Here is a 527264-nt window from a genome sequence, read left to right as displayed (position 1 = left end):
TTATTTAAAAATTTTTCATTTATTTGACAGACATACAGAGAGGGAGATGTCTGCCCGCTATCTGCTGCTTTAGTGACCAAGTACCTGCAGCACTCAGGTCAGGTTAAGGGTAAGCCAGAAAGCCAGAACTCTGTCCAGTTTTCCTGTGTCAGCAGCAGAGACCCAAGTGTATGGGCCATCACCAGTCCTCTGGTAATGCAGGCAGCTGGAATTTGAGCAGAGTGAGGACTCAACCCCAGGCACTCCAATATGGAATGTACTTGTCTCAAGTGGCATCTTAATTTCTGGGCCAAATACCCACCACTGATTTTCTAAATTACTTCTATCTCTCCATTAAGTACTTGTTAGAGTTAGGTGTTTTTTTCTCTGGGTTTTCCTAAATCTTGCTCATTTTTCTTGAAAGAGTGTTTTAAATTCTGCATGCTAAAATTTACATAAGTCAGTTTCTATCTGGTCAGGTTCTGACACCTTACTTATTTACTAAATCAAGTCAGGGTTCCCTGAGAGTTTTTTAATTCTGTTGGTGTGTGATGTCATCTGTGCATTGAAATTTGACTTTTTTTCCAGTCTTCCCTTGTGTATCCCTGCCTTCAGAAATTGTAAGCAGTTTGCTTATTTTCTATTAGCTCCTAAGTGTTGTGTGACTGCTGTTGGTTATTGCTGTTATTGCTGTTTCAGCACCAGGGGGAGCGCCTATACCATGATACTTCCTATTTGTAGTTGGCACATTGTTTCGGAGATAAAGGCCTTTGGGCTTTGTCCTGTAGGAGTTCCACAAAAGCAGGCCTGGTATTCAGCTTGAAGGTGAGTTCCTGAACTGGCTTTCCCACCTTGCTCTAAGCAGCTGGAGTCATACTTCACCATCTGCTGGAGGTTAAGGGAAGGACATTGGAGCTACCTGACTGCTTGGTTTAGAAGCTGCATATGTAGTCACTGGCCTGGGGGCAGGAGCCATGGACCCTGTCCAGTGTCCAGCATCCAGTGCAGGGCCTGGGACTGAGTTCCACGTCAAGGCTACAGTTAATTTTTTTATCCTCACATGAAAGGCATGAGGGAACATGACTCTAAGCTGGTGGAAAGAATGCACAAGTCTTGCCTTCCTGATTTCCTTAATGTGTTTTGCTGTTATAACAAAGCCAAGGATCATAATTTCTCATGTGACTTCCTTAGCTCTTATACAGGTGGCCTTTTCAGGAGTAGCTGTTGGTGTCTATGGAGAGACAGTCATGGGTACATTGTACTCAGCCACCATCTTGCTCAACCTCCAAGGAAAACGTAAATATTTCTTAATGCAACACTATCTAAAACTGTATTTTCCTATTTTCAGAAAATTTGCTTTTACTTCTGCACAGAAAAATATTACTTCAGAACTTCATAAATTGGCATTTCCAGGCTAATGGTACTACTTGGTTTTAGTATTTGAGCTTGCTTTATTTGAAGCTTTATTTTTAAGTTTATTAACTTTATGTAGTGCCCATAGGCAGTTGAATAATTTCAAAAAGAAAAAAATTAATTTTAATTGTGCTGACTCATTTGAAAATATTAAACACAACACTTGGTAGTATATTAAACATTTTCTACCCTACAAAAAATCTCCTAAATTAATAAAATACGAATTCCGCTGTATAAAATGGTGAAAGGATTAAGACAGAGAGTTCACAAGAATAGTACCAATGGCCAAAAACTGTTTTACAAGATGTTCAATTTTATTAGAAAATGAATATGAAAGAAAACTAATTGTTCTTTTTAACCATAATAATTTTTTTTAAAATTTTTTTAAAGATTTATTCATTTTATTACAGCCAGATATACAGAGAGGAGGAGAGACAGAGAGGAAGATCTCCCGTCTGATGATTCACTCCCCAAGTGAGCCGCAACGGGCCGGTGCGCGCCGATCCGATGCCGGGAACCTGGAACCTCTTCCGGGTCTCCCACACGGGTGCAGTGTCCCAAAGCTTTGGGCCGTCCTCGACTGCTTTCCCAGGCCACAAGCAGGGAGCTGGATGGGAAGTGGAGCTGCCGGGATTAGAACCGGCGCCCATACGGGATCCCGGGGCTTTCAAGGCGAGGACGTTAGCCGCTAGACCACGCCTCCGGGCCCAACCATAATAATTTTAAAGAGGTAATTCTTGATATTGAAAAGTTGACATAAAATAAATTTTTGAGATAATTAGTGGAGTTTGGTTTATTTTCTGAAAATCCCATAACATGTATATTATTATTATTTTGATGATCTTTACATAGTTGATTAAACCACAAAGGGTCAAGGGCTACAGGAAAGTAGGTAAGACCATTGTTCAACATTCTCTTCTTGTCTTCCTGTATCTGGGGGAAGGGGGAGAAGCCACACCCACCCTCCCAAACATCCTAGGGTTCTTGATGTGGGGCATACCCCAAGGGTACTTAGCTCAAGCGGCTTCGACAATTCAACAATTCTGAATTGCTACTCATGTCACCATTCCAAGCATGATAAAATCTCTCCAGAATCCCCTGGCTAACATAATCCAACTTAGAGACTCTGTTTGTCCAGATTTTCACTGCCAACACTTGTCTGGGGTAGTTGATCAATTTGTTCTGTCCTCTGACATGGTACCAAGTGTCTTCTGCAGGCTCAAATGCACTGCCATATCCTTCCTCCATGTGCACCTGAATATGCTGTCCACTGCTCTGTTGAAGCCACTGAGGAGGCTCAGCTCTGACATGTGCACTCCACAGTCAGACTATGGGAACCTGCAATTCTCTTCATGGTTGGGGTTCTGAGTCCAGCAGTTCAGTTGGGGGATCCCCAAAGAAACTTTGTCTGAGGTGATCCCAGACCTGATTCTTGTGTGTGCTTGCCAGTACAGGGTTTAGCACAGTCCATCGCCCCTATCAGCTTATGCATATGCTGGTGGTTGCAACTGCTGGGTCAGTTCTGTCTCCAGCCCCATCTTCTACACAAACCAGTGGGTGTTGGAGGCCATCCCAATCCTGGCCACCAAACATATGCCATTTATACCAGCTCAGTTCACAATAGCTAAGAGATGGGATCAACCTAGATAACCATCAGTTAATGACTGCATAGGTAAAATGTAGTATATATACACATTTACATACATTACATACGCAAAAATGTTTATACACATTTTGAACATATAAAGAATGAAATCCAGACATTTCCCACAAAATGGATGAAAATGGAGATTGGTATGCTAAGTGAAATAAGCCAAGTCATTCTGGGAGTTCTGACCAGCAAGCCCCTCTGTGACCACCAAGGGGCTGAGGCGATGGTCTAGTCAAGCGGTTCTGCTTATTGTAAAGCAAGCACAGTATTTTATAATGCAAGAAAAGGAGAAGGCTGAAGGGTGTCTCCTGACAATCCTCCCACAACTCAACAGCACTAGAATTGGCTAGAAGGCAGTGCTCTGTCTAGACCCACCAATCCCACTGCAGGTCATGTATACCATGTATGGCTGGTAGGTAATGTGGTGCCGCTCTGACTTCTCAGAGCTGTTTATCAAGAAAGTCCCCAGCACAGAACACCAAAGACAGAGAAGAAAAACATGTGCATTCCACCATTTTCGCCTGTATGGCTAGTGATCAGGTCAGGTTGAGGGTCAGTGTGCTGAGAGCATTGTAAGGGGGCTCCCCTGGGGACACTGTGTGCTTATGACCTCTCACAGAGACTAAGCAGGCAGAGATCCAGGGTGATCTCTCACAAGACCCAAAGAAATATATTAAATGTTTTATTTGAAGTATTTAATAGAAGAGGATAAAAATCTTGTGGATGTCAGATGATTTGGATATAGTTCTTGCATCACTGAATCATATAAGTGGAGGGGAGATAGTGAGGACCCTCAGGGTATTAGTAATGCTTTGTTCCTAATTTGGGTGTTAGCAAATATGATCAGATGGCAAAACATTCAGTGATCTGTATGATTAAAATGTATTTCTTGGTATACATATCGTACTTTAATAAAATGTTAAAAATATTGACGAATCATTGGACACATACATTGTTCATGGATTGGAAGAATCCCTAGTGTTAGAATGTCTATTCAACCTAAAGGAATTTACAAATTCAATGCAGTCACTATCTAAATACCAATGTTATCTTCAAAATTAAAAAAAAGAATTTCTAAAGTTCATAAAGAATCAAAAAAGACACAAAAAATGACCCCCAGTTAAAAAGTCAAACTGGAGACATCAAAATAACCTAATTACAAAGTGTGATACAAATTTATACTAATGAAAATAGCATGGTAGTGGTGCAAAAGCAATACATGATGAAACAGAATAGAGAGCTCAAAGGTGAATCCATGTACGTACAGGCAGCTGATATTTGATGAAAGTGCCAAGAATATACACTGAAATAAGGACTGTGTTTCTGTAAATGGTGATGGCAAAGGTAGATGTGCACAGACACAAAAACCCACTTCCTCAGCAGAGTGGCTGCAGCTCATCATCACCGCCTCCTGAGCTCTCAGCCCTTTCTGTTCTTCAGGACCTTCTCCTCTTTGTGCATCCTTGGCCATCGGCAGGCACTGCCAGAGTCTGCATGGAATTATGCTTGGCTTCTCACGACTTTCCTGTTTAGCTTTTTGATCTCCCCTTGGCCTGGAGCCAATGTCTCACAAGTATGCTGTGGGATACATAGCCAGCCATTGTTTAATTTTCCCATGCCTCCAGCCTGTCACTGCAGCCGGCTGATTTCTGCAATGCCTCTGCCAGTATACTGATCCCCAGCTGCAGCCCTCTGCCTGAGCCAAACCAAGATGCACAGCTTGCAACCTTGCTAAGAACATGTAGCCAAAAATCCTTCATGTTCCCCTAAAAAAATTCAGTTTCTCTAATCTTTGTGGATTCTGTCACTCTCTAATGCCTTACTTTAAAATGGATTTTTGCATTCATTCAGGCTTTCTTGTTATCGTCAAGTGACCAGCCATTCTAGTTTGGTTGGAAAAGGGGGATTTCTGGCATTTGAGAATTTCAGGACTAAGACTGAGACAGTGCTATGAAAATCAGAATGACCAATAAATCCAAGAAACTTCAGGAAGCCAGGACTTCCACAAATCTCTTCTATCTACTCAGAACTGGAAGTTTAGTTAGCATGGAACAAATACCCTCAATGCATTATAAAAGGTTGCTCATACAACAGCATACTGTTGGGCAATGGAAAGAAATAGTGAGTGTTAATCCCTATCAAGTGATGTAAGCTAAATGAAGCAATTAGCCCCAATGAGGATGATTAATGAAGCAAAGAGAGAATGGCTTGAGGTTCCATTCCAAAGTAGATTGTGTAAAATTAGGGTAAATGAAAGCATGATGGAAGAATTACTTAAATCTCATCTTTTAATTATACTCCTGGGATCAGAAATTGTGATGCTTTTTTTACATGTTCTGAAGAAAGAAGTGAGGAATGAAGGAGTCTCACCTCATGCAACCCTGAAACTCTACCCACAACAGATGCTGTACTTGACACTGAGCATGTAACAATGGCTAAGACTCCACTTACTTCCCCACAATAGTGCTTTGTAGCCATGTGAAAATGATGGTAAAAGCATGAAGTAATGTTTTCAATGAAACAATAGCCAAAGAGTTGTTTACTTATAGCCAGTAATTTCTGAACCAGGACTCTAGCCAGTGTTGGACTTCACTAGACCACTCCATGAGTACAGATCAGCGTCTCTCCTAATTTGCAACCCATTCGTGCCTTAATAAATCCATTGCTATTCTTTTATGTTCTAGGATTTCTCTTGCAAAAGGTTCTTTGAACCTCTTCCATGTCCCCAGGGGAGAACTGGTACTTAGTCCAGATGCCTTTGGATCTGAGATGTTGTGGACATGAATCAGATTCTACCGTCTTTCTTACTGCATTCCTATTCCATGTTAGACTGTTCATAACCTATATGGAAGCAAAAGTTGATGTCTTGTTAGCTTGTTTACTTAGTTTCCATCTTTCTGATTTTTTTCATGTTTCTATCTTCTTCATATGCATTTTAATCATCCAGAGGAACACATGATTTCTATTATAGGCAGACCAAATATAATGAGTTGTAATGAAATTAACATCTGTAATGAAAAATGATATGTAAGCATTTCATAAAGTGATATGTAAAAGTTGAATTTTTGCTAGCTTTAAGTTTATTAAATGCTTTTACCTCAAGACTATGGGTAATTGCAGAAATTCTCTATGTGTCTCAGAAAAATATCTTGAGTTATAAATTATGTCTAGTTCATGAGTGACTTTTACTTATGTCAATTTATAAAATATAGCAGCAGTGTGACTTTGGCATGGTGGTTAAAGCACTGTGGCTTGACTCACGTCCCATATTTGGGTACCTGGGTTTGACTCCCAGCTCTGTTTCTGATTCCAGTTTTCTGCTAATGTACGCTACAAAAGGTGGTAATGTTAACTCATGTGCAAGAGATCTGAACTGAATTCTTAGCTCCTAGCTTTGACCTGGTTCATCCCCAGCTGTTTAGCATTTGGGAAATAAACTGTAAGGTAGATAGAAGATATTCATTCTCTCTCTCTCTCTCTCTCTCTTCCCTTTCTCTCTCCCCTTTAAATAAATAATTTCATACATTTCAAGTAAACCAATAATTTTTTTTCAAATTGAAAACTCAGTTTATTTACTTTATCAGTCACATTTCAAAGCTATTACTGTTGAAATCATTCATAATGCTGAAGACCCATGTAGCAAGTTTGAACAGGATATTGTGTTTACCTATTGATTTCTCCTGCAAAGAAATTATCCAACTTCCTCTCAGAGTTCAGAACATTGTCTCTTCTAAATTACAGATGGTTAAAATATTACATTTTTCTGTAATTTTAAAATATTGAATTTATAATAGGACATCTACCTGAAGAAAGATGTGGAAGGTTATAAGGATAATGTACATGTGAGAGTTTAGTTGATTCAGTGTGATATCTGTTCATGGTAAGAGAAATGTATAGACAGTGCTATGGTTTATCATTGACATCAATCATTATTGTAAAGATTACATTATAATTGAACAATATAATCCTGTAAAGATTCAGAAAGACTCAGATTGTGGTAACTAGAATGGCTTGGTCCACAACCCTCGGAGCCCTGCTGCTGGTTGCAGCAGAGGGGCTGCTGTAGGGATGTCAGGTAGCAGCCAAGCAGAATAGTGTTTAATGACGCAAGGTCATAGGAAAAGATAGGAGTTCTGACCCCATCATAAAACTAAATGAAACTGTAAAAACTTTTACTCCTAACAGTCAGGAATGAATTAGCAACCCCCAAATCATTCAATGCAACAGGATCCAGTCATGACTCTGCAGCTTCCTTAATGAGGTAATCTGTAGCCACATACTTCAGATATAATGTTGAGATTCTTAAGTAAAGGAGATATTTTTGCTGAAAGAAGTAATGATATCGCCTGTGACATGGTTTTGGTTAGTGCATCTGTAAAACAGTAAGGAACAAGATGTATTGTAAGATGGGCAAAGGCACATAAAATGCTTAAATAGATTTTGAAGGCATTAGGACAGAAAGTAGAAAATGAAATTTATCTAAGTATTTATATCTGTCAGCATAAATTCTGTATCTTTCCTCATAGTGCTTACCTATATTTCTGAGCAAAATTATTTCAAAAAATTTTTATAGCTATTCAGAATTGTTAACTTCTCACTAGTGGTTAACACTATATACGAATGCTCTACTTTTTGTTCTGCACTTGGTCACATTACTCATTAATTCTGTCTACTTCCCAATCGATCCTCTTACCTTCCTAAATAGGAAGTCTAAGGTTGTCATTAGCATTGTTGCTAATATTGTACTGTTTTTAAACACCAATTGCTTAAAATGTCTGTCCTTACAAATGATTTGCTCCTTTGGGATTCCAAACAGAACTCACACACTGTATTTGGTGGACATATTCCTCAGTGTGTATCCATTCCTTCCTTTATCTTCATGACATCTACTGACGGTACACACAGGATCCTTTTTTGTGTGGAAGGTCTCACAGTCTGTGTTTGGTTGTTGCATCCCCATGACATTATTTAGCATGATTGTCCTTCCCCTCTATTTTCTGGAAATCAGCCAGGAATTCCAAAATCTTGATGTAATTTAGGTTTTAATTTATGTATCAAAAATATGGGCAACATGGAGGCATAGCAGGCTAAGCATCCGACATTGTTGCTTGCATCCTATGTGAGTAACGGTTTGAGTCCTGCTGCTCTGCTTCCAATCCAGTTCCCTAATTATGGCCTGGGAAGGTGATGGAGGCTGGTCCCTGTCCCTGGGCCTGCACATCCATATGAAAGGCCTGGAGGAAGTTCATGGATCCTGGCTTTGGATTTGTTCATCTCTGGTCATTGGAGCTATTTGGGGAGTGAACCAGTGGATGTAGAAGTTTTCTCTTTTTCAGTATCTCCTCTCTTTGTAACTCTGTCTTTCCAATAAAAATAATCTTTAAACATTAAAAAATGAATATTCATAATTGATGCTCTGTTTTTTTTCAATGCATCACAATATCATGTTTTGCCATAATTTTATTCATGTGAAAATGGGATCATTGGTTTCAGGTGATGTCAAACCGATGCATTTGTTAGAAAGAAACAGATCAACTTTCTTTTTAAATCTAATTCTTTGAAACAGCCATTGAAGGTCATTGTCAAGCTGCATTATTTCATTAAATGTTCTTAAAATAGTAATTTCTCTGCTTCTATTGCTTTTCAGCCTTTATTCATTGTATTTATTGTGAATTTTCTATAAATAACTTTCCTTTCCAACCGCTTATTTATCCAAATGTAAAACTATAAAAGAAAGATAGGATAAGTACTTGATTTAATTTAAGGATAATGAGTGGCTAGCAATCTCCAAAAGTTACACATAGGGTTTATTTTCACATAACATGGAAGACACACACATACAGACACATATATACATTGGTTACTATATTTCATGTACTTTGATTCATTGTAGCAGTTTTTTGTTTAATCATGAAAATGCGATTTATATCTGAAATGATAATTTTAACTACTTCTACTTAAAGTGGTTGGGACAGCTTTCAGCCTTCTAGTTGCATTGCTGTGTTCCGTACAGGACATGACTCCACTCCTGACTCAAGCTTCCTTGTCGTGTAGACCCTAGGAGTCTTTGGTAATAGCTCCAGTGATGGTTCTTGTTGTCCATGTTCTGCTTAAACTTTCTGACTCCCAGCCCTCACCCTAGCTCAGCCTCAGTCATTACAGGCAGCTGAAAAATGGGCCAGTGTTTGGAAGCCCTGCGCCTCCCTCTCAAATCAATGCTTTTTCCCCAAATATATGTATTGATATTTTGTTTCTTCTTTTTTTAATCTTAGTTTTCATTATTCAGTTTTGTAGGTGTAGGGCTTCCCTCCTTTCCCTCTGTATCCCCCCTCCGCCCCCTCTCCATTGTCCCCTGTATTTTGCAACAATATAGTCCTTCAGCTTTGTCCCTATTCTAACATTCTACTCTTTATGTCAAGAAAGTATTTGTTCGAAGATTTACTTTTTATTGGAAAGTCAGATATGCAGAGAGGAGGAGAGACAGAGAGGAAGATCTTCCATCTGATGATTCACTCCCCAAGCAGCTACAAAGGCTGGAGCTGAGCTGCTCTGAGGTCAGGAGCCAGAGCCTCTTCCGGGTCTCCCACACGGGTGCAGGGTCCCAAGGCTTTGGGCTGTCCTCGACTGCTTTCCCAGGCTACAGGCAGGGAGCTGCATGAGAAGCAGGACCACCGGGATTAGAGCCAGTGCTCATATGGGATCCTGGTGAATACAAGGCGAGAACTCTTCAGCTCCCAGGCTACTGCAGCAAAGTATTTTAAAGAATTTTTAGGCTGGATCCCAGCGGCGTGGCCTAGTGGCTAAAATCCTCACCTTGAACACGCTGGGATCCCATATGGGCGCCGGTTCTAATCCAGGCAGCTCCACTTCCCATCCAGCTCCCTGCTGTGGCCTGGGAAAGCAGTCGAGGACTGCCCAAAGCCTTGGGACCCTGCACCCGTGTGGGAGACCTGGAAGAGGTTCCAGGTTCCCGGCTTTGGATCGGCACAGCACTGGCCGTTGCTCTCACTTGGGGAGTGAATCATGGGATGGAAGATCTTCCTCTCTGTGTCTCCTCCTCTCTGTATATCTGACTTTGTAATAAAAATAAATAAATCTTTAAATAAAAAAAAGAGTTTTTAGGTTGGTATTTTTCTTTGCTTCATATATAAGCATCAGCTCTTTTTCTAAAGATAAGGATTCACTATTTCTCTCTCCATTCTGGGATTCTAAATTTTTGTTAATTGTTTTTATAAAAGTATAAATTAGTGTTAAAGCCATTTGTAAAACAATCATGTACATTTGATTTTTATTGTAAGCTACTTTCATGCTCAAGGCCAGTTTTTTCTTAGTGTCAGTGCCAGTGCCGATCACTATTTTGGGTTAATCTTTAATTTTTCCAGGAAATGCTTTAAACATTTTATTCACTAATTATCCCTTTTAAATGTATGTTTAGACTTCTCACATCCTGCAGTCTCTTTCTTGCCTTCATTCCCAAACTGAAACCTGAGCAGAAGCCTGAGTGGGAACAAAATTAAGGTTCCCAACTCTCTCCCCTAAAGTTCTGTGTGGCTCCCTTGTCTTCACATGCTTCAACAGTAAGAAGACATGTTCAAGTCCTTCAGATTTTCATTTCCTTGTTACTACTCTCGACGCATTTGATCTGTTTCTGTGGATTCCCATACCCCTACCCCATGTCTTTAATCCAATGTCATCACCAGATCAATGTAATTAAGTCATCTGACCTCAAATGCCAGGCTGAAGTTTTGATGGAAATCCAAAGACTTCATTGTTTGCATTCTCTACTTGTTGACAAGGAATTTTGGAAGCAAGAAAATGTTCTACTTGTACCCCTGGCACCACTTTTTCCAGAATTCTGCCCAAGTAGGGACAGAGCACAGTCAAATCTTCCCCTATATAGGTCACATTGGTGGCAGAAGGTACAAATGAGGGGGGGAGAAGGAACACTGTAGGCTGGGAGACCAGTTTGGAGATGTGTGATAGCATGGTGAGTACCAAAGAAGACAGTGATAATAAGCAGAGGTGAAAGAGCATGAAGTTAAGGAACACTGTAAAGCAGAATCCACTGCGTCTGTGGGGAGCGACGCATACATTGCGATCAAAGTACTATGAACCAAAATGCAGGAGTAAGAAGTAGGATAGGGAAAGAGTTTAGTTTTGGACTCTCCTTTATCATATTTTTGCTTGATTTTCTCAGATGCATCTGTCAAGTTATTTTCTAATGTATTTATGTACGTGGGAAGAAAATGTGATGGAAAATTAACAAATCAGAAATTTTCAAGCTTTTTTGTTATTACATTGTTTTATATAAAAGTTATTTTATTTCTAGTTCCTACATAAAATATGTTCATTATATAGTTTTCATGATACTCTTTTATACTTTCCTGGGACTTAAAATATTTAGGACTCATATTGCCATCATCCCTCACATTCTAAAAAGAATATAATTTAATACTTAGTAATCAGTAAATGCTTAAAATTAGATGAGGTTCTGAGTTAATAACACAAAAATCAAATAGTTGTAGAAAGCATTTATCAAGCTGAAATTTTATCTATCATTCGTTTCATTGGTGAAGTATTCTCTGTAGATGTGACAAGGAGCCCACACTGGCTGAGAACTCAGGCTGACAAGAGGAGCATGCTGAAGACACTGGGGATATCATGGAAGAGCAGAAGATCTCTTTCCTTGCGTTACCAGCTCAACTGGCCCTTCCTGAGAAGAAATTTTGAATTTCTTGGGTTTAGTTTTTAGGACATATTTTGAACAAATACAAGAAAATAGTACTTAATCTCTAAAAGTTTTCTGTTTGGGATGAGTCATATCTGAAGATGGGATCTTATTTGAAATGTATTCATTCACATTTTATGTCAAGTTGCTTTGCAAGTTTCAGTAAAGCCACATCTTAATTTCATTTTTAAAGTACTGATTTTTGACCCTGTAAACCTTTGAAATTCTTTTTATCACTAATTATTTAGTGACAAAAATGATTTTATTTGAAAACTAAACTACAGACTACCAAAGACATTGGTTCTGAAAAGTAGTGCTTCAGCTGCTGCTCATTCCACATGGCATTCTCCAAATGAAGCACTGCTCAGAGTTGCCCGATGGGCTGGTTAACCTTTGGAAGAAAGCCTATCTCTTCAAGTGATTCAGCCCAGAGGAGAAGCAACATCTAGCTGTAAGTTATAAAACCGACTTTTATCAATTTAAACCAACTCATAAAGCTGAACATACTGAAGTGTATTATGTGTTTGCAACTGCTATCTCTAGCAACAATAAGGAAATCTGATTGTTGTTTAAATAACCAAGAAAACTTTTTTAAAAAAGTCTTTCCCATGATCTGTTTTTGGTAAGAGTATAAGGTGCTTTTTCACTCTCTTTCTTTCTTTTTAAAAGTTGCTTGTATCTTTCTAATACATATAGCAAATTTCACTATCTATGTCAAATTATGTGCTTGTAGGGATTTCTATTCTATTTAAGTATGAAAAGTGCACCTGGCATGGTAGCCTGGTGTTAAAGTCCTCGCCTTGCATGTGCCAGGATCCCATATGAGCACCAGTTTGTGTCTCGGCTGTCCCACTTCCCATCCAGCTCCCTGCTTGTGGCCTGGGAAAGCAGTGGAGGACACCCCAAAGCCTTGGGATCCTGCATCCATGTGGGAGACTTGGAAGAAGCTCCTGATTCCTGGCTTCAGCTCAGTACAGCTCTGGCCATTGTGGCCACTTGGGGAGTGAAATCAGCAGATGGAAGATCTTCTCTGTCTCTGCTCCTCTCTGTATATCTGACTTTCCAATAAAAATAAATAAATCTTTTTTTTTTTTAAAAAAAGGATGAAAAGCATGGCTTATCAGTGATTCCCTAATTGTATTTTTTTTTGTCTTAATGGGATCCTTTTAAGGCTATATATTCCAATAACCCAGATTTAAAGTAGCTTGCATACACCCAACAGGCAAGGCCAGAGCTTTAATCATTTCCTCACCAGAACTTCCATTGCACCAAGCACTTTTTAATTATCCTGCAGCCCACAGTCTATTCTTAGTAAAAAGTCTGATATTTACAGAGGCAGCAGACTCCTCTGTGGCAAAAAGCAACTCACCACTTAGCTACCCCACCCATGAGAAAGCTCTGTGAATTAAAAGCTACTAAATTAAGCATGTATTTTTTTACCAGCTTCAATTTTAAAGTCAATTTTGGCAGAAAAATGGAAGTCTTTTTGGAAGTACAAAAGCTTTGTTGGCATTTTATGGCGTTTTCAGAATGCAGGTTATATGGATATACGTATTTTTTTTTGGCTGTCTTTTTTTGCAAAATTAAAGTCGCCTTTTATAACATTTCTTTTTCTAAAGGAAATATATTTAATCAACTTGCTCTATCATTTTTTTGATTTTTACATTGTTTAAGACAGCAAATTATGAAGCAACAATGAAAGAGCTGAAGTGTGATCAGGGTGCGGTGTAGAGAGGGTGGTAGCACAGGAAGTGTTCAAGAATACTGACTCCTATTGAGAAAACCGACTCCTAAGCTAGCTCAGGGATTAATGCACCCAGTACAACCTGAAGTACAAGTCTAGAATCAAGTGAAAAGAAACTTGGCCAGAATTATTTTATTACCTTATTATTTTTACTTCCCTGTAGTGTAAAAGCTATTACTCCCTGGTAATACATATGTACGGAAGAATACAAAGTTATTTTAGCAAACACTGCTATAAATCTAATGCTTATAAAATATACTGTACATCCAACCTCACATATTTACTCAAAAACTGGTTGATGATAACCTACCACATGAAGGAGGGCCTCTGCATGTCTTCTATGTTATCAGGAAGCGCCTTCTAAATTATTGCAAAATGACCAACTTTAGGAAAATGTAATGCCCCAAATCTGAATTTGGAAAATGTGACAGATATTGTGGGCTGAATCAATAACTGTTTTCTCTGTTTTTCCTTGCCTTAATCTGTTGTAGATTTTACATGATCTAAAACTCCAATTCCCCAGATACCCTTACCTGCCACATGCTATTCTGGCCAATGAGATATGAAGATATAGCTACTGATACTCCGTGGTCTCTGCTGTCATTACCTAAGTTGAGGAGCAAAGGCTCCTGGAGGTGACCTTGAAGGTGACCATCATACTAGCTGTGGACTGCCTATACCAGGTCTTCTTGTGGCATGAAATAGATCCTCTTCTTTGTTTAAATCATCATTTGCTGAGGTTTCTGTTACCCTTAGCTGCATGTGTTACTGACCCAGGACAAAAATGAATTTGACAAGAAGCATGATGAGGGCCTTCATATTCCAAATTATGGTGACAAGTTTCCAGGGTAACTTACAATGCCCCTCAACTTGCTTCATAGCGTTGTGATGTTTCTCTCCTACCCTCTACCAGGGTCATCTTGTATAACGGGACCCTGCAGAAGTGAGGCTGTATCACTTTTTAGGTGAGCTTATAAATCTATAGCTCCTTTCTATGTGTTCTCAGCCACGTGGACGAGCTGGGAAGCTGATTCTGTGGCCTCTTCAAGTGCCTTACCAGATACCCTGAGCCAGACGCACTCAGTTGGGGCCTTGCCCAAATTCCTGACTCCCAGTGTAAATTAGGAATCATTTTTATTGTTTCAAATTACTAAATTTTGGGATAGTGTATTACTTAGCAATAAAGAACCAATGAGCAAATAGATTAGTTTTAAATGATGGGCTTTAAAGTCATTTAATTTTTAAAACCATGTATTTATTTATTTGAAAGGCAATGTGATCAAGAGATAGAAAAGAAAGGAGAAAGAGTGGCTGAGAAAAAAGGATCTTCCATCTACTGTCATTCCCAAATAGGCCACAATGCTGGATGCCTCAGGCTGAAGCCAGGAAACTTCAACTAAGTTTTCCGCATGGGAGGTAAAGAATCCATTTTCCTGGCCCATCATCCATTGTTTTCCCAAACACTAATAACAGGAAGCTGGATTGGAAGCACAGGGTCCTAGACTTGAACTAGCACCCAGATACGGTAAGGCAGATTCAAAAGTGGCAGCTTAATGTGCTGCACTTCAATGCTGTCCCTTGGTAGTGTTAATGTTTAAATTCCACCGCTATTGAATGTATGCACTAGATGCAATTTACCAAAATAACCAGAAAATCGGGTCTGGTGTGATAGCATAGTGGTTAAAGTCCTCACCTTGCACGCACCAGGATCCCATATAGGTGCCAGTTCTAATCCCAGCAGCCCCGCTTCCCATCCAGCTCCCTGCCTGTGACCTGGGAAAGCAGTCGAGGAAGGCCCAAAGCTTTGGGACCCTGCACCCATGTGGGAGATGCAGAAGAGCTCCTGGCTCCTGAGTTCGGATGGGCTCAGCTCCAGCCATTGCGGTCATTTGGGGAGTGAATCATCAGATGGAGGACCTTCCTTTTTGTCTCTCCTCCTCTCTGTATATATCTGCCTTTCCAATAAAAATAATAAATGTTCAAAAAAATCAGAAAATGCCTTAGCTTTCATGTAATTGTTGCTTCATTGGAAGGAAAATAATTAAGTTTCATATAGGGTGACCGTCATGAAGGAAATAAAACAGACCTCGTATAGGGATGGTTGGCCTTTTGAGAGAATGACTTTTCAAAGAGTAGGTATATTATTTTCTATTGTGCTCTTGGTATTTTATTATTTAAACTTTAAATCCTTCACATTATTACAAATTAGTATACACCTTAAAATATTAAAAAAGGAAATTATCTTAATGTTATAATCAGTTTATGATATATCCATATTATCAAAAGCTTAGATATTATACAGAACTGGAAAAAATACAATGCCGACTGTACACACTGTAGCTAGAAGTACTCACATTTTGGTACATAGCAATCTCCATATCCTCTTTCCTCTGGGGAAGATCTTATGGTTTTACAATCTGCTTTACTTATCCCAGATACTGAAGAATCTAACTACAATTCATATGATTCTCAACTGCTCTTTATAAAGTTCCATATTTCATCAATTAATGCAGCACAATTTACTTAAACATTACTTACCCCAATTGTTAAACATTTAGATTTTCTTAGTTTTAGCTATCATAGAAAACATGGTAATACATGAATTTGTGTATAAATCTTTATCAATATCTTGAATTGTTTTTGGAGAATACATTCTATAAAGTAGAATTTTTACATCTAGAATATTTTAGTATACTAGCAAACTATTTTTAATAAGTTGGAAACAATTTAACACCATAAATATGAGTACTCATTTTACTACATGCTTATCAACTTTGGTCACTATCAGTGATGGAGCAGTAAGGCCTGAGTATAACCTTCCAGCTAAAAAACAGCCAGGCAAAATCGATGAACAAATGACAATCATGGCACTGGAGAGCAAGCAGAGAAGTATAGTGATTCTTGGAGTGTGGGAAATACTATTATTCAGCTGACAATCTGGAGAACAGACAGAAGAGGTTCCCAGATAGGGCTCAGAAGTCTTCCTGACCTCAGCGGGAGCTGTATGTCCAGAGGCGTCAAGGAAGCCAGAGTTGAGAAGGCAGAGAATCAGCCAAGGACCAAGTCCACAGAGAGAAAATCCTAGAGATATGCATTTTATCCCAAGTCCCCAGTGAGAGAAGGTCCAAGAATGTACCTGATGGAAGGCCAGGAACAGAAGCAACTCAAGGGAATTGAGGCTGCCACTCTCAAACGCAAGACTGAAACACCTCAAATTCTGGTTGCCGTCAGTTACAAAACTAAGAAAGGTCATGGATCAGCAGTGTGGCAGATGAACCTTAGACTAAATACAGTTCTGGTTTTAATTCACTCAACCAAGCTTAAAAGCATGGCCTGAATGTTTCAAACTTTCAAAGTATGTAGTCCCATCCTAAACAAAGTTTAACAATAGCTGCACAACCCAGTTTCAACGAAACTGTATCACATAATACAATGTAATCAATGAATAAAAAAACAGCAACAACAAACCAATAGCTGCACAAATATAAAAATACCTAACACTTAACAATACAAAATTTGTAATGCCTGATAACCAAGAAAAGTCACCAAACATGCAAAGAACGAAAAAAGTACACTCATAATGAAGAGAAAATGAATCAATTAACAATAATTGACCCAGAAATGACACAAATGGTGGAAGTAGTAAGGAAAGATTTTAAAATATTTGTTGCTGCAGTCAACATGCTAAATGGCTAGAACTGAACATATACAATAGAAATATGAAACAACAGAGACCTAAGCTGATCATCTAGATATGAAAATTGAAGTGAGATGGAAAATGTGCTGTGTGGCATAAATTACAGACATTATGAAAGAAATTGGTGAACTTGAAATCACAGTGATTGCTAGCCAAAAAAAAACGTAGAAAGGGAAAAGAATGAATAAAAAGAAGCAGCGTCATAATTACTTCAAACAGCAAATTCAGGTGAAATTAGGAGTAGCAATTTGTTGTAACAGTGGTTAATTGCCACTTGGAATGCCTGAATCCCATGTCATGTAGTTTGAGTCCTAGCTATTCCACCTGTAATTCATATTCCTGGGAAAGTAGTGATAATGGCTCAAGTCCTTGGATCACTGGCCCTGCTCTGGGAGATCCAGTTGAATTCTGGGCTTGTGGCTTTGGAATGGCCCAGTCCCAGCTGTCAGGAAGTCAGGGATTTAGCCAGCAGATAGGAAATAACTGCTTCTCTCGCTTTCTCCTCTCTGTTTCTCTGCCTTTTAAATAAAATGAAAATAAATTTAAAACTTTAAAAAGTAATACACATGCAACTGGAGCCACAGAAGGAAAGAAGGAAGCATTGAATAAAAATATTAAAAGAAAAAAAATAACTGAAGTATTGTCAAATTTCATAACTGTAATCCCACAGATCTAAGACACTCGACTCCAAGCATAAAAAGCCTGCAGACAATTATGTCAAGGCACATAGTAACCAAATCAGCCTATATATATGTTTAGTGCGACACTGTTCACATCACTATTTTTAATCATATAGTTTATTTGAGAGGCAGCAAGAGAGAGAGAGAGAGAGAGAGAGAGAGAGAGAGAGAGAGAATCCCCCTGTAATGAATGGTTCTCTTCCCAAACACCTGCAATGGTGAAAGCCAGGACCCTGAAACCAATCTTCCATCAGTTGGTTCTCCCTACAAATGGCTGCAAGAGCCTGGGCTGGGCTGGTCCAAAGCCAGGAACCTGGAGCTGTGTTCAAGTGCCCCTTGTGGGCAACAGGAGTCCAAGCATTTGGTCCTTTCTCTGTTTTCCCAGGTGCATTATCAGAGAGCTGTATCAGAGGCAGAGCAGCTGGGTCTGGAATTGGCACTCATATAGGATGTTAGCATTATTGTAGATGATAACTTAATTCACTTCTCCACAACAGTGCCCACAGGTGGCTTCTTGGAGCAAGAAATAAAGCAGATGGGGCCAGGACTCTAGACTGTGATCAGAAGTGCAATAAAAACGCTGCAGAGTTATAAGGAGCAACCATTAGGATTAATATGTTTCAAACACCTCCTGAGGCTTCCGGGTACCATCTGGATAAGGGCAAGAGCAGATGCTGTAGATAAGTTAGGAGACAGCTGTTCTTGGCACATGGTCTGAGCTGTATAAGTGAGTTTGTGATGAGTTAATGGACAATAAAGGGATCAGAGTCAGTCAAGAACGAGTACTGTTTGGGTCAATGTGATGGCAGTCGAGACTGAATGATGTAGATACATTTGCAATTATTTTGCAAGCAGACAGCAAAACAACTTGATAAACAATTTGAAACAGAGATCTCAGAGACAAGAGGATTGAAGAAAGGATCAACTCACACCATTCTGGTTTAAGAAATAGGCTAGTGGAACACAGAGTTATAAGCTGGATGCAGATGGGGGATGTACTTGGGAGATAAAAGCTGCTGTCAGGAAAGGAATACCCGTGACATTTTCAAATGAAGATTTTAGAGAACTAAGATATGTATTTCACTACATTGCTTATACAAGGGGTCAAGGAGATAAAAATAAATTCAGGAGCCATCGCCAGTTTCTCAGAGATACACAGTGCAGAATTGTTTATTATAGGCTTGAAAAAATCAATATAATTGGCTGTGAAATCCTGTTCAGCAGAGGGAAGTGATCAAAACTGAGACAAAGATATACAGATATTATTTATATCACGACACTGGATGAGATCTGGCTCTTGAAAACAGGGATGGGAGAGCTTACAACATTTGTAATGGTGCTTTAGCTTTGATGCTATACAAAGAGCAGTGACTTTAGAAAAAGTTCAGGATAGTTTCCAGGTGTTTCTAAAGTTCCTTCTTTTTTGTTTAATTGAGGGAGTTTATATTTCAAATTCCTTTTGGCCCAGAACACTCTCCATCATCAGTATCACACGATTGTCAGTATTTTGTTTAAAATAGTGGTATTCCCTGCTGGCATGGATATTAGCAGAAAGGTACTCCACTGTTTGTGGCAGTATAGGCTAGTGCAGTTACTTTGGAAGTCAGTATAGAAAGTGCTAAGACAATTGAAAATTGATCTACCATATGACCCAGTTATCCCATTTCTGGGACTATCTCCAAAGAAAATGAAGTCTGGATATGGGAATCTAAACTTCAATCCTACATTTATAGTAGCATAAGTTACAGTAGTAATGACACTGGATGAGATCTGGCTCTTGAAGAAAACAGGGATGGCAGAGCTTACAACATTTGTAATAGTGCTTTAGCTTTGATGCCATACAAACAGCAGTGACTTCCAGCAATGACTGGAAAAACACCCAGATGCCCATCAAAAGAGGAATGGATAAAGAAACTGTGGTGAATCTACTCCATGGTATACTACTCAGACATTACCATTATGCTCAGTGAAATAAACCAATTCTCTCTTATATAAGGCAACCTTCATGCAAAGTACAAAACATATGAACATATAGATAAGCATGTATATAAATGTATTCTCAATGATGAACTGTATAATGGAGATTAGCATATTGGGAAATGGAGATATGTTGCAGTATACATCTTTACTTTCAAATGAAAGGAGCACTCTCAATGCAACTGTCGACCATATGATACTAGATTTTCTACCATAGCCAATACCTATAATGCCATGATACATTTAAATAGCAGAATGTTGGACTTGTGACTGTTGCTAAAGGGCTATATTATTGCAGTAATATTGGGGGGAATAGCAGGGGGAGAAGGGTAGGGAATGGAAAATAATAATAATAAAAATACAAATAAAGAAATAATGATCGGGCCCGGCGGTGTGGCCTAGCGGCTAAAGTCCTCACCTTGAACGTGTCGGAATCCCATATGGGCGCCGGTTCTAATCCTGGGAGCTCCACTTCCCATCCAGTGCCCTGCCTGTGGCCTGGCAAAGCAGTTGAGGACGGCCCAATGCATTGGGACCCTGCACCCGCGTGGGAGACCTGGAAGAGGTTCCTGGCTCCTGGCTTTGGATCGGCGCGCACCGACCATTGCGGCTCACTTGGGGAGTGAATCATCGGACAGAAGAGCTTCCTCTCTGTCTCTCCTCCTCTGTGTATATCTGACTTAGTAATAAAAATAAATTCTTAAAAGAAAAAAGAAATAATGATGTTCATTTCTGAGGTGGTATATGTTTCTGTTGCAGTTATTTTTTAATGGGTGGTATTTTCCAATGCAAGAACAAAAATTGTACAATGCATCGGATGTCTGTACCTTCACTTCTAAATACCATCAATACTAAGGGAGCACAAGAGAAAAGTAAAAGAATTTCACTGCTCAAGATCTTACATCATTTTGTGATAAATATCTGTTAGCAATAATAAGCTGCTTCTGACTTCAGCAGTGACCTGAACTGTCAGTTGCACTTCAACTTCCCATGCAGGCATGCAGCTCCTGTACTTATCCAAATTACAGAGTTACACATTCTTAATGGAAGATAAGAATTCTCATTTGAGAATAGTCCAGTTGAAAAACTGTAACAATGAAATGGAACTTGCCTCCCAGAAGGCAATGTTTGGTCACTGATTACTTGATTACATGATGTATATTCTGATCAATAATAATATGAAACCTTATGATTTGTTAACATAGAAAAGCCGAAAATCGCTCCCATTTCCATTTCCTGATAATGTGTATGCTAATAAGCAGTAGGTAATGTTTAATTAGTTGAGTCCCTGCAAACCAGGTGGAAGACCCAGACTGAGTTTCAGGCACTTGATATTGGCCTGGCGATGCCTTGATTGTTTGCAGTGGTTGACATAAGCATTTGGCCATTTTCTACTCCTTCCCCAGGTGCATTATCAGGGAACTGGGTGAGAAGCAGAGTGCTGTGATATGGGGTGGTGACATCTCAGTTGAAAGCTTAACACATTCGCCACAGTATTGTCCCTTGAACGGTTACTGTATATTCTCCATAAACTCCAGCATCCCTCCACTTGCCCACAGAGGCAGATGTGGTGATAGGCTGTTCACAGCTCTTCATTCTTCCCTGTATTACATCTTGCTTGAAAACGAGAATATTTACTTTTTCAACACTCTTCACTGGATCTGATCGAAGTTATCTTTGAAACAGCCCTTCAAAAGGATAAAGCAAGGCCTCCCTGCACTGAATATGGATGACGCGTGAGCCATCTTGTAGCCCTGCAGGGAAACACCACAAGCCAAGACTGGTGGAACAGAAAGACAACAGGAGCCTGGGGTGTTGATATTGCAAAGATCGTGTGCTATACTTTATCGCTTCACATTGGGCATGTTACTATTTTCAATCCACTCCTAGATTTCTGTTCCTTAGGTCTGAAGGAAAATCTGATACATTTGCCCAAGCATGGAACTGATTATGTTTTTTATAAAACTTGAAAAATCATCTAAAGATTTTGAAAGCAAAGTTCGATAAATTTTAAAATTCCATGGGGATCTAAATAGCATCTTCCAAAACAGAGATTTTTTTTGTCAGTCATGTATGTTATTGTTCTTATACCCTAATTCTCATTCTTTTTCAAATTTAGTGATGAGTTCTAACCAATATGCATAATATAGATATACATATATTATAATATATGATAGAAAAAATATATACACACATATCCAGATTTTATTTAAACACAGCTCCTAGTTCTTTCTCTTTAATAGTAGTACAAGTCTAAGCCTTGAGAGAGAACAGCTTTCTTCTCTTAGATTCAGTTGAAATACAAGCATCTGGAAAGAGGATCGATTGCAATGCCTGTAATGCAATACGCCCACTAACTTTTTGACCTCTAGATATGTTATCACAGGAAGTATTGTTCAGACACATACAGATTGAGCAGCCCTAATTCAAATAACTGAAGTAAAAATAGTTCCAAATCTGATATGAAACCACAAGGAGATAATTCCACATTGGATCTCGAGCATATTAAAATTTCAGATAAAATTGCCTGCATTCTTTGTGTTAAAGGTACATTTAAAATATAAAGTTTCAACTGTGTGTGGATATCATCTGCAAGATATGTGTGTGTGTATATATATATATTTATATGTCAAAATCTGAAATTAATCTGAAGCTCTATGGGCCCCAAGCGTTTCAGGTAAGGATACTCAACCTGCAGAATCATTATCATAAAAGATGTATCTTGTTTTGTTGGAGCTTCTTACTGATTACTTGTTTAAGCTTTTCATGCCGTTTCTCTAACCATTCTACCTAATTCTCAGCCAGTCAAGTTTGTTCATATTTCAGACTAGAAATGTGATAAAGTCACTGCTATTTGTCTTCCCTGAAGAATTGCTAAATCAACAGACTATCTAGAACAAATTTAGAGAATCTAGATTAAGAGAGTGTTAGAAAAATGCTATGACATCCTTATTCCAATTTTTGCATAAGAGGTATAATATACTTAATGCTAAAATGTTTCTGAATATAATGTAATCTTTCTTTCAAAGTACATAGTTTTTGCGCCCAGCAGAATTTACTTTGCTCCTAAGAATTTTTTTTTTGTAATTTCCTCTAGGTCAACAATTTATTTCTCAAATTAAGTAAATTGTTAAGTCAAACTCATTTTGATTGAGGCAAGCAGGCCACCCTCTTCTCTACAATTTTTTTTGCTATCTTCATTATTAATGGAGAGAAACATGAACATTCACAGTTTCTCAAAGATGAAATTCGAAAGGATTTAAGGTGTGGGGGTAGGTGTTTTGGAGTGAACTTGTCATTTCATAAGAGTTTGAAAATACGTTTGCTAATATTTTGCTCCCGTGAAATGTCACACCTGTCAGAATTGTGATTCCCTTTAGTTGATGTGAAATTCAAGTTGACAAAGTAACTGCTGCCAGAGATGCCTACTCATTCACGGGATTTTATTCTGTTCCCTTCAGAAATAGTTTCCTCAATAATGAATCTATGGAACTCCTTGGTTCCGCCTCACAGTGTGAGCTTTGCATAGACCATGAATGATTTGTGATTAAGTTCTCTGGTAAACAGATTAATTTTTGAATTCATTATTTTACATTTTTTTCCAAGTAAGTATCTGAAGAGGTGTAAAAAGCATTATGCTGTACTGTACACCTTTTGTCAAGAAGGATGGACCAGATAATGTGGGAGCCTGACCAGGGAGTTGGCAGGTGGCATCTGGCTAAGGTCTAAGAGGAGTGAGAATCTGCTTTTATTCTACTAGTTTAGTTTTGAGCAGTTAGGTGAGTATGACACAACATTTGGGGAAATCTGCTTCACAGAAAAAGGAGAATGAGAGAACTGTCCAGTTACTTTGTATTCTGCTTATGAGCTAGCCCGCGCTTGACTCATCCTTGCTGCATTTCTTCTATCACATTGGATGTCACTCTCCTCATCTCACCCCTTCTTGTCTAAGCATAATCCCTACACCTGAATTCCACTGTCAGGTGCATGGTTGAACTATACTCAGGTAACATCTGTTTTCTTCCATTGACTTAAATTTCTTAGGCTCTGCTATGTTCATATGGGAGACAAGGTTTCTTGACTCTGCTTTGGTGTTTTATTGCTACCTACCCTTCCTAAAACCAGGCTTTTTAAAGCAGTTCTGTATACTCTTCACCTGCAGCTCCCCTTGTCTTCTGTGCTTGTTTTGATTCCATAGTTCCACTGTCCATGTTCCAGCCAAACCAACTTCACCATTGATCTCCACCCACAGGCCACCAAACCTCTATTGATGCAGACACTGTTCCCTCTCCCTGCCATTTTCTGCTTGAAGTGGATAGCTACACAAGGTGACACCAAATATAGAGATACAGCCTGGGTCCAATTTTCCATTCAATATAATGCTTATACTTTCCAAGCTGCATAATAAAGATGATTCTAGCTTTTTTTCTGAACAAGGATATGATTTACTTCTGTGTCACTTTCAAACCTAATCACTGGTTGGCTACAACAAACCTCTCCAACTCATGTAACATAAAGAACAGGTACAAATGGAAATTATTAGCAGCTATTAGATGGTTTACAAATTATTTGAAGAGCTGAAAGCTCTAGGCTGACTTTTTAGGGACAACTCTATTTACAAACTCACTCAGTATCTGCATGGTCAAGAATTTCTCAGTCTCAATCTGACGTTTTTGCAGGAAGCTGATGATGAGAGAACATTGATGCTGTAGCACAATCAGCAGATATACAAAGGCCACTGCCTTGCCTCTCCATTCAGGACCAGCTTTGTGCACAGGGAATCTGTGCATTCATTCAGAGAGAGAGAGAAAGAGCATAAGAGTCCCCTGGCTGGAACTTAATATTCTGCAGTGATTCAGTGGCCGTCTTACAATTCTTTTTTTAAAATATTTGTTTATTTATGAATATATTCAACATTTTTATTATTAGAATCCTAAACAATTTATTTTGTATTTTGAAAATGCTGTCTTTTGTAACAATGGAGTTTAGGACAATATCCTTTGGGATAATAGAGTTTGCACTGGGAATTTGGAGTTCATTTCCCACCTCCTGCCACTGCTTTGGAACAATTTATCAGCCAACAGCTTTCTTACCAGGTCCCAGGTTTTCCCTACTGGGCCACTCTTCATTGACCACAATTTTTCTTGGAGTCTGGCAGTGAGTGTAAGAGGGGGACTGTGGTTGGTTAGGGTCAGGTGCTTGCACCTCAGGGAACTTCTAGGCAGGGGAGGGCAGGGTACACCAGGACAGTAGCTGTCTTCGTCCCAGGCTGGTAGAAGCACGGGACATTTGGTGGGTGGCTTGGCAGGGATGAGTTTGTTATCTCCCTCCTAGTGCCTGTGATAAAGAACATGGAGTGATATATGAACGTGGAGTTGGCCCATCAATGGAGGATGGGGTGTTGGGAGGATGGGTGGATTTTGTGCCCTGAGTGGACTTCCAGAAGTTTTATCTTACAGTAGGTGAGAGTGAAACCTATAACCTGTGGACCACAGAGACATCAAGTCACAGGCTCAGACAGGGATCTGTGCTGACATCTGAATAGACAGGAAGTTCAACATCTGAGTTCATGGGAGTGCAACATTAAATAGCACAAGACAAAATAAAAGAAATACACTAACCAGAATACAAGGAACACCCAGGGAGAAAAAAAAAGCTTCTCTCTTACATTTTGTATAGGAAACTGTGTGTTTCCATTTTGTACGAAGCTCCCCAAATTATGTAGCTAGCCAAACCTATACTTAATCTAATAGAATCCAAGTCTTTTCTAAGTTTTGGAATCTAAATCACATACTGAACTCTTGCTTTAAGAGATCCTGAGAAAGGCTATTTCTAGCTTTTCAGCTTGAATAGTACAGGAAGGAGATCATAAAGGATATTAAATAAGGCAAACCACTTGATCTGGCATGACCACAGTATCTAAAACTGAATGGCAGATCACTCATTTTTATACGCTGATGTTATTGATCTGCGCATTTACTGACAAACTCACTCTTGTCATAGTTCATATTAGTTGGAGATCTTCATTACTGGTGACAAACTTAAATACAAAATAGAGTGCATTGGGGGAAGAAAACGTAGGTTTGCATATTCAACTTGGTGATTTTTATTCATGTATTTTGCATAATTAATACAAACATGGTTCATTGCACTATGTGAATTAAGTCGGCCACCAGGCCAGTATGAAAGCATTAACAAATGTTTATCCAGTCACAGAAACCACCAATATGAAATCACGTTCCTTCTCGTCTTCACTTCTCAGTTTTCACAAACTGGAATCACTTTCAAAGACAGCATGTCTGGCAGATATATAGTAAGAGTGGACATGTCATTGAATATTCTGTATGAAAACTAGTTTGATTTAAAACAGGAGTTTTCTGAATGAAACCAAACTTTTCTCTGACTCCTTACCATTTCTGAAATAGAAAGTAAAAGTATTTCCTTCCAAACACTAATTTAAAAGGCCTTTGGAGTGTGTGCATATACAAAAGTTGTTTTAATTGTAACTGTAAGTGACAGCTTTTACCTGAGATTTAATTCACAGTCTAAATGGAGTAGTTATGAATTGAATCAAGCTGAGTAGAGTTGGCAACTTGATGGGTGATTGGATCTCTCATAGTAATTCAATAAGTGAAGTTGCCCCTCTCTGAACTTCATCAACTGTCCCAACAGGGCTATGGGTGAAGGGCTTGTTCCAGGATTCTTTAAATTTATTTAGAAGATCTCTGGGATCTCCACACTTAAAGTTTCCTCCAGGGTCAGCTTTGTGGAGAGCTGCTCTGACAGTCTGATAGGTCCTGAATTAGATGAAGTTATAACTCAGAGCATATGAGCCACTTCATGAAAATCAATGAGCCCGATTATGCATTGTAACTAACTGTGAAAATCTAATGGCACACACTGGTCCTTGAGCCAAAGTAGATAATAAGGCAATTTGGGACTTATTCAGGAAACATGGAACACATAATGCTGCCTTTTATTATCCAGATAATCTTTCTTTCCACATCAATTTGACTGTATGATTTACCTTAATCTGCTTTTTCTCTAAATTAAATACTTAGATTTGCAAAACGTAACTATAGTGCCACTATAAATTGACTACACGAAAGCTTACCCACCCAAAGAATGTGGAGTAATTTCTCCATCTCAAAAGTTGTAATTTTATTTTATCTGTAAAGTGCTCTGTTTTGTCTTTATCGTATATACAGACATTTGTTCTGAGGATGATGACCCGGATAGCTTTCAGGAGAGCCATTCTTCAGGCTAACAATACACTGAACTAAATGTCAATCTAATTACTGCCTCTTTCTTTTGTGGCTTGTTATTAGAAACTTACCAAATTGCATTTAATATTAGGTTTCTAAAGAAGTTTTGTTTTGAGGAAGGTTATTTTAACATTATCAGACAGGATATTTTCCATTTTTGAATCTATACACTAATTTACAAGTCCTTAAAAATCCTTAGGGTGGTATTCTAATAAATTTTACTGTGATCAATTTGTATATTTTGTTGACCATTCTAAAGGATTAATGAGGCATGTGGAAGCTTGAATCTGGAATGATTCAACACTGTTGAATGCTTTTCATCCCAGGAAGGATAGGTTTCACTTAGAACTAGAATGTAACAAAATTAATACCTCATCGCTGATGAACTTACACCTAGTATCCTAATTGTCAAATGATTGCTGCTGAATTCTAAGTGCAAAGGCAAGTAACTTGTTTTAGGACACAAACTCAGATAGGAGGACAATTCCTGATTTTTGTTTTCCTTGTGACATTGTAAACATTATGTGTATATATATATATATTGCTATATAATTGAAAAAATTTCCTTTTTAAATATTTAAAAAAATAGAGAATAGTTTCATAGTTCATAAACTCGCTTGGACTTGAACAGCCTTCTGTGGTTTATCATAGACACCAAAGCCCATATTGTGACTTGTTTTGTTGGTTCTTTTCATGGCAGTATGTCTGCAATAGGACCAGCACTTCCAATGAGCATACATTCTGTGGCAGCTACACTGAAGGGCAGGGTGGATCCAGGCTTCACAGGCTCAGTCCCTAGCCTCTGAACTCTGGATTGGACCAGGTGTTATTTAATCTTAACCACCAGCATTTATTCTACTGCCTGCCATATAGTCAAAACCAGCTGACAGCCCTCTAGTCTTCATCAAATAGACATTTGGTTATTATAAGATACTTCTGTGCATTAAGTCATTGTTGAATGAATGAACAGTCTAGTAACTGAGTTCCTAATAAACCCAAATAACAAAGATAAAAGGTTACAGCTTCCAGTCGCTTCTTGATAATTCACTGTATGAACAGCATTCTTTGCCTCTAGAGAATGGAGCCACCAACTGGGCCAAGGAGAATCAGAGCTGGCTTTGCAGAAAAGTGGTATTATGAGCTCACAAGTCCTGGCAGAGAGGTGTCCAACTCACAACCAGCTTCTTCTTCAAGTTCACTGACTTCTTCTCACTAATTAGTTTTGAGGGACTGACTTTCATCTGGCCTCCATCACAGCATTTGCAGGAATGTTGAGTTTATCTCTGTACCATCTCCTTGTTTCTTACACTGGCAGGAGAAGAGATGGAGTAGCTGCCTAGGGAGATTCAACGAACATTCTACAGGGAGCACAGCCATCCCCAGGCAGGGAGGAAAAGAGGTAAGGGGAGGAGAAATGCAGGGCGGGATATCTGGGAAACAGAGGAAGGAGAATGTCTCTATAAAAAGACATTTTATATCATGCTGTGTGAGTAGGTGTTCATGAACGTATGCTTTGTAGGAATCACTTCTTCCCTTCTCTGGCCTCAACAACATTTGTCCCTAATAGTGGTCCCCTCTCCTTCTCTCAGCCCTTTTTAGATGCAGTGGCAGGAAGCTGGGTAGAGGCAAATTAAACATTCCTTAAAATGATGTTATGAAAACAAAATGGACACTGGTTAGCTAAAAGTTTACACAAATCTTTAAAAGCTATTAAAACTATCCCATCCAATGCAAGTTGTCGTAAACTTTATAAATAGTTCAAAGGAACAAGAAAATTTGGCAAATTGGCCTTGTGGAAAGTTGGCTCCCTGTAGCTGATTTTTGGCAAATTGACCCAAACCAGGCTTGAAGAATGAATCCACATTCACCCAGCAGAAGTGGATTGCAGGTTCCAGGTACGGAAACTAGAAGAAGGAAATAGGTGTGGCAAGGGCAGGTATGTTTATTTATACACCAAATGTGTTACAGCACAAAATCTGCCTTCAGAAGGGGAGAAATCCAGGCAATGTGAATCTTATTTTGTTCTTTTTTTGTGTAAATATCTGCCAAATTATTGGCTTTAGAGACATGAACACATACCCACATATACTGCTGAGAGAAACGTTTTATATGCTAAATACAAATTGTGACAGTGAGGGAGTAATACAGATAGAACATTGAATAATGGCACTTCGAATTAAATAAACTAAGCATTGTCAGAAAAACTAGAAAAGATGTAAGACATTAAACAAATTTGCAATGAAGAGGATAAAAACCAGAAATTGATGAGTAAGAACACAAATCAAACAAGAATTAACAGGCCATAGCAAGGAGCCATTTATTGCCAATAAAATTGGCAAGGCTAAACAGAAAAAAAAAGATAAAGAACAGAAATGTAAACATGATGAATAATAAAGGATATATTATCATAGAGATTAAAAATTTAAGCAGAATGGTAATGAGCAACTTTGTTATTAAAAATGCCTGATAGATTTTTTTAAATAAGTTAACCAAGTTCAATTCAAGAAAAGAGCAAAAGTCTAACTAAACCAATAGTAAGAGAAGAAACTTGAGAGGTTTAAAACTTTGTTTTCCCGGAGGCTTCAACTTCAGTACATTTCTCAAGTGAGTTTGGTCTATCATCAAGAAAGACGGCCTCACAATATAAATGTATATAGCCCAATCTCAGCTCTGAGAATGAGAAAATCCAAGATACACTGTTAAAATAATCAAATCTATAATATATTAACCAAATAAACATATGATAACAAACATGACAGAAGTGGTATGGCTCCTGCAGAGTCAGACTAATCATTTCTGATAATTGGAAAACATCTGTTAAGATGGAGTCTTCATCCCAGATCTTCACCAAGGACTATCAGTACGGGCACTGAAGACTACATCCCAACTGCCAAGGAGACCACGGGGAAATGGAGTGCCTTCGGAGGCCAAGAACTCTGAGGTCACCCAGCCCCATTTGGATCTCCCACATGGGATGGAAGAAGCCCAAATCCTGCCTTGCAGGATCCAAGGTCACCAACAACCAGGAGCACTAAGCGGTCCTCAGAAACAGAACAGTAAACTTCCTTCGGGACTATGTAGGGGAGCTTTCTCTGGTCCTTGCCTGGTTCCGACTTTGGGTCCCCACCCTCTCTCGTAATGACCATCAGGATCGCTCCAGAAACCCCTCAAAACAAACAAACAAACAAAAACTAGAATAGATAGAGAACAACAAGGAAAGCTTAGAAACAGACAGGAAATGGTCAGCGGGGATGCACTTATAACTCACTGGGTGGGACACAAAGATTAGTTACTCCTCACTGGGGTATTGAAGATTTCTCTGCACACCCCTCCTAAAACTGTTCACCTAAATTGTTGACATATGTCTTGTTAGAGTTATAGAGTTAGACTACCCGAAAAACAGCCAGGTGCAGCAAAATTATGTTTCAACGCTATAAACTGCTAAATACTAAAACTAAAATAGACATGAGACAGCTGAATAGTAATCTATAGCCATTTTAAGGTGTATAGAACCCGATTGTATAAACTAATAATTGAAATGTCAATGTAGAAGTCACAGGATGTGGCTCAGAACTTGCATTCTTTTTTTTTTCTCTTTTAACATATTGGATACTCAATACCATGTCAATTAATTCCATAACGTCATAAATTGTTATTGATATAATGTCGGGGCTTTTAATTGATCAGGATGATACTCTGCCGTTTCTACCTTCAGACCAGAGATGGTCTCCCCAAGAAACCGTTGAACTTATCTGGACAATAAGATGCTGGACTTTATGCTTGGTAGATGCTTGCAATGAAAGAATCTCAACTGAACTTGAGCTGTTGTAATGCAATAAGGTCGAGCAATCTACCATGGGGGAAGAGTTTGGGGAGATGTGGGAGGGAATCCCAGTGCCTACAAAACTGTGTCACATAATGCAATGTAATGAATAAAAAAAAAATACACTGAGGAAAAAAAAAAAGATGGAGTCTTCAGGCCTGGTGCGGTGTCCCAGTGGATAAAGTCCTCGCATTGAATACACCAGGATCACATATGGGCACCAGTTCTAATCCTGGCAACCCCACTGCCCATCCATATCTCTGCTTCTGGCCTGGGAAAGCAGTCGAGGATGGCCCAAAGCCTTTGGATCCTACATGCATGTGGGAGACCTGGAAAAAGTTCCTGGCTCTTGGCTTCTGTTTGACTCAGCTCTTGCTATTGCAGTCACTTGGCGAGTGAATCAGAGGACAAATCTTCCTTTCTGTCTCTTCTCCTCTCTGCATATCTGATTTCGCAATAAAAATAAATGAATCTTAAAAAAAAAAGATAGAGTAGTCCTCATTGATGCCCGAGTGACTCAATGAGCAGAGCACCCAGCAATCTGCATTCCACAAATTTGTGAGGAAGACTTGGATGCTCCTCCATTAGATCAAAACACTGAGGTTGTCTGTGTAGCGCAGCACAATTTAGCCTGCCTCAATACAGTAGCTTACCACTCCTAAGAATTCTGTTCTGGGGATATTCAGAAATGTAGCCAATATGAGAAAAATTAATCGAGCACAAATATTAGGAAAAGAGAAAATTTTCTTATTATTTCTAAGAATATGTATTTAAATGGTCCTAAGACAACATCTTAACTTACGCTACAGTAACAACATCAAATGTCTGTCTGAAATTTTGAATCTGAAAGTCTGAAACAGGATTGAGTGTATGGTGGCTTATGAGGTCCGTCCTCCAGATTATAGGTTGTTGGTTTCTCAATGTGTCCTCACAGAGCAGAGAGCCAAGAGGAGACCCTGCCTCTCTTTTGACATTGAAAAGAACACTAACATCATTCATAAAGGCTCCACTTCAAGGGTTTTACCTGATCCGGAGTTTCCCAAAGGTTCCATCAATAAGAGGTAAGTGGCTAGACATAAGACAGATGAAAGTAAATCATTTTCACATCAGGAACATGACATTAATATGTGGAATAAATATGCTGTTCACAATAGTAAGAGAAAACACCTGTAAATAAACAATGAATGTCCTAATTCTATGTGACATAGAGAAAGGGGAAGCAAAAACAGAGAAGGGAAGGAAAGAAGAAAACAAAAAGATAAGGAAGAGTGCTACCAAGACTTATTAAAGGAACAAAACTAATAACATAGATACATATACCAAATTCTTATCTGAATATCTGGTGGGATAAAATTCTCAAACTATTCAGTACATATTCCCTTTCTTATCTGAAGTCAATTTCCTTCCACAATTTGTTACCTATATCCAGCTGAAGTCCAAAAATGTTCCATGGAGAACCTCAGAAACAGAAATGTGAGTTTTAAATCATACAACAGTTTGAATAGCATAAGGAAACCTCTCGTACTCTGCTATTGATGTTAACCATCCCTTTGTCCAGGATATCCAAGCTGCATATAAGACCCGTCCGTTAGTCACTTAGGAGCCTTCTTGGTATCAGATTAGTTGTTACAGATTAGGAATGCTGATGTTTTTACCTAACAAGATTCCCAAAGTACCAAGAGTAGCGATGCGCAGGAAGCACCAAGGCCGAACACACAGAAGGATGCTGGGAATATAGAGCATACAGTGTTTGGTATTACCTGGTTTCAGCCATTCCCTAGGGATTTTGGAGCATATCCTCTCTGGATAGGAAGACTAGTAGATGGTATAGCATCCTGTAACTACAGGATAGAGAATGGCTACTGTGTACTAAACATGGTGAGAGTGAAGTGTGAAGGAAGGATGAGAAGCAAGGAATGTTCTGAAGAATGTAATTATTTAACCACAACGCTGACAAAAAGTAGCAATAAGCTCTTTCTGAAAAGACATGATTGAATGTCAAACTTCTCTTGTAAACTGCTGCTTAAAAACTGTACTCTTAGAATGTGCATTTATGTTAGAGGCTAAAATATCATGTTCCATGTTGAAATGTCTGAATTCAATTCCCAGTTCCCTATTCTTGACTCTAACTTCTTGCCAGTCACACCCTTGGAGATAGCAGTGCAGGCTCAACTGAGTTTCTCCATTCCACACAGGGGATTTAGTTTTCATTTGTAGTCCCTGGCTCTGGTCCCATTGCAGGTATCTGGGGTAGGAAGCAGAAAATACAAATGGAATTCTAACCTGGACAGTGTTACTCCAAAGTGACGTTTATAAGCATCATCACTGTGATTTGGGCTACTTAAAGAACATAATAGGGACCGGTGTGATAGCCTAGTGGTCTAGTGTATGCACTGGGATGCACTTAACCAGCTCCCTGCCTGTGGCCTGAGAGAGCAGTGGAGGATAGCTCAAAGGAAGGGACCCTGCACCTGCATGGGAGATCTGGAAGAAGCTCTGGCCTTCAAATGGGCTCAGCTCTGCCTGTTGTGGCCATTTGAGGAATGAACCAGTAGAAGGAACATCTTTTTTTCTGTATCTCCTCTCTGCATATCTGCCTTTCCAATAAAAATAAACAAATCTTTTTTAAAAAAAGAACATAATAATGGAATGAATTAGAAGCAAAACAAGTACATCTATGGATATAATGGATCACAATGCATTTAAATCAGCTTAAAAATTATTATTGGACAACAGTTGTTCATTATTATATCTCACATCAGAAAAAGACATGTCAGCAATTTTCATAAATTAATGCAACAACTAGGAACAACACTAAAAGAAGTACACCACACAGCAGTCTGGTGGTCATAACAAGTAGATTTGGCACATAAAGAAAAATCTATTGGCTACCATTTCACCACACACTAAGGCAAGTGAAGAGAAAATAAAAATTAAGAACTCTCAAACTTGTTTTAGGAGTACTGTAACCAACAGAAGTATGTGCTGTCCTGCTGCCAATTAAATAATTTCCCTTTATCATTAACACATATGTTAATAGAGTTAAATAATCTGTTAACAGTTGAAATAAAAAAATATATTTTCTGAATGACTGAAGGAAAGTGATTTAAAATATCAAACTTTTGGCTAAAAGGTTTTGTTTAATGATGCTATTTTAATTTTTATTCTTTACTTATTTACCTATTCATTCAATTATTTTGTTTGTAACAGACAGAGGCTAGCTGCTGGTTCACTCTCCAAAATGTGTAGGCTCCAGGAACAGTCTAGGTCTCCCACGTGAATGACAGTGATCCAGCTACTTGAACTATCCCAGCCACCTCTCAGGGTATATATCATTGGAAACTGGAATCAGGATAAATGCATGGCCCTTTATCACCGCAAGGGGCACTTGTCTTGATTTTTATACATATATGTATTTTATACATATGTATTATATATGTGTGTGTTTTATATAACATATACATATATTATATATACATATATTATATATAATATATATAATATATTGTGGACATTGGAGCTCGGGATCCAGGGACTCTGTGACAGCCAGAGTTGCAGGGGCCTGTTGTAGCAGCAGAGAGGTGCACCCAGAAGAACTTCACACACCTGAAAAGGGTATGCTGCATGTATTTAGCTGAGTGCTAAGGGCACTGGCCTGTGAGGAAACTTCCTGTTGGTGTGGAATCAAATCCTCAATAAACTGGTGGAGACATTATCCACTTCTCACACAGGGATCCCACTGTCCTGCCTGGAACACTGTGGTTCACAGGGAGATCAGAGACAGGTCTTTCCCCAATGGTAGGGAATAAGTAGCTTCAGATTAAGCATTTATCTAACCCTTTTAGCAAAAGAACTGGAAAGATAAAACTGTTTCCAAGTAGCTGCATCTCAGAGAAAAAGCTGAAGAACAGTTATAGGAACACAAAAATAGGCAACATCAGGGACAAAATTTATAAGATCTGTTGTTCTATCAAAAGCAGTTACAAGTGAAGCAGTGAAATGAAACAACAACAAAAACCCATGTTTGAGAAATGAATCACTTAACACAGAAGTTAAAATCAGCACACACAATTTTATAATTGTGATGAAGTAGTTATCATAATGGTACTTCATATGTTTACAAATTAAGGGAGAAAGACAAGACAATTTAAAAAACAAACAGAAAAACAGATCCTGACAGTATCCTAAGGATAAAAGGCACAGTGGACAAGTGAAACTAACAGCTTACAAGGCTGGAGGAAAGAACAATGACTTTGAAACTCTTACAAACACACCATTCCAAATAAAGCACACACAGAGAGCCAAACAAGAGGAGCAGTCAACTTCAAGCACTTTAATGTGCATGTAATTGGAGAAAATAAGAAACAGCACAGCAAAGATCAAGGTCTTCAAATTTTCCACAGTTATGAATATTCAAAAGTCACAGAATTAAGAATCTCAACAACCCCCAAGTGCAAGCAGTAGGAAGAAAAATACATCAAGGTGCATCATAAGGTAATTGCTCAGATAAATGATAATAAGAAATTATAAAAGTAACCAAAAAAAAACCATGATACAGAGAAACAGAGATGGCAGTATATTTTTCATTGGAAACATGCAAGTACATTTATAGTATAGTAACATACTTAAATTACTGAAATAAAAGGGCTGTCAATCTAGAATTTTGTACCTAGAAAAACTATCTTTCAAAAACAAAGATGAGAGGCAGGCATTGGATGCAGCAGTTAATTGTCATTTCTGTTACTCACGTCCCATATCAGAGTTCCTGGCTGTGAGTGTTAGCTCTACTTCCGATCCAGCTTCTGGCTGGTGCACATTCAGGGGTGCAACAGGTGACAGCTCAGATGATTGGGTCTTTGTGTTCTAGGTTCTTAGCACTGGTCTGTCCACTCTCAGCTATTGGAAGCATTTGGGGAAGTGAAAGGTGTGCAGATGTTGTTTTTGTCTCTCTGTGTTCCAAATACAAATAAAGATAATTCAAAGACAAAAAATTACTTTCTCAAAAAATAAAAACAGAAAGATTTTTTAAAAGATTTATTTTATTTTTACTGGAAAGTCAGATGTAGAGAGGAAGAGAGACAGAGAGGAAGATATTCCATTCATTGATACACTCCTCAAGTGACTACAACAGCCAGAGCTACACCAATCCAAAGCCAGGAGGCAGGAGCCTCTTCTTGGACTCCTACATGGGTGCAGGGTCCCAAGGCTTTGGGCCATCCTCGACTGCTTTCCCAGGCCACAAGCAAGGAGTTGGATGGGAGCAGGGCTGCTGGAATTAGAACTGACGCCCTTATGGGATCCTGGCACGTTCAACCTGAGGACTTTGGCCACTAGGCTATGGCACCAAGCCCAAAAACTGAAAAAATTTGTCACTAACAGACCAGTAGCAGTATAATAACTAGCTAAAGGACATTCTTCAAATAAAAGGAAATGGTGATATCAATAGTCATTGCACTAAAGGATATGTGTCCTGGTCAAAGAATGTGGTATGGCTAAATGTCTGGGGAAATGACAGGTGAACTCCAAAGATCCTCTACAGATGATCTTCCATGTTAAAAAAAAAAACCAGAATTCTACTCTTACCACTTTGTTCAACATTGTGTTGGATATTGTTTGCCACTATAGTAAGATCAGAAGCACAACTCAAGCCAATGAAACTGAAAAAGAAAGGTACAGTCCTCTTTATTCACAACAACACAATTCTCTATGCAGAATATTCACTAAAATAGACATTATCAGAATCTACAAAAATATTACTAGAACCAATAAATTTATCAAGGTGTCAGAATACATGTCTGCATACTTCAAAACTATCTCTACTTAACAGTAGCAGAGAAAATAATGTGAAAATCGAGAAAAATCTGGCAAAGTCTGTAAATTGAAAACTATAGACTATTGCCAAGAAAAAGAAAAGGAAATCTGACCAGATCCATTTTTCCTATTGGCCAGAATGCCCAAACTCTTGTCTTCCAAATTGTAAAATAAGCTTACTCTGTACAACAATCCTAAAAATTGCATTGAAATTGAAAGGGCCTAATCAAAATCACAGACATTTTGAAGGTAAAGATCAAGTTTGAGGAATCAATTCTATTTGATTTTAAGGTTTACTATGGTGCTGCAGTAACCAAGGCAATGTGATCTGAGTGGAGAGGGATGGAATTAGTGACACAGACAGAGGGTTAGAAACACAGAAAATTATCAGTGGAAAGCCTGGCAGTATATCACAAACTTATGGGCAGTTAGTTTGTAATACTCTTTCGAATAAATTGTAAAAGAGAACCTCAATTTACATCTTTACACTATTTACAAAATACACCCAAAATGAATGATAGACCTTAATATAAAACCTAAAATTTTAGGACTTCTGGGAGAAAACATGGGAGAGAAAACCTTAAATCTCATACTAAAAGCAGAATCTATAAAAGAAAGAAATAACGTATTGGATTTAACCAAAATAAAAAACCTCTATTCTCAAAAACAATGCAAGCAATAGAGGAGACACTTGAAAATCATGCATCTGATAGGTGACCTGTCTGATATATTTAGACAAGTTTACACCCAAAATATGTAAATAATTCAAAACTCCATAGTAAAAAAATCAACTAAACCAATTAAAAATTGATCAGATACTTAACAAAGAAGATAATATGAATGAAAAACAAACACCTGAGAAGATAATCAACATTATTCATCATTAGGAATATGTATAGTAAGATTACTAGGTAGCGTAAGATTACAAGTTGGTACACATTATTAGGATCATGAAATTAAAAAGATTGATCATGCCGATATGAAGAATCTAGAATTTTCATGCACTGCTTGTGAGAATGTACTATGATACTACCACTTTGGAAGCAGCTTCTTGGTTTTCTTCATGCTCACATTTCTTACTGACCCTACAAATAAACGCAGGAAGCAAGGAGGTTAACAACCCAGAAGAGGCGTAGGAAAGTAACCCACTTGCATATATTGGCTCAGGGTGGGGGTGAACCGGGCTGAGTTAGCTTGCATTATCTACTGGCAAGTCTGTGCGCTGGAGCTGTGCAGGGGTCTGGCCAGGTTCGGTTGCGATTAAAAAAAAAAAAAAGGTATACAATACAAAATGCCAAGGCAAAGCTACCTGTGCCGGTCAGGAATGCAGCACCCAACCAGCACACCTCCCATTGGTTTAAGTGAAGCATGAGTATGTGATGGCCAGAACCAGGGGGGGCTGCAGTACTCATTGGTTCTAGTGGAGGTCGGGGCTGAGAATAGAACCAACCCAGCAGCTGCAACCACCAGCTGATCGGAGTGGTGGACAGTGGTGGGCACTGTGCTTACTAGTAGTGCATGTAGGAGCCCGGACTGGGAACACCTCAGAGTTTCTTTGGGGATTCCCCTGAACAAAATGGAGGAATCAAAACATTAACCAAGAAAAGATGGAAGATGGAGTAGATCAATCAACCACCTCAGCTATATGTTTGCAGCGGAAAACTGGACAAGGGGAAACTCTAAGATGGACTATGTCAATCAGTGGACTCTGCACCAGTCTCATCGTACCTGGATTGTTGCTGATGATATGTTGGAGCTTCTAATTGATCGAGGTGATGCTCTGCTGGCTCTGCCCTCGGACCTGAGAGGGCCTCCCTAAGAAGTCGTTGAATTTGGTCAATGGGATGCTGGACTCTATGTATGGTGTATGCTTGCAATGAGGGAATCCCAGAACAACTTGAGCTGTGGCCATGCAACAGGATGGAAGAATTCACCGGGGGGGGGGGAGGGTTTGGGGTGAAGGGGGGAGAATCCCAGTACCTATGAATTGTGTCACGTAATACATTGTAATTAATGGAGAAAAAATAATAAAAATTAAAAAAAAATAAGTTAAACATATAGCCACTCTATGATACACCATTTCACTCCTGTGTTCCCGAGAGAAATAAAAATGTTCATTTTGTAAGTGTGCATTTGCAAGATCTACTGTGAACAGCATGCTGCTGGATGACCTAAGCAAGAGAAATATGTTTTCTCACAATTCTGGAAACACTAAGTCCAAGATCAAGTCTCTGGTTAGACTGGCTTCTTTTGAGGCCTTGTTCCTTGATTTGCTCATGACTGTCTTCTCAGTGTCTTTACATGGTCTATTCTACACCCAAACACATCTCCAAACTGCTCAAATTTTCTCTCCTATGAACAACAGTTATGGTGCCGGTGTTTTGGCATGGCAGGTGAAGCCATTGCTTGAGACGACAGCACCTGTTAGGGTCTGGTCAGCTCCACTCCTGATCCAGTTCCCTGCTGATACACCTGGGAAAACAACAGAGGAAGGTTTAACTGCTTGGGTCCTTGCTAACCGTGTGCGGGATCTGGATGGAATCCCTGGCTCCTGACTAAGACCTATTCCACATTCCAGACCTGGCTTTTGTGGCCATTTGGGGAGTGAACCAACAGAGTGAAAATTTTTCTCTCACACTCCTCTGTAATTCTGCTTCTCAGGTAGAATAAATCATTTTTAAAAATAAGTGTATCAGTTAAGTTGGATTGGGGTCCATCCAAACGGCCTCATTTTAACTTAGTCACCTCTTTAAAGTCCTTTTCTGCTATATACCTTAGGTAGCCAAGGGTGGGGTCTTAGGTGAATGGGGGGAACACAGTTCAGTTCATAACACCATACAGACACCTGTATGTAAAAGTTCAAAATAACTTCTTTGCCCTGCTTGTGATCTTAAAACAACCCAAATGTTTAGAAATATGCCAATAGATAAACAATTGAACATACTCATGTACTAGGACTCTACTGTAAATAAATTAAATTACTAATACAGGGGCTATATTATTGATATAGGCTATAGCATGAGTTAATCTTAAATAATTATGCTGACTGAAAAAGGGTCAAATAATATATATAGCATGGTTCCAATTATTCAAAATTCTAGAAAATCCAGGTTAGTGTGGCATAAAGGAAATTATGGGGATCTGGCTTTTAGATTTACAGAGGAAAATACAGAGTATTTGGAGTGAAGAATTGGTTCATTATGTTGATTGTGATAATGGTTTTGTGGATGTGTACATGTTAAAATTATCAAATTGTGCATCTCAAACTCATGTAGTTTGTTATGTGTAAATTGTAGCTCCATAAACTATTTTTTTTTAAAAAATACCTAAAGCCATGGTAAAACCAGTCTTTTGAAAGTCCATTTTTTTTACAATCTGCAACCATACGGTGTGTGCATATGCACTTGGATATTTTTTAAGTATATCAAGGAGCTTTGACAAATTTAGAACCCCAGCTATAAGTCCTCACTTCCTTGCAGAGTTTTAAAATCTTCATTCAGAGCCTGTTCGATTTTAACATACAAGTTCCATTAAACATGATTAATTATAAGCAACTCATTTGAGAAAACAAGCTATCACGGACATTTTTGACAGATTCCCAGTGAAAAATGATGATCAATTCTATAGAAAGAGCAAAAAATCCGGAAAAGCAGAATTTTACCCAGCAAAGCAGTATCTAGCGATGAATATTCCTTGAGATAATTAATAATAGTATCTTCTGTTCGGCACTGATCGGACCATTTTGGGTCATGTGAAAAGCTGTGAAGACGATTCACAATGAAGAGCCTTTGAGGAAAGTTTTGAGAATTACAGAAATAGTTGAATTCAAACCAGGCAAACTATTGGGGGAAAATGTGACAGAATATGCCAGCATTGGAAGCAAAAGAGACAAGCCCACTCTACTTTTTCCACCTTTACTAACATTCATGAATTTTTGATTTATGAAAATGCTTTCGGTGATTAAATTGACAGGAAAGAAAGAACATGCATTAATTTCTTATGGCTCTAAAACCTGGATTCCAGTCAATTCACACACAACTCAGAAGGTTAATAAAAGCTGACCTATTACGACTACTTGCCAACTTTATTACTTGAACTAATTCTTTGACCATAATCTCTGTCCTTTCCGGACTCTTCTGGAATTAGGCTCAAAATTGGAACCACATGACTCTTCTGTTAATGCCAATTACATGCACTGTTCTAAAGCATTTTATTATACTGAACTTGATATGAGTAGGTTTGAAAGAATACACCTCTTGGAACTCCTAAGAAGAAACAGACCATTCACTCAGCAGCATCACTGGGAGCAAAGGTAAGCAGCAACCACTCCAACTATTGGAAGCCAAAGCATTTTTACAGCAGTCATTAATGACACACACACACACACACACACACACACACACACACACACACACACACACACACACAGAAGCCCAGAACAAGACAGAGTCCACCCTGGCACAGTCTAAACCATACAGAGTTAGAGTCCATCTTGACATAGTCCAAGCCACTCTGGCATGACACAGAAGTGGGTCTTGTCCTGTGGGTAGCTCTGATACTCCACACAGTCCAACATTTTCTAGAGACTAGATAGCATGCTGGAATTCTCTGTATAGTACGCTAACAATAGTTGAATTTCCTTTGCAATACCAACATTGCCTTTTCTTTTGCCAACATTGCTTTTGATGATGCATGACCAAAAATCTTTTCCTTGTTCTTCCAGGAAGTTCCATAGCTACTTCACTGGCTGCAGTAACTTCCTCTCTTTTCAGACCAGCTGGAGTGGATTTTGTTCTCTATGCAACAGATCCTACAACTAACAAATCCACTACTATTGATAATATTATTAGGGAATGTGCTAAGCCAATATAAGTATGTAAGTATGGAGCTTTAAATATTTTAGAAGCATATTTTTCTCTCATATTGCAACTCAATATAGGTATCTAGGCTGTGCCTCACCAAGTTATGTTGGTGTCCAAACTGGCAGGATTTTTCTGCCATCCTTCATATTTGGCTTTTTCTCTGTCATGGGTGTCTGCTCTTGTTGTCATCAACTGCACTGTGTACACATTCCAGGGCACAGAAAGCAACAGGAAAACATGGAGGGCCACCAACTTCATTATGAAGGACACAAAGCAGAGATTGTCGCTAAAAGTTATCTGCTAAAACCAATATTCAGGACAAGATGCCAAACATGACCTCTAAGAATGCTGGCCAATTGCTTGACCCCAATTTAGTGGGTGTGAGGAATTTGCTCAGTAAAAGAGGAGAATGGATATGGAAGAAATCCCCAAACTGTCATCAGGAGGACATCATCAGTTTGGAGACTTCAGAGGATTTCACACTGCCCCGTCCTTCCAGAGACCTTGTGAGGAGTAGCACAAGAGCAGGACAATGACAATATGAAGTTCCCATCCTTCATTCTAAGTAACAAGGTAAAAGGGAAATGACCATAGCTATGTTGATCCTCTAAATAGAAATAAAACATCTAAAGTTAAAAACAGCAGCCGGTATTAGGGTGTACAGATTAAAACTTGCCATTGAGCTAGCATCCCTTGTGAACACTGGTTTGAGTCATGGCTGCTCTGCATTCTGTTCAGTTTCCCTGACAGATTCCAGGAAAGCAATGCAAGATGACTCTGCCATCCATGTGAGAGACTTGGCTGAAGTTCTTAGCTCCTGGCTTCTGCCTGGCCCAGGCCTGGCTGTTGTTGTGGCCATTTGAGACTTCCCATCTCGCTCTATAAGTATCCATGTCAATCTGTAACTATAAAATCTAAAAATAGAATAATAAAATAAAAGCATATTAACTCCTACATTCAACATAGTAAGTATTTACTAGAAGGTGGATCTAGCTGCTGTTCTTGTGATGTTTGCATCTTTGAAGGGAAGATATTTACCAATTTATTCATTGATTAATTATGACCAGTGTTCCAGGCTAGTACAAAATGGATGTAAATGTGCAAATAACACAGGAATTTGATGTAACCTGGATAGATTAGGGAGAATTTTCTTCCTAAAAGAATATTTAAAAATTGTGGGCAGACTTACCAAAAAAAATTTACTTCTGCTGGTTGGTGGATTGCTTATAGATCTTTCTAGTTCCCTTTTAAATATGATTAGTTTAGGACTTTTCTAATTAAAATGTATTAATCTTTGGATAAGAATTCATTTATTTAGTTTCAACACCAAAAAAATATGAACATGTAAATGGTCATACATTAAACTCCATAACCACTATTTTTGATCTCCTATTAATCCTGAGAAGAATTTGCATTTAGATAGAAACTAGTAACAATGTATGTTGTTGGGATAGACACTTGACCTAGAACTTATCACGTTGCTTGGGATGCCCACATCTCATTTAGGGTGCCTGAGTTCAGGTCAGTTCTACTGTCAGTTCTAATTTCCTGCTAATTCACCCCCTGGCAGGAAGCAGGTGATGACACAGTTTGGTCACCCACATGGAGGACATGGATTGAGTTTCTGGCTCCTGGGTCAGGCAGACTAACTGCCAGCTGTTGGGACACTGGAAAGACTAAAATAGTAGATGAGAGTTTACTCTCACTCAACCTCTAAAATAAAATCAATTTAAAAAATTTAAAATGCATATGCTATTATCTTCTCAGTTTCAATTACAGATAGAATACTACCTACATTCTATTTCCTTTTACTTTTTTGTTTTATAGGAAAGAGATATTTTTATGTAATACTGATAAGAATTTTTTTAGCATTTCATTTTATAAATATTTATTATTGATACAACTGGTAGGTTCCTAATTGGTGATCATTGAAGTTTTTTATAAAGTGTTTCTGTTATAAGCAGTGCTTCAAGGACTAATGTCCAAATGTTATTTCACTCATATGAGTTCATATTAGGATAAATTCTGAGCCCAGTTGGAATTTCTTCCTGGATTATGATGTAGGATAGAGATCAAGCAGTATTTATTCTCCACATGTCTTCTTGCAGCCAAATGATCCCAACTAGAGACAATTATGCTCCATTAAGTAAGTCAATGCCAAAAGAACAAATACCATAAGTTCTCGCTCATATATGGCAACATTCATACAAAACATGAGATCAATAGCCCTTTCAATACTGCTTTTGCTGCAACCCCTATTTTAATTTCTTTTGTTTTGATTTTTTGTTTCTATTTTCATTTCTTCACAATAGTTTCTTTTCTCTTATTAAATTATTCATTCACTCATAGATCCTATAGTAGCATTATTTTCTCCAAGAAGGTTTTAAAATTCCTTTTTCATTCCTTCATTATCACAATGGTTATTCAGTAGCATGACATTTAACTCTATGGTGTTGTAAATATTTAAAACTTTATTCTTGTTGTTGGTTTTTTATGGATTTTCATTTAATGGGATATATAGTAACTGTAGAATAGAGACTATCATATCTGAATGTGAAGATATAATACAGCATGTATCTCTAATTCCAAATCAGAGATGGACTCCCAAAGAAACTATTGGATCTATCTTGACAATAGGATTCTTGACTGTCTGCCATTGTCTGTACCTGGAATGTCAGGATACACTTAATTAGCAGAATGATGGATTTATGACTGCTTATGAAGGATTACAGTATTGTGATAATATTGGGGGTATCAGTTGAGGGGAGAATACTTGGGAAGGAAGTAAGGAAAATCCCAGAGCCTATGGAATTGTATCATAAAATTAAAAATAAAATAGAAAAAAACCTCCATACACATTTAGTTTTGTTTCTTCTCTTATATTTGCTTATTTGTCTATATTTTATGTGTTAGTTTTAAGCCCCTACAGATACCAAATCTTTGGATGGTCAATAAAGTGCATAGTATTTCATATGGTCTGTACATTTCATCCCATATCTAAATCATGTCCAGATTACCTATAATACCTAATACAACGTAAATGCTATGTAAAGCATTATTATACTATAGTATTTAGGGAATAATGGCAAAAAAGACGGCTTCTGTTAAAGGTTTATGTAATTTTCTTGGAAAGGCAGATTTACAGAGAGAAAGACATACAAAGAGAAAGATTCGTACAGCGGTTCACTTCCCAAGTCGCCTCAGTAGCCGGGGCTGAGCTGATCCAATCTGAACCCAGCAGCCAGGAGATTCTTCCAGGTCTGCCACACAGGTGTAGGCTCCCAAGGCTTTGAGGTGTCCTCTACTGCCTTCCCAGGATACAAGCAGGGAGCTGGAATGGAAGTGGATATCCAGAAAATGAACCTGTGCCCATATGGATCCTGCGCATGCAAGGCATGGATTTTAACCACTAGGCTACCATGCTAGGCTCTTATCTGCGCTCTTGTTTAGCAGAGATTTTTCTGCATTTATACAGGTTGGTCCAGTTCTGAAATGATCTTATTTTTATAAGTTAACTCAGAAGCATACTGTCTTTCATTTGTTCATGATTTCCTTTTATCTTTCAAAGAATGCTCTAGCTTTTTTTCTTTAGACTGTAAACATTTCTTTTTAGACATTTTACCAAGAGTGTCCTTCCTACTACATTTGCAGTAAATATTGATTATATATCTGAATGATTGTGTATATTAACTTTGCAGTTTGTTTATTTACTGAAGTTTATTTGTTTGTAGTATGCTTTTATTCCATTCCCTAGGGCTTTCTGGCTATATGAGCATGTGAAGCTCACCATTTATACTACATGGTCATCTTAACTGCTGAATTGAACACTTGCTCCCTTGTCACTTCATCAATTTTGAAATCTCTAATTTCCATCTTGTACATGATTGTATAATTACTAAGTTAAATGATAGTGGTGGCCTAGCCATCCTTGCTTTGTCTCCTAGTAGAGTGTTCTAGTACGTCCCCTTGACACATGAAAATGATTTGGAAGCTGGGCTAATGATGTCTCCATTGAATAATGTTCTGGCATAATTTCTTTTCTTTTCTCATACCGAATTGCTTTGGAATATTTATTTTATTTATTTGAAAGAATGACAGAGTGGTTGGTGTATGTGTGTGTGAGAGAAAGAGATCTTCCATTTGCTGGTTTACTTCCAAAATGGCAGTAAAACTTGGAACTGGACTAAGCTAAAACCAGTATCAGGAACTCCATCTGGGTCTCACCTATGGGTGGCAGCAACCCAAGTACTTGGGCCATTGTCTTTCACTGCTTTCTCAGGAGCATTAGCAGAGAGCTGGATTGTAAGTAAGGTGGCTGAGACTTGAAATGGCACTTTGATGAGGTATGCTGGAGTGCAGGAAAGGGCATACCTTCTGTGCCACAATACCGTGTTTGCTATCTCATTCTTTGTACTCTGGGTTCTAGTAAATTGTGATTTTTGTATTCTTCTTTTTTTTTTTATTTGACTGATATACATTCTATTTGCACCACTCTGAAATATTTTAGGGTTCTTAAAGACAGTGTAGAGTGCTTTAATAAAGCAATTTGAAACCCATTTGTAACTGGCTTAAGCATATTCACACATATTGGTGTAACAAGTTATTTGATCTTAGATTATTATTTTAAGTGTTACTCTTGATCTATAACTTTTTTGTGTGGGTCTTTTTAAAAACAATTTATTTATTAGCCCGAAAAGCAGAATCACAGAGTGAGAGAGAGGGAGAGGAAGAGAAAAAGAAAAAGACGTCAACTTTTGTCTGCTAATTCATTTCTCAAGTGGCCACAATGACCAGGGCATTGCCAGTCCAAATTCAGGAGCAAAGAGCCTGATTAGGGTCTCCCACACAGGTGGCATGGGCCCAAGCAGTTTGGCCATCTTCCACTGTTTTCATAGGGCACTGGACCAGAAATGAAGTAGCAGGACTGGAAATGTTCCCCAAGAGGAGTGCTGGTGTCACAGCAGCATCTTAATCTGACATGCCACAGTGCCAGGCCCAGATAGTAATTTCATTATTTGATGTTATACTCTATGAATTTATAGATTATTTTTGAGTCTTTGACCATAAACTCCATTTTCATTTTACTTTGTGTATAAGGTTCTACTGATACTAAAATTTGTGTTTTTCTTCTATTACTTTTGTTATTGTAGCTATATTTAATATTTCTACTTCTTGATAAATCTGTATTATTGTGATTTGTGAGATAAGCAGAATCAATAGAATGATGGATAGTAGATTGGCTACATGATACACAGATAGATGTTCGACAGACAAGGAGACCTAGTCCAATTCTGAAGTCTCAAGACCCTGGAGAGCTAATGGTGAAAAACTGAGTCAGTGTCCATGTCTGAAGCAAGAGACAATGGTCCAGTGTGAAGACACTGAAAGAGACAAAGGAAAATTCTCACAACAATGTGAGCCAATCCTAATAAGACCAATGTTTCAGTGCTAAGACAGCGAGAAAAAAAATAGAAAAACTCCCACAAACATGCAAGCCAACTTTAGTAATTTGTCTTTCCTGCATACGATGTTCCTGCCAAAACTATTATCTGTGGACTTACAAAAAGGCTTATGCCTCATCATGGTATTTGTCACACTGGAACAGCCAAGATTTCCTGCTTTCCCAGTGCCTGGTTACAACTGTAACCTCTACATGCATCCTTGGGTACCAGCTGAGAGCAAGAGAACAGTGTCACTCAAGGCCTTTTTGCTGTTTTCTTCATTTTACTCTCTCTGTGTGATTCTACTGATATTAACAAAGACTTGCAATTTTGTTTTCACTATTAGTTTGTGTGAGCAATAATAAAATCAGACTCTTATTTATTTTTCCTTCACCTCGCATGTCATCACCTCTACCTAGTTTTAACTGGGCTTCAAAATGTTAATGCTTTGAGGTAGTGTGAAATATATTGCTTGATGTGCAAGTTTAAAATAATATCCTTTTATTTAGGATAGTACACATTAAGAATCACTGCATTTTTCTCCTTCATTCCCATTCCTTTTCTAATTTTTAATTGATATAATTTATTCCTTGTTAGAGCATATAATATTTGTGTTCTCTTATATCACTCTTATTCTCACACCCTTTTGTTTTTTATTTAGTTCTACCAGTCATATATAAATCTGAATGTATTATATATAGTTAATTATAGATGAAATTGTGAGAATTTACAGATAATGAGGGTTTTTTTTGCTTTAAGAAGAATTGGGCAAAAACATCAGGGAATTATAAACTCAATTTAAAAAGATTTAATACTTAAATATAATAATTTGACAATAAAGATTGGCTAAAGCATTTGTCTGGCAAAAATCCTTTTCATTTTGTCTTTCCTGTTCTGTTTCCAACATGAGAAAAAAAGTTGACCAAGAAATCAAAAAGCAGCTATATAATGTCATCAAATCCATATAAATCCACATATGGTTTGGAAATATTTGAGACCTAGCCACATATAAGTGAAGGCAGATGCTTAACATTTTTTTCTAGGTTGATGGTAAGCATTATTAACTGTTGGATGATATTAGAAGAACTCTGTGTTCAACTCATTAGAATATACCATTTAAATCAGTGCAATGTCCTGGGATTAACATTCTTTCCCCTTCTCAGCTCTGAAGACCAGCCCAAAGTATACACTCTTAACTAAAATTTAAGAGATTGAAATTCTGGATATCCTTGTAACACAGATATTGTCCCTTGGTACCTCAGAAACAGATCTGGCTTCTAAGGGTGGGAACCAAGGGTCTAAATGTTTGGTGAACTCCAAGTGATAGTTTTAACTTTTTGCTGATATGATGATTAGATGTATTGTTTCTCTCTCAACCACTTAGCCTTTCTCACCTTTTAAATACAAGTGGCAGTTTCTTCCTTGGCAGTTCCACAAATTTAACTTCATTTGATCAGATGACTAAATGAAGAATGTGAGAGAAATTACTTATTACTGAACAATATTAAACAAATAGGAGATTGATATTATTTAATTGTGTCTGGTGGAAGATAGATACAAGGAAATAATACAAAACTGCTTACACTATAGTCTTAGCACTATAGAAATAAGTATATGAGTGTGCATGGTCTAATTCTAAAATTGTGTTTAATTTCCTCAATTTTGCTCCACATTGCCAAATACTGAATATCTATGTTCATTAGTTATGCATTAGAACTGGCAAGTGTGACTTGACATTTGGTCTGCACACCTGGCCTGGAGGGACCATCAGTGCCAATCATATATTTGGAAATGCTTTCCTGAATGACATTTTATCAACATATTGACAACAGCTGTAACTGGAGAGACATCCAAAGTAGACATATTTAAGTGCTTTAAATATTGAACCTACTAACACTACTGCCAAATGGGACATTATTTGCTAGCAGGGAAAACTGTGCAACTAATTTTTCCAATACTGTTTAGCAGCTTGTACATAGGTTTTCTTGGTCTTGCAAATTATTATGTCTTGATGCTAATCAAGATATGACTTTAATTTTCAATACCATCTAGGTAATTATTCAAGTAGGTCTAATAGTTTGGTGAAGTGTTTCTGTTGCATTGGACTAGGTTTGCAATGAATGACCTAGGCACCGCCAGTAGGTTATTGAGATAATGTCCTCTAGGGTACAATGCTTTTGTTCCCCTTTGAAGATACTTTGAAAATGCTTTAGAAATAGGCTGAATGTACACAGCCTGGATCACAAGATTTTGATTGACAGATATATACATATACATATATATATAAAATCATTGTTATTATTTTATGATACAGTTCCGTAGGCCCTGGGATTTCCTCACCCCTTCCCCAAATCCCTCCCTCCTACATTAAGTTCTACCATATCATTACAACACTATAATTGGTCATAAACAGTCATAAGTCCATTATTACGGGCATGGACAATGACAGAGTGTCCAGCATCCCACCGTCATAACACATCCAACAGTTTCACTGGGAGTCCATCCTTGATCCAGAAGAAGAGATGCACACTGCATTGTATCCTCACATCTGGACATAACACTCTCCACTACACAGTCACTATAAATCCCCCAAGTGGAAAGCCACAACAAAATCAACAACAGGAAGAAAAACAGAAATTTACAATGCCATGAAGTTAAAAAAAAAATGCATTGGATGTGATAGTCTCCATTACACAGTTACTATACATCCCCTTAAATGCAAAGCCACAAAGCAAAATCAGCAGGAAGAAAAAGAAGAAATTTATAATGCCATGAAGTTAAATAATATGCTACTGAATGACTAATGTGTCGCTGAAGAAATGAAAAAAAAACAAGAACATTCTTGAAGAAAGCAATGCTGCTATATGATCTATGAGTCAGTGAAGAATTTATGAGAAAAAAAAGTGTTTTGAAGAGATGAAACTAATAACCAAAAAGCATCAAAATCCACGAGATATAGCTTCCGCTGCTCTTTGTTGGTGAGATACGCCTCACCAATAGTTAGGTTTTTTCATTTTTAATTCAGTCTATTAATCTATAACTGGGCCCAGCATGGTAGCCTAGTGGCTAAAGTCCTTGCCTTGCATGCACCAGAATCCTAAATGGGTGCTGGTTCTAATCCTGGCAGCCCATCCAGCTCTCTGCTTGTGGCCTGGGAAAGCAGTGGAGGACAGTCCAAACCCTTGGGACCCTGCACCCGGCTCTACTGGGGTTTGGACTGTGAAATCCACCTTGTTCCTGCACCATCTGTTTAGGATCTGCTGTTCTGTCTTGACTCCGGGTCGAAAACAAACAAAAAAAGACAACAGAATGATCTGCTCTTTGTCTGGGTTCACCTCCTGAGTCCCAGTGAACTCCCCTTCCCACCTGGTTGCTGGTGGAGTTCCAGCCGCTGGTACAACTCAGATCTCTGCTGGTTGAATGCTACTGGCATGTCTGGTCACTGCAACACCACGCTGTTGTCTCCACTGCTTTCCTGTGTCCATCAGTCTCCAGGTGCCCCTCTGCTCTTGGTCCATCCTTTCTTATTTCCTGGAATGTGCCTTCTGCTTCACCCTGGCTAGTGTTTCTCCATCTATTTAAATGTGTCCTCACCCTATTCTGCCATCCTGATTCTCCCCGATTGACAGTTTTAGAGAAAAACTGAAAGTCATTAAGAATGCTACCATTTTAAATCTCTCTTCACTTCATTCATGGGTTGAAATGATTACAGAACAGGAAACCCCCCAATTTTGGAGGCTTTCAAGGCTTTGGAACTGTAAGTTCCCAGAATTCCCTGAAACCATCCATAGAGGTGATAAAGAAATATTAGTCACTAGTTGTCTGAAATTATTGATAAGTATGTTTTGATGGCATTGCAGTTACTACAGTCAATGAATGTGTTAAGTATTTGGCACACGTTATCTCCTGTAATCTTAAAATAGTCTTACGACACAAGTGCAATGATTACGTTTCACTGATTGGGTAGCCGAAGCGCAGAAAGCTCAAGGAATTTGTTGAAGTCTCTGCTTAAGCTTGTGTTCTTCATCCTGGTTTTGTAAATTCTTTCACGTAAGCACTCTGTTTTTATTAATTTTGCTTTGAAATACTGTGGTATGGCAGAATTTCATTGCTTTTCTTTCAAAAACTGAAGCACAATGAAGATTTAAGTAAATACATATGGATGATGTGGACATTTGGAGAACAAATGTTGATTTTCAGATTTCTTATTGGTATTTTACTTGAAGAGTTCTGGGGTGTGTGTGTGTGTGTGTGTGTGTGTTTATCCACTAAAACTGATGCAAGGCCAGAGCTGAATTCTTCTAATATCCAGTTGATGACATTTAACAAACATCTATTTGACCCATAAATCTGCTGTATCCTACAATATCTAACATGAAAACCTTTGGAAAAGACTCAGCCTATGTTTGTGCTGACCCAAGGCAGTTGTTCATTGTCATCTCATCAAATCAAAGTTACTCTTCCTGAAAATGCAGTTGATTCGTTATGGGAAGAGAATTTTAAAAGCCTGCATTGAAACATTAGCAGCCTCTCAGAGTGTCTGAGAAAGTTGAGTTTTCTCATAGCTCATGCAGTCCCTGGATAAACTCATTCATTTCTGATGTTGATATATTGAGGATAACTTGAGTTGTATTGATTTTACTAATTTTATACTCAAAATGTTATAAATTACTAATACTCATTTTTTAGTTGTTAATCACAGAATTTATCTATTTCCACACACGCCTTAATTGCCTTGAAGTGAAATTTCTTGTGGCTACTCCATTCTGTTTGATTTACAGTATTTTCAGTTAAATACAGATATATATTAGTTATTCTAGTACTATGGCTATATACAGATGCACTGTTATATAAAATTGAGTATATAAGAGTCATTGACAGTAAACTATGATGCACTCAGTAAGATTATTTCTTTCATAAACTACATATAAGAGGCATTTCTTATTTTTAGATGTGTGTATTTATTTTGAAACAGTTATTTAAAGAGAAATCTGTCTGCTGGTTCATTTTCTTGACGGCTGTATGGCTTGAAGCTAGGAACCAAGAACTTCATCTGGGTCTCCTGTTTGGGTAGCAGGGTTTCAAAAACTTGTTGTCATCTATCATTGCTTTTTCCTGGCTGTTAGCAGGAAGCTAGATTGAAAGTGGAGCAGCAGGGCTCAGCTAAATCCTCACTTTGCAAGTGCTGTGATTCCATATGGGAGCTGTTTCATGTCACTGGCTCTTCCACTTCCCTTTTAGATCTCTGCATATGGCCTGGAAGAGAAGTAGATGTCCCCAAGCCTTGGGACTCTGCACCCCTGAGGGAGACCTGGAAGAAGATCCTTGCTCCTGGCATCAGATCAGCTCAGCTCCAACCACTGTGGCCACTTGGGGAATGAACCAGTAGATGCATCTTTCTCTGTCTCACCTTCTCTCTGAAAAGCTGATCTTCCCTTCCAAAGAAGATAAATAAATCTTAAAAATGAAAAAAAAGAATAAAAAATTTTAAGGAGCCCCTGTCTAGTTGGATGTACAGGAAAGCTGCAAGCTCCAGATAGTTTTTAAGAACAGAACTGTATTATGATACAGGCTATGTGTAGGGCAAAAGGCAACTACACCTTATGATACCTAAACTATTGTACTTTTGAATAGCCCACTACTGTTTTTAAAAGCAGATTCTGATGCAGGTGCATCCCTGAGCCTCAATTTCTAACCATCTTTCAGGTGATGTTGTAGCTGGTGGCCCACAGACAACACATGTAAAAGAAAGTCTCTTGAGCCATGGTTTTCAAATTGGCTGCCTATGAGAGTTGATTGGGACATTGAAAAAACTTTTTTGATATCCCCACACTTTTTTCTAGAATTACAATTTCCTACACAAAAACAGGAGGCTTCCACCCCTCCTCAACCTTCCTGTTTCTCAACAAGAGTCAAGATTAAGCCCTACGGTTTGGAGAGTGACTGCTTCTCTCTGGGATTGGGGATTTTGCATGCTGCCTGGAAAGTGGATGAAAACCAAACAAGATAAAAGGCAGGAATCGATGTGTCATCAGGATCACTAAACTATTCCAAAATGTCCTCCAAAGCATATTAATGGACTGAGGTTCAACAGTGCTTCCTAAGTATTTTTTAACTAAAATTTTAAAACCACAGTTACATTCTTTCCATATTGAAACACTATATTTATTTATAAAATTCTTGCTGGTACATTGGTAGATCTTAATGTTAGGGATGTTATTCACCTCAGGAGAAATGTTAACTGGGAAGAGAGGAAAAGAAATAATCAAAATCACTTCCAGCTTAGAAAGTATGCATAAGATACCAAGATAGATAGTGTTTTTTAGTCAATTTTTACTATGAAAATTAACATACTCCAGAAAAGTTGAGCAATTAGTGCAAGAAAACATGCATACTCTGCTAAATCAATCCCTTTTAAATATGGAACTTTATCCTTTGTGCTGTAACTGATGAACCACCAAGACGTTCTGGCACTGCACCAAAAAATTTGATATTTGTTTTTGAAGAACAGATATTTTCTTTTTTTTAAAAAAAAAATATTTATTTTATTTTTATTACAATGTCAGATATACTGAGAGGAGGAGAGATAGAGAGGAAGTGGAGCTGCTGGGATTAGAACCAGCGGCCATATGATCAAGGCGAGGACCTTAGCCACTAGGCCACGCCGCCGAGCCCCAAACAGATATTTTCTTACATAAATATAATAACATTATTTATGATCAGGAAATTTCATGTTAAACTGTATTTTCTCTATTAAAAGAAAAAAAACTGTTTTATATAACTATTCTATCTTGACATTGATTTTAAAAAGAAACTCCTGTGGGGCGGCACAATAGCTCAGCTGGCTAATCTCCCACCTCCAAGTGCTACATCCCATATGGGTATGGATTCATGTCCCAGCTGTCCTACCTCTTATCCAGCTTTGTGCTCATGGTCTTAAAAGATGGTCCAAGTCCTTAGAACTCAGAATCCATCTGGCTGACCCAGAAAAAGCTCCTGGCTCCTGACCATTGGCTTCAGATCGGCTCGACTCTGGCCATTGTGGCCATTTTGCAAGTCAATCAATGGATGTGATATTTTTCTGTCTCTCCTTTTCTCTTTAAATCTGTGTTTCCAGGAAACATAAATAATAAAAAAGAGACTCCTGTTTGATTAAGCTTTATTCATTTGAAGTGGCTAAATATTAATGAGCTATATAGAGTGAATAAGAATTATAATGTGCAACATTTCTTCCATTTACTACATGGAGTTAAAATCTTGGTGCCTCTTTCCCAAATATATATCAAAGGTAGTACCACAATTAAGACATAAAAGCGTTGCCCTGGGTCAAATGATTTTTAAAGTAATTTATTGTCTTTAATCAATTTATACATCTCAAAGAACACAGGAAAGCACATATTTAAAATACTGAATAGTTAAGATACAGTGTTTACTCCTGATAATTTATCAAAAAAATGAAAACATAAAAACATGTATGCAATAGTCCATAGCATCATAGTTTATTAGAGATGAACTGGAAACAACCCAAATGCTTTTAACTGAAAAAGAGATAAACATAACAAAGCATTCTAATACAATGGAATATTATTCAAACATAAAAAAGGAGTAAGTTACTATCCATGTTGAACTTTGAATGACCTCAAAAATAGCAGATGAATGTTAGCAATCCTATGTAAAGTACTGTATATATGTGTGTATATATACATATATGTATAGTATGATTTTAGTTATTTGAATAATTTAGAAAAAGGCAACTTGTTGAGATCCAAAGGAAATCAGTGGTTCCCTAGGGGTTGATGTAATTTTCAAATATTGATATATAGAAAATGTCTCTCTCTATATATATATTTATATATTTTGACATAATCTACACATATATTTATATGTAGATATATATAGAGAGATCTTTGATATATAAAGGACATGTCTATTGCCATTTTAATTTTATATGGAATTTTCAAAATAATCTATTGAAAATAATATTCTTTGTTCCCTCAGTACTTCGTAAATTCATCTTCTAGGAATTGTTGTGTCCAGCAGCATTGTTTAATGTTAAATGTATAGCTGTATAACATCGGAAACTTGGCTCAGGGATGACTCTGCCTTTGTACACATTAGACAAAATAAGACTCTCCCCTAATCTGACCTATGCAACCCTTCCAACAGAATAGAATTTCTTTTTTATTTACATATTTTAAAATAAATTGTTAAATGCATAATAGGTCATTGCTGACAGTTTCTCCCTAACTGTTGTCATTATTTGTTCTGTTTTTCTTTGCTTTTACAGACCATTGAGAATTTCTATGAGTTGTGTTTCTTAGAAAAGAGTTTTGTTTATTTTTAACTATTCTATAAAAAATACAATTAAGATTGTTAACATCAGACTGAATTAAAAGTATACTAGATTATGGACTTTATTGGAAATGTTTCTAAATTGCAAGATTTAGTCTAACAAAATCATTAGCTCTCTTTAAGCAGTCTCTACCTATAAATTAAACTAAACAATATATGTGATTACAAAGTATAAATAGAATCTGAAGTCAGTCACTCACAAATAGTCATGAACAGGTTAGTATGCAATGCCCTTTCATTAGTTGGTTGGAAATTGAGACTGGCAGGAGTGATAAAGGTTGGAAGGACCTTGACAGCAGTGCATGCAGAATTTCTAATCTTCTGTTTAGGATTTGAAGTGAAGTAAAACCAAGTCACAGATCACTCTCCAGATTAATGCTCACTCTTGCTGTTGCAGATTGTGCCACCTAAAAGGAAGCAGTAGAAGCCACTGTGGCAATTTAATGTTGGTAGGAGTCAATTTGGGGCAGCTCTTGACATGGCCCTGGAAGCTGCGGGCCTGGTGTGCTATGGGCAGAACCCAAAAGGAACTAGGTTGCCCCATAAAAATAATATATATCAAAATTCCTTCCAAGAACAGAATTATTTTAATGAGTGTTTAGTGTACGATTTCAACATTTATTTTTTTCACTTCAAAGTATTAATGTATATATGTGTGTGCACGTGTTTGATATTCTTCCTCACCATGGTACCAAAAGGCACAAGCCTGGTGCCAGGCACATGGAGGTGTTCAACAATACTATGCAATGGGAGAAGAAGAAAGGTAGAAGTCTGTCTTTCGACCTCATGCCAAGCTAACATTTTTCATTGCATGTTAGCATTAGTTTTGTTCACTGTGTAGAGATGAAATGTGCCTACTTGCCTTCATTTTATAATTAAGTGCATCAGAAATTCTGCCACTTGCCTTTCTGCACTTCTCTCTCTCTCTCCAATATTTGTTAAAACTTCCTGTGCCATGTTCTCTTTGACTTTTGCTCAGTCTACCTTCCACAGTTCCTGGATTCCACCTCCTACCCAGTCCATCTGGCCTCTGCTCTTCCTTCCACTGCTTGCCTGTGTCTAAGCCATTGCCAGATCCTTATCTTCCTGATCTCGCTCCAATACTTGACACAGGAAATATCCACATTGTCTATAACTGAAGCTCTATCTCAGTTTTCCTTGACCGCTATGGCTTCTCCTTGCTAGACACCTCTGAAGGCATCTTATCCTAGTGGCTAAGGGCCTCGCCTTGCATGTGCCTTAAATATGTTATTTAAGCTGAATTGACAGGGACAGAAAGCAGATCATGACTTAGGATTTTAAGTAAATGGGTAAAAAAAGTTTCTTAAATCTTTTCCTGGATCCTTCAATATGTTATCCCCAGCTGTCTCCTCATTCCACTCTTTTTTTTAAATTTATTAATTTTTATTGTAAAGTCAGATATACAGAGAGAGGAGATAGAGGAAGATCTTCCATCCATGGATTCATTCCCCAAGTGGTCTCAAAGGCTGTCACTGAGCCAATCTGAAGCCAGGAGTCAGGAGCTTCTTTCTGGGTCTCCCAGGCAGGTGAGGGTCCCACCTCACTGGGCCATCCTCAACTACTTTCCCAGGCCACAAGCAGGGAGCTGGATGGTAAGCAGGGATGCTGGGAGTAGAACCAGCACCCATTTGGGATCCTGGCGCATGCAAGGCAGGGATCTTGGTCACTAGACTACAGCACCTGGCCCTCATTCCACTCTTGTTCTTAGCCATTGCATTCATTCCCATAACTTCAACTACCACCATGTGTGCTGATAATTTCCAAATCAGCTTTTTTTAAAAGTATTTATTTGAAAGGCAGAGTTACAAAGAGACAGAGCAAAAGAGAGAGGGTTTCCATCTTCTGGTTCATTAAATGGCTGCATTGGTTGGGGTTGGGCCAGGCCAAAGCCAGGAGGCAGGAACTGCATCCAGGCTTCTCATACGCATGGCAGAAGCCCAATTACATGGGTTCTCTCCTCCTGATTTCCCATGTGCGTTACAGGAAGCTGTATCAGAAGTAGAGTAGCTGGAACTCAAAACAGCACTTGTATGGTACCCTGACTTCGTGGCAATCACTATCTTGCTACGCTACAATATTGTCACTACAGGTTTATCTTAAAGAGACAAGGAAACAAATCTGCACATTGAAATTCCTGGTAAATGTCTGCAGTTTTTATCTCAGCAACTGAAGCTTATGTACACAGAGTAAGACTCATCAATGCCTTCGATCTTGCTATTTTCCTACCCATTTGCTTAAGGCAAAATTTTAAGTCATGATCTACTTTCTGTCCCTGTCAATTCAGCTCTTTAAATTCTGTCCACTTTCTAGAAACAACATGTATATTAGGCACTAGTACCACATAGTGTTTTCTACATTATTCAATACTTTTGCGTGTATGAATGGCCCATCCTTCTGTATTGCTGAATGGTATTCCATTCCATTATAGAGATATACAAAATTTTCTGGGAGACATTTGGGTGGAATAAAGCTGTTGTGAATAACAAAACACAAATCCTATGTATGCATGCTTATTCCTTGTCTTGGCCAGAGCCATAATAATAGAACTGCTGGATCATGTAAGAAGTATCTGTTTAACATCGTGACTTTGTTAAATCATGTCCCAAAGGTTTTCACTATTTTTTAAATTCCCATTTGAAATTAAGAATTTAAGAGTCCCTGTAATATGGAATTATACCTCCATGTACTTTATATTACCAGTATTTTAAATTTCAGGTGTGTTATTGGATTTGTAATGAAGTCTTCCTGTGATTTAATTTAAATTTTCACTGCACTAATGAAACTAAGAATGATCTTTAAGTATGATGTTTGATAATAACTAATTATTGTCAACTTAATAATATTTATTAGATACTACTTTATTGAAAAATTAACCATTAACTAGAATATAAGTTTTGTAGCTCCATGGCAATACAAATAGTCAAAGTTAAGTTTAATTTTTTAAAAAAATTTTTGTTTATTTTTATTGGAAATTCAGCTGTACAGAGAGAAGAGATACAGAGAGAAAGATCTTCTGTCTGCTGGTTCATTCTTCAAGTGCTGCAATGGCCAGAGCTGAGCTGATCCGAAGCCAGGAGCCAGGAGCTTCCTTCAGGTCTCACACATGGGTGCAGGGTCCCAAGGCCACATGGGTGCAGGATCCCAATGGCCAGTCCTTGACTGGTTTCCCAGGCCACAAACAGGGAGCTAGATGGGAAGCGGAGCACGAACCGGCACCCATATGGGATCCCGGCGTGTTCAAGGCAAGGACTTTAGCTGTCAGGCTACTGCACCAGTCCTAGGTTTAATTTTTGATGATCATTTACTAGCTATAGCTCTGCACAAGATTTTGTTAGACCTATATACAAGGCTAACAAGCAAATATCCTGGGGCTAGGCATCGTGGTGCAGAGTGTTAAGCCACCAGCCACAATGCTGGCATCACACATGAATACTGATTCTAGCCCTGATTATTCTGTTTCCAATCCAGCTCCCTGATAATGTGCCTGGGGAAGAAGCAAAAGATGGTCCATGTCCCAGGGTACCTGTACCCACAGTGGAGATCCAGATGGAATTCCAGGCGCCTTGTTTGGCCTCATCCTGGCCATTGTAGACAAATCAGAGTTCTGTCTATGTTTCTCTCACTCTTTATTTCTGCCTTTCAAACAAATAAATACATCTTTTAGGATAAAAAGCCTGTATTTTTATGATTGGTTTTAGAGTAACAACTGGTTTTAGAGTAGCAATTACTACATATATAATTGTTTTACATGTATTTATACCCAATATAAAAAGATGAGAATGGGCAAATTATAACATCTGAGTATAGAACTCATGCTTATCAAGATAAAAACAACAAATTTATTTAATTTGTAGAAAGTGCTGGAAATCAGTTGCACAATTCATCAAAAATATCAAGTGAATTAGGAAAAAATATCTGAAAAAAATGCAACCCAAGAAGTTAGGTGTATGGATAGATGGCAGTCACTTGGACTAAAGCTTTTTCTTGGATTATAGTGATTTGAGTGCCTTCAGACATCTCACAGCGGGCTCCATCTTATCATTGTCTCAGAGAGAGCTGCTCTGATCTCTAAAAAGAGAAGCTGATTGTGCCATCAGATTAGAGTCACTTAACTCTGCAAAAACAATGTCTATTTGATTTTCAAATTCATGTACTTAGTATTAAATATCAAATACTTTCTAACGTACTTATCGCCTGAATCTTCTAAAATGTGGATTTCACTTTTTGTATCCATTGCTGTCATTTTCTTTTCTTTTTTTTTTTTTTAAAGATTTATTCATTTTTATTGGAAAGCCGGATATACAGAGAGGAGGAGAGACACAGAGGAAGATCTTCCGTCCTATGATTCACTCCCCAAGTGAGCCGCAACGGCCGGTGCTGCGCCAATCCGATGCCGGGAACCTGGAACCTCTTCCGGGTCTCCCACGCGGGTGCAATGTCCCAAAGCTTTGGGCTGTCCTCGACTGCTTTCCCAGGCCACAAGCAGGGAGCCGGATGGGAAGTGGAGCTGCCGGGATTAGAACTGGCGCCCATATGGGATCCCGGGGCGTTCAAGGCGAGGACTTAAGCCTCTAGGCCGCGCCACCGGGCCCTGTCATTTTCTATCAATAAATTTTTATTGCTGAGGCCACAGATATATGTAGGTACTCAATAAATATCTGATAAGTGAGTAATAAACCACTATAAACAGTTCATGAGAACAAGTGCAGACCTGAGTTGTGAAAATCATGGCCTAGTCTAGGAACTGCATTTATTCATGTAAGGACTATGTGCTGTGGTAACAGTAGCAGCATTCACTAGCTGGCAGTGTATCTGGCTATGCTGAGAACTGCACTTACACTATCTCTCTGAACCCTATGATATTCTTATGAAATCACGATGATTATTACCCCCACATTATGGACAGAGAGACTGAAACCCAGGGAGATTAAGAGCAAACATTAGTAATGACTGAATCCAGACACCTTGACTCCCAGACCACGGGAAGAACTCTGGGAGGGAATCTGGACTCTTGCCTGTGGGCAATGAAGAACAGTAGAGATTGTTAGATGAGGGAGTAAAAAGAGCAGCTTTGTACTTTAGTGATATCCTTAAAGGAGTTGTTATGGAGAACAGCATAAAAATTGCCAAAGAAGAGGCAGGGAGTTCATAAAAAAGCCATTAAAACACTCCCAGGAGAGATAAGGCAATGGTACAAACTAGGACAAGCGTGGTCAGATTTAAAGGATTTCCTGTTAGCCAGACAGAATTTAGTCAACACCAAGCTGCAGGGGGAAAGGCAGGGCGGCATGAGGATGACTCAGCCACGGGATCTGAGGTTTAGATGTCTGCTATCCCATCTCCTCCACACCCCAGTCCTCATAGTCGTCATGAAATTCCTGAGACCAGGTTGCTCACGTCTGTGTCTCTGTGACATGGGAAGGCTTGAAGTCGGCACAAGTCAGTGTTTGTGGGTGATTGTGGAGATCCTGCTGCCTCAAACCTGTGAAGGGCGAACGTGGCAACAACTCAGTAGCTTCTTTTTTCTATCTCAGGCCCACTCTAATATCTAATAATCTTATCACGGACATTGCAGAGATAGCATTTCTAGTCTGACTCTTCAGTGAAACCAAGGCATATAGGTGTCAGATATTTGCAATGTGGTGTGTATGCGTTATTTTCGAAGATTTTATTTTAAAGCTGCATTGTGTGTAACTAGATGTTCCTTGAAAACTTATTATACGCAGCCCATATTTCCTAAGTCTGACTTCTAAGAAGGAACCAAACCCTTCCAAGGGTTTGTATTTTGGTATACACAACAATATACTTCCAGCCACTGAGTAACTAGGAATCAGAGCACAACTGCTCTCAGTGCTGGCCTCGCTCTCACTGCCTCATAAACAAACATTGCCTTGTGCCTTTCTCAGCAGATACCTGGAAGGCTTTACTCAACCCAAGAGATGCCTCAGGTTCTCAAAGAGAAATCAAGGCAGTATCTTTGCCGGGAAACCAGACCATCCTAGGACCAACAACTCAAAATGCAAACTTTGTGCAGGTAAACTTTGAAACTGAGCGCTTCTTCTTTTAAGCTGTTTTTATGTGAGATGGTAAAAGGGAAATGCTAACCAACAAATAATGGCGTACCCAGGAAACCTCCCATCCAAAGAAAGAGTGTGTCATCCTTATTGTGGGAGATGCTGTGTCATACGTGGCTGTTTTGTACTTTGTAGAATAAAAGATCAGGTCAATCTCAAAACTGCTAATGATAGAACACATGGCATAAATTATACCATAAAGTCTAAACAACTCTGAAATTATAAACATTGCTTAGTCAAGGCTTTTCTTTTAATGATGCCCTGATGTCGCTGGCATACCCCAGTGATTGCAGCCAGTGTTAGCTTACTTGAAAGGAGGAATTTCTTTAAAAAAAAAAAAAAGTCTCTCTAAGAAAAGCTGTCTTCCTGGCTGGCCCTATGAAGCATTTTGCTCTGATGACTATGACATGTCTTGCCTAAGATTGACGCCAGGTAGTACAACATCCATGAAAAGCGTAGGGAGAAGAAAGAGTCCTGTGATGAGGAGCACTGCAGGCTTGGTCTTCACACAAGCCAAGTAAAGTCAGTGGGAACTCTGACTAAAAGGATTGTGAGGGCCCTAAGCAAACACATCTAAGACCTGGGCAGAGTTAGCATTTAATTCAGAAGCACTTCCTTCACTGGCCAATCAGTGTAGTTCTCCAGGAGTGGAGAAGCGTAGAGACATCTAATTCTTGTACAAAAAAAATCATGCTTTCTTTATTTGAAAGAGGGACAAGGAGGCAAAGAAGTAAAGAGATACAGGCAAACAGTGAGAGAGAGAGTGAAAAAGAGATGAGCAGTGAGAGAGAGAGAGAGACAGAGAGAGACAGAGAGAGAGAGAAATCTTACATCTGCTAATTTACTTCCCAAATGCCTGCAACAGCCAAATCCCAGAGCCTGGAACTCAATCTGGGTCTCCCATGTGGGTGGCAGGTGTTCAAGTACGTGGACCACCGCTGCTGCCTGCCAGGATGCACGCTCACAGGACACTGGGATAGGACGTGGAGGAAGGACTCCGGCCCAAGCATGCCACCAACTGGGAGAAGTGGAAACCCAGAGCAGTGTCAACCACAGCATTAACATCTCCCCCCACACCAACCACATCTCCCCCCACACCACCCACACCACCCACACCAAACACTCTGGGAAGTGTCGAGTTGCATAGGAAGATGTGTGGGACAAATGTCTGATTTTTTTGTGTCCGTGTGTCCCTGTGTCCATGGGGGGAAGGAACGGGAGCCACTTCCTGCTGCCAGTACACATGGTGATGGGGAAATGGTCACTTGATGACCCCTTAAGAGACCTTGAAGTGGAGAAGAGTGTTCTGAGGGTGTTACTTGGTGGTTTTGATAGTTCTGAGACATCATCAGTTTTGTTGCACCAGCGTTAAGAAAATCTTTCCAAGGTCTATTGCCTGACCAGACTCACCTAAGTTTACTCAACGTCCTCTACTCGTCCAGGTGAGCTGGATGTCATGTCCCTGGTGTGTATCTGAGTACGCTGTCCACTGCATAGACATTATTGAGGAGTCCTGTTACATACACGCTGAGGTTGGGCCACATATATTGTGATTTTCTTTGTGGTTGGAGTTTGAGACCAGCGATCTAGCTGGGGAGTTCCCCAAGAAACCTCAATATAGCTCTTGTATGAGCCAGCCAGCGCAGGGTCAAGTCACCTGTACCAGCCAAGGCACATGCCAGTGGATGCAGCTGCCTCATCAGTTTTGCCTCAAGTCCCATCTCAAATGCAAAACTGATGGTTGCTGTAGGTTAGCCTAACCCAGTCCAGCCCAGCCGAGTCAGCCACAGGCCCAGTTTTCATATACACCAGCAGGTGCTGCAGCCTAACCAGGGCAACCCCCAATTGCCCCTAGGAGCTCAGCCCAGCCCTGTTTTTTTTGCCTATGCCAGCATGTGTTGTGGCTTAGCCCATTCCATCCCCTCTTATTCTTGTGTACACCCATGGGTGTTGCAGCTTAGCTGAGCTCAACTCATCTCCAGATCTGGCCCATTTATATGCTTATGGATGCTACTACCTTGACAAACCTGGCATGCCCATAACCCAGGTTCTCATTTTCCCCAGAAGGAGCTGCAGCCAAACAGGAAAGTGAGTGCAATTACTCTACCAGGCCCACTCCCAGGCCTGGATCTTACTGTGGCTAGCCTGACATTGCCAGCCTCCTCTCCTGACATTTATCGGTGTACTGGTGGATTTTGCAGCCTAGCACAACTGGTTCTCACTCATTCTGGCTCTTAGGCAATCTAGTCCAGCCTTGCCTACTCCCAGACCTGGTTCTCATGTGAATCAGTGTGTGCCATGGCCTATCCTTGCCTGTCCCACATCCATTCTTGCTCTTGTTAGCACCAGCCGATGTTGGAGCCTAGCCCATGCATACGGATGCAGCAGCCTTGCCCAGCCAAGTCTAGCCCTGTCCCCAGCTCTCACATTCACCAGTGAGGACTGTAGCCTAACATGGGAGTTTCCTCAATTCCCCTACCAGGTCCATTCCCAGCCCCAGATCTTGTGCATGCTGGCTGATGCTTCAACCCAGACTGGACGACCCATTCATGGTCTTAGCACTTGCAGCCGGGTGTTGCAGCCTAACCCAGGTGTACACTGTCCACACCCTGTCTTGGCTCTCCTGTGTGCTAGTGGAAGCTTTGGCTTGGCCCAGAAAAGACTGGCTCAGACCCAGCCCACAGTGCTGAGGAATGTTACAGCCTTGCCTGGCCTGGTCTGTTCCCAGTCCAGGCTTCTGTGCTCCCCAGTGGGAAGAGTGGCCTAGCATGGCATTTCACCAAGTTCTCCCACCAGGCCTGTGCCGGCATGCGTCGCAGCTCTGCTTGGCATGCTCAGTGTTCCTAGCCTCTGCTTGTGCCTGTAGTTGCTGTAGCCCAGCCCAGCCCTGGCTCCTGTGAATGTCAAGTGAATTTCATGGTTTAGCCTGGCTTGACCTGTCACCACAATCTAATTCTTCATATAGAATGGTAGATGCTATAGCTCCACAGAGGCACACCCATAAGTCCTCTACAGAATCTACCCCCAGATCTGGTTCTTTCACATTCTGGAGGGTGCCACGGCCAAGCCTGATGTGGTTCATACTCTGTTGCAACACTCCTGGGCAGCCTGGCGCAGTCAGACATGCCCCCAAAATCCCAGCTTTAGAGTACGCCATCAGACAGGAGGTGATGCTATTCAGACCAGCCCATCTCCCATCTGGATGATTTGACCTGACCAGAAATGCCCTCAGTTGTCCCCCATCAAAGCCACTCCTTCTGAGCTTCCTCACCTACTGCAAGTGCAGTGCCCCAGTCTGTGGAAGACCCCAGAAGTAATCCCTCTCCTGTCAAATACGCCCTTAGTCGCTCACACTGCAAACCTTCCCAAAACCTCCTCCCCCAGGCAATTTTCAACACCCCGCCTGGAGACTGGGGTGGCATGTTCCCACCCAGAGTTGCCCGCCTTCCCCACATATCTTTAAGAAAAAAACTAGAATAGACAGCTGTGCTGGTACACCTCTATAGTTAACACAAATCTGGCACTAACCAGGCCTAAAATGTCCATCAGCCATGTGTGATGCTTGCCTAGGAACAAGGCAACCTAGGCAGTTGCCTACAGCTGGGGATAGGAAGTGCTTTCTAAATGATAAGCATTTACAGTGAATTTTCATTAACATTTTTCTGCCAGGCAGTTGGCCTGATATTTTATGTTTATTATCTTAATCTTAAAAACCCTGTGTTGGATCCTGGAAAAGATCTTTAAAAAGCTCATGTAAATGCATACTATGAGAAAATTATGCATGAATTTCAAATTCTTTACACCAAATAAATATCTTTTGACTCTAATACTTCATGTACTCTCTGAAGTGTCAATGTATTATTATCCCTTTAGTTTAGATGGAAATTGAGGTTCAAAGAAGCTAAATTTTGTGTAAGGCCATACAGCAAGTCCCTGGGTGGATGCCAGGATCTGAAACCAACCCAAACTAGTGTGCACTAGCAACAGCAATGCTGTGTCCCCTCCACAAAGAGTCGGTTAGAGATTGTGTGAAAATGAGTTTAGCAAATCTGGCTATTTCGTAAATGCAATACAAATTCTAGTCTTCTAGGGCACTACAGTCAGAATAGACTATTCCACTTCTTTTTTTTTTTTCAAGATTTATTCGTTTTATTACAAAGTCAGATATACAAAGAGGAGGAGACACAGAGAGGAAGATTTTCCTTCCGATGATTCACTCCCCACGTGAGCCGCAAAGGCCGGTGCGCGCCAATCCGATGCCGGGAACCAGGAACCTCTGCCAGGTCTCCCACGCGGGTGCATGGTCCCAAAGCATTGGGCCGTCCTCAACTGCTTTCCCAGGCCACAAGCAGGGAGCTGGATGGGAAGTGGAGCTGCCGGGATTAGAACCGGCGCCCATATGGGATCCTGGGGCGTTCAAGGCGAGGACTTTAGCTGCTAGGCCACGGTGCCGGGCCCGACTATTCCACTTCTTATCAATTCAATGATACTTGTGCTCAGTCTTTCACTTATAATACTAGAGACCAAAGATGGAAGATTAGAACCTTTTCTTTCAATCCCAATGTTTAACTAACTAGCCTTCCACTTCCCCTAAGCCTTATTTTGTAGCAGCTCTTCATCATTAGTGTATTTTACATGCTGACCCTGACTACATTTGTACTCCAGGCATTTCAGACCAGAAACAATGCTGTAGGTTGTATAGGGAAAAGTTTTTGAAAGAAGCATAAATTTTGATTTGGCCAATTTGCAATCTTGGTAAAACAGGAAGGTGTACTTACTCTACAGTGAATGCAAAGTATCATCATATCAATAAACAAAGACTGTTCGCAATTGGAAAATGGAAATGCCTATCAGGAGGAATGTTGCTCATCTAACTCCAGAAACAAAAATGGCTAAGTAATTGCTCTAGGAGCACATCTCTCCAATTGACAGATTCCTGCCCTGTGGGATGCATTAGTGTGAAACTTGTACATGTCTCTTCTTCTGCTCACATGGCAAATTTCCCTATGTCATTTTTATCTGTTCAATGAATGCTCATTAAGCATATACTCTGAGCCGGGTGCTGGGATGTTTGGTTGATAAACAGTTTCTATTCCGTAAGGGATCGTAATATAGTGGGAAATCTACAATACAGGCTAAAAATAGAATACAGGATGTGTTACAACAGATACTTGACTAAAGTTCTAAGATAATGCAAGAAAGGACACCTATGATTGCCTCAAAGTCAGGACAGTAGGTTTGAGTCAGAGTAGCTTGCAGTGAAACTAGACCACTAGGCCTCAGGGAAGCAGAAGGTACACAGTTTTGGTTCCCAACTTCTGATTCATTGCTCATTCTCAATATCAGATTCAGAGAAATTGAAGTTTAAGTAAAATTCAGTATTTTCACACATTTGGTTTTTATTAGAGAATAAGCTTGCAATCATAAGTCTATCCCAGGAGCTATGTCATGATAAGAAATTCTTTCCAACATCTATCTACAGATGGTGCAAATACAACATGAGAAAAATACAAAAGCTTTAGTTCTACATGGCACTCTGTATGTTTACATATGGAAACACCTGACTAACGAGAGTTTGAGTTTTCTAAACTACTATTTGAGAGAGACGTTGAAGGGTAACAACGACAACCTGTGTTTCTGTGTCAGTTCTGCCACTTGTATGTGTGTATACATTTTCCAATTTAAATATTAGATACAAACAATATTTAAAATCCCCTTTCTTTATTTACTACTATGTGCATTTCCCAGAGCATCTTGTATATTAGATCTTATAAAGGAGACGGACGGAAGACAGGTTGAATTACAAAACCATCACCAAAAGAAGAACTTGTAAGTTAAATGTGTCATCCCTCTCCCTCTTTCTGTTTAAAACCTAAAATCTTAAAAGTGTTTATGGAGATTTTTCTCCTTTTTTCCCTTTTTATGAGAATTGTGGCCCAAAATTCATTCCAAACCAAATTTTAAATGTGGAATTATAACCCCTACCTCTGAGCAGAAGCCATAGAGCCCCTCAGCCAGAGTGGCAGCTGGCAGCTTTGCCTCAGTCTCCAAGGACACACACAGTGGATCCCAGCCAAGAAAAAGAACAGGGATCATATGAAAGGAAATGCTAAAACCATCTGTGTAGGGTTGGGTTTTCTGTGCTGCTGTTCTAATAAGATCCTTCCTGTTATCTTAACTAGAGTTCAATGTTCCTCCCATAACTTAAATTTTAAAGATTTATTCTTTTTTTAAAGATTTATTTATTTTTATTGCAAAGTCAGATAGACAGAGAGGAGGAGAGACAGAGAGGAAGATCTTCTGTCCGATGATTCACTCCCCAAGTGACCGCAATGGCTGGTGCTGTGCCGATCCGGAGCCAGGAGCCAGGAACTTCCTCCAGGTCTCCCACATGGGTGCAGGGTCTCATGGCTTTGGACCATCCTCGACTGCTTTCCCAGGCCACAAGCAGGGAGCTGGATGGGAAGTGGAGCTGCCAGGATTAGAATCGGCATCCATATATGACCCCAGCGTGTTCAAGGTGAGGACTTTAGCTGCTAGGCTGCCATGCCAGGCCCTAAAGATTAATTCTTAAACCTCTCATAAAATATTGATTTCAGAGACTTAGGGTGGTTGAACGGATGGAATGTCACAGTCCAGATCAGAAGAATAGGATTCTTCATGCTCTGGCTTCATCATTAGCAATCTGCACACTTGATAGCAGGTCTCTTGCACTCTGAGGTGCAGGAATATCATCTGTAAATGTGGATGCTAATAGACTCACCTGACAGATCATGGTTAGCAGACACACCAAAATGAATGACTTCCCAGAGAGAGATTCATGCCTTTCCATCGATACACTCAGACACTGTGGTGCTGAAAAAGAGGGAACACAATTATCCTGGAAACCACAGTGTGAGTCAAGCCCATTCCCCTGTCTCTGATCTGGAGCAGGCTGAATTGTGTTGCAGTTGTGGGCAAGAGCACAGTTCCTGTGAGGTATGTGCCCACCACTCTTTCCTCCATATGATTCAGACAACAAGAGCAGTACCGAGGACAGTGCCAGAAAGACACATCTGTCAGCACTGTACCATTGCTACCCAATGGCCTGGCCCCCTGCCTGCAGGATGAATCCTTTGCCACTGCCAACCTGTGGTCTTGGTTGTGTTTCAGGTCCTATAAATCTGGTGCCAGCTGAGACTGTTCTTTCTAAACTCTCCATTCTCTACAAAAGGGAAATTTATTTAAATCCTTAGACAAAAAATTATTAAATCCCTAGACAAAAATCTTGAGTTCAAAAATTTGTTGTAACAAGCTTTACGTGAAAAGACAAATGCAAGAGTAAAAAGCCACCAGCACCTCCTCCACTTGATTGGAATGTAAATCTCTAGTCACAATTGTGCTGCACCATTGCAGTTTATTGTCCCAGGAGGTGGCTCAATTTGGTCTTCCGTGCAGTCCAATTCACCACATGGTGGTCTCTATCGAAGACAGGCGCTAGCAACAGCTGCTAGGGGAATGGCTTATCCTTATTTTACCAACCTGGTAAAAGTATCTTTCCTTTTGGCTCTCTTCCCCAATAAATTTATGTATAACATGTGTGTGTAGTCTTCAAAAGGCACTAACCTATAAGTACTGTAGGCAGAGGTACAAATAGAAACTACCCTAGTGTTTACTTTTAGATTATTTTTTAAACATTTTTTTCCATTTCTAAATCCTCCCTAAAGACCATTTTTTTGATAACTTTGAATATATTTCTCTTTAAGTTTGTTAGAGGAGCTACGTAAAATTCTCCAGACACATGTTTGAAATGTGTGGTCAAACGGGCATCTTTACTTGAAAATGGCCAGTAGTGGAAAAATTGTTTGATGATACCTCAAAGAGATTTTTTTTGGTGGAACATTAAGCTGGAAATTATGAATTATTCCCACATTTCAAATTTGCCCAGTGGATTTTTCAACTTAAGTTGTTTTTGTTATTAATAAAAAATGCATTATTCTTTAATGAAGTCTGTTTCTTCTTAGTGTTTTGACTTTAGAGGAGGTTTTAATTTAGAAACTTAACCTGTGGAATAAACTATGGCTCTCATGAGTCCATTCAGGGACTAATAGTTTACTGTAATAATCACTGTATGGAAAATTTATATTTCTCAAAAAATTGTTATATTCAGTTGGACTCAGTAGACCTCCTATTATTGTAAAATTTAATTTTCTTTTCCCCACTTAGCCTCAAGTCATACTCGGTTGATCCTAGATGTCAAGTGTGACTGCAGTTCCCTGATATGAGTGCAGATGAAAACATGGCTGCAACACAGCTGAAGAATAAAAAACACGAAAACACAAAGCCAACAAGAAATTGAATGATTTTGTCAAAAAGGAAGTAAAATAAAGTCGTATATTTACAAATATTTTCAAGGAAAGAATTGTGGAAGTTGGGTGATCTCTTTCACGAATGAGACAGAACTGGAAGGAATTTGCCACAGATACCAAGGTGCAAGTTATTAAGATCTAGAGCCTTGCCACGAAAAAAACGGGGCTCGGAGTCCAGCTCTTCATATTACTAGCTGGGACAATTTACATTGTATTATTGTCATTATTTTCTATGTGTCTGTTTCTAGTGATTCCTGTATCAGAACATTTTCATGGCAATAACAAAAATAATGTGCATAAAATTTGCCAGCATCAATATTTAATAAGTGCTCAGTAAATATGATGTTCAGAAACGTTCATCCTTGTTATGACTATAGGATGAAATTTATCCATTGCTCTTTTTGACAATACAGATGAAATATAAATTATATACCACAAACTTTACCCATTGTAAAGTAATTAAATGATTTTTCTGTTTTTGAAAATGTGTAGAGCTGTGGGACCAACACCTCAATCAAGATTCAATATTAAAACACTTTTCAAAACCACAAAAAAATTCCATCATGTTGCTCTCTCTTAGACAACAGCTAATCTGCTCACTATTCCTGTATAATTGCTTCTGGTGAACATTTTGTATAAATGCAATCACAGAAAATGTCATCTTTTGCATCTATATTCTTTCACTCAGCATAATATTTTTGAGCTTCATCCATGTTGTTGTATGTATCAGTTTCTTACTTTTCTTGCCAAATAGAATTCCATTTTGTGACTCTAACAGTTTGTCCATATTGCCAGTAGAAGAATCCTTGAGTTGTTTCCAGTTTGGGCTATAATGAATAATATACATACATTCATATAGATGACATATATGAACCTATGTTTTCATGTGCCTTTCCTAAGAGTGAAATTGTTGGGTTATATGATAAATTTATACTTAATATTATAATAAACTTTCAAACTAAATGTTGGGTTTCTGCATTATTGTTTATTTCTTCTGTGCACAAAGAAGAGCATTTTGCTTTCTCTGCATTCTCACAAATGCTTATGGTTGTCTGTCTTTTTTTTTTCAAGATTTATTTATTATTATTGGAAAGCTGGATATACAGAGAGGAGAGACAGAGAGGAAGGTCTTCCGTCCGATGATTCACTCCCCACGTGAGCCGCAACGGCCGGTGCTGTGCCGATCCGAAGACGGGAACCAGGAACCTCTTCCGGGTCTCCCACGCGGGTGCAGGGTCCCAAAGCATTGGGCCGTCCTGGACTGCTTTCCCAGGCCACAAGCAGGGAGCTGGATGGGAAGTGGAGCTGCCAGGATTAGAACCAGCGCCCATATGGGATCCCGGGGCGTTCAAGGCGAGGACTTTAGCCGCTAGGCCACGGTGCTGGGCCCAGGTTGTCTATCTTTTTATGAAGCATTTTATCTTAGGATAGTTTTAAATTTACAAACCAAAAATCAGTGTAAAGTAGTCATAAAAATGCTCTATATACCTCTCACCCATTATTAATATATTTTGTCTTTATGAAGAAACTTACACCCAGCTCCCCCTATCTTTTAATCCTAACTCATTCTATCCTCTTCCAATCTCTAGAATTCAACATTCTGCATTAAGGCTGAGGTTTTTGTTTGTTTTTTAAACTTAAACTACAAGACATGATGGAGAACATGTAGTCTTTGTCTATGTGTTTGGTTTATTTAATTTAACATGGTATCTTCTAGTTCTAAGTATTTTGCTACAAATGACAGATTTTCTTTTATCTTTTAAATGGCAGTATAGTATTCTATTGTGTGTATATACATATCACACACGCATATATATGCCACATTTATTTATCCATTTATCTGATGATGGACTATATTTGATTCCATATTTTAGCTGTATCTTACAAGTTGTTTTTTTTTCTAAGATTTATTGATTTTTTTATTGGAAAGGCAGATCAGGTTTATAGAGACAGAGACAAAGATATTTATCTGCTGGTTTACTCCCCAAATGGTTGCAATGGCAGGAGCTGAGCCAATCTGAAGCTGGGATCTTCCTCTGGGTTTCCCACCTAGGTGCAGAGTCCCAAGGCTTTGAGCCATATTCTACTGCTTCCCCTGGCCACAAGCAGGGAGCTGGATGGGGAAGTGGAGCAGCTGGGACATGGACTAGTGCCCATATGGTATCCTGGTGCTTGCAAGGTGAGAATTTAGCCATTAAGACACCACTCTGGGCCACCTACAAGTTTCAGTATGCTGAGTTTTCTTTTTTTATTATTATTATATTTTTGACAAGCTTTACATAGTTATGGTAAAAAGGTTCAAGGGCTATAGGGAAGTGGGTAAGACTATTATTTCCATAGTTTCCTTCATGTATCTGAGGTAAAGAGGGATATTGAGGGATAAGCCCCACCCGGTTTCCCGCCCACCCCAAGTCCCGGATGTGGGGCATGCTCTAAGATACTTGCTCAAGTGGTTTTGATAGTTCACCAGTTTTCATTTAAATTTTTCTTTTTAATTTGTTTTGTGATTTATTGGTCGTTCAGTAGCATACCTGTCTTTTGATTATAGGCATTTTACGGGGTGTATAGTAATATCCCATTATGGTTTTTCCCCCAGATTTATTTAAAATGCAGAGTAACAGAGTAAGAGAGAGCTACAGAGATAGAGATAAAGACAGAGAAGAGAGAGGTCTTTCTTCATTGATTTATTCCCCAAACGATTGCAAAGGCCAATCTGGTGCAGGCCAAATCCAGGAGCCAAGAATGCCATCCTGGTCTCCCACATGTGTGGCAGGGGCCCCAAGCACTTGAGTCCTCTTCCATTGCCTTCCAGGCATATTAGCAGAAAGCTGGATTGGAAGTTGAGTAGTTAGGACTCAAGCTGCCCTTGCACTATGGGATGCTGGTGTCACTGTGTTGTTTTAACTCACAGTTCTACAACTGCTGTGGTGTGGTTTCAATTTGTGCTTTCCTCTGAATTTGTGATGCAAAGCATCTTACATGTTTGTTAGCAGCCCAGATATCTTTGCTGGGAAAGTATCTTTTCAAAACATTTTCCCATTTCTCAGTTGGGCTGTTAGTCGTTCATTGTAAGGTTGTATGAGTTCCTTGCATTTGCTAAACATAAAAATGTTTCAGAAATATTTTTTAGAGGCTATGATGCCTGCTTAACAGTTCGGACCAGAGAAGTAGAGAGCAAGAGCGAGAAGCAGAGTCTGCAAGAAGGAAAAATGAGTCCTTTCCACCAGTTCCCAAGCACAAGTCTTTCAATCACTAGGTTGTGGCAGGGACTAACAGCTAGACCTAACAAGCAAGGAAACGAAGCTTCAGCCCCAAACAGTCTGATTCATCAAAAAGATGCTGTAAATGAAGAGGACTTTGAACAATATTTAAGTTGCCAGAAAATCAGAGCAACAGCTGTCCACCAGGGTCAGATCCATAGGTGCTCAGTTACTATGCTTGGTGTAGCAATTTCAGGTTGTTCTCTGGAAACCTGCAGGATCCGGGGCTAGAGATCAGCCAATGCCATTTCTGGCAAACTATGGACAAGTGAGTAATAGAGACCATGCTTGTATGCCAGAAGGTGTGCTTAGTTAGCCTGCGGTATTACAAAATACTTCTCTATTTCTTGGTCAACTTAGACTTAACTTTTTTTTCCTGCTGATGTTGATTTCTCCACGGGGGACACATGGATCTCAGAGGCAAGCAGCGCAGTGTTCTGCTTAGAGTAGCAGTTGTGGTGTCCACCTTGTTCTCTTGAGAGAGTTGTTACTACTAGCGGACAGGCTGACTTTGTCAATAACATTTTGAGTAAGATGCCTCACGCTAGCAGAATTAAGCAAGGCATAACTGGACTGAGAATGGGTAATGAGTTGACAGCTACTGTGACAAAAACTGTATATACAGATTGAGTGGCACTGGTATGACTCTCATTGCAACCAATCGTGTGCTTCCTATTAGCATTGTGGCACCTAAAGCAATTTCCTGTGCTGTCATTGCTAGAAAGCCTGGAAAACCATTACTGAAACCAAAACCCAAGGCAATGTGGGAACTGGGGACTCCACCGTTCCACCACCTCCTAAAACACAGCATGAATATTGGAACTTGGGATGAAAAGGAGTCAGTGGTAAAGGCTCCACCAACCAATTCTGCCTCCTCAAACTGTAATCCAGCAGCCTCAGCCAATAATTCAAACACCAACATTTATGCAAAGCCAACTGCCTTAATGGCAGCCTTAGCCACCACAACCACAGCAGCAACAAGGACCTCAGCCACAGGCCCAGCTCTACCACATGCAGCCTCAACAGTGGTAGCTGCATGATCGCTGGGCAGATCCAAGCAATAGAGGACCAGGCTTCAAACACAACAGTGGAGTGAGCAGCAAGAACGTTGGTTTAGGTGTTGTACCTACCAGTGCTTCACCTAGTGTGGAAGTGCATCCCATGCTGGAAAAGCTTAAAGCCTTAAACAACTATAATCTAGAAGACTTTAATTAAAACCTGAAGAGCGGACATGTGCTTATAATTAAAAGTTACTCTGAAGATGACATATTTAGTTCCATTAAAGTACTCTGTCTGGTGCAGTCCTGAGGATGATAAAGTGTTTGGATACAGTTTACCGGTCCATAAATAATACCCACTCTATTTATTCTTCAGTATGAGTGGCAGTGGAAATTTTTGTAGGGTGGCCAAAATGAAGTCTGTTGTGGACTATAATTCCAGTGTCTGGTCTCAGGATAAATGGAAGGGCAAAATTGTCTTTGTCAAAGATGCTCCAAATAACCATTTATAGCATATTAACTTAGAAAACAGTGACAACAAACTACTAATTCAAGGATGCTCAAGTGATAACCATAGAAAAAGCAAGGCAAAAGTTTAAAATCATTTCTATTTTTAAGCATGCTACCTCAATTTTAATGAGTCTACACACTATGAAAAATGTCAAGAGGAAGAAGTCATGCGTAGGGAAATAGAAATAATTAATAACCATATGCAGATGTCCTGTTAAAATTACTACACTAATGATGTAGACTCTGATACTGTCTAGTAAGTCAAAAAAGATGTTAGTAAAACTTTATTTTTGTTTCTGCTTAAATTTACATCTTGTACAGGAGGTGAACTGAACAGGGCTGGCTCATGGACCCACTGGTATGCGCGAAACCTGGCACTGGGAGAGTTTCTGATGGAGGAGCCTGGGCAACTCCTCTGGCAGGACACAGTCCCTGCAGGTAAGCACAAGAAGCACAATAGGAAACAGCTCAGAACAGGCTATGGAAATTATCCCACTGGTATACACATTGGCATGGATTGGGGGCAGACCAGGCTGAACCTGTTCACATCACCCACTGGTGAGTCCGAGCACCAGAACAGAGTGTGGGTCGACCCAGGTTCGGTTTGAGACACATACTAGTACACAATAAGAAATGCCAAGGTGAGATGAGCCGTACCAGATGTGGTTGCAGCACCCAAACAGCACATGTGATAATCAGGGGGAGGAGGCAAAGCTGAGAGGGGAATGTGGGCTCCCCTGCTGGACAACTACTTCCATTGGAAAGCGTGAGTCAGGATGGGGGCAGATCAGACTAGGCAGGGCTGTAACACCTGTGGGCCTCATGTGAGCTAGATAACGGAAGGGCCACGGTGGGCTGACTGTTTTGACTGGTGCAAGCAAAAACTAGAGTGGGTGAGAGTTGGTTGGGCCTAGCCGCAGTACTAGCTGGCAGAGGCTGGCACTTGGAGCTAATTCTGTCAAGTCAAATGCCAGAACTACCTGGAGAGTGCATAATCTCGGAGTGAGTGTGGCCTAGAAGGGAAATAGTGGGCACCTCCCTCGGGTCTACCACTCTCATTGGACAGGACGAACACCAGGACAGGGGCAGGGGTGGCTGTACAGAAGGGCACCTGCCAGTAGGTGTGTGGGCTGGATAGTAGGTTGGTTGAGTTGAGCTGAGCTTCAATGCCCATCGACATGTGCGAAAGCTAAACGGGATGTGGGACAGATTTGACAAGCCTGCGGTGCATACTGGCAAGCATGGGAACCAGGGTAGGGGGCAGAACTGGTGGGGGTTATGGGGAGTCGCCCCAACTAGGCTGCAGCTCCAACCGATTTGTGTGAGGACCGAGTATGAAGTGGGCAGGATTTAACTGGACTTCAACACCCGTTGGTTCACGAGGAAGACAGGGCTGGAAACAGAACGAACCCAGCAATCCCAACGACCAGCATGTGCATAAGCTGATTGGTGTGACGGACGGTGTCGGACTCTGAACTAGCAAACTCACACAAGAATCAGGTCTGGGATCATCTCAGACGAAGTTTCTTTGGAGGTCCCTCCAACTGAACTACTGATCTTAGAACCCCAACCATGAAGAGACTGTCAGCCAGTGGATTCTGAATAGGGCTCATTGCGATTGGAACGGCGAGATTGGCAGCAATCCAGAACTGATGAACTATCAAAACTGTATGAGCAGGAGCCTCAGAGCGCGTCTCCCATTGGGGATCTGGGATGGGTGGGAGGTTGGGTGGGGCTTTTCCCTTTGTTTTTTCCTGACCCTAGATACAGGGAAAAATGATATTGGTGTGGAAACAATGGTATTACCCACTTTCACCCTGTAGCCCTTGACCCTTGTTCCCTAATCAACTAAATGAGATTATTAAAAAATAATTAAAAAAATAAAAAAATTTACATCTTGTTTATTTCTTTTAAAAGATTTTTTCGGGCCCGGCACCATGGCCTAGCGGCTAAAGTCCTCGCCTTGAAAGCCCGGGATCCCATATGGGCGCCGGTTCTAATCTCGGCAGCTCCACTTCCCATCCAGCTCCCTGCTTGTGGCCTGGGAAAGCAGTCGAGGACGGCCCAATGTATTGGGACAATGCACCCGCGTGGGAGACCTGTAAGAGGTTCCTGGTTCCCGGCTTCGGATAGGCACAGCACCGGCCCGTTGTGGCTCACTTGGGGAGTGAATCATCTGACGGAAGATCTTCCTCTCTGTCTCTCCTCCTCTTTGTATATCTGACTTTGTAATAAAAATAAATCTTAAAAAAAAGATTTTTCATATTTTAGATGATGTTTACATACTTGATCAGGGTTGGAAGAATCGAAGATTAGGGAAAAGTGGGTGTGATCATTGTTTCCAAATCTTCTATTTCTTCTTCCTGTGTCTGGAAGGAAGGGGAGATAAAGAAAGAAGTCGCACCCAACCTCCCAATCACCCCAGTACCCAGGGATGGGGAATGGCTGCCCAATATCAACCCAGGGTCCTAATGTGGCACATGCTCTGAGGGTTCTGCCCTAGTGGTTTCAATAGTTCTGAAATTCTCTAGGTATCACCAATCTAGGGATGAGGAACGCTTCCCAATAGCCACTGACTGACATAGTAGACCTTAGAGTCTTCATTCATCCAGATTTTTACAGTCATCATCTGGCTGGAGTAATTGTCCATTTGTTCTGTTCTCCTTCCTCTGCTATGGTACCAGATGTCTTCTGCAGGATCCAATGGGCTGCCAAATTTTCCATGTGCATCAGGGCCTGCTGTCTACTGCTCCATCTATTCTCGCATGTGGGCATAAGGACCTAGGACAGGCGACCCAGGCCTCATTGGGGCCCCTGCCACCAGGACTGACGGACCTGGCACCTATCACACAGGTGGGCTGAAGGACCCAGGCCAGGTCACCTGGACCCCACCAGATACCCTGTCCCTGGGGCTTATCAACCCAGCATCCACTGCCTCCAGACTGGCATGGCTCACCTCACCTCAGCATCAACCAGCGGGTGCTGCAGCCTGGCTCACTCCAGTGTACACCCAATTCCAGCTCCTGCTGGCAAGTGCTTAAGCCTAGCCACACCCAGCCAGCCCCCAGTGTTCACCATAATGTGAACTGGCTGGTGTTGCAGCCAGACCCAGCTCCTCCTGCACCCAGTGCATGTTGTAAACTGCCAATGGATGTTATGAACTGGCCCAGCCTGGCTTATCCCCAGACCCGACTCAGCTGTCTGCTGGCAGGTACCTGGCCTGGTTTGGGCTGCTCCTGGCTTTGATGTGTGCACTCACCTGCAGAGACTGAATCCTGGCCAATGGAGTTCCCCAAACTCCTCTATCAGGTCTCCTCCCAGTGGCAGATCTCACTTACACTGGTGTCCTTGGTCCAGATTAGCTCTAACTCTTGTCCTGGCAGGAACAGTGTCTTTGCCCAATAGGCCCACAACCTTTCCGGTCCTTATTGTTGGAAATTGCAAATTGTTATGTCCATGCCCTGACATAACTCTTATGTGGTTCAGTGGAAGCCAAGACCTAGCCCAGGCCATTCTACACCCACCCTAGCTCTTATGAGTACCAATGTATGCTGGAACCTAACCCAGTCTGACACTTCCCAGACCCAGTTCACACCCATGCCAAGGGAGACTGCAGCCATGTCCAATCCAATGTGCTGCCCCATTGCAGCTGTCATGCTCACCAGTGGGAACCCCAACCTGGCCAGGGCATCACTTAGATCCCCAAGCAGGCCATAGATCTTGCATATGCCAATGGAGATTGCTGTTCCACAGGGGGTGAGCCCATATACTTCCACACACACAGATTCTGCCCCGAGACCTGAATCTCTCTCATGCGCTTGTGAATGTAATGGCCCAGCATATTGTCATGGCCCAGTATTGCCCATTACCTGTTCCAAGTCTCACTGGCAGGCCCTGATTTAGCCTTGCCAGGTTTTCTTCAGTATACCTGCCCTAATCATGCTTGACAGCTACAACTTCATCAAGCACTTTTCTGTCCTGAAGCTGCTACCAATATCTGCTATCTTTTGTGATTACGCATCCTAAGCCACAGAAGACTAAATGAATGCAAGGATTCATCATGAACTCTCTGAGTTTATTGAGTGTTAACAGTTAACCATTAGAAACGGCTCAGTGATGCGAGAGTCACACTGCTTCAGTGTTTTACTTTGCTGAGGTTTTTACATCATTGACTTTTAGCTATTTGATTTATCAAAACAATCGTGCCACATTTAGTCCTGAAGTTGAAGTCTAAATGTTGATGTGAAAAAAATTATTTTAATAAACTTGTAATATGCCAAAGCATCCTTAAGCTCTATTTTAACCAAGTGAAACATAATATATAATTATATTAGAGTATTTATCTTTAAGCTGGTATAATAGATTGCTGACATGCAGCTTGGTGGGTGTCACCAGTTAATGCACATTCTGTCTCCCCCACCTTAATAACATGTACACTCAAAATATGCATTTTTCTGAGGAAGTATTTTGTTTGCTGCCACGTAACCAAACCTCAGTCTTATTAGACTTTTTATGACCTTTTATAACTATAGTTAAAACCTTTAATTCCTACATCTGGATGTTTGTGAGCCTGATTGCTATCATGAAGTAAAATTTTACTACTCTAGGTGTTCATTAGCTAAATAAACAATGTTCTTATTTAGCAAGCCCATATGTTCTCCAGTTCCTCTCTAGCTATTGCAGTGCCCGGACATTCTTAAAATACTTTGAAAGTATGGCCTTGAAACATGATTAACTCAGTGTCTAAGTGTATTATGTTTGATTAATCTAAATAATTGGAAAATCAGCAAGTATCTGCCTATTCTTATAGTTATATTTTTAATAACTTGTTTCTTCATTAACTACATTCAACAAAACACCAAAACAAATTGATTTTGAATAATTGTGCAAGCATCTGTATTATTTATTTTGATGGCATAAATATAAAAATTATAAAATTATAGAAATGATGGACTGCTCCTTATATTACCATTCGAAAGGAGAAAGTTATGCAAAAAGATATATGTGTGTTTAATCCTTTTATTCTCATTTTTCAATTTACAGTTTTGAGGGTTTAGCACTATCCCTCTTAATTTTGGTTTTTTTTAATGATTTATTTATTTTTATTGCGAAGTCAGATATACAGAAAGGAAGATCTTCCATCTGATGATTGACTCCCCAAATGGCCTCAACAGCTAGAGCTGTGCAGATCCAAAGCAAGGAGCCAGGAGCCTCCCGTGGATGCAGGGTCCCAAGGCTTGGGTCGTCATGGCTGTTTTTCCAGGTAACAAGCAGGTAGCTGGATAGAAAATGGGGCCTCTGTGATCAGAACCAGTGCCAATATGGGATCCCAGAGCGTTGAAGGCCAGGACTCTAGCTGCTAGGCTACTGCACCAGGCCCTAGTTTTTGTTTTTCATGATACAGTTCCATGGGCTCAGTGATTTCCCATTCCATTCTCCCAGTTCCCCCACTACCACTGTTTATTCCCTCCACCATTATCACAATGATATAGTCCCTCAGCAATAGTCACAAGTGCATCATTCTTCTATATAGGTGGACGAGGGGCCCATGGAGCTGGCCATTGTGGAGGCCTTTGACCAAGCCAGGAACCTGATTGCCCATGAATGTTCCAACTACTTCTGCTAAGCCCCAGGTGGCACATGTGTCCCAGCCTGTGTGTCACCCTCTTCTACTCCTCTGCCTTTTGCTGACCAGGTGTGGTCTCTGCTGACTTCTAGTCCCAGCCTACTCTTCTAGACTCCTGCCTTGTGCCTTTACAGTGTGGGAATCTGTCCCACACAGTAGGTCCTGTGGAATAAAGCTGCCCTGCCTTGGCTGCAGCTTGGCTCGGGTGAAACCTACTCCCCCCCCAAAGTGCTTTCTATGTTAAAGCATTGTTGGTATATAAGAACTCTGTTTTTGTGTGTTGATTTTGTTTGCTGCAACTTTTCTAAATTCTCTCATGAGTTAGATGTTTCTTAGTAGGATTTTGCTTCCTCTAGATAAAGCAACGTGTTGTCTAAAAGCATGATCATTTGACTTCCTCTTTTTCCAATGTGTATCACTTTGATTAATTTTCTTTTCCTAATGACTAAGTCACCCTGACCAATATCAAATAAGTGTGGGCATCGTTATCCAGTTCCGGATCTTAGTGGAAATGTTTGCAGCTTTTCCTTATTCACTGTGATGATGACTGTGTGTTTAGTATACATGTTCTTAATTTTGTTTATATTCCTCTTTGGTCCCCTTTTAAGAAGTTTACCTTTGTTTTATAAAAAAAGAATGTTACATTTTATCAAATGATTTCTTTGCATTCATTGGGTTAGTCACATGGGTGTGATGTTTTACATTTATTGATTAGTATATTTTGAACCATATTATTACATCTGGGATAAATCCATTGATCAGGGTGGGTTACATTTTGATGTGTTGTTGGAATCATTTGCTATTTTGTTGAGGATTTTTGCATCTGTGTTTATCTGGGAAATTCATCTATTTTTGCTGTTCTTTTCCTGGTTATAAAATTAAGGTAATGCTGGCTTCATTGGATGAATGTAGACAACTCCTTTCCATTTTAATTGTTTTGAATAATTTAAGAAGAAATGGCAAAGTTCTTCCATAAAAGTTTGCCTGAATTCAATATTGAAACCATGCAGTATTGGGCTCTTTTTGGTTGGAAGGGTCTGTACTACTGATTCAATATCAGCCCTCTTTTGGGGTTTCGTCAGATTTCCTGTTTTTGTGCAATTTTGGTAAATTACGTGTGTCTAGAAATCTGCCTGTTTCCACCAATTTGTTGGTATATGGTTGTTGGCAATAATTCCTAATAATTTTTTGAATTTCTGTGGTCTCAATTTTAACATTTACTTTTCCATCTCTGATTTCATTAATTTAAGTTTATCCCCGTTTTGCTTAGTTGGGTCAATGGTTTCACAATTTTGCTATTTCTTTAGAAAACTAGTTCTTAATGTCAGTGATGATTTCGTAATTCCTGAAATGTTTTGTTTATTTATTGCCTGATTCTTATTACTTTTTTATTTTACAAACTTTGGCTCTGTTTTGGTTTTTTTTGGTCTTTGATATGTATTGTTAGATCATTTACTTAATATATTGCCATTTTTGTTTTTTTTATTTTTAAGATTCATTCATTTTTATTGGAAAGTCAGATTTACAGAAAGAAGGAGATACAGAAAGATCTTCTGTTTGCTGGTTTACTCCCCAAGTAGCCACAATGGCTGTAGCTGAGCCATTGTGAAGCCAGGAGTCAGGAGCTTCTTCCAGGTCTCCCATGCCGGTGCAGGGTTCCAAGGTTTTAGGTCATCCTCGGCTGCTTTCCCAGGACACAAACAGGGAGCTGGAAGGGAAATGGAACAACAGGGATATGAATTAGCATCCCTATGGGATCCTAGCACATATAAGGTGAGGGCTTTAACCATTAGGCTACTGAGCCAGGCCCTATTACCATTTTTCTACATGGGCACTACTTGTTGGAACTTGCCTCTTAACACTGTTTTTTTCTTTTCTTTTTTTCTGTTTTTTTGGATTCCCGTTTTGGTATCTTCTATGACACTGTTTATTCACAAGATCACTATTCATTCTTCATGTGTTTGTTTTCTTGAGTTCTTTTGTTGTGCTAATTTTATTTTATTGTGGTTAGAAAAGACTCATTATATCATTTAGTGTTTTAAAATTTTTGAGACTTCTTTTATGGCCCAATATATGGTCTAGCCTAGAGAATGCTTTATGTTTTGATGAAAAGAATGTGCATCCTGCAGCTGTGGAATGTTCTGTAGATCTCTGATCTCTAGTATAGTGTAGTTTGGTTGTTTCTTTGTTGATCTTTTTTAAGTCCCCCATTATTAATTGCAGTTTCTGTCTTCTGATATGTTCGCTAATATTTGGTTTGTAAAACTGTATATCCTAGCATGGGGTGCATTCCTATTTTATTATAGTCACATCTTCTTGCTGAATTTGTCATTCAATCAGTACATAATGAGCTTGCCTCTTTTTAAAGTTTTTATATTGGAGTCTCTCTTGTCTGACAGAGTACAGATATTTCTGACTACTTTAGATTTCCATATGCTTGGATATCTTTCCCCATTCTTTTGTCTTCAGTTTGTGTGTATCCTTTTCTTTTTTTGTTTTGTAAAAGAGATTTTACTTTTATTGGAAAGTCAGATATGCAGAGAGGAGGGTCTTTCACCCATTGATTCACCCCACAAGTGGCTGCAGTGAAAGCTGTGCTGATCTGAAGCAGGGACCAGGAGCCTCCTCCGGGTCTCCCACATGAGCGCAGGGTTCCAAGGCTTTGGGCTGTTCTTGACTGCTTTCCCAGGTCACAAAGAGGGAGCTGGATGGGAATGGGGCCTCTGGGATTGGAACTCTCTGATGTTTCATAGAATTCTCCTGAGGGGGTGTTGTTTTTCTGCAAATGTGAAATGATTCCTGTAACTGGTATAACACCTCAAGCTGATCAATCATGTTATGGTAAAAGCATCTTTAGCAACTTAAGGCAATGACACACAGCTAAAAGCAATTGAGCCCACAATGTCTCCAAACATCCTGTTATATGCCCACCTTTGTCCTGGAGCTTGCCCTAACATAAGTAATGTTTTCCTTAAGAAATAGCCTGATAATATCTTGGAACAGATGGCAATCCTGGAGGTACAAAGAGGTTGTTTACCATGCGCCTCAAACCGTTACAACACATGAAGTGATGCATTTTGGTTTCTCACCATGGTAAGCAGAAAGTATATGGGGCATCTTCTAAATGGAGACAAATGTGAACCCCCCAAAAATGGCTTAAAATGTCTACCTTATATTCGCTCTCTTTTAGGGAAAGAAAACAGTTTATAAAGATAAAAAGAAGTTTCTTGTAAAGGCCCTCTGTTTGTAGAAAGGCTGAGTTGCCGAGATCCCTTTCACTGCCCTTTAACAAAAGAACAACAACAACAACAAAAAAACAACAAACAATTAAAGCAGCAGTAAAAACAAAAAAACAATTGAATCAGCACTAGGTGAAGGTGATGGTAATCGATGCATGATTGATTGTAAGATTTGATAAAAAATCTATGTTATATGCTTTTATAAATTCCTTTAATTTGTGAGCTTTCCTTTTAATTCTGTACTCTTGATATTTTAACTAATATTAGTTACTTTGTGTTTAGTGAAAACTGATTTTGGATATAAGTAAACTACTTGTCACTATGTAACTGCATGTGCTGCCAGCCGTGGAGTTTCTGGCTTCAGCCAGGTCACTGCAGGTTTGAATGAGTAATAGCTTGCTGAAAATATTTTCTCTGAAGTAAAATAATGTTTTTTAGGATTCATTTTGTAATCATTCTTTTATAATGAAGTAAAAATGAAACAATTGAATGTTGTACAAAAGCTTGTGATGATTTGTGTATAAAGAAGGCAACTTTTCTGAGTTTTCCTTTATGTGCATTATGCCATAGTGGTCTGTGTCTCATCTCCTCTTCTTGTCTTCTCGCCAATCCACACATCCCTCACAAGCTGTCAAGTCAGCTAGAGCTGGACTCCGGTAGTGATGTGTGTTTCCTGTAGACAGGTTATGGTTAGGTCTTGTTTTATAATTCATTTAGGCTACATCTTTTAATTGGATAATATAGTCCAAGTACTTTAAATGCAATGATGAGAAGTAATGACATAGTCCTATCATTTTGTATAAATATTTCTGTTGTTTCTATGAATCTCATTTGTTAAATCAAGAGTGTATCTGCCTCACATTCTGTCATGATACTTTCTGATTCTATATGAAACACATCATTTTTGTTCTATTTATTTGTTTTAAAGATTTATGTATTTTTATTAGAAAGGCAGATCAGATTTGTGGAGTGAAGAAGAAACAGAAGAAAAAATCTTCCATCCGCTGATTCACTCCCCAATTGGCTGCCAACGACAGGAGCTGAGCCAATCTGAAGCCCTTATCCAGGAGCTTCTTTCAATTCTCCCGTGACAGTGCAGGATCCCAAGTCTTTGGACCATGCTCCATTGCTTTCCCAGGCCACAAGAAAGGAGCCAGAGGAAAAGTGGAGCAGCTGGGACACAATCCGGAATCCATATGGGATCCTAGTGCTTGCAAAGTGAGGGTTTAGCTGTTAAGCCATTGCACTAGGCCCTATATAATACTTTTTAAGTATCATTTGTGGGGTTGACCAAGCAGTGACAAATTTTCAAATTTTTGCTTCAATTTTTTGAATTATTTTTCATGCATTTTTGTTAATCTCCTCTTCTTCACAGTCTGATATTAATGGATTATTGTGTTCCTATTTGGGAGTTATAGTCCCTTGCTTTTGCTATTTCTTGTAGTTCTATGTGGATTTTTGCACATCTGAAGGATCTCTTGTTTCTATCTCTTCATCAAGCTTTTTGTTTTATTCTTATTAAAGGCTTTATTCTTCAAATGTGCCTCCATGGCTCAAAGGACTGTCTAAAGCTTGTACCTGAGTTCCAGGGTTATGTGTTGGGTGGGATCAGGGAGCTCTGTCTGCCATTGTCTGTGATGCAGGACTATAGTGTTCAAGTACCTCTGGCTGTTATCAATGGAGGAGTGAATGTTCAAGCTGACAGCCCCAGCTTTTCTCTGTGTCAGAATGATCCCAGTGATTTACAGCTTACAGTGGGTTCACAGTATACTTCATTCACCATGCTGTGTGCAGGATTCAGAACACGGACTCACTCCTGAATGTGTCTTCTGACTCCACTGTGAGATCTGTGCCCAGTGTTCAGGGAGCTCTGAATCTTCCACAGTCAGAATGGGTTGGTGCTCAGGAACCAAGCCATATCCTGCAATTTTTCTAGCTCCATGGCTGTGTCCTGAACTCCTGCACTCACAGGGTGAACAGGGTCTGCTCACTGTCTTATAAGTTGCCCTGACTCTGGCAGCAGTGGGAATGCTTGCTGTCACCTGAGTCAGGTAGAACTCAGTAGAAACACCCCACCACATCAATTGACTCTGGTACTTTGGTGTGGGAGGAGATGAAAGCAATGTAACTTCCTTTACAGAGCATATCCATCTCTCAGACACCTGTTTAGGTCATCTCTCCAGGCTGGACTTAAGTCAGTGAGGACTGCAAAATTTTTTCCTCCTGCATTAAAACTGCTGGCAGTGGCCCAGATGGTAGCCTAGTGACTAAAATCCTCACCTTGCATACAGTGGGATCCCATATGGGTGCTGGGTCTAATCCTGGCTGCTCCACTTCCCTTCCAGCTCCCTGCTTGTGGCCTGGGAAAGCAGTCAAGGACAGCCTGAAGCCTTGAAACCCTGCACCAGCATGGGAGACCTGGAAGAAGCTCATGACTCCTGGTTTTGGATTGACTCAGTGCCAACCATTGTAGTCACTTGGGGAGTGAACTGGCAAACAGAAAAGCTTTCCAACAAAAACTGCTGGTGGCAGGGCCATGGCAACTTCTTCCTTCTTTATCTTAGGAAAATGGTATTTTTCAGCTGGAGAACTTGTTCAACACATGCAGTGGTGCCTGATGGTGAGGCTGGCAGTGGCATCATGTCTATTTTTTTATTTTTGCTTTACTGCCCATAGGAGTTGTTCTCAAAATTTCTTTCACTTCTCTGGGAGCCTGGTCTTTCTTTGTTTCTGTTATCTTTCTGTAGCTGATGTCAGTGTGACTTCTCACCATTTAGCCATTTTGAATCTACCTTGTTTCTAAACTTAGGGATGAGTATTCAGACTTTCAGCATAAGTATAGAGTATCTGTGAATTTTTTTTTTTCAGATGTCCTTGATGAGGTAAAGGATGTGTGATTATGTTTACAATGAGTGGTGAATCTTTATTTTTCAAATCCTTTTCTTTCCTGCATCTACTGAAAGCACCATGTGGTTTTTGTCCTTTACTATCACTCTGCTTCCTTACATTCATTGGCTTTCATGTTAAAACAACCTAGCAATTCTGGAGTGAATTCCATTTAATCATTCTTAATAATCCAGTTTACATGCTAAGTATTATCATTTTATAAATACATCCAAATCAGAAAAATAATAAAATTTACTTTCTCTTATACTGTAAAATCACTTATAAAAACCTACATTTTCCAGTATCTTTTGTTGTTGTTGTTGTTGTTCTGAGGGTATAGGGCTTCTGCTTTAAGTTTAAAAATATACAAATAAATGACATTTTTAAAAACACAATATGTTGACAATTGGCATCAGAAATATGACAAGATAAAAAGAGTGATAATGTATTTACAGTTTAATTTTTTTCCCAGATACCCCTCTTAATGTATAATGTTTTCAAAGGAATACATCAGTGAAAATAGTCTAATCTGTACTATTTGGGAAAGTTTCAAAAATCACAGACTTAGACTGCCCTCTGAAAAAATGTTTCCTTATAAATCAAGAAATTTTTTTATATCAAATGTTTTATGAACATTCCAACTAATTTTTCTTGCCTTCTTTAGACCAAGAAGAACTTTAAATTATTTTAATATAGTCTACAATTTGAGAATGATGCAAAAATAACTCTCATAACCTGACTGCTCCAATATTACTTTGCAACAGTGATAGCAGATTTAAACGTTGTGAACCAGTTCTAGCAAGTTACAAGGAGAATTAGGATGGCATGAGTCCCTGGGTACTTGAGGACTGCTGGGTTCTCTTCAACACAGGTATTCTTGAACCCAAATTAATGTCCTGATTTTTATTCTGTCTTACGTGTCTCATTCCTTTCAGACCTTAACCCACAGGCATGGGCTATAGACCTCCCTTCAACATGGATAGAGTGCTTTGTGTCCAGACCCTGTTACCACCCTTAAGGATGAGTTTCATTTCTGTCCAGAATATTTTGGAATACGACCTGAATTATTTTGGTGGATCTCCTTGAGGTCTTCTTGCTGCTAGGTAGCTAAGTTTCTGTTCCCATCCTAAGATGAGACATTGTACCTGATGGTCAGAAGTTCCACCTAAGGCCAATTGATTCAAAACAGTGAGATCCAGAATGACTCTCAACGTGACCTCAAACTGACTTCAAGCTTCATCACAATCCCTAAAAGTTACTCCTGTCAGTTGACATGTTTTTGATAAGCAGCAAAAAAAAAAAAAAGCATAAAAAGACAAAAAGAAGGTGGCTCCTCAATTCCAGGAATTACAACAGCACTTTCCCAGAAAGGCATGACTATCCTTTCCACGTGTTAATATATTCCTCCCCTCATTCCAGCGTGCTGTATCTCTGAGTAAGCACATGCCCTTCAAAACAGAGAGAGAAGTGGAGTGGTGAGCCAGACACCAGCTTTTCCATTCCTCTATAATTTGAACACTAAGTGAAAGTTGTGCTCTTGGTACTCAGCTCTGGTTTTCTTGCAATAGCAAATGAACAAAAGACCCCATTTCAGTGTCCCTAGCCCTAGAAAATGTGGTAGCAATCTGGATTGCAAAATTTCCCTGTTCTCTCTCCTGTCAAGCCTAACAGCCCCAAATTCAGTATTGGTACCTTTACTAGGGCCAGATGAGCTATGGCTATATCCAGGGAACATTTTCAGAAGCTGTAAGGCTTAGGTCTGCTGACTCTGTGCAGAGAATATACTGATGTTTGGGAAACCCCATGTTCTTAGCTGTCTTGGTTTTCTTCCTTCGGGCTTTCTAAGCAAATCAGGGAAGGCCTGTGAGCTGTAACAGAAAGCACAGTCTTTCAATTGAGAGGTAGTAGTCTTCCAATCCACTTAACCAGACTACAGAGCAGAAAGCCAACTCAGCATCCAGCATTCTACTGGGCAATATTAGGTTTCAGTAGTAGCTGCCCATGTGTAACCAAGCTAGGCACTAGCCCAGCAAACTAAACCCAGAATGTAATCAGGGAGGTAGGTTTGCTTGAAGTAGAAGCTGGAAGGAATTAATGACTTCTCATGAGTAAAGGCAGTATTGCCAGGAAGAATGGACTATAACCTAGGAGCAGGGCATCATCAAATGCCAGGATGCCAACCCTCCCTGCAGCTTTTCAACACTGCCATGCCTCATGCTTTACTTGTGGAAGCCTGGCATTGGACCTAGTCCCTCAGCAGCTTTCAAAATGAAAGAGACATGACTACAATGTGAAGTGAAATATCCATGACAGCTAACCTAAAAGGCAAGCACTTAAGAAAAGCTTGCGGTGAATTTTCCAAGGAGGAATTTGTGTGTCTGCCTGCCTCTTAATGAGTGTGTCTGCTTCTTTCTTGAGTGCTAACCAAGTGAACATCTGCACAGCAGAAGACTGAAGATGCCCAGTGGAAGCCCTCAGGGGAATGCCGTTGATTGGAAGTGTTTTTGCCCCTTTAAAAAATAAATATAGATTAACAAAGGTTCATTTTTGTATTGATAGTAAGAGACTTAATTATATGGTCAAAAGTTCTCTTCCATTTAGGAGCTCCTAAGAAATTTCTTGTTGTGGGAATTTGAAAAGCTACTTCCTCCCAATTCCTCTTGTTCTACAGTTAAGATCCCACGTCATGCCCGCCATGGAGGGAGATTGTCCCTCTGCACTTTCCCATTTTATTGTGCATTTTGTCATTACTTACATAATGTGCAGGAATATGAGACAGGTACACAAGGGATTTTAAAATGTTTTCCAACTTGGAATTAAAAGTATCAGAAGATGGAGGACAGAACAAATTGATTAACTACCCCAGCCAAGGGTTGACAGTGAATATGTGAGCAGAGACTCTAAGGTGGACTAAGTCAGCCAGTGTACTCTGAAGAGATTTCTTCATGCTTGGAGTGGCAAGATCGGTGGTAATCCAGAACTATTGAACTATGAAAACCTCTTGAGCAGGACCCTTAGAGCATGCCCCACATTGGGGACCCTGGGGTGGTTTGGGGTGAATGCCCTCCATCCCAGCATGTAGAGGCCTTTGGGAGGCTGGGTGTGGCTTCTCTCCTTGTCTCCCCTCTTCCCAGATACAGGACAGAAAAAAAGAGAATGCGGAAATAGTGATCTCACCCACCTTCCTGTAACCCTTGACCCTTATCGCCATAATCAACTATGTAAAAATTATCAATACTCCATAATGTTGGAAACTGTTGTTGATGTTATGTTATGGCTTTTAATTGGTCGGAATGATATTCTGCCAGCTATGCCTTCAGACCGGAGTTGGTCTCCCCAAGAAACTGTTGAATTGAGCTGGACAATAAGATGCTGGACTCTATGCATGGCACATGCTTGCAATGAAAGAAACAAGACTGGATGTGAACTGTAATACTGCAATAAGGTGGAGCAATGCACCATGTGGGGAGGGCAAGGGGAGGGGATGGGGGAACATCAGAGCCTATGAAACATTGTTATAAAATGAAATGCAATAAAAAAATCATCAAAACTAAAAATAATTAATAATAAAAAAGAAATTAAAATATAAACTTTATTTGTCAACCTAAATTCTGTTAAGACCCTTTTGTAAGTGATGATGTCTTTTAGGATCCTGAAGTTTAATCATATCAATCTAGTAATTTTTACATTGTTAAACGAAGAAAAAAATGTATGCCATTGAAAAAACTTTTTTTTTAACGATTTATTCAGTTTATTACAAAGTCAGATATACAGAGAGGAGGAGAGACAGAGAGGAAGATCTTCCGTCCGATGTTTCACTCCCCAAGTGAGCCACAACGGCCGGTGCGCGCCGATCCAAAGCCAGGAGCCAGGAACCTCTTCCAGGTCTCCCACGCAGGTGCAGGGTCCCAATGCATTGGGCCGTCCTCTCCTGCTTTCCCAGGCCACAAGCAGGGAGCTGGATGGGAAGTGGAGCTGCCGGGATTAGAACCGGCGCCCATATGGGATCCCGGGGCGTTCAAGGTGAGGACTTTAGCCGCTAGGCCACGGTGCCGGGCCCGAAAAAACTTTTAAAAGAAGAATCAAACAAACAAACAGAAAAAGAAGTCAGAAGGAGCCAAATCAGCAGTTTAAAGCGATGCCTGTTTCCCACAAAAATGCCACAAAATTACTGTTCTTTGATGAGAGGAATGGGCAGGATTGTTGTGTTGGAGGATTCTCTGGTGAAGCTTCCCCGGGCATTGTTCTCTAAAACATTGACTAACTTCCTCACAAACACTCTCCTAATAAGCACATAGTACAGTTACTTGGAGTAATCAATTAGCGTAATGCCTTGAGGAAGCCAAAAGCTATTACCATGTCTTTTTTTTTTTGTCTAAACTATTCACTTGGTAAACAACATTTTGATTATGTTTTGTCTTCAGGTAAAGCCATGTTTCATCTCTTCTTAGTTCTGCAAAGAAATGCTTCAGAATCTTAAACCCAGTTGTTTAGAGAAAGCTGTTTTTGTGTGCAGCTGGTCTGGACAAGATACTTTTGGCAGCCGCTGAGCAGAAAACTTACTCCACTTCAGTTTTTCAGTTGGGATTGTGTAAACTGAACAATTGAGATGTCTAGCATGTTGGCTGTTCCTTCTGCTATCATCAGTCCTCCCCAAGAAGAACATGAACAAGATTATCTTGTTTTTCTATCAAACTGATGTGGATGGTCTGCCTCAATGGACTTCAGCTTCAGCATCAACTTGCCAGTCTTTCACCCAAGCTTCACCATTAATATAATGTTTATGCTTATTTTTCTCTTGTTTGAAATTTTTATGATACAGTTCCATATGCGCAGAGATTACCCCTTCCCCCCTTCCCCTCCCCACTGTTTTCCCCATATTGTTACAATAGCATAGTCCTTCAGCAACAGTCACAAGTCCAACATTCTGCTGTATAAGTGTATCAAGGCATTTTTAAATCCCTTGTATACCTGTCTCATATCCCTGCACATTATATAAACAATGTCAAAATGCACAATAACCCATGGGGCAGTAGCAGAGGGACAGCTTCCCTCGATGTCGGACATGACCTGGCATCACTGCAAATTTACTTTGGGGAATTGGCATTAAAATGAAATCCATGCACCAGACAGACAAATAGGACCTAGAAACAAAGCCACACATCTACATCAAATGTTTTTCGACAAACACGTAAAAAATATACATTGGCAATGGAAGCACCAGCATTACGGCATTTTGGTTATGCTGGCATTTCTGATGTCAGATCAGATTCCATATGGGTGCCAGTTAGAGTCTCAGCTGCTCTACTTCTGATTCAATTTCTTGCTAATGTGTCTGTGAAGCAGCGGAAGATGGTCTAAATGCTTGGACACCTACTCTGACATGGGAGACCCAGAAGGAGTTCCTGGCTTCTGATTTCAGTTTTTCTTAGCCCTGGCTATTGGAGTAGTTGGGGTGTGAACCCATAGATGGAAGATTTGTGTGTGTTTCGTGCGTGTATCTGTAACTAAACCTTTTTTAAAAAGAGAGAAAATTTGATATCCACATACAAAAGAGTCAACTCTGGGGTTTCCTGCCCAGCAGGCCCCAAGACCACTGAGGGGTGAGGCGATAGTGTTCTTCCGCTGCCAAGAACAACTGGAAGCAAACCAGTAAGGAATGTTCGTTTATTAGGGAGAACTTACAAACTTGTATAGAGAAAAAGGCGGAAGGCAGAATGGTAGTCCCAACCATCCAGCCAGCAGTCATTGTGATTAGCCATAGGCATGCCTGTCTGTCTGGATCCTCCAATCACAGATCATGTTCTGCACGCAAGGGTGCAAGCTGTGCCTCAAGCCAGGGGCAGGTAAGCTGAGATCCATGTGCACAGAAATGCTAGCAACTGGGCTGAAAGCTATGCCTTGGGGCATATTAATCACACATGGCTGATGAACAGAATAAGTTGCATTAACCTAGAATTACTTGTTGGGGAAGTCCTAACACAGCTTGTCCAAGCACAGAGAAGAGAGGCTAGGGTGCAGCCCACCACTCTTGGTGCATGCCCAGTGAACAGGCCAGGTTGAGGTCTCCTTTAGCCAAGACCATTGTCAGGAGATTCCCCTGGGACACAGTGTGCTGTGTGCCTAAGGCCACCCACAAGGGCTAAGCAGAGATCCAGGGGTAATCTGCCACAAGTGAAACTAGATCCCTGTCTCCTATTATGTATGAAAACCAATTAAAACAGGGTTATGGAACCAGGTAGGCACCTGACAGATTTTGGAAAGAGTTAATGGTGAGATTTTCCTGTGTACATCACTTGGCTTCTAGTTCCTGCTGCATTTCACGTATTTTCTTGTATCTACCCCACCCCCACTCCTTGGAGGAAGAGGCATCACAGTCACTGCAACAACCCAGAAACAAGTCAGAGATGCTGTGAGGGCATTGGCACCACCATGCCCGGTCCTACCCTCAATGGTAAAGGAGGTAAAAATATACATTTAGGTAAGAATGAAAATGAATATGAAAAAGAACTGGTATTCAGAAGATGGACAAGAATATGTTCAGGTGATGTAAATGTTAAGAAATGGGCAATTAGAAGCAATGTGTTTTTGTGGTATAAAGAGTTACATTGGGACTGGTGCTGTGACTTAATAAGCAAATCCTCCATCAATAAGCATTGACATACCATTTGGGTTCCTGTCCTGGCTCTTCACTGCTAATCCCCCTCTATGCTTGTGGCCTTGGAAAACAGTGGAATATTCCCAAATCCTTGGGACACTGCACATATATGGGAAACCCGGAAGAACTCCTGGCTCCTGGCTGAGGATCAGCTCACCTCTAGCCATTACAGTCGTTTAGGGAGTGTATAACAGGATAGAAGATCTTTCCTGTCTCCTTCTCTCTATACATCTGCCTTCCCAATAAAAATATTAAAAAAAAAAAAAAAGAGTTTTAAAAAAGGAATTGAGGGGCCCGGCGGCGTGGCCTAGTGGCTAAGATCCTCACCTTGAACACGCCAGGATCACATGCGGGCACTGGTTCTAATCCTGGCAGCTCCACTTCCCATGCAGCTCCCTGCTTGTGGCCTGGGAAGGCGGTTGGGGACGGCCCTAAGCCTTGGGACCCTGCACCCGTGTGGGAGACCTGGAAGAGGTTCTTGGCTCCTGGCTTCGGATCGGCGCAGTGTCAGCCGTTGCGCTCACTTGGGGAGTGAATCATCAGATGGAGGATCTTGCTCTCTGTCTCTCCTTCTCTGTGTATTCTGTATATTTGACTTTGCAGTGAAAATAAAGCAAATCTTACAAAAAAGGAATTGAGAAAAGAGCTTTTGCATAAATCAGACATACTGTTGGTCTCTGTGACTCTCAGGCTAACAAAGCTGACATAATTTCAAAATGCAACGCAGTTGAAGCTACAAGTCTGAATGCACATAGCAAATATTCAGAGAATGAAAAACATCAATGAAACTGATATATCTGGGCAAATCCAATGACACTGCAGTTGAGAATGAAGACAGTGATAGTCTCTGATTGAAACTCAACATTTTACATTCCAGTTTTTCTGAAGATTATCCTAAAGGTTGGATTTTAGCTATGATCATTAAGATTCAATAAGGTCATTAAGATTCATTTCACTAGCATGATCCCAAATTTTCAAGGCAAACTTTAGTTTCTAACATTATCTGTTTCTTTAAAAACTAGCAATGCTGAATGATCTTATTTGAAATGTTAAGCCCATCTACTTGTTTTGATGGAATGGTAGAATCATCCACTGTTGGAGGAGAAAAATGCTTTAGGGCTTCTAATTTGACCACTTTCAGTAAATAAGTAGATGATTTGAATTTTTAAAATGTGGTTTAAAGACCTAGATGTGAGACCAAAGCTTTGAAACCATCAGAATAGAGGGAAACATTTGAGTACTTTGGAATGGGATAATACCCAAATAACACAGTTGATAAAAGAAAAAAAAAAGGGATAAATGGGAATTCATCAAACTGAAGAGCATCTGCACAGCAAAAGAAACAATCAAAAGAGTGAAGAAATACCTTAAAGGGAGGAGAAAGTAACTGCAAACTACAGGTCTGGTAAAGGAGAATGTATAAGGAATCCTAACAACTTAATAGGAAAAAGACATTTCTCAAAATGTGTGACATCACTAATCATCAGGGAAATGCAAATCAAAGCCAGGATGACATATTACCTCTCTCCAGAAAGATCAGCTCTTATCAAGACAGAAGATAAGAAATGTTGGTCGAGGATGTGGAGGAAAGTGAGCCCTTGCACAGTGTTAGAAGGAATGTAACTTATTATTGCTGCAATGGAAAACATAAGGGAGGTTCCAAAACAAAATGCACTAAAAATAGAATTGTTATAATCCCATTCCTTAGTACATGTCCAAGGGAAATGATATCTAACAGTCAAAAAGACATCTACATCTACTCTCCTGTGAACATTGTAGCCTATTTACAATACCCAATAAATGGAAACAATGTGTCTATTCACTGGCGAATGGGTAAAGAAAATGTAGCCCATTTGCACAAGAATAATACTCAGCCATCAAAAGCAGGACATCTCATCATTTGTAATAAAACATTAAATAAAATAAGCCAGGAAAAGTAAAATATCAAGATATTGCTTACATGTGGCTTCTAAGAAACAGAAGCTCTTGTAGATGCTTTGCTGCTGCTTACCATAAGCCATGTAGGAAAGTGCGAATGAAGAAGTGAGGATAAGTTGATTGACAGATACTAGGTTATACATAGGATAGGAATAAGAAGTTTTGGGGTTCTACTGTACTATAGGTTGGCTATAGATCATGTGGATTTTACTGTATGTCCATTTTTTCAAGATTTGTTATTTGAAAAGCAAGTTTTACAAGGAGAGAGAAAGAGAGACACAGAGAAATCTTCCATTTGTTTGTTCATTCCTCAAATGGCTGCAAGGGCCAGAGCTAAGCCAATCCAAAGCCAGGAGCCAGAAGCTCGCATGTGGGTCTCACATGTGGGTAATACTAGATTTGTGTCATACTACGCTGCTTTCCCAGACCATAAGAAGGGAGCTAGATCATCAGTGGGGTAGCTAGGACATGACTTGATACCCAAATGGGATACTGGCTCTTACAGGTGGAGTATTAGCTTGCACCACTATGTTGACCCTTGCATATTTATCTACTAAAAAATCCTGAAAGATAGGAATGTGGATGGTTTCACTACAGAGAGATATTAAATGTCTGAAAGATTAATATATTTTTCTCTCATTGGGTATTTCTTAATGTACTTGTATAACAAAACATTACATAATACCCTGTAAATACTGCATTTTATATGTCTGTTAAATTTTTAAAATAAACAATAATACAGTCAGTGAATTGTTTTCATTTCTGACTCTTTCTATGTATACCTCTAAAGCAGAAGAAAAAGAAATCCTCTTCCTAACTTCTTTGAAAAAAGAAACTAAGAAGTCTTCAAGAGACTTTGTTATTTAATGTGTTTACAACTTATCTTGGGTTATAAACAAGAGAAGTTTACTCCACAGATTTGCTCAGAGTCATGAGTATTTCTCTTTATTGCCTTAATGGAGATCACAGCCGCAGGGCCAGGTTCACTGAGGCCTTCAGAGTTGTACCCTGGGCTAGTGAGTGAAGGGCTCCAGTGAAGCCAATGTTTTATCTTGTCATCTGCTTACCAAGCACAACTGTAGTGACAAGCCCACTTGGCCTGCCAAGCCCAACTCCGTAAGGGCCTTTACTTCATGGCAGGAAAGGAATATGATCTGACACAACCCAGGCCATGCATACTTGGCCCAGCTTGCAGAATTTCACACTTTTGTTGGAAACAGTTTGGGAATCTATAGTCATGTCTTAGGTTATATATGGGAAAAAAAGGTGCTCTTCTCTTATTGTTGAATGGAATGTGCAAATGCAAACAGGGAGTTACTTGCCTCCTCCATTCTGTCTGTGCAAGAATGCTGACTTTCTAATTTTTAATAAAGGGATCTCAGGCTTTTCCCTCCTAAATGGTCCAAGACATATAGTAAGTTTGGGGTCATCAGAGGGGAAAAGTAAAACAGAGTAAACCCTACAGTCTTAAAAGACTGGTTGCTGAAGTTTTAAAGGCGTATTCTCAAGTCAAATATCACAGCTAATGACACAAATCAATGTAGTGTTTGCAATGTATTTACATTAAAAGCTGCTGAAATCCTGAATTCCAACCTTCTAAAAGGCGTGGAATGACAAATCAGAATGTTATTTAATTTTCCATTTTGGACATGAAAAACTGCTTGTTTGTTGTTTGGCTTCCCCTTAGCTCTTTGTCATGACTGAAGAGCCCACCCACAGACTGCATCCCCGCCCATCACTTACCTCAGGTGCTCCAAACTGTCTCAGGTTAAGTAGAATTTGTCTTAGGACAAGACCATCAGGCAACCTGAACCATATTTTTCCAACCAGAAAATGCCAATATACAAATACTGAGAATAGTACCGCCAACTTTGGCCAACCAAGTAAAACTGCTTCTTTTGAAACACCTGGAACTGTTATCTAATTATTCACTAGTTTCACTATTTTGAAAATTTTTTTTTCTTTTGCTAAAATAAAACTTTTCTTCTTGGTTTAATTATTTGAAAGGGAGAGGCAAATAGAGGGAGACAGAAACAGAAGAAGGAGGGGAGAAGATGGTTTGGAAAGCGAAAGGGAGAGGGAGAGTGCATCCTCTGTGTTCCCCATCTGCTCTTTATTTTTCATTGGGCACAGTAAGACAGCAGTGTGCCAGGCTGGCTTGGTGACTCAGTGAAGGTTTCCCACATGGTTGGCAGGAATCCAACTACTTTGAGGCACAATCTGCTGCCCCCCAGAGTGCACACTAACAGAAAGCTGGAATGGAGAGAAGCTGGGACTGAAGCCCAGACACTCCAGTGTGGCATGCAGGCAGCCCAAGTGGCATCCTCACCTCTGCCAAACACCCACCCTCAGACGCAGTTCTTTACATACGCTTATTCTGGGAACATCTGGAATTTTAGTCCAATCACATTTTTCCTGGTAAGTGATCATTTCAGATTCCTGATTTTTTCAACAGTTTCGGGCATATCAATGCAATCCAGGAAGTAGATAGTTGCAGCAGAAAGCATGTATTCAGAATACATGCTTTTCTTATCCATATATTAAGAAAAGCGAGACAAATTCATGTATATTGTTATCCCAAGTCCCCAGTTCAGTGCTTGGAAAAAAGCAATTAAGTGCTCAACAAAAGGTTGTTGTGTGAACAAATGTGGAAGGTTTTCCTATCTGGTTTCCAAGGAAGATAATGAAAGTTTCAGGAAAAATTTGTATGCTGATGAGATTTTGTTTTATTCCTTCTCACAATTATTTATTTTAAAAATTTGTATTCATTTGAATATCAGAGAGAGAGGAATGAGAGAGAGAGAGAGAGAGAGAGAGAGAGAGAGAGAGAGAGAGAGAGAAATGAGAGAGAGAATGAGAGAAAGTAGAGAAATCTTGCATTCATTGGTTCACTCCCTAATGGTTGTTAACAGCCAGGATTGGGCCAGACTGAAGCCAAGAATCGGAAGTCAGGTGGTTCTTCCAGATCTCCAATTTGGGCAGCAGAGGCACAACTATTCAGTCAATTTTCCACTGCTTTTCCCAGTCATTAGCAGAAGCTGGTTTGAAAAGGGAGAAACCAGTTCATGAAATAGTACACATATAGAATGCTGGCATCCAAGAAGCAGGCTTATTTGCTATGCCACAAAACTGGCCCTAGGGGATGAATATGCTAAGGACTCAACTTCTGGTTCTGCTACTTGTTATTCAGATACAAAGGCAAGTAATTTATCCTTTTTCAGCCTCAGCTTCCTCATTGGTAAACTATAGACAGTTGTTATTACTAGCATACTTATACCAATGATAATAACAATGTCCTAAAATTTCAGGGAGCATATATGTGCATCAATGGAGATATTCAGTTCACAAATAGTTCACCAGTTCAGGGACACATCTAAGTCCTAGAATTGGCACATCATAACATAGCATTAATTATTTTTGTACTTGATTTCACTAACTAGGCTCAAAATCTCAACTTTTCTTTTTTTTTAAAACTGTTTCAACTCTTTTTTATGGTTTTTAAACAAAATAGAATGTGGCTCTCTTTTAGCTTTCCCAATTAAGAATAGAGACAGAGAAAGAGAGAAAGAAGAAAAATAATGATGAACTAAGAACTCACTTTTTAATTGGTTTGTTGTAATCAGAAGAAAGTAGTTTCCATCTGTTACTTATGAGGTTTCTCTGGACACCATGGGGAATATTTAAAGGACACACAGAATATTTGTTCTCAAGAAGAAGAGATGAAATAACTAAACAAAGATTTGATATTTACCAAAGAAGAATTGTGGATAAACAGCAAATTCTTTCATGGAAACGTTTCTACTATTTGCTTCACTGACTGCCTTGAACTGGATATCACTTGCTCTAAATTGCAGGCTGTCCCTTTGCTTTTGAAGTTTATCCTTGCTCCATGACTTATGAGTATCATTCAGGAGAAAAAGCTTGTTTTGCAGAAAAGTATAGCATGCTTATATTAAGTGATATAATGCCTTGGCTGTGATGGTTCAATTTTATGAGGCGTTACATATTTCAGTTTGCAAAGAAGCAAAGTTCAACTCTTAGCAAATGGCTCCCGTTATATTACAAAATATAAAGTAAATCTGTGAAGCAAAGGGATTTCTTCTTTCTAGGCCTACTTAAATGTTATTTTGTTCAGATTAACTGACAGATCTCCACATCAAAACAAAAATCCTCAGGCATGCTTTGAGAACATGCTAGCTGTCAGATACAATTGGGGAGTAAATTGCTCAGAATATGTATATTCTGGATAGAGAAAAAAGTTGTAGGCGAAATAAGGGTTTCACGGCCCTTATGAGAATGGAAAGGATAGGTAAGAGATTGTGAAGAGATAGAACTGAGGAGACTTCACATCAGAGTGGATCTGGAGTTAAAGAAAATGTCAGAATCAAGGATGGAGCTTGGTGATTGGAAATGAGGAGACAGAACAGATTGTAGATTAGGGTATGAATCTACCGACTTCATGGTAAAAATAAAAGCGTCTAACTATTATGCACTAAATTTATAAAAATGTCTTTCTTCTAATTAAACCATCAACTATTGGATTGACTAAAGGTGGAGAGTATAGACTAGTTTGCCCAGAGACAATGAAATACTCTTAATACAGATATGATCTTAGGCAGCTAGTTCAAAGTTTGGAAGCCACACCTCTCCCATCTGTGTAAGGATGCTTGCCCACCTGTTCATCAAAGAATGCATACCTGTCATCACCTGGAACCTGGTGGGAAGAGGTTGTGTTGTTGCATAACCATTCCACTCTGAAGCTCCATAAAAGCTTTTACTAGGGAGGGGCTTGCTCTCTGGGTCACACATTTTGTTGCTCAAACTCTGCTCTGGCTCTTGGCTTCTCACATATCCGCTTGCTCTCTTGTGGGCAATTATCCCTGCCCTGCTACCTGGTGGGTGAGGCTTAGAGTTTACCTGCTCAGGGTCTGAGGCACAGCTTCCAGGCCCACCTGAGGAGTATGATCTCTGACATGGTTAGAAGATCAAGGGGCTCCTGAGAGACCATTATGGTCACTATGAGAAGAAGAGACTACCAAAGCTAAAGATAGGGACACAAAAGGCTGCTCTCCCGTGTCCAGAAGGAAACTTATATGAGTTTCCCCTCACCATGAGAACCACCCAAGGCTCCTATTGCTGGTCTTATGTGGCACAGGAGTCTGTGGAGAATTTTGGGCTGCTTCAGTCCTGAGTGGGAGACTCAGTGGGAAGTGGCTGATCCTGATCCTTTGAGGGCAGTCAAATCTCCAGTGATCTCTTCGGCAGCTGGGACACGGTCTGGGTGTCGTTCTTGACAGCCCTTGGCAAAGAAGTCTGTTGCTTCTGCAGCGAAAGCTCTTAGGAGGCTTCCGAGGGTCTCACTGGGACTAGGATTACGAACCTCCTCTTATCCTCCTGCTCTGCTAAGATAACTCCTCCTGGTTTATGATAAAAGACCATGTTACCACCTTGAAGATGTTGTAAGGGTGCTCAAAGGTCCCAATGTAAGTCTCTATAGCTTTCTCTTAATGTCCAGAGCAGCTAAGAATCTGTGATTTATAAATCATCCGTTTCTCACAAAGTTAGGATCTAACTGAGAAATTTTAAAATCTTCCTCAAATATTCTAAGGTAGGAGATTTCTCTGTGGCTCTAACTTATTAGGGATTTATTTAATTCAGGAGGTCAGGAACAGTTATTGAGTCTTGTACACCAATCCTTTGAGGCTCCCCCATGTCACCAGGTGTTGAGAGGGGCTGGCCTCCTCCTCTTCCATTGTCTCCTTGAGGATGGGTCTTCCAAGGCCAGATTATGCTGTCTTGTTGGAGTGGTATCCTCCGATAGGGGGCATCCAGGGCTTGATATGTGCACAGGCATCCACATAGGTTGCCTTCGCAATAACACATCAGACCCTCTTCCCAGAGTTGATAAGAGATGGGTCCTTCCACATTTTGAATGGCTAAATTCTTCCATAGAAATGAAATCGTTTACATTGTGCTAGTAAGGGGCCACCAGCCAATGCACTGCTGGTGGCTTGCTGGAAGAAGGAATCTGAAGTAAATTTAAGGTGAATACAGATCCAAATTAATGTGTTCACAGGAGCTAGGTAGTACATTAACCTCTGCTTTTGAAGCATAATTTAAAAAATTTGATGTTTCTTTTTAACTATGTCCTGACCTTGACGATAGGAAGAGAGACCTTAGATATGAGTCACCAAGTTGCTTACTCTTAGGAACAGTATAAAGTAAAAACTGTCAAATAATAGCTTTAGAATACATTTACCCCAAAGGTCTATTGCTTGTTATAAATGAGACAAGAATATAGGTTAACAATTAAACTACATTGTAAATTTTTTGATCATTCAACTTAAATATAAATGTATCAATGACTTAACATATTTTAAAAACAGCCTATTAGTACTTTAAGTTATGTAAATCAAAGATGTTTGTGTTAACAACCTTACTCTATGACAAAATAAATGAATTTTTTATAAGTTTAAAATCATTTACACACTTTTAAAATTATATCTAATTGATTAGAATTACTTCCTATCTCTAACAGCATAAGCTTACCATGTATTTTTAGATGGTTTATAAATGTAGGTAGAAAGTACAAAACTTAATGAAAAAAACTTCAAGTAGTCAATCCTCAAGCAGTTTGTGGCTGTAATCACAAAACTCACCAATTAATAAGAAGACACCTGTTTACTCCACATGGTATCTTTAAAAACCCAAATAAATTTTTATCTTTGCCCAATGTATATTCATTAAGTGTAGGAGGTTTTATTAGATCTGTAAGAAAACGATTAAAGAGAAGACACGGGCCCGGCACCGTGGCCTAGCGGCTAAAGTCCTCACCTTGAAAGCTCCGGGATCCCATATGGGCGACAGTTCTAATCCCGGCAGCTCCACTTCCTATCCAGCTCCCTGCTTGTGTCCTGGGAAAGCAGGAGAGGACGGCCCAAAGCTTTGGGACCCTGCACCCGCGTGGGAGACCTGGAAGAGGTTCCTGGTTCCCGGCATCAGATTGGCGCCTACCGGCCCGTTGCGGATCACTTGGGGAGTGAAACATCAGATGGAAGATCTTTCTCTCTGTCTCTCCTCCTCTCTGTATATCCAGCTTTCCAAAAATAATAAAATCTTAAAAAAAAAAAGAGAGAGAAGACACTAGGAAGTCCTGTCAGAGTGAAGCCATACTCTGTAATAATCCTGTCAGAAAGCTTGGGGAGTGGCTGTAGAGTCCAGGAACTGCCACAGCCCAAGCCAATTAGCTCTTGCTGTTAACATGCAAAATGTGTGCACTGTCACTGCAGTTGGGCAGTAAGTGTATTGACGTAACTTAGGAGACATACAGACAAGTAAATTTACCTGCTTTTTAAAACAACGTTTGTTATAAGAACTCTAAAAGTTAATTTACAAAAGCTAAATTTTTTTTTTTGACCAGTAAACACAGATAGTAACATATGATAACAGTTTCAAACAACTCTTACAAAAGACAAATATTAAGAAACATATGTGTGGCCACACATACACACTCCAGAAACTGAAGAAGCCATCATCAACCAAATTCAGCAGGAGTAATGTTCACCAGAAACCAGTAAGTAAAAAAGCCATCAAGTCAACAGTCTTGAATCAAGACCCTGAGAGAAAAAAAAAATGGTCACCATTATGAAATCCCTCCATCAAGCCAAAAATCCAAATTTCAGTCTTCCTAGTAATATAACTATCCTATCAATATGTAGTAAACAACTGGATGCAAGTATAGAGTCAAATCATCCAAAGCACTCAAACCAAAACCAAACCCTCACAACTCCATGGACATACACAAAAGCACTCCAATATGAGAACATTTTGCTCCATTTGGCGACAATCTTAACATAATCTGATCAGCCTGATCAACTGTATGAACAAAACGGGAGATAAATCCTTTGATATTCTTGCACAGCCTCAGTGAAAATATCAAAGAAAGCCCCCAGAATTTGAAACCTTTGAATTCCTGGACGCTTTTCTAAGGATAGCTAAAAATATCTAAAGCAAGATTTTTTTTGTTGTTATTAGCATAACACATTATAGATTAGACTCAGTTGTTGACATGAAATCATCACTCAAATACTTTTAAAACAAATACAAAACCTTTATCAATCCAACGCAGCCAAAAACTGGATAAAACAGTCAAAAGCACACAAATTATTTTAATAGTTTGTAGACAATGAATACATTAATTTAACTCATACCTTGAGATAATTTAATAGTGCATTAGAGGTTAAATATATACCAAACTATTTTATGATATAAAATTTTACATTTTTTGAGAATATGGCCAGCGAAACCTCAAAATTTACAAAAGAGCTGATTATTTTCTCTGACTTCTATGGTCCAAAAGGTTGCCATGGATATGCAGATGAAATAAACTTGTTAAACACCTATCAGAACAAAAGCCTTTCCAAAGTGGAATTTGCAAGCTCTAACAACAAGTTTAGCCAATTAGTTTCTCTTTTCCCTATATTTTTTTCTTTTTTCTCATTTTATAAAGACATCTAAAAAGTGGGCAACCAGGCAACAGAAATTCAGGATCAGATATCAGAGATTTGGATGAATCAAGAGTGGCCAGATATTGTCAATAAACAGCCATACTAACAAAATCAACACGTGAATATTTGCCACCATAGCAGTGCACTGAGCCAAGCTCCCAGTGGGTGGGTTCTCACCATCCTCCCACTCCAATTAAAAGTGAGTGGCTTGACTCTGCAGTTCAGATTTCAAATCTCTAGAATTCCTTTGTCTCACGGCCACAGTGAAACAATATGTTTACTAGCAAGCAGTACATGCATTAGAAGCTCTGTGACAAAAGGCAAATATCCTCTAACATACAGACCAAACAAAAGGGTGAAAATCTCAGTACACATTTGGGCTGCCCACCACCAGGCAAAATCTGAATGCACAAACTAGGACTGCCCACCACCTGATGAGACCAACACCCACAAGCCAGGTCTACCCAATGCCTCGCAAGTTCTGAGCCTCAATGACACAAATGAGCAGATAGTAAACAGAATTAGTGAGCTTGAAGATAGACTTGCAGAAGAAATATATGTATATTACAATATAATATACAGTGTATAATATATAGTATATAATGTATAAGTAGGTCTATATAACAATATATAGTATATATTTATATTGTGTATAATACATATTATACATTGTGTCTATACAATATATATGTTTTATATATTTTTTCTAGGATATATATAACCTAGTAGAATATATATATGTGTTTACAAACATATGTATTTATATATAATGTAGAAAATATATTTATATATATCTATATATAAAATATAAAATAATATATAAAATATAAATATTATAAAATATAAATATATTTATATATATAACCTAGAAAATATATACAAAAGAGAATGGAATATCTAGATAGATAGATAGATGAGAATGGAAACAGCATTTCAGTTGAGAAAGAAAGAGATAGGCATAGACAACCTATTTAACACAATAATTGCTGAAAGCCTTACAAATCTTGAGAAAAACAGGACATCAAAAGTCCTGAGGTTCTGAGTAATCATAATGCAGTTGAAAAATATACTGTCACAGAAACATAATAGTGAAACTGTTAAGACAAGACAAAAATCCTAAAACTACTAAGAAAAGGTCAAATCACTTACAAGGGACTTGCCACTAAATTAATGTCAGATTTCTCAACAGAAACTTTGTAGGCAAAGAAAGAATGAGATGAAATAGTCAAAGTTTTGAAAACAAAAGTAGAGTCAGCAAACAATATCTAGTAAAACTATCTTTTAGAAAATTGAAAATAAAAACTTTGTAATAATCAACTACTTAAGGTTTTCATCACCATCAAGTTAGCCCTAAATGAAATGCATGAGGGAGTGCTACATTAGAAGCAAAATGATTGTAACAGCCATGATGAGAAAATTATAAAAATATAAATCTAAACAGTGGAGAAGATAAATAAAAGAGAGAGGCCTGGCATGGTAGCCTAGCAGCTAAAGTCCTCATCTTGCATGCTCCAGGATCCCATATGGTCATGGGCTCATGTCTCAGCTGCCCCGCTACCTATCCATCTGCCTGCCTGGGAAAGCAGTCGAGGATGACCCAAAGTCTTGTGACCCTGCACCCACATGGGAGACCCAGAGGAGGCTTCCGGCTCCTGAATTTGGATCAGCTCAGCTCTGGTTGTTGTGGCCCCTTGGGGAGTGAATGAACAGTCTGGAGATCTTCTTCTCTGTCTCTCCTCCTCTCTATATATCTGACTTTCCAATGAAAACAAATAGATCTTTTAAAAAAGAGAGAGAAAGAGAATCAAATACTATCAACACAAAATGCCACAAAACTATGAATATGAACAAGCAGAAATAAAATAAAACATATTTTAAAAAGCCCAAGAAAAAAGTAATGAGATGAGGAATGCATTTTTAATTATTAATAATAACCTGAATGTTAATGACTAGTCAGTTGAAAGATATAGATTGGCTGAACATATTATTTTCCATTTGTCGTTTGAGTTCAGATACTTTTTCACATTTTATTTTTTCTATATTATTATTATTATTATTATTATTCTTTTATGATACAGTTCCATAGGCTCTTGGATCTCCCTTATGACCTCCCCAAATCCCATTCCCCTACTGATTTCCCCAATATTATTACTATGGTATAGTTCTTCATAAACAGTCATAACTCCATCATTGCAGGAATGAAAATGGCAGAGAGTACAGCACTCTATTGTTGAGATATATTTAAAAGTTTCATTGGGAGTCTATCTTGTTCTAGATGTAGAGATGCATACTGCATTGTATCCTCACACCTGGATATGATAGTCTCCATTTCACAGTTGCTATACATGTCCTTAAATGGAAAGCCACAAAACAAAAATCAGTAACAGGAAGAAAAACAGAAATTTACAATGCCATGAAGTTAAATAACATGTGTCTGGATGACTAATGTGTTGCTGAAGAAAGGAGAATGAAAATCAAGAACCTTCTTGAAGAAAATGATACTACTGTATGACCTATGAGTCAGTGAAAAATTTAGAGGCACTCTTAAAAGGCCAAATATAAGAGTTACTTCCAGAAGGCACAAAAAGAGAAACTAGGTTTAAAAATATATTCAATGAAATAATAAAGAAAGACTTCCCTAATCTGGAGAAAGAATTGGGAAACAACATCCAGGAGGGGCACAGAACTCCCAACAGGGTGACCAAACATGACCTTCATCATGACTTATGATAATCAAGTTCTCTTCAGTTGAACATAAGGAAAAAATCCTTAAATGTGCATGTGAAAAAAAAAAATCAATTCACCTACAGAAGAATGGCAATTAAAATCACAGCTGACGTCTCAGAGGAAACTCTAAAGGCCAGAGAGAAGGGAGCGACATATTCCAGATTCTAAAAGAAAAAAATTATCGTCCCAGGATAATGTACTCAACAAGGCTTTCCTTTGTCTTTGAAATGAAATAAAATTTTCCACAATAAAGAAAAGCTGAGGGCCCGGCGCCATGGCCTAGCAGCTAAAGTCCTCGCCTTGAATGCCCTGAGATCCCATATGGGCGCTACTTCTAATCCTGGCAGCTCCACTTCCCATCCAGCTCCCTGCTTGTTGCTTGGGAAAGCAGTCAAGGACGGCCCAATGCATTGGGACACTGCACCCGCGTGGGAGACCTGGAAGAGGTTCCTGGTTCCCGACTTCAGATCGGTGCGCACCGGCTGTTGATGTAACTTGGGGAGTGAATCAGCAGACGCAAGATCTTCCTCTCTGTCTCTCTTCTCTGTATATCTGACTTTGTAATAAAATAAATAAATCTTTAAAAAAAAAAAAAGAAAAGCTGAAAGAATATGCCTCTCCAGACCATTCCTACAGATGGTACTTAAAGATGTTCTCTTGACAGAGAGAAGGAATAGCATTCACCAAAATCAAAGGCAAAGGTGAAGAACAGCCTAGTGAAATGACAACAGAAGACTAAATCAAGCTAAGAACAACTCATTGCTGAAATAACAGGACCAAATTACCACCTATTCATATTAACCCTGAATGTAAATGGCTTAAACACATCAATCAAATGCCAGATTAGTAGACTGGATTAAAAAAACACAAAACCCATCCATTTGTTGCCTACAGGAAACACATTACACCATCAAAGATAAGCAGAAAATATATCTCATGGATTTTGATGTTTTTGATGTATTTTTTAAAATCCAATGAAATGCTATTTACAAGCAACTTACTTCATAAGTAAAAGTGAAAGTAAAAGAATGGAAAATGATGCATCATGGAAATGTAAAACAGTGGCAAGCAGGAATAACTATGCTTGAAACAGACAATGCCTTTCTCGGATTCGGACTGATGTAAGTTTTTTTTTAGTGGTGAAGCAACAAGACAATGAATACTCCATGGAAGAGAGAAGCTCTGTTATGGCCAGTGACATGACACAACCAGTTATACATTACTACCATGTTGCCAAATCAAGGTAGGAAAATCTTGTTTGTCCTGCCACCCATAGCTTTAGTTGAGAGAAAATTTCACAGTCACCCAGTGACTTTTACTTGAACCTAGGTCTGAACAATGATTTGAATCAGAGAGGGGAGGCCACATTGCTTCACTGCCCTCCTGTATCCCTGCAGAGTGCTGGACCTGGAAAAATCACAGCAGATCTCCATGTCACTGTTACCAGAAGCAAAGAGAGCCAAAGAGGGCAAACTGAAAAGCATATTAACTCTCCTGCATCCTGAAACTATGAGAGTTTTTCAGTACTAACCATCGAACAGAACTCAGTGTATGTGATCCCAGCGAGGTCCCCATTTCTTTGACCATCACCAGAAATCCATAAAATGTTTTCTCCCAACTGGGAAGATAGGGGTAATGATTCCACTGTTCCTTACGACACCAGGATAGTAAAAATAAGTTCTAATTTTCTCAGTTTCTCTGGAATCTACCTAATGGACCTATGGGAGAACATGCTTTCACTCTACCTCCCTGGATTCATACCTGCTGGAGCAAAATCCCATGTATAATTTACAGTAATCCTGTAGGACTGGAGTGGGATTTAATTCACATCGTACAGTCCCAGGACCAGAGCTATTGATGTTATAAACCTTGGAACCACCTACATGCTCCATGGTGGTGCCTGAGGAAGGGACCATCCATGTCACAGGCATGGAGTCACAACAATTGCTACTATAAACCCTGGCATTACTCATTCTTGCCATTGGGAAAGTCATATTGTCTCCCTCATCACAAGAACAAGGCCATGGCTGTGTGATCTCCAGAGTGCCTGAAATTGATTTTTTGTGTGTGTGTAGCCTGAAGATAGACACACCCTAGTAAATGCACATTCATCTCAAAGCCACACCTCTATCCCTACTAACTGCAGCAGACTAGGCTATTGTGTCACATATAAATACAACAGGTACTGGTTAAAGCAAAAGAAATAACCCTGAGACTATGCTTCTGTGTTCACCTGGGACCAGAGCCTAAACAGCAAACCAAGTGATACACTGAAGTCCATCTAAACTATAAACTCTTTTCAAATAAGACATACTTCACAAAGAAGAAACTGTTACACCAGATGTACAAACGCCAATGTAAGGTCACAGGCAATACAAAGAAACGCTGACATGATGCTTCAAAAAAACACAATTGTTGAAGCTTAGTCTCTCAACTGAAGGAAATCCATGAAGGAAGATACAGATTTTAGAATAATGATTTTAATGAAACTCAGTGATGGAAAGGAATATAGAGAGATTAAAGATGTAAGTAACATAAATTACATTAACTGTGGAGATAGAAGTCATTAATAAGAGTCAAATTGAAATGAATGAAATAATAGTTGAAAATTTGGGGGCTGGCAAGGTAGGCAGGCTAACCCTCTACTGTGTGGTGTCAACATCCTACCTGGGGGCCAGTTTTTGTCCCTGCTGTTCCAATTCCTATCCAGTTCTTGGCTTGTGGCCTAGGATGGCAAAGAGACTGTCCCAAGGCCTTGGAAACCTTAACCCACATGAAAACCTGCAAGAATTTCCTTGCTGCCAGCATCAATTCAGCTCTGGCTGTTGTGGTCATTTGGGAAGTGAACCAAAGGGTGGAAGATCTTGCTCCTCTCTCTGTGAAATCTGCTTTAAAAAACAAAAAATCGGGCCCGGCACTGTGGCCTAGCGGCTAAAGTCCTCGCCTTGAAAGCCCCGGGATCCCATATGGGCGCCGGTTCTAATCCCAGCAGCTCCACTTCCCATCCAGCTCCCTGCTTGTGGCCTGGGAAAGCAGTCGAGGACGGCCCAATGCATTGGGACCCTGCACCTGCGTGGGAGACCCGGAAGAGGTTCCAGGTTCCCAGCATCGGATCGGCGCGCACCGGCCCGTTGCGGCTCAGTTGGGGAGTGAAACATCGGACGGAAGATCTTCCTCTCTGTCTCTCCTCCTCTCTGTATATCTGGCTGTAATAAAATGAATAAATCTAAAAAAAAAAAAACAAAAAACAAAAAAAAAATCATTTTTTAAAAATAGAAAAATTCTCAAGTCTTGAAAGAGACAGACAATCAGATGCAAGAATTGACCATAGGATGTTATATTCAAATTGTTAAAAGTTAAAAATGTACAACTAAATATACAGGATCATAAGAAATTACTATGAAAAACTGTATGAAAATAAACTCAAATATATTGAAGAAATGGATAACTTCATTGATATATATACCCTACCAAAATGAATCAAGCATATATAGACACTCTTAACAGAGCTATAAGAAGCAATGAGATTACTATGTCAATTAATTCCATAATGATGTCAATTTTTGCTGATGGTATGTTGGAGCTTTTAATTGATCGGGATGATACTCTGCTGGCTCCATCTTCAGACCAGAGAGGGTATACTAAGAAGCCGTTGAACTTGACTGGACAATAAGATGCCGGACTCTATGTTTGGTATATGCTTGCAATGGGGGAATCTCAACTGAACTTGAGCTGTGGTTATGCAACAAGGTGGAGGAATCCACCATGGTGGGAGGGTTTGGGGAGGGGTGGGGAGAATCCAAGTACCTATGAAACTGTGTCACATAATACAATGTAATTAATGAATTAAAAATAATAAATAAATAAAAAAAGAAAAAAAGAAGCAATGAGATTAAAGCAGTAATGAAATTTTTTCCATCGAAGAAAATGCCAGGACCTGATGATGCTATTACTGAGTTCTAAAAAAAGGCATGTGAAGAGATGCTAATGCTAACAATCTTCAACCTTTCCAAAACATTGACACGATATAATTCTGCTAAAGTCTAAGAGGCCAGAATACCAAACTGAACAAAGATAACACAAATAAGAAAAATGCAAGGCTATATCCTTGATGGACATAGATGTACATATTCTCAACAGAATACTAGCAAACTGAATATAAAAATAGAAAAATGCTCATGCATAATTATCAAGAGGGATTCGTCACAGAGATTCAAGGGTGGTGCAACATACCCAAATCAATAAATATCACAAATTACCTGAACAAAATGAAAAATAAAAACTATAGTGTCATCTCAACAGATGCAGAGAAAGCATTTAATAAAATGCAATACCCCTTAGCTTTAAAACCTTTCAAAAATTAGATATAGGGTTATTGTGTGTCGCTCCCACTGGTTTATGTGAGGGCCGAGTGTGTGCTGGGCAGAACCAGGCTGGACTGCAACACCCATTAGTTCCAGTGGAAGACAGGGCTGGAAGCAGAGCCAGCCCAGCAATTGCAACCACCAGCTGATTGGGGCAATGGACAGTGCTGGACCCTCTGCTTGCTAGTGCATACAAGAATCTGGTCTGGGAACACCTCAGACAAAGTTTCTTTGGAGATCTCCCCAATCGAAATGCTGGTCTCAGAACCCTAACCAAGAAAAGATAGAAGACAGAACAGGTCAATCAACACCTCAGCTATATGTTGGCAGTGAAAAACTGGGCAAATGGAGACTCTATGATGGACTATGTCAGTCAGTGGATTCTTCAGTGACCTCATCGTGCTTGGAGTGGCAAGATTGGCAGCGGTTCATAACTGTTGAAGCATCAAAACCACTTGAGCAAGAACCTTGGAGCATGCCCTACATCCGGGACCTGGGGAGGGTGGGAAATTGGGTGGGCCTTCTCCCTTAAGATCCCTGTTTAAACATGAAGGAAACAATGTGGAACTAATAGTATTACCTACTTCCTTATAGCCCTTGAACCTTTTTTACTCTAAGTAACTATGTAAAGATTGTCAAAAATATTTTAAAAAATGTTTAAGAAAAAAAAAAGATGAAGCATATTAAATGTCAGTAGTTTCCTACAAAATTATCATTTGGAATGTCCTGTTAATTTTAATGGAGACTTCCCTTTTCAAATCCAGTTTCTATTGTTAGTAGAATAATACATGTAAATAGCTTTCAAGAATCCAGGAAGCATAGTGTGGCAGTGAACAGCAGCCTTCTCGAATCAGGCTTCTAAAAGCTGCTAAGTCAAGGCTGTTTTTGCCAGTGTCTTCCTGCTTACTGCTAAATGGCTCTTACTGTTGGATTCCACTCCCTCTGGACACATATGTTATAGTTACCAGTTGATTCACCTTTATGGAAGATGAAACTCTTACTTTCTTTCCATCCTCTCAATATTTATGTAACATAAATCCTGGTTTTGTTAATATCGACATTATAATTATAATGTTATGACTTAGAAAAAAATGCTCAGTTTCACTAGGCATTGGAGAAACACAGATCAAAACTACAATGAGACATCACCTTAGTTATGTCAGAATGGCTATTATGCAAGAATAAGAGAGTAATAAATCCTGGTCAGGATACAGAAAAAGGGGAGCACTAACACGCTGTTGGTGGGAACATATATTGGCACAATCACTGTGAAAAAGAGCATGGTGATTTCCTAAAAAGTTAGAAATAGGTTTCTTTATAAGAACCAGCATCTCCACTTCTGGATATTTACAGAAAGGACACGAAGACTACATTGTCAAAGAAAGCAGCACTGTTAACAATAGCTAAAACACACAGATAAGGAAATTGTGCTACGCACAAACACACAAACACAAACACACACACTGGAATATCATTCAACTTAAAAAAAAGAATTAGATGCTACCATGTACCTCAAAAGGATTGTAAGTGAAGGATGTAATGGTGAGTGAAATAAACCAGACACAGAAAGACAATTGCCACATGCTTTCTTTTGCATGTGGGAAATGAAATTCAAGAAAAAAAAATACAAGAAGAAATGCCCATGTGTACCAGTATTGCTGCAAATATAGTTTGTCAATTTTGATTTCATATTTTGTCAAACCAATGGTTAAGAATATTATATCACTATAAATTTAGTGATCTGTGATTACTTTAAAATTTACTGCATAGAAGTCTTTCAGTTGACAGTTATTTATTCTGCATTTCTTTTTCCCTCTACATTGGAATCTTTTTGCTCTTTATACATGAAAGTCTTTATTTGGTGGAGAATTGATCCCTTGACTGTAATATAAATTATATATTTTCTTGAAAAATTAAGAAAAAAAGAAAGAAAGAAAGAAAGAAAGGATGGAAGGATGGAAGAAAGAAAAGAAAAAAAGGGAAGAAGGAAAGAGAAAAAGAGAAAAAGAGAAGCTGGGAGGGAGAGAGATTTGAAAAGAGAACAGGAGGAACTTAAAACTACCATAGTTTGGACCTGGTATAATAGCTCAGCAGTTAAATCCTCACCTAGTACACACTAGGATCCCACACAGGCACTGTTTCATGTCCTGGCTGTTGCACTTCCCACCCAGCTCCCTGCTTGTGGCCTGGAAAAGCAGTCGAGGATTGCCTAAAGTCTTGGGACCCTGCACCCACGTGGGAGATCCCAAAGAAACTCTTGACTTTGGATTGGCTCACCTCTGATCATTGTGGCCACTTGGGGAGTGAACCAGCAGATGGAAGATCTTCCTCTGTATCACTTCTTATCTCTGTAAATCTGCCTTTCCAAAAAAAAATAAATAAATCCTTTAAAAAAGCTATATTTTTAGAATTCTAGTACCATGCTCAATCTGCTAAAAACTAAAACATAAAAAAAAACCTAAATAGAAAAACAAGGTTACTTCAATACGATAAGAATAAATAAGAATTGCAAATATAATACGCACTTAATGCTGGAACATTCAAATATTTAGAGCAAACATTATTAGATATAAAAAGAGAGACACTCTTACACCAAAATTTGGCAATGTTAACACTCTGCTTTCATCAATGGACAAACCACCCAGATGAAACTAACAAAGAAAACACTTGAATTAAACTATACGATAGACAGATTGCCCATATTAGATATTTGCAAGACATTTTATACAACAAATCCAGAATACGCATTCTTTTCATCAGCATTTGGAACATTCTCCAGGTCTGACCATATATTAAGCTCAAAATAACTCTCAAAATGTAAAAAGTTAAAATTACAGCATATATATTCTCTTACAACAATGGAATAAAACAGATTAACAGGAACAGTCACTTTAGAAATTTTAAAAATCTATGGAAATTTAACATTTTCTTTAATGGCTAATGTATCAATGAAAAAAATCAAAGGAAATTTAACTGTGGCTTAAAAGACACTGAAAGTTAAACAAAGCATACCAAAATGCATAGTATACAGTAAAAGCAGAATTAAGATGGGAGTGTGTACCAAAAAAAGCAGAAAAGCTTCAAAAGAAAGGAAAAAGAAGAAAAAACTCTGATGATATAACTCAAAGAAATAGAAAAGCATAAACAGAGCAAACCCCAAATTAGAAGAAATAAAAGGAGCAAAACCAAATGAATCAGAGGCTGAAAAAAAAATCAGTGAAACAAAGTGCAATTCTTTTTAAAAGATAATTTTACATATGTTTAGCAAATATGGAAAAAGAGAGACAATCCCAATAAATAAAATCAGAAATGAAAAATAACGCACTATAGTGCTACTGTAGCAATACAATTGTCATTAGAGACTACTATTAAGAGCTCATGCCAACAAATTGAAAACTCAAAGGAAGTGCAAAATGTTTAGACAATATAACCTAAGAAAATTGAACCATGAGAACACAGAAATCCCAAGTCATCCAATTACAACTAGCAAGAGTAAATGCATGATGAAATGCCTCAAAAAATAAAAGCCCAGAAATGTATTGCTTCACTGCTTAAGCTTAGTACTTTCTTTTTTTAAATATATCTTTATTTTGAATTTTGAATTATATGATAAAGGCTGGGATTCCGCCCAAACTCCCAACTCCTGTCAGATTTTCCCCATTTTACTACAATGGTGTGGTCCTTCATAAGGAATCGTAATTTTATCAGTCTCTTATTTAAGTGTACCCCAGGTACAGACAATGTCAGACAGCCCAGCATCCCACTGTCTACACATGTCCAACAGTTTCATTGGGAGTCCATCTTTTGTCTTTTGTCTGGAAGCAAGGATGCATGTTCCATTATACCCCAACAACTGTATATGATAAACCCAGTACTCCATCACTATACATTTCCATAATTGAGAAACCATGAAACCAGGTCAACAACTGGTATGAGTTAGACTGCCACAACAACAACACCATGAAAAGCACCATGAAAAAACACTCCACTGAGTAACCAACACATGAGTGACAATGAGGAAGCACAAAAGTCTTATGGGAAAAATGATGCCACCATGTAATCCATGAGCCAGTGATGGATTCAACAAGAGAAAATAAATTATTTGGAATAAGCAAAACTGAAATAAAAAACATCAAAACACATGGGATACAGCCAAACAAACAAGCAATCAAATAAAAAACAGCATGGATCGGATTATTGAAGTTACACTTTCCATGCTGGTTTCCTTATATAAGAGAGCACATATTGTTAGTTATTTAAAAAGATTGACAGAGTTCTAGTTCATAGGATATTACGATATTATCCCGTGCAACTAATTCCCACAACCTGGTTCTTTACCGTGAGCTGAAACACACCAGGCGCAACGAGGTATCTTAGGAGGTTTATTCCAACGGGGCAGGAACAGGGTAGAGGTGGTGAAAATCAGGAGGAAAAAAGAGGAAAAGGAAGCACCTGGGGCCTTTTTAAGCAGGTAGGCCCGCAAGGTGTGGGGGGCGGGGATTGGGAGGTCTTGGGGGGCAGGCCCCAGGGGATTAGTGCCTGGGGATGATAGGTGAGTGGGCGGGGCTAGGGGAGGGGCTGGAAGATGGGGGGGTGGGATTCAGGTAGAATGCCAGGTTACATCTGATTGGTGGGTAGCTAGGCTGGCGAGAATTTCGTGAGCTGTGAGGAAGAAGGAATGGCGCCAGGTCCAGGTTATCCGTGATGACCTTCGAATCGCTCCTCACATGCTTCCCTTTTGCTATATATAAAAGGAGAAGGGGCGCAGTTTTCTTCTGTAGCTTCTTCCAGCTGAGTTTGGGCGCAGTGTTCTCTAATCAGTGGTCTCCTGGTGGTCGGGGGAGGAATGGTAGACTGGGAGAGGCTCATAACCCTGCAAAAGAAACTGGTTAGCAGTGTTGTTAACGAGTTTTTCCAACTGAGCGAGAATAAATTTTTGAAGAAGATTGATGAAGCAAGGGGCCATGGCAAGTCCTGCAACAAGTATTATCAGAGGGGTGAGAAGAGGGGCAAGTGTAGACATCAGAGGAGACTGAGCCCAAGAATACCAGGAATTGCTTTTGGTTTCTGACTGTTGAAGGCGATCCTTAATGTCTAACAGGTGTTTAACATTTTGTTCAACTACCCCTGATTCGTTAACGTAAAAACAGCATTCCTCATGGAGGAACATGCAGGTGCCTCCTTTTTCTGCTGTAAGAAGGTCCAGGGCTCTTCTGTTCTGAAGAGTTACCTGAGCCAAGGAGGTAAGTTGGCGCTGGAAAGAGGCTAGGGAGAGAGCAGTGTTATCTAGGGCCGATTTGAGCTCCTCTGACAGCTGCCGAATTGAGGTGATTGAGTATCCCAGGCTCCCTGTTGCTAATCCAAGAGAAGACAAGGAAGCAACTATGGACGCCCCCACAAGTACTGGGAGAAAAACCACACCCTTTGACGCTCTGATGAAGAGAGCATCCATGAGAGTTCTCCCTCACTAACTAAAGACAACTGGGGCACAATTACTACTGGGAGGCAGGGGCCACGGGAGGTGGAATTGATAGTGTTATATATAGAACCGTTACACCACATGAATGAGCCTTTAGGAGAGGAAGTAGGCTTGGTTACCTGAACTATAGTAGAGCAGGAGAGGGGTTTATGATAGGTCCTGGATGTGTTATAGCAAGTCAGGTTATGAGCCAGTGGATCCCATAGGGGAACAGCGCCTAAAGGAGAAACTGATTGGGAAGAATTTGGGGTTTGACTGCTGCCTGCGTTGATAATGGGTACTGCAGCCAGAACAGGTCGCTTCAGTGAGGCACAGAGGAAGCACTCAGTGAGGTTAGGCAAAAGAGATGTGGAGTTGAGCATGTCTAGAGTTATGCGTCTGGTGTGTTTCAGCTCATGGTTAAGAATCAGGTTGTGGGAATTAGCTGCACATAATAATATCTTAACATCCTATGAACTAGAACTCTGTCAATCTTTTTAAATGACTAACACATATGGTAGTTGTTCTTTTGTGATTGGCTCATTTCACTGAGTATAGTGGTCTCTAGTTGGAACCACATGGAGTAGATGTACCACAGTTTCTTTAACCACTCTTCTTTGAGAGAGAGAGAGAGAAAGAAAGAGAAAGGAAGAGAGAAATAGAGGAAGAAGAGAGGAAGAAGGAGAGGAAGGAAAAAGGAAGGAAGAAAACACATTAAAATCCCTGATGGACAAAAATGCTAAATTTCTTTTTTTTAAGATTTACTTATTTTTATTGGAAAGGTGGATATACAGAGAGGAGGAGAGACAGAGAGGAAGATTTCCATCCAATGGTTCACTCCCCAAGTAGCCACAAAGGTAAAAGCGGAGCCAATCTGAAGTCAGGAGCCAAGAGCTCTTCTGGGTCTCCCACACAGGTGCAAGGTCCCAAGTCTTTGGGCTGTCCTCCACTGCTTTCCCAGGCCACAAGCAGGGAGCTGGATGGAAAGTGTGGTTGCCGGGATTAGAACCAGTGCCCGTATGGGATCCCGGGGCATGCAAGGCGAGGACTTTAACCACTACGCTATCACGCTGCGCCCAAAAATGCTAAATTTCTTTCTTCCCAAATTCAACAGCACATCAAAAATACTATACAACATGATTAAATGCAAATTATCCCAAGGATACCCAATTGGCTCAGTATATACATATCAATAAATATCCTGTTATGACAGGATGAAGCATAAAATCAATCATCTTTGCAGAATTAGAAACAAATTTTGATAAAATTCAGCATTTCTTTATGCTAAAATGAAAAAAAAGCCTCCAAACAGTTACATATAGATGGCATGTGCTTCCACAATTAGGGAAAGATACAATAAAACCATGGTATATATCCTACTGAATGGAAAAAGCTGCAATTATTTTGATCAAATCAGAAAGAAGACAATATGTTGACTTTCACCATTCTTGTACAAATAGCATTAGAAGTAAAGCATGGTAGTTAGACAAGAAAGAAAAACTAAGGACATTCGCAAAAAGAATGGAAGCATTAGAACTTTCCTTTTGGCCAATGACATGAGAAGATTCCACTGAAAATCTGTTAAAACTGAAAGATGAAGTCAGAAAATCATAGAATAGAAGTGAACCACACTTTTAAAGTTGTGTTCATAATAAAATAGCTGAGAAAGACAATCTACTAAAAGGACAAAGCTAAGGCTTACAGAAAGGAAGACAAGCAGGATCATTGAAATCTCTTCTTCAAATTCCTATATTCAATGGCAACTTGGAAGTTGATGGTGGGCTCATTTACAGTGAATTAACATCTTAAAGAGTTGATATTTTTATGTCATTTAAAAGAAGCAAGAGAGAACAAGGTGTTTTTTAAAATGGTCTAAGCTTTTGGACAACTTCTGGCAATTTAATTAAAGAAAACTTTGGTTGGTGATGAAGGTGATTTTTGCTCCCCTCCAATTTTATAGAGATAGAAGACACAGATGCACGCATAAGCAAATAAGTGAAGGTAGTTGGGAAGTTGGAAAAACCCTAGTGTTCAAGCTCAAGCATGAGTGTTCTGCTGTGATCTGTTTCTGAACTTCAACATTTTGGTTGCTGTAAGTTCATCCTCCTGAGACTCCTAAGACTGAGGGCAGAGAAAATGTTAAGAGCTATTTCTGGTCTGAAGAAAATCTTCCAGTTTCCTCCCACATGTCAAATCATAGGTCAATCCCATCCAGTTTTAGCATACATAATATTCTGAGACTCAAAACTCCTTCTGGGTTGAGACTCCAGCCTGGACCGAGCACTGAGGATAAATAAAGATGTCTCTCTGTGACACATCTGTGACAAGAAGAAATACCAAGGTGGAAGATTCACAGTAAGCCAGAAAACATGCAGGGGGGACACAGAAGGGAATGTCCGTAAGGCAGAATCACTAAGCCTCCAAATCTACAGGGCCAGCACAAAGAGAGCAAGAGTTCACAACCCGGTTGCTGAGAGTATGGTTCGGCAAGGATCAAAAGAGAGGTGTGAGTGGGAGCAGAGATGCTTAAATATTTTGCTAGCATTCGCAGCTTAGCTTTATGGGTTTGTGTGGGTGTGTTAGCCTGGCTTAAAGTATCAAGGGTGGGCAGCCACTTGGCACAGATGAGAACCACATGGACCTCCAATAGCGGAGTGAAGCGAAAACAGCTGGAAAAGGACTTGTGCGACTTCCCGCTTGCTGGGCCTGTGCACTAGAGACAGGTGAAGAGATTTTAAAGCCATACAAGTTAGGTAAATGCAAGTCCCATTGTGTAGAAAAAGGAAAACGGGGGACGGGATTTGGTATAACTATATGAATATGGGTCCCGACACTGTTCAAGCACCCTCCATTTACTTGCTGTCTGACTATATGCAAATATTATCTCCTGGCCCTTAATTGTCTCATCTTTAAGATTGAGATTATAATCTAGTATTAGCCTCAATTACTAACATGATTACAGGCAATACTAAGATTAAATACACATGCAAGTATATTTGCACAGGTATTGAGTAGTAAAGTGCCCACGGCATGAAAGGTGGTAAGTGCTGGGCAGCTCCCTTTCTGTTGGTTATTGTCATACTCTTTGACCAATTGTTAAATTAGTCAATAGTTGATCAGTGAAGGTACTAATTGTATTAAATGGAAGCAAACCATAGTTTTTAGTTGTAACAAATACATTAACATTGGTTTGACAATTGCGACAAATATACAACCAATACAAGATGTTAATTTTATAAAAGGTGGATAGAGGAAAGGGACCATGTAAGAACTGTCTGTATTTCACTCAGTTTTCTGTGAACTTCAAACTACTCCAAAAGATGAGGTCACTGATTATCTTTTTTTTTTTTGATGTGCAAGGAAGGAAAGGTAGAGATAAATAAAGGACACGATCTTTGCTCTCTAGACTTTTATATCTAACTGGAAACACAGATGTACATAGGAGAAGAGTTTGTGGAGACTGGGCATAATCTTTTCAAGAGTTAACTCAGAGATTCTTGGTAGCAGCCATATTGACACTTTGCAACAGATACTGTTCTGTGGATGGTACATTGATACATTACCAACTATTTACCAACATGGCTGTGGATTTTTCCATGAGTCTCGTAAGAGGCAACACTGCTCCTGTATGAGAATCTCTTAATTTAAAAAGACATTCACTTCTTGCAGCTCACCTCTCATAATCTACTAGTAAGTCCTACCCTACCTAGCTCTTATTTGCCTTAGATTGTATTTTGTTCCAAGACATATGCTCTGAGATATATCCTCTGAAACAACCGTGTCACCGTATCCCACCAGAACCACATTAATACCCTGTTCAGTCACCCCACCTGATGTCCTTGCTTCTGTCTTATCTTCTTCAATTCACGATTGAAGAAGTCAAGGAATTCACGATCTGTTAAAAACACTAATCTAAAGCAATCCTCTCTGTTGCTGTTGTGCAGGAATTCTCCACTTAGCGCCAAACTACTTCTCACCAGCACAATGCAGCTGAGTTCAGTGATTTAGCCTGTGTCTGCTGCTTCTGAAGTTTCGTTGTTGTTGTTTTTGTTGTTTTTTTTTTTTTTTTTTTTTTTTTTGCAATCATGCCCTTTACATACACAGCTTAGTAGTCTCCAACACTACAAGAGAAACTTGCATAAGAGTTTTGTGTTCCATTTCTTGCAATTTTCAGCTCTCTGACATTTTGCCTTTCAAGGAAAAAACGGACAACTGTGGTGCTATGTCTCCCTTTTTCAACCATCATAGCCCCTCCAGCCCTACACAGTTGCTCTCTAATGCCTTTCCCTTGTCATTTTGTGTACTTGTTTCAGCTTGGAAGGACTCAGGTTCAGGCTACTCCGTTATGTGCTGTACCATTGCTTCAGAAAGCTCCCCCTGTGATTCTGAAGTGTAGTCCATATTGAGAACAATGATAGAGGCTTTCCAGTGCATTTTGATTTAAATAATCTACAAGAATTTACCTGTGTTTCTCAGCCTGATTCAGTTCTTTATCCAAGTCTTTAATAGTATCTGGAACATAGTTGAACTACACAATCTGCAGTATGAATACTAATATAAAAGCCCTCACAAGGAAATACTCTATTTTAAGGATCTATGAAGAACATAAAGAATATGATTAGTGAAAGTTTGGAGAGATGAAGTGATAACTGTGGCCTTAATTAATGAAAAGCTATCCAAATACCCAAGTAACTTGCCTTCTGTCCCAACATTAAGTATTTACCTAGAAGACTTCGATTTAAATGGAAAAATGAGATCAATAAAATATAGAGGATGTAATTTGGGGATACAATAAAACATGAGTGCGCATGTATATATGCATGTGTGTGTGTGTATGTGTGTGTGTGTGTGTGCGTGTAAGTACAAAACACTTCCGTGATCTCAGAGAGATCATGCATGAAAATGACTTTACTTAAGAGGACTCCAAAAACCCCAGTGAACATGATTGGCAAGTTTGAGTTTAGAAAAATTGCAGATTGGAGGGTCAAGTTGACCTAGTGTTTGAAGTTGTTAAAGTGTGAACTCAAATCAAAATCCTATGAAATGAGAAAAACACAGTAATGATCTGAAAGGAGTTCCGTGTTTAAAGTGATTAAGCAAAAGCAGGAGAGCATTTTGCTTTTTAAATATAAGCCCAGCAACTTGAAACGTCATTGAAGAAACAGAAGATAATTTATTGCTGAGACATTTGAGGCATTTAATAAGCCCGCGTGATTTCTTTCTATTCTTGAGATCTACTCTAACCTGTCAGTGGAGGATTTTTGAGATTGTTTCAGAATGTCAAAGATCCAAACACAAGTAAGGCCAGTGAAAGGGCTCTGTGAAACCCACAGTTCAAGTTGCTTACATTTCCTCATTATAAATATTTCCTCCTTCTGCCTTCCTGGAATTTTTAGTGAAGTCTAGTGTGATCCTGAACACACACACACACACAGGCAAAATCTTATTAAAAATCCAGGGTGGAGCTACTTAGTTTTTGTAGAGTTTATTACTCTACGATCAAAAGTTAAATTTTATATACAGGTGTAAAGATTTCTAGCTGGTAGCCTGGACTGGATAATTTCATAATTTCATTTATGATATGTGATCTAGTAAATGAATAATGAGACTAATTCATGTGGAACTGTTTTTCTAGGGGTCCCTGGAAAGGAGGGAAGCTGAGAAAAACAGGGAGAAGATTCCAGGCTGTAGCCTAGGGTAAAACCAAGCTCTATGGAACTATTCTACTTTTTGTGATATTGATGATTCAGGGCTTCGGGCATAGCTCTAGCCTGTATTGGGTTTTTGCCTTTAGAATTAAAGCTATACCCACAATACTGATAGGCTAAATCCTCTGTCCCTAACTAAATGTAGATCCTTTTATTTTTTCCCCTAAGGCTACCTGTAAGAAAGTGCCATGAACCACATTGCTCAAAACAACACAGATCGAAAGTCTCATTGACCTGAAGACTAAAGATTCTTTTTTTTTATTTTTTGAAATTTATTTATTTATTAATTTCATTGCATTATGTGATACATTTTTTTTTATGCACTGGAATTCCCTCCGCCCCTCTCCAAACCCTCCCCCCCCCCACGGTGGATTGCTCCACCTTGTTGCATTTCCATAGTTCAAACTCAGTTGAGATTCTTTCATTGGAGGTTTTGACCAATCATAAAGTCCAGTATCTTATTGTCCTGGTAAGTTCCATGGCTTTTTGGTGAGACCATCTCGGGTCTGAAGGTAGAACCAGCAGAGTATCATCCCAAACAAGTAAAAAACCCAACATAATATTTACAACCATTTACAACATTTAGCATTAATTGACGTGGTATTGATTAACCAATATGTTACTAGGGAAATGCAGGTTCTCGACCGAAACCTGTGACTTCCTCATAGACATTTCAATTTTGGTTTATATTCAACCATGTTCCATATACCTTAAAATGGCTATAGTTTGCTATTCAGCTGTCTCTTGTCTATTTCAATGTTAGTATTTAGCATTTTATAGCATTGAAGCATGATTTTGCTAAACCTGGTTGTTTTTCGGGTAGTCTAACTCTGTAACTTTAACAGGACCAATGTCAACAGTTTAGGTGAACGTTTTTGGGAGGGGTGTGCAGAGAAATCCTCAACACCCCAGAGAGGAGTAACTGATCTTTGTGTCCCACCCAGTGAGTTGTAAGTGCATCCTGGCTGGCCGCTTCCTGTCTGTTTCTAAGCTTTCCTAGTTGTTCTCTGTCCGGAGCCTCACCAAGGACTTTCAGTACGACCACCGAGGACTACATCCCTACTGCCAAGGAGACCACGGGGGAAAAGGAGTGCCTTCAGAGGCCAAGAACTCTGAGGTCACCCACCCCCATTTGGATCTACAATGTGGGATGAAAGAAGCCCAATTTCTGCCTTGCAGGATCTAGGGTCATCGGAACGACAACCAGGATCCCTGAGCGGTCCGCAGAAACAGAAGAACAGTAAACTTCCTTCAGAACTAGGGAGAGGAGCTTTCTCTGGCCCTTGCCTGCTTCCAACTTTGGGCCCCCACCCTCTTTTGTAAGGACCATCAGGATTGCTCCAGAAACCCCTCATAACAAACAAACATATGAACAAGACTAAAGATTCTGAAATTAAGTTGTCAGCAGGATGATGATCCTTCTGAAACAAGTCACAGAATCTGTCTTTGCCTCCCCACAACCCCTAGGGGCTGTTGACATCACCTGCTGTGTCTTTTGGCTGACAGCCGCATAATTCTGGTCTGTGTTTTTATCATGATGTGACATTCTTCCTGCCTCTCTGTTCACATTGCCATTAATCATATCAGACTTGAGATCTTACTCCAATATGACATAATTTTTTAAAGATTTATTTATTTTTATTGGAAAGGCAGATACACAGAGAGGAGGAGGAAGAGAGACAGAAAAGAAGATCTTCTGTCAGATGGTTTACTCCCCAATGGCTCCTGCTGAGCTGACCCAAAGCCAGGAGCCAGTATCTTCTTCCAGGTCTCCCATGGGGGTGCAGAATCCCAAGGCTTTGGGCTGTTCTCCAGTGCTTTTTGAGGTCACAAGCAGGGAGCTGGATGGGAAGCAGTGCTGCTGGGATTAGAAGTTGCGGCCATATGGGATCTTGGCACCTTTAAGTAAGGACTTTAGCTGCTACTCTATCTTGCCAGGCCCGATATGACATCATTTTAACTAATTACATCTGCAATAACCCTATTTCACAATAATGTCACATACTGAGATACTGTGGCTTCAATATATCTTTTTTGCAAGATGGGCACCTTCAACCTACAACAGCTCTATGTGTATGAACTAAGTACATCATAGGAAGGAAGAGACTTTTTGCTTAGTGACAGAACCTGGGTCTATGCTAATGATACACCACTAGAGAAAACACATGGTCTACCTGACAGATTCCATTCCTTCTGCAGGGTTTCTATTGCCCTTCACCCACGATTGAACCCCGTCCATTTAATCATGTACAAATGAACTATATACAATCCAATGGCAATAGTGCAAGATTTTTCTTGAGTTAAAGAACACTTCTATAAATATTTAAGGGGCATTATTGGCTGTTCATCTGGGTGTAAAGTTTGCTACCACTTTCAAGGTTTTCAGGCTTCAGGATGTAAATCTACTATTTTCTCATTGAGTGCAACAATGAACATGAGAAGTTTTTTTTTTTTTTCAATCTGTCTTGCCAATTTCTTTGCCAAGGTCATGTCTCCAAGTGATAGAAGCCATTTACGCTTTGCATACCAACTAGTTGACTATGACGCTGAGGATATTAGAAAGAGAGCTGGGAGGGAAAGTGCTGGGCTTTTTTTCTCTCTCAGCTGTCTGGGGAAAAGACCACAAAAGGTTTTAGAAAGAGTGCCTAACACAAGAGCTTTCTCAACACTGGCAAATGTTTTAAATTTGAGAAGATGAGAAACAAACACCTAAATTATACCACTACCCCGTGACCTGGACTTCCTCAAGGGCAAATGTCAGCTGAGTATGTAATTATTAGGAAAACCAGAGGGGAATACTTATATAACAGCAATGCTTAATTTGCATATGTCCACTTAAGCCATGTCATCTGTTCTAAGGCAGTATTAGAAGTTAAAGCTGCCATGATTTCTTGCTGTGACACTGGGCAGTTTCGCACGGTCCAATGCAAAACATATAGATTACAGAATGAACAAGGCAAACTTTTAAATTCTGGTTCCCTGAAATCTGGTTTTCATCTTTGAGAAATTTCTGAATCTGTTTCCACATTTATAAAATATGTAAGCCAATTTTTCAGTCTACAACAGTTAGACTGCAGAGTCAGGTATTGGGAGAGTATGCGTTTGACATCTAGAGTCCTGAATTCAAATCTCCTTATTTACATGTTTTGAAAGAGATAAATTGATTTTTTAAAATATATTTACCCATCAGCTCCCAGCAGCCTAACAGCTACTGGAAATAACCAAGCCAGGCCGGACTCAATGCTTGGAACCCTGACCACAGCCACAGCTGCCACGCAGTAAGCAAGTCCTGGGCTTGTCTGGGCCCAAGAGGCATCTCCCTTCCTGGTGAGTATGCTAGGAGGGGATCTCTTGGGAGCAAAGGCTGGTCTTGGCTCCACCTATCACCACCACCATGCAGCAGGAGGGACCTAGGGGAGTTCGACCTCAGGGCCTAGGTGCAGAGTTTCCAACGGCTGCCAGGCTGCTGGAAGTACGCCAGTCAAGTCAGACTCAATGCTTCGGTCCCTGGTCACAGCCACCACTCCCACACAGTGAGCATGTCCTGGGCTCTTGGGTGACCAGTGCGCCAATTGGTGCCAGGCTCTGCCTGCTGGCCACCCATCAGTGAACTATGGGGTTATTGGGCATGTGGAATTGCTGCCTAGAGAAATCCATGGATAAGGCCACTGTGTGTGTTGGTGAGGAATCAATACTTCAGGACTTCCAATAACAGGTTAACTTTACTTGAAGGTAAGCAAGGGAACTGAAACATGGTGGTTTGGAGGGGAGAGCCTGGAAGATCAGTATGGGTCAGATTGATACACCAGCCAACTTGTGAGTCCTGTGTAGGACTTGTTACCATCAAACATTGCTGACCACCACACACCAGTCCATGCAAAAGCTAGGACTGGGGGCCTGTCTAGCAGGGCTAGATTCTAGTACCTGACAGGATGTCAGAATAGGGGACGGCTCATATTAGGTAGGGCCATGATACTAGCTAGCATGTGAGAGAACCAGGTCTAGATGTAGGGGTGATGTGAGTGATGTGTGAGCTTAATCCTGCAGCGATACAAGTCCTGCTGGTTACCTCAAGAGTTGGGGTGGTGATGGGCTGAGCTAGGTGTAACCATGGAACCTGCCATCGCTCATGGATAAAGAGACAGACAAGAATCTGGGCCAGGCTGCAGCACCTGTATGTGCAGCCTAAAACAGGGTGTGGGGTGGGCTGTAACATTCACCAGCTCATACAAGATGTAAGGGCAGGTGATGCTGGGCACTGACCTAACACTCGCTGGCATGTATGAGATCTGGGTCTGGGAGTTGGTCAAATGGGGGAACTTGGAAAACTCACCTAGTGGGTCACAACTTTCACTGATGATCACATGGTCAAGGCCTGGAGGTAGGGCAAGCTGGGCAAAGTAGCTCCAACCAGTGACTAATGTGTGGGTTGGCTATGGAAGGGGACAAACTGGGCAGGGTCGAGCAAACCTTAGCTCACCAGCAAGAACAGAAATCAGGCTGGAGCACAGGTTATGCCGAGCTAGGCTCTTACATCTACTGGTTTGTAAGAGCCAGGGATGCTAGGCTACAGCATCTAAGCCAAAGGCCAAGACAGGTGAGGGGCTACCCCAAACTAGGTCAGAGCAACCACTGGCATGTGTACGATCTATGCCTTGGAACAGGCCTGGTTGGGGAGCTGAGAGGACACCTTGGCTGGGTTGGGGTTCCCATTGTTGAGTGCGGGGGCCAAAATAGGGGCTGTGTTCTAGTCTGGATATGGCTGCAGTGTCCCTTGGCACAAGCGTGGACTGGGGCTGGGTGCACCGAACTGGGCTAGACTCTAGCACCAACTGGTGCTGTGGAGGACCAGGGTAGGTGTAGGATGGGCTTGGCTTGGTCTCTGCCCCTGCTGAGCCATGTATGAGCTGTGTCTGGGCTGGGCTGAAACATCCAATAGTAAGAACCAGAATAGGTTGAAGGCCAGTCAGGAAAGGCCACTGTTCTTGCCAGGACAGGAGGTTGACTAAGGAGGGCTGGCCCATGGACCCACTGGTGAGTGCGAGATCTGACATTGGGAGAGGTTCTGATGCAGGAGCTTGGGAAACTCCTCTGTCACAACCCCTGCAGGTGAACACAAGAACCACGACAGGGAGCAGCCCAGACCAGGCCATGGAATGATACCCAGTGGCATACATTTGGCACAGGTTGAGGGCAGACCAGGCTGAACCAGAATCCGAGCACCAGCACTGAGTATGGGTCAGGCCAGGTTCAATCACAACACATACCAGTACATACCAGTGCATATGAAGGCTGGGACTGAGTGCTGGCTGGGCTGAGCTAGGTTTTAGCTCCCACCAGCCTTAGCTGTAATTGGGGGTGGGCCTGGCCCAGCCAGGCTTCAGCACCCACTGGCCATGCCAGCTTGGGCCGCAGCACCCAATAAGCACACCTGAGAACCAGTGGGGAGGGGCAAAGCTAATAGGGCGAATGTGGAGGGCTCCCCTGCTATAACACCATTCCCACTTGACAGTGTGAGTTGGGATGGGGGCAGACCAGACTGGGCAGGGATACAACACATGTGGGCCTCATGTGAGCTGGAACAGGGAAAAGCCAGGCTGGGGTTACTGTTTCTCATGGTGTAGGTATAAATCAGAATGAGTGAGGGTTGGGAGGGTTTTGCCACAGCATCAGCTGGCAGATGCTGGCACTGGGGGCTAATTCTGACAAATTAAGCTGTAGAACCACCTGGAGAGTGCATGACCAGGGAGTGGGAGTGAGCCCAGTAGGGAAACAGTAGGCACCTCCCTCTTGGGTTATCACTCCCACTTGAGAGCATGGAAACATGGATGGGGGCAGTGGTGGCTAGACAGAGAGAGAGAGAGAGAATGTGGAAACAATATTCTTGCCCATTTTCCTGTAGCCCTTGACCCTTTGTGCCCTAATCAACTATGTAAAGATGATCAAAATAAAATAATCATTTAAAAAGATGTTTTTCAATAATTATATTAGTTATTCATTTGCATTGTAAGAAATTTTGAAAGTAAAATAATTCAGAATAAATTGAAAATACTCATAGAAAATTTAAAAATAAAAATATGTTTACCCATCAGGTAAAAGATGAAAAGGCAGAAAGGAGATTTCTAACTAAATGTTCTACGAAAGCAAAAAATAAAATTATGCATTCAGATATTCTTAACATATATAACAAGACAAATGTCCATAATCCACAAAGCCCAATTCAGAGTACATATTATATTAGATATTGTGACTGAAATATTACAATAAAGAAACTATAGATGTGTTCAATGATAAAACAATTACTTGCCTTTATGGATTTGTTAATTTCTTCATATTGACAGATCATTTTTATAATCAAGAAAAAAAGCTCCGGACCTGGTACGATAGACTAGTGGTTACAGCTATCGCCTTGCACATAGCAGGATTCCATATGGCTGCCAGTTCATGTCCCAGTAGCCCTGCTTCCCATCCATCTCTCTGTTTGTGGCCTGGGAAAGCAGTCGAGAATGGCCTAAAGCTTTGGGAGCATGTACCCATATGGGAGACTGGAAGAGGTTCCTGGATCCTGGCTTTGGATTGGCTCAGCACTGACCATTGTGGCCACTTGGGGAGTGAATCAGCAGACGGAAGATCTTGTTCTCTGTCTCTCCCTTCTGTATATCTGACTTTCCAATAAAATAAATAAATAAATCTTTAAAAACAAAAAAATAAGCTCTATTTATTAGGGTAACAATTACTATAACAGTTCTAAGATCCATTGGATTTCTGTCAATATCGTAATAGTTACAGAGTCCCAAAACATTAACATCAACAGGAATATCAAAGCACTGTGATTATGATGTATATTTTTTGCAAGCATTTCTCTAAGAGTCTCGTTATAGTGCCTTAATTGTTCAATTACTTTAACACGCTTCAAAAATTTATATTGTTGCCAAGAGTCTGACAAATTCTTTTTTAAATGTGCAATTCCCACTAATTTTTCTATTTCTGTAAGTTTTGGATAAGAGTCACTACTTGCTCTAACTGAAGTTGCAAAAGTTATGTATTCTTTCCTGTTGATATCTTTGTCACTTGGACCACAATATGTGAGTTAGAATTGGGTGGAGCTCCTTACATCATGTTGAGGGAAGAAATATCACTCACTGCTTAATTATTTTGGTGTAAATTCGGGAGTGTTTTTTCTGTAATAGAAGTAGTTGCTACATTCTGTTGCATGCCTTTTTTCTCCAGCTCTTTCCTTACCACCTACTACTTGCTCTTGTTGTACCTGAGACAAGCTCTGCATAAACAGCTTCTTTAGAGTTTATGCCACAAAAACAATGTCATTTCTAGGTGTTTGATATCAATAACTAGTTGAGAACATGGTATTGAAATCTTTTGTACATTCTGAAGCCTTCACATAATGTTTGTTCCTGCAGTGTTTATTAGTCATTTTTAAATCCATTGAATTTTTAAATAATGGTTTACCAACCAGGCAACTTCATCTTCACAGCTTCCACAAGATGTTAGCAACACTAAGAAACTACGCTTCCATAAAGTCTTTAGGATAAATTATTGGAGGTACTGCAGTTGATTTGTCAATCACCCTTTCTTCATGGTGTTTACAGTCTCTGGTGGAGGAGGGTTAACAATAGCTATTTGTTGACTTGGCAGACACATTTTTAACTGCTTAAAATTCTCAAACCATGATACTGTCTCACATACATGTCCTTTTTCTATGTAAGTCATACTAGTTGTTTCATTACATATGCTTTACTAATCTTAGATGACTTAAATCATTTCAACATGTCACAATATTTCTGCTTTTTAAATACATAATTTGTGGTCTTAGCAGGAAAAGCCTATAAATTCCTTTATTACATTAAGGTACAGGTCACAGCTCAGGAGTAGCTGAGAAGAGGTGCATAGGGGAAGCAGGTGAGTGGCACGACTTTTCCAAGCTTACTTTGGGTTTCCACTCTCCCAGCAGACACACTTTTGAAGCCCACCAAGCCTTCATCCTTAAAATGAGGGCTGATATCAGGATCAATCTGAGCAACCTTATGGGATAGAAGAGGCAAACAGAGGTATTTTGGGACTTTGATGAGTAAGAAACTTTAAACTATCCCTTTATAGTTGTATACCAAGCAGATGAATTTATGGAGACGATGTTAAGCTGAGGGATAGCAATAGCTATACCTTTGGGTGTAGATCACATTCATGTAGATAGCATGCATGGATGGTGCACGAAATAGAGAACTGTCAGCAGGCTAACAATGCTGCATAAACACCATGCTCCAAGGGGAATAGGTACTATTTTGTTTCTGTTTCAATTTTCATGTTTCTCAGAGATGCAGAAGAAGGGATATATCCTTGGCAAGGTGAGGACAATGGCTTTTGGAGTGTGTCTCTCCTGGGTGGGATTTTCTGGAGTCTAACCAAATGTGCCATGTGTGTTAAACGCTTTCTTAGATGTTAATGGTCCTTCTATCTCTCTTCCCCTTTCTAACTCGTCTCTTTCCATTCATCAATCCTAGCTCAATTTGGAAATGAAGCATGACCTGGCAAAAAACATATTTAGTCCTGGGTGGTGTACAGGGCTGTTCCAGGGTTATCTCAGCTGATAAACTTCCTTCAGACGATGCTTAAGGGGTTGAGTAAAGTTGTTCAACCCAAAACGCTTTTGTGGGGTGGAGAGAAATTCCTTCATGAAATAGAGGACCAAACCAAGCCTACCCAAAGTCTGCCTGTATTGCCTCCCAACTCAGTCTTCATCTCACCTTGCATGAGTTTTTGATCAGCTTTCTCTTCCAATGCATGGTCTGTATTTTCAGCCCTTTCGGCTCAGAATCACAAAAATCTTTTGTATAGAAATTTGTAAAATAGCAGCTCAGGTGTTGCTTTTCATTATTTTCACAAGGAGAATTCTGGCTTTCCTAAGAACTGTGGGTTTGACAGTTCTCCAGGTTTTCTCAATCACTGTTCGTTTTCTTCCCCAGCTTAACACTACACTGCTCTCTTTCTTGCCCCACTGCTACATCGATTAGGAACTGTGTGTTGTTGTAGTTGCTCCTTCTATTTTTGATGTTTACTTAGGTTAAAATATCAGACTTATTCTGGCATAAATCTGATCCCAATTAGAGAAAAAAAAGCAGGAGTGTGGTGAGAAATAAGATTCCAAATCTCCAAAACTTTATAAACTGCCAAATTGAACATTTCTAAGGGACTAAATGGCTCTTCGCTTATGAGTTTGGGAATAAAGTTAATTTCTTCCTCTCAATCCATGATCATATTTCATTTTTCTAGTGTATTTTATTGGATAAATCTATGCCAAACACCTATCATAGGCCAAGTGCCATGCCAGGTGTGATGGGCACAGAATGTACAAGCATCATGCCTGACTCCAGAAGTTCGCTACTCCCTCAGCCATTGAGCTGAGAGTACACTGATCCAGCTGGGAGCAATAACAGTGCCCGCACCGTGCTCACACTGTGGGTCAGGCTGAATCCTGAGTATGTGTAGCTCACACATGTTCAGTTCCTCACAATGAACTGCTAGTTCTTCCAGGGCAGGAGCAAGATCTCTTGGGACTTTACTTTGAGGAGGCTATATGTAGTGACAATTCCATCTGGTGTCTATGTTTCACTTAAGAATTTTCAAAGTAGATCTATAACCCTTCTGACAATCAGAACACGCTCCAGAGAGGTCACCTGGGTTAGACAGCCAAGATCAAGCGGCAAAGAAAGAAATAACCAGGTTGGATCTAGAACTAGGGTGTGACAATTTCTCTCCTGTTCTAGTCAAGGTGATTTGTTTAAGCCTAGTAATCTAATAGTGGTTATTTCAATCATTTGTCACTTTCTCAGTGTGTTTTAATGGATAAACAGAAAGAAATACTACTTTAAACATCTGGATTCTGATATGCTAAAAATATAAATCTTTTTAGAACAAAGCAAAAAAAAAATAAAGCTAAAAAGAATAAAAGAGAAAAAAGCAATACTTGTAGGATGTAATGGCTAAGAATCCACTTTGGGTAAATTGTTAAATGCACTAAGTTTTCATTTCTTTGCCTATCAAATGGGAGAAATATCCTACATAATAGCCAACAAATACAAATGGTCTTCAAAATGTTTATGGAAAAGATGCATTATCTTTTGATTTCATTTGTCCAAGATTTTCAAGTCTCCTCATGGCAGTTACAGATGTTGGTATCATAATTATAATAATAATGAATCAAGCAAACAAAATAAAATATTAAGTATTTCTGGTTATTCTGATGGTCCAAAAGTCAAGCTGGAATTTGTCATTTTTGCGTGGGAACATTTTCTCAGAAGTCATTGCTTTTGAGGAATTCAATATAGACAAGGGTGGAAGTGAGGAAAGACAAAGAAAATAACAGCTTAGCTCAGTCAAGCTAATTTCCTTTTAAAGACTTTATCAGTGGTGTTTCGAACAACGATATGTTTGGAGGCATTCGTTGCTTAAAAAACAGTCACATTTCCACAGATGTGGAAGCTGAGGTACAGGCTGCAAACCTGGGAACTATGATTTACTGAGGATGTTTGGAGCTGGACCAAGGTTCAACCTCACTGTGATTCAAATCCTCCAGGACACAGTCTGCAAGGGTTTCACTGCTGAAAGCACAGAACACCAAACAACAGTGCCAGTGATGGATGTGAACCCAACTCATGGATTTCTGTAGCATCTACACACTCCATGTATATACAATAAAAGGAAGATAATAAAGTGAGTCAAGATCCAAGCTGATTTTCCTATGAAATTAATTTTTACATTGTACTCATGTAACTCAAATATCCAAGTGTGCAAGTCTTTAGCACAGAATTACTACAAGGCCATACCTGTGGTACAGTGTGTTAGTCTGCAAAGCTGACATCACGACTGGGAACAAATTCAAGTTCCAGCTGCTCCGCTTCCCATCCATCTCCCTGCTGCTGTTCCTGGGAAAGCAATGAAAGATGGTCCCAGTTCTTGAGCCTTTGGACCCACTTGGGAGACCCAGGTAAAGTTCTTGATTTTGGCCTTGCTCAGGCAGAACCTGTATAGCCTTGTGGAGCTAATGAAAGCTCTCCATTTAATGGAAGATTTCTCTCCCTTTCTCTCCCTTTCCTCTCTCTTTTCTCTCTGTAATTCTGCCTTTGAAATAAATTAATACATCTTAAAAAAGGAGTTGATAATTGTGATAATTAAGGCAATTGGGATCTGACTGAATTATTTTGCATAGTTTTTCCTAAGCATGAGATTCAAGTGAATAAACAGGATTTTTAATTTGTAGCCAGGGATTTTTGACCTGCATGATGGAAAGAGACTGGGGATATTGTTTGTGGTTTTGAAAATGTCTGATCAAGAGGATTTCTTTACTTGCCAGAGCTGTTCTCTGGTTTGGTTTAGCAATCCTTCCCCAAGGAGCCACCTACAGTATCAGAGAGTCAAAATGCTATTTTGGGTTGAATAAAAATGAAGCATGTTAGAAGCTTACATACACAACTTTCCCCCTGCCCCCCTTTTTTTTTGCAAGAACCACAGTCTTTTCCATTTCCTCTTTAAAACTGAAGACTGGGAAACTCATCAAGGAGACAAATTCATTCATTTTAAACATGTTCTATAACCCAAGATTGTTAGATCAGGAAATGAAATGGAAAAGCCATTTCTGTCATCAAACTTGCAGCAGTCTGTGATGCCATTTTACTATTTACTAAGTGTTGTTGGGGACTGCTGGCCTCTCGTAACTTTATTTTCAAGAACTTTAAGCTAATCATTTAGTTGTCATACCATATCTGGATATTTGCATAAGATGTTTTATAATAATTTATAGAAGTTAGCAAATTATAAAATCAAATTATAAAAATGAACAAATTATCAAAAATGTATCAAATTATGAAAAATGTATCAAATTATAAAAATGGATCAAACATACATTATTCAGTGCTTATAAAGTTGGACACTTTTACATATTCCTGTTTCACATGCATTAAAGAATATAGAAATCTCCAAAAGTATATTTGTGTCATGCAAAGAAGTTATTTATGTAAAGAGGCATCTAGGCCAATTGGCTCAAGTCCCACAAAATTATGCACTTACTTTTTAATGCCTTACTATTCATACATGATGGTGCAGTTGATAGATGCTTCATTTGTATAACCTGATGCATTCATTAATTTTGTTTTCAGTTAAGTTTTCCTGACTAAATAATACAAAAAAGTCTTGTTCTTTCCTCTTTCATTTCTCATGTTTCCCACTGACTCTGTTCCTCCAACACCCTGTGCAAGAGATGAGAGTAAAGAAAAAATGCATACATGTAGAATACAAGACTGTTCCAATTTGTTTGAATTCTTAAGTGAAAACAGTCACATAAAGTGAGGCAAAATCCCAAAACAAGCTTTGGCAATGCAGTCATCAGGAAATTCCTATGGAAGAAACTAGAATATCTGTGCCAAGCAACAGGACACAGCCTTTTCCAGAGTGATTGAAACAGAGAAGCTGAATACAGTAAATGGTTCGATCTATTTTTCAACTGAATCATGAGAGTCACCTGCATGATTACAATAGAGAGAGCTAATTTGGAGAAAGTGAAGTTCCTAGAGAAGAAATATGGGTCACTGTACCAGCAGGATTTTGGAATCATCCTTTGTTCACTTTGAAGTGAAAACTTTGAGAAATAAGGTGGCTGGAAAAGTCATATATGGAAGTATTTTTAAAATTTTTTCACTGGAAAGTGAATGTTTCATTTATAGTGTTTCATTTGTATTTTCACTTATAATGTATACATTTCACTTACAATGACTTTTGTTTGTGGTGAGAATATACTTATCTCCACAGTGTTGCTGCAAACTTTAGACAATTCACCACTCAGTGTTTGCAACAAGCATCTTTGTAGATAGCTGTTTATAAAATTAAGAACATGCTATTTCTAGCTTCTAAGAGTATTTATCACAGATGTGAAATTTTATTGCAGGCTTTTATATATATTATATAATCATATTGATTTTTATGTTATTGCATTATGTATGGGGATGTTAAACCAATATTACAATTCTGTAAGTCTAACTTAGTCATGAGATCATGGGAGGGGCCATCATTGTGGCACTGTAAGCTAAACTGCTGCCTGCAAAGCTGGCATCCTATGCTAGAGCCTTGGTTCGAGTCCTGGCTGCTCCACTTCACATCCAGCTTTGTTTATACGCCCAGGAGGCAGCAGTTGATGAACCCAAGTACTCACCCTAGCACTATATGGGAGATCTGACTTTGACCTGGAACCTCCTGGGCCATTGTGGTCATTTGGGAAGTGGACCAGTGGATGAAAGAGCTCTCTCTCTCTATTTCTCCTTCTCAAACAAATCAACAAACCTTTTAAAAAATAAAGACAACTGTATTTGGTTTACCAGTATTTACTTAGCATTTTTGTCTCAAAGGCAAGAATGAGACTGGACTGTAATTTTTCTTTCTTGCAATGTCTTTGTCAAGTTTCAGTGAAAAGTTTCTTGCTGACCTGGGATCAGACTGCCATCATACTCCTTCTGATCTTAAAAAAAGCAGGTTACCATGCGGTACGTGGTCCCCAGAGAAGAAGCCATAGATGATCTCTAGGAACGGAGAGTGGCCATTAGTAGGAAATGGAAGCTTCAGTTTTATGAAGCTGCAGTGAAATTCATTCTTTCAGCAACTTGGAAGTACATCAATCCCCAGCCTAGCTTCTTGATGAGAAAATAGCCAGATGATATTCTGATTGCTGCTTTGTAAGACCCCAAGCAGGGATCGCACCTAAGTCGACCCTGACGCTTGAACACACTGACACATTCAACACACTGACACATTCAGCATACTGTCTTAAGTGCTTACATTTCAAGTGTTTGCCATGTAATCATAGAAAAGTAATACTCATATTATGTTGTTTTAAAACATGTTTCCATCACTATTTGAGCACTTTACTTAAAGCTCAACTAAATATTCCAGGCTCAGTTCGTGTTTTCTCTGAATAACTTTGGAAATATTAATTTTCTCAAAGAACTCTATTACCCTTTAGTAAATACTGAAATTTAGGGGGAAAAAAAGCGGGTGGTAGGTATGTCAATATGATTGAAATATCTTGCTGTTAGACCATCTTATTGGCCAGAGCTAAGGAATGTGTGTGTGTGTGTGTGTGTGTGTGTGTGTGTTGTTTACTGACATTTACATCTATGCTAATTTCTATGGTAACTATACATTTGTATAATTACATGTTTAATTTATAACTACATGAAATATATGTGAAATATATAAATATGTATATATGTACATAGGGCACTCAGTAGGCCCAAAGATTCATACTTTTTTCTTCAGTTTTTATCATCGGTTTTAAATAACTAGATTAAATGATAAGATTTAAATGGGAAAAAGTCGACATTCTGTCTACTTTTTTATACTTTTGGGCATTGATTATTTCACAATCCAAGATCTTTCTTTTTCTTTCTCCTCTTGTAGTAAGAATCCGTCAGTTGACATAAAATTGTGCACCATGACTAGATAGTGTAGAGTCAGAGAAGCAGGATGCATCTAGATAGGAAACCCTAAATATGATTTTCTTTTCTCAAAAAGGAAAACTTGGCCACATCTGTTTTTGTTTTTCTTCTTAGCATTTGGTATATAAGAATATAGGGCATGCTATTGCAGGAAGCAATTCTCAATATAGTGGTAGAAGTCTTAAAAGATTTTATGAAAGAATTTCATTCTTTCAGGGATTAGATTCAGGCATTTTGATCCTGGATAATCAAGTAAGCATACGTACTGTACTGTGTTCAAAGTAGAACAAGCTGAATAAATTTTCCTGAAAATCCCTGGAAGTTATTTGCGTTTCACAAGCAGTTTATACTTTCAGTACAATTTTATTAATGAGGTTGTTAATAAATTCCCATATTTCCAGTTTCTCTCTGAACCAAATTTTTATGGTAGCATCTTGGATGTTTAGATATAACATCTGATCTTTAATTAGAGAAGTCAAAACCTTCTTAAAGATGATAAGCATGATCCCTTACACAGTATTTGAGAAGTTTGTCAAATGTAATGGGCTGGTCAGTGCTGATTGGTTCCTCCTTGTAGACTGAGGAATTAAATGTTGACCCCAATTGCACATCCAAATACATTTGTATATGTAGAGTCCATTTGTACATTTGTAGAGTAATAAGAACAGTCTCTTCATATTTCAGGGTCCTTTTCAGTGCTATCAGATGGCACCAACCAGTTGCTAATAATTGTCCAAAGGACATCTCCATTTGTTTGGTAATATTTGATCATGGTCGAGTTAAATTCTGTCTTGTCTTCATCTCTGGTAAATACAGGGGAGCAGAACCACACATTAGGAATCGCTCCCCTGTCTCCTGACACAGTCTTCTGGGAGAAGCAGCATGGTAAATCATCAGTACTCCTTTGGAGCAGGTCTGCTTGACTAGATCATTTGTAGAATCAGAGCTGGACTGAGGTACCATCAAATCAATATCTTTAAAGTATTTTTGCAATCATTACCTGGTAGAGATAGTAGAAAAAAGGTTCGTAATAGTTGAAATAAGACACCACAGACTTCATGTTTTAAAAAATGTAGAACATAAATGTACAAGATGCAGTTATTGGAATTACACATCTTGAGAGACACACTCAGCTATGTAAAATGCAGGTAAAAATAAACTTTTGAGTAAATTCTTCAATCCCACGAACTGTTTAGAATCAGAATTTCAACTTAAGGTGCTTAAAAAGATGGGTGATCTCAGAGCTGATGGCATAGCTATATCGAACCATAAAACTTCCTCAGATCTACCACCAAAGATTGAACTGAAGAAGAAATAAGATTTCTGCCCCTCCCCCATTCTGACCCAAGGGAACAATTTCTTCAGCAGATTTCCATATGTGAGCACAATTTGAATTTTGCCAGATATGTATGAAGCCATGTAAAAATCTGACCATATTTCCAATTTGTTGAATTCAACATTTTAATGTTCCTTATAAACTAGCCTCCCTGGAAAACGCTGAGTATCTGATCCTTCCTTTGGCTTTGGGGATGTTGTCAGTTCTACTGAGGCCCAAGAAAGCTTATTTTTATGAGGACTTTTTTATTTTATTGTATTAAACTCTGTCATCTTTATAGGAATATGGGAATAATTTCACTCTCGTTTTAATCCTAAGAATTACTTCTGAAAAAATAGTTTCTTTCTACTTTTCAATTACTGTGAATTAGGCAACTGACTAGATGTCTTTACTTTTTAGTGCTTATTAGTAAAACATTGAGCCAAATTAATAACATATTTACAGGAAACTCAGGAGCCTTTCTCAGTAGAAACATTTTATTAAAATAGCCTAATCCCTGGTCTCAGTTTATGTTCCTACCATTTCTTCTCATTCCAACTTTAACTTGAACTATCTTGCTTTATATTAGGTAACTGCATAAGCTGTTCTTAAATGTTTCTGGAATGAGAGTATAAAATTAAGTCACCACAGTTGTGACTTAATAAAAGTCTTGTTCATGAGATTTACAAAGAGAGGACAACATGCTGAGGGAATGACGCCTTGTTTCCTGAGAATTGGAGGAAGACTTCCAGGGCGTCAGGACAACAGTTGACTTCTGCACAGCAGAGAGATGCCAGCTAACAGAGCAGAGAAGAATCTGAAATTAACTGGCATAGTACAGAAAGCAAGCTTGACTTGTCTCACAGTTCCGCACAAGTTGGACCTTTGGAGACTCAGAACAATTAGATATACTACTGCTAACAACATTTGTGGTTCCTGTTTCCTGTTTGCTTGTGTTTTTCTCCTTCCATGTTTGAGGTATCTGATCATTATCTATCATTCAGTGGTGAATGATACCTCACTGAGTCATTAGCCTGAAAAAATATATGTAGTGTAAATCACTGGAGCTATGCTTAGAGATTAAATGCAACATTCATCCATTTACAAATAGTTGATCATATGCTGCCAGACCTCTCTTGAAATGAACAATTTAATCAGATATATCAAATTGTTTACTGTTTGGTAGCAAATAAATCTGTAAAATAATAGGCGAAGTGACAGTGCAGAAAAAGTTTACGGCAGAGAAATTGTTCATAATAAATTGCTAAATCAGTACAAGCGTTTAGAAGACATTATGCATAGATTATTTATAAAAACAGATGTGTACTCATGTATATTACCAGTACAAATATAGATACACATATATGCATCTTTGTATCTCAATCAGTGAATATATACTCATTTACCATTCATATTACATATACATGTATATGTAAAGATAGGGAGAATGAAAATAATAAAAGAACTTGAAGAATACTTACTAATGAAAAATGGTTATCACTCTGATGAGCTGATTATGGAAGCTGTTCAGAATATTTCACCTTGTTTGCTTCTTCTTAGAGGCTAAGAAAGCAGGCAGTACCCTCTCAGGGATCATAGGGCTGGGTCTGTGGAGTTGCTGGAAGCACCTGCTTCAAAGAACCCTGGGTAAGAGGAACCTGCATGAGGGAGCGTGTAAGGTGGACTAGGCTCCTTTCCTGGGACAGGCCAACATCTGTTCAAACTGTGCTCAGGGACTGAGGACCCCAAGTTCTCCAGCAGTAAATTCCTCAGGTGTCTGGAATAAGTAATAACTTTAACAACTTGCCCTGTGTTCACTTTCCTGTTCCATTTCTCATGGCTGGAGGCTTCCTCCAGACTGTGCTGCTCAAGGTTCAAGTGACTTGCTAATGTGCTTTCAAAGGTGGCTCTGTCTGCAGCTACCATCTTACTGAATGCTTTCCATGGGCTAGGCAGTTTTGTGCTCTTTGGCACTCATCATGAATAAAACTCACTAATATACCTACATTAAACAGCATTCACTTTCTTTATGGCAGTTATTATTAAATTGGAGCACATAGTATGGGAGATAGCACCTTTAGATGTCCAGTCTTCTATAACACTGCCACAGACAAGATCATTGGGATAGATTTCTTACACTCAAGCACTTTCATGTTCCAGACACACTACAAATAAGCAAAAGAAAAATGCATACAGCATGATAGAATTAAGGTAAAGTTATTACAAAAATTGCTGATGTGCCACAGAAGACAGTACCATTTTACCTTTTAAGTAGACAAAGTAAGGAAGACTTGCTAGTGGTTAAGAGACACTATTAGCTGCATCCTGGAAGATAAATAGGAACTCTTCAGATAACAATGCTGGAAAAAGAGCAGTTTAGAAAGAGGAAACAAGGAGGAGTAGGATATTTGTTTGACAATGCAAGTAGCTCAATACAGGTAGAGCAGTTCACTGAGCAAGACGTGGCACAAGATGAGGTAAGAAGTTAGTAGAGCCCCTTTGTCATCGAAGAGACAAAGTCACGTAGTCAAGTGTGTAGTCTGTGATAGTGTGCAATTGACTGCATCACTCAGGAAGAGTTACCTACCTGCTCGGCAATCAGCTTCCTTACCTCTGTAATTGAATAACAGTATGTGAAGTAGTGGCCAAGCTTCAGTCAAATAATCTGTGGAAGTATTTGGAAAAATAAGAACTTGTGCCTAAGACAGTGATTTATAAGGAATAGGTATTTGTTTCTCATGGCACTGGAGGCTGGGGAATTAGACCTGATGACTGAGGAGGGCTGCTCTCGGTTCCCAAGATGGTGCTTACAGGTGGTATGTCCTCTGGAGAGAACAACAGAGTCCTGAAATGCAGATGAGATAGAAGGGCAGAATGAGCCATTTTCTTCCCACAGCACTTTTTAATAAGAGCATTGATCTGTTCATGTGGGCCTTACCGCCTAATCACCTCCCAAAGGCTCTACCAGTGCCATGATATTGGTGATCTAAGTTTCAACTTGTTAATCTGGGGACACATATAGACCATAGCTGAGCTCAGTAAATAAAAGTATTGCCTGTGCCATATGGCCTTAATGTGCTATGATAAGAAACTAAATATTTCTGTTAATATCTATATAGTTTCAAATTTGAGTCTATGGCTGAATAGTCCTGTTCAGCAGTGGCAAGTCTGGGACTAGCACAGCCCTAAGAGAAATGTGTACATGCAACCACATGATACACTAGTCCCTCTGTATCAGAGCTCTTACTTCCTGTGGTTTCAGTTACCCATGGTCAACCACAGACCAAAAATATTAAATGGAAAGTTCTGGAAATAAGCAATTCGTAAATTCTAACTTACATGTTATTCTGAGTAGCTTGCTTAAATCCTATGCCATCTTACTTCTTTTATCCTGGGATATGAATCATCCCTTTGTCCAGTTTATTCACATTGTATATGCTGAGAGAAACAGAGCAAGAGAAAAAAAAGGGAAGTCTGCATGTCTAAGAGAGACTATGTTTAGATAACTTATTACAGGATATGATTGTAATTGCTCCATTTTATTATTAGTTACTTTTGTTCATCTCTGTGACTAGTTTATAAATTAAGTTTTATCATAGGTATGATGTATAAGGGAAAACAGTACTACAGTTTTGGTACTATTTAGGGTTTCAAGTATCTAAAGGGCATTTTGGAACATGTCTTTGGATAAGAAAGGACTCCTGTACTGGTTCTAGCTTGCTCAAATTTGTGTGGATATGTCTAAAAGATTTATTTATTAATTGGAAAGGCAGAGTGACACACACATGTAGAGAGAGAAAGAGAGAGAGAGAGAGAGAAGTAACTGTTTCACTCTTTGGTTGCCACAGTGGTGGCTGAGCCAGCCCCCCTGGGTCTTCTACATGGGTACCCTGGGCCCAAACACTTGGACCATTCTCTATCACTTTCCCAGGTATATTATCAGGGGGCTAGATCTGATGCAGAGTAGTAGGGACTACTACTATGTAATCCTATGTCACAATCAGTAGCTTAACCTACTGTACCACAATGCCAGTCCTTGAAGCTGTATTTTTTAGATAGATGAGGTCAAATGTTCTGATCTCCACCTAGAGAAATTTTTATAAAGATCATCTTATTGAATTAAGAATTATTTTGTTTAGCAATTAATTGCTCATACAAAATGTTAGACCATCATTACTATGTTTTTTTTTCCAGATTAAGCCAAGTAGTTATTTTGTAATGAATGTATGACTTGCGGCAATTAGTCCGATCGCTTAGGGTTTCTCGACAGGAGCACAGATTGCAGGAGTTCTTCTTTGCAAGTGAGTAGTATTCATTGTAGATTTCATGTAGCTATAATAGCTTTTATTTCATTCAAATGAATATATACTGCAGCACTACTCAAAAGGTAAATACATGTTTCTTTATACAAGCTGACAATTTCTTCTATGTGCTCTGAAGGGTTATGCAAAGAATATTCATTAAGTGATGCAGAAATCACTCACATATTGTAATTGAGTTATTCTCATCCATGTTCCCCTACCCATGAGCTTCTAGTTTGTTGGCTATTTTACTTCATGGTAGAGTCACCTTTCTGTTTGCAACAGATATCAGGAGTAGACTGTCAGTTTCTACTTTCCTTTTGAAATTTAGTTGGGTCAGTGGCTATTCAGTTAGACTCTACATTTTCAAGCTGCCCTTGCACTTAAGTATCTCCGGGTAACTTAGTATCAGTTTACACAATAAACAAGTATAAAATTTTCAACTCATGTCCTTTTTGTGACTTACCTTCTTCCAAAGAATGGACCCACCTGAAAATCAGCTGCTGGGCAATTCTAATTCTCTGTGCTGCTGTGACTCCATGACAGATTCTTCGATAAGCGTAGATTCATGCAGGCTATTGCATGGCATGTGCCCACTCTCTGAGTGGTGACCAGTAGTTTAGCAGGTTGGACTTGTGAGACAGGCTGCACCTAGAGAAAATTTGAAAAATCAAAGTCAATTTACATGATAATCAGTTTTCAGTTCTATCTTTTCTTGTCTCATCTCCTTTCTAATTACCTAAGAACTCCTATTACCTTTCTCCCACCTGTGCATACTGTGGAATTTTCTCAGTAGGGTTTTTCAACACATTTCCCCCCCTGGTGTCTGACCAGTTTTAAACAATTTCAAATATATTATCTAAGGATCTGAGTTTCACCTTCTATTTTTTAAAGATGTATTTATTCATCCGAAAGGCAGAGTTACAGAGTGAGAGTGAGATTCTCCGCACACTGGTTCATTCTCTAGATGCCCACAACGGCCAGAGCTGAAACAGTCTGAAGTGAAGAGCCAGTAGCTTCTTACAGTTCTTCTGTGTGGGTCCAGGGATCCAGAAGTAGACGGGCATCATCTGCTGCTTTCCTAGGCATTCAGCAAGGAGCTGGATCAAAAGTCCTGTAGCCAGGACTCCGACCATTGTCCACATGGGATGCCAGTGCCACAGGTGTTGCCTTTACCTGCTACACCACAGCTTTGGCTCCCAGAGTTTAACTTTCATCATTTCTCAGCTCCTGGCTGAACAGTCAATGGAAGTAACTGGTCAAAACAGGGGAGGAATTGTTGACAAAGCCTTATTTCCTCTCAAATGACACAGACCTTTAGGGACTTAGCACCAAAAATTTATATTACACAGAAAAACATTTGAAGTTTGCATAAACTTGCTATATCTCAAACCAGGTCCAGATGAAGAAATAAGTTTAAGTATTATCAAACTTTTTCACAGTTTGAGCAAATGCAGCAAATATTTACTAAGTACAGCTGTATGGCAAAGTTTGACTTTTTTCTGTTTTAATGAAAGCTCCCGTTGAACTGGAAGGTTGGTTTAACAAATGTAGGATTCATTTCTAGAAAGAATTTCTGCACTCAACTGCTACCTCTTTTCCAAGTCTGGTGACCTCCAGAATGTAATACAGGAAGAAACTCAAGGGCTCTGTTACTTTGTCTTAAAACCAGAGTAAATCTTAGAAACTGTCAGTCTCCTGGTTCCCATACTCCAGTCTCCCCTTGATCCCTCTAACATCTCCATGATAACAAGTTATCTCTAGGAGCAAGTGCCTTTGATGCCAAACAACAGAAAAAGGAAAATAAAACAGAGATGAGGATGTGGCATATGTGCAAATATCAGTCTGTGTAATAATGATGGGCAGTTGTTGGCAGCAGAGAAATGTATTGCAACATGATAAAAATATTACAGGTACACACTAATTTCCATTGAGCATATGTACGGAAAATTTTTACAGAGATGACTGTTTTCAGAGAGGATTTAACAGAAGGATAGGATTGTTCCAGCTTGAGTAAGTAGAGGAATTCCATGCCCAGGAAAAAAATGTATAAGCAATAGTCAAGAGGTGTAATTCTTCATAGAGTGTTCAGGAAATTGCATGGAGTAGGTTGAGGCTGGCCATGCAGGACACATGAGACTGTAGCTGGCAGATGAAATCAAAGTTAGAATGACTGAGAGTACACTCTGTCTCTTTAGCCTGAAGAAAGCAGGTAAACACAAGTATACGGCGGAGACTCAGCATTTTCTGGGACTCAAAGGCAATAATGTTACATTGGAGTCTTAGGGGAGAATTTTGGAGCAGATCAGCAATATGGAGCGTAACCTTGTTTTTATCTAAACCAAGAGTTTCTCAGTGGCAGAATCTGCATGAATGATGTAGAAACTGACCCAGGGGATCCCAGACTCTTCTCTAACTTTATCCGTTTTCAATATTGCAGTTACGAACTAATGTCCTTCTCTACAGGCTCATGACTCCAGCATATGGTGAGATAGACTGTTGGTTTACCACCAGTATGATCTTTGCCTGAAGCATCTTAATGGTAGTGACTATTTTATTTCGTGTCCAGATTCCAAAGATTCATTGACCAAGACAGACTCCTACATTTTTTTATAGGACAGTGTTGACTGTCTTGTTGAAATCTGTGACCTCATTTCAACAGCTTGGAGTATATGTATATGCCCAAGTGTGTGTCTCTTTGTGTGTGTCAGGAGTGTGTGTATGTATATAGAAAGTGTTCCCATATCATAGAGCCACTTAGAAAATTGAGTGGAGAGTGTTTCTATAGCCTGGTAAAACATGTGGAATCTGTTGGGTAGGGAGAAATGAAGAAAAGTGGAATCCATGCTACCATAGTAGACCCAAGGCAATTACAGACCTGAAAAATCTCTGCAGAGAATTCTAACTTTCTAGACCCCAAACTCTGGGATTGGAACCAAGCCCATTTGTGAGTAGGGTCATTTTTCCTACACTGTCTTATCAGTCAGGCTAACCTGGGAGAAAATGCCAGTTACGCTCATGTTATCCATGCAATATGGTATCAAACTATTGAGCAGCTCAGTTTCTTCATCCATTAAATGATTCTCCATAGGGTGACTATTAATATAAAATGTAGCTAAATACTGAAAATACCCGACTGTAAATGTGTAGCAACTACAGGATTATCTCTTCCCACTGAGTCTCAAGTAGAACCTAATAAATATTGCTCAGTCTTACCTTCTTTAGAATAAATGATCCCAGGCCTGGCGTGGTGGTCTAGCGGCTAAAGTCCTCACCTTGAACGCACCAGGATCCCATATGTGCACCGGTTCTAATCCCCGCGGCCCCACTTCCAATCCAGCTCCCTGCTTGTGGCCTGGGAAAGCAGTGGGGGATATCCCAAAGCCTTGGGACCCTGCACCCGTGTGGCAGGCTTGGAGGAATTTCCTGACTCCTGGCTTTGGATCAGTGCAGTACCAGCTGTTGTGGTTACTTAGGAAGTGAATCATCAGATGGAAGAGCTTCCTCTGTCTCTCCTCCTCTCTGTATGTCTGATTTTGCAATGAAAATAAAATAAATCTTAAAAAAAAAAAGGAATAAGTTATCCCAGTTCCAAAGTCTTTTGACAAAGGCTCTTATTATCTCTCTGGCTGTTTACAGACCTTGTCTTTGGTTGTCTGTATTGACATTTGAGCGAAGCCCAACCTTGTGGGAGCTGACAGCCATGGTTACATGCCAGTCATCTCATGCTCACCCATCCCATTCCCTCCACTTCCAGGATCCTCCTTGCTACTGAGATGAAATCAAACCCCAGAGACATTTTGCCCCAACTACTATCTTTCCCCAAATGATAACTAGTCCTCACAGCAGCCACTCCCGGGACCTACTCTGGGCAAGACTTCAGTTGTTATCAAGAAGCAAATCCTGTCCCTGTGGTTTGCTCTTTCCTGAAAATGGGGGAATAATGAAAGATCAGGCTGTGGCAAATCCATTTTAAATTCGGAATGGATAAAGTAATTTTATAAATTAGTTGACGATACAGAATTGACCCCACTCCAAACAATCAGCTAATAATGCGTAACTAACACAAAATCAATGGCTGGACCTCCAACACTGAACAGTTACTTCATCTGGAATCTGAACTTTAAATACCTGGTATGTATGCTAAATGTTAACATTAACTATTAAACAATGAAAGAGTTTCCAAAATTTCCCCATTATATAAATCAGACTTACTTATTTAATTAATGTTTTTACCAAAACTCCAAGTGCTTACTGTGTGCTAAATGGTATTCTCCAGTACTAACATGAGGAATCTTCACAAAGTTCATGGAAAATGTTTTTACAAAAAAATTTGTGCATAATTTTAACAGCTTTTTGCACTGAAGTAATTTATTTTAATTCCCTCTTCCACCAACTTTTTGAGGTACGCTTATATCATCCCATTAAATTAGATATTCCCAAAGTGACTATGTCATTTTTGGTTTTATTTTTCTCTCTCACAGTATTGTTTTCTTTTCACAAATGGCAAAACTGAGGCAGAAAGTATTAATGCCATTGAGTGAAGTAGAATCGAATTCTTTGAAGGACTCTTGGGACAAGCCTATTCTGTATGCACAGCATCATAACATTTATGATAACAGCATTACAGGTTAGAATAATGAACTTATACCACAATTCAAAACAGTTTAGAATGATCCTTTCTGCCCAAATCCCATTACATTTTATCCTTTCAATCTCAGAAAATGTTTGAATGCTGAGAGTACTTGACACCTTGTTATGATAATTCTTCATGCCATTCAAAAATGTTTATAACATTAAAGTGGTGGTATGATGGTGGTAATTATAAGAAGAGACTCAGAAATGGAACTTTCCACAATAGAAACCAGAAAAATTCTTGGCTTTTGTTTAGATTCTGACTCTTATAATCATATACCACTAAAGTTTGTCTTAAAGACCAGCAGGAGAACTACAAACATGGTTGCTTGGAAAATTGTAATCTTTAAGAGAAAGATCAAATCAAATTTTACTTTAAAACTTAAACAAGAAGACAGAATTTGGAAGATCCTACAGAGGGAGTTATCGGTGTATTTAAATCCTACCCCAAGTTCTCAATTATGCATAGCTGTATGATTGCTAAAATTCTTCTCAGCTTACCTTGTGATTTCCCACTACAATTCAGCTTGTAATTAGATGACATTTGAGATCATGAGTTCTATATTTTTAATGCACATTTTATGTGCAAGAAACTAAGAAGCTAAAAGCATTTTTTGTAACATTAAACCATACATTTGAAACTTCTTATTCTACTTTAATTCACCACTAGCTTGTTTCTGCTAAAAACTAAAAATATTTTAAAAGAATTCCTGCGCTTTTTCCTATTTGTCTCTTTCCTGAAAGTGGGAGGTAAAAAAGAAAAACAAGTCTTAAATTATTTGTCTGACTAATGAACAAAGGAATGAAACCACTTAGTTCTATGTAAAAGCTGTGGCATTAGCATGAGTCACATCAGCATTTCTGAGGACCACTGATTCTGTCGAAATTTCATGAGTAAGGAACACAATCTGGGTGATGTCCCCTTAGTATAAATGTGAAACAATATCTCGGGTTGGGAAGTCATTAGGAAGGCTTCCTGACATTTGCAGAAATGTTCATGAATTAATCAATGCCATAGCTCAAGATAAGTTTGCTTCAGTAGCCTCATTTAGGTTGTGAAAACCAAAAACATCTGTACACTTTGCCAAATGCCCAATGAGGGTAGAAATAATACACTATTGAGAAAATCTGCTTAAATGATAGTGACTAAGAAGAAAATATACATTAATAAGAAAACTTTGTAACTCTACTTAGAGCATAAACCTTAAATTTAATATAGTCCCAAAATACATGGCTTAGGGAATTTTCTTTAATTGGCATCATTGTCATAGATATGATTGGAGAATAAGAATATAAGTTTTTGTATGTGTTATTGTGGAACTACTTAAAGTATAATTTGGTGGAGAAGGAAAAATGAAGTTAGATGCTTAAAGACTCCAAAGTGTTGAAGATGGGAATTACTGAAAAAAAAACCCTAAAAATGTATAAAATGTTTATAAATTCTAATTGTAAGTGATATATTCTCTTTACGTAGTTGGTTAATTTTCTATATGCATGAATAAGCCTAACAAAGACAATGTTCTTCTGATTATATTTTCAAGAAAAACAAGACTGATCCACATCTCCAATAACAACGTGGTCATGGAACCAGTCACAATCTATCTTATTTGGTCTTGTGATTACCCCTGAATTCTGATGACTTCATGGAAAGTATCTTTGTAAGATGCTAATGCACTGGGCCCGGCGGCGTGGCCTAGCGGCTAAAGTCCTCGCCTTGAAAGCCCGGGGATCCCATATGCGTGCCGGTTCTAATCCCGGCAGCTCCACTTCCCATCCAGCTCCCTGCTTGTGGCCTGGGAAAGCAGGAGAGGACGGCCCAAAGCTTTGGGACCCTGCACCCGCGTGGGAGACCCGGAAGAGGTTCCTGGTTCCCAGCATCGGATTGGCGCGCATCGGCCCGTTGCGGCTCACTTGGGGAGTGAAACATCGGAAGGAAGATCTTCCTCTCTGTCTCTCCTCCTCTGTGTATATCTGGCTGTAATAAAATGAATAAAGTGTACTGGTTTTGTCGCTTTATGGAATGCCAGGGCATGGTTGCCTGTACTGGATATGAATGCAGCACCCATCCAGCACACGTGAGATCCAGGAAGGAAGGGGCAGAGCTGGTGGGGGGATTAAGGGGCTGGTCCCCTCGCCGGTCAGCTACTCCCACTGGAGAGTGTTGGCTGGGATAGAGACAGACCCGACTAAGCAAGGCTATAACACCTGTGCGCTGCATGTGGACTAGATCAGGGCCGCAGCATCAGCTGGCAGAAGCTGGCACTGGGGACTAATTCTGTCAAGTCAAGTCACAGGACCACCTAAAGAGTGCATAAACCGGGACAGAGAGACCTGGGAGGGAAAAGTGGGTTCCCCCTTCCTGGATCATATTCCCGTGGGAGGGCATGAAAACTAGGACGGGGGCTGGGATGGCTAGATAGAGAGGCACTCAACAACATCCGTAAGGGCTGGATGGTTGAGTTGATTAGATAGAACTAAGCTTTAATACCCATTGACAAGTACCAGAGCCAAATGGGATGGGGGACAGACTGGTCTTCTGCTACACATACTGGCAAACCAGGGTAGGGGGCGGGCTTGGTGGGGGTTATTGTGGGTCGCCCCGGCTAGGCTGTAGCTCCCACTGGTTGATGTAAGGGCCGAACCAGACTGGACTGCAACACCCATTGGTTCCAGTGCAACTCGGGACTGAAAACAGAACCAACCCAGCAGTTGCAACCACCAGCTGATCGGGTGATGGACTGTGCCGGGCCCTGTGCTTGCTAGAACATATAAGAATCTAGTCTGGGAATACCTCAAAGTATCTTTGGAGATCTCCCCAATCGAATTGCTGGACTCAGAACTCTAACCAAGAAAAGACAGAAGACAGAACGGGACAGTCATTCATCTCAGCTATATGTTGGCAGCAAATTATGGGGCAAACGGAGACTTTATGATGGACCATGTCAATCAGTGGACGACCTCATCGAGCGAAACTGGCAGCGATTCATAACTGGAGAACTATTAGCACCACTTGGGCACATATCTCAGAGCATGCCCCACATCCGGGACTTGGGGTGGGTGGGAAACCGGGTGGGGCTTCTCCCTCGATATCCCCCTTTACCTCAGATACATGATGGAAACAATATGGACATAATGGCATTGCCCACTTTCCTATCCCCCTGAACCTTTTTTTTCTTTTTTTCTTTTTTTTTCTTCTTTTTCCTTTAACTGTAATTAACTATGTAAAGATTGTCAACAACAATACAATAAAAAGAAAAAAATTAAAAAAAAAATAAAATGAATAAAATCTTTAAAAAAAAAAGATGCTAATGCACTAAGACTTTATTGAAACCTGTAGATAGGCATTATTGGTTACATGGTACTTTTAGCAGTATTTCAAGCTATTTTTGTATTAATTGGTTTGCATAAACCAGATTATTTTGTCAGAAATATGATTTTTTGTTGAATTGATGAGTTTGTTGGTAAATAAATGCTTGCTTTATTTTGTTGGTAAAGAAATTTCTCTAATTTCCTAAAAATATTCAAATGTATAATCAATTTATAAAATAAAACTTGCAGGGCACAAAATAGTTAAATTCTACAAAACCTTCCCCTTTATTTTTTAAAGTTGCTTTCTTCATTTGAGAAAAAAAATATTGAACTCATTGCAAGCCACTAGCTACTCAATATAAATGCCCCAGCTTGACAAGAATTTTTCTTTCAAATAATTTTCAACAGTAGAAATTAAAGGAAATGTATATCAGAAAGAAAATATTTCTCAGTGACAGATTGTTCTTACACCTTCTCTTTTTTGTTTATTTTGTTTTGTTTTTTAAGCGTACCAATACAGTGGCAAAAAAATTATGTTTTGATTTTTCCTTCTTTTTTACTTCTTACTATATTCAAAGAAGAAATTAATTACTAACTATAACGAAAGTTGCCTGTCAAATAGTGACTGATACTCAAGCTAATTTTTATCTTTACATATCTTGTTTTCTCTTCTCTCATAAGCATATATTTTAATAGTCTATTACCAACTGTTAAAAGGATACTTACTAGCACAGATACCACATGATTCCACACGTAAGATATGAAAAATATGATCTTTGGCTTTCATGTCTTATTATATAGGGGAATGTAGAAAGATCTGAAAGCAGAGTGTGTGATTCTGAGTTTTAGACACATTTAAGACAGCAGCCACCCATCTGTGCATATCTAACCAAATAGGCCAAGTACAGAAACCCTGCAGTTGTGTCAGGTCTCTCTAGAGAACATATGCATATTTGTGTGTGTGTATTTTCATTCATCCCTCAATACTCATCAGGAGTGAGTCCATGATCATTACCTGAATTGACAGATACTCGAGTTCCTGTATAAAATGGCATAGTATTTGCAAACAACCTGTGTATTTTCTTGTACCCTTTAAATAACCTGTAGATTGTGCACAAGGCTTAATACAATATGAATAGTTATATTATACTTCTCAGAAAATAATGACATAGAAAAAGCCTATGCATGTTCAGTACAGATAGAGGTTTTCAAAAGTATTTTTCTAGTGCCTGGCATGGTAGCCTAGTGACTAAAATCCTCACCTTGCACACGCTGGGATCCCATATAGGTACTGGTTCTAATCCCAGCAGCCCCACTTCCCATCCAGCTCCACTGCTTGAGGGAAAACAATGGAGAACGGCCCAAAGTCTTGGAACCTTGTACCCATGTGGGAAACCTGGAAGAATCTCTGGACTCCTGGCTTTGGATCAGCTAAGATCTGGCCATTGCAGCTGCTTGGGGAGTGAATCATCGGATGGAAGATTTTCCTCTCTGTCTCTCCTCCTCTCTGTATATCTAACTTTTGAATAAAATTAAAATAAATCTTTTTTTAAAAAGTGTTTTTCTGTCTAGGATTGATTGAATTGATTGAATCCAAGGTGTGGAATCCATGCTTAGGGAGGACAGAGCAGAGCGCATCACACAAAAAATTGGAATGATCTTTTATTTTCATTTTTCTGTGAACTTTTCAAGTGTGTGTGGGTGTGTCAGAGAGAGAGAGTGAGAGAGAGAGAGAGAGAGAGTAGAAACAGAGAAGGTGTAAAGTTGGAAATTTGTAAGCAAACTGGAAACATTCAGACATGTGTTGATCTTTTAGAATTGAGGCAGAATTTATTTTTTTTTCTGAGAAATCTCAGCTTTTATTCTTGAGGTTTTCAGCATAGTGAATGAGGACGCCCATGTTATGGAGGATAGATCTTGCTTGAAGTCAAATGGTTCTATGACCTCACCAAGTTGATATGTGCAAGTATCCTCATTATGGCAGCTATGGTAAAGTATTGCAAGGGCTCACATTATGCTGTCTCACATCTTTCTACCTTTGTGTGCAGTCTTTGACCGCCATTCAGATTCAGATCTTACTTTTCTTCTAAAAAACTGACTGCTATCCAGGAGAATCCAAAGGACTTGGCAATTGATGTATTTGAAAATTGGGGGAAGGAAAGGAAATACGCAAAAGCTTCCAGGTCCTTGCCTTGGGTGAGGTGGTTTGTAGTATCATTTGACTGATGCAGAAAAGTAGAGGAAAACATACTTGGGTCATAAGGCAATCACTTAGACACATTGAATTTGAACTACCTGTGAGTTGTGTACAGGGAACAGATGTGGCTCAGAACAGAAAAAGAAATATAGATCTTTGAACATATCGATCGAGGATGCATCTATATTTAGATGAATGCTGAAACCATGGAAAATGAAAGACATCACCCAGAAAATTACACAACACCAAAAGTAGACCAGTGACATAATCAACAAAAAAAATGCCAACACTGAAGAAATTGGCAGATGGAACAAGCCCTTTGAAAGAGACTGAGAAAGAACTGTCAAAGAAGTGAAAGGGAAACAGTATCATTAAGGAAAGGCAGCAGTGTCAGCTTGAGAAGATAAGTCAAACAGGGTGAAATCCAAAATGCTACTCACTAGAATTAGATCTAAAGTTGTTGGTGATCCTGGGGAGAATGTTATGGTGTGGTAGCCAGCTTACACTAAGGTAGAGAATGAATAAGGCAGCATCAATTGGAGGCAGCAGATCATCATCACTATGTAAATAGAATGGCTCTTAGTCTCCAGCAGTCCTGATCCAACCTGAAGACCAAAAGCTTGTAGTGCTTTAAATGAAAGAAGTTTAATAATAAAGATAATTACATATGTAGTAGAAGAATAACATAGTAAGTAATAATACTACATGATACTCTGGAGAGAAGAAAATGAACTTGAAAGGATGGTTCCTTCCCAAGGCTGTGGCTCAAATCTCATTGGTTAGTGTGTAGTTGAACCCAAATGATAGTAAAAATATTCTCTAGTTTGTTGACCAAAGCTGATCTACAGTCATAAGAGGAGTAAACACGCAGAGCACAGGCTGGGCTGGTAAGCCACAGCTTGTGTCCAATGAATTGATAGGCAATAAGACAGGGACTCCAGTGTCACATACTACCTGGTGTTGTGTCCCTAGGGGAGGGTAATGGAGTTGGGAGAAGTATAGAATCAAAAGGGCCGTGAGAGATGCACCTGAGAGTGAGTGAGTTAAAAAAAAGAGACAGGAAACAATGCCAACAAGAGAACTGGAGGACTATCCTCTGTATAAAGAGGCAGTAGAAAAATGCTCACCAGGCAATGTAGGTCCCAGAGGCACAATGCCTTCTACATGAGAGGCTGGGACCAAGCACCACCGCATGTCCTCCCTCCCACATTGCTGTGCTGCCGGGATACCACCACTGAGCCCCTTCTTTCTGCAATATCCCCAGCACTCCCTGCTGGGCAACCTTCAGATTATGCTCACCTTAGCAGAGAAATGCTTAATGGATTCCCATCCATTATCACTGAATATCTAGTGAAGGGTGAATTCAGAGCTGAGAAACAATCGATGTTGGCACAGACTCTACACAGCCTGCTTTGTTTTCTAGAAAGCTTTCTTTCCATGTCTGGTAAAGATTAATGAGAAGGGATCGAGGAAGCAATTAGGTGGGGGAAACCATGGGTTCACAGCAGTTCCAATTGGCAGAGGCACTTGCTTCTGCAGCAGTTTTTACTCATTCAGGTGCAAGGATATGGAATGCAGACATAGCATTAATCAAGATTTGAGTTTCACTGGTTGGGGATAAACAGGGAGGTAGTTATGTGCCTAAACCTTTGGTGAATGAGAAGGGGGGCTTCAGGAGATAGTGAATGATGTTACCAAGGGGTGAGAGAAGTAGGGCAGTTCAACAACATGCACTTACACTTTTCCTAAGGTAGGGATGAACTGTGGTTAGGAAGCAGTTGAGGGAAGCCAAAAGCGAAAGGACAAATATTTCTTTTAATGCCTTCAGTGTTTGAAGAGGTTGACGGTATATAAAGTTAGTTAGCCATGCAAAAATGATCCAGAGAACAGTTTAAGGGAAGGAGGCAGCCAATAGTGAATGACAGCCATGGTAGCCGAAAGGAGCTGTCCCAGGTTGCTGAGAGCTCAGCAAACCAGGCAGCCTGGCCTTTGCACAGGGAGTTGAGAAAACAGCATGGATGACAGCACTACATCTCAAATGTCCTCATTTTGCCACAAGTTTTGAGGTGCCATTTCTGGTCTCAGGGAAGTATAGGAGCTATCACAGGTGTGCAGGAGGATGGCAAGGGCCCAATCAGTGCAACAGCTTTCTCACAATTTGGAATAGCGCCTGCAGTCTTGGCCAGAGGATCAGAACGCATGTGGCTTTTAATTTTATTGCTTATTTCAGTATAACTGCATTGTAGAAAATTAGGAATATGAGAAAAGAGGAAACCCATAGGAAGCTCACCAATCCTCCTGTATCAGTTAGGAAGTTTATACTCATTGAGCTTTATTCCCCTAGGTATATCATTAAGCAGAGTTATAATTACAATGTAACACAATTTTATAATGTTTTACCTAACAAATCATAAATGCTATTCATGTGACTAGATATGGTCATCACAACTGCAGTTTAAAAGTTTGTATATCAGTGCACTCATTTCTCTGTTGTTGAGCTTATTTTTCTCAGAACTGTTAAGCTGCTCAGTGAACTGTGATGTGTGATCATGGCTGTATACGACCATTCATTTTTGTGTCAGTCAGTATTTTTTAAATTATGGTATCCAAATCATAGGTGTTCAGAAGTTTCCCAGGCTGCACTTTGAATTTAATATATCTTTGATGACATCATACTGGAATGCCTTTTGTTCACCACTGAGGTACACAACCCTATCTGATGTTTCTTTCACTCAGTATAAAAGGCTTTTATATGCATCTTGGTCTTTTATAAGTCACAACTGAAAGAAGATAAAGGGGCTCAAGGTCTTTAGAAAGAGCACATTCGCCAATGGCTATAGAGTTGGAAGCTTTATTCATACTGAGCATTTCTCAGACTTCCCCCACTCCTACACTCTTCAGTTCAGCTGCAACTGCCTATCGGGGTTTCAGTCCCTACCTGCATAACTAGAGAAAGCGTTAAATTAGAATAAAATAAACTCATAAGTGTGCCTTGCAACGGATTTCAGCTGCTGTATATGGAAACCCACAGTCAAACGTGAGTAGGTTCTTTGGCAGCAAGCCAGACCCTGAAAAGACTGGATATTTGCAAAGTGAGCTATGGAAGAAGGGTAGGGACCAGGGATGTCAGGAAACCCAAAGTCTTTACTACCGACTCAGTGAATCACTGACTTGGGGGTCTTGTGCTCTCAAAATAATGGAATGGTGGGATGTCTACTTGCTGGCATTAAACATTTTTTTTTGCCTGAAGACGTTTCAGGGCAGTGGGACTAAGTAAGTCCATCTGTTGTCACTCTAAAACCAGAACTATAGCACAAATGTGTTGATGAAATGACTGTTGCCAGTTCACAAAGGGGATTATTACCATTGTAAGGAAACTTGCTGCTACCATGGAAATATTCACACCATAGACATTAGCATCGCAGAAATGCTACTTATTAAGACTTTACTCCCCCAGGTGTGATTGGTTTTTTTAAAGATTTATTTATTTTTATTACAAAGTCAGATATACCGATGTTATGATCCAAAGCCAGGAGCCAGGAACTTCCTCCAGGTCTCCCACACGGGTGCAGGGTCCCAAGGCTTTGGTCCATCCTTGACTGCTTTCCCAGGCCACAAGCAAGGAGCTAGATGGGAAGTAGAGCTGCTGGGATCAGATCCAGTGCCCATATGGGATCCCATATGGGATCAAGGCGAGGACTTGGGCCATTAGGCCACCATGCCAGGCCCCCCAGATGTGATTATTAAGCAGGTGCTGGCATACCTCTCCTGGTACCTCCACCTTCACCCTTAGATAACTTCACTTTCTCTTTCCTCACTGAGTCTCAGTTTTCTGAGAGAAAATGAAATCCAATATTTACATTTGAAAGATACTTTAGGACAGTTTTAATGTAGGAATATCCCTTCATTTCCATTGTTTTTCCAAGTGCCATAATTTATGCTGATTTTTTTCAATCTCTGCTTGCTGACTTCATAGAGAATACATATGGGTGAACAAATAAAATTGAGATGAGGAGAAGAGTACAATCTGGAATTAACTGCCTGGTATTATTAGCCCTGGGGTTAAGAGTAATGGGGAAAAACCTATTAATAGGGAAGAGGAAGATATAGGCTAGTGTAAAATACTGCAGTATCAGAGTTAAAAAGGCTTTATCCTAAGTAAAAGTATCTCAACCAGCCCTGTGTTTGTTGAAAAATTGGGGACTTGAGAGCTATTGCTCCTCACATGATGAACTGCATGAAATGTACCATGAGATCTCTGATATAAAACAGCTGTTTGTGATTTCTAATGCCAACAGCAAGGAGGCCAAATAAAATTAAGATGTTCTGGCACAGAATAAATACATCATTGTAATCATCAGGATGTTTTTTATACTTTGTCCTAAGGTCATTGTGTAATTTAATTGGACCACCTGATAAACTCTTTTCTCCTACTGAGCCTCTTCGGAGAAATTAAATATCCATGACTCAACCTTGAAACAATGAATGATGAATATTAAAATAAATGGTATACAAGGCATTGGTGATGGAAGAAGGGATGGTTCTCCATCAATCCTGTTCAATGATTTCTCAATGCTTTATTTTTAAAAGCTCATTTTATTTTTAAATTTTACTTCTTTTTTATTATTATCATTTTATGATACAGTTCCATAAGCCCTGGGATTTCCCTTAGCCCCTTCCCAAATCCCTCCCCACTCATTGAGTTCCCCTATATTATTACGATAGTGTAGTTTTTCATACACAGTCCTACGTCCATCATTGCGGGCATGGACAATGGCAGAGAGTCCACCATCCTATTATCAAGCTATAGTAAACAGTTTCATTGGAAGTCCATCTTTGGCTGGAAGTAGAGGTGCATACTGCATTGTATCCTCACATCTGGATATGATAGTCTCCATTACACAGTTACTATACATCCCCTTAAATGAAAAGCCACAATACAAAATTAACAACAGGAAGAAAAATAGAAATTTACAATGCTATGAAGTTAAATAACATGCTGCTAGATATGATAGTCTCCACTACACAGTTACTGTGCATCCCCTTAAATGAAAATCCACAAAAGGAAGAAAAAAAAAAGAAATTAACAACACCATGAAGTTAAGCAACATGCTATTGAATGACTAATGTGTCAGTAAAGAAATGAAAAAGAAAATCAAGAACCTTTTTGAAGAACATTATGCTACTGTATGATCTAAATTTTAAATTTTACTGAAAACATCTACCTGGCAATGGGGAATTTTCTTTCTCTACAGTTACTCTATTCCCACCAATGCCTAAAGAAGGCATCTGGTGGTATTACAATACCACACCAGCAGGCATTAGAGTGATGCATCAAAACCCGAGACTGTTAGGTAAATTCTGAACTATTTGATATTGTCACCAGTCATGTTTTAGGAATGTTTCTAAGTTTTACTGCAAAATAAACGAGTTATCCTATTTATGGTTAGCCTCATTCATTATTGCTCATGGCCAATTGAATGTAAGCTGCTTTAAGGAAAAAAGATTCTGGAATAAATTAGGAATAATTGAGTTTTTAAAGGAATCTGGATCAGATCAACCATGGTCAGATGAATCTAGTCAAATTTCCTTGTCTTCTGAGGTTTAGATTCTTGATAATTAGAGCTATGATGTAAATTTAAACTCCAGACAAGATGAATATGGATGTGTAAGTATCATGTTCTGTAACGAATAAAGCATACTCAAACTTCCTAACCCTAATTCAGCTCTGCAGTGTCTTTGAAAGGTTTCAGTTGTTTACATGAAGGTTACAAGAAGTTATCTATAATCCTATAGAAAAGTCTGCTTCTAAAATTGACATTGAACACAAACTATTTCTGCCCTCAGATTTAAAAACTTACCTATTAGGGAAAATGGGTTACTTCATATTTTAATTATTTTAGTAAAGTGTTTTAAAGATTGTAGTAGGTATTAGTGAGACCAGACTGTATCGTAAAACATGACACATCCTTACAGTACTTTCAATCCTCTGTAGGTTACATCTCAAAGTCAATCCTGCTGCTCTCTGAGTGCTCCTAGCAGGAGCGGTTGCAGTATTTGAAACAGTCAGGTGAAATTAGTTGTTATAAATAGGAATCAGAGATACGAAAGCATTTGTACAGTTTTGGATAAGGTTTTATCTAGTTAAGAGCAGAGAAGTAGAGGGAAATGAAAATTTGACTCTAATTTACATTTAAAGTTTAAGATCAAGAGTTTGGCTTTGACTGAAGAGAAAAATGCAAATAACAAGTTGTTGAAAAAGCAGAGTTACAGAAAGGTGACAAAGATCTTGCATCCACTGTTTCCATCCCAATATGGCTGCAATGGCCAGGGCTGGGTAGATCTGAAGCCAAGAGCCAGGAGCCTCGTCTGAGCCTCTCACTTGGGTATAGGATTCCGAGGCTTTGGGTCATCCTCCACTACTCTCCCAGGGAATATGCAGAGAGTTGGATGGGAAATGGTGCAGCTAGGACATGAAGCGGTACCCATATGGGATGCAGGTACCTGGAAGTGGAAGATTAGCCAGTTGAGCATTATGCCAGCCTTGGCCATATGCTGGTTTGTACCAGCATTTCCAATGGAATCTCTCAGAAATACAGAGTAGATAAATATAAATAAATATAAATACAGAGTAGATAAATATAAATATAATTTAGCTAATTGCTAAATTAGCTTGAGTTAAGTCTAGAATGAAGAGGTACTTGTACAGAATTAGGAATAAACTCCGCATTCACCCATGATTGTAATCCACATAAATTCTTCAATACCATCTGTGTCACATTCTCATATCTACAATATTGTGGCTGGAGAGCATTTGTTTAAAAAAAAAAAAAAACCTCACTAGTGTAGTAGTAGTACCTGCATGCTGACTTTATTTTCACCTGTTACTACCCCAGGTCAATGTCATGATCTTCTACCCCAACCTAAATTTGGTTACTATATTTTAATCCAAGTGCTATCTTACTAACACTGCAAGACTTCTGCAGCAATTCATTTATACTGGCCTAAGTGATTCCTCTGGGTGCCTGGCACCCTCCAGCTCACCTAAAAGTGTGCTTTTAAAAGAAAAGGTGCCTGACCCAAGCTGCTTTTAATTTTTCCAATGGTGACCATTTTTCCTGAGAGTTACAGTTAGAGTACCTTTGACTCTCATGATTCAGAAAATTAGTTCCAAAGGACATTCAGACAGATTAATAGATCCCTCACCCCATACAAAAATGGTTGTGACAGAGGCATTGCACACAAAGCTCTGACATCCTTGAAGCCCTGACTCTCTGAGGAATTCTACTAGGCACTTTACATGGTGGTTGCACTGTCAGTTACCACAAAACTTGCATTATTCTTTTTTCTCATTCTAGCAAAAAGGAGGCCCAGGCTAATGAGGGGAAAAACTTAGACTTGAATCTAGATCTGCCTGACTCCATTACTCTTGCACTTTTGGGGCTTGAAAGGGACTGAATGTGGAGAGAGAACCAGGTTGCAGTCTGGCCATAATGGGATAGAAATGGTGAAATTAACTGTGTTTATATCATCAGAGGAGGTTTGGTAGTTTGCCATTTGTGTCTTTGGTGCCTCACTCCCAAATATTATTAGAAGGCCAAGTTCCACAAGCAATGACACAGTACGATGAAGGAACCCAGAAAGAACCTATCATTTCCCAAGACTTTTTTGGAGCCTTTCACACTCAGATCAAACAACTCGGGGTAGAAATTCAAGCTTAACCACAGAGATTCCTCAATATGATATGCTGGATTTTCTGATTTATAGAAACTTTGATCTCCTTCCTACTTCAGAAAAAGCCTTTAGGCTCCACAAAGAAGTGCTGAAAAAGAATTTGGGTAAGGTCCTGTTAATTTTGTCATTAATTCTAATGAATCATTCTCAAAAATGAAGTGCAGCCTCTTTGTCTTTGATGCTTATTAGAGACAGCAAGACTTGTGATCTAATACTTCAAACCATTGTGGTTGTATTGCTACCATAAATGCACCAATTGAGACGTCTGAAAAACTCAGAGTATAGTTTTGAGAACTGAGCACCCTTAAGGTTCTTTTCTCCCCAATAATAATACTAATGGTAAGAGCTAACTTACCACTGAGAGCTTCTATTATGCCAGAAACTTATCTAAGTGCTTCAGAGCTATTAACTTTTTTCGTTCTCAAGAGAACTCTAATACCACAAGTACTGTTATTACTCCTATTTAATGTGTAAGTTATTAAAGGTCATACAGTAGCAAGTGGTAGAGGTGGGGTTCAAATGCAAGATTCCTGGTAACACATGTGCTTTGCAAGTACACCATTACTTCTGTCTGGACTTGGTTAATGAAGCTTCAGAGACCTTCCTCATACACTCATCTGTTGCTGAACCACGGGGTCCCTTCCAAGAAATGCCTTGTTAGTTGATGTCATCACTGTGCAGACTTACACAAACCAACATAACTACAGCACTGCCAGGCAAGGCAGTCTTAGGGGCACTACTACTGCAAATGCAGCCTGCCATTGGCCACAACATGACAGTGAAATGTTCAACTGAATTTGTGGAAGTAGCTAGAAATCTTAACTGAAAAGGAATTTTAAACAAATTGTGACACAGTTTCATAGGCTCTGGGATTCCCCCAACCCCTCCCTGAGCCCTCCCCCCATGGTGGATTCCTCCACCTTGTTGCAGTATTACAGTTCAAATCCAGTCATGATTCCTTCATTGAAAGCATGTATCATGCATAGAGTCTAGCATCTTCTTGTCCAGATAAAAAACTGTGTCATAAAATGAAATGAAATTTAAAACAAATAAACAAATAAATAAACAAACTAGTACCATCTTACTCCCTAATTTTAAAATGCTGGACTGACTCTGATAACTCTGAATTTTGTTCCAAGAAAGAGCTTGAAAGAAAAAGCTATCATCCACTATTCTTTCAGAAGAGATCATCCATTTTAATACTAAAGGAATTAAAGGCATAATCTTAGAATTAAAATGATTATTTAGCTTTGTAAAGATCTCACAATTTGCCTTTGTTATTATCATTTTACCACCACTGAATAAAAATTCTGTTGTATATTGAAAAAAAATTGTGAGTCTCAAAACCTCTTAGAAGACAATCAGATGACAGTTTCAAGTAGAACTACTAACTTTTCCATAAAGAAACAGATAGTAACTATCAGGTTTTTTAGACTACGTGGTCCCGATAGCAGCTGCTTCACGCTGCCACTGTAGTACAAAAAAGTTAGAGATAATCTGGGAACCGAAAGTCATGACATTTTAATAGCAAAACACAATTTTGGCCCTAGTGAAACCCCTGATCTGCAGCAAATGATTTTCAATCAATAATTCCAGGACCCGCAGCATTATTTAGGCATTTGTTCAAAATGTAAAATTTTAGGTTTTTATCCTAGACCTAATTAGAAGCTCTAAGGACCCCACTTCTGTGTTTTAGCAAGCAACCTGGGTGATTCTGACTCATGAAAAAACACTGATCTAGTGAGAATGAAAAAACACTGATCTAGTGAGAATGAACAGGTGTTTGTTTTGTTTTGGTTTCCAATGTTGTAGCAATGTTTCAGTCAGGTTTTTTCCCTATTTTAAAACTGGTGCAATTAAAGATCAGGAAGGTTAAAAGATCAAACAACCATTCTCTAATGAATTCAGATTCAAACCAACGAATTCTTGGTTCCAAAATGTCCCTCAACTAAGGTATCTCCAAAAATATTCTTGAATGTTAATCTATTCTCTCCAGCCCCATACTTTCACACACTGATTTTTTGGTTGAAAGAATCAGGAATCAAAGATTAGAGAGATTTAGTCTTGCCTATTTCTCATTGCTACGATCTAGTAATCTTTCCACTATGCTGGAATTATAAACTAAGCAGAGATCCTCCAGTTCTGCCACAGAGCATTAGTTGAAGCACTGCATTAAGTGATAGAAAAGCTCCACTCCATCCATGGAAAAACCAACAAGTTCCATGGCGGGAAAAAAAATCTCAATTTTCTTCCATGTAAGGTATGTTTTGAAAACAGCAGGAAAATCAACTCCAAAAATCTGAGTGGAAACATTTGAATAAAAATGTGTTTGAATCTATACTCCTTGGTTTTGGACATTTTTTGGAATATAATACAAGACAACTTTGTTACAATTTTCCCCCTTTTTCCCCAATTCAATGTTTTCCCATATCTAACACTTATAATTCTCAGCCAGAGCCCCATAAAGCAATATTTTCCTCCATGTAATGGTTTCCTGCACATAGAGTTCAAAAACTTGGTCTCCTGGAAAACATTATAAAGAACTTCCACTGTAGTATAATGTAACTCACACTCCTTCAAGATCAGTAACACTAGTTAAACATTTCCCCATGTTTAAAACACCTCTTCCTGCAGTTGTAGTCCAATAGTTTATAAATATAATTCCCCTCCAAAAAAGTTTAAAAGGAAAATGAAGTGTGAAGATCCTGCCTACTAGCCATACATTTTAAACAAAATCCAACTAAGGATATTTTTAAAGTTTCATTTCACTATGAACTTCAAAAGCAGCACGCATGGCCCTACTCTTTTTAAACTATTATTTTCCCAGGAATTATATAACACAAACACTGTGGCTTAAGACAACAGAAACGTATTTTCTCACAGTTCTGGAACTTAAAGCCTGAAGTCAAGGTAATGGCACAGCCCTGCTCTCTGTGAAGGGAAGAGTATTTTCTGTTCTCTTTCTAGTTTCTGGTGGTTGCTGCTCCTTGTCGTTGCTGGCTGCTATGGCAGCATTCCAATCTCTGTCTCCCATCTTCACATGGCCTCCTTCCCTGTGCAGCCATGTCTCTGTATCTGAACTTGCCTCTCTTTTCTACACAGACACACCAGTCATTCAATATCACCCAACATGACTTCATCTTAACTTGATTACATCTTCAAGACCCTATTTCCAAATAAGGTCACATTCATTTGGGAGTTAATATGAACATGTTTTTTTTAATGGGGTAAATTCAATCAATTTCAGCTATCTAATGAATATATTTACATATGTATATAATCTACATATCTCTATAAATAGAAAAATTCAATCATGAGATTGGGTCACAAATATTTCAAAAATCCTTGTATAAGAACTAATTTATTATTTTCTAGAAAAAACACTTGGTCTAGAGTCAAATTTGTTTTAATAGCCAAACTAAGTTTCTGATAAGCATTTACAAATGTGACTATTCTTATTAATTTAAATTCCTCAGTGAATATTTAATATCAACAGTAACTATATTAATAGTTACATAGTAAAATCTTCCTGTGTCCAGCCTATCTGTAATGCTGTTTATTGTTTCCTCTTTATGTTAATCATGTGAAATCAGTCTAATTATAAGCCCTATTTGACAGACAGGAAACCTGAGACTGGAAGTTATCAAATAGGTTGTTCATCATCACACAGTTAGCAAGGGATCTAGCCAGGATCCCAGACTCAAAGTTGGCCATATTCTGTGTTTATGACAGAATATTTGATTGCCAATTACATCACACTGGGACAGAAAACCGATTTATTAGACAGTTTGAACTGAAGATAGCACAGTACCAACATACTACCTATGTTTATCCTCTGTACCAAAGTGAGTGAAATAACCATGCTTTCTTGATGTTGATTCAGCAGCAGAGATTTGTTGAACACATTTTCCATGGATTAGGCACTGAACTGACACCGGAATTTAAATAATTAGGTATATAAGTAGATGAATAAATAAAGTACAGAGTTTAGAGCAGCCTTCCACAGATCCAAGCTAACAAGTATAAAACATAGGTTACCTAAGTTCAGATTGACCAACCCGCAACTAGAATAACTAAAAAGTAAAAATCAACACTCTCCAAAAGACAAGAACAAAATCCTGTGTCTTTACAAGGAAAAATTTTTGGACAAGAAAAAAAAATGACTAGACAAAGAAATTTCATGTAAAAGAAACGAGGAGTTAACATGACCTCAGCACAGGAATATTCACATGTTAATTTTAGCTGATCAAAATCAGCCATTTTAAATATATTGAAAAAAAAGATTAAAATGTGTTGAAATAAGAATGGAAAATGTGGTCTTAATGAGGTATGAATCTCAACAGAGAACTCAAAACTGAAAAAAAGCAAATAAAAATTCTACAAAGCATAACTGGAACTAAAATTAAAATTTCACTGTGTGATTTGGCAGCCAGTGACAGATGTCATAAAGAGTAGCATATCTCGAAGAAAGACCCAATCATCCAAGATTCAAGAGAGAAAACAATCATCTGAACCTGTAGGACAATAACAAATGTTCCAATGTATATATAATAAAATTGCTGAAAGTTGAGATAAGGAAAATGTATCTAAAGATGTAATGACAGAAATTTTGCTAGATTTCTTCTAAGCAGTTGTATCATAAAGGAAGTAACTAACAAAGACACAGTATAGTCTAACATTGAAAACCACAAAAAATGGAGAAAACCTGGAGACACATCTAATATAATAGAACAGTGATGTAACAATGAAAGAAATAACGAATCCCTCATTATCAGGATCAAGAGAGCCAGCAAAACAATGGGATGCTAAATTGATAGTACTGAACCAAGGATGGTCTCCTAATGAGACAGTTGAATTTATCTGGACAATAAGATGCTGGACTCTCTGCATGGTCCATGGCAGCAATGCAGGAATCACGACTAGATATGAACTGTACTACTGTAACAATATGGAGGAATTCAATATGGGGAAGGGCCTTTTGGAGGGGTTTGGGGAATCCTAGATCCTATGAAACTGTGTCATAAAACGAAATAAAAAAATGATAGTGCTGAAAAAAATTGCCAGCCCAATTGCTGAAGGATTTGGAAATATGTTTTGAAAGTTGTTCTAGAAAATGTTTACTTTGTAATAAATATTGAAGAATATTGTTCCAGCCAAGGGAAACTTATTCCTTACGTAGTTCTGACCTACATTAGGGAACAAAGAACACTGGAAATGGCAAATAAATGGATAAACATAACTGTTATCATTTGAAAGAAAAGTAGAAACATTGTAAAATGAGTTTGAAGCTATGTCAAAGATGACAGTGGCACAAAGGTAAGGCTGGCACATAGAGCTATTCTGTTGTAAGATTATCGCATTTATGATATAAAATGGGAGGTATGTAGTGCCATGTACAAAGAACGAAATAAAAGTGCACTCTAAATAAGTTTTAAAAACAAATTACACGTGGAAGCTGCTAGTGCTAGAGCAACATCCTTTAAATAATAACAGAACAATAGGCAAACACTCATACTTAAGATTCAATACTTCAATCTTGTTTGGAAGATGGTCTCATAGGTATATACATGTGTCAGAATTGTCGAGTATATCTTGACAACAGAATGCTGGACTTCATATAATATCATTCTCTACAACTACAATGTCAGGATACACTTAAATAGCACAATGATGGACTTGTGAGTGTTGTGAGAGACTAAACTGTTAAAATATAAAGAAAATAGTGATGGGAAGATGATGGTGGAGGGTTCAAGGGGAAATCCCTAAGTCTCAGGAACTGTATCATGAAAAACAAATAAATAAATAAATAAATAAATAAATAAAACAAATGTAATCAGGAAAGAAAAAAAAGAATAAGAAGTTTGAAAGAGCAAATGGAAAACAATTAGAAAGATGATAAAATACCCAAAGCAGCTTTATTTATGATAGTCAAACTGGAAATAACTCAAGTCTCCATAAACAGGACAATCAATGAATGAATCGGGATGTATCTAGCCAGTGAAATATACTATGCAGCACAAAGTAAAACTACCAGTGTACACAATACAAATGAATTTAAAAACAAATGAGCAAGGGCCCGGTACAGTAGCCTACTTGCTAAATCCTCCCCTTGCTTGCACCCATATAGCTGCTGGTTCATACCCCCGCTGCTCTGCCTCCCTTCCAGTTCCCTGCTTGTGGCCTGGGAAAGGAGTAGAAGATGACCCAAAGCCTTGGGACCCTACACCCCTGTGGGAGATCTGGAAGAAGCTCCTGACTCCTGGATTGGCTCAGCTCCAGCACTGTGGCCACTTGGGGAATGAACAAACAGATGGAAGATCTTTCTCTCTGTCTTCTCTCTCTGTAAATCTGACTTTCCAATAAAAATAAATAAATCTTTTTTTAATGAGCAAAACAAAGCTAGACAGATGATAATAGCTAATATGTGAGTATATGTGTTCAAAGTGATAAAAAAAAGATCAAACTAATCTGTACTGGGCAGAGATGGTTTGTGTATATGAGTGACTGAGGACTGACTGCAGTGAGTAATGAAAGAACTTCCCAAGGTGGTAGAAATGTTCCTGTCTTGTTTGGAAGATGGTTTCACGGTTATATACTTGTGTCAGAATTGTCAAGTGCTATATTTACAGTGATACATTTTAAAACTTTCATAGAATCTCTTCTATCAGGAAATCTGTAAATCCATTTATCTATCATAATTGGCTCACTTCATTGAACATCTTACTGACTTTTTTACCATCTTATTTTTGGCTTCTGGTTGCCACATTTTAAATTTCATTGTAATTTCCTGTATGATTTAGTTTTTATTTCGATTATAATACTTCATCAATAAGAAAACATTTTGGAATTAATAATGTTATTTAGCACCAAGAAAGTTAAAGAGTATTTGTGAATTATTCCCAAATAAAATTCTTTGTGTTAGAACTATCTGCCTTATTTCCTCCTAAGGGAAATCTGCACTGATTTGTTAAAGTGACATTTCCTTCTCGAGAATATGACTTTTTTCCTAACTAATGCACAGAATTGGAGAAAATTATGAATATTTATAAATGTGATTTATTTAAAGCATTATTTTAGAACTTTGTTATCTTTTATTTTGATTGTTTTAGCCACTGTAAAGAAAACATTTGAAGATTTCTAGGAAATGCAAAATGCGGTAACTATTTAAAAGTTGATTTTATTACATCAGTTTCCCTCCTAATCATTTTGGGTGGATGATTTCATATTTGATTTGGAAAAAAGCCATAGTTAATCCACTAATAGATAAAATGTATAGGTATTTAATATTACTCTGTTTCATTAATATTCACTCACGAAGGAGACATAAACAGATTTTTACATGCTCATTCACACATGTTTAGCTGGATAATATGTAAATAATGACATATGGTAATTTTGTTTCAAAATGATTTCTATTTAGAAGTTCATTTACCAAGCTACATTTAAAAATTATCACAAAGTTTAATATGAAAATACTACCTACTATGAAGTATTTCCTAAGGGAGTGGCTAAGAAAGACAACTACAATGGGATGCTGTGATGGAAATAAGTGAATAATCATGCAAATATGTTTAAATACAAAAGGAATCTTTGAAAATGGACAAGATAGGATGCATAACTGGAAGAGTATATTTCACAGAAAGAATGCTCTGAATTTTTCAACATTTTGAAAAAGACTCATAGAAACAGTCACAATACTGGAGGAAAGAATCAGGTTTAGAAGGTTCTGAGGAAGAATTATGTTTCTGCCTTAATGGAATTAATTCTGAGCATAAAATGCCTTGTTCTGTTTTTGTTTCCTTCTCAGTCCAATGTCATTTTCCAGTCCTCCGGTTGCTTAATCCCTTGGTAAGCTATTCATCCTTTAAACTCCACTAGCACCCTGTTTTCTGCAACCCTTATAACATGAAGTGTGGTACTCTGTATTATAAGTTTTACAACCTTTGGAAACATTTGCATCTTTGGAACTTAGGAAAGTGTTGAGATATAGTAGGTCCTCCTCAGTGATGTGAGAATCAGTAGAATGAATCATACTCCTCTGACATCTTTCCACCTACTTTTTATAGCTGTGAATGTTTGTTAGGCTGCATGAAAACAGTCATTTTGCTTAGTATATTTTTTTTCTAAATTGTAAATTATTTTAAAGTGCATTTATTCGTCTTGAAATAAGAAATGCAAGGATTTTCAACTCACAAGTTCATTCCACAATGGTTGGGCTAAGTCAAAGCCAGAAGTTCAGAAGTCAATCAGGTTCTCCCATACATGTGGTGGGGACCAAACTAACTTGAGTAATCAACTGCTGCCTGCGAGAGTGTGAATTAGCAGCAGATTAGAAGCCTGAGCAGAGCGGGCACTCAAACCCAGACACATGGATAGGGGAAGTTCGTGCCCCCACACGGATTTTTACCACTGCACCAAACGTGTGTCCCTAGACGACAAGCTTTTTGAGAGCTGAGACTGTATTTTGCTGTTTAGTCTCAATTCATAAGAAACTTCAGAAATACTCATTTAACAAAAGTATGAGTGAAACAAACTGGATCTGTAGGGATGTATTTTAGTCTTCTACCATGAATTGATTCAGAGATGTTGAGCAAATGACATCCCTGTATCTCAGTTTCCTCACTGTGACCATGAAGAGTAACATTTGGCTAAAAAAAAAAAAGACCCCTTCCATTTCCAAAGTTGTATGACTTCATGTGGATGATGATGGCTTAAAATAGGCGATACCTAAAAGTATGTGCAATTTAATCAATTAGACAATATCCACTCACAGCAACCAGCTTTCTCTTGCTCTGCACTCATCACTGGAGCTCTAAGCCCCTAGATCCCCATCAACCTGTTCACAATACAAGCCAAAGGTTACTAAGTGTTGGTTTTCTCCTGCAGTCTGCCTAGGAATGGCAAGAGTCAGTTTTCAGGAGCTTTCTAAATCAAGTAGACATGTCCTGTATACATTTGTTGAGCACTATATACTCCTGCTGCTCTGAGCTCTGCACAATTAATGTAATCCTCAGAATCACTTTTCATTTCACATATAAGGAAACTAAAGTAAAGACAGTCATTCTTACATGTGTCATTCTATATGATAGAGTCAAGATTCAAATCCCCAATGTGTGATATTAAAAGGAGGTCATTATAAATGGCACAATGTTATAGAAATCTTACTTTTTCATTCCTTGTGGGTATGAGGAGGTGTCAAAGAGTGAATAATCAGACTTGGAGCCAACAAGGATCTATTGCTTCCATTCCCAAACAACCCTGTCTGTGTATTGACTACAGAGAAAATTCCCAGACTCTCCACATTTGTTTGGAAAGCAAGTTACCATTCCTCGGAGACCAGCAACGAGATTACATTAACTGGTGATCTGAACCTCATCCAGGTTTGGTGAGGCTTGGGAGCAGACCTTGTCTGAAAGAACACAGCTGTGTTGTCAGTCAGCAGATTAGGGCAGGTGGGCCTCATTATGAGTTACAGAATCAAGTAAAAGTCTTAAAGACAAAATTGATCTCTCCATCAGGCCAGAAGGGATTTTTATCAAGTGCATCTTTGGACATATTTTACTCTGTTGTTTTCTGTTTCCCTGTAATTCTGTAGACAGTGTGAACTGGGACAAAGAATGAGAATAATTCTGCTTTTTAAATACATTTTATTTTTGTTCCCCATTCATATTTAATTATCATAAATAAATCTCACACACAGAGAATCTTCCTTTGACCCAGGCAGGGTTGTCTTCCAAAGTTCTAGTAAATTCTTTAGTTCTCATGTTACTAGGACCAAAGTATTTGGCTGCTTTTTTTTAAGCAGGCGTTATATATAAGAGAATCCCAGTTGTTATTTTGGCTAATATTCCCAAAATGTTTGTAGTAATTTCTGAGTGGGAAATGTTTGGCCCTTCCTTTGGAAAACTGAAAAAGGATCATGGATTTCTCCTTAATGAATTCAATCAGTCCTGGAAACCTCTACTCATTAAATAAAAAAAAAACTCCCAGAGTTTTGTTAATTCATCTTATTTCCTGATGAAATGGTATATTTTTGCAGTCATTAAAAAATATGGTCTTATCACAGGAGCCATGTTCTCACCAGGGTGTGACTCCTTCCTGTCAAAACTGGACAAGTGGCTGATCTGCTTTGTGCCAACAGCTCCAAGGGGCAAGGATTGCACTCCAAACAAAAGGATAGGTTTTCCTCCCATTTGTTGGGGCACTCTGATGTTTTACAAAATTCTTACACTGATCTGAAATTTTATCCCTATAGATTTCATGACTGTGGATATTCTTTTATGCTCTTCTTATACCAGGGCCAAAGATTTTTCTATTTCCCAGAAATCTGTGTAGTTTTCTGATTTCACACACTATCCCTAGATAAATTATGGTCACAGAACTCATATTTACAGTGAGAAGTATATACATCTAGCTCAAACTTTGAAACTGTGTTCCAGGTCAATATATTCAATATATTCAATATATTCAATCACCTGCCATCTCATAAGCACCTCATGTTCACTTTATTCAGGACTTGTTATGCTTTTGCTTATGCCTGAATTTAGCCTCTAATGACACCTTCTACCTAGTCTTCTAAGTGATAAATTAGGAAATTTTGGATTGCTCCCCCAGTCATGCAGCCCTTTTGATAGCGCCCTGCTAAATCATCAGGTGTGTCTTCCTCTCCAATCACTATCCACACCAACAGCCTTCCTTGACTGTGGGAAAGTATTGGCATTTAACCCCTGGTTCCCATCCATTTCAACCAAGAAAGGAGAAACTTAAATACAAAGTGAATCTGAGACTGAACTCTCATGATGCCATCTACTTCAAAATCCTTAAATGGTTTCATTTTGTAAAAGGATGATCTTCATGCATTTAATGGCATTTAAAATCCTTTGGACACATCTTTAAAATAGCAACAATGTGTCAATAACTCCTATGAATGCAAAAGAAAAAAGAAAAATCCCAAGCAACATGATTTTTGAATGGATAAAAAAATTTAATAGATTTTTTTCCTCAAAAGAAGATGTGTCTACAAGTAGCTACTAAGCACCCGAGAAAGGAATTTTACAACATTAGTGATTAGAGAAATCAGAATCAAATCATAATGAGGTACCACTCCACATCCATTGAAATGGCCATGTGGCTATGACAAGAGAGCAGAGAAAGAGAGAGACTAGCTAGCATTGGTGAGGCTATGGCAAACTTGGAATGCTTGTGCATTGCTGGCAGGCACATGAAACAATACAGCTGCTATGGAAGATAACAAGGTGGTTCTTGATAAAACTGGAGATACAATTACCATGTGATCCACAAATTTTGCTTATAGGTATGAACTCAGCAGAATAGAAAGTAAGAAAATCAAACATATGGTCCTGTACACAGGAATTGTTAAAGGTAGAGCCAATCCAATTGTCCATGATCAGAAAAATGGGATGAAGGAAAATTAATATATACATATAGTAAATAATTGTCAAAAACAAAGAAAATTCTAACCCATGCTACATCAGGGATCTTGAATATATCATGCTAACTTCAGTTAGCTAGTCACAAATAACAAACACTGTATAATTCCAATTACATGAACTATCAAGAAGAAGCAACCTTGTAGAGATGAAAGGTGGACTGGTGGTCACTAGGGGTTAGGGACAGTTAATATTTAGTGAGTAGAAAATTTTAGTTTGGAAAGAAGAAAAAAAATTTGGTTTAAATGATAGCGATAGTTGTGTAACAAAATGAATACACCTAAAGCCACTGAGCTGTTCTCACAAAAAGACTCATATTATGCATATTTTATCCAGTTTTAAGGGAGAAAAACCTCTATAAAGCTTGATTCTTACAAATCTGCTCTTCTTGGCCATTTTATGTTTCGGTAACCTTGAATGATTTGTCATTACTTAAATATGCTAGAGTGTCTCATGAAAACCTATTTTCCTGTGTACTTACTGAAATTTTCTTCTTCTAGTTGTTTGCTGTTCAAATCTAGAATGAATGACCATTCCCACTTTCTGGGGACTTTTGGGTTTCTCAGAGCTCAGAACTTAGAGTGTGTGCACTAGTAAAGTCTCAAGTGAATTGGAACAAGCTGGTCACCCCGCTCAAATCCCAACACTAATAAATTTGGTCAGCATTCTCACATTTCCTAATCTAAGAAATTGAAAACATACAATTAGAAAGGGACAATATCAGAACTCCATAGCAATATAAACATCTGAATGGTATTAGTGTAGGTTCCTATATATCCATTAAGTAACATCATTTAAATAATAATATAATATTTGGCTTGTGCTGTCTAAATCAAATATATATGTCTATATATCTATATATAGATATATAGATATCTTTCTTTCATAAGTGAGCATGAAATTTAGTCTAGTACCTTGCCAAATTCCATATACACTGTGTGAAATGGATTCCTTTGATTCGTCAGTTTTGCCAACCTGCACAGAAAGAAAATTAGAGAAATTTGTCAAACTGTTTCTATGAATTCACATTGGCTTCCTGTGGTCAGCAATTGTGTATGTGCATGTGAGTAATCATTTCAATAAACCCTTGAATTTCACCATGCATCTACAGTTGTTCCTTTACAAAAGAAAAAAAAAACTACGCTGGAAATTTGTGCTGATAATATTAGATTTAGTCACGAGAACTTTACTGTATCTGCTGCAAACGGAACTCCTGCTTACTAATACCTGGTGAAATTACTGAGCCTGAAGCAAACACAAAATCTGGGATTCATGTAAATGTTGGTTTCATATCTACACTTAGCTTTGTGAATACACATTCACTTACAAGGATATGAATACAGGTTTTGATTAGTGACAACTCAGCAGCCTTAAACCAATAATTGTTACCTACTGTTTGGAGAGGTTTTAAATCGATAGCTTAAGTAATTACAGCATTTATTGTGCTTCGTTTCCAAATGAAAGCAAGGTTGTTGCTGGTTGTCTTGGGTTTGGACTCTGTGGATAGGGAAACAGGGCTTTTCCTTCTCTGGTTTGTTCCATGCCTGTAACATAATCTTTTCAAGCTTACCAATTAGAAGTTAATTTAAAAGGAAAAGAAGAAAAGGAGATCATTATTGATTGTGAGATTTATGATAATTTTTTATTATGCTGCAATAAATTCAACTTCTTAATCATTAAATTATTCCTAAAGTATGTTTTTAGGTTTTAGTGCAAAATGTTATCAACCAACTAGTGTGAAGTTATACAAATATAAGATTACTACTGTTGACATCATCAGAAAAACCTGAATTCCTAATGTGATTCTGCTGTTCACTGCTTCTGTTACTATGGCTTTGTTTATAAGCCTGTTGGATCATTTCTAAAATTGGGCTTGAAATTGTTTATATTGCAAACTTCGAAGAGTAAAGGGGCCAGTAACACTTCTGAGCTTGTGCAACATGCAGGGATTGCATGGTATCCTTTATAGAATGTTTCATTTTTATCTTCACAGTGACCCTGATAATATGGCAGTATTATGTTCATTTTGCAAATTGTTAGATCAAAGCTGAAAAGGATAAAACAAGTACATGATGCTCACGACTTATAAGTGGCAAGAATTGCATTTGAATACATGTTAGGCTAAATGCATTCTAATGAGTAAATGTAACCATGCATAGATGTTTCACCTATAACCTGTCCAGCGATCTAGAAAGTACGTTGGTCCTTTGTCCAGTGTAGGAGGGAGACTGTTTATATTCTGAAGGAGTTTCTGAAAAGTCCATGTGGCTTTGCTGATTTCTTGAGACAATAAGGAGTTAGCACAATCTTTCAGAATAAGTATCACATTGCAAGAATGATAAAAGCCATGACTCATTATTTACATAAATGTACTCAACATCACAATACATTTTGAAAGAAGCCTTTCAGATAAAGCAGCTATTCATTCATGATATTAAAATACTGGCTTTCACATAATGGAAACAGCTCTTTCTACAGTCTGTTACATGAGCCTCAAAATTTTCCTTTCACATGTCTTCTTTTATAAAATGCTGATTGGAGAAAATAATCAGCTTAGTGATGGCTGTCCAGCAATGTTTCTCTTGTATTTTATTCAAACCAAAGACTAAACCAAAAAATTTTTCGAAAGAACATCCATCACTGTTAGAATTATTCTGGTTATTCTTGAAGCCATCCTCCAATTCTTTTCATTTCTTGTATTTCCCAAGTATTTTCTTTCCACAAATATTTAAGTACTTTTTTTTTAACCAAAGTAATGTTTCATACCTTTTGTGCTGGTACTGATATAATTCTAAATATTTTCCTTTTGAATATATTCAAAATATATTTCCTCATGCTAGGTTACAGACACTTTGTTTTACCCATTAGGTAGTGTCGATACATGGTTGAAAAAGCTTTAAAAAGTAAAACAATCCCACAGAAGAAAATGATGAATGATTACACGCACCATCCTATGGCCCTACTAATTTGGGGACAGGGAAGTGTCAGATGGTGCTTATGTTTCTTTTATTTATTTTCTTTTATTATAAAGCATTGCATTAATAATTTAATTTAATCAAATTAAGGATGTATTTATATCCTTTAAACATTATTACAATTTCCTCTGTGGAGAGAAGTGACCTGGATGCTGCCTATCTAATGTGGCTCAGTCATTCTATTTCCTAACACCAAATGCATAAAGATGAGACGAATAGATGACTTAAAGTACAGAAGGACAGAGCAAGAAATGCTTCTTCAATAATCTTTCTTTCTCTTCTACTCTCTCTCTCTACACACACACACACACACACACACAGTAGATTCACAGGAAAAGAAGGCAAATACCTCTGTATTATTAGTTTATATGTTTAGTATAAGCTTAATATTTTTCTTGACCAATGGTGGAAAACATTGTAACATAGTAAACTTTAAAATTAAGAATTTTATGTCAGGAAAAATAATTTTGAGAGACTTCATTCATACAGTAATATTAGAAAATTTCATCTTGGAATTATTATTTTAAATTCTTGAGATCTTTGAGTAAATAAAAATGTGACTATGTTGGAAATATATCAATATAATTATTTGGATTTGTTTCCCTGTTGGAGCAAAATTAACAAAACCAAGTATAGTTATGCTGAGTCTTGCTATTAATCAGCTACTTTTCTTATTTCCAGATTGGTTGGGAAGCAGCTGTGGTGAACAGATGGGGTTGGCACAAAGAGATCAGAACTGGGAGTATTCTTTCCAAGCAAGGACCTTGCTTGGAGAAAGAAGCAGACACAGAACGATCAGACAAATGCAGACATGCTTGATGCCAAAATCCCAAGGATTTATTTGCAGTGGGGAATGAAATATTATAACTGTAACTATACTCTCACAAGAACTGCTAAGTAAATATTAATTCTTTGTACACAGAAAAGCAAAATTATTATGACCTAAATCTTGTTTCATGTTTTCAAAGGAAGTTTATTTATTTATTTTCATTTACTTTATAGGAGAGAAGGAGATTTTTCCATTTACTGTTTACCCCCTGAACACCTGGAATATCTGGGGCTGGGCAAAAGCCAAGATCCTGAAGCTCCAATTGGAGCCCACACAAAGGTGATGTGGAGACATGCTCTGGAGTCCTCATTTCCTGCCTACTGGGATGTATTATCAGGAAACTGGATCTGGAGCAGAGGTGTTGGAACTTGAACCAGCACTCTGATATGGGATCCGGATGTCCCAATAATGGCATAATCTGCTGCACTACAATACCTGCCCCTCAGTTTCTTTTTTTAATGTGGAATACACAGAGAATTCAAAGATTCTAATAAGGTTATATTTCCATACTATTGTTTTATTCTTCCTTATATTTTCTATACACACTTTTCATCTCTCTTTTCATCATACATTCATCAGTGAAAACTTTCAACATTAGGACATGGTCTTGGTGCTTCCAAATGTCTCAATTACTTGTTAAACCAAAATAAAATATCAGAGTGTCTAGTGAGACAATCCATTGTTCATATTTCCCTTTCTATTTTACCTGTTTGGTGTTTAAGTTTAGTTTGTCCTGGTCCCTTTGCTCTAAAAGTTGATCAAGTCTTGCTGCAAGAGAAAAGTGAGTTGGTTTCAAATGGATATCCTCCCTCTTGTTCATGTCACAAATAAATGATATGTAATCTAGATTATATGGCTGAAAATGTGAGGCATAATACAGGAAGAATGAGAAGCAGGTAATTAGAATAACAGAGGTAAGAAACCAATATTGGGATAATTTTTGATGTCAGTGTTGCAGCTTCCATTTGAAAAAGTAGGTGAGGCTGCTGTAGGTGTGAAATGATTAAACTGAGTAGCCTTGAAGTTGTGCTCAATGTGTGGGCTGACAGACTTGCAGTGTTGTGAAAAAGTGCCAAGATTTGTCTAAGTTTCTACATAGGGGATTCCAGTTTTCAGGTCCAGCTCTGCCAGAACCTCACATGGCCACGGCCCGCTAAAACTCATCACTGAATGTCCTGCTGTACTGCATGACCCAGAGCAACATAAAGACCCACATATATCCAGGAAAGACCTTAGAAAAGAGATCTCTCTCTCTCTCTCTCTCTCTCAAAGGCAGAGTTATAGAGAGGGGGAGAGAGATTTTCTATCTGCTGGTTCACTCCTCAAATGCCTGCCACAGTCAGAGCTGGACTGGTGCAAATCTTATTCAGGATATGCCACGTGGATTCAGGGACCAAAGTCCTGTTCCATCTGCTGCTGCTTTCTGAGGCACATTAGCAGGGAGAAGAATCAGAAACAGAGCAGCCAGGACTAGAACCCGGGCCCTTATAATATACTGGCACCACAGACAATGGCTTTACTTGTTATGCCATAGCACATTGCCCTGCATTCACTTCTAAATTGCTGAGATTGATAAAACAGAAATGCTCCATATTGGGTTTACTTATGTATTTAATAAAGACAATTTTTAACTAAAGAGCTGAGAGAATTAGGAGATGTGACAGATATCCTGTGTTCCACACGGGCATGTAATGATCCATCATAGTTAGTTCCTATATGATTTTTGATGATATCACTATATCATTAGTTTCTATATATTATGTTCTCTGTTCAGACCAGTAGCATATTTTATGATTATTCACATAAAATATACAAAAACACCTGACATAAACATTTGAAAAATTGTAGAGCTAATCACACATGAGGAAAATAATTTTTTTCGAAAAGACTCATGGGACAGGTGTCTAGCCTAGAAGTTACGGGGCTTTTACATGGACCAGTGTTCGGTGGTCAGCATGGACTAGTCTGCTGCACATACTGGCAAACCAGGGCAGGGGGTGGGCCTGGTGAGGGGTATTGTATGTCGCTCCAACTAGGCTGCAGCTCCCACTGGTTTATGTGAGGGCCAAGTGTGTGCTGGGCAGAACCAGGCTGGACTGCAACACCCATTGGTTCCAGTGGAAGACAGGGCTGGAAGCAGAGCCAGCCCAGCAATTGCAACCACCAGCTGATTGGGGCGATGGACTGTGCTGGACTCTGTGCTTGCTAGTGCATACAAGAATCTGGTCTGGGAACACGTCAGACAAAGTTTCTTTGGAGATCTCCCCAATCGAACTGCAGGAATCAGAACCCTAACCAAGAAAAGACAGAAGACAGAACAAGTCAATCAACCACCTCAGCTATATGTTGGCAGTGAAAAACTGGGCAAATGGAGCTGAACTATGTCAATTAGTGGATTCTTCAGCGACCTCATCGTGCTTGGAGTGGTGAGAGTGGCAGCGGTTCATAACTGTTGAACTATCAAAACCGCTGAGCAAAACCCTTGGAACATGCCCCACATCAGAGACCTGGGGCAGGTGGGAGACTGGGTGGGGCTTCTCCCTTAAAATCCCCCTTTACCTCAGATGTATGAAGGAAACAATGTGGAACTAATGGTCTTACCCATTTTCCTGTAACCCTAATTAACTATGTAAAGATTGTCAAAAATATAATAAAAAATGGGGAAAAAAAAGAAGTTAAGGGGCTTGTATCCTATATTAGTGTGCCTGGCTTTGACTCCCATTCTGGTCTCTGCTAATGTAGACCATGGGAGGAAGTAGCAATGACTAAGTAATTGGATTCCTGCCACTTATGTGGGAGACCTGATTGTAAAGAGTAAAGCTATAATAAAACATTAGGGAAGCAAAACATTTTATTTGGCCTTTCAGTAGCTTCACATGTTAACTGTGATTGAAATACTTCCTCAAAGAAGTATCTATTTTGTGTCCTTCTTTGCACTTGAAAGTTAAAACCGGGCCCGGCGGCGTGGCCTAGCGGCTAAGGTCCTCGCCTTGAACGCCCCGGGATCCCATATGGGCGCCGGTTCTAGTCCCGGCAGCTCCACTTCCCATCCAGCTCCCTGCTTGTGGCCTGGGAAAGCAGTCGAGGACGGCCCAATGCATTGGGACCCTGCACCCGCGTGGGAGACCCGGGGGAGGTTCCTGGTTCCCGGCTTCGGATCGGCGCGCATCGGCCCGTTGCGGCTCACTTGGGGAGTGAAACATCGGATGGAGGATCTTCCTCTCTGTCTCTCCTCCTCTCTGTATATCTGGCTTTCCAATAATAATAAAATCTTTAAAAAAAAAAAAAGAAAGAAAGTTGAAACCTGAATTTTCCCCCATATTGTTTTATTTCTTTGGCCTGCTCACACATGTTTTATTCTAAATAAGAGTTCATACTCTAGCAAGCACCTGCCAGTTGCTGGACCAAAGAAATGCCAGTTATCTAATCGTGCATTTTCTGTAATCTGTTTCCATTCACTGTATTCTTTTTACCATAAAGAAGGCTCTTTTCTTTACACTGCATGCCACTGGGAAAATCAGGGTCCAGTTTGCAGAAAATGAATACAAAACTCCATGCTGAATGGAGCCATGCAGCCCTGCTGTTACATCATTTCAAATATAAGTTCTGCCATTCCGAGAATGCTGCTCCAGTAGAGGGTTCTAGCTTTCTTAGCATGCTATGGAAGAAAAGCTATAGGGAGGTTTTTAAAACGCAAACAATATAATGTTTGCAAGGTAGAGCCCCCAGCCACCAAACAGAAATCTTCCCCTCACACATAACTACACAGGAATGTATATAACCAATACTTATTTGGTTGTACCAGAATCCAGCTCAATTTGTAAATAAGCCTTTCACCAGCTACTTAAGCACATTTTATTACATTTATTGACTTTTTGCTTCTTTGCTATAATATTATCCTAGCTTAAAATATCCCAAGCCAGCTATATCCTCTGCAGGGGCCCTATCCAAATATTTCTTGAAATTCTTATTAGTTCCTTTTCTGATTTTGGGAGACTAAAAAAAATTATTTAAAAAATAACAGTATTAAAGCTCTTACTGCAGATTTGCAAATTTTCCTCCATCTATGCCTATTTTTAAGAATACTTGCTTCACTCTGCCCTCGCCAATGTTGGATGAGCTAAGTGACAAAATGTCTTAGTCATTCAAATTTTTTGAAAAAAGGGGACTTGTGATAATTTACATTTCTCTCCTGAATTGAGTTGTTTAAATATTTTAAATATATTTTTGCCCAATTTGATTTCTTCCCACAAAAACCACATTCTTCCTCCACTTTTCTATAAGTATCTAGTCATCACTTATTGATTAGAAAGAAAATTTCACATATTAAAATCTCGGTGTAGCAACAATGCAAAAATGACCTGAAATTTTGAACAAATAGCCACTATCATCTGTCCAATCATCCCAATTTGCCTGGTACTGGGAGGGGTTCCTGGGACATGAGACTTTTAGAGATAGAAGCAGAAAAATTGGAGATAGTGCTGGATTAGTCATCCTGAGGAACCTTTCCAAATTAAGGGAGACCAAATGCAACTGTAAGTATGCAGGATGTAATCCTGAAGCAGCAAGCATAGATGGATTTTACTATGACACAGAGATGACTAGTCAAACTTACATAGGTCTATAGAGTCAAGAATAGTAACGCATCAACCTGCATTTCTTGGAGGTTGGCATGGTACAGTGGATTAAGGGATTAATGGCAATATTAGCATTCCATATCAGATGCAGGTCCCAGGCTTGGCTGCTATCTTTCAAATCTAACGTCCTGCTATTGTCTGGGAAGGCAGACAATGGTGCAAATACTTGGGCCCCTGAAAAAGGGAGTTGCTGTCTTCCAGCTTCAGCCTAGCTCAGGCCCAGTCCTTACTGCCTTTTAGAAAGTGAAATAGGGTAAAGGATAATCTCACTTGCTGTCTCTGCCTCTGTCTCTGTTGCTTTGCTTTCAAATAAATTTAAAAAATCAGTAAAAATTAATTTTTGATACCGATTCCTGAACTGTGGCTATGGAAATACACTTGAAATTAATATATTGAAGTGGTCTAATAAGCATAATGTTGGCAATTTGCACTCAAACAATTGGGGGAGCAAGAGAAGGGAAAATCTGATGAGGTCAACATGGTAAAATGTTAGCACATGGGGATTCTTCACACCATGCTTTACAAGCTTTTATAAATTTGAATTTATTATAATACATGGATTTTTCAAAAAACATTAATTGTCCAACACACACCATAAATATTTTCCCAGGTTTTCATTTGTCTCTTCATTTTGTCTTTCACTCAATTTTTGTTTGCTTTTTCATTTTTTTACTTTGAAATTAAAAAATTTACTTTTTTCAGATTTGCTTTTCTGAAGGCCTATACATCTTTGAAAGCAAGCTGAAGACTGACTTTTTTTAGACTTTACCATTTTTATTTGAAAGGCAGAGTCACAGTAGGAGGGGGAGAGAAAGAGAGAAGAGAAGAGAAGAGAAGAGAAGAGAAGAGAAGAGAAGAGAAGAGAAGAGAAGAGAAGAGAAGAGAAGGGAAGAAAGAGATTTTCTATTTTCTGATTCACTCCTCAAATGGTCACAATGGCCAGAACTGGTCCAGTGCAAATCCAGGAGCTAGGTGCTTCCTTCCTCTGGGTCTCTCACATGTGGACAGGGACTGAAGCACTTGGGTCATCCTACTATCCCTTGGTTTCTGCCACTAAAATCATCCAAATTTTGTGTCTAGTTCTTTGCCCTCTGTCTGGAACCCTTCTTGTCCTCTACATGCTTGATAAACAAGCAAATACAAATGGTTTTGTCCCTTGTTTTTATAGTTAAAAGGGTCTTCCTCACCTTTAAAGAAGACACCATTTCACATATATTTATTTTAATGTCATCCTGGAATTTAATATTTCATAGTCCATAATGTATTGAAATTTACTCTTGAGGTACAGACAATATTATTGTCTCTTTAAGGTGGTTGCAACACTAGAACAGGTCCTTCTTTCCACAGTTTTGAAATGCCATGCCTTCATCATCAACTGAATTCTGTGTCCTCATGGGGAGCTGTGTGAGAACCTGGGGTTCTATTCCATTTCAGTAGAAATGGGGGAAAGGGCAGAAGGGAAGGGATTGTTGAGAGCATGGATTTCATCCATGAACAGTCTGAATTTGTGTAAATCCTGACAGCCAGGTTTGTGATCTGGGGTGGCTCAACTCACTTTTTTCTACCCAAGTTTTCTTCTCTGTATAAGGAAGATGACAAAGCATAAAGTCAAGTTACATACATAAAGCACATATGATATATACACATAACCAGATAAGAGCAATGTTGATGCATAATCACTATAAAGTTGGTACTATTTTATCATTATTTAAGAATCCTATTTGCTTCCTGCTTTAGTTCTGCACTGTTTTCTCTCAATTTCTAGGACCTAGATTTAAGCCTTGCACTTTGTTTTCTGTCTCACTAGTCTCCTATTTGAAAAAAATAAAGTCTTCTCTGACAAGGGTGTTGATATCACCTTGTGCAGAGAAGGAAGACACCTGCCACTCCGGTTCAGGCCTGTTACCTGACCTCTAGCATCTGCCCCCAACAGCTCTTTAGACAGTGCCAGCAGAGTGACTGACCATGACCTCCAACATGATATATACAAATCTAATTTTTTGTGTTCCACTTTGATGGCTCCAGTGTCCTAATCTCTTCATTTAGGCTTGCAATTTTATCCAAATTAATCATTTATCACATCTTCTTTGTTTTAATAACAATTCTCTTATTGAGCTTTCCTAAAAAAATTCCCTATCATAGCTCCAATTACTAACATATTTTGACATCTACACCTAATTTATCCTCTTTCAGTCTTGACAACTGGTGCTAACTAATCTTCTCAAAAATGGGAATTTGGGACGTAATCATGTATCAGTTTGAAAGTCTCTGCCTATTGCCCATAGGGTTAAACCTTAAATTGCAGAATGTAAACTTAAGATGACGTTCTTGATCAAAATCAGTAACATATAGCCTGACTGTAATCATGAGACTACATCACACAAATCCCAAAAGATTGCCTTCTGTGCCCTTCAAAAGTTTCGCAAGGTCGTTGAAGACAGCAGGCGACAGACTGCCAAACAAAGCAGGAGACTCAGGAGAACCAGCCATTTAACTAACCACCGTGTTCATCCATGAACTAAATATAGCTTAGGATCCTGGGTAACCTCCTGACGTAAGGCCTTCATGGAGAACCTGACAAAAATCCTAAAAAGATTTGTAGATGAGTTATTGGTATTGTATTGGTGTTAGCTGCCTGGCCTTGATCATTGTAATTTGGCTTTGTTACATGGAAACATCCGGGAAAGCCAGAGAAGTATACAGGAAGTCTAAAGTACATTTATGATTTCTTATACTTTTAAAATTACTTCAGAGAAGCTGCAAAATTGAGGAAAGGGGAAGATAAATTATGTATTCTAGGAGTAAAATCATGACCAAGTTTGAGAGGCATATCGTTCATCTTCACCCATCAGTATGGTCAGTTGCACTCCATACAGGGTATGTGAAGGACCCCAGAGCCTTTTTCTTGTGCGAAAGAGTTATTCATTAACTGGGTATTAGCTTGAAGGCTAGAATACCTTCAAGGGAATGATGTTCGGTGATCGACAGCGGTCATTCATCCAACAGACATGCCAGTTGACTGCTGAAAATATTTCAGCGAGCAAGAGAACTTTACTTGGCATTTCCAGTCTTACTGACAAGAAGTTAAATCAGAATCTTTTTGGTTTGTACCAGTCCACTCCCCAAACCAGAAGGTTGTCTCCTAGGTTGGGGGCTGGAAGCGGTAATGGTGACTTGTATCAGAAAAGAAATTCACTACCCAAACTGGAGAAGATACTCAAGGTAGTTAGGTTACCCTAGACAGCATGTTCTTGATGCCTAAGTGTGGTTCGTGAACGCACGCTTCTAAGAGGGGAGAGCAGAACGCAGAAAGATACATCACAGGAGCGAAAAATCAGTAGAGGTGAAAAGCAGCAAGGAGAACATACTGTCACAGAATGAAGAGGAGGTGAGGCAGACAAAACTCGGTTAAGATAATGGCATGACATAGGCCCAGAGCTGAACCACAAGGAAAGCCGGCGGTTTACTGGAGGGGATGGAAGCACCCCGTGGGTTAAGCATGATTTCAGAACGCGTGGGTGACCGGGTCGAGGAAAAGGTCAGGATGGAAGACACGCCAAGAGGACAACCCTGGACCTGGAACGGATAGAAGGGGAGCGGCGCAGGGCGCAGGGAAAAGGAGGGCTAGCAGGCACCTGGGAGAGGGAAGGGAGGGCCGGGCGGCGGCATGTGCACCCGGGCTGCGGCCGCCCCAGGGCGAGCCGGCGCGGCGGGTGCACTGGGACGCGGGGGCCGGCGCTGGGTGGCGGAAGGTTGCGGGGTGGACGGGGGGAGGTGTGCACTGTGTGTTCGGTGATGTCATTGCGAGTCAGGGAGCGGTGAAATTTAACACCGGCCGGATTCGCCCGGCTCCTCTTCTTCCAGGCGAAGCAGCCCGCGGCAGTCCACGCCGAGCGCCTTGCAGTAGCCACCGGCCCCTCGCACCGACTTGATTTCCCAAGTGGGTGTGTTGTGCTTGTTTGACAAATATCTGCGCGCGGGCAGTTTCCAAGGACTTCCCTCCCTTCCCCTCCGCCAGCCCTCAACTCCTTCCCTCCCCCATCCTTTCTCCTCCCAGGCCCAAAGCAGAGGACTCTACTGGAGTCACAGAGTCGCTTTTGAACCGCAAGTGAACTCGAGGGCTACACTGGCAGCCCAGCTCCCGCGGGCGCCCCAGCTGCCTCGCAGTGCGGTCTGCTCCTAGCCCGCTCTCCAGGGAGCCGCAACCTTGGACTCCTGCGGAGTCCGGAGTCCAGTGCTCCCAAGTCTTAATCTTGTCCTTCCCTTCGGGTGCTGTTTCCCACCTCAGCCTCATTTCCTCCCCCTCTTTTATTTGTATTTATTTATTTATTTTTCCTGTTGCAACTTTGGTGCCTGCTTTTCATGTGACTCCCCCCCCCCCCTTTTTCATGGACAGTACCTGCACACTTAGCAGTTCGGAGTTGGCTTCTATTTTCCGTTAGCGCTTTGCTGCACGGACAAATGCATACAAATGCATTTAGGAGCCTACAGGACAAGGCGTGGAAAGGTCTCCCCCACGGCAAAAACGTAAGTAGCCCACCCGCCCGGGCAGGGGTTAGACTCCCCCCTCCTCACCCGCTCCCCAGAATCCACGGAACCGCCTGGTGGCCCCGCTGCTCGGCTCTGGGAACAGGCGAGCAGCCTTGGCATCCTGTCCTTGTCTTCTCAATTTGTAAAAGACCATGTTTGAAATGCAGAGCTGAGCCAAAGGGTCCCGGACGGTTTGTGCTAACGCGAGCCTGCGGCTCGTGAGCGGAGCCTGCTGGCACGCGCCAGCCCGCCGCGCCCCCGCCGGCGCGCCCTCCTCCCTCTCCTCCTGCAGGGCCCTGGCTGCTGTCCGACGTCCCCACCGGGCTGCTCAGGGGTTGGAGCCCCGCTACTCCTAGGAGCGGCCAGGGGGAGGCAGACAGAGAGGGGTTGCGGCTCTTCTGAGGACGCAGTGGCGGGCGCCCCTTGTCAGACGGCGAGCCAGAGCACTGTCCCTGTGGAGCCTGGGCTAGGCCGGGACGGCCGCCTGTCGGCGGGCAAGTGACTCGCGCAGAAGGTAGACGTGGGGGCGGGACTGGGGAGCCCGGGAAGGCTTTGGGCGGGCCCTGAAAGACACCCCTTGGGCTTGGCGCCCACCTCCTCACTGCGGTAAGAGCGTGGGTGGGAGCGCGCGGCCTAGGCTGGCAGTCCTGGTTTGCCTTCCGTCCATCCTGGAAGAGTCTTTGGGGGCTGCAGAGTGAGGTGGGAAGGACCGGGGCCAAAGCGCTGGCGAGCGAGGAGGCCGCCGTGTGGCGTTGTTTGTGAGAACATGTGCTCCCCAGCCGCGCGCGGCCTGCTGGCCAGCGCCAAACTCGCCGCTGCCGTCCGCCTCGCAGTGCGCGGGGCCCGCGGCCTGGGCAGCCACGTGCGTGCCGCCTCGCGCCGGGGCAGGTCGCTCCGGGTTCCCTGGCGGGGGAATGTGCGCCGCTTTTCCTCAGGCGGCAAAGCTCTGTAGTGGTTGGTCTAGGAGGGCGGGACGAAGGCAAGCCTGTCTGGTTGGACGGCACGCCCCCTTTCCCTCTACCTTCATCCCCACTGGGTCAGTGGCCTGAGCTCTCTGCAGGACAGAGACCATGCGGCAAGGCGCTGTGAGTGGGGCCATAGGCCCTCAGCCTGTGGACGCTGCTCTCCTGGCCACTCCGGGCCAGGGTTGCCTGCTGCTGCTCAGCCGGGCCCATGTGCTAACCTTGCCTTCTGTCGCTGTGACTGCGTGGATTTTGAAGCAGTTCTGCGCCTGGCCCTTGTCTTGTCTGGTTTATACTTCCCTTCTAGACGCTCCCATAAAAGGCCCTGCATAAATTCTTGGGCAGTTTGGGGTTTGTAAATTGGGTCCAGATGATTGGGGGGAGGGGAGCAGAGAAACCAAAACGAATGGATTACACAGGGGGGACTTCTGAGGAAGAATTATACTACGTGGATGGGGAAGGCACTCTTGTGCAGGGATGTAGGGTTGCAGGAAGCCACTGATCTCCTTTGACAACTTAGAAGGGCTCAGGGCCCAGGGCCCAGGGCCCTGCTGCCCTTGCTGCATTGCAGAACCGTCTACCGGCTACCGAGAATGAAGAGTGATTCGCCATCACTTCAGTTCCCAGAACAACCAACTACAAACCCGGGAAGAAGGTAGTTAACTACTGGGCTCAGGAATTTTTTCTAGAGGAAGAAAATTTCGTGAATTAGGAATTTTTCAGTTTGAATCAAATGACAGCCACCCCTGAGGAGGGAAGGCCAGGAAAAAAAGTTGATTAGCTGATGATAATGGCAGGCCACTGAATTAAGCCTTCCAGTCCCTAATGAAACCCCTGAGGGTTGAATTTTCCACCATCCTTTTGTGGGAATGTTTTGTAAGAGTGGGAGCAGCTTTTTAAAATCACAGTTCTGATTACTCACCAAAAAGTGTTTGTAGTTTCAAAACTGTATTCTTAAGCACAATTTGTTTCATGAGGACGATTTTAGTAGAGTTGACTAATGTAAATTTGTGGAATTAATAAAATAAAATTAAGAGTCATGGTTAGATACACTGACTCAACATGTTATCACAGGATTAAGGCAGTTGTTAAGGGTTTCTACTATCAACAACCAAAAAAAGAAAGAAAGAAAAAGGTTTGGATATGCAGATTTATTTTTTTAGTTGGTGTGAATTCCTAGTTGTTTTTTTTTTTTTTTTTGCATTACTCAGTTGTCTTTGTTTAAACATTTGTTCAAATGAATGTTTAAAATGATGTCTCAGGGAGGGTAAGCATGTTTTTTGAAGATAATTTTTGGAGTTAGTTGAACATTCTTGATAATCTGTGACATCTCAGGGGGAAAAAGTCAGTTTTATCCAGTATTAGAATAGCTATGCTCGTTTCCTTGCCATACCTTACAATTGTGACCTACTTTAGATTTTTGTGACACTAGGGCGGGAGGACCATTTCATTTCCCTTTCATAAAAGGTTACCATTCTTCCTTCCTTCATTACCTCATTCATTCACTTTTTTGTTCAGTAAATACTGACTAAGCTCTCGCTGAGTGCACAGCATCATTTTAGGCAGTAGGGACACGCCGATTGAGCAGCGCAGGAGCCATTGCTGCCTACCCAGTGTTCTCAGTCTAATTGAGGAAATACTAAATTAAATGAATCAGTGTAATAAAATGAGTTAAGGATATGTATAGCGGAGGAGCACCTCCTGGAAGGAGATGCTAGGCCAGAGAGATGAAGACCAGACTGAAACTGAAGTGTGTGGGGGGAGACATGACATGTTTCAGATGAGGGAGGCATTAACAGGCTCAGAGGTGGGACAGCACATGACTTTTGAAGACCTGAACCAGATGCAGTTGGTTAGAACACACATTCTAGGGAATAAATGATTAGAGCTGAAGACAGAAACACACCAGATAGTGTAGGGTATGTAAACTGTGTTAGTTTTTTAGCTAAGTTTGGGGAGACTGAAGTTTTCTTGATTCGAGGATCAGGGTACAGGTATCAGATGTGAGGAAGTTATGTAATTGCTGGAACTCAACATTCTCACATTTTCATTTAAAGACCTATGTTTTTCACTAGCATGTAGCAGAGTACTGGCAATGATCTCACCTTCTCTGGAATTATCAGGACAGGCTAGTTTAGGTGTGTTTTTCTTCCTTCCTCCTACCTGGATTCTAAGACTTTGCTCACTTGAGGTCCTTGAACATTTATCTTATTTGTGCTTTGTGAATTATTCTAACACTTAGAATGTAAGAAAAACTCTAGTGTGCTTCATTGGATAGCTTATACAAGCGCACTCTACCAAGCTGAATTGAGAATCTGAGGATTCATCGTATAAGTTAGTGACATCAGTTTACTCCTTGAATCATCCAACTTCATCCCCACTTTTGTAACAAAATCTTTTTTTCCCACTTATTTTGATGCTGAACAGAATTTTTACTATTTCTGAATCTTACAATGAGAGTAAAATGTGTATAGCTGTCATGACTTTTCTTTTTTTGTTGTTTTTTGTTTTTTTTATTATTTTTAATTCATTAATAACATTGTATTATGTGACACAGTTTCATAGGTACTTGGATTCTCCCACCCCTCCCCAAACCCTCCCACCATGGTGGATTCCTCCACCTTGTTGCATAACCACAGTTCAAGTTCAGTTGAGATTCCCCCATTGCAAGCGTATACCAAGCATAGAGTCCAGCATCTTATTGTCCAGTCAAGTTCAACGGCTTCTTAGGTATACCCTCTCTGGTCTGAAGACAGAGCCAGCAGAGTATCATCCCAGTCAATTGAAAGCTCCAACATACCATCAGCAAAAATTGACATCATTATGGAATTAATTGACATAGTAATGAGTAACCAATATGTTAAAAGTAAATGCGAGTTCCTTGCCACCTTCTGTGACCACCTCACTTACATTTCAATTTTAGTTGATACACAACATATAACATTCAAAACATAACATGTTATACATAACATCATATCATCTTAAATTAAGGCAAACATGTGGTATTTAACCTTTTGGGATTGGCTCATTTCCCTTAGCATTATGGTTTCCAGTTTGGCCCATTTGGCCACAAAGAACTGCATTTTATTTTTTTTAATAGCTGAGTAGTATTCCATGGAGTAGATGAACCATAGCTTTCTTATCCAATCCTCTGTTGATGGGCATTTTGGTTGCTTCCATGTTTTTGCAATTACTGATTGTGCTGCTATGAATATAGGAGTGCATGTTGGTTTCTCATAAAACAATTGTTCTGGATATATTCCTAGGAGTGCTATTGCTGGATCATACGGTATGTCGATTTTGAGTTGTTTGAATATTCTCCATACTGATTGCCATAGAGGCTGTACCAGCCTGCAGCCCCACCAGCAGTGGAGTAGGGTTCCCTTTTCCCCGCAACCTCGCCAACAAGTGTTGTTGGTGCTTTTATTCATGTGGGCCAGTCTTACTGGCATTAGGTGGTACCTCATTGATGTTTTAATTTGGATTTCCCTTATTGCCAGGGAACTTGAGCATTTTTTCATATGTTTATTTGCCATTTGGGTTTGTTCCTTTGTGAAGTGTTTGCCCATTTCCCGTGCCCATTTCTTGAGCAGTTTGTTTTGACATTTTGGTTGTTTTGTAGCTCTTTGTATATTCTGGAAATTAGCCCTCTATCACCTATGTCGTGTGCGAAGATCTTCTCCCATTCTGTGGGTTGCCTTTTTACTTTGTTGATCGTTTCTCTAGCTGTACAGAAGCTGCTTAGTTTGATGAGGTCCCAATTGTTTATTTTGGTCTCGATTTCTGCTGCTTTTGGAGTCTTTTTTAGGAAGTGAGGGCCTACTCCTAAGTGTTGCAGTGTGTTTCCAACATTTTCTTCCAAAAGTTTGAAGGTTTCTGGATGCAGGTTTAGTTCTGTTATCCATTTAGATCTGATCTTAGTGTATGGTGAGAGATGTGGATCTATCTTTTTGTTTCTGCAGGCTATTAACCAGTTGTCCCAACAGCATTTATTGAACAGACCTTCCCATTTGCCTGGATTGTCGTTTGTCTTTTTGTCAAAGATTATTTGGCTGTACCTGTGTGGGCTCCCTTCTGGTGTTTCTATTCTGCTCCATTGATCTTCCTCTCTATCTTTGTGCCAGTACCAGGCTGTTTTGATAACCTCTGCCCTATAGTATGTCCAGAGGTCCGGAATTGTGATTCCCCCTGCTAACTTCCTATTCTTCAGGATGGTTCTAGCTATCCGTGGTTTTTTGTGTTTCCAGATGAACCTTTGGATCATTGTTTCCACTTCCGTGAAGAATGTTTTGGGCAATTTGATTGGGATTGCGTTGAATGTATATATTGCTTTTGGCAGTATAGACATTTTAATGATATTGATTTTACCTATCCAGGAGCATGGGATGTTACTCCATCTTTTGAGGTCTTGTTCAATTTCTTTTTTAAGTAGTTTGTAGTTTTCTTCAAATAAGTCTCCTACATTTTTGGTTAGATTTATTCCCAGATATTTCATACTTTTCTCTGAATAGTTATTAATCAGAACTTAAATTCAAGGACTCCAAAGCATAAAGCCCTTTAATATTCTACATTCACCGCAATTATGGGAACTTGTTTTTTCTTAATTAAGGTAGTATATAGTATATAAATCATTAGTTGAAGTAGAGGTGGAAGCATGGGAACTCAAAGAAACAACCCCAGCCAAACCCAACATTTGCCAGAAAAATTGAATTCATTAGACACACATTTTATGCAATGATGGGGGCGGGCCTGGTGGGGATTATTGTGGGTTGCCCCGACTAGGCTGCAGCTCCCACTGGTTGATGTAAGGGCCGCACCAGACCCATTGGTTCCAGTGCAACTCGGGACTGAAAACAGAACCAACCCAGCAATTGCAACCACCAGCTGATTGGGGTGATGGACTGTGCCGGGCCCTTTGCTTGCTAGAACATACAAGAAACTAGTCTGGGAATACCTCAAAGTTTCTTTGGAGATCTCCCCAATCGAACTGCTGGACTCAGAACTCTAACCAAGAAAAGACAGAAGACAGAACAGGTCAATCATTCATCTCAGCTATATGTTGGCAGCGAAATACTGGGCAAACGGAGACTTTATGATGGACCATATCAATCAGTGGACGACCTCATCGAGTGAAACTGGCAGCGATTCATAACTGGAGAACTGTTAAAACCACTTGAGCAAATATCTCAGAGCATGCCCCACATCCGGGACTTGGGGTGGGTGGGTAAACGGGTGGAGCTTCTCCCTCAATATCCCCCTTTACCAAAGATACATGATGGAAATAATATGGACATAATAGTATTACCCACTTCCCTATACCCCCTGAACCTTTTTTTTTTGTTCCTTAACCGTAATTAACTATGTAAAGATTGTCAACAACAATACAATAAAATAGATTTAAAAAAAAAAGAAAAAATAAATTAAAAAAAACCCCTACTTTTCAAGATTAAAAAAAAAAAAAAGCTCTATGGGGTGATTCCAGTGTGCAGGTAAGGTGCAAAAAAGCCAAAAACATGTGGGCCTTACATAATCTCTTGTACATCTTCTATTCAGGATCAGTAACCTTGATAATGTGGGCCTTGGATTAGCAACATCAGGATTCTGCGAACCTCACTATATAAGCAGGTTTTTGAGCTTCATCGTATTGAATCAGAAACTCTAGGGATGAGACCCATCTGCTTTTAGCAAATCTGTTAAGTGATTCTGATGGACTATAGATTGAAAATTACAGACCCAAGTACAGTAAAAAAAGTATCAGAAAAGGATCAAATAGTGTGTCATGTCATATAGCAAATAAATATGATAAATGGTATTTATTTAGATTGAAATATAAATATAAACATTCTGATGTTTTTCTGTTTTTAACATACATATTCTGTCTTACAATAACCCAGTTTAGATGTATGCATCCTGGGGATATACTCCAGTTTTTGAACCATAATCTATAGTAGAGCCAGGTGTCTGGATTGTTCACAAGCACCTCAAATGCATCTTGGCCAATTAATAGAATAGTAATTTAGTTGACCAGTTTGTGGTGTTAGTGACAGTTGATAGGTATCTAACAAAACAAAGAGAATTGTGGTCTGGACTGAATGTGCCTTTTTTCTTTTTTATCACTAACAAATGGTAAGTACCATTTTAACACAAATGAAATTTGTGTTCTGTTGCATCAAGAGTAGTGTTAATTTCCTGTCTTGACTTTATAAAATGATTAGTTTCTTTATACCATCTTGTTCATCATAATTAGAAAACATAATAATTACTAGTATACTAGAACTTCACAAGAAGAATATATGACTTCAAGGGGACTCTAGTCAAAATCTGTAGGTTTACATTTCATAGAAATGTCATTTGAAAAATTCTTTGGTTAAAATTTTTAAAAAATCAGAGTATTAGCAAGATCAATTTTCAGCATGTTCATCATTTCCTTTCAAATGTATCTCTTGATTTTCATTTGGGAGGTAGATGTTCATTCTTACATAGTCAATTATAAAGACTATCCAGCAGAATCTATCAAATTTGGCCATAATTAAAGTGGCACAAAGCTTTTTAAATAAAATACAGCTAATGAATGTGAATGATCATCTTTACTTATGGAGATAGGGTATTGGACTCACAAAAGTGGTGCTAAAAATAATTACATTGACATTTTCAGAGCCATGCTTTCCAAGAACCAAAGAAACATAAATTGAGTATAAATGATTTAAATATGATATTCAAATGGCCTTAACATATAAGCAGTCATTGAAACAAATAACAGGATCTGTCAATTATAATCAATATGGTTAAGTAACTGTGATTTGTGTTCTGTAGTAATCTTTACTATTCTGTGTGAAATTGCTATTATGGTAATCTGATATAATAATAATAACAAAAATCAAGTCATCCATGGTAGCTCAGATTTTTTGAGCATTTTCTACATGCCAGGTGATGTTTTCTGTTTACCCTCAAAACAACTTTACGAGATAGGTTTATCTTTATCGGATGAAGAAACTGAGGAGTAGTTAAAGAATGCACAAGTCTGATAGTAACTGGCAGAACTGATATTATAATCCAGAGCCATTGCTCTCACCACTAAGATTATTAATGTACTATAATGATTAAACTAACAATTTAGTTCTTAATCTCATATTGAAGTTGATTTTGGACTTTATATGATTTTTAAGCTGTAAATGTCTCACTGATAGGTTTTTCCAATTTCTCTCTGTTTAGGAAACGACTTCTTCATTTTGTTATGCTATGTGTCTCTGGGATTGTTGTTCATGCACAAGAACAAGGTAAGGAAATTATCTTGTTTAAGAAGTCTGCTTCTGGATAGCCAAAGTACCTATTATGGCAGTACTGCCTTTAACTCAGTACTAAACAAAATATTTCAATCTAGCAAAATGAGAACGTAAGGGTAAATTTTGGAGGGAAATATGACCTTTAAGAAATTACTCAGCTCTTCCATCTGTGAAATTGCTACATTTTTAAGCAAACTCTATAAAAGGGAAGTTTTATACAGTAGAAAGCCTTTGCTTGTGATTTCATTTTAAGTGTGAGTTCTTGGGGGTAGCAAGCTGTGACAGAATTACCTTTGCACTTCTTGAAACAACCCAAGCACATAATAAATATTCCGTCTGGATTTGCATCATTAAGGGAGAAAATAAAATTTACATACTAGTTGGCTTGCATTTTATTTAATCAAATAGAGAGTTTCTGAAAATACATTAGTGTTCTGTTTTGTTCTATTTTTGCATGCCAGTTGGTTGCTCTAGTATTCTTTTAGGAGACTATGTGTACCCTAATTTATTCATTGTTTGACATATCTTCTATTTCCCATGTAATATCCTAATTGCTCATAATGGAAATATAACTAAACAGTACCACTGGCCTCAAAGGGAAAAATGTTCTTTTTTGAAAAAATGAGAAATATTTAAAAGAAAATTCTGAAATTGTGGTAGACCTACGGACAATATCACATTGACCCCATTTTTTTTCTTCTTCTTCTGTCTTCCATTTAACAAGGCTGCATGGAGCTGCCAAATTACCCATTCTGAGAGAACCAACTTTTCAATTCAATGTATCTGGTCACTAATCAGTCTAGTCTTTCTTTTCACTAAGAAAAAAACCAAGTAAACAAGTTATGAATGAAATACATGTGGAAAGAAGAGTGGGCCCCAAAGGAAGGGCTGCTACTGTACCCTATTTAGCAATCTGAGAAGTGCTTATGGATAGATATATCTTGGCCCTGGGTGTCCTTTGTTTCTGCCATACCTGTAGATTCAACCAACTGCAAAACAGAAATATTCAGAAAAAAATGCGTGTCTTGAGCATGTACAGACTTCTTTCATGTCATCATTCCCTAGATGCATAGTACAACTTATATATATGTGGCAATTACATTGTATTAGATAGTATAAGTGATCTCAAGTGAACTGGGAGCGTACTGGAGGATGTAAATGGTTTGTGCAAATAAACCATCATGTTACATAAAGGACTTTTGCATTTGGGGATTTTGATGTCTTCAGGGGTCCCGGATCCAATCCCTCATGGATATAAAGGGTGCAAGATATTCATCAGAAGACACATTTTCTCATGTTTTTAAATGAGGAAAGATTAAATTAGGCCACATGTACCTGTGATTTTGAGAAATGGGATTTGGGAATTAGATGTTCTAGTGTAGTGGGTTAAGGACAGCTGCATCCATGGTAGAGTACCATGTTGAATCCCAGTTATTCCACCTATCATCCATCTTCCTGCTGAAGCATCTTGGGAGGCAACAAATGATGTTTCAATTGCGTGGGCCCCTGACACTCAAATGGGAGATTCAGATGGAGTTTAGGCTCCTGCCAAGACTGGATTGCTGCAGGCATTTGAGGATGAACCAGTAAGTGAAAGATACTTCTCTTTCTTTTCCTCACTCTGTTGTTCTACCTTTTAAGTAGATAAAAGCAAGTGAACTGTGATTTTTTTTTAAGGAAAAAATGTGATTCTTGACCTATGCATTTCTATTACTTTATTTTACTCCAGGTAGAAATGAAGAAAAATTATGCATTATACTTTTCAGGTTCTTGTTATTACAGTTAAGGCTTACAAGAATTGTATTATCTAATCACTGTGCTAGGCGAGTGTGCGTTTTCATCTCAATACAGTTTTATCGAAGTTTTGAGTTCAATATTCATAGTTTTTCTTATTAGGACCACATACATGTTTTTAACCACTGAGCCATGCATGTTTATGTTTTCTTTTCTGTACAATATTACAAGATTGATCCACTGTTTGCTTATTTGTTTATTTGCTCTTTCTGTCAGTAATTATTTTCATATACTCCAAAAGCAATCTGAAAGTTCTTTCAAAAATACTTTCTCCAAGAGCAGTTGCAGTACTCCAACAATTCAACTTGTCCTTTTGGAGATATTCCTCCTGGAGGCTAAAATCCTGCTTTCCCATGGGCCGTTTGATCTGTAAGCCTCCAGGAGAGCCGATGTTTCTCATTTGGGTTAGATACAGTTTCTTTGAACTCATGTCTTTCTCTTTTGAGAGTCTGTTTCTATTGGAGTGGAATGTGTTTTCCATTTGTATACTGAGAATTGTTACGTAGATGATACATTGTTTACAACATTGTATTTCTGAGAATGTGTTTATTTCCTCTTTACACTTAAGGGTAGTTGAGGTGTGTGTAGCATTTATGTGTAAACATTTTCCCCTTGAAATGGAAAGGCTTTCATCTTTTGTCTTCTGGTTGGTAGACATGTAGTTAAGAAATCTGATGTTATATCAAGCACTCATTCTTTATATGTAACTTCTTATTTTTCTCTTTAAGCCTTTAGTATTATCAGTTCATCTTTGAGGTTTTTAAATTTCATAGTAATGTACTTTACTAAAGATTAGCTTCATTTCATTTTGCTAGACTCTTGGTAGATCTTTTCAGTGTGGAAACTTAGGTCTCTTTTCTGGGAATTTTACTGTGTTCTTTCTGGTGGATTAATTTATCTCTTTTCCTGTAATTTCTGTTAGATATTGGAATGAGTTCCAAAGATCCCTTCAAACACTTTAATTTCTGCTGTTAGTCTCAGATTGTTTTTAAAAATTTATATAACGGTAACAATTTCATGCATTGCATATATACATTAAGACCATGAAGGCTGTGATACTTCCTACCAAACATTCCAGTCTCCCTCCTCCTCTTTTTAAAATTTTTCTTTTATGGTTGCATACTTTAAATTTGCTTTATAATCGCAAGCTTAACCCTCCATTAAAAAAAAGTAAATAGTAAGTAGAAAAACCACTTTTCTTCAAGCCTATACGCAAGGGCTATAAACAATAATCAAATATCAAAATGTCAATGTCATTCATATAGATAGATGCATTACATTTTTTCTTTAAAAAAAACAAGGCAGCCCCCTGTTCTTAGTCCTTGGATGTGATATCTACTCTTAACGCTTTAAGTAAAAGAATGATAGTATTTTTGGATTTTCACTCTGCTTCATGTAACATTTTTTTTTCTTTCAATTTTGTTGTCTTGCTCTGTTGTTTATGAAGGAGTAATTCTCTGTAAGTCTGCAGTACCTCCATTGTCTGTTGCTTGGATACTGTGTGCATGGCTAGGAATATCAACTGAGATGTTCCTTCTAAAGGGGTGTAGAATAGGAGCCTGGATGGCGCATCTTGTTGGACCACAAATATTTGAGACTGTTGAGTTTCTTTAGCGAAAAGTCCTCCAGTATCCTACCTGTAAATTTGAATTTTGGTTTGCCACCTTTGTTAGAGTTAAGTGATGCAGTGTTTTCTGCTGGGAGAAGTTGTCTCTCTACTTGGAATGTAAATTTTAGCCGAGTTCCAGGTTCCTAGTGCTTTTTCTCCATCTTCTGCTACAATTGACTCATTTTTTTCTGCATTGTTTTCTTAATAACCTGTCAATATCTTAAAACTTCTCATAGTAAACTTTGAACCCTTGCTCCCCACTCACCATCCCCATCCTCGTTTGAATCCCATGTTTATTCCGGTGTCCAGTGTTGGTGTCTTTAACTCTTGACTATATTTGGAGTGTCTGTTCTTAGCATCTACCCTGCAACCTGATAGAGTTCGTTTCTCAACCTTGCTGATTCCTACATATGCTTTTCATTTTAAAAACTCTGTTGATGTCTCTTATCTGCTAGTGGCCTTTTATTCATTTAACTTGTCCTATAGTTTTTAAACACATTTCTTTATTCTCATTGCTGAGACATTTTAAGACTGATAATGAATAAACTTCTATATTTTGCAGTGGTTTAAGTTATTCTTGGAAAAGCTAAGAAAAGTCATTTTAAGCATCTTATAAATACATGTAATTTTTAATATTTTTTGATAACTGAAGAATAATTCTATTTCTAGAAAATATGAGTTATGTTAGGCTGATTTTTTCCTGTGGAATTGACAGATATAGGTTCTTTTCCTTACCTAGTCTGTTACACTTTCCTTTTTTTTTTTCTCTTTCTCTGTTGGTGGGCTGGCTTCCAGGGAGAGATTGGCAGAGACGCAAGGCTTCCGGGGACAGTTTACACTATGCAGGATGTGCGCTAATCATCAAGATGCACAATATGCTCAACATCATGATCCCTAGGTGTAAAACCACATGTGCAGAAATCTGTGTGTAGGAGGTTCATCTTCAAGAAGAGTATTTCCTGTATAAATTGACCAAATGTGTTTATTGTTAACAGACCCAAAGCTCATTCTAGCTGTAGTCACTCCAAGGACTTGCTGTCAAAAACCCTCTCCACAGCATTTAACCAGTATTTTCACAATTTAGGTTGATGCATTTATCATTTTATAAATAGGCTTGTATTTATCTTCTTATATGTCAGATGTGTTTATATTAGGGATATTTTAAAGAAACAGCTGCTGCTTGCAGCACAACCAGTGTGCTTCATCACAGACGCTTCAGAGCCAGAAGTTAGGGCTTTTTAGTGGTATCCATGTGGCCTTGTTATCTTTGTGACCTCAGTCAAGCTCCTTAAATACCCTCAGCCCATTTTCAACAGCTGTGAAGCAAAGAAAATAATGCAACATAAGACTCTTGCATGGATCAAATGAGATAACACATGTGCAGTGGCTAGCAGTGCCTGTTACATAATGAGGCTACAAGGATACAGTGAATTTCCATGGGGGGAAAAAGGTCTTTCTGTTCCCATATCCTCATGATATTGGAAAAATAAAACATTTGGTTGTAAATTATTTTCTCCAGTTCCTTACTCTGTGAACTGGAGTCAGAAAGCTTACACTTGAGTCTCAATTCAGGCCCTGACTATTGAAGTGACATTGTGCAAAGCACCGCAGAATGCATGGAAGGCAGTTATCAGGTTAATGTACTCAGTTTAAGTAAATTGGCATTGGAAAGAAAAGTAGATTAAGGCCCATATAATCTTTCTCATTTATAGCTTTGTATTTTTAATTTAAGCAATCATTTTGACTTTTTATTCCTTAGTACCTGAAAGAAAACATCCTTGGAGACTTAAAAATTGAGGATTCATTAGAATTAATGCTATGCTATATTTACTTAGTTATTTAATAGTGCTGGTTAAGATAATTTACTATACTTTATAAAGTGTTAGCACTCTACTTTTTATTAAAAAGTACTTTCTTTTAAATCCTTTTTAAACAGTCAATTACTGAGAGGTAAAAATTCCAATTTTGTTAGGGTAGTGGTAGGCCTACCCCTGCTTTTCCAACATAAAATGTCTTTTAAAATTATTTTTAAAACATTTTTTAAAACATAAAAATTGTGCATATTTGTGCAGTACTGTATGATGTGTAAATTGTGTAATGTCCAAGTAGGATAAATACATCTTCGTGATAGAATTATAACAGGTAAAATGATGCTTTGGTTCTCTGTATTTGTAAATCATTTATTCTTCCATTACTTTTTCTCTAGGGATATATTTGAATAAAAGTTTAAAAAGTTTATGGAAGAATATGATTGAAGGATAAATTTATTTTGGAATAACACAATTTTAAAATTTGTGCATAGTTTTATTAAAAATGACCCTTTTGCATGAATGCTTCGAAGATTTCTATACTAATTTCACTAATTTCACCATGGAGTCAATTATAAAACTACTGAATTTGTGAATCCAAAACTTGGATTTAAGTCATAATTTTGTTGTCTACTAGATCAAATTTCTTCTTATTCCCTCTCCTCCTTACTCACTCAACTCTCCCTTCCTCTTCTTTTTTTTTTAATCAGTAGTAATTACTGTACTATTTTCAAATAAAAAGCAAGTAAGTTTGAAGTGTCTACACTTATATTGAGTATTAGGATCTCAAGTTTAAAACAGATTTTAGTAGAAAATAGGATCCATTTTTATTAGAGTGTTAAAAAAAATAACTGCAAAGGAAAATTTTGCTAAAACTCTGAGAGAAACAGCAGAAGCTGAACCTTGCAGAATGAATGAAGCTTGTCCTGAAAGCTCACATCCACTGAGTCTTGGAGGGAATAGGATGACCAGAACAACTAGGTTTTCAAATGGCAAGAAACTCAGTGATGACCAGGACAGAGTGGGGAGTGCAGTGGAGAGAGCAGCTATACCCTTGTAAAGAAAGGTAGCTGGTAGTGGAGAGCAGCAAGTTAGGGGGCAGGCCCAAGACTACCCTTTCCTCTGACACCAACTTCCAACTTGACCTCAAATTGTAATATGGTGATACTGAGGATCAGGCCCAAGGGAAATGCTGCAGAGTTTGTCCTCTGGGGGAAGCCTTTCTTTTTATCTGCTTTGTCTTCTGTTCTTTCTAACACCACTTGTATTTGCCATCTACCCTTAAGAGTTCACTATTCTCCAAATCTGGCCTTACCTTTAATCAGCTCTCACCTTGACCAAATTATTTAATCTGTGAAGTGGCATAGACTGCAAGTTTAAACATGAAATAATGAACTATGATCTTTGCATTTCTGTTTGTGGATTTTATGCAAAGAAATAAGTTAAATGAAGTAATAAGTAAACCTGAAAACCTCATTTTACACTTCCACAAGCCCTAAAAACATGCTGAGAAAAACATATGTCGCCAAGAATAAAGTCAGTGTAAGGTTTTTAAAAGCACCAACATAAACAGACTTTCTGAAGGTAAGGTCTGAAGGTAGTTAGCACACTCTGAATTATTTAACCTTTAGCCTTGTCCAGAAGCGCTAGAGAAGCTCAGGAGGACGGAAGCTGTCTAAGAGAAAATTCAAGAAAGAACAAATCATAACTAAGTGACTATCAGAGAACAGCTCTCAAAAAATGCAAACAAACAAACAAACAAAAAACAAACACTGTGAGGTACAGGATTCACTTTTAAGCATGGACCAGGGCCAAGTGGATTACAGGGAAAGGAAAATGACAAAGTTGGACACAGAGCTGAAAGCGCACGTTCTACGGAACCGGGTTTGGCTCAGGGGAAGGTGGGGCTGTGAAAAGGAGGCGTTTGAGGACAGTGTGCTAGTACTGAAGCCGAGCCTTTGGGTTTTGAAATTTGGGAGGCAGGATTCTTTGTCTTCCTCAACGGTGAATTGAAGGACTAGGAAGCCATGGTTAGCCGAAAGGAACTGATATGGTATAATTAGGAAAACAGAAAGGAAAAGTAGGGAAAAGCAGCAAGAATGAGAATGTACAACAAAAAATGCCACTAAACAAATGCATATTTTGAACAAATATTTTTCCAAGGAAAGCAATCACATGTGTGAAAGCAGATGATAAAGGAAGGATACATGGACTCAGGGGAAAAGAGGAGAAGGCAAGACATTAAAAGGATGTATGAGTTCAGGGACCTTTGAAGTTATAGAGAAAATCCTTCATAAATGGAGGTGAAACTGGAAGAAGCACAGAAGGAAATAAGACATTGTAGGTGACACAGTAAATATATTTAAAGGAACTCTAACAGCAGTGAAAATCAACAATAGTTTTAAAAGAAATACAGAGAAATGGCACATACAGAAGATCATGGTCCAAGGTACTTATGATAGGCTTTTGAAGAACAGCAAAACTGTCAACTAGAAAAAATATTCAGATAAAAATCATGAAAACTTTGCTGAAGTTAAAAAAACAGACTTGAAACTTGAATCTTTCCAATGAATGGGTGTACTATGCACTGGAAACATGTATCCAGAATGATCAATAAGAAATCAATAAGATAGAATCACTGCATTTCAAAAACAGAACAACTCTTAGAAATAATGGTACAAATGAGTCAATTAAAATGAGAAAATTAGTGGACTTCAGATTTCTTTTCTGTGACACTGAAGTATTGAGGATAGTGTAACAGTATTTATAAGCTATTCAAGAAAATGACAAACCAGCATTTTATATACAGTGAAACTGAAGGCATAATTTGCATAAAACAATTCTGCGAGGATTGACACTGTAAACCTTGTTTCCCTGAATGCTTATTGAGAGAACTAACAGGTGATACACAAAGGGAAAAGGACTTAAAGAACTGCAAATCGCTGGCTCTATTTATCAGAAGCAAATGCAGCAATAGAGAAGTATACAAATACCATATTGAACATGTGGGAATAAAGTAACCGCCAAAAAACAGGAGAAAAAAAGACGGGGATTAAATTGATGTTGTTGATTGTTTTGTCTGTAGAAATTGGATTTACATAATCAAAATTGAAAAAAATAGCATCAACATATTTAATAATAAAATTATAGCATTAAAAGAAAACTCCTATACACTAATATTAGATGATTTGGGAAGAATGAATATGGAAAATAAGAAAAGATTACTCAAAGGAAGAAAGAATAAAAGTGTCAAGAAAGGACTGGGGGCATTATATCAGTGTTCTTACAAAATTTTATGGAAAATGGAATTTAAAGATAAAATTACTTTGGTGCAGAATAAGCAAAGCTCAGAGGTGGGTGTTTAACACAGCCATTAAATGGCATTTGATATGCCAACACCCTGTATCAAAGTGCCTGGTTTTGAGTTCCAGCTCTTGCAGAAACTGATTTCAGCTTCTTGCAAATGCACACCTGGTAATGGCGCAATTCTTGCCGTCCGCGTGGGAGATATGAATTGAATTCCAGGCTCCAGTCTTCAGTTTTGATATTATGTTAATGTTAATGCAGTGATAAATGTTAATGCAGTGATTCTATGTAACTTATCAGTCAAGAATCCAACTAGTTATTCAAAAGAATATCGTATGACTGGTAAATCATAGGAATACAAAATTATTTCACTAATGCCAAATTTACTGAATATTAAATGATCAAAATCCATTTTTTAAAAAGCTATGTGTCATAAAAATAATAAAAAGAGAACAAGGGAACATACTAATTGCATATAAAGAAGTATTGAAAGCATATAGACTCCAAAGTTTTCAAATGGCATTTCTGTTTTTTTTTTCTTTCAGTGTGCAAAACAAGATTTATTTAAGAGAATGAAAGCGAGGTCTCCTGTCCTAGTGGTCACTCAAAAGGCAGGAAAAAAAGGGCATTCAGATAACACTTCTTAATAATATTCACTTCTTAATAATATTTCCTTTTTAGCAGGGTCAGAAATTTGAGGCAATAAATGACAAGGAGTCCTGCTAAAGACAATAATTGTTTTAAGACAAGGAACAGCCCTTGCTGTTTCACTTAAATGTGAGTTTTCCTTTGAGTAGCTTATTTAGCATCGTAGTTACAGCTTTGTATAGCTTTCTGATGGCACACTCTTTAGTTTGAAGCCCTGCAGGTTTTTCCTGGTGCAGTTTACTGGCAGTTTGCTTCTCAGAATGAGACCTACCTATCCTCAGAAATCAGGAAAGTTTGAGTGAGGGGAGGTCGTCACAGACTACTGTACCTGGGTTTCAGGAATACCAATTTTCATTAATGTCTGAAAATAAATGCAATCAGCTGATTAGCTGATAAGTAACTTATAGTGTGTTAGAATGCATGGCTGTGTATGGATTAAAATTTTACATATAGCAAAATTATAAAATATAAGAAGTCATAGGATTGTTTTTGTGCGTGTGTGATATTGTGGTTCTGCTTTAACATATACCTCAAATCTCTGAAATGCTTATCATTCTACAATTGGGAATGCAGAGATGTGAAAGAGCTTAAAACGCACTGTGAATATCTGAGATATGGACATTAAAGAGAAGGTCCTCTCTTTACAATGAAGTCATGCATGTCTTCTAACTCAAAATAAAAATATTCTAAATTGAAAATATACCTAACCAAATGAATATTATGGCATCACAGCAGCTTATTATAGTTTTAGAATATCAATTGGTATTATTGTGATCAAGAGCAGACTTAGAGCTGGGTTCACTGCCATCACAAGAGAGTTCCTATCACAATTGCTAGCTTGGGATATAAATAAAAATTCAAAATCTGAAGTATGATTTCTGCTGTACATGATTGTACAGTCAAGAAATTTTAAACCCCCTGTATGCATTGAAATAGCTCTAAAAATGCAACTGTTTTATTGGTAAGATGATTGTTCTAACCTTCAAATCAAATATTTGAGTATTTTGTAAATATCTACATGATGAAACATTTTAATTGTGTAAGGGTACTTCAAAAATTCATGGAAAAATGCAGTTATGAGACAAATATATTTTGGTGCAAAATATTTTAGAATCCATGCAGTGTTTTTCATAGTCTGCATTCTCCATTAACTTGATGAGGATCCCACATATTTCTGCATTTTAAATGAATATTTCATTTTTGAAATGAAATGAATAATCACTTTATCTTTGAGCAGAGCTATCAAAGAGCATTTTCTTATATTTTGTTACTTTTAATGAACCCAAATTATCAAATATCTACTAATTTTCTGTAAAAATAATTAAGGCAATTTAAAACATTTCTAATTAATGTTGAAGACTTAATTTTTCTTCACTTACTGAGATACTTTGATATTTTAAATTAAGGATGATTATATATTTTATGTATAGTGTCTTTTTGTAAAGAAAGATGCAGATGGAACTTTATAAGTGAAAGAATGATAAAGTTTATCCAGCAGAGTGAGCAATGGTTTATCTTAAAGAAAGGAGTCACCATATTGTAAAAGTGGTATTGACTTTAACATGACTTGAGGTTTCATCAGATTCTGGTGAGGTAAATCCATACAGAAAATTCAGAACCGTTTGCATGGCAGGTAGTTTAGAGATTCAATAGTGAATAACACAGAATGTATCTTGCAAAAAAGTTGTATTTGGGTTAGAGAGATAAGCAGTATACCATTCATAATATTACAGTGAGCAAAAAATTAAAGTTATAACTAATGACATCTGTATTTTGTAAAATGCATGTGATATAATAAACACAGAACAGGAGTTTGTGAATCAGATAAAACATTGCTGTGGATGACTGGGGGGAAAACGGCAGAAAGATAAACTTGGAAAATACAGAGAAAGTATAATGATCACCAACTAAGCAGATATAAATTCTCTTGTCCAAGGATTAACAAGGGATTTTAGTGACCTGCATACTTTTCCTGTAGCATGCATTATGGTACACTGGCAAGCACAGGGTTAGTTTCTGTGTGAAGTATAGAAAAGAGCCTGAAAAAAAACAGTTTAAGGGATTATGTGAACTTAGTGAAATAGCTTCCAAATAACAAATTTGTTTTTGTAAGTTGAACTCCACTTTTTCCCTTAATACAGATATCATTAACTTCTGAGTTCTAAATTATAGAAGTGAATGACATCTGATAATCCCAGAAAATGTGAATTAATTAGAATAACAAATAAGAAACCTAATCAAATGTGAATGTTGTGGAGCTAAATTAATTCTCTAATTAAATCTTGGGTGTAGAGCTATTGATATGTAGGTGTATATGTGGTTGCACTTGCACACATTTATTCAAACTCTTGTGGGTAGAATCTTACTGTCCCCATCCTTATCTCCTGTTACCTGTAAACTATTTATGGATCATGTTTATGTAGCAATTACTGTTACTAGAAGGATGGTTTTCTCATACCCAAACATTTGTATGAACACATGAATGCATAAGAGTAAGATTCTTTGTCTTTCTCTCTCTCTTTCTCTCTTTTAATTTCCAGGCATAGATATTCTTCATCAACTAGGCCTTGGAGGCAAAGATGTAACACACTCATCGCCAGTGACTGCTCTGTCATCATCATCTACACCATTACCTCAAGGGTTTCATTTCACAGAACCAGGTGTCATTTTAAAAAATGACACTTATATTGAGTTACCTCTCATGAACATTTTACCAGTCAACTTAGGACAGTCATTTACATTATTAGTTGGGTTACAGTCATATAGAGTGAACAATGCATTTCTCTTCAGCATCAGAACTAGAAACAAACTGCACTTAGGAGTCCAATTACTACCTAAAAAGTTAGCAGTTTATATTGGAGGAAAGCAATCTGTCGTGTTCAACTCCAGTATTCATGATGGGCAATGGCATTCATTCGCCATTGCTGTTACAGACCAACTTGTTTCCATGTTTGTTGAATGTGGAAAGAAATATTTTAGCAGTGAGATTGTTTCTGAAGTCCAGACTTTTGATCCTAACAGTGTGTTTACCTTGGGAAGTTTGAACAATCATTCAGTCCGTTTTGAAGGAATAGTGTGTCAGTTGGATATTATTCCTTCTACTGAAGCAGCTCCAGACTACTGCAGGTCTGTGAAACAGCAGTGTCACCCAGAAGAAAGATTGCAGCCTGAATCAAGCCTTCTTCACACAACTACCAAACCAACTAAGATCACAGAATGCTCTCCCCTGCACAAACGATGTGGTGAAAAAGGACTGTCGGAGGATGTATTTACTGAAGGCAAAAGCATTCTGAGTTCTGCAAACGTGCATAAAACACAAGAACGACAGACACCAAGCTCTCAGTTAACTCTTCTTCATTCAAGAGACGTCTCTGCTGTGGATTTCACCAGCCATGGGATTCAGGCCAAAGCAGTGATTCCTGAGAAACACATTTATACAAATTTAAGCCTGTCAGTGACTCATCCTCACCTCAGTGAGACAACAAACACCTACAACAAATTGACTTCTCTTATAAATGTGTTTGACAATAGCACAGCACAGAATGATAAAGGAATTGATTTGTCACTGCTTAAGAAAATGTCATCTATTCTTCCACATATAAAGCAAGATGAAATTACTGATCACAAGAATGCTGTCACTGCCAATCTACATACTAATGAACTAATAGAAATGCAGCATATTTTAAATACAACTTTCTATAAAGTGACAGATGAGCCAACTGTCAATAATCACCTTGACTTAAGGAAGGAAGGTGAATTTTATCCTGATGCTACTTATCCCATCGAAAATAGTTATGAAGCTAAGCTTTATGATTATTATTATTATTATGAGGATCTTAATACAATGTTTGACGTGGAGTATCTGAGAGGGCCAAAAGGGGACACTGGACCTCCCGTAAGTTGCTTTTTATTTCTGTCTTTATATATGTCTTAATATATTAATTTATAAAACATTTGTGCACAGCAGATTAGAGTTATCACAATGTATCCTGGCACAGTGAGTGAATTTGTGGTTTCTGTAATCCATCTATCAAAATGTCACAATTTTTTTTTCCTAATTGTCAGGTTGCACAAGCAACTTAGTCATGGTAAAGTTATAGAAAAACCAAATGATTTACCTTTTCAATTGCGATATAACCAGGAATTCAACTGCTAATTCTAGATCACCACTCTTTTTTTCTAAAATTGATAGATTTACTGCAGTCATGTTGAGAGAGGGATGTACAAATCATGGTAGACTAAAGGAAAATGTAAGGTGAGTTTTTGGCCAGAAGCTAAGACACCTGCTACGATGCTTATATCCCATACTGGAGTACCTGGATTTGGTATCTGACCAAATTTCTTGATTCTATCTTCCAACTGTGAGGCAACAGTAATAGCTCATGTAGTTGGGTTCCGGCTATCCATATGTGAGACTTGAATTGAGTTCTTGGTTCCTGGCTTACTCCATGGCCTATCCTCAGGCTGTAGTGTGCATTTGAGAAGTGAATCAGTGCATAAGAGCTCTCTCTTAAAAAGAAAAAAAATCTAAAAACACGTTAAATCTACCAACTAAATATAATTCCAATGAAATTATATCAAATGGATTACGACAGAGTATAAAATTTATTTTATGTAGAAATTCTGCTATAGTGAATCATTGACTTAGAAAAATCAAAACCTTGACATTATTGTTCTAAAATGAATTTCATTTACTTGAAGCGTAATGTATTTCATTATCTATAAATATGGCTATTTGTATTTGTGGGCTAAGAAAAGCTTTAACTTGCATTATGTGAAAATAGCTTGTCGGTCAATACAATGGAAGAACAGGTAACAGAGAGAGAGATAGAGCAAGAGAGAGCAAGGGAGAGGGAGAGAGCGTGAGAGAGAGGGAGAGAGAGGGAGAGAGAAAGAAAATGATGTCTTTCACTCACTGATTTAGTCCTCAAATTATGGCAAGGGTTGGAGTTGGGCTGGTGCAAGGCCAGGAACCAGGAGATTCTTTCAGGTCTTCCCCGTGGGTGCAAGGTCCCAATCTCTTGGGCCATCTTATACTGCTTTCTCAGACACATTAGCAGGGAGCTGAATCAGTCGTAGAGCAGCCAGGATTGAGTTTCCGCATCATAGGTGATAGATTTGCCAGCTGTATCACAGTTCTGACCCCCTCAAAGATGCTACTTTCTTAGCTGTGTTTGTGGTTACTATTTGAAGTGATTTCAAAGGTATTAAGTAAGTTTTATTAAAATCATTAGAGGTTTGATATAAAATCTGAAGACTGAACTGTTGTGGGAAAAATGAACTCAACTATCAAAATTAATTATAAACACTGATGATAAAGTTGAATCATTGAGAGAACATATTAAATGGTTATGGAAACTATTCTTTCAAAAATAAATATTGGTTTGTTCTGTAAATCTAAAAGTAGCCATTCAATATTAGTGAGTGAGGCAATTCACAATCCACAGATACATACTCAGTCTTTATTATGTGCCAAAACATTTAGACTAAATTAAAAACTCTGACTCATTTTCCATGTAGGCATACATTATACAACCCCTCTGCAATCTTGTGCTGTTACATGTTCTCTTTTCTGTCAATTTCCTGTTAGTTCTGACAACCAGGCTGTACTATTTTACTCATGCCCTTATTCATTTATTTCAATTTCTGGAATTCATTTTCTAACTCCAACGGATCTTTTATATCTAACATGTTCAGAGAATTGCTTTTGAATATCACAATATAAATTAGGTCTACTACATACTACATCCATCTCTTTCTGTTTGTCTATTTTCGAATGAAATTTTAATAACTTATTTTTTTCTGTTATTGTATGTATCTCTATCTAGACTATAAAATTCAACAGTGCTTGGTGCTTTATAATGCTTTTTAACAGAATGAATGTAAGAGTGAATGAATCTAAAAAGGGATGCAAGATGAACTTCCAAGATTAACTGACCCAAGGTTATTGTCTTTTAGAAGAACTGATGTATTGAATACATCTTCCTTTGTGTGCGTGTGTATGACTCTAGCAATATACAGTAATTAAAATACAAAAGAATTATTTGTTGAGTGCTTGCTGTGTATATACTATGGACATTTTACATATATTAGCTTTAATGCTTTTAATAAACTTAAAAGGAAGAGTTTTGAAACTGATATTTTAATTTGTTTAAAGATTTATTTTTATTTATTTAAAGGGAGAGAGAGAGAGAGAGAGAGAGAGAGAGAGAGAGAGACGGACAGACACAGAGAGACTAGGGACGGAGGAAGAGAGGCAGGCAAGAGACAGAGACAGGAAAAGCTCTTACATCTGCTGGCTCACTCCCCAAATGTCCTCAGGAGCTGAGGCTGGACTAGTCTTCAGCCAGAGCATCCTGGAATGTGATCTGGCATTCCAGTATGGAATGCTGGCTTCACAGGTGGTTACTTAACTAACTGCTCCACCACTTAGGCACTAACAAATATAAGCAACAACAATTTTTAAAACTTGACTTGCTTGTCCATGGTCATTTGACTAGTAAATGCTAGAGGCATGGTTTGAACCTAAATTGGGCGATTGCAAAGCCAATGCTATTTTTAAAAATTGTGCTTTCATTTAATAGCAATATAAAAGTTACAGTGCTACTTTTAATACTTTATTTGCAGAAAATAATGTATTGTCCTCTAAAAATTATGCCATAAGAATTACATTGCTACTTTAGTTCCTGGAAAATGCTTAAAATAATCTGTTATGAAGGATTTGGATATGCAAAATTGTGAAGATGGTTGTAATTTTATTTAGTACTTATTAAATTACTAAATATTAAACACATATTTCAATAATTACATAAAATATAAGTTCTTGGTATAACAAAATGTCATCAGCTTGGAAGCCTATAGAAAACAGAATTTATTCTCACAGTTCTGGAGGCTGAGACGTTCCATAAGAGGGTGCCAGCAGGCTTGGTGTCTGGATGGGACCTGCTTTCTCATTTGTAGGTGTTGTTTGTGTCCTCACAAGGTAGAATAGACAAGTAAACTCTTTAGACCTCCTTTGTAAAGGCACCCCATTCATGAGGGTTCCGCCTTCATGATTCAATTACCTCTCTAAGGCCTCTCCTTCTAATACCATAATTTTTCAGTGAGTGTTTCGAAATAGGAATTTTGGGACAGGACAACTCTTTGGGCAAAGCATAATATCAACTACTTATGGGGTGTGAATGGAATGGCATTTTCTTTAGTAATGGAGTAGTAAAACAGGGCAGTAAGCCAGAGTAGACATTTCACATTCATTCACCTTCATTTTTAGTTCTAGTTTTTCCTACCTACTCTTATTTTTGGGTACCTCAAACCAAAAGCTGCTAGCTTTTTATTATAACTACAGAACCAGATATAATTTGAAAATTGTTAATTTCTTCAACAGTCCTAGCAAATGAAAATCAAGGTCTTTTAAAAAAAACTTTGAAAAAAAAGCCTTCAGTTTTATAATATTTTTGTTATTATAGGGTATAGTGTAATATCTACACGTGTATACGCAGTATAAATTGATCATACCAAGCTATTTGCCTTTCCATTTCTTTACTTTTTTGGTATTTTGAGCCTACCAGTGCCTCTTGTGCAGTTGTGTATATAAAGTATAATATATTATTGTGAACTTTGTGTTTACAATATGAACTGTACGTTGCATAGTCATTTCACTGTGCTGCTGAACTCAAGCCTGCTATCTTTCACTCAAGTGCATTTTAGTGCTCATTATCAGATCTCCAAATTTGTTCCCTCCATTCTTCCTGTTCTCTAGTAACCATTATTTTGTGTTCTAGTTGACTGTTCATATGAGTGTGTTTTTTTTTCCCCTTTGGCTTATTTCACTTTACATAAGGTTCTCCAGTTCCAACCATTTCACTGCAAATTTCAGGATTTTATTCCTTATTGTGGTTGAATAATATTCTAATCATCAGTCGATGGAAAGATTGATTCTGTATCTTGGCTGTTGTGAATAGCACTGCAAAGAACTTGGACTGCAGATATTTTTTCATATGCTGATTTAAGTTTCCTCATATTTCTGTTTAGCACTGAGATAGCTCATATGTTGATCTATTTTCTACGTTTTTTTTAAAAAGGTATTTATTTATTTTGCCTTTTTTACATTTTATTATTGTTATTATCATTTTATGATACAGTTCCATAGGCTCCTGGTGTTTCCATTATCCCAGCCCCAATCCTCCCCACCTAGTTCCTCTATTTCATTACTAAGATATAGTTCTTCGTACACAGTCATATGTCCATCATAGCGGGCATGGACAATGGCAGAGAGTCCAGAATCCTATTGTCAAGATATAGTTAACAGTTTCACTGCAAGTCCATCTTTATCTGGAAGTAGAAATGCATACTGCATTGTATCCTCACATCTGGATGTTAGTCTCTGTTTCACAGCTACTGTACATCCCCTCAAATGAAAAGTCATAATACAAAATAAATAATAGAAAAATAGAAATTTACACTGCCATGAAATTAAATAACATGTTACTAGATATGACAGTCTCTATTATATAGCTACTATACATCCCCTTAAATTCATCTATTTCTTGTCTAGAAGAGACACAGTTCACCATCAAAAATCAGCAGAAACTATATCTCATGGGATTTGATGTTTTTGGTTAGTTTCATCTCTTCAAAACACTTTCTTCTGATTAAATCATTCAGTGACTCATAAATTATAGAGTAGCATCATTTTCTTCAAGAAGGTTCTTGATTTTCATTTCTTCAGCCACACATTAGTCATTTAGTAGCATATTATTTAACTTCCTGGTGTTGTTAATTTCTTTTTTCTTCCTGATTGTTGATTTGGTTTTGTGGCTCTTCATTAAAAAAAAAGGTATTTATTTGAAACAAAGTTATAATTTTTGAAAATACATTTATTTATTTGAAAAGCAACATTACAAGTAGAAAGGGAGAGACAGAGAGAGGGAGAGAGAGTGTTTTTCAATCTCTTGGTTCTTTCCCCAAATGAGTGCAATAGCCAAGGCTAAGCCAGAACAAACCCAGGAGTCTGGAATTCCATCTGGGTCTCCTGCGATGGCATGGGCCATGTTCAGTTGCTCTCCCAGGACCATCAGCAAGGAGTGTTTAGGAAGTAGAAGAGGTTGCAAGGAACCATGCTCCTAAGTTGAGACTTAACCTGCCATGCAACAATATCAGCCTCTATTTATTACTTTTTAAAAGAAACTCCACCTGTCCTCTATGATAACTCTATTAATTTGCATTTCCATCAGTGTAAAGGACTCTCTTTTCTTCGCATCTTTGCGGAGGTTTTTTTTAGTCTTTCTTTGTAACAGCTGTTTTTGTTGTAGTTGTTTTAAATATAATGGTCATTCTAATTGGACTGTCTCTGGAGGATATCCTGCAACTGGCTCCAAGAACACTGAGGGAGATGCTGCTCTTTGGCCACAAGAACCACCAGGGGCAGACTGATGGGCATGTCCATTCATTGTAGAGCAAGCACAACTTAAATAGACTAGGAAAGGGGAAGACATCAGGGTGTTCCCCCACAGTGCTCCCACCCTTAATGACATTGTAATTGGCTAGAAGGTACATCAATACCTTTAGACCCTCCAGTCATGTCGCAAGTCACTCTATGTTACATGGCTGGAAGCTGTGCCTAAGGTCATGGGCAGGTAGACTGTGGGTCATGCCTACAAGTAGCAACCAGAGATCCAGGGGCAATTTCCCACAGGGCTGATAATATCTCATGATGTTAATTTATATTTCCATGATGGTTCATGATACTGAACATTTTTTTCAAGTATTTTCAATTTGTAGTCTTTTTAAAAAAGATTTATTTTATTATTATTGGAAAGTTAGATATACAGAGAGGAGGAGAGACAGGGAGAAAGATCTCCAGTTTGTAGTCTTTTAAGTACTGTCTATTCAAATCCTTTGCTCTTTTCTGAACCACATTTATATTTGTGCTGTTAAAGGTTTTTTGAGCTCTTAATATATTCTGGATATAAATTATTTATCATAAAAATGGCTTGCAAACATTTCCTCTCATTTTGTCAGTTATCCTTTCATTCTATTGTTTCCTTTACTGTGCAGATTTCTTTGTTTGATGTCATCCCACTTGTCTATGCTTTCATTGCTTTCTTATCCAGAAAGTTGTGGCTTTTTCCAATGTCTTGAATTAAGAGTTTTGGATCTTAATTAGATCTTTAATCAATGTCTGGCGGCAGTTAGGGATACAGTAATGGCAGTAAAAATATTTGAGCATAAGAAGGAGGATGCCTTAGTTTGGGGTTGAATAAAAACATAGTCATCCAAACATATCTGTGGGGGATTGATTTCAGGATTCTCCTAGGCACAGAAATCTGCAAGGCAACTCTCTTGTTGAAAGAGTGGATCTGTAAAGAGTGTACATAATCCTTTTATAGACTTTAAATCAGCTCTAGATTGCCTAATAAGTAAAAATGCTTTGTAAGTAAATGTTGTTTGGGAAATAACAATAAGAAAAAGTCTGTCCTTTTTCGATACAGAAGCCATTGTGCTCCCTGAGTACTTTCAATCCATATAATTGGCTGAATCTGCAGACGTGGAACTGCAGATACAGAGGGCCACTGGAGCACTGTTCTCTCAAAATGTAGAAACATGTGGCAAATTGAATGCTACAGAAATGGGAGGAGGAAATACAATTGGTGTATGAAAAGGACAGTTTGAAAAATATAATATCTGAGAACTGCAAAGTGACTATGACCAATAGAATCTTTTGAGTAGCTTATATTAAGATGAGAAAAATGCTGATATTTTTCATCTAGCTGCCTCATTTCACTCGTGTGTGTGGGTTTAGTTGGAATGATACTTTCTCACTAGTCTAATCCCCCATTTCTCTCTTGACACTCAATGTAACTTTTAGATGTTCCTGGCCATATTGCAGATTAAACTATTTGAAATTATGGCTTGGACCCGGCAGCGTGGCCTAGCGGCTAAAGTCCTCACCTTGAACGCGCCAGGATCCCATATGGGCGCCGGTTCTAGTCCCTGTAGCTCCACTTCCCATCCAGCTCCCTGCTTGTGGCCTGGGAAAGCAGTTGAGGACACCCAGTCTGCACCCGTGTGGGAGATCTGGAGGAAGTTCCTGGCTCCTGGCTTCAGATCGCATAGCATCGGCCGTTGCACTCACTTGGGGAGTGAATCATTGGGCAGAAGATCTTCCTCTCTGTCTCTTCTCCCCTCTGTATATCTGACTTTCTAATAAAAAATAAATAAATCTTAAAAAAAAAAACTATGTAGATTGGGAAAAAAAAGATCCCATTGACAATTAAGTAATAATCACCCTTTATGGTTAAAAAGTGAAGTACATTAGGTGATTTTACTTTGTTAATGAAGAGAACAGTATTTATATTTTAAGCTATTGACCTTTAGGGCCAGCATGGTGGATTAGCAAGTTAATCCTCTGCTTGGTAGCACCAATATCCCATGTGGATACCATTTTGAGTGCAAGCTACTCCACTTCCATTTCAGCTCCCTGCTGATGGCCTGGGAAAGTAGGAGAGTTAGCCCAATGTCTTGGGCACCTGCACGCATATGGGAGAGATGAAAGAAGCTCCTAGCTTTGGGTCAGCTCGTTTTGATCATTGTAGACATTTGTTGAGTGACCCAGCAGATCGCTGTGTCTCCTTTTTTCTCTCACTGTCTCTCTCTCTAACTCTTTCAGGTTAAAAAAGTAAATAAATTCAAACTTCTACCTGAAAATTTTAAGTAAAAATCATAAAGCTTTTATTTACTGTTCCATAGTCCATTGTAAAACATTATATGAGGAAGAAAAGATAGTTTCTTACTTTCTATGTTTAAAAAGTAATATTTAAACGGCTCAGAACACTGCGGCAATTGATAAGTGTTGCTTTCATAGCTTTTTAATACATTATTTAATTGTATGTGACCTGAAGTGTTGCATTTCGGCATAGAGCAGATCAATTACAGGATTTACAGGATTTACAGGAATGGCCTCACTCTGCTTAACATATTACACAATTCCTTCGTATCACTCTTTTGGAAGAACACAGTATTCAATTTTCAAATCAAATCCTCTTGAAAATGTGCCTTTCTAAAAAACAGACAAATAAAAAGCAAAAAGATGTTGTTGTTGATCTTCAAACCCTGAATTGAATTCCTCCTTTTGTAGTAAAAGAAAATTTAGGTAAAAATCACCCACAAAATTACTGGTGTTACAGTCCATGTAATAACAGATACAGTGTTTTTAAATTTTGGGTTTCTTGCTGCCGTTTCTGACCAGATTAAAGAGTACACTTGAATTTTAACTCACCCCTACTGATTAGGGTGAGAGCATTTGTGTTACTTTACAGTCATCACCAGCTGGGAACTGGGTCCAGAAAAAGTTGTTCTGTGGTGGTAATCTTGTTAAGGCTTGTGAGAAACAGTATGTCTACTATCAATCCTAACACACTGTGATTTGTTTTCCAAGGGTCCTCCTGGTCCAGCAGGTATCCCTGGCCCATCAGGAAAGAGAGGTCCAAGGGTGAGTAGAAAATTTTCAGCTGGTAAAATTAGTAATTTTTCCAGCATGCTTTTTTTTAAAAGTTATAAAGTCTGTTCTTCCTTTAGAAAGCTGTCTAGCTCTTCAGATTTTTTCTCTACCTTTGCTGATTCATGAGATGTTAAACAATAGCTTTGTTTATGTAAGGATGAATACTCCTCCAAAGCATCTCTAGGAACATGTTCAAGAAAGATCATCTAATTTGTACATTAGTGACTGTTCTTGTAATCTAATTTGTAGATTAGTGACTGTTCCAGTGCTACTTGGAGAGGACTGGACTGGATTAAAATAGTAAATTCCTGGATTATGTAGTGGAAAATATTGGAGCTATTGTTAGAAAAAAATTGCCCCGAGGAGAAAAGCTACTGTCAACATAAGCAGTTGTTTCTCACATTCCACAAATCCAACTAAAGTGTTATTGCTGTGTTAGAATTAGTTACTTTCAAATTTTAAAAAAATGTGAATTTTCACTATGTTTCTTTAGTGAACTAGAAAAATGATAGAGAAGTGAAAATACCTTCATAAAATCACTTTTTGTCTTGATTTTTATTTATCATACAAATTATGCAAAGCAAAATTATGCTAAAAATACTAGTTTAAGTTATCCATATTCATATCCAGATTTTACCCATTTGAAACTATGATGAATTCCCTACAGCTCCAGCTATGATTTAGTATGCTTCTTTTTTTGAAAAAAGTATTTATTCGTTTTTATTGGAAAGGCAGATATACCAAGAGGAGGATCTTCCATCCACTGATTCACATCCCAAGTAGCTGCAGCAGCCAAAGTTGAACTGATCCAGAGCCTGGAGTCAGGAACCTCCTGGTCTCGTATGCGGGTGCAGGGTACCAGGGCTTTGGGCCATTCTGGACTGCTTCCCAAGACCACAAACAAGGAGCTAGATAGGAAGTGGGGCCACTGGGACATGAACCAGCACCCAAGCGTGATTCTGGCGAATGCAAGGCGAGGACTTTAGCCACTAGGCCACTTAGCTGGGCCCCATTTAGTACGCTTTCATCAACTGTCACACTGTTCTCATTAACCCTTCCAAACCTTGCCCATTCTCATCTAGTACTCGAACAGTTCATATCCTACTTCCTCACTGTTGGATCCGGGTTGCTACTAGCCTGAGGGGCTAAACCATATTTGCCCTAATTCTATTCCGTTCCACGGCTAACACTTTTATCCCAACAGCATTCCTTCAGAATTCAAATCTTGGTTTATTCTCATACTGTAGCAGTTCCATTCCGTGATTCCCTCACATCCCTTCTCCTCCTACTTCTTTTCATTTGTCCAAAATTCCTTTCCTTAAGGAAGGAGAAGTATTCTTATCAAGAAGAATTATTTCATTTGTTTTCCCAATTTTGTCCCCCTCAACCAAATATCTAATTTGGAAGTTGCAACTTAGTATTTTTTTTTCTTTATATATTTCATTGGCAACATGAGGTTAGCCCTCTGAAAAATTGTGAATGTTCATTAATATTAGTTCTCCCCTAGAGATGGTGTCCTGGCTTACTGTTGCACTACTAAGCTTTATGAAATAATATTTTACATGCCATGCCCTTAATTCTATATCATCAACTTATTCACTAATTTCCATGATTTTATACATCTACTTTATTAACATTTATTTTTTTGAATGTTACCAAAGACATGCCATGAAATTAAATTTTTTCCTTTGTCTTCACATTGCGGTACAGATCTTTAATATGTTCATTGCTGTTTTTTTTTTAAGATTTATTTTATTTTTATTACACAGTCAGATATACTGAGAGGAGGAGAGATAGAGAGGAAGTGGAGCTGCCGGGATTAGAACCAGCGGCCATATGGGATCAAGGCGAGGACCTTAGCCACTAGGCCACGCTGCCAAGCCCTCATTGCTGTTTTTATGTGTTTCTGATGTACTCTGCTCAATTAACTCTTGATTGGAGAAATAAATGATTATTAACTATGTGTTATGTGTTAAAATGGATGTTTAAGTAAAGAACACAGAGATGGGAACTAATAGCTAAAGTCCTCACCTTGGGCACTCTAGGATCCCATAATGGTGCCAGTTCTAATCTCTGCACCCCTGCTTCCCATCCAGCTCGCTGCTTGTGGCCGGGGAAAGCAGTTGAGGACGGCCCAATGCCTTGGGACCCTGCACCCATGTGGGAGACCTGGAGGAAGTTCCTGGCTCCTGGCTTCGGATTGGTGCAGCACTGGCCACTACGGTCACTTAGGGGAGTGAACCATCTGAGGGATGATCTTCTTCTCTGTCTCTCCTCCTCTCTGTATATCTGACTTTGCAATAAAAATAAAGTAAATCTTAAAAAAAAAAAAGAAAACAGAGATGTGGGACACAACACAGAGAAGTTCAGGGGTATTTTCATCAAAAATTATATGGAAACATGAAGTTAAAAGATAATCTTATTTTGTTGCAAAAATGAAATTCATGCTTAGGTTTTTTTTTTTTAAACATACAGTTCCCTTTAGCTTGCTATGGACTCCTGCATGCATGGATTTCAGAATTTTTTTTTTTTTTTTTTGGCAACAAAATAAAGTTATCTCTCAATTCCATTTTCTGTTAACTTTGAGTATCCTTGTTTAGTGGCCTGACACTTAGAAGATTCAGTTTCTGTCCTTACTGGCTGTGTGAGTTTAGGCTTCTTATTTATATAGGGACTAAAAATAACCATCCTGCAGAATTGTTACAAGTATTAATGTGAAATATAAAAAAAAATTATGTTATGCAGTAGGTTCTTTCAAAACACATTTTTAAAATTCAGATCATATAATTTATCAGTTATGTGAAATCAAGTCAATACTGAGTGACTAATATATGTTAAGGACCACATTAGCAACACCAAAAGCTTCTTTTTCAAATAATTTATCATCTTTTTAAAAATAGCATATACCATAATACAGCTAAAGTAACAATGTAGCAATAAAATTTTTAAACAAGTTAGAGTAGTATAAAAATATTCTAGTACAATGTATAATAATTGACAAATGAATTTCACATGGAGCAATTTCTATAGAAGGAGAAATCAGTTTATTCTGGTATGGCAAGATTTAAAAATAAATTGGGGGCCCAACGTGGTAACCTAGTGGCTAAAATTCTTGCCTTACTAACACCTGAGATCCCATATGGGTGCCAGTTCTCATCCAGCTTCCTGTTGTGGTCTAGGAAAGCAGTCTAGGATGGCCAAAGCCTTGGGATCCTGCACCTGTGTGGGAGACCCAGAAGAGGCTCCTGGCTTCTTTCTTTGGATTGGCTCAGCTTTGACCACTGGGGCCACTTGGGGAGTGAATCATCGCACTCCAAATCTTCCTGTGTCTCTCCTCCTCTCTGTATATCTGACTTTCCAATAAAAAAAAATCTTTTTTAAAAAATAAATTTTGATGTCAGTTGAGATTTGAAGAATGATTTAGTTTAGCGTAGGAAGCAAAGTAAATGAAGTTTTAAGTACACACAGAGAGAATGCATGTTGGAGAGGAGACTGCATGTGTTACTTTGAGAATTTTAGAGTGTACAGATTTTATATGTTGCATTAGAGACACACTGCAGCTACAAACAGGACTGATGATTAAGGAACGTGAAAACCTTGAGATCATGTGTGGGAGCAAAAGATGGAAACTGGGGTTTTGTTCTATTGTCAGTGTAGCTATTCTTTCCAAAGCTAAAATGTCCAAGATCTTAGAAAAAATAAGTAACTTTGAAAACAGCATTTATTTTAATGAGATTATATAATATTTATTTGACTATTAAAATCAACACCTACTTGTATTTGTTTCTGTTCTAAGAATAATTTGACTTTTTACTATTTGTAGGGCATACCAGGGCCACATGGAAATCCTGGGTTACCTGGATTACCAGGTCCAAAGGTGAGTGAATATTAATGATTGCTACATGCTTTTACTTACATTTTAAAGGCAGATTCTTAACTTCTAAGGCTAACGTGAGACATAAAAAATATGCGTTATCTCTGTTTCACAATTTTTCAACAGTATTGGCTTAGCTCGACAGAAAACTAGGTTCCTCTGAAAGCCTACAAAACTTGGAGTTTTACATTTAGTGACAAAATCAAATTCAGCATGCTTTGGTATTCCAAGTTATTTGGAATGTGTTGGCCCTTGAACATCAGTCTGTAAATTAACTAACTGTTAACCAACAGTTTAATAACTGTACACCAGACAGACTGCTTTTAAACTGCACATATTTTTGAGGATATCTGATGTATGACAGATGTTTAAAATGTCCCAAATATATCAAATAAAGCTGATAGTGATTGAGTACGTGAAACCAATTTCCCTACATATTTCTTGTCAGGTTTAATTGAACACTCAAGTTTTATATTTTATAATCCTTTTACCATGTTTACTAGAGAAAAATAAAAATGCAGGTTTCTTACTGTTAGTAATTTTTGATATTTAATCAGAATTTATTTTTGTTCTTGGAAATAAAGGTTTGCTTGAAGTTAAAGGATATTAAGATATAAAGACAATTCTTTCTCTTTTGCTTTTCTGTATTGTTTGACAGAAGTGACATGACTAGAATTATTAACCCTAAGAAATTATGTATTTTCAGAGAATTATCTTGTCATCTAATTAGGAAATCATCTGTCCATTTCAAAATGTTCAAGGTGGTTACTTGAACTTGTGAAAGAGTAAATTAAGACAATTGCAAGTTTGGGTGTCCAGCAGATTTAACTGAAATAGGAAACGTAACCCATTATTTAACCTTTAAAAGCATATTTGAGTTGTTTTGCTTTGCAAAAATTATTAGAGACAAAAAGTACTTTATACAAGTTAAATGATATAGAGCCCATTAAAAATTCACAAAATGCTTCAGCATCTTTGGCAGTATACTATTTCCATTTTTCAGAGGAACTGTTTATGAGGAGACTATGACAAATAGCAATGCAATTGTTACTAAAGATGTAGTAACACAAATAAACACGATCTTATAGTCTATATTAAAATATCTTAAGATAGTACAGAAATATATTTTATTTATTGGCAAATTAAAATCTGAATTAAGTACATTGCTGGAATAGTTTAGACTAATACATTTTATTTTACTATTACACATTTAGAATCAAATTAGTATTATCATAAAGGACAGAAGGTTAAAGTGATGTTTGTAGCTCCATTTGTAGCCAAAATGAGCCTTATTAATGTGTTTGTCCTCCTCAATAGACTGGATGCTTAGTTGAGTGTAGGACCGTGATCTTAATCCGACTTCATGTTTGTTCCCAGCCCAGTGTCAGCTTGTGTTTGGCACTCAATAAGTGACAAATGGAACCAATAAGAGGACCAATCTAATAATAGTCTTGAAGCATTAGCTTCATAAGTGAAATAGAGCTAACTGTACTTATTAAGTATCAGATATTTGCCAACTTCACGTATGCCATGTCATTTAGTCTCATCTCAATCAACAGTACTATGGGAGTAGATTTTATTATCTAAGGCCTTGTGCAGAAATCACTCAAAGAAGCACTTAGCTATAGTAAAAGTTGCATTAAACAGTACCATTAGATTCAAATTAGATATGATAGTCTTTTTTTTTCACACTAGATTGTCTCTCCTAATGGTGAGGAATTCTGCTATCAAAAGACTTTTTCATTTTGTAATTGTAACAGACTAATGCTATTCCAAAATTCCAGCTTGTCTTGTGTTATTTACACACTGTAAAAAGTGACATTTATCTCTGGTTTATGAAAAAAAAATAGGTGCCACATGACAATTCATGGGATATACAATATTTTCTCTCTCTCACGCTCTCTTATTTTTTTGGTTCAGCTTTAGTAAAGCTAATGATACGAAACAGAGGAGATCTGTTAAGCTCACTAACTGAAAGCGTTGACATCAGGAGACTCATATTAGAAATAATATTTTTCTGAAAAAATTACAAGAAAGTAAACTTTTTCCTATTTACAAGAGAGGATGGCATTTTCTCTTATTACAAATGCCATCTGAGCCCTTAACTTATCATATTACCTACTTAATGAAGTGTGTTTTTAAAATAGTAGTCACTGCTTATCTGTAGCAAATGTGTTTTGGGACCCCAAGTGGTTGTCATAAACCTTGGATAGTACTGAGATCTATGTAGGTTGTTTTTTCTTGTATAAGTATTCTTACAATACAATTTAATTCACAAATTGGACTCAGTAATAAATAAACAGCAATAATATAAAATTTTTAAATATACTATAATTTTATATTTTACTATACTATATTTGATATTTTATCAATACTATAAGAAATGGTACTTAGAACTAATAAGTTTGTCATTTATGGAATTTTCCATTTCTTATTTCCAGGCTATGATTGCCTCTGAGTAACTAAAACTATGGATAAGGCGGGTACTATATTTACGGAGTAGCAGAAATCTTGTCATTTATTAATCACATATTTAGTTATGCTTTAAAATCTTTGAACATTAGTGATAAATATGTGCAGAATCTATATACTCAACCTTTTATGCACTTTAAAATTCCAGTTCAGGTAATCTATATGTGGTCAAGATTGATCTTTCCCTGAAATGCTTCTTAAAGGAAACGTAAAATCTTCCCCTAAACACTCATAGGTTGTACTATTAAATTTAGTCAGGACCAGTAGGGCGTTCAAATTTAATCCAGTTAAATGAAGACATCCAGCTGTAATACATTATAATGACAGTGTCTATCAATACTATTAAATGTTATTAGTAGTGATAAGTATTAAACCACAAAAAATAATGTCCCAATACTCTGTTTCTGGTTTTGACTGAATGTGCCTATGTCTCCATTATGTATTTTTCTTCACAAGTACTTTTTTTTTCCTGGATTCTCATTAGATGTGTATATAAGTACAGATGGTGACCGGCTTTGTTTACTGGGTCAAATTACCATAGACATGGCCAAGACAACACTATGAAAATGTAAAGAATGATAAAATGCTAAAGTACTGGGGATGGGGAGGATGGAGCTTCCATGTTCTTTCCTGGCACACCACCTTTCTAGCACACTGTTGTGTTCACTGATCCATGGATCTCCAAAATCTTTTTGTTCAGTATTTTAGTTACTTCATGTATAAGCGCCATGTACTCCCTGCAAGTGTGAGAGAGGTAGTGCTGAAAGTTTGTACTCTCTAATCATTTTTGTGTCTTTCTAGTGACCAGTTCCCAAACCTGAAGATATTTAAGAGTTCTACCTTGAAAAACATTTACCAACCCGGAAATAGGGACAAAGACCAAAATTGTATTTGCATTATGCTGCAAATATTGATTTTCAAAAATGGTAACTACAATAAAAAGAGAAATAATCAAGATTTGCATTTAAAATGCTCAAGTATAATTGAACCTTAGATTATCTGAACATTTCATCAAGCAGAGTTTCTCTTTACAGAAAAAGCTAGAAAACAAAAATGCTATAATTAAAAATGGCAGGCAACTTTTGCAATCTCAATAAAAAGGAGGTTGAAAAAAATCTAGCACACAGGCAGAGGCTGTTTGGCAGTCTTTGAGAAATGGCCACTGAATGATGTCAATGAAAGGAACATGATCAGAGAACTGGTGGGAGCAAATTATGTAGGTGAGGGAATAGACATGAGAGCCTGTGAAAGTTAAAAGAAAGATTAGGGCCCGGCACGATAGCGTAGTGGCTAAAGTCCTCGCCTTGCACGCACTGGGATCCCATATGGGCGCTGGTTCTAATTCCAGCCGCCTCGCTTGCCATCCAGCTCCCTGCTTGTGGCCTGGGAAAGCAGTCAAGGGTGGCCCAAAGCCTTGGGACCCTGCACCCACATGGGAGACCCTGGAGGAGCTCCTGGCTCCTGGCTTTGGATTGGCTCAGCTCCAGCCATTGCGGCAGCTTGGGAAGTGAACCATCAGAGGGAAGATCTTCCTCTCTGTCTGTCCTCCTCTCTGCATATCCGCCTTTCCAATAAAAATAAATAAATCTTTAAAAAAAATAAAAACAAGATCAACAGCTGAAGAGTGAGTGAAAATAGAGGAGTTATGAAATACTCATCTATAAAAATAAGAAAATGAATTGACTGAGGCCATCACTGCACATAGTAAGCAACAATCAATGTATAAAACCATAAATTTAGAATGAAAATTTTCAGCATATGTGTTTTTTCCCTTTGTCACATTTAGCTGCAAGGGGACAGGAATTGCCACATGAGCTAAGAAGAAAAAGTAAGGGGCAATGTGATTGTTCATGTGTGCAAAAGAACAATTATAATGTCAGACCCTTATTTTACACTAGCCAGGGGTAAAAGTGAGACCACACAGGAGATGAGATAGTTAAAAAATGGTGGGACCCACAGATTAGCAGTTCATTGGGTTAATTGTCAGCAAAAGTTGTGAAGGTGTAGATGAAGCAAGCTGAAAACACAGGAAGAGAAATTCATGAAAGAGCTGAATTCTGTTTTTCAAGTTTGTAATAAGTTGTAAAGTTTATTTTAATGATTATCTTTAGCACTGCTACTTCTAATGCTATCACCTTTCTCCAGAGAGAATTTGTTGCTAAATATTGGGAGCTAATTGAAGTAGAAGTTGTTATTTTTCTCGTTGTAGAGAGGAAGTGTATAAGATTCAGAGATTAAATTATTTGTTCAGTATTTACATCTCCAATCCCAATATTCTTTTAACTGTTTTGTAGGGACTCTAAACTAATAAATCTGATCTAATTCATTACTAACTCTACAACATCAGGGAGTTTTTCTTCCTTAAACCCCTTTAGAAATCAACTAAAAGTTGCAATAACTTAGTGTAAAATAGGAGAATTTAGGACTTTTCTAAATCAGGGATAGGTGAAACTTTGAAGTCTTTGTATCAAAATATAGGCAACTTCATTTTTCTCTTACTCATACTCAAAAAAAGATATAAAACTCCTTTAGTAAAAGTCATGAAGACTATGCAGAAGTCAGTATTGATGTCCAAAGTCAACTGCAATTAAGAAATTTATAAATATCATATTAACGCCAAAAAGGATTTGAAAACAAATCAAGTAAGACAAAATGTAACAAGAATCAGAAGGTTGATACAAACTATGGAAGAAGAATTTTCTTTCAGTGCAGGGAAATATACTATTTACTTTGACATTTCTTGTCATCATATCCAGTAAGTCTGCTTCATGCAAAGTTTTGTGTATGTGTGTATACTTTTTTTAAGATTTATTAAGGAGTCTTTATTAACCAAGCTTGGTGATAACAGAGCCCACTCGAAATAGCAAATCACAAGTCCATATGGCAATCCAATCAGTCATAATCCAATCAGTAGTGACCCCAAGTCCAGCCATTAGGCTGAAGACCTATGTCCCAGCTTCCCAAACAATAGAAGTTATCCTAAGAGACATGTAATGAATAACCCGGACACACTTACAAAGCTGCAGACATTCACCTGTCCCCCACCTCTCTGCCCACATTCCACTACTGCTAGACCTCCCCTCTCCTGGAACTCCTGACAGCACACAAACCAGAAATACAGAGCATCTTAGCATTGCTATCTTTATTGCCCCACCTAAGCAGTAAACAGAAGGTGAATGATACAGACACACAGGAGCCATGCTCAGGGAATACTTGTCCTGGGGAGGCCAAGAGTCCGAAAGCCAGAGCAATGGAAGCACAAGACCAAGCACAAGACCAAGAGCTACCTTTTCGTTTTCTTTTCTTTTTTTAAGATGATGTTTACATGGTTGATCAGAGTGGGAACAATCAAGAGTTAGGAAAATGTGGATGTGATCATTGTTTCCAAATTTTCTATTTCTTCTTCCTGTTTCAGGGGGCAGGGGAGAGATAAAGGGAGAAGCCATATCCTGCCTTCCAATTGCCCCAATATCCGAGGATGGGGAACGGCCACCCAGTATCAGCCCAGGGTCCTGATATGCTGCACACTCTGAGAATTCTGCCTAAGTGGTTTCAATAGTTCTGAAATGCTGTCTGTTCCGACCAGCAGAGCCAGTAATGTGGACAGGGAGAGGGTCTGGGGATGAAGCACCAACAGGAGACCAGTGATGGTACAAGTCTCTGTGAAGTCTCGCTTTATTGCTCCTTCACCTCTCCTTATATACTCTTCCCCCCCCCCCCAGTCCTAATTTAGCCAGGAAATTGGGTACAGTTGAGTTCAACTAGTCCAGGTGTTTTTAGCTACAAGCCCAGTTCCTGTTCCTGCCCATCCGAAGGAGCACTAATCAACTCCTTAGCCCACAACAGCTGTCGATCTCTCATCCAAGGATGGGAGAAACCTGCTAATGCCCAATGGCTGACAGTCTACCTTAGAGTCCCTATTCACCCTGATTTTTGCTGTCATCATTTGGCTGAAGAAGTTGTCCAATTCGTTCTGTTATGCTTCCTTTGCTATATACCTGATATCCTTTGCAGGCTCCAATGGGCTTCCACATCCTCTATGTGCATCTGGGACAGTGGTCTACTATTCCACCTTTTCCACTGAGGAGGACCAGTTCTTTCAGGCGGGTCCAAGGTCCTGGGCCAGGTGCCCTGTGCCCTGTAGGACCCTCTGCCTCCAGGCCTCATGGATCTGGCACTTACTGCTCAGGCGGGCCCTGCTGGAACCCCCCACCCTGGGGCCTCATGGATTGGTACCCACTTTGAAGGCAGACCTAAAGACCTGGGTCAGGTGGCCTGGGCCTTGCTGGACTCACTGACACCGGCACTCGCAATCTTGACACCCACTGTGCAAGCAGATCCAAGGCTCCAGAGCAGGTGACCTAGGCCCTGTAGGACCCCTGTCCCACAGGCTCATTGATCTAGCACCCACTGTGTAGGCAAATCCAACAACCTGAACCAGGAACTCAGGGTCCCACTGGGCTGCCCCAACCCCCTTCTCCTAGGGCTAATGGACCCAGTACCCACTGTCCCAAGACTGGCATGGCTCACCTCACCTCAGCAGCCTGCCCCCTCCTATCCTCTTTCCAGCTCTTGCTGGTGGATGCTTGAGCCTAGCTAGGCCCAGCCAGTCCCCAGTCCTGGCCTTAATGTGAACTGATTGGTATTGCGGCTAGACCCAGCACCTCCTACACCCTGTTCCCAGCTACAGATCCTGCCCTGGTTCTCAGATTTGCCAGTGGATGTTATTAACTGGCCCATCCTGGCCTGTCTCCAGTCCTGACTCACGTGTATGCCAATGGGTATTGTAACCTGGCCTGGTTTGGGCTGCTCCTTGCTTTGGTTCTTGTACTTACCTGCAAGGATGCATCCTGATGAAGGAGTTCCTAAGTTCCTCTATCAGATCTTCCAGTGGCAGATCTCACACACTCTTGTGGGTCTTTGGCCCAAATTTCCTTTGTCAACCTCTTGTCCTGGCAGGAGCAGAGTCCAGCTGACCTGCACTGAGTCTGGTTCTTACTTTTGAGTGTTCCAGCCCAGACATGCCCACATACAGCTTTCCTGTGGTTCAGTGGGGGTGGAGACTTAGCCCAGCCTGTTCTACACCCACTATGGCTCTCATGAATAATAGTGGTTGCTGGACCCTAGCCCAGTCTGTCACTTCCCAGATCCAGTCTACACCCATGCTAAGGGAGACTGCAGCCGTGTCAACACTAGCCTGCTGCCCCCATTCTGGCTCTTGTGCTCACCACCACTGAGAACACCAACCCAGCCGGGGCATCCCCTTAGCTCTCTAACCAATCCTGTTCCCAGCTACAGATCTTGTGCATGCCAACAGAGATTGCAGTCCCACAGGGGTGAGCCCACATACCACCCCCCAGACACATAGATTCTGCCCCCAGATCTGAATCCTTCATGTGCTGGTTAGTGTCAAGTCCCAGTCTATCATTACCCATCCCCTGTTCTAATTCTCACTGATGGGTACTGTGATTTAGCCCAGCCCTAGCTTTAGTGTGTGCCTATGAGTTGTATTCAGTGATAGTGGAGGCTAACCACCCCAGCCTAGGCCTCTCTTGTATGCTGGTACTTCAGTCAGCCCCTAAGGGTCCTCCCATTTCCTGCTCCAAACTACTCAGTCTCAGCCCTCTTTCTTACCTGCAAGGACAGTGGCCTTGTCCATGAAAGTCCACCTTAGTCATTCCTCACATGCACATGAACCATCAGGTCCCTGTTCACCCCCACCTATGCCATGCCCCAGACCACCTGTAAGCTCACACCCTCAAGTCCCCATAGTGTGCCACCAGGTGGCCTGAGGACTTGGCCTGGTGCCATTGTTGCCCTGGGGTACCTGACCCGGATCCTGCCAGCCGCAGTCACCTGGTGAGTGGGGCAGAAATCCTGGGTCCCGAATCTACAAAATCCAGGATCCTTCCTTTCTTAATTCTTTCTTTCTTAATTTTTCTCAGATAATTCACTGTTGATGTGTAACAGAGTTACTGATTTTTATACATTAATTTTGCATTCTGTAACTTCTCTGAATTTGCTTATTTCAATAATGCTTTGAAGGAGTATTAGAGTTATCTATTTATAAGAAAATGCCGCCTGAAAATAGTGAGAAATTGACTCGTTTCTTCCCATTTGGATGACCTTTATTTACTGCCATTGTGTAGTTGCTCTGATTAGACTTCCAGTAGTTTATTGAATAAGTATTTGCAGGTGGGCATTTTTGTCTTGTTTCAGATCTTAGAAAGCTTTCAAATTTGTACCAGTATGATATTAGCTATGTATATTTTTGTTTTGTTTCCATTTATCATTATTATTATTATTAATTATTATTTTATGATAAAGTTCCATAGATTTTGGGGTTTTTCTAACCCCTCCCCCCAAACTGATTTCCCCTATATTATTACAATAGTATAATTTTTCATAAACAGTCATAGGTCCATCACTATGGTCATGGACAATTGCAGAGAGTCCAACATCCTATTTTCAAAATATATTTAATAGTTTCATTGGGAGTCCATCTTTGATCTGGAAGCACAGATACATACTGCTTTGTATCCTCACATCTGGATATGATCATCTCCCTTACACAGTTGCTATACATCCCCCTAAGCCAAAAGCTACAAAACAAAGCCAACAATAGGAAGAAAAATAGAAATTTACAACACCATGAAGTTTAATAACATGCTACTGAATAACTAATGTATAGCTAAATAAATGAAAAAGAAAATCAACAACCTTCTTGAAGAAAATGATGCTCCTCTATGACCCATGAATTTAATATGAGAAAAACCTTCTTTGAAGAAAGGCAAATAAAAACAAAAACATCAAGATCTATGAGATACAGTTTTCATTGATCTTTGTTGGTGAGATGTGTCTCCTGTAGGCATCAAATAAATGGGTTTGTTTTTTGATCCAGTTTGCTAATCTATGACATTTGATTGATGAGTTTAAGCCACTTACATTCAGGATTAATATGAATGGATGGTAATTTGGTCCTGTCATTTTGCAGTAGGTTGCTCATTGATTTAATCTTCCATTGTCCTTTTACTGGGAAGTTCTTCACATTTGCCTTTGGTTTTGGGGGGGGTGCTATTCCTCTTCTCTGTCAAGGCAGTCATCAAGGACATTGTCCCCTGCGTTTATTTTCTTGTTGTTTTGTCTGCTTTTGATATCAGGGTAATGGTGACCTCATAAGATGAGTTATAAAGAGTTCTTTCCTATTTATATATTTGTTTTTCCATGTAATCTTTGAATTATACACATTTGCCTTTTAGGGTTGCTTTTATTACACACCATAGCTTTTGGTGTGTCATGAACTATCAGGAAACTAGGCACTCTTATGTGGGATGCAGGTATTTCAATCAGTTTCACTTAAAAAAAAGGTTTGCTTATTTTTTTGTTTAAGATTTATGTATTTTTATTACAAAGTCAGATATACAGAGGGAGGAGAGACAGAGGGGAAGGTCTTCCGTCCGATGATTCACTCCCCAAGTGAACCGCAATGGCCAGTGCTGTGCCGATCCCAATCCAAAGCCGGGAACCAGGAACCTCTCCCAGGTCTCCCACGCAGGTGCAGGGTCCCAAGGCTTTGGGCTGTCCTTGACTGCTTTCCCAGGCCACAAGCAGGGAGCTGGATGGGAAGTGGAGCTGCCGGGATTAGAACCGGCGCCCATATGGGATCCCAGTGCGTTCAAGGCGAGGACTAGCCGCTAGGCCACGCTACCGGGCCCAAGGTTTGCTTATTTTATAGAGATACAGAGAGACAGGGAGAGATAGAGAGATCTTCCAAACACTGGTTCCCTCGCAAATACCCACAACAACTAAACCTGAACCAGTCTGAAGCTGAGTTCTCAGTTCTCTCATGTGGGTACAGGGGCCTAAAACCTTCAGCCATCCTCCACTGCTTCTCCAGGCCATGTGCAGGGAGCTGGATCGAGAGTAGAGTCACTGGGACTTGAACCAGTATCCATATGGAATGTTGGCGCCAAAGGCAGAACATTAGTCTGATAAGTCACCATCCTGGCCTGTGCAGTTGGCATCTTGCAAACCAAATACCAGTCTGTACTATTTGTTATGTTTGATATTAGCGTCTTTTGTTATGTTTTTATTTGTCCATAGTCTAATTTTAACTTGAAGAATTTGATTTTTTTTAAAGCACTTGCATCTCTCTGCCAAATCTCTGTTAGAGCATTAAATTGTTTCTCTGTTTTCTTGGAGTTTGTTGATTTTTATTAGAACAACTAACTTTAATTATTTATTCAAGCATTTGACAATGTTAGCGCCTGGGAGATTGGTTTCTGGCAGTTTATTTTATTCTTTATGTGAGGTCAGACTCCCTAACAGTTTTTGATGCTAGTGGAATATGACATGGTATGCACATTGATTTTCTTTGAGACTTTATAATGTAGGGTTTTTTTTTATTAATTATTTTGCATTATGTGACAGTTTCATAGGCTCTGGGAATCCCCCCATCCCTCCCTCTCCCCTCCTCCTGGTGGATTCCTCCACCTTGATGCAGTATTACAGTTCAAATTCAATCAAGATTCTTTCCTTGCAGACATATACCAAGCATAGAGTCCAGCTACTTATTGTCCAGGTGGGTAGGTTTATTCTTGTTCTTCCAGAAATGCTTTTGCTGAACCTCTGGATTCTTGACTTCAATATTAAGTTGCTCCCCAAGTTGGGGTTTGCCACAGGTCTGTTGCCAGTGCACAATTAGTGCCTCAGTGATCCCTTGAGCTCAGATCTCTCCCAAATCTACCGTCAGTGCTTTGAAAAGAATGAACTGAGAATTCATTGGAAAAAGGGACCATGCATCACTCTAAGCCTCCCTGTGAACCCAGGGCAGGCTTAAATGCCCAGTTGTGTAACCATCAATGCTGCAAGACTAGATTGCCATCTAGTCCACAGCCCACTCAGATCAGCTCCCCATGGGGGTCGGACCAAAACCCATACTGTTACAGTCTGTCTTCTGACATGGAATCACAGCCTGAGACTACTTTCAGTAACCACATCTGATGGTGGATGGAATATAAAACCAAACAACTGGAGCTATGTGGATCTACTTGGCTGTCAGTGTAGGCCCAGTGGTTCCACCTGCAGGTACTGATCTGAGCCCAGGAAGACTAGGAAATTCTTAATTTGGAATTCTACAAGTCCAGAAATGAACTCCAAAGCATAGTCTTTTGGTTCCTTGATGTCTACTCAATGATCAGGAAAGGATAATAAATACAGCTCCACTAGGCAAAATCACACCAGGTTCTCATAATCACTAGGCCCTGAGAAATCCTGGGATTGTAAACTAGACACACATGAGGCTAGCAATAATAGGTACCAGGATGAATCTGTTCCACCTGGATACAGGTCTCTGGATGGTAGCGCAGATCTAGAGGCACTAACCTCAGGCACCGATGATGAACTTCACCAGCTTACCACTGAGTCCTGAGACACAGTTCTGTGGTTCCTTTTTATCTGCCCACGGTTGGAGGGGAAATGATGAAGACAAACCCTTGATCATTTGAGAAGGTACTTAGTTGGGTCAAAACCGGATTTCACAATCATCAGGCCTGTCCTGGTACGATTTCAGAGGTTCAGCTAAGGCTCATGTGAGCCTGGCATTGATGCGTAACAGAGCATGTCTGTCCCATTGAGGCTCGTATCTCTGATCACAGGGCAGCTGCACAGGCTCCATGTGTAAGTGCTGAACTAAGCTAGTAGAGATCTTTGGGTTTTATTAAGTGCTGGGTCACACAGCAGCAGCCCGATTAGGGACTCCATGGGACAGCCCTAGGTACCCTTTCTTGCTTAACTCCTTAGCACCAGGAGTCTTCTTCCATTGCTTGGTGATGAGTGATGAAGTTGGTCTGGACTAAACAGGAACCCAAAGCTTGGTCAACAGGTACTAACCAAGTTCGAGTTTTTATCATTTTAGGCCTGGTATAGGGTATCAAGTCTAAGGTCTGGACTTATTTCATTCTTTTTCTCCACACTGTGCTACTTGGGAGGTGGAGGAGAAGTGTTGTTGGTATTTCTTTGCTTGCTGTTTTCTTCAGGAGAAAAATAGGCATGGTGGTCTGTTTTCTGTTACTCTTGTGCAAGTGACTTGGAGATGTGAACAACTGTTCAAATTGGTATCTGTGGGGAGATAGTCACCTGAGCATCTTACTTGGCTGCCATCTTGCTCCATTTCCCTTGTTGTTATGGTTTTTTTTTTCTTAGTTGTACATATAATTTATATGCAGTAAAAGGTTTTGCAAAATATTTAAACTTGCAGTTACTTCTTAGAATATTAAGAGCTTGCTGTTATTAAATGACTGTTCTTCTAATGCTCAATAGGAACTGTGATGTAATATGTCACAAAAATGGAAAACATAATAGAGTCTGTCTCTCTCATAAAGAGAAATGATTCAATAACATTATTTCTTTACTTTAAAAAATGGATGACATCCAGAAAATTTTTTGAAATTTTCTCAGCATTTAAAACCAGCACTACGAAAAATAAGCATTACTAAGGTAAATCACTGCTTATCTCAATTTATAATAATTTCATTTAATATCATAAAATGGTATGCATATAATGATACATAATTAAGTATGTTTTATATAATTTGTGCCTAACCGATGTTTTATAACTTGAAATCTAGGGAGCCAAAGGAGATCCGGGTTTTTCCCCAGGACAAGCAGTTTCTGGAAAAAAGGTAATTATTTGTTCATGGGATAAAATAGATGGTAAATATTTTGAGCTTCTTAAACTGATTTTTATATTTTTAAAATTTAGAATTTACTGTATCTAAAGTAAGGAAAAATTTGAAAAACTAAAGTATATTAATTTAATTTTGTAGAGTGACTGCTGTGACCTGCCATCATGGCATCTGTGAAAAATATTTTTTGTGTTAATATATATGCATGAAATAATGTGTAATTCTTAATGTTATTTTATCCCCTTTTGGAATACATCCAAATACTCTGTCTTATAAGTGTTACAGCAGTTTTAGGTGAGAGAAGCAGTATCATTAATTTGTTTTGTAATTGAGAAAATAAAATCCATAGATTTAAAATGCTCGTCATATGGCTATGAGGTGGAAGAGTTCGTATACATTTAAATTTTCTGATTTGCAGTCCGTTATGCTTTTGTTTCATTATAATGCTGTCAAACACACACACACACACACACACACACACACACACAGCAACAAAGATTTCAACAAACTCTACTGGGAGGAGGATGTTATTTTATAGTGTAAATAAACATAAATAGATTCTTTAGGAGAACATCTGAGAACTGTGTTTAGATAAGCACATGATAAATATGATATAATTATAGCATGTTTTTGTTTATGTGCTATACATCACAGCTGAAATTATCTAGACAATTTTGATGATTTCTAGGGTGGAAGTTTAGAAATTACAGCAATGTAATGTAACTGAATTCACTAAGTCTAACTTAAAAAAGGTATGAAAGTTCAGTGCTAGAAACACAGTATTTCCAGTACTCTCTTAATTGTTGCATGGAAAAAAATCCTATAATCTGAGAAACATAAATGCCATTTGCCGGAGTCCAGCTCCAGCTGAGTTTGGAACTCGAGAAGGGTGCGTGGATGAGGTGTAAAGAAAATAGGTGGACCACTAGGCTTCCTTGATCATTGTGGACTATGCGAGAAAGCTGTCTGCTTTATTTGTACAGAACCAGTCAAACTCTGGCTCAGACTTTTTACGTCATGGTCAAGTGGGTGTTTCTAAGGATAATTCTGCAGTTTGTTTCACCTAAGGCAGGATGTTATCCATTCTGGTGCCTATCAGTCAGTAACACATTCCTACTATAATCGTCATTCTATAGCTAGTCTTGAATCAGCTAAGGGAGGAAATGTATCACAGGAGGCAGGACCTAAAGATCAAAGAAAAATGGGGACAATCCCAGTTCCTATGAAATTACAACACAATGTAATTAATAAATAAATTAAAAAAAAAAAAAAAAGAAAAAGGGAAAGAATAGGTTTCCCCTACACCTGGAGACTAGTGCCCTTGATTAGCATAGGATCAATGGGGGAGAAAAACCCTAAGCATAGGTGCCTGCTATACCCTTGATTAGCACAGGATCAAAGGGGGAGTTAACACCCCTGATCAGCATATTGTCAATGAGGGGCAGCCATGGCAGCAATAGTGAGAAACCTTTTGGCTAAAAGCGATATCAGCAACATTAGCCTCCAAGCTCGCATTGGTACTATACGTTAACTCCGCAGAGGCAGACAATGCCTAAATAGATTATAGAAATCTCAGTGGGATTGTCCGGTGTCCATGCAAAGGAAGGTGGAGCTGCGTTCAGGTGGTTGTAGATATCCGCAGGGCCCTGCCTACAACGGAACAATGCTCTTCACACCCTCGTGTTCCCCACATCCACTGCACGGACCCCAACAGCCATTTCTTGAAATATAAATATAGGACATAGGATTTCTGTTACCTTTTTTTTTGTAATTACGTTGCATTATGTGACACAGTTTCATAGGCTCTGGATTTCTCACAAGTTAAAAATCAGAGATCAACTCTATTTCAATGACTGCTTTAAATGAAACCCACAGTTTAAACATTGTTTCTATTCAAATGGTTAGAATTATTTTTCCCTGTGGCTTCTCTGTACAAAATACAGGGTGGTTCTGCATGGCAGTGCAGGCTTGGAAGTATGTCAGCATTTTTGTTTTTGTTTTTTGTTTTATTTTTTAAATTACATATGTAATAGTTGTGGTTAATACTTTATATCAGAAATATAATAAATGATAGAATTTAATAACATATCACCTTTGTGCTATAAGTAAAATGCAACATTTAAAATTGAGAGACTGTTTCTAAACGGGTAATATTTTGAAACAATCTATTACAAATTACTTTTATATTAAATTGGGTTCACATATAATGAGGAAGAAATAGATTATGTAATTTGAAAATAAAGAAAAACACATTAAATTGATAGGAGATAGGAGCAGAGAGGGCTTGGAAAATTAATCTACCATTTTTGGAGAATAAGAAGGGATGTATTGCTCTGCTCCTAAACCTATATAGTGAAATACATGATGTTTTTTTCACTTTATATAAATAGAAATAAGAAATAAAATAAAAATAAGAAATGAAGCAGTGAAAGAAATCACAGCAGTTCATTTTCGTAATGCAACATCCACTAAGCAACATTTATAACTCAGGCACAAAAACGTTTTTAAGGCCCTTTGGAACCTCGATAGTGTTCACAGGCTTTTATAAAATCAATTTTTAAAAGTGATGTAATTTACTTTTCCCAAAGGACAAGTGGGAAACCCTCAGCATCATTAGCATTATTCTGACTTTTCAGACATAGGAACACTGGAGAAGAACTGATTCGCCAATGATTAAAGCTAATTGAATTAGACCGTTGTTGATTCACCTTCTCCTGGTGCATTTCCTTTCCTCTATCACTAATAAATGCAAAGCAAACAAACAAAAAAGATACAGCTTGGAAAATCCACACAAAATAGTCATTATGCCTCAAATGAAAACTATTTCAAATACCTTTGAGAAGAAATATTATAATGATTCTCCCCCAAAATGGAAAAACAGGCCATTGTTAGTAATCAGAAACATTCTTTCAACTTCCAAATAAATTTGAAGAAAATAAAATGGACAATGCATTAAAAAGTGAATAACCTAGTTACTACAGAATTTATTTAACATTAATGAATCTGTTACAGTGGAAGGAGAAGAGACAAGAAAGAGGGGAAGATACACTGTCTCTTGAACAAACGGGCTCTGAGAGACCTCAATCTCCAGCTTTCTCTCCAGCAATTCCTGACACATGCCTGGTCTCCCATTTCAATTCATGTGTCTGCTGTCACCTCCTCTACATGTGTTCTCTCCCTCTCACCAGTATACTTTCTCATTCCTTCATGATGTGCGCTGGACTACTCTAATTGGTTAGGTCAAACCAATTTTTTGTGCAAGCTGAACATAGAAGCAGAACTTTTTCTCTTAGACCATGTTGCAGGAATCAGACCCGGCCTCCGGGGCCCCTAAGTCCAGATCTTGGATTCTGACAAGGCCTCAGTGTACAAAGATGAGGTCAGGTCTTCTAAAGCTACCTCACAACACACTTGGAGAAGTTTTGGAGTTACTTAAATTGATGGGGATTTGGGAATGAGAGGTCAAAAGCAGTAAGCGCCTGGAGGTAAGGAAGTGCAAACTGGGTATTCAGTTCTGGAAGAAATAAGGGCTGGGAAAGGAGCCAGAAATGAATGTAGTAGGTTTGACTCCTGAGATTAAAGGGAGCTCTAATGTTCAAGTCCGTTTAATAACTTAAAACCTCTGTGGTTGGTTTGTAGGGTGATCAAGGTCTCGCTGGATTAGTGGGTCCCTCTGGTGTGCGAGGCAATAAGGTAAGATGTAGATTTACTTTGACATTATTGAATGTAATATGAATCTAGAACTCCATTACTTCTTTGAATTTGAGCCCAAAACAGATGGTTTTAATTCTTTTTCTTAGAAGAAGAAAATTAGTATGATGCCCTAATTCAAAAAAGTGAATACCGGTTCTTCAGGCTTCAATTATTTTATCTGTAAAATGTAAAGATAATAGTACCCATTTCATAGAAAAGTTTTGGGAAGATGGAGAGAGTTAACTTGTGCCATACAGTGTCAAGCAGATAGCCAGCAGTTACTATTGTTAATCATGCATTGTTTGCGTTTTGGAAAGCTTAACACTGTTTATGTTTCCTCAAAAACTGTGTAAAAGAGCTTCATTATAAAATGATGGAAAGGTTTTTACATCATAACAGTGTTGTCTCTTCAATACCACTCTATGAGTTACATAGTCTACAGAATAGTAGACTAGGCAGTAGTTAAAGTATGATAATTACCTTGAAAGTTTGGAGTGATCATTTCCAAAATAGTTGTGATACACAATCAGGAAACTGTTGATTTAATGCTACTTAGTATGCCTTTAATTACCTAAATACCTCTTAGGGAAATGTACTGATATGTAGCATCGAACAACTTAAATGTGAATATAATCTCATTTATTTTATTTAATATTAAATGCACACTGTAACATCTCCACGGTTGCATTGTGCATAAGTGATAAATAAACTAATCCTTACTTTTTTTGGTTAAATTCTCCCTGTGTTACATAAAATGAGAAATCCAGAAAGTGAAACATTAGGAAATGTTGAGTCGTTTTTGTGGACAGTAGTGTATAACATACTGTTTCTGGGAAGAACAAGTGTTTCCAAACAAAAGAAAATGGTCTACTTTTAATGATTAAAGCTAATAATTGTCTTAACTGCCAGGTGTTACTTAAAGCAGAAAATAACTAATTTCCAAATACCTATTTACATGCTAAATGGTTAATTTTAAAATAGTAAGAAGACTTTGTGGTCTGTACTAGTCTAGAAAGATAAAATAGCATTACTCTAAACATACTGAGCCATGAAATGAATTGAATATTTTTCCACAGATTTCCTTGTTCTCTTACATTACTTTTCAAACTTTTAAAATCTAAGTTTAATGTCGAACAGAAATAGACCTTGTGTATAACAGGGATTTTGGATGTGTTGCCAACCGGCAGAGTTGCTGAATTTTCTCTAGAGTAGTTTTAATTAAAAGTATTTGGAAACTAAGTTATTTTCTGACAAATGAAGTACCCATGGTTTATTCAAGTTTAACATAGTGTTAAAATATTTGATACTTTTTTTTTAAGATTTTCTGAGAATGTTTTCCTCCTTTTCAGATTATGTCTATTACTGGAAATCATATACAGATTTTTGAAAGGCAAACATTGTTAGGAATAAGATGTTATATTGAATCCGTATTCAATATAAATCTAAATTCTGCACCTAGCAGGCTGCGACAAGTTTCCATATTCTGTTTGTGCGTGGCTGTCTTGGTACATTTTATATTGGTCCAAAACGTGGCTGATACTGAGTATATCTTAAGGAGATTGATTTATGTCACAGATTTGGGGGCTTCAGGAGCATGCCAGCATCTGCTCAGCTCTCCTGAGGACCTCAGGATGGATGCCATCAAAGTGGTGGGCACAAGTGCAAGATTGGTGAGCAGCAAATGTGGAAGAGGGATCCAGGGCATCCAAACACTGATATGAAAATTCATTCTCATGGGAAATAATAGTCTCAAGAGTTTAGCATTAACCTTTGTTTAAAGCTGATTATTTTCTTTTTTTTTTTAAGATTTTTTTTTATTATTATTATTGGAAAGCTGGATATACAGAGAGGAGGAGAGACAGAAAGATCTTCCATCCGATGACTCACTCCCCAAGTGAGCCGCAACGGGCCGGTGCGCGCCGATCCAAAGCCGGGAACCAGGAACCTCTTCCAGGTCTCCCACGTGGGTGCAGGGTCCCAAAGCCTTGGGCCGTCCTCAACTGCTTTCCCAGGCCACAAGCAGGGATAAAGCTGATTATTTTCCACCAGGCCACATACCTTAAAAATTCTGCCACCTTGATATCACCACACTGAGGACCATACTTCCATCACACGAATCACTGGGGAACACATTCAATCTATACAAACAGCCTAGTGGTGCCTTATTTTAATATGTGTATAAGGTGCAGGTGCATTCAGGATCAGCTAGATACACTGTTCTTGTGTTTTTCTGGAAGATTAAATGGCAATTCTGATTAGTGGGTGGAATTTGAAATAAATAGTATAAATAACAAACTTTATTTTCTTAATTAAGTTAAGCAATTTGGTTCTTTTTTATAGACTACTTCAATGACTTACAGAGTGGGCTGCTGCAAATGAGATTCATTCTAGGAGAACCTAGAATAATGACCCATACCAACTGTAGTCGAGGGACTCCCATTCTTTCATTCTCTCATTTCTCCCTGAAAGTGCTGCATGTATTTATAAGATCATGACAAAAACTTAAATTATCAATTTTGTGAGAAACCCAACATAAAAACATATATGTTAGAAGACTAGCTCAGGGTAACCTCAAAAGTTATGTCTGTATTGAGATATGAAACCGACATCAAATGTGCTATTTCAACTATTTGCTTCATATTTTTGCTTGTTGCTTTAGTCTGTATGTGATTGGGCTCTCCAACTCACCCATGTGTTTAAATTGCATAGTCATAAGGTAATAGTACTAAAGAGGGTATAGACTTAATCCAAATATAGTATTTGGGATGGCCTAGTGGGGGCCCTTAGGTCATTATGAGGATACCCTCAGATTGGCTATGAAAATTGAGTTGTGTCTAACCTCTCCCTGTCTACTTCCTGGTTTACATCAACACTCCCTCTTTTCTACCCATTGTTTCTCACTAGATATGGTCCACCTGGTGTTGGACTATGAACTTCCAAAGCTGTGAGTGTAAATCAATAAAAACATTTTCTTTAAAAAAAGGGAAACAGAAGATATACTCATATATTTGAAAGGCATAATTACAGAGAGAGGAAGAGACAAAGAGAGATCTTCTATCCACTTAGGAAATGGCCACAATGCCGGGTCATAGCCAGACCAAAACTAGTAGCTTAGAACTGCCCCCTATAGACCATTTTCTGCTGCCATCTCTGGCACATTAACAAGGAACTAGATCGTAAATGGAATAGCTGGGACTCAATCAGTGCTCATATGGGTTGCTGGCATAAACTAATTTTTTTTTTTTACATTTTTTTTTGCACTGGAATTCCCCCCGCCCCTCCCCAAACCCTCCCCCCACCCCACGGTGGATTGTTCCACCCCGCTGTATTTCCATAGTTCAAACTCAGTTGAGATTCTTTCATTGGAGGTTTTGACCAATCATAAAGTCCAGCATCTAATTGTCCTGGCAAGTTCAATGGCTTCCTGGTGAGACCATCTCTGGTCCAAAGGCAGAACCAGCAGAGCATCATCCCAATCAAGTAAAAAACTCAACCTAATATTTACAACCATTTACAGCATTATGGCATTAATTGACATGGTATTGATTAACCAATATGTTACTAGGAAAATGCATGTTCTCGACCACAACCTGTGACTTCCTCATAGACATTTCAACTTTGGTTTACATTCAACCATGGTCTATATACCTTAAAATGGCTATAGATTGCTATTCAGCTGTCTCTTGTCTTTTTCAATGTTAGTATTTAGCATTTTATAGCATTGAAGCGTGATTTTGCTGAACTGCTGTTTTTCGGGTAGTCCAACTCTATAACTTTAACAGGACAAATGTCAACAGTTTAGGTGAATGTTTTTGGGAGGGGTGTGCAGAGAAATCCTCAACACCCCAGAGAGGAGTATCTGATCTTTGTGTCCCACCCAGTGAGTCACAACTACCCCTCTGATGAACACGGAACCAAGATAGGGGTGGGATTGCTAAACAGAGATGCATATGGCATAAACTGATTTAAGGGCCAGGCGCTGAAGCCTAGTAGCTAAAGACCTGCCCTACCTCGCATCAGGATACCATATGGATGCTGGTTCATGTCCCGGCTGTTCCAGTTCCCATCTCTGTTTGTGGCCTGAGAAAGCAGTTGAAGACAGCCCAAAGCCTTGTGGCCCTGCATCTGCATGGGAGACCTGGAAGAAACTTCTGGCTGTTGACTTCAGATTGGCTTAGCTCCAGCCATTATGGCTACTTAGGGAGTTAGCCAGTGGACAGAAGATCTTTCTCTCTCTGTCTCTCCCTCTCTCTGGAAATCTGAATTTCCAAAATAAATAAATAAATAAATAAATAAATAAATAAATAAATAAATAAATAAATAAATCTTTTTTAAAACCTGGTTTATGTGCATAAGGGTTAAGTCTCTTAAGATCACACAGCTTCTAAATGACAGAATGCAGGCCTTTTTGGCATGGATGACTATAGTTTGATAATTTTGCATACTGCTTCCCTGTGAACCTCTTATTTAAGTCAATTTTTGTTAAATTCTGGTATTGTAATATTTCCATCTTCCACATGAATGCAAGGGGAAGTAAAATGTTATTTTCTATGAAAACTAAGGGAATAAACACAGTTTCAAATAATAAGTAATAATGACTTCATTGTTATATTTCTTTGGATTGTTTCTGGACATATTAAAACTCGTCAAATGTAAACCTAAGTCAAGTAGTCTTTAAAGCCAAAAGGACTATAAGGAAGTTGTATAGAGCATAATTACAGCTCACTAATGCTGTTGTGATCAACGAATAGAAGATAATATAAAATAGAGTTTTAAAAATTTTAAGTTATCATTGAGACAAATAAGAAATCAGAAAATCAGCAATAATATTTTCTTTATGTTTCATTAGATTATTTTTGGTTTGTTCCATTCTTTTCTCTCTTTCACCACTTAACTCTTATGTACAGTTTGTAAAGCAGTATTAACATAACACACTTAACAAGTAGTGTTTCCCTCAGATTGACTGGTTACAATGATTTAGTTTAGTCACCTTCATATAATTTATTTTCCTAAGAACAATGTCTATTTTTGTTTCCCACTACTGTCTTTTTTTAATGCCAAAAGACTCAGTAAATTGGATCCAGAGTGCATGTTGTGTTGGATGGGAAGCAAAATTCAAAATTCAAAACTTGGAATCAAGAAACAGTTTCAATTTTTAAAAAATATCCAATCAGTTGCTATATTAAAATTGGAAGCCTATTGTTTACAGTGATAATATTAGCAATATAATTAAAAGACAATTTTTTTCTAGGTGCGAGAGGATAGATCAGCTAGAAGAGGTCAAGTGTAACTTGGCATATGGATGTAAGTCAAAGCCATTGAGAAATATCATTTACCCATGCTAATAAAACAATTTTTAAGCAAATAAGCCTTTTTATTTGCGGCCATTAAAGTCTTTTATTTGTGACCACTAAATTTTGAACATATTCTCATCATTCGTTCATTTTTAAAACCTATTTGTGCTTCACTGTCACTATGAAACTGCATGAGTTTTCCCAGTTCAGACTTGAACTTCTTCAGCATTTTTTACTTTTCTGACAAAGACATGGAGAGGACTGGCCAGCTTTTTTCTTTGTTTTTATTCCAATGCTGTCTGGAATCAATTTGTTGACCAAATCTTTCAAGTCATTTGCTTGCACCTCTTGGGTCATGATTTCCATAATCATCTTCCGGATTTGGCTGACCTGTTGGTGTTGAGTGTAAGAAGTCTTCTGTATCTGATTGCTGCATTTAAAAAAAAAATAAAATCAGCAGAGAATAGTTGACATGAATAAACTTTGGTAGTACCAACATCAACATGTGTCTGTCATGGTCTCCTGGTTTTTGACTGCGGAACACATTTTGTTGTAAGATTCATGCTGTGGAAGTTAGACAGTTTTTGTTTTTAGCATCTTTGATAATTATCCTGAATTTTGTAAATGTAATCCATCATTTTGCAGATAGAAAAATTCACTGCAAACATGTGAACCATTAGATCCAATTTTGATTTTTTGAGTTCTCTTACCTGGTGTTTTTTTCAGTGCATATTGAATATAGAAGGTGCTTTCATATCATACTAATTTTTCCTAGAAAAGGAGTCATTCTCGTTTTTTCTTGACTGCATTTTTGTGGTATTTTGTCAAGTACTAGCACTTGCTGACCACAGTGGTAGTAATCAGAGCCAAAGGGATTTAAAATGTAATTTTATAAATAATTCATCACAACATTTTTCTGAATATTGATGTGTGTTGTTTTAGCAATTTGTTATGAATCAGTGTGATTTCTTATTTGTTTTGATACCTTAATTATTTTAAAAAGTATTTTCATTATAGTATATACTGTAATATTGTGATACAGGATCACAATAAATATCTCTTCTAAGTTAGAAAGCAAATAGATAAAAGCATCAAGTGGCATGAATTGTGATTTACCAAAAAATAAAGCTTTTCATAAACTGTTTAAAGTAGAGGCAGTATGCAGGAGCTATATTAATAATGAATGTCAATAAAAACAACAGGAACAGCAGAAAATATGGATAGGCCTAAATCAGTGCCTAAAGAGAGAAATATTATTTCTAACATTTCATAACTAATTCCATAAGTCATCTCTCACTGGTTCATTATTCCCATAAAATCCAGTGTTAGCTTTTAGGTCACAATGCCATGGCAGAGGCTGAAGGGAAATAAATGCATGATTTAGGAAATCCGGTGCAGTTTGCTTAAGTGCACCGAGTGACGGCATGTCGTTAACATGCCATTCACAACAAGCAGGGTATCATCCCACTGTCTTAACATGTAGTTCATACATATTAGTTCGTGAATGAACCAACATAGCTGTTTTCATAGCTGCTCTTAAATTCAAATGTCTTTGTCTCTTCACCTGATCCTGCATCTTCAAACATATCATCTGCTTCTTGAAAACACAGTGTCTTATTTTCCAAGTCTCCTGTCTCTCAACAGCCATCATTCAATTTCAAACCAGCTAAGTAGCACCTGTGCTACTAACCACTAACCATTCAGTGAAATTTCCTTTCACATGACTGTGCACAATAGTTGGCTTACCTTTGCCTCAGCTTTCCAAGACAAGGGCATTGCTTTAACAAGGCTCATCTTCATCCTCTGATAATTTCTATCACTAATTCTACCCAGGTACCAATGTTTTAAACACAGTCTTTCATGATGGAACTCATTCAGCAGAGCGGTACTGTATAAATAAGAGATAGTTCCTGGTTCTGACTAGCTCTCTGTCTTACCAAGGAAACTGGTATATGAGTAAATCACAGGGTGTTGTGCATGAAGCTGCTCCCCATCTGACCACAAGTGCAAGACTCTGAGTGGATGTCTATGAAAGGAGCAGAAGATGGCACAAGTGCCTGGGTCCGTATCAGCCACTTGATGAAGCCTAGTGGAATTCAGGCTCTTGGCTTCGGCCTGGCCCAGCATCTGCCATTTCGGCCATTTGAGGAGTGAATTAATAGTTGCAAGTCTCAGTCTCTCCTCTCTGTAATTCTGTCTTTCAGGTAAATGAATAGATACTTACAGATTCTTTTTTTTCAAAAGTGTATCACAAAAATTATATGATGCTATGACATTTACAATGATAAAGATGAGGCACGCATGTGATAAAGTTGGAAAGGGTAATAAGGATTGTACAGTACTTGAGGGTTACATAAGCTTTCTGAGGATGTGCAGGTATGTGCAGGGAGAAGGGAAAGTGAATATATCCAGGATAAAGGCTTGACTGTAGGTAATGATGATAGTTTTCTAGGTGGATAGGTGTGCTGTCTGTGCATGAGTAATACATCAACAAAGGATTGGAGTAAAGAAGCATTTCCTTGTCCCTGAATCTTGGAATATAAGGCAGGAGGTGTCAGTTGTTAAGGTCTGAGGGCTCTTCAAGGGCCAAGTTATGAAAGGCCTTGCATGCTCTGTTGGAGCATCTGGCCTGTGGTAAATATATACTGTGAGATTTTAAGAATGAGAGTTCTAGAGGCAAATCCTTTACACCCCAGAATTTCTTCAGCAGTTTTGTAGTTTGTAGAGATCCATGAGTCCACCTTTCTGAAAGTCATATTTTTCGTTCAGTGAAAACTAAATTTTTGAAAAGTAACAACCCTAATAGATTTCAGTAATAACAGAACTCCAGCATCAAATGAAATTTTTGCAAAATTAAATGTCATTTTTTTTAATTGAAAACTTTAAGATACATGATTTGACTGCTTGGTGGTAAAACTGAATCTGAAGTTTAGTATGCTAGGTTTGTTCTTTATTATTATTAGCAGCTAAAAACAAGTGAAATAAATTTAAAAATCACATTGCTTTACTTGGGCTCTTTTTATGGATATAATGGAGTCTTAGGCTATCTTAAGGAAGAGAGTAAATAGTTTTGGTCCTCTCCGTAGCATTAAGACAAACAAGGACCCCTTGAAATCTAAAAATGGGTATTATCATATGATTGGGTCTCACAGAGAAACTCTGACTCCAGCTAGCCCTGAGCATCTTAGCAGTATTCATTTGTGGATTTGCATTGTTTGATTTGGGAAGTTTTTAATTTTTTATCATATAATGGGAACAAATGTCATGTATTCCATCCATATGTACGGATTTAAGGGCAGTATGATACAGCCCACTCTTTCCACTTTTTGCCCAACATACTCTTTCCTCTTTCCTTATTTTTCTTTTAAGTTTTTCAATGACAAAATTTAAATTTGCTTCATGATCTCAAACTTCACCTTCTGCTAAATAGTTTAACAACTAGTAAGTAGAAAAACCACTGTTACTCAAAAGTGTAGACAACAGCTATGTAGCAATAATCACACCTCAAAATGTCAATTTTGCTCATATGCATATTTGTACTCTATATATTGCTGTTTTTTGTCTTTTTGTTGTTTTGCTTTTGTTCTGAACAACTTCCTTTGTCAACATAATTTCTGCTTGTTCTTAGTTTTTACTTGTATTTTGGCTTCCTTATAGCATCTCAATGCTTCTGTAATTCTTTTTAACCTTTCTTTGTGAATATTTTCCAATGATAAGTCCCTGAAAATTATCTATTATTATTTATATTTAAAACTCATGTTAGAGAAAAAAAAAGGAATTTAATTAGTCCAGCTGGTCTTCATTTATGCAGAAGTCTTCCTTCCAAGTGACCTTCTTAGGGCCCTAGGCAGAAATTCTGTTGTCCTCCTTTAAGTCCCACTACAGAGTAGGGAGCTCATGAGAAGCAGACCAGGACTGCGGGATGATTTTACTTTATCAGGGTTCTGAATTAAGAGGAATCCTAAATGAGAATTTTACATTCAGAAGGCACTATGCTTCAGTGATGAAGCTCACTATTATCAAGTTCTTTGGGAAGAGTAAATTGAGAAGTTCTAGCACCACTGCATTCCATTCCACTGTAATTTAATGGGGGAAGAAAGGAGGAAGAAGAGGAGGGGAAGGATGAATCCCTGGTATCTACAAAAATATATCATGGAAAATAATAAGAAAAATGAAATTTAAAAAAGAAACTATGATTAAAAAGTAGGTAGTGGTTATTTTAAGAAAATTAAACATATAAGTAGATTCACATATTCATGGAAACAATGAAACTAAATAGGTAAGCCCTTTTTAAGAAATGGGAAGTAGAATAATCTGGTGGCTCTGACCTATGATCCTTCTACCATGGCTTTTTAGTCTTCATCTTCCTGATACTGTACAGGAAACTTATGGTTCCCTCCATTTCCTGAATTAAAAAAAATTTTTTTATTAATTACATTGCATTATGTGACACAGCTTCATAGGCTCTGGGATTCCCCCAACCCTTCTCCCGACCCCCTCCCCATGGTGGATTCCTCCACCTTGTTGCTGTATTACATTTCAAATTCAGTCAAGATTCTTTCATTGCATGTGTATACCAAGCATAGAGTCCAGCATCTAATTGTCCAGATACATTCAGTGGTTTCTTGGGGAGACCATCTCTGGTCTGAAGGCAGAACTGGCAGAATATCATCCCGATCTATTAAAAGCCCCAACATAACATCAACACAATTTATAACATTACGGAATTAATTGATATGGTATTGAGTAATCAGTATGTTTAAAAAAATGAAAGTTCTTAACTACTTCCTGTGACTACTTTATTGACATTTCAATTTTAGTTTATATGCTACCGCCTTCTATACACCTTAAAATGGCTATAGGGTACTATTCAACTGTCTCGTGTCTATTTTCATTTTAGTATTTAGCAGTTTATAGTGTTGAAGCATAATTTTGCTGAACTTGGCAGATTTTAGGATAGTCTAAACTGGCTTATAACTCTAACAAGGCATATGTCAACAGCTGAGGTGCAGAACAGTTTTAGGAAGGGTGTTCAGAGAAATCTTCAATACGTTACTGAGGAATAACTAATCTTTGTGTCCTACCTAGTAAGGTATGTGTGAGTCCACACTGACCATTTCCTGTCTGGTTCTTAGCTTTCCTTGTCGTTTTCTGTCTATCTATTCTAATGTGTGTGTGTGTGTGTGTGTGTGTGTGTGTGTGTGTGTGTGTGTGTTTGGGGGGCGTGCTCTGGAGCGACCCTGATAGTCATTGCAAGGGAGGGTGGGGATCCAAAGTTAGAACTAAGCAAGGACCAGAGAAAGATCCTTTCTCTCATCCCGAAGGAAGTTTGCTGTTCTTCTGTTTCTGCGGACCACTCAGGGCTCCTGGCTGTTGTTCTGATGACCTTGGATCCTGCAAGGAAGGATTTGGGCTTCTTCCATCCCATGTGATAGATCCAAACGGGGGTGGATGACCTCAGAGCTCTCGGCCTCCGAAGGCACTCCAATTCCCCATGGTCTCTTTGGCAGTTGGAATGTATTCCTTAGTGTCCGTACTGATAGATAGTCATTGGTGAGGAACTGGGAGTCTCCAGGGTTGGGATACAAGCCTCCTCCTGTCCCCCTGCTCCGCTCTGGGGGTCCCCACCTGCTCTGTGCATATGACTTCCTGTTAAGAGGTTATCAGGAATGCTCTTGATTCTGCTTGTATGTCTTCGTAGTTTTACTATTTTCTAATGCTGATTTGACTCTGTTGTCTGTAAGTTACCTGTTATGTTCCTGATGGTTATACTTCACGTCTTCCTCACACATTCTAATGAGGTGGAAGATTTCTCTGCTGTCCCGCCCCATTTCCGAGTAGCATAGGGTCTTAAAAGTTAGATTTTACAATTTTTTTATGTAGATCATAAGCAGTCTGACTCACATTGATTGTTGGTTCATTGGTTACATCACAATATCTTATTGCATGAGATACAGGCTGTTTGGGGTTGAAAAAAATACTACAGTTTACAGGTACTGTTTTTCAGATTGACATCATTTCATCTTAAATTAAGGCAAACATGTGTTGTCTCACCTTTTGGGATTGGCTCATTTCCCTTAGCATAATGGTTTCCAGTTGGGCCCATTTGGCCACAAAGAGTTGCATTTCATTTTGTTTTGTTTTGTTTTTTAACAGCTGAGTAGTAGTCCATGGAGTAAATGAACCATAGCTTTCTTATCCAGTCTTCTGTTGATGGGCATTTCGGTTGCTTCCAAGTTTTTGCGATTACTGATTGTGCTGCTATGAACATAGGGGTGCATGTTGGTCCTTTCCTGACTCTAAAATGTTTTATAAATAATATAAAAACCTTTTGTCTCCAAACTTAATTTCCATTCCTCTCTTTGGTTTACAAGAGACCTCTTGGCTTGTTAAATATTTATTACTGTTTTATTTCCGCAAAACCTGCTGAAATCACTCCTGATTTTTCATATAGATAAACTCATCTAATTTTCTCATTGTCTAACCAGGATATTATTTCTCTGATTGAAATCATCTCTGTTGATGAATCATCAGTAACTAATCATTGAAGATAATTTAATCCTGAATATGGCATATTTTGAAACCCTATATACATATCTTCAGTTCACATATATTGAGAGATTTGATATTTGTAAAGTATTATTTATTTCATACTTTTGAGTTAAACAAGAGTACTTCAAAAAGTTTATGGAAAGTATAATTAAAAGTTAAATTACTTTTGGTGCAAAACATTTTGCATTTCATGGATACATAGTTTCTTCAAAATACCTTTATTTCATGAAGTTGTGAAGACTCAAATGCATAGATGTTTTTTTTTACCATTTAGTTGCATCTTCCATGAAATTTCTGAGGTGTCCCTACATTTTTCTTAAAAATTTTGTGAGGTACTTAAGAAATGGAACTTCCCTTGATATTTTATATGCATTGCAATCTTCTGGTAAGCAAAAGACAAATTCACTGACTGTTATTTGTAGCTACACAAGTAAACTGCAAAGTCTTACATTTTGTCTTTCTTTCTGTTATTTTTTTAAGGTTATTTCATTTTCCTTCTAGAAGAATATTCTTTTAGAGAAAAAAAGGATTTTACTGATTTTGAAATTTGAGTGTTAATTGATAAGAGGCTAAGACTGGTTTTGGCTTTATTATTTGGAAAGCATTTTTGTTACTAATTTTCTGGACAGCTTTGTAAAAATTTTTGGCAATCATATGAGCATCCTCATTCATCTGCGTTAGCCCATTCATGGTATGTTATGACAATGATGAGAACTGGATTATCTGCCTGAATATGGTCCAGTTTTTCAATAACTATAGAATCTGAAAGCATTTTAGTTCAGTGTTACTGAACTTAAACTAGCTTTCTGAAAACAGCAGATTTGTTACTAGATGTAAACCTTTTATAACAGGATGTTACTTTTTATTAGATGCTATGCTATCATTTTGGTTAAGAATAACAAATCATTCAAATAACAGTCAAATAATTAAGTCACTAATTAATAATAATCAATTTATTATTACACTTGGTCTTAGCCAAAAGGCCGAGAAGCTATAATAATCAATTTATTATTAACATTTCATGTTTAATCAATGATATCAATAATAAATGAATTAATAAGGCTTAAATATCTATTGACAGGGATACCAAATTTTTAGAAAACCAACTTAAACCTGCATTTGCTTATCTGGCTTATATAAGTTTACTTTTCATAGTTTGTCTTCACCTTTTTCCCTGTAGGGTGCCAAAGGACATATGGGACTCCCAGGCCTCCAAGGTGACCAAGTAAGTGCTTCCATTATATGACCTATGTCTGGTACAATGTAAAATGAACAGTTTAAAGAGCTCTCTTGAGGAATTAGTTCCCCTTGCTTTTCCAGTTTTTCTAACTTTTTGCATTTTTTTCCATAGTAATTTTCATTGTACATAGTGCAGGGTAATCTTTTATTTCATTAACGATAGACTTTTAAAAGTGTTTACATAGAAATAATGTGTTACTATTATTCACATTCACTTAGCAAAACATGTTTCAGAAGAGTAGATCTTAAGCTTCTTCTGCAGTATACAGATACCTTTGAGAATCTAATAAATGCCCTGAAACTTTCTTTATGTATCACCCAGAGCGATAGCTTAGTGGTTAAATCCTCACCTTGCATGCTCCAGGATCCCATATGGGTGCCAGTTCATGTCCCAGCTGCTCTACCTCTCATCCGGCTCCCTGCTTGTGGACTGGAAAAGCAGCAGAGGATGACCCAAAGCCTTGGGACCCTGCACCTGCCTGGGAGACCTGGAAAACGCTCCTGGCTTCAGACTGGCTTAGCTCCAACCATTGCAACCACTTGGGGAGTGAACCAGAGGGTTGAAGATTTTTCTCTCTGTATCACATTCTGTATACTGCCTTTCCAATAAAAATAAGTGAATCAAATATATATATTTATATATGTGAATACATATATTCACATATATATTCATATATATATAAGTGAATCAAAAATATACTTCAAAAAGTTTGTGGAAAAGTGGAATTAAGAAATAAGTTTATTTTACTTAAAAAAAGAAAACTGTAATGTTTTAATGTTACACATTTTCTATAAACTGTTTTGACAGTTCATATACATGAATTTTAAATTTTTCATACCACAATAAACATACCTTTAATTTCATTTGTCATGAACTTTTTCAAATACTTTAGTACATATGCATGCACACACACATATTTTTGCCTCTGGTATTATGTATGGTTTCAGTGACCCTGTGATGGGAATGCAAATGTATTTAAAAAACAGCTTATAATGGTATGCATATATTGTCTAAATATACATACACCCTATATATATGAGTCAAAACAATTATTGAGCTATTTTTTGGCAATATTTTTTGCATCTCCCCAAGAAATATAACATTACATAGTAGGAAAAAAGTGAAGTTATATATTTTGTTTTGAATTCAGTATATCCTAGATCAGTATAAATAAAACACTGAAAATGGTAGGAGATTATGATGGATAATATTATTAAGGATTTTGTAAACATCATCATGAAGTCCTAAAGGGAACCTCGGGAAGAAACATCATGGACAGTCCCTGAGGGAAAAATGCAAATGAACAAACAAAGCCAAATTTCTCTCTTATTCCTGTTAATATTGGTATCTATGTGCTTCAGTTCCGAAAGTTGCAATTTTTCAAGATTGCTAAATGCTAATCAAAATAATCAGTTCAGCAACAGATGTGCTTTAGGTTTCCAGAAGACCAAATAGATACTGAAAAATATTTGGGCATTTATAGGGGAGAAAATGAGAAGGATGGTAGAAATGAGTCCCTAGGTAACAATAAAATTTTTTAAAAATGAAATAAAATGAAATAAACTCCTACCATTTAACCTTAGAAGAACTGTGTGGGTTTCAGTGAAAGAAACCTGGTACTTCCCAAGTGAGAAACTGACCATGTAACAAAACTGACAGTTTTCTCCCAGCTATTGCAATTCCGTTAGCGTATTCAATATGTGTTTTTATTCTGAGGGTTTGTAAGTTTGAAGTCAGTTTTAAAGGTTGGAAAATGTCTTTTGTGGTGAGTTCTTACTTTCTATTCTGTTTGCTTCCAGAAAAATTGAAACCTTTGTGCTTTGTGAAAGCACTGAAATAATTTTGCATTGTAACTGTGAAAACACTCTGTACGTTAAGAGGAGCATAACATAATTGCTAAAAGACATTTACTTCTGGAGAACTTGAAAACATTTCTAAATTATTCAGCAAACATAAATGTCATGATAGCATGTCTTCAATATTTCATATATGTTACAAATTTAATGCTTAGTAACTTAGGCTACTTAAATATGTTTCTACACGTTGTTCTGTTTTCCCCCAAAATCATTCTGGGTCTTGGGTGTGATTACTGATTAATTTTATTTTTCTGCGAGAACTGAGATGAAGGCAGAGCCAGTAGTAGCAGGGCTAACATGAAGAGAGAGGTCTGTAAGAATCAGAGCCAGTGTTTCAGTGCTTAGAGTGAGAAGTGAGATTGGGGCAGGCTTTGTAATTTCCCATTCCTAATTTCTCATGGGACTAATGATACAACTATCTCTGCCCGTCCGTCTAGTCTACACATTTGAGGAAGCCAACATTTCTTAATTTTTTTTTTTTTTTTTTTTTTTTTTTTTAGTGCAGAATGAATTGAGTCATGGTGTTTGTTGTGTTTCCTTTGAGATTCTGTGGTGGTTGCAATGATTTTAGGGTGTGGTTTGCTCAGACTGTTTACTTAAGACTATGCAAAAGCCTTTCTTGTTTGCTTTGTTTACTGATATTCTAGCATCTCAGAGCTTAGACATCCAGTGGAATCCTTTTGTATCTTTTTCTCTGTGCAGCTGGAATATGTTATACTTTTACATGTTGTTTTTATATCCTCTATGAAAATCCATTCAAAATCAAATTTTACTTGTGTCCTATAAGAGATTTGCTTTTTTATTACATCAATTAACCTTATTTGGCTGGGAAAAGAATAAGATTGAGATTTGTCATTAGAAAGTGATTGCAGAATAAAATTAGCCTCTTAAGTAGGTTTTATTCTTTTTATTGGCATATTCAATAAGCTTGTGTGAATGTCTGGGAGCAAGTCTCCATCTCATGGAATTGCCTAGGGCATAGAGAAAGGCCACGGTAAATGTACTTGAGCAAATCTAATAATCAGAAAGCTTCTCCTAGTTTGCTGTTCCAGGTTATTTGTACTTCATGCGCACACTAGCGAGGCAGCCTTAAATGGCAGTCTCTGGAATTAGACTTGCTGATTTAAATCCTGGATTCCCACTAGCTGACTGGCCTTTCCCAGAGAAGCTTCAGCATTTGTCTCAGTTTTTCTCAACTGAAGTATAAGGACAATGTGGTGTACTTTGTAAGTTATTTGAGCTAACTGAATGAGACAAAATAACTGACAAGTGAGTAGTGCATGGTACACGGTAAGTACTCAGCAAATGTTGCAGGAATAAAATACATACTAATAATATCTAAAATGTAAGCATAGTTTCTGAAAATCATTAAATATAATCTCTGCAAATGTCAGCAGGACTTTCTTTGTTAAGGAATCTTCAGAAGGTCACTAGTTTTCAAAATCTGCTAAATTGCCTACTGTAATGTCTCGGTTTCTTAGTTTCCTCAAATGTAGATGACAAAAATGCAATCTGTCCTACAGACGTAACAGATATAAAAACCTCAGCATAAAAAAGAGGACTCAGTAGATGATGATTATTGGATCAAGTTAAGAGAGAAGAAATTGAAAGAAAAATAGAACAAAATGAAGAGATAGATCCTAAAAATGAGAAGAGAAGAATTTGAGCTGTCCTACATTTTCCAAGTCTTGAAGAAATGTAGTGTTTCATTAATTTAGACTGGAATAACACTCTTCTATCTACTTCAGAGTGAAAAACTGCTCATTTGCTTATTTATTTATTGGCAAAGATCAAACAGGAAGTTACTTTTACATGATAAATAAGGAGTTTAGAAAACTTGAAATGTTGCCAAATGCAAGTAAAAAGAGCTCATCATATATTGTTCTGGCCTTTTCCTTTGTTTGAGAATTATTGAATATACTGATAAATGCATGAATAGTGAAGAATGTATTAGAGAAAGAAAATAGAAAAAAATATTTTGTTATGCTTTCCCATAAGTTCTATAGAATATATCCTTTCTTATGCCCCAGATCTCTATCAACTTTCCTTGAAGAAACCTTGTTTTAAATTAAGAATTCAGAATTGTCCATTCCAAATGAATTTACTGTCTATGAAAATACCAGTTTGAGCTTCTGTATAAGAATACTGTGGCCTGGAAGGCTTATAAACAGCAGAAACTTATTGCTTGCATTTCTGGAGGCTGAAAGTCTGAGATGAGCATGGTTGGGTTATGGTAAGAGCCTCTGTTCTGAGTTACAGGCTGCTCACTTCTTGCGATAGAGAGAGCTAGTTGGCTTTCCAGTCTCCCTTGTGAGGGTGGTAATCCAATTTTTCAGTGTTCCACTCCAATGAACTATTACCTCCCTAAGTCCTCACCTTCTAATACCATTAGGCATTACCATTAGCAATTGGTTAATTCTTGGGGCACACAAACATTCAGTTCATAGTTCTATCCATATTCACTGTGTGTATTTGCCACTTTACTGTTCATCTACCAAATCAGACATTCTGGAATATAAGGCTTATTTTGCAAAGGAACAAAAGATTGGTTTTAAACTTCACTGTCCCTGTTAGTCTTCTAAAGCTCATGCTGAGGCAGTTAATGTGTGTTGCAGAATAATTGAGAAAATAAGGAAATCAGTTTAAGATATTAAAAATCATGGATTACTTAGAGCTTATTAAAGGATTGTTAAGGAATGCAATGTCTTCATCTGTGACAAATGTCTTCTTTTGTTACTTAGCATTTGATTTTTCCATCCTAGATTTATCCTTGTTAATGATTAGTGTTTCAGCCTAACAACGATTATTGTCCCTAATCTGACAATTTTTTAAATTTTGTGATTTTGGCCCATTTTCCTTCAATTAGATTATTTCACTTAGATAAGCAATTTAGCATATTCAATGTTTCTATCTGGAAAAAATATTTCCAAACTTGGATATATAAATGCACCAAATATATGTCCTTGGATTTTCTTTGACTTTGCTGTATTGGGTATTTATTTTAATTTTCATTTCAGGGAATCCCAGGATTTGCTGGTAATATTGGTTCACCTGGTTACCCTGGCAGGCAGGTGCAGTAACTATATTCACCCTTCTCCTTTTATGTTCCTCTTCATGAATGTAGTATTATGCTGTGATTTTCAGAGTTAACATTAAAGTGACTGTGGATTTACTTTTATGTATTTGTTTTTTAAAGATTTACTTGTTTGAAATACAGAGCCCTAGAGAAAGAGAGAGAGAATACTTTAACCAGCTGGTTCATTTCCAAAATGGCGACAATTCTTAGTGCTTGGACAAACCAAGGCCAGGAGGCATGTACTCCATCCTGGTATGCCACATGGGTGAAAGCAGCCTATATGCTTGGACCATCCTTTATTGCCTTCCCATGTGTATTAGCCAAAACCTGGGTTGGAAGCAGAATAGCAAGGACTTGAATCAGTATTGCAATTTGGGCTGCTGGCATCAAAAGCATTTGCCTAATTTGTTGCACAACGCCTGCGCCAGGGGATTTATTTTGCTAAATAGAGAAATATTTTCAAAAATAAAAGTTGTAAAAATTTGCCAAGGTTTTACTGTGAAAAGCTTTGTTTAAAATGGCAGTGGGCTTGCTGATTACAATGGGATCTTCCAAACTGAGGTGGCTCAGAGGCAACTTCAACTTAGCAGTTAAAGACACCAAGTACCATATCAGATGACCTAGGTTCAGTTTCAAGCTGCAGTTCCTGACTGCAGTCTCCCTGGGAGGTAGTGACAATGGCCCAGGTAATTGGGTTCTGCCACCCATGTGGGAGACCTAGACTGCATTCTAGCTCCTGGCTTCCAGCTGAACCCAGCCATTGTGGGCATTTGGGGAGTGAACCACCAGAGACCTGCCTTTGTCTGTACGTCTCCTTCCCTCTCTCTGCCTCTTAAATACATAAGTCAACTAAAGCAGTATTAAAATGTCCTAGGCTCCAGTAAGACCTTAAGACAATAATTCCAGTGACCAGTGTAAACTACTAGTAGTAGTTAAGATGCTCTGTAATAAACATCACCTTTAATAACATAGTTATAAAATTATGGGAAATGATATAGAGTGTTACATATACTGCTTCATATACAAATACAAAATACTGTTTTATAAACTGAATTCAAATCTTAGTTTAGTTTTGAAAGCTCATTTTAATCATTTCATATTTCCCCTCTAATCTAGCTATCTCTTTTATGTAGAATAAGAACAGAGCAAGTTCCCTTCATATGTTTCTATGTATTTATTACATCTGAAATCAATTAAATATAGAAAATGGCATTTTATTTGTTTTTGTTTACTCATGAATGAAGGGAATAAAATGGCAACAAAAAATCTGTTTGTTAACAAAATTCTATTTTTATGCTTTTAAAAATACCTGGAGGTACTGTATCTTATCCTTTTCAAGTCTTAGCTAAAAATATAAAAATGAATATTCAAACTTATGGATATGAAATTAAATGTATCTTTAATTATAAATGTTTAAAACAACATAAAGAATTTTCCAATAAAAATAATGTAGGTGAAAAATTATTGTATACATGTTAATGTGATATGTTTAGATGTTCAAAACATTTGTGCATAGATATAGCCAATGCTGTTTTAGTTCTGAAATTCTAAAATTCCTTGAACATTCATAATCTTTATGAAGTAGGTTGAGTTTTGATTTTTGTAATTATGGAAATTATTTTTGTTTACTCTGATTCATCTATTTGTTAACAGATATTTTATTAATAATTTAATCTATTTTATTTAAATTAAAAAATTATAAGATGACAGTTTTTTTTCCTGCTTTAGGGTTTAGCTGGACCAGAAGGTAATCCAGGTCCAAAGGGTGTCCGAGTAAGTATGCATTTTCATCATTGTGATATTTATGCTTGCGTGAAAGTAGAATGAAATACACAAAATACTGATCAGTTTTAAACTTTCTTAGGAGCATGGAATCTAATGCAAAGCGAGTCTGAAAGAATGCACTTGCTTTACATTTATTTTTCCTTTTCTAATTCTAGAATATCTTCATAATGGTGGTTTTTTTAAATTATTATTTTCTATTGACTTTCATTTCCTAGTACAGTGTCTGGCATATTAGAAAGTACTCCATAACATATGCAGTTTTACTTATCCATGAACAAATATGAATCTCTTCGGTCAAAGAATAAAGATGAGAAAGCAAAGAAATTCAAAGTTTTTTATGTAATGGATTTGTTTTATGTAATAGTATATTTAATGATGTAAAAACTATCATACAAGGGCAATATGAAGAACATCCCATTCCACCTACAAACTACTGAGGGAAATCTCAGCTACAGGCAAGTGTTAAGGAAGTCTAAAAACACCTGCTCTTATCTTAGTGAAAGCAAACTATTTTTTCAGTTCTTTCTTTTTCATGGTACAGTTCCTTAGGTTTAGAGATTTTCCCTTCCACCCTGCACGGCTTCCTCCCCCTCACTGTTTCTCCCTACATCTTAACAATAATTTAGTTCCTCATCAAGTCACAAGTCCATCGTTCTGCTGTTTAAGTGCATCCTGATGTTGCAGGTATAGAGAACGGTGTAAAATCCAGCATTCTAGTGTCAAGATAAATTTAACAGTTTCAATGTGAGTCCATTTTTTTATTCAGATGTGCAGATGCACCTGGCAAAGTATCTCCACTTAACATTTTTAATAGTTGATTTCTAGAGCTAATGTTTGTGCCTTATACAAGACACTTTGAATGTTTCTATAATTGGAATTAAGATTTAAATATATGATGTTTCCCAATTCTTTCTCCAGTGGTATCATTTTCTTCAAGAAGGTTCTTGATTTTCATTTCTTCAGCTACACATTAGTCATTTAATAGCATGTTATTTAACTTCTTAGTGTTGTTAATTTCTTTTTTTCCTGGATGTTGATTTTGTTTTGTGGCTCTTCATTTAAGGGGATGTATAGTAGCTGTGTAATAGAGACTGTCATATCTAGTAACATGTCATTCAACTTCAGGGCACTGTAAATTTCTAGTTTTCTTTCTATTGTTGATTTTGTATCATGACTTTTCATTTAAGGGGATGTACAGTAGTTGTATAATGGAGACTAACATCCAGATGTGAGGATGTAGTGTGGTATGCATTTCTGCTTCCGGACAAAGATGGACTTAAAATGAAACTGTTTACTGTATGTTGACAATAGGATTCTAGACTCTCTGCCATTGTCCATGCCCTCAATGATGGACATATGACTGTGTATGAAGAACTATATGTTAGTAATGATACAGAGGAACTAGGTTGGGGGGGAGAGAATTGGGGAGGGGATAAGGGAATATGGAACTGTATCATAAAATGATAGCAATAATAATAAGATGTAAAAAATTTAAAAAAAATATTTAAATATATGAATTGGGCATTTGACCTGGCACTGAATATGTCTGCATTGTATATTAGTATAGCTGTGTTTGATTTCTGGCTCTGGCTTCTGAGTTGAGCTGCCTGCCAGTGCAGCTCCTGGGAGGTAAGGCTCATGGCTACAAGTAATTGAATTCCAGCCACCCATGTAGGAAATCTGGACTGTCTTCCTGACTTTGGCCTAGCCTCAACTGTTACAGACATTCAGAAAGTCAACCAGTGGATGGGAGCTCTCTCCCTAGCTGTCTCTCAACTAAATCTGTAAAAATTTTAAAGTAATTTATTTTGATGCAAAAAGGCTTTGAAACCCATGCATGAATTTTCCACAGATGTTTTGTGTTTTCTCCTGGTGTACAAAAATACATATGAGAATTAAAGCAAAAGAATTTAAACAATATATGCAACAATGATGCTGTACATTTTTAGCATTCCTCAAATTTTCATATATATATTTTGTTTTTCCATCATTCCTGTGAAGTATGAGGATAAGTGTTCTAGTGCCATTTTACAGTTGAGAAAACAATAGGCCAAGAAACTTGGCTTATTTGACGAAACAATTATGGCTGGCTGGAACTAGAATCAAGTTTTTTTCACTTGTTCTCTACATTCTTTCCATTCTGCTAGGCTATCTTTGCATTAGGTCAAAATATGAGGGAACTTATACACTTTTATATTAGAAGTTATACTGAAAGTATGTTTAGTTGGATTCAGGGAGCAATATGGAATTAGCGATCAAGAACAGGGCATTGGATTTAGGCTGTCTTTTCTCCTTTAATGCTGCCTTATATTAGGTTTCTGCCCTAGGTATCATTTCACCTTCCTGTGCTTCACTTTTCTTATCTTATGACATTATGCGAATGAAACTTACCTTTCAGGTAGTGGTGAGAATTCAGTGAGATTAACATTATTAAATAGTGGTATAGCACCAACAAATGGCATATAGTTACTCTGTGGATTCTATGGCTATTATTTAGATGTGACAATTTCTTCCATGTGTGAGCTTATAACTCCAAGACATGTATAACACACGTTCAATTTATTCTTACTGCACTTTGTCTTCTTTCTACAATGATTTGTTCGACTTTTTATGGTCTTCTTACTATTTTTGCACATTATTCATCCTTTCGTGCTTGCTTTCTTTTCCCACTTGCATTGAAAATTACAAACTAAACTGCAGCTTTTTAAGTTGTACTTTTACATTTTGAGGCTAGCTTCATAACATCAATTTTTTAAAAAAATCTCAGATCTAGCTTTTTTCCCTGATTGATTTCAAAGTTATTTTAAATTATAGCAGTGTCCTTATCAGTTAATTATCATTTATATAGAAATGTATATATTTTGAAGGAATTTCCACTTTTTTAATTTTATCTTGAGAAGATTTACTTTTGAGAATGTGACTAGAATCCAGAATTTGTTTCACTTTAACATTAACTTTAAATTTATTTAAAAAGACAAAAAAAAGCCTATTGAAACATCCAGGATTATAAGGTTTTTTCATTTAATTTGACTCCTGGATAATTTTTTGCACATTGTATTATTAATGCATCTTTTATTAAAAACCATATGCTAAATTATCTTTTTGTCAGCACAGCAATTTATTTTTTTGAGAGATAAGATACAGAAAAGGGCCCAGGCACCATAGCCTAGTGGCTAAAGTCCTTACCTTGCAGTCCCAGGATCCCATATGGGCATCAGTTCTAATCACGGCGGCCCTGTTTCCCATCCAGCTACCTGCCTTTGGCCTGGGAAAGCAGTTGAGGACAGCCAGAAGTCTTGGGAACCTGCACCTGCATGGGAAACAAGGAGGAGGCTCCGATCTCTTGTTTCAGATCAGCTCAGCTCCAGCCATTGCAGCTACTTGGGGAGTTAATGAACAGATGAAAGAGCTTCCTCTCTGTCTCTCTCAAAAAAAAAAAAAAAAAAAAAAAAAGCACTTTCCAGTAAAATGACAAAAAGTTCCAGGGAGAGAAAATTGGGTCCAGCATGATGGCCTAGCTGCTAAAGTCCTGCTCTTGAATACACTGGGATCCCATATGGGCGCTGATTCTAATCCCGGCAGCCCCACTTCCCATCCAGCTCCCTGCTTGTGGCCTGGGACAGCAATGGAGAACAGCTCAAAGCCTTGGGACCCTGCTTCCACGTGGGAGACCTGGAAGAGCTCCTGGCTCTTGGCTTCAGATTGGCGTAGTACCGGCTGTTGCAGTCAAATTCTCTTGGCATTACTTTGTGTAGTAAGGAAAAAAGAAAAGCTCAAAACCAGAAGTATTTAGGACCTTGCCTGACTCTTTTATTAATACTAATGAAAACACATTACTTCTTACTGAAATCTACAGACTTCAGCATGAGAAGGAAAAGCATATGTGGCATTTGATTTTTCTGTGTTTCCTCTTTTGGTACACACTAAATTTTAGTTCAGTGGTGTTAATTTTGTAAAGATCACAACTCTGTGCAGGCTATGTAGCGTAAAGGTCTGACTTTTCAATTTCTGAGTTCTTAGCTGGTTACCTAGTTAACTAAAAATTGTATACTGGTTAGGATGCCTGTCCCTTTTATGTATTTTTTTATTGTTTTAAGATTTATTAATTTTTATTGGAAAGTCAGACTTATGGAGTAAAAGAGAGACAGAAAGAAAGATCTGCCATAAACTGGTTCACACACTGGACCCTGTCCCTTTTATTTATTATCAAAACTTCTGTTGGGTATATGATACCCAATTTAACTGTTACCATATTTGAAATCACCTGTAACTAATGATTCTGTAAATGTGTACAGGTTACCATTAATCATAAGTGCCTTTATATCAATCACTTTTGTATACTTCATTTTAAAATTCCTCCTTCTTCAACAGCTTGTCTTTCAAATTAACAAATCAAAGATATGTCACTCTATTTTCTTGATTTAGCACCTGACACCAATCCCAGCTTCCTGTCAACCAACCACAAAGAACAATTTGAAATACTTTGTAACTACCACATCATTTCATTTCAGTTGGTTGATAGATGACTTACTGTCAGCCCTGTCTTTCCTTCCTATTAGGAATCAGTTCAGATGCTAACCTCCTGTATAAAGCAACATAAGTCTCCAGGCAAAATGGATCGTTCTTCCCAAAGTCACGTTGTGTCCCATATTTGCCATAAATCCTATGATGTAATCATGCTTTGAATATCCTGATACAATATTTTTAAATTGTTTCTCTTTGTGCCTCATGATGTTCAGTGAAGGAAGGTGCGTAGTCTTATGGACTCATATTAGCTGTCGTGTCTTAAATTATATTCTCTGCTTTTCTTGATTGATACATGGCTTCTCTCATTTATATTAAAAAATATTTATTTGCTTATTTGAAATAGTTGAGGGTGTAGGGGAAGGAAAGAGAGAGATTGGGAAATTTTCCATTCACTGCTTCTTCCATTCGTCAGTTCATCCACCAAATGGCTGCCACAACTAGATCCAACACTGGGCTAGGCTGAAGCCAGGAGTAAGAAATTTCATCCAGGTCTCCCACATGTGTGGCAGGAACCCAAACACTTGGATCATCTTCTGCTGCTTTACCCAGACCATTAGCGGGGAGCTGGATCATAAACTGAGCATCCAGAACTTGAATTGGCATTGCAGGTGGTGGCTTTAGCCGCTGGGCCATGATGCAAGTCTGGTGGAACTTACTTTTAAGTCTTATATTTTTATATTACTGTGAATAAATGTTAAGGACTTCTATTAGAATTCCAAAGTGAATGTTCAAATAAAATAATGTAAGGATTGTTTCCTTGTTTTAAGGGTTTTATTGGCTCTCCCGGAGAAGCAGGACAGCTGGGACCTAAGGGAGAACGGGTAAGTCCAGTTTTTCAAGTGTTATTTTGAAATTGATACGTATGATAGTGCATAACAGCAGTTGTAAATTCAGATGTCACCGATGTTGTCTTACTGTGTGAGTAAGCCAGGTTTAAGAAAAATCACCTAGAGAATGGCATTGTGGTGTAGCTGGTAATGCTACTGCTTGTGATGTTGGCATTCCATATGGGTGCCAGTTTGAGTCCCAGCTGCCCTATATTTGCAGCTTCCTGCAAATCTTTCACTGCAGATTTTTCACTGGCAAAACAGTGAAAGGTGGCCCAAGTGTTTGGGCTCCTGCACCCATTTGGGAAAACCAGAAGAAGTTCATGGCTAGTGGTTTCAGCCTGGCCAGTGCTGTTCACTGCAACCATCTGGGAAATGAATCGCCAGATAGAATATATCTGTCTCTCTCATGCCCTCTGTAATTCTTTCAAATAAATTGATGAATCTTAAAAAAGAAAGAAAGAGAAATAACCTACCAGAGATATAATTAGAGTTGCTTTAGTCTGGAAATTGAATTTTTTAAAGATTATTTTATTTTTATTGGAAAGTCAGATATACAGAGAGGAGGAGATACAGAGAGGAAGATCTTCCATCCGATGGTTCACTCCCCAAGTGGCCACAATGGCCAGAGCTGCGCCGAACAGAAACCAGGAGCCTGGAGCTCTTACGGGTCTCCCATGTGAGTGCAGGGTCCCAAGGCTTTTAGCCATCCTTGACTGCTTTTCCAGGCCACAGGCAGGAAGCTGGATGGGAAGCTGGGCCACTGGAATTAGAACTGATGCCCATATAGGATCCCAGGTGCATGCAAGGCAAGGATTTAGCCACTAGGTTATGGCCCTGAGCCTTGGAAACTGAATTTTAATATAAGAAAGAAATGTGATATGATAATGTACAGTTATGTTTTCAATTAAAACCTTACCAAATTTGCATTAAAATTTAAAATGTCTAACTATGTCACACCATAAAATACCACCTTTAATTTAATCATAAATTCTTAAGAGGCCTTGTATAGGGCAACATAATATACAGTAAACAATTTAGCCTCAGAAGATGTGCTTTGAGTAGGTAGAAATAGCTGCCCATAAATGCAGATAGTTGTGAATAAGGGTACTATCTTTGCAAAATGCAAAAATTTAAAATATTTAAAAGGATTAATCAAGACCTTTAGCCTGCATTGTACCATCATGGCTAATTTTTTTTGCTAAATGAATTTTTCAAATGTGTAGTGTTTTGAATGAATAGTTAAGTGATTTTTTTTTTTTAGTAATTAGCTGCAAATGCTCCTGGAGATGGAAAAATACTGAAAGAATTTGAATGTGTTGAAATAATGGAAAATCCAATTTTCAACATAATACCATAGTTAATCCACTTAGCTGTCATGTAATTCTGTAGACTAATGGAAGATGCATCCCATCAATAATGCAAATAATTGAGCTGCTGTTTCTTAACCCAAGGGAGTATATAAAGTTTACACTAATAAAACTCATAATTGAATCTTTTTCTGACCTTTTTTGCATGAAATTATCTCTAGTAAATTTTTTTGAAGACTTGTTTTTATTGGAAAGGCAGACTTACAGGGAAAGAAGTAGAGGCAGAAAGAGAGCTCTTCCCTTCACTGGTTCACTCCCGAAGTGGCCACAATAGCTGGAGCTGAGGCATTCCAACCAGGAGCAAGGCGCATCTGTCAGATCTCCCACGTGCAGGGTCCCAAGTTTAAGCCGTCATCCACTGCTTTCCCCAACCACAAGCAGGGAGCTGGATGGGAAATGAAGCAGATGGAACACAAACTGGCACCCATATGGAACCCAGTGCATGCAGAAGGCCCCTAGTAAATGATTGAACAAATAAAATTACATTTAGGCCCCTAGTAAATGATTGAACAAATAAAATTACATTTATGTCAGAAAAATGTTATCATCTTAGGTTTAAGAAATTAAAGCCAGTGTTGCACTAGCCATCACTAAATGTTGTGCTATAATCACTTTCAGTGGTTTTTACCAATCTTCATGAAAATATAAAGACCCTTTCAATCAGTATGTGTGAGACCCCTCCAGGTAATAGTGACTGTTGGAGGTGCTATGCCCTAATACATGGTCACATTAAAAAAATTCGTTATAATCTTGAGTGGTATAGCTGAGAATTGTTGTAAGATTATAATACCTTTAAAGAAGAAAAGAGCAAAGGAAAATAATATTAATATTAATACTAATGTCAATCAACCCTGAAAACAAAGGGAAAGAAACTGTGGTTCGTTATGTCACTGTTGTATACATACATATATACTTATGTGCATGTATGATATGCTGATTTACTTCTTGGTAATATCCCTAAGTCTAATGCTGTGGCTTAGGGGATCTTCCACAGTTTTAGAGGATAGCTGTTTAAGCAGTTTGAATGTATTATATAAAGAAACAAATTCTGATTGAAATGAGTCCTCTCGCTCATCTGTGAACTAGATTTTGTATATCAGAGACATGAGAGTTAACTTATCAAACCCCACTGACTTGAAATTGGATATATCACCCATTGATGTTTTCTAAAAAGCAGTATGTAGAAGCAATCCCAAGCTACCTTGTCTTGACAAGTATTTTGTCTTCAATGCCTTAAGTGGTTATAAGTTCCAAAATAATTATATCAGGTAAAAATAATTTTGAGAGGAAGTAACAACCCCCAACTGACATGAAAGCAAGGAAGTTTTGAATAATGATAGCAGCAGATTGTTTTTTAAATGGTCACATATATTCAAGATACATGTATTTATGAGTGTTAACTCCTTTAGTGCCCACCAATAAAATGAGATAATTACTGCTATTATTTTCAGTGTAGCTGAAAATGAGATACACATAGAGGAAGTAATCTGCCCGACACCATTTACAGATGGAAGAAAGAGAGTCAGGATTTGGATACAGGATTAAGTACTATATCCCATGCTTCTAGTTGTTCAAGGGTAGGAGGATCTAGGTACAAGATTGTCTTGGGCAATGCAAAAATCATCCGTTTTTTAAGATTATTAATTTTGGTTGAAAGTCAGAGTTATAGAGACAGGAAAGGGGGGAGGGGAGACATAGATCTTCCATCTGCTGAATCACTCTCCAAATGGCCACAACAGCTAGAGCTGGACTGAGCTAAAGCTGGGAACTAGTAGCTTCTTCTGACTTTCCCACATGGTACAGGGGCCCAAACTTAGAGGATCCTCTGCTGCTTTCCCAGATCATTAGCAGGAAGTTAGGTATGAGGTGCAGCAACCAGGGCTAGAATCAGCACCCATAGGGGATGCCAGCACCACAGATGAAGGATTAGCTTGTTTCACTTCCACTCCATCACCAAAATCATCAATCTTTATTTTGCCTTTCCCAATGTTGTTTTTACCCTGGCATTGGTCACCCTTATGATTTCAAAGCTGCCAGTGCCAGTGGTAATTTGTCTTTGTTTATAATAGGGTTGGGGAGGATGTGGAAGATGACATTGACCCTATAGGAGTAGCTGAAGGCCTTGCAGTTTAGCTGCAACAACTTTGTTAGTATGCTTTACCTCTGAATATAAAACTACCAGCAAGGTGATGTCATATAGAAGGTCACATAGGGCAAGTTCATGAGTAAAATTGAGATTCTTTTCTTGAGGGAATAGTGTCCCTGTAAATTAATGTGCATAAAGAGTCTTTTCTGAACATCACAGATGTTCATAGAACAAATTATTTCTCTTATTTTGGCATTCATGGTTAATTGTTGTTTAGGTAAGGTGCTCTATAGTATACCACTGATTCATTGAATAAATATTTACATGTGACTGTTCTTGTACTCTAGGGTAGTCCTGGGAGCCGTGGGAAGAGAGGTCTTAAGGGAAGGCAGGTAACTTGGTTATTTTTCTTCAAGTTGTTTTGTTTCTCAGCAGTTTACACATCAGGGTATGTTACTTTTGTTATTATTGTGGTCCATAATCTATGTCAATTAAGACAGCTTGTTTTTTTTTTTTCATCTTAAAAGTATATTCTGCAATGCTTAAGAATGTATGGGAAGATTTAGACTTACAAATAATTGATTTTATTACTTCTATTAATGGATGACACTCTTGTCTCCAAGGCAAGTAGCTAAAATGTCACAGAACCTGGGAAACAACATGAAACAGTGAAACTTTTCAGCCTTTTTTCGTTTGTTCTGAGGCTTGAGAGGCTTTTTAATTGCTATTTTCGGTTTATTGCATGGAGTTTCACTTGTCCAAGTTAAAAGAAAACTCCAAACAGTTACATTATACAAACTGTGAAGTCTTAAATATTTGTAACAGGGAGCAGCGTGGCAATTCTACTCATTGCCAGGAAATTTTCACGGCAGCTTCTGTGAGCCGCAGACACTGAAAACCCAAGAGCCTTCAACCTCCCTGCATGGTCCAGTCTCTACCAGGAACTGACATATGGTCTTGAACTGGCTACCCTTTAGCTGAGTTGCTTCTGGATGCTGTGTATTCTGGATGCTCAATTCAGTATCGTTGCAGACAAACTTCTTTTTAAAAGCTTTCACTACTTTCTTTTTTTACCCTAATCATCAACCATCCTGAGATGATGGTAGTGGTCTGTTGGCTATGTCTGTGTCATTGTCCCATGGCCGCAATCCTCAGCGCCAGTAGGAGACTGGTCAGCATCCTTACCTGCATCAGCAAAGGGTTGGAAAGGGTGGAGGTCCTCGATAGCAGGCATACAGTGTGGTTTCTTTTTCTTGGTGGAATTCAGAATGTGGAAGGCTGTCAATGAAAATAGCACTGGGGTCATCAGAGACAGAGCATCAAGAAATGAGAGGACTCCAGGGTTAGTTTCCTGGGTCCTTGGTGGCGGCTTAGTAACTGGTGATCCAGAGGTATTTAGTATGTATACTTTTCCTGTCCGTTTAGAGACTGGGTAGCTAGAACTTCTTATAGTCTCAGTTAAAAAATAGAAAAAAAAAGTGAATTTACTAGGTAATACATTGATCTCAGAAATGAGAGGCAGTTTGACACCATTCAATACCTGAGTATTAATAAATGAGGACACTGGTCCAGGGAAATATCCTCAGATTTTCTTAACTAAGTTACTGCAGTGAATTAGACACGAGCTTTTCTTTCTTTTTTTTTTTTTAAAGATTTATTTATTTTTATTGCAAAGTCAGATATACAGCGGAGGAGAGACAGAGAGGAAGATCTTCTGTCCGATGATTCACTCCCCAAGTGAGCCGCAACGGGCCGGTGCTGTGCCGATCCGAAGCCGGGAACCAGGAACTTTTTCCAGGTCTCCCACGTGGGTGCAGGAACCCAAAGCTTTGGGCCGTCCTCGACTGCTTTCCCAGGCCACAAGCAGGGAGCTGGATGGGAAGTGGGGCTGCCGGGATTAGAACCGGCACCCATATGGGATCCCGGAGCGTTCAAGGCACGGACTTTAGCCACTAGGCCACACTGCCGGGCCCTAGACACCCGCTTTTCACATGAACTCCTTTCATTACTGTTCAAAGACATTTATTAGGGTAAGATATTCAGTGTCATAGTGTGTGTGTTCTACAGTCTATGAGAAACAACAACAAAAAAATTATTTTTCACAACTTTTCTAAAATGTTGGTGTACCTGAATTAAGTCATGAGCATAATGCTAAAGCATTATAGAATGTTTATTTGCTGTTTGGACAGTTTCTTGGGATAAAATCCTATCTTCACTTCCAATCCAGCTTCCTGCGAATGCACCTGTAATGCCTTGGCTGTGCTGCGTGTTGGGGAATGAAGCAATGGATAGATTTCTCTCTTGATATGTGTGTCCCTTTCTCTTTATTTGTCATTCTGGCTTTCAAAAAATAATAAAACTTAAAAAATAATAAAGTCAGGAATTGAGCACAGCTCTTCTCAATCTAAATCCAGAATCCTGTTCATTCTTTATTTCTGTTTTGTCTCTACATACCCTGCTTAGCAGAGGCATAATTTTATTTTTCTTCATGCTTAACCAAAATTTCTTTAAAGATTTCCTTTAATGTGTCCATATGTGTTATGATAAACTTTCAAAATTGATATATCATAAATGGACATTTTAGGGTACGTATGGCAATTTGATACATATGTATAATGTCTAGTGAAGTAGGATAATTAGCATTTCCACCTTCTTGAATATTTATCATTTCTTTGTCCTGGTAACCTTTGAACTTACAAGACTCATGGTGTATAACATTTATAATAAATTGTTATAGAGTGTAGTATACTGCAATTACTAAACTTTTAGAAAAAAGAAAGCCAAATGTTTCATTGTCCTGTGTTTATAGTCAATGTTAAAGGTAATCTTGCAACAATTAAAATAGAAACTACCACTACCAAATTATCATCATTGCTTTATTATCTAGAATTATGCCAAATTTTGTGTATGCTAATTCATTTAATAATACAATGTTATATGTGACAATACTTTAACAATATAAAATACATTTGGTATGTTTTTCTTAATGATCTAGACCTGATAGGCATACCTAAGCAGAAATACATCTTCATTGTATGTCAGATTTCTAATTTAAATTTTTGGATCAGAGCTTTCTTAAAGTTGATAGTAGACCAATTTTGATTTTACTCCTATTTTGTATCTTCTGATTTTTTAAAAATCTTCCTTCTGTCAAAGTTTATCGTAAGAAAGAGCTAATAAATCATTTACAATAATGTGTAAATTACTTCCAAAGGGAAATGTACTATATACTACATTGTTTTGTATTTTTAAAAATTTATGAATTTTTTGAAAATCAGAGTTAAGAAGGGAGAAAGATCTTCTATCTGCTAGCTCAGTCCGTAAGTGGCTGCAACAGCCAGGACTTAGCCAGACAAACCCAGGAGACAGGAGTTTCATTCAGATCTCCCACAGGGTTGGCAAGGGCTCAGTCACTTGGATAATCTTCCACAGCTTTTCCCAGGCTATTCGCAGGGAGCTAGATCAGAAGTAGAGCAGCAGGGACACAATCCAGCGCCCATGTGGAATGCTGGTGTTATAGGTGCTGGCTGTGTCCTCTGCACTAGAAAATGCCAATTCCAGTACTTAATTTAAGTGTAAAAATTCTAAAAAGAAAATATGTAACCTGCAATGTGGAATTTTGAGATTGATGGAAGAATTTTGTAAAGTCCCTGTTATATATCACCTATCATGTTTTCATTTATTAAATATAAGCTTTACTTATTTTTATGGCTGATCTCATATAAATATTAATTTGAACTTGGCTTCAGAATGTATAAATAATTTACAATACCATACTTCAAAATAATTTATAAAATTACCGATGTAAATTCATAGATAGCTTCTAATTTCTTATAGTATAGCGGATTATAAAAGTGGATAACAGGATTCCATTAGATTCAGAAAGAGTTGGAACTGTGGTAAAATAATGATGAAATGATTACCAGGCCTGTTGTTTGATTGAACTATTCTTTACAAAATTTGTGAAGTTTTAGTGATTTAAAATATATGCATTTATCATGGATTTGGATCCTTAGAAAAGTTATATTTGGAAAAAATGTGTATTCTGTTTTTCTGAGCTTAAAAATCATAATAGGAAATCTGTCTGGTGCTGTAATATGTCATGTAGACTATGCATACATTGATTTATTTTTGCCACAAAGTGATTAGGCCATATTTTTAAAAAGAAAATCTGAGTACGGTACTTAGAAAAAGATCCAGTTACAACCACAAGTTAAATTATGACAAGACTGAATTTAGAGACTGTTCCAGAATATTATCTTGTGCATAAATGCTCCTCTTCATGCTTTCTATTTCAAATCATTTTCAAGTAGCTTTAACAATAAAGGAAAATTGGGATTGGATATTTTGCAGCAAAGGACACATAAATTTATTTTAAATGGTTCAAATTCTATGAAAAACTGTAATTTTTGCTATTTTATAATACTAAAAGGAAAAGATTTTTTTAATGAAGATGAATACAGCCTTTTTGTCTTGGTAATTTTTTCAAGTGGCTGAACAATTTAGTTTTTGTTTTGTGTGAGGCATATGTCCATATAAAGGCAGAACTAAAGGGTTCAAGGTTATAAAAATGAGACCAATTCCTAAACATTTTTTTAAATGCAGGAACATTGAGATGCTGAATTCTGAATATGTCACTGTCTAAGGAAATTTTGGCTATATTTAAGACAGTTACTTCCATTTTTGTTGTGATGGTGGTAGCTATTTAAAGTTTATGGTAGATGTTTCATTATAGGTCTGTTGTGTGTAATTCATATTATTTCACTTGCTGTTAGTAGAATATTAGTACAACATATTAGAATATATATTAGAATCTATCACTTGCTATTAGTAGAATAATATTAGAAAATATACTTCATTATAATTAAATCTCCTGCTTAATTATTTTTATGTAATATTTCTAGATTTACAAGCAGCTTATTTGTTCAGATTTTAGGTAGATGGAAACAGTCTCATGAACACAAAGTATTATTCACTTTAATTCTTATAATTTATAGAGCAGCTTTGTATATTTTAGAATTTGAGTTTTGAAATCTCTGAAAGTAAGGCTAGAAATCAGTGAAATGAATCAGTTTTCTTTGTGTATGTGATACAAATACTCTGCCAGTCAATATATGGAAGGTAATAAGCATGAAAACTTATATTTGGGTATTTTTAAATATTAGTATGAATAACTGTCTTATTACCAAGTTGGATCATCAGCTAAAAATTCATGTTTGATATGAATTATTGTCATCATATTATATACACATATATAGCACACAAACTTAGACAAGTGAAGGTCTTTTTTTCTTTCCAAAATTGTCCAGTGGGTAAGTTACTAAGCTTAGGTTTAGAAAGATATTACTGATCATGTACTCAGTCCGTTTTCCAAATGACCACTTATTCCCCTGTGTTGACATAAAGCATGGAATTACAATGTTGCGAGTGAACTGAATGGCGTCTGTATTGTTTGAACACAAAATTATAGGAATGCAAAAGGAAGTGGCTCTCCTAGATGGTATAAATAACAAGTAATTTCTCTTGAAATGTACAAGGTTTAAAATAATTATTGTTTAGCTCCAAATTAATTTTCAAAGTTAATGTTTGTGTTACCTATATTCGTTTTAGATTTTTAAAAATAAGTTATATGAGAAGTGGAGGTTGGAGAGGGCAAGAGAGAGATGTAGGCGGACCGGGGGGTGGCGCAAACCCATGTAGTGGAACACTCCCCAAATGCCCTCAGCAGCTGGCATGGACTGGGACCTAAGCTAACCTCCAGAAAGGCCGTCCAAGTATCCCATTTGGGTGGGAGGGATTCAGGGACTCCAGGATGCTGGAGCCAGGATCCATGTCAGGAACCAAGCCCAAGTACTCCACGTGGCATGCAGATGTCTAGACTGCCAGGCTAAATACTTACTCCAATTATTTCTATTTAAATAGCATTTCCCAGATGATTTCCTTTTTGCCAAAATAAAACAGTATATTCACTTAGGGCCCACAGATTTAGTTGATATTTGTAACATAACGAGTGTTTTTTTTTTTAATCAATGACATCAGCTTAACATAGGAAAACAGTTTTTGTTAGGAATTTGGTGTGATTTGAAATCAATGAGAATTGAAAACAGTCACATTAATAAATTCACTTATAACTTGGTCTTAAGTTGCTGGCATTTGAGATTTTTTTCCCTTCTTGCATAAGCTGTTTTTGACTTCAGGAGCAATAGCATAAAATGCTTCCTAATCACTGCAGTGACCATCTGTGCTCATAGTTACATACTAGCCAATTTACATGTGTCCTCATGTTTCCAGATAGTGATGTGGTGTCATCCTTAAGTGCTCTGCCCCTCCTTCCCTCTTGTTTCTCCTTCCGTGTCATAGCTGCATCAAAAGCTTTCATTGCCAGTTAATATTACAGACACTCTTTGGGCTCTAGGTGCCTTCAGTAAAGCTAAGCTTAAGAGAAGGTGAACAGGCCTGGCACGGTAGCCTAGTGCCTAAATCCCCTCATTGCAGGTGCTGGGATCCCATTTAGGTGCCAGTTAGTGTCCCAGCTGCTCCACTTCCCAAGCAGCTCCCTGTTTGTGGCATGGGAAAGCAATAGAGGACAGCCCAAGGCCTTGGGATCATGCACCCACTTGGGAGACCCAGAAGCAGCTTTGGGTTCCTGACTTCACATTAGCTCAGCTTTGGCTGTTGCAGCCACGTGGGGAGTGAACGAGCGGATGAAAGTCTCTATATCTTCCTTCTGTATATCTGCCTTTCCAATAAAAATAAATAAATCCTTAACGGGGGGGGGAGAGAGAGAGAGAGAGAGAGAGAGAGAGAGACCCAGAGACCATTAATAACCCATCCTTTTTCTCTCTCTTAAGATATTTGAGTTCAACTAAAGTCCATTTTCTAGAGACACCAGTTAAAAACTTGATATAAACAATCTATGTTGATCAAGACTTTTTAAAACAGCATAACTGTTTTTCTACTTCACATGGGTTTACTCTGTTAATTTGAGAAACTTTTTGGAATGTATCTGATATAAACCAGATTCTTTAAAGCATGAAACCATCCGGTGGTTCATACTATAAAAGAATAATGCTATTTTTAAAAAATAGGGAAGGAGGAGAGAGAGAGAGAGCATTCCTATGCATTTAGCAACTTTGTGTTTCATTTGTTACACCTAACTGGAAATAGCTCAAATGGCTTCCTTTCAGTGCAGTTTCCAAACTTTTTGTAGTATCACAGACAGAAAACTGTATACGTGCTTTTAAGAAAGCATTTTTAAACTTTTAGCTTGATTTAACTAGAAATTTGTTACTAAATTGACCATGTGTGTTTGTTTATATGGATCTACAGACCTGAAAAAAAAAAAAAAAGAGCGAGAATTGACTTGCCAAGAGTGAATGTAAATATGAAGGCTGAAATGAGATTTTCTTTCAAGATCTAGAAAATGTCAATTTCTTCCAGGAGTTTACCAGATCTGCTAGAATTATAATCAACTTATAGCACATTTTATATTTGAAAAGTTTTTTTAAATTTTTATTTGAACATAAAAACATCGCAGCCTTAGAATGGTGAACAAAAATAACCCCCTTATGCCATCCAGGTATCAGACATACTGACTTTTCTAACTGTAGACAGGAGAATCTCCTATGATTTGGGTGGAAGTGAACTCTATTTAGCTTCTAACTTCAGTGCTAGAACATCAGAATATAAAATCTTGCTTGACATCTGTTGACAGTTGCTATTCTTAGTCCAAGATGATCTTAAATATACATAGCACAGTAGTGTGTCATAAATGCATCACTTAAATATTTATTTACTTATTTATTCGAAAGGTAGATTTTACAGAGACAGGCGAAGATCGACTGTTACACTTCTTACATGGCTACTGTCAGGTTCGCCAACCCACAGAGAAAGAAAGGTCTCAGTCAACTGTTGGAAAGAGGCTTTCGCTGGAGGGGAAGGGAAGTCCGTTTGGGGGCCTTTTCTCCACGCAATGGTGAGGCACAAAGTGGGAGCCACACTGACAAAACTGCGGACAAAGACGCATGCAAGAGGCTTTTATGCTTCTGGTGGCATGGAAGCGGAAGCAGTGCTGCTCCAGATCTTATTGGGAAGAGAAGTGCCTGTCGGAGTCCGTCATTGGTCCGCCAAGGGTCCATTGCCATATGACTTGTGGATCTAAGCTGCCTCTTCTGGGTCGTGCCTGAGGTCCGCATGTCTCATTAGGTTGATGCAAACTCCATCCACCTCCGTGATCGCGGAAACCATCAGCTACAACAGCCAGAACTGAGCTGTTCCAAAGCCAGGTGCCAGAAGCTTCTTCTGGGTCTCCCACCTTCTCCTTTGCTTTCCCATGCCATGAGCAGGGAACTGGATTGCAAGTCCAACAGCCAGGACATGAGCCTGCACCCGTATGGGATGCCGGTGCCATAAGGTAGAGAATTAGTATACTATGCCACTGTGCTGGTCCCTCAGACACATACATTTTAGGAAGGATTTAATGACAGTGTTTTCTTTGTCTTTGGAATAAGTTGCAATTATTATTATAGTAAACTAGTATTATTTGAACATTGTGGGAAATTGTTGTCATTAATTTTTTTTTTAAAGATTTTATTATTATTAGAAAGCCAGATATACAGAGAAGAGGAGAGACAGAGAGGAAGATCTTCCGTCCGATGTTTCACTCCCCAAGTGAGCCACAACGGGCCGATCCGAACCCGGGAACCAGGAACCTCTTCCGGGTCTGCCACGCGGGTGCAGGATCCCAAAGCTTTGGGCCGTCCTTGACTGCTTTCCCAGGCCACAAGCAGGGAGCTGGATGGGAAGTGGAGCTGCCGGGACCAGAACCGCGCCCACATGGGATCCCGGGGCATTCAAGGCGAGGACTTTAGCCGCTAGGCCACGCCGCCGGGCCCCGATTGTCATTAATTTTTAACTGTATTCAAAGAAAATGTATTTTCTACATTGTACTTACTGGGTAGAACCTTAAGAACTGTACTTGGTAATATATACTATGAAGAGATGTATGGAAGATTTCATGAATTGGAATTAATCCAGTCTATAAGGTTGATAGACACTAAACATAAGGACATCCAATCAACAAAACTGACATGTGAAGCAAGCAAATGCTTTCATAAAGATGTAATGCCAGGAGTTGAATATTTAGCTTCTATTTAGTTTCTAACATGGCTAACATAAAGAAAAACTCTGTCTTACAAATATTCAAAATCAGAAGTATGAATGTATTTCTGACAGGTAGGTCAAGGGTTGTGTTTAGCGTTTTCTTTGAGAGAAACTGGATACAATAAGGCAAGATCATTATGACTGAGATGGAACACAATGGGTACCTAATCGGACTTTCTTAGACAAAGGAAAAGGAAAGATTGCAGTTCTCATACCTGGAGAGAAAGGTGGTAACTTGTGTTTAAGAACAATGCAGGGATTTCAGTCTAAGAAATGAGACTTACCTTAGTCCTCAGCCTGCCTTGATGTTCAACTTGAACTGTGAATTCCTACTGATGCTTAAAATTAGTCCCAATTATGAGAACAGGATTGACCTTTCAAGTATGAATCAAATTGCCTCAGCTATGAGAAGTCTGCAGAGACGGCCTCGTTTTATGCTGCTCCACACTGCAGTCTTTTCCTACAGTGATCTTGCTTCATCCTTGAAGGATTTGAAATGACAGTATTTCTTGCTGTGCCACAATGCCATCCCAAGGAGACTGGTAAATATGCCTTGACAATGAGATACTAGACTTTATACCATTGTCTATACCCACAATGCCATGATACACTTAAATAGCAAAATGTTGGACTTGTAACTTGCTGAAGGACTGTACTATTGTAGTCATATGGAGAAAAACAGTGAGAGGGAACTTGGAGTGTGGAAGGTGAATCCCTGTGCCTATGGAACCATATCATAAAAAGTACAATATTTTTGTATATTTGTAATGCATAACAGTGATTTTAGGTATTATTTTAGTGTTTCTAGTCCTATGCAAATACAAAACAAGCAAATTGTATTTGTGTTATCACTGATGCCTATTTACTGCAAGTATCTTCTGTGACCATTTGACTGTTGCTTTACTTAAATTGAATATGTTATTTTTAAATCTTACCATAGAAAAAATATACTCCTTAGTGGACTTTTTAATTGCTTTTACTTTTTTATTTATTTATTATTTTTAATTCATTAATTACATTGTATTATGTGACACAGTTTCATAGGTACTTGGATTCTTCCCACCCCTCCCCAAACCCTCCCACCATGGTGGATTCCTCCACCTTGTTGCATAACCACAGCTCAAGTTCAGTTGAGATTCCCCCATTGCAAGCATATACCAAACATAGAGTCCAGCATCTTATTGTCCAAAATTGCTTTTACTTTTAAAAGCCATGGATGGAGCCATTGTAACCATTTTATGGTTATTTGGCCCTTGTCTTTTCCTAATTATTTTATGCATTATTTTGTAGAGCTAAAGAGAGACATTTTACTAAGCGTAGAAGCTTTCCATTTTTTAAAGATATTTAAATATGCTATCATGCAATCTAAGAATAACTTAAGCTAATAATACCACATTTATAAAGTACTTGGGGTACTCATGGAAAAATATGCACCATTTGCTTTTCTGTAAAAATTTTAGCAATGAAAATATGTGACTACAAACTCTTAGATTCATGATTAGAAGAATTTTAAAACTTCCTTACAACAAATAAGGTATGTGGTTACAACTGAATGACTAACAAGCAATGATGTATTAGACAACACAAAACGCTGGTGTGATGACCTTTTACAGGAATTAGTTAGCCAAATATATTAATGATTTTCTGGCAGTGACTGTAGAATATTTTAAGATTTGGTGGGAACTATTTCAAAAATTAATGATAAAATGATCGACATTTAAGAGTGATAAAAACAAATTATTTCTGTTACATAGAATTTAAATTAAATGAAATATTCAATGAAGGATGGTGTAAATGGATAAATGCATTCAAAAGATAAATAAAAGATAAAGATAAAAGGCATATGGTTTTTCCAACTTTAAAAAATTGTAACAATCATGCATATTTATGGGGGTACCATGTGATATTTTGAAACGTGTATATCTTGTATGCATCAGCATAAGCCTTTCAACTACTCAAATACATCATTTCTTGGTGAAAATATTTAAAAGCCTTTATTTTAGCCTTTTAATGTTTGAAATTTAAAAGTATATATTACTCAGTTCAGCAAAGTTGTTACAGGAGCAAAGTCAACTAATACCTATATATTATTTTAAACTACTGGAAGAACAAGAATTTGATGTTAACGAGTTCTCCATTTTTTAATGCTTGTTGTAGAACGTACAATTTGTGCGGTAAGATTTAAAAAAAAAAGCTGTTTATGATACTACCTCTTCATATCTTTGTTCTCTTTCCTAGATAGGGGATAATCACCAGTTTTATGGGAAGCTGAGCTGGACAGTAGCTCCTTCCACTGGATGGAGCAGGGAATATGACAGAGGAGAGAGGAGAAGTTCTAAATTAATTACATCCTCTGGCCAATTTTGTGTGACTACCCAAGAATTTTTCATTTTGTATTTAATACATTTTCTTAGACAGATAATCCCTGTAGGTTTTTTTTTTTAAGAAAAACTTTATTGAAATAAAATTTACATACCTCAAAATTCATCAATTTAAGTGAATAATTCAGTGGTTTTAGGCAACTGAGAGTTGCATCATAGTAATAACACTAATTTTACAACATTTCCATTACGTATAAAGAAGTCCAGCACTCAAGCGCAGTCACTTGCCATTCTTTGCCAATGTTCTGAGCACCAAGAGATCACTAATCTACTTTATGTCTATATGGTGTGCCTCTTCTGGAGATTTGTTATGCAATGCCTGCCCCCATTTTTACTTATTTCCTTAAGATTTCTGGAAAACCTACTTCTGGTCCATCTAAAGAGTTAATCATCTTTAGGGTTCCATTTTTCTTACAGTATTTTCCCCTATTTTTCCATTTACCTCCTTATTCTGTTTCAAGTACAAATATTACTTCATAATGACTAGTATAATATATTACAGATTTGAAGCTTGTTGACAGCAGAATGTCACTTCCAAAGACATTGAAAGCAGATGCTTGCTTGAACTTGAGCTGACTTTGAGGGAGTGTATGTATACAATACGTTTGACCACACACATGGTTTTCACATTTTCTTCTCGTGGCAGAGTACGAGAAATTGTGCTCCTAGCATGAGATAACCAAGTGGAAATGTATTTTTACCCCATTAAAATATCATTTTTATTTGTACCTTTTATATTTTAATGTTATTATTTTCCATGATGCCTTTCTGTAGGTATAGGGATTCCCACCTTCCCCCTGCCTTTCTTCTTTCCCCTTTTTCCCTTCCCACCATTTTCCCCATATTGCTTCAGTAGTATAGTCCTTCAGCACCAGTCACAAGTTCAAAATTCTGCTATTTAAGTGTATCATGGCATTATAGCTATTGGCCAAGGTAGAAAATACAGTAGCATATTGTAAAGGTATATTTAACAGTTTAACTTGGAGTACTCTTTTTGTTCAAAAGTAAACTATTTCTTAAACTTAACCCATTAATGGTTATACTGGGTAAACAATGATTTTTTTTTTGAATTCTGCTAAAAATATTTGACACTGACTTATTTAAAGTGGTAATAAAATCTAAAGGTGAACTTTAATTTCTGTAATTGCTATACTTTTTAAATGTGTCTTATGAAATGTTTATAATAGTAAGTCTTGGGGCCATGATTTTTGCACAATTAATTAAGGAGGCATTTGTGACATCAGCATCCTAAATAAGCAATGATTAAGGTCCAAGCTGTTTTGCTTTTGATCAAGCCCTGCTAACACACCTGGGAAGGCAATGGAAAATGACCCAAGGGTCCTGCTCCCATATGACAGACGTGAAAGACACCCTTAACTCATGGCTATGATCTGGCTCTAGATCTGGCTGTTATGGACATTTGAGGAGTGAACCAACAAATGAAGGATCTCATTAGAAAATATCTGAACAAGATCTAGTTTGGGTCACTAAGATGGTTAAGACAGTTGTTTGAACAAAATCCTGTCAGACAATTGAATTCTGTTTAAATTGAAGCAAGAAGCATCATCAAATTGATAAAAGAGTGGTAAAACCTTTGATAATTTTGAAGTTTATGTGAAAATAGCCTAAAGAAAGCAACAGTTTACAGATTGGTAACTTATTTCGAGCAGAGGCAAGAGTCCAACCATGTGGTTTGGCAAGCTAAGTTGCTGCTTTAGACACTGGTATCACTCATTGGAGGGCAGATTCTAGTTCCAGTTGTTCTGTTCCAGTTGTTCTGTTTCAGATCTTGTGTTTTGCTAAAGCAGCTGAGAAGGCAATGTAACTTGATTAAAGTACCTGGGTCTCTACCACATGGGCGGGAGACCCAGATGAGTTTCTGAGTTGCTAATTCCTGGTTTCAGCCTGGCCCAACCCTGATTGTTGAAGGTGTTTTGGAATGAACAATTGGTGGAAGGTTCTCTCATCTTCTCTCCTATCCTCTCTTCTGCAGTACCAAATCAGAAAATCTAGTTCAATTTGTAAGAAAAAGTTAACTATACTCTTATTGAAGAGAACTGGTGATTGACAGAAGCAAGAACCAACACTGTAGAGATGTCAGTTGGATCATGAGACATTACTTACAATAATTGAAATGGGATATAGAACATGGCTTTGCCACCACAGTCCTGAAAGCAAAGCATAAATGAAGCAATGACTACCAAGAGAAGAATGTGCCCAAACAGAGCAGAAGTAGACTAGTCAAAAGCAAAAGCCATAGCAGTGGGTGTTTTGTTTGTTTTTGGATGTTTGAAGCATTTTTCAACTTTCTAAAAGGACACAGAATGATAGCATATGGATGTAAAAGACCTACAGTTGAAAGATCTACAGTTAAAATTGCAAAATATTAAGGAAAGAAAATAGAAGACTCAAAAAATGGAAAATATTCCATGAGACTGTTTTGAGAACACTAACCAAAGCTTTAGCAACAGCTTCCCTTAGAGTGCTTCTGCCCACAACCGTGCTCCTGGTCAGTCCTCTCATTGAGCAAGAGTTGTTTTCCAGACTCAATGAGAAATCATCAGGCATCACCTTCAAGTCTTGATTTGGCTCATTATGAATTCTGCTTTCTAATCTTAAAAAACACTTTGAAAGCATCCATTTTTCTTCAGTTGATGACATTAAATACATTTTATTGAAATGATTAAATGCCTAACACCCTGAGCTTTTTCGGAATGGGCTAAGTGGCTGGTGTCATTACTTGCAAAAGTGTCTTGAGACATGTAGAGCTTATGTTAAGAAATAAAGATTGTACTTCTTGTTTCAATTCCAGTTCTGTACAAGTACTGAAAAGTACAGTTCCTTCATAAAAAACTAGCAATAACTGCATATTGAGAGTTATTTTACAGTTTTTACTTTATTATACTTCATAATTTTACAATACAGTAGGTATTTGAAAGGCTTCAATTTTCAGTGGTAACACATTTTATATTTAGAGTGTGTGTATTGTAGCTTTCTCCAATAAATCTACTCATAAAAATATTTCTGTTTGTCATGTTGTAACTTGAAATTATGAGTTAGAGTATTCAGTATAGCATAGTAGAGAATGATGAACTCTTAGATTGCCACTACCCGCCATCCTATCCATCTCTAGTGTCTAACCTGTGTAATAAGCTCTCGTCTCTGTGCTTTAATTCCCCCAAGTGCAAAATGAGCATAATAGTGCTCAGTGTGGAGATGAAATATATAAAATAACATGTATCAGAGTTTTATCACATGCTAAGACTTTTTCATTGTCTGTGGTATCAGGTAGCAAAGACCACTAACCATAGTGGTCACCAGGACATCTTGATTACAGTCTCTCATTTAGTGATTTTATATAGGGAGTGAACAAGTTTCTATGCTCTTCAACTTAGCTTTTGCAATATGTAATGTATAATTATTTTCATAAAGTACAGATTTATAATATTTAATGAAGTTGTACCATAATTCAGAGGTTATATTTTCTACTATTTTCTTCTTTAGGAAACAGGACAAGAAAGAGATTTTTATGTGTTAAAGGCTTTAACAGCATCTTTCCTCTTTCCCTATGCCAGGGTTTTCCAGGTGACTTTGGGGAACGAGGCCCAGCTGGTCTTGACGGCAGCCCTGTGAGTACATTGTGATAGTCCAACATTACTGTCTGGGTTATTCATATTCCACAGCAAGTGTACTTGCCATCCTCATTATCATGTTTGTGAATAAACACTTGTAGGTCAATTTCTAAGCTGTGGGGCACGCTTCAGTTTGTGATTTTTTTTCAACATAGGAGATGAATCCAAGATATTTTGGATAAATTGCATCATGAAATAATCACAACCATTGATTATTTTGACTTTGTTAAGTATTATTGCTTAAAATATTGCAAGGTTGTGATCATAACAATGACATAGAAATGAAGAGGCTGACATACCTCATGTTAAAATCAGCACACTCTGTGCTTGTGCTTTTCAACTCCCACCTGTCCTCAGTGCCCTACTTCTTAGTATTTTATAAAAAGTCTTGTAGTTTGGGTTTATTCAGATACCAATATTCAAATTGGGAAAGGGTTACCATTCTAAATTCAGTTTAATATTATTATCAGTAAATATTGAGAGATGGCTGTAGCCTCGCTTTTTGTTCTCAAACAGCTTATCCTAAACATTGCGGTTAATTCTCTGTGAGTTTTTAAAGCTGAACTAGAAGCAGCCACAAAGTCTTGTAGCCTAAATAGGGAATAGTTTCAATATTTAAACATGTTTAAACTACTATTGTAAGTAATTTGAGACTAGTTTCTTGTTTATTTCTCTTCCAAATTATCTGTGTTAGCAATTCAGTGAATCTAACCAAGTTTTTACTTATTGTAAGGAATGACAAATATAAGTGGAATTGACTTTCAAATCAGTTGTCAAAAACTTGACTAATTTGAGGTATGATGCTAACCATTTTTTCTTGCCTGGAATTCTAGGGAATATTCCTATTTTAGGAATGATAAAGTAAACATTATTTAGGGTTTATTTCTAAAAAATGTAAATTTTACATGTCTAATATAAAACCATTTTAATTTTTAGTTACATATGCATGAAATATATTACAATTGAACTCAAAATTTTAAAAACGTTTTTGAAATATTTTAAAAATTGTTTTGAGTATTTTGAGTCTTTGAAATATTTCAGATGCAACAGTAGATATTTTTAGTTCATTGATTTTTAAGAATTTGAAGTATGAAAAAAATCGCAAAAGCTATTCGTGTACTTAATAATAAGGCACTGGCTTAGAGTAGGTTAGGGATATTTAAAGACTACAAATATAATAAAATGAGTTCTAAAGACTAATCAATGGGCTCGGCAGCGTGGCCTAGTGGCTAAGGTCCTCGCCTTGATCCCATATGGCCGCTGGTTCTAATCCCGGCGGCTCCACTTCCTTTCTGTCTCTCCTCTTCTCAGTATATCTGACTTTGTAATAAAAATAAGATAAATCTTAAAAAAAAAAAAAAGAAAAGACTAATCAAACACCAGCTGAAAATTTATAATGATGATTAAAAACCTTGTGTAAATAAGATAGCAATGTTGGTAATTCCTTACATCTGCATAGCATTTTGTAAAAATGTTCAAAACCTTCTATGATTAGGAAAGTTGTGTTTTTATTGTATTTACAGCAACGAGAAATTTTATTTATTTTCTAAATGCAGTTTAAAAATTTTAAATAATGTGCTTCGGCAGTTACAGTGTTGTGAATAGTAAATAGGTAAATACCTAACTTTTCATACATTTCAAAAAAGATAGTGGAAAACGAAATTAAAGGCAAGTTTATTTTAGTGCAAAGCCAATTGAAATCTTTGCATTCTTATATCATAATAAACTTTTTGTATGAACTTTTTGAAGGCCAACTTATAGGTTAGTTATGTCTTTAATATTGATTATGTTGGAGTTCACTTGCTTTATCAAATATGCAAGAGAAATTAGGAGTTCTGTATCTTAAACTTGGTGCAGTCATTGCCTCCCAAAACATGAAGTAAGTAGCATTTTTATTTAAAAATTGCTTCCATGGTTTTCTGCATAAATTAAAGGTATTTTAAGAGTAGGAATTACAGTAGTTATCTGAGATAAATTAAAATGTCCTAGAAAATTTTGTATTCATCTTCAGAAAATATCTTTAGTGACTGTAAGTCTTATATAATAAATTTTGGACCTTTCTTTTACAATAGGGACTTGTAGGTGGCATTGGTCCTCCAGGATTTCCTGGGATTAGAGTGAGTATCTCAAAATATTATTCTCAAAAAATATCTTACTGTACAATTATGCTTGTTAGATGTGTTTTTAAAATTCAGGAAATGATAAGTTTCATTGGATACTAGCCTTGCTGAAAAATAATGTTATCTGGTTTAGTGTGAACACGAAAATGATAGTTTGTAATAAACTAAGATGAGATATGTTTCTGTAGACTTGTGTATGTGTGTATACATATATACATATATAGTATATGTATGTGTGATTAAGAAATTATTAATCATGGGTAGTTTCCTTGAAAGTGTGACATAGAATAGCCACTTATTTCCTGTGCCATCTGATCTGGAATTTAGCACACATGAAAACAAGCACTAGGACTTTAGGCTATAAAAGAAAATCAAAGAAATTGCTAGGAAAATCACTGAACAAAGGAGCGAGACTAAAGCAAAACACAAATCTGACCCCAATTTTAAATGTTCTTTCTTCTACCTTTAAGTGCCCCAAAGCACAAGATGACAGTTTGGTCAAAGAAATAAGTCAGGAGCTTGGTTAGGAAAACTCTAGTCAGTGTCAAAGGTTCTAACTTTATATCATGTGAAAACAAAAATATGAAATTTAGAGTCAGACAACTTGAATGAGCCCAAGACATTTAAACACTAAGTTTTTCAGTTACATAATACTAACAGCAGCAGCAACAACATCAGCAATAGAATCTCACTCCTGTGAAGTATTTTCTAGGTACTTAGGACAATGGTTAATATTTAACTAGTGTAACAGCCCATGACCGCTTTGCATCTAAATTTGAAAAAAGTGATTTAAGTCGAGAATTTAAAATTCTATCATGTTATGCCACATCCAGAAAATTATACTAGCTTAAAACATGTCTTATTTACTTTTGAGACTTTTTTTTGTGAGAATTCCATGTGGATATAGAACACAGTGGACCTGGAAGAATATAGAATAAAAAATACAGAATATAGATGAGAATTAAACCTGTAGATGACTTATTTCATTGACAGTAATGGTCTCTAGTTGGGACCATTTTGTTATAAATGGTAGAATTTCATTTTTTAAAAATTTGTGTGTGATATTCCATGCAGTAGTTGTATCACAGTTTTTCTCTCCATTCGTCTTTCAGTGGGCATCTGGGTTGTTCCCATGTCTTTACTAATGTGGAGTGTACTGCTATAAATACAGGAGTACAGGATGCTTTCTTATATGCAGATTTCACCCAATTTGAATATTTTCCCAGTAGTAAAATAGCTGGTTCATATGGTAGATCGGTTTTCAGCTTCCTGAACATTCTCCATATAGGCTTGCATGGTTGCTGTGCTAATCTATACTCCCACCAACAGCAATGTAGGATACCTTTCTCCCCACATCCACACCAGCAGGTGTTAGTAGGTTTGTGAATGTAGGTCATTCTTGCTGTAGTTAGGTTGAGACTCAATATAGTTTTTATTTTCATTTTCTTAATAGTTAAGGTTCCTGAAACCTTTTTATTGCATATCTGCTAGGCATTTGAATTTGCTCTTTTGAAAAATGCTTATTTTCGTTGCCTATTTCTTCACAGGGTTGTTTGTTTTACTGTTGTAGAGTTTCTGAAGCTCTTTGCAAATTCTGGATATTGTCCCCTGTCTGTCGTGTAGGGTTTAAAAAAAAATTTTTCCCATCCTGTTGGTTGCCTCTTCACTTTGTTCATCATTTCCTTTGCTGTACAGAAGCATCTTAGTTTTATGTAGTCCATTTATTTGTTTTGGCTTTGACTGTGCTTTGGGGCATTTTTTTTGTTGTTGGTCTTTGCCTATGCCTATATCCTGTAAAGTGCTTCCAATGTTTTGTTCTGGTAGTTGGGTGGTTTCTGGGTGCAGATTTAGGTCCTTGATCCATCTAGAGTTGATTTTTATATAAGGTGAAAGGTGACAGATCTTGATTCTTACTTCTTCAAGCTGCTATGCATTTGTTCCAACATCATTTGTTAAAGAGAGTAATTTTCAGTTCTCTTGTCAAAGATTAGTTGGCTGTATATGTGTGGATTCACCTTTGGCGTTTCTGTTCAGTTCCATTGATTTTATTCTCTATTTTTGTACGAGTAACAGTCTTTTGGTTACCTTGCCATGTAGTATGTTTTGAAATCTGAACTTTTGAGTCCTCCAACTTTATTTTTGTTCTTCAAGATTGCTTTGGCTATTCATGGTCTTTTGTGTTTCCAGTTCAATTTTTATATCATCTTTCAAGCTCTGAGAATAATGTTGTTAAGATTTTGATTGGGATCTCCTTGAGTCTGTATACGACTGTTGATAATACAGAAGTTGTGATGATGATGATACTACAGATCCAGGAACATGGTATATTTTTTCATCTTATAATGTCTTCTTCTATTTCTTTTTTAAGTGTAACTTTTGTCATAGAGGTCTTACACAACTTTGGCTAACTTTAATTCAAGGTACTTAAGGTTTTTCTCCAGTATTTTGAAGGATACAAAGACCAGCATCTTTTGGAGATGCCAGAGTGTAGGCAGAGGATTAGCCTGCCATGCCACTACTGGCACCTCATCTCACATTTTATTTAAAAAAGCTTAATATTATGTATCTTTGAGCTCTTAGGCATAGCTCTATGCTAGTAGTGCACAGAAAAATATTTTACTTCTCTTATTTTTCTTTAATCACTCATCACTTGATAAGATATTTTCTAGAAAAGGAAGTGGGTAATAATACTATATACTTTTCATTTTTTGTATTTTATATTTTTCATCTCTTCTACACACATATATACATATTTATACGTGAAATATGGAATATATGTTACATATATCATATAAATAGCATTTTATACTAGCAAAGTAGTTTCACAAGCATGTCTCATTTACTTGTCAACAAGCTGCAAAGAGCATATATTTTTACTACCATTTACTTTAAAAAAAAAAAGACCAAAACAATATAGATACGGATGCAGAGGTGGAAAACAGAAAAGGGCTCTACAAGCAAAAGAGGGCTATAAGGGAAGATGAATGTTAAGGGAATGTAAAGTAGATAATGGCCTTGCAGCGTAGAAAATCAGAGCATTGGCAGGATACTGAAGAACTGATGCTTTGAAAGTAGTTGGGAACAATTATGAAGAAACTTTGCAATTAATAAACAATTCGTCTGCTTGTTCAAAATTTTAGCTTCTGGATTCTCTCTGGCATGCTTCCTTCCATCAGGAAGACTTTCTGACCTGAGATGTTTTGTTGTATGTAATTTTCATGCAGGTCATTGGTAAATTGTCAGTTGCTTTTTAAATTACACTAGTGACTGAGATTATTACCTGTATAATGATTGAAAAACCATGAGGAAATCAGTCTTTTCTACAGTATAGTTATTAGAACTCTTAATTGGCCAGTGGCTGCTGTTTTCAGTGATGAACAACCTATCCTTGGAGTCTCCGAAAATGCTTTCAGAAAGGCATTTTTGGTGTGTTTTCTTTAAAAGACAGTTTATTTATTTATTTATTTATGTATTTATGTATCTATTTCTTTTTTATTTTTTTGAAATGAAGAATTGCAGAGAGAGGAAGAAATTGAGAGAGAGAGCTCACCCATCAGCTGGTTTACACCCCCAAAACGCCACAACAACCAGAGCTGGGCCAGTCCAAAGCTAGTATACTGAAGTTTCTCTTGGGACTCCCCCATGGATGCAGAGGCCCAAGCACTTGAGATAGCTTCTGCTGTTTTCCCAGGCACATTATGAGGGAGCTGGGTCAGAGGTGGAGCAGCTGGGTCTTCACCAGGAGGGGATGTTGTCATCTCAGGCAGTGGCTTTACCTCTATGGCACACCCCCCACCCCAAGCATAGTTTTGAGGATCAGGATTTTTGTGCAGTTTTTTTCATGCCACAATAAATTTGGTGTTTCTTTGATGTGTCTGTATATGTCATTCAAATTTTAGTTCATAACTTCCCATCTGACTAATTTCTTTCTATGATGTATTTTTTGGTATTTACTAATAATCAAGTTTTATGATTTTGCTTATGGAGTCACTAAAAACTCAAATAGAATATTATTATACACAAAGTACATTTATTTGAAGATGCCTGGCTTAAGTGCAGTAACTAGCAAATTTAGAGTATTATACCTATGGAAAAAAACAAGACATAAGGGCTTTTGTGTTTGTGAGACTTAACATGAATTTCTGCATAATTTTCAAGAAAATGTTTCTATTACATTGTTGAGATGATAATAAACTTTAAATCCATGGACTTTGAATAAACTAACTACTGTAATCATACGAGTAACTGTTTCCTAGGTTGATAGAACTTGAAATTACAAGCAATGATGTATTAGTATTACATATCTATTGGGTTGGAAAGAATTACCTTTTTCCCCTAGTTGTCTCATATATTTCAAGATTAAGCATGTTGAAAACAATTTGTCTTAGTTGTGTTTCACAGACTATATGATTCATCCAAAAGTAAAGAAGTCATATTTTCCGTTTGGAGATTTGTATTATTTAAATTCAGCCTATTAGAAATGCTCATTTATGTTGGGAAAAAAAGAGCTCCAGAAATTGCTTTTGAGACTTTTTTTTCAGTAATCCCTTCAACAGGCAATCCATACTTTATTTCAAAACTATTATTTTGGACCTGGGAGATTTTTAAAAAATGAAGCATGCTTGTAGTCACACAGAATACACAAACCAGGAAGACAACGCAGGATACGTAACTAATAGTGATGTACCAACAAAGGAAACTATGCCTGCAAAGGCTGAGGTCCTGTAATAAGAGAAAACATGTTGAGAGAATGAAAAATGATCAGTTGTGCTTGGAACATAGGATTTCGGGCAGGGAGATAGAAAGGGCAAAGGGAAGAAAATGCAAGGAAAGGAGACTGGAGTGATTCATAGAAATCTAATACAGAAGACCTGTAAAGCTGTCCTAAGACACCTGGTGCCATTGGGATTGATTTGTGGTTCAGATGCCACTTGGGATGCCTGCATCCTTTATTGATGCACCTTGGTCAAGCTCCAGCTGCACTCCCAGTTCCAGCTTGTTGATGTATACCTCTAGAGGAACCATGTGGCAGTTAAGTAACTGGGTCCTGCAGCCCACATGGGAGTCGTGGATTGAGTTCTCAGCTCCTAATTTACACGTGGCCCAGCCCCAGCTGTGGAGGGCATTGGCATAATGAATGATAGATTTGTCTCTCACTTTTCTGTCTCAAACAAAATGATTTTTTACAAATGCAGTTAAGGAAAAATATGGATTCCATATGCAGTGGACAGCATTTTAACATTTCACAAATGCAGCCTTAAAAGTTCCAAAACATTTGGAATGAGGAATTGTGTGGAGGACACAGTGAGGAGTTGAGAGAAAGAACTAGAAATAGGTTTCAGTGACACAGAAATTATTGCTTTTCCATAAACTGTCAAGGATACCCACAGTTTTGGAATACAATAACTGTTACTACTGTGTTTGCTTGCAGATGATAATGGTAGGTCTGTTTTCAAAAAATTGGAGCATTAGTTTGAAAAATCTAGCATTAGACATGTTCTTTTCAACTTTGTTTCTTCCACACTACCACAGTATCTGGTACGTTAATGCTCAGTCAGTATTAAATGATGAATAAATGAAATAAGCTTAGAAGAGTAAGGTCTTTTGTCTTCTACTCAGTTTATTCCTAACTTTATGGTACAATTTTTCATTCTGCAAATTTGAAGTCATAAAATTACATCACGAATTGCTGTCACACAGTGCATCCTCAATATTTGCTGCTATAAATGGGTAAAATTAAAATGTAGGATAATGAAACAAAGGATTTTAAAAAATGTTTCCTTAGAGTGTGATGCTAAAATATTTCTTCAAGATTTTACCTAGCTGGAGAAATATCACAGGATGAATGTCACAGACTGTACATTTTATAGGAATGCTCAACAAGAATCTGCTGAATTAATAAGAGTGATAAAACCTCAGATAATGGAACGGAGTGTATTGAATTCTTAGGAGCACAGGATCAATATATTTCTATAAGATATAATCTGGTTAGAGAAATATGCAAGATGAAGTCATGGGCAAGAATACATGAGCTCCTCAGAAGGAAATCTTGTGGACTACTCCACGTTGACAAGGCTTCAGAAGATAGGATGCACTTTAGGTTAAAGTTTGCTATGCCTTGTAAGTTTAGAGAGAAAAATAAGTTATTAAAGATTAAGGCACATGTGGGAGCTTAGTGAGCTGCAATACTCCAGGTTCAGTAATTTATTAATTTTGCCACAATCTCTTTCTGATAACAGTGAAATGCTTCAAGATGCCTTTTATTGCTTTTCCAGGGCAGTGTAGGTCCTGTAGGACCAATTGGAACTTCTGGAATTCCTGGCCCAATGGTATGGTTTTATTTGCATTTTGGGTATGTATTTCACTTTAATTTATATTATAATTTATATTATAAAATCTCTCTCTCACTCTCTTTTTTAGGGTCTTTCAGGGAATAAGGGACTACCTGGAATCAAAGGTGATAAGGTGATTTAAATGTTAATATTTTATCACAGAGCAAATTTATTCTGTTTTCTTTTGAATAAATATAATATAGAAACTTGTTTTTAATAATGGAGTCCAGTTTGCATAATGAAGTATATGCATTTTTGGAGGCAGTTAAACTGATAAATTATTATTCTTAATATTTGTTTTCTTATAACATTGTCATGTTTTTTCTAGGGTGAACTAGGCATTACAGGAGAGCCAGGAGAACCAGGGTATCCTGGAGACAAGGTATCACTTGAAACATTGATTTTATAGAAATATGACATTGTATAAATTCAAAAGAAATAATTTAATCTTGTATTTTGTCAGGATGAGATATCAATACAGTTTTAAGTTATTGTTTGATTTTTTAAAATTTCTTAATATATACCTAAGGATTTTTGGTTGTTTGAATAAAGGTATATCTTCCTTTCGTGGTATAATAGTTTCTCTACCTTTATGATTCTCTTCTTCTAGGGCACTGCTGGTTTGCTGGGACCACCGGGAATAAGAGGAAAGCCCGGACTTTCAGTAGGTTTGAAATTTTTCTTTGTTTTTTGTAGTGAACCGTGGCATGATTGATGCTTGTTGATGAGAGCAGAAGCTGATTATTAGACTACCAGTCTTGCAATTTTGCTCTTCAGTTTTAGAATATCCCGGAAGTGTTGACCTCATATTCCATAGAATGTTGGAACTTTCCCTCACCCAGAATCTCGGTCAAAGCTGAGTTTGAATGCATTCTAAAGATCTTGGTTATGCTAGTTCTCTAAATGAAACATTACAGGCAATATTTAAACTGCACATGGTGTTTTTAAACTCAATAGACATGAAGCATTTTAAATAACATGGTTAATTTTCCAAATATCAGTCCTTTAAGGAAACATTCTCAAGAAAAGATAATATGTTGCACTCTTTGGTGGTCCCAGATATTCTATTTCTTACCCTTTTTTTCCAACCCCCTGACTTCAATTAGTTTTAGAAAAAAAGCACCTTATGCTCTAATCAACATAATCCATGAATTATTGAAATAGAATTAACTTAATGATTTAAATAAAATGATTAAAGTGCAACACATAACACTTCTCTAAATATTAAAAGTGATAGTTAACATTTACTGTGTACAATGTGTAAGGCAGTATTCAAGGGACTGTCATCTAATTTAATGATCATTGCAATCCTATGAAGTTGGTGTTATTGCTACTTTTTTTTTTAGATTAAATTGAGACACAGATTATTAAATAATCTGCCCAAGATAGTAGGTGGCCATCCAGGAAAACTTGGGTAATCAAGTTTATCAGGACTCATATTCTTGGCTATTGTGCTATATTGTTTTAGAGTAAAAAGTTTAAGATTGCTTGAGGATCTTGATTACAACTCTATGAAAGTGATTTAAGTTGGGAAAAATAGAAACAGAATTATAATTTGTTGATATGACATTCAGATATGCATTTAGAGGAACAGTTGTTTACCTGAACAATACATCACATTCCTTCTAATTCCACTGTCCCAGCCATAAATAAATTATTTTTGCCTTTCAGGAGGCATTGTTAAGTCTCAGAGCCTTATGGGACCCACTCTTTGTTTCTTCTTCTAACAGTAACAGTAATTTACTTATGCTTCTTGGGGATCATTTCATCCAAAAAGCAATTTCGACATCTTTAATGACAAGTCAGTGGTTACCTCTGCATCTACTGGCTTTCTGCCCTGGGAGGATGGCATTTAACTTGGTCCCACATACAGTAGTTTTCCCAGATTTGAAATTCAGAAACTACAAAGTACATACAAAGTACAGGTCATAAAGTTAGCAGACAGCTTTCCCCCCCTTTTTTTCCTTTTTTTTTTTTTTTGAGAATGATTTCAAACTACATTCAAACTTCTGATATCTGAGATGGTTGGAAAAATTAGATTTTAACTTTTTGCATCTCTTTCTCACTTAATATGATGGTTTTCTAGCTTTTGATAGTAAACAGAATTGAAAGAACACACCATTTGAGATCAATATTAATAAATTGTATCAATACTCTATCTGTGGTTCACAGTTAACTTTCTAAGAAAACCACAACTTAATTTCATTTTTACATAAGGCAAACCATTTTTAAGGTTCCTGACTGTTTGACTGAATTTGCATTGATAAGATGCTTATGGAAGGATAAAACTTCTAATCTGAGAGACTGAGATGAGTCTAGTTCCAGTTCTAACGCTTCGCTTGTGCTCCTGAGCATCATCCACTGTGATATCCAGTTTCTCATGTTTAAAATAAGAGTAAAGGAACTTCATGTGTTAGGATTTGACAGGATATACCATCGCCCCATGTTAGAGCGAAAGACTCACATCCCATTTACTCCACTTTCGATCCAGTTTCCTGTTAATGTGCATTCTGGTAGACAGCAAGTGTCTGAACCCCTAAACCTATGTGAGAGACAAGAATGGGATTCTAGTCCCTCGGCTTTTGCTTGGCATTGGGAGAGTGAACCAGTGGATAGATAATTTCTCTCTCTCTCTTTCTCTCCCTTTCTACCCCTCCCCCTCTTTTCCTCTCTCTGTTCTCCTCCCTCCCTGCCTTCCTTCCTTTTAAGTATACAACAATAAGCAGATGCACAAAAGATAAGAGGTCCGTCATCTTTAAGATTCCTTATTCCTCCATGAATCTGATATTTTTCTCTCCTAATAATAGTTATTAATATTTATTTCCCAATAGTTACCAATATTTCAGTCATACAAGATATTGGTGTTACTAACATTGTGTCCAGATGATACAAATTGTAATATGAAAGAATATTTTTGAGATATAAGAATGAATATTTTGGTGTAGATGGCTTTTACATTCTGGAAAAGGAAAACTTTGTTCTATGACTGTTCAAAAACTATTTAAATGACCACTCTGAACTTCTTTGGAAATATTCTTCTGTTGAAGCATTAAAAAACAAAGACAATTATGTCTTTCATAATTTTGACCAGACATTTCTATAATTTGTAAAGTTTGCTTAGCATTATCAAATTCCCCAGTAGTTACTTGAAAATTTATATTTTTTATAATGGAAGTTTGACATTCAGAGAAAGCTTTGAGATAGAGATTTTGCAAAGTGTAATTGTTTTAGGGAATGACTACAATTATTTCGTAAAGTACATTTTAAAATATCTGAGTTCCAATCAACTTTTCTGAAAAATACAGTATGGTGTTTTCTTCCTTAATGCTTTTAAATTTAGCTACTTGGTTGAATTTTGCCACTAGAGGGCCTCAGTGAAACCCCCATCCATGTGTATAAAGAGGCGAATGAGACTCTAAAGCCCTGATTCTGATGGATCAGTGTTTATTTGTTTCTTTAGGAAAAGAAACTTAAGTGGATTTTTGTATAACATTTAATTAACTCTTTCCAGGCTTTATTTAATTTATTGCTTTGTTCTATTTCATGGCTGGGTATCTGATACAATGAAATATATCCAGTGCTTAAGGGAAATTAGTTGTATGAGTTTTTTTTTGTGACCCAACACCTACTTAAATAAAATGTAAAGGTCATCTAGAAATTTTACATCACATAAATAACAAATTCAATAGCTTTTGTTAGGAAAACAAGGGAATCATTACACTTAAGACTTTAGTTGTTCCAGCTCTTACCTACTTGATCAAGTTTCAGACTTCATAGCAACCTCTTCTGTTTTCTGCTTTCATTGTCCTCTCTGTCCCTGATTTCACATCTGTAACATGAAAGTCAAGATGTTGAAAATAAATCCTCAGAACAAAACTGAACAAAAGAGCAGCAGATACAAATTTCACCCTAGAACATTTGGATCTAATAGACATCAACAGCACATTCCACCCAACAGCTGCAGAATACACATATAAACAGCACACAGAACATTGCCCAGGATAGATCACTTGGTAGGTCACTGTTCCTACAAATTGAAAAGAATAGAAATCATATCAAGTATCTTTTCTGAACTCAATGCAATAAAATTAGACCTCCACTGCAACATAAATTTTCGGAAGAATCAAAACAGCCCAAAAATTCTGTGTCACCCAGAGAATGGTAAGGAGCAGAGACTACAAGGGGACAGAAAAGGAATTCATGATCACAAACCCAATTGATGTTAATGAGTACTTTCTATGCCAGACATTGTGCCTGGCACTTTCCATATAGTGTTTCAGTTAACGCTTGTAAACACTCCATGAGAATGTTAGTAGTATTGTCCGTATTTATAGCTTATTGATAAGAAAAAGGAGGAATTAAAGAGATTCGAGAACCAGAATTTCAATATCGGTTGAGCTTTTAATACTGAATCAGGCCACTACGAGTAGTAAAAGGGAGAGACGTTTACAGATAAAGTCCTAGGATTCTGGTTGTTAATAACCGAAGTCAGTTCCTCAGTTAGAAATTGCTACCTCTTTGAGTTTAGCTTTATTTTTATAGCTCTGCAGGAAGCATATTTTAGCATTGAACTCATCAAAATGTTGATAGGAATAAATATATATGATATCCAAAATACTGTATTTAAGTAAGTTTCATTCACTGTGATGATGGTCATAAATTTAATCTCTGAAGTCATTAGCACCTTAGTTGCTATATGCTATGTGCACTGTTGCTTACCAATGCCTATTTCCTCTTTTAATTGTATCTTAAAGATTAATGTTTATATTTTGTATTTCCCCTTTCCTCACCTAGGGCCAACCAGGTGACCCAGGACCCCAGGGACCACCTGGCCCTCCAGGACCAGAGGTAAAGTATTTGTGGAAAGATAATAAATTTGAAACAAAGATACTGAAAATTAAAATTAATTGGTAAAACACGTTTTTACATGGTAGGTTAAAGAAAAATTCTGCAATGTTGATATTTGTGTAAATAGGTTGGACTACATTTTTTCTGGTATGTCAGGTGCTCTATAATAGTGATTGTAAGGAAATAAGACAGTTTTTGCACACTGTGCTTCCCACAGAGCTGTTTATTAACGCTACCCGGAAGCCATTAATGATGCATACTTAGTTTCTGACGTGTTATAACAGCTTATTAAGTTAAATGCCATCTGCAACGCCATCATCTCATATGGACACTGGTTCGAGTCCTGGATGCTCCATTCTTGTCTACCTCCTAGCTAATGGTCTGGGAAAAGCAAAAGGCAGCCCAAGTAACTGGCCCTGGTACCCACATTAGAGACCTGGATAAGATATATGTCATCTGGTTTCATCCTGGCCTTTTCCTGGCCATTGTGATCATTTGGGAGTGAACAAGTGGACTGATAGTCTTTCTCTTTTTCTTCGTCTCTACTTCTTTCTCTGTGATTCTGGCTTTCAAATAAAAAAAAATCTTTAAAAACAACTTTATGATGTTCCTCTTTGAAATAATACAAAGCTAATATTTTTCATGTTGTAAAGAAATAAAATGTCAAGGATACTAGGGAAACCCAATAAAGGTTAAAGACAATGAATAAAGATGTTATGATACTATTTTTTAAAGAAAATAGCTCTATTAGTTATATATTTCGATCAAACATTCTGTTTCTTATCTCATAATGTAGAAGCTAAATAAATAGAAAATAGATGTTTGGTAAATAACAAATTTCACTAGTTGTATGAACTTCTTATTTTACCATAACAGAGATAAACTAATGATTTCACAGTTTATCTTAGGGGTCTTTATTTAATGTGATATAAAGTAAATACAAATCTGTGAAATGTTATTAGTGAGCAGCTATTAATAATGACACTAAATGAAACAGTTGATAGCTTTACTATATTAGTTTTTAAGAATTTTTATGTTTATTGATACTGTAAAATATTCCAGTTGCCCATTCATATAGTGTGAACCATAAGCAGAAGTTCATGTTCATTGTAAATAATAAGGTTAAATGTTATTATTAAATAGTAGACTATCATTATTTATATTTCTGGTATAGCCACACTTAAATTTTGAAATGAAAGATGTGTACTACATAGATATGATTACATGTACAATTATACACTTCTTTGTAAACATCCCCAGCTTTTTATTTTTGATCTTGATTAAATGAAATAATTCACTTTGAAAAAAAAATGATGCATACTTAGGGGTGGAAATCAAAGTGGAAGACAAAAGTCCACTGAATTATTAATATAAAATGCTTCTAAAAGATATGTATGCATCATGTAATTCTCATATTCTAAAATAGCCATAATTAAGTCTATAGAACATGTATCAAATTTGTAGATTATTAAAATTTTTGAATTTAGCTTAATGCATGATGCAGAGCACTTTCTTTTCTGAAAGTTGACATGGAACATTGGCTTCCCAGAAGAAACAGGTTACTCTGCATTACATTATGCGTCATCAAGATGCTCAACATGGCTATAAAATCTTGTGAATCTCACTCTAGTAACACAAAAGACATCAGCACATAAATGGTACTTCCAAAAGTTCATGGAGAGTGGTATTAAAATATAAACTTATTTGAAGCAAAACATATTTAAATATATCCTTAATTTCTTACCACATGTATTTCTGTTGACTTTTTGAAGCATTTTAAAAATACTTGAATAAAAAAATTCCTTGAATTTCAATTTTCCATAAATATTTTGAAATACTCTCATGTGTGTATACATACACACACATATAAGTATACAGTTAATTCAGATTCATGGATTCAAGATTAAAGCTGTGAAATGAATTTAGTATCAGAAAAAAAGCAATAAAATCACTCTAAGGACAGAGCAGTAGGCTGTTTTCTAGCAATAGTACTGTGCTGACTCGTTCTCTCTCTCTCTCTCTCTCTCTCTCTCTCTCTCTCTCTCTTTCTCTCTCTCTCTCTCTCTCTCTCTCTCTCTCTCTCTCTCTCTCTCTCTCTCTCTCTCTGCTTTTAAGATCTAATCCTTACTCCATAGCTGTCTTTCTGGGTTGGCTGATATTTTAACAAATGCCAGTTCTTACTTACTGTCTAATTTAGAAACATGTTGGAGGTAACATGTGGAATCCTGAATTAAACAACTGCTTCGTTTAATGCGTGTATGCAGCTTTTCCATGCTTCTGTAATGTGCCTGAGCGACAACAAATGATGGCCCAAAAGCTTTGTTCCTACCACCCAGAGGGGAGCCCCTGGCCTCAGCGAGGGCAGCCCTGCTTAGTGTGGTCATTTGTGGAGAGAATGGGCAGAATATCTTTCTTTGTGGCACTCCTTTTTCTCTCTCTCTCTGCCTATGAAATAAATACATCCTTAAAAAAAAAAGGACAAACCTACCAAGTGCAGCAAAATTACGCGTCAACACAATAAACTGCTAAATACTAAAATGAAAACAGACATGAGACAGCTGAATAGTACCCTATAGTCACTTTAAGGTATATAGCAGCCGGTTCTGTGTACAAACAAAAATTGAAGGGTCAATGAAGTAGTCACAAGATATATTTAAGAACTTGCACTGTTATAACGTATTGATTACTCAATACCATGCCAATTAATTCCATAATGTTGTAAATTGTTGTTGATGTTGATATTATCCCAATTGAATGGGATAATATTCTGCCAGCTCTGCCTTCAGACCAGAGAAGGTCTCCCCAAGAAACTGTTAAAATTGTCTGGACAATAAGATGCTGGACTCTGTGCTTGGTATATGGTTGCAACGAAAGAATCTTGACTTAATTTGAACTGTAATACTGCAACTAGGTGGAGGAATACACCATGGGGGGAGGGTACAGGGAGGGGATGGGGTAATCCCAGAGCCTATGAAACTGTGTCACATAATGCAATGTAATTAATTTTTTAAAAAGGAAAAACAGTAAGTATTGATACTTTGAAAATCTAAAAAAAAATGCACTTACCTTGTTTTATTGCTAGGGAGGTCACAGCACATACAGCAGGGGGTTCATGTCATCATCATAGAAGGACATTGTTTGGAGTAATTAAAACCGCAGATGAATATGTTTGTCTCTTTGTATGAACCTATACTCTTTTAATCATCTTTAATGAGAATTAAAAAGTTACCTATCTTTTCAGGATCTAACTTAGCTGTCATTATCTTTAAAGGTTATTATTATGACTGCAACTTGTTCTTTTTATTGTTACTGTCACTATAGTAGCAGATGATTTATGCCATGGAAAGTACTTGGTTTCCTCTTTGAAATTAGTATGGCTTGAGATAATTTTTTGTTTCTCATGAAGTTGGTTAAGGGATGTAATAGTCATTTTGTTTTTGTTGTTATTCACTGATTGCTCATTCTTCCAATTTTATTTCTTTTTCTGTATTCTTAGAAATTTTATGATTTGCCATCAATATTCAAAACATTGTTATTGTCTTTGATGTTTGGATTAATATAAGGTCCTGAGTCCCTTATCAGATTGTACTCATTTTTCCTCCTTACCTCTCTTAAACAGTTCATTTGAGGCCAAGTATGTGACATACATTCTCTCAAGAATTGATACAAAATTGTTTTTGAGGAATGGGGCTAAACCAAAGGTTATAGTTTTCCATGATTATAAACATATACTACCTAGGCAATAATGTATGAAGCAATGCTTTTCCCAAACTCTCCATAGCATTAGGCTTTTAATACAATTACATCAAGGAGTTCAAAATAGTATATATAATAATAAATGAGCCTAAAAATTTGTATTAGCACAGTAGATAACGTTTCTTGGGATGAGAGTCTCCTGTGTTGTGGTAAATTTACTCTTTCATAATAGGACAGTAACCAGAGATTTCTAAACAAGGGATGGAATTATCAGGCTTGTGTTTTACACTTAAACTTGGTAGCAGGAGGTAAGGCAAAATGAGGGAGGGAGAGAGAGATAATAAGAGAAGTTAAAGCCTATTTAAAAGGATGCTGCTGGTAGAACTAGAAACTCAGGATGGCACATTGTGGCAATGGAGTGGGCAGAATACAAATGTCGTTTATAGCATTTGAGCCATTCAGTTCATTTCGTTCAGTTTGGGAGAGAGTATTCTAAAATACATAGAATGAAAAAAGAGGAGAGGAAACAGAGGATATTGAATATGGTTGCAAATAATGATTTGATTTTGAATCTGTTGAGGTCAAAATGCTTGAAAAAGTAATATAATTAATGCACATATGCCAACTGTAGACCCAAGTCTCAGAATTGAAGAATGGACTATAGTCACTGCTTATATTGTCATCTACGTTGGGTGAAGCAGTTGTAACAGATGAGATCTCTTAGGGAAAAAATTCATGAAACAAAGTGAGAAAATACTGTACCCGGACCATCATTGCTAAAAGACCACATTCTTTGAAGTTAAATTTTCATCTGATAAGAAAAGGGCATGGAAATACATTTTGCTAAGTAGAAAACGTGTCCTTAAATAAGTTATGATCTAAAGAGAAAAAAACATTCACAGTGAAAGTTAGGAAATATTTAGAACTGAAGAGCAATTGACTAACGATTTGAGTGCTGAAAGCTTAAAGCAACAGTGAATAATTCAGTGAAATCGATTTCTCTGAAAATCAGGGAAAATGAAAACAAAGTTATGAAGAAAGTTAAGCATAGGGATTTGTTTCAAAAGGACAAAAAATGTTGAAAGTCAGTGACCACAGCTTTGTCTTCTCTAGGAGTGGGAGACTGAATGGTAAAAGACGAATGTGCGGGTAGAGGAATCTTGAGGTCTGTGAAAAAGCAAAGCGGAGTGACTGGTGACTAGTTAAGTGATTTCTGAGATTGTTAAGGTTGAAATTGAAGAGATTTTTGCTCAAATACAGCCAAAAAAAATCGTGTACATTTTATTGGAAACTATTGAAAATTTGAATCTAAGCTCCTACTGACTAAAACAGTAAAATATTACCAGTTTTATGTGATTTGTCTTTCCCTTGAATAAAAACAAATGTGTTGTTCAAAAGAGAGTATTAATTCAATGTATTAAAGCTCTGTGATTTCTACTTTTTGGCATAGATGAATGTTGTAACACCAAAGTACAAGTTAGTAAAAAAAAAAAAAAATACCTCTCTTAATGGCCCATGTGATGAGCAACAGCCAGAGCTGAGCTGATCCAAAGTCATAAGCCAGGAACTTCTTCCGGGTCTCCCACGCAGGGTCCCAAGGCATTTGGATGCCCTCCCCTGCCTCCCTAGATCACAATCAGGGAGCTGGATGGGAAGTGGAGCTCCTCTGACAGGAGCCAGTGCTCATATGGTATCCTGCCATTTACAAGGTGAGAATTTAGCCAGTAGGCTACCATGCCAGGCCTACAGTATACTCTTGCAGTTGCAAGTTCAACAGGAAATTCTCAGAGTCTTTGGAAGAAGGCAGTGGTATCAATGATATGATTTATGCTTTGAAAAGATTTTTCTGTCTCCTGTGTATACATGAGAACATGGAGAGAGAGACTACTGAAGCAGAAAAATGATGCAAGATTATTTCAGTCATCTGCACACAGTTTAATGATATCTTTCGGTAGGGTTGTAGAAGTGGGAAAAACCTCCTGTTTAGGTAAATGATAATTTAAGTTTTTAAAATTTTTGACAGTAAAATCCTGCCAGATATAGAAGAATTATTTTTTACCTTGGCTGTGAAATGTTTAACAGAAACAAAAAAGATCCGGAGGCAATCCCCCAAATACTGAAATAAAACCATCAGGATACTCTATTGGTTAACAGCAATGATAAGTAACATTTCACCTTTCTGTTCTATAAAGCAGCAGGGCTGTAATCCAACAGAAAGAAATTGTTTTCAAAACCAGTAAGAGATAAGATTGCAAAGGAACTCAGAATATTTTCCCCGTCTGCCCCTGTAAGTTATTGTCTGACCTCTGTAGTTTTACCAGCCTTGGAAAATTATTACTATTTACTCCAGTACAGCGTGGGGTAGAGATACCATTCTATAAATATTTTTAAATATTCTATAAATATTTTTAAAGCAAAATAATAAAAGAAACCACTATTAAACATTTATATCTATATTATGACACTTTCCCAGTTAACATTTCATTTAGAAAAGGGGGACTGAACTTCCCAAGGAGAACAAGGTGAATGTGACCCAAAGGCAGACATTTTACAATACCAAGAGCGTGTAGAGACTCTGGAGCTGAGTGAGAGAGGGCAGGCAACCAAGATCATAGCCTCACAGAGGGGAAAAATGGTTAGCCTGAGTTAGCCCAGAGAACTGTGTATTTATTTCATCAATATTTTATACTCATAAAATAATCTGCTATTTTATTTCATTAAAATGAATTAGTTTGTTTATTTCTTTTTTTTTTTAAAGGCAGAGAAAGAAAGATGGAAATTTTGCATTCTTCAGTTTGTTCTCCCAAAGCAAATAGCTGGGACTCAGTCACAGGGAAGTTAAAGCTGGGATCTCATCCTCAGTCTCCCACATAAGTGACAGGAACCCAACTACATCAGTCACTCCTTGTCGCCACCTAAGGCACACATTAGCAGGAAACTAGAGTCAGGAATAAACCATCACTCAAACCCAGGAAACTTAGATATGCTTTTCTAAGTGGCCTTTTAATAATCAGGCCAAATACGTTTTCATTTTTAAAATAAATATAAATAGATAAGTATATAAATATAAATTATAAATACAATTTTCTTTTTCAGTCATTATGTTTTCACTCAGGAATCAAGTTAAATTATACAGATTAAAACATAGGCTACATATTCTTCAGTGGTAGTATATATCAGTGGGCAGTTTGAGTTTATTTTTTAGCTAACTAAGAGATACAGAGAAAAATAATTTCTAAATAAATAAAATAAACTCAAATTGATCCACCTCACATCTTTGTCAAATATATCTGGTGATTGCTTTGCTAAAATGTGGTACAGTATAAATCAATGTGGTCCAAGTAATGAGGATAAAGAAACTGAACAGGGCCCAGTGGCATGGCCTAGCGGCTAAAGTCCTCACCTTGAACGCCCCGGGATCCCATATGGGCTCCGGTTCTAATCCCGGCAGCTCCACTTCCCATCCAGCTCCCTGCTTGTGGCCTGGGAAAGCAGTCGAGGAAGGCCCAAAGCCTTAGGACCCTGCACCCGTGTAGGAGAGCTGAAAGAGGTTCCAGGTTCCCGGCTTCGGATTGGCGCAGCACCGGCCGTTGCGGCTCACTTGGGGAGTGAATCATCGGACGGAAGATCTTCCTCTCTGTCTCTCCTCTTCTCTGTATATCTGACTTTGTAATAAAAATGAATTAATCTTTAAAAAAAAAAAGAAGCTGAACAGTGCCAAAAGGGCACACAACTTTCACCTCCAAGTTATTATAGTTGTTTAATTAAAAAATAAAGTGCTTTCTTTATTAAAAAAAAATAAGGAGGCTTATTTAAAAAACACTTGCATTAAGCAAACACTGAATTTTTAACTGTGTATACTTAAATGATTTCATAGTTGCATAAAAGTTTAAAAAATCATTCTAAGATTGCACCTGTGCCATCTTTCTTTTATGTGTGTTAATTTAGGTTGCTTCTGGCATTTTCAATTACAATTTGTTTGCATTTTTGTAGGTATGCTATCATATAATTTTCAGATGTAATTACTTTTAGTTCTTGTTTCCCGTTTCCTTTGCCTGCTCCATCCCTGCTCCTCTTCCTCTGCATTTCCTCCTCCTCCTCCTTTCCTTGCTCTCTCTTCTGGTGTTAATGTAAATAGTATTTTTGTTTAAATTTCAAATTGCACTTGTTTTCTGATGTTAGATAGGAATGTAATGGATTTTTGTTTGTTAGTTAATATCCAGGAGATTTTGGTATTTGTTTTAAATTTTCTATATAGCTAATCATGCCATGTACAAACAGAGACAGTTTTTCTTTTCAATCTGTATACTTTTTCTTGTATTGATACATTAGCACAGACTTAAAATATGATGCTGAAAAGGGGTAGGGAGAAGAGAAATTCTTGCTTTGTTTGTAATCATAACATAACCTCTGATAACTGCTTTAAATTATAATACTATTATTTTTAACTGTGTAAAAATTTAATTTTCCTCTTTCACCCAAAAAGTTATTAATAAGTTTTTAAAATTTCCAAGTAAGAGACTTTTTTTAATTCTAATGGTTAGTAGTTTCTGATTTTATTGCATTGTGACAGGATACTGTTGTTTTATAGAATTTGCTGACATTGTCTTTTTGCATTCATATAAGGTCAGTTCGAAATGTCCAATATGCACATGACAGAAAATATGTTCTTATTGTTATTTATAACATTAGTATATAATAATTTGTTCCTTGTTGGTTATTATTTAGGGCTTCCTTATTTTTTACTTATTTTTCGTCTACTTAACTTTCTAGGTGGATAGAATGGACTGTAACGTCAGTATTCAGAGTGTCCTGTTAATGACATTACTGCCATTCTTAGCTAGCACACACTTACCGAACATAAGCCAGATGCTGCATTTTCTTTTCTTTTTTTTTTTTTTTTTTAAGATTTACTCATTTTATTACAGCCAGATATACAGAGAGGAGGAGAGACAGAGAGGAAGATCTTCCGTCCGATGATTCACTCCCCAAGTGAGCCGCAACGGCCGATGAGCGCCGATTCGATGCCGGGAACCAGGAACCTCTTCCAGGTCTCCCACGCGGGTGCAGTGTCGCAGTGCATTGGGCCGTCCTCGACTGCTTTCCCCGGCCACAAGCAGGGAGCTGGATGGGAAGTGGAACTGCCGGGATTAGAACCGGCACCCATATGGGATCCCAGGGCGTTCAAGATGAGGACTTTAGCCGCTAGGCCATGCCGCCGGCCCGATGCTGCATTTTCACTTTCCTTGAGCCGGCTATGTGAGACCTGCCTCTCCTCCCTGATCCTTGCTTCTTTGGATACAAAGCAGAAGAAGGGAAGGAGTGCTGCTCTGAGGAGTGACATGGAAGTCTGAGTTGCCTGTTAATGGAGCTTACTCGTGCCTCTTGTTCTGTATAAGTTCAGTACTGGATATAGCATTTCCACCTTAGTGAACTGTTGCTTAGTACCAACTGAATTTATGATTTATCAGCTAAGACAGGACCCAGGACATGGTGGAAGGTCCCAGGTGTGTGATCACTTGATGCCCATGGTCAACTGTTCTGCCTCTACTATACTGTAAAATAACATCAAGAGCTATTTCAAACAGCACAATATTTTGTGTTGCAGATCATGTAACTTTACCGTAACAGTCTCCTGTAAGGTTATCTGTACTGTTTTCACACTCTTAATACCACCAGTACTTAGTATTGATTGGGTTAAGAGCTGAAGTGGTAAAGCTGAATATACCATGACCTTGATTTATTTATGGTAGTCTTTTCCTGTTCTGGGGTCCGCTAAAAGCTGGCAGCCTTTGAGGTCATCTGCTTATGGGCTGTAGCCATGTTCCTGCGAGGTGGTATATGTCCCTCAATGCAAAGAGGTCTTCCTTTCCCTTTTTGTGGTGGAAATTTGTGGTAAGAGTCTAAACCTGCTTTTGCCTCCTAGAGAGTATTCCAGTTTATGCCTGACCATTACGTCTTAAAATCTTTAGAGAATTTGCCACCACATGAATATTTCTAGAGTTTATATTTTGACATCTGGAGTGTGTGTGCCTTGCCAAGTCCTCCATTGCATTGACCATCTCTTGCTCATTTTTAATCAACATGATGCCTTACATTGGCTAAATCAGAATGATGGTCTATAACATGCATTAAAGATCCAGATCTCTTTAAATAATATATTGTTATTACTGAAGCAAGGGAACATAGCAAATCTATTAGTGTCTGTCATACATTCAACAGAAATGGGTTTTATTCTCATTTTTTCTTATTAAGAAACACAACCTATCTGCCAAATAAATGACTACAAACTGTTTCTGAGAAATCTTATTGATCTGCTCTCGCACTGATACTAAATCGAACAAAGGCTGTAATTGGGCTGTAATCATCCACAAACACTCTCAATATCTAGTTGATTGCTGTAGCAGCCAGCCTTGCAAATTGAACAATGGTAGGATGGCACCCAACACCCCTATTGTTTGCTACCTAGCAGCAAGGAGACTTGTTACACGGAGTTAATAATCATACACATGGACTGTTGACTTATGGTCAATAGCCAAAGCTTATTAATAGCAAAAGACTTACTGAGACTGAGGGTCACATACATGTAAGGAGGGAGGGTTTGAGACAGATGTGAGTTACATGCTAGCAGCAAAGGGGCTCAGTCAGTAAATAATGTGTTCTGATCTACTATCAGGCTTGATGACTGGGGAGTTCCTGTGCCTATGCTCTTCTGTTCCATCTGCTTCAGAACCTTTGTCCTGGGTTTTCAGAGCTTTTTCACAGGTTCACAGCTGGTTATGGTTTCATATCAGCCAGGTTCCCCACTGTCCTCTGCTAATCAGTTGTCTTCCTACAAGGTTCCTAACCCATGCATTTTCACTCCTGAATTCTTGGAGCTTTCTCACAAGATTACGGTAGGTTATGATTTTATACCAACGAGATTTCCAATGAAGATTTATGTCCTCTCACAATAATGGTAGCACTAATAATTTTGTGGAAGTATGAGTGAAGTATCCTCAAAACCTAATAGTTTGTCTCTCAGAGCATCCTGCTGTTTAGGCTCCAATTTAGACAATCCCCTTCTATTCATTTTACATAAGCTTTTTTGGAGTATCTGTCATACATCAATAATTAAAAAAGGAAACTCTTAAGTGAACTTGACTTCAAGGAACTTACATATAAGTAACAGTAACAGTAGTCAATTCTTAGAAAGCCAAGGCTTGTAATATCTACATTATTCCTTAGAGTCAGCTTTGATCAGGTTTGAAAAAAAAGTGAGATTCATTCCTTTAAAGTCTAAAATAGGTGAAATCTTTAAAGAAAATTATGAAATAGTTAAGTAATATTTTTTCCTGAGGCTCCTGACTACATATATGTGTGTGTGTGTGTGTGTGTGTGTGTGTGTGTGTGTGTATTTTCCTTCTTGGGCATGACCTTCATCTCCTATAATCAATATGATTTTTTTTTCTACCTTTAATTTGCCCTCTCTGCCAAAGCCTGTCTTTTCTTATAAGACATGATAAACATATTTCATTTTGAGCAGCAACTGATGAACTAACTGTAGTATAGTCCCCTTTCAAGAATATTTATATTTGAATACTGTGCAGAGGCCTGAAACCAGTGTATGAATTCTCTAGCTGCAGAGTTTTGGGTGAACAGGGAAAAATCTGTGGGTGGTTGGAATTGGATATACCTCAAAGTAATCATATAGGACAAGTGATTGTCCACACAACCAGCAAGGCCGTAAGAGCTGGCCGGTATTCTTGTTAAAAGCCTCTAGTCAGTACTCTCATTTTTTTTTTGTAAATACTCCTTTCTTTTTAGTTTTTTGTCATAAACACTACATATTTTTCATTAGCATTTTAAGGGAATTATTCATCTTTATAGACAACCTGAAAAAACTAATATTCTAGTCTACTTTCAAGTTTTTCCTATCTGTTCTTAATGTTTCACTTGCTCTACATGTATTAAATTGCTGTGACAACAAAGTGAATATATCTCTGTATGTAACTCTATAGAATTGTATTAAAAGTGTTCCAAGATAAAACATCACTTGACGTAAAATTTAGTATTTCCAATTTTGGCTCTTATTTCACGTTCTTTAAAAACAATGGAAAATGCTACACAGCAGTGTTTTTCATTTCAGCATGATAGTATCAACTTCACAGACTTTCTCCGTGAATCCTCCTAGTTCTGGCAGCAGACCATCTTCAACGTGGTATTAAGATAGTTTAAACGTTTGTTGATTCAGCTGTTAGTGCCTCCCTAGTATCCCACAGCTACAGAGGTTGCAAATATTTGAATTTTGGATAACTTCAGTGGTAAATGGAGCCAGTTGTTTATTACAAAAAAGAAATTAGTCAAGATCACTAATCACAGTGATGCCGAAAGCAGCCAAGAAGAGGGCAGTCATTTCCACCAGGGTGGTCTTTTTTAGAAACTAAGTTTTGGGAGTTTGATTGTATCAAGTGAGGAATTGCTTCTGAATGTCCATTTTAGTTAGCACTTAAATGGAACTACCTGGAACAACCCAATGTATGGTTAGCTATATAAATTGATAACAGTGTTAAGGGATTCCTTATGCTTATAGCTGTTACTTCTTTTTTATTGTTTAAAGAAAACAAACTTGTATTTCAAAAGGTTATAAAGAGAGAGGGAACGAGAATTTTCTGTCTGCTAGATCATTCCCCAAATGACAACATCTCCCCTAATTTCTCCCTTAATAGGGAATAAAATAAAGGACCATCTATTGCCCAGTTGATCATACAATTTGTTTAACATCTGCCGATTCCCTCACATGTCAAATTCCTTTAATCTTATTGTAAGGTCCTCATACATCCCCTCCAGAGAGCTGTGTCTTTATCAATATCCTGGTCTCATCAACATAAACACCAGAATCTCTGATTTTATTCTACCTGCCAGCCAACAAGTTAGGCTGATTTTTTTCTAAGCTTCTTTTGGTAGAAGTCACAAGAGGTTTTTTTTTTTTTTTTTTTTTTTCCAAAGGTGAAGGGATTATTACCCAGCAGTTGTGTAAGAATTAACATTTGCACTGATTCACTGTGCTCCCTTTCCCATAGAGTGATGAGTAGAGGGCTAGGTGATGCATTTGCAATGAGATTCTTTATCTGAGTAAACTTGAGTTCATGGAAATTGAATCTTTACAATGATAATTCAAATTGGTGTTATCCAGGAAGAGATGTTGTTGTATTATTTTGGGCAGTAAGCATCTTTTCTCTTTGCTATAGAAGAGAGCCACTATTTCTATATTTTCTATTTTTGAAAGTCACTGAGAAGACATACCATAATAATCATTAGTCAGCACTTCATTGCATAATGATTGAAATGCTAATGGTAATGAAGAATTATCTTCCAGTGATATGCTAAAGTCGAATACTGAAAGTATAAAGATGGGCAGAATACATTTATTTTCTTCCATTAGCTCAACTATCTTACTGGAATAGAGAAACATACTCTTCATTACAATATCGTATAATTAGTGCTAATTAGCCATGTTAATAAAGCAATGTACAAATATGAAAAACAAGCTACTGATTCTGAACAAAGCAAACCACGAGTTGCTTGCTCATGGTAACAATTTGTATAATAGAGGATTGCGCAACAGGAAGTTAGGGAAGGCTTCTAAGAAGCATGGCAACTTAAACAGCTACTTACTGAAACAGTTGGGATTTGTCAGCTAGGAAAAGGAAACAAAGACATTCCAGGCAGAGGAACTAATATATAAAAATGCACGAAGTTATAAATGAGCTAGATATATTCACACTGTAAACAGTTCAATGTCTTAGTCCAAATCTTTTTCCATTAAAAGTGACACAAATCTAAATCAGATAGCTGTGTCAGAAGTCAGGACTTTCACAGTTAGTTAATGTACTCAGAAAAAAATCCAGGAGAGCATGGCCCAAGAGATTTTCTGGATACAGCAACCTGTTGAGTGAAAAGATCTTCTACTCACTTGATTTACTTCTTTTTGTTTTGTTCACAAGAAGACAAAGTGAGAAAGGTGACCATTGGCATCTCTAGCTTTTCTTGTCCCCAGGATTGACAATCTCAGCAAAAAACAAGGTTCCTTATTTATGTTTGTAGCAAATTATTAGAGCTGCAGTCAGTCTGGCCTGGGTCACATGTGTTAATCCTATGTGAGTCATTATAGAAAGGAAGTGGATACTGTAGTCAGCATGATTTGGGTCATTTACTCACCTCTGGTATGGAAATAGTGCACATGAACCAAGAAGGGGAGAAGAATGGAAACCCAAAGAGATTGTGAAAAAATTTCTAAAAATGCCTTTTCGCATATTACATCTTGCGACCAAATATCATGTATACTTTTTTCACACTCGTACAGTGTTTAAAATGACTTTGTCTAATATAGTGCAGCCTCTGATAGCTAAAAATAGTCTGTTTTTCTAAAGGAAAGTTCTTGGACCCATTGTTTGTTACAATTCCTAGATGAAATCAAGTACTTGGAGTTAGGTGCACTCATTTCAATGAGGCTTAAATACACATTTACATGTCTGAACAACAATAGCCTCAGGCTGTTTACTCAGAACAATGTACCATGCTTTTCTTAATCACCTAACTTCACACTCCTTTCACTGATATATATAAACTAGCAGGGAGAACATATTTGAGATAAAAAAAAAAAAAAAACAACAAATATATGTGTTCAGGGAAGTACCTTTTTTTTTATTCTATAATATATTTTGGATAACAAATACAATATTTGACACATACTATATGTTGAGTGGTTGAGTTGATACCAATCTCCCTTTTTGTTTTATTGAGCTATACTTGCCATACAAGTATATATATGCATGCTGCCTTCTCAGGATACCCATTAGCAGAAAGCTGGGTTGGAAATGAAGTAGCCAGAACTTGAACTGGTGCTCTCATATGGGCTGTAAGTGTGCCAAGCATTGGTTTAACTTACTATGCCACATTGCCTATCTCATCCATTTATGTGTGTTGTGAAACCATACTTCAAATCAAGATATTGAACATATCCATCAAACCCAAATGTTTCCTTGTTCCTTTTAAATTCTTTACTGTCACTCTTATCTCCTCCCTCACGCTACTTTCTATTTGTCAATAGGAAATATGCAAACCTAAATATCAGATAATAGACAAGTTCATTTTAAAACATTTAATATAACTTTATGTGCCTTTCAGAAGAATGAAAATGGCCTTGCCATGCCTTTGTAAATATCCCTAAAAGTGAATTCAGAAATTGTGAATACTAGTTAAGCAAAGACTTATTTGGAGCAATAGGGATTTTGTGTTGAATTTTATGAAATATTGTTATTAGTGCTTTGTGAATTTTCTATGCTAGAATATTAGAATTTAACATCTGGATAATGCAGTTATGCTAAATTTTCTGCTAAACTGCAGAGTATTATGAAAGGGAAAATAATAGAGTGGCAATGCTCAATTGCAATATTTTCAACCATGTAACATGTAATAGTTTTTTTGAAATCTGGTTATTATGACATTTTAGATCTAAACCAGCAGAAGAATACAAATGGGTATTCTATTTATTTTTCCACAGTCCATATATTCTCTCTGTGGTTTTCTCAAGACAGAGAAGTTCCTTCACTTGCAACTTGTGTGCTGCTCTATGCTGAAGTTTAATTTCTTTAGCATATTGAGAAAGTGAATTTATTACTCTTTTCCTTTAATTTTTTTTTTTTGGCAGTAGCATTTGGGCAGATTATTCTCACTCAAAAAAAAAGGCATTTTAATCTTTTTTATTGCTTTCCTCCTTGGACTGACCACATTACTAACATGGCATGTAGTTGTATGAGTGCTAGAAAATAAAACCTTATGACTATAACCTGGATTCCTGTTTTAAAACAAACTCTCCTCTTACAAAATCTCTTAGCCTCTGGGTTTCCTGTTTTTTTTTCTGTTTGTAGAAACACTATAAAAGAACATATTTTATACAGGTGAAGGGTAGCTTGTGAAACTGCCTCATTTACAAAATAATTTTTCAGACAAAATAGATTTTTAACTGGTCATCAATTCAGGTTATCAAATGGTTAGTGAATGTTCCAAATGCCCAACACCAGATCAGTTCTTGAATAGCATTACCCTCTGGGAATCTACAATTTACATATTGCTTTTATTAATTTTATATTTTAAAATTGCTGTCCTTAAAATAACTGTATTTACTAGATTTTGTTCAAACTTAAAAACTATACACAGGATGAATGTAAGCAAAATCATACTGTATTTTGCATACTAAAAGCAGAAGGAGTATCAACATCAATGAAAATTTGAAATTTTCCATGAGACTTTAGTTATCTACATAATATTTTAATATATTACAATGAAGTGTTTTAAAGCTATACTGATAAAATATCAGAAAATCTAATTTTCCAAAATAGATGTATTTTGTTTTATATTATTACTATAATTCAACATGTATTATCTCCAAAATCTGAGCTTCTATGGTCCTATCCAAGATCTACTTCAATGAATGAATTCTATTTTCTCTCTAAAAGTCTTTAAATAGGACTAGAAACCATTGCCTATCACAGGCAAATGATTACTTAGAGTATTCAATACCAATTACCACTTTTATCTTTCTTGAGGTATAATTGACATATAATAAGCTACATATATTTAAATCTTACAGTTTGAACCCTTTTCACATATATATATAACCTGTGGAACCATGCTGAGATTAAAATAATTAATATAGCTGTCAAACCCAACAAATTATAGTTCATTTTTTATAATCCCTTCTTTCTGTTGGTCCTACCCCACACACATGCTTTCCAGGATATTTTGATCTGTTTTTCTGTCATTTTAATATAATTTACATCTTCCAAGTCCTTGCAATATTTTGTTGAGTACAGTTTCATAATATTTTTTTTCCATATTTCTTGATCCTGCATTTTTCTAGCAAATTGGTAGTCACATTACAGAGGTCTAGTTCTGTCCTTGTTTGTGCCAAGATTGTGATAGTCTGTCCTGGCACCAGAAAGTGTGTCTGGTTATCCCCACTTTGTCATGTTGGTAACTGATGATGCTTGCTGCTTGGATCTATTAGAGGATTTGTAGAATTGTAAAATGAAGGTTTTCTTGGTCTGTCATTTACAGATTCACTTATTGACTGGAATATTTCTTGTCTGCTCTTTGATTACTAGTGGTGCAGTTCATAAAAGAATGAATTAGTTCCCTTTCATTCTCTGAATATGGACAGTTTTACTGATGTATGTCAGTTTATTATGAACTTTACGTGTATTTGCCATGTATAAATTCATTGCAGTTGTTATCCTTATCAATGTTCATTCCCACATCTGACCTTTTTAACGTCACCTGGGTTTTTGTAAAATGTCTCTAATTTTGATAACTTTTATGGCTTACTTGTTTTCTTGTGTGACATAGTGTCTCTGGCTTATCTGAAAGTGAAATTTATGCAGAGGGATGGTTTCTTTTTTTAATTTATATATATATATATATATATTTTATTATTTTTTTATTAATTATTTTGCATTATGTGACAGTTTCATAGGCTCTGGGAATCCCCCCACCCCTCCACCTCCCTCCCCCCTGGTGGATTCCTCCACCTTGATGCAGTATTACAGTTCAAATTCAATCAAGATTCTTTCCTTGCAAACATATACTAAGCATAGAGTCCAGCTACTTATTGTCCAGATGGGTTGAACAGTTTCTTGGGGAGACCATTTCTGGTCTGAAGTTAGAGCTGGTAGAATATCATCACAGTCAATTAAGAGTCCCAATATAACATCAACAGCCATTTGCAATATTATGGAATTGACATGGTTTTGAGTAACCAGTATGTAAAAAAAAAAAAAAGCAAGTCCTAACCACAACCTATGATTAGCTCATTGACATTTCAATTTTAGTTTATATACAGGACCGGCTGCTATATACCTTAAAATGGCTATAAGGTACTATTCAGCTGTGTCATGTCTATTTCATTTTAGTATTTAGCCATTTGTTGTGTTGAAGTATAATTTTACTGATCTTGGCAGATTTTAGGATAATCTAGACTGGCTTGTAACTCTAACAAGATATTTGTCGGCATTTAAGGTGCAGAACATTTTGTTTTGTTTTGTTTTGTTTGGGGGGGCGGTGTGTAGGAAAATCCTGAACACCGTGGTGAGGAGTAACTAATCTTTGTGTCCCACCCAGTGAGGCATGAGCCAATCCACACCAGCTCTTTCCTGTCAGATTTCAAGCTGTACTTTCTGTTGTTTGTCTATTTACTTTAGGTTTTTTTTTTTTTTTAGTTTGTATGATTGTTTGTTTGCTGTGAGGGGTTTTCGAAGCAATCCCCATGGTCATTGCGAGGGAGGGCGGGGGTCCAGCGGTGGAGCCAGGCTCGGACCAGAGAAAGCTGTTCTTCCTGATCCCGAAGGACATTTATTGTTCTTCTGTTTCTGCTGACCGCTCAGGGCTTCTGGTTGTCTTTCCGATGACGTTGGTTTCTGCACAGTAGTGTTTGGACTTCTTCCATCCCCTGTGGAAGCTCCAGTTGGGGGTGGGTGACCTCAGAGTACTCGGCCTCTGAGGGCATCCAATTCCCTGTGGCCTCCTTGGCAGTTGGGATATAGTCCTTGTTGCTCATATTAATAGTTTGTGGTGAAGGTCTGGGAGTCTTCATGGTTGGGATCCAAGCTTCCTCCTTACCACCTGCTCCATTCTGGAGTGCCCCACCGCTTCACACACATGACCTCCTGTTAAGAGGTTGTCAGGATCACACCCGATTCCCTCCTCATGCATTGGTACAGTAGTTTTATTGTTGTTTAGTGCCGCTTTGAGTCTGTTGTCTATGAATTACCAGATTTGATCTTGATAGGCTATATTGTACTTTTTTCTCGTTCTTTTTATGGTCCTGAAAGATTTCCCTGCACTCCCCCCCCCCATTACAGGTTAACATAGCGTATTGAGGGTATAGTAGGTTTTACAGTTTTACGATGTAGATCTTAAATATTCTGACATTAATTGCTGGTTTATAGATTATATTGCATTATCTTATTGCGTTGGATACAGGTTGTTAGAGATTGCACTAATATTACAATATACAGGTGCTATCTTCCAAGTTGTCATCTTTTCATCTCAGATTAAGGCAAACATATGGTATTTAACCTTTTGGGATTGGTTCATTTCTCTTAGCATGATGGATTCCAGTCAGGCCCATTTGACCACAAAGAACTGCATTTTGTTTTTTTTTAATAGCTGAGTAGTATTCCATAGAGTAGATGAACCATAGCTTTCTTATCCAGTCTTCTATTGATGGGCATTTTGGCTGCTTCCATGCTTTTGCAATTGTAGATTGTGCTGCTATGAACATAGGCGTGCATGTTGGTTTCTTGTGTAGGAGATGTTTTGGATATATCCCAAGGAGTGCTATTGCTGGATCATATGGTATGTTGATTTTCAGTTGTTTGAGTATTCGCCAAACTGATTCCCATAGAGGCTGTACAAGTCTACAGTCCCACCAGCAGTGGAGAAGGGTTCCCTTTTCCCCACAGCCTCGCCAGCAAGTGTTGGTGGTATTATGTATGTGTGCCATCCTTACTGGAGTTAGGTGGTACCTCATTGTTGTCTTCATTTGGATTTCCCTTATTGCCAAGGAACTTGAGCATTTTTTCATATGCTTGTTTGCCATTTGGGTTTGTTCTTTTGTGAAATGTTTGCCCATTTCCCGTGCCCATTTCTTGAGCAGTTTGTTTGTTCTGTTGTTTTGGTTTCTCTGGAGATCTTTGTATATTCTGGAGATCAACCCTCTATCTCCTATGTAGTGTGCAAAGATCTTCTCCCATTCTGCAGGTTGTTTTTTTACCTTGTTGATTGTTTCTCTAGCTGTACAGAAGCTTCTTAGTTTGATGAGGTCTGAATTGTTTATTTTGGTCTCGATTTCTACTGCTTTTGGAGTCTTTTTTAGGAAGTCAGGGCCTACCCCTAAGTGTTGCAGTGTGTTTCCAACATTTTCTTCCAAAGGTTTGAAGGTTTCTGGATGTAGGTTTAGGTCTTTTATCCATTTAGGTTCGATCTTGGTGTATGGTGAGAGATGTGGGTCTTTTTGTTTCTGCAGGCTATCAACCAGTTGTACCAACAGCATTTATTGAACAGTCCTTTCCATTTGCTTGGGTTGTTGTCTGTCTTTTTGTCAAAGATTAATTGACTGTATCTGTGTGGGTTTCCATCTGTTGTTTCTATTCTGTTTCACTGATCTTCCTCTCTATCTTTGTGCCAGTACCAGGCTGTTTTGATGACCACTGCCCTATAGTACGTCTGTAGATCCGGTACTGTGATTCCCTCTGTTAAGTTCCTGTTCTTCAGAGTGGTTCTGCCTTTTCGTGGTTTTTTGTGTTTCCAGATGAATCTGTGTATCATTTTTCCAGTTCGATGAAGAATGCTGTGGGTAATTTGATTGGTATTGCATTGAATGTATATATTGCTTTTGGTAGTATAGACATTTTGATGATATTAATTTTGCCTATCCAGGAGCATGGGATGTTGTTCCATCTTTCTAGGTCTTGTTCTATTTGTTTTTTGAGTGTTTTGTAATTTTCTTCATAAAGGTCATCTACTCTTTTGGTTAAATTTATTCCCAGATATTTCATGCTTTTCTCTGTTATTTTGAATGGTAGCTTGTTGGTTATATCTTCTTCCATCTTGCGGCCATTTGCATACACTATGGCTGTTGATTTTTGTTCACTTATCTTGTATCCCGCCACTCTGCCAAATTCTCGTATGAGTTCTGGAGTCTTTGTATTGAGTTTTTTGGTTCTTCTATGTAAAGAATCATGTCGTCTGCAAATAGTGAAAGCTTGACTTCTTCATTTCCAATTTGGATTCCTTTGATTTCTTTGTCTTGTCTTATGGCTTCTGCAAGTACCTCTAGGACTATATTGAATAGCAGTGGTGATAGTGGGCAGCCTTGTCTTGTTCCAGATCTCAGTGGGAAGGGATCCAGTTTTTCTCCATTTAGTATGATGCTGGCATTGGGTTTTTCATATATTGCTTTGATTATATTGTGGATTGTTCCTTCTATCCCCACCCTGGTTAGGGTTTTTAACATGAAGTGGTGTTGAATTTTGTCGAAGGCTTTTTCTGCATCTATTGATACTATTATATGGTTTTTGTTTTTTAGTTTTTGGATGTGATGTATCACATTTATGGATTTTCTTATGTTGAACCATCCCTGCATTCCCTGAATGAAACCTACTTGGTCTGGATGGATGATCTGTCTGATGTTTATCTGTATTCTATTGGCTAGGATTTTGTTGAGAATCTTAGCGTCAACATTCATCAGGGAGATCAGTCTGTAGTTTTCCTTCTCTGTTAATTCTCTATTCGTTTTGGGGATTAAGGTGATATTGGCTTCATAGAATGAGTTTGGAAGAGTTGCTTCCTTTTCTATCGTTTTGAAGAGCTTGTAAAGGATTGGGGTTAGCTCTGGTTGGAATGTTTTGTAGAATTCTGTGGTAAAACCATCTGGGCCTGGGCTTTTCTTTGTTGGGAGCTCTTTAATCACTGATTCTATTTCTGATTCAGTAATGGGTTTATTCAGGTCTTCTGTTGCTTCTGGGGTGAGTTTTGGTAAGTGGTGGGAGTCTAGGAATCTTTCCATTTCCAAGTGGTTATCGGATTTGTTGGCGTATAGTTCTTTGTAATGATTTCTAATTATTTCCTTAATGGTAGTAGTGTTGTTATGTTGCCTTTTTCATCTTTGATGCTGCTAATTCTTGCTTTGTCTTGTTTTTTCTTTGTCAATCGGGCCAGTGGGGTATCTGTTTTGTTTATCCTCTCAAAGAACCAGCTTTTTGATTCATTTATTTTCTGAATGGTTTTTTTAATTTCTTTCTGATTTAGTTCTTGTCTTGTTTTGATAATTTCTTGTTTCCTCTTGTTTGTGGGGTCCTTCTGCTGTTGCTTTTCCAGTTCCTGGAGGTGTGTGCTTAATTCTTGCATTTGTTGCCTTTCTTGGGCTTTGACGTGCGTGCTAATTGCAATAAACTTACCACGTAACACTGCTTTGGCAGTGTCCCATAAGTTTTGGACTTTTGTATCTGGGTTTTCGTTGGTTTCCATAAATTTTTTGATCTTGTCTTTAATTTCTTCTCTAACCCATTGTTCGTTTAATAGCATATTGTTCAGCCTCCAGGAGTTTACATGTTTTCTGGGACATTTTGAGTTGTTGATCTCCAGTTTCACTCCATGATGGTCTGAGAAGGTACATGGTATGATTCTGATATTTTTGTAGTTAGTTAAACTTGCTTTGTGTCCTATTATGTGGTCTATCCTGGAGAAGGTGCCATGCACTGCTGAGAAGAAGGTGTAGTCTATGGCCTTAGGATGAAATATTCTATAGATGTCTACTAGGTCCAGTTGTTCTATTGTTTGTGTGAGTTCTGTGGCTTCTCTGTTGAGCTTTTGCTGCGTTGATCTGTCTATTGGTGTTAGTGGGGTGTTCAGATCTCCCAGAATTATTGTATGTTCATCTATGTCTCCCTTTAAGTCCAAAAGTAGTTGTTTCACGTAGCTGGGTGCATCTGGGCTAGGAGCATAAATGTTAAGAATTGCGATTGGTTCTTGTTGGATCCTCCCTTTCAAGAAGATGTAGCGCCCTTCCCTGTCCTTTTTGACGTTCGTTACTTTGAAGTCCGTATCATCTGAGAATAGGACTGCCACACCCGCCTTTTTTCCTCGTCCATTGGCATGGAATATTTGTTTCCACCCTTTCACTTTTAGTTTCCTAAAGTTTCTTCTGGTTAGATTTGTTTCTTGCAAGCAGCATATAGTTGGGTCCTGATTTTTAACCCAGTCTGCTAATCGGTGCCTTTTGAGTGATGAATTTATGCCATTTGTGTTGAGGGTTAATATTGAGAAATTATAATTTTGTCGTGATATATGCCTGTGTTTTTGAGGTTGTTGGTAATTGATTAATTGATTGTCGTTTCTGTGGATGGACTTTATTGAGATCTCCCTGATTGCCATCCTTGCTTATGGCTTGCTTCCTTTTTCTCTGGAAGTAGCGCATTTCTAAGGAGATTTTGTAGGGTTGGCTTTGTGTTGGCACATTCTTCTAATTTCTCTTTGCTGTGGAAGTATCTAGTTTCGTTCTCGTATACAAATGAAATCTTTGCTGGGTAGAGTATTCTTGGTTGACAGTTGTTCTCTTTCAGTACTTGAAAGATTTTGTTCCACTCCCTTCTTGCCTGGAGTGTCGGTTCTGAGAAGTCGGCAGTGATTCTGATGGTCCTGCCCCTAAATGTAAGCTTCTCTTTGGTTCGTGCTAACCTTAGGATTCTTTCTTTGTATTCATTGGAGGGTAGCTTGATTACCACGTGTCTTGGGGAGGATCGTTTTGGGTCCACCCTGTGGGGAGTCCTCTGGCCTTCCTGAATTTGGATTGGGTTCATGTTCCGGGTATTTTGGAAGTTCTCCTGCATAATTTCCTCAAGTACTGGTTGTATGCCTGTCTCTCTTTCTACTCCTTCTGTGAGCCTCATTATTCTGATATTTGACTTCTTGATGTTGTCGTTCATCTCCTGGATTGTCTTGGTTGCCTTGTGTAGTTGTGACTCTGGTTGGTTAATAATCTGCCTGCTTTCATTCTGGGAATCTTCCAAGTCGGATATCCTGTCTTCTGCTGCTGTAATTCTGTTGGCTAAGCTCTCAACTTTGTTCTTCAAGTCTAGGATCTCGTTTTTGAGTGATTTTATTTCTGTGATTATATGGTTTTTAAAATCTTTGAGCTTGTCCCATCATTTTTCATTATCTCTGAAGAGTTTTAGAATTATTTTTCTGAACTCCTTATCAGAGACGTCTTCAATTTCTTCATCTGTAATCTCTGCGATTGACTAGGCTTTATGGTGGCTTTTTGGGGTGGAGCAAGCTGTGTCTACGTCACTAACTCTCTTATTCCGCCTCATATTTGTGGCCCAAGGTGCTGCTGGATTCTCACCCTTGACCTCTGTTGCCACCTGGTGGGTGGGCTGAGGTCTTGCTAGCCTCGGTTTTTGTTTTCCTTCTGGCCCAGGGAGTTTTTGTTTTTTTGTTTCCCTTCTGGGTTTCAGGTTTCAGCGCCTTAGGTTTCAGCGCCTTAGGTTTTTTTGTCTGAGGTACGGGATCTGGCTGCCCCTCTTTCCCCTGGCCTGGGTTGGCCCAGAATTTAGTTTAGTTGTGGTCCTGGGGATTTCACCCTGGCTGCCGCAGCTGCTGGCCACCACACTTCAGGGACCTAGCGCCCTTCCGGTAACGCAGCATTTCGTTATGGGAGAATGTGTGTTAGCCGTCCCTGTCTTTGCCTGGGTCCCTCCAAGGTTACCTGCCGGAGACCAGCTCCAGCTGACTGAGAGCTTGCAAAGGATGCGTGGATCGGCGAGACTGTAAGAGGAAAACATAAGACACGGACCACTATGGCTTGATGCTCATAATGGACAACTCAGAAAAGTTGCCTTCTTTATTTATACACAAATCATCACAAACTTTTGCACAATATCCAATTGTTTCATTTTTACATCATGGTTAAAAAATGCAAAAAACAATCCTAAAACATATTATTTACTTTAAAGAAAACATTTTTGGCAAACCATTACTCATTGAAATCTGCAGTGACCTGGCTAAAGCCAGGAATTCCACGGTTGGCAACACATGCAGTTACATAGTGAGAAGTAGTTTACTTATACTCAAAATTAATCTTATACTCAAAATCAATTTTTACTAAACACAAACTAATATTGATTAAAATATTAAGAATACAGAATTAAAAGATTATAAATGAAAGGATCTTATACAAGCATATAACATAGATTCTTTGCTAAATCTTATAATCAAGTCATGCGTTAATTACCATCACCTTCACCTAGTGCTGATTCAATCGTTTTTTGTTCTTTTGTTAAAGGGCAGTGAAAGGGATCAAGGCAGCTCAGCCAATCTACAGAGGGCCTTTACAAAACACTTCCTTTTATCTATATAATCTGTTTTCTTTCCCTTAATATAAGTGCCAATATAAGACAAAAGTTTTTATAAACTGATTTCTTTCCCTAAACATAAGTACCAATATAAGATAGAGATTTTAAGCCACTTTGAGGGGGTTCACATTTGTTTCCCTTTAGAAGATGCCACATATACTTTTGCTTTCTATGGTGAGAAACTAGAATACGTCATATCATGTGTTATAACAGTTCGAGGCGCATGGTAAACAAACTCTTTGTACCTCCATTATTGCCATCAGTTGCAAGATATTATCAAGCCATTTCTTAAGGAAAACATTACTTATACTAGGGCAAATTCCAGGACAAAAGTGGGCATATAACAGGATGTTTGGAGACGTTGTGGGCTCAATTGTACTATTGTATACTTTTAGCTGTGTGTCATAGCCTTACGTTGCTAAAGATGTTTTTATCATAACATGATTGATCAATTTGAGGTGTCATACTAGTTACAGGAATCACTTCCCATTAGCAGAAAAACAACAACACCCTCAGGAGAATTCTATGAAACATCAGAGAGGTAATTGAGTGTCCATACAATGGGGTGAGGCAGCAGTGAGGTGACCAGAGACATTCCGCCGGGCCTTGCCTCGCTGCTAGAAACTCCTCATAGCCTTGCTAACCAAGGAGCAGTGCTCATCACACACCCATGCCATCCGACCCAACTGCATGGCTCCCCACAGTTACCAATATCGCCACCAGTGCTAGAGGTTTCAGCACTCCTGCAGTCTCTAGCTGCCACTGGAGGGGCTTTGTGCAACGACTTCCCAAAGTGGCAGGCAGGTTTTTTTTTTTTGAGCGGGCTCCTGCTGGGAGAACCTGTCAGGCCAATTCAGCTGAGTCGGCTCTGGTTTGGCCACTCAAGCTGAGCCCAGCAGGGGTTCTGCCTGAGAGAAGCTACTTTCTCAGTTGCACTTTCTCAACGGTGGCAGCAGAGCCCTGAGAGGCACAGAGCTGTGAGGGGCACGCAGCCGTGCCCCTACTAGTTTGCTCTTATGCCTAGGTTGTGAGATTCTGCTGAGTGTTGCCCAACCTCTGGAGCTCAGGCTGAGCCCAGCAATAGGATCCACTGGATTCTCTAGCAGCCAGTCCACTGTTCGGAGCTGATATGGGGATTTCTGAGCCCGGTCCCACAGCGCCACTCCAGTTCCCTCTGCACTCTCTCAAAGCTGCTGAGCAGTTGGGAGGCACGCTTCTGGGAAATCTCCCCTGCTTGTCCTCCACTTCTGCAGGGGATGATGCCCCCTATGATCAGTCCAGTAGCCTCCTCTCAGGGCTCCTGCCCTCCAGTGGACTGGTGCCCCTGTCGGTGTGGGCGCCTATCCTTCCAGCCGCCTCTGTTTTCCCTGGGATGGTTGAGACTCTGCCGCCTTCCCCCTGCCTGGGATCGTGACTCACCAAGTTTCTCGCAGCATGCTGTATTTTCTTTCCCACTTTTTGCGGCTGTTCCTTCACGCTGTGTAGATCTTCTTGCTTTAGTGAACTCCAGTGACCTTCCCACTCTTCTCCCTACAATTTTGTGTTTCCTGGCCTGTTTCTCTGCTGGATCGGTTCCCCTCTTTCCCTACTCCACCCTACACCAGCTCTCTGCGGTCGGCCATCTTGAGTGAATCAGCCTGTACAATCTATTATTATTGGTATAATTTTATAGTACAGTTTCATATTCCCTTATCCCCTCCCCAGTTCCCTCCCCCCCCGTTCCTCTATATCATTATTAACATATAGTTCTTCATACTCAGTCATATATCCATCATTGCGGGCATGGACAATAGCAGAGAGTCCAGAATCCTATTGTCAAGATATAGTAAACAGTTTCATTGGAAGTCCATCTTTGTCTGGAAGCAGAAATGCATACCATGCTACATCCTCACATCTGAATTTTAGTCTCCATTTCACAGCTACTGTACATCCCCTTAAATGAAAAGTCATGATTCAAAATCAACAATAGAAAGAAAAGAGGAAATTTACAATGCCTGAAATTAAATGACATGTTACTAGACATGACAGTCTCCATTACACAGCTACTATACATCCCCTTAAATGAAGAGCCACAAAACAAAATCAACATCAGGGAGAAAAAAGAAATTCACAACACCAAGAAGTTAAATAACATGCTATTAAATGACTAATGTGTAGCTGAAGAAATGAAAATCAAGAACCTTCTTGAAGATAATGCCACTGTGTGATCTACGAGTCGCTGAATGATTTAATCCAAAGGAAGTGTTTTGAAGAGATGAAACTAACAGAGAATAACAAAACCCATGTGATATAGTTTCCGCTAATCTTTGTTGAAGTGTGTCTCCTCCAGACAATAAGCAGATGGGTTTTGTTTTTTAATCCAGTCTACTAATCTATGATGTTTGATTAAGCTTAAGCCATTTGCAATCAGAGTTTAATATACATGGGTGTGATGTTGGTCCTGTCATTTTAGGAATGGGTTTTTCATTGGTTTAGTCTTCTGTTGTCATTTTACTGGGATGTTGTTCCCATTATCCTTTGGTTTTGGTGGGTGCTATTCCTCTTCCCCATCAAGAGAACATCTTAAAGTATCATTTGTAGGGCAGGTTTGGAAGAGGCAAATTCTTTTAGCTTTTCTTTACTGTGGAAGAATTTTGTTTCATTTTCAAAGAAAATGGATATGTTATCCTGGGCCGACAATTTTTTTCTTTTAGGATCTGGAATATGTCACTCCATTCTCTTCTTGCCTGTAGAGTTTCCTGTGAGAGATCCTCTGTGAGCTTAATTGGCTTTCCTTTATATGTCAATTGATTTTTTTCACGTGCACACGTCAGGATCTTTTCCTTATGTTTGATTGAAAAGAGCTTGATGATCATGTGTTGTGGTGAAGATCGCTTTTGGTCAAGCCTGTTGGGAGTTCTGTGTCCCTCCTGGATGTTGTTTTCCAACTCTTTCTCCAGATTAGGGAAATTTTCCTTTATTATTTCATTAGATACATTTGCAAATTCAGCTTCTCTCTCAGCACCTTCTGGCATTCCCATAACTCTTAGATTTGTCCTCTTAATAGTGTCTTTCAATTCTTGAATACTTTTTTTGGCCTGATTCAGCTCTGCTTCCAGCTTTTTGTTTGCTTCCCCCTGATGACAGGAAATACCTTCCAATTCGGAGATTCTTTCTTCTGCTTGCTTCAATCTGTTTTGGAGACTCTCCACTGTACTCTTAATTTGCTCTACTGCGTTCTTAATTTCTGACATACCAGCCTTGATTTGCTTTATTGCTTCCTTAAATTCATTGAACTCTTGCATGAGCTTCTCATTGTTGATCAGAATCTTTAAAATCAGTCTTATGGATTCTGTGTGCCCCATTTTCTCAATGTCTTCCTCAGTTAACTCTGAGGTTGGCATAGGGTTTTGCTCCCTTGCAGGAGAGCTTTCAGCAATATTCATTGTGCCTTTGTCTCTTCTTTTGCTCTTGGTCATTGTACTTCTGGTTAGCAGAGTCTTCTCCTTGGGGTAGGTTTCTAAGCTGTGTCACCCACAGGTCTACAATGCAATTTTACTTATTGCAGTTGGTTCACAACTTTTCTTGCAGCCACTTGTGCCACAACCTTCAGTGAGTTCCAGTTCTGGATTCGTATGTCAGATTTCCACCGTGGTCTCCACAGCCCCAGCTCCTGGCTCACCACTCTCCACCTCCTGTGATACCGTGCTGAGACTGCACTGTTGTCTCTGCAACCTTTCTCGCACTTCTGGTTGAAGCAGGTCCCAGGATTAGAGAGACACCAGGTGTCCTACATAATTAGGTTGTTGGTGGTGCTGATCTTTTCGGAACCTGTTGGACGTTAGGTCTGGGTGCCACACGGACCTCTTTTGACCCGTACGATGCCACAGTCAGGAATATTTTCCTGCGGGACCAGTGCAATCACTGACGTCAGCAAGTTCTCACGAGATCGACACATGTGCAGTTCACTGTTGTCCCCTGCAGTCCCAAAGCTATTGCACAGTGCCCAAAATAGTGCCTGATGTACAACCACTAAGGTTTCTTGATCTGCTGGCTGTCAGATCCAAGGGCTACCCAGACCTGCCCTGAGTGGAACAAGTAGAATGCCACGTTGTTGCAATTCACCGAGACAGAAATGAGTTCACTCCCAGCTCAGCGCATACTCTTTCCTCTCCCTTGCCCTTTCCTTTTTACGCAAAATGGCGCCCAATTCAGCTCTAGGGGGCTGACTGGACTGTGAAATCCACTCTGTTCTCGCACTGCCCATCTGAGATCTGCTGCTCTGTCTGTGCTCCTGTCAAATCAAATGGACCAGCAGGATGGACAGTTCTTTGACTGGGTTCACCTCCCAAGCGCCCAGTGAAAGTCCCTTCCCACCTGGTTGCTGTTGGAGTTCCAGCTGCTGTGGAATTCAGAACGCTGTGCTGGAGTATCAGTTTCTGCAACACCACACCGTTGTATCAGCTGCTTTCCTGTGTCTGTCAGTCTCCAGGTACCCCTCTGCTGTTGTTCTGTCTTCTCCTATTTCCTGAAATATGTCCTCTCTGCTTCATCCTGGTTAAATGTTTTTCTGTCTGTATAAACGTGTCCTTACCCTATTCCGCCATCTTCATTCTCTCAGAGGGATGGTTTCTAACCAGGTTCTTATACATTCATAAACCAGTGCATTGGGGGTCAAAAGTAACTATGAAACACGTCTTTATTTTCAAAAGAAAAAAATCCTGTCATCGAATAATGAAAAAAATATTTAAATACGTTTGATGAGCCAGGTATTTTATTAGGTTCTGGGAATATGGCAGTGAATATCAGATAAAAATGCATTTAAGTGATTTATATCTGACAAAGTAAATAAAAGACACAAAAGAAAATGTGACTTTGCCACACCCTAGGGTTGCATAAAAGTTATTAGAAGAAAGCAAAAGAAAAACAGAAGGAAAAACCACTATTTGGAGATGATGCACAGCTTCTTCACTTAGAAACTTATGTATTGAAGTACTAGCCATTCGAGTAAAAAACACAAGATAATGGAGAATCATTGCAAATGGTATGATGGATTCAATTTTGAACAGCTGACTACTATTATTGCAGGAAATAAAACAGAAGGACCTCAAGGATCCACAGGGATTTTGCCCACACCAAGTGTACCAAGAGAGTGTTTAAGAGAAAATTTAGGAAATTTTAGAGAAAAGCATTTGATAAATTGTATACACAAGTGCTAATAAAGTTGAGTCTAAATCCCCTTAATTAGTAAATCAAAGTCTGTATTACACATACCTGTGTTATTATTCCAGCGCTTCCAAAATCCATTACTGCAATTAGTCTTTTCTATTACCACTGTCTTTGTGTGTGCGAGAAATACCCCAAAGTCATAATTCTCTCCAAGAATCCAAGTTTTAAGTCTGGCATTTAATTTGTGATGATGCTTGAGTCCTAGTCCAGTGAAATTAATTTTGGCATCACTTTCTTATTTTTCTTCCCAGAATGAGTATCACTGAATTATCCTTCCTGTTTCATATCTGTGGAGATCTCTATTCCCCTTGTGTTTACACTTCTACTGAAATGCCTCTTCTTGCCTACAATTATATTTTATTTTCAGCCTTCACTTTCATAGACACTGATGCTTACATTTGTCTTAGCCTTGTTGTCCTTGCCAGCATCAGTGGAAAACACAAGAACAGCTTAAGTTTCAAAACAATAAATGCAAGTTAAACCACAGTTATGAGGTGATCATCTTTATTGAAATTGATTATGACAAATCAAATCCATTAGTCATAATTTCAAAAAACTTTTGAGGTAACCATTTGAGAGCATTCTAGGCCTTCACCCAATACAGATTTTCTTTAACACTGTTCCAGTTCTTTCTTGAGCCAACTGTTTTAGACTGCGACTGCAATTTCCAAAAAGGTAAAATGATTCTCACTCAAATATGAAGTGTACACTGGCTTAAGATTTTACTTAACTCATTAGTCAATGAGAGAGCTAGCAAAATGTTGAATTCAAGAGCATTTGAGGAGCCAAGTTTAAATATAATTAATTATGAGATGTTGGGATAAGATTGCTGGGTTAGTTACAAAACTGATTTAGCCATAATCCTTGAGGATTTTTTTCTTTATCCAAACATAAGTTGTTTGTATCTGAAGCCTAATGAAAATCAACAAGGTAGACGTTTGCCCTGGTACTAAGATGCTGCGTGAAATGCACACATCCCATATTAAGAGTGCTGCGTTTGAGTCTGGACTCTGCTTCTTATTTCAACATTCTCTGAATGCTTACTCTGGGAGGCAGTACGTGACAGCTCAAGTAGGGGGCTGTCACACATGAGGAAGACCATGATTCAATGTCCAGCCTTGTCTTCTCATCAGGCAGGAGCTACTGTCGGTTTTGGGCAACAAACCATTGGCTAACAACTCCATCTCTCTACTGCTTAAATAAATAATTAAAGCATTTAAAATCTGGTAATTAACATGTAGTGAATCAATAGTGATTCTAACAAAGTACACTCATCTTAACCTGGATGGCCTAGTATCCTGCTTTCCTTGGGAAGGTCATGTCGCACACCTTTATGACTTATTTCTAAACTGAAGATGATTTTTTAGGAAGATTTCTACCGTCTTGTTCTGGATTACATAATTTTCTTCAGGTCTGAAGATTGTGGATAACTGGTGAAGTCAATTCAGTTTTAGTAGACTTTGTACACTTTGTATTCCCATGTTGTACAGCTTCCTATTATAATAATTTTTTAATATTGAGCTTATGAAGAATATACATCACTTCAACTGAACATAAAGGAAAGGCAAGTCTAATTTTATATGATAATTATTTAAAGTAAATTTCTATGGAATAAACCCTTTACGTTTTTCTGTTCTGTAGGGTTTTCCAGGAGATATTGGGATTCCTGGACACAATGGCCCTGAAGGACTCAAGGTAAAAAAAAAAAAAAATTTTTTTTAAGGATTGAAGTAAGGACACTGAAGTATAGTTACGTAGAGGTTTCTAATCTCAGTTCTTAAAGAATGGGAAGAAAGACCTTAGATATATCGGGGTATTCCTGAGTAATTTTTCCAGTTGTCTTGGGTGTATTCAATAAACTTCTTTCAGAGTTCAGAATTAAGTAATTGAAGACAATTTTCCTGATTTGGTGTAGACTCAACTTGGAGCAAATGGGTATCTTGGAAGTTATAGGGAGGAGAGGATAGAACTTTCAATAAGCAAATGAGATTTTTTTCTGATCATGTAAACTATTTAGAATCTATGAAGTAACTAGAGAGAGAGAGAGAGAGAGAGAGAGAGAGAGAGAGAGAGAGAGAAAGAGAGAGAGATGAAAGCCTACGTACTTTGGAACCTTTGGAACCTGTCCAGCACAGAATACCTGAAGACTTTAAAGCCTTTTTACCTTTAGCTATTGTTATAAATGGATACTAGAAATTACCCATCACAAAATTTTAAATGCCAGGCTTTGCCCTGCAGGGTACCATGCAAGCTGGACATCATTAACAAGTAAGTAATGTGACTAAATAGGTTGAACTTTGGAGGATTTGTAAATTATGAAATACAGATGCTGTGAAAGATAACTACATAGACAGTAAATGATAAATGAAGCTACAGAGGATATATAAAATAATTATGTTAGTGTGCTGAAGTGTCAGTGAATTTGGAGCTATAGAACATGCCTCAAAAACATTACATTTTTGCATCAACATGTTAAGGTGTGTTTGTGTTATTTATAAATGGTTAAATAATTCATTAAAAACATATCTCTATCAATTCAAATAGTTATGATTCTAATATGTATGTGATCTCAAAGTCTGAGATATTAATCATTCAGTTTTGGTTTGAATTGTTGAGAGCATTCAATAAAATGCTGAAGTGTTTCTCCTTTATCTAATTGGGCATCATGAAGTAATCAAAGATATTTAATTAATTGTTAAAATCTTAGTTGGCATACTTTTTTTAAAAAAGTTACCATGCCAGTGTGAAAGATAGTTTGGAAAAAAGGCAGAAGAAAGAACTGACTTAGGACACCCACTTGTTCAAAAATATTTGTTGGCCGCCTTAAATAAGACATTCATTGTTTTAAGCTGTAGGGCCACCATGATGAAAGATTCTTACCCCTAATTTCAAAATATTTAAAATCTAGAGAAAAACAATTAATAATGATAATATATGATATTGTAAGAACACAGATTTTTGGGAACACAGACCACAGGAAAGACAATGCTTGATTTTACAATGGAGTAGAAATACGCAGAGCAGACAAATGAGCTAAGTGGCATGCAGGAAAAAGGAACTTGTGAAGGAATGGAGGCACAATGTTTGGGAAATAATTATACTAAAATTACCATTGTTTATCTGAAATTGAAATTCAACTGGGTATTCTGGCTTTTTTTTAATGTGGAAAAGCTATAAACTTAGCCCTAAATTCAATGACCTTTCCTTCTGTATCTCCATGGAATTATTCTCTGTCTGTTCATGCTCCCCACATATTACGTCAAATCCCCTCCTGACTTCCAAACAACCTCTTGCCATCAGTTATCACGTTTATCTCAATCTCTAATTTGACTCAAAATTTCCTGTCTTTGCTCTGAAAGCCATTCTTATGTTGTAATTTTGGCTCTCTCTATGTTTTAGCAAGATCAGTGTGACAGACGTTAATTGTAAGGCAGTCTAATCGATGCTCCACATTCACTGCCAAGCTACTGGTGCATTTATCTTCATGAAGTACAAATGTCACCATATCACTCTTGTGCTAAATCTCTCAGTCATCTCTACAGATTTCTCGCTATGGCTTGCCCTTTCCCTCGTTTATTAGACAAGGTTCTTCATGACCTAAACCTTTTCTACAACTTTATTGTCACTTACTCAACATCTGCCATCACTCTCCCAAAGTTATTGCAACCACAGCATTTAGGATAGCACAGCATGCCATACTTATTGAAAGCCCTCAACTTCTTTGCTGATTTTTGTGTGTGTGGGTATGTGACTGCAGTCCAGCATTTTCTTCATTTACCTAACATCTTTACAGCCCATAGCACTTTGGGAGGCTTCCCAGATCCTCTCAAATCTAAATGAAATAAGTCTTCCCACACTATATATATTTGTATATGTATACACGCACCTATATTTTCATATGAAAACAGTTGACACCTCATTAGTATCATTATTAAACTTTAAGCTTTGTGAAGAAGAGAGATTAATTGGTTTTATGCATGTCTTGGTAACCAGAATGATATGCATAGCATATAACAGGAATTAAATAAATATTGGTTGAGTGGTTGATGTGATTGATTGATTATAGCTGAGAGCTATTTTGGAAGCAGAAACAGGAAAATTAAATAGGGAACTCAGGAGAGGAGGAGCATTTTAGACACTGAGAAAGACATGCAAATTGATCCATCAGTGATATAACAATTTATTTAGAAATACAAAAGGAAGTTATCAAAAAGTATAAGAAGTTTTATGTAAAAGGATTAATAGAGGGCTGTAGGAGCCTCGGTAATTGGACAGCAGATTCTGTTGTGAGAAAGTAGGAAATGCATTGGGGGCGTAGGCACTGACCTTATAATGTTTTGAAGGGTGTACACCATAGTAGGTGAAAAAACAGCTACAAAAATTTCTTAAAGTTTGGAGATTTTGTTTTTCTTTACACTGAAGAAAGCCAAATGGCTACAATTACAACAGTGATCTTTAAATCTTCCTTTTGACTACTTCTATCAGTCATAAGATTGAAACATTAAAACTGAATCTAAGGCTAAAAAGCTACATGTTTCAATGAACAACAGTGGTTACTTTTTTGGTGAGTATTAACTGTGTGGATTACTTGATCTAAATGTATTCAAAAAACATGAGTTTATAGTTTCAGCAGCATCAACAAGGGGAGATGAATCAATTATATACACATCACTGAATCTTAAAACAATATCACAGAAAGGATGATTTTTAAGAAAAGAACCAGAAAGATTAAAAAGACAAAAATAATGAAGGACATCTCTACTTATCTTCTTGAAACATCCCATATGCCTAGAAATTGTTTCTGGAAACAGAGCCTAACTTAGTGAGTCTGTTACGTTTCTTTGGCTGTATACTATATATCATTGAAGCATTTAAAACTTTTCTTTCTAAAGAAGTCGCTTTTGAAAAGTGGAGATAACATAAGCTGTCGAAGTTCTGCTGAGCTTACATATGTTGAATATCAAGAAAAACATGCATACTGTATTTAAAATATGATATATGTATTTATCTGATTTGCAAAAAAACATATTCAGAGAATGCACATCTCTAAAGAAGTCTTTTATTTTATGCCAGTTGACAGAAAAATCTCAAACTAAGGAAATTTATGTTAATTATTCTATGCATTGTGGACTTATATGTATAAATATATCTGTGCATAAGAAACAAACATGTTAGTAAGCTTTCTTGAGAGTGACCCATCTGTCAGTTGGCTTTTGAGAATCTCATAACATCAAAAAAAAAAAAAAATCCTTTGCTGCTTATTGCAAAACGTAGGAGTAGCCAGCACTGTCTTTCCTTCAGTAAACAGAGGAATAATGTGTTTCTTGCTTTATGGAATTAGGAATGCTAATGACAGTCTTCATTGTGAACATCTCCAACCTCTGTAAGTTTTCAAAGAAAACCTATCATTAGTGAAAAGATATTTCATAATACATGGAAATACGTCTTATGGTGAATTATTACATGTCACGTATTTACCTGTAGACGTGAGCTGACTTCCTAAGAGGAAGTGACTCTACATCATAATTTTCACAGATTTGTATAGTAACTCTTTAAATCTGCAGACAGCATTGAGTTGGTTAAGAATGTGTGTTTAGTTGTGTCCAGTGGACAGATACTCCACTGTGTTATTGTTTGTCATGTAAGTAGCAACTTGAAAACAAGATTAAAGTGTGGTCTCTGTGTAATAGAAACTTACAATCTTCTAGAAACATGAGATTTCCACATCTGAAAAAGCTAAGAAGCATAACAATTTGGCAGCCTATGATAAGTGAGCAGCTATGATAGGAAGAAAAGCAAAGTATGTAGTCATTTTCTGAGATACTTTGTAGAAGAATTGGAATTTGACTTGAATTGCTTATATTTAGTCAAGTGGAGCAATGGAGTGAAGTAGTCTATGTAACAGGTAGAAAATATTCATAGAGGACAGAAGTAAATCTGACTTTTAAAATGCAAGGAACAGAATGTGACATATTAAACACAATTGAGAAAGTTGAATACTGATAATACAATGGAAACTGAATATTAATAATTCACATGGAAGGTTGTGCATGCATGTATGTGTGTACGTGTGTGGTTTTAGCATGGGATTCATTATTTTAACAAATGTTTCCATACACAGCATAGCAGTGTAACTCTTAAAATGAATGTACATTGGTGTGCAGAATATCTTTAGAAGCATTTCATCTTGCAGTATAAACACAGCACCCCCTTGAACAGTTCTCTCTTGTCCTTTATCTTTAGGCTCTGGAAACTGCCTTTCAACTCTTTGTTTCTGTGATTTTGACTATTTTCAATACCTCATATAAGTAGAATTATAAAGTATTTGTTGTTTTGTAACTTGCCTATTATTCACTTAATGTAACATCTTCAGAATTAATCCATATTGTAGCATATAACAAAATGTTCTGCTTTATGGCAAAATAGAATTCCATTGTTTGCAAGTACCATATTTCTTTTACTTGTTTCTCTCTCAGTGGACATCTAGTTACTCACACTTCTTAACTATTTTAAGTAATCCTGGAGTGAACATAAGAAACCAAGTATGTCTTTAAGACCCTGTTTTCAGTACTTTGGGGGAAACGCCCAGGATTCTTTGTCCATTGTTAAGAAGGTTATTTACTTATCTGCTTAGCTCATTTTCCTTTTCTTTTAAAGATTTATTTATTTTTATTGGAAATGTAGACCCATGGAGGAAAGAAAAGATAATGATCTTCCATCAGCTGGCTGCTTCACTCTCCAAATGGCCACAGTGGCCAGAAGTGAGCTGATCCAAAGCCAGGAACCCAGAGCTTCTTCCAAGTCACCCATGTGGGTACAGAGTCTCAAGGCTTTGGGCCATCCTCCACTGCTTTCCCAAGCCACAGGCAGGGAGTTAGGTGGGAAGTGGAACAAGTAGGACAGAAATGGCATCCCTGTGAGATGCTAGCATTTGCAGGCAGAGGATTAGCCAACGGAGTCATTGTGCTGGGGCCTTGTCCATTTTCAGTAGGTTTATTTGTTTTTGATATTGCTCATTCTGCAGATTGTAGAGAAGATTTCAGAATTTTATAGTCCCATTTGTCTATTTTGCTTTATAGTCTGTCGTTCTTTTGTTGGTGGTGCATTTGGTTTTAGAGCCAAGAAATTGTTGATGTAACCAATGTAGTAACCTGTCTTTTCTTCTGGACTTACTTTTAAGTCTATAAATCGTTTTAGTTGATTTTTGTGTATGATGTAAAAAAAGGACCCAATTTCAATCTTTCCAAGTGAATACACAAGTTTCTTAAAACTCTTCATTGAAAAGACTATTTTTTCTTTCTTATTTGTCATGCCATCCTCATCAAAAATCATTTGACTACCAGTGAGGTTTGCTTTGGTATTATGTATTCTTTCCTACTTCTTTATACAACTGCTTTTATGCAAGTTCTGCAACATTTTCAGTATTGTAGCTTTGTAACTCACTTTGAAGCCAAAAACTATTATGTTTTCAGCACTGTTTTTTTTAAAAATTGTTATGGCTTTTCATGTCCAGAGCAGTTCTGCCACTTTTAGGTAATTTTTCCCATTTCTTGCAAAAAGTATCCCTGGGGTTTGTGATAGATAGCATTAAATCTCCTGATCACATTCAGTGTTTTGGACATATTAACAGAGGTGTCTTTCGATCCATGAACACAGGATGTCTTCACAATTATTTATGTCTTCTTAAGTCTGTTTTGACAGTATTTTACTGTTTTCAGTCTACAAGTCTTTTTAGCTTACTGGTGGTGAAATTCAACCCGAAGTATTCAATGTTAATATAATAGATTATTTCCTAATTTCTGTTTTAGATTGTTTGTTGTTAGTATATAGGAATATGTATTGATTTTAAATGTTGCAACTTTGATGGAATTGTTCATTATTTCTTTTTTAGAGATTTATTTATTTATTTGAAAGGCAGAGTTACAAAGAGAAAGGGAGATAGAGATAAAAAACAATAGAGAAAGGCTGAGAGAGATCTTATTTCTGGTCTTTCACTGCTACAATGGCCTCAATGGCCAGGGTTGGACCAAGCTGAAAGAGCCTGAAACTCAGTCTGGATTTCCCACATGGTGGCAGGGACTGAAGGAATTTAGCCGTCCTCCACTTTTTACTAGAGCATTAGCAGACAGCTGGACTGGAGTGTGAAAGAGAGTGTTCCAACTGGTACCCATATGCGATGCTGAGATCACAGGCAACAGACACAAGCAGCCCCCACTTATTATTTCTTGCAGTGGTTCCTCAGATTTTTAGAATTTTCTACATATACTATTATGTCATCTGCAAACATAATTTCACTCCATCCTTTATTTTATCCAATTGAAATTCCTTTTGTTTCTTCTTACACTATCACTTCTATCTGGAAATATATGTGTGTGTGTGTGTGTGTGTGTGTGTGTGTGCATATATATATATATATATACATACATATACACAAATCTTATATATATGTATGATTTATTTATTTTTAATTGAAACAGCAGATTTACAGAGTGAAGAAGAGGCAAAGAGAAAGATCTTCCATCTGCTGGTTCACTCCCCTAGTAGCCGCAAAGTTTGGTGCTGAACCAATCCAAAGCCAGGAGCCAGTAAATTCATCTGGGTCTCCTTGCCTGGTCCCAAGGGTTTGGGCTGCCTTCAACAGCTTTTCCAGGCCACAAGCTTGGACGCTGGATGGGAAGTGGTGCATCTGGGATACAAACTGGCACCCAAATGGGATCCCGGCGCATATAAGATGAGGACTTCAGCGCAAGGCTACCATGCCGGTCCCATTATATTTTTAATAGAAGTGATAAATATGGGCCAGTTTTCCTTTTGCTTTTGATATCAAGTTTTCCATAGCCTTTGGAAAAAACACTTGTTTTGATTTTGGTCTTCTTTAATTTTCTCAGACTTGTTTTGTGTCTTAACATGTGATCTATTGGGGAAAGTATTTTATATGTATTTTAAAAGAATGTATTTTCTGCTGCTTTTGGGTAGAATACTCTGTATTGGTTTCTTATGTCTGTATGGGTAATATGGTCTTCATTCACCATCCATGGGAATTGATTTAAAGACACTCTTGGTTTTCAAGATCCTTGGATGGTCAAGTACTTTATGTAAAATGGCATTGTTGTACTGTATTATTTAGGGAATGTTACAAAGAAAATAGTCTGCATGTGTTCTTTACAGACTAAATTTTTTCCTATTTCCAATTTGTGGGTAATTGGATCCATAGATACAGAAACCCAAAGTCAGAAGGCTTTTATATACAGAAGGCTAACTGTAGTGCTGGTTCCATTTCCTTACTGATCTGTCTGGATATTCTATCAATTATTGAAAATCAAGGTGTGGAAGTATCCATTATCATATTGCTGTTTATTTCTCCCTTCAGTTTTGATACTGTTATTTGTCCTTAAATTTAAACTCTCTTATAGATATAGTTTATTTAGAACTAATTTTTTAACCCCTCAGCCACTCTGTATGTACTTAGGGAGTTTAATTCATTCACATTTGAAGTAATAGTTGGAAATAAAGAATTTAAACTCTTAACTCCTAATTCTGTGTTTTGTAAGGAGAAATTTTTTACATTAAAGTAGTATAAATATGAAAACAGTGAGGACAGAAAGCAAGAATCATTAAGGTTCCCTATCTGCATGTAGAGATGATGACTCTCTTTTTCCTATGCTTTTGCCAATATACATGTATGTTCCTACTAACATACTGTTTCACGTTTTGGACATTAATATGAACATTATCACAATATGTATATGCATGCATATATTCTTTAAGCGCTGCCTTCTTCCTTTCAATCTTCTCTGTTTTGAAGCATGAAATTATAGGTTGCTCATTTTCAATCTATATCTGATTATACAGATATAACTTTAATTGATTCTATTAATAATAGACATTTATCATTTTCTTATGATTGGCTTTCACAGATGTTCCATGTATGCTTGCAAAGACTGTGTAAACTCTCCAAGATACAATGTTTTATGTATAGTTCTTCATATCCAGCATGTTAATTTGATATGTGAGACTCCTCTCTTATGATATTCTCTGATTGACCTCTTGATTATCAAGAAATCAATGTCAGAATCTATACTTTTGACAGTGAAATTATCAAGTTATCTTAACCAATTATATATTTTTAATTTGGAATTAACTCAAGAAACAAAATTGTCAGTTTTCAACTCCTCATGGTGAAGTGATATTTTTAGCTTAAATTAGTGTCAGAACTCTAATGATCTTCATGGTAAAGTCTACTAAGCCTACTGTGACTATAATTGCTTGAGGTGTTTTGGGTTGATAAATACTTTGCGTATCTTTTTAAATTCAGTTGACTTCAACCTTCCTGTATTATTTATATTTTAGTTTGTGGTAAGCAGAATAGAATGAGATATTTTTACCTAATCTAGCCCTTAAAATATGTTTAAAATTATAGTCTGACCTTAATTTTAATCAAGAATTTTTTATTAGTTTGTCCTGAATTAATACAAGCAATATACACATACATTTTCTCATTTTCCCTGGAATTTTTACTCTTATTTTAAAATTCATTATATTCTACACATACCTTTATTCTATTACAATTTTTATTCAATTGTTATTCTTAAAGGGCTATCTCCTACATATATTATAAATCCACTGAGAACAGAGACTATGTCATATATATGTTGTATTTTAGGGTCTTTTCTGTTCATTGGGTCTTACATTGAATGAAATAAGAAACATGTTAGATATGATTAGCAAGCATATTAATCAAATAATTTAAGGTAAGGTACCATATGGTAAAATTAAAATGTCACAGTCTTCTATACTATAGTAAGCCTAAATATTTAATTTTTTCCTTTTGAAGTCATTGTATTAAGCAGTATTCTTTTGGTTATATGTAACAACAATTTGTAGTCTCAAAAACTTAGACTGTTACCTTGTTTGCAAGTTGCTTTCTCTTTTTAATAACTTAAATCAGTAAGGAAAATGTTGATGAGCTTGTAGCTGGAAGAAAATGAATTCCAGACTCTCTTGATATAACAGATCCATACCATCTATCCGCTTTCAGACTGCATGGACACTCTGTTATATTTTATTGAATTATTAACAGATTAGCAATTAGATTCCTTGCTTTAAATTTTTGAATACTTTTTATAAAGAGATGTCCCAGTATAGCATACTCAGAAAATTATGTGCACATTAACATACTACTTAAAATGTTTTTCTTGTTCTCAGTTCTTTTGGTGACTTACATTTTTTCACTGTCTACCTTACCATTTCATTTCGGTAACCTTCATATGGGAACTGAATAATACAAACAGTACCATCTCTGAATTAATGAAAACTGACTGATCCAGATTTTTCACTCTGTGTGCTTTTATAGGGACTCCTTGGAAGCAGAGGGCCTCCCGGACCTGCTGGTCTCAAAGGCACTCAGGTATGAAAGCAATGAAAAGATGCTGAACAGTTATTTTAGTGCAAAGTTTCCCCTTTTATTTTTGATGAGACTTTGGTCTTTCAGTTAAAAAAAATTGCCATAATGTGGGAAAATTTTTAGCATAATGGATTTTAAGTTATACATGTATATATTTTTTAAAGATATTAAGAGCAAAACAATAGGTTTTGTTCATTTCATAAGTACGGCTCCAAAAAAGACAACCTCACTTCCCTTGCTCTCCTTCTCCCCAGTACCATTTAATGTTGGCATTTATGGAGTGGAATGCCGCAGTGTTCTGAATTCACTAAATGGTTAATATCAGTAACCTATAAAAGATTATTGAATAAACTGAAGCTGAAAGTTCATATACAACTTACCTTTGCTTTTTATGACTATTTTCTATTTGTGACCCAATTAAGTGTGTGTGTTTTTGATTAAATTATGATTTGAGCAAAATGCTTAGCAAATAAGTAACATTTGATTCTAGGGTCTATATATGTTGAATGAATGTGATAGCATCAACTATTTATTTGAAAGGGAGGAAATTCATTTATTTATTAAGTATAACTGTAGCTGGAGTACAAACCTTCATGACTTCTTTGTTCTCTTAGAAAATAATGGGAGTTCTTTATCTCTGTGTTGATATTCTGTCTCCATCCATATATTTTTTTATCTTCACAATAGTGTATCAAATTTTATTATCTTATGATATTGCATCTGACTTATCCCCAAGAATATTGGACCAATAAATCAATCAGTAATTAACTGTAGGGGCAGTTGATGCAACAGTGAAGACAGTACTTGAGACACCCACATTCCATATTGGAATGTCTGCCTTCAAGTCCTGGCTACCCGTCCCTTTCCAGTTTCCTGCTAATGAATACCCTGAGAGGTAGCCAGAGATGGCTCAAGTTGAGTCCCTGTCACGCAGTGGGAGAACTGGACTGAGTTGTCAGCTTCTGGCCTCAACCAAGCCTGGCCCAGCATTTAAGAAGTGCACTAGCAAATGGAAGCTCTCTATCTGTCCACCAGCCCTCCTCCCACAACTCTCATGTGCTCTCTGCCTTTCACTCTCTCTTTCATACAAACACAGTATGAATAAAATTAATAGACAATATAGTATAAAACAATATAATAAATTAAATTAGAATGTTTTAAAATATTTTTTGAGGGAATGACACAGAGAACCTGCTAGTTCACTCCCCAAATGGCTGCAGTGGCTGGAGTTGGTCCATGCCTAAGCAAGGAACAAGGGACTTCTCTTGTGAGTGGCAGGACTCCAAACAGTTGGACTGTCTTCTGTTGCTTTCCCCAGTGCATTAGCACAGAACTGAATGAGAAGTGGAGTAGCTGGGACACAATCTGGCATCCATATAGGATTACAATTTCATGGGCAGCAGCTTTACCCACTGTGCCACAAACTGTGTAGGACCTACTTAAGGACCTTATATCTTTAGATCTTCAGACAGAACTAAGACCCCAAACCATTTTTATTGAGTAAATAAAGTTTGTAAGTTGTACAACAAGTATCTTCTGGGTAAGTCATTTTTTTAATGCATGAATTTAATTCTGATTCCATGTAAGACCTTAGTTGAGTTCCTGCCAGTATCAAAGAAATGTTAAAACAAAAAAGGTAAAAGAATGTCCAGGAAGTGCTACTTCCTGGTTTCATTGGATTGTAATCACTTTCATTTTTCTTAACTCCCAATTTTCTTTATATGAATTTTAATTTTTTACAGTAAATTGTTTTTTCTTTTATAAGTTTGAGATAATATAAAAATTTAAATTATACATAATCAAAGGCTTAACTTCCATTAAATAAGGAATACAACAAATAAAAATAAAAAGATCATAGGTCATTAGCAAAACACAATTTAACTCACATACAGTGGATTTTTTAATAATCAAGTTCATTAAAATTGTAGTTGTATGTCATTCTTAATAATTGAAAAATATTTAAAACTTCGACAAAGCTAATCTACAATACTAGTGACACACATATGTATTTGTTTATATGGTTTGCAGTATTTTTCTTGTCTGACATTTTATTCAATACAGTATTTTCCATTTGCAGCTGTATTAATGCACATGATAGAATTCCATTCTGTTTTACATTTGAATAATTTTCTGTTGCATATATATACATAACGCATTTTCTTCTCCATTCATCTTATATGAGCACCTTGGTTGATTCTTTGACTGTTGTAACAAGTGCTGCTACAAACCTGGTGCTCTGGGTCTCTCATTGACACAGTGTGTCCTATTAAATTAAAAGTAATCCAGTCATACATGCTTTTCATATATGTGCATACACACATATATATAATCTAGTTATATATACATTTAATGAAGGTATTTATATACATAATATGATTATATACACATATATACATATAATGAATGTATGTCACATTAAATTTAAATATTATGAGGTGATACAATTCTAAATAACAAAAACTTCAAGTATTGTTTTCATCATATCTCACCGTGAGCTTGATTTTAAAATAAATGAAGTGGATAAGATTTTATATTTTGAAATACTTTAAACCATATGTTCTAATTTTTTTTTCTTTCCTAAGGGAGAAGAAGGACCAATGGGCCCATTTGGAGAACTGGGGCCTAGAGTAAGTATCATATCATAGAACTAGTTTTTCATACTTGCTTATCTTGAAAAGTGCTGTTCTGAGGGTTTTTTTTATAGCATGACATTTTAAACTGTGACAAAGGATAAAAGTTAAAACAAGCTATAGCCACAGAATTTCATGAAATAAAACAGGCCAATAATGAATTCTCTATGTATAATTTGAATGAATTTATGCCTACTATATGTCTGGGTTTTTTTTTAATGATACCAGGAGTTTGTGAAAAGTATTTGCAAAATCTTCAAAATTTAATAAGAATATAAATACACTATTCACTGTAGTAATACTCTGGAAACTGTTGTGTGTCATAAAGGTATAGAAAGCCAAAATAAGTATGGTCTGTCATTTTGTCATCACATAAATTCATGTGATACACATGAATTACTATTTTCTAGTTCTGAAATAAAGTATCAAAACTTTTGTTTTGTGTGACCAAATTTAATTAGGTTGCATTTATTACATGTCTTTAGTGGTGTGAGTTAGACCAACATTAAATATATATCATTCTCTTTCCTTGAGGACATATGGCCTTCTTTATTTCTTTCAGCTTAAAAACAAAAGTAAGTTATATTTATCCCATTTCCAGTCCAGTTATTTGTCTTTTTGCCTTTTAGGTAAGGCTTCTCACATATGTTGTCTATATATGCATTTATCAGTTTTTCTGTTATTCTACCTTATTGTTTTGGTACCTAATCCAATGAAAACAATCACGTAAATATCCTTCATGGCCTCTATTGACAATTTTTCACTTCAAATTCTCAACACTCAGATCCCTCTAGATTTGACAAAATCACTCTCTCTTAGAAAAACCTTCTTGAGTAGAATAAAGATGATGAAATAGGGTAAGGACATGTTTAAACAGACAGAATCATTAGCCAAAGTGAAGCAGAGAGCGCACATTCCAGAAAACAGGAAAGGATAAACCGACGAAAGAGAGGTGCACCTGGAGATGATGGATACAGGAAAGCAGCAGAGACAGCAGTGTGGTGTTGCAGAGACCAGATACCCCAGAGCAGTTAGCGAGCAATGATCTGAACTCCACTGGTGGCCATTTGCTGGAGGCCAGCTCCAGCTGAGTTCAGAACTTGAGAAGGTGCATGGAGCAGGCGTAAAGAGAAAAGAAATAGACCACTACAATTTCATGATCATAATAGACAATGCAAGAAAACTGTCCCCTTTGTTTATAGGGAAGCATTCACAAGCTCTGCCACAGACTTTTTATATCACGGTCAAGTGGATGTTTCCAAGGATAATTCTGCTGTTTGTTTCACCTTAAAGCAGGATGTTATCCGTCCTGACCCTGTAATCAGGAAGTTCTCAACAGACATGTGTATCAATCAGTAATACATTCCTACTGCAGTGCTCATTCTACAACTTAATATTGAATCAGTTAGGGGAAAAATGCATCACAGGAGGGACTTAAAGATTATGGATGGTCAGTAGGGGCAGCCAAGACAGCATGAATTGTAAAAGGCCCTTTTGTAAAGAAATATCAGCAACATCAACTTCCAAGCTCACCTTGATAGTAAAAACCCACTCTACAGCGAACAATGCCTCAATAGATTACAGAATTCTCAGTGTGTGGGCAGGTGTCCATGCAAAGGGGGGTGAAAGTGCCTTGAGATGGTTGCAGAGACTGCCTGTCCCGCTGGTTTGTTTGATTCGAGCAGGAGCAGAAACAGAGCAATAGATTTCAAACAGGTGGTGTGGAAACAGGGTAGATATCACAGCCCAGACCCCCACCAGAACCACACTGGGTGGTGTTAGATGTAGGGAAGCAAAGGTTATGGGACAGGACTGCACATGCACTAAGATTGGAGTTTACTCATTTCTGGCTCAGTGAATTGCAATTATGTGGCAAACTACAGATTCCACTCAAAATAGGTCCAGGTAGCTAACAGACCTAATGACCAGAAGATCCAGATCTCCACCTGTGGCATATCACATGCTATTTTGTGCAGAATAGCAAAGGCAATGCATATGTGCTGAGCTAGAAGCAAACTCACTTCCAGGTCAGTTCATTGCATTGGTCCTACAGCAAAAATAATCCTGACTATTGTATCATACAAGACAAAATAGGTCTGGGTAGCCCTCAGACTTGACAATCAGCAGGTTCTAGCAAGATCAACACCACCAACAACCTAGTTACTTATGATACCTGGAGTCTCCTTAATCCTGGGAACTGCCCGAACCAGAAGTGGGAGAAAGATTATAAAGATAGCGGTCAACCACAGCACAGCATCACAGGAGGTAGAGTGGTGAACCACGAATTGGGGCATGGAGACCATGGCAGAAGCCTAACAGAAGAACCCAAACTGGGCCCGGCACAGTGGCCTAGCAGCTAAAGTCCTCGCCCTGAATGCACCAGAATCCCATATGGGTGCCGGTTCTAATCCCAGCAGCTCCACTTCCCATCTAGCTCTCTGCGTTTTGCCTGGGAAAGCAGTCGAGGACGGCCCAAAGTCTTGGGACCCTGCACCCGCGTGGGAGACCTGGAGGAAGTTCCTGGCTCCTGGCTTCATATCAGCACAGCACCGGCCATTGCAGTCACTTGGGGAGTGAAACATCAGACAGAAGATCTTCCTCTCTCTCTCCTCCTCTATGTATATCTGACTTTGCAATAAAAATAAATAAATCTAAAAAAAAAAAAAACACCCAGAACTGAAAGTCACTGGAGGGAGTGGCACAAGTGACTACAAACAAAGAACTGCTTATCCAAAGCAATCAGTAAAATCAAACCATAACCCTGTGGGTGGCACAACTTTAGAAACCCGTCCTAAGGAGAAGAATCTGATAACCAGTACAGTGACCAAGAGCAAAAGAAGAGACAGCGGCACAGTGAATATTACTGAAGACTTCGTTGCAAAGGAGCAAAAGCCTTTGCCAATCCCAGAGTTAACTGAGGAAATAAATTGAGAAACTAGGGGATAAAAAACTTTAACAATTTGTTATAAAGCTTCTTATCAACAATGAGTCGCACATGCAGGAATTCAAGGAGTTTAAGGAATATGTCACAAAGGAAATGGCAACACTGAAAAAAAAAAAAAAAAACCAAGCCAAAATATTGGAAATGAAGATCACAGTAGACCAAATTAAAAATTCAGTGAAAAGTCTCAATAACAGGATGAATGGGGTAGAAGAAAGAATCTCAGAATTGGAAAATATTTCTTGCCACAATTGGGAAATAATCAAAAAGCTGGAAGTAGAGCTGGTCCAAGCTAAAAAATGTATTCAAGAATTAAGAGACACTATTAAAAGGCCAAATTAAAAGTTATGAGAGTTCCAGAAAATGTAGAAAGAGAAGCTGGGTTTAAAGCTATATTCGATGAAACAATCAAGGAAAGCTTCCTTAATCTGGAGAAAGAATTGGGAAACAACATCCAGGAGGGACACAGAACTCCAAACAGGCTTGACCAAACGCAGTCTTCACCACAACACATGATAACCAAGCTCTCTCCAATCGAACTTAAGGAAAAGATCCTTAAATGTGCACGTGAAAAAAATCAAGTGACTTAAAGAAGAATGGCAATCAGACTCACAGCTGACCTCTCACAGGAAACTCTACAGGCCAGAGGAGAATGGAGTGACTTTTTCCAGATTCTAAAAGCGAAAAAAATGTTGGCCCATGATAACATAGCCAGCAAAGCTTTCTTTTGTCTTTGAAAATGAAATAAAATTCTTCCACCATAAGAAAAGTTGAAACCTGCCCTACAAATGATACTTACAGATGTTCTCTTGACAGAGAAGAGGAATAGCACCCACCAAAAACAATGGCAAACATAGCAGAGCACCCCAGTAAAATCATAACAGAAGACTAAATCAAGCAATGAACAAATCATTGTTAAAATGACAGGACCGGGCCCGGTGGCGTGGCCTAGCGGTAAAGTCCTCTCCTCGAACGCCCCGGGATCCCATATGTGCACCGGTTCTAATCCCAGCAGCTCCACTTCCCATCCAGCTCCCTGCTTGTGTCCTGGGAAAGCAGTAGAGGACGGCCCAATGCTTTGGGATCCTGCACCCATGTGGGAGACCTGGAGAAAGTTCCTGGCTCCTGGCTCCGATTCTTCCTGTCATTGATTTTGTTTTGTAGCGTTTCATTTGAGGGGATGTAGAGTAACTTGTAATAAATACTGTCATAACCAGATGTGAGGATACAATGCAGCATGCCTCTCTACTTCCAGATTAAAGATGGACTCCCATTGGAGCTGTTTAATTTAACTTGACAATAAGATGTTGGGCTTTCTGCCATTGTCCATGCCCACATTGATGGACATATGACTGTTTATGAATAACTATTCTATAGAAATAATATACGGGAACTAAGTGTGTAGGGGAGGGGATTTGCACAGGGAGTCAGGGAAATTCCTGTGCCTATGGAACTCTATGGAACTCTATGGAACTGTATCTAATAATAATAATAATAATAATAATAGTAATAATAATAATTAGGGGAAAAGAAATACCTTTTTACTTGTATGATTTTCTCCTATTAATCATCAGATTTGTTTGTTTCTTTAAAATATAAACTTTGTACTGCACAAAGTCTTGATGTGAGGACTTCTCTCTTCTGTGGCTACTCACTGCTGAAATAAGATAGTCTAGTGTTAAGGCTTTAAATATCATCAATGCATTGTTGATTTTCATGAGTGTATCTTCAAAATAGTACTTTCACTCCCTGACCACTGCTCTTCATGTAATATGACAAGAGCTCTACTCTTAGGTGCCTAATGAATATATAAAGCTAAAATGTCTAAAACTCAGCTTGTATATAACTCTATATCTTCTTCTCACAGTTTTCCTCATTTCATATGGCCATTTAGTTCAATTAAAATTCCTTGAGTTTGTTCTGGACTCTTCCTTCTCTTATTGCATATATACCTCACCAGCAGTTCTTGGAAGCTCTATTTTAGTTATATCCAGAATCTTCTGTCTTCCCACAGCCTGCTGTGCCACCACCCAATCTACACCACCATCATCTGTCACTCACTACTGTGATAAACTCCCGCTTAGACTCCTTCTCGTCCATCAGAGTGATCCTGCTGAAATCCACACCATGTCTCCTTTCTTCTCCAAACTTCTCTAAGGTTTCCTGTCTCTCAGTAAAAGCACAGCCTCTACTATGACTTAGAAGATCCCATATGATCTGGATTCACAGTCACTATTCCCTTGTTGGGCCTATCTGATCTCTGAATCCTTCTCCCACGATATGGAACCTCATATCTCTTCCAGTTCACCGCATGTATCCCTGCCATATTACCTCTGTACATGCTCATTCCCCCTGTCTACAAAGTTCTTCCCTCAGACATCCTTTGAACTCATCCTTTTCTTTCTGTCATTACTCATAAAACCTTTTTTTTTTAAAAAAGAAATAGTTTTTACTACTTTTGTATTTTCAGTTATTTGAATTTAATTTATAAGTTTCCTGTATATATTTTTTTAATTGTTTATTATTTAACTTCAGTAATTACATTGTATTATGTGACACAGTTACATAGATACTTGGGTTCTCCCCACCCCTCCCCAAACCCCCCCACCATGGTGGATTCCTCCACCTAGTTGCATAACCACAGCTCAAGTTCAGTTGAGATTCCCCCATTGCAAGCGTATACCAAACATAGAGTCCAGCATCTTATTGTCCAGTCAAGTTCAACGGCTTCTTAGGTATACCCTCTCTGGTCTGAAGACAGAGCCAGCTCCAACATACCATCAGCAAAAATTTACATCATTATGGAATTAATTGACATAGTAATGAGTAACCAATATGTTAAAAGTAAATGCGAGTTCCCAGTCACCTTCTGTGACCACCTCACCTATACTTCAATTTTAGTTTATACACAACATATAACATTCAAAACATAACATGTTATACATAACATCATATCATCTTAAATTAAGGCAAACATGTGGTATTTAACCTTTTGGGATTGGCTCATTTCCCTTAGCATTATGGTTTCCAGTTTGGCCCATTTGGCCACAAAGAACTGCATTTTGTTTTTTTTAATAGCCGAGTAGTATTCCATGGAGTAGATGAACCATAGCTTTCTTATCCAATCCTCTGTTGATGGGCATTTTGGTTGCTTCCATGTTTTTGCAATTACTGATTGTGCTGCTATGAGCATAGGAGTGCATGTTGGTTTCTCATAAAACAAGTGTTCTGGATATATTCCTAGGAGTGCTATTGCTGGATCATACGGTATGTTGAATTTGAGTTGTTTGAATATTCTCCATACTGATTTCCATAGAGGCTGTACCAGCCTGCAGCCCCACCAGCAGTGGAGTAGGGTTCCCTTTTCCCCGCAACCTCGCCAACAAGTGTTGTTGGTGCTTTTATTCATGTGGGCCAGTCTTACTGGAGTTAGGTGGTACCTCATTGATGTTTTAATTTGGATTTCCCTTATTGCCAGGGAACTTGAGCATTTTTTCCTATGTTTATTTGCCATTTGGGTTTGTTCTTTTGTGAAGTGTTTGCCCATTTCCCGTGCCCATTTCTTGAGTGGCTTGTTTGTTTTGACATTTTGGTTGTTTTGTAGCTCTTTGTATATTCTGGAGATCAGCCCTCTATCACCTATGTCGTGTGCGAAGATCTTCTCCCATTCTGTGGGTTGCCTTTTTACTTTGTTGATTGTTTCTCTAGCTGTACAGAAGCTTCTTAGTTTGATGAGGTCCCAATTGTTTATTTTGGTCTCGATTTCTACTGCATTTGGAGTCTTTTTTAGGAAGTGAGGGCCTACCCCTAAGTGTTGCAGTGTGTTTCCAACATTTTCTTCCAAAAGTTTGAAGGTTTCTGGATGTAGGTTTAGATCTGTTATCCATTTAGATTTGATCTTAGTGTATGGTGAGAGATGTGGATCTATTTTTTTGTTTCTGCAGGCTATCAACCAGTTGTCCCAACAGCATTTATTGAACAGACCTTCCCATTTGCCTGGATTGTCGTTTGTCTTTTTGTCAAAGATTATTTGGTTGTATCTGTGTGGGTTTCCTTCTGGTGTTTCTATTCTGCTCCATTGATCTTCCTCTCTATCTTTGTGCCAGTACCACGCTGTTTTGATAACCACTGCCCTATAGTATGTCCAGAGGTCCGGAACTGCAATTCCCCCTGCTAACTTCCTATTCTTCAGGATGGTTCTAGCTATCCGTGGTTTTTTGTGCTTCCAGATGAACCTTTGGATCATTGTTTCCAGTTCCACTACTATTCAACATAGTCCTAGAGGTACTCGCTGAGGCCATAAGACAAGAAAAAGAAATCAGAGGAATCCAAACGGGAAACGAAGAAGTTAAACTCTCATTATATGCAGATGATATGATTCTTTATGTAGAAGAGCCAAGAGACTCAATACAGAGACTGCTAGAACTTGTACGAGAGTTTGGTAGAGTGGCAGGGTACAAAATTAATGAACAAAAATCAACAGCCATAGTGTATGCGAACAGCCCCAAGATGGAAAAAGACTTAACCAGCAAGATACCATTCAAAATAACAGAGAAAAGTATGAAATATCTGGGAATAAATCTAACCAAAAATGTAGGAGACTTATTTGAAGAAAACTACAAACTACTTAAAAAAGAAATAGAACAAGACCTCAAAAGATGGAGTAACATCCCATGCTCCTGGATAAGTAAAATCAATATCATTAAAATGTCTATACTGCCAAAAGCAATATATACATTCAACGCAATCCCAATCAAATTGCCCAAAACATTCTTCATGGAACTGGAAACAATGATCCAAAGGTTCATAAAACCTTTTAAGTAAAGTTTTTCCCTAGAAATATCTTAAAAGTTTCAATAAAAGACAGCAGCAGTTTATTTCTTCCTTTCCTGCTGAATTTGTTCTCCTTCCTGATTATCACTGTCTCAGATATTTTACATTTCAGTTTAGTGTTAAAATGTTGTCGTGCTTACTAAGTTATAATCTCTTTAGGGGCAATTTATTTGTGTACTATTCAAGCCTTAGCACCTAGAGTAAATGTGTACTGAATGGTTAAAGAGCACAGTAAAATATACTTTCCAGATGATTTTTATGTGTTTCATTTTGTAATAGTCTAAATTTCATAAACCTTAGCAAATTTTCAATAATTAGGATAAGTAAACATATCTGTTTTATTATGCTCTCTTCCAGGGAAAGCCAGGTCAGAAGGGGAATATAGGTGAGCCAGGACCAGAAGGCTTAAAGGTAATGCAGCTGATTTTATTTCCAGTTTAAAACACAATTTCCAGAAAAATAAAAAGACTTTCAAGATTTCTGATGAACTCATGTCAAATACAGGGCATCAAGAATTTCCTCTGAGCCTATGAAAATGTATCATGAAAAATCAAAATTAAAAAGCATTCAAATGATTTACTAGTAAACAATGTGTAAGGAACAATCAAAGCAAGGACGGACTTAAAGAAAAACTTCTAGGGAAAAAAGCAAATTGCAAGGAGTCAGTTACATATTAAAAGTGTTTTAAATAGTAATTGAGAGGTTCTCTCTCTCACTCTCTCTTCCAGCTTTTCTCTCTCCCTTCCTCTTTCTGTCTCTTCCTCTCCTTCTCTCTATGATATATTTCTATGACAATGTACATATCTACCATTGTAGTTATGCAATTTAGTAAATAAATGTTTGAGTAAGTTTGAGTAAGATTTATAGGCCGGATACAGGTCAATAAGTCATAATTTCAGGCATTACCTATTCCACTGGGAAGAAGCCTCTAAATTAAAATAACCGTACTCAGGAGTGAACACAGAATCAGACAGATTCCCAAGATGATCATTGAGTTTCCCTTAGTACTCGATGACATTAAAAGGATACACTTTTTCATTATTTCCATGATCAGGTGATTTTTATAGAACCAATAAATGTAAAATGGCAGAGGAGTTTAGTATATACAGCACCAAGGCCATAAGGAGACATTATAAGAATTGGTGTTTTAAAATTTTTTTTTCTTTGAAAGTCAGATTTACAGAGAGAAGGAGAGACAGAGAGAAAGATTGTGCATCTGCTGATTCATTCCCTAAGTAGCCACAACCTCCAGAGCAGAGTTGATCCAAAAACATGAGCCAGGATCTTCTTCCAGGTCTCCCACATGGGTACAGGTTCCCAAGGTTTTGTGCCAAAGTTAACTGCTTTCCCAGGCCATAAGCAACGTGCTGGATGGGAAGTGGGGCAACAGGAATATGAGCCAATGTGCATATGGGATCCCGGCAGATACAAGGAGAGTAAGGGCAATATCATTATGTGCTTAAAATTGCATATAAATAAATTTTAAAATTGATAAAATATTTTAAAATGTTTAAGTGTTAAGCATAGTTACATTATGCTTAGCAATTCCACTTCTAGAAATATGCTCAAAGGAATTGAAAACAGTTGTCCAAGCAAAAATTTCTACATAAATGTTCATAGCTGCACCATTCACAATAGCCAAAAGAAGAGGCAACCATATGCCCATAAGTCCATGGATTACAAACAAGTTGCTGTATGTTGTGGAATATTATCTGATTGGAAAAAGGAAGACAGCACCCATATGTTACAACGTGGGTGAACCTGAGAGAAGCCATTCACATAAGATCACATATTATGTGATTTTATGCATATAAAATCCACAGAATGGGCAAATCTGTGGACAATAAGTTGATGTGTGCTTATTTGGGGGACTTCAGGATGGATAGATGAGTAATTACAAAAGATTGCCTAGTTTCTCTTCATGGTAAGGAACATGTTCTAGAGTGAATTGTGGGGATGATTGCACAGATCTGTGAACACACTAAAACCACAGAATTGCACATTTTAAATGCTATTTGGCATGTAAATATTTATTTCAGTCAAGTTGTTTTAAAACAATAAAAAATAAGTCATGGAAGAATTTTTAAAATGTTTAAAAGTCCCAGAAAATTAAAGCTCAATATTTACCAATAATCAACTATCCTTTACTGGGATTACTCTGGACTGCCAGATGCTTTAGTGAAGTCCAAATATGGACTACCATTCAGTCAAACTAGCACCAAGTGAGTCTTGGTCATTATTAACATGAGGCTACTGTATGAAGGAAGTTCTTTGCTGTTCAGTGCCCCATAGCTCTCACTGACATATGAGCTTCAGTATCTGTTCAATCTGTTTAGTCTATGGCCTACGACTTCCTGGGAGAGAATTTGGGAGATAATTAAAGTCACCACCTTTCGCAGGACTCTTTCCAAGCCTGGGGGACATACTTTTTATGTTTTTCTCTCTGGTTGTGCTCTTCCAGGAAAAAAGCCATCTGCAAACAATTTCAGCTTGCCATCTAACCCAAAGTGTTTCAAATGAATCAGTAACACACAGATTCCATCTCCCTTTTTTAATTTGGAGAACACCCACTTATAAAGAAGGAGTGAAAAATACTGGAAAAAATACTGCTCATATTATCCTGCCATCCATTTATGTAAAGCAGTCTATCAAAAACTACATATTATAGCCTGCTACATACAAAGCTTCACTCTTCATTATCGGAATGCATACAGAAATTAACGAGAAAATTTGTGTGGACTTTTAAAAAAAAAGATTTTGTAAGTTTCTTTCGAAGGGATTATTTATAATCATTGAGTTTCAGTGGTTTATATCAGTACTATCCCATAGAAATGTAGGACCCAGTGTGATGACTCAGTGGCTAAATCCTCGCCTTGCATGCATTGGGATCCCATATGGACACCTGATTAGGTCCCAACCGTTCCACTTCCATCCCAGCTCCCTGCATGTGGCCTGGGAAAGCAGTAAATGATGATCCAAAGCCTTGGGACTCTGCACTCTCCTGGGAGACCCAGAAGAAGCTCCGTGCTCTAGCTTTGGATGGGCGCAGCTCTGACCATTGCAGCCATTTGGGAAGTGAACCAACAAACTGACTCTCTCTCCTTCTCTCTGTAAATCTACCTTTCCAATAGAACTAAAATAAATATTAAAAAATAACATGCATCACACATGTGAGCCACATTAATTGAAAATAGGCAACAGTAGATTTCAAACCCAGACAGAAGATAAAGAAATTGTGTCTTAATCAGTTTATGCTGCATATAGATATATTGAAATAACATGCTGGAGTTCATAAAGATCTGTTAAATATTTCATATTTACAAGGCAGAATTAAATAATTTAGTATTTAGAAATTGAAAATTTTTCAAAAGAAGTACAAATATCCAAGAAGCATATGAAAAATTTGCTCAATGTCATTGACTACCAGAGAAATACAATAAAAACCACAAAGAAGTATCATCTCATTACAGATATAATAACTTATCAAAAATCAAAAAATAGTGAGAGCTGCCCTGGTTGTAGAGAAAAGATGACTCTAATGCATTGTTGCTGGGAATTCAAAGTACTACAACCATTGAGGAAAACAATGTAGCTTCCTAAAAATACTAAAAATAAATCTGTCATATAAAACATGTACCACTTCAGGATATATGTTCAAATAAGCTCAGCATATGAGAATGATTCCTATACTCCCATGTTAATCGCAGTATCAGTCACAGTAGCAAAGTTGTGAAACCAGTCTGGATGGCCATCAATGGATGAATGCATAAAGAAAATGTGTATATGTGAACACTAGAATATTATTTAGCTGTGAAGAAGAATGGAATCCTGACATTTATAGGAAATTGCTTAGAATTAGAGATCATTGAGATAAATAAAATAAATAGGACAGAGAAAGAGAAAATGCTATATATTTAATTTTAGATCTAAGTTTTTGTGGTATGCATGTGTATATACTTAGTTTATAGATATTTATAAATGTTGTCTGCAATTATATACAAAAATTGATAACTTACTATATTCTCTCATTTTATGCTTTCTCTTGAATCCAATATTTATGATATTTATGTATCCAACCCTAACATGACCTGTGCAGTATGAGCCAAATTCAAAGGGGAGGTGATGCACAAATAGAAAAAGTAAATAGGGACACAAAATACAGATTATGATGGCAGGGGAGGGGACAGAGGTTTCTCCTCAACAAAAGGGAGAGGAAACTGCTGAGTTGTTACCAGCAGATTTTATTTTCTTGGTCAAAGTATCAAATTTCTCTACAGATATGGCACATCCTCATTTCCACTGATAACTAGCCTCTGAGACCACCAAGAGATCATCATGTGATGAGGGGAGGAAGAGAAAAGGATGTCTCACTGAGTACACAAACAATTTGTTTTCTGAGGAAGAACACCTGCATTTGAACACTTGGCTCTTTGGCCAGATATTGCTTTGCCTGCAGAACACTTTAGCTGAGTTTGTTTCTGGATTGCTTAGTTTGTTCCTGTCTTACTCATTCTCACTTTGCTGATATCCACTCAGAACAGCCTCCAGCACATCCAGCTTCCAATTTGTATGTGTGTGTTTATAAATGCAACAGAAATGGCAAAAGGTTGAAAATTGTTCTGTTGGAAAATAAATAAATGCAAAAAAGTAAAAAGAAACATAAAACTAATTTTATATATTTTATTTTACCCATTATATCAATTTATTAACCTTTCAACATGTAACCAGCATTAGAATTATTGATGAGTTTTTTGAAATGTTTTTAGTACAAAGTCTTGGACTCTTACCTGTACTTTTATTGATATCACATTTCAGTTCACATCATCCCTTTACAGGTAGTCAGTAGCCATTTATCATTAGAGGCTTTAATATTGTAATGTTAATGTCTCATTACTCCATAATGCAGTATCGTTATAAATTTCAGATGTTGAGTAATGGTTTAATCTCTAGCTTTGTAAAAGAAAATATAAACTCCTGTCATATTCATGGTATGTGTTACCAATATAACCTTCAACCTTTCAGTAATCCATACCCTTATTCAGGTCATTCTATATCACACAAAATGGCCACTTCTATCATTATGTAGCAACTGTTTAGGGCCCAAGTAATTTCTTTTTCTGCTTTTGAAAGATTTATTTATTTTTATTGGAAAGTCAGATATACAGGGAGGAGAAGAGACACAGAGGAACATCTTCCATCTGATATTTCAATCCCCAAGTGGCCACAACAGCCAGAGTTGAGCCAATCTGAAGCCAGGAACCCTGAGCTTCTTTAAGATCTACCACATGGGTGTAGGGTCCCAAGGCTTTGGGCCATCCTAGACTGTTTCCCAGGCCACAAACAGGGAGCTGGATGGGAAGTGGGACTGCCAGGGTTAGATCTGGCGCTGACATGGGATCCCAGCACCTGAAAGCAGAGGAATTTAGCCACTGAGCTACTGCACAGGGCACCCAAATAATTTCATAACCCATTATTTGGAATTATCGATGTTTGAATTTTTCAAATATGATGGATAGACAGTGGCTTACTTGATGCTGCCAGAAGGCTATATTAGCACACATCCGTTAACATTCCTGGAATGAAATGTAAGAATGTTCAGATTAATTGGGATACATCGAAGTTTTAAATGGCCTCAATCATATCATTCTAGTCATTGTTGCCAAATAAATTCAGATTAGCTGAGGATTGTTGCCAAATGAAATGTTTTCAGGGGTGGATTGACTGCAAATTGTTGTTTGTGTTATGAGCATTAGTTGTTTTTCCAGTAAAACAGACTCTAGCTGATGTAACACAGAGTACCTCTCCTTTGGGCTCCTTTAGGATTTTCCTGTGATACAACTTCTCTTCTACTCAAGCAAGTGAATATTCCTGTGAACTGCAAAGTGCTTACCACTCTACCTACCTCAATATATATTTCTTTTAATTTTTTTATTTATACAATTGCTTTAAAGTGATTTAAAGTCATGAACAGGACAAAATAATTTAGTAAAATAGATTATTATTACTATTTGAATAAAATAATACTATTTGAATGAATGTAACAATTTTAGCACAGAGACCAAGTTCTCACTACTGTAAAGGATTTCGAGGAAGAGATTTTCTTTCCCCTTTAAAGGCCATCAAGAATTACATTAGAATTGACAGAGGAAGAGCTTCCATGAATACTATTATTTCAAAACTAATCATTTTTATATTTTTATCTTTTTTTAAATAGGGAGAAGTAGGAGATCAAGGAGCTACTGGAAGAATTGGAGACACAGTAAGCTTATTTTTACTCTCCTATTATATTATTAATTTTATTATACAATTTCATAGGTTATTGGATTTCCCTGAACCCCTCCTCAAAACTCCCTCCCTCCAGCTGATTTCCCTTACATTATGACAATAGTATAGTCCTTCATAAGCAGTCATAAGTCCACAGTTCTGCTATTTGAGTGTATTCTGACATTGCAGGTACAGACACTGATAGATAATCCAGTATACATTGTCAAGATATATTCACAAGTACTTTAGGAGTTATCCTCGATTTGGAAGTAGAGATGCATACTGCATTGTTTCTTCACATCTGGATACGATAGTCTCTATTACACCATCACTATACATTACCTAAAATGAGAAACCATAAAACAAAATCAGCAACAGGAATAAAGTTAAATAAATTTACAGCAGCATGGAGTTAAATAACATGCTATTGAATAACCAATGTGTCGATGAACAAATGAAAATGAAAACAAAAAAGCTTCTTGGGTAAAATGATGCTACTGTGTGATGTATGAGTCAGTCAAGAATTTAATAAGAGAAAAGAAACTAATTTGAAGAAATGAAAATAAGAACAAAAATTTCAAAAGCTATGGGTTGCAGCAAAAATAGTATTAAAAGGTCTTTTGATCCTATAATTTGAATGAACTTTGCCTTATATCAGAGAAAACATATGGTAGTTGTCCTTCTGAGATTGACTTATTTCACTGAGCATAATGGTCTCCAGTTGGGACCATCTAGTTGCAAATCGTATAATTTCATTCCTTTTAATGGCTCAGTTGTATTCCATGGAGTAGATGTATTACAGTTTCTTTAACCATTCCTCTTTGGATAGGCATCTGGGTTGTTTCCTTTTCTTTTTTTTTTTTTTTTTCTGTTGTAGATTGTGCTGCTCTAAATACAGGGTTACAGATCTCCTTCTCATATGCAGTTTTTCATTTCCTTTGGTTATGTTCCTAGGAGGAGGATACCTGGGTCATACGGCAGGTTTATTTGGAGTTCTCCAAGCACTCTCCATACTGATTTCCATAGTGGTTGTACTAGCCTAACCTCCCACCAGCACTGTCTCCCCACATCCATGCCAGCAGATGTTATTAATACAGTTCTGAATGTAGGCCAACCTCATTCGAGTTAAGTGGAACCTCAGTGTGGCCTTGACTTGTATCTCCCTGATGGCTAGGGAGCCTGATCATCTTTTCATATATATGTCTGTTAGCCATTTGAATCTGTTCTTTTAAAAAATGTCTATTCCTTTGCCCATTTCTTCACAAGGTTGTTTGTTTTTCCTGTCGTGTTTATAAAGCTCTTTGTAAGTCCTGGATATTAGTCCCCTATCTGTTGTGTAGTGTGCAAAGATTTTCTCCCATTCTGTTGGTTGCTTCTTCACTTTGATGATTGAAACTTTTGCTGTACAGAGCTTTTTAGTTTGATGTGATCCTGTTTGTTTATTTTGGCTTTGACTGCCTGTGCTCTTGCTCTCTTTTCCAAGAAATCTTTCAGCATTCCTATATCTTGGAGAGTGCTTCCTATATCTTCCTTTATTGGTTTGATGGTTTCTGGGTGCAGAAACCATTTAGAGCTCATTTTTTGTATAATGTGACAGGTGGGGTCTTGCTTCTTACCTCTGCAGGCTGCAGTCCATTTGTCTCAACAGCATTTGTTGAAGAGACCAGATTTTTCCATGGATTGGTTTCAGTTTTCTTGTCACAGATTAGTTGGCTATACATGTGTTAGCTCCATTCTAATGTTTCTATTCTGTTCCATTGATCTTATTCTCTGTTTCTCTACCAGTACCAGACTGTTTCGATTATCTTTGCTCTGTAGTATGTCTTGAGGTCTGGAATTGTAATTCCTCCAGCTTGATTTTTATCTTCAGGATAGCTTTGGTTGTTCATGGTCTCTTGTGTTTCCAAATGAACTTTTGCATCTTCTTTTCCATTTTGTAGAAGAATATTGTTGGAATTTTATTAGGATTGCATGGAATTTATATATTACTTTTGGTAATATGGACATTTTGATTATGAAAATGCTGAACCAGGAATATGGTAAATTTCTCCATTTTTTCATTTCTTCTGTTTCTTTTTAAAATATTTTATAGTTTTCATGATCAGTGTTTTCCACTTGTTTGGTTAGATTAATTCCTAGATAGTTAAGATTCCTCTCCACTGTTTTAAAGAGGCCTGTACTTGCAATTTACCAGCCATGGAATTATTTGTGTATACTAATGCCATCGATTTGTGTTTATTAATTTTGTATCCTGCTACGCAGCCAAAGTCTTTGTAAGTTCCAGTAGTCTCTTGATATGCTTTAAGCACTTTCAGTAATTAGGCTACTCATAATTATGTGAGCTATAATGCAAACAATTCATATTTACAGCAAATTTAAATCCATTGTAATGTTCCTAATGACAGAAAGAACAGAATTAGGGGAAACACAATGGATGGAATTCTCTTCCAGCATAAATCAAATTTATAAGACTGCAGAAGCATTCTTATTTCCAGTATTTATTTTTCAGTTCTATTTCTGACAATTCCAAACTGAATTTGACCTTAACATTTTTCTTGCTTAAGAAGCTTACCAGGGATTGATATTGTTTTATAGTTTATTAAGTTACTACTTACAATGCTGGAATCCAGTATGAGGGCTCATTCAAGTCCAGCTGCTTTGCATCCAATCCAGCTTTCTGCTCGTGTGCTAGCAAATGGCCACAGAACATAGCACAAGTGCTTGTGCCCTTTCACCCAGTGGGAGACCAGGGTGGAGTTCTGGGCTCCTTGGCTTTGGCCAACTCTCTGTTGCAGGCATCGGGGGAGTAAAGCAACAGATACAGATCTTTCCTCCTGTGTGTCTCTCCCTGTCTCTGTCACTCATCCTTTCAAATAAAGAAACAAGTAAATCTTTTATTTTGTATAACAAAACCTATTAAATCATAAAATATTTTAATAGTTTGAAGAAATTTTCCCTTAGGATTTGAAAATTTGAGTAAACTAAGAAACGATGAGCAGCAAAGTATAAATCTTTTTTGCAAGTAAAGTTTGAGTTATTTTAATTTATTTCATCATGAAAGTGCACACTCCAAGTCTTATTTGAATCAGGTGTGTAAGTTAGAAGTAAACTTATTTTCTACTATGAGGAATGCTAGTTAAAATACTTTCTGTCATAGGAGTGAATCCACATCACTTACATAGAGTGAAAAATTAACACCAGGAAAGTGAATTTGTTGGATATAATTTAATAGCATAAGTGAGTAAATTCAGCTCCCTATAACTTATGATTTAACTAAAGTAACATTTTCTTCAAAGCCCTAATTAAATAGCTATAAATTCTAGTATTTGAATAAAGCATCAAATTCCCTCTAATACCCTTTTTTCTTTAATTTTTAATAAATATGGATGATAGCCTCTTTTAAAGATCATTGCCACACTCAGCTAATCCTAAATTACTAAAAGATGAACTTGTTGTTCCTGCTTTTTGTCTATAAATATTTTAATATAATGCTAATTTCAATTATTTAAGGCTTCTCATCAAATGTGATTTTAATTTACATTTTTCTAGGACAACTCAAAGAAATTGACCATGTCTGAATAGTGGCAGATTTCTTAAGAAATGCCAAGTTAGCTTCCAGAATTAAACTAGCAGTGAAGAATAATGAATATCCTTTCCTAAAATTGACATATACTAAACTTTTAAGTACTGTTTGTTTAAAAGTGCTGGACTGATTCCACTTGTGTAAGAACCCCAAACCAGTGCTATCCAGAAAAAGGAAAAGGACTGTCTTTTCACCAGAGGTAAAATAACCTTTATTGCTTAATCTTTTTGTGTTAGGCATAATGTTCAGTAATTTTCCACATGACGATGTTCAGTTTGATTCAAATGATTTAAGAGATGTGTTTTTCGATTCCAGTTTTTAGAATGAGGAAACCGGAGCAGAGTCAGTAATTCAGTGTTTCATAGCTAATAAATCGGTGAACTAAGCTTTAAACCCAGAGCTTGAAACTCACAGGCCTAATCTCTGAATTATTCATTTTAAGACAGTTTGATATTAGTAACTATTTTGCTACTTATGGGTGGATGACATAGTCTTTTTTAAAAATTACTAACTGTGTCAAGTTGATTTGAAAACAGAAAATATTTAATTTTTTACTCAGTAATTCCCAGCTTTTGTGTTTTTCTTGTTAATTTCCAGATACTGTAAATGCAGTAAATCTAATTCACAGTTCTGTTTTAAAGAAAATTTGTGAGACATATGAGAAGATATGATTGTAGTTCATGACATCGGTAGTGTAACTCTGAGGCATCTGAACTTATACCAGCTGTTTTTTGTTTTTCTGATCTTTTGTACATTCATCTAAATCTTTTTAACTAAATCTCTTTGAGTCTCTTTTCTTGTTATTTTCCTCCCTTTCTTTTCCCCGTTCTCTCTTTCTCCCACTTCTTTCTTCTTTTCCATCTCTCTCCTCTCCTCCCTCCCTCCCTCACACATCCCTCCCTCTCCCTCCCTCACAGTTTGCAATAGAGCATACCCAGCACAAACATCCCACATGAGAAGGAAGTAGTCAAGAACAGGAACCAATCATGTAGGGTTATATTTATCACTTTAAATTTGATGCTAGATAATGAAAAATGTCTTAAGAATTCTAGATTCTAAGTAAAACAATGTCATGGCTTAATCTGCGTTTTAAGATCACTCTGATTGAAATGAATCTAGAAGTTAGAACACTGTTGTGAGCAACAAAAATAGGAGGATAAATAGAATACTACTTCAGTTGTCTACATGAGAGATATTTATACCATGGTGATTACCGTGGTTATAAAATTGTCATACTTGAGGTGACAGACAGGATGTGTATTGCAAAACAAGGACAAATTATAGTCATCCCTTATCATACACTAGGCCTTTGATAAATGAACTATTTGAGACATATCAAGAATATTTTCTGTAAGCAGAAGGAATTGATATATGTGATACATAAGGATTTTTCCAATCTGAGAACTTAAGATTCTTTTCTTAACAAATGAATGCTTATCATTTTTCTCTCATATGCCTGTTTGACTTCCTTTTTTGGCCCTTTGCTAATGTGACCATATGTTTCTGAAACTGAAGCAAATGGAATAGACTCAGTGGTTTGGAGCAATACTTCACAGCTTTCTCCAGAATGGAGTAATAATTTGTACTGTGATTTATTAGTGGTGATACTCAAAATCATGCAAGTCTTTCGTTACGATAGAAAACATGGGGATTCTGCAGAAAATAATCAATAGTGACTCCCAAAATTCTTTCTTGACCTGTTGCTTTAAATCTAAAATGTAAGCATCAGTGGTACATGTCAATCAATAAATCAACCATTTCAGTACTGTGATACATATTGTGAGGTTGTCACAGACTGATATTTTGTTTAGTTCAATTCTATAATCCCATTGCTCAGTGTGAATTTGAAATAAAATACGTATTTTTTTCCCAACTCATGGAAAGCATCAAATATAATACATAGCATAGAAATTTTAAACTCATTTACACTATATTTTTTTAAAGATTTTATTATTATTATTGGAAAGCCGGATATACAGAGAGGAGGAGAGACAGAGAGGAAGTTCTTCCATCCGATGATTCACTCCCCAAGTGAGCCGCAATGGGCTAGTGTGCGCCAATCCGTTGCCGGGAACCAGGAACCTCTTACGGGCCTCCCATGCGGGTGCAGGGTCCCAAAGCTTTGGGCTGTCCTCGACTGCTTTCCCAGGCCACAAGCAGGGAGCTGGATGGGAAGTGGAGCTGCCGGGATTAGAACCTGCGCCCATATGGGATCCTGGGGTGTTCAAGGCAAGGACCCCAGCCGCTAGGCCATGCTGCCGGGCCCTACACTATATATATATTTTTTATTAAATTTATTCATTAATTACATTGTGTTGTAATTACATAGAATCTGGGATTCTCCCCCCACACTCCCCCCATGGTGGGTTCCTCCACCTTGTTGCATGACCATAGTTCAAGTTCAGTTGAAATTCCCTCTTTGCAAGTATATGCCAAGCATAGAGTCCAACATCTTATAGTCCAGTCAAGTCCAACTACTTATTGGGTAGACCCTCTCTGGTCTGAGGGCAGAGTCAGCAGAGTATCATCCCAGTCAAACGAAAGCACTAGTATACCATCTGCAACAATTAACATCGTTATGGAATGAATTGACATGGTATTGAGCAGTCAACATGTTAAAAATAAATGCGATTTCGGGCCTGGTGGCGTGGCCTAGCGGCTAAAGTCCTCGCCTTGAATGCCCCGGGATCCCATATGAGCGCCGGTTCTAATCCCGGCAGCTCCACTTCCCATCCAGCTCCCTGCTTGTGGCCTGGGAAAGCAGTCGAGGACGGCCCAATGCATTGGGACCCTGCACCCGCGTGGAAGAGGTTCCAGGCTCCTGGCTTTGGATCGGCGCGTACCGGCCCTTTGCAGCTCACTTGGGGAGTGAAACATCGGATGGAAGATCTTCCTCTATGTCTCTCCTCCTTTCTGTATATCTGGCTTTCCAATAATAACAAAATCTTTAAAAAAAAAATGCGATTTCTTAACCACTTTCTGTGACCCCCCATTCACAGTTCAATTTTAGTTTATATACTACATATGACATAATATCCATAACATAACATGATATGCTTAACATCATATCATATTAAATTAAGGCAAACATGTGGTATCTAACCTTTTGGAATTGGTTCATTTCCCTTAGCATTATGGTTTCCAGTTTGGCCCATTTGGCCACAAAGAACTGCATTTTGTTTTTTTTAATAGTTGAGTAGTATTCCATGGAGTAGATGAACCATAGCTTTCTTATCTAATCCTCTGCTGATGAGCATTTTGGTTGTTTCCATGTTTTTGTAATTACTGATTGTGCTGCTATGAACATAGGAGTGCATGTTGGTTTCTTGTAAAACAAGTGTTCTGGATATATTCCTAGGAATGCTATAGCTGGGTCATACGGTATGTCTATTTTGAGTTATTTGAATATTCTCCATACTGATTTCCATAGAAGCTGTACCAGCCTGCAGCCCCACCAGCAGTGGAGTAGGGTTCCTTTTTCCCCGCAACCTTGCCAGCAAGTGTTGTTGGTGTTTTTCATGTGGGCCACCCTTACTGGCGTTAGGTGGTACCTCATTGATGTTTTAATTTGGATTTCCCTTATTGCCAGGGAACTTGAGCATTTTTTCCTATGTTTATTTGCCATTTGGGTTTGTTCTTTTGTGAAGTGTTTGCCCATTTCCCGTGCCCATTTCTTGAGTGGCTTGTTTGTTTTGACATTTTGGTTGTTTTGTAGCTCTTTGTATATTCTGGAGATCAGCCCTCTATCACCTATGTCGTGTGCGAAGATCTTCTCCCATTCTGTGGGTTGCCTTTTTACTTTGTTGATTGTTTCTCTAGCTGTACAGAAGCTTCTTAGTTTGATGAGGTCCCAATTGTTTATTTTGGTCTCGATTTCTACTGCATTTGGAGTCTTTTTTAGGAAGTGAGGGCCTACCCCTAAGTGTTGCAGTGTGTTTCCAACATTTTCTTCCAAAAGTTTGAAGGTTTCTGGATGCAGGTTTAGATCTTTTATCCATTTAGATTTGATCTTAGTATATGGTGAGAGATGTGGGTCTATCTTTTTGTTTCTGCAGGCTATCAACCAGTTGTCCCAACAGCATTTATTGAAGAGACATTCCCATTTGCCTGGATTATTGTTTGTCCTTTTGTCAAAGATTATTTGACTGTATCTGTGTGGGTTCCCTTCTGGTGTTTCTATTCTGCTCCATTGATCTTCCTCTCTATCTTTGTGCCAGTACCAGGCTGTTTTGATAACCATTGCCCTGTAGTATGTCTAGAGGTCCGGGACTGTGATTCCCCCTGCTAACTTCCTATTCTTCAGGATGGTACTAGCTATTCATGGTTTTTTGTGTTTCCAGATGAACCTTTGGATCATTGTTTCCAGTTCCGTGAAGAATGTTTTGACAATTTGATTGGAATTGCGTTGAATGTATATATTGCTTTTGGCAATATAGACATTTTAATGATATTGATTTTACCTATCCAGGAGCATGGGATGTTACTCCATCTTTCTAGATCTTGTTCAATTTCTTTTTTAAGTAGTTTGTAGTTTTCCTCAAATAGGTCTCCTACATTTTTGGTTAGATTTATTCCCAGATACTTCATACTTTTCTCTGTTATTTTGAATGGTAGCTTGCTGGTTAGATCTTTTTCCAACTTGGAGCTGTTGGCATACACTATGGCTGTTGATTTTTGTTCATTAATTTTGTACCCTGCCACTCTACCGAACTCTCGTATAAGTTCTAGTAGTCTCTGTGTTGAGCCTTTTGGCTCTTCCATATAAAGAATCATGTCATCTGCATATAGTGAAAGCTTGACTTCTTCATTTCCCATTTGGATTCCTTTGTTTTCTTTTTCTTGTCTTACGGTCTCAGCGAGTACCTCTAGAACTATGTTGAATAGCAGTGGAGAAAGCGGACATCCCTGTCTTGTTCCAGATTTCAGTGGGAAGGGTTCTAGTTTTTCTCCATTCAGTATGATGCTGGCATTGGGTTTTTCATATATTGCTTTGATTATGTTGTGGATTTTTCCATCTATGCCTACCTTGGTTAGGGTCTTTAGCAGGAAGTTGTGCTGGATTTTGTCGAAAGCTTTTTCTGCATCTATTGATACTATCATGTGATTCTTGTTTTTCAGTTTTTGGATGTGGTGTATCACATTGATAGATTTCCTTATGTTGAACCACCCCTGCATTCCAGGGATGAATCCTACTTGATCTGGATGAATGATCTGTCGGATGATTTTTTGAATTCTATTGGCTAGGATTTTGTTGAGTATCTTAGCATCAATGTTCATCAGAGAGATAGGTCTGTAGTTTTCTTCTCTGTAGGATCTCTGTCCGGTTTTGGGATTAAGGTAATGTTGGCTTCATAGAATGAGTTTGGAGGGGTTGCTTCCTTTTCTATTGTTTTGAAGAGTTTGTAAAGGATTGGGGTTAGCTCTGTTCGGAATGTTTTGTAGAATTCTGTAGTGAAGCCGTCTGGGCCTGGGCTTTTCTTTGTTGGGAGGTCTTTAATCACTGATTCAATCTCTGCTTCAGTTATGGGTTTGTTCAGGTCGTTTGTTGCCTCTGGGCTAAGTTTTGGCAGGTTGTGTGAGTCTAAGAACTTTTCCATTTCTTGGTGGTCTTCTGATTTGTTGGAGTACAGTGCTTTGTAGTAATTTCTAATTATGTTCTTAATGGTTGTAATGTCTGTTGTTATGTTGCCTTCTTCATCTTTGATGCTGTTAATTCTTGCTTTCTCTTGTTTTTTCTTTGTCAGTCATGGCCAGCGGGGTGTCTATTTTGTTTATCTTTTCAAAAAACCAGCTTTTTGATTCATTGATTTTGTGTATGTTTTTTTTTTATTTCTATCTGGTTGATTTCCTCCCTTGTTTTGATGATTTCTTGTTTCCTGTTGTGTGTGGCGCTCATCTGCTGCTGTTTTTCCAATTCCTGGAGGTGTGTGGTTAGTTCCTGTATTTGGCGCTTCTCTTGGGCCTTGACATGAGCTCTAATTGCGATGTATTTACCCCGCAGCACTGCTTTGGCAGTGTCCCACAAGTTTTGGAATGTTGTGTCAGGGTTTTCATTGGTTTCCATAAATTTTTTGATCTCATGTTTAATTTCTTCCACGACCCATTGTTCATTTAATAGCATATTGTTCAACCTCCAAGAGTTTCTGTATTTCCTTGGGCATTTTGAATTGCTGATTTCCAGTTTCATTCCGTGGTGGTCTGAGAGGGTACATGGTATGATTCCTATCTTTTTGAAGTTATTTAGATTTGCTTTGTGTCCTTTCATGTGGTCAATCGTGGAGAAGGTGCCATGCACTGCTGAAAAAATGTATAATCTGTGGTCTTAGGATAAAAAGTTCTATAAATGTCTACCAAGTCTAGTTGTTCTAATGTTTGTATTAGCCCTGTTGTTTCTTTGTTGAGTTTTTGTTTTGTTGATCTGTCTATAATTGTTAGAGGAGTGTTAAGATCGCCCACTATTATTGTGTGTGTATCTATGTCTCCCCTTAAGTCTGTAAGTAATTGCTTCACGTAGCTAGGTGCATTGGAATTAGGTGCATATATGTTCACGATTGTAATTACTTCCTGATGGATCAGTCCCTTCACCAATATATAATGTCTTTCCCTGTCCTTTTTGATGTCTGTCACCTTGAAATCTAGGCCATCTGAGATTAGAACAGCTACTCCAGCCTTTTTTTCTCGTCCATTGGCATGAAATGTCTTTTTCAATCCCTTCACTTTAAATTTCTTAGAGGCTTTTCTGGTTAGATGTGTCTCTTGTAGGCAACAGATTGTTGGGTGCTGTTTGATGATCCATTCCGTTAATCTATGCCTTTTGATTGGTGAGTTTAGGCCATTTGTGTTTAGAGATAGTATTGAGGGTGTGATTTTGGGCTTCCATGAGTGTGTGTAAGTGTGCAAGTGTGTATTTGCGACTATTACAGTTTCTGATTGGTTGACTTTCCTTGTATGGATTTTAGTGGGGAGGTCTTCCCATTTGCCATCTTTGATTTTGGTTTGCATTTTTTCTTTCTGGGTTTAGCACCTTCCTGAGGAGATTTTCCAGAGCTGGTTTCGTGTTGATGTATTCTTCGAGTTTCTCTTTACTGTTGAAGTATTTGATTTCATTCTCAAATACAAATGAGAGCTTTGCTGGGTACATTATTCTTGGTTGGCAGTTGTTTTGTTTCAGGATTTGATAGGTTTTACCCCATTCTCTCCTTGCTTGGAGCATTTCTTCTGATAGGTCTGCTGTGATTCTGATTTGCCTTCCTCTGAAAGTAATCTTATCCTTTTTTCTTACTTGTCTTAGAATAGTTTCCTTGTATTCACTTGAAGGTAGCTTGAGACCACATGTCTGGGTGACGATTTGTTTGGATCGTATCTACTGGGGGTTCTTTGTCCTTCCTGGATTTGTGCTGGATTTATATTTCCAGTGTTCTGGAAGTTCTCCTGTATTATCTCATTGAGCACCCGTTGCAAGCCTATCTCCTTTTCCACTCCTTCGGGGAAGCCTATTATTCTAATATTTGATTTTTTGAGGTTGTCTTTCATTTCCTGTATGAACCTATTGGCTTTCTCTAGATTTGTCTCCAACTGTTTGATGAGCTGCTGCCTTTCATTCTGATTGTCTTCCAATTCTGATATTCTGTCCTCTGCTGTGTTCATTCTGTTGGTTAGGCTTTCAATTTTGTGCTCTATATCGAGGATTCCCTTTTTCACTTGATTTATTTCTGCAGTGACATGGTTTTCGAATACCTTGGACTCTTCCCAGCGCTTCTCACTGTCTCTGATGAATTTCATCACTAGTTTCTTAAATTCCTTATTTGGTATTTCCTCTATGTCTTCATCTTGCATCTCAGATATTGGGATTAGTTTTTGGTTGTATTGGGAGGGAGTGCTTGATCTTTCCTCTGGGTCATTGCTTTTTCTGATACTTCTCCTCATTGTGTTTTTGCTTCTTGTTGTTTTGGGATTTTAGCATTGATTCAGCTGAGCCGGCTCTGGTTTGGGGTCTCTGGCTGAGCCCAGTAGGGCGTACTGCCTGAGTCACCAGCTACTTTCAGGGTCTGTAGATCACAGCCCCGAGCTGGGTCAGGAGGCTTTGTGGGCCAGCCCTAGTGCCAGGCCCCTTCCCCTGTGGCTCCCTCTCAAAGGCGGTGCCCCACTGCCTAGCCGTGCCTGGGCTCTGGGTCACAAGGCTAGCACAGCGGGGGGTTTCTGCGGCAGTGCTGAGCCGAGACTCTCCTTCAGGGCTTGAGGTTAGCACAGCAGAGGCCCCTGCTGGTCGAAGCCTGAAATCCCCAACTCCGGGCTGGGCTGGGCTGGAAATCTCTGGCTCTCCGGGATTCCCACTCAGAGGCGGGCAACACCACAGGCAGGTCTTTTGCGCAGGCTCCTGCTGGGGGAACCGGTCAGGCCAATTCCACTGAGCCTGCTCCAGTCAGGCCTCTCCAGCTGAGCCCAGCAGGGGACTCCGCCCCAGAGAAGCCACTTCCTCAGCTGCACTCTCTCAAGGGTGGAAGCGGATCCCCGAGAGGCACAGAGTTGTGAGGGGCACGCAGACGTGCCCCCACTAGTCTGCTCCTCCGCCCAGGACATGAGGGCCCTGCCGAGCGTTGCCCAGCCTCTGGAGCTCAGGCCGAGCCCAGCAACAGGATCCGCTGGACTCCCCAGCAGCCAGTCCACAGCTCGGAGCCAATACGGGGATCTCTGAGCCCCAGTCCCACAGCGCCGCTCCAGTTCCCTCTGCACTCTCCCAAAGCCGCTGAGCTGCTGAGAGGCACGCCTCTGGGAAATCTCCCCTGCTTGTCCTCCACTTCTGCAGGGGATGATGCCCCCAATGATCAGTCTAGTAGCCTCCTCTCGGGGCTCCTGCCCTCCAGAGGACTGGTGCCCCTGTCGGTGTGGGCGCCTATCTTTCTAGCCGCCTCTGTCCTTGGGACGGTTGAGACTCTGCCGCCTTCCCCCTGCCTGGGATCTTGACTCACCAAGTTTTGCGTAGCATGCTGTATTTTCTTTCCCACCAGTGACCTTCTCACTCTTCTCCCTACAATTTTGTGTTTCCTGGCCTGTTTCTCTGCTGGATCAGTTCCCCTCTTTCCCTATTCAACCCTACACCAGCTCTCTGCGGTCGGCCATCTTTTTCCGAATCCGACACTATATATTTTTAACAATGATATAAAGATCAAGAAAATTTTTAATATTGAGAAAGATGCATATTTTTGTTTCTTCATTGTACATGATTTTACTTGAAGTTTATAAATTCGCAGAGTATTAGGCAGCCATATTTCACTTTATGTGCCACAGCAGTCTGTTCCAAATAAAAGTTACATTTTATCATCAATCAATCAGTCAGTAAAATGTGGGCTTTATACAGTACCTTTGCTTACATTAACTTTCATTTGTCACATTTCTGCCCACTTAAACATATTCATGACCATGCTGTGCTCTGCCACATTGATATATCTTTTTAAATATAATCCACCTCATTAAATATAAATGAAATTAAATATAATTTCACCTCATTCTTATCTTAATCTATGAATTTAGAATGATTTTGTGAGCATTGACTCTGTGCTGCCTCCCCTCCGGTGTCCTGGGCTATAGTGAATACCCAAGGAAAAGACTGCAAGAAGAGAGAAATCTATGGGTAATCCCCCAAATCAGATGCTGCATTTTCATTATAAGCCTTTTGAATCGAAGACCTGATGGCTGATTCCAAGTTAGACTGTAATAATTCATTCAGAAACAAATAGAAGTAATCAGAAGAAGAAATTTTTTTAAAAGTAGTATTTATTAGAGAATCATTATCTCAATATTGAGACAAAAATTTGTAAGATAAGTTGTCTTTTTGCTGTTCTGTGAGGGAAATGAGATTTATCAAAGTTTTGAGTGTGTCCAACTTTGCACAACTAGTAGGCAGCAGTTCTGATTTTACAATCTATAATTTTTAGTGCAGAAGCAGTATTTCCTGAATCAGGTAATCATGAATTTGTCTTGTCTTCAATTAGAATCAACAAGTGCCTCCTTGAGAATTAATGGTTAGGAAAATTTAAAGCAATGTTTAAGGAAAAAATTTTAGAGGAAAAGTAAAATTTCACTACATATTCCCCTAAGCCAAACTGGCAAGTTAACTTTAAAATTGTCAAATTTTATTAGTTTCAGAGAAATATGGAAACATAATTTAATGTAGTAATGGAAACAGGAAAGATTTTTGAGGAGCTGGAAAAAAGAAACTTTAGCAGAATTCTGCACAAGGCCTTGTTTTGATATGGTGGTGAGCTTTCCTCTTCCGTAGTAGCCTTAGCATTAGCATGATGTTAGTTTCATACGAAGTTATTTTTTATTTAATGAGTTCCATTTTACCTTTTATTGCAACGAAAGTTCCGGTGTTAGAGGGGTTTTCTCAAATCATAAGAAATCATGTTTCTTTAAGAGAAAGATCAAGAATATGGTGGATTACAATTGGCCAAATCTAAAGAATTAAGATTAAACTTTTGCCACTGCCTTTAGATAGGGCCTATGTGATTGCAGTGCTGCCTTTGAATCTAAACTTTCTATCTCTGGGTTGTAAGCTAGACATACCTGTAAGATAGGGAATGATATTTTTGCTGAGAAAAGTTGTATAAAAAATGTGTTCATGATAACGTATCATACAGATGTTTACCTGAAGATATACAAAATAATATTGAAAAACTAGGTTATTTTGTATAAATTATGTTAGTTAGTCCTCATCAATGCTGTGAAAACTATCAGATATTTGCATTTTAAACCAGTTAATATGTCCACATTCAGTAGTAGAGAACCTGAATTTGGATGCCATTTCTAGACTCAGATATGTGCTGCCATTAGACACTTAGGAAACTCTCCTAATCTGGATATTAACACATAGACTGAAGGTAAAGGTATTGGAAAAATACTTTATACAAACTGAAACAAAAAAATCAAATAAAACCAAGTTTAAGCCAAAATATAGAAGACAAAAATGTCATTGGTAATGACAAAATAATTCAACAGGATGTTGTAACAATTATAACTATATGTACACACAGTATTGGAAAACCTAAATAAATTAATTATATATTAATAATATGAAAGGAGAGATAGACCACAATATAAAAATAATCAGGTATTCTAAGGAAACAAAGACCTAACAAACATATATGCATTTGATCCAAAAGCTGCTAAATACGAATTCTTTTCACCTACACTTGGAACATTCCCAAAGATAGCTGATACACTGAGCCATGTAAAAAGATTAATAAATTGGAGGGTATTGAATCATATCAAGCATATTTTCTAACCACAGTAGTATGAAAGGATAAATCAACATCTTAGGAAATTAAGAAAATTCACAAACACATGGAAATAAGAGACATACTCCTGAATAACTACAATTGACATTAAACGAAGAATTAAAATTTATTGATACAAATGAAAAATGAAGCACAATATCTCAAACCCTGTGGTACACATTGAAAATATTTCCAAGACGGAAATTTGCAGCAATGGATGCCTGTATCAAAAAAGAAAGATATCAATAATCTGCCATTGAACCTAAAGGAAACAGAGATGAGAGACCAAACTAAGCCCAGAATTAGTAGAAGGAAACAGTAAAATCAAAACAGAAATAAATGAAAAAGACACTAGAAAAGCAATAAGAAATACCAATACAAATTTTTTTTTATTAATTATTTTGCATTATGTGACAGTTTCATTAGCTCTGGGAATCCCCCCACCCTTCCCCCTCCCCTCCCCCCTGGTGGGTTCCTCCACCTTGATGCAGTATTACAGTTCAAATTCAATCAAGATTCTTTTCTTGCAAACATATACCAAGCATAGAGTCCAGCTACTTATTGTCCAGATGGGTTGAACAGTTTCTTGGGGAGACCATTTCTGGTCTGAAGTTAGAGCTGGTAGAATATCATCCCAGTCAATTAAGAGTCCCAATATAACATCAACAGCCATTTGCAATATTATGGAATTGACATGGTTTTGAGTAACCAGTATGTAAAAAAAAAAAAAAAGCAAGTCCTAACCACAACCTATGATTAGCTCATTGACATTTCAATATTAGTTTATATACAGGACTGGCTGCTATATACCTTAAAATGGCTATAAGGTACCATTCAGCTGTGTCATGTCTATTTCATTTTAGTATTTAGCCATTTGTTGTGTTAAAATACCAATACAAATTTAAAAGAATAAAAACCTGATACCAAAATCAAACAAGAAAATCAAGAATCTTCTCAAAGAAAATGCTGCTGCTGTATGATCTATGTGATCAGTGTAGAATTTAGTGAAAAACTGTTTTGAAGAGATGAAACTTAAAAAAAAGCAAAATCCATGAATTACAGTTACAAAGATTTTTGCTGGTGAGATACCTATTTTGTAGGCAATAAACAGGTGGGTTTTGATTTTTTTAATCCATTTACATTTAGGGTTAATATGAATATAAGAATTATAGGAATCCCAGAAGGTGTATAAAGAGAAGTTGGGTTTAAAAATATTTTCAATAAAATAATAAGGGAAAATTTCCCTGATCTAGAGAAAGAGTTGGAAAACAACATCCAGGAGGAATACAGAACTCCCAACAAGCTAAACCAAAAGCAGTCTTCACCACAACACATGATAACCAAGCTCTCTTCAATCGAACATAAGGAAAAGATCCTTTAATGTGCACATGAAAAAAATCAAGTGACTTAAAGAAGAATGGCAATCAGACTCACAGCTGACCTCTCACAGGAAACTCTACAGGCCAGAGGAGGATGGAGTGACATATTCCAGATTCTAAAAGCAAAAAAAAATATTGGCTCATGGTAACATAGCCAGCAAAGCTTTCTTTTGTCTTTGAAAATGAAATAAAATTCTTCCACAGTAAGGAAAAGTGGAAAGACTATACCTCTTCCAGACCTGCCCTACAAATGATACTTACAGATGTTCTCTTGACAGAGAAAAGGAATAGCACCCACCAAAACCGAGGGCAAATGCAAAGAACATCCCAGTAAAACAACAACCAAATACTAAATCAATGAACAACCCATTGCTAAAATGACCGAACCAAATTACCACCTATTTGTATTAACCCTAAATGTAAACGGCTTAAACTCATTAATCAAACATCATAGATTAAAAGACTGGATTAAAATCCAAAACCCATCTATTTGTTGCCTACAGGGGACATATCTCACCAACAAAGATAAGTGGAATGGAAACTTTATCTCATGGATTTAGATTTTTCTGTTAGTTTCATCTCTTCGAAACACTTTCTTCTGATTAAATTCTTCAGTGACTCATAGATCATACAGTAGCATCATTTTCTTGAAGGTTCTTGATTTTCTTTTCCATTTTTTCAGTGACACATTAGTCGTTCATTCAGTAGCCTGTTATTTAACTTCATGGCATTGTAAATTTCTACTTTTCTTCCTGTTGTTAATTTTGTATTGTGGCTTTTCATTTAAGGGGATGTATAGTACCAATATAATGGAGACTATCATATCTAGCAGCATGTCATTTATCATTTAACTTATAGCATTGTAAATTTCTGTTTTTCTTCCTGTTCTTGATTTTGTATTGTGGCTTTTCATTTAAGGGGATGTATAGTAACTGTGTAATGCAGACTCTCATACCCAGATGTGAGGATACATTGCAGTGTGCATCTCTACTTCCAGATCAAAGATGGACTCCCAATGAAACTGTTGACTCTATCTTGACAATAGGATGCTGGACTCTGCCACTGTCCATGCCTGCAATGATGGACATATGACTGTGTATTAAGAACTATACTATAGTTCTGATATAGAGGAACTATAGTAATAATGTAGAGGAAATCAGTGAGGGGGGAAGAAATTGTGGATGGGATAAGGGAAATCCCAGGGTCTATGGAACTCTATCATAAGACGATAATAATAAAAATAAATGAAATGTTTTAAAAATTAGAAAAAAATAATAACAGAAGATTAAATCAATGAAAATCCCATTGGTAAAATGACAGGACCAAATTACCACCCATTCATATTAACTGATGGATTATTAACTGACAGATTATTAATATGTCAATATTAACATATTAAGTCACAACGTGAAAATAAATATTATTTTCAAAAACGGTACTTAGAGCACACAAAATAAAAAGAATAGGCTTTTTGACAACGGGTATAGGGAATACTAGATACATTCAGAAGAATGAATTTAGAATCTTACCTCACAACATACACAACATTCATTTCAAAGTGAATTGCATATGTGAATATAAAAATGACAGTTGTAAAACTATTAGAGGAAAACATAGGGGAAAAATTTTGTACCCTTGGTCAGGACATTTTTTAATATGACCTCCAAAACATAAGCAAGACAAGCAAATGACAGAAATGAGAATATCACTTTTATTCTTGAAAATTTATTTCATGACCAGATGAGGTACTAGCATCCTCAAATTTGAAAGTTCCTCATATAAAATGGGATTTGCATATGACCTACACATACACAGTCTAAGTCACTTATAGAATACTTACAATCTCTAATGTAATATTCATGCAGTGTTAATAGTTGTGAAATTATTTTTTTGCATTTTTATTGTTATTATTTTTCCTGATACAGTTTTGTAAGTATAGGAATTCTTCCTTCCACCTCCTGTTCCACCTCCCCGGTCTCCCCTCACACACCATTTTTCCCCATATTATTATAGTAGTATAGTCCTGCAGCAATAGTTACAAGTCCAACATTCTGCTATTTAAGTGTATCATGGCATTGTAAGTATAGTCAGTGGTGGGAAATCTAGTATCATATTGTCAAGAAATATTTAACAGCTTCATTGGGGTCTTCCTTTATTCAGAAATAGAGATGCATACTACAGTGTATCTTCACTTCCCGATGGGCTAGAATCCATTATATAATTCTTCTATAACAATATCTGTATATACATGTTTAGCTATGTATCTTTTTGCTTTATATTTTGCATGATGTGGCTTTATAGAGAACATACGATATTTGTCCTTTGGGGATTGGCTTATTCCACTGAACATAATGGTCTCTTGTAGGTACCATTTGGTTGCAAATGGCAGAATTCCCTTCTTTTTAATGTCTGAGAAATATTCTGTATAGTGGAGACATTACAGTTGCTTTATCAATTCCTCTTTCTACAGGAATCTGGGTTTCCATATCTTCACTATTGTGAGATTGTGCTGCTTTTATAAATATGGGCTTGCAGGTCACATACTCATATGCTGATTTCACTTCCTTCAGGTATATTCCCAGGAATAGGATAGCTAGGTTATATGATAGGTCAATTTTCAATTGTCTGAGAACTTTTCATGCTGATTTCCATAGTGGCCAGTCTACTTGTCTACACTCCCACCAACTACACGTAATAGCTAGTACTAGTCTATGCTCCCACCAAAAGTAAAGTAGGATACCTTTCTCCCCATATCCATGCCAACAGGTGCTATTAGTAAATTCCTAAATGTAGGCCAATCTCACTGGACTTTGGTGGAATTCCAGTGTTTTTATTTGCATTTCCCTGCTAGCAAGAAAACCTCAGTATTTTTGTCATGTGCCTATTAGTCTTGAATTTTTTTTAATTTTGAAAAATGTCTGCTCATTTCCTTTGCCCATTTCTTCACAGGGTTGTTTGTCTTGCTGGCACTGAGTTTCTGAAGCTCTTTGTGATTCCTGGGTATCTGTCCCCTATTGGTTGTATAGTGTGCAAATATTTTCTCACATTCTGTTGGTGGCCTGTTCGCTTTTTTCATCACTTCCTTTGCTGTACAGAAGCTTGTTAGTTTGATGCAGTCCCATTTTTTAATTTGGGCTCTAAATGTGTGTGCTGTTGGTGACTTTTCTAAAAAGTCTTTATGAGTGTTCATATTTTGTAGAGTACTTCTATGTTTTCCTCTGATGGTTTCTGGGTACACATTTATGTCCTTGATCCATTTAGAGATGATTTTTATATAATGTGACAGGTGCAGGTCTTGTTTCTTACTTCTGCAGCCTGATATACAATTGTCCCAACATGATTTGTTGAAGAGACTAACCTTTTTCCATGGATCATTGTTGAAGATTATTTGGCTGTACGTATGTGGGCTCACCTCTCAGATTTCTGTTCTTTTCCATTGATCTGCTTCCCTTTTTCTCTACCAGTACCCGTCTGTTTTGATTGCCACTTCCATGCAGTATGTGTGAAGGTCTGGAATTATGGTTCAAGCTTTATTTTTATTCTTTCTGGATCTGTGGTCTCTTTCTGTGCTGTATCTCTGTCTGGATTTGGTACTACATTGAAGTTTGCTTCATAGAAAGAGTTTGAAAGGATTGCCTCCCGTCCTGTTGGAAACTAATTTGCATTTATTAGTGCTATACTGACTTATTTTTATTGGTGTCATCACATGTCATTAAAATAACAAACATTTCTAGTGATATTTTTGTGTTTAGGATACAAATAAAATGAAAAACACAGCATTTATTTATTTTAAACAATATGATAGGTAGATGGAACTCTTGTTTGGAGCCAAGGTAAAGCTTTGCCTTGGAACACTTGTACATACTACCATTATTACAGAAAATGATGAGATTATTATAATTAGATAGAAAGACTAGTGGAAAATATTTGTGTTTCTGATTACATAAAAGTATTAAAAACCTATCTAATGTACTGTCTTTCAAAAGTTCATTATACAAACTCTATTGAACAGTGATCAGGAAACTTGTCAGTATACAGTCAAGGAGTATATGCAGTGAAGTGTCATTTAACAAGAGAGATATGTTCGAAGAAATGCTTTGTTCGGTGGTTTCATCATTTGGGAAAATATCATAACACGTATTTACACAAACCTACATGTTGTAAGACCAATGACTCAATGTCCATTCTTGACATAATCGAAAGATTTAGCAAATTTGAGGCACGGAAGGCAGATTCCAGTGTAACATACCATTTTATTTACATGTTTTTTAGTGTAAACTTTTTATGAAAAGAAAACGTATTTTCTAAAGTAATAATAAAAATAAACTAGTATCAGCTATATATTCTTTTTTCTCATTGTCAAGTACTGTGGACCATTCAAGAGTCTGTGTGCCATTATTGGTAGTACATTTGATTTGTTCACACCAGCATCACCATGAAGATTTGAGTGATGTATTGTGCTGTGATGTTATAAGGGATAGACAATGGAATTTTCCACCACCGTTGTAATCTTACAGAACTTTTTCTGTACATATGAGCCATTACTAACCAAAACTTTGTTATGTAGAGCAGGGTTTTCAGGCCATATGGTGTCTGTGCACAACTTCTCAGTGCTGCTATTGTATTATGAAGTCAGTCATAGATGTTGCATAAGTGGAAAAACATGGCTATGTTCCCAGTTACACTTTATTTGCAAAACAAATGGTTAGCAGCATTTGTATCGCAAGCTGTAGTTTGCCATTTTCTGTTGTAGAAAGTTAGACTTTATTTGCAATAAACCAAGTTAAATTAAATAAGTTGGCCGCATATGATCCTAATTCATCAATCTTTTATCTCTAATGGAACAGGTGCTAAACACATGTGATTCTTCAGGAATTTCTTTAAAATCAAAAACGTTCAAGTTGGCCAAAAGATTGTTGCCAACATTCGTTGATTTTGTATGCTGAGTATAGACATCAATTTGCTCTTCTATGTATGTCACACATATATCCAAAGGCTACTCAATTAGGATTTGTCATTTTCCTCTAACATAAAAAGTAACTTACCAGAAAATAGTCTTAAGAATTTTTGGCACTAGTGTTCACTAGAAATATTTTTTCTGAGAATTATGTATTCTTTATAGAAGTCTTGCTTTGAGGGTCAAACCATCTCTACATATTAAACTTAAGAGGTTTTTTCTTTCTTATTTTGGAAAAGTTCTCAGTGAATGTCATTAGACTTGTTCAAAAGTATTTCAAAGATATGCATTATATTTTTGTGGGATGTTTTTCACATTTTCTTTTAGGTTGTGATACTTTTGCATTTGCACTCCATTATTTTTATTATTTTGACTAAACAGCCTAATAGGCTCACCAGTGTTTTTGTTCAGAAATGTATTAACATCCTTCTTTTGTCTACAGAAGAGATAAGTGAAATCTGAATTGTATTGTTAGTATAGATACAACCAAAATTTTCATTAGAAATTCATTGTGTAAACAAGTAGTATTTTATTTCAGTTAGAATTGAAACAGCATTAGCATATAGTTTATATGCTCTGATTTTTCCCTAATTTTATTGGGTTTTGGTAAACTCTGAATAAATAAATTTGAAATAAACACTAAATAACCAAATCCTGAAATGTAATTTCTGGGTAAATTATCAATAACAAATGAAAGTAAATCTAAAAAATCCTTTGTCTATAGCTCTCTGTAAAGTTAGAAATTGTGTTTCACACTCACAGGATTCTATTTCATATTCATCTGCTCTCTAAAATCCATTCCAAACTCTCCTTTTAGAATTGTTTGTGTTTTTGTTTGTTTTAGAATTGGAAACACTCTCTTACAGTTGCCAAGTATTGGCATCTCAACTTTTTGTCTGTAACTTGTTGTATGCTCACTTTTATATTAATTCTTACAAACTCTACATTTGCCTCCATTTTTTATAAATTGAATCCACTGATTTTTCATGTTCCTACTAGTCAACAAATATTTATGGAATAGCAAGTATTTGTTAAGATATTTTATTAGATACTATGGATAAAAAAAAAAATATATTTTGGCTTCTCATACTTTAGTCAGGAGACCAGCAAGAAAGAGTTACCACACAAGATGAGAAATATTCAAAAAGTATGAAAATGTATGTATGTTACAAAATTTGCTGCCTGATTATTTTTTGCTCTAAAGCTATGCTTTAGTTTCATTTTTCTTTAAAGTTTTGGAGTCTTCTCACACTAAATACCCGCAAGGAAAAGCATTGCACTGTGAATGGGGGAAGCACAGGAAGTGCGTCATGAACTCTTGGAACTTCAGCAGGACCTTGTGTAATGCTGAGGAGTTTTCCTAAAAATAAAAGAAAGCTTTAGGGAGCAGGATGGTCATGAGCAAAGGCAGAGAATTCTGTGAACTGATGGGTACAGAATTGCTGTTGGTTTGCTTCTACTGGGTAGAAAGAAATTTCACTTCATACAGTCAAAAAAAGGAAGAAGTAAAGCAGTCATATTGGCCATTAGAAATACTGTTCTATCAGCAAGGTAGAGGATGACTTGGAGGTAAAAGGAAACTAAGAAATAGGATATTGCAATATTTGAAAGAGGGTTCGTATGTAATTTGGGGTGTGGTTAGCAAAGGGGGAGTTACGGAGATATTTAGGAGAGAGGAAAACCTTTGCCAATTCAGACAGCCAGATGACAAAGAAGTTTAAGAATTGCTTCAAAATTGAAGGAAAGCAATCTTGTGTGGGGGGGATAATAAAGTAAACTCTGAGAGATTACAAATACTGCCTCATGTAGATTCTGCTAAATAATCTCTTAGAGGTGATCCAGAGTTCTGTACACACCTTCCTCACTATTGCAGCTTTATTATCCTGTTTAAAACAGTTAACACTTCTCTTTCTCACCTGTAAAAAAGAGATTAGCTCTAAATATTTGTATGTTTTTCATCTCTCTTATGTTTAAAACCATAAGTATTAGAACTGAGAAGTGCAAAAAGTATCAGTGTATTTGTTTCTATTTTAGAATTAGGAAGGAATGACCCAAGCTGGTTCTATGAATGCTTTAGAGCTGATGATATAAGCTGGAGTATAAGTTTTTACATTGTAATCTACAATATCATGCTAAGATTTTCTGCATTTTAGGCAGAAAATTTTCAGGGAATGGTGTATTTATGAACATCATCAGATAGTAAAATACTCTAGCTTTGCATTTAGAGAGAAATTTACAAAAATCACAATTCTGATACATACTGAAAGAAATATAGAAATAATGTAATGCTTTTTTATGTAGAAAACCTTGCCATGATTTTAAGTACATGTTGTCTTGTCTGTTGTTAGGGTGTTAGGAGGAGCTTGCATTCAAACGTTTTGTGACACTCCAACTATCAGAGCAGTAGAGTTCATCTTATTTCTCATACAGCATCTTCTTTTCTCTCTTAAGTAATAATGACCTAGAAAGGTGGTAATCCTGGAGTGACATTCATATTGTCGCCTTTGATTTATTGCTTAGAGACTCATTTAAATGGACAGAAGAGGTCAACAATGTAGCCAGGCAAATTTAGTGCAGCAAATATTGTACAAATGGGCTTTCTATTCTCAAGTTTCCCATAAAATAAATGTGAGCAAAAGCATCTGTTACGTAGACATTCCAGACATATTCTGTTGATCATTGCCAGATCTTCCTGAGGCAGAGCTTCATTCTGAACTTTGTTTTATGACTACACATTTGACTCAGGGAAAAATAAGTCAAAACATTGTTAGGAAAACATCACAGGCTGACGTTCCTATTTGGAAACTTTCACTAGCTTTCTGGAAACCTTATTATCCAAGTTTCAGGAGCATGAAGTGCAGAAATTGTGACCCCCCCCCCAAACACAGTAGACTTTACTACTAAGGACCTTCCAAAATAATAGAGCATTCACCTGCATTCTAAATGTAGTTGACAGTATGAAACACTATATCTCACTTAGTATAGCTGGCATTAATTATGCACTCAAAAATAGTTTTGACCAAAAAAGTGAATAAATTTACTTTATGACACTATTACGCTTTCTTAACCTGTTGATGAATACAAGGTTTCTGTAGAATTGTTTTTTCTTTTGTTAGACACGGGTGTTCATAATTACTTCATCTTCAATCTTTGGAACCTTTAAATCAGTAAGACAAACCAGGCATATCTGTATTTTTAAAATCCAACTCAGTAAGTAGTTTTCTCAGTGACTAATCATTCTTTTCAATTAGTTTTTCTGCCATGTAACATCAGAAAAAAATAGAAGTAATTCATCTCGCCTGTGCTCAATAATTAGTATGACTTAGCATAACCTCTGTGCATCTATTGTGTCCTGATTTAGTTATGTGAGCTCCACAGATATCAGTATAGTAAAATTCTGTGAGCACATAATGAAGTAAAAAGAAACCAAAAGGATTTTTATGTGTTAAATTAAGTCTCATATTCTAAAGGACAAATTATATAAGCTATAATTTTTGCTGCCAAAGTATCTTCAATCTTTGATGTGCTCAAAAACTCCAGCCAACCTTTGGGAAAAGATTTATTAATGTAATGGGAAATTAAAATACTCCAGATGCCTTCCCAAGAGAGTCACCATCAGGTTGAATGTGTAATACTGCCAAAATGCTATTTTCTTACACTTGGACCTGGGAACCCATCCTCAGAAACTATATATATGCATTTAACAATTTCTTCCCTGTAATAGGACAGAATATGCTATTTTCCCTAAGAATAATAGCAGTCCTTACCCAAGCACTAAAGCCAGACTTACAGTGTGAATCTTATAAGCCACAATGCTAGGTGTGTCATCAAATATAAGAGAACACTGAATAAAGATGATAACTTCTCATTTTTCCAGAACCTCAGACTTTCACTAAAAACATTTTTACCAGTATTTATTAATGCAGACATAGCGTGTCTACTGATTCTGATCTTTATAGACTGCTAATCATTAGTTCTGCTTTTATGTATTTATTCTCGACTCATCTATATGTAGACTCAATAACACTGTGCTGCATGTGATCCCGTAGCCTTTACTAAATAGGAAGAACAGAAACAGTGTGCAAGATTTTCCAGAAGCAAACCACCACTGGGATGACATTTTGTACCAGAGTATTTATTAGGAGGTAACAGCTGTGGTAAGGAGAGAGACAAAGTACAAGATAGAGGAAGAATAAATCGCAATCAGTCCTCTACAACTGAGACCCTGCTGGGCTTTTTTCTTTCACTGCGGACATTTATTGTGTGTGGGTCATTTGGGAACAAAATGTCTTTGATTCAGAAGGTTCTCTGGAGCCAAAGAAACAATTGCTGATAATGTGGGCCACAAGTTCTTCATTAAAGAATGGCCTGGAAAGGCATTTTGGTGTTCGCATCCCCCCCAGTGTGCTGCCTGAATTCACTGCTTGTCTGCTTTCAAGCAGATACTTTTCTGGGGTTCTAATGCAGTCTCTTCCTAAAGAAAAATTTGTGGTGTACATGACAGTCCTCAGCATGGTACCTCGTTTGAGGACTGGAAATGGTGTAAATCTCTCTCTTCCTGGTGGTTAGGGTGTACTCACTGTACCAAGAGAGTGAATTTTTCCTGCCTGCTGGTGCCTGGACACATGAGACCTGAAGAGCTCAAGAAACAGACACAACCTAGGATTAAGTAGGATGCTTCCTGTGTTAGCTGGTGATAACCTGCACTCTTGGACAACACCTCACCTTTGCTACTTTGAATTGACGTTTTAAAATTGATGTTTTTTTCATCTCTGACTAATCATTTGCATCTCATGTCCTCTAAAGTTTTTATTTGTTGGCAACGCCTGTGTCGCCACGTACCCCGAGCTGAGCGGAGGGACTAGGGTTACAAGAAAGCACAACGCAGAGAGACAACACAACACGCAGTACACAGAATGCTGATCGATGATAGCTCGATTTTTATTGCAACTCCAGGCTTTCTTTTATACTCTCCCTAGCTCCTCCCAGTGTTTATCCAGTCCTCAAGGGGCCACCCTAAATCCTCGAGTTCCTCCCAGTAGTTGCCACCCTAAATCCCTTGAGTTCCTCCCAGTGTTTATCCAATCCTCTAGTGGCCACCCTAAATCCCTTGAGTTTTATCCAATCCCTTGACAGATAACTTGACAAATAGGAAGCAGGAACTTGCGGTTAAGCCAGTGGCTAGATGTATCAGGCCAAAATTGCCAATCCTGTTATGCTCTGAGAAACAAGCTAAGCTGTGGAGTTAATCCTTAGGAGACCGGGGCCTGCATTTATTAAATTGAACCATGTAGCTTATTTTAAGGGAAAAATATGATTGACTATCAGCAACAGTGTACACTGTAACCTATTAATTCCTTTGTTGTGGTAAAGTATTACCTTAAATCCTTTGGTGTGCTTAAAAATAATGTTTATGTATTTGAGACAAAGAGGGAGAATAGGGCAGGGAAGGAGACCGACATTGTGAGCTAGTTCACTCTCCCAAATGCCTGCAAGGGCCAGGACTGGGTGATGCCACAGCAGGACCTAGGAACCCATTCCAGGCCATCCACATGTATGGCAAGGACCTACTGCCTCCAGAGTTTGAATGAGCATGAAGCTGGAAGCTGCAGCCATGATTCCAACCCAGGTACTCCACATGGAACATGAGCATCTTAATCAGCATTGCAATCACTAAATGGCAACTGCTTATCAGTACTTTAAAGGGATAATAAATGCAATAACACTAATACAAATATTGAAGTTCATTGTTTCTAAGATGAGATAGAACTAAATTTTAGAGAATAGTCCTCTACGTATATATGTATTTTAAAACCTTATGCACCCAAATTAGCTTATCTCTTAATTCCATAGTCCTTGACCTTTGTGAAGTAACTTCAAATATTGCATTTTTAAGTAACTTTAGAGAGCTGATATCTGAAATTCTTTATCCTATAAATACAGTTGTTTACATATTGAAAACAAATTAACACAACATGAAGTCATTCTAGACCACAGTAAAGACACAATGATTTCATAAAGATTTTTTCCAGTCTAGAAACTTATATAAAAATACTTTTAAATACATTAGCTCTTAGGAAATGTCCTAATTTTATATTGGTATCTAGTGAATGAGTAGTATATATTTATTTTACAAAGCAGAGCTACAATGTTTTAAAGCTTTTTAGGGCTATTGAAGGAATAGTATTTTTCTTTGTTCTAACAAGTGATTACACACAAACTTTTTTGATAAGATTTATTTATTTTCATTTGAAATCAGATATGCAGAAAGGAAGATCCTCCATCTGTTGATTCACTCTCTAAGTGGCTACAACAGCCAGACCTGCTCTGATTAGAAGCCAGGAGCCAGAAACTTCTTCTGGGTCTCCCACACAGGTGCAGGGTCCCAAGGCTTTGGGTCAGCCTCAACCGCTTTTCCAGGCTACAAGCAGGGAGTTGGATGGGAAGTGGGGCTGCCGGGATTAGAACCAGTGCTATTTTTTAAATTAATTTTTTTATTTTTATTTTTTAAAATGATCTTACTTAGCTGATTAGGGTACAAAGGGTTAAGGGCTACAGGAAAGTGGGTAAGACCATTGTTTCCACACTAATATCATTTTTTTTCCCTGTATCTGGGGTCAGGGGAGAAACAAAGGGAAAAGCCCCACTCAGCCTTCCATGCATCCCAGGTCCCCGATGTGAGTCACGCTCGGAGGGTCCTGCTCAAGCAGTTTTGATAGTTCAGCAGGTCTGAATTGCTGCCAATCTCACTGTTCCAATCACAGTGAAACCTATTCAGAATCCACTGGCTGACATAGTCTCTTCAAGGTTGGGGTTCTGAGATCAGCAGTTCAGTTGGAGGGATCTCCAAAGCAACTTCATCTGAGATGATCCCAAACCTGATTCTTTTTTGTTGTTGTTGTTACAAGATACAACACTGATTTTTAATATCCCCCTTTACTTTACTCAGACAAAATTAAGAACTTGTTTCGCAAATAAAAAGTTATTTTCCTCTTTTTTTTTCTTTTTTAAACACCTTTATTTGCTTTAAAAACATAAGACTTCTTGTACAATAAAGCATAAGCATGTTTCATCTACAAAGTCAGAATATCTTCCTCATATTTTGATGATATCAATATTTTCAATATATAGGAATTTGATTTTAATAGATAATTTTGTACTATGAATGTTTACTGTTAGTACGAGGTGTGAAATATGGCTTTTTGTTATTGTTATACTTTTGTTTTCAAAAGATTAATTTTTCTGGCTGAAAGTCTTAATTATTTTAGAGGTAATCTGTGACTACTTTGCCATGTGTGTGTTTTTCCTTTCTTCCTGCGTGTTCTATGAGGAAGTTATTTTCCTCTTGTTGGAAAGAAGTTATAAAGAGATTTAGAGTGGAATCAATGATTAAAATTATACAAATTACATACTTTTATAAATCCATGGATTCCACTTAAATTCCCATGGGTTGTTTTATCAGAGTTGAAAGCAAAGGAGAAAAAGGGAATGGAGAAATATATGTTTATCTATAAAACAATGCCTAAAATAGAAACCCATGAGTTCCAAAGCCAGAAAAAACTGTGGATCTGGGACAAAGGTTGTGTACAAATCCCTTAAAGGAAAATAAAAGTCTGAGTTGATTACTTATACATGCATGAATTTCATACATTTGTTCAGTGATAATACCAAAAACTTAGCTGAGGATAACTGTTGTAAATTATGATCATAATGTGAAATTATCAAGTTAAAGTCTCTTATGTTCACAAATAACTTTTACATCCAGATATGTAAAAGCTAGAGTTTGTCATAATGAAAGTATATTTTAAAATTAAGCCTGAAGCATTATCCAAGTAGTTTTGATAGCATGATACAAAATATCTTCTGTTTGCCTTCAAAGGACTGTTTAGATTCATCTGTATGATACATGTGAGTTATGAAAAGTAAGATGCAAATCAATAAGGGATAAAACTTCACATAGCTTCACCCTTTGGGACTTCAGTTTTCTTATGCATAAAATGAGATATTTCGTAGGTACTCTCTCCAAGTGTTCACACATCTAAAAATACACAAATCCGAACCTGATTCTTGTGTCATTTTGCCAGTACAAGGTCCGGCACCGTCCGTCGCCCCATTCAGCTTATGCACATGCTGGTCGTTGCAGTTGCTGGGTCAATTCTGTTTCCAGCCCTGTCATCCACTTGAACCAATGGGTGTTGAAGTCCAGCTCAATCCTACCCACTTCATACTCAGTCCTCACACAAACCAGTGGGAGCTGCAGCCTAGTTGGGGCAACTCCCCATAACCCCCACCAGGCCTAACCCCTACCCTGGTTCCCATGCATGCCAGTATGTACTGTAGGCTTGTCCAGTCTGCCCCACTGCCCATTTAGCTCTGGTACTTGTCAATGGGCATTGAAGCCTAGTTCGACCCAACCAGCCTACTATCCAGCCCACAAACTTACTGGCAGGTGCCTTTCTGTGTAGCCACCCCTGCTCCTGTCCTGGTTTTCGTGCTCTCCAGTGGGAGTGGTAACCCACGAGGGAGGTGCCCACCATCTCCCTACTAGGCCACTCCAACTTCTGGATTGTGCACTCTCCAGGTGATTCTGGCATTTAACTTAACAGAATTGGCCCCCAGTGCCAGCCTCTACTATCTGCTGCTGTGGCAAAGCCCAACCAACCCTCACCCACTCTAATTTTTGCTTGCACTAGTCGGAGCAGTCAGCCTAATCTGCCCCTTTCCCAATCTAGCTCACATGAGGCCCACAGGTGTTGTAGCCCTGCCTGGTCTGGTTGGCCTCCATTCCAATTCACGCTCTCCAGTGGGAGTGGTGGTCCAGCAGGGGAGTCCACATTCCCCTGCCAGCTTTACCTCTTCCCGCCTCCGCCCGCCCCTTCCCCCCCGCCTGGTTTGGACATTTGCTGTTTGGGCGCTGCAACCACATCTGGTGCGGCTCACCGCACCTTGGCATTCCTTAATGCGCATTGGTATGTGTTGTGATCCAAACTGGCCTGACTCAGTCTGCTGGCGTTTGGATTTGCCATCGGTTGATGTGAACGGGAACTGGTGCTATTATGGGATCCTTGCACGTGCAAGACGAGGAGTTTAGCCATTAGGCTACTGCAACAGGGCCAAAATTAACACAATTTTTTTTGTCCTCCTAAATTTTTATTTTAGTTAACAAAATCTTTTTTTAAAAATTATTTATTTTTTATTGGAAAGTCAGATATACAAAGAGGAGGAGAGACAGAATGGAAGATCTTCTGTGTGATGATTCAGTCCTTAAGTGGCTGCAGTGGCCAAAGTTGAGCCAATCTGAAGCCAGGAGCCAGGAACTTCTGGGTCTCTTATTTGGGTGCAGAGTCCCAAGGCTTTGGGCTATCCTTGATTGCTTTCCCAGGCCACAAGCAGGTTGCTGGATGGGAAGCAGGGCCATATGGGGTCCTGGCGTGTGCAAGTAAAGACTTCAGCCACTACCATGCTGGACCCAACAAAATCTTTAAATAGCTTATTTTACAAAAAGTAAAATATTTCCAATTACTATAGGATTGTCTAATGTTTGCATATTTATTCATGTTGCTTCTTTGTTAGATGTGTAGTCAGTGTTTGGGAGCATTTTTAATGAAAACTATGAAAACTCTGGATCAAAAAGGTGTATGAAGACATCTTTAAATTTTGTGAAAAATAGAATTAAAAATAAGTTTATGGATGGCCATTTGACCTAGCTGTTATAATTTGTCTGAGGTTAAGTCCCAACTCCACTCACATTCCAGCTTCTTGCTAATGAACACACTGGTGAGTAGAATATGGGAGGCATTCAAGTGTTTGTGCCCCTGCCACCCACATGGGAGACCTGGATTGAATTCCTGACTCCTGACTTTTGTGTGGCTCAGCTGTAGCGATTGTGGGCATTTGGAAATTGAACCAATCAACGAGTGGGAACTTATTCTCCCTCCCTGAGCCTTTCTTCAGAAGAAAAAATCGATAAAATTTAAACATTTATGGGTGTGTGTGTGTGTGTGTGTGTGTGATTTTATATGGTCCATGATGAAACTGCTTATCTCTCTTGATGGGAAAGTAAACATAGACCTTACAGTCTGTGGGTTTAGCTCTGTTCTAATCACATTTTGAAGAAAGCCAGCACTTAACTGGGAGGGGGCTTTATGTAATATTCCAGAGTTTTTGTTTTGTCCTTCATGCCTACTTTATATTTCAGTTGCTGGTTATTTCTAAACTGACTAGCATAGTGATAGATTTTTTAGCTTTGTCGACTCTTCAGATGACTATAACCCATGCCAAATCTTGATTGTAACCACATGAAAGATCCTGTGTCCAAACTGCATATGTAAACACACACACATTACTATAATTGTCCTCAGTCCTCACCAGTAGCCTTGTCACAGCCAAATCTTCATTGCTCACACTTCTGAAGTCTTCCCATATGTACTAGTTTCTCTCTCCTTAAGACCTGTCTGTCCCTCACTCTTGGCACATTCATGGTTCTCCTATATGCTTCGTCCTCTCCCTTTCTACTTGTTGCATCCAAGGAATCTTCATTAAAGTTCATTCTTGCGTTCTCCTTTATCATTATCCTGGGCACTTACATCAGTCTTATTATTTAAACAGTTCAGTCACAAAGTAACTTTTCAAGATAGGAAACTATTATGTTCATGGAAAAAAATACCATGTTTTCTTGGGTATGTGGCTAATATCTAGACTGCAAAAATGTAATGTATGAGTGAAATTGACATTTTCAGACTTAGTTGTTCATACCCTGCGAACTAAAGGTCTTTCTATTTCCTACTTGACATTTTTTTTATTAATGGGGGATTAATTCTGTGACTGTAAAGCAGATTGAAAGTGTGCAGTTGTAGAAATGAAAAAGAAAAGGGAAGAATGGGGTGGAAAGTATCATTATGAACTTAAATTGTATATATGAGGTACCTGACACTTGTTCTCTTTGTGTAAATAACGAACCTGTCTTTTTAAAAAGTGATAGGAAACTCTAAGAGCCATAATTTCATTTATCTTTCTTCTAATGCCTGCTTTTCTCTCCAGCTCTCTGTTTCTTTAAAATGAAGCCATCATCCTAACAGAAATCATCACACCTAACCTGTTCTATTTTTGTCATTTCTGCAGAATTGAAGGCAGTGATGTACATTACAATCCATTCAGTGTAGATAAGATTACATCCCTCCTTTACTCAAAAGTCGGTGATTTCTGTACAGACACACTCTTTTCCAAAAACCACAAAATCACATTGTCCACGTGACACTCAGAGTCCTCAACAATATACTAAAACAACAAATATATCTAACCCAGTCTGTTCATCTATGAAATAAAAGTCATGTTTTCCAAACATTTGGATTCACTTTAATACTCCAGATAAGTTGTGATTTGTTACTTCCCACCTTCTGTTCAAATCCTCTGTGCTTGGAATGCACTTTGACCATTTCCTCTTGCCAACATTTAGCCATACCAAAAAGGGTGCTTTATTTGTAAATTCCCTTCCTTCTGTTCTTATCCAGAGGTAATCTATTCTGCCCTTGTTAATACAGTTTTCTTTTTATTCTCTTACAGAAAATAAGCATTTACCTTATTCCATTTTACTGAATTTTGAGTTCCTTAGTGTACATTATTCACATTTGTATCCTTCGCAACAGTTAGCACAGGACCTATTATAAAAACAAATAAATTCTTAATTGTGTTCTCACCAACTAATCTTAAATATATTAGAAAGCATGATTTATGACCTAAACAAGAATTTGTTTCAGCAGAGTTTTGGATATATTCCAATATAAAGTTTTATTCTATGAGGTTAGCTTTTCAATATCATGTCCACAGATATTTTAAGTTACTGTAATTTTTAGACCACTAACTGCTATAACAAATCTAAAATTCTTAGCATGATAGATTTTTTCTTATGTTTGCAGTGTAATGCTTATTGTAAATGCCCTCTCCTGCACAATGATTAATAATCCAGGCTCCTTTCTTGTGCCTTCTCCTCCCTGAATTAATTGTCACATGTGGTAAAAGAGAGCAAAGATAAATGCTTGTTTACTATGTAAATTTTCAATGTTAAGGTAATGATTGCAACAGTTGTCTGCTACTAACTTTTGGTGCAATAGAAAACAACTTTGATGTATCAGTGATTTATCATCAACAGGCACTTATGGGTGTGTGTACAGTCTGATCTCCTGTGAGTTGTCTGTGGTTCTGTGATATGTCAACTGCATCCTGAAATCTGGGGATAAGGAGCAGTATGTATCTTGGACATGGTTAGTCTCATAGCTGACCAAAAAAATATATATTAAATAAGAAATAGGGCCAATGCTATGGCATAGAAAGTTAAGCCACTACCTGTGATGTATTTTGATTTAATCCTGCTTGTCTGTTTTAACTTTTATTGCCTATGCTTCGGGGACCCTTTTGTGGAAGGTTTTATCTATGTCTGTGTCTTACCATTTCCTTAACATTCTCCTCGAGTAATTTGATACCAGATTACAGATTTAGAACCTTGATCCATTGTGAATTGGTTTTCACATCATGTATAAGGTAGCAGTCTTGTTTCGTATTTTTGCATGCAGAGATTCAATTTTCCAAACACCGTTGTTGAAGATACTGTCTGTTCTTTCCTGAATAGTTTTAGCTCATTTGTCCAAAATTAATTGGTTGTAAATGAATGGATTGAATTTTGTGAATTTTATTCAGCTCCACTGGTTGACATGTCTATTTTTATTCTAGTATCAGCCTGTTTTGATTGTTATATCCCTGTAGTGTACCTGGAAATTTAGTATTGTGCTGATTCCTTCTTTGTTTTCATTGTTTAAAATTGCTCTGACTACTCGTGGTCTTTTGTTTTTTCATCTTAAATTTTAGGATTGTTTTTTCTAATCCTGTGCAGAATATCCTTGATATTTTGACTAGGATCACATTGAACCTTTATGTAGTACAATTTGATTATATTAATTCTTCCAGTCCATGAGCATGCTAGGTTGCTCCATTTTTATCCATCTCTCTTTTTCTATTTCTTTCATGTAATGTTTTACAATAATCATTGCAGAAATCTTTAACATGCATAGTTAATTTTGTGCCAAGGTATTCAAATTATTTTTCTAGCTTTTGTGAATTAGCCTGATCTTACTTTTTTTTCCCTAAAACAGATCACTGTTGGTATTTAAGAATATCATTGCTGGAGGATTATACTATTGTAATGATATGGGGTGAAAACAGTGCAGTAGAGGCAGAAAGCTGAAAATGAAAGATGAAACTCCTGAATGTATGGAACTGTATCATGAAATTTTTTTGAATTTTTTTATTTTAAAGAATACTGCTGATTTTTCCATGTTGATTTTATATTCTGCAACATTGTCAAATTCTCTTATGAGTTATGATATAATAATCTCTTAGTGAAGTCTTTTGGATCCCATAAGCAAAAGTTCATGTCATCTGCAACCAGGGATAACTGGACTTCCTTTTTTCAGTTTATAGCATTTTAATTTCTTTTTCTTGCCTAAGGGCTTTAGTTAAAACTTTGAGGCATATATATATTTTTTAAAATTTATTTATTTTATTGGAAAGGCAGATGTACAGAGAGGAGGAGAGACAGAGAGGAAGCTCTTCCATCCGATGAATCACTCCCCAAGTGGCCGCAACGGCCGATGCTGCGCCAATCCGAAGCCAGGAGCCAGTAACTTCTTTCCGGGTCTCCCACGTGGGTGAAGGGTCCCAAGGCTTTGGGCCGTCCTCGACTGCTTTCCCAGGCCACAAGCAGGGAGCTAGATGGGAAGTGGAGCTGCTGGGATTAGAACTGTCGACTATATGGGATCCGGGTGCATTCAAGGTGAGGACCTTTAGCATTACGCTATCGTGATGGGCCCTAGTCCTATATTAAATGATGGTGGTAAGAATATGCACCTTTCTCTGGCTTTGGATCTTAGCAGAAATGTTTCCTGCTTTCTCCCATTTTGGGCTGTGGTGTTGTCATATCTTGCTCTCACTGAGATATTGAGATATACTACTTCAGTACTCAATTTGCTTAAGGTTTTTATTATCAAATATTATTGTACTTTTGTCAAATGCTTTCTCTACATCTATTGAGATACACAAGTTTCTTGTTTGTCAGTGTAATGTATTATGTTTATTGGTTTGCATATGTTGAATTTTCCTAGCGTTTCTAGTATAAATATCACTTGGTTTGGATGGATGATATTTTCCTGTATTATTAGATTCTGTGTGCAAGGTTTTTGTTGTGCATTTTTGTGGCTATGTTCTTTGAGTGTATTGATCTACAGTTCTCTTTATTTGTTGTATCTTCCCCTGATTTTGGAATTGAAGTAATTCTAGTTTCATAGAATGAGTTTGGAATGACTCCCTTCCTTTCAGTTGCTTCAGTAATTTTAAGAATAAGGATTAGTTGTTTTTTAAGAGTTTACTACAATTTAATAGTGAAGATTTCCAGTCCTGTGTTTTTCTTTGCTGGGAGTCTCTTTATTACCACTTCAATCTCAGTCTTGGTTATTTTTATATTCAGATTTTCTATGCCTTCATGCTTCAATTTTGGTACATTGTGTGTGTTCATATATCCGTTTCTAATTTGTTGGCATAAATAAAAATTGCTAGTAATTTTCTGTATTTCTGTGTTATCAGTTGTAACAACTCCTTTTTAATCCCTGATTTTAATAATTTGGGTCGCATCCCTTTTTTAGTTAACTGGGAAAAATGTTTATTTTTAATTGTTTCATAAAATCCATCTTTTCATATCTAGCACAGTTACGTATCATCTTGTTACGCTGCCATCACCAGTGTAGAGACAAGAATGGCTGATGGCACTGGGTCTTCTCTTCTCACTGCTTTATGGAGGCTGTCTCAACATTTTGTTCTTAAAAGTTTTATCCATGTTGTTGTATGTAGGTATTATCTGTAAATTTAAACTAGTGTTTAATTTTCTTCATTTTATAAATAGACTTCAGTTTGTTTCCATATAATAAACTAGATAATTCTATTGTGTATTTAAATAATGCTTCAATAACTGTATTTATGTATGCCTGTTGATATTTAAATGTGAGAGCAGAAACCCCTATAAATAACTAGAAATGAAAGTGCTAAGTTGTAGGTTGAATGTATATTCTGTTTTATTATGTACAATAAAAGCTCTCCAACGTGACTATACAACTATGTATTTCTTCCTGTGATGTTACACTTATTGTGTTATCATATTTAGTTAGGCTTTTTATTTTTATTTATTTGTTACTTTTTTTTATTACAAAGTCAGATATACAGAGAGGAGGAGAGACAGAGAGGAGGATCTTCTATCCGATGATTCACTCCCCAAGTGAGTCGCAATGGCCAGTGCACGCCGATCTGAAGCCGGGAACCAGGAACCTCTTCCGGGTCTCCCATGCGGGTGCAGGGTCCCAAGGCATTGGGCCGTTCTCGACTGCTTTCCCAGGCCACAAGCAGGGAGCTGGATGGGAAGTGGAGGTACCGGGATTAGAACCGGTGCCCATATGGGATCCCGGGGCTTTCAAGGCGAGGACTTTAGCCGCTAGGCCACGCCGCCGGGCCCTAGTTAGGTTTTCTAAAGTCTCACAATAGCACAGGGGGCCATTCTCAATATATGTTGTGCAAATTTTTTTAAGTTTCATCAGAGTTGAATTGACTTTCATTATCATGAAGGCTGATAAAGTTCATGGTCTGTCATTTGCAAACTAAAGTTCTAGTCCAAATTCATGGGCCTGAGACCTGAGGAGCACTAGTGTCGTTTCTGTTCTGCATCCAAAACTTGAGAACCAGAATTGCCAGTGGTCTCAGTCTGAAAGAAAAGAATGCTCTATGCATCAAAGAACAGATTCTTTGCTTTGCTCTTCAGTTCGATTTAGTCCTTCAACAGAGTAGATGATGTCTAACTACATTTAGTTAAGAAAGTCAGCTTTACTTTTAGTTTACATTTTCAAGCTAAAGTTACCCAGAAACATACACCAAGAAATTATGTTTAAACAAATATCTAGACAGTTCTATGGCCCAATTACTTTGACACATAAAATTAACCTTTGTAAGTCTAGCTTTTGTCAACTTGACATTTAAATACACCTCCATAGATCACATTTAATGCCTGAATAAATGTAATAGCAACATCATAATTCTGCCTAACCTGATACAGCTATTTTGCAAACAATCTAAAACTGTAACCTGCCTCCCTAGATGAGGAGATAAAATCCTTCAGTGATATTTACTTTTCTCCTTTTTATATCCTGTACCTTAAATGCTGTTACAAAAAATAAACTTATTTTTTATGCAACCTTATATAACCTTTTTATAATCTTAAATACTAGAATACAAAGTCAGTAAAGCTTATATGATAAAGGAGTAAGAGTTAAGAAAAGAAGTTTGCTACATAAGCACCCCTACACACAAAATATATTCATAATGAACTAGGGAGGAAATATTAGTAACAATCAAAGTCATCATTTCTATAACTGATCACATGATTATTGTTCATGTTAAACTACCTTCTCCCACGACCAATTCTCTATGCCCTTTTATTTCAGCTAGCAGTTTTGTTTCTTATGTGCATTACTTGATAGGGTGTCACAATGGATTTTTTACCTTTCTCCCTCCCCAAAAGTCCCCTGTTGAAATCCTAAGCACAAATGTGATGGTATTAGAGGGTGGGATGCCTAGGAGCTAATTATGTCATGAAGGCTTTTGTCATCTTCATCTGTCAGGTAGGAAGCAGGTCTTCAGCAGACCCCAAATGTGTCGGTGCCTTGATCTTACACACTCGGACATCCTGAACTATGATAAATCAGTTCTTGCTGAAACTTCCCTGTCTGTGGTATTTTTGTGATAGCAGTTGAATGAACAAAGAAATGTGTGATTCAAACCTTCATGTGTGAAGGTTTGGAGGCATGAGCAGTGAGAGTTTTGATTGCTGTATAGTTGTATCATTTTAGCAGTATTATGACCATGTTATTGTATTTATTTGGAACATTAAATGTAATTTGAATATTATTTTAATATGTAATCAATATAAATAATCATTAGATATTTCACATATTTATAGAAATCTGCAGAGTATGCTCTGTCATTTACATTTACGGTTCTTTTCAAATTAGACTAGCCACGTGTCAGGCAGTCACATGAACTTGGACTAGCCGCATCTCACATAGCCACTTAAATGCATACAAAATACTTTGACTCATTGACTCAATCACTTGACAAGCTGCCTAACTCATGTGTCAAAGGAGAATCATGATATCATTACCTATAGTGGTTGTGAGGATTGAATCAGGCATGCCAGATATGGATACAGTTGTATTCCATGCATTAACTTTGGTTACAGTCAACATAACAAGCTGTTGATCATTACCCATTGCTCTCTAAATACTAGCATATGTTATTGTATGAAAATCTCACTAAGCAGGATCTTTGCCTAGTAGCTGTTGGAAAAGGAAGTAACTTCCTTCTGATTGAGGACATGTCGAAAGGGATTATGGCCATGTTGTATGCCCTTTGCTGTTTTGTTGCTGTTCTTTTTTTTTTTCTATAACTTGAAGGAGGAATAACAGATGCTCTGTAAAGAGTATCTCTGAGCTTCTGTGGACCTAAATGAGCGCTACTGATTGTCTTTGTCCACTTAGAGTATATCAAAAGCACTTCCTCATGGGCTGTTCTGCTTGCAGCACTACTCCTCCCATCTGGGCTTGGCTGACTGGACTCATTTGGTTCTTTAGCTCTCAGGCTACAAAATTTCCCTCATCCTCTTTGCTGAAATAACTTACCTCTTTTTTTTTCTCCATTTCAGCCTCACGATTGCTTCATTGATGAACTTCTACCAAAATTTGTCGTTATTCTATTTTTCTCTAAGTCACTTTTTACTTCTGTTTTGCCAGACTATTTGTATTATGAAAACAGGACGTGCATCTACCTAGCTCACTAATGAAACCCTAGCAACCAGTACAGGCCAGGCACAAAATAAGCACCACGTGTTTCTGTTAGTTGAATGAAGTTGAAATTGAATTGAAAACATAGTAATTACAGGTGATTTAAGACCAATATGCTATAATAACAATTAAACACAGATGCATTCTTGTTTTTTATTTTCCCTACCTACTCCGCCCCCCAGGGACCTGTTGGCTTACCTGGAGAAGTTGGCATAACTGGAAACACTGGTGAAAAGGTATATTCATATTTTGTTTTATAATAAGGATTCTGAACCTAATTCAAAGAAGAAGCTTTCATACAGCAAGCTATGTTAATTAGAAATTATTGATATCTCTAACATGTTACTTTACTGTATCCTTAAGTATATTAAAATATAGCTAATTCTATACATGATTCTAATTTTAAAGGGACAAATACTCTGTTAAAAGATGTGGTATGCAAGAATGAATGTATGACTAGAAAAATATTATTTAAATCAAATTTTTGTGGTCAAGCCACTCTCCTGTAGGAAGGTTTTGAAAGAGAAAAATGTTATCATTTTACCTTTTATCTTGTCTATCTCCCACTCAAGTACCTATTCTATTCCCAATTCTTAATGCTCCCTTAATGTAGAATATTCCCACCTCTTCCCTGTGTTCTTTAAAAACCAAACTGTTGGGCCCAGCGCAGCAGCCTAGTGGTTAATTCTTTATTTTGCATTTGCTGGAATCCCATATAGGCACCAGTTCCCGTCCCAGCTTCACTTTATTTTATTTGTTTGTTTGTTTGTTTGTTTATTTATTACTATTTTATTATACAGTTCCATACGCCCTGGGATTTTCCCTACCTACTCCCCAAAGCACCTCCCCTGAGTTCTCCAAAATCATTACAACAGTATCCAGCTCCACTTTCCATTTGGTTCCCTGCTTGTGGCCTGGAGAAGCACTAGAGGATGGTTCTGGAAGACCTAGAAGAGCCTCCAGCTTCAAATCAGCTCAGCTCTGTCCATTGCAGCCACTTGGGGAGTAAACAAAAGATCTTTCTCACTGTCTCGCCTTCCCTCTGTGGGCTACCTTTAAAAAAAGATGATTCACCTGAGTTTCAGCTTTATGAATTGTCCCAGATTCTCTTCTTGGATTTAGGCAAAGATCATATAGTTTAAAATATAGATATTCCCAAGGTATTCATCTCCTTTTAAAAATATTAGTAGCTCATACTTGTCAAATGCCAAACGTTCACTAAACTAGGTGATTTACTTGCATTATCTTGTAGCCATTCCCACTTAAAGAACTTTAACAAATGATGCCAGCTCAGTTTTAGTCCTAATCCATGATTTTTAGCTTTATCGTTTTAATAAGTGTTAGCAGTTTTCCCTTTAAAAGTTATCTAAGGAGTATTTGTAAGTTGTTAAATGCTTGGCAATTTCATGGTAAAAATATAGATTTATACCTTGATATAATTGAAATTAGGATGAGATACTGTATCATATGTGATACTAACTTACCACCGCATGGCTTAACATCACTCTTCATTCTGTTGTGTTTTTAAAGGGAAATCGTGGCAGTCCAGGGCCCGTGGGTCCCCAGGGAGAAAAGGGTGCTATGGTAAGAGCTCAGTGATTTGAAAAAATAATACTTCCCAAAAAAACACAGTGAAGTTATCTTTCCAAAGATGGAATTGCCTGTACTGGAATTTAACTGAACAGAAAATGTTATTTTGTAATAAAACTTCACTGAAGTTTGCTTCTAAACTGATGTATCTTCTAGAAAATGCTAAAAAGCATATAAATGAGATGGCTTATTCAAAGTATGCTGTAGTTTCAGGAGAAAAATTATACCACGGCACATTAGCAAGAAACAGATGAAGAAATACTACCTTTTCTTCTACAGCTCATCATTTATTTATGCAACATGTGTCTTCATTTCTCTTCCACTTTGCTGCCGTGTTATAAGTTTTTGATATATAGAATCTCAGAACACAAATTGATCTTACTCCCTGGTGTGTTGAGATCATTGACAAATTTATATCTGGCATTCCCCCTTTTTCTAACTGTATTAAATAATTCCTTAAAAAAGTAACTGGAATTAACATTATCTACTAAAGAAACTTCCTTTCAGAATACATATTATAATGGATTTCATTATATTATGTAAAATTTATTTTGTTGCTCTTAGTTTTAACATGACGAAAGAGCCTTGCAAGGTTTATTTACACCTTGATTTTTAGTTATCTCCAGCTCTGTGTACTAAGAAATTTAGACTAATAAATTTCAGCAACTCTTACTTTTCCTAAGGCATGTTCTGAATCAGTATTAAAAGGCAAAAACTGTGCTGTCCATCTGAAATGTAACAGGCTTGAGCGCTTATAAGCATATGTATTTCTTAAGCACAGAATTTCCTAATCTTTCTGAAATGGATCTTGTTTCAAAACCTACTACATAAGAAAACAAACTACAGAAAGATGAAATGAATGTTCTCTTTTAAATAGGCTACAGCATGTAATGCTGGATGGCAATTTCTTTTTCCCAGCAAAACTCTTCTAATAAATGTTTGCTCACAAACAAGCTAGTTTAGATAGATAGATAGATAGATAGATAGATAGATAGATATTTCTATGTTCTATCCATTTCCAGAATGATAGATAGATAGATAGATGGATAGATAGATAGATATTTTATTTCTGTGTCCTAGGCCTCTCTGTAAGAGAGGAACATCATATCAAATTATCCCTTTTATTACTGTTTACAATTTACTGGTTTGACTTTAGTGAAAGTATATAGATGTGATGGAGCTTTTATTTCCTTCAAACTTTTCTTAAATTGTAGGGATATCCAGGTCCTCCTGGGATTCCAGGACCCGTGGGTCCTTTGGGATTACCTGTAAGTATAGAAACTATTCTAAGGCACATTTTGCAAAGTTTAATTTCATTTAAATCCATTCCCTTTTGTTATGCTTTCATAATTTTATCAAAGTAAGTCATGTATAAGCTAATGGAAAATGCTTCTCCCAGTGTTCTGGGATACACCATGATAGCTTGAGTTTGCCCATCTCTGCTTGTAGACTACATGTTTTCTTCTTTTATCACTCTGTGTGTGTATTCCTCTTGAACACTATGTGAGAAGTGAATATTAAACTCTTGCCCTGTTTGGTTCAGACCGTAAACATTTCCAAATAGGAGAATATTTCAAAATCAGAATATTAGTGGAGAGCTCTGGTATTTGAAAATTAAAGAACATTTTTAAGGGAATGAATCAATTTCTTTTTAAAACTCTGCAGGAAAATGAGAATGTAATAAGAAACTTTATGACTGCTATTTTGATAACATTCTTGAGAATCCTACCATTGCTTTTGCATTTTTAACTTTTGTAGGGTCCTGTGGGGGCAAGAGGACCACCTGGTAGTCAAGGTCCTAAAGGGCAAAGGGTAAGTCATTTAACGAGAAATAGAACGTGTAAGTAACGATGTGTTCAAGGAGCATCCATAACTTCTAAAATTAGCTTTAGGAATTGTCAGACTTTGTTTGGTTTTCATTACATTAGATTATCTACAATAAATAAAACATGACTAATAATTATCTTTACTAATGAAAACATACTTTTCTATTTTAATTATTACATAGATCACTAACCCACACAGAATTATTTTTAAACATCTAAAAAATGTGCCTCTACTTACTTGAAAGGCAGAAAGATAGAGACATGAGCAATCAAGATTATCTGCTCTGCTGCCTCATTCCCCAGATGCCCTCCACATTCGGGGCTGAGTTGGACTGAAGCCGGGAGTCAGGAGCTCAATTCATCTCTCCCACATGGGCTGCCAGGATCCAACTATTGGAGCCATGTGTCCCAGGGTGCACATTAGCCAAGAACTGGAAAGTGCTGAGGCACTCTGATATAAAGAAGACAAGTGCTCCAAACAGCCTCAGACAGCTAATCCAGAGTCTTCGGTCCTAATCACAATTCCTATTAACCTTTCAGAAGTACAAATCTGTAGACCTTTAAATAAATTACTTTTCAGAGCACACATACATAAGAAAGAAATGTAACACATGACCAACAAATCCAAGAAATGGAGTATAAACAAAAAAGGTGAAAAATAGTTTATTAATTATAAATCAGAATTGTTATTCTTTACTAATTATGCATATAGTATTAAGTGGAAAAAATAATCTCTATATTGCCTCTTAAATAGTTCAAATCCTTGAAAAAGACAAGTGCTGCTATTTATTGCATGCCTTTTCACATTCTAAGCAATACGAACATAACATTCCAGGAAGAGGGTGTTTTATTTCATGAAGAAACCAGGGCTCAGAGAGTTTAAGTACCTGCTTGTTCTATAGACAGGGAGAGAAATGGCCCAACCAATACTGAAACCTTGGTTGCATGTCTGCCATAATAAGCCCATGCTTTTTTAATACCACAAGGAATATTAGGGAATTTTTAAGATTAATATGAACATGTGGGTTTTAAGGATTCTTTCTGTTGGCTTCACCTTGATTTAAATTTTACTTCTAAAAGAAAAAATAATTTTAAAATGTTTGAATCTGTCCTCTGATAGAGATTTTAAAAAAAAAAAAAAAAACTACATCTGCCAGGTCTCAAATGAGAGAAAGACGTTAGGAATTCACAATTTGAAAATGCTTTAAACTTCATGTCCTATTTTTTTGGAGAAGATTGAAGAAAGAAAGTTTATACTAATATTTCTCTTCTGAAAATTGGCTGTCCTTTCTGGATTACAGATTTGCAGTCTAAAAATAACCTTGTAGGCATAAATGTGATTTAGGCCTTGGTAGCCTAAATGAGATTTAAAATAAAATAAAAATGGTAAATGATCTGTATTTAACTGTTATTGAGTGGTTTACTTGTGCTAAGATTCAATACTTGGTCAGGTTGAAGATTTTTTTTTTCAACTTTGTATGAATCATACTGGGAAAGTTCTACTAATTTTATGACAAGTGAAAAAAGAAATCTTTATTTGTGCCTTTCTAATTATATAATTTAGGTCTCATTGACTATCTAGGCAGAATCTGACAGTACATGGTGAACCACTTGCTATCTCGTAAGTCAAGGGAAGTTCTTTTGTTTTGTGGTCTTCTAGCCTCACCATGACCCCGTGTAGGTTATTACTCTGCTGATTTGTCGTCAATTCCCAGCTCCAAGATGATCTGTTTTCCTCTCATTCTCCAAATCTATTACAGATTCCCTCTCAAAAGGACTTCTCATAATTTTTAAACTTTCCACATGATAGTTTCTAAATAAAGAAGTTTTCTAAATAAGGCTTTGCTTTTTAAAAATAAGGTGGTTAGGGCATTTCTTAACAGAATAGTTTAGACAACCAATGAACATTGACTATACAAAAAAAAAAAAAAAAAGAGGGGGAACTGCAATACAGAAGTAAAATTTGGTCACTTCCTGCTTTGGGGAGTGAACCAGAAAATTGCAGTTAGTCTCTCTCTCTTACCCCTCCCATCTCTACTTCTCAAATAAGTAATTTTTTCTAACTAGAAAATATTTTCTTCCTTCAAACCTGTTATTCTAGACCTCTCATTCCCAATGATTCTTGCTCCCCCAAAAGAGAACATTCGTCTCCTTGAGATAAATGGAAAAGCTATGTGTCTGTGGATTTCTGTACCCAAATTTCCCCAGACAACCCAAAGGCTGAGGCAGTCCATATTTGCAGTACATCTGAATTCTGTGCACACATGTGTGTCTCAGTAGGCTGAAGGAGAAGCTCTGCCATAAGCACATTTGCACTGTGACCACAGGGAGAACCTTTCCTAAGACTAGCGCTCTTATACCGTCATGGCTCATAGGGTCATTCTCAGGAATCTTCCTATTTCAACCCAACATACTTTCCTTCTGCCATCCATTTATAATTTCCTGATTTCCTGCAATTTGTCAGATATTCTACCAGAACAACAGAGGATTTAAGATTAATGCTCCTTTGGGTCTAGACCACATGGAGTTTAGTTTCATGGTTTACAGTCTAGTGGCTTTTTGAAGTGCCATGCTCTACTGACATTTTCCATTACATTCAAAAACTTCATGTAACATTGTTCTGTCATCCAAAAGAATAGCATAAATGCTTTAGTATCATGAAAGTTTTTTCATTTTGTGAAGGTTATGTAATTTATATAGCTAAGAAAAGGACATGATTGGTAAGTAATAGCATTCTTAAAGATTCTTCATTGGAGCTTCATTAGAGCACCACTGTAAAGTATTATTTGTCATATAAATTCTGAATTTTGTTTCCACCTGCTGTGTGTATCTGAAAAGTAATCAAGTTAAGTAGTTAAATATACTAAATCTAATTAAGATAATGCACAAAATTGTGGCTCTTTTGTAGGCAATACAAGCTAGCCAACTCCGTACTCCAGTATCAGGACAATATTTTATCTGTTCTGAAATTAGGCATCAGCACACCATCAGGGGTTGCTCCTCCCACTCCCATTTAACTCTTCATGGTAGGGAAGCTGCTCTTAGATCTCTCCAGTATATACTGCTGTGTTTAGCTGCCTCCTAAACAGGAGGGATGACACATGGAACAAAGCTTAACTCATCAGTTGAGCCTTTGATCATAAGATACCTTAAAGTGTCACTCTTTCTTCAGAAGGGTGATACCAAGACTTATATTTGAGGAAATGTTTGTTCTGACTATGCTCCTTAAGATTTGAATGGTATAGAGGCAGAAAATGTAACTGCCAGCAAGAAATGTGTAATGTTTTTAGGTTTTCTGTGGCAGAAGAAAATGGAGAGGACTATAGGAATTCTGAATGTTGGCCCCTTTAAGGAAATGCAAAGTGTAGCAGAGAAAATGACCACCTGTAATACGCTGCTTGTAAATCTAGAGCTTCCCAAGTGACAAGGCAAAGCTGCCTCTACAATTTCTTCTCCAAAAATAAAATTTATCTCAAGAAAGGAATCAAAAATTTCCCCCTGAAATCACTAATAATGTTAATTTTTGTTTAAGGGAATATTTTGCTCCAACTGTGTAAATCAAGAGCCAGAAAATATGGCTTGACATAATTGATTAGGCATGTGAATAATTTAAAATAAATAAAAGGGATCAAATAGATAAACATGGTTAAAAGGCAATATAAATATACCGAGCTCAACTTACAGAAACATTTATTCTGTGAATAAGGGCTGTTGCCATCTTTCATAGATACTTATCCCATTATTTGTTCTTCCATAGGTCATAGAAATGGGGCTGGAGTTCTTATAGAAATCTTTCTAAATAAATGAGCATGCAGTTTGTGTCAGTGTTTTGGTTCATCTCAGGGTTTGGGCTTTTGATTTTAGCATTTATATGAAGTGCCAGTATTATTTCCTCTCCGCTAATGCATGTGGAATTGAAAAGCTCATTCGTGAATTTGGTTGGCTCAGATTGTTGCCCACAGCTCAAGTAACTGTTACTTTAGGTAGCATGTTTACTTTTTAATCCCTGAGCTACCAGGATTTTGCTCTACCTTTAATAATGCATTAATAGCTCATTGTGGTACAGTTTAGCTTTGCTAAGACAATAGAGAAAAGCTCATCTTCTTCTATTTAGCCAACATGCTTTAAGAAAATAACATTAGATATCCATGGGCTATCTTAAGGCAGTTATTCAAATAAATAAATAAACAAACCTACTTTACACTAAAGTAGGTGCCTCTTAGTTTTCTTAAAGCCATATCCTAAAATGTATTTTGTCTTCTGTGAGAATTATCAGAATGAAACTCAGGGATACTGGATGTGGGCTTTGAGGTGCAGCAGGTCAGGGCTCTACTTGGGACACACACACATCTCATAGCATATGAGCAGCTCAATTCCCTGCTCTTCTACTTTGGATACAGCTTCCTGCTAACACGCCTGGGAAGAGAGCAGATAACCCTTGGATTCTTAACACCCACGTAGGGAATTTGCATAAAGTTCCCAACTTGTAGCTTTGGCTAAACTAGCCCTAGCTGTTGCAGGGACTGATCCACCAGATGAGAGAGATTTCTCTCTCTGTCTATGCTGGGACATGGGCATCCAAATCACCCTCTTAACCATGCGGACAAAGGCCCATCCATCTATAGTATTTTAGAATGTCAACAACTCACTCATGTTTTGACTCTCTCAGCCTTCTAATTATGTTACTCAAAAAAATTAACATCATTTAAGGGATGTTTTCACTTAAAACTTTAGAGTAATTGTTCAATTATTTCTCTTTTTTTATCTTCTGTTATTCAGTTAGTAACTATTCCAAGCACATGCCACTTCCAGAGCTCTATACTTGCTGTTTATTCTGTGACAGTGATCTTGCCCTTGTCCTCTGCAATCCAGCCTCCTTCAAATATCTCTCTACATGTTTCTTTAAAGAGACTTCCCAGATTACTGTACAACAATATTCTCCACCTAAGATACTCTAGTCATTTCACCGTCTTTCTTTTTCTTCATCATGCTTATCTATTTTTATTTTTGTTTTATTCTTAAATTTATAAAAATTTGTTTCTATTTTGAATTTTATGGTACAATTTCATAGGCTTTTGATTTTTCTAATTCCTCCCCAAACTCCCAGCCCCTGACTGATTTTCCAATATTATTACAGTAGAATAGTCCTTCCTAAGGAGTTGTAAGTCCATCAGTCTGTTATTTAAGTGTTCCCTGACATTGCTGACACAAACAATACCAAACAACCCAGCTTCCTATTATCAAGATATATCCAACACTTTCAATGGTTGTCCATCTTTGCTTTGGAAGTAGAGATGTATACTGTATTGTATCTTCACATCTGGATATGATAGTCTATTATACATTCCCTTAATTAAGAAGCTATGAAATAAAGTTAACGACAACAACGATGTTAAAACAAAAAATCGACAACACCGTGGAGTTAAATAACATGCTACTGAATAACCAATGTGTCGATGAACAAATGAAAATGAAAACAAAAAAGCTTCTTGGGTAAAATGATGCTACTGTGTGATGTATGAGTCAGTCAAGAATTTAATAAGAGAAAAGAAACTATTTGGAAGAAATGAAAGTAAGAACAAAAATTTCAAAAGCTATTGGTTGCAGGAAAAATAGTATTGAAAGGGCTATTGATCCTATAATTTGAATGAACTTTGCCTTGTATCAGAGAAAATATATAGTAGTTGTCCTTCTGGAATGGGCTTATTTCACTGAGCATAATGGTCTGCAGTTAGGACCATCTAGTTGCAAATCGTATAGTTTCATTCTTTTTAATGGCTCAGTAGTATTCCATGGAGTAGATGTATTACAGTTTCTTTAACCACTCTTCTTTGGATAGGCATCTGGGTTGTTTCCTTTTCTTTTTTTTTTTTTTTTCTGTTGTCAATTGTGCTGCTCTAAATACAGGGTTACAGATCCCCTTCTCATATGCAGTTTTTCATTTCCTTTGGTTATGTTCCTAAGAGGAGGATACCTGGGTCATACGGCAGGTTTATTTGGAGTTCTCCAAGCACTCTCCATACTGATTTCCATAGTGGTTGTACTAACCTAACCTCCCACCAGCACTGAAGGAGGGTACCTGTCTCCCCACATCCATGCCAGCAGATGTTATTAATAGAGTTCTGAATGTAGGCTAACCTCACTTGAATAAGGTAGAACCTCAATGTGATTTTTATTTATATCTCCCTGAGAACTAGGGAGTCATCTTTTCATATATATGTCTGTTAGCCATTTGAATCTGTTCTTTTGAAAAATGTCTGGTTCTCGGATGAGCTCACACATCTATAGCCAACTAATCTGTGTCAAGAAAACTGAAAACAATCCAGGAAAAAGCCTGATCTCTTCAGCAAATGCTGTTGGACAACTGAAAGCTGCCTGCAGAGGTAAGCAAGGCCCCACCTGCCACAGTATACAAAACTCAGCTCTAAATGGATCAAGGACCTAAATCTGCACCCAGAAACCATCAAACTATTAAAGGAAGACATTGGAAACACTCTCTGGCATATAGGAATGGTGAAACACTTCTTGGAAAAGACAGTCAAAGCCAAAATAAACAAATGGGACCACATCAAGCTAAAAAGCTTCTGTACAGCAAAGGAGATGATCAACAATGTGAAGAAGCAACCAACAGAATGGGAAAAAAATTTGTACACTACACAACTGCTAGTGGACTAATAATCAGGATTTACAAAGAACTTCAGAAACCCAAGGACAGTTAAAAAAAAAACCTGTGGCAAAATGTGGGAAGGAAATGAACAAATATTTTTCAGACGTAATTATTCTTTAATTTTATGTAACAATTTGCTTGTTTAAGAATGCAAAGCTTTTCTTTTCTCCATATCAGGTTCTCTGGGTTTAAGATAACTTATGTTTTGTAATAGGCACTCAGTAAATGCCTGTTAATTGAATAACCCATTACAAAAATTACTGACCTATTAAATAAGTCCATTCTCCCTTTAATTTGACCTGCATGGTCTTGCACAGTAGGATTATGATTTTTTTTCTTAGTCTTTTACTGGAAAATATGACAGCAAAGGAATTTCGGAGGCAAATTATGGAGTGCATTGAATGCAGATTTAAACGGCTAAGGTCAGAGCTATGGCTTTAACTTTCATGGAACCAGTGGAACTTGAGCTCCTCAAACAGTGTCCCCTCCAAATCCATGAATATACCCAAGAGGATCAAGCAATGAAGCTGTCTTAAGAGTATACAAGCTGAGAGTGTTATAAAAGTAAGCATCTTATAAGAATACAAAGCTAAAACAAAGCTTCTCAGCTCAAATGCAGTGCAAAGGTAGAACAGTGGAGCCCAGTAGCTTACTTCATATCAATGTATTGTGCTGTGAAATATGTAATGACTATGCTGCAGAAATCATTAATGGTTCCCTATTGCCTCCTGCTATAAGTACAAACTCCTGTCTGTGCCTTTTAAGTTCCAATATTCCTTTCTGCACTTACATCTTCATATTTTGCTACATACAATAAGTAGTAAATTACTTTTATTTAAATGCCTTTAATTTTTCTGCACATTCTTCCTGTGCTGTCCTCCTATGTAAAGTCCATCCCTTTGTAAACAAACCCCTGAGAGCTTGAGCACCACCTACTTCAGTATCTTCATTCTTTGTGTTTTATCTCTTTTATATAACTATAATATGTATGTAAATCATATTTTCATTCTAAAAGACTCACAATGAAGAATTTTTTTCATGATTTTCTATTCTCATATCACATTAAATGTAAGTGTATAGTTCATTTAGAAGCTGTAGAATTAAATTAAGCTCCTTAAAATGAAGCTTAATTTTGAAGAACCTTATTTAGGCAGTATAGCTTTTCTGTTGTTTTTTTTTCTTTAAAGAAAAACTTTTGTATCAAATTACTGAATGAATATAGAACAGTTTCAGCTATACATGGATATATCTGGCATCTCCTGCCCCTGTCCTCTCCTTGCATGCAGGGCCAAGCAGGTCCACAGGAGGTACGATGCATTAAACACTTGTTTTCTTATAATGCGACCAAAAGAGCAGCATTTTTAAAATGTGAACCTTTAAAAGACTGCTAAGACATATCAGACACTTTTAGATTAGAGTTGTTCTTAGAATAAATCCCCATGGACACATTACTTCAAGAACAAATTTGTATTATTACCACCTCAATAACTTCCTGAGGTAAGTTTTTTTGTCATCTGACTAAACAAAGAGCTTGTTGACTAAAGAAGGATAAGGTATAATCTGAGAATTTTTAAAAATGGAAGAAAGGAACATTTGAAATTAACAAGACTGTTTCCACCTGTAGGGTCCAAGAGGCCCGGATGGCCTTCCAGGGGAGCAAGGTGTGCAAGGTGCCAAGGTAATCATTGGTTTCCCCATTTCAAAAGAATTAAGTTTTGTTGAACGTGTATGTCTTCCCTGTTCAGAGAATGAAATATTTACCTAACAAATGATGGTACTAAATTTTTTCTTTGTCTAAGTGTGAAACATCTGTGAAACTTTTACAACACATACAGAAATAATTTCTTCCTAATTTGGAGCTCTAGAGTTGTTTCATTATTGTGAGTGTATGCTAACCTGAGTAATGTGTGAAACCATAATTCAGATTCATATTTATTCATCTAGTCCTGATACTTTGTTAGGGTGAAAAGGGAGATCAAGGAAAAAGAGGTCCTCCTGGTCTTACCGTAAGTAATTTTAAAAAATTAAAATTTTCAAATTTCACATTAAAATCTTCCCTGATTCCCCCTGCTGTTTGGGAGGATCTACTTGATGTAAGTGTTGTTTTCTTGTTTAGGGTAAGACTGGAAATATTGGAGAGAGAGGAATTCAAGGAAAATCAGTAAGTATAAAAATAGACTGCATAAAAATTGTACCCTCTTTGGGATAGGGTCGCTTACATAATACTTTGGGATATTTTTGACAAATAAAAATGTTATATACCTACATATTGTCTTATACTATATGTTTTGAAATTATTATCTGCTTTATTCCCTAACACATTGTTTAGTATTTAATGTGTTAGGATAAGAAAGCATCATTTCTTTTATTCCTTGAAGCATTGTTTTAGTTGAGCAAACTGTTTACCTATTTGAGGCCTTCTTTGTGCCCATTTATACTGGATATATAATGGTGGGTTTAATCATTACTTGATGATATCTATGAGAAGTTTGTTTTTCTATAAAGTCCATTTCAAAAACACAATTCAATATATAAATATAATGTAACATTAATAAAACTACTACACCAGGAAATTCTTTTAAGCCTCTTAGTTTGCCTTGACATCAACTAGAGTGCTCTTTAGTTCTTCCATGGGATAACAGACTTTCTCATGGTACCAATCTTAAGAGTGCTTAGTATTTTATAATAGCTGTTTATCGAAATTACAGTTTTTTCCTTAACAGGCAACAAGTTCTGTTGGCTATAAGATCATTAAGTAAAGGATAAAATATTAATAAAAGTGAAGGTACATATATATTCATATTTTCCTATTTACAATTCTTGCATATATGGGAGCACATAACTGTAGATGTATGGGAATCTTTAATTTCATTAGGAATCATAGTTATGAACGGCATTTTAATTATCACATACTTGCACATTAAGGTTATTTAACATAAATAAGTCACAGGTGAATAAGATTAAATGTTTTAGCTATTACAGTGATTGTCAGTGATGTGACTGCATTTGCTTGTCCTCTGAAATCTGCTGCCCCCTGCCTGTTGTTTATCAGAATGTCAAACTGGTCAAACCTAAGAAAGAGATGACTATGATCAGGGAAAGAATTTGTTTGTGGCATTGCATTATTAACTAAAATGATATTCAAAGACAGTTCCTTGATCATTAATATCCATCATCTGAAATTCTTTTATATCACTAAAAATGCTGCTTAGATCGATTTTAATTACTTTGTATACTATATGCAAAGTTAACATGATTCAGTGAGTGGAGAAATTCAGAGCTCCTCAAGGTCAGTATTCGCATTATTAAAAACATGAAACCTAGGGAAATAATTTGTTCATTTTGCACATGCTGACCTTTAGCATTTTTTTAAAGATTTATTTTTATTACAAAGTCAGATATACAGAGAGGAGGAGAGACAGAGAGGAAGATCTTCCATCCGATGATTCACTCCCCAAGTGAACCGCAACGGGCCGGTGCTGCGCCGATCCGATGCCAGGAACCAGGAACCTCTTCCAGGTCTCCCACGTGGGTGCAGGGTCCCAGTGCATTGGGCCGTCCTCTCCTGCTTTTCCAGGCCACAAGCAGGGAGCTGAATGGGAACCGGAGCCGCCGGGATTAGAACCGGCACCCATATGGGATCCCGGGGCGTTCAGGGCGAGGATTCTAGCCGCTAGGCCACGCCGCCGGGCCCGACCTTTAGCATTTATCTATATTTTCTTCCCATTAGGTGTATGTGATATTGGGGTTTGACTGCCTCAATCAAACGAAAGATACTAGAATCATTTTTTAACCTTGGCTTATGGCAAGCAAGAATCATAAATAAACTTGAAGAGTAAAGGTATCTTCGTGGTGGCGTGCATTGGATGTTAATTATGAATTTGTCATAGTTGTCAAAATACACTTAGCTCTACATCGGCTTGTCTCCTCCTGGACTGAATGTGAATTTTGGAGAACACAGTTAACAGTCAAGAGAAAAAAAAGACAGACAAGACCCAAAGATATGTATGATCCTTTAGAGTGTTGCCAGTCATCTAAGCACTAAAACCAGGCAGACATTGCTATACAATAAGAAGATCTCCTGGGGCTCAGATTGACTTTTACGCTAGGGCATAATCCTGAAAACTCCTTCGAAAACTCCTTAACGTTAATAAAAGTTAGCTGGCTTAGCTGTAAAATAGATGATACGATCTCCAAATGGTCACACTTTTATTTCCAGATATTGCTTGAAACTGGCAGTCCACATAATACTTGGTGGTCCAGATAAGCAGTAAAAGTACTTTTGTCTGTGGACAAGCCAGCACTGATTATTATACTTGCCATCTATCCTCACATTAGATACGACTGAAAGGAAGGAACAGAATGAAAGGCTGCAATGCTTTATAGTAAGATGGTAAAGCTCTGCTCACTGATTTAGTTTTTTGTGTTTTTTTATTTTTTTAATTATTTTTTAATAATCCTACTTAGTTGATTAGGGTACAAAGGGTCAAGGGCTACAGGGTGTAAGTGGGTAATACCATTGTTTCCACACTAATACTATCATTTTCCCTGTATCTGGGGTCAGGGGAGAAACAAAGGGAAAAGCCCGACCCAGCCTCCCACCCACCCTAGATCCCCAACGGGAGGCGCGCTCCGAGGGTCCTGCTTAAACAATTTTGATAGTTCATCAGTTCTGGATTGCTGCCAATCTCACCGTTCCAATTGCAATGAAATCTATTCAGAGTACACTGGTTGACAGTCTCTTCATTGTTAGGGTTCTAAGATCGGCAGTTCAGTTGGAGGGATCTCCAAAGCAGCTTCATCTGAGATGATCCCAGATCTGATTCTTGCATAAGTTTACTAGTATAGAGTCCAACACCGTCCATCACACCAATCAGCTTATGCACATGCTGGTCATTGCGATTACTGGGTCAGTTCTGTTTCCAGCCCTGTCTTCCTTGTGATCCAATGGGTGTTGAAGTCCAGCTCGATCCTACCCACTTCATACTCAGTCCTCATGCAAACCAGTGGGAGCTGCAGCCTAGTTGGGGCAACTCCCCATAACCCCCAACAGTTCTGCCCCCTACCCTGGTTCCCATGCTTGCCAGTATGTACCGCAGGCTTGTCAAATCTGTCCCACATCCCATTTAGCTCTCGCACATGTCAATGGGCATTGAAGCCTAGTTCAACCCAGCCAACCTACTATCCAGCCCACACACTTACTGGCAGGCGCCTTTCTGTACAGCCACCCCTGCCCCTGTACTGGTTTTCATGCTATCAAGTGAGAGTGATAACCCCAAGGAAGGTGCCCACTATTTCCCTTCTAGGCCGCACCCACTCTCAGATTATGCACTCTCCAGGTGGTTCTGGCATTTGACTTGACAGAATTAGCTCCCAGTGCCAGCCTCTACCATCTGATGCTGCGGCTAAGCCCAACCAACCCTCACCCACTCTAATTTTAGCTTGCACTAGTCGAAACAGTCAGCCCACCGTGGCCCTTCCCTTATCTAGCTCACATGAGGCCCACTGGCGTTATAGCCCTGCCTAGTCTGATCTGCCCCCATCCCGACTCACACTTTTCAATGGAAGTAGTTGTCCAGCAGGGGAGCCTACATTTCCCTGTAAGCGTTGCCTCCTCCCCCTGGTTTTCACATGTGCTGTTTGGGCGCTGCAACCACATCTGATATGGCTCATCTCACCTTGGCATTCCTTAGTGTGTACTGGTATGTGTCGCAACGAAACCTGGCTCAACCCACACTCTGTTCTGGTGCTTGGATTTGCCAGCGGGTGATGTGAACAGGTTCAGCCTGGTCTGCCCCCAACCCATGCCATGTGTATGCCAGTGGGATAATTTCTATTGCCCGTTCTGAGCTGTTTCCTATTGTGTTTCTTGCACTTACCTGCAGGGACTGTGTCCTGCCAGAGGAATTGTCCAGGCTCCTCCATCAGAAACTCTCCCAGTGCCAGATATCGCACATACCAGAGGGTCCATGAGCCAGCCCTACTCAGTTCACCTCCTGTCCTAGCAGGAACAGTGGCTTTTCCTGACTGGCCTTCAACCCAATCTGGTTCTTACTGTCGGATGTTTCAACCCAGCCACGGCTCTTCCATACCCCCAAAACAGCTCACACATGGTTCAGTAAGGGCTGAGACCTAGCCTAGTCTGTCACATATCTCCCCTGGTCCTTCAGAGCACCAGATGGTGTTGGAGTCTGGCCTGGCTTGGCGCTTCTAGTCCCAGTCCACAATTGTGCCAAGTGAGATTACAACCGTATCCTGATCAGAACGCAGTCCCAATTCCAGCCCATGCTCTCCTTGGTGGGAAACTCAACCCAGCTAGGGTGTCCCCTTAGCTCCCCAACTGGGCCTATTCCCAGGCTTAGATCATGTGCATGCCAGTGGTTGCTCTGACTCAGCTTGGCAGAGCCCCTCACCTGTCCTGGCCCCTTAAATGCTGTGGCTTAGCGTCCCTGTCTCACGCAGATCAGTAGGTGCAAGGGCCTACTCAGCATGACCTGTGCTCCAACCTGATTTCTGATGTTTCTTGTGAGTTAAGGTTTGTTTGGCCCTGCCCATTCTGCCGCCTTCCAGTTGCAGCCTGGCCCACCCCACATCTTGTTTTAGGATTAACATTCAGGTGCTGCTGCCTTGACCTGCCCTGACTGTTGTGGATTCCTACAACCGTGAGTGATGGCAGGTGGGATGGTCACACCTAGCTTAGTCCATCGCAACCCTAGCTTGCGAGCTAATGAGGGTGACTTGTGCTTCCACAGGGTTGGGCCCACACAACTCCACAGAGTTTACCCCCAGACCAAGTTCTCTCATATGCTAGATAGTGTCTTGACCCTGCCAAATGTGATCACTCCACCACTCCACCACCCAGTTGGGTAATGGTACCTAACCCTGCCAAAGAGGCCCCCATCCATAGCTTTGTGGCAGGCTGGTGTGTGGCGATCAGTGATGTTCTATGCTAACAGCCCATCTCTGGTTTCCTAATTGGGTTGGTGAATCTGTCTCTTCCGAATTATCTTCTGGATACTTCCCTCCAAACCACCAGCCTCAGTCCCCACGCATGCCTGAAACTTTCATGACCCTGTCAGTGGGTATCCACCAAAATTCACTTCTCACCAACACTAAAACTAGCCTTATTCATGGGTGTCCCCAGGCAGCAACTACATATCTTAAAAACCCCAGAGTTTGCCACCGGGCGGCCAGCAAGCAAAGCCTGGCAACTCTTGGTGCACTGGTCACCCTGGGGGAAGCCACAGACTCGTTCACTGCCCTCCTGCAGTGTCTTTGGCATGAGTCCCCAGAATTGGGTCCGACCCGGCAGGTGACCCCCCACAGCCGCCACACTGCAGGGAGCTGCAGTTGCCCCTAACCTCAAACCTCGAACCCATCCCCCACTGATTTAGTTTTTATAAATTAGGAAACAACTTAAAAAGTTCGTACATTACCGATTTCCTAATTAGGTGTTCTAACAGTTCATGAGAAGGAATATGAAAAAATTCTAGCTATGATTTTTTTTTATTTCTCTATTTATCCTTTATTTCTGTCAAAATTTTGTTTCAGATATTATCCATTTCTGTTCTAAGTATTTTCACGTGTCTGATTATTATGTCTGACTTTTATTATATAAAAAATTGTTTTTCTTCTTGGTACTATTGTTTTGAAATTCCTTGACCTGTTATTAACCTGGAATCTTTCTGGCTGCTTCCTTTTTGCCTATTGGCTTTTTCTTAAAATTACTGATTTAAAATCAATAATGTAAGTGAAAGAAATTTGCAACCGTGCAGGTTCATTTGCCAACACTGTACTTTACACTATAATAGCTTGTGTGTTATATACATATATAAGGGAGATTCAAAAATTAATGAAATTGGGCCCAGCGGCATGGCCTAGTGGCTGAAGTCCTCGCCTTGAACCCCCTGGGATCCCATATGGCCGTTGGTTCTAATCCCAGCAGCTCCACTTCCCATCCAGCTCCCTGCTTGTGGCCTGGGAAGGCAGTCGAGGACGGCCCAGAGCACTGGGACCCTGCACCCGCGTGGGAGACCCGGAGGAGGTTCCTGGTTCCCAGCTTGGGATTGGCACGGATCGGCGCGAATCGGCACGCACTGGCCCGTTGCGGCTAACTTGGGGAGTGAATCATCGGATGGAAGATCTTCCTCTCTGTCTCTCCTCCTCTCTGTATATCTGACTTTGTAATAAATAAATAAATCTTTTAAAAAAATTAATGAAATTGAAAAATGTTTTATTTATATGTAAAAGTATTTTGAAATTCAAACATAGATTTTTTTTTTTCTTTATTGGAAAGCCGGATATACAGAGAGGAGGAGAGACAGAGAGGAAGATCTTCCATCCGATGATTCACTCCCCAAGTGAGCTGCAACGGGCCGGTGCTGCGCCAATCAGATGCTGGGACCAGGAACCTCTTCCGGGTCTCCCACGCGGGTGCAGGGTCCCAAGGCTTTGGGCCGTCCTCTCCTGCTTTCCCAGGCCACAAGCAGGGAGCTGGATGGGAAGTGGAGCTGCCGGGATTAGAACCGGCGCCCATATGGGATCCCGGGGCGTTCAAGGCGAGGACTTTAGCCGCTAGGCCACGCCGCCGGGCCCATAGATTTTTATAATATGTGTTTTTTATGAGTTTTCGCTCAGATACAATTCACGAGTATGATACACCCTTTATCCTTTTGTGCCTTACCCACCCTTCTCCTTCTCTTTTCCTTTTATCTCTCCTCCTTTCCTTCCTCTTTCTCCTTTTCTTACTTTATCCTTCCTTTCATTTTAATTTTTCAGATTACATATTTTAATTTACATTACAAAGAAGGTTCAATTCTCTATTAACTAATGAGTTCAAAAAGTAAAAATGTAAAAAAGCACTAATTCAGGAGGAATATAGTCAAGAAGTAAAATGATTGAAAGTGTTTGGTAAAGTTACAGTTTGTGTACACAATGACTGGGCTGAGAAAGAAATTGTAGTATCAGTGCCGTTTACAACAGCTACAAAAAAAGCTAAATACTTTGGAACAGATTTACCAAGGATATAAAAATCCACAATAAGAATTATTAAATAATAACAAAACAAACAGATAATGGCACATACATAAAAGGAAAAATCATCCATTTTTATGAATTGGAAGATTTAATATCAGCAAAATGTCCTATCTACCCAAAGTAATTTATAGATTCTTTACCAATTTTTTTCTCAGATTCAGAAAAAGTGCTTAAATTTATATAGAAGCACTAGATACTCAGCATAGCTAGAGCCATCTGAAGCAACAAAACAAAGGTGAAAGCATCACAATATCAGCTTTGTAGACACACTGCAGCCTGCTATTGGCACCAAAATAGATATATGGACCAACGGAACAAAAGAGAAATCCCAGAAATTAATCCATGCAGCTACAACAAGCTAATCTTTGACAAATGAACTAAAATCAGTTTCTGGATAAAGGGAACATTCTCTTCAATAATTAATTTTCCAGTTGAGAAAATTTTATCTTCCAGTGCGGAAGTTCGAAGCAAGAGTCTTATTTTACATCCTAAAAAACAAACAAAAAAATCTTCAACTAACAATGAATTGATTATCCAAATATATTACTTGATTTAATAATTTAGTAGAAGAAAACATCACGGAAACTCAAACAAATACCTGTATACTCCTGTACAGAGCAGGGCAAAATGTAGTACAGGTAATGTAGTCCTCATTCAATATATTTCAGACTAGGAGTTTTTAGATTTTCAAATTTTTAAAATATTTTGAATATATTTAATTTTGAATATATATTGTGAGATATCTTAAGAGCTTCAAGTCTAAACACAAAATTCATTTTGTGTTGTTTATGTTTATGCCTTATACACATTGTCTGAAGATAATTTTATACAGTATTGTTAGTGAGTTTGCATTTTAACTATGACTTCTCATGTGAGGTTAGATATAGAATCTTCCACTTATTGTGTCTTGTTAGTACCTCAAAGGTTTTGGAGCATTTTGAATTTCAAATTATTAGGTTGTTTAATATGCTCAACCTGTTTATCAGACCATCAAATGTTACTCAACCTTTAAGAGTATTAATATTAACACTATAACACAGATGAATCTTGAAGTAGATCTTCGCTAAGTAAAATATGCCAAATGCAAATGGGCAGCTATATCACTTACTTGAACTATGTGGAGTAATCAATGAGTTGAGATATGAATTAGAATGAGTGATTTCCAGAAAATAAGGCTACAGAGGCAATGGATAAGTTAGTGTTTAATGGTTATGGAGTTTCAGTTGGGGAGAATGAAAGTTACAGGGTAGATGATAAGGGTAGTTGCACAACATGACTGCCCTAAATACCACAGTGCTTTAAACTCGGTAAAGCTATTTTACCACACACACACAAAGAAGAGAAATAGACAAGTGAAAGGTGAATAGATTTTTAAGGAAAGCACAGTTAAGGAAACTGACTGAAATATTTTCAAAAACCACCACTCTTTCAACAAGTTTTGCCTTCTTTTTTCTAGGGTTTACAAGGAGTCCCTGGAAGTCCAGGCGATAAGGGGGTTGTAGGAGAACCAGTAAGTTTATCTTTATGCTTTTCTGATAGTGTTTTTCTCATGATGTATGCTTACATTTTTATTGTTTTTGCCTGGTTGTGCTGTGAGAAATGTTTTAAGAACAGCATTTATCATAGACAACTATAGATAAATTGTGCAAAATGATTATTTTGCTTTAATATGGTTTTTAATGCTTTTCTAATTGCAAATCATAGTATTTGATACTGCTTTTCTGGAACTGTTAAAATTGACTGTCTTCTGTTTTCAGCAAATAGAACTATTTTACTGAGTCACATACATAAACACAATTACATTTATGAGACCAACTCTATGATATAAAACTTTACACAGAAGCCAAACTCAACATCTTTTGGGAGAAAATGTATAAATATAACAGAAATGTTGTTAGATCAACAATACAAAACCTTGCATCACAGTTCTATAAATATGTTTCACTTACAGAATTTCTTTGGGAAATAAACTGAGAGAAGGAAACACTTTATCACAGTCACTTTCTTACAAGTGATTTTTGTTGCCAGTGAAGTCATTCTTCTAGTTAATGGTGTCAGTTGTAATATGGAATAATGTGCTTCTCAAATTTACAATATAATACAGTGTTTAAAACCACATGATTTTATCATCAATTGACAAAAGGTTTTACAGATGGTCTTTGCATAATTCACTTAGATAATACCAAATGGAAAATACTAACAAAGGGTTGTTGTTACTAAATTGCATTAATTTTCTCCTTTATCTACTTAAGCTATGGTGAAGACTTTCCACAAAAATAAGTAAAGATCTGCCGATAATGAACAATTCTTCTAAATAGTCTTACACATGATGTTTCTTTCACCCAACTAATTTTTTTTACCTTTTTCTCCTTGCTTGCAATGTCTCTATCTTCACAATCTGACATTCATTTGAAGTAAAATAATTCAACTCCCAAACTCCCAGTAACACTATATACTTAACTAGTTCTCACTCCTAAAAACAAAAAATCTGTGAACTCCTGTATGTCAGAGATCACTTATTTTCACTTTTGTAATCTCCTTTCCTGGCATAAGGGCTACATATAAGATATGCTCAGTTAGTGTTTGTTAAACTGAATTGACAAAAGTTTCTGTAATCAAAGACATAGTTGCTCAGCTGGTAGGTAACATTACATAAAGTAAAATGGGTTGAAAACCAAGTGAGACTTAGAAGACATTTAGGTCAGTATAAGTGTGTCTCTAGAACTCTGACAACACCAGTTGAAATTATGAGGATTTACACAATCAGTGGCTTTAGAAGACTTGTTACAGTAGCCTTAAATGACTAAGTACCTTTGCAGCACCGAAAAATTAAAATGTTAGTCACTGAGTCAGGGGATTGATAGGTAAAATATAAACCAGACTATAAGAGACATAAATGGGCCTGATATGTATTTGAACTGCTTTATCTCCTCATGGAAGGAAAACAAAGAAACTGATAAAGTAAAAGAGACAAAGGAGATATTAAAATATATGTTTTATATTTTAGGATACTCAAAGTCTATAACTTTTTTTGTATTCAAGATTCAAAACTGGTTTGCTCATTATAGTGCAAGCCTTTGTTTTTGAATACGTGGCCATTTGTTCATGCACTGAACATAGGTCTATTAATAATCTGTTGAGAAGGCTATGGGGGACGTGGTGAGACTCAAAATCCTTGCCTGATTGGGCAGGTGATGCCTTCATCATGCTAGAGGCTGGGAATTCACTGGGCAATATGCTAACAGGAGGCAAGATTGGTCCTCACATCTGGTCAGTTTAGGGGTGAAGTATCCTATATGCCAAATGCCACACTTTGGAGTTGATTATCTATAGTTGGATGCAAAGGATGAACATTTTCTCAAAGAAGGACTGCATGGATATGGCACAAAAAGTCAAATGAGAAGTAAGTGTAGGCAAAGGGTGTGTAGGGAGGCAGGCTGCAAGACATACACAGCTTTATACCCAAGGTTTTGTGTTTTTATCTTAAGAACACAAGGATGTCAGTGGAGGGGTAAGGCTAGCTATTGATCAGATTGTTTTGTGAAATTCATTCAAATCACAAGGTGCAAAGATCCAAGAATGCCTCCCTGTTGTGTAATCTAAGTAACAGATGGTGGAATCTTTTTAATAACAGAGAAAACATGGTGGATAGATTTAAAAATTTAAAAAAAAAACCATAAAATCATTAGGAGATAGAGACTCGATATGTGAAGGATAGCACCTAAGTTTCTGGCTTGTCATGGTAAAGAGATGATCCCACCACTCATTGAGACAGGGGAAACCAGTAGACAATTAAGTTTGTGAGTGGTAAATTGAAAATTCAGTTTAGTTATGTTGACATATTTGAAGTGCCTTTAGGAAAAGTAAGATGGATTCAAAGAAGAGGAATGCACTGAAATTAAGAATACTGGATTTGCTGCCTGTGGAGAGAATATAGAAATGAGAAAAAATCTTCAAAAGATAAAATTACAATGAATTTAGTTTAGACAGCCTAATTGGTTTATTTTCAATTTTAAAATTAAGCAGTGATTCATTCTAAAAGTGGGATTAAATGTTCTAATGAGCTAAGCAGAAGAGATTGATTTTATATACAAAGAAGGCTGAAGAAAGCAAAAGCAGAGCAAAAGAATGGATTAATCATAGTTATTTTTCTTATAAGGCAGGGATAGAGAGAACAGTGCAATAAAACTGATTGACATCAAGTTGCTTCTTTGTAAGAATTAAGGCTGAAGAAACCTCATTATCACAGTTTTTGTACGTTTAAGGAATTTAGATCTTTCTCTCCTCTTTTTTTCAGATCAGATAACAACTTACTTTTAGTTGACTCCATTTTGATTTTTGGTAAGATCTGGTAGGGCCTGGAGCAGAAACTCAGTCTAAAACAGCCTCCTGTAATAGATCAAACACTGAGGTTTAAAGGATTTCAGCATTTTAAAAATGTTGGTAGAAGGGGCTGAAACTGCAGAGGAAGCTGAAAGAGATAATAAAAGCAATAAAAAATCAGATATACAAGTCAAGAGGCTCAATCTGAACCATCACCTTGCTTATAATTTTCATGGCAAGCTTGGGCTCCTTTAGAGGTCTGTAGGCATTAAGAGGTGTGTGTAAACTATAGCCTTTACTCCCAGTCACTGCTATTCTAAGTCAAGTTTTACTGAAACGCAGCACACCAGTCACTTAAGATTATGTATGGCTACCTTCACATTGCAGCAACAAAGTTGAGTAGCTTTTGACAGAGACCACGTGACCCACAAGCCTAAAGAACATACCATCTGGCCCTTGAAAGTTTGATTACCTCAATCTGGATTCCAGTCACACAAATGAAGAAAAAAAAAAGAATGAAAAGTAAAAAACTGTCGCAAACAATGTCCTTTGGCTTATGCACCATTCAACTTGCAAAATTGTACATGTTGACCCTTGTTAATCTAAAACAGCCATCAGATATTTTCCAAAAAATGATGCTATTTATTTGGTAAGAGCAGAGCATTACAAGGGGTACACGTATGCTGAACAAAACTATGGGTGTATCCAAAGAGATTGTGGCAAGGGGAAGTTTTTAATGTCAAAATAAAAAGAGAGAAGGATTACATCAGATATTTTGAAACGAGAATCTTTGGCCAAAATGACTAATAATCAGGATGGTGTCAGTTCATTGTTCAGCAGACGGAGAGTTGTTTAGATGCCCTCAGAGAAGTGCTTTCCATGCAGGGCTGCAGCAGTCTCTGCACGAGCTGGAGATGCTGGCTGACTGTCGTGGAAGTTATCCTGGGCAATCGGCATATGAACCCTTCATGACATCCTGGCTTTCTTTAATTTTTGTTAGGGTTAACACAAGTGACTCCTGTCTTAATTATGACAAGTTTTGTATACTTTTCACAATCTTAGTGCAGGTGAATCAATGGGGTCCATTCCTCATTCCTACTTTCATCCCTTCCTTTTTTTTCTTCCTTCCTACATTTCTTCCTTCGTTTTCAGAAATATTGAATTAAAAAAAAGGTGTCTCCCGTCCTAAATAAATATTATTAGTACCTGTCAGTATTTAAAACTACCTTAAAATCAGTGATAAAATAAATACTATACTTTTAAAAATGAATTCTGCTTATCATTGCTTTATGATATCCCCAGTATTTTTTAAATATAATTTTCTAGATATTCTTTCTTAGCTAAGTACTAGAAATCAATTTGTCTCAAAAGATACTTAGCAAGATTCTCAAATAACTAATTTATGTATACATGAGAGCAAAAATATACTGTGTGTTTATGTGTATGTGTATACACTAAAATTGTACACAGTATCAGTTTCAGTTTCAGGAACACACCAGGTATCTTGGAATGCATCCCTTGTAGATAAGGGGAACCACTGTAACTGGAATTTAAAATTAAAAATGTCATATAGCACAAAGAAAATAACAACAGATACTGTAACTAGAGATATCTAAGATCTAAACGGAGAGCTAGTCTGTGTTCATTTATAGGAGGAATAAATATTGTTATGATATCAGCTTTCACAGTTTGTTCTATTCAGTTAATTCAATACAATTTCAGTTTTTATTCCAGCTACTTATGGTAAAGATTATCAAACAGCTTCTAAAATTCATATGAAAAGGCAAAAGGTCCAGAATAGCCAATGTAATCTTAAAGAACAAAGTTGGAGGACTGAGAGTACCTGCCTTTAAGACTTACTCTAAAACTACAGTAATTAAGACAGTATTGAAGTTGCTAAAGTAAAATGGACAAGCAGATCATTGCAACAGAATAGGAACTTCAGAAATAGACCACAGACATAGTATAAAATATATAGTCCCAACTCACTCAAATGATCTTTCACAAAGAAGCAAAGGTGAATAGTGGATAGTCATTTTCACAAGTGTTCCTGGAATGAAATGGATATCCACATGCAAATCATGAACGCACAAATAATGAACTCAAGATGGATCCTAAGCCTAAATGCAAAATGAAAATCTGTGAAATTAGAAGATAAATATGAGTGAAATCTATGACTCTGACTTGATAAAAAGCATATAACACCAAAAGTATAATCCACAAAAGAAAAAATAGCATATTGTCCAAAATATAGAAATAATTCTTTAAAAAATCAACAATAAAAATAATTTTAATGGGCTGGCATTATGGTGCAGTTGACTAAGCCCCCACTTGTAATGCCGGCATCCCAAAACAGAGTGTCAATTTGAATCCCAACTATTCCTCTTCTGTTCCAGTTCCCAGTTAGTGCCACCTGGAAAAGCAGCAACAGAAGATGGTACTAGGCCACTGGCAGTAACAGGGGGAGACATGGATGGAGTTGCAGGCTCCTGACTTTGGCCTGGCTGAATTGTTTTAGCCATTTGGAAAATAAATCGGCACATGAAAAATATCTCTTTCTGTACCTAAGTCTCTCTCTATCTCCTTCTCCCTGCCTACCTCCTTTCATCATTACTCTTTCAAGAAAGCAAAGTTTAAAAAAAATAATAAAATATTTAAGTGGGCAGAAGATCTTATCAGGAACCACACAAAGAAAAATGCAGAAATTGTATAGAAGCATATGAAAACCTGTTTCAAATAAAATGTCATTAGGGAACTGCAAATTAAAACAATAATGGCTACTTTCTGCTAGTACTAAATGCTATTGAGGCTACAGAGTAACAGAGACTCATTCTTTATTGGTGAGAATACAAAATGGTATGACTACTTTTCAAGATTTGGCAGTTCCTTACAACTGCGTATGCTGTTATCATGTAATACAATAATCACTGCCCCTGACATTTACCCAAATGAATACGAAACTCAGATTCACACCCAAACTTACACATAAATGTTTATAGCAGTTTATGCAGAGGATGCTCAAATTGGAAGCAACCTGTGATGTCTGCCTTAGTCTCACCTGTTCCTCCAGAATTTACATGTAATAATCCTAACCTCTAAAGTGATGCTGTTACGAGTGGGGATATCTGGGAAGTGCTTACATGGCCATGAGGGCTCTTCCATCACAACAATGATTTGTAGCCTTATAAAGAGACCCTGCCAATCATGTTCATGCCTTCCACTATGGAGGATACAACCCCAAGGCATCATCTATGAACTGGACAATGAACCTCACCAAACACTGCATATGCCAGCACCTCGGCCTCAGGCTCCCCAGCCTCCAGAACTGTCAAAAACACTGGCACACACTTGGCTCGCGTTGGGGCAGACCGGGCTGAGTCAGTTCACGTCATCCACTGGCAAGCCCAAGCGCTGGAACTGTGTGGGGGCCTGGCCGGGTTTGGGTTGCGATAAAAAAAAAAAAAAAGTACAAAACACAAAATGCCAAGGTGAAATGGCCTGTGCCAGTAGGAAATGCAACACCCGACCAGCACACCTCCCACTGGTTTAGGTGAGGGACGAGAGTGTGATGGGCAGAGCCAGGGAGAGCTGCGATACTCATTGGTTCCAATGGAGGTCGGGGCTCAGAATAGAACCAACCCAGCGGTTAAAACCACCAGCTGATCGGAGTGATGGACGGTGGCAGGCACTGTGCTTACTAGTAGTACATGTAGGAGCCTGGACTGGGAATGCCTCAAAGTTTCTTAGGGGATTCCCCTGAACAAAATGGAGGAATCAAAGCATTAACCAAGAAAAGATGGAAGATGGAGTAGATCAATCAACCAATTCAGCTATATGTTTGCAGCGGAAAACTGGACAAGGGGAAACTCTAAGATGGACTATGTCAATCAGTGGACTCTACACCAGCCTCATCATACCTGGACTGTTGCTGTTGATAAGTTGGAGCTTCTAATTGATCGAGGTGACGCTCTGCTGGCTCTGCCTTCAAACCTGAGAGGGCCTCCCTAAGAGGCCGTTGAACTTAAACTGGACAAGTGGGATGCTGGACTCTGTATGGTGTGAGCTTTTAATTAGGGAATCTCAACGGAACTTGAGCTGTGGTTATGCATCAAGGTGAAGGAATTCACCATGGGGGAAGGGTTTGGGGTGAAGGGGGTGTGGAATCCCAGTACCTATGAAACTGTGTCATGTAATACAATGTAATTAATGAATAAATGAATATTAAAAAAAACAACTTGCTGCTCTGTGAACTCTTAATTTAGAGAAGTCTATCATAGACGCCTGACTAGACTAAAGCAGTGGTTTCGAAAAGAAAATATGTAAGCAAACTGAATTGGAAAATATTAATTATTAAGCCATAGAAATACACTGACAAACCCTACATGCATATTGCAAAGTAGAAGAAGCCTATCTGATATGGACACAAACTGTAATTCCAATAACATTCTAACAAAATGGCAAAACCACTGTTGCAGGAAAAAAAATCACACATTATCTGTTTTAAAAATGTCATTTTGTTTGTCACGTATTTTCAGAAATATTAAGTAGATATATGACTGCCCTACCCTTTAAATAAGACACCTGTGAACATCCTTAGCATGGTATTTGATGCTATTTTTTGGTGTTTGGTAAATGTTTGTTGAATGGCATAGAAAATAAAATAATGAACAATATTTCTTTCTTCTTTGGATTCCAAACATAACTTAATACTATTGACACAAACAAGCTGAAGTTGCAATTTACATAAAGTGATACATATACATTGTCTATCAATTATGAGTTTCTTATCTAGATTCAGATCTCTTTTGAAGTAAATTTGATTCTCATATCTTAAATTTTAATATAGGGACCACGAGGACTGCAAGGCGAGACTGGGCCACCTGGAGAAATGGGGGCTGAGGTAATATTTTTCTAGTTCTTTCTTATTCTTCAATCCCAATACTACTTTTGTAAAACTCTTATGTAAAATTAATATAGTAGTTATATATTGTGAAGAACAATTCTGTAGTGTTTCATTACATATTTAAAAACTAAAACCCAAGGCCAGTGTTGTGACTGAAAAGAGTTAAGTCATTGCCTGCAATACTCAGATCCTGTATCTGAGCTCATGTTCAAGTTTTTGCTGTTCCCCTTTTGATCCAGGTAGGTAACTACCTGGATCAAAAGGCTCGAGGTCTTTGGTCCCTGACAGCAACATGGGAGACTCAAGTCATTTCAAGGCTTTCTTTCAGCCTGGTGCAGGCCTAATTATTGTGGTCATTTGGAGAGTAACCAGCAGATGGAAGTGTCTCTCTCCCTCTTGCTCGCTCTTGTTCACTCTCTCTCTGTAACTCCAGCTTAAAACATCACAAAATTAATATTTAGAAAATAAAGCCTACAATTCCACTAAAGCAAAAAATGAGGATGGCCATTGGCAAAGCAGTGAAGATGCTACTTGGGACACCTGCCTCCCATACTGAGATGTCTGTATTCCAAGCAGTACTTAGGTGCCTTACTACATCAATGGATTCTCACAGTAATTCTTAGTAAGAGGTGGTTGGTTATCCCTGTGTTATAGATGAGAAATGTAAATAACTCACTGAATAACAGTAGCCAAGAGTAGAAGAGCCTGGGTTTAAACTTAGACATTCTGTCTCCCAAACCCATGCTCTTGGCCACTGTCCCTCAATACATAATGATGCTACCTTATGCATGAATGGAATTATTGCCAGTAGTGATCATTTAGGATTAGAAAAACCAGTGTCAGTTGCAAGCACTGATTCCCAATTGGTTTTTAAAAAGAGCTACCAGAGAAATCCAAAGATAAAAGTCCAAGAAAGTAAATAAAGCAGTCCAAAGGGAGTGAAATCTAGAGTCTTGAAGGTTTCTCTCAAGAGAGTTTTAATCTTAGTGACAAGTAAACATCATCTCAGAGGAAAAGCAGGAATATCTAGGCAGGCTTGCTTCAGGGTCCTTTGTCTTAAGCACAGTATACAACTGCTGCTGCTAGTGGTGAAGGAGTTACAGGATTACAAGAGGTGAGCCTCAGAGGACAAGAAAGCAGTTATTCTAAAACAAGACATGGGGCATTGTGCCAGAGCTAACGATTATGGCATCAGCATCCCATATGAGTGCCAGTACTAGTTCCAGCTGCTCCTCTTCCCATACAGCTCCCTGCTAATGGCCTAGGAAAGCAGCCAAAGATGGCTCAATTCCTTGGCGCCCTGATCCCACATGGGAGACCCAGAAAAAGTTCCTGGCTCCTGACTAGATTGGTTAAGATCTGACTGTTGTGACCATTTAGGAAGTGTATCAATGATGGAAGATCTTCCTGTCTCTACTTCTCTCTCTGTACATCTGCCTTACCAATAACAATAAACAAATCTTTTTTTATAGAGATTTGTTTATTTTTATTGCAAAGTCAGATGTATAGAGACGAAGAGAGACGAAGAGGAAGATGATTCACTCCCCAAGTGACCACAAGGGCCAGTGCTGAACCGATCCGAAGCCAGGAGCCAGGAACTTCTTCCGAGTCTCCTATGCAGGTACAGGGTCCCAAGGCTTTAGGTCATCTTCGACTGCTTTCCCAGACCACAAGCAGGGAGGGAGCTGGATGGGAAGTGGGGCCGTCGGGATTAGAACCAGTGCCCACATGGAATCCCAGCGTGTGCAAGGGAAGGACTTTAGCCTCTAGGCTACCACGCCGGGCCCAAAAATAAGCAACATTTTTAAAATTTATTTTTAATATCATTTTATGACATAGTTTCATAGGCTCTGGGATTTCCTGAGCCCCTCCCCAAACCCTCCCCCCATATTGAATTCCTCCATATTGTTACAGTAGTATAGTTCATAACAAAATCAGAATAGCAAATCCATAATAAAAGGGAGTTTGTATATATGAGGACTTACCTTCTAGCAAAAGATAGAGGTATACTAATTGAGGTATAGAAGTAATCATTAGAACTAAAAACAAAATAAAATAAAAAACTGCATCTGAGGATTGGGACTGGGGCTTTTCATTAGAAGCCGGCCTTGCTCTGCTGTTTCTTTATTTTGAAGAAAACAAGGTGTGTGTGAATTGCAGAAGGTGAGTCGAACTGGAACACCAAGCTTCCTAATACAAAAGACTGTCATCTCTGGATCAGAAATATTGAAGAATTTCTGAGATCTTGAAGACAAATAGAAACAAGAGGGAAGGCAAGAGTTAGGAAGGAGAAAGAAAGGAGAAAAAAAGGATAAGAAGGGAATGAAGGAAGGGGAGAAGTGTGTGGGTGAGTGGAGAATACATTAACATGCTCCAAAGCAAGATAAATGGCTCTGGGAAAGAAAAACAATACAGAGCATCTGCAGGAGCTCAGAACCTGGAAGTAGCCAGAGGCTGCAGAGAACTGGGCTTTCCAAGGAAAAGAAATCAAAAATATCCCAGTGAAACTGGGTAAGAAGGAAAACTGGAAAAGCAGCTCTGTGTGTGTGTACCATTTTTATAATGTGAATAAATTCCTCTTTTTCTTATACAATTTTTAAATAACACCAGTAAAGAAAATTGAATTTTTAAAAAAGATTTGTTTATTTATTACAAAGTCAGTTATACAGAGAGGAGGAGAGACAGAGAGGAACATCTTCCGTCCAATGGTTCACTCCCCAAGTGAGCGCAGCGGGGCTGGAGCTGAGCCAATCTAAAGCCAGGAGCCAGGAGCCCTTCCAGGTCTCCCACGTGGGTACAGGGTCCCAAATCTTTGGGCCGTCCTCGACTGCTTTCCCAGGCTACAAGTAGGGAGCTAGATGGGAAGTAGAGCTGCCGGGATTAGAACCGGTGCCCATATGGGATCCCAGCGCATGCAAGACGAAGACTTTAGCCGCTAGGCCACGCCGCCAGGCCCGAAAAACGAATTTTTAAAGAAGTTGATTCTACCAGGAAGAACAAAAGTTATAGAAACAAAGTAACTAAGTGTATGAGGGTAAGAAGAAGAAATAGGGAGTTGGATTGCTTTCAACTAATGCTTAGAAGTGAAAGGAAGGATTAGAAGAAATGTCTTAAAACTCCTGATTCCAAGTTAAGTTGTTTTGACCTTTTAAACGATTAAAAGGTCATTTGCCTTGAAGTTTATGAAGGGGTAGCAAAGAATCTGCTTTGAACCCAGATATCTTACCAGTGAGCTTCAAAAAAATAAAATAACCTGCCATCTTATGAGGTTGTTACTGCCTTTGTCATTTGTCAAATCATTCTCTTGTAGGGACCTTCGGGCATCAAGGGAGAACCTGGTCTGCAAGGCGAGCCAGGTGCAAAGGTAACCTTCCCAGCAAGTAAAGAGACAATAACCTTCCACCACTATATCCCAACATTTGCCACTTCCTGGCAAATACCATCTTAAAGGCTGGTGAATGCCAGCAGATAAACATGGGAAGTGTCTTGGAACTCGCAGTCCTCTATTCTAGGCCTTCCATAATTAGACACCATGTTAGTAGCATAAAGTTTCATCTTTCTCATTGTTTCTTCAGGGAGATGTTGGACCAGCAGGCAGTGTTGGAGGAGCTGGGGAACCAGGGTTACGGGTAGGTGCCTATTGGAAATCATTTTGAAAGCATTATTTTATTTGGTTCATTCTCAAATGTCCACGATGACTGAGTCTAAGCTGGCACCCAATCTAGGTGTAGGGAACAGGTCCCCCCTACAAGTGGCAGGAATCTAATTACCTGAGCCATCACTACTGCCTCCCCAGGTCTGCATTAGCAGATGCAAGAATTGTGAAATTAAATCAAGGAACCAAACACAGGTAATTAGATAATGGGATATGGACTCTTAACTCTTAGATTAAATGTCCATTCCTGAAAACCCTTTTAATAACTCGCCTGTCTGCTTATGTCAGTGAGTCAAAGCTTAGTAACTTAGCTTCATAAGACTTGAAAACAAGCATAATAAACCTTTCTGACGTATTATTTAAAATATTTATCTTTACTTCATAATTCCAAAAACTGCATGGTAAACACTATTCATATTCTTATTTTGTAGCATTTACAGTTGTAACTTCATACGCTTTCCTCCAAAACAAGTGTTCTCTGCAGAATGCTTTCCAAAAATGTGAGACACTGTCATTGTCAATCATGATACCATTAAGAAGATTCACACAAATATCAATGACCAACTCTCAGGATGTTTTCTCATCTAACAAGACAAAGGAATGAAATATTAATTTAATTTTTTTAAGATTTATTTATTTTTATTGGAAAGTCAGATATACAGAGAGAAGAAGAGAAAGAGAGGAAGATCTCTTTGATGATTCACTTCCCAGGTGGCCGTAAGGGCCGGAGCTGAGCCAAGCTGAAGCCAGGAGCTAGGAGAATCTTGTGGGTCCGCCACATGGGTGCAGGGTCCAAAGGCTTTGGGCTGTCCTCGACTGCTTTCCCAGGCCACAAGCAGGGAGCTGGATGGGAAGCAGGGCCACCAGGATTAGAACCATCACCCATGTGGGATCCTGGTACGTGCAAGGCAAGGACTTTAGCCATGAGGATATCGTGCTGGGCCCAATTTTAATGTTTTTTAAGCAAACAAAAAATTGAAAATTTTCAAAGTTACATGCAAGGGAAATGTATTTAGCTATAATTGGATAGTTTTTATCCAACTATAAGTTGTTTATAATTATGCTAATACAAATAGCCTTTATTTTAAGCTGTGGTGAGATTGTTTTCAACAAGAAAATAGAGTCGAAGATAATTAATTAGGCATTCATTCACGGAAAGAGTTTTGCATCTGCTTTCTTTTCACTTTCCCTTTTGTGCAGGAGTGGGGAGGCAGGGAAAAGGAGGAGTAGAGGTAAGAATAGTGAAATTGTTACTGATGGGAGAGGTAGAGCAGAAATGAATAAACATTAATTGTCTTTACCCATCGAGAGATGCATGACTCCTTTGGTAGCACCATACACTACGGTTGTATATTTCTGCAAGTTCTGGATTTAAAAGACAGATTTTTTATGGTCTGGCATGTTAGTCTTTACTTTTCTCTGATGGGAAGAAAATACAAAAGCTCTAAAAATCTAGTATAGTAATCATAGCTGTATGAAGTTGTACTCACCAGTGTAAATTCAGCATACAAGACATTATAATTATACAATGAATATTTACTTTCCTTGAGCTCAGGAATATAAATCTGCCTGTTTCAATTTTCAGAGCTACTTAGTGAGTGCATATTACTTTTACATTGCTAAAATCTGTTCATATTCTGGAACCATCTTGTACTTGAATTGATAACACTCTGACTCCTTAAATCATCTGCAGAGCTATTCAAGGTAAATTAAATCATGCTGTCAAATCTCCTTTAGAAATCAAGTAGAAGTAGAAATAAGCACAAACCTGTTGTTTTCTATATATTCCAGAGGTAAAAGGAAAAAAAGATAAATGATGTAGCCAAAAATTTAGTCTCACATTTTCTGCTGCAAAACAGGGTGAACCAGGAGCTGCTGGAGAAGAAGGTCTCCAAGGAAAAGATGGATTCAAGGTGAAGCATGCTTGTAATATTATATAGAAAATGAATGTTTCATGAAGTCTTTGATGTAAGAAACATAATTATTTTGGGATACCAAACAAAAGTCTACTTGTTGTGAAGTATAACTATTTCACTATACTCCTTTTTAAAAGAAAAACCATATTGAATTACAGGGAAATCAAGGAGATCGGGGATTTCCTGGAGAGAATGGAGACAAAGGAGAGATGGGGTTGAAAGGAACTCCCGGGCCCTTGGGTAAACCAGGTCACGTGGGACTTCCGGTAAGTCCTTCTAGGTTCATTTTCAGTGAACTTGGTGCGCATTCACATGAACACACACACACACACACACACACACACACTGACTTAACTCAGTGGGTAGTTAGAAGTGTGGAATGGTGGCTTGAAAGCGGAACAAAAGGAGAATACTTGTCTTCCTAAGATATACAATAGGAAGACATTTTTTCCATAAACCATGTAGCTTTTGTCAAAAAAACATTAAATTCTTTGTGTTGTCAAAACTTACTTTGATTGGGCACTTTTGGTGCTTATTCATATAACTGACATTATTACAGAACAATATCCTACCTTTGCAATGAAATTCTTTGCAAGCATAGTATCTGCTCAGTGTCGGGTATCTGATCTAAATTGAGACATAACTGTAGCAGAAATTTTAAATGTCATATGGAATAAATTCTCTCACCTCAAGACAAATGGAAGCTGTTAATAGATAATGAGCACAGCTCTTACGTGCTTAAGAGCTTCATTTATTGCAGTTCCCTCGTTCTTGTTTCATGTCTTTCAACATAGGTTATCCCTAAGACTATCTGTGTTTTCTTATTTAAGTTTTCTTATCCTGTTACCCTGGCAGCTAGGGACTTTGGAAGTCTTACTCAGCCCCTTGGAGAGTGCAAATGAAATCTTCTGTCATGTAGGTCTCTTTCTCCAGTGATCACAGTTCTTCGTATGTTGAGTTTCAGGTGGGAATTTGGGACAGAGTTAGGACATTGCTTGGGTACTTGCATTCCATAATGAAGTACCTGGTTTGAGTCCCTGTTACACCATTCTCATTCAGTTTTGTGCTGTTGCATGCCATAGAAAGCAGCAGGTAACAGCTCCAGTGCTTGGTGGGAGACTTGAATTGAGTTCTTCTCCTGGCTACAGTCTGACGCAGATCTGTTTTTGCAGACATTTGGGAAGTGAACCAGCAAAGTTTCTGACTCTCATTGCCTTTCAAGTAAAAATGAAAATTAAAAAAAATAATAAATTATAAGTCTTTAAATTAAATAACAACAACAACAAAAGCTAATGCTGTCTTAACTTTCAGCATAAACCACACAGAGACTCAATAAGGACTAAGGAGCTAATCATGAATAAACTGATACTGCAGCCTGGAAGACAAAGTAGTGATTTCAATTATTTATTTATTCTGTTCATATAAGAAACAAAGATATATTGGTTTTATAGAGAGAGAGAGGTTTCTCTCCAAATACCTACAACACCCAGGGCTGGACTGGGGAGAAACTGAGAGCCAGAAGCACAAGCCAGGCAGGAACCTAAGTGCATGAGCTATCAACTGCTGCCTCCCAGAGTGCATATCAGGAAGATGGAATAACAAGTGTTTCTGATGGATAATGAAGGCATATCAAACAATGGTCCTGCTTTACCAAATATCTGCCCCCATGATGTAGAGATACTGAGTCTTTCTTCTTTCCCCTCTGTCTTCTAACTTCCAAATCACTGAATGTCATCTTTGATAGCCCCTGTCCAAAGGGCACAGTTAGGTATGCTGAAGTAAGCTCTAACTAGACCAATATAACATATTTCATAAAAGAAACATAAACTGACATCTCAACTTTCACATGTGTGCATGACTATACAACAATTAAAATAATGCCCTAACACATCTTTCCTCAAATGATAGATAATATTACCAGTGTTTTTCAAAATGACATTTGAAAAATTTGAATCATGTAGAAGTGTCCCTGTGTTTAAACTTGGGCAAATTAAATCTTTCTCTCCAGTTTCAGAGTAGTGTTAAAGTATCCATTTCTCCCATGTCACCCTCTCAGCCCTGGAAAATTATGACAGATATTCTTCCCTGACAAATACAAAGCATCTGAGAGTCCTCCACAAAATTATGTTAAATGCCATTGACCTAGACAGCAAACGATGTGTTTTCCCTTATATCCTCTTACATCTTACAATTGAAAGAAACAGCCTCAGAGAAAGTTAAGAGGCTTAATATATAAGACAATGTGGCACTAATTCCTTTATTTTCTGACTCCTATGTCTCTAAGCCTCGCTTATTCAAAAGATAACCAGTTTCAATCCCCTGTTTCATCTTTTTTATGTTATTGCTAATTTTCCTCTTTGGAGAATGCTCAGCCCTCTTCCATTATGGTCAAGGAAAAGCCCACAAAGAATCCAAGGAATGGACGCCAAGAAAGTGTAATTGTTTTCCTGAGAGTTGCTGTCAAAGTTGATTTTATATTTTAGAAGCCATTAACAGTTATTCCTAATTAGCACAAATTTTTATCAAACTTTTGTTGCAGAGTTGTAAGGATTAGTGGGAAGGGAAACACAGAGATAAGAAAAAGAAAGACCAAAAGGTACCATGAACTAACAGCAAGACAGCCAGGGAGAGATGATGCAGTTTGACAGTTTGTGATGGGCAAAGCAAAGATGGAAAAGGATCTCAGTGCAGGCATGGAAACACGACAAACCCAGATTTCATCTGCTTCGTAATTTTTCCCAGGAACAGTCCTGCCTAGTACACATCTTTGGTGCCTTTTTTTTAGTAACAACACATGTGTGTTTCTTCTTTATTCTTCTGTTGTTCTCCTTGGAATTTTAAATGCCTTTTAGCTTATAAACTCAGGGGAAAAAATACCCTGGCTTTTTGTGTGTATGTGTGTGTGTGTTTTCAAAAGAATCTTATGATCCAAGGGGCTATTGCTTAATGAAACAGCCTGATGTTGGCTTATTTTTTACTTTTAAAATTGTTCCTTAGGCAGTGTCACAAAGATGCTCTCTTGGATTCTTACAAAGTAAACAAGAGAAAGAAAGAAAAGTAAATAAACTTTTGTTTTCAAGAAAAGAGAATGTATTCTTACTTCCTATGCCTAAATACTTAAATGCTCATGAGAGAAGAGTTAAAAAAGAAACATCTGCCTCACAGTCGGCATCTGTTTCTATAAAGCAGTCTGCCACAGTGGTGTCCGAGATCTAGACATATGTGTCACTATGAACTCCAAAGTTAAACTCATCAAGATAAAAATGGATTATTTTCCTTCCTTGGGACAAAATTTTCTTGGATTTATTGAAATGTGGTTTTCCCAGTATGTGTAAGGTGATATTTGAAATGAGTATCTTAAGAGATGAAATAACACAAAGGACCCTTTCTCTAAGAGGCTCTTTAAAAGGATCTTAAAAGTAAAAGCATAAAGATGACAGGAATATTTATAGCTGGAAAACAATGATAATATATATATGTACTTTATTGGAAATCTTGAGAAACAATCAGTTGGGGGAATAGGAGATGAGTGGCATTAGGGAGTGAAGAATTATCTAAGTCTTCTGTCATTTAAATAGTTCCTATGACTCTGGTGTTAGGCTTCTTTATTTTGGATCATTTTATCCTAAAGCAAAATAGAAATATACATAAAACTGTTCTGTCAACCCTGTCACCATCATTGAAACATCTGCTGTCTTACTAAAGGGTTGTGCTTGTTAAGTCTGTGGTTTCTTAGTTCATGTATTGCACATAACAAAGGGATTGGAGACCTCTTTCAAAATCTCTGGTGGAATGCCGAATTAGCATACTGAACTCCATATAGCCCTATTTTAGTCAGAAAAATATCCTTATATATTTCTTTAACATATTAGCTTTCATGTATATTTTCTTTGAGGGGAAAAAAGTTGTATACCCTTACAAAAATTATCTTGGATTTTAAGTATTTTGTTCAGTTTACAGGTTGATTCTATAAAATGTATTTGTGCATTAGTTCAACAAAGTATTTACTGCTTTCTTTTACACAAGAACTCTGCTAAGTACCAGGGTAAAAACATTAACAAGAACCCAGGTTTCAGGTATTATACCCTATAAGAGAGGGACAACAACAGATTGAAAGTCATTGCTGACTGTGATCATGCAATGATGGAAATAAATGGGATAATGAAAGAGAATAGCTGAATAAATGTGGAAAGTCGACTAAGCTTAGAGAATGTAGTACACTGAGGGTGAGAGAGAGGACTTCTCGGAAAAGGGAACAGATAAATAGAGACTTGGAGAATTAAAAGGAAACTTCCATGCAAAGAGCTCTGGAAAGATTTTTCAAGGTTGCAAGAGTCGAGAGTTTGAGATGAGAATGAGCTAAGAATTTTTAGAAAATTAAATAAAGTTTTGCAGCTGCTGTACAATGAATATTAAAAATTTCCTCAAAGTGAGCTTGAAGAAACAGGTAGGAATAAGATTGTGAAGGACTTTTTAAACCATGGTAAAAAGATTATGGGGCCCGGTGGCATGGCCTAGCGACTAAAGTCCTCGCCTTGAACGCCCCGGGATCCCATATGGGCGCCGGTTCTAATCCCGGCAGCTCCACTTCCCATCCAGCTCCCTGCTTGTGGCCTGGGAAAGCAGTCAAGGACAGCCCAAAGCTTTGGGACCCTGCACCCGCGTGGGAGACCTGGAAGAGGTTCCTGGTTCCCAGTGTAGCACTGGCCATTGCGGCTCACTTGGAGAGTGAATCATCGGACGGAAGATCTTCCTCTCTGTCTCTCCTCCTCTCTGTATATCTGACTTTGTAATAAAAATAAATAAATCTTTAATTAAAAAGATTACCTTTTATTGAAAGTATATTGAGAAGTCATTGAAAGATTTTAAACAAAAGAGGAACATAGTCTCTGATGGGAATCACACTTTGGTTTTCAAATTATGTTTAATAAAATCTAGTGGTTTTGGCTATTTCATGGCATGAAATCAAATTTCAAAAAAAGAGCAAAATAAATTTGAATTATAAAAGTGCATCATATGCCAAGACCATTCAGTGAGGGAGAAAACAGTTTTTTCAACAAATGATTCTGGAACAACTAGATATCCACATAAAAGAGAAAGAGTGGTACCCTTTCTTATAATACTACAAAAATTAACTGAAAAGCGGCCATAGATCTAAATTTAACAGCTAACTTAAGAACCTCTCATCTTAAAGCCTAATATGAAAATATAGGAGTTAACCTGCATGGCCTTAGGTTAGGCACAAATAACCACCACACACACCCCTTCTTTTAAAAAAAAAAAAGGCTTTTTAGGTTATTCTGCATCTTGCAGTGTTAGAAATCCATGTCACAGTGCTGGTTCAAATTCAGCTATCCTAATTTCAGGGCAGTGGAAGATGACCCAAATACTTAAATTATAAGGAATTTGTGCAGACTGTATTAACAGCACAATAAAAAGACAACTCAATTGAAAAATAAGCTAAAGAGCTAAATTTCTCCACAGATATCAAATGGCAAATAAAGTGTATAAGAAGATACTTCAACATCATGATTCATCATGAAAATGCAAATCAAACTACATTGAGAAACCTCTTCATAGCCAGTAGCTTGGTTGCAGTCAAAAATGTAAAAAATAATGTTATTGAGGATATAGGGGAATTAGAATCCTTACATACCTTGCTCATGACGTAAAATTTTGTAATTGTTTTGAAAACCACCTTAGGAATTTCTGCTAATGTTAAACATGGACTTAACTAGTTGACTGAAGAATTCCAGTATAAGTAAGATAATCCAGGAATGATAAGTAAGATAATTTTCAAACAACTTGTACATAAATGTTCACAGTACATTATTCATTATACCAAAAGTTAAAACAACCTAAATGATCATCACCTGATAAATTAAATGTGATATGCTCATATAATGGAGTATACTTGATGATGAAAATGAATGATAATACAATGAAAAATAAAGAAGTCACAAGAGATTACATATGTTGTACGAGCCCTCTTTATGAAATACTCCAAGTAGGCAAATCCATAGATCCAGAAAATGAATTAATTGCCTAGGGCAGATGGGCAAAGAAAGAATTGTGACTTCTTACAGGTACAGAATTTCTTTTTGGAATGATGAAAATGTTTCAATTGCAATAATAGTTCCACAACTCTGCATGATACATGTTTTATATATCTGGTATGTACACTGATTCTCAATAATGCTCTTTTGAAAAATAAGTATGAATATGAAGAAAGAGAGCTACTTTTAAAGATTTATTTATTTTTATTACAAAGTCAGATACACAAAGAGGAGGAGAAACAGGAAGATCTTCCGTCCACTGATTCACTCCCCAAGTGAGTGAGGAGGCCGGTTCTATGCCAATCCGAAGCCAGGAACCTGGAACCTCTTCCAGGTCTCCAACGTGGGTGCAGGGTCCCAAAACTTCGGGCCATCCTTGACTGCTTTCCCAGGCCACAAGCAGGGAGCTGGATGGGAAGTGGAGCTGTCAGGATTAGAACCGGCACCCATATGGGATCCCAGCGCGTTCAAGGCAAGGATTTTTTAGCCACTAGGTCACGCCGCCGGGCCCAAGACAGCTACTTTTACAAGGCTTAAACTATTCAGTGGAGAATACCAATTTGTTCCTCTGTGTTAAGGAGACAAACCAAACTATTCTTTATAAACATGACATCTTTATGAGGAGGTTTCAAAACGCCCATGGGAAAATGGAATTAAAAATGATGTGTATTTACATAAATTTTTGAAGTCACCTCGTATGACATGTTATATAAAATATTTTATCAAAGAAATCTGCTTGAGCATACACAATGAAGACAATGTTATTTTTCCCATGAGTCCTGCAAGTTTCTCAATACACAAATGCATTGAGATGGCAGTGTTAGCTTGTAAAAGCCAACAGTTTGAAACAAAATATTATTCATGCATTTCAAGAAAGGATTAAAATAAACCAGCTTAATGTCAGAACAAGTTTACTCCTTCTCATCCTCCATGAAAAGTGAAAATAATATAATATCCTGAAAAAGAAAAAAAAAATGTATGAACGAAAGACTCGGGAGTTTTTTGTGATTAAATTGGCAGCACAAAAATATAAAATAGAATGATGGAACTCCTTTTCATATGCATAATTGTTTCTTAAAATATATAAAAAGCTTTATTTTATAAAAAATTTTCTATGTAACCATATATTCCATCCCCTAGAAGCTAAAAGATCTTTTTGAAAACCTCTCATTGTATGCGGCTTTTATTTGCAAAGTTTTATTTTACTTCCAATATTTAGTACATATTCTTTAAAGTGTCATTTCCTTACTAGTTATTACTAATCTGATTAAAGCTGAGAATATTCAGCTTTCAGAATGCATTCTGTCACCTGGTTACTCATTCATTAATTATTAAATATCAGTTGAATGCTGGGCACAGATCTGAGTTCAGAAAAAGTGAACAAAATAAAAAAAAATCCCTGTTATCATAAAATGAGAAGGCACTATAATAAAAATAATAATTTTGGGCAGTTATCAATGTTATGAAGAAAACAAAATACATTATTTAGATATAATGTGACCAAGTAGCAGGGCTGTCTTAAGTGGGAGTAGTCACTAAGGTACTGCCTGAGAGGGAGTATTGGTATAAGAAGAAATTCACGAACCCTTAATTATGTCAATGCTCTACAACTACTGAATTAAGGTATTCACTTATCAGCAGGAATAAGAACAACTGTATGGCTAATGTTCCTGAGCTATTGCTGGAAACAGTTGGGAAGCTTGTGGTTGCAGTCACGTTTTAAGATTAAGGGCCTTCTGGTATCTAGTGATGGTATCCAAAACAGACAAGGCCTTGACCTACTTGGAAATAAACAAAGGCTATTATAGCTACAGTGCAGTAAATAACTGGAAAACATTATGTCACAAAAATAGTTGGAGCTAGATCATCTAGCATATTATAAAATATGATAAGAGGTTTGGAGATCATTCTAATTGCATCAGACAGCTATTTGAAGGGTTTTAAACAGGGAGAGAGAGATGACTAAAAATTATAGTCATTTATCCCATAGTAGAGGAGTGAATCATGGGGGTAAAAGTGGACCAAGCTACTTGGGAGGCTCTGATGAGTGGGAACTCAAGGGAGCAGAGATACTGAGTAGTGATCAGGTTCCTGATTTGCTAATAGCTTGGTTGTTTAGAAAACATAAAAAGATTTAACAGAGTAATGGAGGTTTAGCAAGGGTAATACATGGTTTAAATTGTGTTCAAACATTCCTGCATATGAGGATTTTTCCCTGGCTCATCCGACATCCCTGTTTACTGACTCACGGGATGCAGTGGTGGAATGGAGGCCAAGAAAACTTAGAATCTATACCGCTGAGTGCTTAAACTTAGTCTGATCTGTAATTTAGTAGAATATTCAAGTAATGCTCAGGTATATTAATCTCTTGATCTTATCACTTCCTGACCTCCCTCTTCCGGGCCTTTCAATATTGGACTGTGTGTCTTGTGACGGCAAGGATAAGGAGCCTTGGATCTGGACACAGTGTTGTTCAGACTAATTAAGATAGGTTTATGTCCCTTGTAAATTTGTTTCCTTCCTACCCTGCTGGCCTCTGGTGATAATGTCTGTGGCTGGTTGTTTTTGTGGTTCTGACAGGGGCTGGGGAGGTGATGATGGTGGATGGCTAGTTCCCTGCTAAAATGGCCTCCTTTCAGCTACTACTTTTCTTCACGGATTCCTCCAGGGTCTCTGTGATTCCCTTCCAGGCCTAGTCCAAGAAATCTGCTTTCTAGCTCTTATTATAGAACTATATTTTCCCATGGCAGTGGCCAGTCTATGACACCTGTAAGCTTCCCACCTGTGCCTGAGTTCCCATCTACATAAAGGAACCAAAAAAACGGCCCAGGAAAATTTAACCTTGTGATTCTCCTCATTTTCAGTATGTACCAACTAATATGAGAACATTTTATTTCAATACTATGGTGGAATATTGATTATAATTAATAACAAGTAATTGGTGACTTCCTCGTACGAGTATCACAAAAAATGTTTAATTTTTAAAAATTACAAATTCAACTCATGTATCTTACATATCAAATAAAGAAAAAACATGCAATAGTAGAAACAAAAAGTATATAATTATTTAATACCCATAAATTAACTGCCATTTTTAATGGTGAGACTTTGAACAAATGAGTTAACTACTATGCACTATTCCTGTTTGACTCTGACTGAGAGCCCCTGCCAGTACAACAGAGCAAAATAATCGACAAACGATGAAGAATGAGGAGAGTTCAGCAGGAAGCTAAATATAAAAATACACACAGATAGATTCCATTCTTCTTCACTGGCAGCAGGCAGTGTAAAAGCAATTTGTAAAATATGGTTACCAATACAGAAACAAATTAAGTACATATGGATAAATCTGAATAAAATTAACAAATATTTTCACAAATAAAAAGAGTGTTAAGTTTACTGACAGCAGATATTTTATATCCATTAATAGGAAGACTCAGTATCATAGAATGATCTGTTCTTACCTAAACTTATTTTATTAACTTAGTACTGAATCAAGATTACCACCGGATTGTTGCTGTAGAATTTGATTGTTGAAAGTAATTTTAAGGTTTCTGTATAAAAACAATGTGTTAGTATCAAGAAAACTTAAAGCTCACAGGAAGTGTAATTTATTGCCATGTTGTTCACAGATAGACCAGTAGAATAAAAGATAACCTAAAACCAAATTTAAGTGTATTTTGAAACTCAATTTTTAATAAATTGATTATGCAATTCATTTCTGAAAGGAAAGAATGATCTATTCAATTCCCAGTACTACTAGAATTTATTATCCAAGTGGGAAAAAAAAAAAAAAGCTGTACTTACACTCCTGCTCTGTGCTTTGGGCTTGGGAAAACAATAGAAAATGATTCAAGTCATTGGACCCCTGCACTCTTGCAGGAAATCCAGAGGATCCTGGCTTCAAATAGGCTTAGCCCTGTCTGTAATAGTCTATTAGAGAGTGAATCAGAGAATGAAAGATTTCTCTGTGTGTCTCTCCTTCTCTCTGTAACTCTGGCTTTCAAAAGGAAAGAGAGAGGCTATTTGGGGAACTTACGTTGGGAAGAGAAGCAGTAAGGATCCAAAGAAAACAATAAAGGAAACAAAAATAAAATATTGGTGAATATAATTATAAGTTGTGTTCATAAAAAACTATTATAAGCAATATATATGGGCATTGAGTTCTATACTATATATACATACAAGATTAAGTTCTATTGAAGTATGTGGAAGGGACATGAATTTTCATTGCAACTTTTAATATCTTTATAGGTATTATTGCATAATTCACTTTTAGAAAGCCAACAGTGGTTGGTAAGGACTAGCATTTTATTGAACTCTCTGTTAAGTCTCACCCTCTGTAAGATTCATACTCATTATTTCATTTAAAGTTTATTACCCTTTGAAGAAGTTTTATTATACTTTTCATAACAGGAAATTCTGACTGTTAGAAGTTAGCTAATCTACCCAGGTTCATGTAGCTATTAGGTACCTGAGTATAAATCTATAGTCTGACTGTTAAAAGCTCACCTCACAGCCTTAATTTCTGGAGGATTCATAAGCTTTTTTTGACACAGTCTTGTTAACACTTCAGGCGTCATCCCAAGAGTGCATCTATTGTTTTCACCTCTGGATGCAGCTGTAACTACACCAGTGGCTTCCTAACTCAGCCTCAGAGGCTACCAGTGTGTCTGCTCAGGAGCACAGGGCATGAGTCACTTCCTTAGGTATCTGTTTATTCATTCAGCAAATATTTATCAAGAGCCTACATAGCACAGTGGTAAACCACAATTTATTTCTGGGCTAACTCATTTTCACAGTTTGCCAAGTTTCAAGGACACAAATTTGAAATTTCCATTCTCATTTCCAACTAATGAAATGAGTGTTCTAGTAAATTATTATCCACTTTAGAACTTACAAACTGACTTACCATGTATCTCACCGAAGCCTAATCATTGTTAATCTGAAAGTTTATACTAATCTCCCTCTTTTACCAAAAAAAATTGAAAATTTTAATCCACCTTTAACTAACATACCTATTGACATGAAAATACTATTTTAAACTGTATGATTACCTCTCTTTTTCTCTCTGTATTCCCTTCTCCCCTATTTTTACCCCACAAGTTGTAGAATATCCCTTAAACCTCATTACTCCATTGCAGTTTTGAAATTTTCTTTGAATGGATATTCAGGATATTTTTAAAATATTTCTGAACGGTTTTCTGTATTTTTCACTGAAGTGCTGACATGGATTCATTTAGTTTTATTTCGTAGTCTTGTTTGTATAAATGGTATACTAAAACCAAGTAATTTTTTCATGAAGAACAAATGAATTTTCTTTTTCTAACCATATTACACTACTAACACTATACCTTTTTGAATAACTGTGTAAACAAAGTTGTGTTAAAAAAAATCTTAATAATCAACTCAATGATTATCTGACAGGAGTAATTAAATATTCCATTATGGCATTTCTTTAAACATTTATTTTTGTTTGTATATTGAATATTCAGGGACCAGAAGGAACTATGGGGGTTCCGGGACAAAGAGGTCATCTAGGGAAAAAGGTAAGTTTTTTATTTATGTACTTCTGATCAGTTTTATTTCTTCTGAGGTACCCATAGCTCAAAAAATTTGTACTGTTTTCATGTGCATGATGGAATCATATTGTGACACCACAGGTTAATCCAGTGCCAGCAACACCAGCATCCCATATGAGTGCTGGTTCCTCTCCCATCCTGAAAAATCCTGCCACTTATGTGTGAGATCAAGATGCAGTGTCCGACTCTAGGGTTTGACCTGGCCCAGACAGCCATTGTAGCCATCTAAGGAAGGAGCCAATGGATAGAAGCTTTTTTTCCCCTCTGTCTCTTTCAAACAAATAAATAAATAAATCTTCATTTTTAAAAAATTGTAAATAACTTTTAAAAAGTACATAACTGTAAGTTTGTCTTTAAAAGACCTATCCTTACAAATTAAAGATTTATTTATTTTTATTTGAAAGGCAGAGTTACAGAGAGGAAGAGGAAAAAAAGAAGGTCCTCTAGCTGCTGTTTCACTTCCAAAATGGACACAACATCCAGAACTGAGTCAATCAGAAGCCAGGAGCCAGAAGCTTTCAGGTTGCCCACATGGGTGCAGGGTCCCAAGGCTTTGGCCATTCTTCACTGCTTCTGTTTCCCCATGCCACAAGCAGGGAACTGGATAGATAATGAAGCAACCAGGATGTGAACCAGCACTCAAAAGGGGTGCCAACATTTACATAGGCAGAAGATTAATCAATTGAGTCATCATGCCAGCCCCTATTAATTTCACATAATAAAATATTCTGGTTTCCGAAGTCCAGTTCTAGCACTTCTCAGAAATAGAAGGGAAAATTAAAAATAAAGAGAAATGAAGGAGGTAGTCCTTTTAGTTGCCATTCTGGCATATGAAATTAATGCCAAATTGATGTCTCTCTTCATACATAATTTATGTCTAGAATCAAACCCAGAAGTGAGACAGTACTGGTATTTATTGTCATGGGATGACTGGGGCCAAATTCTTGAGTAATACAAATAATAAGCTCAAGAGTATACAGTGGAGGAAATGTGGGCATCATGAAGAGTGAGCTGCATTCAGCAAGCTTGAGGGTCATCTTTTTGTAGGATCTGGATAGTGGTATCTGGGTAGAATTTACTTGGGGTTTGAGTACCACGCATTGTCCAATCCCTTGGCTTTTTTTTTTTTTTTTTGAAGTCTCAGAAGTGTCATGGCATTACTTGCATATTGGAAATAAAAGTGCCAGCGATAGTAATCATATTACAATGAGATCAAATTCGTTATACATCATGGTGGGAATGCAATCAGCAGCACGTTGGTTAATTTTCAGCCAGTGGTGCTTCTGTGCAACCTAGTTTCTTCAACACGAAAAGCGAGAATGAATTGTTTAGGTGGAGCAGGCAGGATGTATGAAGCAACTGATGACCTCAGCCCCTCCTTGCTAGCTGTATCTTTGCCTACACAGACTTCCACGGTGGGCCTTATGATACAGCAGAAGAAAGCCTATAGATACCAAAAACTTGCTGAATGACTGGTCCAAGTTTAGGTTTTTTTTGTGTCTTCTTGATGACCAATAATAGGACAAGTCATTTTTACCTTTCAGAAAGTGGATCATAACACTTGATGTCGTTTATGAGGGGCTATAGTTTAATGCTAGAGCAGGATCAATCAAAGGTTATGGAAATCTTACAGATTTTTGAAGGTATGCACATTCCAAACCACTGAATCACAATCCTCAGTGTAAACACTTGAACCTATTATTGTTTTACATTCCATTGATTTTTCTTTTTTGCAATAGACTGATTTCTCTAGCACACATTTCATGGGAACTGTATTTTCTCATGATAACACATATATGGGTACATATATTCACTATAATAATATTCAAGATGAAAAACTTATTAGAAGCAGGCTAGGTTATCCAGAATTCAACATGAATATTATAAATTGCTTGGTTAGTCGGCAAAAAAAATCTTTTAACTTTCTTGTTTCAAAATTGCTTTTTAAAATTTTATATTAGTACAAAGAGAATAGATTTCATAGATAAAATTCTAACAAAATCACCATTCTTCCCTTCTTTCTTCAGTCTCTTTTCTTTCCTTCCTTCCTTTTTTTTTACCTTTAATTGCTGCAATAACATAATTTTCACCTTACTATAAAATCACAGGCTTAATGTACTTATAACCACACTGTTCCTTTACCTTTATCAACTTATTTGGTGGTAGTGAGCTGTTGTTAGAGGTGGTCTCTAGTTATAATGACTTAAGCAAAATTGCTATTCCTAAAATTTTGTCTACCAAATCATCTATGGAGTCATTTCAGTGCATTATATAGTTCATTAGTCTAAGTATAGAATTGTCTTTTCTTATTCTTCTCTCTTGCTAATGTTATCCACAGGGTGATAAAGGAGAAGCTGGAGCCACAGGAGAAGTTGGAAGCAGAGGTGCTCCCGGAAAAATTGGGGAAAATGGTCCTAAGGGTGCCAGAGGAACTAGAGGTGCTGTGGTCAGTATTTGGTTTGTTTCCAGAACTGAGTCACTGTGGATGGAAAATAATTGTATCCATTGGCCTTAAAGTTTCATCCTGTGATGGACTTTACAGAGAAGGCAGTAGTTCCATTGAAACTAATCTACCTCCTAGGGATGTGCGGAGTTGTAAGCATTCCACAGTACTTAAATGACTTAGTGGTTTCTGGACATGAAAAAGGAAAGGGGGAAAGATGAAAATGGAAATAAAATATGAAACAAGGTTTGAAAAATAAGATTATGACTTCTAACCTAAGTAGTAGGAAAATTTATATACCGAACAGTTAAACTCAAGATGCCACTATTGACAAATTGCCCTGAAAATTAGGTTTACTTGAAATGAGTTTTCTTTTATGCTTCAATTCCACCTGCTTTACCTAAAGACTTTTTTCTAACCACCTGTGATAGATTTCCTTAGTTTCTAATTATATCTTTAATCATTTGCATGAACAGTGCAGAGTGTTGGGAAAGATGTGAAGGGTATTTCTGAATCCATAGTATCACAATTATATTGCTAGTATAATTGTATCTGTTTGGAAAGTCACAGACTAAAAACCACCCAAAATATCCTTAAATGATCTTATTTGATCTTCTGTCCTATATAAACCTATTTATCAAATACATGTGTATGTTCTAGTTCTCACTTACGTTTTTTTAAAGATTTACTGGTTTTATTAGAAAGGCAAATATACAGAGAGAAGAAGAGATCTCCTGTCTGCTGGTTCAATCCCTAAGTGGCCACAATGGCCAGAGCTGAAGCCAGGAGCCAGGAGCCAAGAGCCAGGAGTCTCCTCCAGGTCTCCTATGCAGGCACAGGGTCCCAAGGCCTTGGGCCATCCTCTACTGCTTTTCCAGGCCACAAGACTGGGAAGTAGAGAAGCCGGGACATGAACTGGCACCTACATGGGACCCAGGTGTGTACAAATTGAGGATTTGGCCATTTGAGCCATCCTGCCTGGGGGTGGGGGCTCCCCAGGCTTCATTTAAATGTTGCAAATTCAGCAAGACCTTTTGAAGACAGTTGTATAATCCATTTGTTGTAGGGAAGGTTGCCTTGGATTTAATTTAAGTATTTAATTTCTGGGGCAAGCGTTTGGTTCAATGGTTAAGATCCCAGTTGGGACACTTTTAGCACATATTGTATAACCTTGGTTCAAATTTCTTCTATGCTCTTGATTCCTGCACCCTGCTAATACACAATCTGCGATGCAGTGGGTGATGACTCAAGTTCTTGAGTCCCTACCCCACTCACATGAGAGATCCAGGGTTGACTCCTTGAGTACAGATTTCGGCCTGCCCCAGCACCAGCTACTACAAGCATTTGGAGAATTACCTAGAAGACAAAAGATACATTTTCTCTCTCTCTCTCTGCCCCACTTTCTATCTTGCAGATACATAGAAAGTTTAAATACTAATAAAATAAAAAAGAAGTTCCCTAAATTTGTTTAGAATTTAAGAATTTATTCTGTTAATCAACTTATTACACCAGGTCTTTATCACTCCACATATGCCTGGACTTCAAAAATATTTGCACCAAAACAAACTTATTTTTAAATTTCATTTTCCACAAACATAAAGCAGTGCCCTTGTGTTGTTTTTTGTTTGTTTGTGTTTTGGTTTGTTTTTGTTTTTTGTTTTTGTCTTTGGTCTGTGTTCAGAGCTTTATTTTAGGTGAATATTTTACAAAACATAAAAGGATTGGCATAGCAAAGTAGCAGATAAACCCACCACCTTCTCTTTTTCCAATCCAGCTGCTGTTCATGTGCCTAGGAAAGCAGGAAAGAATGTCCCAAAGGCTTGGGCTCCTACTCACATTTGTAAAGCCCAGAAAAAACTCCTGGCACCTGGCTTCAGATCTGTGTACCAGAACGTGGAAACATCTTTCTGTCTCTTTCTGTCTTCCCAAACTGTGAACTGTGACTTTCAAATTAATAAGTAAATCTTTTTTTAAAAAATGAGAACTGTTATAGTCAAAGAATACAAAGAATACTATCTTCAAAGTAAATACCTACTTTGGATTTTTGCTATATTAAAGTACTCAACTTTTAAATTGTGGCACATGCCCCAAACTACGCTCTTAAGTTTCACCCTCTTTAAACTCCCACCTCTAACTTTTCCTGCTAATCTATTGGTATTTGCCTGCATATTTAATTAGAAATGTATCATACCTTTTTATTTACATTTCTTTATTTTACTTTGACATTTGACTATTTATACAAGTTTTACTATTAGGTGTGGTCTGTTTCTTATTGAACTGCTGCCACTGCTTATGTATTTTAAATAACACGGTTTTATTAAATATGCTGCAAAATGTATTACAAATGTTTCCTCCTCTGCCATTTATCTTTTAATTTTGCTTGTGCTATCTTTTCCTGTTGAATAGTTTAGTGTTTAGTCTCAAACGTGTCAGGGGAGACACAGGTGTTATCATTGACTCCTGGCTTTGGCCAGGCCCAGCTCTGGCTTCTGCTGTACAGATTGTGAGTTTCTTCACAATTTCTTCATTACAAATGTCATCTCTACCTAAAGTATGTAGAATCATTCTTCAATATTCTTCTCCTAATACTTTCATAACCTTATTTGTAGAAGTCCGTAAGGCATATAGAGTTTACTTTTTTGTTGTTACATGAGCTGGAGAAGACTAATTTTCCTCTTTTCAGATTGATGATTTTCTCAGTTCCACTTCTCAAACAGCTGTACTGTCTCCCGTTTGTTTTTTTTTTTAATGCTACCTTTTCCATTAAGTAAGCCCCCAAATATTCACTGATCTTTTTTCATTCTGTCTGCTCTCAGTTGTCGTCTGAGTCAGTAACAGCCTATTTTTATTATTATATTGTTGTACTATCTTTTGAGAGTGGTTAGAGCAAACATTCTGTTTCCATTTGTAATAAGGTTTGGCTGTTGACTATTTTTCAGCTTTTTCTAAAAGGTTATCTATCTGAAGTTTCAAAGTTGGTGGCTAAAAGCTGTAATTACCAGGTTTTCATTTTTTAATGTTTTTCTGTGGTTAAGTCCTGATGATATTCTTTCATACCCATTCTCTTTCTGGATCAGATTTGCCAAATATTTAGCTATTTATTAGGCAGTGCAAAAAAATACTTCTACTCAATTTTATGGCTTTGTTTTTTATGGATTTATGCTTTAATATTAGTTTCTGTCTCTTGAGCTCATTTTAAGATTCTTTTTGTATCTTTTGAGCTGACATGAAATACAATGAAAGCTGCATTAATGAAATAAATACCCTTGTCACTTTTTCCCTTAATTTATTCAACAAATGCATATGAAGCTACCTGTTTCCTTTTGAGAGGCCACTTCAGCCATCTTTCTGTTAATATTTTTACTATCATTCATTAAAACGGGCTTTTAATTTAAGATTTTATTTTTTCCTTAGCTACAGTTTGCAAGTAGATATTTTGGTGCATAGTATTCATGTCTAGAGAATGTGGTTTTTACTTTAAGAAACTTTGTTGAAATTTTCTTTGAACAGCGTGGCGTAGTGCATTAATCCTCCACCTGTGGCACCTGCATCCCATATGGATGCCAGTTCTTGTCCCAGTTGCTCCACTTTCAATGCAACTCCCTGCTAATGTCCTTGGGAAGCAGTATATGATGGTCCAAGGCCTTGAGTCTCTGTACCCTTGTGAGACACTCAGAAAAAGTTCCTGGCTCTTAACTTTGAACCAGTCCAATGCTGGCCATTGCAGTCATTTGGGAAGTGAGGCAGCAAATAAAAGATTTCTGTCTGTAACTGTCAAGTAAAAAAATAAGTAAATAAATCAAAAAAGAAGGTGGGAAGGGAATCAGATATTATCTGAGCAGTGCAACTCTGTCTACCCTATAAGGTAACTTTTTCTTTCTTTCCTTTTTTTTTTTGTAACTGAAAAAGAGCCCGGCTTGGTGACTCAATGACTAAATCCCCTTAGCTTGCATGGACTAAGATTCCATAAACACGCCAGTTTCTGTACTGGCTGCTCCACTTCCCATCCAGCGCTCTGCTTGAAGCCTAAGAAAGCAGTTGAGGATGGCCCAAAGCTTTGGGTCCTTCACCTGCATGGGAGACCTGGCCAAGAAGCTCCTGGATCCTGGCTTTGGATCAGCTCACTTCTGACCGTTGTGGACCATGGATGGAGGATCTTTCTCTCTGTGTCTCCTTCTCTGTGTCAATCTGCCATTCCACTAAAAATGGATGAATCTTTTTTAAAAAAATCTTTGAGGCCTGTGATATATGCAAGTATCATCCAAACACTGGACTTTTTAAAATGTGGATGAGTCCACAATTCCATGTATTTTTATCAGACCAAGCTTTTTGACTTAGTTGCTCAAGTCCTTACGCCTCTTTTTTCCCTCCTCCCTTACTTGATTTTTTTGTTTCTGACAGATTTTTGAGATCTCCCTATTAATGGTAATTTCTTCACACTTATTGTTTGCAGATTGCAAAGTTTATATAATCTTAGGTTCATTAACATTCCTATTTTTGGTGCGAATCTCAAATTTGTTTCTGGCTGTAATGGATCCTATTCTGTCCATTTTTTGACTCAGCCGCAACTTTCTTCACTGCCTGCTTTTCTGACCATAGTTCCCACACTCACTCATCATTCATCCTCTAAGGCAAATGTTGCTGCTCTCAAAAATCTAGCACAAGCTGGGGAGTGAGAAGACATTCTGCCTCCTCTCCCTGGTTGGTCATGATGAATCTAACTTGATTCTGTTTGAAACTTCCTTAAGAACATTTTCACAACAGCAAGAATTCTCTTTACATATTTTCAGCTCCATTCTCCTGCCTCAAATCACAAAACTTTGGTCCTCTGAGTGTATTGACTTTTGTCCAGTATTAACACAGATGAACAAGCAAAATAGCCCCTCTTTCTCTCTCTTTAGTGAAGCAAGCATATGTCATGAGGCAAGGGGGAAGCTTGGGTCACTTTTCTTATATTCTTAAAATATCTATTTTTATTATATTTGAAGTCACAAAACAGAGAAAAGGGGAGACAGGAACAGAGATCTTACATTCACTGATTCACTTCCCTAAATGCCTAAAATAGCCACGAATGAACCAAACTAAAAGTAGGAACCCAGAACTCAAATCTGGGTCTTCCAACTAGGTGTCAAGATAAAAGTACCTGAACCATCATCTGCTGCCCCCAAAGAATACACCTTAGTAGGAAGCTGGAATAGGAAATGAACCTGTACCAAAACTCGGGCATTCCAGTATGGGATGTCAGATCCCAAGGTAGCACATTAATGACTTCCCCAAATACCTCTCACCTCATTTTTAAAAATTATGTTAAATTGACTTTGTGCATTTCTTTTCTGAGTCCATAATTTGATTTTAACTGAAATAACCTAAATACATTGACTAATCAGTAATAATTGTGATATAAACTTTCTCAAAGCTGATACTTTAAAGAAATCATCACATGTAGTGAAGCAGTATGATCAGAGGCAATACTCTGCATGCAGGACTGAGAAAACAGTTCTTGTGTTTATTTGATGTGGTATTTGACAAGTCATGTACCTATCCTGTGCTATAATTTTCTTATCTCCTATTTCTTAGAGACTCCTATTGGAGAGATGCCATGGAAACTTTTTAATAATATGAAAGCGATGGCATTTTTAGGGTCATTGTTGTTTTTCAATTGTCTGAGTCATCGTTTCAATATGTTGGGGCATTACTGATTAGCTTTTTAATTAATGTGGTTCCCCCATCCATAAAATATTGAGAAGAGAGTGACTATCTCACATAAGTTGTCGTGGTATTTCTGTACTAATAGCTTTGGCCAGAATTGAAATCATATTGGTCAAACCCTCTAAAGCTATCAGTGAATGTTATAGCAATCTCCTGAATTTGACAGTGATGATATCAAGAACTCTTAGAGTTCTGTCTTTAATGTTAAGTGACACCTATCTACCACAGACTTTAACAACTACAAACTGCATTTCCAATAATATTCTAGGAACAAATTTTTGAATACTTAAATTATTTCTTTTTAATAATTAAGGATGTTCATACCAGAAGTAAACCAAGTAGAGATTTGTGATTCAGAAGAAAAATAGGGGCAAATGCTGAGATATTATTTTGTGTTTTCCCTTTCAAATTAAGACTTTCTAAAGAAACTCCAAGTCACATTTGGTGGGAATATAAACTATTATAATCATTATGGAAGACAGTATTAAAATTCCTCAGGTATATGAGATTAAACATACCATAAAACTCAGCATCTCACTCCTGAGAATTCATCCAAATGAAATGAAGTCAGCATAAGGAAGAATTATCTGTATTCCTGTGTTACATCAGCTCAATTCACAATAATGCAGATATGGAATCCACTCAGATGTCCATCAGTTGACGACTAGATAATGAAAGTGTGGCATCTATACCTTATGGAATACTCGGTCATTTAAAAAAATGAAGCCTTTGTCTTTTGCAACTAAATAAATGCCACTGGAAACATGTATACTTATTGAAATAAGCCAGTCCCCCAAAAACAAGCATCGTATGTTTTCCCTAATCTGTGATAGCTGACACACAGAGTTCAAAAAGTTTAATCGATAGGTGGGAGAATGACATTCTGGAACCTGATGAATGTGTACAGTCTTTGTTTGTGCCCCTGAGGAACAGCAGGGTTTTGTGGCTGTTGTTCTTTGTTATTATTTTCTACTTACATTGTGTTCATATCTTTACCCAATGAAGTGTCAAACCTGTGATCGAAAAGTTGAATGAAAGCATGCTATAAGATTGATGGACTTATGGCTGTTTATGAAGGACTATACTGTTGTAATGAAATAGAGGAAATAAGTAGTGGGGAGGGGATTTGAGAAGGAGATGAGGGAAATCCTGGAGCTTATGGAAATTTGCCATAAAATAATATGATAAAAAAAATTTGAAGTTAAAAAATGCTATTGTAAAAACTAGAAAAGAAGAGATGAAAGAAAGGAAGGAGGAGGGTGAGTGAGAAATTGGGCTGGGAAGCATCACTGAGCTCCTAGATTTCTATTGTGATGTATATGAAATTTGTCCACTTTGGACAAGTTTTTAAAAAGTGGGGCCCGGCGCTATAGCGTAACAGTTAAAGTCCTCGCCTTGAACGCACTGAGATCCCATATGAGCACCGGTTCTAATCCCGCAGCCCCACTTCCCATCCAGCTCCCTGCTTGTGGCCTGGGAAAGCAGTCAAGGATGATCCAAAGCCTTGGGACCCTGCACCCACATGGGAAACCCACAAAAGTCTTGGGGCTCCTGGCTCCTGGCTTCAGATTGGCACAGCTCTAGCCATTGCTGCCGCTTGGGGAATGAATCGTCAGGCGGAAGATCTTCCTCTCTGTCTCTCCTCCTCTTTGTATATCTGCCTTTCCAGTAAAAAAAAAAAACAAATCTTCATTAAAAAGTGTACTATAATTTTTAATAATCTTTAATTGCTTACAATTTAGTGTATGTGAGTGAAATGGACAATGTTCAAATTATGTTTCTAGTCCTTTTCGAAATTCCCACTTTTTCTTTGTGCTTGCTAATCTTATTTGGTTTAGCATCAAGCCTTTTTGCAATAATGTAAATTTAAAATATGCTATCTCAAAAACTAAAAAAAAAAGAAAGAAAGGTAAAGGGAGTGTGGGAAGGAGAGAGGGACACAAAGGGAGGGAGGGAGACAGCAGATGATTCAAGTACTTAAATTCTTGACACCCACGTGGAAGACCAGGTTGAGTTCTGGTTTCCTATGTTTGGTTTGGTCCATCCCTGACTATTTAGGTGAGTGAACCATTAGAATTATATTTATGAACTATATTGAATCTATTTAAAACTAATTAAAAATGTGTAAAGTAAAAAAAGGTATTTCAAAACATGGAAATGTAAAGGTAACAATTTAAATAATAGAAATGCAAGGGGTTTTTTTCTTTCAAAGATTTATTTATTTTTATTGCAAAGTCAGATATACAAAGTGGAGGAGAGACAGAGAGGAAGAGCTCCCGTCCGATGGTCCACTCCCCGAGTGAGCGCAACAGCTGGTGCTGCGTCTATCCAAAGCCAGGAGCCCAGATCCTCTTCCGGGTCTCCCATGCAGGTGCAGGATCCCAAAGCCTTGGGCCGTCCTCAACTGCTTTCCCAGGTCACAAGTAGGGAGCTGGATGGGAAGCGGGGCTGCCAGGATTAGAACCAGCATCCATACAGGATCCCAGTGCATTCAAGGCGAGGACTTTAGCTGCTAATCCATGGCACCAGGCCCAAGAAATACAAGTTTAATAATTTCCTTGTCTGTTTTCTATTTCACTGATATTTGCCTTCCCCTTTTAGGGTCCCCTAGGATTGATGGGACCTGATGGAGAGACCGGAATTCCAGGATATAATGTAAGCATTTCTAGTTGAAAAAAAAATTGTTTTGCATGACAATATTTATATCAAAGGCAATATTCCAGCTATGCAAATTAAGATGAGATCGCCTAAATAAATCTTTCTGACATGTTTAATCTTACCCCCCTATAAAATGAATACTATTTTTCATTGCACAGTGGTTCAGTATCTGACAGAATGGGCAGACTGACATTGGGTAGAACATGCTTAAAGGAAATAAAGAATGTCTAATTGTCATTTTGTAGGGCCATCGAGGTCAACCAGGACTGTCTGGGTTACCAGGACCTAAAGGGGAGAAGGTTTGTGTATATGCATTGACTTTTAATCCTAAACATTTGATTTATGAATTCTTTCTAAAAGAAGCACTTCTCGGGTTGGATATTTTTTAAAAAATATATAAATATCGAGGAACTAAATTTTGAAAAAATTAAAATATCTTCCATGGGAAATTGCATAATTGAGATGAAATAATATACATGAAATGGCTTTAAAGTCTATATAACTTAAATCTCTAGGTTAAATTAGTAATGTATAGTATATTTATATTAAATTTTTTGATAACTTAGAAATAACTGCTCTAGATATCTTTAAAGTTCTAACACTTAGAAAATTTCTAAGCCACTCGTCTGCAAAATGTTTATGTATTTATTTGTTTGAATGACAGAGACTTAAAATTTTACTCCCTAAATGTATGCAGTGGCTGGAGCCAGGGCACACCATGGCCTGCAACCAGGAATTCAAATTCAGGTTTCCTTTCACATGGGTAGCAGGAAACTACATATTTGAGTCATTACTACTATCTCCCAAGCTCTGTGTTAACACGAAGCAAGAATTAGGAGCCAGAGTTGGGACGGCACTATGATGTGGGACTCATGTATCCTTAACCAGTGCCTTTAACCAGCAGGCTTGACATCAGCCAGCCAAGTCTCTTTACATATGAAGCAGATTGACATATGCAAGAAATATGCGTAAATTCTAACTATGTATGAAACATCTCGTTCTTCGTTTCTTAGAAAAAATTTTCCTCTTCAAAAAGAAAACCAAGTAGGATAATTCTGAACAAATTAGAAAAATATGGGGTACATATTCTGTAATTAATTCTTTTAACTTGATTTTATTTATAAACCAGTTTTTTCATTTTAGGGTTACCCAGGAGAAGATAGTACAATCCTAGGACCACCTGGGCCTCGAGGTGAACCAGTAGGTCTTATCTAAAATCATTTTGCTGCTTTAAGATGTTATATAATTACTATAATAAGTTTATAGCACTAATCATCTTTTCAAGAATTTTTTTTCACAAGTTTTATTAACTTTATGGTGTGATTCTGACCTTTAGTACATGTTAGAACTAGTTATTTTGAATAGTTCATCATAACAAGATTCTATGATAGTAATATTCGAAAAAAATTAAGGTCAGTTTATATGTTAAGGGTTGAAGTTAATAAGTGCACCTTATTAAATTAGCATATGCCTTGAAAATTTTAAATTTCCCAGATAAGAGAATAAGCAATAGACATTTGAAGAAAAAAAAACTTTTACTTTTTAAATGATCATTCAAATATTCTAGATCACTGATGGAATTAAGTAAGTAGCTAAATGGTCTTAAATCTTTTTCAATCATTTAAACATCAGATAGAGTATACATTTCTTTGGCATCATTAATAAAAAAACTTTAGTCATCTAAAAATTCAAATGTTTTAACAACCTATATTTCTTAAGCATTTTCCTACCAGAATCATTGTGAGGTTATATTTATATAGACCAGTGCTTAGTATATTTTGATGATGTTGTTGATGTCATTGAAATTCAGGCTTTTGAAGTTACCTAGTGGAACTGATACATTATTGTATATTTTATTTTATGGGGTTTTTTTTTGTAAAAGGATTAGCCACACTAACTTTGTCATCCTCACTCAAAATACTTAAGTCCAACTGTGCAATTGTTTTTGTCTGTGGTCCTTATAGGGTCCAGTAGGGGAGCGAGGAGAGAGAGGAGAATCTGGAGCAGAGGGCTATAAGGTAATTACTCCAGGTAATACGCCTGGCTTCTAATTGAGTAGAGTGTTCTGGTTCTGCTCAAATTCAGATGACAACAAACATCAATGATGTTTCATAATATCCTCAGTTTTTGATCCCAAGGTTAGTCTAGCTGTTTCTAGCTCATGGTCCTTTCACCTAAAACCATCTTTGTTCCCCTTCTTGCTTTTTTCTCATCATTCAGATATGAACAGAAACATTACCTCCTGAGATGGATACTCTGTCTTGTCTGTGATGGGTCTATAACCACCACCTATATCATATCACCAGATTTCCTTAACGACATTTAATATTGTATTATAATAGTTTAATATTTTTGTTTCTTTATTGCCTCTTCATCCACCAAAATGTAGGATCTATATGAATAAAAATCTTGTCTCTTTTTCATCACTGTATCCCCAACTTCCACAACACAAAGTTTCTGATATGTGGTAGAAATTTAATGTTTTGACAGATAAACAAAATACCATTGTACTTTCAAGGTTTCCGTGGTTCATATCCTCTTCTATTCTTTAGGAAGTTTTTACAAAACCCATCAGCTGAATTATATGAACTTCATGTGGAGTCTATTGTCATTTTTTTGGAATCTTGTTTGTGCTGAAGATGTTCTGTATTCTAGCCTTGTATTTTCCTCTTCTCTGTCCATTTACAATGTCAATTGCTAAACAAAGTGTCATCTACTAACTCCTTACAGATCCTATCCGATTCTTTTGCTCATACTCTACCTCTTCACAATATTATACAATCTTTACCCACATAAATACTATCTGTCCTTTACAAATTCACTGGAACTTCTTTTTCCCTGACCTACTCTAACAGCAATCTTGCCCTCTTCTGAACTCCTAAGCCATTTTTTATAAAAGTAATTCAACGCAAATATTATACATACGCTGCTGTGGTTTTCTTTTATTCCTAATTGCTCTTTGATGTGCAGATGTCTTAATGCTATATTTTTAATATAACTTCTTTTTTTCTTATATAATGTCTGGTCCTAAACCCTATACATACTATGTTTCTGATGATTTGTGGATTAGCTGATCAATACATTCTTGTCTCAAGGTAAAATTTCTGTGATCATGTCTGAAATGTATATTACATTAGCCAGACATCAGGGCAATCTGGAAGAAAGATAAATGTCATTTATAAACTGACTTTTAAGGACAATGAAATCAGAAAAATTAATTTTTACTTCCTAAAGTTCTCATTCACCAAATATTAAGGATAGCTCTTAATACTTCTGAAATTATTGTAATGGCTTTTTCATATCCATCTTTTTAAACAAACATTTTAGAAGTTAATTTATGTTTTATTTCTATTTTACATGATATTTGCATCTACAAGTCTTTTCTAATCCAAGTTATCCAGTGGATTTACTTGAACTTGTGTGTTTATTGCTGGTTTGTTCTTTTGTTGCTAGCCAGATGCTTCTAGAACAACTTAAAACCTTCTGAAATGTCATCAACTTTTTCTGTGCATTTCATTTCACACAATCCCAGGAAAATTAGATACTTTTTATTTTTAACATTTATTCATTTATTTTGAAAGTGAGAGTTACAGAGAGAGAGAGACAAAGAGAGAAACCTGGTTCCTTCCCTAGATGGCCACAATGGCCAACACTGGGATAAGCCAAAGCCTGGAGCCAGGAGAATTATCTAAGTCACCCACCTAGGCAGCAGGGACCCAAACACTTAGGCTATCTTTGCTGTTTTTCCCAGGCCTTTAGCAGGGAGCTGAACTGGCAGTAGAGCAGCCAGGACTCTCTATCCAGGTCCAATATGGGATGACACCATTACAATCCCTGGCTTTGCATGCTGCACCACAGAGCTACCACTCCCAGCCCCAATATTGTCTTTGGCCTGTACCAATTTCAAAATATCTCATGGCTCAGTCAATGTAATTCTTTGCAAATGAGCAGTTAACTATTTCATTTAGAGGGAGAAAGAAGGAAGGGAGCCACGAGTTTGTTATTCTAGACAAGCGTTCTTCAGAAATCCCTCAGAGGGAACTGTTCCCTAGGCTCATGGCAGAATCCTTCTTTCTCTGGCGTATACTCCTGAAAAAGCTATCAGTTGTGGACATTTTGTGTGCCAGTTTAATCCACATTTTCCTTTCTGTCTGATTTCATCTTAAGTCTTTAGGTTTTAACAGGATTTTTATCATTCGTTATTGCTTCTGTTCCAAACTGTCAGCCAGCTAATGCCAGAAAGCCACACTATAATTACATTACTTCAATACTTGAGAGTTACATTCATCCCCAAATCCAGTTTTTTAAGCATGGATTTGTTTTTATACAAAGAAATCATGTTTTACGTAGAGTTAAGTAATCACATAATAGCTTACCACCAAATTTTTAAAGTTGTGGCTAAGAATAACAAAATTTAGCATTAGGAATGTACAGTTCTGTGATATTTAATACATTCACATGGTTGTACATAAGACAAAAAAATATCTTTCTCTACTGCTCTTCTAAATTCTTGTCTGAAATTCCTATAACAGGACAGAAAAACAGAAGGAAAGCCTAGGTATTTATTTACTGTCAATTTTATGAGACATGGGAATCTTCATAAGGAAATGAAAATCTAAAAGAACAGTTAAACCTGACTGTATGCTACAACTGATGAAGAGTGGAGAGTGATGAATGAGTGATGAAAGATGGAGAGTGATGGAAGAATGTAAAATAGGGAAACCTAGGAGGTCCTGTTCGTTCAGATTTCTGTGTCACTTCAACTTAAGAGCAGGTGCTCCTTTATACCCAGTTGGGGATTGGGGGGAAGGGCCCTCTTTTCCAAGAATTTGATACGCTAATTCAGGGGAAGTTCAAAAAGGTTTTCCTGTACATAGTGCTTCTCAGATTTTCTCAGCCCGAAATAGTCAGTAATCCTAAATGCCATATTTGGTGATGATATGTCTTGAACCTATTCATATGCAAGCATCATTGTACTCAAGTTCCAGAATATTTTCTTCACTTCCCAGCAAGTTAGCCTCCTACCCATTAAGCAATCACTCTCTGCTACTCCCAGCCCCTGGCAACCACTATTTTGTCTCTATTGATTTGTGTATTCTGGATATTTTGTATCAGTGCAATCTTAAAGTATCCAATTTCTCAGGTCTGTTTTCTTTCACATGGGGTAGTGTTTGGAAAGCCTCTCTTAGTTATAGAGTGTTAATATTTCGTTCCATTTTATAGATAATGAATCACCAACCTTTTATTTTAAAAATGTATATTTTATTTGTTTGAAATTCAGAATTCCTGAGAGCAAGAGAGAAACTGATTCACTAGTTCATTTCCACTGCTTTGCTTCCAAGATGGCCTCAATTTCCTGAGCTGGTCCAGGCCAAAGCCAGGAACCAGGAGCTTCTTCTGAGTCTCTCTAATTGCTGGTAACAGCCCAGAGCTTTGGACCATCTCCCACTACTTTTTCTAGGCCATTAGCAAGGAGTTAGTTGGGAATTAGAGTATGGCATATGGTGCCCATATGGAATGTAGGCTTCACAGGTAGTGGCTTTACCCAATATGCCACAATGCCATCCCCAAACACTGAACTTCTTAATACTTTTACATTCACAAACATCTTTACATTCTTACTGAACTCATGATTATCCTATAAGACATATTCTTCTCACTATGCTTTGTTTTTGCTTCCTTTAACTAAAATGACAGATTTACATAAAATTGTGTCATGTATATGTTCTCAGATTGTTTCTGCCCAAACATATGTGTGTGTGTGAAAATTATGTGTCATGTATGATAAAATTTCTACAAATTCAGTTTCTGGTCATGTCATCATAGACACCAGGAGCAAAGATAGATGGCTTAGATATAACACAAGATTACCCTTGACAAGCTGTGCCCCAGTAGACATAACATCAATAAGACACAGTAAGAACATTTAATCATTGTAGAAATAGACATAGTGGGTTTCAACTACCATCCATCAAAGTCCATATCACATAGATCAAGAGAACTTTATTTTAATCATAAAAGTCCAGTTCATGTGGGAAGTAGCTTATTATCCTTTCAACATCTAATTTTCAAAGATTGAACACGAGCACACAAATACTGGTATTAAGCCAAACTGAATTCACATGAAAGGAAGTCCAAAAATAGATTGAATAAATCATTTTGCATCTCAAATTCTTTTAACTTATGTTTAGCAAAGGTCACTACAATTTTTTACAGACAATAAAATTCCTGTATTGTTCCAGTTTTAGTATCTGTGCTGCTGAAATGAGCGCCGCACACAATAAAATAAGAGCTATTAATCCCCATTTGGCCTTTACTCCATAGCCTCAAACATGCATAACTACATGCTATGTCGATCATCATCACAGGCACTTTGTAGTCAGTATATTCCAAGCCATAATTTCCAAGCCAAATTTTTCCCAAATTTGATCTCATCCTCCACTTGTTATGTCCTCAATGTTAGTGAATCCAAGCAGGTATTCACATGAGTAAATAAAATCTCTTTCTCCCCTCCACAACCCTTTTGTGTTTATCTTTTTTCCCCTATGCTGGTGTCCCACATAAGTCTACCACTTATTTTGGCATTCAGACATCTTTGAAATCTAGCCACATTGCCCTACATTAGTTCAAAATCTCACCATGTTTGACTAAACTGTTGCTATGGCTTGCTGAATAGATTCTGTCTCATCATAGCTTTCTCAAATCCATACTCCACTTACTGTCTTCTTTCAGATGGCTGAATATTTATTCTTCATGATATTGCCCCAAGCAGAATATTCTTACTTTAGTACCAGGAATATGAGTCCTTCAAGTCTGAACTATCACTTCTGTTACAAAATTCTCAACAAACTTCTCTATCTATTTCATCCCACCATAGTATCAGACAAGACCTGTCATTTCCCATACCTTCCCCTGAAAAAAACAAACTTTATAATAATATTCAGTGTAGCACATCTAACTTTTTCTTGTTATATATTGTACGTTTTGATTGGGGTGGAATAAACCAGCATCAGTGCAACTGCTGAAAGGTTTGTCTATGAGATTTGTTCTAGATTTCACAAAGCCAGGAGTGGCAATTGCTATTCCATGATCACTCTGAAAAGCTTTCTGTTGTGCAGCAGAGAAGTCTGACGGCAAAACTATAATTGGCCATGCTATTCTCACTTCACTTGATGATTCTAGCTTTTTTTTAATCAGCCACTTCTCCCCTAAATGATGTTTCGTAAGCAGCCAGCATGTAGTCATATTTACTTATACCATTCTCCCCCCTGATTGGCTAGATTCTGGTATTTACTGACCTTTCTCATGTTTTCTGCTGAATGCCACTTGTGCTCAGGGTTTTTCTCTTTGGGTGGCCATGTGATATATAGAAAGCTTTTTAAACCAGTCTTTCTCACTCATCTAATTTTCATTAATAGGATTTATTTTCTCTAGCAGGAAGTTGAAACTTAAAACTGTAAATATTTGCCTCAGAGAATGCAAACAAAGAGGCTTCAAATGACTTTTTTGTGGCAATATTGTTGGATTTTATATGCAATACCTTCTTCTCTTAACTCAAAAAAAAGGACATGAACCCGATAGCTATATTTCCTCATGCATCCTTTCTGTAATATACATGTGGAGAGTAGGAAGGAAGAATTTGGGCAAATAGGACAATAAAGAAGGGGGAAAAGGAGATTACATATTGAATTCTCCCTTTGTTATTCCTGGTTTCGGTTCACACACTTAGAAAGGGAAATATGTATGTCGGCATTCCTTCCTAGAAAAACTAAGAGGGGGCCCGGCGGCATGGCTTAGCGGCTAAAGTCCTCGCCTTGAAAGCCCTGGGATCCCATATGGGCACCGGTTCTAATCCCGGCAGCTCCACTTCCCATCCAGCTCCCTGCTTGTGGCCTGGGAAAGCAGTCCAGGATGGCCCAAAGCTTTGGGACCCTGCACTTGCGTGGGAGACCCGGAAGAGGTTCCTGGTTCCTGGCATCGGATCGGCGTGTACCAGCCCGTTGCGGCTCACTTGGGGAGTGAAACATCGGATGGAAGATCTTCCTCTCTGTCTCTCCTCCTCTCTGTATATCCGGCTTTCCAATAATAATAATAAAATCTTTAAAAAAAAAAAAAAAAGAAAAACTAAGATGACCGTTTTCTGCATGTCAGAGTCAATTGCTATTTCTCATTCTTATATATGGTAACTGTGATCAGTCTTTAGGTCAGTAAATCTATACAAGCAACTGTGAAATTTATCCAAACCCTGTTCCTTTGATTATGGATCATTCAGCTGGGTTTTCATATCTGCAGTTTCCACATTCATGTATTCAACCAAGCACAGATGGAAAACTTTTTAAATTGTGTTTGCATTGAACAACATGTAAAGCCTGTGTCAATACAGTGACTATTTATATAGGTTTTTAGATTATATTAGCTATTTTAAGTAATCAGAGATTGTTTAAAGGAGAGAATATGTGTAGATATATACAAATATTACATCATTTTACATAAAGGAATAGTTCATGAGACTACTGTAACAAATTACTAGAAAGTGGATAGCTGAAAACAGAAATTTATCCTCCCATAGTTCTACAAGCTTAAAGTCTGAAGGCAGGGCATGAGCTGTCCCCTCACTCCTTGCCTCCTCCTTGAGTGCTGGGGGAGAAAGCCTCCCTGCCTTTCCCAGCTGCCTGTGCTGTCACCATTCCTTGCAGCTGCTTCACTGCAGCCTCTGCCTCTCTTTACCTGGCCCTCTCTTGTTTGTGTTTGTCTTCCTCCATGTGTCTCTTACAAGGACTTGTGTGTGGATGCACAGCTTGGTGGATACCCTAGGTTAATCATTGTGAGATCCTTAGCTTAGGGACATCTGCTAAGAATTCTTCCAAACAAGATCACATTTACCAAGTCTACAAGGATATAGACATATTTTTCCAAAGAGTACCATTCAATATGCTACATTAACTCATATTGTTAAAAAAAATCTTGTATATATTTGTTCTCAATCATACTAACTTACAGCCATTATTGTGTTCTGCCCTATTCCCAAGAATCACAATTTCTTTGAAGTTTAAATAAAGTTTCATAACATTTTGATAGCTTTTTAAGTGGCGGTACTCTATTCTACAAGTCACATGTGCGTTTAATAATATAATCTTCTTTATTCCCTAGGGTCATGAGGGAATACCAGGATTAAGAGGTGCCACTGGACCACAAGGACCCCCAGTATGTTTTGAAAGCATTCTTTATAATTCTAGCATTTTTAAGTTTACATTTTTAAAAATTTATTTATTCTTAATTTTATATGTGAATTCTGTTTTCATTCCTATTAAAGGGTGAGCCAGGTGACCAGGGTGAACAAGGACTAAAAGGAGAAAAGGGCTCTGAAGTAAGTAAAATTCAGACAATTTGAAATTCATTTTGACCTGGGAAAGCAGGAGCATGAGAAATTACTATTTATTGTAAATCAAGTTCTCATTCATCCTTTCAGAACAGGAAATCACTGTAGCCTCTAAATATGGTATTCCTTAGTGATTGTGCTAAAACATGATTTATTGATTGATAAATATATTTGACAGTAACCCAAATTTCATTTTTCTGACATCTCTATTTAACTTTGTGAAAATTGCCTAACATTGTTCCAAAGTATTAATTTGTGTTTGCAATATCAAACAGAAACGCCAAACAAACTTAAAACCAATATTGTAAGAACAACAACAACAACAAAAATAATGTAGAAACCACTGCAGTGGGATCTCATAGGGAGAAAAACTGGGCTAACCTTCAAATACAGCATGGAGGAATGGAAATTTATAGTCAAGAAGCAGGGTGAGATGTTAGTGAATGGAAAGATTACTAAAAAGAAAATCAAGAATAACGGGGACTCTGCAAAGCCAACCCAACAGAGTTCTTGCTGAGTACAGCCCTGTGTAATTGGACATCAGCTGGGGATATGGTGAAGATGACAAACAGCATCAAATATTAAAAATAATTGATTACTGAGAATGTGCAGATATGAGCAGGGGTGGATTGCTGAACGAACTTAGCAGAGGTCATTGTTAAAACTGAAACTTGGAAGGAATTAGATGGGCCTATAAGAACTTTCAAGAGTCTAACAGTTTGACCCATGGGAAAAATCTGTCATGATGTAGAGTGAAAATAGTTTGACTAAGTGATATAGACTCTTAATTGGCTTCAAAGATCTTTTCTACAAGGCAAATTATTTGGTATCAAGCAAGCTACAAAACCATTCATTTGCTGATTTTTTTCTTTTTATTCCCTGCACATCAACAGATATTGCTTCAATCTTGTATAACAACCAACTTTATCGTTTACACTATTCATTCATTGTTGACTTGTTTTTTGTAGCATTAAAACTGTTTATGGTAAACCAAATTCTTAAGAAAATGTGCTATAGTTTAATGCTAGATTTTATGAGGATGCATAAAAAGTAATGAATTTGAGATCATGTTTCTTGCACTTTGTTAAACTCTCTTCACCTATACTTTTGTTTCTCACTTGTGAGAGAAAAAAATAAAATGAAATTGAACCAGATATATTTAAGTGGACTTTCGCTTTTTTTAAACCCATTTTGAATAACCTTGTAATCTGTCCAATGATTCTGGCTAATTCCCTAATAGGAATTAATAAATAAGAAATTATAGTAACTTGTTGACGGCAACCCTAGACAAGAAAAGAATGCAGAGACAAAAAGCAGTTTTTGCATTCACTTAGAATTCTTAAGATAAAAAATAGAAAAGGTTATAGAATAAACTGTGAATCTAGACACTGCAACTGCAGACATGTTACTTCCATATATTCGCATTCCATACCTCAGAAATGCAAGAGTGCTCCCAAGAGTTGATCCTAAAAGGCCTAATCTTTTACAATTTGTTCCTTCCTGTTTACAGAATTGTCTTTTTACTCTCTGATGTATCTCAGAAGGAAGAAATTTTTTATGCTTGTTAGTAGATAATCCTATTATGCCAATGAAAATCTAATACTCTGCTTGGACAACTCCAGCCCACATGGTCAACCTTCCCCCATGTTACAGCCAAAGAGCACTAAGAAGGCATGGTTTAAATTCTCTCTAATTTAGGGAAATCCATTCTTTCCAACTTGAAGTATTGTTGGAGTACCAAAAGGCATGTTCAAAATCACTTAGACTTAAACATAGTATTAATTTCTACTAGAATAGCCACCATGTATTATTCAGTAGGGGCAGAGATAGCTAGAGGGTCATGCTCAGTTGCTGTCAATTTATTAATATAAAGCTTTAAACTGATTTTTTGTAGATATGAAAATAACCTTTAAAAAAAGTCATCTAGACAGCTCCACCTTCCTCAATTTTAGTTGAAGAAATTTAAGTGCCGGAGAGGTCATGAGTTTCCTAAGATCCAATAATAATCAGCAATAGAACCAACACTAGAAATTTTAATTCTTTTTTTAAAAAAGATTTATTTATTTTAATTGCAAAGTCAGATATATGGAGGAGAGACAGAGAGGAAGATCTTCCGTCTGATGATTCACTCCCCAAGTGGCAACAACCACCAGAGCTGCGCCAATCCGAAGCCAGGAGACAGGAACCCAGAGCCTCTTGTGGGTCTGCCCTACTGGTGCAGGGACCCAAAGCTTTGGGCCATCCTCGACTGCTTTCCCAGGCCACAAGCAGGGAGCTGGTTGGAAAGCGGGGTTGGTATTAGAACCAGCGCCCATATGGGATCCCGATGCATTCAAGACAAGGACTTTGGCCACTAGGCTACCATGCCGAGCTCTAGAAATTTTAATTCTTGACTCTCATTGTTATACAAAATCCTGCTATTGCCTTGACATTTTTCATAAATTAAGTAAAATTTGATTAGTTTGACTTAACCAACTGAATCATTCATTGGGCAGGAGTCTAGACAACTATAAAGACAATGTGTCAAAACCAATTGCAGAACCATTATATTTTTAAAACCGTTTGTAATGCAAATGTGAGTTAACTTTTCCATAATGTACTCAAAGACCAGAACTCAAGCCAAAATATTATTTTGCTCCAAACACAAAATTCCAGATTTTAATGAATTGAAATTTCTTGGTTAAGAAAAAAATATTTCTCAATTCTGTAAATACATTTGCTTTATAAAACTGCCCTTTCAACGGAATCTAGAATAAGCCACATATTGACATAACTGTCCTTCAGCCTTATGTAAACAAAAAAAGTTAATTTAAAAGGATTTGCAACAGTGTATCATATTTAAAATGTAATATCCCGTATCAAAAATTAGATAGCCTTTAATTATCTATTACCTTGAGCAGTTACAATGAATCAAAGGCTTTGTCAATGCACTTGATTTCCAATGTGTTGTACTATTATTTTTCAATGCTGGGCAAGAAAATAACAAGTAGAATTTTACATATATTCCAAAGACAACAGTTTAAATCCAGTTGCCTGTCTTATTACAAAACCAGATGTCTATTCACTGATTTGTAAAGTATATATACTTAAATTAAAAGTAATATGATTAGGTTTGAAAGTAGCAGAGAGAGAACTTTAGCCTTAATTATATTTAAATTTTAGTGACTGATAGAAGAGTGACTTTTGTCCTTTCTTATACTACCAGCTGAAGTAATAATTTTCTGGCACTTTACATTATAACATATTTTTTTTTACCTTTGGCCCAGTCTCTAAATTCCTGTATAGGATTAACATTTGCATCTTTCTCTACTAATAAACTATCTGGCAACTTCAATTAAGAGTTTTTTAATGTACAATTACAAAAAAGTCACTATCTTAACTATTTCAAGCTACTATAACAAGATATTGTTGGTCAGATATCTTACAAACCTTGAAAAATTATTTGTCATAGTTGTAGAAGCAGGAAACCCAAGACCAGTGTGTCAGCATGGCAAGATTCAAACAAGATCTTTGCTGCACTGTGGACTGCCAACTTCTTGTTAGGTCTTCACATGACAGAGGAAGGATAGAGAGCTCTCTGTGGTACCTTTCATAAGGGTAGTAATCCAATTTGTGATGGCCGCACCATGAAGTTAAATAACATGCTACTGAATGACTAATGTGTCACTGAAGAAATGAAAAAGAAAATCAAGAACATTCTTGAAGTAAATATTGCTACTGTATGATCTACGAGTCATTGAAGAATTTATTCAGAAGAAAGTGTTTAGAAGAAATGAAACTAAAAACAAGAACATCAAAATCCATGAAATACATTTTCCGCTGATCTGTGTTGGTGAAATGTGTCTCCTGTAGGCAACAAATAGATGGGTTTTGTGATTTTAATCCAGTCTAATAATCTGTGATGTTTGACTGATGAGTTTAAGCCATTTTCATTCAGGGTTATTATGCATGGGTGGAAATTTGGTCCTGTCATTTTAGGAATGGGTTGTTCATTGATTTAGTCTTCTGTTTTTATTTTACTGGGATGTTCTTTACATATGCCTTTGGCTTTGGTGGGTGCTATTCCTTTTCTCTGTAAAGAGAACATCTGTAAGTATCATTTATAGGGCAGTCTTGAAAGAAGTGTATTCTTCGAGCTTTTCTTTACTATGGAAGAATTTTACATCCTTTTCAAAGACAAATGAAAACTTAGCTGGGTACATTATTCTAGGCCAATGATTATTTGCTTTTACAATCTGGAATCTGTTGCTTCATTCTCTTTTGGCCTTAAAGTTTCCTGTAAGAAGTCAGCTGTGAGCCTGATTGTCATTCCTTTATATGTCAATTGATTTTTTGATGTGTACATTTAAGGATCTTTTCCTTATGTTCAATTGAAGAGAGCTTGATTATCATGTATTATGGTGAAGATTACTTTTGATCAAGCCTGTTGGGAGTTCAGTACCCCTCCTGAATGTTGTTTCTCAATTCTTTCTCTAGATTAGGGAAATTTTCCCTTATTATTTCATTAAATATATTTGTTTGTTTTTTTTTTTTTTTTTTTTTAATTTTATTTTAAATTCATTAATTACATTGTATTATGTGACACAGTTTCATAGGTACTGGGATTCTCCCCACCCCTCCCCAAACCCTCCCACCATGGTGGATTCCTCCACCTTGTTGCATAACCACAGTTCAAGTTCAGTTGAGATTCCCCCATTGCAAGCATATACCAAACATAGAGTCCAGCATCTTATTGTCCAGATAAGTTCAACGGCTTCTTAGGTATACACTCTCTGGTCTGAAGACAGAGCCAGCAGACTATCATCCCGATCAATTAAAAGCTCCAACATACCATCAGCAAAAATTTACATCACCATGGAATTAATTGACATAGTAACGAGTAACCAATATGGTAAAAGTAAATGCGATTTCTTATCCACCTTCTGTGACCACCTCATTGACATTTCAATTTAGGTTTATACACAACATACCAGTTTCTCTTTCTGCACTTTCTGGAACTCCCATAACTCTTATATTGAATCTTTTAACAATGTCTCTTAATTCTTGAATACTTTTTTTTAGCTTTACTCAGCTCTGCTTCCAGCTTTTTGATTGTTTCCCCCTGCTGACAGTAAATATCTTTCAATTCTGAGATTCTTTCTTCTGCCTTCTTCATTCTTTTACTGAGACTTTCTGTTGAATTTTTAATTTTCTCTATTGCATTCTTTATTTCCAATAACTCAGCTTGGATTTTTTTTCAGTGTTGCTATTTGCTGTATGACATATTCCTTGAATTCCTGCATGTGCTTCTCATTGTTAAGAAGCTGTGTACCAAGTGTTTTGAATTCTGTATCCCCCATTTTCTTGATGTATTCCTCAGTTAACTCTGAGGTTGGCAATGGCTTTTGCCCTTTTGCAGGGGAGTTTTCAGTAACATCCATTGTGTCTCTTTCTCTTCTTTTGCTTTTGGTTGTACTTCTGATTAGCAGATTCTTCTCCTTAGGGCAGGTTTCCAAAGTGTGTCACCCACAGGTCTGCAATTCGATTTTACTTGTTGTGATTGATACACCATTCTTTGTTTGCAGTCACTTGTGCCACTCCCTCCAATGACTTTCAGATCTGGGCTCTTATGTTAGACTTCCACCATGGTCTCCATAGTCCCAGCTCCTGGTTTACCACTTTACCTGCTGTGATCCCACACTGTTTTTGCACCTGAAAATACATTTTTCTCAAACCATTACCTCAACTCTGAGTTGCATTCAACTAATTTGAAATTCACAAACTAAGGAAGTATCTAATCTGAAAGTCAAAGGTCTACAACAGATAGATCTGCATTTAAAAATACCATGAAGGAAAAAAGCATTAAAGGTAGTATATTTCTTCCCCATCCCATGAGTCATCTCTTGCACATATGAAAAGGTGTGTTCTGCAACCTAAGTGAGTGATTCAGTCCCTAGAAAGGAGGGGAGTAGGACAACATGAATGTTATCACAATTTACATTATTTTTACATATTTAAATATTTCAAGTTGGTTGAGATAATAATTTTCAAAATTGAAAATAGTCTTTACTTGCTTATCTATTTTTATTGTGCTCTGAAAGACATCTCTTACTACAGGTTTTAAAAGTTCCAGAAGTTGCATATACTTCAACTTAACCAAGGTCTCCATCTGTTCTATTTTCTGAATTACCCACATGTGAAAAAAATCTGCATTAGAACTTTTAAGAAAAACAAAATGGTTTTAAAAGTTGGAATTAGAACACTTAGGTCCATATACCTCCCCGCTACCAAATTCCAGCAAAGTGATATTCTTACAGAAAATATTGCTTTTCTCATTGAAAATGTACCTCATTTCTTGTTTACTTTTTACTCTTGGGGAAATTTCATCTTTTCAATGTGAAAAAGCCAGACTATCATATAATAGGAATATTAATTGTAGGATAGGACAAAACTAAATAAATGGGCAAGATACGGTAGCAAAAAGAAGAGATGAAATGTGAAAAATATAGGATGCCCTATTCCCAATTCTGTCTGGGAGAATGACTGAATAAATTTGGGTTGTAAAACATATCTTTTCACACATGTCAGGTAAAAATTCGGGAATGGGAAAGAAAAGGCAGGGATAGTGTTTCTGGAGACTTAGAGTCAAAGGTTCATCTCTTTCCTCTTTTGATTGTCACTTTGATCAGAGTGAAAAATGGAAGGAAAGCAATGAATAGGTAAGATGAAGTGGGAGAGGGCAGGTCCGGCTTCACAAGCTGGACAGGTAGCTCCAAAGGAAAATGAGAGCTCAAGACAGAGCTTGGAGGGAGACTGGAAATGGAGATTGTACACTTAACACCTCTGTTGAGGTTGAGATGGATTATGGAAATTCCTGGAAATTATTATTTTAAATGCTTAGATCACTGCTTTTGATAACTGACAGAAAACTCTCATCCCTTCCCTTGTAATGACTTTTACCTATTTTCCTTTCTCCTACTGCTCTGGATTATTTGTGTTTCCAGTCCACAGTTGATTCTACATGGGATAGGGAACCAGAAAAAAGTACGAACTGGATAGGTGGGAAAGAATGGGCACCAGGATGAAATACATGGCAACCCAGAGTGGCAGAAAGTTAGGTTTCTCAGAATAGAAAGAGAGAAGACATTCAACAAAGATGATTAAGGTCCTACTGTGTGCCATGCAGTGTTCTAGAGCCCTCATCCCAAAGCAGAGGCAAAAATAAGATGGTGGCAGCAAACACAAATTCTGAAGATAAGGGCAGTTGAAAACAGAAAATTGAGATACATGAGGCAATGGGGGTGCACCTCCTTAGGCTTCCTCTTGGGTCCTCTCCCCCAAATCCTCCTCCTTTTCCTTATTGGCATCCAGATGCTGCTGAAGCCTGTAGACAAGGACATTCATCCTGCTCTCAGAAGTATTTATATTATTCTCAGAATATACAGTATCTTCTAAAGTTATTTTTGTTGTTGCTATTGTCAAATTGAGTTTCTGACATGGTTCTTCTTTAAATTTGAATGCCTTTAACATCCCATTTTGGTGTAATTATCCTCCTTTGGAAACCTATGATGAATTCTGGGAAATGTAATAGCAATCTGATTCTTTCTCACCTTTGTGAACAAGGTTCCTTTTGCACATTTTGTAAATAATCTTAGAACATCATTAGGACAATGGCATAACTTTCAAGGGAAAAGTTCATAACTGTTCTGGCAGAACAGTTACTGCTGAAGTAGTTATGACTTTAAAAATATCACACATGGAAAAACTACCTTGATTCACAGTTATCTCTGCTTCCAGAGAAGCACATCCTAGGGTCTCAGTCTTGGCCGCTTCCCACACTGTATGTATCTTGTGGGTCAGACCATTGTCTGAATTCTCAGCACCGAGTTCTTGATATTTGATAGTTAGTGTTTACTGCATCAGTGATTTTACCTCTTCCAAAATAAGATGAAAGCTTTGCCTAAAAATTGGAGAAGTTCCTTTCAGAATTATGATTTGAGTTCTTCAATTAATGTGTTTAGAGGAAGAAGAAAAATAATGCCCATTCTCATTTTCAGAGGAAGAAAGTGACTCCCAGGAAAGCTAAATGGCAATCCCAATGGTTTATAATAAAGTGGTTGTCCCAGTCTGGGTGTTCTTTTCTTTGGCTTCAGGTTAAGTTTGATATAGACAGTTAACAACTGTGCTTCCTTTTTTAGGGTCCTAAAGGCAAAAAAGGAACTCCTGGTCCTCATGGAAAACGTGGGATTCCTGTAAGTAATAGGCTTCTTTCATCTTCCTTGTCTTTCTAAATGGAAACTTCAGCTTTAACAAGTAGAAGGCTTAGGGCCAGTTACATCATTGTTGGATAAATCTGATTGTCATCAAAGAAAAATTAAATCCATGCTGAAACACAGAGGGAACACAGTATGACCAGTTACCAAACCTGCTATTTAAATCGAAGCTCCTGGGACTGAAGGATGCTATTTAGCTGTGTTCTGGAGCACATTCTGTGGACTGTGTTGGTGAACCACCGAAAATCAGGAACTTGGATCATAACTCAATAAATAATGAGAAAAATCAGAGATTTTCAAGCATAATTTAAGAGAAATGAGCTACATTTTAAGTAGAAAATTCAGCCTCTCATTTTTCCGACAAATTAAACAGAATGTCTTGCAACATTTTGAAGCCCTTTCATCAAAGAAAAAGATGAATTTTACATTAGTCATCATTTTGTTCCTCTGGCCAAACAGATATGTGTCAACTGGTTTGTTGGCATAGATTTCCTGCTGGTGCCATAGTCAAGGCTTGGATGCCTGCTTTGGATAGCCTGTGTTGGTTTAAAATAAGTAGAGAAAAAAAACATAAGATGTAGTTAGTTTCAGATCAGAGATTTCTACATATAAAATCTGGTTGGCCAAGAGGAGAAGCCAAAAATTCAAGCCTTTCTTCATTTATGTAACTGCTTAATTCGTAATTGGTTTATTGGAAAGATAGCACATATAAGGGTTTGCAGATGATGAGTAGGCATGTATCCTATGTTGACAGCTGCATATTTGAGACCTTCATTCTACAGCTGGATGTGCAGGTACTGGCATTATGAAAAATATCTGAGAACTGCACTAAGGTACAATAGCTATTCAATAAATTGCTAATTTGTTTGACATTTTTCTCAGGTAACTCTTTAAAATAGCTGTCTGTCTATTTTTATCTGGAAGCAGGAATGCATACCACACTACATCCTCACATCTGAATGTTAGTCTCCATTTCACAGCTACTGTACATCCCCTTAAATGAAAAGTCATGTTTCAAAATCAACAATAGAAAGAAAAGGGAAAATTTACAATGCCATGAAGTTAAATGACATGTTACTAGATATGACAGTCTCCATTACACAACACAACTACTGTACATCCCCTTAAATGAAAAGTCATGATAACTATTTACTATATCTTGACAATAGGATTCTGGACTCTCTGCCATTGTCCAGGCCCGCAATGATGGACATATGACTGAGTATGAAGAACTATATGTTAGTAATGACATAGAGGAACTAACTGGTGGGGGAGGGAACTGAGGAGGGGATAAGGGAATATGAAACTGTACTATAAAATAATAATAATAATAATAAAATGTATATATAAAAAATAAAATAAAATAGCTGTCTGTTGAATCTGAACTTTATTTTCTTAATATTTTAACTGCTATTTTCTATGATGCAGTTTTATAAGTTTAAGGAGTCCCCCCTCAATCTCCCATTCCTCCCTTCTTATTCTTTTCCCCCATATTATTATAAAAATACACTTCCCCATATTATTTTCCACCATGCTATTACAGTAGTAATAATATAGCAAATATATTATATATAATATATATTATATAGTGTATTATATACTTTGATGCTTTGATATATGTATCATATATATATATATATACACACTATATATATATTATAGTCCATAAGCAACACAGTCCAACATTATACTATTTGAGTGTATCATGGCATAGTAGGTCTAAGCAATGGTAGAAAATCTAGTATCATATTGTCAAGGTGTATTTAACAGTTTCATATGTACTTTTTCTTTTATTTAGGAAGAGAGATGGATACTATAATGTTTCTTCACTTCCTAGTATGCTAGTCTCCGTTATACAATTCATCTATGAGAATATAGTATATATTTTTTTGCCTATTTATACATGACAGCAGAACAAACAACTCTGTTAAGAAATAGGCAAAGGAATTGAGCAGATATTTTTCAACAAAAATTCAAAGACATGAAAAATGCTCAGGTTCCCTATTAGGGAAATACGAATAAAAACTACATTGAGATTCCACCTAGCCTACATTTGAAGTAAATTAACATAGCTGATGTGGTTGTGGGAAAACGCGCACCCTATTCTACTGTTGCTGGGAGTGTAGGCTAATGTAGCCACTATGGAAATCAGTATGGAGACTGCTAAGACAGCTGAAAATTGATCTACCGTATGATCCAGTTATCCCTCTCCTAGTAACATAGCCAAAGGAAGTGAATTCTGCATATCAAAAAGTGACCTACAATCCAATATTTATAGCAGCACAATCTACATGGCAAAGACATGGAAACTACCTAGATGCATGTCAAAAGAGGAATGGATAAAGAAACTGTGGTACAGCTAACCCATGGAATACTCCACAGCAATGAAAAATATTGGAATTCTGCCATTTGCAGTAAAATGGTCCTAACTAGAGACCTTTATGCTCAGGGAAATAAGCTAATTCCAAAAGGACATTGTATCATATATTCTCTGTAATATAAGGCATGGAGAATCCAAATCTTAAATTGTTGAGGAATCTAAAAAGCCAGAAAATGCATATTATAATATCCTACTCCCCAATAAATTTGGATGTATATTTGTTTTTTACACATCTGCCAGTCATCTCTCTATAATTTAAATAATTTTTAATTATCAAGGGACTTCCAGGCTCCCCTGGGCCGAAGGGCAGGCAAGGTTACCCTGGACCAGCTGGGATTTCAGGAAACCCAGGAAAAGTTGGACCACCAGGAAAACATGGACTTCCTGTGAGTAGTAACTTCTTGCTCTTTATTTTTGCATGTCTCCTTCCTAGATTTCAGATATCTTGGCTAAATATCTTACCAGTAATATTTGTCCAAATTAACCCAATCATATCTTTTAACAGTGTTGAATTATACCTATGATTTCCAGAGGCTATCAATCAATAAAATCTTTTGTATATTTTATATCTAATAACCCTTGGTATTGGTAATCTAATACTGTTCTCATACATATAAAGTCACGTGAAGAACTATGATGAAGCAGAACTTTAGGAACTATATAATCTCTCTATGCTTTGAATTCATTCCAATCATTGATAATTGAGCCAGTATGAAATATAAAAGGGCATTTCAAAAATGTCATGAGAATGTAAATTAAAAAATAATGCATAATTATCACAAGTTACAATAGTGGAACAAAGAAATATCAATCAGTAAAGATATTTTATAGAGGTGTTCATAACAGCATTATTAATAACAGCCAATACATGGAAGCCAACCACATATCCAATAGTTGAATTATTATAACATAAACATACAATAGCATGTTCATCTTTGAAATGGAAGGTAAGTCTTGACACATACTACACCATAGATTAACCTTGAAGACATTACACTGAATGAAATAAATAAGACACAAAATGGCAAACATTGTATTATTTCTCTTGTATAAGATACCATTTATCAAATTCATTGAAATGCAGAAAGTAGATATGTAGTCATCCAGGTTTTGTAGAAGTTAGTTGGAGAATGTCCTAATCAGTTTATAGTTTCAGTTTGGGAAGATAAATACTTCTACAGATGGGTGTTGGTGATATTTGTACAACAATGTGAATTGACTTAATATCACTGAGCTTTACACTTAATGGCTAAGGTGGGAAGCAGTCATCTGGTATAGTGGTTGAGACACCACTTGGGATGCCCACATCCTGTATGACAGTGCGTGAGTTTCAATCCCTCTGATCCTGACTATATTCCAGATTTGTTTCTTGTTAGCATGCACCCTAGCATGCAACAGGTAGTGGCTTAAGTTATTGGATCCCTGACACTCATGTTGGAGACTCAGAAAGGAGTTACCTGATCCAGGCTTCTATTTGCACAACCCCAGCTGCTACAAGCATTTGAGGAATGATCCAAGAGATGGAACTAACTGTGTCTCTCACTTTCTCTCTGCCTCTGTGTTTTTCAAAAACTTCTGACACCTTGTAAGTTACCAAATAAATGAGTGAAGCATCATACACAAATCTGGAATAACTTGATGCCGAAATTTGAAGAGGCTCGTTAACACCCCTGTTATTGTATTAGGCAATTCAATGTGCAAAAATTTGCTTCTACTTTTGGACAGATAACCTTATATCCCCCTAAACCACTGTTCCTAGAAACTTGACCCATTAGGTAGCCCCCTGCGCTTCTTAACCCTGCCTTTCAGTTTAACTTAAGATATTTATTTTCTGATCTCCAAGTCATCAGTTTAATACATCTAAATGATATTTAGTGAAGTATCAGAGCTTTAAAGATATTTGCTTGCTCTTTTGTATGACAGGGGAAAACTGGGATACCATCACACTAACAAAGCCAGTGATGACATATGGTGTCCCTGCCACCTGAAGGCAGGACTGTCTCCACTGGTAGGGATGTAGGTAGGAAATATTTTTGCTGTATGGGTCACTACTGCTGCCAGTGCCTATGTTGTTTATCAAAATGCTAAAGCAGAACAAAAGCTGTGATTGACATAAACACCTAATATTGTGTGTAACAAGTTTTAGTGGTCTCCAAACCAAACAGGTGAATAAAATGGTTATAAAATACAGTAGGAGGACCCGGCATGGCAGCCTAGTGACTAAAGTCCTTGCCTTGCAACCGCCGGGATCCCATAAGAGTGCCAGTTCTAATCCCGGCAACCCTGCTTCCCATCCAGCTCCCTGCTTGTGGCCTGTCAAGGACAACCCAAAGCCTTGGGACCCTGCACCCACGTGGGAAACCCGGAAGAGGCTCCGCTCCAGGCTTCTGGGTTCAGATCAGCACAGTTCAGGCCATTGTGGCCACTTGGGGAGTAAATCATCAGACAGATCTTCCTCTCTGTCTCTCCTCTATATATCTTACTGTCTAATAAAAATAATAATGATAATTAAAGAAATCTTTTTAAAAGACACAGAAGGAATCTTTACTCTTGTATCTTTCAAGTCTTTATGCAACAATAATACAATTTTTCAAAGGAAATTGGACAATATACACAGTTTTCCTAAGGATTTAATGTTGCCTTAGGTTCACTGTTAAGTGGGAAGAATAAGGAATATAATTGCAGTTGCAATCACTGGGCTATTCTTTTTTTTTTTTTATTCATTAATTACATTGTATTATGTGACACAGTTTCATAGGTACTTGGATTCTCCCCACCCACCCCCCAAACTCTCCCACCATGGTGGATTCCTCCACCTTGTTGCATAACCACAGTTCAAGTTCAAGTTCAGTTGAGATTCCCCCATTGCAAGCATATACCAAACATAGAGTCCAGCATCTTATTGTCCAGTCAAGTTCAACGGCTTCTTAGGTCTACCCTCTCTGGTCTGAAGACAGAGCCAGCAGAGTATCATCATCACTGGGCTATTCTTAACAGTGTCTTTCAATTTATGAAGATTGATATCAGAAAGCAGATAATATCTATCTAATTTGTATATATATATATATTCTTGTGTATTCATGAGTCTGTGTATGTTAGCAAAACATACCCAGTGAACCAAATTGGCCTATAATTGTATGACTTAAGTATGAATAAAAATTGTTACATTTTTAATGATAGAAACAAAGAAAGGGTATTTATGACATGTAAAAATTATATTAAATTTGAATTTCACTCTCCATTATTTCCAGCAGAACAGAACCGATCATTTATTTATTTTTATTACTATAAAGACTACTTATTTCATGTGCTTTAGATATAATTCAAAGAAGATAATCATGTTTTCCTGTCTTTTTCTCTCTCTTCTCAATCTTCTCCCTTCCTTTTTCCTTTAATTATCGCAAAAAATAATTTATCCACTCTATAGTCACATATTTAAGGCACCACTAACCATAATAGTCAACTAGTAAAAAGTAGAAAGACCACCACAGAAGTATAAACAAGGAATGAAAACAACAATCAAATTACAAGGTGTTCATTTTATTCCCATAGATTTTTTTGTATTCTGTACCAGTTGCTCCATGTCAGAGAAAATATGTTACATTTGTCTTTTGGGGACTAAAATATACAATACTTGTCTTTTGGGGACTGGCTTATTTCACAAGATATAATGTTTTCCAGTTGTATCCATTTTGTTGTGAAAATAGGATTTCATTCTTTTTTGTGTCTACATAATATTCCATAGTAAATATTTACCACATTTCCTGTTGCTTTTTTTTTTTTACTGTTATTAAGAAAACTGATTCCTTGCATTCATAAGCACAGCTCCAAGAAGTCAACCACACTTCTTTCATTCCCCTGGTTTCCTCCCACCTCTCATTCCTCCCCTCACTTCAACAGTATTTGCAATCATAATATTAATTCATTCTCTATTTGCAGGCTTTATACGCCATTAGTCATAGAATTCAAAAAGTAAAAAGATCACAAGATCACATTTCCACTGGGTTATAAACATGGACTTAAAATGGCAATCATATCCAAAAGCGACCATTTCCTTCCTACATTTTTTGGTGTGTTCTATGTTAGCTGCCATATATCAGTAAAAACATATGATATTTTTCTCTTTAAGACTGGCCTATTTCATAAGCATGATGGTTTCCAGTTGCATCTATTTTGCTTCAAAGCACACGATTTAATTCATTTATGGCTGAATGATATTCCATAGTGTGCATATTTAACACATTTTCTTTATCCAGTTATCAATTGATGGACATTTGGGTTGATTCCTTATCTTTTTTTTTTAAACATTTTATTTTTATTACAAAGTCAGATATACAGAGAGGAGGAGAGACAGAGAGGAAGATCTTCTGTCCAATGATTCACTCCCCAAGTGAGCCGCAACGGCCGGTGCTGCGCCGATCCAATGCAGGGAACCTGGAACCTCCTCCGGGTCTCCCGCACGGGTACAGGGTCCCAAAGCTTTGGGCCATCCTCGACTGCTTTCCCAGGCCACAAGCAGGGAGCTGGATGGGAAGTGGAGCTGCCAGGATTAGAACCGGTGCCCATATGGGATCCCGGGGCGTTCAAGGTGAGGACTTTAGCTGCTAGGCCACGCTGCCGGGCCCTGATTCCTTATCTTAGCTATTATGAATTGAGCTGCAGTTAACATGAAAATACCTCTCTCATTTGAGAGTTTCATTTCATTTGGGTAAATTCCCTTTAGTGGGATGACTGAGTCATAGAATACCTAATGTTAAATCATTGGGCAGTCTCCATATTGTCTTCCATAATGAACAAAAATGAATTAGGGTACTTTTTCCCCATGTCCCCACCAGCATTTTTTTCTTTTTGATTTTTAGGTGATATTTATTCTAACTGGGGTAAGGTAGACCTTGTAAGGTAAACCTTATCATCATTTTTATTTACAGTTCCCGATAGCTAATGATTGAGTGTTTTTTCGTGTGTCTGCTAGCCATTTGAATTTCATCCTGTGAAAAATGCTTATTCATGCCCTTTGACCATTTCTTAACTGGATTGTTTCTTTTTTTGTTGTTGAGTTTCTTGAGCTCTTTAAAGATTCTGGACATTAATCCTCTACTAGTTACACAATTTCTCTCATTCTGTTGGTTGCCTCTTCACTTTGCTTATGATTTCTTTTGCAGTACAGAAGCTTCTTGGTTTGTGACCCCATTTGTTCATTTTTTGCTTTGAGTGTCGATGCTGCTGTGGCCTTTATCCAGGGAATCTTTGCTTATGCTAATGTCTTACAGAGTTTCCGCAATGTTTTCCTGCAGTAATTTGATGGTATATATTCAGAAGTTTAGATTTTTAATATATCTTGAGTTAATTTCTGTATAATGTGTAACACAGGAGCCTTGTTTCGTAGTTCCACATACATAGATCCAACTTTCTCAGCACCATCTTTTGAAGAGACTGTCCTTTCTCCATGGGATTTATTCAGTTTGTGAAAAATTAATTGGTTATAAATTTGTGGGTTACTTTATCGAGTTTCTATTCCCTTTTATTGATTTGTATGTCTATTTTGTGCCAGTACCAGGCTGTTTTACAACAGCTGCCCTATAGTGTATCTTGAAATCTGATATAGTGATGTCTACAGCTTGGTTTTACTATTTGGGGTGTGTTGCTTTTCCATATGAAGTTTAGTATATTTTTTTTCTTTTTATATATATATATTTTTATTGTATTTTTGTTGACAATCTTTACATAGTTAATTACGGTAAAAAAAAAAAAAGGTTCAGGGGGTATAAGGAAGTGGGTAATAGTATTATGTCCATATTGTTTCCATCATGTATCTGAGGTAAAGGGGGATATTGACGGAGAAGCCCCACCCAGTTTCCCACCCACCCCAAGTCCCGGGTGTGGGGCATGCTCTGAGATCCTTGCTCAAATGGTTTTAATAGTTCTCCAGTTATGAATTGCTGCTGGTTTCACTCGACGAGGTCGTCCGCTGATTGACACAGTCCATCATAGAATCTTCATTTGCCCAGTATTTCGCTGCCAACATATAGCTGAGGTGGTTGATTGACTTGCTCTGTCCTCTGTCTTTTCTTGGCTAGGGTTCTGAGTCCAGCAGTTCGATTGGGGAGATCTCCAAAGAAACTTTGAGGTATTCCCAGACCAGATTCTTGTATGCTCTAGCAAGCACAGGGCCCGGCACAGTCCATCACCCCGATCAGCTGGTGGTTTCAATTGCTGGGTTGGTTCTGTTTTCAGTCCTGATTTCCACTGGAACCAATGGGTGTTGCAGTCCAGCCTGGCTCTGCCCAGCACGCACTCAGCCCTTGCATCAACCAGTGGGAGCTGCAGCCTAGTCGGGGCGACCCACAATAACCCCCACCAGGCCTGCCCCCTACCCTGGTTTGCCAGTATGTATAGCAGACTAGTCCAGTCTGTCCCACATCCCATCTGGCTCTTGTACTTGTCAGTGGGTATTAAAGCTTAGTTCCATCTAACCAACTCAACTCTCCAGCCCTCACGGATGTTGTTGAGTGCCTCTCTGTCTAGCCATCCCAGCCCCCGTCTAAGTTTTCATGCCCTCCCGCGCGAGTAGTGACCCAAGAGGGGGTAACCCACTATTTCCCTCCCAGGTCTCTCTCCTGGTTTATGCACTCTTCGGGTGGTTCTGTGATTTGACTTGACAGAATTAGTCTCCAGTGCCAGTTTCTGCCAGTTGATGCTGTGACTAAGCCCAGACATCCCTCACCCACTCTAATTTATGCTTGCACCCGCAGGAATAATCCGCCTAGCCTGGCTTTTCCCTGATCTAGTCCACGTGCAGTGCACAGGTGTTGCAGCCTTGCTTAGTCTTGTCTGTCCTCTTCCCAGCCCAAGCTCTCCAGTGGGAGTAGCTGTCTGGCAAGGGGACCAGCCCCTTAATCCCCCCGCAGGCTCTGCCCCTCCCTTTCTGGATCTCGCGCATGCTGGTTGGGTGCTGCAGTCAAATCCAGTACAGGCAAACTCACCTTAGCGTTCCATAGTATGCACTGGTTTTGTCGCGACCAAATTAGATAGATATTATCTGCTTTCTGATATCAATCTTCATAAATTGAAAGACACTGTTAAGAATAGCCCAGTGATGATGATACTCTGCTGGCTCTGTCTTCAGACCAGAGAGGGTAGACCTAAGAAGCCGTTGAACTCGACTGGACAATAAGATGCTGGACTCTATGTTTGGTATATGCTTGCAATGGGGGAATCTCAACTGAACTTGAACTTGAACTGTGGTTATGCAACAAGGTGGAGGAATCCACCATGGTGGGAGAGTTTGGGGGGTGGGTGGGGAGAATCCCAGTACCTATGAAACTGTGTCACATAATACAATGTAATTAATGAATAAAAAAAAAGAATAGCCCAGTGATTGCAACTGCAATTATATTCCTTATTCTTCCCACTTAACAGTGAACCTAAGGCAACATTAATTCAATGCAAAACTGGGATTATAATGCTTTGTAAGGAATTTATTTTTCAGTGAGATGTTAAAATGAAATGCTGTTCAGTGGCAAGCTGGCTGGTGAGAAAGTTATTTCCAACAGCATTATTTCTGAAACCTACTGTGATGATAGAGGAGCAACATAGAGCAAATAATATCATCTCTAAAAACTAGCAAGCTTCCTGAAATATTTTTATCCAAGAATAAGAACATCTTTCCATTGGTCTTTTTTTTTTTAAATCATGGCACTATGGTGTTTCTTGGCTTACCTTTAAAGACTGCTGGTTTATCCACTGAGAAAAATATTTATTCTGGGATTTCTAGCATTATGCAACTGCCTGATTTTCCTAAACAATGTTCTTTCTTTTTCTTTTATTTATTTAATTTTTTGTGGCCAAAGAATTAAAGAATTTCTGGCATAGTCCCTCTTTAGTTCCAATGTTTTTCCTAAGGTCATGTGACTATAACTGGAGGATGATATTGGGAGACTTACTGTTGCCTTGTAAATTTCCTTCTGTACAGATGGGTGTTTTGAGGGCAGTCAACATAGCACATCTGTAGTAAATGAGTTTACCATTCTGTTTTTGTTGAATTGAACTTCTGTAAAAACACAGTACCTCAATCATTTAGAAAAAAGGAAAACAACTTCTCCTTGCAAAGATCATAAATCCATTTGTCACCAAAATGAAAGCTTACTAGTGTTTCTACTTTTTTTTATTCCTGCAACTAATAAAACTAACCATTTGTAAAGGAAGGAAAGAAATAAAGCTAGCAACTCAGGACAAATCAAGGCCTTTCTGTCTTGACTTTACAGTTTTTCAGGTAAGCATAGGCTTAAATATAATATAAAATGAAATCTTGTTTTATAATAACATGAAAATCTTCAATTTTCCATTTGTGTATTGTATCAGGTACTGCATAGGAAGGAAAACCACACTTCATTAGGCGATGTATAATCCCAGCACAGAGTAGCAGGATCACCATGGGACATTGTTAAGAATGCCAGTGGTCCTGCCACCTACTGGAGTTGTGTGTTCTCTAGTCTGTGAGCAAGTCACATTAATAAAACTTCTCTTTCTCAGCTACATTTCTTTATTCCTCGTATTTTCGAAACAGAAACATACCTGCACTGGCCAGAACTGCATTTTGTTAATCCTGTCAACTCTTACTAAGACGTTTTTGTTTATTCAGAATATCACTATCTCCCTCTTCTCTTTGCTCATTGTTTTGGCCTGTTTTCTGCTCATTAGGGACTCTTCCAGAACAGACAAAAAGAATCAGTCTGTCAGCTTATTAGGGACAAATAAAAGATTTGCTAAAGGATGAAACTTTCCTAGTTGAGTCCTCAGTAACTTGCAATCAGATAAAGTTCATACCCTTTGTGGAATGGTGATTTTCCAAGATTGGCCTCTGTTTACATTTTCAAACTTAGTCTGCTGGCTCCTCCCATTTCCTGTGCTTTTCCATAGTAATAAAAGCTAACAATTATTAAATGCTTACTATGGGCCAGGTATTATTCCAGGTGCTACCTGCTGCCTGTGTATTAAATTTCAGAACCTATATTCCCTCGTGTGCTTATCAGACCAAATTCTAGACATTTCCCTAATTCTGTTGCCTTACTGCATTGAATTTCTTCTGTTAGCTAGAAAAGATCTTCTACCTTTGTCTTTATGAATGATTCCATGATTTTTTAGGACTTAATGAAGAACTACGTCCTCCATGCACTCCATCTGTCAGTTAGGCTTATCTGCTCAGAACTTCATACACTCAATTTTCCATTAGAGAATGGAAAATATGAATGTTAATTACTTGTTTTTGTGTCATTCTCTTCCAAGAAATCATGGATTCCTATACAGCATCATTCTTTTTTATTCATCTTTATATCCCTAACCCTGTAAGTGTGTCAAATCCACAGGAAAAAAATAAATTTTGTGCAGTGAATATTATTTGCACAAGACCTATGACCTTGGAGACATGGGTTTAACTAACATCTTAAGCACCATCTATAATGCATACTCATAAGATTCTTATAAGTGTCAGACAAAATACTGAATGTATTTAGTTCAGCATATGAACTTAGTAAACATCATCCCTTCATCCTATGAAATTGTTGATATTGGACTGTAATTTAATATGAATCAGAATAGTAATTGGGTAATAGAGGAGAAATAAAGCAGACAATTCCAAATTGTGGTAAGTGCTTTAGCAGAAATATAAGTAAGCAATGTTAGGAAATAACACGTTATGGGAGAGACAGGTTATTTGTGGAGTGAGCTTGGGCAACTTCATTCAGAAGGTTATTCTGCAGCTGAGCACTTAAGACTGAGCCAGGAATGAGAGTAACTTGTCATGTGAAAGGAACAAAGATAAACACATCTGTAGAAAGGAGAAAGCTTGACAGGTTCACAAGATCTTTGAAAGATCAAATAATACAGCCTGAGGATAGGGTTTATTACTTTTTACATAAAAGAATGGAAATTATTTATTCAAAGTAGTGTGATCCCAAACATGTGTAAGAGCCAATGTGTGAATGAAACATTCTCTTGCAGTTTGGATTAGACCTGTGACTGCGTGCTAAGACCTAAATAAAAGAGATTTCATAGAATACTCATCTTGCAATCCAGTATCATAGTGGTATTTGCATGATCCATTTTTCAGGATTGATAAGCATCTTTTGTTCTAACAAAATATGTTAATAGTTTTGTGGGATAAAGTGGTGTCAATATGCCCAATTCTTTATAGCTTAACAAGAGGATAGTGTTTTACACAGTTGAGAAAAGACCGAAATGAGGCACTGAACAAGAGGTTAGTGTTGTAGAGGGTTGAGAAAACACTGAAGTTAGGCATATCTGTTTTCACTGCTCTAAGACTTGCCTCACTCTGTTTCACAAACTTTAATATGGTTAAGGATTCAAATTTAAAATTACTTCCTAACTCTAGTATTTAGCTCATTCATAAATCTTATTTCTAGCAGCTGGTTGTGTTACTTATGAGTAATAATGTAGGAAAATGTTATGAATGCTACTTTATTGCTAATATAATGGGTCCCAGCATACAGTGACCTAATAATTACCACCCCACATATTTTTTAATTGCCAGTTCTTTCCTGGGGAAGTATAGTGATATATTAAACCAGATAAAAAGAGAAAATTTCACTTACAGTATTTTTGTTTTCTGGAATAAAGGAAACAATATTACTTTTATTTCAAATGAATTTGATAGGTCAGGAAAAATCTGCTATCTGTTCTAATAATGAAAAAATTGATACATTGAATATATTTCTGAACCATAGAAAGTGAATTAACTCAAGTTTTTCTCACAGAGATACTAAGTATATAAATATAATGCTATGTGTACAGAATATTCTTGGCAGTTAGCAAAAGAAAAAAAAGAATAAAGTTTTCCTAGAAAATTTTCAAGATAGCATTTAAGCAATAATTTGCAGTTCAGTGTCATTTTAAACTCTCAAATTGTACTTTGGAAATAACTGAAATTAATGGCATAAATATAAGTTGAGCATGATTTTCAAGAATTTTCATAGCTACTTTTTAAAACACAGATTGGTATTGCTGCCAGGACTTAACAAATGTATTTACTATTACTTAATATGTTTCTTTCAATCCAAAGAATAAAACAGCAAAACCAAAGAGTAAATGGAATAGCAGCCAGGTTATTTGTATGCACGCCATTTACCATCATTCCAAATCTCTCCTGTGTGTCTTCTAAACATGTACAAATGAATTCTAAAATAAAGACACACTCATACCATTCCTTCTTTTCTCCAGAGGGAAGTCGGTATGAAAGGCAAACTCTTCTTCTCTCCTTAAGTAATATCAGAGCAATTAAAATTATATCATGCAATTAGCATTCCTGACATATAAGAAGCACTCAATAAAAGGTAACTCTAGGTTTGGTTGATGTTGTTTTGTTGTCAGCATTTGTCCAAGTACAGCACTTGTTTCCTTCCAGTCCCAGGACTCAGGTAGCTATCAGTTTCAGTCCTGTCAAAATGCACATAATTTTTCTGCAGAACTCAAAACTCTTTTCAGTAAAGGAACTACTCTACCTGAGAATAATGGAAAATTCTGGCCATTAAATAGCCTATCATTGAATGATTGCTTTTACAACTCAGGTAATCTGTTCTATTTTTGTATCTTTAGCCAGAATTTATAGTTATTAACAGCTTTATTTACTTTTCAAAATGTGCACAGAATGACTTGCCCTTTGCTGAGTGGTTTGAGGCAAATCATTGAGAAGACACTGGAAAGAATGCTGAGGGATTAGCATCTGTTTCTCTTGCAAGCAAAATGAGTCATCCATCTGTGTATTCATAATAAGAAATGTTTGTTCTTCACTTGAATGAAACATTGCTTGGAACTTTGTACAGAACACTCTGCTGCTATCCTCAAATTTCTCTCTAAGAAACCAACATGAACAACGAGGACTTGGAACAGATTCACTGGGCTTGGTTGAACATCTAATAAACACTGCGAGTAAAATGAAGCTTTCAAGCAGCCCTAACAACAAATTTTATGTTCCTTATTATTCTTTGTTCAAATACCTATTGACTTGAGGCATATTCAGTGCTATCTGAGTTTCCACTGACTATGTATCACCCAGAAAGTACTTTTTTTTCCTCTTGGAAAATAAAAATCCTAACATGCACCTAAATTTATAATAAAAATGAGATAAAATCATATTCTTTTATAATTATGAAGTTCTGTGGTATCTTGAGATCATCTCTGATAATCTGTTAAGGTCTTGCATCTCCCTACAACATTCATGACTTGCAAAAATTTTGTACATCTAGGTATTGAATGCTCACAACCTTACAAGGCAGCCTAGTCCATTTTTAGAAGTAAAATTCTTATACTCACCTATATGTGTAACTTAAGTTTTCCCATAATTTAACTCAAGAATATCTTTGTTGATTCGTCTTTTACATGCATTTTCTTCCATCTTTTGTACTTGTATATGATTACCTTTTAAAATAAACTTTCTCTGCAGGTAATTTTTTAAGTCCTTCTGTTTAGTTGCTTCTGTTTTTATTGGGAAGGGTATTATTTATTAGAATTTTGTTCTTAAGCATGCCTTCTCCGTAAATTCATATCCCCATTATAAGTCTGGCTATTGTTATAATACCTGCATCTTTTTAAAGATTTTTTTATTGCAAAGTCAGATATACAAAGAGGAGAGACAGAGAGGAAAATCTTCCAGCGATTGATTCACTCCCCAAGTGTCCGCAACAGCCAGAGCTAAGCCAACGCGAAGCCAGGAGCCCTGAGTCTCTTTCGGGTCTCCCACACAGGTGCAGAGACCCAAGGCTTTGGGCCACCCTCAACTGATCTCCCAGGCTACAATCAGGGAGCTGGATGGAAAGCAGGGCCGCCAGGATTAGAACTGTCACCTATATTTGATCCCAGTGCATGCAAAGCAAGGATTTTAGCCACTAGGCTACCATTCCAGGACCAATACCTGTATCTTCACTGAACATTTTTTTAAAGTATATTGTAAAGTATCAGATGACCTTAACTGAATTTGCTTTCATTTACATAGACAAGCTCTAAAATGGCACCATTTCATTACCTTCAGGGATCTTATTTTTTTCGTGTGAAAAAGACACCACCAGATATCCTATCCCAGAGGATTAGCACAAAAAGGTTTAGAAACCACACTAAATCAGTGTTAGATAATGAGAAGAAAGAGGAAAGAAATGACATAGTTTGGTACTCTTGGAGTAAGGCAATTGCAATGTGAAAGAATCACCCCACTGGAAATTTAAGACTTAAATCCACAATATAGATCTTTCTTCTTCTCCCCTGCCCCCCACCTTCTTTTCCTCCAACTCGGCTTCTTCCCCTAAGCCCCACTAGCTCTTCTCTCCCTCCTCCTTTTCTTCTACCCTCCTTCCCTGTATAGGGATTTTGTCTTCATAATGGTTCCTTGCAAATGTTGAACACCACTAATATACACTTGGTAAGAGACAGCCAATGTAGACTGTGATCAAATGTGGGGTAAAGAAACAAATAACAGGAATGTGACTTTATGGTATATAGTCACATATAGATGTGCATAGCATCTGTTATTTAAAAGCTGTATGTTTGGGCCCGGCGGCGTGGCCTAGCGGCTAAAGTCCTCGCCTTGAAAGCCCCGGGATCCCATATGGGCGCCGGTTCTAATCCCGGCAGCTCCACTTCCCATCCAGCTCCCTGCTTGTGGCCTGGGTAAGCAGTCGAGGACGGCCCAAAGCTTTGGGACACTGCACCCACGTGGGAGACCCGGAAGAGGTTCCAGGTTCCTGGCTTTGGATCGGCGCAGCATCAGCCCGTTGCGGCTCACTTGGGGAGTGAATCATCGGACGGAAGATCTTCCTCTCTGTCTCTCCTCCTCTCTGTATATCTGGCTGTAATAAAATGAATAAATCTTTAAAAAAAAAAAGCTGTATGTTTATTTAATGTTTTAGTGGATTTTGTAGTCATGAAGAAAATCTAGCTGGAAAACGTAATTTTTAATATGTTGAATTTTTAGTAAGAGAATAATAATTATGCTATGAATCATAGTAGATACTATTTGGGGAAAAGGAGAAATACTATAGCATTAAATTCACATTTGACTTCATTTATTAAATCCATTTTCTCAGCCAGACCTTCCATAGAAGTCACTATATGCTATCTTCCATTCCTTTTTCACATTTGCCGTTTTAAAGGCACTATTTTTGTCTTCTAATACAGTGGCATTCACCTTTTCTTTTTCTGATTACTACTAAAGATGATGTCTCCTCCTCAGGAGCACTCCACTGTTTAAATCTTCTCTGGATTTTTGCATAATTTTACCTTCATTACAGCCATTACTTATTATATTTCATCTTTTTCATTTAATATTCAACTTTTTGCAAACAAGTGCCATATCTTATTTGTATTTCCAGAGAATTTCTCCTATTTTTCCTATGCACATGATACATGGAAGAACTGTTGCATGACCCAATTCAGTATCCCAAGAATCAACTTAGAAAGTAGCAATCATCTTCTAGAAGAGAGTCAGCAAACCTTTTTTATAAATATAAGTAAATATTTTGATTTTTGCATGACAACATAATCCAGGATATCACTTGGGAATTTATGCAACAGGAAGTAAAAAAAACTGACAAAATTTTTACTTATGAAATTTAATTATAATTGAGCTTAATTTTTGTATTTAAATTAACTATTTAAATTAATTAATTAAGAAAAATATTACTTTGGAGAGAATGACAGTTCATTTATTGCAGTTCCTTATTTTTAAATTTTTCTGCTCCGGTATCAATCCTGTAATCAGATTTTGCCTGTTTTATATATTTCAACTTAAATAATTATTTTCACACTAATACTTACTGCCAAATATTACAGTTCCCAAGCATATGATTTTAACCAAGAATATTAATTTCTTTTGGAATATTGTAGAACTTATAGAAATTTTGTCAGCTCCTTCTAGTGCTATTTTAGCATGTCATTAATTGTACACGAATTGTTTCCAATTAAATTATATACAGAAATGCTTTATCTACACAATTAAATAGATTTTGAAATGCAGAGATTGATTGAATCTAGGTCTATAATTCACTACTAATACTGAGCTCAGAAAATACTCTATAAATCTCTGTGAGAGTGGAGATGTCACTGATTGTTTTCATTTTTTATAGCAAATGAAGCACACAGTTGTTTAATAGTTATTTTGGTTTGAACATTGGTTCTCATTAAAATGATTCTGCAATATATGTTTTACATATAAATACTCTTTTGCTTTGTGATTTTAATCCATTTATGAACATTCTGAAGTCTGAAGTAAATCATAATTTCAAATCTCTTCACTTTCATTTCTGTTGAGGGCAGTTTCTTATTCTGAAAAATTTTTATCTTAACCTCAATAGAAAATCTCGGAAAAACATGACTATTGTTAAGCCATCAAACTGCAGTGTAATGGAACAAGCCGAAATGCTTCATTTCTGTTTCTGACAGTCATCTCAGAAATAACAGAGGTTAAACCACAAGTGCAAATAGAGTTTACACTTAACAGTGAGTTCTGTACACATGCTACATTCATAAATTTTTCTTGAAGAACATGATAGTACATAATATGATGACTATCAACAATTTACACACTTTATGTTTTCAGAGTCCTTGTAAATATGTTCCCAAATGCTGTGCACAGCTACCCATTCTGTTACAACTTTGTGGCTTCCACATCAGGTTGCATTGATTGAGTATATTCTTTTTTTTTTTTTTTTTGGAAAGATTTATATTTACTTTTATTGGGAAGTCAGATATACAGAGAGGAGGAGAGACAGAGAGGAAGATCTTCCGTCCGATGACTCATTCCCCAAGTGGCCACAACAGCTGAAGCTGAGCCAATCGAAGGCCAGGAGACAGAGCTTCTTCCAGGTCTCCCACGCGGGTGCAGGGTCCCAAGGCTTTGGGCCATCCTCAACTGCTTTCCCAGCACACAAGCAGGGAGCTGGATGGGAAGCGGGGCTGCTGGGATTAGAACTGGTGACCACATGGGATCCTGGTACATGCAAGGCAAGGACTTTAACCAACAGGCTACCATGCCAAGCCCTCAGTATATTCTTCAGTCACTTAAACTCAATCACTTAAACTCAATGTGAACTCCCCGGATGAACAATTGACCAGCATTGCATTGATTCTTTGAGTTGAAAGGTAACCACTTACAAACTTTTGCTTTGGTTTCTAGCTCACAAACAATGCTGTACCAGCATGCTCTATAATTCAAGCACTTGTTCTTATTAAAAAGTTTATTATCTCATCACATCTCAGCCTTTTGGTGAAGTTCAAGTGTAAAAAGCTAACTCTCTTCTGTGGGTTAGATTTGCCATCCATTAATTCACTCCCCAAATAGCTGTAATGGCTGGGGCTGGGCCAGGTGAAAGCTAGGAGCCTGCAACTCTATCCCAGGAACTCATTTCCCACATGAGGACAGGGTCAAGCACTTGGGCTATCACCACCTTCCTTCCTAGTCATTAGAAAAAAGTTAATTTGCAAGCAAAGCAGTCGGGATTCAAGTTGGCACTGCAATATAGTATTCCTGCATTGCATGCAATGGCTTAATCTATTGTGTTTAGATATACCAATTTTTGCTGACTCTTGCACTGAGTAAAGAATATGGTGTTGAATTCTTGGTCTGATAATGTTGATATATACTTGTTAAGCACAGCCAATTTATAATGAACATGCAGTTTTGCCATCTAATTTGTTAACATATTCCATTGCACCTTAGAAACACAACATGCAAAGTCCACATTTCTCTTATTTTGGCAAGAGAGGTATGCACTGGTTTCAAAAGAAATCAAATGAGACAGTAAGACAATGTAGGTTCCACTTGAAACACTTTCTTGTTATCACTGCATTTCTACAATGTGTAGCATACCAAGGAGCAGTTACAGTGCCACCTAAGATCTCTGCCCTAGCTATGCAACTCGGCTGCTGTCCACAGAAGCAGCCATTAGCACTGTATGAATGAATGAACATGGTTGTGATCCAATAAAATTTTATTATGATGTTTTGATTTTATATAGTGTCCACATATCTGTAAGTATTCTGTTCATTTTTTTCAACAGTTCAGAGTGCAAAAGCTGTTCTTAAATGATGAGCTGGGTACAAATCAAGTGCTGGACTGGGTTTGGCTTGAAAAATATGGCTTACCAACCTTGATTTAGGATTTTATTTTAAGGATATACTGCTTGCTTTACTTTAAACCCAATCAGTTTATTATTCTAGTAAATTTTATGTTACCATATGTGTTTGAGGAGCAGGATATTCTTAAGGAGACATTAATCTTTAGTTGATTACAGAAGTTGCCATATACACCACAGTAAAATTTTTAAAAGTTAGAAAAACCACATACCTTGTACCTTGGCTGGATAAGTCAGGAAGTACTAGGGGACTTTGTACTACCTCAGCATTTCCTTGTTAAAAACACAGCATGGGGGCCCAGTGTGGTAGCCTAGCAGCTAAAGTCCTTACCTTGCTACACGCCAGGATCCCATATGGTTGCCGGTTGTAATCTCAGCAAACCCACCTCCCATCCAGCTCCCTGCTTGTGGCCTGAGAAAGCAGTCAAGGATGGCCCAAAGCCTTGGGACCCTGTACCTGCGTCAGAGACCTGGAGGAGGCTCCTGTCTCTTGGCTTCGGGTTGACTTAGCTCCGGCCCTTGCAGTCACTTGGGGAATGAATTATTGGACAGAAAATCTTCCTCTCCTCTTCTCTGTACATCTGATTTTCTTTTTTTTTTTTTTATTTTTTTTTTTATTCATTGATTACATTGTATTATGTGATACAGTTTCATTGGAACTGGGAATCACCCCACCCCTCCCCCCCGTGTACATCTGACTTTCTAATAAAAATAAATAAGTCTTAAAAAAAACAGACCATAACTACATTAACTGTAATTATAGGTATCAGATGATTGATCAGTGCTACCAAAATATTATTGAAATTGGTTCACTTATTTGAGAAAATGTCTGAGTAATTCATAAACCTGAGCAATGTGTCAGCTGCAACCTTTTTAAACACCTCCCTTCCTTTGTTTACTGAGCTTCGAGACTGCTTTCTTAATAACGTCACAGTTTTCATGTCTTATCTCTGTTTATTTCAGGGCATCAGAGGCGACCAGGGAAGACCGGGACTGACTGGGTCTCCAGGTCCTAGAGGAATAAAGGGTTCCACAGGCCTGCCAGGAAGTGCTGGAATTCTAGGTCCCAAGGTACTGTAAAGATGAGCAGTGCTGACCATCCAATGATCCTGTGTTCACTTAGTGCTTAATAAAATTTGGCTGTGACAGAAAGCATGTTATGGAAAAAGGAAAGTGTACGACCTTGCAGCTTCCATTTCCTGCAATGGCATAACAACCTGGAAACCTACAACTAGCTGTGATTTAAAATATGCTACATTCTAATCATTTTGGTTCTTTTACCTTCTCTGTTATCTAGGTTCTGCTCTTAAACAAACAAAAAAAAAATCGGACTTACTTTCAGATGCATTATTCCTCAAATACATTTCCTGTTCCTCAAAGCTCAAACCTTACTAACAGATTAATAAATCTGAAGACAAAACATGCTTGTTCTGACTAGTAAGCAAAAGTGATAGAAAATAAGCAATCATTGACATTCATTGCATATGGGGGTGAGGAGGTCAGATAGAGAACCCTTTCTCTGCCCCAGACCTTTTGGATATCTGTAACACCATTTATGCGACATACAAAATTATCACCTTAAAAATTAGTATGCTATACATTTATTCAAATTCAACTCCCACCTGTGGTTGCCTTGGCAAAACCATTCCAGATGATTTTGTTGGCCTTATGCAGCCCGTAGCCTGGACATTCCCTACCCCTGACAGCAGGTGTTGTATCAATAGACTTTCTAAATAGAACTTCTCCAAGAAATTCAACATTGACAGCGACAATACAGATTACTCCAATGACTGGATCGATATAGAGCTAGGAGTGAAACATTGGTACCCTTGTCCTTATTGTTTCTTCAGATAAACTGAAAATGATGGTTCAGCTGCTTCCTATTTATTTCTACTTCTCTTAACAGTTGTAAAATGGAAATTTCTTTCCATTAGTACCAAACACAACTGAGCAAATGTTGCAACTAGGAAAATAAATGGGAAAGATGCTACCTCTTATGTACAAGACATAGTATACTTCTTAAGTACAAAAAAATCCCAAAATTAAGCCTTGTTTCAAATTATTAAATTTTGGCCAAAGTGTACCAAAAATTATTCTTCATTAACCAATTGACTTAGGTAATACATTTATTTTTAGAAAGTGTGAAAGATATTCCAACTCGCATTTCAAAAGCAAAGTATAAAAAGAAATGAAAGATGACATTTTAAATGATATATTAAGGTAACAATAAGTAACATCATTATAAATGAACTTGTAAGAAATAGACAATTTATATTAAAGGAGCCTAGAGGAACACATTGTGGACATTTCTTGAAAATAGAATCAACAAGGCAGTCATATCAAAAAACAGAATCTGCACCAGGAGACTGCTCAGGGTATCAGCTGCAGCATCTTTGAATGGCAAAGCAATAGCAATTCATGTAAAATACAAGTTGCATCATATACATGCATACTCCATACCTCACCATCCTCTTTGTAGACCTACAGTGTCCCTCTTTAGTTTTATAGGTTCTTCTTTCCTCTTTTCTTTTTCTGTGTTTACCACTACAGTCTTTGGAAGTTTCTTTTCCATTGCTACACTTCCTTTTTATGATAGTCAAATGTAATAAGAAAATGACCATGCAGAATTGTATTTCCCCAGTGCCTCGTACTATGCCTGCTGATGGACTTGTACTTGGGTTTCATTTAAAAGCCCATATGTTTGTAGGTTCTGAAGTCAAGGTCACCTTTCTTTTTCCTTTCCATAGGGTGAACGAGGGATACCTGGTCAACCTGGAATTCAAGGTAAAAGAGGTCACCAAGGAGCTCAGGGTGATCAAGGACCACGCGGAGATCCTGGCCTGAAAGGGCAACCTGTATGTGCCAATTCAGAAATGCACTTAGCACTTAAGTTGCAGACCACACCACCATCATACAACCATACTCAGCGTATCTGTTCACGTTACAGGGAGAGCATGGCGATCAGGGTTTGACAGGCTTTCAAGGATTCCCAGGCCCCAAAGTATGTTCACATATTTTTCTACTGGTCTTCGTAACTATTTAGAAAAAAAAAGATGCTTAAATAATCGGTAATTTCTGACTTGAGCTATTTTTTAACCTGTAAATTTTCTATTGGTATAAAATGTTATCATCCTTCAAAAATTTGTGGAAAATAGAGTTAAAAGGTAAATTTGTTGGTGTGAGCACTAAGGCACAATGGGTTAAGCCATTGCTTAGAATATCCGCATCCCATATCAGAGCACCAGTTGGAGTTCAAGTTCCTCTGCTTCCAGGCCAACTTCCTACTTACACATCTGGGAAGGCAGCACTGATGCCAGAAGCAGTAGGTCTTCTGCAACCCGTGTGCAAACCTGGAGGGAGTTTCTGGCTCCTGACTTCAGCCTGGCCAAGTGCAGTTCTTGTTGGTATTTGGGGAGGATGCCAGTGGATGGAGAATCTCTGTCTCTCCTTCCAACGCTCTCCCTCTACTGTGTCACGCTTCCTTTCAGATAAATAAATATTTTTAAATGAATTTATTTTAGTGCAAAAAATGTTTGAAGTCCATACACGTAAGGGTTTTTCAAAAGTTCTTCTAATATGTGTGTTGGGGGGTGGATTTTATCTTTTAGTTCTGTTTTTCCACAAACATTTTGAGGTCTCTTCATAAACATAAGTTTTGGAATTGTTAATTTTAAAGTTCATGTAACTATATATTTTCTATCAGTTTCATTGCATGATTCTTTTATCCTCTCATTCTTTTTTCCATGTATTTATTGTGAAACACAACAAAATTGAGACTTTTACACTTTTACCAATTATCTAGATTTTTTAAAGATCCAGTTCTTGATAAATCAATGAGATTTGCAATTAAATGTCCTGACCTTTTCTATTGTACATTCAGGGTCCGGAGGGGGATGCTGGCAGTGTTGGAGTGTCGGGTCCTAAAGGGCCTCCTGGACAGAGAGTAAGTGTGAAGTCATCCTGCCTACCTTGAAATCATACTGCTTTGCTTATTGTTGGACTTAAGAGTCTCTAAAATTAGTATCCTCAAAATTACTAACTTCATAAACCACCTTTAAGGTATAAACTCCTAAGAACACTTGTAGACTTCAGTCCTTTTCAGTTCATAGATGAGTTCAGGCAAAATACCACCAATATTTTATTTCTTTAAAAAAAAAAAGATGTCACCAGAAGTACAGCAAAGAATGGCAATATATTTATTAACTCACCAGGAAAAGAAATATCAACCGTGTAATGTTGTGTTAATACAAGCACAGACCAGCGACCACCCCGAGGCAGCACCTGGAGGACGCTTACTTGCAACCACAGCTCTGCAGACCACACTTTGACAAATAGTTGTGTTTTCCCAGTTCAAGGGCAGGTGTCCAAAAGAGTGCTGAGGAAGCATTTCTCAAAGAGCTGCAAAATTTAGAGTCTTAAGAATTCCAGTGAGCATTTTAGTGCCTGTACTTACAAAGTGTAGATAATGTAAATCGGATAAATGTTCCACCAACAGTTACTTGGTATAGACTTTCTTTACTGTTTTCTTGTTTTTCACTCTTCATTTTAATGAATTGGTCAATAAAACTGAAAAGAAAAAAATGTTTGAAAACTTTGGAGAGTGCCTGGGCAGAGTAGCACCTCTGTGACGAGCAGGAGAGGCTGAGGTCAGTGTGGGGAGAAAGGAGAGGCAAGGTAAGTAGGAGGAAAGGAATCTTGGAGACCTTTACAGTGAAACCCAGTGTCTTGTACAGAATATTCAATAAAAAGGCAAATTGCTACAGTTCTATGGTCCTTCCATATCTCTTGCAACAATTTCCAATATTACTGAGAAGTGTTCTCATAAGAATTGTTTAAAAACTTTTTAACATTCCTTCAGCTATAAATGTGTTAATTATTTTCATGATTTCCAATGAATCCAGGAAAATTGGTGCTGTCACATAAAGTTCAGTTCTTAATTGTTTATGGATGGGTTGTACGCAGAAAGACTTCTCTAACAAATACTACTTTTAAGTTATTGTTTATATTAAGCTTCCTCACTAATTGAATCTATTCACTCTACTTTTATTAAGTTATGAATTAATTAAGTAGTTTAAGAAGTTGGCTGCCTGCCTAGCACGTGTCCTAAGCAGGGTCTTACTAAGTGATGTGTCTCTATGGGCCAAAACCTGAACCAGAAATTGTACCAGTTCATCAATAGTAAATTTATATCAACTAACTCAGAAATATTAATTTATTAGCACAGATATTGGTTTATTTGCTCAGTAGAGGAGACAAGTGAAATAGCTTAATAGGTTAACTTTTAACGAAAGTTTAAAAAAAGTTTAGAAAAAGTTTTAAAAAGTTTAAAAAAGTGAAAAATCCTATGACAGATATTGTTATACCTACTTCACAGGTAAAGAAATCAAGACCCTAAAATTCAGTTTGCCCCTGATTAACCAAATTATATACCATAGGGCTACTTCCTATTTGCAGTATTAAAATATGGAATAATACTAATTAGCTCCAGCTCTTGACTCCCATCTTCTTGCTAATACAGACATTGCGAGGCAGTGGTGATAACTCAGGAATACAGTTCCTGCCACCCATGGGAGATCTAGATTGAATTCTTGGGCTCTTGGCTTTGATGCAGCCCAGTCTCAGCTGTTGCAGGCATTTGGTAGGTTAATCAGGACATGAGGAGCTAGTTCTCTCTCCCTCTCTTTCTTTCCTTTTTAAATAAATAAGTGATTTTTTAAAAATCTAATTTCTTTGATTATAGATCTTTGAAATTTGAGAACTATGTTTCTAAATTATTATTTAAAAACAATATTTGTACCTAAAAGGTATCCTTTTGAATTTAAGAATATTAGGCAACTTCTCTTGTTCTAGGACAATTTAATATTAAAACTATCAGTTGATATCCTATATGGCAGTACAGTTACCCCAATATTTTCTGTGCTGTCATAATGGTTGAAAAAGAGAAAGTCTGCTATATATTTACATCTGTGTATTCGATGTCAAGTGTGAGCTATAAAAGCTAATGGGCAACTAATGGGAGTTGAGATACAATTCATAGGAAACAAATTGCAAATTTTGTATTCTTTGAGGAAAGGTAGATTCCATGCCCAGTTTGAGAAATAACCGACTTGTTTAAGGTTTTATATATAATCCAGTTGATAGTTTCTAAAGGACTCTTCATGTTTAATTCTTGCAGTGGACCTCAAAAATAAGCATTCCTTTTTTTTTAAGCTGAAGAAACTGAAGTTTATGAAGTTAATCACATATAATACCTTCTGGTTTTTTTTCCCATACTCTATTCCATGCCTCCTGTCACTCAAAATGTACTTCTCAGCATCTAAATAGAAAATTATTCAAAAGTTTGTTCATGATTATATATTTTATGTAGTTTCTCTTGTGATTTGTTGGTATAAATGTATATATATAAACACATCATTGATCACATAAAAATGATAATGCTTATTAGCTTATCAGTACTTAGACCGCTATTGCTTTCCTGCTAAGAAATTATAATACGCAGAGTTGTATCACACTTTTAATGAAGATTACTCTGATTTATGCTAATATGCCAAGATTTTATAACAGAAGCTGTGATTATGCAGATGTGGTGGTTTTATCATTGTAGAGAGAATTGGGGATTTTTCTGACTTATACTGAAAATGAAGCTGACAGCTTTTCTGTTACTCCAACAGGGAAACACTGGCCCCCTTGGCAGAGAAGGCATAATAGGACCAACAGGTAGAACTGTAAGTTTGACACAATGCTTCTTCATGTTCTTAATTTTTTTTCTTAAATTCTATTTCTAGAATAAATAAGGAAACCACCTACTTATTGAAGAAGAAAAATATGGAAATAGACATGCAGTTTCTTTTTGAAGGTGATTTCTGAGAAGTCAGGGATCATATATGCAGTGAGGATGGGATAAATAGAGTGAGTTAGACGCTTAAACCTGGAGTGGAAAAAAACTTACATGGGGATAGGAAAGGCCCTAAAAATGCACCTGTTTTCTCAAGGAGAAGGCATACATAGCAAAGAAAGTGCAGACAGCCAAGATTTGGGTCTTCTGGGAGCACTTACTATGCAAGAAATAGTTGGTAAGGATAGCAGGAAAATCAGGATAGCACAAGGTTAAATGACATTTTCAAGAAAATAAGTCACCTTTGTGAAAGTAAGTTACAGCAAGAGATATAGCACAGGTTGTAACGAACAATAAAGTAGATTAAAATAGTAACTTTCCTCAAACTCTAAAAGTGCTTACAGTAGATGCTATGATTTCTGGTTATTAGATAAAGAAGCACATGAGGTTCATGGAGGTTCACACAGTCATTCAAGGCGACTGAGTTAGTGAGTTACACAGCTGATTCTTCTTACTTTACACCCCTGCCAAGCTATGTCTGGAGGAGAAACTGAGACAGAATCTGCCAGTGCTTGAGACATTTGGCAATGACAAGATTAGGGATTTGCTCATGAGAAAGTCTTTCAGTGCTAAATATTGTGTGCACAGTGTAAAGGATAAAACTGAATCTCAGAAATGAGAGATTTATTCCTGGCACAGAATCAGTATGTCGAGTCATCTGAATGTGTCACAAATAAGTACACAGAGTTTGAAAGTATAAAAATAGTAGGCCTAAAGGACCAGAGGAGAAAGTTTCAGAATGTCTAACCAAAAGAAAAAATGTACCACTCAACATTTCTCTAGATTTTCCCATTTGCTTTTCAGAGCTCTATAAGATTGTAAGTGGGAGAATGCTCATGTTTCAGTGGGTGGTTCTTCAACAAGCTAAGGAACACATACTGTTCTCATTACAGAATGATTGTTCTCCTCTGTCAAAAATGTGAACTATTAATTGGTCAAGGAAAATGTGATACAAAAATGTCTCAATTAAAATATCTTACTGGTTTTGTTTATAGATAGTTCTCAAAGTCCCTTACAATATTTAGCGTGCACATCACATTTTTCTCATTTTCTGTTTTCCATTCAAAGGAGAAAAATTTCTTGTGAAAAAAAAATAGGCATTTGAGAATGACAAAAACATTGTGAAAAAACAGTGGTGGGAAGTGAGGAACTTGTTTTTCCAAATAAGAAGATACTACAAAGACATTGTAGACGGAATTACTTAGTAGTATAAAGAGATATATAAGTAGATCTATGTAACAGAGTAAGATCTGTAATTAGATGTAAGTATTTAATTATAACAAAAATGATAAATCAAGATGATGTGGGCTGTAACAGAAATCCTAAATCAAGCTGGTTTTAACAATAAAGAAATTTATATCACATTACATTAAGTCGAGTGGCTAGGGAAGTCTTCAGATTTTGTTATTTAGTGACTTCATGATGTCTAAGGCCAAGTTTTTAGATGTCTCCCTGCTTTGCTGGTTTCATAGTTACACTTATGACAAGATGACAATTCCTGTGGAGTCACATCCAGACACAGTTATCCAAAGCAAGGGTAGGAATGATCTATAATTCTATCACAGAAAAAATTTTAAAAATTTTCTGAATACTCCCATTGCATTTTTCCAGGGAATGGAGATGTAGTTATTTTGCTATAAAAACATGGAACCCCATTAAAAATAAAACCTTAGATGATGTTTTCAAGTCTAAACAGTATAATCATAGAAGAAATCTTGAAATCTAAAGTAGAGCTTAAGGACTGGGGAGACCTATTCTATGAAATAGGAAACCTGTGATGGAAATTTAGCATATGTGAAGTACTCGTAAGGCACCTGTATCACGTGTCAGAATACCCAGCTTCCACTCCTGGCTCTGGCTCCAGCTCCTGACTCCAACTTCCTGCTAATGCAGACCGGAGGAGACAGCAAGGGGGAATCAAGTAACTGGGTTCCTACTGCCCACATAGGAGACCTGGATTGAATTCCTGGAGCCTGACTATCCCCGGGGCTTATTTCAGCCAACTATGGATATTTGAGTAATGAATCAGCAGATGAAAGAACTTTGTTTCTGTGTCTCTGCTTCTCAAGTAATCATTTTTAAAATAGAAAGATGGAAAATTATAAAAAGAAAACATGTTTAGATTCCTGAATATTTTTAAATTATTTATGGAAATTATTTTATAAAGAAAAGACAATATAGCTTGGAAAAATACTTGCCGTGCTTTTAAGATATAACATGTTAAGATAAAAAGAGCTCCCACAAATCAGTTTTGAAAAGACAGAAATGTCAGTAGAAAAAGAAGAAATCCAAAAGATCAACAATTATATTAAAAGAAGCTCACCTTACTTTATGTCAAAGGAATAAAAATTAATAATGAGACTCTAACCTTTCAGAAGAGAATATGGTATTCTCATTTATTTCTGGTAGAAATCTAAACTATAGTCTTTATGAGATTAATATTGTTAAACCATAAGCATATATGTTCTTTACTTAACTGTGCCACTTTGAGGAATGTTTCCAATAGAAACAAAAAGCACTCAGTACACTAAGGGATTTTTTCAAAGCTTTTTGCACAATACTATTTGTATTGGCAAGCAGACAACCCTGGAATGCTCATCTGTAAGAAAATGACCAAAAAACTGTGATCTATTTCATAGAGTATTATGTGATTATTAAAAATAATCCTATGTAATTTGACTTTCAGATATTTCATGATTGTTAAGTGAAAAGCATGATTCATAGGAAAATATATAAATAATATTTAGCCCAACATTATGAAATGGGACCAATATCCCTTATACCCATGTGAATAAAATTGTCAATAAGGGATTACACATTTCCATGTGCAACCTCAAATGCATTAAATAAGTATCAATAACATGGAACTAAAATCTTCTCTTTTTTCTTTTAGGGACTCAGAGGTGAAAAAGGATTTAGAGGTGAAGCTGTAAGTTTGATTTTTCACCAGGCTGTAAGCGCCATAAAAGCAAGCATGTTGTTAGTTTATTCATACTATATCTCTAATGGCTATGAAATAAAAATGAAATTATAGTTGTCAGGGTTAGAATAAACCTGTGTGTTGTGCTGCAGTACAAATCTGAGAAGCCCTAAATGTGTTTAGAAACTGCCCATGTAATTCTGGGAACAGAATGCTGTGTGGACAGTCCTTGACTTGTGAGGCATCAGGAGAAGAGGTCGTGGGTCTTCCTCACCAGCACCCAAACAAGAGCACTGCCAGGTGGCTTTAGGTGGACACTCACAGTCAACAGAAAAGGTTGCAAAGCAGTAGTAAGTCATTTGTTTTATATTTCAGCCTATAGGAAGCAATAGTCAAAGTACAGGCAAAAGCATCCAGCACAATTCCAGACATTTCCAGGTTGTCAATTCCTAAAGGAGCCACTTTCCCAGCAGATATCTTGCTGAGCTTGTTAAAGCAGCAGCCATAGACAGAGGTCAGGCATGAGATGAAAGAGGTTAAAACTCAATACAGAAAGCTTGTAAAAACAAACCTCACAATAGTCGTAATAAAATTACGTAGTGACCGTTAAAACTTTTTTGCTTCTCATCATAAATTGCAATTATATTATTAATTATTAATTATCTGGAAAGGGAAACATTAACTGATTTCAGATAGCCTACGACTCCCAAAAGGCATCAGAGTAGACACATTCAGTTTATCCCAATGTGGCTGTCACTATTTTCAGTAGATTTACCGTTAACAGGGTGTAAGAATGTATGCATCTACCAAAGCCTTATCCTCCAGAGGAATGGGAATGGGAAAGGAAAAGCAGTGAGGCTTGGAGTTAGCCCATTTTCCACCAGCACTCCTCCTCTGGCTCGGCATGCCTCTCCAGCTGATCCTCTCTAAGCACTCTGTCTAGAACATAAGCTTCCAGCAGGATTAGGAAACTTGAAGTACCTACACGATGTCAAAAATGTCATGTGAAAAAAAAAATGAATGTGTCTGACGAACCACAAGCATAGTTGGAGTATGACTATAACCTTAGATTGTACCAGTGGAAATCTAGTATCCAGAATAAAGCAAGTAGTGGCTCAAGGCAGTCCTTCTCCAATAAGAAACAGACACACTAATCATGTTCACAGGAGAGCTCCCAGGTGGTGAGCCATGTTTTGGAAAGACTGGCTGATATACCTGCGATGTTGAGCTCCTGCCAGACACTGCAGCTTGGTCACAACCTTCTGCGTGGTTTCTCTTGCTTGCTCCCTGCTTGGCCTTCGCTCCTGCTTTCTCTACTGCATTCTTTATCTCTCTGATCCCTGCCCATCTTAAGGTGTCAGTGTCGAGATAATTTGCTCAGACTCTGAAGTTTGAATGTTGTGATCTGTTTCATATTCAGAATTTGCTGTCTCTGTTGGTAACACTTATTTCCTTATTTAGGTCAATCTAGAGCCTATTGTTCTTTGAACAACAGAAATTTAAGTTAAATGTTCTTTGTAAGCATTTATACTATTTTTTTTAAAAAATAGTGATCTTATGAAGTGTGCTATCTGTAAACTAAATTTATATTTTTTCACTATGTGATATTAAAACAAATGAAATAACAATGTTCTTTATTCCCCTGTATAATTAATCCATCATGTTTTCAAGATTTTAGCGATTAATTCTCTTTTAGATATTTGGAGTGGGGAGTGAAAACTTCAAGGTTGTATTTTAATTTCTGGCACATTAACTCAATGTCCCATTTATAATAAAATATATTCTCATCAACTTCAGATGGGAAATAAGATTGTATGTTGGTGACTAAATTTTGGCAAATTGGCTATTCCCTGTTTCTTTGATTTTAAGAAGGCTATAAGTATTATGTAGCTGATCTGCTTTTTGTGTTTGCTATCTTTAAATTGTTTTTGAACTAGGAAAATAGGATTCAGGAGGTACCAGGACTAGAGAAGTCTATGAATTGTTCATGATATGTAGTACCTACAATTTTCTTTATCCCTCTTTTTCTGATTTTTTTGATTACTTGCTTTTGGGGCTATATTAAGCATGTACAAGTATTTTGGAACAACTCTGTATGTTACATAATGCTGCTTAAGCAGGAGAGAATTCCAAAGGAGATCCCATTGTGCTAATATTTTGATTTATTTTTCTAAAATATTTGTCACAAATTCTACATGTTAGATTTTATGCCTAACTGAATTTTAATTGTATGCTCTTAAATGTCAATCTTTGCATTCACATCATTATGCACTAGAGTGCCAAGTACTGTAGTTTTTGAAAAAAAGATTTAAGATTTTCTCTGATTAATTCTTTGTAAGTTACCTTGAATAAATGGATTTCCTGATTTTTATTAGTAGATATTGGAAGCAGTCTTAAATGTAATGAATTTTGTAAAGCATATTGAACTCTTCCTGCAGCACACAAGAGAAGTCAGGTCAGGGGTAGACGCAGAAGTCTTGTCTATTCTTGTATCAGTTTTTTTTTTTTTCAAGATTTTATTGTAATTGGAAAGCCGGATATACAAAGAGGAGGAGAGACAGAGAGGAAGATCCTCCATCCGATGTTTCACTCCCCAAGTGAGCCGCAACGGGCCAGTACACGCCGATCCGATGCCGGGACCAGGAACCTCTTCCGGGTCTCCCACGCAAGTGCAGGGTCCCAAAGCTCTGGGCAGTCCTCGACTGCTTTCCCAGGCCACAAGCAGGGAGCTGGATGGGAAGTGGAGCTGCCGGGACTAGAACCGGCGCCCATATGGGATCCTGGGGCGTTCAAGGCGAGGACTTTAGCCGCTAGGCCACGCCACCGGGCCCTTGTATCAGTTTTTAAAGTGGAGGAAAAATTTGAAATTATTTTATAGCTTTTCTCACTTTCTTCTCAAACTTCTAGTTTTTTATTGTAACCTTTTTTTTGAGAAAAAATTACTGTTAGATCAAGCATGATATCAATATCTGTGTTATTTATCACAGAGAAACAAATAAGTTGCATTTGTGTGGTCTTAAATTTCATATTAAAAAAAAGGTTAAATGAAATGTACCATTATGGAAAATTGTTAGCCTAGTGTTTGGTTTTGAAAGTTCAATTCTAGATTCTATTACATTGGATATTCTTAAGCAAATAATTCTTTCATTGTTTATTACTGGAAATTTGTAGGAAGTTTGTGTATATTCCAAATAAAGATAATTCCCCTGGGGTGGTGGGAGATCCTGCTGATGGTATGCTCTGTTGCCATCCCTGGACATAACACCTGGTACTCAGGACTCCTCCTTGTACCTAAATCCCACTTTGACTTGATTTACAAACCCCTACATGAATTATCCCACTTGCCTTTCTGTTAGGATGATACGCCCTTTGTTACCTACCTTAATCTTCCTTCTGGTCTTTGAAATATGCTTCCCTTTTAATTAGGAAATAATTCCACCACTTGAAATGACTGGTTTTAACTAAGTAGGTCTCTGCTCAAATACCATCTTAAAGAAGACTTCTGTGATCACCCTGTCCTTATTTCTGGCCCTTCCCTTGCATGGTATCATGTCTGTTTTCTTCATAACGCTTAACACACTTTGTAATTGTTTTCTTTCCCCTCTACCAGAATATAAGCGACGTGAAGGCATAATATGCCAGTGATCAGTGACCAAGACAGAATCTGCCATCTATTAGGCAATATTCCATTAATAAATGGATAAATAAGTAAATAAATACCATCCCCTAAAGTTAAATATTAGGCAAATATTTACAAATGTCACCTGGGATTCCTGAATGAATCTACTTATTAGTATTGTTTTGTGGTTTATCATAGTTCTTTTCATGAATAAAATGCCAATTCCCAATACCCACAGGTGAAAATAATAACAAATGCATTTAGGGCAGGCAATTAATTTAGTTTTTAAAAAGTCAAGTGGCCCAGCGTGATAGCATAGTGGTTAGGGTCCTCGCCTTAAACACACCGGGATCCCATATGGGCGCCAGTTCTAATCCCGGCAGCCCCACTTCCCATCCAGCACCCTGCTTGTGACCTGGGAAAAGCAGTTGAGGATGGCCCAAAGCCTTGGGACCCTGCACCCGTGTGGTAGACCCGGAGGAGGCTCCTGGCTCCTGGCGTAGATTGACTCAGCTCCAGCCATTGCGGTCACTTGGGGAAGTGAATCATCGGACAGAAGATCTTCCTCTCTGTCTCTCCTCCTCTCTGTATATCTGCCATTCCAGTAAAATTAAAAAGTCAAGTGGCAAATTCAAATTATTAGGTTTTTTCCTGTTTTACTGCAGAATAACTAGTAATAAATAGTTCTCTTATTGTTTCTTTCAGTTTGATTCCATTATAACTTAGGCAGCTTTATAAAGGCAATCTTTATTCCTAAAAATCATTCTGCAAGTACTTTAATCCAGAAACTGTACCTTTAAGTCTTTTCTCCTTTGTTCACACGGAAAATCTTGGTAATATGCCTGACATTCTCATAGGAGCTTTTTCAGTGCATTCTCCAGGCTTGTTTCCTCTGAAAAGATGACTTAAGTAATTAAATAATTAGAAGACCCAGGATGGATTACCACACTTAAGAATATATTGTCTTCCTGGGAGTCAGCCTCATTAAATGAGGCTCTTGGGCAATGAATTGTGTTAGTTAAGACAAGTTAAACAGGGAAATACACCTCACTTCATTTAGAAAAAGAAGAATTACATCAGTGTGTCAGAATAGTTTCATAGATCTTAGTTTTAAATGAAGCTGGGGTAAGAATTTATAAAATTTTGCTCTTGTTGCCAACTTTTATACCTAGATCAAAGCATGATTTGGTGTTTTAAAATTATACAGATTTTATATATACAGATTATATATATGAAACTGCTTACACAACACAAACGCAAGTATTCCTCTGACATAAATGGGGTTTCTTGGTTTGGAAGCTTCATACCTTTCTATAATTTTCTAGTACTAACCTCAAGTAGGCCCTCTCCACCACCGAGAGCTTTTTCTGTATCGCCAAAAAAAAAAAAGTTAATTTTCTTTTATTCTAAACTTGTTTCTTTACTGCTTGCCTAGGCTAACTTACAGATGAGTCCATAGGAGCAGGCACTTAGTCTAGAGGTCGGTTAAATGTCACTTGGGACACCCACGTCCTACAGTGGAGTGCCTGGCATTAAGTCCATTAAGTCCCAGGTTTACTTCCAATCCCCACTTCCTGCTAATGTACACACGGAGAATGAGCAGTGATGACTCAAATATCTGGGTGTAGCCACTCACATAGCAGTCCCATATTAAGTTCCCAGATTTGGCACCGCGATTGTTCGCATTTGGAGACCAAGCCAGCAAATAAAAAACACTTTCTGTCTCTTTCACACTCTCCCTCTCTCTCTTTAGAATAATAATAATAATAATAATAAAGGTAACAGTTAAGATGCCCACATTCCATGCCACAGTAACTGAGTTCAATACCTAAACTCCAGCTTCCTGTTAATGCAGACACTGGAAGGCAGCAGTGATGACTCAAGTAACTGAGTTGTTGTCACCAACATGGGAGATCTGGATTGAGTTTCTAGCCCCCAGGCTTACTTCGACCCAGTCATGGCCATTTGGAGAATAAAGCCACAGAAAAAGATAACAGCTTTGGCTCTCACTCTCTCTCTTTACTCCCTGTCCCCAAACCCTCTCAAATAAATAACTGACATTAAAGGAGTAGAAAATGATCCCCCAGATCCATGAATATTCTCTAAATACAGCCAGAATTTTGTGGCATCCTAGGAAAATCTCCTAGTGGGACAGAATTTAGAATTCTATCCTCCTCCTTTAAAACTATCCTGTTATTGGAAAATTACCCATCAGAGGTTACATGGGAATTTCCCAATTTCCATGAGACCCAAATACTTGTAGAAATTTTTGGAGTAATGAAAAGAGGAATACCAAGACAATAAAATTTTAACTCATCGCAGAAATATCACATGAAAAAGATTTTGACAAATTGTCATAAATTGAAATGCAAAGCTGAGGGTAATACAAGTAAAAAAAAAGATAGAAAACAGTCTCAGTATGGGTCTGCAGGTTGACTTCCTGATTTTATTCTACATTATTTAATTTTTAAAAATTAAAATATTGAAGAATCATTAATATATCACCAATATTTTGTCTAAGTTAATGTGTTCCCAGTTCTTGATTAGCAAAGTTGTCTTTTTTGCCTCCAATTTGAAAGTGAAGAGGATGGTTTAAATATCATACTTAGAAATTAAGATATGAGAAAATATGTACTATTAACAAATTAAAAATATACAGCAATGCACATACATAACTTTTTCAAATTCATATAATTTATTACTAAAATGAAAAACTTAAAATTCAGGTACACATTTCTATTTGCATCCATACAATCTTCCAAAATGAAATTCCCACCTGTATACCAATACTTCCTTTCTCCAGATATAAAATATGAGGGAGAAAATTAATAAAAATTTTGGGAAAAAAAGCACCATTCCAAAGTGAACTTTGGAGATCATCTTTACCAAATCTGCTATGTTCCATTTGAGATATTTTAAAGTCCCATGCAGTAAGCAACTCATTCATAGACATATAGCAAAGTCTAAAGACGAGTTTCAGAGACAAGACCAGAGCCCAGCTCTCACAATTTTTCTTGAATTCATAGCACTGTTCAGAAAATAAGGATACTACAGATACTATACCCTTCCCCATACCAAGAGTAGCATTATCTGCCCACATGCCAGATAAACTCCTGATTTGAAGTATGCACAATGCATTGTGACTCACTCCATCATAATCATGTTGCTGTTTAATAAATCATGTTTAATACTGCTAAAGGCTCAACTTTCAACCCAGTGGTTCTCAGTCAAGTATCATTTACCCTGTTCATTCCCAAGAGATGTTTAGCCTTCTCTATAGGGATGGGGAACATCCAGCACAAGGACCACATAAGGTCACAAAATCATTTGATCTGGGTCTGCTAAGGCAACAACAGGCAGAACTCACAATTCAGTAAGTTAGTTTCAAGTTGATAATCTTGTATGGCCCATAGAGGATGTATACATATCAAAGAGTCTTGGCAAAGAAAAGGTTCCCCTTCCTAACTTTAAGAGAAAAGAGAGAATTGCTACTGGCACCTAGTGAATGAAGACTAGAAATGCTTCTAAAAATGCTACAACTGAAGCTCCTTGATTTGTAAATGAGAAAAATGAACTGTGCTACTGAGACAGCCTAAACTACAGATCATGAAAGTGAACCAAGAGTGTATTTACAGGACCTGGTTCCTTGGTGTTATAAGCTGAACTTTGGCCTATGGCACTGGCATCCTATATGGATACCAGTTTGTGTCCTGAGTGCTCCACTGCAGTCCAGCTCCCTACTTACAACCTGGGAAAGCAGCAGAGGATGGCCCAAGTCCCTGAGCCTCTGCATCCATGTGGGAGACCCAGAGGGGGCTCCTGGCTCCTGGATGGAGATTTGGGAGTAACCAGTAGATGGAAGATCTTTCTCTCTCTCTCTCTCTCTCTCTCTCTCTTTCCCTCTCTCTGACCTCTCTGCTTCTCCTACTTTCTCTCTGCCTCTTTTTCTTTCTGTAACTCTTTCAGGTAGAAAAGAAACATTTAATAAAAGACAGTATTTACATAAATAAGTAGTATAAGGAAATTGCATAAAGGAATGTACAAAAAGGAGAAGACTAACATATTCAGGTTCAAAGATGTGCAGTAGTCAGTATTTTTAAGATTTATTTATTTGAAAGGAAGAATGACAGGAAGAGAGACAAAGAAGCTGGAGGGAGCTCTTCATCCACTAGTTCATGCTGGCAACATTCCATTCTGGACCAGGCTAAAGCCAGGCATTGGGACCTTGTCTGCCACACGGATGAGAGAGACCCAGGCACTTCTGCTGTGTTCCGAAACACATTAGCAGGAAGCTGGAATGGAGGTAGAGTAGTCAAGACTTACATCGGCATTGTGATATGAGATGCTAGAGTCAAGCAACAGCTTCCCCTCTGTGTCACAACATCAGCCTCTATGAGTATTTGCCTTGTTATACTCTGTTACTTCTAAAGAATTATATGTAAATTATAGGATTAATTGGTAAGAGAATCTGTTTTTTAAATGAAGTAGTTTTATTATAGCCAAATAATCATTCACATTAACTTCATGTCCCCCTTTAGAAATTAACATAAACAAACAGTTTTATTATAGAGAAGGTGAATCACTTCTTCCTAATGGAGAAGTTGGAAGAATTAAAGAGAATAAATGTTTCATCATTGGAATCCTATTCTCTTGGCTACTTGCCCTATTCTGTGCAGTTGTTTCATTTAGTTTGCCCTGTCCTGTCCTGTTGGGTTTGAATTATTCTGTTTGGTATTTGTGGTGATCCGAATTATTCTGAGAAACAAGCTGAAATGCATTCAATGAAATTATCAGTCAAAATAGTTTCTTCATTTCATCATTAACTTTTCTTTCAAAGTCAAAGACAAGATATATGTTTTGTCCTAAATCATCAGTGACATATTGCAAATGACAAAAATATGTTCAATGGAGTAAAATGCCATGGCTGTTTATTAGTTGTACAGCATTGATTCAAAACCAGGAAGTTTATACAACCAAATACACTAAGTCTTTGTATGTTTAAAAGACTGCCTCTAATATGACATTTGTGCAACTTACCATTCCACTTCTGAAATACAAATTGTATACATTCTCTTAACATTGTAATTATAAACCATGGAAACTAGGAAGAGTTCAGCAGACTTACTGTGGCCCTTAATGTAGCTCTTTCAGATAAAAAATTAGATAAACCTTTAATAAAAGACAGTATTTACATAAATAAGTAGTATAAGGAAATTGCATAAAGGAGTGTACAAAAAGGAAAAGACTAACATATTCAGGTTCAAAGATGTGCAGTAATCAGTATTAACATTGTAATTATAAACCATGGAAACTAAAAAGAGTCCAGCAGAATCACTGTTGAAATATTCTACCCTTTTTAAGTTACTGTGTGTTGTTTGTTCTGGTTGTCAATATATTTAGGTCAACACCTTTGGTAGTGAAAGATATTTAATATTAAATTGGAAATTAAAAAAATTGACTCAATTCATGCTATGGTTGAAAGACAAGAAGCTAAAATTTTATCTTTGGCTGAGTTTTGAATAATGTTGCAATTACATTTGAATATTCAATTGACCATCAAGCAAGCTAATCTTGAGAAGACATATGAGGCCTTACTAGTGATATCTTTTGCTTCATTTTGAAAAATTTTTGCATAATTTTTGATGTTTGATTTACACATTTTAGCTCTTCAGTTTCTAAATTAATACTGATTTTAGCATTATTCAGATTCAACTTTTCAGTAACAATTGTTGAACAACTACTATGCTCGATGCTATTTTCTTTCAAAAAAATTTTTAAATGAGTAAGAAGCTTTCCAGTGCATTATGTTCTGTGTAGTACAGAAAAAGAAGTGATTAGTTGAGCAGTAGGCATGATGGGGACTAAGCAGTATAAATTTACAATTTTGAAGAAGTATTGGAATAAGGACAGGCAGTGGCCTAGCAGTTAAAATCCAACTTAGGACAAGTATGTTCCATATCAGAGTGCCTGGGTTCCATGACCTGCCTGGGCTTCTGACTGTAGCTTCATACTAATGTAGACCTTGGGGGGCAGCAGTGATAGATGAAGCAGTTTTGTAGCTGCCTCCTATGTGAGAAACCGAATTGAGTTTCTGGCTTCTGATTTTGGCCCACCCAACTCAGTCTCCTTCTGCTCAGCCCAGTTCTGGGGCCACTACTGAGCATTTGGAGAGGGAGCCAACAAATAAAACTACCTTTCTCTTTCCATTTCTCCTTCACTGTCTCACTTACTCTCAAATAAATTAATGAAAAATAGTAGCAGTCCTAGGGAAAAAAACCTTTTAACAAGATAAAAAAGGTAGGGAGGATCAACCCTGGGCAAGGAACTTGCTTGGAAGGAAATACATATTTGAAAGAATTTGGAAGATCCAAAAATCTACAAGTAGTTGATTATAGATGAGGTTTGGGGTATATTGAGAAGAGTAAGTTGAAAGAAGGGCTGGGGCTCAGTTAACCAAAGAGCATATAATTTTGCATTCAGATCAGTAGACTTTTGCCTCTTCTTTACTGGTTACTTAATTGTTTCACTGTATTTACTGTAAAACAAAACTATAGCAGAATGAATGGTAGCTACCATTGTTAAAATGATGATAGTTTATCCTCCACATATAAAGACTTACTGGATTATTTTAACTAAATAATTATATGACTCTATTTCCACTTTGTATGTAGAATATGGTTAGGACTGTTGAGAGAATAAGGTCAGGAAAGTCAAATTAGCAGTGTAGAGAAAATGCTGTTTTCAGGTGATTCAGGCTGCTCAAATAGAAAACCATAGATTGGATGGCTTCAGCAACAAACATTCTAAACTAAGAAGTCTAAGATCGAGGTGCCCAGCATACTCAGTATCTGGTGAGGACTCACATCCTGGTTTGTAGAAGTCGACCTTTTTGTAGCCTCTCATAGTAAAAGACAAATCCTCTCTTACATTATTTCTCATAAAGGCATAAATCTCTTCCATGAGGTCTCTACCCTTGTGACTTCATTACACCCCAAAGGGCCCTCCTCTGAATATCATCACATTGCAAGTTAGAGGATTCAACCTGTGAATTTTGGAGAAACACAAATATTCAGCCCATAGAACATGAGTTCTGCTAAGTCAAAACAATTGCTGTATGGATGAAGCAATAGTATTTTAGAGGAGTTTGGAAATGAAATCAAAAGCAACTGATAACCCATTCATTGGGGATGAAGGTTATCTAAGAGCACTATCTTTGACAATTAGGTGTGTCAACAGAAAAAACACACAAAGACAGTATTAATATTTTATTATTAATAGTATAACAAGTATTTATTAACAATGTAACAATTACTTATCATTACATAATAGTTTTCTATAGTTAGCAGAAAAGTAAATATCCAGCTTGTTTATGAACATGAATGAGAGATAAGTGCAAGAATTTGAAAATACTCAAACAATTTTGACTCATAAGACAGGCCTGACACAAAAAGACAGTGTTAATTATTCATTCCCTCAAAAGCTTACAGTATGCCAATTATGCTGTCTCTTTCTTTCTTCCAGGGTCCCCAAGGACCAAAAGGTCAACCTGGGCCTCCAGTGAGTTTCTTTACATATTTGTCCATTCATCATTAATTCTTGCCTGGTTTAGGATAAAGAATTAGTAAACTTTTCTGTTTGTTGTATTACAGGGTCCACCTGGAGCACCAGGCCCAAGAGTAAGTTTTCTTGATTGGGTTACATTTTGTTTTATCTTAGACTTTCATATTAACATTTTAAAACTTTTTCTATTGACTCACTATTGAAGGTATTCTTTGTGTGTACCTATGTTCTTCATTCTACTTGAATATAGAACTAGTTCAACTAAACTCTTTTTAAATCCAAGTATCTTATTTCTTATCTAAAAAGTGGAATTAATATCTCTTACTTTTTGGATGGTTCTGAGTATCAAATAAAAGCATTCAGCACAGCGTACTGCATGTAATAAATGCTCAAAAATGGTAATTTTCTCTATTTCTTCCTATTTCTAGGTCCTAGTTCTCTTGTTTTTAAATGTTCTTTGTTACCAACAAAAATTATTCACTTTTTCAGTTTTAAATGAGTCCTTGTTGGTTGTTGCTGGCTGTTGAAGGCCTCGAATTTGTCAAGTTTGCTGTCTAACAGCCCTAACCTTGTCCCCTTACCCTGAGGCAGTGCCTCTGCTGCTCAGCTGGGACTCAGACTTCTGAGCTTGGTTTCCTTCATACTTTGTTTCTACTCTTGAATTCATTAGTATCTTTGTTTTTCTGCTTCCAGTTGGAGATCTCCCTCCATCTCCAACCCTCTCCCAACCCCAATTCCTCAGCCTTCTGGTCAAATGCAGTGGTCCTTGGATACATTGCCTGTCTAAAGATCTGTCATTGACTATGCTATTCCGAACCACAGTCACTCCCGTACCTTGCAAGTCATACTTCCACATACTGCTCTGATGTTGCTGAGGTCTCTAATGGTTCTAAGTGATGATAACCTGTTTTCCTCTCAGCAGATGAGTAGTTTTCATTTCCCTTGGTTGTTTTGTTTTGTTTTGTCTCATTGTTGTTGTTCATATGGAGTAAGGACTGTCTTTCAAAGTATTACAGAAAGATTGCCTCCTTGGAAGTGGAAGACCCATTTGTCTAATTCTCTATCACTTTACTGATCGGGATTAAAACCTACCCTATGTGGACGTCAGTGTTAACAACAGTCTTCAATTGGCAGTTCACTCTATACTTCTCTGTTCCTCCTTTCCCATACATCTCCACAGTGTAAGGGTTAGAAGTACCCTCACTAGTTGCCTTTCCACCTTACAATGACACTAATATTCTATAGCTATATTCCCAAAAAAGCAAAATTCTAAAGGATCATATGTCATTGGCAAATTACAAAGGCATTAGTGAAACTGACACATATACTGTGACACTTAAAAAATGTGTATTCCTGTATTGTTAAAATAAATTAGGGAATGTCAGAGGTTTCTTCACTGAGCATATTGTGGGTAAGAATGTATATAAAATTTATACAAATTAATATAATTTTATATATATAAATTAAAAGGAGAATAAAATGAAAAAGTAGTATCTAAGCACAGAATAAGTACTCAATAATGTTAGTTTTCTTTATTTTCTTTTTTTATTTCATTTCATTTTATGACAGTTTCATAGGCTCTGGGATTCCTCCAACCCCTCCCCATGCCCTGCCCTCATGGTGGATTCCTCCACCTTGTTGCATATTACAGTTCAAATCCAGTCATGATTCCTTCATTGCAAGCATGTACCATGCATAGAGTCCAGCCTCTTATGTCCAGATAAATTCAACAGTATCCTTGGGAGACCATCCCTGATCTGAAAGTAGAGCTGGCAGAATATCATCCCGCCCAATGAAAAACCACAACAAAACATCAACAACAGTTTACAACATTATGGAGTTAACTGACATGGTACTAAGTGACCAATATGTTAGAAAATGCAAGTTCTTAACCACATCCTGTGACTGCTTCATTGACATTTCAATTTTAGTTTATACACAACCGGCTGCTCTACACCTTGAAATGGCTATAGGGTACTATTCAGCTGTCTCGTGTCTATTTTCATTTTTATATTTAGCAGTTTATAGTGTTGAAGCATAATTTTACTGAACTGCTTATAACTCTAACAAGTCATATGTCAACAGTTGAGGTGCAGAACAGTTTTAGGAGGGATGTGCAGAGAAATCTTCAATACCCTAGTGAGGAGTAAATAATTTTTGTGTCCTACCTAGTAAGGTATACGTGAGTCCAAGCTGACTGTTTCTTGTCTAATTCTAAGCTTTCTTTATTGGTTTCTGTCTATCTAATCTAATTGGGGGGGGGGATGGGCTCCGGAGTGACCCTGATGGTCATTGCAAGAGAGGATGGGGATCCAAAGTTGGAACTAAGTAAGGACCAGAGAAAGCTCCTCTCCCAAGTCCTGAAGGGAGTTTGCTGTTCTTCTGTTTCTGAGGTCTGCTCAGGACTCCCGGCTATCATTCTGATGACATTAGACCTGTGAGGAATGATCTGGGCATCTTTCATCCCATGTGGTAGATCCGAAAGGGAGTGGAAGTCCCAAGGGCAGTCCAATTCCCCCTGGTCTCCTTGGCAGTTGGGATATAGCCCTTGGTGCCTGTATTGATAGTCCTTGGTGAGGATCCAGGAGTATCTAGGGCTGGGATACAAGCTCCACTGTGGGGGTCCCCTCTGCTCCGTGCATGTGACCTCCTGTTAAAAGGTTGTCAGGATCACTCGATTCCCCCTGTATGTCTTTATGGTTTTGCTAATGTCTATTGCTGATTCGAGTCTGTTTTCTGTAAGTTACCTGTTATGTTCCTGATAGGTTACACTTAACACATTCGAAGGAGGTGGAAGATTTCTCTGCTCTCCCATCCCATTACAGAATAACATAGGGTATTAAAAGTATATTAGGTGGAGCAGGGGGGCACTCCAAAAAAAAATATATATATATATATATTAGGTTTTACAGTTCTTTGATGTAGATCATAAGCAGTCTGACTAACATTGATTGTTGGTTCATTGGTTACATCACAATATCTTATTGCATGAAATACAGGCTGTTTGAGGTTGAAATAATATTACAATTTACAGGAACTATTTTTTTGATTGACATAATTTCATCTTAAATTAAGGCAAACATGCGGTATCCAACCTTTTGGAATTGGCTCATTTCCCTTAACATAATGGTTTCCAGTTGGGCCCATCTGGCCACGAAGAACTGCATTTCGGTTTTGGTTTTTGTTTTGTTTTTGTTTTTGTTTTGTTTTATAGCTGAGTAGTAATCCATGGTGTAGATGAGCCATAGCTTTCTTATCCAGTCTTCTGTTGATGGGCATTTCAGTTGCTTCCAAGTTTTTGCAATTACTGATTGTGCTGCTATGACATAGGGGTGCATGTTGGTTCCTCATGTAATAGGTGTTTTGGATATATTCCTAGAAGTGCTATTGCTGGATCATATGGTATGCAGCTTTTCAGTTGTTTGAGTGTTCTCCATACTGATTTCCATAGAGTCTGTATCAACCTACAGTCCCCCAACAGTGCAGTAGGGTTTCCTTTTCCCCACCTCCTCGCCAGCAAGTGTTACTATTGGTTTTTTGTATGTGAGCCATTCTTACTGGCATTAGGTGGTACCTCATTGATGTCTTAATTTGGATTTCCCTTATTGCCAGGGAACTTGAGCATTTTTTCATGTTTGTTTGCCATTTGGGTTTGTTCTTTGTGAAATCTCTGCCCATTTCCAATGCCCATTCCTTGAGTGGTGTGTTTGTTTTGGTGTTTTGGTTGTTCTGGAGATCCTTGTATATTCTGGAGATTAGTCCCCTATCACCTATGTAGTGAGCAAAGATCTTCTCCAATTCTGTGGGTTGCTTTTTCACTTTGTTGGTTGTTTCCTTTGCTGTACAGAAGCTTCTTTGATATAGTCCCATTTGTTTATTTTGGTCTTGATTGCTATTGCTTTTTTAGGAAGTCAGGACCTACACCTAAATCTTGCAGGGTGTTCCCAACATTTTCTTTCAAAAGTTTGATGGTTTCTGGATGTAGGTTTAGGTCTTTATCCATTTAGATTTTATCTTAGTGTATGGTGAAAGATGTGGGTCTATCTGTGAATAGTGAAAGCTTGATTTCTTCATTTCCCATTTGAATTCCTTTAATTTCTTTTTCTGGTCTTATGGCCTCTGCGAGTACCTCTAGAACTATGTTGAATAGCCGTGGTGATAGCAGACATCCTTGTCTTGTTTCAGATCTCAGTGGAAAGAATTCCAGTTTTTCTCCATTCAGTTTGATATGGCGTTGGGTTTTTCATATATTGCTTTGATTATGTTGTGGATTGTTCCTTCTATGCCTACCTTGGTGTTGGGTTTTTAGCATGAAGTGGTATTGGATTTTGTCAAAAGCTTCTTCTGTGTCTATTGATACTATTATATGATTTTTGTTTTTCAGTTTTTAGATGTGATGTATTACATTTATGGACTTACGAATGTTGAATCATCCCTGCATTCCAGGGATGAATCCTACTTGATCCAGACAAATGATCTGTCTGATGTGTTTTTGAATTCTATTGGCTAGGATTTTGTTGAGAATCTTAGCATCAATGTTCATCAGGGAGATCGGTCTGTAGTTTTCCTTCTCTGTTAATTCTCTATCGGCTTTTGGGATTAAGGTGATGTTGGCTTCAAAGAATGAGTTTGGAAGGATTGCTTCCTTTTCTGTTGTTTTGAAGAGTTTGTAAAGGATGGGGGTTAGCTCTGCTTGGAATGTTTTGTAGAATTCTGCAGTGAAACCGTCTGGACCTGGGCTTTTCTTTGTTGGGAGGTCTTTAATCACTGAATCTATCTCTGCCTCGGTTATGGGTTTGTTCGGGTCTTTTGTTGCCTCTGGGCTAAGTTTTGATAAGTGGTGGAAGTCTAAGAACCTGTCCATTTCCTGGTGGTCTTCTGATTTGTTGGAGTACAGTTGTTTATAGTAATTTCTAATTATGTCCTTAATGGTTGCAGTGTCTGTCATTATGTTGCCATTTTCATCCTTGATGCTATTAATTCTCGCTTAGTTTTCTTCATGTTCTTCTCCCTTTTTTTCTTTATTCCTTCATCTTAGTATTACAACAGGTACACTATCTTTCTATATTTTTCAGAATTCAATGTAGGAAAATAGAATGTAGCTCTCAGAATAAGGCTTCTGAAGCAGGAGTCTAAATGACAATGAGAAGATAACTGCATATTCTTTCAACTTGTGATCATATAACTTCCATGATAATGTCTTAATTCTGTTTCATCACATTGTGCAATAGAATTGATCAATTCCTTCTCTTTACTCATCCTCACATCTTTGCCTCTTAACTATTTCGAAGATTTATTTGTTTGTTTATTTATTTACTCATTTGAAAGGCAGAGTAACCGAAAGAAAGAGAAGGGTTCTATCCACTGGCTCACTCTTCAGACAGCTGCAACAGCCTGTACAGGGCCTGCACAAAGCCAGGAACATGAGTTCAAGTCAGGTCTTCCACACAGCACGAAACCAGGGACTTAGGCCATAATCCACTTTTCCAGATGCATCAGTGTGGAACTTACCTGGAAGCAGAATAGCCAAGACTTGAATCTGCACTCCAACATGGTGTGTGGGTGCTTCAAGTAGTGGTTTAACCCTTTACACCACAATACCTATCCCTTTACTCATTTATTTTTTTGTCAATCTTCTCTACTACATTATTTGAGAAAAATAAATTATATCTCTTTGAAATCTCAAAACTAGAATATTTCACCTGGAGGAAAACAGTAACTAGAATAGGATTAGAAGTAGAATTGGAGTTATAACTAGAGGTCCTCTCAGTAATTGTTTAGACATTATTTCAGACTATAAATTGTGATTCATTGGTCAGCAGGTCATGATACCAATTTGGCGAGTCTCATTTGGCATTCTTTTGAAATGAAACAAAATAGAAAAAATATGAGGAATGACTACTTAATGGAGTTGGAGTTTCTTTTGTGGGTTAGGAAAATGTTCTGAAATTAGATAGTGATAATGGGTGCAGAACAATGTGAATCTAATAAAGGCACTGACTTGTACACTTGAAAATGGTAAAGGGTAGGTAGTTTGCTTAGGTATTAAGACACCAGTTAGGATGCCTGCATCCCACATCAGGTTGCCTGGGTTCAATAACTGATGCCAGGTCCTGATACAGCTTCCTGTTGATGTGTACTCAGTGATATGGTGTTGTTGGCTCAAGTAGTTGAGTTGCTGTTACCTGTATGTTAGGGAAGGACTAGGTTCCTGTCTCCCAATTTTGCCCCCCGCCCCCGACTCCAAGACCTCAACCTCACTACTGTGGACTTTTGGGAAGTGAACTAATAGATGAATTCATATTCTATAGATACATAGGTTGGTAGATAGATATATAGATAGATAGATAGTTCTTTCTCAAATAATGATTAAGGTAAAATGGAGGATTTAGCATTATATAAATGTTACCTCAATGAAAACTATAGAGAGGATTCAAACAGTTCCTAAGACCATACAGTTTGCAAGTAGTAAAGCTAGCAAATATAAATTTGCATGTATCTTACAATGACTTTTTTTATCTTAATGTATTTAAATTTTGTGGTTAAATATACACAACAAAAATTTAACCATTTTAAGTGCCCAGTTCGATGACAGTAAACACATTCACATTATTGTACAACCCTAACCACTGTCCATTCTGTGAACCTTTTTTGATCTCCCAGAGCTGAAACTCTGTATAACAATTAAACAACATCTCCTTAATCTTCCCTCCCCCTAGGCCCTGGCAACCACCATTCTGTTGTGTGTCTATGAATCTGGCTATCCTATATATATCATATCAGTTGAGTCTGACAATATTTGCTCTTTCATCACTGACTGACTTCAAAAGTGCAATTGTCTTCAAAATTCATCCACTTTATAGACATGTATTAGAATGTCATTGCTTTCTAAAACTGAATAATAAGCCTTTGCATTTTTATACTATTCAGATAGACTTGAGTTAATTCTGCTTCTGGATATTGTGAACAATTCTATCACAGGCACAGATACACAAATAAGTTTGAGTCCCTACTTTGGTATATAGACCTAGAAGTGAAATTATCAGATTATTTAGTAATTTTGTGTTTAATTCTTGAAATGTTTTAATGTTCCTTTTTCTCTTTCCTTCCTTTCTGGGTTTTCCATTATGCGTTTGTATGCTGATATCCTAAAGGTCTGACTATTCATTTATTTTCATTCTTTGTGATTTCTCAGACTAGATAGTCTAATATGACTCTCATACATCCATTTATTCTTTCTTTGTTTTCTGAAAACCACTATTGACCCCACTTAAATTTTGCCATTTCAGTTATTGGATATTTCATCCTCAGAATGTGTTTGGTCTTTTCCTATAATGTGCCTCTTACTAGCATTCTTTTTGATAGACCATCTTTCTCATGGTTTACTGTAGTACTGTAGATATCGTGCCCTTTCAATTTTTCAACATTTCTGAAATAGTTAAAATCTTTGACTATTAAGTCCACCAGATGGGCATCGTTATAATTTCTAGTTATTACGTTCATCATTCTGTTTGTGCACCAAATTCTCATTTTCTGTTTTTATTTTTTGTTTCTGAGTGCCTTGTAATATTTTTGAAAATTGGACCCAATAAGTAGGAGCATGTAATCTATGGAAATTGGGCTTTTTCACAATCTAAATTTATTACTTTTGATTTTTGTTGTTGACTACTGAATTTTCTGGATTCTGTAAAATCGATAATCTTTTTTATGAATGAGTACTGAAATCTCTGCTCGGTTAGCTGAATATCCAGTGAATTATCATGAAGCTTCCCAAGAGAATTTCTTAATGACCCAAATTTCTCAGTGTTGTCAAGGAGATCTGTGTTTATGTTGGGGCACTCTACAATGCTGAGCTATACATTGACAACTGCTCATCAGGCTTCACTTCCTTCTGTCACAGCGCTTCTTCACCGGAATGAAGAGTCTGGGACCTGCTCAAGTCTTTCCTGAACATGTGCACAGCCCTATGCATGCATGTGGATCTTCACATTTTCTTGAATATGGCAGACTTTTAAAAACACTCTGTGGATGTTTCATTCCACATCTTTTCTTTGTAAGCCCTTTGGCTAGGTTTTTGTTTGCCCAAGCAATTTTCCACAGCTTAAGATAAACACAAAATGAAACAAATCACTCTAAATGTTACTGGAGAAAAGGTTTTTCACTGGGTGATGTTTGAATCAAGTAAAATAAGAATGGCAAATAAGGACAACCTTGAGAGTGATGTCTTCCAGGGAACTACCAGATAACTCAAGTAATACATTTTCCCCTGAAAATGAAGTTTTGAAATAACTCCAGTTCCATTCTTTTCCTTCTTGTAGCTATGACAGACTGCTGACTTTTACTGTATTTGCAGGCTGTTTTGTCTAGACAAAATTACAAAAAAAAAAAAATTAGTTTAGCATAAAGTAACATCAGTGTCCCAATCAGCTGAGCACAGAAGTTTGGTTTTGTAGGCAGAAAAGGGCTGAAAAAAAAATGATAACAGAGAACCAAAAAGATTATCCATTTCAAAGTTATTTTCCATATGGTGTTGAAACAGAAGGGACTATCATGTTACACTGACTTATGCTGATTAGAACCTCCTTTTTTTTGGAAAAGTGGTCCATTTCAAAGATCAGTTTAATTATATAAATGGTGCTTATTACAAGCAACTCCATTTTAACTTAGTGTGGTCTCCTATAACTGAATATAGGAAGCTAGTCCAAAAACGGTGCCTCCCCAATCCACATCCCCCAAACTTCAACAGGTTTTAATTCTACCTCCAAGCTTAAAAAAATGAACATGGGAATAAGGATATTGAAACTCCACAAAACTCACTGCTGTTACCAGTGCATATCCTGTTTTCTTAACGCTCATCAGATTGATTCAAGCACATATATTTCTGTAATTCTGAAAAACTCACTGAGAGACTTTGTCAGGTTTCTCATTCCTTCCATAGAAGATAGAATTCTAGGAGATCATTTGTGGGAATGATCTGTCTCCTGAATGATTTGTCTCCTGAATCTGATTAAGTATTTATTTATTTATGTACATTTGAAAATCATAGTTACAGAGTAAGAGGGAGAAACAAGGATTTTCAATTCACTAGTTCACCTCCCAGATGACTACAACAGCCAGTCCGGTAGCCCAGGCTAAAGCCAGGAGCTAGGAGTTTCATCCAGGTCGCCCATGTGGGTTGCAGGGGCCCAAAAACTTTCAACCATCTTCCATTGCTTTTCCATTAACAAGAAGCTACTTGGAAAGTGAACCAGTGGATCAAAGATCTTTCTCTCCAATTCTCAATGTCATTCTGCCTTTCAAATACATATATATTTTTAATTAATTACTATTTTATTTCGATTATCTTTACATAGTTGATTAGGGCACTAAGGGTCAAGGGCTACAGGAAAGTGGGTAAGATCATTGTTTCCACATTTGTTTTTCTGTGTCTAGGGTAAGGAGGGAGATGAAGGGAGAAGCCCCACCAGCCTCCCACCCCATCCCAGGGTTCCCGGCCTGGGGCCTGCTCCGAGGGCACTGCTATAGTGGTTTGACCAGATTTTCACTGCCAGCACATGGCTGGGGTAGTTCATTGATTTGTTCTGTCCTCCATCCTCAGTTGTGGTATCAAGTATTCTCTGCAGGTTCTGATGGACTGCCATATCCTCCATGTGCACCTGGATATGCTATAACTGTTCCATCTAAGCCTAGAGGAGCCTCAGCTTTGACACATGCTCTCCATGCTCAGATCATGGAACCTGCACTTTTCTTCATGTTTGGGGTTCTGAGATCAGCAGTTCTGTTGGAGGGATCCCCAAAGAAACTTCGTCTGAGGTGATCCCAGACCTGATTCTTGTGTGTGCATGCCAGTACAGGGTTTGGAACAGTCTGTTGCCCCAATCAGCGCACATTGGTGTTTGCAATTCCTGGGTCACTTTTGTTTCCAGTCCCATCTTCTACACAAATCAATGATTGTTGCAGTCAAGCATGATTCTGCCCACTGCACACACTCAGCCTTCACACAAACCAGTGGGAGCTGAAGCCTAGTGGAAGCAACCCACAATAACCCCAACCAGTCCCATCCCCTTCCCTGGTTCCTGTGCTTGCCATACTGTACAGCAGACTGGTCTAGTCTGTCCCACATTGCATTCAGCTCTCCTATATGTCAATGATCATTGAAGCCTAGTTTAACCTAACCAGCCCCACTATCCAGCCCATACACATGCAGGAGGGTGCTGTTCTGTCTAGCCACCCCTGCCGCAGCCACATACATATATTTTTAAAAAAAATAAGAATTGGGCCCGGCGGCGTGGCCTAGCGGCTAAAGTCCTCGCCTTGAAAGCCCCGGGATCCCATATAGGCGCCGGTTCTAATCCTGGCAGCGCCACTTCCCATCCAGCTCCCTGCTTGTGGCCTGGGAAAGCAGTTGAGGACAGCCCAATGCATTGGGACACTGCACCCGCGTGGGAGACCCGGAAGAGGTTCCAGGTTCCCGGCTTCGGATCGGCGCGCATTGGCCCGTTGCGGCTCACTTGGGGAGTGAATCATCGGATGGAAGATCTTCCTCTCTGTCTCTCCTCCTCTGTATATCTGACTGTAATAAAATGAATAAATCTTTAAAAAAAAATAAGAATTGGGGATGATTTATAACTATCACTATTATGTTACAGTCTCTCCAGTAGTTATAAGATTGAAATTGATGACAGTGTTAACAAGCACAATTTTTACATTAAATAATGGAATAAGTCAGTTTGGAAGATCTGCATAATAGAATGAACTAATTTTTTCTGAGTGATCAATTCATTATGTTAACAAAATCACATATAGATCAGAGATCCTACCAAGGCTTAAGATTTTTTTTTTATAACAATCTTGTTCACTTTTCCTGCTGCGAAGCCTGTTTGGGGTTGCTTTTCCCTAGGTTTTGATTGCTACTCTTTTTTTTTTCTAAGATTTATTTATTTATATTGCAAAGCTAGATATACAGAGAGGAGGAGAGACAGAGAGGAAGATCTTCCATCCAGTGATTCACTCCCCAAGTGACCGCAACAGCCAGTGCTGCGCTGATCCAAAGACAGGAGCCAGGAACCTCTTCCAGGTCTCCATGTGGGTCCAGGGTCCCAAGGCTTTGGGCCGTCCTTGATTGCTTTCCCATGCCACAAGCAGGGAGCTGGATGGGAAATGGAGCTGCCGAGATTAGAACCAGTGCTCATATGGAATCAGGGCGAGTTCAAGGCGAAGACTTTAGCTGCTAGACTGTGGCACTGGGCCCTAAGATGTTCATTGATACAGTTTCAGTTTTCAGGTTCCAACTAACCCTACAGATCCTTAAAAAATTACTGCTTATCCAGTTTCATATAGTATCAAAAAGAATATCCATAATTGCATGAAGGTACTACTAAAATGCCCCTTTTTCCAATTGCATATCTAAGAAATCATTTTTTCATGTATTTCAACAAAAAATAGCATATCACAACCTACTGAACAGATAGGCAAATACATGAATTAAGTTGTTATGTGTTATCTAGACATAAATAACATGTACAAAAGTATGAAACAGAGGTAGCTGTTTGTGTAAAAATATTTGATTTTTGAAGAAAAAACTAGAGTGGGTGATTTCATTGCTGAATTCTAGCAAATATTTCAACAATTCTCCACAATTTATTCAAAACAACGGAAAGTAAAATAGTCCTTTCAAATTCTTTTCATGAAGCCAACATCACCTTAAAAGCCAGATAAGGGACACGACAGAATAAGAGAACTATAGACAGATATCCCTGGTGATCATAGATACAAAAATCCTCAGCAAAATACTAGCCAATAGAACCAAACAATACATCAGACAGATCATTCACTCACACCCGGTCGGATGTATCCCTGACATGTAGGGATGGTTTAATAAATCAATAAATATGATACACCACATCAACAAAATGAATAATAAAAATCGCATAATAATTTCAATAGATGCAGAGAAGGTAGCTGATAAAATCCAGCAACAATTCATGCTAAAATCCCTAAGCAAGATAGGCATAAAAGAAACATTATACGACACAATCAGCAATATAGTGAAAACCCAACGCCAGATTCAAATTGAACAGGAAGAAAGTGGAAGCCTTTCCATTAAGATCTGGAACTAGACAAGGATATCCACTTTTACTGCTGCTATCCAACAGTGTTAGAAGTTCTCGCTAAAACTGTTAGACAAGAGAAAGAAATTAAAAGAATTCAAATTGGGAATGAGGAAGTCAAATTATTTCTATTCACAGATGACATGAAATTATACATAGGAAAACCAGAAGACTCAACAAAGACTACTGGAACTCATAAGAGAGTCTGGCAAGATAACAGGGTACAAAATCAATGAACATAAATTGATGGCCTTGGTATACACAACTTCATGGCTGGGAAAAAAACTTGTAAGAACAGTACTATTCAAAATAGCAGAAAAGAACTTTATTTAAATACCTTGGAAAAACTCTAACTGATTACATGGAAGACCTCCATGATATAAGACAACCTTCATGCAAAGTACAAAATAAATAGTTACATAGGTAAACAAGTATATACATATATTCTCATGGATGAACTGTATAATGGAAACTACCATACCAGGAAGTGAAAACACATTTCAGTACACATGTTTACTCCTGAATTAAAGGACTCCCAGTGAAACTGCTAAACATACCTTAATAGCATGATACTAGATTTTCTACCATTGCCTATACTTACAATACCACTATATTTAAATAGCAGAATGTTAAACTTGTAACTTACTGAAGGATTAACACTACTGTGATATTATCGGAGAATATAGGGGAGGGGAAAATGGAGAAAGAGGTAAGAGAAGGGAAGGGAGGAATCTCAAAAACTATAAAACTGTATCATGGAAAATAATAAAAGATGCCAAAAATATTTTATTTTTAATATATAATATATGTGTATTAGTATATAATAAACTTTATTGTCATTTTAAAATAGTTAATAGTTTTTAAATCTATGTCTTGATTTTTGCTACCATAAAAAATCCAAAATTATCACTCACATAAGCACAGGTTCTTTAAAGTATCTAATATTTTTAAAGTGTACACTGAAGTACCAATTCTAAAGAGTGCTCAATCAACAACAGGGAACAAACAGAAAACATAAAAGTGATTATTGTTTAGCACCTAATTCAATTTCCCAAGGTCACTGCCAGTATGTTTTCCATGGTCCATATCCAAAACTCTGCCCATCCCACAAGTAAGATGGTCAAAATATTTAATCTAAAGAGAATATTAGGGATAACCCTTTTTGTTTTTTGTTTAATGAACATGTTTCATGCCCTTTCATTCATGTAGTTATTTCTGCCTGGAAACTCTGCTCCTACCTCTTCTCCTACACACATCTGACTTATTTTTTAGTTCTCAACTACAACTTCCAAATTTAACGCTCCTATTGCTCTCACAGGTCCATGAGGCTTTCTTTCTACTAAAAATAGTAGTGCTCTACTATTCGTGGCTGTCTTCCTTCATACTAGCTCCATGTGGTGAAAGCTTTTGTGTGTGTGTGGTTTTGTTTTGTTTTGTTTGCTTACAATCTCAGTTTGTATCACTGTGTTTCACTGTGTGTGTGTGTATTCAGAGTCAGTTGTTTCTCAATGTGAAAAACACATGGGAGGCAAAAAAAAGTATATAATATATTTTAGTGATTGTTCCATCATTTAAAAATTTTTTCTTCAAATTACCAACCATAAGTCATAAGAGTTTTGTTGAAAACAGTCTCTTTTTATGGACTTTCAACTCAAAATATACCTTATTGGTATAATCATTCTGAAGGAAATTAGATTGCTGGGTTGATTTACACAGATGTCATTTCCCAGTACCTTCTCCAAACTCAAGTTCTTACTTTCCAAGCTAATTTTTGTTAGAAATTACCAAAAACCCCTTTCATTAATGGTTATTCTGAGTCTTTTTCTAAAAATATCTTTTATTAAATACAGGAAAAGATTGGATTCATGCTGTATAATTTTTTTTAGGACTAATGGTACATTTTCCAACTTCAGAAGTTGTTTCTAAGACCACAGAGGTATCAGATTAAATTAATGTGGTGACTACCTCAGAACAGTAGAATTTTATTTCATTTTACTTCCAAGAACATAGCTGTTAGAAAATTATTGCCATTATTTATTCTTCACTTTGTATTTTATTAACTGAGAGAATCAAATTTCCTTCTTCCTTTTGAAGGACTCTGTGTATGTGTGTGATCCTGTTGCAAAGGCAATTTTTTTTTCATTTGAGAGATCTAAATTTTGATACCATTATAATTAGGAAGCCTAAGAGATTTGGATAAAGGCAGAAGGTATTTGATCCTTTCAGATAGCCAGGCAACAATTTACAACAGTGCTCAGTGATGATCCTATTGGTGACCAAGATGCTTTCTTTTACACAGAAACAAATGGATATCAATGCTGCTATTGAAGCCTTGATTGAATCAAATACTGCCCTACGGATGGAGGTAATATATCTGGCTTTGCTTTTTATTGGCAATCTCAACACACAAATTGAACAGAGATATTTTTCCGGATTCCAAAATGTGGCTTTGTCTCAAAGATTGTATTTAAAACATACACAAAATATGAAGTCCTTGCAAGTATATAGCAAATAATTTTTGTATGATTAAATAGAAATATTTTGTAAAGCAAGCTTTTAAAACAAATAAAAATGTAATATTGTTAAAAAATTTGTGCGGATTTGTTATTATTGAAACAAACTGACAATGAGGTAGTTACATTCACTAAAATGGGACTCTATCATCATTATTTCATTTATTTTAAATAAACTGATTATTCAATGTGTGAATTTAAAACCTGGTGGATCTTTAGATCTTAAGTCCACCTGAAAACTAAACTTTGAAGTGTCATTTTAACCTATTTGTTTTGCGTAATAAAACATATAGAGATGCCTATGCTTAAATGTAAATTGTTCTCACATCTTACCCCCAACTAACCACACGTGACAGAAAAATGTTCTACTTTGATCCATGTTGACCATTAATGGATTATGGGATTTTTGGTTTTGTTGTTGTTATTGTTTTTGCTTATATGATTCTTATGATGCCTTGGCAGAGCTACCAGAATACCGAAGTGACTTTAATTGACCACAGTGCAGAAATATTCAAAACCCTGAACGACCTTAGCAATTTACTGCACAGCATCAAGAATCCTCTTGGCACAAGAGATAATCCAGCACGAATCTGCAAAGATTTGCTCAACTGTGAGCACAAGGTATCAGATGGTAAGTTCTTAGTTTTCTTGAACCTTGAAATCTCAGCTTCATTTCATTACTTCCAGTGCATTTACCATTTGCCATGTATCATTCTAAATTTTAAACATTTTAGTAAAACCCTGACATGAGCCATTGTAATGTCATCAAAAACACAATAGTCTTACAAGAGGACATAATTCTGATGCCTCTCATTATCTATCTATCTATCTATCTATCTATCTATCTATCTATCATCTTTTGTCTGCTCCATGTTAAAAATTAGTACTGAGCATTGGGTTGACAGGGAGGAAAACCTATCAGAACTTGGAACTTGGAAACTCAGGACCATTAATGTGGACAGCATAAAATCACATAATTCATTCTGTTACTCCCTCTTCCTCTATATCTCTGACTTTCAAATAATAAACAAACTTAGTAGGACAGGGGTATAAGCACAGAAACCATTAAGGTGCTTACTGGAATACCCAAGGATGGCTAATGAGGTGGACTAGGGCTGATTTCAAGGGAGTAATAAAAATTATCACATTTTTGATATGCCTTAAGATAGAATCATTGGGTTTTTTTTTTGCTGATAGATATGGGCTGTGAGAGAAATGATGGTAAAGAATGACTCTAAGGTTATTTTTACTGAAGTAAGGCAGAGTTGCTGATGTTGAATACTTCAGAAGCATGTTTGGAGAAAAAAATCAGGAGTTTGGTTTGGAATATATTTAGAGACATCTGATAGATATTCAAGTAAGAATGTCAAGTAACTGTTGGTTCTTCATGTGCAAGGTCAATAGAGATCCTGTTCTGTATAAAAATTATGAAATTGTTCACATATAAATGGTATCTAATGTCTAGAGAAAGCTTAAAATTCACTAAATAGTATGAATAGGAGGAAAACCAAGGTCTAAATCCTTTTCCCTGGTGTTCTCCAATGTGAAGAGATGAGAGTGTGTGGGTGAAGAGCTAGATAAATGCAATATCGTGGAATCAAGCAAAAAAAAAAAACAGCTGGCAGAGAAAGAAGGATGCACTGAGTCAATGTCAAGTTAGGTGAACATTCAGAGAAAAGCTAATGTGTTTAGAAATGCAGAGGTCACTGGTGGCCTTCAATGAGAGCACAGTAGAGGGGTGCTAATGTCGAAAGCCTTATTAGATTTTCAAGAAAAAAATGTAAATATTACATTAACTTTTGCTTTTCTATTAACCATTCACTTTCAGTTGCTGAGCTCTTATCTACAACTTGAAGCAACCAATTTAATCACTTATGAAATGCCTTAAATGGGTAGATATGTAAAAATACAGTATTACCAGTATCAATTTTGCATAATGCTTTTAGCTTTCATTCACTCACTGAATGTAAACATATTTATGATCTGATTTTTGACAGATGAGATTGTGATAATGTATAAAGCAGATATGGTTTAGCATGGCACATAACTAATTTTATGTTTTACCATAAATAAAGGAAAATACTGGATTGACCCAAATCTTGGGTGCCCTTCAGATGCTATTGAGGTTTTCTGCAACTTCAGTGCTGGTGGTCAGACATGTTTACCTCCTGTTTCTGTGACAAAGGTATTTGTTAAATTTTAAAATATATGTCTTCATGTTCTATAGTATCATAAGGGGGTGATTTTTTAAAATTCTATCATTTTCAAGAATTATGAATTTTAAGAATGAAAGCAAGGTATCATTCATTCTTTATCATATATGAAAAAGAATTACCTGTTTTGAAAAGTAGTTCAACAGGGTAAATCTGACATTTTGTTTATTTCCTTGTGGCTATCCTTCCACATTGTCATCCTATGTCTTCCTTTTGCCTGCCCTCTCTTTTCCTGGGTCCTTCTGTTATTCTTTTATTTTATTTTCCTTCTCCATTATTACAACTGATATTTAATTCTATATCTGGAGACTAATTTTAATGCCTTCATAGAAACCACTGCTGTTTGCTTATATTATCACTATACCCTTGTTTACATGATGCAATAGTAATAATAATAACAATGTCTAGAGCTTTTGAAAACTCTCCTTTACAAGTCTGGGAAATCTGCAACCTAACCTCTAACTCTAATCTTGTCCAGTACTGGTCATGTTTTAAAGCTGGTTAATACTTGGTCATTCCTGCAGTTAGTCATTCAGGTAACAGTTAGTGATGACTCCCTGTATGACTGCATTAGAGCTGATAATAGAGTAAAATTCTATCGTTGTCCCTGAAAAGTCTCCTAAACCAAGTTATTTCGACTTATAACATATCTTTGGAAGCAAACCAAAAATTGTAACTGAAGATTTATATGTAATTCCAGGTTTTTATTTAAAAATTGAAATCTTGAATTATTATTATATCCAATATGACTGTATAAAAATTGCCTTTTTTTAATTATGTGAAGCAGCCCACTGGTATGCCAGAGTTAGCTCATACAGGAGTAGGAGGGCTAATTGGTAACATCTCCACCCAACTTCATACTCAATAACATCACCTTGGTATTCTAAAGTTAGCCATGGTAAGACTATTCTCACCATGGATATCAGGAAATGCTACAAATCAGGGGATTTTTGCTCAAAGAAACTATGCTTTAAGATTTACCAGGAGAGCACTGAATGGCACTTATATTCCAAGAAAAATAGCTTTCTCAGGTTCTCCCAGACTATGAGTTTGTTGATTGCCACAGCTTATAACCTGCATGTTATTTCTGTGACATTAGTTGGAGTTTGCTGTTGGGAAGGTCCAGATGAACTTCCTTCATTTACTGAGCTCAGAAGCCACTCACGTCATCACCATTCATTGTCTAAACACTGCAAGGTGGAGAGGTGCACATACAAGTGGCCCAGGACTGCCCATTGGTTTTAAAGGATGGAATGGACAGATTTTTGAAGAAAACACTCTACTTGAACCTAAAGTACTTTCAGATGATTGCAAGGTAAGAAAATGTCAGTTTCAGAAATGTTTAACTTAACTAACAACTAACAAAACTATACAGTTATAATGTTGAATGAGACTTTAATTTACAAACTTCAGATACAGAAAGATAGTAACTTTTGCTTACATTGTATCTTGTTCATTTTTGTCACACTAGCTGATCACTTGTGGCTTTTTTCATGTAAAACATGTTAATACAAAAATTCAATTTTATTCAACATGAAATGATTGTATTATACAAAGATTGGCAAATGGATGGGTAGAACGATAGATGAATAGTTGGGGCATATATATAGTTGGATTTTGATGGAGTACTTTCACTACCATTATTATACATATCACTACTGCTTGAGATTATAGGAACAAGTCAGTTTTATATCTTTTTGTCATGCCTATATCCAAATAAGAAGTTTATAATTATAGATTTGGCCCTACTAGCAAGAATTTTAAACACAACTCATTTTTCCTGTTAAAATTAAATAATGTGGGTTTTTTTAATTTATAGTATAAAACATTGATTCATAGAGCAGGTATTAGTAAACTACACTCACAAAACTCAGTCTGGGCCACAATCTATTGCAGTAAATAAAGTATGACTTTGACACAGCCATTTCCATATGCTATGAAAAACAATACAACAGAGGTCAGGATCTCCATACTCAAAGAGATTAATATTATCAACAGATTAATTTAACTTTTACAGTCTTGCCCATAAAGATTCAATGACTCCTTGGTACCTCCAAGAGACACAATCCAGAATTACCAGCTCTATTTAGCATGTAAAACAATCAGGTACCTGTCTTAGTCTTTTGCCAACTGGATAAAGTGATCTATTTGTTAAAATGATTTTGATGATAATTTAACTGCTTCTGACAGAGGTAATTCTAGTCGTTTCCTGCCTAAAGTAAAGAAATGACTTATTCATTTTACCCAAGAAAAATGCCCTTGCTGGAGGGTCAGTCCCAAGTAAACGAAGACAGAACATACTGTGATAACGTGCATGAAGAATAGTGCAGCATTTTAGTTCATATCTCATTTTAAAAACAGCAGAATAAAAACATAGGCCTAATGTTCTGAAAGTGAAAACGCAAACACACAATGCCATTAAGGAGAAAGGCGTGAGCCCGGGTTTCTGATTATTAGTAGTGATTGCTGCCATTTATTAAACTCCGTTGTAGGTTTTTTCCATCTGTTCTCAATTACTGTTAAACCAAATCTACAGCACTGTGTTCTTATTTTTACAGATCCAAGATGGCAGCTGGCATAAGGCAAAATTCCTTTTTCACACCCAGGACCCTAATCAACTGCCAGTGATTGAAGTACAAAAACTTCCTCATCTCAAAATTGAACAAAAGTATTACATTGAAAGCAGTTCAGTCTGCTTTCTCTAAAGTTTCTGAATTAGTTCAGAATTCATGCAGTTGGTCAGATAATTGCTGCAGATGGGAAAACATAGAAAGATATGTCAGCATGAAATGCATGGAATATAAAGTGTTGGTTAAATCTTAAAGAATCTCAGGAAGAAAAGACTTCCTCCTAAGAAGGAGAAAAGGCATTTTTTAAAGGACTATGATTGATAAAGTATTTAATTCTTTTAAAAAATTATATTGATCTAAGCCTTCTTAGAGAATTCCCTAGAACTGAAAAATTTATAAACATGGGATTCTTCAGGGTATCCTATATTTTTTTTTGACTGCCTGAGAGCAAAGTATTCATTAGACAGCTGGAGATGCAAAGCACTGTGGAACAATACTGGCTAATGTTCCCAAAGGTGCAATGCTTCTGTCTAAATATTACAAACTACAATCTGATATTTCTTATTTTCCAAACACTAAGCTGTGTTCAGGTGCCCAAGAGGCATATACATCTTAGCCGGTGGTACACTACCTCTTCATGTGTTGCCTGTTTGTGTTGCTTGGTGCTCTTTCTAAAATAAGGTGCTTGTGGCTTTCATGAATTGTTATCCTTATTCTCTTTGTCATTAACAATGTATGTACTGGTTACATCAACATATGCATTGACTGTTACATATTTTAATTTGTTTTGACATACTTAATAACAAGTAAAGCAACTATTTATGTAAAGTCCTTGTTTTATTTTAAAATTCTCTTGGTGTATATGGAATCAAAGCCAGTACAAGGTAACCAGACTAATACACAAGAGAACTGGGAGGTTTCTTTTCTTTTTGTTTTGTTTTTTAAACTGTTTTTGAAAATATTATGGGCCAGCTACATCAGTAGTAAGTTTGGTTTAGAGATTAAGGGTTGTGATATATTATTTTAAAAACCCATGATCATCTGGAATGATATTTTATGTATATATATTTTGTAAAATTTTAATTCAGCAAACTTTTTGAAATTGCTGCTGTTTTAAATTATAAAAACTTTTTATTTCTGCTTTATAGAAAGTACATAGTTTTGAACTATTCATTGATTTTCTTTCACTGTGCTTAAATTTAATATTAGGATATACCTAATTAATAATAATAATAATAAAAATAATAATAATAAAATCAATAAAAAATATTAGGATATACCAGGCTTGAAAGAAACATCCAGCAAAAAAAGTCTTTTGCCATTTAAAATAGGCTTATCCAACTCAATCCTTCCTTGTTTTCAGAGAAATGTTAGCTCAGCTTTAAAAGAAAAATATTATACTTTTCGGTATATAAAAACGGCTTGTTCATGTGTTATATAATTAACCACAGTGAACCATACTTATCTATCTATATTAAAAATGTGCTTTAACTATCTGTGTTGGTATTAGTTTTCCTTCTTTTTTTAACATGTGCTTTCATTGTGTATGTTCGTTCCACTGGCGTAGCCATACTAGCTGTATTTATGTTATTAGAAAATAATCTGTTCTATACCCACTCAGAAGGATTATAGAGCTATGAGAAAAAAATAAACGGTCACATTGCAGTCTAGCTACTAACACCATTGAAAGAGGAAAAGACAGTCTTCAACAAATGATGTTCAGCAAACTGTATGTCCACATGCAAAAGAATGAATTTGGGCCTTCACCTTATATCATATACAGTTACCGAAGCTACAAAACTCTCAGGAAAAAGCATGGCCAAAAATCTTCATGACACTGGATTTGGCAGTCACTTCTTGAGATGAAACCAAAAACACAAATAACAAGAGGGGGAAAAATTAGCTTGCAATACATCAAAATAAAACTTTCTGTGCATCGAAGAACAGCATCAAGAAAGTGAAGAGGGGGTTGGGTATTTAGACTGCAGTTGAGCTAAGACACCGATATTCCATATCACTTTGATTCTCATCTCTAGTTCTGGATTGCAGCTTCATGCTAATGAAGACCCTGAGAAGCAAAGGTGATAGCTCAGTGTCCCACGTGGGTACTTGGGCTGAGTTCCGGGCTCCCAACTTTGGCCCAGCATAGTCCCAGTCGCTGTGGACATTTGGGAAGTAAACTAGTGGATGAGTGCTTTCTCTCTCTCCACGCCCCCTCTGTTTTCCCCATCCTTCTTCCCTCCATCCCTGTTTCTCAAATAAGTTTTTAAAATAAAATAAAGAGGAAAAATACATGGAATAGCAGAAAACATTTGCAAATAATGTACCTGATTGGGAATTAACATTAAGAATATATAAGAACTGCATACAATTCAGAATTTCAAGAAATGAACAAAGGACTTGAATAGATATTTCTCCGAAGAACTTGTACAAATGAAATGAAAACATACTCAAAATCACTATTTAATAAGGAAATTTAAATCAAAACCACAATAAGGTACCACTCCAATGATACAATATAGAATTATACTTGGTCTTTGTCATTGAATCCTGACACAGGGCCCCTTAAAAATCTCAGAATCCCTGAGTGACACAAGTTTATCCTGTTGGTTATAAGGACTCCCCTTGAATCACAAATGGCTTTATGCTAATGAGGTGACTTAGGATGGGGCTTCTAAATGGCCTCAAAATGGACTGCTAAACGGAATAGCCAAAGTAATTGGAGGCTTGGAATTTTCATCCCCACCTATAAACCTTCTAGTCTTGGGAGAAGGTAAAGTCTAGAGATTGAGCTGTGGGCAAATTCTGTTCTTTTTATTATTATTATTTTAAAATAGTCTCTTTACATGAGAGGCAGAGACAGCAAAAGAGAGGATATGTGATTTCTATCTACTGATTCATTTCCCAGAAGTCCTCAATAGCCAGGGGTGGACCACAATCGGGCCAGGAGACCAGAGCCCAATCTAGGATTCCTAACAGGTGGCTGGGATCCTAGACAATCACATGGCACCTACTGGGATACATGTATGACAGGATGCTGATACAAAGTCAGGACTGGAACCAAGTTTACAGGTATCCCAATCTGTCTTAACTATTGAGCCAAATGCTTTTCCCTCAACACACACACACACACACACACACACACACACACACACACAATAATTATGGGACAGGCAGTTGACAAAGCAGTTAAAAGGCCCCTGGGGCTGGTTGTCTGCAATCAAGAATACCTAGGTTCAAGTCTAGGTTCCATTCCCAACTCCAGGTTCCTGCTAATGCTCACTCTGGGAAGCAACAGATGGTGGCTCCAGTTGCTGGCTTTTTGCCACCCACATAGGAAACCTGGCCTGAGCTCCAGGCTCCAAGCTTTGGCCTGGCCGAGCCCCAGCTGTTGGAAGCATTTGGGAAGTGATCTAAAGAATGGAAAAACTGTCTGTCTAGCTTTCTTGCTCTCCCACTCTCTCTGCCTCTCAAATAAACTTTAAAGTATTTTAAAGTTCTTAATGAGACTCAGAAGGTTTTCTTTCTGGTTAGCAAAAACATTGACTTCCTCTGGAGGTGGCATGAAGTCCTATACTGCAACCCCCATTTCTTGCCCTTGCCTGAATTCTTTCTATAATGAACTAGTAAATGTTAAGTAAAGGATTTTTCTGAGATCCATAATCCATTCTGGTAAATTATGAAACCTGAAGAAAGGAATTTGGGAACCCACCATTTATAATTTTTGGTCAGAATTACAGTGACCTAGAACTTTCAATTCATATCTGATGTGGGAAATAAATTGCAAATCTGAGGAATTCAATGCTAATGCCATGTGGTAAGTGTCAGAATTAAACTGGCTTGTTGGGCATTTAGGTTGGCATCTGGAGAACTGACTGTCGGTATTGGCACTGAAGAACTTTATACTCATGAGAAGGGCTACTATAAAAGAAACGAAAAAGGAAATTAACAAGTATTTGTGAGGATGTAGAAAAACTGAAAGCCTCCTATAATTGTATCATCTAGCTTTCTACTTCTAGGTACATACATAGAAGAGTTGAAAGCACCATTCATAGAAATATTATTTACAAAAGTCAAATGGTGGACACAACCTAAAACTTAATTGATATATGAATGGAATAACAAAATGTGATCATGGGTTATTCAACCTTTAAACAGAATGAAATTAAATATATGCTATGACATGGGTGAACTGTGAAAACACTGTGCTACACGAAATAAGCCAGAAACACACAAAAATATTATATGAAAAACTCTACTTCTGTGAAGTACCAGAGATTAGATAGATTTGGATGCGAAAAAGGGAAGCAGAGGCTATCAGAGGCGGAGGGAGGCAGGAATTAGGTGGGAATTATTTTCCAACTGAGTTTCTGTTGAGGATGACAGTTTTGGAGACAGGCAACAATAATTCTATGATAATGTGCATTGT

At 37.6% G+C, this 527264-nt stretch overlaps 1 protein-coding gene and 1 pseudogene across 2 annotated transcripts; both read left to right on the top strand.

The window, feature by feature from the left end:
• Positions 1–73075: 73075 nt before the first annotated feature.
• On the top strand, positions 73076–74852 carry LOC101524393 (YTH domain-containing family protein 3-like; annotated as a pseudogene).
• Positions 74853–183440: 108588 nt separating this feature from the next.
• On the top strand, positions 183441–522986 carry COL24A1 (collagen type XXIV alpha 1 chain). 2 transcript variants are annotated; one of them, XM_058658790.1, is made up of 61 exons: positions 183441–183566; positions 184019–184149; positions 192327–192391; positions 204103–205457; positions 213999–214052; positions 217885–217938; positions 231036–231089; positions 234732–234785; positions 247812–247856; positions 252745–252798; positions 254532–254576; positions 259883–259936; positions 263746–263790; positions 278517–278570; positions 280646–280690; positions 286969–287022; positions 287114–287158; positions 287354–287407; positions 287636–287689; positions 291820–291873; positions 323373–323426; positions 333085–333138; positions 335718–335762; positions 343897–343950; positions 349754–349798; positions 389108–389161; positions 390456–390509; positions 391730–391783; positions 392274–392327; positions 400633–400686; positions 400970–401014; positions 401125–401169; positions 409501–409554; positions 417214–417267; positions 420581–420634; positions 420846–420899; positions 422785–422838; positions 423000–423107; positions 434393–434446; positions 436818–436925; positions 445233–445286; positions 445535–445588; positions 446433–446489; positions 447254–447307; positions 454440–454493; positions 454603–454656; positions 462846–462899; positions 465579–465686; positions 483399–483506; positions 485183–485290; positions 485383–485436; positions 486316–486378; positions 489107–489160; positions 492224–492259; positions 503391–503426; positions 503519–503545; positions 517839–517904; positions 518515–518683; positions 520128–520237; positions 521365–521580; positions 522824–522986. In XM_058658790.1, the coding sequence occupies exons 2-61, from the start codon at positions 184094–184096 to the stop codon at positions 522968–522970; spliced, it is 5130 nt and encodes a 1709-aa protein (XP_058514773.1). In that variant the 5' UTR covers positions 183441–183566; positions 184019–184093; the 3' UTR covers positions 522971–522986. The 2 variants fall into 2 exon arrangements, with proteins under 2 accessions (XP_058514773.1, XP_058514775.1); XM_058658792.1 differs by lacking the exons at positions 183441–183566; positions 184019–184149 and adding an exon at positions 184567–184666.
• Positions 522987–527264: the final 4278 nt, after the last annotated feature.

Source organism: Ochotona princeps, chromosome 2 (genome assembly GCF_030435755.1).
Source record: "Ochotona princeps isolate mOchPri1 chromosome 2, mOchPri1.hap1, whole genome shotgun sequence".
Classification (NCBI taxonomy): domain Eukaryota; kingdom Metazoa; phylum Chordata; class Mammalia; order Lagomorpha; family Ochotonidae; genus Ochotona; species Ochotona princeps.
The sequence above is the reverse complement of the archived record's forward strand: the minus strand, read 5'-3'. Positions and strand labels throughout refer to the sequence as shown.

Excerpts from the sequence above, each read along its gene's own strand:
- COL24A1 (XM_058658790.1), top strand. The coding sequence starts at position 184,094 with ATGCATTTAGGAGCCTACAGGACAAGGCGTGGAAAGGTCTCCCCCACG. Across the intron at positions 247,857-252,744 it reads CAGGCCTCCAAGGTGACCAA|GGAATCCCAGGATTTGCTGG; the intron begins GTAAGTGCTTCC and ends TTTTCATTTCAG. Across the intron at positions 389,162-390,455 it reads CTGGAAACACTGGTGAAAAG|GGAAATCGTGGCAGTCCAGG; the intron begins GTATATTCATAT and ends GTGTTTTTAAAG.